We start from the raw sequence: 576,716 nt of genomic DNA, 5'->3' as shown, positions 1-576,716 counted from the left end.
GCCTTAGTTTAACATTTCATCTGGAAGACAGATAACATAACGTACAGTATGATGGCTACTTCTTTGACATAATTCATTGACACTTCAATCATTATACATCTCTGCTAGATTGCACTTAACTTTCAATACCATTGATTGTGCATACAAAGAGATCACAGCCCATCACACATTCCACATCCAAGAATTTCCTAAGTATTATTTCAAGTCGATTTTAATGCCCAGCTGAAAAAAAAAGCTTTATGTCCAGGAGTTAACACTTATGTAGTGCAATATCGTAACATTAAAGTGAAGTCCTTTCTGAGCCATTAAGGTAAAGGTCTAGGGCAGCATGATCAGCTTGGTCCAGATCTTTGTTATAGTACACTATGATTGTTAAAATATTGCAGAAAATATGACAGAAAGTCAGAGCTTAAGAGAACAGCTGTCAAACTCCAGCCATACAAGAGTACAGAACTTAGTCACAAGAAGTTAAAGTCCCCACAGGAGCAAAGAAACCATCACATATCATTTCAATATGTCTAACGTGGAGGAGTAACTGACACAATCCTAGGAATATCACCCATGGCCCATTGCACCGTTGCTGATAGGAAAGTGTAGACTGAGATTAGCTTTGAAAAACATTACCCACTATCACACTTGCTTTATAAATCAATGATTATCTATTTATGTGGTTTCTACACCTGAACTATGATGTATAACCTTCAGTGCATTACATTAACATTTCCTGTATTATATTAATATCTCTCCTTTCTTATCTCCCCAGAACAAAGTGGGTAATCTAAGATCGAGTGTAATATTCAAAGAGCTCTGTGTTCAAGCTGAGAGAGGAGGTAGAAAACAAAATCAGTCACAAGAGCACATTTCTCTCTCTTTAGAGATCCATGTTGTCGTGTTCGCATGCAGATCTCTGGCATTTATAACAACCACTGACCTAAGTAGTGTAGTGCAGAGGCAGAAGACTGAAACCCACAACACAAGCCAATTCCAGATGTTAGACAGTCCAGACCATATTTACTGCAGTGCAATTTTGTAGTCAGTAGAGGCTGAATTGCAATATTCCAAGGCAGCACTGTGTCTGATCAACCAGACTGCTGAATTCTGCACAACCTGAAAATCTGCAATAGGATAAGGCTGGTTTGGTTGCCAGAAAGACAGCAAAGCTACAGGAGAGAAGCATTCATTTTCAAAGAGAAAGAAAGTTAACATTTAAATTGCCCCTGTTTGCCCACATTGCAAACACCAATGTGGGCGAAGCTCAGCTGCTTTCTGGGATGAGCAGTCAAATGCTGGCCTAACCAGTGATGCCCTCATCCCATCAAAAAAATGAATTTAAAAAGTGTTTGTAAAATGTTTTTGCTTTTCCCCTCTTTGTTACATGTGCCTTTGACTAAGTACAGTGCAATAGAAAGATATCTCAGTTAGAATATTTACTGTTTAGCAATAGGATGGAACTGGCCAAGGGTTTAACAGCAGATAATAACCTATTGTTATTGTAATCTTTAGGGACCAGTCGTGACAATGTTTCTCAGAGGGGCTACCAGGTTGTTACATACTGTACCAGATTCATGGATGAGGTTTCTTGCTTTCACAGCAGTTCAGGCAGCATCCAACGAGCAGCGAAATCAACGTTTCGGGCAAAAGCCCGAAACGTTGATTTCGCTGCTCATTGGATGCTGCCTGAACTGCTGTGCTCTTCCAGCACCACTAATCCAGTATTTGATTTTCAGCATCTGCAGTCATTGTTTTTACCTTCTTGCTTTCACAGTCAGGAATTTCTTGGGTGCAATAAGCATCAAATCAGAACACTGCAACCCTCAAACCCTTAGGCATTAATGTGGAATGTGTGATGGGCTGTGATCTCTTTGTATGCACAATCAATGATATTGAAAGTTAAGTGCAATCTAGCAGAGATGTATAATTGTTGCTATCTCTGCAAATAATGCTCGAGATACATAATCCACTATTTCCATATTTATTCCATTTTTTTCCTCTGGTCTTCTTGGTTACGGACCTTTACATAGAACATAGAACAGGCCCTTCAGGCCAAGATGTAGTGTTGAGCGTTTATCTTAATCTAAGATCAATCTAACCTACACATTCCTCAATTTTGTGCCATCCATGTGCTTGTCCAGCAGTCACTTAAATGTCTCTAATGTATCTGACTCTACTACCACCATTGGCAGTGCCTTGCATCCACTCACCACTCTCTGCGTTAAGAGCCTACCTCTGACATCTCCCCTATACCTCCCTCCAATCACCTTAAAATTATGACCCCTTGTGACAGCGATTTCTGTCCTGGGGAAACGTCTCTGGCTATCTACTCTACCTAATCTCTCATTACCTTGTACACCTCTATCAAGTCACCTGTCTTCCTTCTTCTCTCCAGTGTGAAAAGCCCGAGCTCACTCAACCTCTCTTCATAAGTCATGCCCTCCAATCCAGGCAGTATCCTGGTCAATCTCCTCCACACCCTCTCTAAAGCACTTACATCTTTCCTATAATGGGACCACCAGATCTGAACACAATATTCCAAGTGTGATCAAACCAGGGTTTTATCAAGCTGCAACAAAACCTCACAGCTCTTAAACTCGATCTCCCTATTAATGTAAGCCAAAACACCATCTGCCTTCCTAACAACCCTGTCAACTTGGGTGGCAACTTTGTGGAACCTATGTACGTGGACCCCAAGATTCCACTGTTTCTCCACGCTGCCAAGAATCCTGTCTTCAACCCTGTATTCAGCATTCAAATTCGGTCTTCCAAAATGAATCACTTCACATTTATCCAGGTTGAACTCCAGCTGCCATTTCTCAGCTCTGCATCCTGTCAATGTCTTGTTGTAGCCTGCAACAGCCCTCGACACTATCTACAGCACCCCCGACCTTTGTGTCATCAGCAAACCTACTAACCCACCCTTCCATGTTTTCATCCAAGTAAGTTATAAAAACTACAAAACAGCAGGGGCCCAAGAATAGATCCCTGCAGGACACCACTGGTCACTGACCTCCAAATGGAATACTTCCATCCACTACCACTCACTGTCATCTTTCAAGCCAGCCAATTCTGTATCCAGACAGCCACATTTCCCTGTATCCCATGCCTCCTAACTTTCTGAATGAGCCTACCATGGGGAACCTTAACAAATACCTTGCTAAAATCCACATACAACACATCCACTGCTTGACCATCATCAACGTGTCTCATCACATCCTCAAAGAACTCAATGAGGCTTGTGAGGAATGACCTGCCCTCACAAAGTCATGCTGACTATCTTTAATCAAACTATGTTTTTCCAAATAGCCACAAATCCTATCTCTCAGAGTCCTTTCCAGTACCTTGCTTACTACAGAAATAAGACCGACTGGTCTATAATTCCCAGGGATTTCCCTATTCCCTTTCTTGAACAGAGGAACAACATTCATCTTCCTCCAATCATCTGGTACTATTCCTGTGGAGAGTGAGGATGCAAAGATCATTGCCAGAGGCTTGGAAATCTCATTCCTCATTTCCTGTAGTAACCTTGGACATATCTGGTCCAGCCCTGGGGACTTATCTATCTTGATACTTCCCAGAATTTCCAACACATCCACCTTTTTAATATCAATCTGTTCAAGCCTATTAACCTTGTCCACAGTGTTCTGTCTATTAACAAGGTCCCTCTCTCTAGTGAATACTGAAGCAAAAAACTCACTTCGAGCCTCCCCTACCTTTTCAGAGTCCAAGCACAAGTTCCCTCCACAATCTCTGATCGGCCCTACCCTCTCTCTGATCATTCTGTTATTTCTTACATACATGTAGGGAGAGCGCCTTTGGGTTTTCCCCAGTCCTTCCCACTAAGGCTTTTTGTGCCTCCTCCTAGCTCTCCTCAGTCCATTTTTGAGTTCTTTCCTAGCTACCCTGTAATCTTCAAAAGCTGTGCCAGATCCTTGCTTCCTCAATCTTAAGTAAGCTTCCTTCTTCCTCTTGACGAGAAGCTCCTCTTCTCTTGTCAACCAAGGTTCCTTCATCTTACTATTCCTTGCCTGTCTCAGTGGGACAAAGACATCCAACACTCACAACAGGTGCTCTTCAAACAGCCTCCACACTTCTGTTGAACGTTTCTTGTAGAACAATTGTCCGCTATTTATACTGCATGACTCCTGTCTAATCACAGTATAGTTTTCCCTCTCCCAGTCAAATACCTTCACATGCTGTCTGTTCCTATCCCTCTCCATGGGTATGGTAAAGGTGAGGCAGTTGGGGTCATTGTCACCAAAATGCTCTCCAACCAAGAGATCTGACACCTGGCACGTTGCCTAGCACCAAATCCAATATGGCCACAGTCGCTGATCTACATATTGAGTCAGGAATCCTTCCTGAACACACCTGACAAAATCGGCTCCATCCAGACCATCTACACTAACAAGGCTCAGAATAGTATTCTGATTATTCTTATTCATTGGGGGAGTTGAAGCCATCCATAATAACAACTTTCTTACATCTGCCCCTTTCCAAGATCTGCTGACCAATCTGTTCTTCCACCTCTTTGCTGCTACTGTGGGGGTATGGGGGGGGGGGGGGGAGTGGGGAAGCAAGGAAAGCCCCCAGTAAAGTGACTGAAGTGACTGCTCCTTTCCTGTTGCTGACTTCCACTATACTGACTCAGAGACAAACCCTCCTCAACAATTTCCATTCTGCAGCTGTGATGCACTCTCTAATTAACAATACTACTCCCCCTCCTCTGTTACCCCTCTCCCTGTTCATTTTAAAAGATCTAAACCCTGGAACATCCAGCAACCAATCCTGCCCCTGTGAAATCCATGTCTCCATTATGGCCACAACATTGTAGTTCCAATTACTGATCTATGGCCTGAGTTCATCACTCCGATTCCAGTTTAAGTGCAATCCATCCTTCATTACAGGTCCCATCTTCACCAGAAGGTACTCCACTGATCTATGTATCTGAAGCCCTCTGTCCTGCACCAATACTGTAGCCACATGTTTAGCTGCACTCGCTCCCTGTTCCTCGCCTCATTAGTACGTGGCACCGGTAGTAATCCTGAGATTACTACTCCGCTCATCCTGCTTTTTAGCTTCCAACTTAACTCCCTGAAATCACTTTTTCGATGCTCATCCATTTTCCTAGCGACGTCATTGGTGCCAATGTGCACCACGACTTCTGGCTGCTCACCCTCCCCCTTCAGAATCTTGTAGACTCGATCAGAGACATCCCGGACCCTGGCACCCGGAGGTAACATACGTTCCGGGAGTGCTGTTTGTGACCACAGAGTCTCCTGTCTGTTCCTCTAACTATTGAGTCTTCTACCACTAGTACTTTTCTATTCTCCCCCTTTCCCTTCTGAGCCACAGAGCCAGGCTCAGTGCCAGAGACCTGGCCACTGTGGCTTTCCCTTAGTAGTTCATCTCTTCCAGCGTATCCAAAACAGTATGCTTATTATTGAGGGGAACGGCCACAGGGGATCCTTACATTGTCTGCCTGTACCCTTTCCATCCCCTGACTGTAACCCATCTACCTTCTTCCTGTACCTGAGGTGAGACTACCTCCCTGTAACTCCTCTCTATTAACCCCTCCACCTCCCAAATGATCCGAAGTTCATCCAGCTCCAGCTCCAGTTCTCCAACTCAGTTTCTGAGGAACTGGAGTTGGGTGCACTTCCTGCAGATGAAGTCAGTGGGAACACTAGTGGTGACTCTTAAAGAGGAGCATGCAGACAGTCCCTTCCCCTCTCACTCCTAGTCAAATCTGCTGCTATCAAAACCCATTTAAATATTCCATGCTAGACCCCTCTTTTCTTTGAAATGTCATCTCTTACGTCCTTCGTCTCTCCAAGATTCTTATATTTGTTGCCACCTCCCAAAGCCACACACATCTCTCCCATGATTGATTACTGGCATCTCCCGATCAGCCTTCACTCTTACACAGCATCAAGAGGCTCCAACAGAGCCTTGGATCATATTCTCTGTGAGCATATTGCATTATTCTTACTCATTATTAAACCCTTTAACAGATTTGATGACCCTTTGCTTTGGTCTTCATCTAAGGATGGATGTCCATGCTTGGTTGCTCTCTTATTCTCTAAAGCATCTTTATTTGCTCTTCCCACCCCATACCCATTACTTTTATAGTCCATTAAAGTTGTGGCCTACTTTCCCCTCTCTTGCTCATGTGCAGACATTACTTGCAGATATGGATGAAGCCACCCCATGTGTATCAATAACACTGTCTCACCACCTTCCTTGCATTTATCTCGTGAGTTATTGGCTGGAATCTTCCCATCATCTGGAAAACATGGCCCAGGATGCCAAATTAGGGGAAATCAGATGAGCTAAGACCCTTCTTGACATCAAAACCAAAAATTTCCATCACCACCCACTCCATCGTGGGCCCTATAGCCAACCCTGGCCACTATTTGACCTGCAACCTAAGCATCTGGTGAAATATACATTCTCTATCGCTCTGATTTCCATTACTCCCATCGACCCATCTACTATTCAAACCCCCATGCCAAGGACACCACTAAGCTCCCTTAGCCTAATGTCAAGCCTCCAATCCTCATAAACATCAGCTCAAGCAGAGTTTTGTGCCTGGATGGGATGGGAAGTTGGGGGAATTACGGATAATAGTTGCGAGAGTGGAAGCTGAAAGCTGAAGCAGGAGATGCAATACTATTCGAGAATTGCTGGAAATCAGCAGTGAAAAGGCCCTAAGATTGAATGAGTTGCAGGACATTAGGTCAAGTGCACCCTTTGAGATTATTTTGCTCATTGACGGGACCCTTCATAATTTTCATTCCGAATGAGCCTCAGGTGCAAGAACCGGCACCAGCTTCTGAAGCCATTCTTTGTTCATTAGGGGAAGCAATCTGAGTTGGGAAGGTTGCAATGCCCTCAGTTATACTTTTCTATTTAGCCTAGAGCAGAGTTGGACCCAGAAAATCCCGACACAATGTCAAAAGAGCAAAGACCTAAAGTGAGGGCTTTAACCTTTCTCTGAACTGCTTGGCAAATGAGTGTTCACCAGGCGTCCCGAAGGGTAATCACAGTCTTGTTAGGAGCTTCTCTTCCTTCACATCCCATTTGTCCGGCTCCCTTTTCTAACTAGATGATAGTAGCCATGAAATATTCATGTCACTGTCTTCTTTCGGAGTCTCATGCTGTCAGCTCTAGCTCTGAGTTGGCTGTCTAAATGACAGGTCCATTGGGCTGTGATATTTATGAAAGCTGCAGTGTAGCCTGCATAATAAACAATCATTTGCATTTCACAACATCTTCAATAGCCATTTCCCAATACTACTGACTGATGCAGGAACCCAGTCGTATTCACATTGCTTCTTCCCAATCCCCTTGGACAGAGAGGTCTTTGAAATGTACTATACAGAAACAGGCCATTTGGCCCAACAAGTCCATTCTGTTCTTATGGTCCACATGAACTTCCTCTGATTTCTCCAAACCGAACACAACCAACTTAAGCTTCTGTTTCTTTTTCCTCTTGTGTTTATTGAACTTTCTGTTTAAATGCAAAATCGATCCAACAGCATTAATTCTAGGTTTTAGACTCAACTCCAAATGCTAACTCCAAGTCTCATTGGCTGAATTCTATCCATTCAAAATATAGCCACTGCTGTACTTACCAATAAAAATCTGGGCTCCAATAGGAGAACCACTCAATACTCCACTCAACCACTCAAGCAAACTTTCCATCCATTGATTCCATCAACACTTCTCACTGCCTTTGGAATGTAGCCAGTATCATCAAACACCCCTCCCATTCACGTATAATCTCTTCCAACCTCTTCTGGCAGGCAGAAGACACAAAAACGCAAACACACATACCAAAAGACTTCTGAAGAAATTTCACAAATTTCAAATCTATTGTTGATCTTGCTTTTTATGCACCTTCATTGCAGTTGTAACATTGTATTCCTCGCTCTGTTCGATCACCCTATGATCTTTGTCCGGTTTGGTCTCCTGTACTGCACTCAAAACAAAACTTTTCACTGTACCTAGATGCATGTGACAATAATAAATCTAATCAAATACTGAAAGCAAAAAAATGTGTTTTGGAATCATTTTCACCAAAGTTACAGATCAGGGATAGAGAGGGACCATGAATGGACCCTTGAGATATTCCCAAGAGGAAAGTGTCAGCTGAGAGAACAGGAGATGACAGTGGAAATAAGTGAGAGTAACCCATGCCGCCAAATTGTTAAGAGAAACAAACGCAGAACATTGGAGAAACTCGACAGCTCTGGAATCTTCTATGCAGAGAGAAACAGAGCTAATGTTTTGGGTGCAGTATAACATTTCTCCGCGATTTACCCTTTATTTGTCAATAGAAGACAGGTGTTAAGGATGAACAGTGTCATTCAGTGTGTTGGGAGCTGCATAGAGATCAAGGATGGTAATGAACTATAGCCAGAATCACATGTGACTGGTTGGGGCTGTTCAATGCTGTGGAAGGAATAATTTTGATTCAAAATGAAAGTGGCAGGAAATCTGGGCACAAACTGAGTGAGGGAAGTTGGTTGGGTAAAGTGTTCAAGGAGTGTAAAGACCAGCAGGAGCTGAAGTACTAGTTTGCAAGGATTCCACACGGACTATTCAGTATGATTGGTGTGCCAACACATTGACTTCCAGTTTCTTTCCAGTCACTGCCACACACAGATTCAGAGGTCTGCACCTGAAAAAGAAATGCAGGCAATATTGATTATCATGTCAGCTGAACGGATCCAGGACGAGGGCACATAATTGGCTTAGTTGGCAGTTCCTAAAGCCACATTGTAAATTCTTGTTGAGTTCGGCATTTGTCAAATTGTTCACCTCTACTCCCTGGGTGCTCTTTAAAAACAACACTGTTAACTTCACACCATTCCTCCTACATTTGAAAACAAACTCAATGTTGCATCTTCACCAGTTGTGATATAAATTGTGTGACCTCCAGCACCAGGACAATATATCCTTGTTCTCTGACAGTGTAGCTCTAAACTGGAGCCTTTACTACAGACTATAAGATCAATTATGATGAGAATGTAAGCCATGGTTATTCATAGCAGGGTGCTGCACAACATTCCCTTTTTGTTGGGCTATTAAGAGGTGTGAAATTGCTTACTGCACAGATATTATGTTAAAAGGCATTTGTGCTTCTTCTGAAGCACGCTAGAGAAAATTTACTGTGCATTTGCTGGAATCTCTGATGCGTTAAGATGCACTAGACATTACGTACAAGCAAGGGGTGCCTGAATTAACTGATAAACTTCAGACTATGATTTTTCTAAGGCATGAAAACAGGGAATGGAAGAGGGCCTGGCCAAGTGACATCTGCACATAAATGCAGCATTACAGCAGAATGATGTAGCAGGAATGGGATCCATTTGGGTAAGTGACTGTATTTTCCTCAATACCAAAAAAACAGCAGGAAGCAGTGGAATAGTGGAAACAATTATGCACTGAGGCCAAGAACTACCCCAACATCCCAACTTACGTTTCCCTCTCCCCTTAAGCAGCCAGGAAAGCTGTTGTTCAGGGAAGTGAAACCTGGGTCCTCAGGGGATTCTCTAGCGACATTAACACTGCAATTCAGGATCATCTCGGAAGGAGGAAGTAAGGTCTCAAATGTGGTTGGGCTTTTGATGGAGAGATTGGAACAGCCTTCTTTCCTCTTACTCAGGTCCCCAGTATTTTACCCATCTTAATCAAAGGTTCACAAGGCTCTTGATTGTCTGTCCCTCTGGGGACTGGCCTTCTCTTCAGGAGGTGCATCTTGGCAAACTTCACCTTGGTGGCAGAACACTCATCTGGAATATGAGAAAACTCACTCGGAAAGATTTACCTGACATTGTTTGCTGCTATGTACTTACCTGTCCATGCCAGTATTGGTCGAAAGTAGGGATTGGGACGTGGAGTTCCATCAGGGCCTGCTAAAATAAGCTCAGGGACTGGGGCTTGCAGTGCTCAAGCTAGAGGCAAGGCTGCTGGTCTTAGGTCCCACCAGGTGGGACCATTGTGTTTAGGGTATGGCTGGGGCCATTGTACTCAGGACAGGGGTGGGGCCATTGTATTCAGGGTGGGGGCAGGACATTTGTATTCAGGATAGAGGTGGGGCCATTGTATTCAGGGTGGGGGCAGGACCATGTGTTCAGGATGGGGGTGGGGCCATTGTGTTCAAGATGGGGTGGGGCCATTGTGTTCAAGATGGGGTGGGGCCATTGTGTTCAGGATGGGGGTGGGGCCATTGTATTCAGGATGGGGGTAGAGCCATTGTATTCAAGATGGGGGCAGGACCCTTGCATTAGGATAGGAGTGGGGCCATTATATTCAGAATGGGGGTGTGGCCATTGCATTCTGGATGGGGGCGGGGGCCATTGTACTCAGGATGGAGTTCAATTCTGGTCTCTTTGCTGTAGAAAAGATGTTGTTACATTTGAAAGGAGGCAGAAAATCTTACAAGATGTTGGTGGGATTGGAGGGTTTGAGCAATAGGGAGAGGCTGAATAGGCTGGGCTTATTTTCCCTGGAGCATCAGAGGCCGACAGATGACCTTGCAGAGATTTATAAAATCATGAGGGATATGGATAGTGTGAGTAGCCAAGGTCACTTACTCAGGGTAAGGGAATCCAAAAGTAAAGGGCACGGGTTTAAGGTGAGAGGGGAAGGATTTCTCTTCTCACTTCTAAGGGGCAACATTTTCACCCAAAGGGTGGGGTGTGTATGTAATGAGCTGACAGAGGAAGTGATGGAGGCTGGTATAATGACAACACTTTAAAGGCATCTGGTTGGGTACATGAATAGGAAGGGTGTAGAGGGATATAGGCCAAATGCTGGCAAATGGGACTAGATTTATTTCGGATATCTGGTCAGCATGGATGAGTTAGACCAAACGGCCTGTTTCTGTGCTGTATGACTCTATGAGCGGGGATACTGTGTTCAGGATAGAGGTGGGGGTTGTGTTTGGGATGGGGTGGGGCCATTGTATTCAGCTACCTGAAAATACCACTGCCCAAATTGGTGGAGATCCAGTCCTGACTTGATTTGACTGAAAGAACTGCAGGCCCTCTTACAGCTTTGCTTCAAACATGGATTAAAGAGCTGAATTCCATATCTGATGTGGCAGGGGCTAACCTTGACCCTTGATTCAGCAGTGCCAAGGAATACTTGTAAAACTATCAATGGGAATTAGGAGAAAACTCTTGGCTGCTTTAAGTCATATCGAGCACAAAGCAAGATGTTTGTGGCTGTTAAATCATCTCAACCTCACTGCAGGAGTTCTTCAGATTAGAGTCCTAGGTCCAAATAACTTGCGTTATTTCATCGGTGACTGTCCCTCCATCCTCAGAGGAACTGTGCACTAATGATTGCACGATGTTCAGCTCCAGCCCTAAACCCCTCAGCTGATCAAACATTCTGTGTCAGCGTGCAGCTGAACAACTGCAAAGCTTGGGCAGATAAATTGCAGTAACTACATTCCACAAGATTGGAGGGCAGTGAGCATCTCCAACAAGAAAATGTCTAGTCACCTTCCCTTATCATGAAGTGGCATTACCACCAATGAGTCTCCCACCATTAACATCCTTGAAGTCACTTTGACTCTAAACAAAAACCTCGACCAGTCCCAAAAATAGTCAGATCACAGCTGCAGATCGCAGAGGTTATGACAGTTTCAACTATGGGCGCACCTGTTGGCTTCCCTAACCCTTTGCCTTGCTCCAAGGTGTGTGAATATTTAAATATTGCTGAAATATTTTGAGAGTTTCTGACTCAACTACCCTTTCAGGCAGTGAGTTCCAGACTCCCACCACTCTCTGGGTGACATCACTTCAACTCAACTCTCCTCTTCGCTCTCTGTCCCTTAGCTTAAATCAATTCCTCATTTACCAACACCCACTAATGGAAAAAAGTGCCTTCTGATTCACACTATCCACGTCCCTCAATCGGATACACCTCTACCAGGTGCTTTCTCAAACTTCTCTACCCTAAGGAAAGCAAGCCCAGCCTTTTCACTCTTTCCTGATAGCTCAGAGCCTCCAGTTCAGGCAGCATCCTACTAAATCACCTTTGCACCTTCTGCTGTGTAATTACATCTGTTACAGGACAAGCCAAACTCCTTCAAATATATCCAGGAGATAGTGTAGGAGATGTCCAGGAGACAGATGTATCCTGACTTTGATCTTATTTCAAGGCAAATGCAAGGTGCTGTGTTCCAGAGTTAAGTCGATTGGTCATACTACTCAGCTTTAAGCAAAACACACTTTGTCCTTACTCTACAGTCAAAACACAAATAAACAAAAAAAAAGAATCAATCTAACTTTAACTCTACTGGAAAACTTACCAAAATAATAGACTATTTAACCACTAAACCGCAACTATTCCAACATAGCAGCATCCCTTAAGCATACCTTTGGCAAAGGCAAATTCAATAAAATGGATTGTCTCACATACAATGTTTCTCTAGTTGAACAGAAAAGAACACCATGACAGAATTCAGGCAGAGAGAGAACTCTAACTCTTGGATTAAATCGAGACAGGTGTACAGCAGCTCTCACAGCCAACTGTAAAATCCTAGCCTCTGAAAGCTAAACTAAACCCCTGGCTCTATAGGGGTCTGAGTCCACCCCTTCATGCTGCTTCTATTGTTCTAACTTTAACAAACAAAAGGGCCTCACAAGTTATTTTCTCTATTGGCTTGGAACAGAGGATTTGGCAGCTCAGACTCAAAACTTGTCTTCAAAAATAGGGCAAAATACACCTCTTAAAGCCATAGTATCATCACACATCATTCTTATAATATAGTGACCAGAAGTCTGAAGTGTAATGGAATAATCTCCACTTACTTGGATGAATGCAGCTCCATACAAGTCAAAGCAGCCCTATATGATTAGGATCCCAGCCATGATCTTAAGCATTCACGCCCACTGAACCATCACTGTCAGCGAATTGTGCCATCTACAAAATGCTCAATGGCAACTTGCTAATAATGTTTTGAAATGCTCAGCTTTTACCACCAAGAATAACAAAGGCAATAGATACATAGGAACACCATCATCTGCAAGTTCCCTCTAAGCTGCTTACCGTCCTGACATGGAATCGTACTGCTGTTCTTTACCTGTTGCGGCATCAAAATCCAGGAACTCCCTTCCTGACAACCCTGTGGATGTATCTATACTTCAGTCACAGCAACAGTTCAGGAAGATGGCTCAACACCATAGTGTCATGACAAATAGAGGCAGGCAATATATTCTGGTCTTACTAGTGACACAATTTTAAAAGATTCATTTATAGAATGTGGCCGTCACTGACTAGGCCAGCATTTATTGACCATCCCGAATTCCCCAGAGGGTAGCTGAGAGCCAATCACATTGCTGTGGGTCTGGAGTCACATGGAGGCCAGACCAGGTAAGGCTGACAGTTTCCTTCCCTAAAGGACATTAGTGAACCAGATGGGTTTTTCCTGCAATCAACACATGGTCATCATTAGATTTTTATTTCCCAATTTTTATTGAGTTCAAATATCACTGTGTGCCATGGTGGGATTCGAACCCAAGGACCCAGAACATTACCTGGATCTCCAAATTAATCATCTAGCTACCAGGTCACTGCCTGTGAATTATCTGGTTTTAAAAGCATGGAATGAAAGTTAATAATATTTTACTATTTTGGAGCTTGAGTTCTAGAGAAGAGGTAAATGGACATTTTTGTTTTCCATTCTATGAAGAATTTTCTTTTGAAGGACCAGAAACTCATTTTTGAGCGTGAACTATTTGTTGAGATAATTGCTGAAATGTTAATCAAACAGGTTCAGTTCAGAAGAAAAGATCCATACCAGCAGCTACTAGCATGGTGCAGTGACTCAGTGGCTTGCACTGCTGCCTCTCAGCATCAGGGACATGGGTCAAATTCGAGCGTTGGGTGACTGTCTGTGTGGTGCTTGTACATTCTCCCTATGGGTTTCCTCCCACAGTCCAAAGATGTGCAGGTTCGATGGATTGGCCATTTGAAATGCAAAATCGTAGAGATGCAGTTCATCTAGATGGGATGCCCTTTGGAGAATTGGTGTGGACTTGATGGACCAAATGGCTTGCTTCCACACCATAGGGATTCTATGATGTTCTGTTTGTCATTGTTTGTTAATTCATATGTGGGTCTTGGGGAGAGTTAGAGAGAATCACATTTGATGAATGTGCAGCAGATTATGCAAAGAAAACACGCAACCTCATTAGTTGGGTAATAAACTAAAGAGTGATTAGGAGTCACTGGGGTTGAGTGTCTGTAAAAGATATTGCTGGGAAAACAACAAAAAGAAGTTCAATCATTCCTTTTGGCTGTTTTTGATCGGACTTTCCCAAATCATCCCTCATAGAGAGAGCTTTTTTTAAAGTCCTTTTCTTTTGTGTAATAAGTTTCTGGAATTTTGTTAATCGTACAGTGGCAGCTCCTCACCTCCACCCCCCTTCCCCACCCCTACCCCTCCCACACACACACTCTCCCTCCCCCTCCTTATTTCAGCAGCTCCCTTCTATGGCAACAAAATCACAAAATAAAACTGATGGTGTATCAAGCTGGGTTTCAGACTTGGCTGTGTCTTTTCCCGTATTGTCATCGGTTGGGATCATGACTGAGAGCCCAGAGAGTAAATAAGTGGATGGACTAATTAGTCTGAACTTCTCAACCCCATCAAGGATGCTGTCATAGTGGTCAGCACTGAAGAGCTTCACGTGCTTGCGTAATTTGCTGGAGGAGATAATTGTACAATTATACTTGTTTACCTTCACTGCACGAGTGTGCCTGGTTTGAATATAAAGCAGGGACTGTGTTGTACCCTATACTCTCTGTGCTATAACAGCAACACTATCTCCTATTTGCTTACTGTCTGTTCATTGCTTCTTTTGGAAAATGCATCAAGATGCAGAACGTGTTCCAGCTCAGGGCAGTGTGGAGCTGGACAGAAGGTAAAGCTATGGAAATGTTGACTGCTGAGGGGTGTGAGCACTGAGATTCTAACTAAAGGTTGCCAGTTATGACATGAGGAATCCTTAAAGAGCCATTTGGCATCTTGCAGACGCTGTTTCAGCTTACTCTGAGTAAGGCCTCTGGTACTCAGTGGGATATTGTCAACAAGCTGAGAGTGCCGACACTGAAAGATAGTAATGACCAGCAGTACTGTCATGATTAGAGAGCTCAGGCACACATGCAGGGAATATTTGTTACAAATTATGTTGTTAAGGTTTCATGCTCAGACTCAGCTTTGCAAAAAAATGGTCAGTTTCTGTACATTTGGAGACAGGGAGTAGGAGAACTATGAATGACGGACTTGGTCACAGCTGAATTATAAAAATTCTTCCATAGGATTTGGGTATCTGGCATTTAATCCCCATCTTTAATTGCTCTTGATTGGAATCACTTGCTGGTGAGCTGTACCGCAGAACGCAATGGAAACTGTTCAATTCTCAAAGTGAAGAGTGGACCACCGACAGGGCGAGTTTACCCTGAAGTCCGAACCAAGCAGGTGAAGCAGCTGTTTCTGGACAAGTGACAGGCCCAGATTCCGAAGGAAAGTAGAGCTTCACAGCTGGAATGGGACAGACTATTCCTGGACAGAGGAAAGACTGTTTAGATATGCCACCTGTCAAGGCAAGTGGCTGCTAAGTCAGAAGCCACTCCACAGCACAGCCCACAGGAAGCCTGCACAGCTACCGATGAGTAATGGTGTGGACAGTTGACCATTTCTTTAAACTTAATCTATTTTCATCCCAAAATCGCAGGGCTGAATTTTACCAGGAGTCAGCTCAGTGTCAATTTTGTCAGCTTTCAAAGAGGACATCTCTCCCTGAGGCCTAGCAAGGTTTCTCACACTGTTTTCCAAACAAAGGAATTGGGAATATGGGATGGCGTTTTTACAGGGGGCAGGGTGGGAGGAGGTGTAGTCTAGGTAGCTGTGGGAGTCGGTCGGTCCCACCCTGCCCCCTGTAAAAACGCCATCCCATATTCCCAATTCCTTCGTCTCCGCCGCATCTGCTCCCAGGAGGACCAGTTCCAATTTCGTACAGCCCAGATGGCTTCCTTCTTCAAAGACCACAACTTCCCGACAGACGTGATCTACGATGCTCTCCACCGCATCTCCTCCACTTCCCGCTCCTCCGCCCTTGAGCCCCGCCCCTCCAATCGCCACCAGGACAGAATCCCACGGGTCCTCACCTACCACCCACCAACCTCCATATACATCGTATCATCCATCGTCATTTCCGCCACCTCCAAACGGACCCCACCACCAGGGATATATTTCCTTCTCCTCCCCTATCAGCATTCCAAAAAGACCACTCCCTCCATGACTCCCTTGTCAGATCCACACCCCCCACCAACCCAACATCCACTCCCGGCACCTTCCCCTGCAACCGCAAGAAATGCAAAACCTGCACCCACACCTCCCCCCTTACTTCCCTCCAAGGCCCCAAGGGATCCTTCCATATCCGCCACAAATTCACCTGCACCTCCACACATATCATTTACTGCATCCGCTGCACCCGATGTGGCCTCCTATACATTGGGGAGACAGGCCGCCTATTTGCGGAACGTTTCAGAGAACACCTTTGGGACACCCGCACCAACCAACCCAACCGCCCCGTGGCTCAACACTTCAACTCCCCCTCCCACTCCACCAAGGACTAGATTACTTACAGTGTGGAAACAGGCCCTTCGGCCCAACAAGTCCACACTGCCCCGCCAAAGCGCAACCCATCCATACCCCTACATTTACCCCTTACCTAACACTACGGGCAATTTAGCATGGCCAATTCACCTGACCTGCACATCTTTGGACTGTGGGAGGAAACCGGAGCACCCGGAGGAAACCCATGCAGACACGGGGAGAACGTGCAAACTCCACACAGACAGTCGCCTGAGTCGGGAATTGAACCTGGGTCTCTGGCGCTGTGAGGCAGCAGTGCTAACCACTGTGTTACCGTGCTGCCCAAGGACAATGCAGGTCCTTGGACTCCTCCATCGCCAGACCATAGCAACACGACGATTGGAGGAAGAGCGCCTCATCTTCCGCCTAGGAACCCTCCAACCACAAGGGATGAACTCAGATCTCTCCAGTTTCCTCATTTCCCCTCCCCCCAACCCTCGAACTCAGCACCACCTTCTTAACCTGCAATCTTCTTCCTGACCTCTCCGCCCCCACCCCCACTCCGGCCTATCACCCTCACCTTAACCTCCTTCCACCTATCGCATTTCCAACACCCCTCCCCCAAGTCCCTCCTCCCTACCTTTTATCTTAGCCTGCTGGGCACACGCTCCTCATTCTTGAAGAAGGGCTCATGCCCGAAATGTTGATTCTCCTGCTCCTTGGATGCTGCCTGACCTGCTGCGCTTTTCCAGCAACACATTTTCAGCTCTGATCTCCAGCATCTGCAGTCCTCACTTTTTCCTGCATTGTATCTATACTCAACCTCAGGCTGTGGGTGGAGGTTATTGCATAACAGAACCATCAAAACAAGCCTACTGTATTAGATTGTTCAGCCTAGATACCCACGTTTTGAGATGTCAGCCCTATATCTAATCCCTACAGTTGGCTCCATCCTGAATGGTCCCTTTGGGATGTTGTCGCGTCGCATTTGAACAAATTGCAGCTTTTAGACCAACTTCAGGGAATATGGTGCATCTACCAGTCCTTTCAGGCAAGGTGGGCCCACATGTGGAATAATGCCCACCTCCCAGCACCCATCCCCATGAAAGAAAATACTTGCAGCACCCACCTGTGTGCCCTGGCAGCTCCCTGCTCGCTCACATGTTCCCCCCCAGGTCTTCAGATAGAGCCAATGTTGTCCAGTCTTTTCCACAGGCCACATGGTTATGAGGTCTTTTCCCTAGGATGGGGGATATACTTTGAAGGTGAGTGAGAAAGATTTAAAAGGAACATGAAGCGCAACCTTTTTTGCACAGATTGTGGTTCATGTGTGGAATGAACTGCCAGAGGATGTGATGGATGCAGTAGAGTTATAACTGCCTGGTTTGGGCGTGTGGGTGGCACGGTGGCACAGTGGTTAGCACTGCTGCCTCACAGCGCCACAGACCAGGGTTCGATTCCCACCTCAGGCGACTGTGCGGAGTTTGCACATTCTCCCAGTGTCTGCGTGGGTTTCCTCCAGGTGCTCCGGTTTCCTCCCACAGTCCAAAGATGTGCAGGTCAGGTGAATTGGCCATGCTAAATTGCCTGTAGTGTTAGGTAAGGGGTAAATGTAGGGGTATGGGTGCGTTACGCTTCAGCGGGTCGGTGTGGACTTGTTGGGCCGAAGGGCCTGTTTCCACACTGTAATGTAATCTAAATCTAATAACATTGGAAAGACATTTGGGTAAGCACATAAATCGGAAAGGTTGGGAGGAATATGGGCCAAATGCAGGTGGGTGGGATCTGTTTAGTTTGGGAACGTGGTCGGTGTGGACGAGTTGGGCCAAAGCCCATGGTTCCCATGCCATATGACTCTATGAGTATTTGAGCATTTAACTCAGGCCAAGAGGGCAGAGTACAATGAGGCAAAGCAAGGCGGAGGTGCTGTGAGCATTGAAGTAGGCACTGAGTCCAAACCACGAGATGGATATCTGTGTCTGTACATAGTGTCTTTTAAAGCTCCAATGAAAGGTCTCAGTGCTCTCTAAAGAGCATTGAAGTGCAGACCTATATTGTAATTGGAGCAAAAATATTGCCAATAGGTTGTGGTAAGGCTAGTATACGGTCCTTCACCAACCTCCATGGACATGGTTCGGGAGGGGTGACATGGTTATTGCCTGTGGAGAATGCCTTGACGAGTTGGTGATGGCTGTCCAAACTGAAAGCCTCGCGGAGTAAGCAGCGAGCTGGAGTCACACACTCTGACTTCCCTGTCAGGAATTATCACCATTTTGTTTCTCCCCGGCTGGTGGGAGACAGGGAAAATGCATATCAATGAGATAAGATTAGGTCATAATGGTATGCGAATAGGCCTCTCGCTGTAAGATTTGTGTCTCACTGGGGAGGACTTGGTTGAAGAATAAGATTCTTTGTTCTTGATGTCAGGAATCTGCTTACTGTCAATCTCACTCGATTTTCCCAACTTCCTCATTAATGTCCATGTCATTCAGTGGCTGGGAAGATTCCATGCACAATTTAGATGCTCATCTAAATAGTTGGCTCCAATTGAAGCAATGTATCTAAGGAATGGCTGTGTTAAAAATATAAATGTAAGACCTTAATCAGAACAATGGCCATCCTAATGCTTCCTGGAAAGGATGATTTTCTGTTAGCTCTTCACCTTCATCATCTGGGTTAGGGTTTATTATTGCTCATCTTACACTCAGAATGGTCCCCTTCCATCTCACTATCTGGGGCAATCACATTGGTGCTCAATCACTGGAATGATCATTTCATACCAATCAGGGAGTCTTCACAATCGGTCTCCTGAACTTATGTGGAGCGTCACTCAAACACTTTGAACCGCAATTTCCATCCAACATAGAGTAGCCCGTCAGGAAAAATACCTCAAGAAAATTCCTGGCGGAAATTCCAAGGTGCCAGGCACGTCCAAGCAGCAACACACTCACCTCCGAGTCAGAGATCATGGGTTTGAATAGTTATGGCAGAGTATTGAAAGAGTGCTATGCTGTTAGATGTCCCAATTTTCAAACTCTCTCAACTGGGTTCAAATGATCCTATGGAATGATTCAAAAAAGAAAGTGATCTCCCTACTGACCTGGTCAACATTTCTTTCTGAATCATTATCGTTAAAACAGATGATCTGATGGTTTGTTTCATCACCATTGGTGGGATCGTGCAGTGCACAGATTGGCAATTTCTCTTCCTAAATTACAACAGTAAGTTTATATCTCAAGTCCTTCATTCATTGTAAGCCAACTATTTGAGAGTGGTCACATTCCATCGGAATATCCATTGAGTAGTAACTGTTCCAGCTGACAAGGGCTGCTGCAGGAGGACATCAATAGGTCCAGTAGGCAGACCTGTTCATCTAGTATCACTAGTCTGAGCCAGGCAGCCTGGGTTCAAGTCCGACCTTCATATGTAATACATCTCTGAAAGGTGGATTAAAATATTATTGAATAAGCAGGGTCTGAGTCTCCAGTCACTCTTTCTGCAGCTTAGTACTAATCGCAACAGATTAATCCATGAATCTACACAAAAATCACAATGTCTGGAGGGGGCAGGGCAGTGGGACCCTGGAGTTAATGTTACCTGATGCTTAGGGTGAGATGGTTCCATTGTTTGTTATTATTCATCTGACTCAATGTAATGTACTGAAACATTGCTGCCCTGCTATCCTGGGTGGTTGCAGCAAGGGTCAGTTGGTGGAGCCTTCCACACTGTCATATCACCTGGATGAGCAGATGGTGGAATTTGAATTAAATGAATAAAGCTGAGTACAGTGCCCATGCTGACTGTGAAATGGTAATCAATTGTTCCAAAAACTCATCTCACTCACTCACATCCTTTAGAGAAGGAAATCTGACATCCTTGTCAGATCCGGCCTACGTGTGGCTTCAGACTAATAGCAATGCACCTGACACACCACTCTGTTCAAAGGCTTTGCCAACAAAGTGCTGACCTTGCCAGTAACCCACACCCCATGTAAGCAGTTTCTCTATGTTATGGATTGGACTTACCTTGAAGAGAAGTGGCAAGTAGAGGTACTTCTATACATAGTGAAGGTGGAATGGGAACTTTATTTCCCTTACCCCAGTAACCAGTGGCTCAGTGGTTAGCACCGCTGCCTCACAGCGGTAGGGACTTGTGTTCAATTCCACCCTCAGGTGACTATGTGGAGTTTGCACATTCTCCCTATGTTTGTATAAAGGTTTCCTCCCACAGTCCAACATTTGCAGGTTAGCTGAATTGGTCATGCTAAATTGCTCCTAGTGTGTAGGAGAGGTGGATTAGTCATGGGAAATGCAGGGATCAGGTAGGTTGAGGTGGGAGCTGTTTGGAGGACCCCTTCCACACTGTAAGGATTCTATGAATAGATAACTTTCAAACTTCTTTCCATTGACTTAAGACAAGTAAGGTCAAGTGAAAACTCCATTCATATTGATAAAGATGTACTAATTATCTGCATGTTTCTGGGTGTAAAACTCTATGCCCATTAACTTTAAAACTTTTACTCTGGGGAGGCTCCTGATTTAACAACTATATGGCTAAATGATTTCCAGATGCACCAAACAGACCCCAATGCAAACAGTAACAGACTTAAAAAAGTCAATAGTTTAACCATTAAAAAAGAAGCAAATACTGGGGGCACTGGAAACCATATTTCTTTTAAAGTTAGCAAAGTTTAGTTACATAATCAACACTTTAATAAAAGTACATTTTTCTTTACAACATCTTTCTGAAACACAAATCAATAAAGATGTTCCAGTTGGCATTGGTTCAGTCTCAGTGAAGAGTTTGCCTGTGGGCTATTCAAGGGTGCAGAATCTAAGTTAGTTTAGGCTATGAAGGCAAATTACAGGATGCAGGCCAGGAAGAATATATTGACCGACATTACAGTAAATTTGTCAGTTAACAGCTTTCCCTATCGGCAAGCTCAAAGGAAGACCACCATAGTATGATTCATCTTGACTCATCCACAAGTGGGGAGATCCCACCAGAGTCTCTGCAGAACCCCAACACTGGTGGGTTTTGTTTGGGTCTGAGGTTAAATTGTGAAACATCTGGAATAGGAACTGAGCCCACTCAAACATGCCCACTTCTAATTTGTATTTTAATGGGACTTCCTGTCTTCACTTTGTCAGCCTTTTTTTTAACCACAGGTGACTGAGTTTTCCAGGGGTGCCAGGAAACTGGGAAAATGAAAGTAAGCACAAAGTTACAAGTCTTCAGTGCATTGTTTGTGGGTCAGGTGGACCCAACCTATAAAGACCACCCCCCCCCCCCCCCCCCACAACCCTGTGATCTTCTCCATCTCACCATCTGCCCCCCTCCAACCATTACAGCACTCTCCAAGCAACCAGGGTGGGTTAGTCCCAGGTTCGACTCCAACCTTGGGCGACTGCCTGTGTGGAGTTTGCATATTCCCCCTGTGTCTACATGGGTTTCCTCCGGGTGCTACGGTTTCCTCCCACAGTCCAAAGATGTGCAGGTTAGGTGAATTGGCCATGCTAAATTGCCCGCGTGTTAAATGCACTAGTCAGAGGGAAATGGATCTGGGTGAGTTACTCTTCAGAGGGTTGGTGTGGACTGGTTGGGCCGAAGAGCCTGCTTCCACACTGTAATCTAATATGCTCCCACTCTAGTCATCATCACACCCCTGAAGGCCCCCAGAGCCACCGTATCATCAATCAATGTGCCGAGTGTAATCCAACTACCCTCTCCCATCCAGTTATTCATCTGACGCCTCCATCGTCTCCTCAATCAGATCCTACTCGTGATCACTCTCTCTCACCCTATCCTATTGCAGCTCCTTGCCCTTATTGGGTTACTGACTGTCAATTAGCCTGCTTCTGAGTTGGTAGAGGAGTCAGGCATTTGGGTAACTGTGCATCCAGTTTGTCCCAATCCCGTGACAGTAGCAGCCCTACCCCTGCCCACTCTCAAGCCTCAATGGTCACTCAGAATTCAGCTCCAGACTAGAACTGTGGCGAGATGATGGCATTGTGGTAATGTCACTTATGCAGAGCTCGGGTTAGGCAGAACCCCCAGGCTATTAGCTCTGAGGATGTGCGTTCGCAGCTAACCATGGCAACCCCTGGCCTGGAAATATATCACTGTTCCGTCAGTGTTAGTGGGCTCAAAGCCAGGACCTCCCTCTCAAATGGCACATGAATTACTGTGCCCCAACAGGCAGCTCACTACATCCTTCTCAAGGGTGACTAGTGAGAAGCAATAAATGCTGGGCCCAGTCAGTGTGAGGGGAAATTTTAAAGCGGTGAAATTTGAATTCATCAAAAACTCTGAAATTAAAAAGCTAGCCTAATGGTGGCCATGTTGTTAAAAACCTATTCTGGTTCACTGACAGCCTTTGGGAAAGAAAGTTGCTGGGCAACATGTGACTCCAGATCTACAGCAACGAAGTTGACTCTTAACAGCCCTCTGAAATGGCCTAGCAAGCCCCTAAGTTCAAGGGCAGTTAGGCTGGGCATCCAATGCTGGCCTTAAATGATGTCAACATCCCATGAATGAACAAAGAATAATTCAGCTCTCCAAATCTGTTCAACTTTCAGAATGAGAACAGAGCCCAGCTCCAGGGATGCCGGTCATTGAACTTCCTAACATTGAGAAAGCAAGTCACGTTCTGCTTGGTCCAATCAAAAAGTTACAACTTCAGATTTATTTTAATGCTCTCTGAATGGGTGGCACAGTGGCTCTGTGGTTAGCACTGCTGCCTCACAGTGTCAGGAACCAGGGTTCAATTCCAGCTCTCAGGTGACTGTCTGTTTGGAGTTTGCACATTCTCCCCGTGTCTGCATGGTTTTCCTGTGGGTGCTCCAGTTTACTCCCACAGTTCTAAGATATGCGGGTTAAGTAGCCCCCAACGCCTCATCTTCACCATGGATATCCAATCCCTCTACACCTCCATCCGCCATGACCAGGGCCTCCAAGCCCTCCGTTTCTTCCTCTCCTGACGTCCCCAACAGTCCCCTTCCACTGACACTCTCATTCGTTTGGCCGAACTGGTCCTCACCCTTAACACCAGACCAAAGGGCACACGTATGGGCCCCAGCTATGCCTGTCTCTTTGTTGGCTACATAGAACAGTCCATCTTCCGAATTACACCGGCACCACTCCCCACCTTTTCCTCCGCTACATTGATGACTGCATTGGTGCCACCTCGTGCTCCCACGAGGAGGTTGAGCAATTCGTCAACTTCACCAACACATTCCACCCTGACCTTAAATTTATCTGGACCATCTCTGACACCTCCCTCCCCTTCCTGGACCTCTCCATCTCCATTAATGACAACCAACTTGACACCGACATTTTTTACAAACCCACCAACTCCCACAGCTACCTGGATTACACCTCTTTAGGGTGTAGGTTTGCTCGCTGAGCTGTAGGTTTGATATCCAGATGTTTCATTACCTGGCTAGGTAACATCATCAGTGGTGACCTCCAAGTGAAGCGAAGCTGTTGTCTCCTGCTTTCTATTTATATCTTTCTCCTGGATGGGGTTCCTGGGGCTTGTGGTGATGTCATTTCCTGTTCGAACAGGAATCCCATCCAGGACAAACAAATAAATAGAAAGCAGGAGACAACAGCTTCGCTTCACTTGGAGGTCGCCACTGATGATGTTACCTAGCCAGGTAATGAAACATCTGGAATACACCTACACCCTAAACCTCAACCTGAGCTACAAACCTTCACAAACCTTGCATTACACCTCTTCCCACCCTACCTCCTGCAAAAATGCCATCCCATATTCCCAATTCCTCTGCCTCCGCCGTATCTGCTCCCAGGAGGACTAGTTCCACCACAGAGCACACCAGATGGCCTCCTTCTTTAGAGACTGTAATTTCCCTTCCCACATGGTTAAAGATGCCCTCCAACACATCTCGTCCACATCCCGCACCTCCGCCCTCAGACCCCACCCCTCCAACCATAGCAAGGACAGGACGCCCCTGGTGCTCACCTTCCACCCTACCAACCTTTGCATAAACCAATCATCTGCCGACATTTCCGCCACCTCCAAACGGACCCTACCACCAGGGAAAGATTTCCCTCCCCACCCCTTTCTGCCTTCTGCAAAGACCATTCCCTCCGTGACTACCTGGTCAGGTCCATGCCCCCCTACAATCCACCGTCCCGTCCTGGCACCTTCCCTTGCCACCGCAGGAATTGCAAAACCTGCTTCCACACCACTTCCCTCACCTCCATCCAAGGCCCTAAAGGAGCCTTCCACATCCATCAAAGTTACACCTGCACATCCACCAATATCATTTATTGTATCCGTTGCTCCTGATGTGGTCTCCTCTACATTGGGGAGACTGGACACCTCCTAGTAGAGCGCTTTAGGGAACACCAATCAACTACACCGCCCTGTGGCCCAACATTTTAACTCAGCCGAGGACATGGAGGTCCTGGGCCTCCTTCACCGCCGCTCCCTCACCGCCCGACGCCTGGAGGAAGAACGCCTCATCTTCTGCCTCGGAACACTTCAACCCCAGGGCATCAATGTGGACTTCAACAGTTTCCTCATTTCCCCTTCCCACCTCACCCTAGTTCCAAACTTCCAGCTCAGCACTGTCCCCATGACTTGTCCTACCTGCCTATCTTCTTTACCATCTATCCACTCCCCTCTCCCCCCTCTCCCCTAACCTATCACCTTCATCCCCTCCCCCATTCACCTATTATACTCTATGCTACTTTCTCCCCACCCCCACCCTCCTCTATCTTATCTCTCCACCCTTCAGGCTCTCTGCCTGTATTCCTGATGAAGGGCTTTTGCCCGAAACGTCGATTTTACTGCTCCTCAGATGCTGCCTGAGCTGCTGTGCTTTTCCAACACCACTCTAATCTAGACTCTGGTTTCCAGCATCTGCAGTCATTGTTTTTACCTGGTTAGGTGGTTTGGGCATGCTACATTGCCCATAGGTACTAAAGGATGTCCAGGCTAGGTGGACTAGTCATGGGAAATCCAGGGTTACAGAGATAGGGTGGGAGGGTCAGTGGATCAAATGGCCTCCTTCCACACTGTAGAGGAATCTATGACTGCTGGATTGTCAAAGATGCTGTCTTCCTGATAAGACATTAAACCAAAACAAATCCCATGGCACTGTTTATAAATGTAGGTGAAATTATTGCATTGTCGTGGCTGATGCTTTTCCTTCAATGACTACCAACAAAACAGGTTTAGGTTGAGAGGGGAAAGCTATAAAAGGGACTTAAGGGACAACATTTTCACGCAGAGGGTGATGGGTGTATGGAACGAGCTGCCAGAGGAAGTGGTGGAGGCTGCTACAATTGCAACATTTAAAAGGCATCTGGACGGGTATATGAATAGGAAGGGTTTAGATGGATATGGGTCAGATGTTGGCAAATGGGACTAGATTAATTTACGATATCTGGTCGGCATGGATGAATTGTTTCCATGCTCGATAGCTCTATGGCTCTATAAAAATAGATTCACTGACTTTGGAAAGTATTATGTTGGTTGTGGACCTGGGAACCTGAGGCAACACTTCATTTTTTTTAACTTCCTTTTAACATATTTGAAAATTTAAAGAGGCAAAGCACAAAAACGGTAACTGTCAGCAGCGATATGGGCGGAGGGGGAATGGAGATTTCGAACACTCCATACACGCAGGTCTCTGACATACTGCTTTCGGTTCTCCACAAACGGAATGAAGGCCGGAGCGTTAGTAAACAATGTACCATTGACTTGCTTTATGCATTTTCACAATTGGTTGAGTGATTGAACTGAAGTCCCCATTGACAAGTCTCAAATGACATCATAGGTGGAACGTATATTTTGCAGCAACTTGTGTTGCAGTAAATGTGCTCACACTGGGTTGCACTGTAGGCACGGCTCATTCAAGCACTACTCCTGGAAACAATGACAAACTATTTCACTTGAAGCAAAACAATACAAACACAGGATATGGCTGGTATTGCAACGGATACATTTCAAACAAAGTTTGAAACAAAGGATGAAGTTTTTGAAGTCTTCCGAACAAGTCATACAGGAGTCCACAGGATAACTTTATTCCTATCTCCATAGATGCTAAAAGACCTGCTGAGGTTGCCAGCATTCCTTGTGTACTCTGAGAAAGTGAAGGGAGACCTGCAATTAACATTACTGTGAGGTGTTTTTGGAAGAATGACCTACAGACACCATCGCAGTGGGACAGACCGGGAAGGATGACCTACAGACACCATCGCAGTGAGACAGACCGGGATGTGGGACCGACAGACACCATCGCAGTGAGACAGACCGGGAAGGATCACCTACAGACAGCATCGCAGTGAGACAGACCGGGAAGGGGGTCCTACAGATACCATCGCAGTGAGACCGACCAGGAAGGGGGTCCTACAGATACCATCGCAGTGAGACCGACCAGGAAGGGGGTCCGACAGATACCATCGCAGTGAGACAGACCAGGAAGGGTGACGGACAGACACCATCGCAGTGGGACAGACCGGGAAGGATGACCTACAGACACCATCGCAGTGAGACTGACCGGTAAGGGTGACCAACAGACACCATCACAGTGAGACAGACCGGGAAGGATGACCGACAGACACCATCGCAGTGAGACAGACCGGGAAGGATGACCTAAAACACCATCACAGTGAGACAAACGGGGAAGGATGACCTACAGACTCCATCGCAGTGAGACACACCGCGAAGGATGACCGACAGACACCATCGCAGTGAGACAGACCGGGAAGGATGACCGACAAACACCATCGCAGAGGGATAGACCGGGATGTGGGACCGACAGACACCATCTCATTGAGACAGATCGGGCAGGGCGACCGATAGACACCATCGCAGTGAGACAGACCGGGAAGGATGACCGACAAACACCATCGCAGTGAGACAGACCGGGATGTGTGACCGACAGACACCAGCGCAGTGAGACAGACCGGGAAGGATGACCGACAGACACCATCGCAGTGAGACAGACCGGGAAGGATGACCTACAGACACCATCGCAGTGAGACAGACCGGGAAGGGTGACAGGCAGACACCATCGCAGTGAGTCCGAACGGGAAGGATGACCGACAGACACCATCACAGTGAGAGAGACCGTGAAGGGAGACCGACAGACACCATCGCAGTGAGACAGACCGGGAAGGGTGACCGACAGACACCATCGCAGTGAGACAGACTGGGAAGGATGACCGACAAACACAATCGCAGTGAGACAGATCGGGCAGGGCGACCGATAGACACCATCGCAGTGAGACAGACCGGGAAGGATGACCTACAGACACCATCGCAGTGAGAGAGACCGTGAAGGGAGACCGACAGACACCATCGCAGTGAGACAGACCGGGAAGGGTGACCGACAGACACCATCGCAGTGAGACAGACTGGGAAGGATGACCGACAAACACAATCGCAGTGAGACAGATCGGGCAGGGCGACCGATAGACACCATCGCAGTGAGACAGACCGGGAAGGATGACCTACAGACACCATCGCAGTGAGAGAGACCGTGAAGGGAGACCGACAGACACCATCGCAGCGAGACAGACCGGGAAGGGTGACCGACAGACACCATCGCAGTGAGACAGACCGGGAAGGATGACCGACAAACACAATCGCAGTGAGACAGATCGGGCAGGGCGACCGATAGACACCTTCGCAGTGAGACAGACCGGGAAGGATGACCGACAGACACCATCGCAGTGAGACAGACCGGGAAGGATGACCTACAGACACCATTGCAGTGAGACCGGCCGGGAAGGGAGACCGACAGACACCATTGCAGTGAGACAGACCAGGAAGGATGACCGACAGACACCATTGCAGTGAGACAGACCGGGAAGGGTGACCTACAGACACCATCGCAGTGAGACAGACCGGGATGTGTGACCGATACACACTATCGCAGTGAGACAGAGCGGGAAGAATGACCGACAAACACCAGTGCAGTGAGACAGACCGGGATGTGGGACCGACAGACACCATCTCATTGAGACAGATCGGGCAGGGCGACCGATAGACACCATCGCAGTGAGACAGACCGGGAAGGATGACCTACAGACACCATCACAGTGAGAGAGACCGTGAAGGGAGACCGACAGACACCATCGCATTGAGACAGACCGGGAAGGGTGACCGACAGACACCATCGCAGTGAGACAGACCGGGAAGGATGACCGACAAACACAATCGCAGTGAGACAGATCGGGCAGGGCGACCGATAGACACCTTCGCAGTGACACAGACCGGGAAGGATGACCGACAGACACCATTGCAGTGAGACCGGCCGGGAAGGGAGACCTACAGACACCATCGCAGTGACACAGACCGGAAGGATGACCGACAGACACCATTGCAGTGAGACAGACCGGGAAGGATGACCGACAGACACCATTGCAGTGAGACAGAGCGGGAAGAATGACCGACAAACACCAGTGCAGTGAGACAGACCGGGATGTGGGACCGACAGACACCATCTCATTGAGACAGATCGGGCATGGCGACCGATAGACACCTTCGCAGTGACACATACTGGAAGGGTGACCAACAGACACCATGGCAGTGACACAGACCGGGAAGGATGACCGACAGACACTATCGCAGTGAGACAGAGCGGGCAGGATGAACTATAGACACCATCGCAGTGAGACAGACCGGGATGTGTGACCGACAGACACCATCGCAGTGAGACAGACCGGGAAGGGTGACCGGCAGACACCATCGCAGTGAGACAGACCGGGAAGGGTGACCGGCAGACACCATCGCAGTGAGACCGACCAGGAAGGGGGTCCTACAGACACCATCGCATTGAGACAGACAAGGAAGGTTAACCGAAGGAGACCCTCACAGTGAGACAGACCGGGAAGGGTGACCGATAGAGACCCTCACAGTGAGACAGACCGGGAAGGGTGACCGAGAGATACCATCGCAGTGAGACAGACCGGGAAGGATGACCTACAGACACCATCGCAGTGAGACACACCGGGAAGGATGACCGACAGACACCATCGCAGTGAGACAGACCAGGAAGGATGACCGACAGAAACCATCGCAGTGAGACAGACGGGGAAGGGTGAACGACAGACACCATCGCAGTGAGACAGACCGGGAAGGATGACCTACAGACACCATCGCAGTGAGACAGACCGGGAAGGATGACCTACAGACACCATCGCAGTGAGACACACCGGGAAGGATGACTGACAGACACCATCGCAGTGAGTCAGACCGGGAAGGATGACCGACAGACACCATCGCAGTGAGACAGACCAGGAAGGATGACCGACAGATACCATCGCAGAGAGACAGACCGGGAAGGATGACCTACAGACACCATCGCAGTGAGACAGACCAGGAAGGATGACCGACAGACACCATCGCAGTGAGACAGACCGGGAAGGATGACTGACAGACACCATCGCAGTGAGACAGACCGGGAAGGATGACCGACAGACACCATCGCAGTGAGACAGACCGGGAAGAATGACCTACAGACACCATCGCAGTGAGACAGACCGGGATGTGGGACCAACAGACACCATCTCATTGAGACAGATCGGGCAGGGCGACCGATAGACACCATCGCAGTGAGCCAGACCGGGAAGGGTGACCAACAGACACCATCGCAGTGACACAGACCGGGAAGTGTGACCAACAGACACCATCGCAGTGACACAGACCGGGAAGGAAGACCGACAAACACCATCGCAGTGAGAGAGACCGGGATGTGTGACCGACAGACACCAGCGCAGTGAGACAGACCGGGAAGGATGACCGACAGACACCATCGCAGTGAGACAGACCGGGAAGGGTGACCGGCAGACACCTTCGCAGTGACACATACTGGAAGGGTGACCAACAGACACCATGGCAGTGACACAGACCGGGAAGGATGACCGACAGACACTATCGCAGTGAGACAGAGCGGGCAGGATGAACTATAGACACCATCGCAGTGAGACAGACCGGGATGTGTGACCGACAGACACCATCGCAGTGAGACAGACCGGGAAGGGTGACCGGCAGACACCATCGCAGTGAGACAGACCGGGAAGGGTGACCGGCAGACACCATCGCAGTGAGACCGACCAGGAAGGGGGTCCTACAGACACCATCGCATTGAGACAGACAAGGAAGGTTAACCGAAGGAGACCCTCACAGTGAGACAGACCGGGAAGGGTGACCGATAGAGACCCTCACAGTGAGACAGACCGGGAAGGGTGACCGAGAGATACCATCGCAGTGAGACAGACCGGGAAGGATGACCTACAGACACCATCGCAGTGAGACACACCGGGAAGGATGACCGACAGACACCATCGCAGTGAGACAGACCAGGAAGGATGACCGACAGAAACCATCGCAGTGAGACAGACGGGGAAGGGTGAACGACAGACACCATCGCAGTGAGACAGACCGGGAAGGATGACCTACAGACACCATCGCAGTGAGACAGACCGGGAAGGATGACCTACAGACACCATCGCAGTGAGACACACCGGGAAGGATGACTGACAGACACCATCGCAGTGAGTCAGACCGGGAAGGATGACCGACAGACACCATCGCAGTGAGACAGACCAGGAAGGATGACCGACAGATACCATCGCAGAGAGACAGACCGGGAAGGATGACCTACAGACACCATCGCAGTGAGACAGGCCAGGAAGGATGACCGACAGACACCATCGCAGTGAGACAGACCGGGAAGGATGACTGACAGACACCATCGCAGTGAGACAGACCGGGAAGGATGACCGACAGACACCATCGCAGTGAGACAGACCGGGAAGAATGACCTACAGACACCATCGCAGTGAGACAGACCGGGATGTGGGACCAACAGACACCATCTCATTGAGACAGATCGGGCAGGGCGACCGATAGACACCATCGCAGTGAGCCAGACCGGGAAGGGTGACCAACAGACACCATCGCAGTGACACAGACCGGGAAGTGTGACCAACAGACACCATCGCAGTGACACAGACCGGGAAGGAAGACCGACAAACACCATCGCAGTGAGAGAGACCGGGATGTGTGACCGACAGACACCAGCGCAGTGAGACAGACCGGGAAGGATGACCGACAGACACCATCGCAGTGAGACAGACCGGGAAGGATGACCGACAGACACCATCGCAGTGAGACAGACCGGGAAGGATGACCTACAGACACCATCGCAGTGAGACAGACCGGGAAGGATGACCTACAGACATCATCGCAGTGAGACAGACAAGGAAGGATGACCTACCGAAACTATGGCAGTGAGGCAGACCGAGATGTGTGACCGACAGTCACCATCGCAGTGAGACAGACCGGGAAGGATGACCTACAGACAACATCGCAGTGAGAGAGACCGTGAAGGGAGACCGACAGACACCATCACAGTGAGACAGACCAGGAAGGGTGACCGACAGTCACCATCGCAGTGAGACAGACCGGGAAGGGTGACCTACAGACACCATCGCAGTGAGACAGACCGGGTAGGGTGACTGACAGACACCATCGCAGTGAGACAGACCGGGATGTGGGACCAACAGACACCATTGCAGTGAGTCTGGCCGGGAAGGGGGTCCTACAGATACCATCGCAGTGAGACAGACCAGGAAGGATGACCGACAGACACCATCGCAGTAAGACAGACCGGGAAGGGTGACCGACAGACACCATCACAGTGAGACAGAGCGGGAAGGATGACCGACAGACACCATCGCAGTGAGACAGACCGGGAAGGATGACCGACAGACACCATCGCAGTGAGACAGACCGGGAAGGATGACCTACAGACACCATCGCAGTGAGACAGACCGGGAAGGATGACCTACAGACACCATCGCAGTGAGACCAGCCGGGAAGGGAGACCTACAGACACCATCGCAGTGAGAGAGACCGTGAAGGGAGACCGACAGACACCATCGCAGTGAGACAGACCGTTAAGGGTGACCTACAGACACCATCGCAGTGAGACAGACCGGGAAGGGTGACCTACAGACCCCATCGCAGTGACACAGACCGGGAAGGGAGACTGATAGAACCATCGCAGTGAGACAGACCGGGATGAATGACCTACAGGCACCATCGCAGTGAGACAGACCGGGAAGGGTGACCGACAGACACCATCGCAGGGACACAGACCGGGAAGAATGACCGACAAACACCAGTGCAGTGAGACAGACCGGGATGTGGGACCGACAGACACCATCTCATTGAGACAGATCGGGCAGGGCGACTGATAGACACCTTCGCAGTGAGACAGACCGGGAAGGGAGACCTACAGACACCATCGCAGTGAGACAGACCGGGAAGGGTGACCGACAATCACCATCGCAGTGAGACAGACCGGGAAGGGTGACCGACAGACACCATCGCAGTGAGACAGACCGGGAAGGATGACCGACAGACACCATCGCAGTGAGACAGACCGGGATGTGGGACCGACAGACACCATCGCAGTGAGACAGACCGGGAAGGATCACCTACAGACAGCATCGCAGTGAGACAGACCGGGAAGGGGGTCCTACAGATACCATCGCAGTGAGACCGACCAGGAAGGGGGTCCTACAGATACCATCGCAGTGAGACCGACCAGGAAGGGGGTCCGACAGATACCATTGCAGTGAGACAGACCAGGAAGGGTGACGGACAGACACCATCGCAGTGGGACAGACCGGGAAGGATGACCTACAGACACCATCGCAGTGAGACTGACCGGTAAGGGTGACCAACAGACACCATCACAGTGAGACAGACCGGGAAGGATGACCGACAGACACCATCGCAGTGAGACAGACCGGGAAGGATGACCTAAAACACCATCACAGTGAGACAAACGGGGAAGGATGACCTACAGACTCCATCGCAGTGAGACACACCGCGAAGGATGACCGACAGACACCATCGCACTGAGACAGACAAGGAAGGATGACCTACCAAAACTATGGCAGTGAGACAGACCGGGAAGGATGACCGACAATCACCATCGCAGTGAGACAGACCGGTAGGATGACCGACAGACACCATCGCAATGAGATAGACCGGGAAGTTTGTCCGACAGACACCATCCCAGTGGGACAGACCAGGAAGGATGACCGACAGACACCATCGCATTGAGACAGAGCGGGAAGAATGACCGACAAACACCAGTGCAGTGAGACAGACCGAGATGTGGGACCGACAGACACTATCTCATTGAGACAGATCGGGCAGGGCGACCGACAGACACTATCGCAGTAAGACAGACCGGGAAGGATGACCGACAGACATTATCGCAGTGAGACAGAGCGGGCAGGATGAACTATAGACACCATCGCAGTGAGACAGACCGGGAAGGGAGACCTACAGACACCATCGCAGTGAGACAGACCAGGAAGGATGAACGACAGACACCATCGCAGTGAGACAAACGGGGAAGGATGACCGACAGACATCATCGCAGTGAGACAGACCAGGAAGGATGACCGACAGACACTATCGCAGTAAGACAGATCGGGAAGGATGACCGACAGACACGATCGCAGTGAGACAGACCGTGAAGGGTGACCGACAGACACCATCGCAGTGAGACAGACCGGGAAGGATGACCTACAGACACCATCGCAGTGAGACAGACCGGGAAGGATGACCGACAGACACCATCGCAGTGAGACAGGCCGGGAAGGATGACCGACAGACACCATCGCAGTGAGACAGACCGGGAAGGATGACCGACAGACACCATCGCAGTGAGACAGACCGGGAAGGGTGACCTACAGACACCATCGCAGTGACACAGACCGGGAAGGATGACCGACAGACACCATCGCAGTGAGACAGACCAGGAAGGATGACCGACAGACACCATCGCAGTGAGACAGACCGGGAAGGATGACCTACAGACACCATCGCAGTGAGACCAGCCGGGAAGGGAGACCTACAGACACCATCGCAGTGAGAGAGACCGTGAAGGGAGACCGACAGACACCATCGCAGTGAGACAGACCGTTAAGGGTGACCTACAGACACCATCGCAGTGAGACAGACCGGGAAGGGTGACCTACAGACACCATCGCAGTGACACAGACCGGGAAGGGAGACTGATAGAACCATCGCAGTGAGACAGACCGGGATGAATGACCTACAGGCACCATCGCAGTGAGACAGACCGGGAAGGGTGACCGACAGACACCATCGCAGTGACACAGACCGGGAAGAATGACCGACAAACACCAGTGCAGTGAGACAGACCGGGATGTGGGACCGACAGACACCATCTCATTGAGACAGATCGGGCAGGGCGACTGATAGACACCTTCGCAGTGAGACAGACCGGGAAGGGAGACCTACAGACACCATCGCAGTGAGACAGACCGGGAAGGGTGACCGACAATCACCATCGCAGTGAGACAGACCGGGAAGGGTGACCGACAGACACCATCGCAGTGAGACAGACCGGGAAGGATGACCGACAGACACCATCGCAGTGAGACAGACCGGGATGTGGGACCGACAGACACCATCGCAGTGAGACAGACCGGGAAGGATCACCTACAGACAGCATCGCAGTGAGACAGACCGGGAAGGGGGTCCTACAGATACCATCGCAGTGAGACCGACCAGGAAGGGGGTCCTACAGATACCATCGCAGTGAGACCGACCAGGAAGGGGGTCCGACAGATACCATCGCAGTGAGACAGACCAGGAAGGGTGACGGACAGACACCATCGCAGTGGGACAGACCGGGAAGGATGACCGATAGACACCATCGCAGTGAGACTGACCGGTAAGGGTGACCAACAGACACCATCGCAGTGAGACAGACCGGGAAGGATGACCGACAGACACCATCGCAGTGAGACAGACCGGGAAGGATGACCTAAAACACCATCACAGTGAGACAAACGGGGAAGGATGACCTACAGACTCCATCGCAGTGAGACACACCGCGAAGGATGACCGACAGACACCATCGCACTGAGACAGACAAGGAAGGATGACCTACCAAAACTATGGCAGTGAGACAGACCGGGAAGGATGACCGACAATCACCATCGCAGTGAGACAGACCGGTAGGATGACCGACAGACACCATCGCAATGAGATAGACCGGGAAGTTTGTCCGACAGACACCATCCCAGTGGGACAGACCAGGAAGGATGACCGACAGACACCATCGCATTGAGACAGAGCGGGAAGAATGACCGACAAACACCAGTGCAGTGAGACAGACCGAGATGTGGGACCGACAGACACCATCTCATTGAGACAGATCGGGCAGGGCGACCGACAGACACTATCGCAGTAAGACAGACCGGGAAGGATGACCGACAGACACCATCGCAGTGAGACAGACCCGAAAGGATGACCGACAGACATTATCGCAGTGAGACAGAGCGGGCAGGATGAACTATAGACACCATCGCAGTGAGACAGACCGGGAAGGGAGACCTACAGACACCATCGCAGTGAAACAGACCAGGAAGGATGAACGACAGACACCATCGCAGTGAGACAAACGGGGAAGGATGACCGACAGACATCATCGCAGTGAGACAGACCGGGAAGGGAGACCTACAGACACCATCGCAGTGAGACAGACCAGGAAGGATGAACGACAGACACCATCGCAGTGAGACAAACGGGGAAGGATGACCGACAGACATCATCGCAGTGAGACAGACCAGGAAGGATGACCGACAGACACTATCGCAGTAAGACAGATCGGGAAGGATGACCGACAGACACGATCGCAGTGAGACAGACCGTGAAGGGTGACCGACAGACACCATCGCAGTGAGACAGACCGGGAAGGATGACCTACAGACACCATCGCAGTGAGACAGACCGGGAAGGATGACCGACAGACACCATCGCAGTGAGACAGGCCGGGAAGGATGACCGACAGACACCATCGCAGTGAGACAGACCGGGAAGGATGACCGACAGACACCATCGCAGTGAGACAGACCGGGAAGGGTGACCAACAGACACCATCGCAGTGACACAGACCGGGAAGGATGACCGACAGACACCATCGCAGTGAGACAGACCAGGAAGGATGACCGACAGACACCATCGCAGTGAGACAGACCGGGAAGGATGACCTACAGACACCATCGCAGTGAGACAAACTGGGAAGGATGACCGGCAGACACCATCTCAGTGAGACAAACGGGGAAGGATGACCGACAATCACCATCGCAGTGAGACAGACCAGGAAGGGTGACCAACTGACACCATCGCAGTGAGACAGACCTGGAAGGATCACCATCATACACCATCGCAGTGAGACAGACCGGGATGGATGACCGACAGACACCATCGCAATGAGATAGACCGGGAAGTTTGTCCGACAGACACCATCCCAGTGGGACAGACCGGGAAGGATGACCGACAGACACCATCGCATTGAGACAGACCGGGAAGAATGACTGACAAACACCAGTGCAGTGAGACAGACCGAGATGTGGGACCGTCAGACACCATCTCATTGAGACAGATCGGGCAGGGCGACCGACAGACACTATCGCAGTAAGACAGACCGGGAAGGATGACCGACAGACACCATCGCAGTGAGACAGACCAGAAAGGATGACCGACAGACACTATCGCAGTGAGACAGAGCGGGCAGGATGAACTATAGACACCATCGCAGTGAGACAGACCGGGAAGGGAGACCTACAGACACCATCGCAGTGAAACAGACCAGGAAGGATGAACGACAGACACCATCGCAGTGAGACAAACGGGGAAGGATGACCGACAGACATCATCGCAGTGAGACAGACCAGGAAGGATGACCGACAGACACCATCGCAGTAAGACAGACCGGGAAGGATGACCGACAGACACGATCGCAGTGAGACAGACCGTGAAGGGTGACCGACAGACACCATCGCAGTGAGACAGACCGGGAAGGATGACCTACAGACACCATCGCAGTGAGACAGACCGGGAAGGATGACCGACAGACACCATCGCAGTGAGACAGGCCGGGAAGGATGACCGACAGACACCATCGCAGTGAGACAGACCGGGAAGGATGACCGACAGACACCATCGCAGTGAGACAGGCCGGGAAGGATGACCGACAGACACCATCGCAGTGAGACAGACCGGGAAGGATGACCAACAGACACCATCGCAGTGACACAGACCGGGAAGGATGGCCGACAGACACCATCGCAGTGAGACAGACCGGGAAGGATGACCTACAGACACCATCGCAGTGAGACCAGCCGGGAAGGGAGACCTACAGACACCATCGCAGTGAGAGAGACCGTGAAGGGAGACCGACAGACACCATCGCAGTGAGACAGACCGTTAAGGGTGACCTACAGACACCATCGCAGTGAGACAGACCGGGAAGGGTGACCTACAGACACCATCGCAGTGACACAGACCGGGAAGGGAGACCGATAGAACCATCGCAGTGAGACAGACCGGGATGAATGACCTACAGGCACCATCGCAGTGAGACAGACCGGGAAGGGTGACCGACAGACACCATCGCAGTGACACAGACCGGGAAGAATGACCGACAAACACCAGTGCAGTGAGACAGACCGGGATGTGGGACCGACAGACACCATCTCATTGAGACAGATCGGGCAGGGCGACCGACAGACACCATCGCAGTGAGACAGACCAGGAAGGGTGACCAACTGACACCATCGCAGTGAGACAGACCTGGAAGGATCACCATCATACACCATCGCAGTGAGACAGACCGGGATGGATGACCGACAGACACCATCGCAATGAGATAGACCGGGAAGTTTGTCCGACAGACACCATCCCAGTGGGACAGACCGGGAAGGATGACCGACAGACACCATCGCATTGAGACAGACCGGGAAGAATGACGGACAAACACCAGTGCAGTGAGACAGACCGAGATGTGGGACCGTCAGACACCATCTCATTGAGACAGATCGGGCAGGGCGACCGACAGACACTATCGCAGTAAGACAGACCGGGAAGGATGACCGACAGACACCATCGCAGTGAGACAGACCAGAAAGGATGACCGACAGACACTATCGCATGGAGACAGAGTGGGCAGGATGAACTATAGACACCATCGCAGTGAGACAGACCGGGAAGGCAGACCTACAGACACCATCGCAGTGAAACAGACCAGGAAGGATGAACGACAGACACCATCGCAGTGAGACAAACGGGGAAGGATGACCGACAGACATCATCGCAGTGAGACAGACCAGGAAGGATGACCGACAGACACCATCGCAGTAAGACAGACCGGGAAGGATGACCGACAGACACGATCGCAGTGAGACAGACCGTGAAGGGTGACCGACAGACACCATCGCAGTGACACAGACCGGGAAGGATGACCTACAGACACCATCGCAGTGAGACAGACCGGGAAGGATGACCGACAGACATCATCGCAGTGAGACAGGCCGGGAAGGATGACCGACAGACACCATCGCAGTGAGACAGACTGGGAAGGATGACCGACAGACACCATCGCAGTGAGACAGACCGGGAAGGGTGACCAACAGACACCATCGCAGTGACACAGACCGGGAAGGATGACCGACAGACACCATCGCAGTGAGACAGACCAGGAAGGATGACCGACAGACACCATCGCAGTGAGACAGACCGGGAAGGATGACCTACAGACACCATCGCAGTGAGACCAGCCGGGAAGGGAGACTTACAGACACCATCGCAGTGAGAGAGACCGTGAAGGGAGACCGACAGACACCATCGCAGTGAGACAGACCGTTAAGGGTGACCTACAGACACCATCGCAGTGAGACAGACCGGGAAGGGTGACCTACAGACACCATCGCAGTGACACAGACCGGGAAGGGAGACCGATAGAACCATCGCAGTGAGACAGACCGGGATGAATGACCTACAGGCACCATCGCAGTGAGACAGACCGGGAAGGGTGACCGACAGACACCATCGCAGTGACACAGACCGGGAAGAATGACCGACAAACACCAGTGCAGTGAGACAGACCGGGATGTGGGACCGACAGACACCATCTCATTGAGACAGATCGGGCAGGGCGACCGATAGACACCTTCGCAGTGACACAGACTGGAAGGGTGACCGACAGACACTATCGCAGTGAGACAGAGCGGGCAGGATGAACTATAGACACCATCGCAGTGAGACAGACTGGGACGGGAGTCCTACAGACACCATCGCAGTGAGAGAGACCAGGAATGATGGCCTCCAGACACCATTGCAGTGAGACAGACCAGGAAGGATGACCGATAGACACCATCGCAGTGAGACCAGCTGGGAAGGGAGACCTACAGACACCATCGCTGTGAGACAGACCGGTAAGGGTGACCGACAGACACCATCGCAGTGAGACAAACTGGGAAGGATGACCGGCAGACACCATCTCAGTGAGACAAACGGGGAAGGATGACCGACAATCACCATCGCAGTGAGACAGACCAGGAAGGGTGACCAACTGACACCATCGCAGTGAGACAGACCTGGAAGGATCACCATCATACACCATCGCAGTGAGACAGACCGGGATGGATGACCGACAGACACCATCGCAATGAGATAGACCGGGAAGTTTGTCCGACAGACACCATCCCAGTGGGACAGACCGGGAAGGATGACCGACAGACACCATCGCATTGAGACAGACCGGGATGTGTGACCGACAGACACCATCGCAGTGAGACAGACCGGGACGTGTGACCGACAGACACCATCGCAGTGAGACAGATCGGGAAGCGTGACCGACAGACAACATCGCAGTGAGACAGACCGGGAAGTGTGACTGATAGACACCATCGCAGTGAGACAGACCGGGAAGGATGACCGACAGATACAATCGCAGTGAGACAGACCGGGGAGGGTGAACGACAGACACCATCGCAGTGAGTCAGAACGGGAACGGTGACCAACAGACACCATCGCAGTGAGACAGACCGGGAAGGGTGACCGACAGACACCATCGCAGTGAGACAGACCGGGAAGGATGGCCGACAGACACCAGCGCAGTGAGACAGACCGGGAAGGATGAATGACAGACACCATCGCAGTGAGACAGACCAGGATGTCTGACCAACAGACACCATTGCAGTGAGACTGACCGGGAAGGATGACCTACTGACACCATCACAGTGAGACAGACAGGTAAGGGTGACCTACAGACACCATCACAGTGAGACAGACCGAGAAGGGTGACTGATAGACACCATTGCAGTGAGACAGACCAGGAAGAGGTGATAAACTGTATTTTTGCCTACTCACCTAACCTCTCTATATCCCCCTTGCAAATTTGTTACGAGTCAGTACGACATATCATCCAATCGAATTTAATACCATCAGCAGGTTTGTAATCATTGCACTCTGCTCTTCCTTCTTCATTTTGTAAGAATACTACCTCTTCCTCTAGTACAAACACTCCCCCTGGCAGCATCTTTATAAATCTTTTCTGAACCCTTTCAAAGTTTCACAACATCGTTCTGATCGGAAGCAGACCTGAATTGCATGCAATACTCCAAAGGTGACGTAAATGGATTTATGTAAGGAAACCATGCTTTATAAATTTACTAGAATTTTTAAAGAATGTAATTAGTAGATTGGATAAGTGGAACCCAGAGTATGTACTTTATTGGAGTTTCAGGAGGTAATTAAAAAGGTTCCCCATAAGAGATTAGTGTATAAAATTAAAGCACTGTTGTTGGGGATAGCGTACTGCCATGATTAGAACCCACTTGCAGACAGGAATCCACGTTGACCAAATGTGTCTTTTTCGGAGTGGCAATCAGTGCCAGGACCCCAGCTATTCACAATATGTATTAATATCTTAGTTTAGGAAGCAAAGTGTAACACCTCCATGTTTGGAGGTGACACCAGAGCGAGGTGCGAGGTTGAGGAGGATGCAGAGATGTTTCAATGTGATTCGGACAAGCTGAGTGAGGGCGAGGATACAGTGCAATGTATGGAAATGTGAGGTTACCTGCTTTGGTAGAAAGAACAGGAAGGCAGGTTATTATGTGGCAGCGATAGCTTGAGAAAAAGGGAGGGGCAACAAGACATGGGTGTCCTCATACATCAGTTGGTGAAAGTCAGCATTGCAGTCGGCACCGATGAAGACAAATGGTATGTTGGCCTTCATATTGAAAGAACTCAAGTTTCGGAGCAGGGACAGTCTGCTCCAATTGTGCAGAGCCTTGGTGAGGCCACACCTGGAGTATTATGTGCAGTTTTCATCTCCTTATCTTAGGAAGGGTTTGCTTGTCAAAGAGGGAATGCAGCAGATGTTACCCAGACCATTCCTGGAATGGCAGGACAGACATATAAAGAGGAACTGGAGTTGGGAAGAATGAGGGGGTGGGGGGGGGGGGGAGGGGGAGTCTCATGAAACCCTATAAAATCCTCACAGGACTCCACGTGATCAACACAAGAAAGCTGTTCCTGATGATCAGGGAGTCCAGGTCTAGAGGTCGCAGCCTAGGAATATAGGGTTGGTCATTTTGGACTGTGCTGAGGAGAGGTTTCCTCACCCAGAGAATGGCGAACCTGTGGAATTCTCTACCTCTGCAGACAGTTGAGACCAAAATATTAAATGTTTTCAAGAAGGAATTAGATATAGTTCTTAGGTCTAAAATGATCAAAGGGTTTGGGATGTTAGCAGGAACAGGTCACTGAAATGGATGATTAACCCTGATCCCACTGAATGATGGAGCAGGCTGGAAGGGCTGAATGGCCTATTCCTGCCCCTATTTTCTATGTGTGTTTATTTTTTTCCAATTATTCCAGCTCTTCCCACGCACCCAACCAACAACCATGGACTGCGACATGGTTTAGTTGCCCTCTGCCAGGAGATAGGAGAAAGTGAGGACTGCAGATGCTGGAGATCAGAGCTGAAAAATGTGTTGCTGGAAAAGCGCAGCAGGTCAGGCAGCATCCAAGGAGCAGGAGGATCGATGTTTCGGGCCTGAAGAAGGGCTCATGCCTGAAACATCCATTCCCCTGCTCTTTGGATGCTGCCTGACCTGCTGCGCTTTTCCAGCAACATATTTTCAGCTCTCCCAGGAGATAGGCAAAATTACTTTCTTGAGTAAAGGCCATTCATGGAGCCGATGACTACTTGCCGACATTGTGTCACACCCTGATGCTTAGGGAAGTTGCCAATCCAATGAAGGTCAGTGACCCAGGTTGGGAGGATCCTGCATGGAAAGCAGTCCTGTCTCCCCACCAACCTGCCCACTGGGACTTCTGTTAAAACTCTCAACCCACTGATTTGTTTTTCTTTTTGGTCTTACCAGTTGGAGGTTTGAGGCCAGCTGCCTATCTCAGCAGCACTTATCGCCACCGATGCCACTGCTGATGTTTCAGAGATGCCCAGTCTTGCGATTGACCTGTTAGAATCAGGTCCACCATCCCCAATTCGAGCAGAGCACCTCTTGTGGTCAAAGAGGAAGAATAAAAAAAAAACTGCAGATACTGTCAATCAGAAACACAAACAAAAATTGCAGGAATGGCTCAGCAGGTCTGGCAGCATCTGTGGAGAGAAATCAGCATTAATGTTTCAGGTCCAGTGACCCTTCTTCAGTTCTGACAGAGCTTTTCCAGCAATTTCTGTTTTTGTTTGTGGTCAATGAGGAGGTTGCTTCTAGGAAAATTGCCAAGGCAATACCGCTAACAGGTCAGACTTGAGATCCACTTTTCACCTCCACCGTTCAATGTCAGCAGTTGAATTTTAGGGCAATATTTCAGCGAGGATATGGTTAATCTATGGATAAGACTCCCAAGAGAGATAGTGAAAGTGGTTGGTATCGATTCAAATATGCATTAAATAGATTTATTTCAGAAGTAACATTTTCGGTTGCAGTGGATGAGTAATTTGAGACTTAGGATGCAGTAAGTTTTCTGATACCCATTCTGTACAGGAAGAACTTACATTGATGTAAAGATGAAGACATAGTGGGGCGAGTCCATGTATCATTTGCATACTGTTTCCCATATGGACTTACAATGTTGGGCATCAAATGATCAGCGCTGAAAATGTGTTGCTGGAAAAGCGCAGCAGGTCAGGCAGCATCCAAGGAGCAGGAGAACCAACGTTTCGGGCATGAGCCCTTCTTCTGGACCGTCTCAGACTCCTCCCTCCCCTTCCTAGACCTCTCCATTTCTATCTCACTTTCTCCTGTCAAATGACCAGCGACATGGATTCTGTGTTTACTTGGTTGGAGTAAATTACGACTTTTGACTGGATGAATAAAAAGTTGAAAACCAGTTCACGCGGTTGGTTGTGAGCAAATGTTTTATTTGAACACAAGATATGGTACCAATAGCCAGTTATAATGCATCCCATCACATCCTTCAGAGAGAAAGTGCCTAAACTTCAATGAATTATTTTTTTTTAAAAAACCAACTGGTCACAATAATGGAGGAAAAGACAGCTGAGTGAGGCAAAGAGCAGATTTTTTTTGCTCTGTTTTGGGTGGCTCAGAGATATCGCTGGGAAAGTTTGGCCTCCTTTGTTGAATAAAGCTGGAGCAGTCAGCTCACCAATACAGCAAGAAACTGAATTGCCTTGGGGGACCAGGGAAGGAAAGAAAAGGAAAGCTTATTTTTCTTTGTAAACAGGATTGAGAAAAGAATCAACTGGCAATAATGATCCGTTGACAACTTCTCAAGCAGCTAATGAGCTACTTAAACATTATAAATATCAGGAAGTTTGTTAATCCAGCTGTAGGAAGATGATTTTGATCTGGAGTTGGAAGTATTGTCCTTATTTATCCAGGGGCTTTCCATTTCCAGGCACACATCTGCTGCCTCGTAAAGGGAGTCTGAAGTGAATGCTGGATGCTTCCTTTCTGAAAACAATGCACTTTTGCTATTTTCCTGCCGATACTCCCCCCAACTGCATCCCTCCCCACAAACCCGCAAACCACCCTGGCTTCCATTCTCCAGCCCTCACAAATTTTCCTTTTGATTCATTTTAGAACGTAGAACATAGAAAAGTACAGCACAGAACAGGCCCACAATGTAGTGCCAAGGGTTAATCCTAATGTAAAGTATAATAACCTAACCTACGCACCCCTTAACTCATTGTTATCCATGTGCATGTCCAGCAGACGCTTAAATGTCCCTAATGACTCTGCTGGCAACGCATTCCATGCATTCACAACTCTCTGTGTAAAAAACCTACCTCTGACATCCCCTCTATAACTTTCTCCTAATATATTCAAACTATGACCCCTCGTACCAGTCAATCCTGCCCTGGGGAAAAGTCTCTGGCTATTGACTCTATCCATGCCTCATTATCTTGTATACCTCGATCAGGTCACCTCTCTTTCTCCTTCTCTCCAGAGAGAAAAGTCCGAGTTTATTCAACCTTTCTTCATAAGGCAAGCCCTCCACTCCAGGCAGCATCCTGGTAAACCTTCTTTGCACCCTCTCCAAAGTCTGTGTATCTTTCCTATAGTAGGGCAACCAGAACTGGACATAATATTCCAAGTGTGGTCTCACCAAGGACTTGTAGAGCTGTAGCAAAACCTCACGGCCCTTAAACTCGATTATCCTGATTTTAATTATGATTGTTGAAGCATTCAGTCTGGAGTCACTCAATTTCAATTTGTGGATCATTCACATAGAGTCCCTACAGTGTGGAAGTGGACCATTCGACCCATCAAGTCCGCATCAACCCTCCGAAGACCATCCCAGCCTGATCCAACCTCCTATCCTATCCCTGTACCCCCTCATTTCCCATGGTTAATCCACCTAGACTACACATCTCTGGACACTATGGGCAATTTAGCATGCCCAATCCACCTAACCTACACATATTTGGACTGTGGGATGAAAGCAGTGCACCCAGAGGAAACCCACAGAGACACCTGAGGGTGGAATTGAACCCAGGTCACTGGTTCTATGAGGAAGTAGTGCTAACCACTGACCCATCATGCCACCCTCGAGCACAAATCAGGTCTGCATACTTCTTACAGGGAGTTGAGCTCCAAACACAAAACAATGTCCAATGGAAACAGTTAACAAGTATTGTTGGAAATTTCCCAACAGAAGCTTTAAATCAGATTGTGGAGCGTCTGTTCCCAGGCATCCAAGATGGTGGCCTAGAGCCATTGGCAAATAACACCCATGATACTGGACTTGTCTCGCTCTGTATACTGGCGCGAATTGTTAGTGGACTCCTGATCTCCAAGACAAATCGATGCGTTATTGGTAGGCAAACCTTATTTCGTGCTCTTTTTCCATGAGCATACCCCATCTAATTAACTGTATGTCTGACACCAAAATATCCCTGTTTGTGCCTGTTTAGATCAAAAAAAAACAGGGAGAGGGTATGTTTTGTCTTCTTCCATTTTAAATCCCTGAAGAAGGGGTTGAACAGTGAAACCATTTTGTGTGCACAATGGTTACTTACAGATAGAAAGTTATAGAGTCAAGTTGAGGACTGGTGGCAAAGTGAGCCATACCTGAATCAAACTGAACAGAGAGTCAGTTCAGTTCATCTTGGTGCTGTGGTATTGGCCACAAGTTCGGCCATTAGATTTTGAGACCATCTGCAACCCCCTCCAACCCTCCAGCCACATCTGACAGAAGAGGGAGCAATTTCCAAGCCCAAACAGACAAAGTGCAATTTCAAACTTCAGGAGACAGGACCATCCTAGCTTAGGCATGGGGTCCCTTTTAATGAGGAATATCGGGTGCTGACAATAACGTCGAGGGTTAAAGTGAACCGATTAAAAGAACCAGGCTGCAGCATCATTCACAGTTTCAGAACAAGAGATCAGCCATTTAATACAGAGACTTGTCTTTCTCACAGAGGGCTGTGAGTCTTTGAAACTCTTTCCCACCGAACACAATGGAAGGAGCATCCTTGAATGTTTTTAAGATAGAAGTATCTTTGATAAACAAGGAGGTGAAAGTTTATCAGGAGTGGGCAGGAACGTGGGGACATCAGATCAGCCATGACGTGATTGAATGGGGGAACAAGGTCAAGTGGCCTCGTCCTATATGTTGTGTGGCACAGCCTTTCAACAGATCTGTCACTTCAAAACTGGGTGCCACGAGGTGCCGTGCGTCATTCATCCAGCAGAATTGTATCTCAACACAATCTGCGATGTCACAACCTTGCACATTCCCCATTGTCCCATGACCATCAAACCATGTGTCATCATGGGGCTCATGGACAGTGCAGGATGACATACCAGGAGCAGCAGCAGGCACACTTAAAACTGAGGGGGCTACAACATGGGACTAGAGTCATAGAGCCACAAATATGTACAGCACTGAAACAGACCCTTCAGTCTAACTTGTCCATGCCAATCTAGTCCCATCTGCCAGCACCTGGCCCACATCCCTCCAAATCTTTCCTATTCATATTCCCATCTTGATGCCTTTTAAATGTTGCAATTGTACCAGCCTCCACCACCTCCTCTGGCAGCTCATTCCACACACGTACCACCCTCTGCGTGAAAAAGTTGCCCTTAGAATTCTTTTATATCTTTCCCCTCTCACCCTAAACCTATGCCCTCTAGTTCCGGATTCCCCCACCCCAGGGAAACTACTTATGTCCTGAACAGCGGAAACAGCAAGTGTTAGACAAAGCTACGCAATTCTGCTACAAACAGGATAGATCAAAGCTCCGCGGTCAGAAACTGATAGCCCCCATTGCCTCGAAATGTGAACAGTGGTGGACCATTGAACAACTCACAAGAGGAGGAGAATCTAGAAACGTATTCCACCGAGATTACTGGGTCAGTGGCAATACCACTATCCCAGCACCTCCCGATTAAAGGAGCACAAGGGGAAAAGAATAAAAGGCTGGGTTGAAAATGTTTATTGATGCATGCTTTCAAAGACTGAAATGTCAGTGTATACTGCCAGTGTAACTGGTTTAAATTCCACCCAATGTGCATAGCTCATCAAGTATCTGATGCCCTTCGCAACACCACTGAAGATCACCTTTTGAAAGTATTGAACACCATCGTTGAAGAAACAAGAATTGCCTCATCAATGAGGGCAGTGTAAGTCTAGGAAATAAAGAGTCACAGAATGTGATGATTTAATTGGATTGGAAGGGATGTAGAATCACTCTGGGAGGAATTACAGGACTGTGTGTAAAGTAGCTGGACAGTGATCCCAGGAAAATGTCCGGAGTGGCTGGGAATTGAGCAGGCGGCCTAGTGGATCATATTTCACTGGCAGTCAAAGAGGTTTAGTCTGCAGAGCCCAACTCATTGTTTTGACTGATACCAGAGTGACTGTCCCAGTCTTGAGACCCAATTCTTGTACAGAATCCATGAATTCAATGGTTTCATAAGGAAGGAGTACAGATTGATCTTACAATGCTGGTCACTCACCCCAGAAATGCAATTATTGATGTTCAGGAATGGTGAATTTTCTTCAGTCATTCACCTAATATTTGGTGTAATGGTGCTGAAGAAACTTGTTTATATGTCAATATGACAAAGACACTGTAAAAACCCAGGAAACCTGACTGGGAAAGAACATCGTTTATTGTTAAACACCAAAATAGCGCTGCTACACATGATGTACAGAGGCTAGTCCCAGCCCGGGACAGACATCTGCTTTATTCTTTTACATATGTGTGCTTTTACATAAATTAACATTTTTTTTTCCAGTCACCACCTCACTCATGGTATTTTTCATCAATCAACAGCTCCCAGTCAATCACTTGTGTAGCCAATTGGACATTTACAATCAAATCCTGTAAAGGCGACAATGCAAACCATTTAAGGTGAGGGAGGGGAGGGGCTAAATTCAAATGGAGTTGGAGGGGAAAATAAAGCACTCTATCCCCCGGGGTGCCCACCTCTCCCTAAAGGAATTGAGAGCGATGGTAGACACTACGAGCTCCTTCCTCAGGATACCCGGGCTCGAACGTAACCACTGAAGAGGGACAGACAGTCGGCCATAATGACCACCACCGCCCCCCCCCCTCCCCCACCCCACGACCCGCTGTTTATAACCAGCCTGGTCAGGACCAGGAGCAGACTCACCAGGAGATCCTCTGACCTATCTGTACCCCTCTGCACTGGGGGCCCAAAACATAACAGAAAACCAAAAATATAACAGAAGGTTTCTGAAGTGACTAAAAAGGAGTACCAATCACCCACAACCAATATACACATGGTCCACAGACTCCACAGTGCTGCAAAGTGAACAGTTGGGCTGGGAGTCTGTGAACAACCACAATCTGCGGTTATAAGGGACTGCTGCTGCATGTAACACCCTCTACCCAGGATCCCTACCACCCATGCTCAAGTGAGTCGAGGCATGGAAAATGTGAAGTTCCATCCGGACAGGGTATACACAGAGGGGTTTCCAGCACACACCTGAGTATCCTCCAACTGGTGCACAACGTTGGGTCCCAGCACCGCCGTTTTCAGGTGATAGAAGACATCGACCACGAGCTGAGCATCCACCACCGCTCTGCTGGCCAACTCCTGCAGCAATACACAGCCCAGGGCCCCAGCTCCCAGCCCAGGCCTTACCACCCAGCTCCCACCCCAGGACTTACCACCCAGCCCCCAACCAAGGGCCCCAGCTCCCACCCCAGGCCTAACCACCCAAATCCCACCCCTTAGATTACATTCCCTACACTGTGGAAACAGGCTCTTCAGCCCAACCAGTCCAACCCGACCCTCCGAAGAACAACCCACCCAGACCCATTTCCCTCTGACTAATGCCAAAATAGATTACCACCCAGATCCCACCCTAGGCCTTACCACCCAGCTCCCATCCAGGCCTTATGACCAAGCTCCTAGCCCAGGGCCCCAACCCCCAGCCTAGGTCCCTTCCATCCAGTCCCCAGCCCAGGTCTCTCTTACCCAGCTCTCAGCTCAGGCCTTACCAACCAGTTCCCAGACCAGGCTTTACTACCCAGCTCCCAGACCAGTCCCCAGCTCACAGCTCTCACTTTTTTGTTCCAGACAAGATCAACCAACATCCTCGGGATTTTTGTGACAAAACCAGCGGAGGGGTCAAAGAGACCAGCTGGTACCACAGCATGGAAGCCACCAGCTGGTTTATAACCAGCGCTCAGTTCGGTACGATAGCACTCGGAGCAGTCCTGTCCAGTGGCCGAGGTGAGCCGAGGCTTTGACCTCCAACTCTTGCCAATTTGCCAACCAGAATTCTTCAGCTGGGCTAAGGTCGACTCCTAGATAGAGGCGATGGTGGTGCTCCGTAACTTCTCCGGCAAAGAACCTACTAGCCATAGACCAACCAGGACTCAGGAACATTTGGCCCTGTTGATCTTGGCCTGAGCACAGCCTCTCCAGACAATCTCCTCTGCAAGAAATGCAGGAAAGGCCAAACAGGGTGATCTCCGCCCACACCAGGTGGTGCTCCGTGCATGGCACTGGCTAAATGGTAGCCACTGGAATGCAGGAGACGTATACCCATGAAACAGACGGGCAGTCAATTCCCTGCTCTGATCCCAGGCCCGACAAAGGAGAAGGCGATGGAGTCAGGATGGAAATTTCGCCAGACGTCCACCAGGTCAAAGGACTTGACCAATTCCCTCCCCAGTGCCAAACCAGATTGGACACCACCATGCTCCCTGTCCTTGAGGGTGGAGTTAAAATCCCACCCCCGCCATGAAGATAACACACTGGCCTTACTCGATGGAGGTGATGTTCGTGTACACTTGGTCAAAGAATTGCGTTTGCCTTGGCCTGACCAGAAAAGTGCACACGTTCACAAATTAAAGGAGCACTCACTCTCCCTAGACAGAATGCCAGGTGAAACAAGTGGCCTGGCACTTGAACCCAAGATCTCCAATGGAAAATATGGGGTCAAAAAGATAGCCTCCCCACCCGGAATTGAAACAAGGTGACTCGTGGACTCATTGGGTTTTCTGAAGGAAATACACTGCAGACATCCCATCCTGGAGGTCCAATAAGTTCTGGAACCTGTGTTGTGGCCTCCTGCTGCCATTGATATTGAGGCTGGCTAAGGTAGGCTTCATGTCAGCAGCAATGTGCCACTGTCACCCATCCCCCTCAGTGTGTGGAAGCAGGAAGGGCACAAGGGCCTCCCTCAGGAGCCCACCAAGGAATGTCCTGAATCACCGCTGGTCATTCCAGACCACTCCGAGGTCAGGGAAGTGACTAACTACCGACAATCTGCCTGGATTGGCATCAGGATTTTAAAATGGGCACTTACAATCCATTGGGAAGTATCCCAAAGTGTTCCACAAGGGCATCAGGAAGATAAAAACGGCAAGGGCCAAGACCCATGTCCACCTAGAAGCCCTACCCAAACACCTCAAGGCACAGCCAGTTCCCTATACCCCAGGTGCCAATGTAGAGGCTAAATTGGAATGTCTAGAGGAACTTGGCATCATACAACTTGTTGAATGGGCCAGGCCAGTAGTCCCAGTTTTAAAACCTGACAACCGCCTCTGTGGGGAGTATAAGGTGATAGCCATCAGAGCTTGCCACTTAGACACACAGCCTGATACCACACATAGAAAACCTGTGTGGAAAGCTGGCCGCAGGTCACACATTTTACCAACTGAATATGAGCCACACCCATCTCTAACTGGAGTGTGGGGTGTCACCCAGGAAGGACATCATTATGAATACTCACAAAGGACTGGATGAGGTCACACGCTTGACTTTTGGGGTGTCTTCAACTTGTTCCATCTTTCAAAGACTAATAGAGAATATCCTCCCGGGGGTGCTCAGACTGGCAGTCTATCTGGATGATGTGGTAAACTCAGGAGCTGCTACAAAGGAACATTTGGAGACTTAGGAGGAGGTTTCGCAGCATTTTTCAATGACTGACATCAGGCTAAAAAGGGAAAGGTGTGTGTTTCTGGCAAACAAGGTAATGTCCCTCAGATGCAGTGTGGACTAGGACAGATTACACTTTGTCGAAGAGAGGGTGAAGGCCATAAAAAGGGTTCAGACTCCAAGGAACACAGTGGAGTTGAAGTGTTTTCTCAATCTCATAAATTACTGGGGAAATTCACACCTAACCTGGTGACCCTAATGCGCCCCTTCATGTTCTGCTACAAAACAAATCAGAAATGATTGTGGCAAATGTTAAACAACAATTCCTATCCCCAAATACATGAGGTCATTTTGAACCCCTGAACCCATTCACTGTAACCTGCAATGTCTCCCATAATGGGTAAGGGGGCAGTATTATCGTACCATTGGGATGATGGGACAGAATTGCATATGCATCACAAACCAAGGTGGAAGCAGAAAGGAAGTATGTCCGGATTGAGAAAGAAGGTTTTGACCATGATATTCATTGTGATGAAGCTCCCATTATGTCTACGGTCGGCATTTCCCCACGATAACTGATCACAAACATCTCCTGAACATCTTAAGGAAGACAAGGCGATTACTCCCTTTGCATCAGCTCCAATCCACCAATGGACACTGCTAGGAGGTGCCTGTGAATGTACCTTGGAACATCATTCAAGGAGCTATGTGACCGATGTGGATCCCCTGAGCTGCTACCCACCAGCCTCCCTTCATCTCTGATGACTAATGAAGTCATCATGACTTTGAGCTTCATGTACTCTACCAGTATCTTGGAGATAGTGAGGACTGCAGATGCTGGAGAGTCAGAGTGGATAAGGAGTGGAGCTGAGAAAAGCACAGCAGGTCAAGCAGCATCAGAGGAGGAGGGGAGTCGATGTTTCAGATATCCCAGCACTTGAACCCCAAGATCTCCAGTGGAAAATATGGGGTCAAACAAATAGCCACCCCGCCCAGAATTGGAAACAAGGTAACTCATGGGCTGGTCTGGGTTTTCTGAAGGAAGTACACTGCAGACATCCCATCCTGGAGGACCAATAAGTTCTGGAACCTGTGTTGTGGCTTCCTGCTGCCACTGACATTGAGGCTGTCACCCATCCCCTTCAGTGTGTGGAAGGGCAGAAGGCCTTTCTCCTCTGAAGCTGCTTGATCTGCTGTGTTTTCTTCAGCTCCACACGTTATCCACTCTACCAGTTTCTTCCAAGCCAACCTAGGCTTGGACTCAAAAGGATCCTACATTGGCGAAGCTACATCATATCATTCTAAATGGTGGACCGCAAGAATATCCCACAGAACCTGATATCTCGAAGTATCGGGAGTTGAGCGTAGAAGGTGGCATTATCTTGTGGAGAGCATAAGTTTGCTTTTCCTTGCCCAGGCTAGTGACCAACACTTTGAGAATTACACAATGGTCACTCAGGAATTTCTAAAATGAAAATGCTCACAAGGGGCTTTGGTGGCCCGGCAGAGAGACGGATATTGAAAACCTGGTCAAGTTATGCAAAACTCACCAATAAAATGAGAAGGCCTCAGTGTACCCATGGGAATGGGTGGGGAGACCTCAGGTATGGGCACATGCAGATTTCACAGGGTCAGTTATGTTCTTAATCCTTACTGCCCCCCATTCAAAATGGATCAACATCACTGAATGGCCTCTACTACCTCTTACAACAGCAAAGACAATCCCCACCAATCCTTTAGTGCACAAGGTGTACCCGAGGACCTGGTAACAGACAACGGGACCCCATTTCCCAGTAGCAGGGCAGTTTTAGATCTTTATGGAGACAGCCAGGATAAGGCACATCTGCACGGCACCTACCACCTGCTCTGACTGAGTGCATGTTCCAGCTATTCAAAAGGACAATGACAAAACAACCGACAGGATCTTTGGAACGTGCACCTTTCCCCTTCAATGATAGGACAATGCCAATGTATGTGACGCTGGGACTAACCCCGGCGGAACAACTGATGTGCTGATGCCTTCAGCTTAGCCTTAGCCTGACTTGCCCAAACTTGAATTAAAACAAGAAGCCAAGGGAAGAGGATATAGGAAGGCAGAGATTTTAAACTGGGATTTATACTGTCCACGTGAGGAATCTCAGTGATGGCTCTCCATGGATACTAGGGGTTATGCTTTAAAGAAAATGGGACTGGTATCAGACGTGGTTTAAGCCAGGGAGCAAAATGCAACGAAACACACTGGCACCTCTGTCAGCAGGATCCCTGCACAGAGGTGACTGTTTTGATGGACACGCCACCATCAGCATCCTGCAGACAGGACACTCCACCCACGAACAGCTGGAGGGCCAGTCCTGAGGACTAGGCAGACCTGGACTCGGAGGTGGAGACAGAGAGGGCAGCAACTCAGATGGAGGTTGCCACTGGAGATGAGCCCCTAACGGTGGCTCCTCGATGGTCTTCAGGGAAGAGACTTGCACTGCCTTATTACACACCTCTCATCCAGATCCAGAAAGTGGCGGGCCTGGGACTGTGGGCATCACTTGGAGGGAGAGGGGTGTGATCACCCCTCCAAGGCCCATGGGGAATCACTCATTAATCTGGGCTTTGAGTCAAGGGCAGGTTAAGGCTTTGGAAGGCCTGAAAAGCTGTTGCAAGAAGCCTAACTAGTCAGGTGGATGAACTTAGAGCATTGATCAGCACATGGGATTATGATATTATTGCAATCACTGAGACATGGTTGAAGGAAGGACAACTCAACAATCCAGAGTATAAACGTTTCAGGCACAATTGTTGGGGGGGGAGGGGGGCAAGTTATGTGAGAAAGGTGAGGATATGCATTATCGATAAAGGAAACCATCACTGCAGGAATAGGGAGGATGTTCCACAACGGTTTTCAAATGAGGCCATCTGGGAAGAGCGTAGAAATGAAAGAGGGGTAATTACCTTGCTGGGATTATACTACAGGCCTTGTCACAGTAAGAGAGAGAGAGAGAGAGAGGAGCAGATATGTCAGCAAATCACAAAAAGATGTGAGAGAAACAGGGTCACAGTGTAGGGGATTTCAACTTTGTTACTATTAGTGTGAAAGGATTAGATTGGCTGGAATTTTGGAAGTGCACCCAGGAGATCTTCTGTACGTAGACAATCTGCCTAGAGATGGAGTAGTATTAGACCCAATCCTAGGGAATTAAGCGGGTCAAGTGGTTGAAGCATCAGTGTGTGAGCATTTTGTGGATAGTGAGCATAACTCTGTAAGTCTCAAAGTCCCTATGGAAAGGGATAGGTGTCTAAAGTGGGGAAAGGCCAATTTCAAAACCATTAGACAGGATCTGGCAAACAGACACTGGGAGCAGCTACTTGCAAGTGAGTCTACATTTTGGAATATAGTGAGAGTTCAGGGTCCCGGTGTTCCTCTAAGAGTGAAGGGCAAAGGCAGCAAGTCCAGGGAACCCTGGGTGTCAAGGGATATCGAGAGTAGAATAAAGAAAAAGAAGGAAGCATATGTTAGATACAGTGCATACAAACAAGGGAGGCCCTTCAGAGTGTAGAGAATGTAGGGGGTGTGCTGGAAACAGAAATTAAGAGGGCAAATATCTTCAGCAGATGGGAAATCCCAAAGGCTTTTAATAAGTATAGTAAGAGCAAGAGGAAAGAGGGAAAGAGAGGGACTTATCAAAGGGGCAACCTGTGTATGGAGCCAGTGAGTGTGTGGGAGGTCTTAAGTGAATTCATTTCATCTGTATTCAGAAAGGAGAAAGATCTGGTCATCAGTGGTTTCAGTGGGATGGTGAGGTTCTAGAAAGCATTAGGATCAATAAGGAAGTGGTATTCGATGTTTTAGGAGGCATACAGGTGCATAAATCCCCAGACCCTGATGAGATGTATCTCAGGCTGCTTTGGGAGGAAAGGGAGGAGATTGCTGGGGAACTGGTGGAGATTTTTAACACTTCGTTGACCACAGGTGAAGTGCCAGATGTGGTTCTTTTGTTCAAGAAGGGCAGCGGGCACAGGCCAGGAATTACAGGCCAGTTAGGGAAATTATTGCAAATACTTCTGAAGGACAGGATTAATCAATACTTGGAAAGGCAAGAATTGATCAGGAATAGTTAGCATGGATTTGTTAGAGGGATTAATTTAATTGAAATTTTTTGAGATTGAAGTTTTTTGAAAAGGTAACTAAATACATTAATGAGGGTAATGCAGTTGATGTGATTTACATAAATTTCAGTCAGACCTTTGACAAGGACCTACATGGAAGGCTAGTCCAAAAGGGAAGAAACCAAGGGATCCAAGTTGATAAACTTTGAGATTAGTTTACAAATAGCATCTAAGGGCTAATGGTAGAGGGTTGTTTTTGTGGTTGGAAGCTTGTGATCAGTGGTGTATCATAGGGTTTGGTGCCAGGACCCTTGCTGTTTGTAATGTACATTAATGACATGGATATGATTGTGGAAGGTTCAATGAGTAAATTTGTGGACGGTGTGAAAATTGGTAGTGTTGTTGACAGTAGGAGGATGGTCTCAGGCTACAGTCTGATATTGATCAGCTGGTAAATTAGACTGAGCAATATTAGATGGAATTTAATCCTGATAAATGCAAAGTGATACATTTTGGCGATCTAGTAAGGGAAGGATATACACAATGAATGGTAGGTCCCTAGGGAATTACTGAGCAACAAAGACACTTTGGTGTACTGATCCCTGAGGGTGGCAGCACAGGTAGACAGGATGGTGAAAAAGGCGAAAGTGAGGATTGCAGATGCTGGAGATCAGAGTTAAGATTAGAGTGGTGCTGGAAAAGCACAGCAGGTCAGGCCGCATCCGAGGAGCAGGAAGATCGATGTTTCAGGCAGGAGCCCTTCATCAGGGAGCCTCGGGTGTGGAGAGAGAAATGGGAGGGTTGGAGCTTGGGAGAAGGTAGCTGAGAGTACAATAGGTGGATGGAGGTGGGGGTAAAGGTGATAGGTTGGAGAGGAGGGTGGACCACATAGGTGGGAAGGAAGATTGGCAGGTGGGGCAGGTCATGAGGGCGGTGCTGAACTGGAAGTTTGGAACTTGGGTAAGGTGGGGGCAGGGGAATTGAGGAAACTGGTGAAGTCCACATTGATGCCCTGGGGTTGAATGGTTCTGAGGCGGAAGATGAGGCGTTCTTCCTCCGGCGTCTGGTGGTGAGGGAGTGGCGGTGGAAGAGCCCCATGACCTGCATGTCCTTGGCAGAGTGGGAGGGGGAGTTGAAATGTTGGGCCATGGGGCGGTGGGGTTGATTGGTGCGGGTGTCCCGGAGATGTGCCCTGAAGCGCTCTGCTAGGAGGCGTCCAGTCTCCATAGTGTCCCAAGGGTGGTGAAGATGGCATTTGGGATGCTTGCCTTTAGCTGGGTTGTACGATTTAGGAGCAAGGAACCTTGTTATAACTTTATAAGACATTGGTTAGGCCATAGATGGAATACTGTGTGCAGTTCTGGTCACCACACTACCCTGGAGACAGCGCAGAGGAGATTCACCAGGATGTTGTCTGGGATGAAAGGTCTCAGTTATGAGGAGAGATTGGATAGACTGGGTTTATTTTCATTGGAGCAGTGGAAGCTGAGGGGAGAATCTGATTGAGGTATGCTGAATTAAAACAGACATAGAGGGAGGAATTGTGAGAATCTCTTCCGTGTGGCAGGAGTGTCTCAGAGCAGACAACATAGGTTTATGATAAGGAGCAAGTGGTTTAGAGGATGTTTGAGAAATTTCGTTTCACCCAGAGGATGGGAGATATATGGAACATACTTCCTGAGAGGCAGATATTCTTTCACTATTTAAGAAGCATCTGGATGAGCACTTAAAATGCCAGGGCTCAGTAGGTTATAAACCAAGAGCAGATAAATGGGTTTGTTGGTCAGCATTCACATGGTGGGCTGAAGGGGCTGTTTCTAAATGGAGGTTATGACCTTGCCAACCCCAGAAAGTCAGGCTAGGCCTGACTCCACCAGCCCTGGCATTCGAGGCTTGATGTTCTATTGTTAGACATTTACTCACCCGACATTGTGGTGTCCACCTTTCTGAGGCAAGGTATCCCAGATCCAAGGGCTGTCATTCAGTCTCAACAGAGTATCAGGTGTGCTGACCATTCATGGGACTACAGGAGTCAATCATTACAAATGAGAGCCCCATAATGGGCATTCCCCCAGGGACCAATCAGGCAGGCCCGAGCAGGGGAAGGTTCAATTTCACAGGTGGGGGTTTCAAATGGGGGTGGCCCTTGCAGTCTGTGGGTGACAAGGCACCCATGCAGCAAGGAGAACTTGAGGACTGCAGAGTCGAAAAGTGTGGCACTGGAAAAGCACAGCAGGTCAGGCAGCCTCCGAGGAGCAGGCGAATCAGCGTTTCGGACATTAGCCCTTCTTGAGGCTCTTTTCCCTCCCCTCATTCCTGATGAAGGGCTTATGCCTGAAATGTCGAATCTCCTGCTACCTGACCTGCTGTGCTTTTCCAGCACCACACGTTTTAACCCAAGCAGCAAGGCCACCCCCTGCTGAGTTACAGCATTTAATCTGAACAAATATTCCCTCAGCAAAATGCAGAAACTCATGAAAATCAGAGTCCTTTCCAATGAATAGGTCATCAGCAGTCTTCATATGTTTGTTGCACATTTCACTTAATTTCATTTCAACTAACCCAAATTAATACCAGGTTAATATCTACAGCCTGGATGAGGGCCACTCCTACAATATTATATTCCCAAGACAGGAATGATGTGTGACTCGGAGAGGAACTAGCAGAAATTTAAGAAAATATGCACGATCCAGGACAAAGTCAGCTCCTTATTCATCATTTTAGACATCCACTTCCTTGCCCACGAGTACACAATGTGCAGTGTGTACCTTCTATAAGACACTATACAGCAACTAACCAAGACAGTTTTGACAGCATCTTCCAAACCAATGATCGCCGCCACTTAGGAAAGCCAGGGCAGCAGATGCATGGAAGCACCAACACAAGGGAGTTCCTCTCTCGGTCACATGCCATCCTAACGTGGAACTGTATTACTGTTCCTTCAATGTCACTGGCTACGTCACTACCAATTAGAGGCAGGATCTGCCCCATCAGCAAAATACACTTTAACAACTCACCAAGATTCCTTCAACAGCTCCTTCCAAAACAGTCATCTTCACCACCCAAAGGGACAGGGGCATCACCTGCACACACCATTCCAGCTTAGAAATATCGGTCTGTTTCTTCACTATTGCTGGGTCCAAATCCTAGAAGTCCCTTCCCAACACGGCTGTCACTGTCCAGGTCATTATGCTATAACATGCGTTCTGTTGATGTGAATTAATGTGAATTCCCCATAGCACAATTGACGAATTGGGGACACTGTTTCTAAAGCGCGAACTTTTAAAGCTTGTTTTGGTTATAACGCGATTCTTGTTCCATTAGTTTAAATGGGGTTGCTATTATGCGATGTTCTTATAACATAGGAATGCATAAGAACGGAATTACCATGTTGCAGAAGAGCCGAGTGTACCTCCCCCATAGACTGCAGTAAATCAAGAAGACAGGTCACCACCACCTTCTCGAGGGTAACTAGGGATGACCAGTAAATGCTGGTGTAATCAAAGTTGTACACATCTTACAAATGAATATACTTTTTGAAAAAATATTCTACAATACAATAATGCTCATTTTATCAGCATCAGTTTCAATATGTGGGAGATTATGGTATGGATGGTGCAGTTGAGAATTTAAGTATTCAATTTTAAAACCAAACAGTCACAAGCTATTGGCAGTGCATTCCAAGCCACCTTACTAACAGCTGCCAGTAGACTTACCCTTGGCTTCTCAGCACACTGTTACTGCATCTAATATCATTACCAGCATTGTGGCCTCCTCAGGGAATCTGTGGTATTGTAACAGGGCAATAATTTTGAAATAGCCCCACAATAGCTTTGCAGGATCCAAACAAGAATACAGAAAGAAATATAGAGCTGAATTGTAGGTTGTGGCTAAGTATCATTTTGTTGAATTTTATGGAGGATTTCTCTTGCGCCATCATCCCAAACTCGCCTCCCTGATTACTCACCCTGACTAAATGGTGCCTCTCTCATTTGATGCTAGCCTGATTCTCCTGCTCACTGCAGCTGGGAGTATTTACCAGAGCCAGGATATCCCAGAATAGACCGTACACTTAAAAATTCACTTGTGAGTGCCTTAGTTCTCAATTGTTTCTTGTATGTAACAAATAGACAATATAGCAAGCTTATGTCATTGTGACCAGTTGAATGTTGAGGCACAGTAGCAGGATACCATGTGGAGAAGGAGTGTGTGTCTTATAGGAATTTCCGGTTCCACATGCCATTGCGTTTATCTGTACATAGTTGTTGTCAGTTGTGCATCTATACAGCCCTTCCTGCCACAAAATTCATTGGGAGAAAGTGAGGACTGCAGACGCTGGAGATCAGAGTCGAAAAGTGTGGTGCTGGAAAAGCACGACCGGTCAGGCAGCATACGAGGAGCAGGAGAGTTGATGTTTCAGGCATAAGCCCTTCATCAGGAACGTGGAGAGGGAAACAAGCTGATGAAGACTCGCCTGCTCCTCGGATGCTGCCTGACCGGCTGTGCTTTTCCAGCACCACACTTTTCAACAAAATTCATTGGAGTGGAAATGAGAGGTTGGCAGGGTCCCCATCGATTATCCTTCTATTGGATTATATGCACCCCTCACCCCAAAAACCAGAAAGAGTATGAAATTGGCCTTTACTTTGCAATAGGTGTGTGCCTATTTATTTTTATCTCTCTTGAAACTAATTTGCCCCTGACAGGTTGGTGACAAACTTTCTATTTGAAACTGACCTTGGTCTTGAGGCAGAGAACGCAGTGGCAAAGAAGTTCTGGAAGTGTTGGCACATTCTCCCCATGTCTGTGTGGGTTTCCTCTGGTGCTCTGGTTTCCTCCCACAATGAAAAGATGGTCATGTTAAATTGCCCATTCTGTTCAGGGGTGTGTAGGTTATGTGCCTTAGTCAGGGATAAATGTAGAGTGGTCGGGGAATGGGTCTGGGTGGGTTACTCTTCAGTGGGTCAGTGTGGACATGTTGAGCCAAATGGCCTGTTTCCACAGAATAGAGGGTCCATGATCCTATGACGTACACCTCTCAGTTTTTTGTGCTGGGAGTGGTTGCAGGTTTGGAAGACATTATTGAAAAACGCCTCGCAAGTCCCTGAGTGCATCTGATGTTCAACTCTGCCACAGTGCTCCAGAACGCAGAGTACTTTACAATGTCAATCACAGCCATTTCCAACAAATCTTTGCTCAGCTGTGGAAATTCAGGGAAACTTCACCAAAATAAAAAAAAATTAACAAAGGTGCAAAGCTCATTAAAATGGCATGAGTTATTAACAAACATTGAACAAGCCTTAAATGCTCACATTATGAATGCATCAAAAAATACATTGTTGGGACAATTTTACCAAATTCATCCTGCCAAAAATGCATTGCCAATGGTTTACGGTGATTTGGAATCTACTCAAATTCACGACTACACCATTAGTATTCAAGGCCTCCAACAAGCATGGGTATCCTTAGACATGCAAAGAGGGAAACAAATGTTGTTGGGAAAAGCACCAGTCTCGGAGTCAGAGTCAGGGTTCAAGGACAGAGTTTATTGTACAAGGAAATCCCGGAGCTCCGGGGAGAGAAAGACACCAAGAGCACAGTGGGTCAGCTGTGAGTCTTCTCTCAACCCGGAACACAGGTCAAGGTACTTTTATACATCTTTTGGAGATGCCGGTGTTGGACTGGGGTGGACAAAGTTAAAAATCACACAACGCCAGGTTATAGTCCAACAGGTTTAATTGGAAGCACACTAGCTTTCAGAGCGATGCACAATCACCTGATGAAGGAGCGTCGCTCCGAAAGCTAGTGTGCTTCCAATGAAACCTGTCGGACTATAACCTGGTGTTGTGTGATTTTTAACTTCTTTTTAAAAAGTTGCATTCTCGGGTTAGCTGTTAACAATGGTGATAGCTAGACAATATGTTGAAGGTGTTAGCCCCCTGTGTTCTCTGTCTATACCATGATGTTTAGATTGATTCTAATCTAAAAAGTGAGATAACGGAGTTTTACATAAATTCATGCAGTTTTTGAGCTCAGAGTTCTACATAAATGCATGCAGTTTTTGAGCAGAGTACAATGTAATCCTGCAAGTACAATTTCACCCCACAAAATATATGTGTGCATGTGGGTCTTTGTCTGTCTCTGTGTGTGTGTGTGTCTGTCTGGGGTGGGGGTTGTGAGTGTGAGAAAGTGTGTGTGTGTGTGTGTAGTGAGTGCAGAGTGTCTTAAGTCTGTGAGGGGGTGCATGTGTGAGTGTGGGAGTGTGTGTGTGTGTGTGTAAGGGTGTGTGTGGGTGTCTGTGTGCACATCTGTGTGTATGTGAATCCGTGTGTATGTGTGTATAGGAGTGCTTGTGTGTGTGTGTGAGACTGTGTGTGTGTAGGAGTATCTGTGTGTGCGTATAGTGCAATGGTGGTCACCTGTAATGTGACATGAACCCAAGGTCTTGATTGAGGCCCTCCCTATGGGTACCGAACTTAGCTATCAGCCTCTGCTCGGCCACTTTTCTCAGCTGCCTGTCCCAAAGTCCACTTTGGAGGATGGTCACCAAAGGTCCGAAGCTGAATGTCCTGGACCACTGAAGTGTTCCCCAACTGGGAGGGAACCCTCCTGTCTGTTGATTGTTGTGCGGTGCCATTGTTGTCGTAGCCTTTGTTGGTTTCCCCAATGTACCATGCCTCCGGGCATCCTTGCCTGCAATGTATAAGATAGACAACATTGGCTGAGTCACATGAGTACCTGCCACGTACATGGTGGGAGGTGTCCCCACATGTAATGGTGGTATCTATGTCCACACTCTGACACGTGTTGCAGCGTCCACCATGACAGGGTTGTATGGAGTTGTCCTGAGAGCCAGGCAGCTTGCTACGAACAATGATCTGTTTGAGGTTTGGTGGTTGTTTAAAAGCAAGTAGTGGAGGTGTGGGGAAGGTCTTGGCGAGGTGCTCATCCTCATTGATAATGTGTTGCAGGTCGCGAAGAACATGGCGTAATTTTTCAGTTCCTGGGAAATACTGAACATCGAAGGGTCCCTGTCGGTTGCAGCACATGTCTGTCTCCTGAGGAGGTCATTACGGTTCCTTGCTGTGGCACATCGAAACTGGTGGTCGATGATTTGGGCATCGTACCCCGTTCTTGTGAGGGCATCCTTGAGTACTTCCAGGTGTCCGTCACATTCCTCCTCATCTGAGCAAATCCAGTGTATGCGTAGGGCTTGTCCAAAGGGGATGGCTGATCACACACACACAGGCACTCCTATACACACATACATACAGATGCGCACACAGACACCCACACACACCCTTACAGACACACATACTCCCACACTCACACATGCACCCCCTCACAGACTTAAGACACTCTGCACTCATTGCACACCACACACACACACACACACACACACTTTCTCACACTCACAACCTCCACTCCAGACAGACACACACACACACACACAGACAAAGACCCACATGCACACATATATTTTGTGGGGTGAATTTGTACTTGCAGGATTGCATTGTACTTTGCTCAAAAACTGCATGCATTCATGTAGAACTCTGAGCTCAAAAACTGCATGAATTCATGTAAAACTCTGCTATCTCACTTTTTAGATTAGAATCAATCTAAACATCATGGCATAGACAGAGAACACAGGGGGCCAACACCTTCAACATATTGTCTAGTTATCACCATTGTAAAAACAATGACTGCAGATGCTGAAAACCAAATACTGGATTAGTGGTGCTGGAAGAGCACAGCAGTTCAGGCAGCATCCAACGAGCAGCGAAATCGATTTCACTGCTCGTTGGATGCTGCCTGAACTGCTGTGCTCTTCCAGCACCACTAATCCTAGTTATCACCATTGTTGACAGCTAACCTGAGAATGCAACTTTTTTAAAAAAAGATTTTGTGATTTACACATGAAAGCAGTGAAACTATCACTGTATTCTAACAGATGAAAGGCTTAACAGACAATCAATTTTTCAATGTATAATTTCAGTTACATCACATTGTAAGTTTTTGCTATAAATTCTGTGTGTTAGGATTGAGCCCTCCACTACCACCTGATGAAGGAGCGTCGCTCCGAAAGCTAGTGTGCTTCCAATTAAACCTGTTTGACTATAACCTGGTATTGTGTGATTTTTAACTTTATACATCTTGTGATACAATAGGTCAGTGATGAGATTATCGTCTTTGTAATGGTTTGTTTATGGCAATCATTGCAGAATCATTGATAGTTTCAATACAGGCTTTGTCAGTTCCAGCGCAGCCTTTGTTAATTTCCAGGTGGTCATTGTCAGTTTCAGTGTAGACACTGTCAGTTTCAATGTCTGCACAGAAATCCAATGCTGTAGTAATGGACGTTAATCGCTCTTCCTAAGAAGAACAACCACTGCAGCCTGGCTATTAGCATTTCATATTGAGTCTGTATCAAGCTGTTAGCATTTCTATAAGAGATGTTGGCTGGACCCAGACACTTTGGCGGGCAGTGTTTGTTACTCATGTGTATTCTCTCCTGCACCTACCTTAAACTAATCAACTGGGTTGTGAGTGCATTGTGCTGGCATTCTGGTGGCCCCAGGTAGTGTCTGTATCTGCCCTGTGTTTTCTCTTTATATTGTGATCCGGCGGCCATCTTATGTGTCAAGTTGGTTAACTGATGGTCAGCGGCCATCTTGTGTGCCCATGTGCCTTGTGTCATCTTGCCCCGTGCTAGCTCCCTCTTCACAAAAGATCATTTATATAGTGCCTTTTGCAACCTCAAGGATTCCCAAACCACGTTACAATCAATGAAGTACTTCTGAATTATAACCACTGTTTGGTGTAGGAAAATGAGCAACCAACTTGTGCATGGCATGGTCCCACAGACAGCAATATACTATTGACCAAATAAACTGTTATGGTGATCTTGATCGTGATTGAGGACAGGACAGGAGAGACAACACTATTTGACAGGACACTAGAAGGAATTGATTTAGTTCAATTTGATTTATCTAATGTGCTGTATATTTTGTTACAAAATACAGTGAAAAGTGTTGCATAGTACCACTAGTCTCCAGCGCCATCTTAAAACACAGGAAAATAAACTGAAACATTGAATATAAAGGCAGAAAAATAAAGAAATAAAGAAAAGGTTTTCAGCTTTACAGTCCTTCTTGTCAAGTGTTCTGACATGGACTTGGTGGTCAGAACAAAGAACAAAGAAAATTTACGGTCCAGGAACCTTCAGCCCTCCAAGCCTGAGCTGATCCAAATGTACTGTCTAAACCTGTCGGTCAACTCCTAAGCATCTGTATCCCTCTGCTCCCTACCCACTCATGCACCTGTGCAGACACATCTTAATTTAATCTACCGTGCCTGTCTCTACCACCTCTGCTGGCAACGCATTCCAGGCACCTACCACCCTCTGTGTAAAATACTTGCTGCGTGTATCCCCCTTAAACTTTTCACCTCTCACCTTGAAAGCATGACCTCTCAGTATTGAACCCTTCACTCTGGGAAAAAGCTCATCTCTGTCCACCCTGTCTATGCCCTTCATGATTTTGTGACCTCAATCAGGTCCCCCTTCAATCTCCTTTTTTCTCATGAAAACAATCCTAACCTACTCAACCTCTCTTCATAGCTAGCACCTTCCACACCAGGCAACATCCTCATAAACCTTCTCTGCACCCTCTCCAAAGTGTCCACATCCTTTTGGTAATGTGATGACCAGAACTGTACACAGTATTCTAAATGTGGTTGAACCAATGTCTTGTACAATTTTAACAGATACGAGTGCCTTTGGTCGCGCCACTGGAATGAAAGTCACTCGCTCTTTGACGCCCTCGCTGAGTCCTCACTGAATGTCACAAATGCAGAAGCCACAATGCTGTCAGATACTGCTCCAGCCCAAACCTGACACTGCTATCACCACAAGTCTGCTTCGGGCCCACCTCCCCATTGCAGCCACTGCTGAGTGATTATCTTCAAATGGGTGGCATGGGATCTGTTATATCTACACGAGAAGTTGGACCTCTGAAAGTGCTAGAATTCTTTCTGCACGCCACCAGTGTCAACTTCAATGATCCCACAACTATCTGATTCTGAGCCTTCCACTAAATATATAAGAGGTGCATTAAGGATCTTGTAACACCATGGTACTGTGACCAGCTCTAGGTCAGGAGGGCTGGGTTCAAGTCCCATCTTAGTCCAGAGATGTCATAAAATATTTGAAGAAATTAATTGCAAAAGAAATAGCTATGAGGATGAATTTCATTGGAACTTCACCCTATTCAAACTGATGTCAATTGTGTTACTACTGGATTTCCGCACAAGTGTTTGTGATTTTCCTTGGCAGATGATTGTGGAAAAGTAATCGTTTGCCTGTCTACTATTGGAATCACGTTGCTAAGCTGTATTCAAATTAAAACTTGGCACACTGAACAAGATGCCATATGCAAGGGTAGGAAATATTCATAGCCCTCTATTCAGTGAAGCCAAAATAAAGGAATATTTTCAGCAAGCAGTGACAGGTGACCCAAAGGGAAAAGGTAAATTTGTTTTTAAAAATGTGCACCTGAAAAACAGTAACATTTTTTCAAAAGATACCATTTAACAGAAATCTTCTTTGGTAGAAGTGTGCTGGAACAGAGCAAATATCCTTCAACAATCATCAATTATTCTCCACACGAGAAAACTCCCAAATTAATAGAGATATTTTACCAGATGCAATTCCTGACCACAACTAACTCAATAAACCCTTTCTCCTTCCTTCTGATTCATGGTGATTCCTATTGTTTGCTAATGCCCTGCAACCACTTGCAAAAACGCCTTTGATTCCCTTTTATTGCCAGACCTGCCTCTGTTTGGGACTAACTTTCAAATTCTGATTTTCTCGTTTCACTCACTAGGTATTGTAAGGAACTCACTGACAACTATGTCTCTGACCTGGAAATTAATTGTAAATGGTAAAAAGATTCATTTTCATCGCCATGAATCATTCACCTCAATGTGGAGTTCACACAGAGCGCAGCAAAGGTTACAATCCTTCACTGGCTGATCACAGTGTTGGTCCCCAGCTTGCTGCAATAAATATTGCAAGTGAGCTAGTATGTTCAAGTTAATAGGCAATAAATTATACTTGCTTTGCAATTTCCATAAATATTTTACATTTCATTCTTGGCCTTTTTCACACTGAAGTTTGTGGAATAGGATTTATCATTACTTGTGTTGTGGCTCATAACAAACTCTTTATTTGAACTTGAAGCTGTGTGATTATTAAAATAGAGTTAGAACTCCAGACCTTTCCTAAACTGTGGAAGCGAAAATGTAAACACAAAGTGCTGGAGAAACGCAGCAGGTTGACAGGACCTGGGGAGAGAGAAACAAAGATAACATTTCAGGTTTGGTATGAATCTCCTTCCAACACGAGGCTTTGCAAAACAGTTTGCTTTTGTCTAGAATTTATCTCAATTCTATTTCAACGACCATAACTTGGAGAATGATCATGAAGTAGTTGGACTTGTAAACTAGACACCACATGTCTGTCACTTTCATCTTAATACTGTGTTTCAAAGCAAAAATCAGATGTTGTGAGATGATCAGTTGTCCTCAATTCAGACTGTTAGATGAGTTAGGTGATCAAAACACACTCTGGGTGCAGGTGAAGGGAGTGGGTCTAATGAATGCATCCAAATCGGTGACAAATAGCAGAGTCAGGACTGTCAAAAAACACTTCTGCCTTGGCCAAATTTAGAGTCATACAGATGTACAGTATGCTCCGATTCGGCTATGCCGACCAGATATCCCAACCCAATCTAGTCCCACATGCCAGCACCCAGCCCATATCCCCCCAAACCCTTCCTATTCATATACCCATCCAAAAGCTTCTTAAATGTTGCAATTGTACCAACCTCCACCACATCCTCTGGCAGCTCATTCCATACACATACCACTCTCTGTATGAAAAAGTTGCCCCGTAGGTCTCTTTTATATCTTTCCCCTCTCACCCTAAACCTATGCCCTCTAGTTCTGTACTCCCTGACCCCAGGGAAAAGACTTTGCCTATTTACCCTATCCATGCCCCTCATAATTTTGTAAACCTCAATAAGGTCACCCCTCAGCCTCCGACGCTCCAGGGAAACAGTCCCAGCCTGTTCAGCCTCTCCCTATAGCTCAAATCCTCCAACCCTGGCAACATCCTTGTAAATCTTTTCTGAACCCTTTCAAGTTTCACAACATCTTTCCAATAAGAAGGAGACCAGAATTGCACGCAATATTCCAACAGTGGCCTAATCAATGTCCTGTACAGCCACAACCTGACCTCCCAACTCCTGTACTCAATACTCTGACCAATAAAGGAAAGCATACCAAACGCCTTCTTCACTATCCTATCTACCTGTGACTCCACTTTCAAGGAGCTATGAACCTGCATTCCAAAGTCTCTTTGCTCAACAATACTCCCGAGGACCTGACCAATAAGTGTATAAGTCCTGCTAAGATTTGCTTTCCCAAAATGCAGCATCTCGTATTTATCTGAAATAAACTCCATCTGCCACTTCTCAGCCCATTGGCCCATCTGGTCCAGATCCTGTTGTAATCTGAGGTAACCCTCTTCGCTGTCCACTACACCTCCAATTTTGGTGTCATCTGCAAACTTACTAACTGTACCTCTTATGCTCGCATCCAAATCATTTATGTAAATGACGAAAAGTAGAGGACCCAGCACCAATCCTTGTGGCACTCCCCTGGTCACAGGCCTCCAGTCTGAAAAACAACCCTCCACCACCACCCTCTGTCTTCTACCTTTGAGCCAGTTCTGTATCCAAATGGTTAGTTCTCCCTGTATTCTGTGAGATCTAACCTTGCTAACCCATCTCCCATGGGGAACTAATAGACAATCGACAATAGGTGCAGGAATAGGCCATTCTGCCCTTTGAGCCAGCACCACCATTCAATATGATCATGGCTGATCATCCTTAATCAGTATCCTGTTCCTGCCTTATCTCCAAAACTCCATAACCCTTGACTCCACAATCCTTGAGAGCTCTATCCAACTCTTTCTTAAATGAATCCAGAGACTGGGCCTCCACTGCCCTCTGGAGCAGAGCATTCCACACAGCCACCATTCTCTGGGTGAAGAAGTTTCTCCTCATCTCTGTCCTAAATGGTCTACCCTGTATTTTTAAGTTGTGTCCTCTGGTTTGGAACTCACCCAACAGCAGAAACATGTTTCTTGCCTCCAGAGTGTCCAATCCTTTAATAATCTTATATGTCTCAATCAGATCCCCTCTCAGTCTTCTAAATTCAAGGTTATTCAAGCCTAGTCACTCCAGTCTTTCAGTGTAAGGTAATCCCGCCATTCCAGGAATTGACCTCGTGAACCTACGCTGCACTCCCTCAATAGCCAGAATGTCTTTTCTCAAATTTGGAGACCAGAACTGCACACAGTACTCCAGGTGTGGTCTCACCAGTGCCCTGTACAGCTGCAGAAGAACCTCTTTGCTTCTATACTCAATCCCTCTTGTTATGAAGGCCAGCATGCTATTAGCCTTCTTCACTACCTGCTGTACCTGCATGCTTACTTTCATTGACTGGTGTACAAGAACACCCAGATCTCTCTGTACTGCCCCTTTACCTAAATTGATTCCATTGAGATAGTAATCTGCCTTCCTGTTCTTGCCACCAAAGTGGATAACCATATATTTCTCCACATTAAACTGCATCTGCCATGCATCTGACCACTCACCTAACTTGTCCAGGTCACCCTGTAATCTCCGAACATCCTCATCACATTTCACCCTGCCACCAGCTTTGTATCATCAGCAAATTTGCTAATGTTATTGCTGATACCATCTTCTATATCATTAACATATATTGTAAAAAGCTCCGGTCCCAGCACGGATCCCTGCGGTACCCCACTGGTCACTGCCTGCCATTCCGAAATGGAGCCGTTTATCACTACTCTTTGTTTCCTGTCAGCCAACCAACTTTCAATCCAAGTTAGTACTTTGCCCCCAATACCATGCGCCCTAATTTTGCTCACTAACCTCCTATGTGGGACTTTATCAAAAGCTTTCTGAAAGTCCAGGTACACTACATCTACTGGATCTCCCTCGTCCATCTTCAGAGTTACATCTTCAAAAAATTCCAGAAGATTAGTCAAGCATGATTTCCCCTTCATAAATCCATGCTGACTCTGACCTATCCTGTTACTACTATCCAGATGTGTCGTAATTTCATCCTTTATAATAGACTCCAGCATCTTTCCCACCACTGAGGTCAGACTAACTGGTGTATAATTTCCTGCTTTCTCTCTCCCACCTTCCTTAAAAAGTGGTACAACATTAGCCACCCTCCAATCCGCAGGAACTGATCCCAAATCTATTGAACTCTGGAAAATAATCACCAACGCAGCCACCTCTTTCAGTACCCTGGGATGTAGACCATCAGGCCCCGGGGACTTATCGACCTTCAGACCTAACAGTCTCTCCAACACCAATTCCTGGCAAATATAAATTCCCTTAAGTTCAGGTCCTTCAGCCACTGTTACCTCAGGGAGATTGCTTGTGTCTTCCCCAGTGAACACAGATCTGAAGTACCAATTCAATTCTTCTGCCATTTCTTTCTTCCCCGTAATATATTCCCCTGCTTCTGTCTTCAAGGGCCCAATTTTAGTCTTAACCATTTTTTTGCCTTTCACATACCTAAAAAACCTTTTACTATCCTCCTTTATATTATTGGCCAGTTTACCTTCGTACCTCATTTTTTCTCTGCGTATTTCCTTCTTAGAAATCCTCTGTTGTTCTTTAAAAGCTTCCCAGTCCTCTGTTTTCCCACTTATTTTTGCTATGTTATACTTTTTCTCTTTTAATACGTTTCTTAACTTCCCTCGTCAGCCATGGCCACCTATGCCTCCTCCTAGGATCTTTCTTCCTTTTTGGAATGAACTGATCCTGCATCTTCTGCATTATACACAGAAATATCCGCCATTGTTCCTCCACTGTCATCCCTGCTAAGGTATTGCACCACTGAACTTTGGCCAGCTCCTCCCTCATAGCTCCATAGTTCCCGTTATTCAACAGAAATATTGTAATTTCCGATTGTACCCTCACCCTCTCAAATTGCAGATTGAAGCTTATTGAACCTTGTCGAACGCATTACTGAAGTCCATATAGATCACATCTACCACTCTGCCCTCATCAATCCTCTTTGTTACTTCTTCAAAAAACTCAATCAAGTTTGTGAGACATGATTTCCCACACACAAAGCCATGTTGACTATCCTGAATCAGTCCTTGCCTTTCCCAATGCATATACATCCTGTCCCTCAGGATTCCCTTCAATAACTTGCCCACCACCGATGTCAAGCTCACTGGTCTATAGTTCCCTGGCTTGTCCTTACCACCCTTCTTATACAGTGGTACCACATTATCTGCTGTTATCTGCTGCTAATTTGCTGTTATCTGTTCCTCCTCCTCTGTCCCCTCACCATGATTTAGTAATTTAATGAGCCATTCGCAGTTTCACAGTACCAGCCTGCTCAGACAAAGGGTCCCTCAAACCCGAAATGTTAACTCTAATTTCTCTCCATGTTTTTGATACATGAATAATACAAGTCAGGAGAAATAAACTTCCTCAGGAAAGTGTGGACATAATTGATCCTGATCCAGTCCAATGCAAATTAGATTCACTTCTTTCTGAGTTAATATCTTAAGATATAAGATTTTGGTACGATGAGACGTGACATGTGGTAAGTGGAAGAGACAACTTCAGATGTGGCTTTCCCAAAATTTTCCATCAATTCCCGTTCCTGATTCTGTGGAAGAATGAGTAAGGATGAGGGAAAATCCGTTGGATTATGATTTTTCATTTCCTCTAATTCCCAAGCCCTCTTTCCCACCATTGAACTCACATTTATTTACCTGGAAATTGATCTCTTAATTAAAATCTCTTGGGCAGCACTTTTCCCCTTTTGAAAGATGCAATGGGAACATGATGTTGCAAAGTAAAGGTGAAATGGATGCAGATCGGAAATATTTTGATGAAATTTCCTGGCATGCCAGGAATCTCATGACAGAAACGTTTCTGGATCCCGAAATAACAAGGGTCAGAGGTCCCTGGCAGTTGGAATCTTCCAGAAGTCAGTCAACACTGAGACCTCCTTGGCCCGATTGGGAATGATGGATGGATTCCCGAAGAAGGAGATCCAGTCCAAAACCTCGCCAGGATGGGCTGAAGACAGCCCGAGAGGCAAAGAAGGGTGCTGCTGAAGCAGGTAGGAGAGTGTGTGGGTGCCTCAAAATGGACGGTGTCCTCGGATACCTTATTGACATGTTAAATTGTGGGGTCCCCAACATCACAGGTATTCGAATGGAAGGGAAACCCCATCCACAGAGAGGATTATGGTTGAAGGTGCGACTTTAGGGAGCTGATAGTCTGGCCCCCAAACAGTTTGATGCCAGGAGGCTGCCATTAGTTTCCCATTCCGAGGTAGGGGCGAGGGGACAGGGGGTTGAGGAAGGCGATGTTGCTGGACCTATGCCAGGAAAGTCCCAACAGCATTCTCAACCCACTCCAAACCACAACCCCCCCACCACCATCACCACCCCCCCTCAAGTAGGTTATGAATTGGGATAATTCCCCATGCCTTTGCTGCTGGCCTTGTGTCCATTGTCCTTCTGAAAAGCTGCTTCTGTAAAAATTATACCGGGGGGGGGGGGGGGGGGGGGGGGGGGGCGACAACACAGCAGATGACTTTTTTTATTCACGTGTGGCGCACAGGTGTTGCTGGCTGCACAGCATTTAATACCCATCCCTAGTTGCCTTTGAACTGAATGGCTTACTAGGCTAATTCAGAGGGCAGTTGCGAGTCAACCTCACTGATGTGGGTCTGGAGTCACATGTAGACCAGAACAGGTAAGGATGGCAAATTTCCTCCCCTGAAGGACATTAGTGAACCAAGTGTGTTTTTTCCAACAATTGACACGTGGACATCAGTAGATTCTTAATTGCCAATCATTATTGAATTCCAGTTCTACCATCTTCTGCGGTGGGATTTGAACCAGGTGCCCAGAGCATTAGCTGAGTTTCTGGTAAAATAGCCTAGCGATAGTACCACTAGGCCATTGCCTTCTCTAGCTGGTAGGCTGCATAATTTTTCTGGATTTCCTGATTTCTAACCAACCTCTGCTTCCATGGCACAATCCAGCCTATGGTCAGCCAATCAGATCGTTAAAAAAAAACAGCCTGTTCAGAAATGTTATTATCTGCCTCCAGGGAAGATGGCAATTGAACCCAGGCCATCTGACCCAGAGTTAGGGACACTACCAAGGCATCACAAAACCCTAACAGCTTGTTGTACTCCCACACTAAACCTCAAGAAAGCTAGCTCTCTATGTCTGTTCCTGATTTGATCATCGCCATTCATTGCCATGCTCTCACACCTCAACCACTAGATGGGGCTTTGTAAGTTCAGGCATATTGATTCCCAAACCAAACACACTCCTTCCTTTGGCCTCAGTTTCTGTGGGGAAAACCATGGGAAATCACCAGAGTTTACACGCCTGTATTAATATTGCAGCAATCTCCATCCTCTTGTTGATTAGTTTCCCTTCAGGTTGAGCAAGTTTTGGGTTTGCGCTACAGAAGTTTCCATGAAGGACAAACTGATGTTATTCAGGCACTGGATGGGATTTTAGGGGTGGATTTGGTGAGAAAGGGATGTAAATGACCCAGGGAATGCTTGCAACTGCAACTGCTAACTATCAGGGTCAGACAAGGGTGCAGCTAATAATCTCAGACAGTGATGAGTGTGCTACCACCAGGGTACGGAACACTGCAGTTGCCAGTTTCTTACCTTGTACTCTCTCAGTGGATCATTGAATGCTTTTCAGCTCTTGGCTGCCATTATGGGATTTGAGAGAGGTAGAATTCATATCCAATGCCTCTTCCTTTAGCTGGTCTCCATGTTACGTTTCTGAACCATAGACAGCTAGTACAGTGTTACTTCTCTCCTCTGCTGAATCTCATTCAGAAATGTTCGCTTCTCAGTCTAACGAAAATTTCAGGGTCATCTTTTCTGTTTCCAATGTCCTGCTTTGACCCCCGCTGATTGAAGATATTTATCTATTGCAGTGACCTGATAATTAATTTGGATTTGCAAATACCTTCCTGTTTATGTGCTATTCTCCTACCTGCAAGGTGAAATTTTCAGTTATCTTAGCCTTTGGGTGATGGCAAGTCAATGGAAATTACAATCAGAAGAGTTCTGCACCCACAGAGCACCTAAACCAATGTACACATTAATTAAGCACTGCAGTACGAAAACAGGTTAGAGGTTGGGAACTCTCTGGTGAGTAACTCACCTCCTGACTCCCCAAAGCCTGTCCACCATACTGGAATTAGAATTAGAATTAGGTTTCATTGTCACATGTACTCAAGTACAGGAGTACAGAGAAAATTGCACAATGTGACCACACGCAGCGCCATCTTATGTAGTTACAAATCTTAGGTACTAAAATAGATTAGGTACGAAAATAGAGAAATAAAGAAAAAAGCTACAAGTTCTAAATTACAGTTCTTCAAGACATAGTTTGAGGGAATACTCTCTACTTGTCAGATATATGCAGCTCAACCACACCCAAGAAGCTGGACACTAACCAGATCAAAATAAATATTCACTCCCTCAATCTCAGGCATATGTGGGATCACCATGCCTACCATATACAAGATTCATTATAACAACTGGCCAGAACATCTTTTGATAGCAGCTTCCAAACCAGTGGTCTCAATCAAATAGGAAACCAGGTAGCAGATGTATAGGAACCACCACTTGAATATCCCTTCTGAGTGACTCAGCATCCTAATTTGGACATGGATCATTGCTTCTTCATCATCACAGGCCCAAAGTCTCAGAAGTCCCTGTCTAACAGAGCTCTGGGTATACCCAGCACACAGATAACTCAACACCACCTTCCTGAGTGTAACTCAGGATGATCAATGAGTGTTGATCTTGCTGGTGATTCCCAAATCCCTAAGGAATAAATGAGAAAATGAAATCCCATTGAGGTTGTACCAGCAGTTGAGTGAACCCATGATCTCTGGCAGATGGATTATGCAAATCTACAGAACAACCATTGGCGAAGAGCTATGGGGAATATTCAGAATCTTTAACATCCACCTGAGCCTTCAGAACATACAGACAGAACCTCACCTTAACATCCCATCTGAGAAGCATATCTTGCAGTGCAGAGGACATTGAAAGTCTGCAGAGGGATACAGATAGGTTAAATAAGTGGAAAAAGGTCTGGCAGATGGAGTACAATGTTGGTAAATATGAGATCATCTATTTTGGTAGGAATAACAGCAAAACGGATTGTTCTTTAAATGGTGAAAAATTACAACATGCTGCTACACCATTTAAATAACCTGAGTGTCCTTGTGCATGAATCACAAAAAAGTTGGTTTGCAGGTGCAGCAGATAATTAAGAGGCAAATGGAATTTTGACCTTCGTTGCTAAAGGCTTGGAGTTTGAAAATAGGGAGGCTATGCGGCAGCTGTATAGGATGCTGGTGAGGCCACACCTGCAATATTGTGTACAGTTTTGGTCTCTTTACTTGAGAAAAGATGTACTGGCCCTGGAGGGGGTTCAGGGGAGGATCACTAGGTTGTTTCCAGAATCGACAAGGTTGCCTTATGTGGAGAAATTAAGTCGACTGGACTAACTTCATTGAAATTTGAAGAATGAAGGTGGATTCTATAGAAACATACAAAATTATGAAGGGAATAGGTAAGATAAAAGCAGGAAGGTTGGTTCCACTGGTGGGTGAAACTAGAACTAGGGGGCGTTGCCTCAAAATAAGGGGGGAAGCAGACTCAGGATTGAGTTGAGGAAGAACTTCTGCACTCAAAGGGCTGTGAGTCTGTGAAATTCCTTGCCCAGTGAAGCAGTTGAGGCTATTTCATTGAATGTTTTTTAAGGTGAAGATAAATAGGTTTTTGAACAGTAAAGGAATTAAAGGTTATGGTGAGCGGATGGGTAAGAGAAACTGAGTCAATGAAAAGATCAAGCACATTCTAATGGAATTGTAGAGCAGTCTCAGTGGGCCAGATGGCCTCCTCCTGCTCCTATTTCTTATATTCTTATCCTCTCAGTACATGATAAGATAGAATTAGTGGTACCCACTACTGAGTAGAACATGTATAATTGCATAAGAAAGAAAGTGAAAGACATCAGATAGGATTGGACAAAATAATGTTGCTTTTTGTACGGCTTAAGCACCAACACAGAATACTTTGACTGAAAGGCTCGTTTCTGATTAGATTCCCTCCAGTGTGGAAGCTGTAGGGAATTTCTCTGCTGTAAATGTTATGGGTCAAAGTATCAATGAGGCTAATGTTGCTCGCCATTATTTATTGATAAATGGTCATAGCAACATCGAATGAGGACAGATACACGGCTCATTTCAAATATACAACAGCTTCCCAAATACAGAATCGTACTATTTGCCTGGCCAGTGAAATGGAATGAGCAGAAAGTCGCTATTGCGTTTGTGCAGTAGACATGAGTTAAGCTCACAACAGAAAGATAAACCTTGCCCTTTCAAGCATAAGTGATGTGCTAATTGTTAATTACTGCCTCTTTTCTGGCACACAAAATCAGCTATTGGAAAGATTGAACATAATTCTTTCAGCTACTAATTATTAATTGTGTGGAGCTTAAATATGTAAAAGCAATTAAATTTGTTTTCTGTTCTCTCTTAATCCTACCTTTCTTTTCCTATCTTTATTTCCCTTCTGCTATTCAGCTACTCGAAACCATATTCCTTTCTTAGTCTTTACTCTATTTATTTTTCAGATTTTCAATCAATTGATTAAAGAGCCACTGTGTTGGGTGTCCAGGTCCCAGTTCCCTCACTGCATTGATAATAATTCTCACTTCCAGCAAGTTAGGAGATAAAAACACTTTGAGCTGAAGGGTGCAAAGGCAATTCTAACTGAGGTCAGATGGTATTAGGTGACCGGCCAGAGAGATTTCTCATCCAGTGCAATGATCTGTGATGCTGTGCTCAAGTTCTGAAATAGAACTTGAACCTTTTCATTCAGGAAACGACCAACTGTGCCAAGTTGACACCTTCCACAGTGTGAATATGTGTGCCTTGTTCAAACTAAAAGCAAATATTTGGCCTTGCTATAAACATACGCAAGCATTTCATTGAAAAAAAAACAGGAAGTTGGGCTTGGGACTGCATCCCTGATCAAGTTCACGTTATGAAACTATCAAAGCTAGCACTAGTTCACTGGATGATACATTCACACAGGATATAAAAATAATTTAGTATGCTCTTAACATTAATTTTGTTAATATTTGAAATGAGTATTATTAATAACAAGATGTAATAAATATCTTAAGGCTAAATCTTTCTGATGGCTGTAAACCAATGAACTTCTAAGCCTCTTGTCATAGTCATAGTCATACAGTAGGGAAACAGACTGTTCGGTCCAACCAGTCTGTGCCGAACATAATCCCAAACTAAATTAGTCCCACGTTCTTACTCCTGGCCCATATCCCTCCAAACCTTTCCTTTTCATGTATCTATCGAAATGTCTTTCAAATGTGTAATTGTACCCATATCCACCACTTCCTCAGAAAGTTCATTCCACACATGAACCACCCTCTGTGTAAAAGATTTGCCTATGTTTTTTTTTAAATCTCTCTCCTTAAAAATGTGCCACCCGGTCTTGATAATCCCCATCCAAGGGAAAAGACAACTACTATTAACTCTATCCATACCTCTTATATTTTATAAACTTCTATTGGTTTGCCTTTCAACATCCTACACTCCAGTGAAAAATGTCCCAGTTTATCCAGCATTTCTTTATAACTCAAACCTTCCATACCCAGCAACATCCTGGTAAATCTCTTCTGAACCCTCTCCAGCTTAATAATATTCTTTCTATAACTGGGTGACCAGAACTGGATACAATATTCCCGAAGATGCTCCACCAAAGTCAATATGATTTCCCAGCTTCTACACGCAAACGTCACGTATAGGTCCCTCTGAATGAGTGTGTAGGAGACATTCTTTCAATGAAATGTGTCTTTCTCAGTCTACTTTGGTGTTTTCAGTATAAATCGCTGTTAGAACCAGGGTATGAGGAATGAACTGACTCCTCTCATCGTCCCATTCCCATGCTGGGTATCACAAAGTCTGAATGCTTAAAAGGATGAGATATTGCCAATTCAAACTTAGAAAGAAAAAAATTTAAAAACTGATAAGCTAGATATGCTTGTGCAACTCACCTTTATACCTCAGTTGGAGGACAAATGTGTTTATTTCCATGTATTGCTGAATTTTCCCTTGAGCGGTGTACTTAATGTGGTATGACTCAATGCAAAGAAATAAGCCAGTAAAATTCCTTAAGGTAAGTAAGTAAACAATTGAACTCACTTTGGTAAACATACAGAAACCTATTACAAAGGTCAGTCTCTCACGTTTCATGATGGTTCTAGAGAGGAAGGCTGACAGTAAAGATGGCTTCTATCATGTGATTAGTTTTAAAACAGCAAAGCCATAGTGCCAAATAATGTATTGTAGGAATTGCTTCAGACAGTTTGGATGCTCCCACCTCACCATTCTTGACAGTAATCCTTGATATTAGCAAACATAAGAATCCCCAGCTGTCCTGCCCATTGTAATCCACTGTGTATACTTTCAGAGAACTGACAAACTTGCAAGTTGCAAAAAGAACTGGTAGGTGTTTGAAGAGTCAACAATGTCCATTTCTTAAAAATCATTTACTATTTGTAACAGGCTGATGAAATTAAGTAGTTAATTCAGTACATCTTCTTAACACTAGATGATAGCCCTTGTTTCCCAACCTCATTCCTCCAGCCATCAACCTGTTCATAGAATCCCTTCTCTACAGTGTGGAAGCAAACCATTTGGCCCATTGAATCCACACCAACCCTCTGAAGAGCATCCCACTCCACTTTTCCCATTGTCAATCAACCTAACCTGCACATCTTTGGACTGTGGGAGAAAACCCACACAGACACAAGGAGAACATGTAAACTCCACACACACTCACTGGAATCAAACCTGGGTCCCTGGTGCTGCGAGACACCAGTGCTAACCATTGAGCCACTGTGCTACTTGTTACATTCAGGTGGTTTATAATATCCCTGTTCATGAAAGACGTCGAAAACTAGGAGACATGCATTTAAGGTGAGGGGGTAAGTTCAAAGGAGATGTGAGGGGCACGTTATTTACACAGAGAGTGATAGGAGTGTGGAATGCACTGCCAGGGGTAATGGCAGAGGCAGATACAATAGGTGTCTTTATGAGATTTTTAGGCAAGCGCATGAATATGAAAGAAATGAAAGGATGAGGACAAAGAGCAAGCAGAAGGAATTAGTTTAATTTAGCAGCATGTTCGGCACAACATTGTTCTATTTTTTATGTTCTATGTTCTATGTTCTATGTTCTGTGTTCTATGTTCTGTGTTCTATTTTCTATGTTCTATGTTCTATGTTCTATGTTCTATGTTCTATGTTCTGTGTTCTATGTTCTGTGTTCTATTTTCTATGTTCTATGTTCTATGTTCTGTGTTCTATTTTCTATGTTCTATGTTCTATGTTCTGTGTTCTGTGTTCTGTGTTCTATGTTCTATTCTAACTTAGTTCTGTTGAATTGCCAATGACCAGGTCTGCTGATGTATTGCAATGTGCTGTCTTTTTAAATGCAAGAATAAAGATAGACAGAAAACAACAACACCCTCTATTTCCCCGATATAGTGAAATGGAGTAGATGTGGGGCAAATTGAGTGAACAGCAATTGTATTTGCAATGGAACAAGAGGAAGTAGTGCTGAAGTTTATGCTTAAACAACGGAAGTATTTGAACCATAAATATACAACACTAATGATTGCATATGCAATGTTAACATTCAAAGAACAAAGAACAAAGAAAATTTACAGCCCAGGAACAGGCCCTTCAGCCCTCCAAGCCTGAGCCAATCCAAATGTACTGTCTAAATCTGTCGGTCAATTCCTAAGCATCTGTATCCCTCTGCTCCCCACCTACTCATGCATCTGTCCAGACGCATCTTAAATGAATCTACCGTGTCTGCCTCTACCACCTCTGCTGGCTACGCGTTCCAAACTCCCACCACCCTCTGTGTGAAGTACTTGCCGCGTGCTTCCCCTTAAACTTTCCTCCTCTCACCTTGAAAGCGTGACCTCTCGTTATTGAATCCTTCAACCTGGGAAAAAGCTTTTCTCTATCCACCCTGTCTATACCCTTCATGATTTTGTAAACCTCAATCAGGTCCCCCCCCTCAATCTCCTTTTTTCTAGTGAAAATAAACGTAACCTACTCAACCTCTCTTCATAGCTAGCACCTTCCATACCATTCCATTTCCAACATCCTTGTAAACCTTCTCTGCACCCTCTCCAAAGCGTCCACATCCTTTTGGTAATGTGGCGACCAGAACTGTATTCTAAATGCAGTATTCTAAATTAATTTCAAGAGAGCTAGACTATAAGATTAGGGATGTACTGCTAAGGCTGTATAAGGCTCTGATCAGACTACATTTGTAGTACAAAGAGCAGTTTTGGACCCTGTATCTAAGGAAGAATGTGCTGGCCTTTGATAGGTTGGGGGTGGTGGGATCCGAAGATGTTCACAAGAATGATCGCAGGAATGAAGGGCTTGTCAAATCAGGAACACTTGAAAACTTTGGGTCTATACTTAATGGACTGTGGAAGGATGAGGGGGGACCTCATTGTAATTTACAGCATACTGAATGCCAGATAGAGTGGAGATGGAGATGTTTCCACTAGTAGGAGAGATTAGGACCGAAGGGAACAGTCTCAGAGGGAATGGACAACCCTTTAGAATTGAGATGAGGGGGAATTTCTTCAGCCAGAAGGTGGTGAATCCATGGAACTCATTGTGGCCGAAGGCGAAGGAGGCCAAGTCATTGAGTGTATTTAAGACAGAGATAGATAGGTTCTTGACTGGTAAAGGGATCAAGGGAGAGAGGAGAAGGCAGGAGAATGGGGTTTAGCAACATATCAGCCATGATTGAAAAGGCAGAGAAGCCTCAGTGGGCCAAATGGCCTAATTCTGCTCCTATATCTTATGGTCTTATGGTATAAATTGTATTCATGTAGTGTTCCTAATGTGATAAACCACCTCAAAATACTTCACAATAGTGATTATCAAACAATAATTAATAATGAAACAGGGAAAAAGATATTGGGACTAATGACCAGGAACTTACACAAAGAGTTAAATTTTAAGGAAGGTCTTAAAGGAAAAAAAGAGAGACTGACAGCTCTTGGGTAGCAGTTTCCGAGTTTAGGGCCTGGGATGCTAAAGGCAAAACTGTAAAGGCTGTATAAAAGGGGAAGCAATGGCCTGGTGGTATTATCGATCACCTGTTGATCCAGAGACCCAGGTAACATTCCACCAACCTGGGTTTCAATCCTGTCATTGAGTCATAGAAGAGTGAGGGAATCTAATCAGTATGGAAGCAGGCTATTCAGCCCATCAAGTCCACACCAACCTTCCAAAGTGCATCGCACCCAGTCCCACCCCCTCCTTCCCCACCCTATCCCTGAAACATTGCAATCCCTATGGCTGTGGTGCCAGATGGTGAAGTTCGATTTCAATAAAAAGCTGAATTAAGATGACCACAAACACCATTGTCAATTGTTGGAAAACCCCACATGGATCACTAATGTCCTTGAGGGAAGGAAACTGCTATCCTTGCCTGTCTGGCTACATGTGACTCCAGGCCCGCGCCAACATGGTTGACTTTTAACTGCCCTTGGGGCAGTTAGGGATGAGCAATAAATGCTGGCCTAGAGAGTGATGTCCACATCCTGTGAAAAAATTTTAAAAAAATACAAGAGGCCAGATTCAAAGGAGTGCAGATGTCTCAAAAGAATTAAGAACCAGGACAAGAAGTTTAGATTTAAAAACTGGGAGTCAAGGTAGGTCAGTGAGCAGGGGTGTGAAGTGTTCATACACAGGCAGCAGAATGAAACTAGGAAATCTTACTAATCCCCACCATCATCCACTGCCTCCACTTTGGATCATTCTCTGCTCCCTAAAGCCTTTTTTTCATTCATTCGTGGACTGTGGGTGTTGCTGGCTAGGCCAGCATGGATTGCCCATCCCTACTTGCCCTTGAGAAGATGATGGTGAACTGTCTACTTGAACTGTTGCAGCCCACCATGACATTTGGGAGGGAATTCCAGGATTTTGTCCCAGGATTTGAAGCTGAGAGGAATCTGAAGAAAAAGAACAAGAGATGATTCTTCTGTCCCAACCTCTGACAGGAATGGTCTAAGAACTCTTGTGCATCAACTCAGGTACATGAACCCTCGGGAAACTGCCAACAAGTGACAATTTGGCATTGTTTGACTTACAGCTCACAAGGATTTGGGAGGAGTGTGAAGGGAATAGGTAACCTTAGTAACAAAGAGGAGGTTGTCTTCCCTCAGAGTCACCTATGGGTACTCACCTAAAATGAAAGATGTATGAGCAACATTACTCATCTGTGGAGGGCCTGAAGTAGTTACCCTTGCAACAGTGATGTTTGAGAGGCTGAAGTCTGTCATATGCAGCACCATAAGAATGGAGCCAAACTGGAGTCTTTGACACCGGGCCATCTCAAAACCAGTTGGTGACTGGATTTCTTTCTGGGATCAGGACCCCAGTGACCCTCAGTTGAATTCTGGGTCAGATCCTACATTATCTTGGTACCTTAGGCCCAACAGAATTTTTGGTCAGTCAGTGACCAGAAAACAAATTCATTATATAGCACACAAAGCTTCGAGGGGCTTCTGCCCTGGGAGACAGGGGATGGGTTAAAACATGGGCCGAGTGCTGGCTGCTCCTCCTGATAGGATTAAGCCTGTCTGTCTGATCTGCTTGAATAATGAAGAGGTATTAGTCCTTTTGTCTTTTAAGTTAGTAAATGTTATTAGAAAGTACTAAGCCTATATGCTCTAAATAAGTTAGAAATTAATAAAAGAACAATGGATTTTAAACTGATTACCACAACTGGGTCGGGAGATTTGTTTACTATTTGCCAGTGTGAGTTTCATTCATTCATGTAATTTCACATAAGCACTGTTGTGACAGTTAGTTTCTTAAAGGGATAACGGCCCAGTTAAAAACAAGTACTAACTGGGGAAACTGTTTGGGGTTTCAGGCCTGGGATATGGTTGGTAAGGGTTGATTAATAGATATGGTAGCGAGAATGGTACCGTTCTGAGTACGCTGCACTTATTCAGAGATAAAGAGGCCTAAACACTGCTTGTAGCAAGGGCTGATAAGGTGTGAAAAAAGCAGTAATGGATTGAAAGGATTGTTTTAACTTGGTCTATCTTAAGATAGTAAAATATACTACAAAACCGCTGTTTTATGAATGAATGAAATCATGTTATTCTAGGGAGTTATGAATGAATGAAATAGGAATGCAATGTCGCTTGTGAGTGGGTTAGTTATGAATGAATAAATATAAAGTGCTTGTGAGTGGGAAATAAAAAGCACTTCTGGAGAAGGTTAGTGAAGGGACCTAGAATACAATATCTCATACCTTTGATTATAGGAGTTGGGACATTATATTGAGGTTGTACTGATGTTGGTGAGGCCTCTTCTGGAGTACTGTGCCCAGTTCTGGTGGCTCTGCTGTAGGAAGGATATTATTAATCTGGAGAGGGTTCAGAAGAGGTTTACCAGGATGTTAGCCGGAATGGAGGGTTTGAGTTATGGGGAGAAGCTGGATAGGCTTGGAGTATTTTCTCTGGAGAGTAGGAGGTTGAGGGGTTTATAAAATCATGAGGGATTATAGATATAGAGTCATAGAGTCCAACAGAATGGAGACAAGCCCTTTGGCCCAAACTGGTCCATGCCAACCAAAATGTTCATTGATGCTAACCCTATTTCCCTGCACTTGGCCCATACCCTTCTAAGAGCGAAAGTGAGGACTGCAGATGCTGGAGATCAGAGAAAAGATTAGAGTGGTGCTGGAAAAGCACAGCAGGTCAGGCAGCATCCAAGGAGCAGGAAAATTTACATTTCAAGCAGGAGCCTTTCTTCAGGAACGATGAAGGGTTCCTGCCCGAAATGTCAATTTTCCTGCCCCTCGGATGCTACCTGACCTGCTGTGCTTTTCCAGCACCACTCTAATCTTGCCCCATATCCTTCTAAACCTTTCCTATCTATGCATTTGTCCAAATTACCTTTTAAATATTGTCAATGAACCTGTCACAATCACTTCCACTGGAAGCTCATTCCATAAGCGTGTGTGATGATGCTAATCCATCAACAAGGTTATGTTGTCCTTGGCTGTTTTCAGCAGACAGGTCGTAAAAGACACAGACTCTGAAAAGGTTCATAGCTCCTTGAAACCTTGAAAGTGGAGTTGCAGGTAGATAGGATAGTGAAGAAGGCATTTGGTATGCTTTCCTTTATTGGTCAGAGTATTGAGTTCAGGAGTTGGGAGGTCATGTTGCAGCTGTACAGGACATCGGTTAGGCCACTGTTGGAATATTGCGTGCAATTCTGGTCTCCTTCCTATCGGAAAGATGTTGTGAAACTTGAAAGGGTTCAGAAAAGATTTACAAGGATGTTGCCAGGGTTGGAGGATTTGAGCTATAGGGAGAGGCTGACCACGCTGGGGCTGTTTTCCCTGGAGCATCAGAGGCTGAGGGGTGACCTTATAGAGGTTTACAGAATTATGAGGGGCATGGATAGGGTAAATAGGCAAAGTCTTTTCCCTGGGGTCAGGGAGTCCAGAACTAGAGGGCATAGGTTTAGGGTGAGAGGGGAAAGATATAAAAGGGAACTAAGGGGCAACGTTTTCACATAGAGGGTGGTACATGTATGGAATGAGCTGCCAGAGGAAGTGGTGGAAGCTGGTACAATTGCAACATTTAAGAAGCATTTGGATGGGTATATGAATAGGAAGGATTTGGAGGGATACGGGCCGGGTGCTGGAAGGTGGGACTAGAATGGGTTGGGATATCTGGTCGGCATAGCTGGGTTGGACCGAAGGGTCTGTATCCATGCTGTGCATCTCTTTGACTCGATGATATCTGGTCGACGTGGCCGTGTTGTACCGAAGGGTCTGTTTCCATGCTGTACACTATGATTGTATGACTCTATGTATAAGTTTGAAAGGTTTTAGGGCCAATTTGGTGATAACTAACAGATACTGCCTCAGGAAAAAGGCTACCAAGCTTTTGAGAAAAAAGCACTTGTACAATGAAAGGGTTCTCCCAGGCCAGCTTATCTCTGATTTGTGTTTGGCAGTTAGGCTGTTCACTGAAAGCAGGCAGGCAGTTTGAGAATGCCGCTCTGTCTCTCTGACATCTGTCCTGTAAGACCTTGTTTTTGATTTTACCTTTATGCGCCATGAAGTGTTTATGGGGATTGTTGGAAGCATTTAGAACAGCATCATTAAATTGGGATAATCTGTTGGGGTTTCGGATAGGTTAAGTTATTCGGTACTCTGGTCTCTTTTGTTCATGTTTCATTTGGCAAACTTGTAAATTTGGTAGGTGTCTTTAACCTTGGATGGGGGTTTCAAGATTGGGGGCATATTTTTAAGGTGAGAGGAGAACGTTTTAGAAAAAGACACAAGAGGAAATTCTTATACACAGAGAATGGTTCGTGTGCAAATGAACCTCCAGAGGAAGTGTTGGTGTTGGGTACGGTTATAACGTTTAAAAGACATTCAAATAAGTACATGAATAGGAAAGCTTTGGAGGGATGTGGGCCAAGCACAGAGAGGTGAGACTAGATTAGGAACATGGTTGGCTAAAAGTTGAAATGAGTGTGAACAAATTAGAGATGTACAGAAGCAACATGTTCCATAATTTCCTGATATTGCTGTCCAATTTTGGTCGGCATGGACTGATTGGACCGAAGGGCCTGTTTCCATGCTGTATGACTCTATGACTCTATTTGTACTGATTTTTATCACGCTTCTTCCAAAATTGGATGGCAATATCAGGAAATTGTGGAACATGTTGCTTCTGTACATCTCTAATTTGTTCACACTCATTTCAACTTTCATCCCGATTAGTCTGAGGAATTGTTAGCAAATGCATTTTGAAAATTGACCATAGCCATTGTAACTGGTCACCGGGAGAGTGACTGGAAAATAAATCTCTTTAATAGTGCAATCAAATGTGCTGGCAATTTATTGTAAAATCATCACTGCAAAAAAGTAACAAATAATGGGATCTCTGATTTGATGGTTGTTGATTATCTTTAGAGTCATTTTCTTGCATATCAATTCTTAGGACCAGATTAATAATAATTGTTTCCAGGGTACCTGAAAAAGGAGAATATTAATCTGTCCAAAACCTCATTTTACAAATTCTCTTCATAATGTGTAAGCCTGAGGGTTCAAATAATGAGAATGAATTGGCATTGATACAGTGCAGGCTGACATTCAGTCACACGGTTAGGGATATCATTGGGAAATCCCACTGGAACTCAAGCCTTTACTTGAGACTGTTCCATCAAGAAGAAAGCTATATTTCAAATCCCGTAACGAGGCCCAGTCTGAACACTGTGCATGGAAACAGTGTAAATATAAGGGTGAATGTCCCATCTGTTTCAATGATAGCACAAAACTGAAGCAAGTTCTTTTCAAACCATTCACCAGTTAATTTACGACATCATTATGGATGGTGACTAAATAATCTCTCACCTCACAAGTCACAGCAGGAAGGAGGTGCCACTTTACTGGGAACTATAAGCAGGTTCTGTTCTGTTTGGTACTGCGACATGGTAGAGGTGCAGTTTATTCCAGGCTCCCTGTCAGTGCAGTCCACCAATCTGAGCAGGTACATTGTATAAACTTCCAACCGTGAGGCTGAAACATCCTAATGGTGGTCAGTTAGTTCAGTTCACAGGGCAGCAGGTTTGTAATGTAGAGTGCTGCTAACAGTGTGGGCTCAGTTCCTGTACCAGTTGAGCTTATAATGAAGGTGCTACTTATCTCACTCCTTACCTGAGGCATGGTGACCCCAACCCCAGGTTAAACTCACCACCAGTTTTCTCTCTCATGAGAGTAGGACTGTGGTGATTTTAATCAATACTCCCCCCTGCATTGCTGTTCATTGTATCAGATCACTCCTTGCAGGTTAGCTTCACAGAATCGCAACTGTTTGGAAGCAGGACCTTTGGCCTATTAAGTCCACACCGACCATCCAAAGAACATCCCACGCAGACCCACTTCCCTACCTTATCCCTGTAACTCTATATTCCCCTTTGCTAATCCACCCAGTCTTCATACCCTTGGCAACTATGGGCAATTTAACATGGCCAAACCACTTAACCTGCACATCTTTGGACTGTGGGAGGAGACCGGAGTATCCAAAGGATAGACCCCACAGACACAGGGAGAATGTGCAAACTCCCAAGGATGGAATCGAACCCAGGTCCCTGGCACTGTGAGGCAGAAGTGCTAAGCACTCAGCCACTGTGCAGCCCTGTCTGTCTATTAAAATGTCCAAATAATCCTGTCTATAGAATGTGTGAGCACAGACAGTATGCACTTCCCCACCTCAATGTAACCTTAGTAATGAGACAGCCCAATAACACATTTGCAATGAAAGGTTAATACAGCAGTCTCTCAGTGTCTAATTCAAATCATTCAAAGGGAATCATTTTGATAATATGTAGTCTAGCATTATAAAGTAGATGTTTTGAAAGTTAAGGCCATTTTGTTTCATCAGTTTTCATTTCATACCCGTTCCTCACTGTGAATAATAACCTTATGTTTATTTCAAAGGTATACAACAAAAGGGCAGGGAAAATTCCATCTTGGACAGTGATTGTAAATGAACAGGAGAGTCAGCAGCAGGTTTCACTCCCGATCCTGCTTTTCAATAAAATTGGACCAAAGGACCGCTAGCACAGGGCGAAAGTGAGGACCGCAGATGCTGAAGATTAGAGTCAAGATCAGAGTGGTGCTGAAAAAAAAACACAGCAGGTCAGGCAGCACCTGAGGAGCAGGAAAATGGATGTTTCAGGAAGGCTTTTGCCCAAAACGTCGATTCTCCTGCTCCTCAAATGCTGCCTGACCTGCTCTGCTTTTCCAGCACCATTCTAATCTTGACTACAATTCATGACAGCCTATTTCACACTCCCATCCAAGGCAGATCCTTGAATCTCAACAGTCATCCTCTGGGCATTGTTGTTTTGTCTGAATTGCCCGTTTCTATCCACCGTCTGGTATGTTTTATGTCATGTGGGAAGCTCAGCACAAAATCTCAGCTGATACTGTTCCAAGAGAATGCCACACTGTTAGAGGTGCCATCTTTCATTCGAAGCGTGAAACCAGATCACTGCCTCCCACCCCGGGGAAAGGTCACATGTGATAGTAGGGAACAGCAGGGAGTTACTCAATATTTATCTCTCCACCACCACCAGTGTAAATAGATTACTTGTTCATTATCACACTGCCATTCTTGGTAGCTTGTTGCAAGAAAATTGGTGTTATGTTTCCAGTATTAAACAATGACTAAACTTCAAAACCATTTCACTAGCTGTAAAGCTTAGGACATCTAGAGATCTAGAAGCCACTATTTAAAAAATGAGATTTCACTTAATTATCTGCAGCCTCACAACAGGACAATGGCAAATATTAAATGAAAACCAAAATAACTGCGGATGCTGTAAATCAGAAACACAAACAGAAGTTGCTGGAAAAGCTCAGCAGGTCTGGCAGCATCCATGGAGAGAAATCGAAGTTAAAGTTTTGGGTCAAGTGACACTTCCTGAGAACCAACAATGCCAAATATTATTGGTTCTAACAGTGCATATTGTGCATTTAGTTTAACCACTATTCTTCTGACTGTGAGACAGTTGGAGCATATTTCCCAGTACTTCTCCTTAAAATGTCTCATTAACAATCCAAAGATGTGCAGGTTAGGTGAATTGGCCATGCTAAATTGCCCATAGTGTTCAGGGGTGTCTGAGTTACATGCATCAGTCAGGGGTAAATGTAGAGTTATAGGGCAGGGGAATGTGTCTGGGTGGGTTCCTCTTCGGAGGGTCGGTATAGATTTGTTGGACCAAATGGCCTGTTTTCTAACTGTAGGGATTCTGTATAGTGAGAGGAGGTGGAGAGAAATGGTGACATTAATACAGGATGTGCCTGTTCAGTTGGAGATTATGAAATACTACTTTCCCAGTAGATGGCCCAGGACTGCATGTAATGAGTGGTTTTGTGGTGACAAATTACTAGACCTAAATGCTCTTAAAGCTCAACCTGACCCTCAAACAACTCCACAAAAAAATTTCATCTGCTCATTATCACATTAAAGGAGGGGGGTGGGGGGAAGGGAGGTGCAGTGTAGCCACCACATTTCCTGCATTATAATAATGACTATGTATCCAAAGTACTCCATTGGTGGTCATGCACTACATCATGCAGGTGATTTCATTTCTCACACGCAGCAGTGGTTTGCTTCTGAACTGTACTTGAAAAGGGCAGAGCAAAGAACTGCAAATGCTGGAAAGAACTGCACTAAAACAGAGATTGCTGGAAAAACTCAGCCAGTCTGGCATCAACTGTGGAGAGAAAATGGAGTTAACATTTCACGTCCAGTGACCCTGCTTTAGAACTGTTCTGGTTTTCAAGAGGTTTGAGAAAAATAATCTTGAGCTTCTTTATCTTGCAGGATTAATTGCTACCTATGCAACATGTATAAATGATTGTAGTTCTGAAGAAGGATCTGAACCGCTAACTCTGATTTCGCTTCACAGATGCTGCCAGACCAGCTGAGACTTTTCAGCAGTTTCTGTTCTTGTTTCTGATTTCCAGCATCCGCACTTCTTTCCATTTTTTGCTAATGCTTGTAATCTCACTGAGATTCAAGAAGGATCAAGGAGAATCCAAAAGGATTTGACAAACACATTAAGGACAAAGAGTATCAATGGACAGAATAGGGCCCCTTAACTGGGAGAAAGTGAGCACTGTAAATGCTGGAGATCAGAGTCAATGAGTGAGGTGCTGGGAAAGCACAACCGATCAGGCAGCATCCGAGGAGCAGGACAATCGACGTTTTGAGCTTCTCCTGCCCCTCAGATGCTGCCTGACTGATGGTGCTTTTCCAGCACCACACTCTTTGACCCTTAAAGATCAGCAAGACTACCGAAAAGTGGAACTACAGGAGTTGGGGAAGATCTAAACGAATATTTTGCATCAGTATTTACTGTGGAAAAGGACATGGAAGATAGAGAACTTGGGGAAATAATCAGCAACATCTTGGAAAAATCCATATTACAGAGGTGGAGGTGCTGGACATCTTAAAATTCATAAAGGTGGATAATTCTCTGGGGCCTGATCAGGGGTACCCTTCAATGCTGTGGGAGGCTAGGGAAGTGATTGATGGGCCCCTTGCTGAGGTATTTATATCATCGATTGTCACAGGTGTGGTGTTGGAAGATTAAAGGTTAGCTAATGTGGTGCCATATTTAAGAAAGGTGATAAGGAAAAGCCAAGGAACTTGACATTAGCGGTGGGCAAGTTGTTGGAGGGAATCCTGAGGGACAGGGGTTACATGTATTTGGATAGGAAAGGACTGATTAGGGATAGCCAACGTGACTTTGTGCATGGGAAATTGTCTCACAAACTTGATTGTGGTTTTTGAAGAAGTAACAAACAGGATTGATGAGGGCAGGGCAGTGGATGTATCTATATGGATTTCAGTAAGGCATTTGACAGGGTTCTCATGGCTAGCAACGTTAGATCACATGGATTACAGGGAGAACTAGCCACTTGGATTCAGAACTGACTCGAAGATACAAGACAGAGGGTGGTGGTGGAGGGTTGTTTTTCAGACTGGAGGCCTGTGACTAGTGGAGTGCTACAAGGATTGGTGCTGGGTCCACTGCTTTTCATAACTTATATAAATGACTTAGATATGAACATAAGAGGTATTGTTAGTAAGATTGCAGATGACACCAAAATTGAAGGTGTAGTGGACAGCAAAGAAGGTTACTTCAGAGTAAAACAAGATCTTGATCAAACAGGCTAATGGGCCAAGGAGTGTCAGATTGAGTTTAATTCAGATAAATATGAGGTGCTGCATTTTGGAAAGGCAAATCAGAATTGGGCTTATACACTTAATGGTAGGGTCCTGGGGAGTGTTGCTGAACAAAGAGACCTTGGAATGTAGGTTCATAGTTCCTTGAAAGTGGAGTCGCAAGTAGATAGGATAGTGAAGAAGGTGTTTGGTATGCTTTCTTTTATTGGTCAGAGTACTGAGTACAGGAATTGGGAGGTCATGTTGGAGCTGTACAGGACGTTGGTTAGGCCACTGTTGAAATATTGCATGCAATTCTGGTCTCACTGCTTTAGGAAGGATGTTGTGAATCTTGGGAGGTTTCATAAAAGATTTACAAGGATGTTGCCAGGTTTGGAGGGCTTGAACTATAGGAAGAGGCTGAATAGGCTGGGGCTGTTATCCCTGGAACATCAGAGGTGGAGGGGCGACCTTATAGAGGCTTATAAAATCATGAAGGGTCTGGATAGGGTAAATGGACAAGGGCTTTACCCAACATAGGGGAGTCCAAAACTAGAGGACATAATTATAAGGTGAGAGGGGAAAAATTTAAAGGGGACCTAAGGGGTGATTTTTATTGCAGAGTGTGGTGTGTGAATGGAATGAGTTGCCAGAGGAAGTGGTGGAGGCTGATACAATTGCAGCATTTAAAAGGCATCTGGATGAGTATATGAATAAGAAGTGTTTCGAGGGATATGGGCCCTATGCTGGCAAATGGAACTAGATTAAACTACGCTACCTGGTCATAGAGTCATAGAGTTATAAAGATGTACTGCATGGAAACAGACCCTTCGGTCCAACTTGTCCAAGCCAACAAGATATCCTAATATAATCTAGTCCCATTTTCCAGCACTTGGCCCACATCCCTCTAAACCCTTCCTATTCATATAATCATCCAGATGCCTTTTAAATGTTGTAATTGTATCAGCCTCCACCACTTCCTCTGGCAGCTCATTCCTTACACACACCACCCTCTGCATGATAAAGTTGCCCCTTAGGTCTCTTTTATATCTTTCCCCTCTCACCCTAAACCTGTGCCCTCTAGTTCTGGACTCCTGCACCCCAGGGAAAATACCTTGTCTATTTATCTATCCATTCCCCTCAAGATTTTATAAACCTCTATAAGGTCACCCTTCAGCCTCTGACGCTCCAGGGAAAACAGCCCCAGCCTATTCAGCCTCTCCCTGTAGCTCAAATCCTCCAACCCTGGCAACATCCTTGTAAATCTTTTCTGAACCCTTTCAAGTTTGCAATACAGGTTGGACGCATTGGACAGGCAGTCTGTTTCCGTGCTGTACATCTCTATGACTTGAAAACTAGTGTGCGTTGACACAGCCCCAATTGGGTCAGAGGTCGAGGTTATTCACTGTAGAAGTGCTGTACATTTCTGAGTTAACTTTGCAAGTTAATTATTACGCTGATATAACCAGCATGGGCTAAAGCAATTTCAGTGACTTGCTCCACTTTACAGCCCAATGTGCTACCCTTCTAACTTGGAAATGATACCAAGAGAACCTAAAAATAAAATCCGACAGCACTGGCAATAGGAAGATGCACATCAGAGATGCCACTAGTTTAATTCACCACAGTGGCTCCTGCAGACTTACAGATGACTCAGTTCCATCATTTATTCAGCATGTGGGAGCTATTTATTGTCTTCAAAAACTCCAGCATACTTTACTCGTGTAACGTTCACCGTGTATGTACTTTATGAAGCAGGAACACCTCTATTTAATTTGACTTTATTACAGTGAATTGACCATTTGATTAGTGCCATATTGTACCGTGAATAACCATTTAGTCCTCAGGTTTATTTAAGACTGAACAGAATCCCTACAGAAAGTGAATCCAAACAATCATAATAATGTAAAATAGCTAAAATTGAGAAGGTGTCCTCTGTTAAATATTGCAATAAAATATGCTTGACTTTTAAGACTACAATTTATTCCTTTGGGTGTCATTTTTTGGTTTTGTTTTGTTTCTTTCCATGCTTCCTTTTGAGAATAGTCGAAGGAGTGGAAAGATTCGAGGCTGATTCACACTCTGATAGGCTGCAGTGTTACTTCCTGGGCGAAGATTGTCTGCAGCGTCAATTGATAGGATCGTTAAGTCCGACATAACAAGACTGTTTACTGGGCTCACACTGATAAGATGATGGGAAGCCACCCAGACCCACCAGACATGACTGGGCTCTGAATTCTGTACCTTCCAGCTCAGGGATTTGACAATAAGCCAAAAAACTCACTTCATAACAAAACACACCACACATAGTGGAGCTTTACACTTCATCAGGATCCAAACTCAGGATTGAATCAGAATGATTAAGTGCAGTCACAATTTACTCAGTTACATTTGACTGGTTGATGTTTATTTAAGCAACTTACTTGAATAAAGCAGATTGGCTGGTTTTACTTTTTCGAGTAAATAAAACAAATTAACTAATTAAAATAATTGACATTAATGGCACCTTAAATGGGGACAACAGCAAAACACAGTTTTTAAAGGAAATTTCCATTCAAATTAAAGTCATATCGTGGAGGGAGCTGTTGCACTCTAGCCCCCTATGGTGACCTCTGGTCTAAGAAAACCTCAAGCACACCAGTGGGCATCACACCATCCTCCAGGAACACTTAGGCATGGAAACAACCACAGAAGAGAGGCAAGTGGTTGAGTGTATTTACCCCACAACAGTCCACTACCTGGCCCTGTTAATGGCCACCTTGGTTAAACCCAGGAGCAGATCCATGAGAAGGGATTGGATGGTTAAATTGAAGCATATGCAGAACGTGTTTGAGTGGCTGAAGGATCTATCCCATCACGAGGAATTAATGCCTTTATGCATAAAGTTTTCATGTGGTAACCTTCCTTGCTAAAATTAACAATGGAAACTTCAGCTTCTAAAGGTAGATTTCTCCATAATAAAGATCCATAATAAATTTAATAAAGACAAGAAACAGTAAAGGTACAGATAAAATTACTACTGCTGTTGTGTATCTTGTTTTTTTAACTTCTGCCTCTGGATGCAGCCATTTATCGAATCATCATAGAGTCATAAGATGTACAGCACAGAAACAGACCCTTCAATCCAACTCACCCACGCCGACCAGATATCCCAACCCAATCTCGTCCCATTTGCCATCATATATCTATCCAGATGCCTTCTAAATGCTGCAATTGTACCAATCTCCACCACGTTCTCTGTTAGCTCATTCCATACACACACCATCCTCTGCATGAAAAAGTTGCTCCTTCGGTCCCTTTCAAATTTTTCCCCTGTCACCCTAAAACTACATCCTCTAGATCTGGACTCCCCCACTCCAGGGAAAAGACCTTGTCTATTGTATAAGTCCTGTGTATAATTCCTGCTCTGATTTTCCTTCCCAAAATGCAGCACCTCACATTTAACTAAATTGTTAAATCCTTTGGGTGTCATTTTTTGGTTTTGTTTTGTTTCTTTCCATGCTTCCCTTTGAGAATAGTCGAAGGAGTGGAAAGATTCGAGACTGATTCACACTCTGACAGGCTGCAGTGTTACTTCCTGGGCGAAGATTGTCTGCATCGTCAATTGATAGTAAACTCCATCTGCGACTCCTCAGCCAATTGGCCCATCTGGTCAAGATCCTGTTGTAATCTGAGGTAACCTTCTTCGCTGTCCACAACACCTCCAATGTTGGTGTCATCTGCAAACTTGCTAACTATACCTCCACTGTTCACATCCAAGTCATGTATATAAATGACGAAAAGCAGTGGACCCAGCATCGATCCTTTTGGCACTCCACTGATCACAGGCCTCCAGTCTTAAAAACAACCCTCCACCACCACCATCCATCAGTTGTGAAAGTATAAAGTCAGAAGTCACACAGCACTAGGTTATGCTCCAAAAGGTCTATTTGAAATCACAAGCTTTCAGAGTGCTGCTCCTTCATCAGGTAAAAACTTCAACAGGTGAATGAGCAGCGCTCCGAAAGCTTGTGATTTCAAATAAACCTGTTGGACTATAATCTGTTGTTGTGTGACTTTCTGACTTTGTCGACCCCACTCAAATGCCAGCATCTCCACATTATGAAAACAGAGGTAGTGAGTCATAGAGTCCACTTCTATTGTGTGCAATAAAATTCTTCGTAAAATATCCTAAAGGAAAAAGGCTACACAGGCATTATTATCAATCAGAAGCAAGATGGAAACTTGACAATGCAGTGATCATGTTAAGTCCCTGGGAACTCCCATGACCTTCACGTGTGGAGTGCTGCACAGCAGTATATCAGGATAGTCTGCAGATTGTTTCTTGCTAGATCCGGAGCTAACAGATCTGTAATGACAGACCAGGGGCATGCGGTGTTCCTAATCCAGATCACTGTCCAATGGCGTGTAATCACACCATTGTCTAAACTAACCAGAACCCTACTATCGACACTAAGTAGAACACTATTAAACAAATTCCTTGCCTTGGTGAGTTGGGGAAGATTTGGCCATTTCTTCCCCCGAGAACGTTTTAACAATAGGAGACATTGTGATGGAAAAGATACTGAGCCCTCCATTTTGAGACCAGGAGTGTAACCATTAAATATTTAAACAACTGATCCTTTGAGATAACACACGGTGGACCAGTGTCTTTTTTGAGGCTCTTGAAAACAAGAGAAGCAAAATACATTTGTTTCTGAGACCCAGTAGAGGAAGAATGGTGCATTTCCATTTTAATTTCCAGGTCACTATGCTGGTTTCATATCAATAACTAACCTCATAAAGTAAATTGGCAGTAAGCATAGCAGGGTAAAAACAATGACTGCAGATGCTGAAAACCAGATCTTGGATTAGTGGTGCTGGAAGAGCACAGCAGTTCAGGCAGCATCCAACGAGCAGCGAAATCGACATTTTGGGCAAAAGCCCTTCATCAGGAATAAAGGCAGTGAGCCTGAAGCGTGGAGAGATAAGCTAGAGGAGGGTGGGGGTGGGGAGAGAGTAGCATAGAGTACAATGGGTGAGTGGGGGAGAAGATGAAGGTGATAGGTCAAGGAGGAGAGGGTGGAGTGGATAGGTGGAAAAGAAGATAGGCAGGTCGGACAAGTCAAGGAGACAGTAACTGAGCTGGAAGTTTGAAACTAGGATGAGGTGGGGGAAGGGGAAATGAGGAAGCTGTTGAAGTCCACATTGATGCCCTGGGGTTGAAGTGTTCCGAGGTGGAAGATGAGGCGTTCTTCCTCCAGGCGTCTGGTGGTGAGGGAGCAGCGGTGAAGGAGGCCCAGGACCTCCATGTCCTCGGCAGAGTGGGAGGGGGAGTTGAAATGTTGGGCCACGGGGCGGTTTGGTTGATTGGTGCGGGTGTCTCGGAGATGTTCCCTAAAGCACTCTGCTAGGAGGCGCCCAGTCTCCCCAATGTAGAGGAGACCACATCGGGAGCAACGGATACAATAAATGATATTGGTGGATGTGCAGGTGAAACTTTGATGGATGTGGAAGGCTCCTTTAGGGCCTTGGATAGAGGTGAGGGAGGAGGTGTGGGCACAGGTTTTACAGTTCCTCCGGTGGCAGGGGAAAGTGCCAGAATGGGAGGGTGGGTGGTAGGGGGGTGTGGACCTGACCAGGTAGTCACGGAGGGAACGGTCTTTGCAGAAGGCAGAAAGGGGTGGGGAGGGAAATATATCCCTGGTGGTGGGGTCTTTTTGGAGGTGGCGGAAATGTCGGCGGATGATTTGGTTGATGCGAAGGTTTGTAGGGTGGAAGGTGAGCACCAGGGGCGTTCTGTCCTTGTTACGGTTGGAGGGGTGGGGTCTGAGGGCGGAGGTGCGGGATGTGGACGAGATGCGTTGGAGGGCATCTTTAACCACGTGGGAAGGGAAATTGCGGTCTCTAAAGAAGGAGGCCATCTGGTGTGTCCTATGGTGGAACTGGTCCTCCTGGGAGCAGATACGGCGGAGGCGGAGAAATTGGGAATACGGAATGGCATTTTTGCAAGAGATAGGGTGGGAAGAGGTGTAATCCAGGTAGCTGTGGGAGTCGGTGGGTTTGTAAAAAATGTCAGTGTCAAGTCGGTCGTCACTAATGGAGATGGAGAGGTCCAGGAAGAGGAGGGAGGTGTCAGAGATAGTCCAGGTAAATTTAAGGTCAGGGTGGAATGTGTTGGTGAAGTTGATGAATTGCTTAACCTCCTCACGGGAGCACGAGGTGGCGCCAATGCAGTCATCAATGTAGCGGAGGAAGAGGTGGGGAGTGGTGCCGGTGTAATTATGGAAGATCAACTGTTCTACATAGCCAACAAAGAGACAGGCATAGCTGGGGCCCATACATGTGCCCATGGCTACGCCTTTGGTCTGGAGGAAGTGGGAGGATTCAAAGGAGAAATTGTTAAGGGTGAGGACCAGTTCGGCCAAACGAATGAGAGTGTCAGTGGAAGGGTACTGTTGGGGACGTCTGGAGAGGAAAAAACGGAGGGCTTGGAGGCCCTGGTCATGGCGAATGGAGGTGTAGAGGGATTGGATATCCATGGTGAAGATAAGGCGTTGGTGGCCGGGGAAACGGAAGTCTTGGAGGAGGTGGAGGGCAAGGGTGGTGTCTCGAATGTATGTGGGGGGGTTCCTGGACTCGGGGGGATAGGACAGTGTCGAGGTAGGTATGGATGAGTTCAGTGGGGCAGGAGCATGCTGAGACAATGGGTCGGCCAGGGTGGTCAGGCTTGTGGATCTTGGGAAGGAGGTAGAAGCAGGCAGTGCGGGGTTCCCGGACTATGCCACCCTCTCCTCCTTGACCTATCACCTTCATCTCATCCCCCACTCACCCATTGTACTCTATGCTACTCTCTCCCCACCCCCACCCTCCTCTAGCTTATCTCTCCATGCTTCAGGCTCACTGCCTTTATTCCTGATGAAGGGCTTTTGCCCGAAACGTCGATTTCGCTGCTCGTTGGATGCTGCCTGAACTGCTGTGCTCTTCCACCACCACTGATCCAGTAAGCATAGCAGGTCAGGCAGCATCTGAGGAGCAGGAGAATTGATGTTTCAGGCAAGAGCTCTTCATCAGGAAGGGCTCTTCCTTCATCCTGATGAAGGGCTCTTGCCCGAAATGTTGATTCTCCTGCTCCTTGGATGCCACCTGACCTGGTATGCTTTTCCAGCACCACACTCTCGACTCTGATCTCCAGCATCTGCAGTCCTCACTTTCTCCAAATTGGCAGTAAGGTCTACTCTGGGACTGGAACAAGGTAGTGTGAGATTCACTCCTCTGGGAAATACTATCCCTCTGTATCTTATGATCGCCTAATCCAAATTCAGACTGTTCTGCACTGTTTCCAACCTGTTAGCACAAAATGAAACCAATTCATTGTGGCTTAAATGATTCGCAAATATTAAGTATCACTTAGGTCTGTTATATCTAAAGTCAAAAAATCTGAAATCACAGCCATTTTTATTTTCATGTGTTGTTAACGTTTTACAAACTGACTGAAAGGTGCAGTGTGCCAGATGGAATGGAATTTAAAGCGATTCAGCACAGATGTCACAATTTGTTTTGATTATACCTGAGGCAGCCATTAAATTCTGTCATGTGTAAAGTCTATGTTGACTTTTACTAGCAATAATTATAGATTTATGAGAGATCAACTCTAAACCATTAAACATCATTGCTGCTAATTTACACACTTAAAAATGAAACTTTTCCCAATAATATTACATTTGCTCTCGTTAGTATGAAAGTCCAAGCGGAATGAGGATATGGGGATGGGTTTCATGAATTTAAGCTTCTTTGATGCAGCGCTTGGCACGAGAGGACTCTGGATCAGAAACTCCAATACGGGACTCTACATCTTTATGGTTAATTCACAGAAAACTGCAAGATGCTTAAAACCCTTTTGCAGAACGTGGACACCAACTGGCAACCTAAAGCATTTGTTGACCGTCTGTAATTGCCCTCGAACTGAGCTGCTGTCTCAGACTATTTCAGGGGACAGTTAAGAATGAACCACCTTTTTGGAGGGAATGTTATGACCAGATCGTGGGTGAGTTATCCAATCATGACTTTCCAGATGGGATGTTGAGGAATGAATGAACTGGCTTCACTTCTTTATTCACTCATTCGTTTGGCTGGTTGCTGTAAAGTTAGCTCAGAAGGATCACTTCTCTTACAGATACCTTTTTCCCAGAACCACATGAGCTTACACTTTAAAAGGGGCAAATTTCGCCAAACTCTGTTAATAAAACGAGACCATATTAATTACTAAACATGAGAATAATTGATAAAGCAACATACATACACACAGATTAGAAATGAGTGAGGGTAAAAATGAGCATTGACATTGACGGTTGAATAGTCAATTTTCGATATTCTTCATTTTCTCGGCTGATTGAAGCTCGTTTGTCTTAATTGTTTCTTAAAACTGTGTTTGCAGCACTTGGGATGATACTCCAAGTTTACCTGTAATGCAAGAGGAACAACGACTAGCTCTCTGACTGTGACCTTCACAGAACACTAATGCTTGAACGTGGGCTGTTACACACAAGGTCAATCAATCTCACAAGTCTACTTCTGTTGAGTTGAAACTGGCTTTTTAACCCCATTCTTCAAAGAGGAAAACATGCATCTACAGTTTGGACCATGATCTTCAGGGCTGGTTTTCGGATGCTGCCTGATCTGCTGTCCTTTTTCCAGTACCACACTTTATCGACTCTGATTTTTCCAGCATCTGCAGTTCTCACTATCTCCCTGCGGTTATTTATTTATTTATGGAATGTGGGCATCGCTGGCTGGCCCAGCATTTATTGCTCATCACTGGCTGCTCTTGAGAACAAGGTGGCAAATTGACTTCTTGAACTGCTAAGGTCAATGTGCTGTAGGTAGACACACAATCCTATAAAGGAGGGAATTCCAGGGTTTTAAGCAAGTAACACTGAACGAACCATGATATATTTCCAAGTCAGGATACTTAGTGGCTTGGAAGGAAACTTACAGGTGGTAGTGTTCCCAAGCATCTGCTACCTTTGACCTCCCGGATAAAAGTGGTAATGACTTTAGAAGGAGCTCTCTAAAGAGTTTTGATGAATTTCTGCAATGCATCTTGTAGATGGTATGTACTGATGCTACTGAGCATCTTATTTTTGTAGTCACATCCAATCTGTTTAAAGTTTCTTTGAACTTTAAATGATATACTCTATCAGTCTCACTCTGTCTCTTTCTAGACAACCATGTCTTTACACCCACAGCCATTTATTACTGTATTAGCCTCCTTCTAAAGATTTGGTCTAAAGATCACATCCTCCTTGGAATTTACAATTGTCCCAAGTTTTGTGCCATCTATAAACTTTGAAATTGTCCCTGCCTGGGAAGGTCTAAATTGTTTATATACATATCAGGAAAAGCAAGTGTCCCAATACTGACCCCTGGGACATTCCAGTAGATGAGATTACTTACAATATGGAAACAGGCCCTCCGGCCCAACAAGTCCACTCCGACCCGCCAAAGCGCAACCCACCCAGACCCATTCCCCTACATTTACCCTTCACCTAACACTACGGGCAACTTAGCATGGCCAATTCACATAACCTGCACATTTTTGGACTGGTCGGAGGAAACTCACACAGACATGGGGAGAATGTGCAAACTCCACACAGTCAGTCACCTGAGGCGGGAACTGAACCCGAGTCTCTGGTGCTGTGAGGCAGCAGTACTAACCACTTACTATCCATCCTCCAGACTGAAAATTACTCATTAACCATTACTCTCTGTGCCTGTTCTTCAGCCAATCTAGTATGCACATTGTCCCTTTTATTCTATGATATGTAACTTTTGTTACAAGTGTGTTGTGTGGCACCATATCGAATGCATTTTGGAAGTCCACATACATCGCACCAACATCATTATTTTCATCAACCCTTTCTGTTAAATCCCCATTGTTACTACATCACCATCTTCCCCTTGAACCTGTTTCACTTGAGAAGTAATTTCTTGGATGACCTGGCTGAGGCAGTAAAAATCTCCCTCTCAGTATCCTTCTTCACTTGCACACACCTCAAAGGCGATAACTTACAGTCGAGTGCCAGCTGCCCCGATATTTGGTCCATTTAGTTTGTCACTAGCACAGGATGGTTCTGCAATAAACCAGAAATCTCTAAACTATCTTTTTGACATCTCCAGACTTGACTAGCAAATTGCTCTTCCATTCGGTCTCCCATTCTTCCTTTAACTTCAACTTCAGAAAACTCAAAACTCTATCAACTGTATCCAAAGTAGCTTTCACTCCCAATCATCCATCTTGTTTGTCTATGCTGATAGCTCCAAGTTCCACAGTACCTTTGATTTATAGTTCCCAACCCTGTGTCCAAATCTTTTCTTGGGCCCACCTGACCTTATCTCCATAACCTCACCAACCCGACTTGCACCACCTAATCTTCTGTGGATCTTTCCATTCCCTGAACTTGCAGCACGTGCTGGGTCCATTCCTGAATCTTTGACCCAGGGACCCCACAAACAAAACTCTGCACCAGAGCCTTCATTCATGTAATCTATCCCTATGCACTTATTTCCACTGGATTCTGATGAAAGCACATACAAATGTAATCCCTCTTCCTCTACAAATGCCTCTTAGTGACAGTCATGGAGTCACAGTCATAGAATCATACAGTACACAAATAGACCCTTCAGTCCAACTCATCCATGCTGACCATGTTTCCAAACTAAACTAGCTCCATCTGCCTGTGCTTGGCCCATATCCTTCCAAACCTTTCCTGTTCATGTACTTACCCAACTGTTGCAACTGCGCCCACATCCTCCTCTTCCTCAGTCTTCCACATGCAGACTGCCCTTAATATAAAAAAATTGCCTCTTGTTTCTTTTTATCTTTCTTCTCTCACCTTAAAAATATGCCCCAAGTCTCAAAGTCCCTCCTCCGAGGGAAAAGACAATCCTAATGATTTTGCTACATTTGATGACCACCACAGTTCTGACTTTTCACTTCTCTTGATTTATTTGAAGAAATAAAATAAAGAGTTACCCCTGGCAGAGGAAGATCGTGTAGTCTTTCAGGTGCAGTAGTGGGTTGAATTCTGACTGGTGTGGCAAATGTCACTGGTGGTGACTTTAAAGGATCTGGCTAGATCAAGACTCAATGCTGCTATAAATTTCACAGTGACTGACAAGGTATTTTTTATGCTTCAGTCAGGTCAGACTCCAATAGGTAACATTATACGGTCATGCCGTCCTTTGATAAGTGGAAAGTGCAAAGGTCGGTTTCCCCTGATGTGTCTGAACAGGTGTGCAGGGTTCAAGGTCTGGTCTGTGCCACTTGAGACACCTGAGCAGCACAGACAGCTGTGTTTAAGTTTCCTTCTGTCTGAACTCAGCTCCCACCTCCATATGCAGGCCAGGCAATGGCACCCTCAATGCCTGAACAGACTGGGAGTAGTGGTCAGCAACAATCTGAAGGAGACCAGATTCGCAGGAAATTAAGAGCAGACTGCAGAAAGAAATGTGGCTCACAGCTTGGGACCAAAGTGTTAATGGGGTCAGTGAAACTCAGTTTCAGTTATGTGTCAAACTGTCCAGCAGTTCATGGAGATTTGTGCTCTGCAGGTATCTCCTCTTCACCACAAGTTTCTCAATGATTTTCAGTTGTCAACCATTATCCTCATGAACAGTGGTTGAGTTTTATAAAGTTGTTGCTTTTGGCGAATTAATGTCAGGTCTCTAAACTTGACGATTTCAATGATCTCCTCATCAGCCTTCCACTTTCCACCCTCAGCTCATCCAAACCTGTTTCCAGCATGCTCACTCACACCAAGTCCTGTCATGGTGTTACTGATCAACGTTATCTCCGAGCCAACCAATGCTTTGATTTTAAAGTTCTCCCCCTTATTACGTGTCCCCACCGTGTCTTACAGATTCACTGTGAGCTTGTTAATTGGATGCAGAATTGGCTTAATGGCAGAAGACAGAGAGGGGTGATGGACAGTTGCTTTTCAAAATGGAGGCCTATCACCAGTGGTGTTCCAGAGGGTGGGGTTCTGTTTTGTTTTTCATTTGCATAAATGATTTGGATGAGAATATAGAAGGCATGGTTAATAAGTTTGCAGATATTGGAAGATGGAGTTTAATGCAGATAAATGCGAGGTGCTGCATTTTGGGAAGCAAATCTTAGCAGGACTTATACACTTAATGGTAAGGTCCTAAGGAGTGTTGCTGAAAAAAAAGAGATCTTGGAGTGCAGGTTCATAGCTCCTTGATAGTGGAATCGCTGGTAGATAGGATAATGAAGAAGGCTTTTGGTATGCTTTCCTTTATTGGTCAGAGTATTGAGTACAGGAGTTGGGAGGTCATGATGCAGCTGTACAGGACTTTGGTTAGGCCACTGTTGGAATATTGCATACAATTCTGGTCTCCTTCCTATCGGAAAGATGTTGTGAAACTTGAAAGGGTTCAAAAAAGATTTACAAGGATGTTGCCAGGGTTGGAGGATCTGAACTACAGGAAGAGGCTGAACAGGCTGGGGCTGTTTTCCCTGGAGCGTCGGAGGCCGAGGGGTGACCTTATAGAGGTTTACAAAATTATGAGGGGCATGGATAGGGTAAATCAGCAAAGTCTTTTCCCTGGGATCGGGGACTCCAGAACTAGAGGGCATGGATTTAGGGTGAGAGGGGAAAGATATAAAAGAGACCTAAGGGGCAACTTTTTCACACAGAGGGTGGTACGTGTATGGAATGAGCTGCCAGAGGATGTGGTGGAGGCTGGTACAATTGCAACATTTAAGAAGCATTTGGACAGGTATATGAATAGGAAGGGTTTGGGGGGATATGGGCCGGGTGCTGGCAGGTGGGACTAGATTGGGTTGGGATATCTGGTCGACATGGCCGGATTGGACCGAAGGGTCTGTTTCCATGCTGTACATCTCTATGACTCTATGACTCTATAACACCAAAATTGATGTCATAATGGACAGTGAAGAAGGTTTTCTAAGAGTACAAAGGGACCTTCATCCAGTGGGTCAATGGGCTGAAAAATGGCAGATGGAGTTCAATGTGGATAAATGTGAGATATTGCATTTTGGTAAAACAAACAAGGGTGGGACTGGCACAATTAATGGTAGGGCCTTGGGTAGTGTTGTAGAACAGAGGGACCTAGAGGTGCAGGTACATAATTCTTTGAAGTTTACATCACATATAGACAAGGTAGTTAAAAATGCGTTTGGCACGCTTGCCCGCATTGCTCTCTCCTTTGAGTATAGGAGTTGGGACGTCACGTAGAGGTTGTACAGGACATTGGTGAGGCCTCTACTGGAATAGTATGTCCAGTTCTGGTCACCGGTTACAGAGGGGATACTATTAAGCTGGAGAAGATTCAGAAGAGAATTACCAGGATGCTGCTGGGTATGGAAGGTTTGAGTTATAGCGAAACGCTGGATAGGCTGGGACTTCTTTTCACTGGAGTGTAGGAGATTGAGAGGTGACATGATAGAAGTTTATAAAATAATGCGATGCATAGATACAGTTAATGGTAGTTGCATTTTCCCGAGGATGGGGGATTTCAAGTGGGGCGAAATTTTAAGGAGAGAGATTTGAAAAAGACATGCGAGGCAATTTTTTTACACAGAGGGTGGCTCGTGTATGGAATGAACTTCCTGAGGAAGTGGTGGATGTGGGTACAATTACAACGTTTAAAAGACATTTGGATAGGAACATGAATAGGAAAGGTTTGGAGGGAAATGGCCCAGGAGCAGGCAGGTGGGACTAACTTAGTTTGGGATTATGTATGGCATGGACTGGTTGGACCTATCGGTCTGTTTCTGTGCTGTATGACTCTATGACACTATGGAGTAGAACCCTCCAAGTCTAATTCTAGACTTTTGTTCATTCCTAATTTCAAGTGCTCTATCATTAGCGATTGAGCCTTGGTTCTGAAACTCTGGCAATTTCTGGCTAAATACCTCTGCCTCTCTACTTCATTATTTTCCTCTAAAATGCTCTATAAAGTAGAGTCGCAGGATAGTGAAGAAGGTGTTTGGTATGCTTTCCTTTATTGGTCAGAGTATTGAGTACAGAAGTTGGGAGGTCATGTTGCGGCTGTACAGGACATTGATCAGGCCACTTTTGGAAAATTGCGTGCAATTCTGGTCTCCTTCCTATTGGAAGGATGTTGTAAAACTTGTAAGTGTCAGAAAAGATTTACAAGGATGTTTCCAGAATTGGAGGATTTGAGCTATAGGGAGAGGTTGAATAGGCTAGAGCTGTTTTCCTGGACCATTGGAAACTGAGCAGTGACCTTATAGAGGTTTATAAAAACATGAGGGGCATGGCTAGGGTAAATAAACAAAGTATCTTCCCTGAGTTGTGGGAGTCCAGAACAAGAGGGCATACATTTAGGGTGAGAGGGGAAAGATAAAAGAGACCTACGGGGCAAATATTTTCACACAGAGGGTGATATGTGTGTGGAATGGGCTGCCAGAGGAAGTGGTGGAGGCTGATACAATTGCAACATTTAAAAGGCATCTGGATTGGTATTTGAATAGGAAGGGTTTAGAGGGATATGGGCCAAGTGCTGGCAGGTGGAACTAGATTGGGTTGGGATATCTGTCGGCACAGACAAGTTGGACCGAAGGATCTGTTTCTGTGCTGTACATCTCTATGACTCTGTGACTTTAATAAAACCTAGCTCTTTGGCCGAGATTTTGATCATCTGTCCTTTTAGCTCCTTATTTCGCCAGTGTTAAAATTTGTTTGATCTTGTTCCTGTGAAGTACCTTGGAAGATTTAGTATTATCACTTGGTTCACAACATTTAACAATGAATTATGTCCTTGTAATGCCAATCAACCTCCCCAGCTTTGAACAGGCATACTTTAAACTTTCGAGTCTTATTCTGACACATAAGAAATTGTTGTTAGAGACGTGTTTAAATTTAAATATTAGAAAAAAATTCCGAAATCTTTTTGTGCCTTCCCTTAAATCCTTCTTACTTGCTTTTGAAGTCTCTTTTGATTATTCGATAATTCTTCACCTTTTTCCATCAGTTCTTTATTTTCTCAATCCGTCCATGTCCTGAATATTGGCTGAAACATTCACAAAGGTCTCAGATGCTCCACAATGCCAATACCAACTCATAAAGGTTTCCATGGCAAAAATTGGTTTTTTTTCAGTAGAACAAGGAGGAAATATAGTCTGAACAAGGAATACTCCAGCAAAGTCCAAACAGCTCAAGGTCAATAATGGACAATGAAAAACACTCACACAGCCACCTTGCTAAACCTCGGAATATGCTTGACAGTCACTTGTTAATACAGGAAATGTGACAATCAGTGTGCACTCAGTAAGATCTGGCGAGGTACAATATGGTCATGAGCATTCTTCCATAGAATGCTTGTACCCACTTGAGTGGGTAGCTGGATCCTCAATGTTGCATCTTATCTGAAAGACATGCTCTCCAACAGTGTAGCATTTCCTCAGGACTGGACTGTCACCACAAGAGTTGATGCTTAAGTCATTGGACCGCAGTTTGATGTCCCAGCTACAGTGGATTACACTGAGACTCAGCTAACACCACCACTGCCCATCAACAAACTAGATTTGATTATTGGTTTACACAAGGACACAGGACAAATATGATCATCCTCTTCACTTTTTATTTATTCTTCCACAGGATGTGGGGTTTGCCTGGACCATTTTCAAAGGTTGTTACAAGTCAATCACATTGCAGTGGGTCTGGAGTCACATATAGACCAGACCAAGCAAGGACGGACGATTTCATTCACCAAGGGACATTAGTGAACCAGTTGGGTTTTTCCAATCAGCTAGGACTATTGGCATAGTCACCATTCTGAGACTGGCTTTCAATTCCACATTTTATGAACAGAATTCAGTTCCATTGGCAGGAGATATAATACACTCGAGGATGATTGTGTCAGTCAGACATTATCTTATTTCACAGAGATAACGGAGAAAGGATCGAACTTTGTTTTTGATGTGGTGAACGTGTTCAGGCTGAATGTTGGCATTTTGGATAGAGGTTGGGACACACTATTTTGAGCCAAAGGATTGATTTCAACACTCACTGCAAAGTTGGCCAATCAGCAGGGCTGTGTTCTCTGTTCTATGGCCATCACACTTTGACACTGTTTTCTCAGGTTTTTGTGGTTCCATGACTCACATTCCCATATTTTCCTGTGGCCTGTGTACTAGTCACCAAACTCTGGCTTTTCTAACGTGCATGCTCATCGCTGTTCACCACAGCCCTTAAAGCTGGCGTAGACAGCTTACTTTCCACCCTCTTACCTGGCACCTCGCCCCAGAGAGTCGGGCACACTCTGGAGCAGCATTTCAGTGTCATCTTTTTACAAAATCAGCACAATTGCTACAGTGCATGAGAAGGCCATTTGCCCCATCAGACCAGTACTACCCAAGATGGCGGCAGAGTAGCAGTGCAGCATGCAGGCTCCTGTTCAGAGATCATCTGCTCCATCCACTTTCGCTTTTTTTTCCCTAGTTTAATCTACTTACCTCATGAGAGAAGTGAGTTTGTGCAGCGCGGAGGAGATGGCAGCACAGGAGATTGAGCCAGCGCAGGGAGGGCAAGCTGAACCTGGTGGGGAAGGCCGTCATCCAAAGCGGCAGTGAGTATGGCAGCAGGGAGCCTGAGATGGCCACAAGTGGGAGCAAGGTCAAGCCCAAAGTGGGGGAGGTCGGGCCTTTGTGGGGAGCGTGAGCCCGTTGTTACCAGGTGCTTATGGACTGTGGTATCGAACTGCCAACTGTGTTCCTTTGTTTTTCCTCTTTTTGTAAAAAGGACTGCAACGTTTAACTTCATGGACTTTGTTTCTTAAGGACAAAAGGGTAAGTCGGGAGAGAATAGAGCCCCTGAAAAATCAACAAGGTCACCTTTGTGTGGAACCACAGGAGATGGGGGAGATATTAAACGAGTATTTTCCATCAATGGCTTTTGTGGAGAAGGACATGGAAGATAGAGATTGTAGGGAAATAAATAGCGACATCTTGAAAAATATCCATATTACAGAGGAGGAGGTGCTGGAGTCTTAAAATGGATAAGGGTGGATGAATCCCCAGGCCCAGATCAGGTGTACCTCTATACACTGTGGGAAGCTAGGGAAGTGATTGCTGGACTGAAAATGTGATGCTGGAAAAGTGCAGCAGGTCAGGCAGCATCCAAGGAGCAGGAGAATCGATGTTTCAGGCATGAGCCCTTCTTCAGGAATGAGGAAAGTGTGTCCAGCAGGCTAAGATAAAAGGTAGGGAGGAGGGACTTGGGGGAGGGATGTTGGAAATGCAATAGGTGGAAGGAGGTCAAGGTGAGGGTGATAGGCCGGAGTGGGGTTGGGGGCGGAGAGGTCAGGAAGAAGATTGCAGATTAGGAATGCGATGCTGAGTGATTCTCCTGCTCCTTGGATGCTGCCTGACCTGCTGCGCTTTTCCAGCAAGACATTTTCAGCTCTGATCTCCAGCATCTACAGTCCTCACTTTCTCCTCTAAGTGATTGCTGGACCCCTTGCTGAGATATTTCTATCATCGATAGTCAGAGGTGAGGTACCGGAAGACTGGAGGTTGGCAAACGTGGTGCCACTATTTAAGAAAGGTGGTAAGGAAAAGCCAGGGAACTATAGACTGGTGAGCCTGACATCGATGGTGGGTAAGTTATTGGAGGGAACCCTGAGGGACAGGATTTACATGCATTTAGAAAGACAAGGACTGATTAGGGATAGTCAACATGGCTTTGTGCGTGGGAAATCGTGTCTCACAAACTTGATTGAGTTTTTTTGAAGAAGTAATGAAGAGGATTGATGAGGACAGAGTGGTGGACATGATCCAAATGAACTTAGGTAAGGTGTTCGACAAGATTCCTCATGGAAGACTGGTTAGCAAAGTCAGATCTCATAGAGGAGAATAAGAACTAGCTATTTAGATACAGAACTGGCTTGAAGGTTGAAGACAAAGTGTTTTGGTGGAACTGATTTTCAGATTAGAGGCCTGTAACCAATGATGTGTCACAAGGATCGGTGCTGGGTTCCCCTGCTGCTTGCCATTTATATAAATGATTTGGATGTGAATAGAGGAGGTAAAGTTAATACATTTGTAGATGACACCAAAATTGGAGGTGTAGTGAACAGAAAAGAAAGTTACCTCAGAGTACAATGGGATCTTGACCAGATGGGCCAATGGACTGAGGAATAGCAGATGGAGCTTAATTTAGATAAATGCGAGATGCTACATTTTGGAAAGGAAAATCAGGGCAGGACTTCTACACTTAACGGTAAGATCCTAGGAAGTGTTGCTGAACAAAGAAACCTTGGAGTGCAGTTCATAGATTCTTGAAAGTGGAGTCGCAGGTAGATAGGATAGTGAAGAAGGCGTTTCGTATGCTTGCCTTTATTGGTCAGTGCATTGAATAAAGGAGGTCAGAGGTCATGTTGCAGCTGTACAGATAATTGGTTAGGCCACTGTTGAAATGGCGTGTGCATTCTGGTCTCCCTGCTACAGGAAGGATGTTATGAAACTTGAGAAGGTTCAGAAAAGATTTTCAAGGATATTGCCAGGGTTGGAGGTTTTGAGCTATAGGGAGAGGCTGAATAGATGGGGCTAGCGAGTTTTGAGAAGGTTTGTAGCTCAGGTTGAGGATCTAGATGTAGCTTTGCTCACTGAGCTGGAAGGTTTGTTTTCAGACGTTTCATCACCATACTAGATGACATCTTCAGTGAGCCTCTGGATGAAGCACTGCTGATGTTTCCTGCTTTTTATTTATATGTTTCGGTTTCTTGGGGTTGGTGATGTCATTTCCTGTGGTGACCATTTCCTGTGGTGATGTCATTTCCTGTTCTTTTTCTCAGGGGGTGGTAAATGGGATTCAAGTCAATGTGTTTGTTGATAGAATCTCAGTTAGAATGCTATGCTTCACGGAATTCTCATGCATGTCTCTGTTTGGCTTGTCCGAGGATGGATGTGTTGTCCCAGTCGAAGTGGTGTCATTCCTCATCCGTATGTAAGGATACTAGTGAGAGTGGGTCATATCATTTTGTTGATGTTCGTGCATCCTGGTGGCTAGTTTTCTGCCTGTTTGTCCAATATAATATTTGTTACAGTTCTTGCAAGGTATTTTATAAATAACATTAGTTTTGCTTGCTGTCTGTATAAGGTCTTTCAAGTTCATTAGCTGCTGTTTTAGTGTGTTTAAATTGGGGCTGTTTTCCCAGGAGGATCGGAGGATGCGGGGTGACCTTATAGAGATCTATAAAATTATGAGGGGTATAGACAGGGTGAATAGCCAAGGTCCTATCCCTGGGGTGCGTGAGTCCAAAACTATAGTGCATAGGTTTAAGGTGAGAGGGAAAAGATTTAAAACAGACCTAAGGGGCAACATTTTCATGCAGAGTGTGTTGCATATATGGAATGAGCTACAACATTTAAAATGCATCTGAATGGGTATATGAATCGGAAGGGTTGAAAGGGATATGTGCCAAATGCTGGCACATGGGACCAGATTAATGGTAGGATATCTGGTCAGCATGGATGAGTTGGACTGAAGGGCCGATTTCTGTGCTGTATGACTCTATGATTCTTTATTGCAGGTTCTGAACATGTTACTGAGTGGGACCATCCATTCATTCTTTTAATTTCTGCCATGACTTTTCAATTAAAGCATGATCCTTGGCAAATCAGACACCATCCTGCGTGTGAAAGAGTTGGAAAACGTAGAATTTACTGTGCAATTCTCAGACGTGAGCCGGACTTGCAATAAAATGTAACACAGACTCCCATCATGTTTTTGCCATATATTAATGACAGGCTGGGGGTAACATAAAAATATAAGAATAGAAAACGATCAGGTCATTGTCTGACATTGCTCTTCAAGGAGCACTTTCTCGTAATGAATACACAATGCCAAGAAAATTTAATGCTATACAAATGTGCAGTAAAGTCTAATGCAGCTAAATGTAGGTGACAATATTTCTGAAGTGAGCACCTGAATGCTCATCAGTACTTCAATTTCTAAAGTGAAAACTATCTTGGCTCTAGCTCTTTTGAAGATGCAGATGGACTTATGCTCCAGTATCAACTCTGCCCCAAATGCAGCAACATATGAACCAACAAAACAGAAAACGACTGGAACCATCAATGCAGAAACAAATAAAAGGGAATAAAATGATGGTCAAGGTCACCTTTTTTATTTAGGACATGCTTAATGCATTTAAAGTGAAGTTAGATAAATGCATGACGGCAAAAGGATTAGAAAATTCTATCAATACAGTCAAGAAGGAAGTGAAGAATGACATGCATTTAAATAGCACCTTTCGTAACCTTTCTAGATATCTAATGTAATAATGACCAAATAATTTGTACTTTAAGATGTTGATTGAGCGATAAGTATTGACCACCACAACAGGAATAACTCCCCTGCTGTTCTTTGAAATGATACTACAGGATCATTGATAGGCGGAGTGGATGAAGAGGGGATGGGAAGAATTACTGAACTGCTCAATGTGGAAAGATGTCATTCGGCCCATTGCGTTTGCAATGTGACTTCATATGTGGTGTCATTCTCCCACCTTCATCCATAATCATGCACACACAATCTTTTCAATCTGATTCCCTTTCAAATGCTTCAGCTGAACCTGCCTCCACTGCACTGTCTATGCATAAGGAAGAAGGAGTGGCTCAGTGGTTAGCACTGCTGCCTCACAGTGCCGGGAAGCTGGGTTTGATTCCACGCTCGGTCGACTGTCTGTGTGGAGTCTGCACATTCTTCTCGTGTCTGTGTGGGTTTCCTCCAGGTGCTCCAGTTTCCTCCCACAGGCCAAAGATGTGCAGGTCAGGTGATTGGTCATGCTAAATTGTCCGTACTGTCCAGGGATATGCAGACTGGATGGATTATCCATGGGAAATTCAGGGCTCTGTGGAAAGGGAGGGAGAGGTGAATCAGTGTGGAAGGACTGAGTCTGGGTGGGATGTTCTTTGGAGGGTTGGTGTGGACTTGATGGGCCAAATGGTCTGCTTCCACACTGTACAGATTCTATGATTCTAAGAGGAAGCATACTCAAGGGATGACGAGGCAACCATGGCTGACGATGGAATTCAGGCACAGCATAAAAATAAAGGAAAAGGAACAATCTGGTGAAGATCAGTAGGAAGCTAGAGGATTGGGGAGCTGTTAAAAGGCAGCAGAGGATAACTAAAAAGGCAACAAGGGGAGAGAAGTTGAAATATGAGGGTAAGCTAGCTAGTTATATAAAAGAAGATTGCAAGTTTTTTTTAGGTGTGTAAAGAAGCTAACAGAGGGCAAGAGTGAATATTGGATCGGTGGAAAATAAGGCTACAGAAGTACAAATGAGAAACAAAGAAATGCAGAGGAGCTGAATAGGTATTTTGCATCAGTTTTAACACTGCAAGACACCGACAGCATACCAAACTTCAAGGGAGTCGGGGGCAGAGCTGAATGGCCATCACTAAGGAGAAGGTGCAAGTGATACTGAAAGGTCTGAAGGTGGATAGGTCACCCAGACCAGGTGGACTACAGGCCAGGGTTCTGAAGGAGATCACTGAGGAGATTATGGAGGCATTGGTGGTGATCTTTCAGGAATCATGAGAGTTAGGGACGGTCTCTGTTCAATGCTGGGATTGATTTTAAATAGGTTTTAGTATTACTTTCACTGTAGGTGCCTTACCTTGGTCATAGAGTCATAGAGATGTACAGCATGGAAACAGACCCTTCGGTCCAACCCGACCATGCCGACCAGATATCCCAACCTAATCTAGTCCCATCTGCCAGCACCCGGCCCATATCCCTCCAAACCCTTCCTATTCATATACCCATCCAAATGCCTCTTAAATGTTGCAATTGTACCAGCCTCCACCACTTCCTCTGACATTCCATACACATACCACCCTCTGTGTGAAAAAGTTGCCCCTTAGGTCTCTTTTATATCTTTCCCCTCTCACCCTAAACCTATGGTCTCTAGTTCTGGACTCCCCAACCCCAGGGAAAAGACTTTGTCTATTTATCCTATCCATGCCCCTCATAATTTTGTAAACCTCTATAAGGTCAACCCTCAGCCTCTGATGCTCCAGTGAAAACAGCCCCAGCCTGTTCAGCCTCTCCCTGTAGCTCAGATCCTCCAACCCTGGCAACATCCTTGTAAATCTTTTCTGAACCCTTTCAAGTTTCACAACATCCTTCCGATAGGAAGGAGACCAGAATTGCACGCAATATTCCAACAGTGGCCTAACCAATGTCCTGTACAGCCGCAACATGACTTCCCAACTCCTGTACTCAATAATCTGACCAATAAAGGAAAGCATACCAAACGCCTTCTTCACTATCCTATTTACCTGCAATCCACTTTAAAAGAGCTATGAACCTGCACTCCAAGGTCTCTTTGTTCAGCAACACTCCCTCAGACCTTACCATTAAGTGTATAAGTCCTGCTAAGATTTGCTTTCCCAAAATGCGCCACCTCGCATTTATCTAAATTAAACCTCATCTGCCACTTCTCAGCCCATTGGCCCATCTGGTCCAGATCCTGTTGTAATCTGAGGTAACCGTCTTTGCTGTCCACTACACCTCCAATTTTGGTATCATCTGCAAACTTACTAACTGTACCTCTTATGCTCGCATCCAAATCATTTATGAAAATGACAAAAAGTAGAGGGCCCAGCACCAATTCTTATGGCACTCCACTGATCACAGGCCTCCAGTCTGAAAAACAACCCTCCACCATCACTCAATCTATCTTGTCTATACCTGACATATGATTCCTTCTTTTTCTGAACCAAACCCTCAATTTCTTTAGTCATCCAGTATTCCCTATACCTACCAGCCTTCCCTTTCACCCTGACAGGAATATATTTTCTCTGGACTCTCGTTATCTCATTTCTGAAGGCTTCCCATTTTCCAGCCGTCCCTTTACCTGCGAACATCTGCCTCCAATCAGCTTTCAAAAGTTCTTGCCTAATACCATCAAAATTGGCCTTTCTCCAATTTAGAACTTCAACTTTTAGATCTGGTCTATCCTTTTCCATCACTATTTTTAAAACGAATAGAATTATGGTTGCTGGTCCCAAAGTGCTCTTCCACTGACACCTAAGTCACCTGCCCTGCCTTACTTCCCAAGAGTAGGTCAAGTTTTGCACCTTCTCTAGTAGGTACATCCACATACTGAATCAGAAAATTGTCTTGTACACACTTAAGAAATTCCTCTCCATCTAAACCTTTAACACTATGGCAGTCCCAGTCGATGTTTGGAAAGTTAAAATCCCCTACCATAACTACCCTATTATTCTTACAAATAGCTGAGATCTCCTTACAAGTTTGTTTCTCAATTTCCCTCTGACTATTGGGGGATCCATAATACGATCCCAATAAGGTGATCATCCCTTTCTTATTTCTCAGTTCCACCCAAATAACTTCCCTGGATGTATTTCCAGGAATATCCTCCCTCAGCACAGCTGTAATGCTATCCCTTAACAAAAATGCCACTCCCCCTCCTCTCTGTTGCCCTTTCTATCCTTCCTGTAGCCTTTGTATCCTGGAACATTAAGCTGCCAGTCCTGCCCATCCCTGAGCCATGTTTCTGTAGTTGCTATTATACCCCAGTCCCATGTTCCTAATCATGCCCTGAGCTCATCTGCCTTCCCTGTTAGGCCCCTTGTATTGAAATAAATGCAGTTTAATTTATTAGACTCACCTTGTCCCTGCCTGCCCTGACTGTTTGACTCACTTCTGTTCTCAGATTGATCTCTTTCCTCACTATCTCCCTGGGTCCCACCCCCCCACCCCCACCTTACTAGTTTAAATCCTCCCAAGCAGTTCTGGCAAAATTTCCCTGCCAGTATATTAGTCCCCTTCCAATTTAGGTGCAATCCATCCTTCTTGTACAGGTCACTTCTACCCCAAAAGAGATTCCAATGATCCAAAAATGTGAATCCTTCTCCCATACACCAGCTCCTCAGCCATGCATTCATCTGTTCTATCCTCCTATTCCTGCCCTCACTAGCTTGTAGCACTGGGAGTAATCCAGATATTACTACCCTTGAGGACCTCCTTTTCAAATTTCTGCCTAAGTCTCTGTAATCTCCCTTCAGAGTCTCAACTTTTTTCCTTCCAATGTCGTTGGTTCCAGTGTGGACAATGACCTCCTGCTGGCCTCTCTCCCTCGTGAGAACATTCTGCACCCTCTCTGAGATATCCTTGATCCTGGTACCAAGGAAACAACACACCATTCTGCTTTTTCTCTGCTGGCCACAGAAATGTCTGTCTGTACCTCTGACTACAGAATCCCCGAACACAATTGATCTCTTGGAAGCCGACGTACCCCTTGTTGCATTAGAGCCAGTCTCAATACCAGAAACTTGGCTGTTCGTGCTATGTTCCCCCGAGAATCCATCACGCCCTACATTTTCCAAAACAGCACGCCTTTTGAAATGGGTATATCCACAAAAGACTCCTGCACTAGCTGCCTACCTCTCTTACTCTTCCTGGAGTTAACCCATCTATGTGACTGTATCTGAGACTTTCCCCCCTTCCTATAACTGCCATCCATCACATACTGTTGCGGTTGCAAATTCCTCATCGCTTCTCTCTGTCTCTCCAACCGATCCACTCAATCTGATAAGATTCGCGTCCAACAGCATTTATGGCAGATATGATCCGCGGTAACCCTCAAACTCTCATTAAACTCCCACATCTAACAAGAAGTACATATCACTGCAAAGGCCATTTTTGCTCCTTCACAATCTACAGACCCAGAAAATAACACCGTCTTATTCCTCTACAAACACTGCCACAGGTTAATTTAATATTCATTGATAAGAATTTAGAATCCATTATTAAGGAGGATTTTATGGAATATAAAATGGTATGGTAAAATAGGACTGGGTCAACATGGCTTCATCAAGGGGAGATCGCGCCTGACAGAATAGATAATGAGTAAATTAGACAAAGGAGATCCAATGGATTTCCAGAAAGCCTTTGACAAGGTGCTGCATGCACAGGAGACTGCTCAATAAAATAAAAGCCCATGGTGATAGAGGCAAGGTACTGGCAAGGGTAGAGGGTTGGCTGACTGGCAGAAAGCAGAGGGTAGGGATAAATGGATCTTTTTTCAGATGGCAACCTGTGGCTAGTAGAAATCTGCGGGGGGGGGGGGGGGGTCAGTGTTGGGAACACAACTGCTCACGTTATACATTAATAATCTAGATGAAAGAGGCATTGTTGCTAAGTTTGCAGATGACACCAAGATGTGTGGAGGGTCAGGTAGTGTTGAGAAAATGGAGAGGCTGTAGAAGGACTTGGACAAGCTAGGAGAGAAATGGCAGGTGGAATGCAATTTGGGAAAGTTATGCACTTTCGGAAGAACAGAGGTGGATAGTATTTTCTAAATGGGATAAAATTTCAGAAATCTGAAGGGACTTAGGAGTCCTAGTTCAGGATTCGCTTGAGATTAACACACAAGTTAAATTGGATGTTAGGAAGGCAAATGCAATGTTAGCATTTACTTCAAGATGGCTAGAATACAAGAGCAGGGATATGCTGCTGAGGCTGTATAAGGTTTTGGTGAGATTGTATTTAGAATATTGTGAGCAGTTTTGGGCCCTGTATCTGAGGAAGGATGTGCTGGCATTGGAGGGAGTCCAGAGGAAGTTTACACCAAACTAGTGTCCCATAAAAGTTCAACATAACCTCCATGTTCCCGTATTCTACTCACTAATCAATGGAATCTTAGATGCTGTTGGATGCAAATCTTATAACTTCTTTCAATGTGTCCTACCACCTTTGATGACTAATGTACACATATACCCATCTCCCTCTGTTCCTGCACCCTCCTTTGCCGTTTTACCCTTTATTTTACATTTTCTGTACATTTTTTTTCCTTTCAAAATGGATCTCTTCAATTCAACTTCATAAGCAATCTGTCGGCCCAGTCCATCCACTTCTCTATGTTATTCGATCTTCTGCACTACCCTCCTCACAATTCACAATGGTTTCAAACTTAGTATCACCACACATTTTGAAATTGTACACTGTACACAAAAGTCTCAGTCATTTGTGGAAATCAGGAAAAGTAAGGAAGCACAAATGTCTCTTGAGACCCATCTACAGCCTGAAAAACATCTATTAACCATTATAGTAAGAGCAAAATATTGGATGCTGGAAATCTGATGTGGAGAAGCTGGTGTTGGACCGGACTGGACAAAGTCAGGAGTCAGGTAGGCGAAAGTGAGGACCTCAGATGATGGAGATCAGAGTCATGGTTAGAGAGTGGTGCTGGAAAAGCACAGCAGGTCAGGCAGCATCCAAAGAGCAGAAAATCGACGTTTCAGGCAAAAGCCCTTCATCACCAGGTTGTAGTCCAACAGGATCAATTGAAATCACAAGCTTTCAGAGTGCTGCTCCTTCATCAGTACACTTGGTCAGTGCTCTGAAAGAATGTGATTTTAAATATATCTGTTGAACTATAATATGGTGTCATGTGACTTCTGACTTGGCTGGCAATCTGAAATTGACACAGAGAATGCTGGAGAAACTCAGCAGGTCTGACAGAATGTGTGCAGAGAGAAACAGAGTTAACATTTTGAGCCCAGTGCGGCTCCTTGTCTGAATTGAAAGGTGTTAGAATTTGTTTTTCTCTACTTCTGTCAGAGAAGCAAGAAGAGAGCAGGTGGTGTGTAGGCCCAGGACAAAAGACAAAGAGTTTGTTATTGGTGGTGAAAGAGAAGGAGATGGAAAATGGGTGTAAATTAAGATATGGAAGGGAAAGACTGGGTCCTCTTGGTTAAGAATTGACCAATCCCAATCACCTTCTACCTCAATCCGCCTGTCGCCATGCCACCTACCTTTTCCCCCAGTCCCACCGCCCTGCCTCTATTAATTTCTCAGCCCCCTTCTCCCTCCCCAGTCCTGATGAAATGTTCCAACTTGAAACAGTGACTGACCTGTTCCTCTGAAGCTGCTTGACCTGCAGTGCTTTTTCCAGCTCTACACTTTATCAGCTACTCTCGGATTAAAGTGAACAAGGTTATCAGCAGAGGGTTGGAGAAGAGCAATAAAATTGAATATGTTCTGTTTTTGAATTTTTGGAATCCAATGTTCAGACCTCGGGGCTATAAAGTGTCTAACTGAAAATGAGATGCTGTTCCTTGAGCTGGTGGTTCATTGGAACATTAGAGCAACCCCATTGAAATGGCAAGCAACTGGGACTAATCTATTAGCCATTTCTTTGTTTCCCACCATTCAGCCAATTCTGCATCAACTTTGATACTATCCCTTGTATTCCATGAACTACAATGTTGCTCACAAGTCTGTTGCGTGGCACTGTACCAAACGTTTCTTGGAAATCTGTGTGCACCACATGAACAGCAACCATAAACATTTCTAACTGTTCTAAGAAGAACAATCAGGTTCACTAATGTCCTTTAGAGAAGGAAATCAGCCATCCTTACCTGGGTTGATTTACACATGACTCCAGAGTCACAGTGATATGATTGAGCATTAGAGATAGGCTATAAAAGTTGGTCTGGTCAGTAACTCCTACACTCCATGAAGGAGTAATTTTAAAAAATTGAAGCCAGGTCTCAGTTGTATTTTCTTCCTGATCGATCATCAGCAGACCTTTCCTTCTTTACCTTAATTTCTAGTTCATTTGTCACCCAGATTTTCCCTTTCAAGAGAATGTACCTGACTGTGCCTTAACTATCTCTTTTTCAAAGGTTGCCCATTGCCTAGCTGTTTATCTCTTGCCAACCTTTGACTCCAATTCACCCGGACCAGATCTGTTGCCACCCCATTAAAGCTGGCTCTCCCCACCATCTTACAAAAGAACGTAAGAACTAGGAGCAGGAGTAGGCCGTCTGGCCCCTCGAGCCTGCTCCACCACTCAATAAGATCATGGCTGATCTTTTTAAGGAGCTGAAAGTGTGTTGCTGGAAAAGCGCAGCTGGTCAGGCAGCATCCAAGGAACAGGAGAATCGACGTTTCGGGCATCAGCCCTTCTTCAGGAAGGGCTTTTCAAGGACTCAACTCTACTTACCCACCCAAACACCATTACCCTTAATTCCTTTACTGTTCAAAAATCTATATATCTTTGCCCTAAAAGCATTCAATGAAGTTGCCTCAAACTGCTTCACTAGTCAGGGATTTCCACAGATTCACAACCCTATGGGTAAAGAATTTCCTCCTCAACTCAGTCCTAAGTCTGCTCCCCCTTATTTTAAGTCTGTAACCCTTTGCTCTGGATAGTTCTTTGCCCTCCTTCACAACCAATCTAAGCCTTCAGATACAATGATTGATAAACTTCCCCTGTTGATGCCAAACCTACTTGGTCCTCTGCGTTTCCAAGGACCAGGTCTGTCAAAATCACCTTTCACATTGGACTGCAAACATACTGCTGTCAAAACTCTTGCTGAACATACCCTTGGAACACTTGTTCCTCTGTACTCTTTCCACTGTTACTATCCCAGTCTATAATCAGATAATGACTGCTCCGCATTATAATTACTCTGTAATTATAAGTTACTTGCAGGTTAATTCTTCTGTATTCTTTCCACTAGATGGTGACCTATAGACCACACTAAGCAATGTAATTGCACCACTTTTGTTCCATAGCTCAAGCCAATTAGATTCTGTTCCTGACCTTGTAACTTTCTAACTACTGCAAATCTTCTCCCCTTCTTTCCTGAATACGCATCCAGGAATATTTAACACCCAGTCATTCTCTTCTGTGAGTCAGGTTATAGCTATGCCTTCCTATTCTTACATAGCAATCTGTGCCTGTAACTTACCAGTCTTATTGACCACCATCACTCTCACATGCATGCACAGCAATCTTGATTTAGACTTTATTCTTTCCTCCCCTCCTCTGACACCACCTATTCCCTATTCTAGTGCTATCTGTGTCCCTAGTATTCTGTGCATCTTAGTATTCCTCCCCGATATTATCTCTTGGTTCCCACAACCCTGTCAAACTAGTTGAAACCCACCCCAATCGTAATAGTAAAACATCCAGCAAGAAACTCACTGCCAACTCTCATTTGATGTCAATTGTCCCACTCACCCAGCTTTCATCTCTTGCAGATCCAGTCCCAATGTGCCACGAATACTAAAGCCCTCCTCCACCACCATCTTTCCAAACACTCATTCATCTGTCTTACCCTCCTATTTTACACCCACTTGTACATGGTGCAGGGAGCAATCTGGAGGTTTCTATTTTTGAGATCTTATTTGCTAATTTCCTGCCTAGCTCATTAGGTTTTGACTGCAGGATCACATCTTCCTTTCGGTCTCTGTTGTCTGTACTGATGTGTAGCATGTCACTGATTATCCACCCCCCCCCCCCCCGCCCTCCTCTGGCTGCTCAGAGACATCCTTGCTCTGGCCCCAGGGAGGCAACACACCATCTTACATTCACGCCTGCAACCACAGAAATACTTACCTATTCCCCAAACTATTGAATCACTTGTTGCTCTTCCAGCTGCCTTTGTACCCTTTATGCAGCTGAGCCCCCGTATACCTTAGACTCAGTTCTGGCTGTACTCCAGAGATGAACAGCTGAATACTAGGTGGAGAGCGGGCTGCATTCCAAGGACTCCTGCATTGCCTACCTGTTCCTTTTTGACTGTGTGATGATCACTCACTCCCTCTTTCTCAGAATACCCTTTTCAATGTGTTCTCCCCACATTTACGAGTGTTCTCATGCTGAGAGCTATGACGATAGAACACTCATAAATGTGATGCTGGCTGCAGTGATGTTGGCTGCAGCTCATGGAGTTCAAGCTGTTAGATGTGACTATGTTCCCTGCAGCAATGACTCCCCAGAACATGAGAAAGATTCTAGAGTTTCTCCTCAGAGAAGGGATACTTGAGAGGTTAGTGCAACCTGGTGTTTCCTCTGTTTATTAATTAATGACTTTATAATTACTGACCCACCTTTAAGATAGAAATCACGCCTTGCCAATACCAAATAAAAAATAAAAGAACTATGGACGCTGTAAATCAGAAACAAAAACAGAACTTGCCATAAGTTCTGAGGAAGGGTCACCGGACCCGAAATGTTAACTCTGACTTCTCTCCACAGATGCTGCCAGACCTGCTGAACTTTTCCAGCAATTTCTGTTTTTATTTACCAATACCAATCAACTCTGCCACTATTAATAATCGTTACTTATGTTAATAAAACTTACTCAGACTTAATACTCCTTACTGTTGGTAATAAACATTCTGTAAAACACAAGATAAAACTCACCAACATTGCTCTGTCTTTGAGGTAAGTCTGTAGGTGAGATAATTAGGAAATAGTTACCAATCTCTTTTCTTCTTCACTGTCTTCGATTTCAGTTTCTGAGGCTGAACTAAAGAATAAGTAACACAATATGGAACAGTTGCTGGGTTCCTCGGCTTCGCATTCTTCAAAGTTCTTGACCCTGAAGAGATAATTCTTGCTTCTTTAGAATTCTGCTGCATAAGGACAGGTCACAGAATGAGGTCAAGGGGTGGGGTGAGGGTGCAACAAAGTGGGGATTCCAGGCTTAAGCCTGGCAATACAAAGTGCAGGTCAATGCTGAAAGATGACCACAATTATGATCAGCCACTATCAAAGAGTGCAATATTAGCCTTCAAGATGTTACATTCTGAAATAAACTAGCAAGCCATTCAGTTTATGGATAATTAGAGTTGGGCATAAGACCCTGACCCAGTCAGCAACTCCCACATTCCTTGGAAGAAGTGTTAAAAACTTGTAGACCAGCTGTATTGGCCTCAAGTTCACACCCACTGAAATGAACAGTGTAAATATTAATAGGATGGTAGGCACACCTTGTTTAAAACTGTACCTCAACTAAAACTATTGATGCTGATTTTTCAAAAGGCTTTCAATTAAATACTTTGCAATGAAGCAGCAGTAATGATAATGTAAAGGATAGTAGAGATTCTGTTTAATCTGAATGCCATCAGCTCAGAGCTAAGATCTGGGAAGTGAGGAAACAATTTTGCTGTGATCTCAGAGATCAGGTGACATTCACAAACCTCCTGGGAACTTGCCCTGCCATTACCTCTGAACCTCTTGATTAGCTCCTAGTCCCAGAACTACAGCTTACTCCCAGGTATTTGTTCTTCTATATTTAACATGTGCTGAAAATTAAATTACACTGCTTGGCTACCCTTGCCAGATGACATCATCTCACTTCAAATGGGTTCTATTAAAACATGCTAGGCTGTTTGCTTGATAAATAATCCTCCTGCTACTTATTTCGTATCTAATAGATAAATAAATCTCATACAGGCAGTCCCATCCTGGAGTTCATTCACAAGTTGTTTCGTTCGCAATTCGGAATACACCGCAAGACAATGGAAAGCAGATGTTTGTAAGAATGGGAAATATTAGTATGTTGGATCTTTAAAATTAAACCCATGTATGTGATAGCATTCATAAGTACAAGCATTCCTAAGTTGGACGTTCATAAATTGAAGACCCCCTGTCAAGGTAAAGATCAAAGACTTAAAATTCATGGCCTACCGTATAAATGAAGTGATTTTTGGGCAGAATTTGGGGTAGATTATCCCCACCTCTTCACATAGACTGCCCACTTATTACTGCAACCAGAAAAAGAACTATCTACAAGCACCTCTAATGTAATAAAACATAAGGTGCTTCACAGAAACGTTATAAAACAAAACACGACACTAAACCACATAAAGGATATATTGGAGTAAGTGAACAGCAGACATACCAATGACAAAGCAGGACTAGGCCCTTGAGCCTGCTCTGCCATTTAATAAGATCAGGGCTGATCGAATTTGAACGTTAACTCCACATTTCTACCTATACTGATAACCTTTCACTCCCTTACTGACCAAGAACCTATCCTGGAAAATATTTAAAGGGTCCCTGAAAACAAAAAAAAAGCATTGGAAATCACAGCAGGTCAGGCAGCATCCATGGAGAGAGAGCAAGCTAACATGTCAAGTCTAGATAACTCTCTGATGAAGAGTCATCTCGACTCAAAATGTTGTTTGCTCTCTCTCCATGGATGCTGCCTGACTTGTTGTGATCTCCAGCACGTTTTGTTTTCAGTAAAGATTCCAACATTCTCAGTAATTTGATCTTTCAAAGACTTCCTCACCTTTTAAGGAAGCGAGTTCCAAAGACTCATGACTGCCCGAGAGACAGAATAGCCTTAAATGGGCTATGCCTTATTTTTAAACAGCGACCACTATTCTACATTCTCCTCCTAAAGGAACCATTCTCTCCACATCCACCATGGCCTACAGTTCAGTCAAAGACCAAGGCTTTAAGGATTGTCTTAAATGAGGAAGGAGAGGTAAGATGGTGGAGAGATTTGAAGAGTGAATTTTAGAGCTTGGGGCCTTTGAAGACACAGGAATCAATGGATGCAACATATAAATGAGGGAAGTTACATCATGTATGGTATTTCTTTCATTAAGGTCTGAGCAATGTTGCACATTCCTGGAGTATGTAGGAAAATAAACAAAAAATGATGTTTTTCAGCACCTTTAGACTTTGTTGTTTCAATTAAAACAAAATGCAATTTACACAGATGTATGTTAAGATGCCTTTGTACCAACCCAAAAAAACGATCCAACTCATTCTTGAAACTTTCAATTCAACCCCAACATCCAGAGACGCTTAGGAAGGAGATTCCAGATTTCATTGTATGCCTGGAAAACTGCATCCTGATTTGAGTCTGAATGGCCCAAGTCTAATTTAAAATGTGTTTTATTCTGGATTCTCTCATTTTGGAAGCAGTTTCTCCAAATCTACTGTCTGAGTCCCTTTTGAACAGGCGATTAGTGCATTTTTCACTTTCTCAACTCAAACCCTGCTGCTTTCTCTCATTTGGTAATGCTATCACCTATGGTAGAGATTTAAAGCTTAAGCAGCCTACTTCTCTGCGAACAACATCTTGAAGACATGGAAAACATATTTTTGAAAATGCTTTTATCAAAGCCAGCTTTTCTGCAATTATATCTCCTTGATCAAGGATTTTTATATCTATCCTTTCATGGAAATGTAGACATCACTGGCGAGGCCAGCCCTTGTTACCTGTCCTTAATTTCCCCTGAACTGTGTCGCTTGCTGGGCCAGAGAAGTTTGTGAGAACTTATTCCTACTCACAAAAGAGTCAAGAAAAAGAATGATTTGGAGATGCCGGTGTTGGACTGGGGTGCACGAAGTTAAAAATCACACAACACCAGGTTATAGTCCAACGGGTTTATTTGGAAGCATTAGCTTTTGAAGCGCTGCTCTTTCATCAGTGTATTGTAAGATCATAAGACTTTTCAATATATAACTTCTGTTAATTGACACTTTAAACCTTTGCTATAGATTCTGTGTCTGATGATCTTATACTCCACAACCACCTGATGAAGGAGCAGCACTCTAAAAGCTAGTGTTTCCAAATAAGCACATTCAGCCCATCAGGCCACATCAGCCCTCTGAAGAGCATCCCATTCAGCCCCATTTCCCTACACTATTCCTGTAACCCCTCATCACCCATGGCTATCTACCTAGCTTGTATATCCCTGAACACTATAGGCAATTTAGCATGGCCAATCCACCTAACCTGCACATCTTTGGACTGTGGGGGGAAACCAGAGCACCCGGAGGAAATCCACACAGGCACAGGGAGAATGTGCAAACTCCACACAGACAGTCGCTTGAGGTAGGAATCAAACCCAGGTTCCTGGTGCTGATAGGCAGCAGTACTAACCATTGAACCACCATGCTGGGTTTTTGAGATAGCAGATAGACAATTGTGGTATTTACCCTGGTGGAACACAAAAGGACATTAACCATCTTGTGGTACTGCTATGCATTCCTCCAGACCATTGACACCACACTGACACAGGTGTCTACTTCATACCATGTTGCCAGTGGATGGCAGTGTGTGTCCTTGACCAGTCATGGGGGAAGAGAAGGCCCGATCTCTAAAATACCCTGTCTATCAGGACCTCCAGATGATAGTCTGTGAAGCAGGGTGCCAACGTGCCTCTTTCAGCCATGTCATTTAGAATTATACACTGACATGGGAAGGGCATTTTCCCAGCTAGCAACCTTTGAACTGGCATACAGCTCTGATTTAAACATGGCACCTGTGGTGTGAAAGCAGGAAGGTCCTGGCAGTGGTGATCATCTCTGCCTCTGCTGACCACGCAATTGTGAGACAGCGGAAGTGAGTTACATTGACAATGAGGTGAGCAGTACAGAATTGTGTGAGAAAAGTTGTCATTGGTCAAGGAGCAAAACTCCTTCATGAGACATCCTGAAATTGACACTTAGCCAAAGTATGGGAAAATGTGGCCCTGTGTTCATCTTTTTCCAACAGAAATGTGAGTTGGCGTGTCTGTAAAGAGGCCATTTAGTGTTTGGTTGACAATGTGCAAAGACTACACAGTACTCTCTGCTTTCTCAAGGGGATATAAGAGACCCTCCTTGTGGGAGAAGTATTCAAAGAAGAGGAGAGGAGTTCTCCCCATGTCATGTTGTCTGCCCATTTGCAGTGGACTACCAATGCTTTTATGGGGACTCTAACCCCATAATGTCCAGAATCTAACCCTCAACCAACATCATTGAAGCAGGTTAGCTGGCCATTTATCACTGATTATTTTTTTGCGGAATCTTGCTGTGCGTGAATATGATTGTCACATATCCCATGTTACAAAAATTACTGCACTTCAGCAGTATTTAGAATCATAGAGCCGTACAGCACGCAAACAGACCTTTCGGTCCGACTTGTCCATGCCCACCAGATATCCTAACCTGATCTAGTTTGCCAGCATTTGGCCCATGTCTCTCGAAACCCTTCCTATTCATATGCACATTCAGGTGACTATTAAATGGTATAACTGTACCAGCCTCCAGCATTTCCTCTGGCAATTTGTTCCAGACATGCACCATCCTCTGTGTGAAAATGTTACCCCTCAGGTCCCTTTCAAATCTTACCCCACTCACCTCATACCTATGCCCTCTAGTTTTGGAGTCCCCTACCCTGGGAAAAAAGACATTGGCTATTCACCCTATCCATGCCACTCATGATTTTATAAATGTCTAAAGTCATCTCTCAGCCTCTGATGCTCCAGGGAAAACAGGCCCAGTCTATTCAGCCTCTCCCTATAGCTCAAACCCTCCAGTCCTGCCAACATCCTTGTAAATCTTTTCTGAACCTTTTTAAGTTTAACAACATTGTCTTATAGAAGGGCAACCAGAATTGTGTGCATTACTCTAAAAGTTGCTTCATTGATGTCCTGTATATCCGTAACATGACATCCCAAGTCCTCTACTCGATATTCTACCAATGAAGGCGAGCGTACCAAATGGTTTATTCACTACCCTGTCTACCTGCAACTCTATTTTTAAGAAACTATGCACATGCAAAAACTGAAATTACTCCACAAAGGCCAGTATCCCATCACCAAGTCACCATTTATTTACACCCATGTGTATAGCACATGACACTGACCCAGTTAGTTCAGAATTGGCTTCTAGACTGAGCAAAATTCCTGACGCCCCTGTTTATATCTGCCAGCCAGGACTCTCTGATTGGACGAGATTAACAGTCCCAATCAGGGAACTCATATTCTATGATCTCCACCTGCTGACCTCATTCCAATCATCTCACACCCCTCGGTCTCCACAGCCCAACAACTCATTGTATAGATCCTGCTTAAAAATCACACAACCCCAGGTTATAGTCCAACAGGTTTAACTGGAAGCACTAACTTTCTGAGCGCCGCTCCTTCATCAGGTGGTTGTGGAGGACACAATTGTAAGGCACAGAATTTATAGCAAAAGTTTACAGTGCGATGTAACTGAAATTATACATTGAAAAATACCTTGATTGTCTGTTGAATCTTTCATCTGTTCAAATACCATGATAGTTTCACTTCTTTCATGTGTAAATCACAAAACCTTTTTTTTAAAGTTACATTCTCAGGTTAACTGTAACAACTGGTGTTAGCTGGACAATATGTTGAAGGTGTTAGCCCCCTGTGTTCTCTGTCTGTGCCATAATGTTTAGACATGCACACAAATACATATACATTTCTAGGGTGAATTTGTACTTGCAGAGTTACATTGTGCTTTGCTCAAAAACTGCATGAATTCATGTAAGACTCTGTTAACCACTTTTTAGATTAGAATCAGTCTGAACATTACGGCACAGACACAGAACACAGGGGGCTAACACCTTCAACATATTGTCTAGCTAACACTAACTGTTACAGTTAACCTGAGAATGCAACTTTTAAAAAAACGTTTTGTTATTTACAAATGAAAGAAGTGAAACTATCATGGTATTCGAACAGATGAAAAACTCAACAAACAATCAAGGTATTTTTCAATGTATAATTTCAGTTGCATCACACTGTAAACTTTTGCTATAAATTCTGTGTTTTATAATTGTGTCCTCCACAACCATCTGATGAAGGAGCGGCACCTCCGAAAGCTAGTGCTTCCAAACAAACCTGTTGGACTATAGCCTGGTGATTTTTTAACTTTGTACACCCCAGTCCAACACTAGCATCTCCACATCATAGATCCTGCTTGGTTGGCTTACCAGAATGCAACTAGGAGAAAGTGAGGACTGCAGATGCTGGAGATCAGAGCTGAAAATGTGTTGCTGGAAAAGTGCAGCAGGTCAGACAGCATCCAAGGAGCAGGAGAATCGACGTTTCGGGCCTGAGCCCTTCTACCAGAATGCAACGCCTCACATTTATCTTAATTAAACTCCACCCACCACTCCTTGGCCCATCTGATCAAGGTCCCAATGGACCGTTGTCATTGCACTGGCTGTAAAGAACTTTGGGATATCCTGAAGTCGAGTGGAATTCTAAACAAAGAAAAGTTGTTTCCTTTCAGTATTATTTCTCTGTTATTTATCATTTCTTTTTAATTGTTCTGCTTGGGACCAATATGCTCACATAACCTGAAATGTATGCTTCTAAAAAAAAATCACAGAATATGCTACACACATGGAATCACATAATCCAGATCAAGCTGCTCATGCATTGACACATAACTCAAACTGCACCATCATTGAGAGCTGGCTTCAAACAGCAGACCAGCGACAGTCGATTCCAACAACAAACAACTGAGACAGGTTAAAATAAAGCATATTCTGGGCTCCTCCTGAATTATTTCACTAGTGTGTGATAAACAGGAACGTTTTCACTCCAAATGTATTTGTCTAATGGTGAAGCTGCTGCAGGCTGTTTAGGAAGGATCAATAGCATTATAATGCAGAGCAGAAGAGTATTAACCAAGACGTCACGACAGAATCAATTACCATGGTTACTGCCTGCCTAAAACTACAAGTGGCAATTAACCAATTTTAAATCCCATCAGCTGCTAGCAATAAATATTTCCAAAATTCTGTCTGGAATTTTTAATGTCCAGTCAGTACATGTTCAGAGCAACTGCCTATACTTAACTCAGCTTGCGAGCTTAAAAAAATAGCAGTAGGAGACGACCACACGGCCTTTCGAGCCTGCTCTGCTCTTCAGTATGGTCATGGTTGATCTTGGGTTTTAACTCCATTTTCCAGGCTCTCCCCTTGACTCCCTGAGAGACCAGAAATCTGTCAATGCCAGCCTCACATATTGTCAACGCTGGAGCACCCATGGCCCTCTGGCCTGAAGACTTCTCTCACAAGCTTCGAGCAAAATAATTTCTCATCATCTTGGTCCTAAACGATCCATCCTTTACCCTGAAACTAATCCACAGGGCTCTATGCTCCTCAGCCAATGTCTACAGCACCTACAACCACTTCGTAATTTTGAATATTTCAATGAGATAACCTCTCAATCTTCTAAATTCCAGCAAATTTCAACCGAATTTGTTCAACCTCTCCTCACAGAAGAGCTGCCTCTTCCCAATGACTAATTGAAAGAAATTTTCCTGTACTAGGTGCTCTAGGTATAGTCATACAATGCCCCGTACAACTCGAGGAAGACTTCTCTATTCTGAGAGGCCAAACCCTTTGCAAGAAAGATGAACAGGCTATTGGTCTTAATAATTAGTTACTGTACCTCCACACTAACTTTGTCTGTTTCTTTTACAAGTACACCCAAGTCTCTCCAAAAATTAACATTTAAAATTTCACACCCATAAGAAAATTCTGCTTTTTAATTTCTACAAACAACATGATTCATCTCACACTTCTCCACATTATACTCCATCTGCTACCTTGTTGCTCACTCACTTAACCCACTTATATTACTTTGCAACCTCTGCCTCTTCGCAGCTTTCATTTCCACCTAGTTTTGCACCATTGACAAATGTAGATAACATTGCTCATGGTCTTCTTGTCAATGTCTTTAATGTACGTTGTAAACAGTTAATATTCCTGTACTGATACATATGGTACCCCATTAGTCACAGCCTGCCAACTTGAACATGTGTCATTTATGCCTACTTTCTGTTTCCTGTCCATTAACCAATGCTCTATCCATACTAATATATCACACCCAACCCCACGTGTGTTTATCTTGAGTACTAACATCTTCTGTGATACCTTTAAAAATCCAAGAAAACTGCATTTACCATTGTCTCTTATCTTCATTGTTAGTTACATCCTGAAGAAACTGTAATTAATTTCTGAAACAATTTTGTTTTGTGAAACGGTGCTGACTTGTTCCAATCATAAAATGTTTTTTTCTGAGTGCAGTGCTAAGACCTTCTGAATAATAAATTCCAGCACTTTCTCCATGACTGAGCACTGTCAACTCAGTATTCAACATACCCAGCATTCAGCAAACAGAAGCAGTTAATAAGTATACTTGCATTTACATAGCACACTTCATTTCTTTAAGGTATCATTTGTTGCTTTCCAGTTAGTTATGCAGAATTGAAATTGGGTCACTATTATAATGTTGGGGCACAAGGCAGCTGATTTGCACACAATAATATCACATGGCTAGCAATGTGAAAGAAAGCAGATAATCGGTTTCTGTGATAGCACCCGAGGGATAAATATGGGTCAGTGTATTGGAGAGAACCCCCTACTCTTCTTGGAAGTAGTGTCATGGAGTCTTTTGCTTCCACCTGAGAGGTCAGACAGGACACCAGCTGACACCTCAACTCTAATAGTGCTAGAGACAAAAAAACTGCAGATGCTGGAATCCAAAATAGACAAGCAGAAGGCTGGAAGAACACAGCAGCAAGGAAGCATCAGGTGGGACAGGCAGGAGGCTGGAAGAACACAGCAGCCAGGCAGCATCAGGAGGGGGAGAAGTCGATGTTTCGGGTGCAACACTTTCTTCAGGACTGGGAGTGGGTGTGGGGGAAGCAGCAGATAAAGGGAATGGCGAGGGCAGGGTGATGAGGTGGGAATGGATGAAGACAGGTAGAAGGTATGACCTGGTTGGTCACGGTGTGCATGCCTGAGGGAGGCACAAAGTGCAGCCCCACTTTGAAGAAGTTCTCTGCCTCCCTCAGGTGTGCACTCAGTGAGTCCCTTTCTCACTGCCACAACGGTATGAGCTACCAGGTCATACCCCCCCCAACCTGTCTTCACCTATCCCCACCTCATCACCCTGTCCCCACCACTCTCTTTATCTGCTGCTCCCCCCACACCCACTCCCAGTCTTGAAGAAGGGTCCCACCAAAACTCCAATAGTGCAGCACTCACAGAGCCACACTGGATTTCCAACCTAGATAATATATATTCATTAAATAACTACACTTACAGTCAATTATGGCAGATATTATTTAGAGTTGTTATTCTCCATGGACAGCTTAGAACAAATTACTTTTCTGAAAGTGCAATGTTAATAAAATTACATGCTGTTGCTGTTTATTCATGGGATGTGGTCATCACTGGCTAGGCTATTTATTGTTGTATATAGGTTCTTGATCCACTGCAGTCAGTGTGGTGTAGATTCCACTCATATTCCTGCCAGGAAGGGAGCTTCAGGATTTTACATAGGGATGGTGAAAGGATGATGATACATTTACAAGGCAGGATGGTACATCAGCTTTCTGCTAGCAATCTTCACATGCCCATACCCTCCTAGGGGTAGAGGCCATGAGTTTGGGAGCTGTGGTCAATGTTGCTTCAGTAAGTTAATGCAGTGCATCTTGTAGATGTATACACAATATAATACACAGTAACAATGATGCACTGGGGGTGGAGAGAGTGAAAGTTTAGATAGTGAATGTGGCACCAATCAGACAGGCTGATCTACCCTGGATGGTAATGAGTTTCTTCTGGGTTTTTTTTGGAGCTATACTCATCCAGGCAAGTAGGGAGCATTTCGTCATCCTCCTGACCTGTGAACTATCGATGGTGGACAGCCTTTAGGGAGTTAGCAGATGAGCTATTGGAATATTTCTGTGACTGTCTAATGATGTTTCTGTTCACTAGTGATCCCAGGATGTTGATGGTGGAGTTGCCAATGATAACGTCGTTCAATGTCAGGTGGAGATTGTTAGGTTTTCTCTTACTGGAGATGGCTCTTTTTCCTTGTCATGTGCCAGTCCAAGCCTCGAGCAAAACTAGATCTTGTTGTATGGACAACTACATTACGTGAGGAATTACAAGTTGAACTAAACTCTAAAATCATCAAAACACATTTCTAATTCTGATCTGACAATGATGGATAGTCATCAATGAAATGGTATCAACAATATCCAAAGGCAGGGCTTACTGAGGAGTAGGTGGTATAAACCAGCAACCATTCAGGTTAGTGGGAGGGCTGCTCAGTTTGGACTGAGGATTGGGTGCTTACGCCAGGACACAGGATTGTTGTTCCTGTCCCAGTAGGTTACTTCACAGCGATTCTATGTAACCAAATTGGATGCTAAATTATAGAAGGCAATATTACAGCAAATGGCCAAAAGCTTTCCAATGGTGTAGAATTTAAGGAGAGCCTTAAAGAACAAAATAGAGGCAGAGAGATCAACAAGTTCACCAGGACATTCCAGAACAGGAAGTGATGGCCATTCATGGTGTAGCAATTAAAATTGGAGATACTGAAGCCAGGATGAAATGAGCATGGATAACTCACTGAGTTATGGAGCTGAAGGAGATTACAGACCTAGGGAGGTGCATGGTCATGGAATGATTTGAAACCAACACTGAAAATGGTGAAAACCCAGGACACTTCTTTGAAGTGCTCCAACAATGGTATCCTGCAGCTGAGATGATTAGTTTCAAATACTCACAAGTATTTCCAACCTAATTTCCCCTCACTTTAATTTTGCTAGGGCTCCTTGATCTTACATTTTATCAAGTGTTACTTTGATATTAAGGGAAATCATCTCATCTCTGGAATTCAGCTCTTCTGATCATGCTTAAGTCCAGGTTACAATGGGTGTGGGGGTAAAATGGTCTGACAGAAGCCACACTGAACACTGAGGAGCAGATTAATAGATTACATGCCACTTAATATCACTATTGGCAATCTGTTCCATCACTCACATTTCCAATAATTGATAAGATTGGATTTACCTTTTTTTTGGGACAGGCCATACCAGGGCAATATCTTGGTATATACGTATATTAAAATCAGATTTTAAATATTTTAGATGCAATCTGTACTTATTTATTTAATATACAATAAATCTTATTAAGAATCCACCTCACACACCCCTTTCCAATGTAAGTGTTTTTATGTTCCGGATATAGGTTTGCTCACTGAGCTGGAAGGTTCATTTTCAGATGTTTCGTCACCATACCAGGTAACATCTTTGGTAAGCCTCCGGATGAAGCACCGCTGATGTTTCCTGCTTTCTATTTATATATTTTGGCTTCTTTGGGTTGGTGATGTCATTTACTATGGTGATGTTATTACCTGTTCTTTTTCTCAGGGGATAGTAAATGAGGTCTAAGGCAATGTGTTTGTTGATAGAGTTCTGGTTGGAATGCCATGCTTTTAGGAATTCTCGTGCGTGTCTCTGTTTGGCTTGTCCTATGATGGATGTGTTGTCCCAGTTGAAGTAGTGTCCTTCCTCATCCGTATGTAAGGATACTAGTGAGAGAGAGAGAGAGTCATGTCTTTTTGTGACTAGTTGATGTTCATGTATCCTGGTGGCTAGTCTTCTGCCTGTTTGTCCAATGTAGTGTTTGTTCCAGTTATTGCAAGGTATTTTGGAAATGACAGTTTTGCTTGTTGTCCGTATAGGGTCTTTCAAGTTCATGAGCTGCTGTTTTAGTGTGTTGGTGGGTTTGTGGGCTACCATGATGCCAAGGGGTCTGAGTAGTCTGGTAGTCATTTCCGAGATGTCTTTGATGTAGTAGAGAGTGGCTAGGGTTTCTGGACGCATTTTGTTTGCTTGTTTGGGTTTATTGCTGAGAAATCGGCGGACTGTGTTTGTTGGTTATCCATTCTTTTTGAATACATGGTATAGGTTATTTTCCTCTGCTCTGCGTCATTCCTCTGTGCTGCAGTGTGTGTGTGGGACAACACATCCATCCGAGGACGAGCCAAACAGAGACACTTATGAGAATTCCCCGAAGCATGGCATTCCAACCGGAACTTCCTCCGGAAGCCCACTAAAGATTTTACCTAGTTTGGTGACAAAGCATCTGAAAATGAACCTTCCAGCTCAGCGAGCAAACCTACATCCACAACCTCAACCTGAGCTACAAATCTTCTGAAAACTCGCTAATTTTTTTATGCGTGTGTACATGTCACATAGTAGTTACAATGACCTTTCAGCCTACAATAAAGTTATTCAAAAATGTTATGTTTTATGAGGGATGTTGCCTTCAGTGACAGAGGGAACAATGTGAGGAACTTGATGGGGAGGAATATGGTGGAACGTTTAACTATTATCGGTGCTGCAATGGGTTCTGCGTGAGTAGAAAACAGATCGTGAGTGAATAGTGACCATCGATTGGTGTAAACAACTGACATGCTCAAGAAGGAAAGCTGAGGATTGTGGGAGAGGAGTTGTGGCAAGTAATGAGCATAAAGAGGCAAACACAGAATTGGAAATCTGTGGTGATGATTAGCAGGTGAAAGAAGCAGTGGGGGTAGTCACCATTATCTTTCTTAAAAGGAGAGAGTCGGACCTGTGGCAGACAACTCTACATGGTGGCAGGATGAATTGAAAAATAAATTAGAGCAACTTCACAAGTAAACTCGGTCTCCACCAGTTGGGGAGAAGGAGTTCTGAAGAAGAACATTAACTCTGCTTTTCTCTTCATAAATGCTACCAGATCTGCTGAATTTCTCTAGAATTCTCTGTGGTTGCCTCTCGGCCCCACCCTCTCTCTTTGTGAGGAAGGGGAACCTAGAGTGGGTACCAGGTTTCCCATCCCCCTGTCACAATGTCTTTGGTCCTCAGGACCAATGTCTGGGCAATGGGGTATGGGTGTGTGCCCATTTGGAGCAGTCCCCGAGGGTGCTGGACCTGGCTCTCCATGGCACTGCCAACCTGTTCAGAAGGAGGCAAAGGTCCTGTGGTACCAAAACTAGACTATTAATCTGAAAACCCAAGAAATATTCTGGGAACCAAGAATCGAACCCCACCATTTCAGATGGTGAAATTTGAATTCAATAAAAGTCTGAAATTAAAAGACTAATGTTGACAATGAAACCATTGTTAATTATCAGGAAAAACCCATCTAATTTGCTAATGACCTTTAGGGAAGAAAGCTATTGTCCTTATCTGGTCTGAATTATATGTGACTCCACACCCACAGCAATGTGGTTGACTCTCCGCTGCCTCTGGCAATAAATGCTGACCTAGCCAGCAATTTCCACATCCTGTCAATGAATTTTTTTTAAAAACAGATGATCACATGACTTGCTGCATCGCCGCAGCCTCTGGGCAATAGAAGTCATTGTGCCTGCTGCTTCTGGTCCTCCCTGCGTGTGTGGACAAAGTCCCCAGTTGCCCACACCACGGCCTCCTCTCCTGCCTGGGACTGAGCCAGTATCTGGTCTCCAGCATGCTTCTGAGTGCCAGGGACTGGGACACTCCCTCTGCCGGCTGCAGAGAGGTGGCAAGAGGTACCCACCAGCATGTGGTCGCAAACCTAATGATCTTCCCCAGCGAGCTGTCAGGACCTGGGCTGTTGGCAGGGGGGAGGTGGTTGTGAGGCAGATTTGTCAACGCCATCCTCTCATCATCAGAGCTTCAGGAGGAAGATTCAAAATACTGGAAGCAGCTATCCAGGTCTTTTCCTGCAAGGACTAGGATTCTCTCCCCACACAGGGTGAGGACGCAGTTGTTGGGCGCTGTTCACACCACCTCAATGCAAAGGAGCTCTCTCTGCCCTGATATGGACAGTCTCTTCCTGTACCGAGTAAATGTGGGAACAAGGGAGGTTGGGAGGTGGTGGTGAGGTAATGAGAGAGATAAGAGTGGGTGGTACAACAGTTAGTGCTGGTGGTGGTGGGGGAATCTATGCTGTGATGTACTGTAGGAGTAAAGAAGCAGCACAAATGAAATGTGGGCTTAGTTATCTTGTAGCTGAGGGGAAATTGCAGGTGACAGAAGGTGTGTCAAGCAACAGCAAGTGTTGGTCTATGGCCCTTGGTGCAAAAATGGGCTCCCAGTAGCAAAGACAGAGAGTGTGAATTGGAAGAGAGATTGGAGACCAAAAGCAGGAAGGAATTTTGGGAAAAGCAGGAACATGGCTTTGAGATAGAGAGAATGAGTCATCATCATAGAATCCCTACAGTATGGAAACAGGCCCTTCAGCTCAACAAGTCCACACCGACCCTCCAAAGAGTAACCCACCCAGACACATTCCCCGAACCTATTACTCTACATTTACCCCTAATTAATGCACCTAACCTACACATTCCTGAACACTATGGAACAATTTAGAATGACCAATCCATCTAACCTGCACATCGTTGGATTGTGGGAGGAAACCGGAGCACCTGGAGGAAACCCACACAGAAATGGGGAGAATGTGCAAACTCCACACAGACAGTCGCCCGAGGCTGGAATTGAACCCGGTCCCTACCACTGTAAGGTAGCAGTGCTAACCACTGAGCCACCGTACCACCCCACCAACTTGAATAGTGGAGTAGACTTGAAGAACTGAATGGTCTACGCTTGCTCCAAATTTTTTTTTCCATGTTTTTATGCTAAGAGGCCTTGGGAAGAAAGTTAATCTGCTAATATAAGGACACAGGGCATCACAGGCAAGTTCATGTTGGGTCAATGTACAAATGGAAGTCCCAGTTTAACTCCCACTGAGGCTTGTGTAGTGAACAGTGACGTGAAAATGAAACTCAGCCAGCCCCTTGTGGAAATGAGGCCTGGATTACTTCATCTGACTTGACCCACACTCAGTTCTGATTGTTGACTTCTCACCAGATTGAGAACGGAAGGAAAATTGCCCATCAAGGGTACAAGGTAGGGGCCAATATCAGGTTCCAGGGAATGTGCCAGGTTTAGTGATTGTGAGGACCTGGGGAGGCCTCAGTGGGGGAGGACTGAACAATCCTGGTGGTCTCAGAGGGGAAACTCTGACCCCACAAAGAAAAGACATAATTGAATGGATTCCAAATCCTGTCTGGCCAGCCCCTGGTGGGGTCCACCATTCAGACCTCAGTTAAAATTGCACTCAGGTTCTGATGACATCATTGAGGCCCGATCTGTACATTTAAAGAAAGGCCTGATTCAGCAACTGTCTCATATTACGGTGGTGCTATTTGCAGCAACTGATTACTTGTGAAAAAATATCTAAAGGTGGAGTTAGCAAGCAGCTTCAGCAGAATCCAGAACACAAAAGAAAACTAGACAATTGAGAGAAACAGTTGATCCTTTTGTGAAGGAAGTCATGTCTACCTTGAACTGCCTTCTGACCTGTTCGATGGAAAAAGCATTGAAAACCTGGTAACAAGAAAAACAAAATCATTGTTCAAACCCCTGTGGAGAGATAGAGTTGAAAAGAAATGATTTACTTCAACCTCATGTTTAAAAAAAGGACAAAGGGGTGTGTGCCATGTGTACTCTGAAAGCTCAGCTGTATGTTACTTAAATAAACCTCAATATCATTGTAATCATAATATCACAAGCTTTTATTACCAGCAGAACTACATTAAATATTAAAGGTATGTGAATGGCTGTCTTCAGCAGCTTGGAAACATTTTGCTACAATCACTTAAATCTACAGCAGACTGTATAAAAATGAGGCAAGGATTGCCTAAAACACCAAGATAGTATCCAGGATTTTCTCAGGAGGGGTCCTAACCGTATGTGGGAGCCAAACTCAATGTTTGGGCAAATGGACACTGGTGTCAATCCTGCCAGTGGCAGCCTCTTAAATGGCTGTTAATGGACCCATCATCCGATTAACGGCAACACACCGACTCTCCACACCATCACCGAAATCAAAGGGCCACCTACAGCCTCAATCACCTGGCCAAGAGAGGAAGTCCAAGTACCATTCTTGTAAACCTACATTTTACTCTCTCCAAGGCCAGTGTATCCTTCCTAAGATGTTGTGTCCACATCTGTTCACAGTACTCCAGATGGGGCCAGCATAGTTCTCAGAATGCTCTTTCTTTACCTGACTCCGTGTACGATGCATATATTTAAGAAAAGGCTTCTTGAATCTATTTTCTATTCAGCCTATTCAGAGATGTTATTACACATCTGGCAGGACCTGAACCCAGGCATCCTGACTGAAAGGGAGGGATGCTACCATAGCACCACAAGAGCTCTCTCTTGCCCAAATGCGATGGAAACATGAGACACTGGTGGCACCTCTCCCTGTTGCAGCCTCACAACAAGGGCTGTCCCTCTAGGATCATGGTTTTCTGCTCTGAAGGTTTTCTCTGATGGCACAGGGAGACCACCTCCTCACAAATAGCAGCCTTGCCACCCAGTGTGAGGGGTGAGCCAGTGCAGCCCACAGAGATGGACCTCAATTGCCTGCCCGCCTCTGGGCAATGCCCATTTTATTCAGGCAGGATGACTGTGAAGAGCCTTCCCTAACACCACCTCCTGGCATTTTACCAGCCCACCCTGCCTACTGGCCTGCCACTCAGACTCAGGTCAAACCTCATTCCTTGTGTTTTTTTTACAATGACTTGGTCTTTCCGCATTGTCTCCATTCCTTTCTGCACTTTGTCCCGTTTTTGCCAAAGTTTCTGGAGCCTTAAATTGCCATGCGCAGGGTGCGATTCTCCAAAGCAATATCTCTGTGTCGTTGTAGCCCACTTAAAAGTGTCAAGTTTGCCTTTTAAACCTGCACTCTGTGATTTGACTGAATGAAAGGGTTGGTCCCTGTGTGCTCTTGCTGTTTCCGCTGGGCTGATTTTCAGATCAAAACCTTGGCAAAAGCTCTCCTCATCAGAACACCTACTGACCCCAGTATGTTGGTCGCTGTCCAATAAAAACAGTTTATAAATAGCGAGAAACCATTTTTGATGATGACATAATGTAAAGCAGCCTTTCTTACATCCTTCTTGAGTGTAAGGGAATAGTCTTTCAGATTGTTCATGCAATCCAATCGCAGAAATTTCAAATGATATTATCAACATTGTTTGTCATACATTAACCTTTACCGATAGCTCATTGTTAATACTGAAAAGGAGTCAAATACTGAGTTTATAACTATCCTGTTGCATGCAGTCTCTCTATATCCTTGTTAGTACTTTAAATGTCATAAATAGATACCACCTTAGGTATTAATTAAGGCAGTAAATTGGTGCTTTCATGCACTTTGCTGTGGAGTGCTAGGAACTGGTTTTATATTTGAGGTATCCTAGCCTGGATGTTACTGATCGCAGTCATCAAAACTGATGGCAAGAGGCATTTACGATGAAGGTGCAATCCGAAACTGAACTCTGAAACCGTCTCCAAGAGGCTGGTAATATAGCACACCCAGCAGAAGCTGAGCAGCAGTCTGCTGGATCTGTCTACGTGCCCAAGATAGATTTGAATTGGAGAGCGGGTAATTGGAGAAGAGAAAATAATAAAAATGCCTTGCCAAAAAAAACGCAAAATTTAAACCTGGCTTCATCATTTCTTGAAAGATCATGAAACAAGAACATCAGCGAATGTATTTATTTAGGCCAACTGGAGTTCAAGGTCTAGCAATGCTATGGTAATGTGAGAAGCTGGACAGCTGAACAGCAAGAGATGAAGAGTGCCAGACTCACTGCCAAAGCCTGTTTACTCTAAGAAACTGTAAATCCCTATAAAAACATAGCCTACTGTGCACAAGTCTGCGTAGCTGCAATACTTTTATATATGCAAGTTTGTAAGGACAACGGCAAGACGAAGGGAGTAAAAACTCAGGACTGATCTCACAAAGGAGTCAAGGTCTGAAAGGTAAATTTGAGAGTTAGCTTTTTTTTAATTAATGTCACATATATCTAGGGAGATACAATTTTGTGCTGAAAATGTGTAGCTGGAAAAGCGCAGCAGGTCAGGCAGCATCCAAGGAACAGGAGAATTGATGTTTCGGGCATCAGCCCTTCTTCAGGAAGAAACGTCGATTCTCCTGTTCCTTGGATGCTGCCTGACCTGCTGCGCTTTTCCAGCAACACATTTTCAGCTCTGATCTCCAGCATCTGCAGTCCTCACTTTCACCTCGAAGATACAATTCTGTCACCACAATCTAGTGCCATTTTGAGGTACAAAAGAATAAAAAGAAAGTACTTAAGTAGAATTCATCTATCAAATTATAAGGTAAAAAGGTAAATTAAATCTCAAATACATTTAACAGAGTCAGAACTAATACAAGTGGGGCATAGCCTTCAATTTGAATAGTTTACATTTAATTACTTTACATTATGACATGTGCATGGTATGACATTGGAGTGGGTGCAGAGGGGTTTTACAAGAATGAGACTAGGGAGGAGGGTCTTTAGTTGCGTGGACACGCTGGAGAATTTAAGACTGGACTCTGGAATTGAATAAAACGGTGCAAGGGCTGCAGGATTTCTGGCCTGAATTTACAAATAACAAAGCTCAGGGACAGGTCATCAAAAGGGATGATGATTTGGAGATGCCGGTGTTGGACTGGGGTGGACAAAGTTAAAAATCACACAACACCAGGTTATAGTCCAACAGGTTTATTTGGAAGCACTAGCTTTCGGAGCGACGCTCCTTCATCAGGTGGTTGAAATTTTGGGACCAGGGATGATGGAATTTTAACTCAAGGTGGTTGGAATAAAAGTAAAGTCGGCATAGTCCTACCAGAGCTGCTCTTTCATGACAAGAAGGAGGAAGTGATGCTTCAGTTACACAGAACCTTGGTCAGACCCTCTCTGAAGGAATGAATTCAATCTGAACGTGAACTAAAAAGGCTTTGGACGGGGGCAGTGCAGATTCTCCAGAACGACACCAGTGTTCAACGATGGGGAAATCTGGCATGTATTCATTTGAGTGTATAAAGCTGACGAGACATTTGTGTGGCCTGTTTAAAATTATTAAAGTATTTGATAAATTGAAACCAATGTAGCTAGTGATTAAATCCAAAACAAAGAACATAATTTTAAAATTAGACCCGTGCCATTTAGGAGTGAAATCAGGAAGCATGTTTTCATCTGAAGTTTAGTAGACATCTGGAACTCTCTCCTTAAAAGGCTGGTGAATGTCAAGGGCCTTCAAAATGGAGATTTTTTACTGCATTGTGTGCATGAAGGATTAATGTACAAGGGTGATGAATATAGTTGAAGTACTGATTGCCCATGTTCCGTTTGAACTGTGGAACATGCTTGAGGGGTTGAATGACCTCTCCCTGTTCCTATGTTCAATGAAAATGTAATTTTCATTCACAGCATAGAATCCCTACAGTGTGGGAACAGGCCCTTCAGCCAAACATGTCCACACTGACCCTCCAAAGAGTTACCCATACCCCTGCCTAATGCACCTAACCCAAACATCCCTGAACACTATTGGCAATTCAACATGGCCAATTCATCTAACCTGCACATCTTTGGATTGTGGGATAAAACCAGAGCACCCAGAGGAAACCCACACACGCACAGGGAGACTGTGCAAACTCTGCATAGACGGTCACCTAAGCCTGGAATCAAACCCAGGTCCCTGGTGTTTTGAGGCAGCAGTGCTAACCACTGAGCCACTGTGCCATTCCATTCCACTATTACGGCAGACTGTGGTTACAGCCATACCTTCAAACTTCATGCTTTCCTCTTTAAATTAGCTTGCATCACAGATGTTACCTGTGGCATCTGTGAGTGGCTACTGGCCATCTGGGGTGGAGGTTGAGGGAATACCTGTTTAATTTTAATACCTGTCTAACTTCAATGTTGGTTTTGTTTTAATCTGAAAGGTCATAATTGGAGCAAGTGGTGTGGAAACTCAAATATAAAACCTAATTTTCTGACCTAATTAGGAGCACGTATTATGAGATTGTAGATGCTCTGTTGAATGTTTTGTCCCCAGTGCTGTGAAGCTTCTTCTTTAGAAAGAAAGAAAGAATTCCTCATTTCACCAATTCAAGATTTCCCAAAGTACCTAAGAGCCAAATATTTTTGAAGCTGAGATTTTTTTTGAGGGGGCAAGTTTAATGATTCTATGGCTTTAAGAGGTGTTAGTTGTCTTTTCTTTTTTAATGGAAAGAGGTTGAGTTTAAGGGCTATTACTACGTTGGAACAGTTACTGTTTAGTAATTAAATAACCTATAATTCTGTTAAACTTTCCAATTGAATCATACAGCTATATGGCATGGAAATAGACCCTTCGGTCCAACTCGTCCATGCCAACCAGATTTCCTAAATTAATCTAGTCCTATTTGCCAGTATTTGGCCCATATCCCTCTAAACCTTTCCTATTCATGTACCTATGCAAATACATTTTAAATGTTGTAATTGTACCAGTCTCCCCCATTTTCTCTGGCAGCTCACTCCATATACACACCAACCTCTGCACAAAAAAGTTGCTCCTTAAATCCTTTTTAAATCTGGACCCTCCCAGCTTAAAACTAAGCCCTCTAAGTTTTGTACTCCCACTTCTGGGGAAAAGACTGTCTGTTTATCCTATCCATGCCCCTCATGATTTTCTAAACCTCACCCCTCAGCCTCTGATGCACAGAGAAAATAGCCCCAACCTATTCAGCCTTTCCTTGTAGCTCAAACTCTCCAAATCTGACAACATCATTGTAAATCTTCTCTGAAATCTATCAAGTTTCACAATATCCTTCCTATAGCAGAGAGACCAGAATTGCACACAGTATTCCAGAAGTGGTTTAACCAACAGAGTTAAGTTATTCCAATTCTTCTTTGTGTTTGTATCAAAGTATAAGAATAAAGTGTTTTGCTTCAAGCCTGGTAGTCTGACCAATCAAATTGTATCAGGAACACAATGTCTCACACACACCTTTAAAACGTTGTGGTTTAGGTTGTCTTTTTAATATATTTTGAGGGCGTTTGGTCTAGTCCATAACACTTTTACCAGACAGACTCCACACAGGAAGTGGATGAGGTGAGCCAACTGAGGGTGGTGGAAAAGACATTGATCCAGGGCAGAAAACATTTTAATGACCTTCCTGAGATCCAGCAAGTTGTCAGGAGTGCAAGAATTCGTCAATAACCATCACCCTCTCACCTCCTATTCCAACTTTAAAACATATCATTCCAAGCTCTCTCTTTGCAACCACACTGAAATTCTCCACACGCCAGGCCTTCTTAACACATAGTCTGCCATGACACACGAGTGATAGCCACTAACTGTTCCCATTAACAGCTGTTCACCCTCGTAGCCAAATCGTTACCGACTCTTTTGTCTGTCCAACTGCTCTTCTCTCTCTTTGGGCTCCATCCCCACCTATTGTTTACCCCTTACCCCTTCCCCCATCATATCTTCTGTAGATAAACTGACATTTTCCGAGTTGCCATTAGTTCTAAGGAAGGGTCACCAGACCCAAAATGTTAATTCTAATTTCTCATCACATATGCTGCAAGACCAGCAGAGCTTTTCCTGCAACTTCTGGTTTTGTTTCTGAGTTACAGCATCCATAGTCATTTTGGTGTTTATTTTGAAATATTTCTGCTTGCTTGCATCCACTCCTGACTATTGTAAACTTGCTGTTATGATCATTCTTCCCCAAAAGTTTCCTTCCTGAAACATGCTCCACTTGCCCCACTCCCCTTGCTGAACCAAATCCAATGCTTCCTTCCTTAGTGGGCTAGAAACATACTGAATAAAAAGGTCTTTTCCTTTCTCACAGTTCGTTCTGAGCAGGTTTAACATTGGCCTGGAAAATGTCTTTCCAACAATAACTTTGCTCCCTGCAATGTTCCATTACTTCAAATTCCCAGCTCACGATAGAAAGAGGAAAAACCAGTATGAGTATCATTAAGACTTAATTAAGTCATTAATTTTGGATTTGAACAATAGAGAAACTGCCCGACTTTGTTTCTTAGATAGTTGTGCCAGAGTTTAGAGACTGGTAACTTCCAGATCAAGATAAAAACGCATTTGGACACACCCATTGGTCCAATTACATTACAGCACTGGATCTTGGCACAGCTTTGGGGTGAGATAAGCGCTTTGAATATTAATCTGTCTGAACTAACATCTGCATTAACACAACACAGAATCAGGAAGGCAAGACACCCTGTCACAGAATTTACAGATGAGAAACTAATTACTTCCAGCATTTTTGAAAGGCTGTGTCTGAGGAGAATTAGGTTTCGTCGGCAGTTGCCAAGTGATCTTGTAAGACATCCTATAATTTCTGACATTATCAATCTGCAGTGACATCTGCATCATTTGGAGTTGTAAAAGGACACAAGAGCACTTGGCATATTTCTACTGTTGGCACGGTCCTGCCAATCATAAGAAAATTGAGCCAAATATTCCCAAAAATCCAAGTGGCACAAATCCTCTTGACAAAGATTGTGACAGCACATCAGGTGTGAAAACAAAATAGCTTGCATTTATATATCACCTTTCACAACCTTGGCACTTTCTGATCAGTATAACACTTCTCTAGTGAAGCTCCTGTTGCAATGCAGGATAACACAGCAGTCAACTGGTCTACGGCTACCTATTCTTGAGTGTCATTTGATGATGGATAAATATTGCCTCAGACAGCAGAAAGAACTCATCAGTTCTTCAAATGCTGCCATTTGCACTTTTGGGGAGGGCAAACACAGGCCTTTAAATCTAATCTAAAAGACAGCAGTGTTGTATTAGATAATAATTGTAATTTTATGCAGTATTTAAAATTCCCATGACCACTTCTATTTAGATGTACAAAGGCAGCACCATTTTCAAGTTCTCCTCCAAGACACACACCATCCTGATTTGGAAATATATCACTATTCCTTCAGCGTCATAGAGTCATATGGCACGGAAACAGGTCCTTCGGTAAAATCCGTCCTTGCAACCAGGTTTCTCGAGTTAAAGTAGTCCCATTTGCCCATGTTTGGCCCATATCCCTGTAAACATTTCCTATTCTTGTACCTGTCCAAATGTCTTTTAAACATTGTGACTGCACCTGCATCTACCACTTCCTCTGGCAGTTCATTCCATTTACGAACCACCCTCTGTGAAAAAGTTGCCCCTCAGAATCTCTCTCTTCTCACATTAGAATTTTGCCCTCTCGTTCTGAATTCCCCTACCCCAAGGAAAAGGCTTTTGCTATTCACCTTATCTGTGCCCCTCATGATTTTATAAATCTCAGTAAGGTCATTTCTCAACCTCGTATGCTCCAGGGAAAAAAGTCCCAGTCTATCCAGCCTCTCCTTAGAACTGAAACCCTCCAGTCTCTAGAACATCCTTGTAAATCTTTTCTGCATCCTTTCCAATTTAATAATATCCTTCCTATAGCAGGGTGACCAGAACTGTACACTGAACTCCAAAAATGGTCTTACTAACTACCTGTACTGGGTCAAAATCCTGGAATTCCCTCCCCAAGGCACTGAGGGTCATTAACAGCACATGGACTGCAACAATTCAAGAGGGCAACTCAGCATTACCTTCTCAAGGGTAACTAGGGATGGGCAATAAATCCTGACCAGCTACCAACATCCACACCCCATGAGTGACTTAAAAAAGAGAACATTGAAATTGCATTAGTTCCGCCCAATCTAACGATGCCATAAAGTCTTTGAGTGGAGATTGTGAAGTCTACATTAATAGTTGTAGAGAGGTGTTTTCTGTACAGTTTCCAAGGGACCTTGGTAATAATGCCTGACTAGTAATATGCTTATTGATATAAAGCAGTAAACTATCTTGTTAACTAAGACAAGTGCTTCTTCTATTTTGCCTCATTACCGGTCTCTCCTTCACCACGCATAATGAGACCAGGCCTGGATATAGTGTAGACCAAGAAAAACCAGTGACAATAAATGCTGAGAGTGTGGTGCTGGAAAAGCACAGCAGGTCAGGCAGCATCCAAGGAGGAGGAGAATCAATGTTTCGGGCACAAGCTCTTCATCCTTGGATGCTGCTGACCTGCTGTGCTTTTGCAGCACCACAGTCTCAACTCTGATCTCTAACATCTGCCGTCCTCACAAAAAATGCCTTCAAACAACCCTTGCAATGTACGAATTACTGCCAGTGATGGCATATATGTCTAAAGGAGACAATGGCATTGTGTATTTAGTAATCCAAAACCCTGGATCAATGCCCTTGACCAATGGCTTTGAATCTCACTTTGACAGATAGTGAAATTTTAATTCAATAAAATCTGCAAATTAAGCCCAGATCTACTGGCGACCATGGAGTCACTGCTGATTTGCAAAACCCATCTAGCTCACTAAAGTCCTGTAGGAATAATTATCTGCCTTCCCTCCTTAGACTGGAGTAGTCCAGACTAACAACAGTGTGGTTGACTTTTAACAGCCCTCTCAGCAATTAGGGATGGACAATACATCCTATGAACGAATTAAACAAAAGATGAGGTGCCAACAAAGATAAGCAAGGCAAATACCACAAAGACCTTCACTGTTAAAAGATCCTGCATGCAGTAAAAGATAGAACATAGAATATTACAGCGCAGTACAGGGCCTTCGGCCCTCGATGTTGTGCCAACCCATGAAACCAATGTGAAGCCCATCTAACCTATACTATTCCATTCTCATCCATATGCCTATCCAATGATCATTTAAATGCCCTTAAAGTTGGTGAGTCTACTGTTTCTGCAGACAGTGCGTTCCATGCCCTTACTACTCTCTGAGTAAAGAAACTACCTCTGTCCTATCACCCCTTAATGTAAAGAGATGTCCCCTCATGCTAGCATCACCATCTGAGGAAAGTGGCTCTCACTGTCCAACCTACCTAACCCTCTGATTATCTTCTATGTCTTAATTAAGTTGCCTCTCAACCTTCTTCTCTCCAATGAAAACAATATCAAGTCCCTCAGCCTTTCCTCATAAGACCTTCCCTCCAATACCAGGCAACATCCTATTAAATCTCCTCTGAACCTTTTCCAAAGCTTCCACATCCTTCTTATAATGCAGTGAGCAGACATGTATGCAATACTCCAAGTGTGGTTGCACCAGAGTTTTGTACAGCTGCAGCATGACCTTATGGTTCTGAAACTCAGTCCTGCTACCAATAAAAGCTAACACACCATATGCCTTCTTAACAATCCTATTAACCTGGGTGGGAACTTTCATGGATCTGTGTACATAGACACCGAGATCTCTCTGCTCATCTACGCTATCAAGAATCTTACCAGAAGCCCAGTCTTCTACATCCTGTTACTCCTTCCAAAGTGAATCACCTTACACTTTTCCGCATTAAACTCCATTTGATACCTCTCAGCCCAGCTCTGAAGCTTTGTCCCTCTGTAACCTGTAACATCCTTCAGCACTATCCACAACTCCACTGACCTTAGTGTCATCTGTAAATTTACTAATCCATCCTTCTATGCCCTCATCCAGGTCATTTATATAAATACCAAACAACAGTGGACCCAAAACAGATCATTGCGGTACACCATTAGTGACGGAACCCCAGGATGAACATTTTCTATCAACCACCACCCTCTGTCTTCTTTCAGCTAGCCAATTTCTGATCCAAACCACTAAATCACCCTCAATCCCATACCTCTGTATTTTGTGCAATAGCCTACCATGGGGAACCTTATCAAACGCCTTACTGAAATCCATATACACCACATCAACCACTTTACCCTCATCCACCTATTTGGTCACCTTCTCAAAGAACTCAATGAGTTTTGTGAGGCATGACCTACCCTTTACAAAACCATGTTGACTATTCCTAATCAATGTATTCCTCTCTAGATGATTATAAATCCTCTCTCTTATAACCCTTTCCGACAATTTACCCACAACCGAAATAAGGCTCACTGGTCTATAACTTCCAGGGTTGTCTCTACTCCCCTTCTTGAACAAGGGAACATTTGCTATCCTCCAGTCTTCTGGCACTATTCCTCTAGACAAGGATGACATAAAGATCAAAGCCAAAGGCTCGACAATCTTTTCCCTAGCTTCCCAGAGAATCCCAGGATAAATCCCATCCGGCCCAGGGGACTTATCTATTTTTGCACTTCCCAGAATTGCTAACACCTCCTCCTTATGCACCTCAATCCCATCTGGTCTAGTAGCCTGTATCTCAGTATTCTCCTCAACCACATTGTCTTTTCTAGTGTGAATACTGACGAAAAATATTCATTTAGCGTTTCCCCTACCTCCTCTGACTCTACGCACAATTTCCCACTACTATGCTTGATTGGCTCTAATCTTATTGTAGTCATTCTTTTATTCCTGATATACCTATATACAGATTATCTGAATATCGGATTATCCGAAGGAGATCTCGAGGTCCCGATAGAAATGTTACATCAACGACGTGTTTCCACCACTGATCGCATCTTTTGTTTACAGTGATTAAACGTGAACGCGGCTTACTGAAATGCTGCTCAGAACATTCCTGAACTGATGGGAGCCCAGGCACCATCTCCAAATGACTGACCTCCCGCCTTCTCTCTCTCTCTCTCCTCCCCCCCCCAAACTTTCCCTGGAATTCTACGCAGGCGTGTACCCTAAACCCCCCTTCCCCAGATAATCTTTCTAACATTGTTCTGTACAGGGCAAAGATAGAACCTGTCAAAATGTTGCAGTAAAATGGTGTGAGCGTGTGTGTTTGTGTGTGCGTGCGTGCGTGTGTGTCTGTGTGCGCGCGCAGAGTTGCGCTATTTAAAGGCTCACCCCCCCCCCAACAGGCAGCAGCAGTACCAGCAGTCTTGTTGTTGATGTCCAGTCTGGCTGCCCTGGAGAGGGGGCTGGGGCGCATGGGGGGGAGGCGGATGGGGGGAAGGGTGACAGCATTGGGCGGAGTTGGGGCACGGTTGGAGGTTGGGCAGTGTTGGATGGGGTTGGGGGTCAGGCGGGGGTCAGTGTTGGGCAGTGCTGGACGGGGCAGGGGGCGGTGCTTGACGGTGCTTGGGGGGTGGGAGTGGGAGTGGGAGCCATGTTGATAGGGTTTGGGGGGGCGGGGTTGGGGTGGTGTTGGACGGGGTTTTGGGGATGAGATTGGAGCGGTGTTGGACGGGTTTGGGGGGGTTGGGGTGGTGTTGGTCGGGGTTGGGGGGCAGGGTGGGGGTGTTGTTGGATGGGGTTTGGGAGTGGGGGTAGTGTTGGATGGGGTTTGGGGCGGGATGGGGTTTGTGTTGGATGAGGTTTGGGGGGCGGGGTGGCGGTGGTGTTGGACGGGGTTTTAGGGACAAGGTCGGGGGTGGTGTTGGACAGGTTTGGAGAGTGGGGATGGGAGTGGTGTTGGCTGGGGTTGGGAGGGGTGGGGGTGAGAGCGGTGTTGGTTGGGGTTGGGGGGGCGGGGTGGGGGTGGTGTTGGATGGGGTTTTGGGGATGAGGTTGGGGCAGTGTTGGACGGGGTTGGGGGGTGGGGTGGGGGTGGGAGTGGTGTTGGTCGGGGTTGGGGGACGAGGTCGGAGGCAGTGTTGGATGGGTCTGGGGGTGTGGGAGTGGGGGTGGTGTTGGATGGGGTTTGGGGTGTGGTGTGGGGTCTGTGTTGGATGGGTTTCGGAGTGGGGATGGAGGTGGTGTTGAATGGGGTTGGGGGGCAGGGTGGGGTCTGTATTGGATGGGATTTGGGGGACGGGGTGGGGTCTGTGTTGGATGGGTTTCAGGGGTTGGGGGTGGAGGTGGAGTTGAATGGAGTTGGGGCGGGGTGGGGGTGGGGTTGAATGGGTTTCGGGGTGTGGGGTTGGATGAGTTTCAGGGGTGGGGGTGGGGGTGGTGTAGATGGGGTTTGGGGATGAGGTTGGGGGCGGTGTTGGATGGGGTTTTGGGGACGAGGTTGGGTGCGGTGTTGGATGGGTTTTGGGGGTGGTGTTGGATGGGGTTTGGGGGTGGGGGTATGGGTGGTGTTGGATGGGGCTTGTGAGACTAGGTTGGGGACGCTGTTGGATGGATTTCAGGGGTTGGGGTGGGGGTAGGGGTGGTGTTGAATGGGGTTTTGGGGATGAGGTTGGGGCGGTGTTGGATGGGGTTTTGGGGACGAGTTGGGGTGGTGTTGGATGGGGTTTGGGGGAATGAGGTTGGGGGTGGTGTTGGATGGGGTTTGGGGGTGGTGTTGAATGGCGTTTGGGGACGAGGTTGGGGGTGGTGTTGGATGGGTTTCGGGGGTGGTGTTGAATGAGGTTTGGGGATGAGGTTGGGGGTGGTGTTGGATGGGGTTTGGGGGAATGAGGTTGGGGGTGGTGTTGGATGGGGTTTGGGGGAATGAGGTTGGGGGTGGTGTTGGATGGGGTTTGGGGGGGGGCGGTGATGGGGCGAGGCTCATGTGCGATGTGCTGCTGCTGTCTCGTCTCCTGAACGGGGAGCGGACTTAACAGAAAATTTCGAGCCCCAGAGGAAAGACATTTAATCAATTAACCAAATAATCATTCATCTGAACGAAATAGTGCCCGCCCATCTCGTTCAGATAATCAAAGTTCCTCTGTAAAGCTTTAGGGTTTTCCTTGATCTCATCCACCAATGATCTCTCATATCCCCTCCTGGCTCTTCTTAGCTCTCTCTTTAGGTCTTTCCTGGCTAACTTGTAATACTCAAGTGCCCCAACTGAGCCTTCACATCTCATCCTAACATAAGCCTTCTTCTTTCTCTTGACAAGAGATTCAACTTCTTTAATAAACCACAGCTTCCGCACTCAACCACTTCCTCCTTGCCTGACCAGTACATACTTACCAAGGACACGCAGTAGCTGTTCCTTGAATAAGCTCCACATTTCAATTGAGCCCATCCCCTGCAGTTTGCTTCCCCATCCTATACATCCTAAATCTTGCCTAATCACATCATAATTGCCTTTCCCCCAGCAATAACTCTTGCCCTGCAGTATATACCTATCCTTTTCCATCACTAAAGTAAACATAACTGAATTGTGGTCAATATCACCAAAGTGCATACCTACTTCTAAGTCTAACACCTGGCCGGGCTCATTACCCAGTACCAAATCTACTGTGGCCTCACCCCTTGTTGATCTGTCCATATACTGTGTCAGGAAATATCCTGCACATATTGGACAAAGCTTGACCCATCTAAAGTACTTGATCTATAGTATTCCCAGTCAATATTTGGAACGTGTAAGTCCCCCATAACAATTACCCTGTCACTCTCATTCCTATTGAGGATCATCTTTGCTATCCTTTCCCCTACATTTCTGGAACTATTTGGAGGGCTATAGAAAATTCCCAACATGGTAACCTCTCCTTTCCCGTTTCTAATTTCAGCCCATACTACCTCAGTAAACAAGTCCTCAAACGTCCTTTCTGCTACAGTAATGCTGTCCTTGACTTACAATGCCACACATCCCCCTCTTTTACCATTTTCTCTGTCCTTAGTGAAACAGCTAAATCCTGGAACCTGCAACAACTATTCCTGTCCCTGCTCTACCAATGTCTCTGAAATGGCACAATATCAAAATCCCAGGTACCAATCCTTGCTGCAAGTTCATCCACCTTATTCCAGATGCTCCTGGCGTTGAAGTAAACACACTTCAAACCAACTTCTTGCCTGCTGGTCCTTTCTTGCGATCTTGAAATCTTAGTTTTGACTTTACTACTCTCAACCTCCTTTATACTCACATGACAATTTTGGCTCCCATCCCCCTGCTGAATTAATTTAAACTGACCTGAAGAGCATTAGCAAATTCCCCCCCACCCCCCCCCCCCCCCCCCCCCAGGATATTGGTACCCCTCTGGTTCAGTTGCAGACCCTCTATTTGTAGAGGTCCCACCTACCCCACAAAGAGTCCTAATTATCCAGGAATCCAAAACCCTCTGTCTGCACTATCCCTATAGTCACATGTTCAACTCCTCTCTTTCCCTACTCCTCGCCTCGCTAGCATGTGGTACGGGCAACAAACCACAGATAACAACTCTGTTTGTTCTGGCTCTAAGCTTCTACCCTAGCTCCCTGAATCCCCATCTCTCTTCCTACCTATGTCGTTGGTGCCTATGTGGACCAAGACTTGGGGTGCTCCCCCTCGCCCTCAAAGATCCTGAATATACGATCATGGACATTACCAATCCTGGTACCTGGGAGGCAACACACCAACCGTAAGTCTCTCTCGTTCCCACAGAACCTCCTATTTGTCCCCCTAACTATGGAATCCCCAGTGACTAATGCTCTGCTCCTCTTGCCCCTTCCCTTCTGAACAACAGGGACAGACTCTGTGCCAGAGACCCCTGTGCCTCATTGCTTACCCCGGTAAGTCATTCTCCCCAACAATATCCAAATCTTATTGTTGAGGGGAACGATCACAGTGGATCCCTGCACTGCCTGCCGGTTCCCTTTCCGTCCCCTGATGGTAACCCCTCTATCTTCTTCTTTTACCTGAGGTGTACTACACAGGAACACTAGCCTGGATTCTCTCCTCAAGATTCTGAAAGGAAATTTATCCCGAGCCATAGTCGGGAATCTTGTTGCTGAGCTGTTGTTTGTGAGTGCTGGTTTGTTTAACAAGAAGCTTTAGGTTTATTTTTTACACCATGGGGACTGTATTAGTGGGTCTCATTACTTGTGAGAGTTAATTTTAAAAGAATCCTGAGATTAATTTTCTATGGCCACTGGCTGATTCTTAATTTAAGTTGGGCCTTTAGCAGTTCCCACACTGTCCAAATAAGAAATTCATTCCCAATATTCAGACTGGACAATCGTTTAGAAAATGATCTTTTTGCTTTTTCACAACTCCTCAAGGTACCAGCCATTGTCCAGGTTGGTCTTGTTGTATTCATCAGTTTATTATGTATTTTATAGCTCAGAACAACATTAAGATAATAGTGTACAAAGTTATATGTGAGCAGATCTGTGGACAGCAGTTTTGAAATATCGTACAGTCACAAAATGCTGCAGCTCTAACTTTGTTCCTTTTAGTTCATTTACTTTTCCCTCCTAAGTCCACATCCAAATCCACGGTGGCTCAATACTTAGCACCGCTGCCTCACTGCACCAGAGACCCAGGTTCGATTCCAGCCTTGGGTATGTGTGGAGTTTGCATATTCTCCCTGTGTCTGCATGGGTTTCCTCCCACAGTCCAAAGACATGCAGGTTAGATAGATTGAAATGGGAACTGCAGGGATCGGGGAGGAGGCTGGATCTAGATGGGATGTTCTTCAAATAGTTGACCTTGACTCAGTGGGCTGAATGGCCTGCTTCCACACTGCAATGATTCTGTGATTTCATTCTTAACAAATTAAGCATCAATAGTAAACAGACTCATAGGATCAAACACAAAACAATTGAATTGTTGAACATGATCAATCTTAGCTTGATGTGCCAGAAAGTTATGTGTTTGTACAATAGTGATGCTGGAAGTGTGGCTGTTTGAACAGAAGCTGCTTCTGCCATCCCAGTTGAGTGTTTATGATCACAAGCCACTATAGGAATGAGAGCAGCAGAATTCTCCTTGGTGTCTTAGGCAGTTATATCCCTCATACTGGATTAGTGGTGCTGGAAGAGCATAGCAGTTCAGGCAGCATCCAACGAGCAGCGAAATCGACGTTTCGGGCAAAAGCCCTTCACCCTCAATCAAGTTGTCAAAAATAGGGTAAATGGTGGTTATTTCATTGCTGTTTCTCGGAGCTTGCTGGTCAGTGAATTAACTGTTGTATTGCCTACATTACAACAGTGACTAAACTTCAAATGTTAATGAGACACTTTGAGGCACCCTGAGGTTTTGAAAGGTGCTGTATAAATGTAAGTCATTTTATTTTCCTCTCTGAATAAAGATTTAGAGGAAGACTAAAATGAATGAAAGAAAACCCATCATGCAGGTAGGAATCTGTAGGAAAAGGATAATATGTGCAGGTCTTTATTAATCTCTTGTAGCTCTTTCTGCATTATTGATCTTGCAGCTATTTCTTCCTGAAGTTTGCTGCTGATTTTTTTTTTCCAGATCCTTTGAATTGTTACTGTCTCCAGTTCCTAAACTGAGCTCCAACTTGTTGCTAGAAGTCCTGAATTTGGAGGAGGAATGTGGTTGTAAGCAAATAAAGGCACAGATGTTGTTCAGAATCAGCCCAGGAAGCCCACTTTTGGAGTCTACCACACAAACATTTGAAAATACTTGTCTTTGTCATCTATCTAGAGCAATGGAGGATACCACAGGTCCATTAACTGACCAGAGAGTACAGATGCATGTTAATACTGAGTACATCTCTGCCATTGAGGTGGCATGGTGGTTTAGTGGTTAGCCCTACTGCCTCAAAGCACCAGGGACCCAGGTTCAATTCCTGCTTCAGGTTACTGACTGTGTGGAGCTTGCATATTCTCCCTGTGTCAGTGTGGGTTTCTTCCCACATTTCAAAGATGTGCAGGTCATGTGAATTAGTCATGTTAAATTGCCCATAGTGTTAGGTATATTAGGAGAAAAAGAAGGGAAATGTGTCTGCGTGGGTTATTCTTCAGAGGGTCAGTGTGGACTTGTTGGGCCAAAGGGCCTGTTTCCACACTGTGGAGTCTAATCCAATGTGAAAGTTATTACAACTTTTACACAGCCATATACTTCCAAGAAATCTCCTGATGGCATTTGCTTAATTACTCAGAATTCATTTGATAGATCCAAAATATTACAGAAAGCGTAACTTTTCTCCCCCATGGAGAGGAAGTGAAACCTAGAGGTTCAACCACGTCTATCATCTGGCAGGCCTATTTTAAAATGCAGGCCTCATTGCTAGCAAATGTGGGGCTATTAATTACTTGATTAAAATCACACAACACCAGGTTATAGTCCAACAGGTTGATTTGGGAACACCAGCTTTTGGAGTGCTGCTTATACATTGCTAGTGTGGAGCAGCTTATACATTGCTAGTTATGCCTCATTTGGAGGATGGTGCTCAGTTTTAGACACTATGTCTCAAGAAGCATATCAAGTTCTTGGACAGGGTGCAGAGGAGATTTCTCCTAATGATAGCATGAATGAAGGACCTCAGTTAAGTAAGGATGTGAGAACGGCCAGAAATGATCTCCTTTGAGCTGAGAGACTTAAGTCAGGGAATCAAGGGTTACAGAGTAAAGGGAGAAAAAGGGACCTGAGGAATGTTGTCAGATCAACCATGATCCTATTGAATGGTGGAACAGACCCTAGGCCATACAGCCAATCTTATTCCTGTTTCCTATGGTCTAGACTTAGTAGGATAAGTCAGGAGAAGTTCATTGAAATCTTGTGGAAGTAACAGGAGTCTCTATCATCAGCCAAATGCCAGCAGTGTTGGCTCAGTGGTTAGCACTGTTCCATCACAGTGCCAGGGACCTGGGTTTAATTCCACCCTGGGGCGTCTGTCTCTGTGGAGTTTGCACATTCTCTCTGTGTGGGTTTCCTCCAGGTGCTCTGGTTTCTTCACACAGTCCAAAGGTGTGCAATTTAGGTGGATTGGCCATGGGAAACGCAAGGTTACAGGAATAGAGTAGGGGTTGCAATGCTCCTTGGAGAGTTGGTGTGCACCTGATGGACTGAATGGCCTGCTTCCATACTGCAGGGATTCCAAGCTAAGTTGCTTTTGTTTAAGATGCACCGTTTTTTGACCCATTAGCAAGATGGGCAGCATACAATGAGCAATGATCTGATTAGGATAGCTATTATCCCACAGGGCAACTTTGATACATGCTGTTTCTGCATCAAGCTTGAACAATGGAGCAAATGATTTGGGCCCTGTTTATTTCTGATAAAACCAATTGCATAATGCTGAGAGTGAGAGGAACCTCAACAGTGACCAATGGAGGTGGGCTTGCAAAGGACATTAGTAGAGAATTCATTTGCAGATTTCTAACAAGAATTTAAGAGTCATTCTATTGAAACATTCTTCTTATGGAAACAGATACAATTGCGAGTGAGAGCTAGGTCCAGAGGGGATCCCAAGGCAACAACATCTATTTAAATACACATGATGTCATTGATGCTGAGCTCTACTGTGTGAGATGCTAAGTTCCTAAGTTCAGTGTGTGCAGATTCAGAAAAATAATTGCCCATCTAAATTACCATGATACAATAGATCAGAACAAATCTCAATGGCTTCCTTCAATGGCACATTAATAAGTAGACTCAAAAGACCAAACAAGCATTAGCAATTGATATGCAGGTCTTGCATGGTCTCCACATAAGTGATAGCATCTGTAACTGTGCGCACAGAAAACTCAAAGTGCCCAGTCTACCTTAAATTATCCTCGAAAGTTTAGGTTGTTTAAAATTTCATTTAACTGGTAAAGTTGACTGTTCATGCTGCCACTATGCAGCAGCAGTAGGCATGATCGGTGTTGGTTGCCAAAGAGACATTCTGTCTACCTCAGAAATGAACAAGACATTACAGGAATGTCAGTGCTGATATGATGCTTAGGAACATAATCTGTCCCAATGGTGGGAGAATCATACCAAGCAGCACATGCCTTTGACAGTCTGTAACAAGCAGAAAAATAACTGCACTCCAACAACCTATCCTCACAAAACACAGAACACGATATGGAGAAAGTGAGGACTGCAGATGCTGGAGATCAGAGTCAAGAGTGTGGTGTTGAAAAAGTGCAGCAGGTCAGGCAGCATCTAAAGAGCAGGAGATTCGACGTTTCGAGCATAAGCCCTTCTTCAGGAAGGGATTGGATATCCATGGTGGAGATAAGGTGTAGGGGGCTGGGAAAACTTAAGCCTTGGAGGAGGTGAAGGGCGTGAGTGGTGTCCCAAACATAGGTGGTGAGTTCCTGGACTAAGGGGGGAAGGAGAGTGCCACGGTATGCAGAGTTGAGTTCAGTGGGAAAGGAGAATGGTGAGACAATGGATCGACTGAGGAAGTCAGGTTTGTGAATCTTCGGCAGGATGTAGAATCGGGCAGTGTGGGGTTCATGCACTCTGATGTTGGAGGCTGTGGATGGGAGATCCCCAGAGGTGATGAGGTTGTAGATGGTCTGGGAGTTGATGGTTTGGTGATGGGAAGTGAGATTGTGGTCGAGGGGGCAGGAGGAGGAGGTGTCTGTGAGTTTGCGCCTGGCTTTAGCAGTGTAGAGGTCAGTGTGCCAAACTACCACAGTGCCCCCTGGTCCACTGGCTTGAGGGTGAGGTTGGGATTGGAGCAGAGGGAGTGGGGGGCTGTGCATTGTGAGGGTGAGAGGTTGGAGTGGGGGGGGGGGGGGGGCGGTCTATGTCACTGCAGCAGTTGGAGATGAAGAGATCGAGGGCAGGTAACAGACCAGCATAGAGTGTCCAGGTGGATGCGGTGTGTTGGGGGCAAGAGAAGGGGTCCTCAATGGGTGGGCAGGTGTCTTGATTGGAAAAGGGTGTTCGGAAGCAGAGTCGGTGGAAGACGTGTTCAATGTCACAAGGCGTGTCGAACTCATTAATCTGGGAAGGTAGAGGGAGGCCTTTACTGAGGACTGAACATTCATCCTGAGTGAGGGGAGGTCTGAGGCAATAGTAAAACTACGGGAGGGCTGGGGGCTAGGACCTGGTTTGGGACTGGAGCTGGGAGTGGGGGTGGAGATTGCCGCTGGATTAGGCATAGTTATAGGGTCAGGAGTGACGTCACCAATAGAAGTGATGCTCACCATGGGGGCGGAAGTGAAGCCTGCAGTGGCAACCATGGGGTGGAAGTGATGTAACGCGTGACATCAGCAATGTCGCCAGCCGAGTTCTGGTGAGTCATGTCCCCGGTCATGCAAGTGACATCAGCAATGTCGTCATCAGTGAGTGACGTCTCTGGAGGCGGAGGTGGCTGCAGGAGTAGCAACTGAAGGGGTGGAGGTGACATGCAGGGTAGTTATCATGTCGGTGCAGGTGATGGTGGATCCTGTGGTGGTCACGGAGGTAGCAATCGCACTGGTGGTTGTCTGGATGGCAATCGCTGAGGTGGCATGGTCAGCAGTTGCTGTAGTCTGTGGGGCATATGGGGCGAAAGTGACATCATCGCTTGCTGCAGCGGTTGTGGCTGGAGCGGCCGCATGGCTAATGGCATCCGAGCAGTTCAAGAAGCCAGGAGAAGGTTCTGGAATGGTCGAGGAAACCCAAGTATTGAGCTAAGTACATGGAAGTTTGTTTCACGAACATTCATTTCTGTCCGATATAGTGAAGCAAAAGTGTTTTTTTTGAGCGTGTGAGTTTGTCTGAGGATGTAAAACAACAGAGGTCCTTTGTAGGACTGGGAGAGTGTGGCCCTGAGCTGGGACAGGGCTGACTGCAGGGAGCGAAGGTGGTGGCACATGGCTGTGAGTGTGGAGCGGAGGATCCAGAAAGAGAACCATTTCTGAGTGTTTCGAATTGATAGTACATACTGGTTGTGCTGTTCAGGTCCAAATTGTGTTCATCTCACTGTAGTCCAGAGTCCATGTGGGATCAGTCGGTTCTGTAGACAGGCACTGAGGAAGGAGATGTGGCTGCGGTAGAGAGTCTGCTTCAGGGCAGAGCAGACGATGTGGCGGGGGTTCAGTGAGAAAGAGACTCACTGAGATCCTTGTAGGGAGAGGAGAAGAACTTGTTCAAGGTAGGCATCCTTGGGAGAGACTTTGCAGTAAGGTTCTACAACTAGGAGAAAATGAGGACTGCTGATGCTGGCGATCAGAGTTAATAGTGCGGTGCTGGAAAGGCACAGCAGGTCAGGCAGCATCCGAGGAGCAGAAGAATCGACATTTCGGGCATAAGCCCTTTATCAGGAATCTGATTCCTGATGAAGGGCTTATGCCCAAAATGTCAATCCTCCTGCTCCTTGGAAGCTGCCTGATCTGCTGTGCTTTGTCAGCACCACACTCTCGACAGAATATAACATCACAATATTCATTAATGACTTGGATAATGGCGTAAAAATTTAAATATCTAAAGTTGCTGACAACACAAAATTGGGCACCTTGTAGACAGTGTTAATTGCAATATAAAATTACGATATTGATAGATTACGTGAATGGGCACAGTTGTGGCAAATAGATTTTAATATAAGCAAGTATGCAGTTATTCATGATTTGGAGATGCCGGTGTTGGACTGGGGTGTACAAAGTTAAAAATCACACAACACCAGGTTGATGAACTCAACCTGTGATGAACTCAGGTGCAGGACCCTTACCACCAATCATCTCTTTTTGATGAGGGAGCAGGCCTGTGCTCCTCGAGGCAGTCTGAAAAATGTAATTTTACCTGTGGTCTTGCACTTGCAATGCAGATAGCTGTTTTGATTTTCCTTCACACAAGAGACAACTCTGCTGAGATTTTCATGATCAAGGTTTGAAGGTCTTATGAGGAAAGGCTGAGAGAGTTCTCATTGCAAAGAAGAAGGCTAAGAGGGGATTTGATAGAGACATACAAGATGATCAGAGGATTAGATAGGGTAGACAGTGAGAGTCTTTTTCCTAGGATGATGTCAGTTTGTACGAGGGGGCATAACTACAAATTGAGGGGTGATAGATTTAACACAGAGGTCAGGGACAGGTTCTTTACTCAGAGAGTGGTAAGGGCATGGAATGCTCTACCTGCCAAGATCGTTAACTCAGTCACATTAGGGGGATTTAAACAATCCTTGGATAAGCACATGGATGATGATGGATAGTGTAGGGGGATGAGCTGAGAATAGTTCACGGGTTGGCGCAACATCAAAGGCCGAAGGGCCTGTTCTGCGTTGTATTGCTCTATGCACCGCTCCAAATGCTAGTGCTTCCAATTAAACCTGTTGGGCTATAACCTGGTGTTGTGTGATTTTTAACTTAGCAGTTATTCATGTTAGACCAATAAAGGACAGATCAGGGCTTTTTTTCAGAATGCACAAAGTTAAAAACAGTGAGTATCCAATGAGTTTAGAGGGCTAAAGTGCATAGATTTTTAAAATGTGATGATCGAGTACCAGAAAATAGTCAAGAAGGCGAATGTGATGCTGGCCTTCATATCGAAAGGGCTGGAGTACAAGTAGCGTCTCGACTTACAAACTTAATCCATTCCGGGACCCGGTTCGCAAACCGAAAAGTTTGCGAACTGAATCAATTTTTCCCATTGTTCGGATAGTGTAAGAATGGTTGGATGGCTGTTCACAGCGCACGCGCCAAAGACGAACTGAATGAGATCACGCGGGGCCTGAGAGCTTTTGCGTTCAACAAGCACGTAGCAAAGTAGAACAATGAAACCATGTGGTCGCACACGGGCTTTTTGCGTTCGTACCTTCATTCGTACCTTGAATTGCGTAAGTACATTGAAGCAAAAGCTTACGTACAATCCTGTTCGTAAACTGATTTGTTCGTGAACGGGGTCTTTCGTATGTCGAGGCGCTACTGTATTAGGATGCAGACATTATTTGCAGTTGTACAGAGCCCTAGTTAGACTCCACTTCGAGTACTGAGAGCTGATCTATACAGCACACCTTAGGAAGGATGTTTTAGCCCTGGAGGGAACTCAGAGCAGGTTTACAGAGTTGATAGCCAGACTTCAGGGGTTAAGTTACGTGGAGAGATGAGACAAATCGGGTCTTTAATTTCTGGAATTTAAATGTTAAGGGATGATTTAACTGAGATCTTCAGGATATTAACAGGGAAGGATAGGGTAGGTAATGATAAATTATTTCCACTGGTTGGAGATTCTAGAATCAGGGGCATTGTCACAGAGTTAAGGCTAGACCTTTCTGGAAAGATGTTGGGAAGCATTTTGACACACAAACATTGTAGAGGTTTGGAACCCTCTTCCTCCAATGGCAATTGATGCTAATTCAATTGTGAAATTTAAATCTGAGATCAACCGTTTTTTTATTAAGCAAATGTATCAAAGGACATGGGCCTAAGGTAGGAATATGGAGTTAGGCCACAGATCAGCTGTGATCTTATCAAATGGCAGAATTAGCTCTAGGGACTGAATGGCCTCCTCCTACTCCTATGTCCAAACATGAGAGGTGATTCCATGATTACCCAGCACTTCATGTGCTAGAATGTGGTTTATTTATATTGTTAGAATCTACATATATTGATATTTTTCCTCTGCATGCAAAACAACATGTCCAGGCACTGTGTAGATTCAGGATTAAAACAAACAATGGGCAACAACAAAGCGTTCTCCATGGAAACATCTTGACCAATCGGAGTCAATTTGCCAACAAATCACCACTCAAAATCATCATTCAATACAAGTTGTTTCATCCTTTGAAATTTGGCATCTTGCCAAATAAGTGCTGATGAGTGTAAAACAAGCAGTATATCTTTTCCTTCAACAATAATCACGGATTTCAAATTTGCAACTGGGGAAGCATCATTGCATGATTTGAAGGGAGTAGGCTCCAAAGTTCCACCTTTCTTTTAGGTGTAGAAGTGTTTTCTAATTTCACTCCTTAAAAGTCTGGCATTAATTTCTGGTTTGCAGATGCTGGTGTTGGACTGGGGTGCACAAAGTTAAAAATCACACAACACCAAGTTATAGCCCAACAGGTTTGATTGGAAGCATGAGCTTTCAGAGTGCACCTCCTTCATCAGGTGGTGAAGGAGCAGTGCTCGAAAGCTAGTGCTTCCAAATAAATGTGTTGGATTATAACCTGTTGTTGTGTGATTTTTAACTTTATTAATTTCTGGATTATGTGCCCTCATCTTAGACTCCCCAAAGCAGAAGATGCTATTTCTCTCTATCTTTCCTCTCTGTTCACCCAATGCCTTGAAAATCTCAAAAATAATCACTCCCGAGTCTTCTAAACTTCGGGGAATGAGACTGGCTTGTGAAATCTCTTTTCATAATCGTATCCTTGGAGTCCAGATATTGGTCTAATAAATCTACGCTGCACTCCTTCTGAGGCGAATACATCTCAATGGCCCTCAGGAGAAGTGATGTGGTTTTCAATCGTCAGACAGGTTGTAAGACCACAGGAGTAGAATAATTTGGGTAAACATGTAACAATGCTTTCGTTATCTTTGTGTCAGCATGATTTTAATCAGTGGGCAGAGTGAATGGAGAGCTAGTTTCTAAACTTGAATGGGTCCTATTCACCTTTTCTCAGTGATATTTATCAGCACCCAATCCATCAGTGTATCAGTTTGCTGATGAGTCACTGCACCCCTTCTCCAGGATCTTTTGAAACCCCCATCACTTCTTTGAGATGGAAATATTCTTCCACTTCTGGTTTCTTGCGCACCCATATCCCTTCAACCCAGCGCTGGTGACTGTGCCTTCAGTAGTTTTATTTCATACTCTCATGGGGATGTGGGCATTACTGACTGGGCCAGTATGTGTGGCCCATTCCTAAGTGTACTGAGTGCCTTGCTAGTCCATTCCAAAGGGCAGTTAAGAGTCAACCACATTGCTTTGGGGCTGGAGTCACATGTGGGCCAGACCGGGTAAAGATGGCAGATTTCCTTCCATAAAAGAAACTAGTGAACCAGATTGTCGTTAAAACCAATAAACCATGGCTACATGGTCATCCTTAGGCAAGTTCTCTGACATTAGGCCTCTGTGAAGCATTGCAATATCTTGGCACATTAAAGGCACTCCATTGATGTAGGTTGTTGCTGTTGATGATGAGGGTGGGAGGAATCTTAGACAATACAAAGTTAAAAATCACACAACACCAGGTAATAGTCCAACAGGTTTAATTGGAAGCACTAGCTTTTGGAGCAACGCTCCTTTATCAGGTGGTAGTGGAGGGCTCAATCCTAACACACAGAATTTATAGCAAAAATTTGCAGTGTGATGTAACTGAAATTATACATTGAAAAATTGATTGTCTGTTAAGCCTTTCATCTGTTAGAATACAGTGATAGGTCCACTTCTTTCATGCGTAAATCACAAAACCTTTTTTTTAAAAAAGTTGCATTCTCGGGTTAGCTGTTAACAATGGTGATCGCTAGACAATACGTTGAAGGTGTTGGCCCCCTGTGTTCTCTGTCTATACCATGATGTTTAGATTGATTCTAATCTAGAAAGTGGGTTCGTGATCCGTAATCCTTTTGGGATCTTTCCTGCTTGCCTGCATTCCTGTAGAAACTTGATGTCTGTGTCGATATGTGCGATCATCTTGGAGATCCTCTCCGCTTTAAGCCGGCAGTTAGTGGTGTCGAGAGTAGTCATGATTTGGAGATGCCGGTGTTGGATTGGGGTGTACAAAGTTAAAAATCACACAACACCAGGTTATAGTCCAACAGGTTTAATTGGAAGCACACTAGCTTTCGGAGCGACGCTCCTTCATCAGGTGGTAGTGGAGGGCTCAATCCTAACAGAATTTATAGCAAAATTTACAGTGTGATGTAACTGAAATTATACATTGAAAAATTGATTGTCTGTTAAGCCTTTCATCTGTTAGAATACAGTGATAGTTTCACTCCTTTCATGTGCAAATCACAAAACCTTTTTTTAAAAAAGTTGCATTCTCGGGTTAGCTGTTATCAATGGTGATAACTGGACAATATGTTGAAGGTGTTAATACAGGTTGTTAACATTTAGTTAGTGTAGTATGACAAGGATTGTTCATGCAGCTTTCAACTGTCACCCCAGTGGTTGATCCACTGATCTCGCTGTCTACATGTCATTTTGATCTGACTCTAAATGCAACCTTTCCTATTCAGAAATTGGAATGGGCTCCCCTGCTCTTCAAATTGATCACATTTACAATTGTTGCAAGATTCCTCGATCTATCGGAACTGGTCTGACCTGCTTAACCCCCCAGAGGCTGTGATTCACCAGCCTGCCAATGTTTCCAACAGTAACTGGGTGGGGTTATGAGTGGAATTTCTGCCAGTTTATGTTCAGAACACTCATTGGCATGATCGCAAGATTCAGTTACTCCAACGTTACAAACAACTACAATTTGCATATCCGTAACATCTTTAACATAGTACAGTGTTCCAAATTGCTTCACAGGAGTTAATCAGGCAAAACTTGAAAGTGAGTCAAAGAAGGATGAGTGCATAGAAACCTGATAAGTAGTTGGCAACTCTAAACCCAAAGGGCCTGGACAATTGAGGCTAGGACACAGAATTGGAGGTGCTCAGAAATCTTGGAGAGTCACTGGACTAGAGGAGGTTATACAAAAACATAGCAGTGATGATTCAAACAAACCTTTGAGTACTTACAATAACTTTGTTTGCTACAAGCTGCTAAAGAATATTTACAGAGTCTAGTGAGCTAAGGAAAACATTAACTTTATCTAAGAAATATCTTATTGTGGCTCCATCCTACAATGAAGCCATCAGGGAGCAAGACCATGTGACATTGCATCATTTCCTGTGGTGATACACACTATTTTTTAGTTTATCCCAGAGTCAGGCTGAATGCCTCACACTGGAACTTTACGCTGGGAGCCAATGCAAATGTGAATGCAACTTATATCCCAACACCAATGGGGGGGGGGAGGGGCCGGTAGATATTCAAATGAGTGACCTTGTCTGATCTGCTGAGATCAGCACCCCCACCATATCAATACAGGAGCATGTAAGTATTTTCCTTGCAATCAGAGAACTGGCCTTGGATTCCAGTAATACAATAGTTCGTGTGGGAGTCACAAAGCAAACAGCAGGATCTTTGATTCTGTTCACCAGTGATCAGCAACTTATTCTGTTCTGATTGCTGTAGGACAACGTGCCAAGGTGGAGATGGTAATTTCCACTGGGAGGGGGGAGAAAACAAGGATAGAATTCAAATGAATTATTTTGAAAAAACAAAAGTGTGTTATGCACCTAAATGAGCCTCTGCGTATGAGTACAAACATTCTGGAGTTTGTGGATTACATTAATCTAAAGTCTGTTGGGTAGAGCCATCATTATCATTAAAGGATTACAGTACTCAGGAAGGGAAATATGCAAAGGGACTGCAAGCTAAATAGACCTAGGATACAGTACAATGGCACAGTGGCTCAGTGGTTAACACTGCTGCCTCACAGCACCAGGGACTCAGGTTCGATTCAGCCTTTGGGCAACTGTTTGGAATGTGTATATTCTCCCCATGTCTGCAAGTCCAAAGATATACAGTTTGGATGGATTGGCCATGGTAAATGCAGGTTTCTAGGGTAGGTGGGTAGTTTCTGGGTGGTATGCTCTTTGGAGGGGCAGTGTGGGCTGAATGGCCTGCTTCCACACTGTTGGGATTCCATGTACAGCATCTGTTAGGAAAGCTGTGTGCTAAGCACAGATCCCAGTAACTGATAATGAAACTATACAAAGCTCCAGTTGCAGCAAACTCTCAAGTATGAGTCTGAGATTGGTTGCCATGCTGCAGTGTGGAGGCAGCATTGAATAGGGTGACCAGTCAGGTATCCAGACTGAGGACTGATTACCATGGAGAAAACCTGGTGAAGATGGGATTCAAGCTGGTGAATATATTAACAAAGGGATCTACCATCGAGGAGCATGAATGGAGAGATTAGAAAAGGGAAACTTAAGTTTGATAACTGCCTGTGGAGCATGATAAACAGTGTAGATCAACGACACAGAGGGCCAGACTGGAAAATCCTGTGGGAAAACTGGACAGCTTTTTGAGGATATGGGCAATAAAGAGGCATATAGGTTTTTGAGACCAGCCAGATGTGCTGAAGAGAACTTGGTGGTTTTGTGTATTCCCAGTTGATGTTGAATTCTGACGTTGATTAAGTAACTATAGTACAACCCTCCTGTCAGCTGAACCCCGTAGCAATCATAAATCTTTGCTCTGTTGACCTGCACCGTGTCCTTTAATATGAATTGTAAAACTGTCAAGTTTCACATACCCAGTGCTGTAAAGGCGTCATCCTGGTCACAGCAGTGTCTACGCCGTCTTGTGGATACTCCTGGGTTAACCCACCTGCTGTCTGAGTGTAACATCTGGTCAGAAATAGACGACATCTGGCAATCATTTCTCTGATGATGGCGGTTCCTGTGCTTATCCCAGTTGGCTGTCTGACCACATCATCAGGTAGCATTGTATAGGAAGGGGGAGAACAGATATTACCCATATTGTATATGATCGCCTAGTGGCCATTGAACTAAAAACACAGAAATGATGTGCTCAGATCTTTTCCATGACAAGTTATGAAATTCAGTCCAACAAATTTGATCATTTGTTGAACATTTTAACAAGGCTGCATCCTCTCTTCGACACGTTTACAACACTGCTCTGGGCCTGGAGGGGTAAGAGCCATCTAGCCCCAGCAGCTAAAAATGCCCCCTCCCATTCCCATTTCCCCCACATTAGGATCAGACAACATGCTCATCAATCACAGAACTTACTATTCCCACCGTACCCCCACCACTAACCAAACTCACCAGAGGGTAAAGGATTAGCCTGTATCAGAACTACCAATTTCTGTAATCCAACAAAAAGAAGCCAAACCTGTCCATCACGATCACTTCCTGGAGAGGGGAATCTCGAACAGAGAAATGTCCAACCTGAAAGTTCACACCTACCCCTCCCAACTCATACCTTGTCAACACGAGGGTTGAAGGGCTGTGTTTTATTGTCCCAAGTCATGTGCTCTTCTGGAAGGGTACCATCACAACCACCTGATGAAGGAGCTGTGCTCTGAAAGCAAGTGCTTCCAAATAAACCTGTTGGACCATAACCTGGTGTTGTGTGATTTTTAATGTTGTCCACCCCAGTCCAACACTGGCACCCTCCAAGTCACATCTTCCCATACATCCCTGATGCAATCTCCATAACACAAGGGGTAAGTGTAGCATCCAATAACCTGCCCACCTTGAGACCTATTGACATCAAATTTGTTGGCAATTAAGGCTCCCAATCCCCTAAACTATCCCAATATACTGGGCAGTGAAAGGTTAGTTTCTCACCAGAATTGGGAAGGAAGAGGACCTGCGCTGCGAACTTCTGTGGAATCACCACTAACATTGTACCACCCCCGACCTCCAAAAACCATCCTTCACATCCTCCTCCTGCCCCCTGTTAGAAAAACCAGAAGGGACAGAGAAATTCAGCAGGTCCAGGCATTATCTGTGGAGAGAGACACAGAGTCCAAATAGACAAGACCTTTTCTCTTGGTTGGGGGAGTCCAGAATTAGAGGGCATAGGTTTAGGATGAGAGGGGAAAGATTTAAAAGGGATTTAAGGAGCAACTTTTTCATGCAGAGACTGGTGTGTGTATGGAATGAGCTGCCAGGGGAAGTGCTGGTGGCTGGTACAATTAGAACATTTAAAAGGCATCTGAATTGATATATAAATACGAAGGGCTTAGAGAGGTATGGACCAAGTGCTGGCAAATGTGTCTAGCTTAATTTAGGAAAGCTGGTCGGCATGGATGAGTTAGACTGAAGGGTCTGTTTCCATGCTGTACCTCTGTGTGACTCTATGTCTCCTCCTCTATAGGGTGTCCCATCCAAACCCTCACAAAAGACTGGGGTTTATCTGGATCCAGTTGTTATCAATTTTCTTTGGGGACTACTTGTCCAAACAGCTTGAGTTCTGGCGTTGCTGGGACTATAAGAATCATTGACTAATCTGGTACAAATCACAAATATTGAAGACAGGACTTCCTTCCAAAGAGGAGTGCAAGGTGAAAGCAATGAGTTGGACACATGACATTTATTAATGTCATTTCTGGAATTCAGATTTTCAAAAATAGACAGATTGGTTTTGGTTGAACCTGAGAATGATTTTCTGGCCTTTAAAAAGAATTTAGAACAGTAAACTAAATATACCAGTTCCAAAAGAGCATATGATTTCAGTTGAGTGCTGAGAGAATCCTGTGGTGTTAACGGATAAAATGCTTATACTGTTGGGTCTATGACAGGTAGAGATAACACATTAAAGTGATTGGTTTATTTTTGATTTCAGAGCTGAAGGTTCAAAGCTTTAATTCAGAAGAGCCTGGTACTACATTCAGGAGGTGGGGCAGTTTCTCTTGGCGGGAGGAACAAACAAGTCAGTCCAAGGGAAACAGTCACCTTAGCAGGGTGGTTCCTCATCTGTGAAACATCCAGGCGACAAGAGATTTGATAGAAATCTTCAAGTTGTTACGGTTTGATCCCAGAATTGTGTAAAATCAATGCCAGCAGATTTGGAAATGAATCTTAAAGATATCTCTGTGGCACAAGAAAAATAAACTGGTGAAAGTTAGTCAAGTAACAATTTTAAGAAGCTGAGATATGGTTAACATTTCTCTGTGATCGAGTCTGTGTGATCGATAATGTTGATAAACAGATTGAAGCTTTGTTTTGATGTTTCTGTCAGGATCTTTTGAATTGTCCTTTATAGAAAGCTTTGTTTGTTTATTTTTTGTTCTTTTGTGTAATATCATAAACTTATATTCTGTTGTAAAAAGAACATCTGCAGTGTGTGTGTGAATGTATCATGTATCTTAGTGACTGACCAGAACATTAACAAACTGCTGAAACTAAATAAATGCTCGCGAGTTTTGAGAAGATTTGTAGCTCAGGTTGAGGTTCTGAATGTAGGTTTGCCCACTGAGCTGGAAGGTTCATTTTTAGACGTTTCATCACCCTATTAGGTAACATCTTCAATGAGCCTCCAGACAAATCTTTATCCAGAGGCTCACTGAAGATGTTACCTAGGTTGGTGACAAAGTGTCTGAAAATGAGCCTTCCAGCTCAGCAAGCAAACTTATATCCTAAACAAATGCTCCTCAGATGCTGCCTGAACTGCTGTGCTTTTCCAGCGCCACACTTTTCAACTCTGACTCTCCAACTTCTGCAGTCCTCACTTTCTCCTAAATGATCAATCAAGCCAGGTTTCACTCTGACTTCTCTAGTAATACCATCAGCTGGGATCATAACAGAAAAGTCCCACTCTGAGTTTGTTAAGTCAGTTGACAACAAAATCTCAGCACAGGACTTTCTATTAAGAGCAAGCAATGCATCCCAATTCAATTCACCTGGATTTTAATCTGATTCACTCACGTAGAATTGTTTAAATTTCCGCTTCAGGCGACTGTCTGTGCGGAGTTTGCACATTCTCCCCGTGTCTGCGTGGGTTTCCTCCGGGTGCTCCGGTTTCCTTGCACAGCCCAAAAATGTGCAGGTCAGGAGAATTGGCCATGCTAAATTGCCCGTAGTGTTAGGTGAAGGGGTAATTGTAGGGGAATGGGTCTGGGTTGCTCTTCGAAGTGGACTTGTTTGGCCAAAGGGCTTGTTTGAGGTAAATGAAGGGCTTTTGCCCGAAACGTCAATTTCGAAGCTCCTTGGATGCTGCCTGAACTGCTGTGCTCTTCCAGCACCACTAATCCAAAGGGCTGTTTCCACACTGTAAGTACTCTAATCTAATCTAAAACCGGATGTGAAAGTTCAAACGTCTTGTATTCTTTGGGAATTATGGGGTTTGGTTTAAGCCCAAACATCATTTCAGGAGTTGACTGATTCTGAGACTTAGCTCGAGCTCTTGCAGTCTGGGTCTGCTGAATTCCTAGGTAGGCTACCTCCTCCCATGAAGGCAAAATACTGCAGATGCTGGGAACCGGAAACAAACACAGAGGACACTGGAGAAACTCAGCAGGTCTGGTGGCTTTTGTGTGAGAGCAAAACAAATGACTCCAGCAGAATCATACCAAATTCAAAATGTTAATTCCGTCTCTGCCTCACAAATGCTGTCAGACCTGCTGAGTTTCTCCAGTGGTTTCTGTGTTAGCCTCCTCCCCTCAGCTGCCACCACTGGATCCACCCCCAGTGGCAAAATGCCTTACTTTATTAAACTGTTTCATTTTCTGTATCCCAGTATGAAGCTGCTAGAGAGATTTTGTTGCCCCCACAGCTGCCATGCCACAGGCAATGTTTCATTTCTGAGTGAAGACTATGTGCACAAAGGCCAGAACAAATATACTCTTGTTTCCACTCCTGGCTTAATCCTCACTATCCACAATTCAACAAAGTTTCATGTTGTCTTCAACCTTACTAATCAGACCACCAACATTTTCATCCAAAGCATTGATATATATAACAAACAACAGAAGTCCTAACACTGATCGTTGTAGAACACCACTGGTCACAGACCTCCAGTCAAAAAAAATCCTCTCTCCACAACTACTCTCTGTCTTCTACAACCAAGCCAATTTTTGTACCCAACTTACCAACTCACCATGAATCCCATGTGATGTAATCTTCTGGACTAGCCTACCATGAGGAACCTTGTCAAATGTTTCTTTAAAGTTCATGCAGACAACATCCACCCGCCCTACCCTCATCAATCATTTTCTTCACTTCATTCAAAAACTCAATCAGGTTTGTGAGACAAAGCCACCCCTTCCACCCTGTATAAAGCCATGCTGACTATCCCTATATATTCAAAGTTTGGTAGAAGATTTGTAGCTCGAGTGCTCGTTGTTGTGGTTCTGTTCGCCGAGCTGGGAATTTGTCTTGCAAACGTTTCGTCCCCTGTCTAGGTGACATCCTCAGTGCTTGGGAGCCTCCTGTGAAGCGCTTCTGTGCTGTTTTCTCTGGTATTTATAGTGGCCTGTCTCTGCCGCTTCCGGTTGTCAGTTCGAGCTGTCCACTGCAGTGGCCGGTATATTGGGTCCAGGTCGATGTGTTTGTTGATAGAGTCTGTGGATGAGTGCCATGCCTCTAGGAATTCCCTGGCTGTTCTCTGTTTGGCTTGCCCTATAATGGTAGTGTTGTCCCAGTCGAATTCATGTTGTTTGTCGTCTGTGTGTGTGGCTACTAAGGATAGCTGGCCATGAGACAGGTCACTATAAATACCGGAGAAAACAGCACAGAAGCACGGTGGCACAGTGGTTAGCACTGCTGCCTCACAGCGCCAGAGACCTGGGTTCAATTCCCACCTCAGGTGACTGTCTGTGTGGAGTTTGCACGTTCTCCCCGTGTCTGCGTGGGTTTCCTCCGGGTGCTCCGGTTTCCTCCCACAGTCCAAAGATGTGCAGGTCAGGTGAATTGGCCATTCTAAATTGCCCGTAGTGTTAGGTAAGGGGTAAATGTAGGGGTATGGGTGGGTTGCGCTTCGGCGGGGCGGTGTGGACTTGTTGGGCCGAAGGGCCTGTTTCCACACTGTAAGTAATCTAATCTAATCTACTACTGATGTGAGGCTCACTTGCCATTTTTATCTTTCATCCTCACAGGAACACGTGGGGACTGAACTCTCATCAACTGCCTTTAAAAGACACCCACATGATTTACCTTCAAAAAGCCATCCCCAATCTAATTTCTCCAGTTCTTGCCATATACTGTTGTAATTAACACTCCACCCCAATTAGCACTTTGACTCTGGAACTAGTCTTACCCTTGATTTGGAGATGCCGGTGTTTGACTGGGGTGTACAAAGTTAAAAATCACACAACACCAGGTTATAATCCAACAGGTTTAGTTGGAAGCACACTAGCTTTCGGAGCGACGCTCCTTCATCAAGTGATAGTGGAGGGCTCAATCCTAATACAGAATTTATAGCAAAAATTTACAGTGTGATGTAACTGAAACTATAAATTGAAAAATTCTAGAACTCTGAGCCTAAAAACTGCATGAATCTATGTAAAACTCCGTTATCTCACTTTTTAGATGAGAATCAATCTAAACATCAGGTCATAGACAGAGAACACAGGGGGCCAACACCTTCAACATATTGTCTAGTTATCACCATTGTTAACAGCTAACCCGAGAATGCAACTTTTTTTTAAAAAAAGGTTTTGTGATTTACACATGAAGGAAGTGAAACTATCACTGTATTCCAACAGATAAAAGACTTAACAGACAATCAATTTTTCAATGTATAATTTCAGTTACATCACACTGTAAATTTTTGCTATAAATTTTATGTTAGGATTGAGCCCTCCACTACCACCTGATGAAGGAGCGTCGCTCCAAAAGCTAGTGTGCTTCCAATTAAACCTGTTGGACTATAACCTGGTGTTGTGTGATTTTTAACTTAGTCTTAACCTTATCACTAATTATCTTAAAATTTGTGGAATTATGATTACTGTTCCCAAAGTGCTCCCCTACTGAAACTGACCAGATTCATTCCCCAAAACAAGGTCCAGTATGGTCCCTTCGCGAGTTGACTAGAACTAAGAATAAAGAAATGGATGATCACCTTAGTGGGCTTGCATTATAGACCCCCTAATAGTCAGACAGAAATTGAGAAACAAATTTGTACGGAGATTTCAGTTATCTGTAAGAATAATAGGGTGGTTATGGTAGGGGATTTTAACTTTCCAAACTTAGACTGGGACTGCTATTGTGTTCAGGGTTTGGATGGAGAGGAATTTGTTAAGTGCGTACAAGAAAATGTTCTGATTCAGAATGTGGATGCACCTACTAGAGAAGGTGTAAAACATTGACCTACTCTTGGGAAATCAGACTGAGGTGACTGAGGTGACTGAGGTGACTGAGGTGACTGAGGTGTCTGAGGTGACTGAGGTGACTGAGGTGACTGAGGTGTCTGAGGTGACTGAGGTGACTGAGGTGTCTGAGGTGACTGAGGTGACTGAGGTGACTGAGGTGACTGAGGTGTCAGTGGGGGAGCACTTTGGGGCCAGCGACCATAATTTTATTAGATTTAAAATAGTGATGGAAAAGGATAGACCAGATCTAAAAGTTGAAGTTCTAATTTGGAAGAAGGCTAACTTTGACGATATTAGATAAGAACTTTCAAAAGCTGATTGGAGGCAGATGTTCGCAGGTAAAGGGACGGCTGGAAAATTGGAAGCCTTAAGAAATGAGATAACGAGAATCCAGAGAAAGTATATTCCTGTCAGGGTGAAAGGAAAGGCTGGTAGGTATAGGGAATGCTGGATGACTAAAGAAATTGAGGGTTCGGTTAAGAAAAAGAAGGTAGATATGTCAGGTATAAACAAGATAGATTGAGTGAAACCTTAGAAGAGTATAGAGGCAGTAGGAGTATACTTAACAGGGAAATCAGGAGGGCAAAAAGAGGACATAGAACATAGAACATTACAGCACAGTACAGACCCTTTGGCCCTTGATGTTGCGCCAACTTGTAATACCAATCTGAAGCCTATCTAACCTACACTATTCCATGGACGTCCATATGCTTGTCCAATAACGACTTAAATGTACTTAAAGTTGGTGAATCTACTACCATTGCAGGCAAAGCATTCCATACCCTTACTACTCTCTGAGTAAAGAAACTACCTCTGACATCTGTCCTATATCTATCACCCCTCAGTTTAAAGCTATGCCCCCTCGTGCTCGCCATCACCATACTTGGAAAAAGACTCTCCCTGTCCACCCTATCTAATTCTCTGATTATCTTATATGTCTCTATTAAGTCACCTCTCAACCTTCTTCTCTCTAACGAAAACAGCCTCAAGTCCCTCAGCCTTTCCTTGTAAGACTTGCCCTCCATACCAGCAACATCATAGTAAATCTCCTCTGCACCCTTTCCAAAGCTTCCACATCCTTCTTATAATGCAGTGACCAGAACTGTACATAATACTCCAAGTGCAGCCACACTAGAGTTTTGTACAGCTGTAGCATAACCTCATGGTTCCGGAACTCGATCCCTCTACTAATAAAAGCGAAAACACTGTATGCCTTCTTAACAACCCTGTCAACCAGGGTGGCAACTTTCAAGGATCTGTGTACCTGGACACTGAGATCTCTTTGCTCACCTACACTACCAAGAATCTTACCATTAGCCCAGTACTTTGCATTCCGGTTACTCCGACCAAAGTGAATCACCTCACATTTGTCCGCATTAAACTCCAATTGCCACCTCTCAGCCCAGCTCTGCAGCTTATCTAGGTCTCTCTGTAACCTACAACATCCTTCATCACTATCCACAACTCCACTGGCCTTATTAGTGTCATCTGCAAATTTACTAACCCACCCTTCTACGCCTTCATCCAGGTCATTTATAAAAATGACGAACAGCAGTGGACCCAACACCGACCCTTGCGGTACACCACTGATAACTGGACTCCAGGATGAACATTTCCCATCAACCACCTCCCTCTGTCTTCTTTCAGCAAGCCAATTACTGATCCAAACTGCTATATCTCCCACAATCCCATTCCTCTGCATTTTGTACAATAGCCTACTGTGGAGAACCTTATCGAACGCCTTGCTGAAATCCATGTACACCACATCAACTGGTTTACTCCCATCTACCTGTTTGGTCACCTTCTCAAAGAACTCAATAAGGTTTGTGAGGCACGACCTACCCTTCACAAAACCGTGCTGACTATCCCTAATCAAATTATTCATTTCTAGATGACTATAAATCCTATCTCTTACAACGTTTACCAACACTTTACCAACAACTGAAGTAAGGTTGACTGGTCTATAATTACCAGGGTTGTCTCTACTCCCCTTCTTGAACAGGGGAACCACATTTGCAATCCTCCAGTTTTCTGGCACTATTCCTGTAGACAATGACGATTTAAAGATCAAGGCCAAAGGCACGGCAATCTCTTCCTTTGCTTCCCAGAGGATCCTAGGATAAATCCCATCTGGCCCAGGGGACTTATCTATTTTCACACTCTGCAGGATTTCTAATACCTCTTCCTTGTGAACCTCAATCCCACCTAGTCTAGTCGCCTTTATTTCAGTATTCTCCTTGACAACATTGTCATTTTCTAGAGTGAATACTGTTAAAAAATATTCATTTAGTGCTTCCCCTATCTCCTCTGACTCCACACACAACTTCCCACTACTATCCTTGATTGGCCCTAATCTTACTCTTGTTATTCTTTTATTCCTTAAATACCTATAGAAAGCCTTAGGGTTTACCCTGATCCTATCCACCAACAACTTCTTATGTCTCCTCCTGGCTCTTCTGAGCTCTCTCTTTAGGTCTTTCCTGGCTACCTTGTAACCCTCAAGCTCCCTAACTGAGCCATTACATCTCATCCTAACATAAGCCTTCTTCTTTCTATTGACAAGAGATTCCACTTCCTTCGTAAACCATGGCTCCCGTGCTCTACAGCTTCCTCCCTGCCTGACAGGTACATACTTATCTAGGACACACAGTAGCTTTTCCTTGAATAAGCTCCACATTTCTAATGTACCTATCCCCTGCAGTTTCCTTCCCCATCCTATGCTTCCTAAATCTTGCCTAATTGCATTGTAATTGCCTTTCCTCCAGTTGTAACTCTTGCCCAGTGGTATACACCTATCCCTTTCTATCACTAAAGTAAACATAACAAAATTGTGATCGCTGTCACTAAAGTGCTCACCTATTTCCAAGTCTAACACCTGGCTGGGCTCATTACCCAGTACCAAATCTAATGTGGCTTCGCCCCTTGTTGGCCGGTCTACATACTGTGTCAGGAAGCCCTCCTGCACACACTGGACAAAAACTGACCCATCTATAGTACTTTTGCTATAGTGTTCCCAGTCAATATTTGGGAAGTTGAAGTCCCCCATGTCAACTACCCTGTCTCTCTCACTCCTATCGAGAATCATTTTTGCTATCCTTTCCTCTACATCTCTGGAACTATTCAAAGGCCTATAGAAAACTCCCAACAGGGTGACCTTTCCCTCCCTGTTTCTAACCTCAGCCCATACTACCTCAGTTGACGAGTCCCCAAACATCCTTTCTGCAACTGCAATACTGTTCTTGACCAACAATGCCACCCCCCCGCTCCCCCCCCCCCCCACCCCCCACCACCTCCTTTTACCATCTTCTCTGTTCTTCATGAAACATCTAAATCCTGGAACCTGCAACATCCATTCCTGTCCCTGCTCTATCCATGTCTCCGAAATGGCCACAACATCGAGGTCCCAGGTACCAATCTATGCTGCAAGTTCATCCACCTTATTCCGGATACTCCTGGCGTTGAAGTAGACACACTTCAAACCAACTTCTTGCTTGCCGGTGCCATCTTGCGTCCCTGAAACTTGATTTTGGACCTCCCTACTCTCAACCTTTTCTACACTCGAACTACAATTTTGGTTCCCATCCCCCTGTTGGGAGTTTTCTATAGGCCTCTGAATAGTTCCAGAGATGTAGGGGAAAGGATAGCAAAGATGATTCTCAATAGGAGTGAGAGGGACAGGGTAGTTGACATGGGGGACTTCAACTTCCCAAATATTGACTGGGAACACTATAGCACGAGTACTATAGATGGGTCAGTTTTTGTCCAGTGTGTGCAGGAGGGCTTCCTGACACAGTATGTAGATAGGCCAACAAGGGGCAAAGCCACATGTTTAAACCCACCCCAACAGCCTTCGAGAATTTCCCCCCCAGGATATTGGTACCCCTCTGGTTCAGATGAAGACCATCCTGCTTGTAGAGGTCCCACCTATCCCAGAAAGACCCCCAATTATCCAAGAATCCAAAACCCTCCCTCCTGCACCATCCTTGTAGCCACGTGTTCAACTCCTCTCTCTCCCTACTCCTTGCCTCACTAGCACGTGGCATGGGCAACAAACCAGAGACAACAACTCTGTTCATCCTAACTCTAAGCTTCCATCCTAGCTCCCTGAATTTCTGCCTTAAATCCCCATCTCTCTTCCTACCTATGTCATTGGTTCCTATGTTGACCATGACTTGGGGCTGCTCCCCCTCCCCTTTAAGGATCCCAAAAACACAATCAGAGACATCACGAACCCTGGCACCTGGCAGGCAACACACCAACCGTGAGTTTCTCTCATCTCCACTGAACCTTCTATCTGTCCCCCTAACTATGGAATCCCCAATGACTACTGCTCTGCTCCTCTTCCCCCTTCCCTTCTGAGCAGCAGGGACAGACTCTGTGCCAGAGCTCTGTGCCCCATTGCTTTCCCCCGGTAAGTCGTCCCCCCCAACAGTATTCAAAATGGTATACTTATTGTTGAGGTGGATGGCCACAGGGGATCTCTGCACTGCCTGTCTGTTCCCTTTCCATCCCCTGACTGTAACCCATCTGCCTTTTTCTTGTACCTTAGGAGTGACTACCTCCCTGTAACTCCTCTCAATAACTCCCTCTGCCTCCCAAATGATCCGAAGTTCTTCCAGCTCCAGCTCCAGTTCCGTAACGCGGTTTTCGAGGAGCTGGAGTTGGGTGCACTTCCCGCAGATGTAGTCAGCAGGGACACTAGTGGTGACCCTTACCTCCCACATTCTGCAGGAGGAACATTCAACTGCCCTAACCTCCATCCCCACTGTTCTAAATTCCCAAAGAGACTGTTGAAAAAATAATGAATAAAAAACAAACTCGTGACCTTACCAATCTGGTGCAAAGAACCTTTTTCTTTGGTTAGAGGAGGAGGATGGGTGGGAGACACTACCCGAGTAGTGTTTCGGGTAACGCAACCACACAAATATATGACTTCCCAGAAGTCCTTTGCTCCTCCCTCGCACCTTTCAACAAATGGAGGCCCGACTCCTGAGGTAAGTCCCTTTTAATGTGGGAAAACTCACCCTTCCCAGCAGCCCTCGCTTCACCAGTCTTTCTCTCCTCGCCGCTCTGGTAAAATGGGGTAGCTTTGGCAAATAGTTTTAAGGAGAAAGTTTTAAGGGATTTTACAAATATACTAAGGACAAAAGGGTAACGAGGGAGAGAATAGGGCCCCTCAAAGATCAGCAACGTGGCCTTTGTGTGGAGCCGCAGGAGATGGGGAGATACAAAACAAGTATTTAGCATCAGTGTTTACTGTGGAAAAAGATATGGAAGATATAGACGGTAGGGAAATAGATGGCGACATCTTGAAAAATGTCCACGTTACAGAGGAGGAAGTGCTGGATGCCTTGAAATGCATAAAAGTGGATAAATCCCCAGGACCTGATCAGGTGTACCCTCGAACTCTGTGGGAAGCTGGGGAAGTGATTGCTGGGCCCTTTGCAGAGGTACTTGTGTCATTGATAGGTGAGGTGCTGGAAGACTGGAGGTTGGCTAACATGGTGCCACTGTTTAAGAAGGGTGGTAAGGACAAACCAGGGAACTATAGACTGGTGAGCCTGACATTGGTAGCGGGCAAGTTGTTGGAGGGAATCCTGAGGGGTAGGATGTACATGTATTTGGAAAGGTAAGGGTTATGAGGGGCATGGATAGGGTAAATGGGCAAAGTCTTTTCCCTGGGGTCAGGGAGTCCAGAACTAGAGGGCATAGGTTTAGGGTGAGAGGGGAAAGATATAAAAGAGACCTAAGGGGCAACGTTTGCACGCTGAGGGTAATGAATGCATGGAATGAGCTGCCAGAGAACTAGTGGAGGCTGGTACAATTGCAACATTTAAAAGGCATTTGGATGGGTATATAAATAGGAAGGGTTTGGAGGGATATGGGCTGGGGTGCTGGCAGGTATGATTAGATTAGGTTGGGATATCTGGTCGGCGTGGACAGGTTGGACCAAAGGGTCTGTTTCCGTGCTGTACATCTCTCTGACACTATGATTAAACCCTTCAGGATGTAGTGATCAAATTCTGTGCCCTCTAAGCTTCTTGCACTAAGGATTCCTCATCAATATTAGGGAAATTAAAATCACCCAGTACAATAATCCTCTTATTTTTAATTTTTCCAAGATTTAATTGTCTATTTGTTTCTTCATCCCCTGCTGGCTATTAGCAGACCTATCGCATCATCGTGATTGCACCTTTCTTATTCCTGAGCTCTACCCATTCGGCCTCACTGGAGGAACCCTCCAAGATGTTCTGACTTAGTTGAGTTATGATATTCTCCTTAATTAGTAACGCAACATGCCCTACCCCTTTGACATTCCTCTCTATCTCGCCTGAAACATCTGAACCCTGGAACATTGAGCTGCCAGTCCAATCAAGTTTCTTTAGTGGCTACCACATCATAGCCATATGTACTATTCCAGTCTCTAAGGCCTTACCTGCTGTTATACTCCTTGCATTAAAAGGAATACACATAAGACTACTAATCCCATTGCATTCATTAACCTGGCTCTGACTGTTCTTCCTATTAGTCTCACTTGTCTTAACCTCCATCTTCTCCTTAATCACTTCAAATGCTGACCGACTGCTCTGGTTCACACTCCCTGCCACTGTAGTTTAAACCCTCCCCAGTGGCATTGGCAAACCTCCCTCCAGTTTGGGTGCAACCCATTCTTCTTGTACTAGTTTCACCTGCCTTGAAAGAGATCCCAATGATCCAGATATCTGAAGCCCTCCCTCCTACACCAACTCTTAAGCCACACATTCAACTGTATTTTCTTCTTATTTATGGCCTTAATACCATGTGGCACAGGAGGTAATCCTGAGATTACAACCCTAGTGGTCCTCTCTTCTAACTTCTTACCGAAGTTCCTTTGCTGGACCTCATCTCTCTCTCTGCTTTTGTCATTACCACCAATATTGACCACAACCTCTAGTTGTTCACCCTCCCCCTTCAAAATATCCCGTGCCCGCTCAAAGACATCCTTGATCCTGGTTTCAGGGAGGCAATATACCAGCGTGAAGTCCCACGCCTAGGTACAGAAACACCTACCTTGCCCCTGGCTACAGAGTCTGCTTGCCTACACTGTGCCCCTCCCTGCTGTACAACAGTGTCAGTTATGGTTCCACTGAACTGACTGTTGCTGTTGCTTCCCTCCTAAGGAGCCAGCCCTCTCTAACAGTATCCAGAGGGGAATGGCCACAGCAGACTCCTGCCACTGCCTGCCAACTTACTTGTCTTCCTGGTGGTCTCCAATATTTGTCTGCCCGTGTAGCCCTTACTGGTGGTGTGACCAGCTCACTAAATGTAAATGACAAAAACGACAAAAAGTAGAGGGCCCAGCACCGATCCTTGTGGCACTCCACTGGTCACAGGCCTCCAGCCTGAAAAACAACCCTCCACCACCACCCTCTGTCTTCTACCTTTGAGCCAGTTCTGTATCCAAATGGCTAGTTCTCCCTGTATTCCATGAGATCTAACCTTGCTAATCAGTCTCCCATGGGGAACCTTGTCGAACACCTTACTGAAGTCCATATAGTTCACATCTACTGCTCTGCCCTCATCAATCTTCTTTGTTACTTCTTCAAAAAACTCAATCAAGTTTGTAAGACATGATTTCCCACACACAAAGGCGACTCGCTCTGTGGAGTTTGCACATTCTCCCCGTGTCTGTGTGGGTTTCCTCTAGGTGCTCCAGTTTCCTCCCACAATCCAAAAATGTGCACGTTAGGTGAATTGGCCATGCTAAATTGCCCGTAGTGTTAGGTGAAGAGGTAAATGTAGAGGAATGGATCTGGGTGGGTTGCGCTTTGGCGGGTCGGTGTGAACTTGTTGGGTCAAAGGGCCTGTTTCCACACTGTAAGTAATTTAATCTAATCTAATCTAATCTAAAGCCATGTTGACTATCCCGAATCAGTCCTTGCCTTTCCAAGTACATGTACATCCTGTCCCTCAGGATTCCCTCCAACAACTTGCCCATCACCAAGGTCAGGCTCACCAGTCTATAGTCCCCGGCTTGTCTTTACCACCCTTCTTAAACAGTGGCACCACGTTAGCCAACTTCCAGTCTTCCGGCACCTCACCTGTGACTATCGGTGATACAAATATCTCAGCAAGAGGCCCAGCAATCACTTCTCTAGCTTCCCACAGAGAACTGGCTCAAAGGTAGAAGACAGAGGGTGGCGGTGGAGGGTTGTTTTTCAGACTGGAGGCCTGTGACCAGTGGAGTGCCACAAGGATCGGTGCTTGGCCCTCTACTTTTTATCATTTACATAAATGATTTGGATGCGAGCATTAGAGGTAGAGTTAGTAAGTTTGCAGATGACACCAAAATTGGAGGTGTTGTGGACAGCAAAGAGGGTTACCTCAGATTACAACAGGATTTGGACCAGATGGGCCAACGGGCTGAGAAGTGGCAGATGGAGTTTAATTCAGATAAATGTGAGGAGCTGCAGTTTGGGAAAGCAAATCTTAGCAGGATTTGTACTCTTAATGGTAAGGTCCTAGGGAGTGTTGCTGAACAAAGAGACCTTGGAGTGCAGGTTCATAGCTCCTTGAAAGTGGAGTCGCAGGTAGATAGGATAGTGAAGAAGGCATTTGGTATGCTTTCCTTTGTTGGTCAAAGTATTGAGTACAGGAGTTGGGAGGTCATGTTGCGGCTGTACAGGACATTGGTTAGGCCACTGTTGGAATATTGCGTGCAATTCTGGTCTCCTTCCTATCGGAAAGATGTTGTGAAACTTGAAAGGGTTCAGAAAAGGAATTTTACAAGGATGTTGCCAGGATTGGAGGATCTGAGCTACAGGGAGAGGCTGAACGGGCTGGAGCTGTTTTCCCTGGAGCATTGGAGGCTAAGGGGTAACCATATAGAGGTTTATAAAATCATGAGGGACATGGATAGGATAAATAGACAAAGTCTTTTCCCTGGAGTCGGGGAGTCCAGAACTAGATGGCAAAGGTTTAGGGTGAGAGGGGAAAGATATATAAGGGACCTAAGGGGCAACGTTTTCACACAGAGGGTGGTACGTGTATGGAATGAGCTGCCAGAGGAAGTGGTGGAGGCTGGTACATTTGCAACATTTAAGAGGCATTTGGATGGGTATATGAATAGGAAGGGTTTGGAGGAATATGGGCCGGGTGCTGGCAGGTGGGACTAGATTGGGTTGGGATATCTGGTCGGCATGGTCGGGTTGGACTGAAGGGTCTGTTTCCATGCTGTACATCTCTATGACTCTATGTGCTAATCACAATGTCCTCAGCCTTAAAACGCTACATAGTGAGTCCATCTGAAGCTCCGGCCACTCCATGTGGCAAATCAGGGGCTGCAGCTGAACACATTTCTTGTGTACGTGGTCACCATGGAGACTGGAAGTATTCCTGATTTCACACTTATTGCAGGAGGAGGATTCCATGGGGCCGAGTGGTCCACCCTTTGTGAACTTTACCAACTACAAACAATAAACTAGGAACAAATTATTCAACCTTACCTGCAATTCATCAAATCAGATTTCTCACTCGCATGGTGGCTCAGTGGTTAGCACTGCTGCCTCACAGCACCAGGGACCTGGGTTTGATTCAAGCTTTGGGTGACTGTCTGTGTGGAGTTTGTATATTCTCCCCGTGTCTGGGATAGCTTGCTCCAGTTTTCTCCTACAGTTCCAAGATGTGCAGGTTAGGACCATGCCATTATGTTTAGAGATATGTAGAGTAAGGGAATGGGTCTGTGTGGGTTACTCTTCAGAGGGCTTGTTGGGCCAAATGGCCTGTTTCCATGCTGCAGGGATTCTCTTCCGAACAAACTTTCAACCACAAAAATAAGCATGCTGTCTCCCTCCAAATGCTGTTTACTCAGTCTCTAGACCTGATTTCTAAGCAGCCAATTCTACATCACTTTTTGATTCCTGATTTTACCTTTGGAGCTCGACCTTTGAACTCAGCCCTGCTCCACTCCCAGCCCCACTCTGACTGACCTCGATCCAGGCCCCCCTCCTCAGGGCTTTATTGGGTAACTCCTGTCGCTGTTTACTCCAGCCGCCACTCCGACTGACCACTCCGTCAGTGACTGAGCCAACTTTCCCCAGAATCCAGGCCATGGCTTGATCTGGGTGCCTGCATGGAGATAAAAATTAAATAAGATTTGAATATCTGGATGTTTTTCATTCCTTTTGGCTGTTTGTTTTATTCCTGCTGGCTTTATTTTCTGGCTTTGTAATTGAGTGTATAATCAAGGTGGTGCTGGAGAATGGCAAATTTGTACACTTTTCACTGTATTCCAAACTTGAGTACACATGCCAAAAAAATCTAATTCTAATTCTCACCACCACCCTTGTGTTGAAGGGGAATATGATTGAAACGACATGGAAAAGATCCTTCCACTTGTAGGTGAGACTGGCACCTGAGGGCACAGCCTCAGGGAGTGACTCGAAGACAGAGATAGATAGGTTCTTGTTGAGTAAGGGAATCAAGGGTCCTGGGGAGAAAGCAGGACAATGGACTTGAGAAACATAAAGCTATGATTGAATGATGGACCAAACTCAAAGGGCTGAATGGCTAATTCTGCTCCTGTATCATATGATGTTAATATATATACATACACACACACACACACAAACACCCACACATACACACACCCCCACACACACCCCCACACATACGCACACTCACATGTACATGTACACACACACACACACACACAAACGCCCACACATACACACATACACACCCACACACCCACACATACACACACTCACATGTACACACACTCTCACACATACACACACACACAAACACCCACACATACACACACTCACATGTACACACACTCTCACACATACTCACACGCACATAGACACATATACATACACACACACAGACACACACTCACACAAAGACACACACACACATGCTCACACACACAGACACATACACATACACACACAGAGACACATACACACAGACACACACACATGCAAACATATGTTCACTTACACATGCAGACACACACATAAGCATGCACATGTATTCACATACCAATACTCATGCACATATGCATACATAAGGATGTAAACACACATACATGCATATGTGCACAGCCTGACATACACATACATGAACACATGCCTAAAGGGGGTCATTACAAAGTGGTCAGAAATGAATGGTCCAATTTGCATAATCCTAATCAAGAGCCACTCAAAACAATTGTGAGTCAATTAGAGTACAGGAAGGAGGAAATCTTGCTATAATTGCATTGTTTAGCTGAGAACACTTAGGGAATATAGTGTGCCATTTTGATCTCTGCATTTAAGGAAGGGTATTCTTGCACTGGAAGAGATGCTACAAAGGTTCATTAAACTGGTCCCTGGGTGAAAGCAAGGACCGGGGTATGCCCCGTTATGACAGGTTGAATAAATTGGACATAATTTTCTCTGAGGTTGAGAAGAATGAGAGACAATGTATTTGAAACGTACAAGTTTCAGGAGAGGCTTGATAGGTTAGATGCTGACAGATTGTTTCCACTGGTCAGGGAATTTAAAACACAGGATCACACTTTCCAGATAAATGAGGACTGAGGTGAGGAAACATTACCTTGTGAATCAACCAGACAGTTGTGAATGCACCATTGCTGAATGTATTTAGGGCTGAGATAGACAGACTTTGGAGAGCAGGCAAGCCAGTGAAATTGAAAAGCTAAGTCAGGCACGATTTGGAGATGCCAGTGTTGTACAAAGTTAAAAATCACACAACAACAAGTTATAGTCCAACAGGTTTAATTGGAAGCGCACTAGCTTTCAGAGCAGCGCTCCGAAAACTAGTGCGCTTCCAATTAAATCTGTTGGACTATAACCTGGTGTGTGATTTTTTAACTAAATCAGGCACGATCATATGGAATGGTAAAGGGCTACATTCTGCTCTGATTTCCTGTGTAATTGTGTGACTACATCATTCCCAATCATTACTGCTGATCCTTTTAACGTCACCTGATTAAGCACAGACCAACATTAAAACTCTGGGCCTCTGTATTCACCTTAGTTCCTATATTTGCAATGCCAGGTCACAACGGCAGCATTCTGTTGACCCCATGATGGTAATTCAGCACACTACCAATATTCTTCCGATGTCCACCTACAAGACCAGCAGTAGAAACATAAATCTCAATTAAGCCACTGCTTTAACGAAGAAATCAGCTTTTTCTTGTGTGTGACACTATATTTAAAGTGGACCTCACTTTAATGAGTTGGCTGTCTGTAGAGGCCTTGCATATTTCTTCTCCTCTGTAACCATTTGCCCTAAAGCTATTTTAGAAGCCTCTTGTGCTGTGTTCGGTATGACACATGCTGCAAGTGGCTCATTTACACTGTAAACAATTTGACTGCAACTGGGAGTCTACAATTTTTTGATTTCCCAGTCTAGCAAGTGGGTTTATGAGGGTCAGAAGGTTAGACATAACGTCAACTTTCCATAAAATAAATCCCATTCAAAAACACATTTGGAAAGTTACTTATGTCCAGAACTATAATTTACTTCACGTCGAAATTCTCACTTGATTTTATTGTTTTAAAAAAGGAGCTGAAATATTTTGGAAGGGATCTTTAAGGGAAGGGTGTGCGGCTGACTTCTAAATACTCCAGTACTGTCCCACTTTCGTGCTGCTTTTTAAATGCAAGATTTCCAGTCAGAACTGAAAAACAAAATAATTCTGGAGTTAAGCAACAACAACAAAATATGAGTGTGTTTGAAAGAGTATCTGATTAAGCTGCTGCCAAAGCCAAGGATTAGTTTTAAGAAATGTCAGAAACGCATTGCCAGTAATTTGCAAGAATGCAGTCCCGGCATTGATCAGCAAGCTCATCTTTGATAGCTTGTGGATTTATGCTTATTGAAACAGCACTCAGTCACTTTACAGTGTCAGCACAAAGGATTATTGAATGGAAGAGAGAAGCTAATGGACAACCCTTAATTGTTTACATAGTCACCACTCTTGAGCAAGTTAGAACATAATTCTGATCATAAGGGAGCAATTCTTTACGTGATCTTTTTGCTCGTTTGAGCTCCCTTTCAAAAGGGGAGTTGGATAAACACTTGAAAAGAAAAAATAAGTTGCAGGGCTTTGGGAAAGGGTGGGTAAGACTAGTTGCATAGCTCTTTCAAGCCACAAGTTAAAGCCACATGCCACAGGCAGCACAGTGGCTACAGGTGGCTCAGTGGTTAGCACTGCTACCTCTTAGCATGAGAGAGCCAGGTTCAATTCCAGCCTCAGGTGACTGATTGTCTGTGTAGAGATTGCACATTCTTCCCAGTTCTACTGGGTGCTGTGGTTTCCTCCTACAGTCTAAAGATCTACAGATTAGATTGGTTGGCCATGCTAAATTGCCCCTAATGTGCAGGCTAGGTGGATGAGCCATGGGAAATGCAGGTTTTATAGGGATGATATGGGTGGTGTTGTGTCTGGTGGGGGAGACTCAATGGGCTAAGTGGCCTGTTTACATGCTGTAGGGATTCTATAAAATGGCCTCTTTCTGTGCTCAGTGATTTTATGTTTCAACATTGCTACAAAGTCAGAAACATGTCACCCTTCTATTTTAGGACTGTATGGAAGCCTCCAATAAGCAATAAATACCCTCGTGCAATTTCGATTATTAAAATGGTATTGGCTTCAAGTTAACCTATGTGTATTCTATGAACAGGATGCGATAAGAGGATCACCATGTTGAATGATTTGATGACATTAATAGTAAATGGTTCATTGTGGTGAAAGCAACACCAAACCTGTTTTAATTAGCAATCCCAGTTGGGAAAAGCCTCAAACTGTGGTGAACATTCACCTCCTGAATTCACAGCTGCTAGATATCTGGTTTTCCACCTGGTCTCACTAACAAAACCAGTAACAAAAGGACCATATAGTTGTTCTCATGCTTCCTTACACAAAGATTAGTTGAAATTGCTCAATAATTTTAGTTTATCTCCAAGAATAATATAGTTAATGCAAAAAAAAGTTAAGAATAAATTGTGTTACTACATATTTTATGCACAGTTTTTACTTAACTGCTGAAGGCATGAAATGCAACACAAAGGATGCACAGAATATGTTTCATTCAAGAACGTGTAATATCTGCAAAACTCTAACCCTTTCAGCAAGATTGGACTGGTTCTGAGAAGTATGAAATTAAATGCACCTCAATACAACCAGTAGCTGTTGATTAATGAATGCTCAGGTTGGTGTGCCTGCTAGGTTTTAATTTTTAATGCTCTAGTCATCTTTTGTGCCATATTTACATCCTCCAATAATCTACTTTTTTTTAAACATTCATCTACAGGACGCAGGTGATGCTGGCTGAGTCAACATTCAATGCTCCATCCCAAATTGACATCGAGAAGGTGGTAGTGAACTGCCTTCTTCAACCACCACACTCATCAGTGGAGTACATACGCTCCCAATGCCGATCGGAAGGATGTTTCAGAATGTTGACCAAGTGACAGTGAAGGAACAGCCATATAGTTCCAAAGGCAGGATGATGTGCAACTTGGAGTTGAACTTGCAGTTACCATGTATCTGCTGCCATTGTCCTTCTCGGTGATAAAGGTCACAGATTTCGAAGGTGATGTTTGAGGGAACCTTAACCTTGGAAATGAAAAGGGAGCCTTCTTTGCAAATTGCCACCAGGATCTCCCAAACGAGGAAGAGAGGTGGTCCCTTTCTTTCACTTAATTGCCTTGGTAGTTGAGACAAATAAATGGGAAAAAAAAGTGAAGTGCAGCAAATATCAACAGTTTTCTCAAACAGAACAAATGAATGTAATCAAAGTGTTCTTGAGAAGTAAAGGATTTTTAATTATCAAAATATATTCAACAGCAAAGTATCACTACAGCTGAAAGGAAGAATCTATGAGATAGTGTGAGGCCAGTGTTGTTATACAGGTGTAATGTAGAAAATGGAGCAATGTCCATATGAATGGATACAAATGAGATGTAGGTGCTGAGTGAAATGTTTGGAACAAAGAGAATGGATAAGGTCAGGAGACAGCACACAAGGGGTTCAGTGAAGATTGAGGGAGCACTGAAGGAAGTAGCTGAAGAGATTCAAATGGTGTGACTATCTGCTGCAGAGAGAAAAAGAGAGAGAGAGATGGGAGGAAATATGGCAAGGGACTGATGGATGTGTGACAGGTAGGAAGAACGAGAAGAGAAAGGCCAAGACCAGCTGGAAAGGTGCGGCTGGATTGGAAGAAGAACAGGAGTTTTCGGAGAAGGGTGATTCACCAACATTTTGGAAACTCCAAGTCAAACAGGAGAAGTTGAAAGAAGACAAAGAAAAGATTTAGAGGGATATGTGTCAAATGCAGTCACGTGGGACTGGTTTAGGAAACTTGGTCAGCGTGGATGAGTTGGACCGAAGGTTCTGTTTCCATGCTGTATGACTCTTTGACTCTATGAATCTCCCTCTCACCCCATTCCCATCACCCTCCCAAAAAGCCTTGCTCTCACTTTCAGAAGTAAGAAAATCCTGTCTTCGGCACGAAAGGCTGTTTTGGAATTGGCACACCCTGCCAGGCTGCCTGCCTCCTCAGTTGGTTTCACACCTGGACTAGTTTAAGGATGAAAATCAAGTCATTAGGTCAACTGAAACAGACATTGAAGCAGAGGATCTTCTCGGCCTTTTCTTGAACCTCTTTGGTTCTGACCATCAGTGGCACATTACGTTGGACTGGAGCACCTCTGACGAGTTAATGCCTTAAAATAAAAACACCGGACTAGCATGCTTTTTAAATTGAAAAAATATGTAAAGCAGAGCCAATGAAACACAGAGCTTGCCTTAACTTGTGATTTCAGGCTGCCTGAACGTATCCAGTATGGAGGGGGCGGGGGACGGGGGGGAGGGGGGAGAAGCTGTGAAACAATAATGACTGGAGGTAATCATTAGCTGATCGTTCACTAGAAGCTGATTAACCTGAGAGGGATCCTGCAGTTATTTTTCATTCACAATGGAATCAGGTCCCTGACTAAAATTAACCACTGGCAATTTCTCTCCGATGTGTTTTAGTTTAGCTTGCTAACTAGGATGGGAGTATATCAGAGTGGGATCATTAATGCACAGTTTCATTTCTTTGCTGTTTTTTTTTGTGTGTGGGTGTACGTCCTTCTTAAAGATACAGCACTGCACAGATTGGATGGTGAGCCTATCGTCTGGCTTCCACAGCGAGGACTGACATTCTAACGCAGACAGAAGTGAAAGGATCAGATTTTCAGTTCCTTTGACTCCAGTCTGCATTGATTGGCTGCTTGGCAGGCAGCCAAAAACACTGTCTGACTCCTGCCTCTGCCAGTAATAAGCCGCTTTTGCACAGCCTGTAAACCCTGAATACAAGTCTTGACCTCCAAGGTCAGCTTGCATGCCAATTAATATGTGGTCATGCAGACTGCACTTTTGTGAAGTTATTCCTGTGCCACACAGCAAATTGACGAGAGAGGGGCGAGAGCTTTTTACTCCCTGTGTTTCAATGGAAATAAATTCCTGGTGATATAAGGGTGCAAAGAGTGAGCAAGCGAACGGTATTATTATTTAGTTTGAGAGGAATTCAAGGCATTGTTATCAGACAGGAAGATTTAAGATGCATCCAATGAAGACTGATGCAGGAGCCTGCTCTGACTGCACAGCAAGCTATCCCTCCAATGGCGGCTTCAGGCGAATTGTCTGAATCTCCACTCAGTTCCCTCAGGACATGAGGTACCACTGCTGGTCAAGAAGCTATTTCCCTCAATGTGACACAGCACCCCCACAAATCATTAACGTTCCTTACTGAAAACACGCTTTCAAAAGTTTAAATGAAAAAAAAAGGATATGCAATTATATAACCATGATTTGGAGACGCCGGTGTTGGACTGGGGTGTTAAAAATCACAACACCAGGTTATAGTCCAACGGGTTTAATTGGAAGCACTAACTTTCAGAGCACCACTCCTTCATCAGATGTTGTGAAGGATACAATTGTAAGGCACAGAATTTATAGCAAAATTTTACAGTGCGATGTAACTGAAATTATACATTGAAAAATACCTTGATTGTCTGTTGAGTCTTTCTTCTGTTCGAATACCATGATAGTTTCACTTCTTTCATGTGTAAATCACAAGACCTTTTTTAAAAGTTGCATTCTCAGGTTAGCTGTAACAATTGGTGTTAGCGAGACAATATGTTGAAGGTTCTGGATTAGTGGTGCTGGAAGAGCACAGCAGTTCAGGCAGCATCCAAGTAGCTTCGAAATCGACGTTTCGGGCAAAAGCCCTTCATCAGGAATAAAAACCTGATGAAGGGCTTTTGCCCGAAACACTTTGCACACAGTGAGCTTCCAGGAGCAGCTGTCCTGGACAGAGTACTGGAACTGTCCTGCTCTTTCTCCAATCCACATACATCTGACATTCCATCCTCTCCACTGACCTATCACAATAACCCCCAACCTACATCCATATATTGCCATCCCACCTATCTTCCCACAGCCCCAACTCCCTGTTTACCTCTCAGCCCCCTTGCCCCTTCACATTCCTGATGGAGGGCTTATGCTCAAATAGTCGACCCTCCTGCTCCTCAGATGCTGCCCGACCTGCTGTGCTTTTCCCAATGCCACTCTGACTCTCCAGCATCTGCAGTCCTCACTTTTTTCCATTCACAGAACGAGGGCATTGCAGGGAAAGTCAATTACTCCTGAGAAAGTGGAGCTGAGCTGCTATCTTGAACTACTGCAGACTGACAGGTGCAGGAACATCCACAGTGATGTCAAAAAGGGATTTCCAGAGTTCTGGCCGAGGGAGGGAACAGTGTTCAGTGAGGGAACAGTGATCTGTTTCAAAGTTAAAGTAATATCTGACTTGAAACGATACTTACAACTGGTCATATTCCTATGCATCTGCTCCTTTGGCTTTTTATGTGTTAGAGATCACAGGTTTGAAAGATGGTGTTAAAGAACACCTAACAATTTGCTGCAGTGCACTTTGTTGATGTTACACACTGCATTCCTGTTGCATTCGTGGTGAGTGTGATGGTGCACAAGCAGTATGATTTGTTCTGGATGGTGTCAACCTTCTTGAGTGTTGTTGGAGCTGCTTCCATCCAGGCAAGTGAGGATTATGTCACTGTTCTCTTTGGGGTGGCATGGTGGCTCAGTGGTTAGCACTACTGCCTCATAGCACTAGGGACCTGGGTTCAATTCCAGCCTTGGGTGACTGTTGGTGTGGAGTTTGCACATTCTCCCTGTGTCTGTGTGGGTTTCCTCCCACAATCCAAAGATGTGTAGGTTAAGTGAATTGGTCATGTTAAAGTTAGGAGGGTTGGTGTGGACTAGTTAGGCAGAAGGGCCTTTTTCCATGCTGTGCCTTATAATTGGTTAAAAAAACGCTTTTATTAGCCAGGAGATGAATTGTATATGACAGAATTCCCAGTGTCAGTATAGCATTTTTGCCACAATATTTATGAGATTCATCAAATTAAGTTACTGGTCATTGGTAACATCAAGGATGTTGATCATGGGGGTTTCAGTAAAGGTAATGATTTTGAATTTCAATGGGAGATAGTTAGATCCTCTTGTGCGGCATTAATGTCACTTACTACTTATCAACCCAAGCCTGAATGTGGCCCAGATCTTGCTTCAGTGGCTGTCATTTTGAAAGTACTGAAGAATTACCATTGAAGATCCTAACTTCTGACCTTACATAGGAGAGAGGATCAATGATGAAGCAGCTGAAGATAGTTGAATAAAGAGCATTATCCTTAGGATCCCCCGCAGCCATTACCTGGAGCTGAAATGATTGACCTCCAAAAACACAACCATCTTCCTTTGTGTTAGGGACAGCTCAACAAACAAAGAGATTTCTCCCAACTTCCATTGACCTGAATTTTTCTTCGGCCTCTTGGTGTCATACTCAGTCAAATGCTGCCTTTAGTTTAAAGCACTCATTATCACCTCTCCTCTTGAATTTATCTCCTTTATCTAATGTTTGAAGTAGGACCATACTGATGTCTAGCACTGAGAGCTCTTGGTAGAACCCAACTGGGCAGGTTGTTGATAGGTGAGTGCATCTCAATAGCACTGTTGACAATATCCTCTGTTAAGTTGTTGATGATTGAGAGTAGGAACATAGAAGCAGAAGTCGAGTTGTGCTGGAAAAGCACAGCAGGTCAGGCAGCATCTGAGGAGCAGGAAAATCGACATTTCGGGCAAAAGCCCTTCATCAGCCCTTCCTGTGCGTTTTCCCTGCTGTGCGTTTCCAGTACCACTCTAATCTTGACTCTGATCTCCAGCATCTGCAGTCCTCACTTTTGTCTACATAGAAGCAGGAGTAGACTGCTGAGCTCCATGAGCCCGTTTTGCTATTCTAGACCACAGCTGATCATCTACCTGAATACTATCTGCATTTTTCCCATTTCCCTTGATGCCATAAGCATCTAGAAATCTACTGATCTCTATCTTGAAGATACTCAAACAGAAAGCACATAGCCCTCTGAATTCCAAAATTCACTACCCTTTAAGTGAAGAAATTCCTCCTTATCTCAATGAGTTGTAAATGAGGGAACCTTATTCTAAAACTGTGTTCCTTAATTCTTGACGATTTCCAACAAGGGAATACCCAACCTGCATCCAACCCTTTAAGAATTTTGTAAATTTCAATGAGATTGCCTCTCATTCTTCTTAAGTCGATTGAAGATAGATCCAATCTCAACAATCTTTCCTCACAGAACAGTCCAGCCCCGCCTTCCCAGAAATTAGTTTGGGGAATTTCTGCTGCATTCATTCTATTGTATTAACCATTCTCTGGCAGGGAAGCCAAACTTGCACAAATTCCAAAATTGCTGGTGTGGATTTGTTTAGCTGTTTGTGGACAGGACTGGACCTGGACAATTCTCCATATTGCAGGGTAGATGCTGGAATTGTAGTTGTACTGCAACATCTTTGCTAGAGGCACCATTAGTTCTGGAGCACAAATCTTCAGCACGACAGCTGGGGTGTTGTCAAGGCTCATAGCTTTTGATGTATCTGTCAGCAGTGAATCAAATTAACTGGAAGACATGGGAACATTGAAGTCCACAATCTAGCCCCTAAAAACCTGTTTCACCATTCAATTAAAATCATGACTGATCTGCAACTTAACTTCAAATACCACACTTGTCTGGTATTTCTCTATACACCTTCAAATAACAAAAAACATCAATTTCAGATTTAACGTTGACAGTTGATTTAATAATAACTGCTGTCTGTGAGAGAGAGTTCCAAAATGTTATCACCCCTTGTGTGAAGATACGTTGTCTGACTTCAATCCTGGAAGGTGCAGCTGCAATTTGTAAATTATGTCCTCAAGTCCCCAAACAGTGAAATCATGTCTACTCCTGGACCCCCAGGTTTGTTTGGATTTCCGTTGCTGGTTGCAGTTTTTCATCATTTAGTAAGTACTCTAATCTCTCCAGTTTCAATCCAAAGTTTCTTCACCTTTGCCAAATCTGTTTTACACAAGTTTACTCATTCATTTATTCTACCAATATTTGTTTATAATTTTAAGCTTCCAACTACAATGTCTATAACACTGTCTATCTTTATGGCACTGGCAAACATAGATATGTAGCTTTCCATCTCATTAACCAAGATATTAATAATAGTGGTGAATAGTTAACACACAAGATATTTTTTACTGCATACCATAGGTTAATCCCATTCTGTTATTTTAATTGTCTGGCCATTATACTAACTCTCGCTTGTCTCCTGTTGCTCAATCAGTTTCAAACCTGAAATGGGAACGAAAACATGGAGCAGAAAGCCAAGGTGGTGCATGATTGACTGTTAATGTAAAGTCAACAAATACAGGGGTGATATGAGTTTGGGACTTGGTGGTATCACTGACCATAGCGATGGACATTGGTGTGCCAGATACAAAGCACATTCTGTTCCTTTGCTGCTGTAATGCTTCAAGCCACTGAGCTATGACTGTGGTCCTGAACTCCAGTGTATCTAAGGAATATGACATTAATTAATTTCAACCACTTCAAATTTGGAAGGTGGATAGACCCTCTTGCAAAGAAAAGCAGTCCAAGTACAAACAAACCACCAAATGGGAGATCAACTTTTTCTCTTTCAGGAACATAGGCCTATTCTTCAAACAATATCTCAAGTAGATTAAGCGGTGAAAAAAAAATGAAATGCTGTTCTTCTTTTTAAATCAAATATGGAATACAAAAGTAGAGCTGCATAAAACCACAATCAGACCACAGATGGAACACTATGTGGAGTTTTGAGCTTCAACTATAGGGAGATGTTAAGGCTGGCTTGGCACAAGTACAAAGGAAGACTAGAAACATTTGAACTGGAACGGAACAGATTGCAAGGTGATTTGATTGTAAAAGTGTGAAGGGATTAGACTGAGCAGATAGAAACAGATAGTCTCCAGTGATTGAAGGATCTAAACAAAGAGACAATAGATAAAATTAGGCAAATCTAGCACAGAGAGTAGGAGAAACACTTTTGCACAGAAAATTGAGGCTGCAAAATGTCTACCAGAGTCAGCAATTCAAGCAAACAGCTTGAGAATAGGTAGGAATTTGAAGAAATCAGGAATCAGAATAAAGGGCGAGCACATGAAATTAAGGAGCCTGTATGGAGGAGGAATACCATCGTGTGTTCACTGGACCAGCAGCCTCGTGCTGGAGTGTGATTTCTTTGTAATCAACTGACCAGGCACTTAGTGAGTTCAAAGCCCAACAACACAGACAAGAGCCAAGTATATGACATTTTGTCCTCGATAAGTTTCATAAATGTATGGCCAATGTGATGGACTCAGAAAGTCCCATAGAATGCATAAGTCCGTGTTGTCAACCATTTCTGTTTCTTTATGAAAGAGAATTTTGAACCAATGTTCAGGTGATGACACACACAACCAATATGGGACGGGGTACGGACACATGTGGGACGGGGTACGGACACATGTGGGACGGGGTACGGACACATGTGGGACGGGGTACGGACACATGTGGGACGGGGTACGGACACATGTGGGACGGGGTACGGACACATGTGGGACGGGGTACGGACACATGTGGGACGGGGTACGGACACATGTGGGACGGGGTACGGACACATGTGGGACGGGGTACGGACACATGTGGGACGGGGTACGGACACATGTGGGACGGGGTACGGACACATGTGGGACGGGGTACGGACACATGTGCTTTGAATGGACTCCAGTTTGACTATGAGGGAGAGTGGCTGCCCTGCCAGAATATTATGTGATTTCATATCTAATATGAAAGGACAAAAGACATGCACAATGGGCGAGTGAAAAATGGATCGAGTTAGTGACAAAGGCAGACATGTGGCACAGAGGTGGAAGCAGGCAATTCTTTGGTGATGCACTTGAGGTCAGATGCTCACACCAGGTTCAGATAAAATGTCAAAGAAGCCACTTCTGTGGTTCAGGTTGAAATAGATACCTGTAAAATAAGGGAGAATAGATGGCAGCAAAAGAAACCTGACCTTGGAACTGGAAATGAAGGTTATGTCCTTCCCACTAGCTTCAAGAAATGACATACTACAAATAGAGAGGGAATGTATTTGCAATAGAGGCAGTGAAATTATTGGTGGCTATTATTGTCATATCTTTATCCCAATGCAGTGGATGGTGATATCGAGAAACTTAATGTGGGACAAAAGGGCGGATTTGTGTTAGCTAACATTCTGACTATTATTGGGTAGGTAACAGAGGAATCAGTGGAAGGCAGTTACATGTTGGAGGACAATCACATGGCCAAATATGTCTAAAGTACAGAGAAGTCAAGGATGCCCAGTGGAGATAATCTAGCACAGTTACAGTGTGTCACTTGTGGCCTTGATAAGTTCTATTTTAATCCTGAGGGAATATGTGGAAAACTTCTTGAAATAAATCGCTCTGAAAATCCTGGAAGAGGTGGATCTAGGAAACAAGAGCTTGGAGAGGAGCAGGATGTTGAATTTCTGGCAGAGAATGTTGGAGAAAGGTGACATGAGGATTATTTTGAGGAAAGAGATCATGATGGCAGTGTTAAAATCGCATAACTTGCTAAACAAAAAATCCAACCATATTGCACAGTTTTCAGAACTGTGAGGATAAAAGGAGGCAACACCAGTGGCATGTCAGAACAATAAAATTGACTTCATTTTGACTGTGGTCTTCAAGAAGCCTGTTGAGCACAAAGAGAGCAAGCAACGGCAGAAGAAAAATGCCTGACATTTTCCCTGGCTGTATAGTCATGCGGCCTATGGCTTCGAGCTCAGCCACTCGAGATGGAGGGACATTGCAAACAAGAGCTCCAGTTTGATTATCTGAAACCCTTTTCTGGAGTCAAGAAGACTCCACAAATTTAAAATGTAGAACTTGCTTGGGAGCAGCCTAACAAGCTCCTGCACACTGCAGCCTTGACACAACACCTCTTGAGAAACACTTGATAAATCATAAGTAACTATTTAATCTTATGATCCACTAATTTATTTTGCTTGTTATATATTTTATTCACTTTACCATCAAATTTCTATGTTAAAATTTATGAATTGAAAAGACCTCAACCACTTACCAGGGACTCACTAAACTCCTAGGACATCAAGGTCCATTTCCAGTTGGCTCCAATTATCTGCTCTGTCACGGATTCCCTGCCACAGGGTCTTTTCCTCACTTGTTCCTCTTAAATGCCAGAGTAGAAACAAGCTCTCTTTCAGGAGGATAAACCTTGGATAGAGTAACTGATTGGATGCATATCCAAAACATTAACTAAGCATCCACAACTATTCCACAACAGGGAAGGCAATACTTCATTTATTGCTGACTCTCAAAACACTTACATTTCCAAAATGGGCACACAGAGACTGACAACCACCTGTTAACTTTTGTGGTAATGTTTAAGACCCAGAATGCCGAGTTATTCTGTTGGAGTCCGTTTCTTCAAATATACCTCCTAAAAGTCACCGGCATTATGGGAAATTAAACGTAATTATTGACACTTTGCCCAGAACTGACAAGAGTCTCAGTTAGAACTGAAATAATGATAATGACTAAGGCTGGGAGAATGCAGGTGAATGTTGCTGTTTAACTGTGTTTCATCCTCTTGTAATGAAATGAGAATGAATTTTATTTCATCATCTGGGTGAATAATAATTTCTGAGTACTTACAGGCATATTGAACGTTTAGTTATAATTATTTTACAAGAGGATATAAAGTCAAAACATGTAAATTCTGTGGTTCTCTGGCAAAGTGCAGTCTGGGGAGTCATATCTGCAAAGTGTCTGGGGAAATTCTGGTCTGTGCATGTTAATGAGCAGATGGGTGTGTACTGTGAAGCTCACAGTTTGAGGACAGCCATTTGACACCCAAACACTGCAGGTAAAAATGAAACATTCTCACCCTGAATACTGGAAGCCTGGCAAATCAGTGTGGTCACTGCTAGGAAGGAAACAGGAATAAAGAGCTGTCAGCTCGCAAGAATCTCGAAACCAACTGCTTCACAACTAACATCACTGTTATCGGTACTATCCAACTTAACAACAGCAATGTGCCATCAGATTGCAGAAACTGACACTATTTACTCTAGTTGTATCCCTAATCTGTCTGTATGTGCACCCATTTTATTATCTATAATTGAATTTAGTAGCTATTAAACCCACCCTTCCTTGAGAAAGCCTGGTTAAGTTGGCTTCTTTAAAAAACAGAATTACGTTTGGAATGGATAAAAGAATTTGTGAGAGAATTAACCTTATTGTGACCAATCAAAAGAGGGGTTGTCGTAACAAGGCCAGCTAGTTCATCCTTCCTCACACATGGCCATTGCTGTTTGGTGGGGTGTGGGAGGGATTCCATCTGGAGTATGAACAACAAACATATAAAGTTAAAAGAGAAAAAGTATAACATATCAAAGATAAGTGGGAAAACTGAGGACTGGGAAGCTTTTAAATAGCAACAAAGGATTACTAGGAAGGAAATACGTAGAGGAAAAATGAGGTACAAAGGTAAACTGGCCAATAATATAAAGGAGGATAGTAAAAGGTTTTTTAGGTATGTGCAAGGCAAAAAAATGGTTAGGACTAAAATTGGGCCCTTGAAGACAGAAACAAGGGAATATATTACAGGGAACAAAGAAATGGCAGAAGAATTAAATGGGTACTTCAGATCTGTGTTCACTGGGGAAGACACAAGCAATCTCTCTGAGGTAACAGTGGCTGAAGGACCTGAACTTAAGGGAATTTATATTTGCCAGGTTTTGGTGTTGGAGACACTGTTAGGTCTGAAGGTTGATAAGTCTCCAGGGCCTGATGGTCTACATCCCAGGGTACTGAAGGAGGTGGCTCGGGAAATCATGGATGCGTTGGTGATTATTTTCCAGAGTTCGATAGATTCGGGGTCGGTTCCTGAGGATTGGAGGGTGGCTAATGTTATACCACTTTTTAAGAAAGGTGGGAGAGAAAAAGCAGGAAATTATACACCAGTTAGTCTGACCTCAATGGTGGGAAAGATACTGGAGTCTATTATAAAGGATGAAATTATGACACATCTGGATAGTAGTAACAGGATAGGTCAGAGTCAGCATGGATTTATGAAGGGGAAATCATGCTTGACTAATCTTCTGGAATTTTTTGAAGATGTAACTCTGAAGATGGACGAGGGAGATCCAGTAGATGTAGTGTACCTGGACTTTCAGAAAGCTTTTGATAAAGTCCCACACAGGAGGTTAGTGAGTAAAATTAGGGCGCACGGTATTGGGGGCAAAGTACTAACTTGGATTGAAAGTTGGTTGGCTAACAGGAAACAATGAGTAATGATAAACGGCTCCATTTCGGAATGGCAGGCAGTGGCCAGTGGGGTACCGCAGGGATCCGTGCTGGGACTGCAGCTTTTTACAATATGTGTTAATGATATAGAAGATGGTATTAGTAATAACATTAGCAAATTTGCTGATGATACAAAGCTGGTGGCAGGGTGAAATGTGATGAGGATGTTAGGAGATTACAGGGTGACCTGGACAAGTTAGGTGAGTGGGCAGATGCAGTTTAATGTGGATAAATGTATGGTTATCCATTTTGGTGGCAAGAACAGGAAGGCAGATTATTACCTAAATGGAATCAATTTAGGTAAAGGGGCAGGACAGAGAGATCTGGGTGTTCTTGTACACCAGCCAATGAAGGTAAGCATGCAGGTACAGCAGGTAGTGAAGAAGGCTAATAGCATGCTGGCCTTCATAACAAGAGGGATTGAGTATAGAAGCAAAGAGGTGCTTCTGCAGCTGTATAGGGCCCTGGTGAGACCACACCTGGAGTACTGTGTGCAGTTCTGGTCTCCAAATTTGAGGAAAGACATTCTGGCTATTGAGGGAGTGCAGCGTAGGTTCACGAGGTCAATTCCTGGAATGGTGGGATTACCTTACACTGAAAGACTGAAGCGACTGGGCTTGTATACCCTTGAGTTTAGAAGACTGAGAGGGGATCTGATTGAGACATATAAGATTATTAAAGGATTGGACACTCTGGAGGCAGGAAACATGTTTCCGCTGATGGGTGAGTGCCGAACCAGAGGACACAGCTTAAAAATACAGGGTAGACCATTTAGGACAGAGATGAGGAGAAACTTCTTCACCCAGAGAGTGGTGGCTATGTGGAATGCTCTGCCCCAGAGGGAAGTGGAGGCCCAGTCTCTGGATTCATTTAAGAAAGAGTTGGATAGAGCTCTCAAAGATAGTGGAATCAAGGGCTATGGAGATAAGGTGGGAAGAGGATACTGATTAGGAATGATCAGCCATGATCATATTGAATGGTGATGCAGGCTCGAAAGGCTGACTGGCCTACTCCTGCACCTATTGTCCATTGTCTATTAACTTGTGGACCTTTGCCGAGTGATCAGTTAAGTGGTGTGTATCATAATGGAAATGTCACGTGGATGTGGTTACACAATCAAGTTATTTATGAGTTTATCATTTCACATTGTAGGCAGCACTGATAAGTATTGAAAGAATCCACGTAGTTGCATAATGAGAACCAACCATTTCTGCTCAGGAGGAGGAAATAAATTCACATCCCAAATGATGACTATGTGTTTATGTATTGAATTATAACACATCAAGTCAGTATTACTGTGTACAATCATTTGCAGCACAATTTAAATCTGCCTATAACCTTGAGTAATTTAATCTTCAATTTTGTATTCTCATTTGTAAATGTTCAGTTATAAACACAATTTGACATTGATTATAATGCTTTCTCTGGTCATCTCTGGGGCCTTCACTTAGACTAGAGACAGTGAGACAATTTTGCCTGATATCCATCTTTTGGAAATGGAGTGAGCTTCTTGAGGAGCCCCTCTGACCCCAAACTAGGTAAATCAAACCAATTTATCAGGTCGACTCCTTTTTGGATTGAGGGTTGTTGAATGTCCCTGGTTACAAAAATGGACCGTTGTCAATTCCTACCTCTGTGAATCTTCATCACAACTGAAACCCAAATGTCTCCACTGTATTACACATGTAATAGGGATGAAATCCCTCTTGGGCTAGCAAAGTGAAACAGATTAAACTTTATTAGGAAGTAAATCAGATGGACTAAAAAAATGGATGCGACATTGCTGTCATTGTTTCTCAAAGATAACTTATATCAATAAAGAGCTTAAATATAGATTAATTTTGGCCATCGTAAATTTAAAACTGAGTGATGTTTGTAAACAGTGAAGGGAGGAATGAGTGTTTGATCCAGGAACTCATCAGGTCTGAACTAATGTAGATAAAGACAAATTGTTCCCATAGACAGAAGGATCAAGAACCGAGGGTTGGTTTGACGTGATTGGTCAGAGAAGAAAAGCAGCACGAGGATGTTTCTTTTTTAATGCAGTGAGCGGTTAGGATCTGACATGCACTGTCTGAGAGTGTGGTGGAAGTAGATACATCAAAGTTTTCTGAAGGGAATTGGAAAATTATCTGAAAAATATACAGGGTTCTCAAGAAAAGGCAGGAATGTGGGACCAGGTGAGTTGCTCCTGCAGAGAGTTAGCAGCGATATGATAGATTGAATGGCCTCCTATTTGGATTTGGATTTTATAGCTACATGTATTTTACAGTAAGAATACAATAGAATACAGTGAAAAGCTTTCATTTGTCATCACTAAATGGTGCCAGTTTGAATAATCTAAGAATAAGGGACAAAAACGATATATCTGGAAGACAGTCCATCAGCCCAACCAAGCTCATCACCGTCAATGACGCCTGCACCACCATTCCTCTGGCACCGCTTTACCACCATCTATATCACACCCAACCATTGTTAAAGTCGCCAATCCTCAGGTGCCATAAGTTCATAAAATACATGAGCAGAATGAGGCAGTTTGGCCCATCGAGTCTGCTCCACCATTCAATCATGGCTGATATGCTCCTCGCCACCCTTTCCCTGCCTTCTCTCCATACTCCTTCAACCCATTACCAATTAAGAGTCTGTCTAACTCCTCCTTTAATTTACTCACTGTCCCGGCATCCACTGCACTTTGTGGTAGCGGATTCCACAGATTCACAACTCTTTGGGAGAAGTAGTTTCTCCTCAACTCTGTTTTAAATTTGTTACTCCTTATCGAAGACTATGACCCTTCGTCCTGGAATGCCCCACAAGTGGAAACATCTGCTCCATGTCTATTTTATCCACACTTTTAATCATCTTGAATGCCTCAATTTGATCTCCCCTCATTCTTCTAAATTTCAGAGTATCGGCCTAAACTGTTCAATCTCTCTTCATATGACAAACCCCTCATCTCTGGGATTAATCCAGTGACCCTCCTCTGAACGGCCCCCAATGCCACTACATCTTTCCTCAAATAAGGGGACCAAAACTGTGCACAATACTCCAGGTGCAGTCTCACCAATGCCTTGTATAATTGCAATAATACTTCCTTAGCTTTATAATCTACTCCTTTAGCTATAAAAGCCAACATTCCATTTGTTTTATTGTCTGCAGTACTTGCGTACTAGTTTTCTATGACTCATGAACAAGGATAGTTGGATCCCTTTACACCAGAGCACCCCTAAGTCCCTCCCCATTTAGATAATAGATCTTCTTCCCAATTTTCTGATTAAAATGCACGATCTCTCACTTATCCACATTAAACTCCATCTGCCATATTTGACCCACTCTCCTAACCTATCTTTATCCATTTGTAAGATTCTTATTTCCTCACAGCAATTTATCATCCTGCCTATTTTTTACCATCTGCAAATTTGGCTATAAAACCTTCTAACCATGTATCCACGTCGTTAATGTAGATTGTAAACAGCTGGGGCCTAAAGACTGAACCCGCTGGTACCCCACTAGTTACTTCTTGCATTCCAGAAAAAAAACATTTATCCTGACTCACCTATCCAAGCTAATAAATGACCCCTAATCCCATATGATCCAACCTTGTGAATTAACCTTTTGTGTGGCACCTTATCAAACACCTTCTAGGAGTCCAGATATATTACATCTACAGGATCTCCATTATCCACTTTGCTTGTTACGTCTTTGAAAAACTCTCGTAAATTAGTCAAACATGATTTGCCCTTCATAAAACCATGGATAGCGTTTTGACTTTCCAAATGTCCTGATATTGCTTCCTTGATTCCAACACTTTCCCAACAACATATGTTAAACTAACTGGTCCATAATGTCCCATATATTGCCTTCCTCCTTTTTTGAATAAGGGAGTTACATTAGCATTTTCCAATCCACTGGAACCTTTTCTGTGTCCAGGGAATTTTGGAATATTGTAACCAATGGATCCACTACCTCCACTGCCATTTCCTTTAATACCTTTGGTTGTAGGCCATCAGACCCAGGGGACTTGTCTGCCCTCAATTCTAATAGTTTTCTGAATATCCTTTTCCCCTATTGATGTTGATTGTTCTAAGTTCTGCCCTTTCTATTGCTTCTGACTTGCCCATTCCAATAGGAATGGTACTACTGTCCTCCACCGTGAAAACTGAGGCAAAGTATTATTTTAGCATCTCTGCCATTTCAGTTTTCCCCACTATTAACTCTCCAGTTTCATCTCCCATGGGACCAATATTCACCTCAGGAACTCTCTTCCCTTTCATATATCTGTAGAAGTTTTTGCTATCATAGTTTTCTTTCATAATTTACCTGAGCTATACTTATTAATTTTTCAGTATCCCTTTAACTTTGAAAGTTTCCCCATCTTCCAGCCTGCCACTGGCCGTTGCAATATGGCATACCTTAATTTTTGACTTTATTTTGACTTCCTTATTCAGCCATGGATGTTTTTTTTTACCACACTTCCCACACACCCCTCCCCCACCCCCCCACCTTACCATCTTACTTCCTCATTGGGATGTATTTTAGTTGTGAGGAATTGACTAGCTCCTTAAACAACTGTCATCTTTGCTGTTGGGCCAATAATCCTCTGACACCACCTCGCCACCTGCACCATACCCACCACCTCAGAGTCACATCTCTTGCCCCGGGTCCAATCGATGTTGCCGTGATGCCCTTCCAATGGCTATGATTCTATGTTTGTTGCTAGTGTTACACTAGGATCAGATAGTGCAACTTGAATGCTACTTTGGCTAACACAGATATTTCTCCTCTCCCTTAGTGACCATATTCCAATTCAAATTATTTCACTGACATTATCTTATGTGGATGAATGGATAAAGTTCATACAACCAACCTCAAACGTTTCTGTTGGAGACAATCATGGTCCTCAAAATCTGAAACTCTGGTTTAATACCAAATACTTGTTCTCTTTATTTGGTTTAGCTTCTAGAATTGTCAGAAAGCAAACTGCAATTTCTGAAATATACTTATGACTCGATTGGAAAACTTGAGTTGGGATGATTCAAAGCTTTCAAACAGCAAGTAGGAAAATTTTTTTTTATAAATAAAGATAGAGATGCATGGAGTTTATTTCATAGAGGGAGGCAAAGATTCTCTCATAGCTCAAAGACTTGCTTTTATTGACAATTTATCTGAAGTTCTCAGTTGATGGAAGCTAGATTAATTCTGTCAGGGTCAGCTTTGCCTAATAATATCTACACTGGGATTCTCAGAGAGGATGGAGTTGAGGCAGGTGCAATTGTGGTGTCACCACAGAAGTCAGTCAGCAACTGACATCCTCTCTTACTCAATCAGATTTAAAAAAAACTTGTTAGTGATTCTATATGTGATTGGCTGCATCTCAGCCCACATGGTGGCTCTCAATCTTCCACCTTGAGAAAGATTGGTAACTGCCAATGGACAATACCCATTGTGAGCATAGACTCAATTGCTGACAGGTTAAAGATTCTAATCCCACAGAATTCCCTATTTAGAGTAACTCTTATTTTATTGAACATTAGTATGCAGTTGACATAAGGCAGTGACCATATTACCAGCATTCCTTCCTAATGCTGATTTAATTAGAATATTGAAGTGAAGTACAATTAGTTAGAATGATTAAAAGAATAGTTGAACCAGGATCAAACACATCTCTAAAAGCAGATTGACTTTATCTGATGGTATTTATAGAATCAATTACTGTACCAACATATTTGTGTGTATGTGTGGGTTGTGGATGCAAACCTGTAGCAGGATATATGCTCATAAAGAGGTAACATTAAATGCATGAAGATGTAATGGCTTTAACATTAGTACAACACTTACTGACCAGCTAACTCGTTGCTTCACACTGAAATAAAGATCTTTATTTTTGATTTGGTCAGTTTTCCAGCTTTGTCTTTAGTCTCACATTACAGCATCTTAACCTGGAAGTTACCATGAGATAGGATTTGAATTCTGGATCACTTTCCTCAAAAGAGCTGTTGACACTGGAGCTCAGTTGAGAGGGACTGGGGACTTCAGGGAGAGATCTGTTACATGGTTGTCACATTTAAGAATAATTCTAAAAATAGACTGGTGTATTTTTACATGTTGCATACAATTTAATGTCAAATTTCATTTTCACAAAAGCAGAGTATAGAGAACAAGGAAGAAAGTTGAAATGTAAGATCTCACAGGTAGTTATCTCAGGATTACTACTGGTGGAAACAGCAGGGCAAAAATGTTGAAGACATTGCTGAAAAGGTGGTGTGAGGGGGAGGGTTTCAAATTCACGGGGCATTGAGTGGAGGGTAGTGGGACCTGTACAAACTGGATGGGTTACTGCTGGACAGGACTGGGACTGATGTTCTTGGCGAGGGGGTGGTGATGCTTGGTAGTGTGGTTGGTGAGGGATTATACTGGCGTGGCATGGGGCTGGGAACCAGAGGAGTGGGGCAGTAGATGCAGAAATTGAGGGTGAGGTAGAAACCAAAACAAACATTAATAAGAACAAGAACAGACAGGGAAACGCTGCAGGGTGGTGGTCTCTGAAATGCATGTGTTTTAGTGAGAGAAGTATAATAGATGAGGTAGATCACCTTAGAGCTTTGGTTAGTACTTGGAACTGTGACATTATGGAGATTACAGAGACTTGGCTCATGAAGGGACAGGCCTGGCAGCTGCATAGCCCAGGATTTCGATGTTTCAGGTGTGATAGAAAGGGAGGTAAAAGGGGTGGGGGAGTTGCATTATTGATAAAGGAGTATCTCAGAGCTGTACTGTGGCCAGATACATCAGAGGATTCGGGCAGCGGGGCATTATGGGTAGAACTCAGGAATAGGAAAGGTGATATCACAATGCAGGGAGTATACTACAGGCCTCCCATTAACCAGCGGGAGATAGAGGAGAGAATGTGCAGAGAGATTGCGGCAAGATGTAAATACAGCAGGGTTGTTGTGGTGGGTGATTTTAACTTCCCCTATATTGACTGGGACTCACTTCATGCTAGGGGCTTGGATGGGACAGAATTTATAAAGACCATTCAGGAGGGTTTCTGGACACAGTATGTAAACAGTTCACCAAGGAAAGGGGTTATATTGGACTTGGTTTTGGGAAATGAGTCCAGCTAGGTGAGTGAAGTTTCAGTGGGGGAGCATTTTGGGAGTAGTGATCATAATACCGTGAATTTCAAGATACTTATAGATAGGGATATCAGCAGTCCTCAGGTCAAAGTGTTAAACTGGGGGAAGGTGAACTACAAAAGTATTAGGCAGGAACTGAAGAATGTTGATTTGGAAGTGGCTGTTGGAGGGTAAATCCATATCAAACACATAGGGGTATTTCAAACATCAGTTGATAAAGAGTTCAGGAGTGGCACGTTCCTGTGAAAATGAAGGATAGGTTTGCCAAATTACATGAATCTTCCCTGGGCAGAAGGTGCAGGCAGGCTTTATAGGGGTACATCGCAAAGGTGATAATTGTAAAGCAGTTACGGTACAATGGTGAAAATTGTAAACTGGTTAAAACAAGAATAAACTGAATGGAAATTAATCAAGCATCCGGCAGCCGCAATTCATTTGTAATTGACACAGGAGATTCCAGCCATCTCCATGAGTGAGAGAGTGTCTTCTAGAGGATTCTTCGTTGTATTTCCCATCTGCGTGAATATGTGCAAATGTCCCTTCTCCTTGCATCCAGGTCTGTCTATGGTGTTCCTCCTGTGAGTGAAGCCTTCTGGGGTCTCTCGGTCTGCCTCCTTGTTTATACGGTATCAGTTTCAATGGGAAAGGAGCCATCCCTGAGGGTATTAGGACCACAGTGCTAATCAGGGCTGGGAGCTTACTGTGAAGGCTAGTTGGGAAGTGTGTTCTCTGGTCTGGTTTCTTTGTTAGCCGGTTTAGCCAAAACTAGGGCATTGTAGATGTGTTCTGTGTGTTGGCAGGCCTGATCTCTGTGTTTGCAGACCTGACTCTGTGTTTCTTATATGGCCATGCTGTAGGTAGGTAGCGGAGCAGATCTTTATCTCACATTAGTGATAGACAGCATGGTTTTGTGTGGGGGAGATCCTGCCTCACTTAAATTAACAAGTTTTTTGAGGAGGTGATGAAGATGATTGATGAGGGAAAAGCAGTTGATGTTGTTTACATTGACTCAGGTAAAATCTTTGATAAGGTCCCTCATAGCAGATTGGTACAAAAGGTGAAGTCACTTGGAATTGGAGTGAGCTGGTGAGTTGGACACAGAACCGGCTTAGTCATTGTGGACAGAGGGTAGCGGTGGAAAGATGATTTTTGGAATAGAGGTATATGACCAGTAGTGTTCCACAGGGACCAATGCTGGGACCTCTGCTGTTAGTGACCTACATAAGTGATTTGGAGGAAAAAGTAGCTGGTCTAAAAGTAAGACCATAACACATAGGAGTGAAAGTAAGGCCATTCGGCCCATCGAGTCCACTCCGCCGTTCAATCATGGCTGATGGGCATTTCAATGCCACTTATCCACACTCTCCCCGTATCCCTTAATTCCTTGTGAGATTAAGAATTTTTCAATCTCTGTCTTGAAAACATTTAACGTCCCGCCCTCCATTGTGCTTCGTGGCAAGGAATTCCACAGGCTCACCACACTCTGGCTGAAGAAATGTCTCCTCATTCCATTTTAAATTGACCCCTCTAATTCTAAGGCTAAGGTAAGTTTGCAGACAATATTGCTGGGGTTGGGGATAGTAAAGAGGATTGTCAGAGAATACAGCAGGTTGTAGATCAATTGGAGGCATGGGCAGAAAAATGGCAGATGAAGTTTAGTCTGGACAAATGTGTGGTGATGCATTTTGGAAGGTCAAGTACAGGTGGCAATTACAGAGTGAATGGCAGAACCCTTAAAAGTATTGATATGCAGAGGTATCTGGGTGTGCAGGTCCACAGATCACTGAAGGTGGTAGCACAGGTAGGTAAGGCAGTAAAAGGCCAATGGCATGTTCGCCTTCTTTGGAAGGGGCATTGAGTATTAAGATAGTCAAGTTATGCTGTAGCTTTATACAACTGCCTAGGGTGCCACAATGGTTCAGTGGTTAGCACTGCTGCCTCACAGCACCAAGGACCTGGGTTCCATTCTCCCATCAGGCAACTGTCTGTGTGGAGTTTGCACATGCTCTCTGTATCTGCATGGATTTCCTCCAGGTGCTCTGGTTTTCTTCCACAGTTCAAAAATGTACAGGTTAGGTGAATTGGTCACGCTAAATTGCCCAATAGTGTCCAGGGATGTGTAGATTAAGTACGTTAGTCACGGGAAATGTGGGGTAATAGGGTGGGGAAATGGGTCTGGGTGGGTCACTCTTTGAAGGGTCAGTGTGGACTCGTTAGGCCAAATGGCCTGTTTTCACACTGTAGGTACTCCATGATTCTACAAACATTAGTTAGGCCACACTTGGAATGTTGTGTACAGTTCTGGTCACCACACTAACAGAGGGATATGGATGCTTTGAAGAGGGTATAGAAAAGACTTGCCAGAATGTTGCCTGGATTTTCGCTACGAAGAAAGGTTGGATAGACTGGGTTTGTTTTTACTGAAACACAGGAAGTTGAGGGGTGACCTGATAGAAGTTTATAAGATTGTGAATGGCATGGATAGAGTGGAAAGCACGAGGCTTTTTTCCCAGGCTAGAGGGGTCAATTTATAGGGGACACAGATTCAAGATATGAGGGGGAGAGTTTAAAAGCTATATGTGAGGCAAAGTTTCCACACAAAGGGTGGTGAGTGCCTGGAATACACTGCCAGAGGAGGTGGTGGAAGCAGACACAATAGCAGCATTCAAGAAGCACCTGGGTGAACACATGAATAGGAAAGGAATAGAGGGATATGGATCCTGTAAGTGAAGACAGTTTTAGTTAGGCAGGGCAAAATGTGTCAATGTGGGCTTGGAGGGTTGAAGGGCCTGTTCCTGTGCTGGCTTGTTCTTGGACCTATCCATAATATGGTGTACAGGAAAAGAAAAGCCTCTGAATCATGTAAAACCTCCAGGAAGTGAAACTAACGTTACAAATGAAACTCATTGGATCTTACCAATCACAATTTGTGGCTTTTATGTGCTGCAGCCAGAGAACAATCCTCACCCACTCAGTGATGATATTATTAACTAAATGCCAATGAAGGTGCCCATTGATGGTAATGGTACAGAAGTTAAACTTCATGATCACATTTTAGTTTTATACAAGTTATAGATACCCACAGCAATGCAGACTATAAGCACTATTCCAAAGTAGCAAATGGAAGTTCTTCTTTTATTGCTTGCTAGTTTGTCCTGATTCAGTGTGGAACTGGAGTCTCCTTAACCATGACGAATGCATTGTAACTACTGATGACAGAGGGGAATCATTTTACTTATTGTGCGTGCTTCCATGAACTGCATTTATATAGCACCATCCATGACCCCAGAACATCCAAAGTGTTTTGCAACAAGTTAGTTGTTTCCTTTATTTGAAGTGGAAATGCTGTTTTTTTATGTTGCAAATATGCTCACCAACTTGTGCACACTGTGTCCGACAAACAGCACATGAATGAATGATCTTTGCGTGGATCGGTTGATTCAGGAATGTTGGCTGAGATAACAGGAGAACCTTCAGCTTTACTTTGAATAAATCCATGGGATCTAATGCGCAGACAGGCTTGGTTTAACATCTCATCTGAAATATATTAAAACATACTCCATTTTAAGCCCTAAGATTGATCTGAATCTTTTTAGGACATTCTTTAAGATTAGTCTTCCATCTCTCACATATTTCTACTAGCTGGTTGTCAAGTGCCCCTAAGTCTTAAAAGTAGCACATTCCACCACACCTAACAATCAGGTCTCTAGGAGTGCCACCCCCACACAAGCAAGTACAGTCACATGCTGGTAATACTGCTGTAACCTTGTCAGAATCGGTCCCCAGGGTTAACCACAATACTAACCACTCAGTAAAGCTGACTGTACCAATGTATTAAGACTTGTAGCTTTGGACGTACCATTCAGAATGTACAATTTACAAAATACCACATCCACTGTGCACAAAAAAAATGTAACGCATGTTGAAATTAGACCCATTGTATAAAGAATAGAAAAAAAAGTCAAAAGCAGTTAAGTGCTAGTTAAGTAGAATTGTTCATTTGCAAGTCTTTAAAGATTCTATACTGCATTGAAAACATTAATAATAATCAATTCTTCAATTCCAGAAAAAAAGATTTTAAATTGTTAAACATTTGCTAAATACACAGATAAAAAGAATGTTTTCTGTTAAGCTACTTTCAACTCATTACTGTCTCAGTTTATAAGCACAGTAAAGTTTCATTAATTCTGTGCAGGAATCTGGGAGCCTGTCACACCATGTTGGCAAATAAAGCCAAATATTTATCCCTAAAATATGAATTTCTTTTGCAATCATTTTGTGTCCTAATTTTCATTTTAATTATTATTTAGATGCAAAGTTCAATGTTTACTAAAAACACGTTGCAAATAGTTGGGAACATATTGGCAAAAACATTTTCACTCATCTCATGCATATATTCAAACTTAATTTTACACTACCAATTTGTAGTTCTTGTACATTCAATAGATAGTTAAAGCGAGATTTAAAGAGTATGAATAGGTCAAGAATATCAATTGGGGGTCATTATCTGAGTGATTTACAGGATATGTACAGATTATGTTGGAAGTAATTATTCTACTATATCCTGGTGCATCCTTGAGCATATTGTATTTCCTCTCGAGCATCAGAGGCTGAGGGGTGACCTTATAGAGGTTTATAATTTCATGAGGGGCAAGCATAGCGTGAATAGTCAAGGTCTTTTCACCAGGTTAGGGGAGGCCTAGAGGGCTAGGTTTAAGGTGAGAGGGGAAAGATTTAAATAGGACCTAAACGGCAACTTTTTCATGCAGAGGGTGGTGCATGTATGGAACGAGCTGCCCGAGGAAGTGGTGGAGGCTGGTACAATTACAGCATTTAAGAGGCATCTGAATGGGTACATGAATAGGAAGGGTTTTGGAGGGATATGGGCTGAGTGCTGGCAAATGGGACTAGATTAGTTTAGGATATCATATCAGCATGGACAATTTGGACCGAATGGTGTTTTTCTGTGCTGTATATCTCTACAACTCTATGGTGACCTGGAAACTTCCTGGAACAGTACAAGTTGCTGATTGCCACCACTCACTCACAATTATTCTGTCTAATGCTGTAGGTTAGGTCTTCACCAACAACTGTGTTCAAATTTTCTTTCCAAGTCCATACCTGCTCTCATTCTGTCCAAATATGTCACTCAAATGTACGTGAAATATTCCGCTGCTTGGGGTTATGGTGGCTAGGAAGATTGATAACATCGTTGAACACACTTGTCTTAAATTATTTAGATTCAAAGCAACTGATGACAAATTTGAAAAATGTTTGTCAATACCAACAACAAATGGTATTTATTTAGCACCTTTAGCATAGTGAAGTGTCCCGGGGGCTCCACAGTAACATCAAACAAACTTTGACTCCAATCCACTTGAGGAGATATCGGGGCCACAAACCAGAATCTTGTTCAGAGGGAGATTTTTAAGGAGCATCTGAAAGAGTGATCAAATGGAAGGAAGAGAAGTCGAGAGGTGGAGGGGTTTAGGGAAGGAATTGCAGAAATAAGGGCCGAGACTTCTGAAGGTATGGCTGCCTTAACCCTCATCCAATCATAGGGAGAATAATTAAAATCGGGATGTGCAAGAGGCCAGAAGTAGAGGAAAGCAAATATCCTAAAGGGAGGAGAATGTTACAGCAATAGGGTGGGACAAGACCAGGGAGAGATATAAAATCTAGGAAGGAAAGGTTGAGGAAATGCCTCACCAGGAACAAATGTAGATCAGTAAAAACACAAAGGTGAATGCAAGATAGAGAAATGCATCAGTGACGAAATATATGGCACTGGAAAAGCACAGCAGATCAGAGAGCATCCGAGGAGCAGGACGGTCAATGTTTTGGGTGGGGTTATGCCCGAACCGTTGACTCTGCTGCTTCTCAGCTGCTGCCTGGCCTGTTGTGCTAAGACTCTGACTCTCCAGCATCAGCATTCCTCACTTTCTCCAACATGATCAGTGAGGCCTTTAAGTGTCCCCTCGTGCCACCATTGTTATTCTATCCTGGCACTCGAATGATGATGGGCTGCCTTTTGTTTTACTGCTTGGGCACATTGAGCCTCCCTGTCGTAAGTGGATAGCGCTGCCTGATCTGATCCCCTTACCCTTAGTATTCTAATAACTCCTCTATTCCATCGCTGACTCACTAGGATCTGCATGACTGAATCCATTGAGGCTGCCTCACTTAACTTCTTCACCCTCTACTCAGTCTGAGGCTAGATTGAAGACGTTAGGACCTGGAGAGATGAAGGCTGCGAGATGACTGTCATAGAAGCTTTCAAAATCATTAATGGGCTGGATATAGTAAAAAGAGAGAAACTGTCCCCACTCATGAAATGAATAAGAATAAGAGGTATAGGTTTCAAAAGATCTGTAAATGAAGTAATGGTGAAGTGTGAAAATATGTTTTCACTCAGTGAGTAGCTATGGTTTGGTTGAACCAGAAGGGTAGTGGAGGCAGATTCAATTGAAGTAGTGAAGAGGCCACTGGGTGATTATTTGGATAAAAATAAAGTGCGAGAGTATGGATAAGAGGTAGGAGATTGGCACGAGATAATAAGACTCATTTGAAGAGCCAGTAGAGGCACAATGGGCCAAATGGCCTCCTTCTACACTGTAACAGTTCTGTGATATCTCCTCATTGGGGAGTCTCACTGCAGCCAATATCCAGACCACAGAGCTGCCAGCCATCTGATTGGCCGGCAGCTCTTCGGGGGCAGGGCATCCTCACACATGAAGCCACAGGCTCAGGTGATTGGCTGCTGGCTGATTGTAACATCCGGTAAGGACCTGGCAGCCTGGTGGAGCAGGCCTCCCCACCAGAACTGTCGAGCCAATGTACAGCTCCATCACCTCCACGTGCAATCCAACTGATTAGGGTTCGGGAAACAGTATCTTCGAATCATAGAATCCCTACAGTGTGGAAGCAGGTCATTCAGCTCATTGAGTCCACTCGACCTCGAGACAGCATGAACAGAAAGAGGTGATGGCCTAATGATATTATAATTGAGCTGTTAATTCAGAGACCCAAGTAATATTCTGGGGACTTGGGTTCAAATCCTGCCAAGGCAGATGGTGGAATTTGAATTCAATAAAAATCTGTAGTTAAGACTTTAATGATGGCCATGAATCAATTGCCAATTGTTGGGGGAAAACCCATCTGGTTTACAAATGCCCTTTAATAAGGAACGAAACTGTCAACCGAGACTAGCCTACACGTGACTCCAAACCCACAACATCATGATTGACTTTTAACTGCCCTCTGAGGATTTAGTCCAACGACAGCTACATTCCATGAATGAATAAAAAAAAGACTTTGAAGAAAAGAAGATTGGAGATGGTGAGGGTGGGAATAATGTTATTGGGAGTGGGAGTGGGGCTGTCCCTCAAGATTTGTTGCTGTGAGGAGTGATGATGGCAGATTTGAAGGAGCTGGAGACAATTCCTGAGGTGAAGGATAATCTAACTTGAGAGTCCTTCACTGCATTCGGACCAATATCTAGTCCAAAAGTGGAAATAATGTTTATCTAATCATCATTTTATTGCCATTGTTATGAAGTTGAAGGAGTGTACTGTACCTTTAAGAGAGAGAGAATGCTGTTCTGAATTGGAAGATTACAAACACCTGTGAACATGACTAGATGGTAGTCCCAAAGTATACTGGAAAATTGAAAATATGTCATATTTGGCTGTGAAATGGATACCTGAGTTTTGGTTATTGTTTTGACAACAATTTGAATTTAACCAATCAGTTTATGCCCCAGGATACTAAAACCCAATTGAGTTTGAATTTATTGTTTTGCCAACGTCAAACTAATTAAGTGATCCAATGTTGGAGGGTATAAAATGCGGACATTATGCAAATTGGTCAGAGAGCAACTGTTGTAGAGCCAGTGAGCTAATTGCCAATATAACATTTTACTCTCAAAGAAATTAAGAAACACTTTCTATCAAGGGTACCTTTTCATATGAAACACACTTGCAGTACAAAGTAATATGATGACCCAGGGAAATTAGCACTGGGAAGAGTGAAGACACAGAAAAAGACAGCGACTGTGGTATTTTGAAACTAGGTTGATGTAATTTTAATAAGTGTTTTATTGGAACAGCATTTTTCTATAGAGTTAGAGGCAGAAAGTAAGCAGTTAAGAGAAAGGGAGGCTTAGATTTGTTGTTTAATGTTCACTTCTAGTGTAAAATGATGTAAGTTTCTTCAAATAGTAGAATTTGCAAGTTCTGTGTCATCCATATCTTATCAGATTGCAAGGTAAGGTAAACTTTTCTGGGTGTTTGGTTTAATTAACAGAGGGGGTCACCTCTGTGTCGTAACACCATTTTTTTGATCTTGCTATGCATGAGATGGCTGCTACATTTCCAACACTATTACAACATTTCTGACTAGTTGGTTGTCATACAAGGGAGTGTACAAATGCAAAACGTCCTTATGTTCCTCTCCCGTGTTGTTAGTTTATCACATACAAAGCCCCTGCATCATTAGATGTGTTCTCTGACAGTCAGATTATAAGCTATTTGTGCACTGAGTAAATCTCCTATTTATCCCATTTTAAAAAAAACACCCCAACCTGTTTGCCTGTAAAACACAGTCAGGGTAAAAATATTCTATGTGTGAAACATATGTTAGCTTCACACCAAGGACTCATAAGGTAAAGTTGCAAAAATGCAGACTACAATGGAAAGAATTGGCCAGTTTCTATGTATCTTTACAAGATACACATGGAGTCAATTGACGAGTTAAACTCTGCTATTTTTTCCACTCTATCAAAATATTTTGAATGTTGAGTTATCCAACATGAAACAGTGCCCAATAAAAGGCTCCAATGTCTTCTTTATTTGCTTCTCAGACATGTGCTTGTCATTTATTTTATGTCCTTGATCATGTTCACTCAGCTCCGATGTGAACAGACAGTCACTGATGCTGAATGGCTATTATTGGGTTATCAATTAAATACTGTGCCTTCTCACAAGTGAAATGTTCACCTCAAACAGAAACTGAATTGGATCAGGCATGGAAACACTGTGACTAAAAGAGGCTAGGAATTCTGTAGCAAGTAACTCACTTCCTGTTTGCCAAACCATCCATAAGGTGCAATTCAGGAGTGTGATGGTATCTTTGCTATTTGCCAGGATAAGTTCAACAATACTTAAGAAACTTCACAAAGCAACCCACTTGATCAGCACCCTATCCACCATCTAAAACATTTACTTCCCCTCCACCACTAATACACAGTGGCAGCAGTGTGCCCCAACTGTACAGTAGATTGCAAGAACAATTCACCAAGGTTCCTTTGGCAGCACCTTCCAAACCAGCAACCTTTACCATCTGGAAGGACAAGAGTAGAAGATAGTTAAGATTAGAGTGGTGCTAGAAAGGTACAGCAGGTCAGGCAGCATCCAAGGAGCAGGAAAAATCAACGTTTTGGGCAAAAGCCCTTCATCAGGATTCCTGAAGGGCTTTTGCCCAGAACGTCGATTTTTCCTGCTCCTCAGATGCTGCCTGACCTGCTGGGCTTTTCCAGCACAATTCTAATCTTGACTCTGACCTCCAGCATCTGCAGTACCTACTAGAAGATAGCTAGGAGAACCACCACCTGCAAGTTCCCCTCCAAGTCACTCACCGTCCTGATGCGGAAATATATCATCGTTCCTTCGCTATCCCTGGGTCAAAGTCCTGGAATCCTCTCTCTAAGGGCAATGTGGGTCTACTTACAGCACATGGACTGCAGCAATTCAAGAAGGTGGCTCATTACTATCTTCTCAAGGGCAATTAGGGGTTAGTGATAAATACTGGCCCAGCCAGTGAATAAAACAAAAGCTTTCCCTCCTGACATCCACTGGAACCCAGTATCAATGAAGTCCTGTCTCTCTTGGTGTGTCCCTCTATCATGCTGATGGTGATGTTTTCCCCTCCTTAATGTCCTCATCTTCAAGATGGAGGGAGGCAGTAAACATTAAACTATAGGGCAGCTCGCTTGATGTTTGTTATGGGGATGGTGTTAGAATCAGCTCTTAAAGAGATAATGGCTGCACACTTAGAAAATCTCAAGGTAATCAGGAACAGTCAGCATGGTTTTGTCAAAGGGAAATCATGTCTAACTAATTTATTTGAGTTCCTGTCTCTGTGGATAAAGGGGAGAAGGCAAGCATCATTTACTTATTCACTCATGGGACATGGGCATTGCTGGCGGGGCCAGTATTTACTGCCTATCCCTAGTTGCCCTTGAGAAGGTGGTGGTCAGCTCCCTTCTTGAATCGCTGCATTCCCCATGTTGTAGGTTGACCCACAATGCCTTTAGGGAGGAAATTCCAGGATTTTGACCCAGCAATAGTGAAGAAACGATGACATATTTCCAAGTCAGGCAAGTGACTTGGAGGGGAACTTGCAGTTGGAGGTGTTGCCATGTATTTGCTAGCCTTGGCCTTCTAGATGGAAGTGGTCTTGGGTTTGGAACATGCTGTTCAAGGACCTTTGGTTAATTTCTGCAGTGCATCTTGTAAATCGTACATGCTGCTGCTTCTGAGCGTTGGTGGTTGAGGGAGTGAATGTTTGTGGATATGGTGCCTATCAAGTGGGCTGCTTTGTCCTGGATGGTGTCAAGCTTCTTGAGTGTTGTTGGAGATGCACGTATCCAGGCAAGTGGGGAAGTATTCCATCACACTCCTGACTTCTGCCTTTTAGATGGTGGACAGGCTTTGGGGATTCAGGAGGTGAGTTACTTCCTGGCCTCTGATTTGCTCGTGTAGCCATTGTATTTATATGGTTAGTCCAGTTGAATTTCTAGTGAACTGTAACCTCAGGGATGATTCCAGGGGGATTCAGTGACAGTAACACCATTGAATGTCAAGGGACAGTGTTTAGCTTTGTCTCTTATTGGAGATGGCAATTTCGTGGTATTTGTGTGACACAAATGTTACTTGCCACTTATCAGCTCAAGCCTGAATAGTGTCCAGATCTTGTTGCATTTGAACATGGACTGCTTCAGTATCTGGGGAGTCAAGAATGGTATTGAACATTGTGCAATCATCAGCAAACATCCCCACTTCTGACCTTATGATGGAGGGAAGGTCAAAGATGAAACACTGAAGACAGTTGGGCCTAAGACACTACCCTGAGGAACTCCTGCAGAGACCTGGGGCTGAGATGGCTGACCTCCAACAACCACAGCCATCTTTGCGCCAGGTATGACTCCAACTCAATGGAGAGTTTGCCCCCGATATCTATTGATTCCAGTTTCACTCGGGCTCCTTGATGCCACATTCAGTTCAATGGCTGACACTCTCACCTTCCCCTCTGGAATTCAGCTCTTTTGTCCATGTTTGAACCAAGGCTGTAACAAGATCAGGAGCTGAGCGGCCCTGGCAGAACCCAAACTGGTTTCAATGAACAGGTTATTGCTGTGCAGGTCCTGCTTAATAGCCCTGTTGATGACACTTTCGATCACTTTACTGATGATCGAGAATTGTCCTGCTTTTTATGTATCGGACATAGCTGGGCAATTTTCCTGCACAATACTGAACTTGGAATTCTCGCAGGCATTTGATAACATGCCACATCAGAGGTAATTGTGGAAAATAAATCTATTTTGTAACTGATAACATATTGACATGGATAGCAAATTGGTTGACTGGCAGAAAACAGGGGTGTATGCATGAATGGGTCTTTGTCTGACTGTCAGGATTTAACAAGTGGACACCTGCAGGGGTCTGTGCCTAAGCTTTTTACAATTTTCATCAATGTCTGAGATCAGAAGAATGGAGAGATAGCAATCCAATTCACAGATGACACCAAGATAGCTAGGAAAGTCTATGGTGATGAATATGTAGGGACAATCACCTGTTGAAGGAGCGTCGCTCCGAAAGCTAGTGTGCTTCCAATTAAACCTGTTGGACTATAACCTGGTGTTGTGTGATTTTTAACTTTGTACACCCCAGTCCAACACCGGCATCTCCGAATTATGAATATGTAGGGAGGTTGCAAATAAATATTGATATGTTGAGTGAGTGAGCAAACATCTGGCAGTTAGAATATAACATGGGAAACTGTACAGTTGTTTATGTAAGCAGTAAGAGCAAAAAAGCAGAATATTCCTTAAATGGGAAACGACTGTTGAATTCCATGGAAGACAGATCTAGGTGTTTTGAAGCATGTGTTACAAAATGTTAGTGTGCAGATATAGCACAACAAAGTCAATTGAGATGCTAATGTTACAAGTGGAATTGAACATAAAAAGGATGTTATACTTCACAGGGCATTGGTGAGACCATACTTGGAGAACCATGTACAGTTTTAAATCACACAACACTAGGTTATAGTCCAACAGGTTTAATTGGAAGCACTAGCTTTCAGAGCACTGCTCCTTCATCAGGAGGTTTCCAATTAAACCTGTTGGACTATAACCTGGTGTTGTGTGATTTTTAACTTTGTACACCCCAATCCAACATCAGCATCTCCAAATCATGACTACTATGTACATTTTTGATCTCCTTACTCAAGGAAAGAAGTAAATACATTGGAGGCAGTTGAGAGAAGGTTTATTAGATTGATAATTGGAAAGAGTACATTGTCTTTTGAGGAAAGCTTGGTCAGCCTGGGCTGGTTTGCACTGAAATTTCAAAGATTGAGGGATGATTTGATTGAAATGTCCTGAAAAGCCTTGATAAAGTGGACAGAGAAAGGATGTTTCCAAATGTGGGCCAGTTCAGAGCTGGAGATGGTGGAGGGTGCACCATTTAAAATTAAGGGCCCCCTTTTGGAACAGAGATGAGGAGAATTTATTTCTCTCAGAGAGTTGTGAGACTTTGGAACTCAGCCACTGAATGCACTTGAGGTGGAATCATTGAACGTGTTCAAGGCAGAGGGGAATGGATGTTGGTTAAGCAGAGGGAGTCAATGGTGATTGAGGGAATGTGGAATTCAAAACTGAAACAGATCTGCTATGATGTCACTGAATGGAGGAGGAGACCTGAGGGGCTGGATGGTCTATTTCAGTTCTTATTTTATATGCTTGCATTGAATGGAGTGCATATGGAAGCCAAACTTAGCACTGCTGAAGTTAGCACTGCTGCCTCACAGCGTCAGGGACCCAGGTTCAATTCCAACCTCGGGCGACTGTCCGTGTGGAGTTTGCACGTTCTCCCTGTGTCTGCTTCGGGTTTCCTCCGGGTGCTCCAGTTTCCTCCCACAATCCAAAGATATGCAGATTAGGTGAACTGGCCATTCTAAATTGCCCATAGTGTTAGGTGCATTAGTCAGAGGGAAATGGGTTTGGGTGGGTTACTCTTCAGAGGGTCGGTGTGGACTTGTTGAGCCAAAGTATCTAATCTGAAGTGTATTGTAATAAGAATGGATTTGATTGTGAACTGGTGATGTATATCATGATTTAACAATAACACTGTAGTCTTGAGCTTGAGACAATGAAAAAGGATGGAAAAGTCTGTTATAGTGAGAGGTGCACTTTCAAAGAACAGTATTTAATGCAAATAAAAGAGATAACGGCAACATAACAGAGTCAGACAGCTGTCACTCATTGCTGAGGGGAAACCATTACTATCACAACTAACAGAGTAGACAAGGATGACTGTCTCCCAAATTTGGAGACTGGAATCCCAGACACAAGCCTCATTTATGTGAAGGAAGGTATTAAACTCCAAACCATCCACATTTGCATCCTCCTGATTAAAATTAACAGAACACTGAAACCAATTTTAAACTGGTCAAACTTTCACCCACCATGAAAGCAGACTGGGCAATACAAAACCTCACCCTTTCGTTTTTATAAATCAGAACTGAAGCAGCACAAGTTATGACAAGATGCTCTGGGGAGACTTTCAATGCATTGGTCAGATCACACTTGCTATCGCTCACCACATCAAACAAAGGATATAAATTATATTTGAAGTGCAGGAAGGAGCCACAAGATCACTCCCCAGTGGACGGGGATACACCATGGGGAAGGATCAGGAAGGTTAACCTCTGCAGACTGAGAAAGAGATGATTAAGACAAGACCACAACAAAGCTTGTGAAATACCAACATTACTCAGAAAGTGCCTGTGGTCAGTCAGTGGATTTTTTCATAGGCAAGATGGTCACATAGTTTGGGGAGAGATTTGAAACAGAAAATGTTAGAAATACTCCACCGGTTTGGCAGCATCTGTGGAGAGGGAAACAATATTAATGTTTCAGAGTTCACTGAAATCTCCAGAAACTCACTGTACATGATGACCAGAGTCTGCAGCCACATAATTACTGTCAACTGTTTACATGCAAGTCTATTCAGTGTTTTCTTTGATGGTTTCAATGTAAATAGATTCATGAAAGTACTATGACCACAGGAAGTGTGGAGAAAATGGGACTTTTACAAATATGGATAGATAAAATAAAATCAATCTCAGCCTGCAATGTGAACCAGAAAAAGAAAGGCTGAAAGTGCATTTAAAATACCTTTTCAAAAAGGATACAACTCAGACTGATAAACAGTTGAAATAATCTGAGGACAATAAAGGCTGAAGATCACAGCGGGTCAGGCAGCATTCATGGAGAGAGAGCAAACTAATGTTTTGAGTCTAGATGACTCTTTATCGGAGCTGATGTGAAGTGTGGAGGGATGCAGCATTTATGCAAGAGTTTGGGGTGGAATGTTAGAGTGCTGGGGGGGGAAAGGATGTTGATAATGCAGATTATGCGATCAGAATGTGAGAATGGCAGAACAGTGGTATGTCTAACTGCCAGACTGGAAAGAACAGATAATCTGTTGACCAATCAAGGTTTAAACAATGCAGGCATGTACATTGTAATAGGAGTTAAAACTAAAATTGCAAACACTAACAAAGATAGAAATTGCATCTGTGGAGTGAAATCAGAGCGAATGTTTTGGGTCCTGCGAGCTTTCTTCAGAACAGATAGTAACTAGGAAAATGATTTGTAGGGTTGGAGGACAGGTGTAAAGACTAAACAATGCGTAGAGATAGAGCCCAAAGAGAGAGGAAAACGGTCAGACAATGGAGTGGATAATGGTCAGTTCTGGAGAATGAATGACTGCTAATGGAAAAGCACAGCAGGTCAGGCAGCATCAGACGAGCAGGAAAATCAACGTTTCAGACAAAGGCCCTTCATCAGGAATGCGGCTGGGCACCTCAAGCGTGGAGAGATAAATGGGAGGGGGGTAGGGCTGGGGGGGGAGAGGTAGCTGAGAGTACAATGGGTAGATGGAGGTGGTGGCAATGGTGATAGGTCAGAGGGGAGGGTGGAGCAGATAGGTGGGAAGAAAGATTGACAGGCAGGACAGACCCAGCAGAGGTGGGGGCACAGTCAGGACGGAGTTGCCCTGGGAGTCCTCAACATTGACCCCCAGACTTCATGACATCTCATGGCTTCAGGTTAAACACAGGCAGGGAAACCTCCTGCTGTTCATCACTCACCTCCATGGCGGCTCAGTGGTTAGCGCCACTGCCTCACGGAACCAGGGACACTGGTTCAATCCCAGCCTTGGGTGACTGTCCGTGTTTGCACATTCTCCCCGTGTCTGTGTAGATGTCCATCCGCTGCTCCAGTTTCCTCCCACAATCCAAAGATGTGCAGTTTAGGGTGAATTGGCTGTGCTAAATTGTCCCATAGTGTTCAGGGATTAGTAGGTTAGGGTGATTGGCCATGCTAAATTGTCCCATAGTGTTCAGGGATTAGTAGGTTAGGGTGGATTGGCTGTGCTAAATTGTCCCATAGTGTTCAGGGATGTGCAGGTTAGGGTAGATTGGCCATGCTAAATTGTCCCATAGTGTTCAGGGATGTGCAGGTTAGGGTGAAAGCAAATTACTACAAAGGGTCAGTTAGACTCGAAACGTCAGCTCTTTTCTCTCCTTACAGATGCTGTCAGACCTGCTAAGATTTTACTGCATTTTCTCTTTTGGTTGCAGGTTAGGGTAGATTGGCTATGCTAAATTGTCCTATATTGTTCAGGAATGTGTAGATTGAAGTGGATTGGCCATGCTAAATTGTCCTATATTGTTCAGGAATGTGTAGGTTAGGTACATTAGTCAGGGGTGAATATAAGAAAATAGGGTAAGAGAATGGGTCTGGGTGGGTTACTCTTTGGAAGGTGGGGTGGACTTGTTGGGCCAAATGGCCTGTTTCCACACTGTGGGGATTCTAAGGTGGGACAGGTCATGAGGATGGTGCTGAGCTAGAAGGTTGGAACTTGGGTAAGGGGGGGGGAGGGAGGGGAAATGAGGAAACTGGTGAAGTCCACATTGATGCCATGGGGTTGAAGTGTTCTGAGGCGGAAGGTGAGGCATTCTTCTTCCAGGCGTCGGGTGGTGAGGGAGTAGTGATGAAGGAGGCCCAAGACCTGCGTGTCCTTGGCAGAGTGGGAGGGGGTGCGTTGAAATGTTCAGCCACGGGGCGGTGGGGTTGGTTGGTGCAGATGTCCCAGAGATGTTCTCTGAAGCGGTCTGCAAGTAGACATCCAGTCTCCCCAGTGTAGAGGAGACTGCATTGGGAGCAATGGATATGGTAAATGACGTGTGAAGTGCATGTGAAACTTTGATGGATGTGGAAGTCTCCTTTGGGGTCTTGGACGGAGGTGAGGGAGGAGGTGTGGGCGCAGGTTTTGCAATTCCTGCGGTGGCAGGGGAGGGCGGGTTGTTAGGGGTCATGGACCCGACCAGGTAGTTGTGGAGGGAATGGTCTTTATAAAACGTGGATGGGGGGGGGAGGAAAATGTATCCCTGGTTGTGGGGTCCATTTGCAGGTGGCGGAAAAGGCAGAGGATGATGTGATGTACATGGAGGTTGGTGGGGTGGAAGCTGAGGACCGGGGGAGGGTGGGGGTTCTGTCCTTGTTGTGGTTGGAGGGGTGGGGTTTGAGGGCAGCGGTGCGGGATGTGGATGAGATGCATTGGAGGGAATCTTCAACCACGTGGGAGGGGAAATTGCGGTCCATAAAAAAGGAGGCCATCTGGTGTATTGTGTGATGGAACTGGCCCTCCTGGGAGCAGATGAGGTGGAGGAATTCAGAATACGGGATAACATTTTTGCAGAAGGTAGGGTGGGAAGAGGTGTAATCCAGGTAACTGTGGGAGTCAGTGGATTTGTAGAAAATGTCGGTGTTGAGTCGGTCACCGTTGATGGCGATGGAGAGGTCCAGGAAGGGGAGGGAGGTGTCTGAGATATTCCAGGTGAATTTAAGGTTGGGATGAAATGTGTTGGTGAAGTTGGTGAATTGTTCAACCTCCTCGTGGAGAACGAGGTGGCACTGATGCAGTCATCAATGTAGCAGAGGAAAAGGTGGGAATGGTGTCAGTGTAACTACGGACGATAGGCTGTTCCATGTAGCCGACAAAGAGACAGGCATAGCTGGGGCCCATGGCTGTCCTGAGGCTCCCAGCCTCATTCCCGATGAAAGGCTCGTGCCCAGAACGTAAATTTTCCTGCTCCTTGGATGATGCCTGACCTACTGTGCTTTTCCAGCTCCACTCTAATCTTGACTCTGATCTCCAGCATCTGGAGTCCTCCCTTCCGCCATGCTGTTCTTCCAGCCTGCCCTGAGCTTCACTGCAGCAAGCCTGAGACAGAGCTGTTGGCGTGGCAACAAGGTGGTGCGTTGAAGTGGCAGGTAGCGGGAAGTTCAGGGTCTTTTTTGTGGACAGAAATGCAGGTGCCCTGCAAAGCAATCACCCAGTCTATGCTTTGTTTCCCCAATATTGAATGCAAAATTGCAAAGTTTGTTACATATTCTTAATCTTTCTACAGTAATTTCCATTAGATAATTGGGTATTTATTTGAAAAGAGGAAAAGTAGTGGATAGTGATTTCAAAGAGGCAGCACAGACACAGAGGGGCTGAATGGTCTCTTGCCGTGCAGCTTGATTCAGCGTTCCGTACATTCTCACATCGTGTTGACAGTACGATGGTGCTGCTGCTTAATCATTTTTATCAGCATTAAAGTATCACATGATCGAATGTGGGATAGGATTCCTGCAGAAGACTCTTAAATACATCTAGCCTCAGTATGTCAGCCGCTGGATTATGTTAAAACTATATGATAGCAGGCTGTTTGATTCTTGATCTCTGACACTCTGCCCAGAAAACATTGAGCATATTCCCTGGCTTGTTACTGATGGCATCTGGACCAAACTGGGGAGAAGGTGGTGTGATAGGAGTGATCCACAGGGCCAGCATAATGCTCTAGAGGTACAGAAATCCAAGACAATTGCTGGAATTTAAATACAATTAATTAATAAACTAGGATTAAAGGTGACGACGAAACTACCAGATAACTGTAAAAACCCACCTGGTTCATTGATCCCTTCAGGGAAGGAAATCTGCCATCCTTACCCAGTCTGGCCTACACATAACTCCAGACCCACAGTAACACAGCTTGCTCTTAACAGACCTTGGAAATGGCCGAGCGAGACTCACAGATTCTGGCCTTTCTGGTGAGCGATACCCACATCCCATGAAATAATAAAGAGGAAAAAAAACCGCAACAGACTGATGTTACTTCAGGGAAAAATCCTTCTGCCAATATTTCTCAATATTAAAGGCATCTAGTTTCCATGGCAACACAATTGGCCAATTGGTCAGTAGAAGAATGGGGAAGAAAATCATCTGGAAGCTGATTGTACAATTCTCCCAGCTGGAGATAGGCCTGTCACAGCGGGTGGTTGGTAGTCAATGAGCTGGAGAACAAATGAAACCTGATGATAATTTGTCTTCTCTAAGCTCAAACCAATCGTCCCTGCCAATAATGTTCATTCCAAACTAGTAGCTTGAACCTTCACTGGGGACTTGATCTACAGCTTCACAGTGAGTGGAATGAATTCAACACATCTGAATTTCTATAGACCATTTTTCAATCTCAGGATGTCCCACTGCTTCACATCCAGTTGAAATACAAGAGTTGATTTACAGTCACTGTTGAAGTGAACTAATTGTTGTCACTGGGACAAAAAGCAGCCATTTTGTGCACAGCAAGGTCCCACAAGTAGCTCTGCATAAAACATTCAATGGCTCATTGGTCTCGCGGTATGATTTAGACGTTGGGGGCTGTACATGACAAACATGCGAGGGGGCCTGGGTTCAAACACTGGACGAGGCCTGATTGTTTGCCTTCATTTGGGGGTGGGGGGGAGATGTTGGCTCAGTGGTTAGCACTGCTGCCTCACAGCGCCAGGGGACCCGGGGTTCGATCCCAGCCTCAGGCGACTCTCTGTGCGGAGTTTGCACATTCTCCCCGTGTCTGTGCGGGCTATCTTCGGGTGCTCCAGTTTCCTCCCACAGTCCAAAGGTGTGCAGGTCAGGTGGATTGGCCATGAGAAATAGGGTTGGGGGGGGAAAGAGGCTGGGTGGGATGCTCTTCAGTGGCTCAGTGTGGACTCGATAGGCTGAATGGCCTGCTTCCACTTTGTAAGGATTCTATGGTCAGGTAATCTATATTAGGTAGTGGCTGCAGGCTAATTGCTAGGTAAGGATGCTGGGGAGAACTCCTTGGGCTCTTCAAACAATACCATGATGTGTTTTACATCTGAGAAGGCAGAATGGTCAGCTGATTAACATGCCATCAAAAGATGTTACCTTCAGCCCCACAGCACTGCCTCAATACTTCACTGCTGTGTCAGTGTGGATAATGGGCACTGAGTCTACACTGGGATTGAACCTACACCTGAAAGATTCCAGACATAAATACTCTAACTAAGCTGGGGCTAACATCACTTTCTCCTCAGGTGATATGATCTGACCTTGTTTTCACAATTACAAAACTAACTACAGTCCACTTGAAGCCATAAGTACAAATATCCAGAGTTACAGCCTGATCTCTAACATTAAACCTGCCCGAGTTCTGTTTTATGCTCTTTCAGCAGAAACTGTCCAACCACCAGCCTTTGGAGCATTGTTTTCAAAAGTACTCCAAAGGAAAGGCTGAGAAATCATGAACAGAGCAATCCAAAGGTAATGATAAGGGAGGTGAAGTATCCGAGCTCTGTAGGGCCTTGTGTTCATGACCTGCCTTCATTAGGAAGAGAAATCCTGTAGCAAGTTTAAAAAAAAATAATAAAGTGTTTCATCTAAATAATGAGTCATCTTAACAATTTAGTCTGTGATATTAAATCTTTCAAGACAATTTATGTTTATCAGGACAATTCGACAGGGAACAAAGTGACCAAATAATTCACCTGTTTGACACTGTCACATTCTACAACTGTATGTTACAAACCAATCAATGGAACAGTTCGCCATCCTTCACTTCTTGGATCTGGATTAAAGTAATTTCGTATGAAAGGCCAGACAAAGAATCTTAAAAGATCACAGCAACCCATTGGGTGGACTGAATTATTGCCAGAAGAATAGCCCAAAAACTGGGGGCTCCAATGTTTCATCTCTCTCCATTTATTCAGGCTGAAATATGAACAGCATTTTGGGCTCAATCGGCATCATCGAATCCCTACAGTGTGGAAGCAGGCCATTTAGCCCATTGTGTCCACACCAATCCAGACTCACTCCCCAGGTAATTTAGCATGGCCAATCCACCTAACCTGTATATCCTTGAGCTATGGGAGGAAACCCACACAGACACAGGGAGAATGTGCAAACCCCACACATTTGCCTGAGGTTGGGATTGACCCCAGGTCCCTCATACTGCGAGGCTGCAGTGCTAACCACTGAGCCACCATGATACCTCACAGTGATGATTCAATGACAAGGTTCATAATGTCAGGAAACAAAATACTTCATACAAGCAGAAAATAATCACAGATCGTTATAATAAAACATTAGCACCCTCCACTCCATCACTTTATTTAAACTCTACAGGTACAGTATTATAAAATGTTGCAAGCTAAAGTTATTTGTTTTTTTCAATGGACACAAGGAAATTGCCCATTGAAGCCACATAACTTGTTGAAAAAGCAGACAATCAGACTGTATTATGTTATGTGGAGAAAGTGAGGCCTGCAGATGCTGGAGATCAGTGTTGAGAGTGTGTTGCTGGAAAAGCACAGCAGGTCAGGCAGTGTCTGAGGAGCAGCTGAATGAAGTCCCTGATTGAAGGGCTCATGTCTGAAACGTTGATTCCTCTGCTCCTTGGGTGCTATCTGCCCTGCTGTATTATGTTATGTACTGGATTAGTGGTGCTGGAAGAGCACAGCAGTTCAGGCAGCATCCAATGAGCAGCGAAATCAACGTTTCGGACAAAAGCCCTTCATCAGGAATAAAGGCAGTGAGCCTGAAGCGTGGAGAGATAAGCTAGAGGAGGGTGGGGGTGAGGAGAGAGTAGCATAGAGTACAATGGGTGAGTGGGGGAGGAGATGAAGGTGATAGGTCAAGGAGGAGAGGGTGGAGTGGATAGGTGGAAAAGAAGATAGGCAGGTAGGACAAGTCAAGGAGACAGTAAGTGAGCTGGAAGTTTGAAACTAGGATGAGGTGGGGGAAGGGGAAATGAGGAAGCTGTTGAAGTCCACATTGATGCCCTGGGGTTGAAGTGTTCCGAGGCGGAAGATGAGGCGTTCTTCCTCCAGGCGTCTGGTGGTGAGGGAGCGGCGGTGAAGGAGGCCCAGGACCTCCATGTCCTCGGCAGAGTGGGAGGGGGAGTTGAAATGTTGGGCCACGGGGCGGTTTGGTTGATTGGTGCGGGTGTCTCGGAGATGTTCCCTAAAGCGCTCTGCTAGGAGGCGCCCAGTCTCCCCAGTGTAGAGGAGACCACATCGGGAGCAACGGATACAATAAATGATATTGGTGGATGTGCAGGTGAAACTTTGATGGATGTGGAAGGCTCCTTTAGGGCCTTGGATAGAGGTGAGGGAGGAGGTGTGGGCACAGGTTTTACAGTTCCTGCGGTGGCAGGGGAAAGTGCCAGAATGGGAGGGTGGGTCGTAGGGGGGTGTGGACCTGACCAGGTAGTCACACCTCCAACACACTGCATCCACCTGGACACCCCGCGCTGGCCTATTACCTGCCCTCGACCTCTTCATTTCCAACTGCCGCCGGGACATTAACCGCCTCAACCTGTCGTCCCCCCTCCCCCACTCCAACCTCTCACCCTCACAACGCGCAGCCCTCTAATCCCTCTGCTCCAATCCCAACCTCACCATCAAGCCAGTGGATAAAGGGGGCGCAGTGGTAGTCTGGCGCACTGACCTCTACACCGCTGAAGCCAAACGCCAACTCGAGGACACCTCTTCCTACTGCTCCCTCGACCATGACCCAACCCCCCATCACCAAACCATCATCTCCCAGACCATACAGAACCTCATCACCTCAGGAGATCTCCCATCCACAGCTTCCAACCTCATAGTCCGGGAACCCCGCACTGCCCGGTTCTACCTCCTTCCCAAGATCCACAAGCCTGACCACCCTGGCCGACCCATTGTCTCAGCATGCTCCTGCCCCACTGAACTCATCTCTACCTACCTTGACACTGTCCTATCCCCCCTAGTCCAGGAACTCCCCACATACATTCGAGACACCACCCACGCCCTCCACCTCCTCCAAGACTTCCGTTTCCCTGGCCCCCAACGCCTTATCTTCACCATGGATATCCAATCCCTCTACACCTCCATTCGCCATGACCAGGGCCTCCAAGCCCTCCGTTTTTTCCTCTCCAAACGTCCCCAACAGTACCCTTCCACTGACACTCTCATTCGTTTGGCCGAACTGGTCCTCACCCTTAACAATTTCTCCTTTGAATCCTCCCACTACCTCCAGACCAAAGGCGTAGCCATGGGCACATGTATGGGCCCCAGCTATGCCTGTCTCTTTGTTGGCTATGTAGAACAGTTGATCTTCCGTAATTACACCAGCACCACTCCCCACCTCTTCCTCCGCTACATTGATGACTGCATTGGCGCCACCTCGTGCTCCCGCGAGGAGGTTGAGCAATTCATCAACTTCACCAACACATTCCACCCTGACCTTAAATTTACCTGGACTATCTCTGACACCTCGCTCCCCTTCCTGGACCTCTCCATCTCCATTAGTGACGACCGACTTGACACTGACATTTTTTACAAACCCACTGACTCCCATAGCTACCTGGATTACACCTCTTCCCACCCTATCTCTTGCAAAAATGCCATCCCGTATTCCCAATTTCTCCGCCTCCGCCGGATCTGCTCCCAGGAGGACCAGTTCCATCATAGGACACACCAGATGGCCTCCTTCTTTAGAGACCGCAATTTCCCTTCCCATGTGGTTAAAGATGCCCTCCAACGCATCTCGTCCACATCCCGCACCTCCGCCCTCAGACCCCACCCCTCCAACCGTAACAAGGACAGAACGCCCCTGGTGCTCACCTTCCACCCTACAAACCTTCGCATCAATCAAATCATCCACCGACATTTCCCCCACCTCCAAAAAGACCCCACCACCAGGGATATATTTCCCTCCCCACCCCTTTCCGCCTTCCGCAAAGACCGTTCCCTCCGTGACTACCTGGTCAGGTCCACACCCCCCTACGACCCACCCTCCCATTCTGGCACTTTCCCCTGCCACCGCAGGAACTGTAAAACCTGTGCCCACACCTCCTCCCTCACCTCTATCCAAGGCCCGAAAGGAGCCTTCCACATCCATCAAAGTTTTACCTGCACATCCACCAATATCATTTATTGTATCCGTTGCTCCCGATGTGGTCTCCTCTACATTGGGGAGACTGGGCGCCTCCTAGCAGAGCGCTTCAGGGAACATCTCCGAGACACCCGCACCAATCAACCAAACCGCCCCGTGGCCCAACATTTCAACTCCCCCTCCCACTCTGCCGAGGACATGGAGGTCCTGGGCCTCCTTCACCGCCGCTCCCTCACCACCAGACGCCTGGAGGAAGAACGCCTCATCTTCCGCCTCGGAACACTTCAACCCCAGGGCATCAATGTGGACTTCAACAGCTTCCTCATTTCCCCTTCCCCCACCTCATCCTAGTTTCAAACTTCCAGCTCACTTACTGTCTCCTTGACTTGTCCTACCTGCCTATCTCCTTTTCCACCTATCCACTCCACCCTCTCCTCCTTGACCTATCACCTTCATCTCCTCCCCCACTCACCCATTGTACTCCATGCTACTTTCTCCCCACCCCCACCCTCCTCTAGCTTATCTCTCCATGCTTCAGGCTCACTGCCTTTATTCCTGATGAAGGGCTTTTGTCCGAAACGTTGATTTCGCTGCTCGTTGGATGCTGCCTGAACTGCTGTGCTCTTCCAGCACCACTAATCCAGTATTTGACTTTCAGCATCTGCAGTCATTGTTTTTACCGTATTATGTTATGTGGCAACCGGTTTGGGTCCAGGGACATTTCCTCAGAACTGATGGTAGATAGGAAAATGTTTTTATGCAGAGAATAGTGGGGGGGGGCGGGGGTGTGGGGGGCGGAGGCGGTATGAAGTGGGTGGAGATAGACCCCAAAGATGAAGAACAGTTGGACAGACAAAGGAGTGGATAATAGTCAGTCTAGGAAAAACGAATGGCTGCTGAAGGGGACTATTAGTGGCTAAAACTGGGGTGTGTGTAATAGCAGACCATGTGTGTGGGGGTAAGGACATGAGGGAGAGGTTGTCTCAAACCTAAAGTTGTCCAACTCGTTTTTGAGTCAAGAAGACTATAGAGCTCCCAAGTGGAAAATGGGATGCTGTTCTTCCAGCTTGCACTGAGCTTTGATGGGGAACACTGCAGCAAGCCTGAGACAGAGCTGTTGGCCAGGGAACAGGGTGGGGTGCTGAAGTGACAGGCAACAGGAAGCTCAGGGTAATTTGTTTGCAGGCAGAACATAGGTATTCTGCAAAGCAGTCACCCAGTCTATGCTTCAGCTGCCCATGTAGAGGAGACCACAGGATTATCAATTCGACCTTAAAATGCACAAAGACTCACAAGCTTCTGATGTGTTCAACAGAAGAGAAGAGAACCATTATGAGGAATTCCAACCCAATTAACTCAGTTTGATGGAAATTTAAATCAATATGAATAGTTACAGTTTGATTGTGATGAGACTGTCTGCAACACAGCCAATTTGTATGAACACCATGAGTGAGATATCTTTAAAAAATATCACAACAACTGCTTCTGAATAGAGTCAGAGAGTCATACCATGTGGAAACGAAGCTTTTGACAAAGGGTCAGTTAGACTCAAAACGTCAGCTCTTTTCTCTCCTTACAGAGAGATTTTCCAGCGTTTTCTCTTTTGGAAATGAATCTTTGTCCATGCCAACCAGGCATCCCAATCTGACCTAGTCCCACCTGCCAGCACCTGGTCCATATCCCTCTCAACCCTTCCTATTCATGAACCCATCCAGATGCCTTTTAAATGTTGCAATTGTATCAGCCTCCACCACTTCCTCTGGCAGCTCGTTCCATACATGTACCACCCTGTGCGTGAGAAAGTTACCCCTCAGGTCATTTGTAAATCTTTCCCCTCTCACTTGAAACCCATGTCATCCGGTTTTAGACTCCCCCAATGTAGGAAAAAGACCTTGGCTATTCACCCTATCCATGCCCCACATGATTTTATAGACCTCTATAAAGTCATCCCTCAGCCTCGGATGCTCCAGGCTCTCCCAATAACTCAACCCTCCTGTCCTGGCAACGTCCTTGTAAATCTTTTCTGTAGCCTCTCAAATTTAACAACATTCTTCCTATAAAATTGCACACAATATTCCAAAATTGGCCTCCACAACATGACATCCCAACTCCTAAATTAATGTTCTGACCAATGAAGGCAAGCATACCAAGTGCCTTCCTCACCATCCTGTCTACCTGCGACTCCACGTTCAAGGAACTATGCGCCTGCTCCCTCAGGTGTCTTTGTTTGACAACACTCCCCAAGGCCCTACCATGAACTGTGTAAGTCCTGTCCTGGTTTGCCTGACTGAAACGCAATACCTCACATTCATCAAAACTAAACTCCATCTGCAATTAGTCGACTCATTGGCCCATCTGATTGATGTCCCATGGTACTCCGAGATAATCTTCTTCACTCTCCATAACACCTCCAATTTTGGTGTCATCTGCAAACTGGGCCAAATGCTGGCAAATGGGATTAGAAATGGAAATAGTTACAAAAAAGCAATGACAAAGCTTGCTGAACATACATATAAAACAGCAGTGTAAATCTCCATTGTAATTTCTCCCACTGCTGGGTCCACCTTCTGTCTGAAGAGTCAGGGGTTAACCCGCTCCTTCCTCTAACCTCACACCCCCAAACACCAATCATTCCTTAGATTCCCAATAGGATTCTAATGAATTGGTCATTAACTGGGGATGGTCAGGGTTCCTGGTTCAAGAAGGCTGGGTGAATGTATTCAAGAACCGGTAAACTCCAAATGATGCAGGAACCCCAGAATTCTGACGCTTAGCCCAGCATCACCAGGGGTATGTTGCCATGGGTAGAAACGGAGACAGCATCTTCCTCCAGGTCTCCCCCTTACCACTGGGCATTGCTCTGGCATACACAGGAAGGAGGGAATCCTCCCCAGTCCCTCTCCACCAGACCCAAGTGTGTCCCCTGAGTTGTGTGGTCCCACTTGTCACTGGTTGGATATCAATCATAGTGTGGGGCTCTAAGTGACAGCAATTGTCCTTCAGTGGTAAAGTCACTCTTAACCCTTCCTGCTCTGCAGCTGATGAATGATTGTGGGGGGTGCGGGGGGGAAAGGGTTAGGAAGGCAATGAGCTCACCCCAAAGTCTTCTTGTCTCCCCCACTTCCCAGCCCTCTCCCTGAGATGGCATTACATTCTGCCCTCTGTATGATTTCCTGTATCTGCCAACTCTTTCTTCACTTGGGAGCAGAGTTTTTCTGCCGTTTACATGGGAGCAAGGGAATATCATTCTATTATAGAATCCCTACAGTGTGGAATCAGGCCATTCAGCCCATCAGGTCCCCAGCGACCCTCCAAAGAGCATCCCATCCAGACCTGTCACCCTATCCTATCCTGTCTCTGTAACCCTGCATTTCCCATGGCCAATCCACATCGTCTGCACATCTATGGACTGAGGAGCGACAGCATTGCCACTGGCAAGGAACAAAGTTAAAAATCACACAACACCAGGTTATAGTTCAACAGGTTGATTTGGAAGCACTAGCTTTGAACCGCTGCTCCTTCATCAGGTGGTTGTGGAGCAGGATCATAAGACACAGAATTTATAGTAAAAGATCACAATGTTCTGCAACTGAACTGATATATTGAACAAACCTAGACTGTTGTTAAGTCTTTCATTTTTAGAATGGGTTGTAGGTTTCAGTTCATTCATATGTAAATGCCAGAAATTCTTTCATGTCACATTATTGAGATAACTTAAGGTTTTCTAAACAAAAGGTGACATATCAGCTCAGACAAATTTTTAAAGGTGTGAGTATAGTCTGTCTGCATCACAATCCTGAGTCAGACTGGTACTATTTCCAAAGTAGAATTTTTAAAATGTTACATGTATTGACTGCCTGCAGATTATGTTATAGAGATGTACAGCACGGAAACAGACCCTTCAGTCAAACTCGTCCATTCCGACCAGATATCCCAACTCAATCTAGTCCCACCTGCCAGTTCCTTGCCAATTTCCCTCTAAACTCTTCCTATTTATTTACCCATCCAGATCCATTTTAAATGTTGCAATTGTACCAGCCTCCTCAACTTCCTCTGGCAGTTCCTTCCATAAACATACCACCCTCTACGTGGATAAAGTTGCCCCTAAGGTCTCTTTTATATCTTTCCCCTCTCATCCCAAACCTATGCCCTCTAGTTCTGGACTCCCCCTCTCCATGCAAGAGACTTTGTCTATTTATCCTATCCATGCCCCTCATGATTTTATAAACCTTTATAAGGTCACCCCTCAGCCTCCGACACTCCAGGGAAAACAGCCCCAGCCTATTCAATCTCTCCCTATAGCTCAAATCCTCCAACCCTGGCAACATCATTATAAATCTTTTCTGAACCCTTTCAAGTTTCACAACATCTTTCCAATACGAAGGAGACAAGAATTGCACACAATATTCCAACAGTGGCCTAACCAACGTCCTGTACAGTCGCAACATGACCTCCCAACTCCTGTACTCAATACTCTGACCAATAAAAGAAAGCTTACCAAATGCTGCCTTCACTATCCTATCTACCCGCAACTCCACTTTCAAGGAGCTATGAACCTGCACTCCAAGGTCTCTTTGTTCAGCAACACTCTCGAGGACCTTACTGCTAAATGTATAAATCCTACTAAGATTTGCTTTCCCAAAATGCAGCACCTCGCATTTATCTAAATTAAACTCCATCTGCCATTTCTCAGCCCACTGGCCCACCTGATCAAGCTCCCGTTGTTATCTGAGGTAACCTTCTTCGTTGCCCACTACACCTCCAATTTTGGTGTCATCTGTAAACTTATCTCTTATACTCATATCCAAATCATTTATGTAAATGACAAAAAGTTGAGGACCCAGCACCGATCCTTGTGGCACTCCATTGGTCACAGGCCTCCAGTCTGAAAAATAATCTTCCACCACCACCCTCTGTCTTCTACCTTTGAGCCAGTTCTTTATCCAAATGGCGAGTTCTCCCTGTATTCCGTGAGATCTAACCTTACTAATCAGTCTCCCATGGGGAACCTTGTCGAACGCCAAACTGAAGTCCATATTGATCACATCTACCGCTCTGCACTCATCAATCCTCTTTGTTACTTCTTCAAAAAACTCAATCAAGTTTGTGAGACATGATTTCCCATGCACAAAGCCATGTTGACTATCCCTAATCAGTCCTTGCCTTTCCAAATACATGTACATCCTGTCCCTCAGGATTCCCACCAACAACTTGCCCACTACCGAGGTCAGGCTCACTGGTCTATAGTTCCCTGGCTTGTCTTTACCACCCTTCGTAAACAGTGGCACCACGTTAGCCAATCTCCAGTCTTCCGGTACCTCACCTGTGACAAATAACAAAATAAAGATGAATTGCAATTACGATTCTGCAAATGCAAATTCACCCCAAAGACTTTTATGTGTGTGTGAGGGAGAGAGAGAAAGATCATGTGCATGTGCAAGTGTGTTTGTGTGCTTGGTAGAATGTGTGCGTGAGTGTGATGGAGTATAAGCCTTTGAGAGGGTGTACGCGTGGGTGAGAGTGTGGGGGTATATGTGTGTGTGTAAGAGAATGTGTGCATGAGAGACGGTCTGCTTGAGAGTGTAGGTACGTAAGTGTGTGTGTGTGTGTGTGTGTACGCACGCGCACGCGTGTGCGAGTGTATAATTTAGTGGGGTTACCTGTAGTGTAACGTGAACCCAAGGTCCCAGTTGAGGCCGTCCTCATGGGTACTGAACTTGGCTATCAGCCTCTGCTTGGCCACTCTGTGTTGTTGCGTATCCCGAAGTCCACCTTGGAGGATGGTCACCCGAAGGTCTGAGGCTGAATGTCTCTGATCATTGATATGTTCCCCAGCTGGAAGGAACATCCCTGTCTGGTGTTTGCTGCGCGATGTCGTAGTATCTGCTTGGTTTCGCCAATGTACCATGCCCCAGGGCATCCTTGGAGAAAGTAGGGACTGCAGATGCTGGAGATTAGAGTCGAGAGTGTGGTGCTGGAAAAGCACAGCAGGTCAGGCAGCATCCGAGGAGCAGCAGAATGGAAGTTTCGGGCATAAGTCCTTCATCAGGAAATCCTGATGCTGCCTGACCTGCTGTGCTTTTCCAGCACCACACTCTCGACTCACAGTATCCTTGCTTGCAACGTATAAGATGGACAATGCTGGCCAAGTCACGTGAGTATCTGCTGTGTAGATGGTGGGTGGTGTCCCCCTGTGTAATGGTGGTATCCATGTCGACACTCTGACACGTCTTGCAGTGGTTTCCATGACAGGGTTGTACGGTGTTGTGGTCGATGTTGTCCTGAAGGCTGAGCAGTTTGCTGCGAACAATGGTCTGTTTAAGCTTTGGCTGTTGCTTAAAGGCTAGAAGTGGAGGCATAGGTAAGATGCTCAGCCTCTTTGATAATGTGTTGCAGACTCTGGAGAACATGATGTAGTCTCTCCACTCCTAGGAAGTACTGGACAAGAAAGCTAGTGCTTCCAAATAAGCCTGTGGGAGTATAGTCTGGTGTTGTGTGATTTTTAACTTGTTGCAACTCCACAACTGGTAAGGCAATGTAAGTACAGCAGAGAGGTTTTGTTCAAAATCTGGACAAGGGAATCTCCAAGGAGAAAGCATTGTCAGAAAAGTATGATAAAAATGTGACAGCACAAGGCAAGATTTAGTTGCTTTATAACTCAAACAGATGTACAATCTCAAATATATTCAAAGTGACAATAACTAATAAATCCCACTAAGAGTTCAGCACAACCTCTTTAGCCAGACAGTGGTTGGAGTGTGGAACTCACTACTGTAGAGAAAGGCTGAAACAAGTAATCTGAACATATTTAAGGGAAAACTTTATGGCTAAATGAAGGAGAAAGGAATATACTGATTGGGTGAGATGAAATCAGATGGAAAAGGTTGTTGTGGAGCATAAATGCTGGCCTGGTTAGCAGGAGATGGTGGCTGAATAGGAATGTTGCTGCTCTAATAAGTGCAGAGACCCAGGATAATGCTCTAATGTCATGGGTTCAAATCCCATTATGCAGCTGGTCAAATTTAAATTCAATGACTCAGTCTATTACATAAAATCAACTTCTAGTGGTTGGTCATCACAACTGTCATAGAGTATCGTGGAAACCCATTTAGGGAAGGAATTCAGCCACTTTACCCAGTCTGGAGTGTGGTGCTGGAAAAGCACAGCAGGTCAGGCAGCAGCTGAGGAGCAGGAGAATCGACGTTTCAGACATAACTTCGGGAATGAGGCTTGTGGGCCAGGGGCTGAGAGATAAATGGGAAAGGGTTGGGGTTGGAAAGGTAGCTGGGAATGTGACAGTGGATGAAGGTGAGGGAGAAGGTGATAGGTCGGAGAGGAGGGTGGAGTGGATAGATGGGAAAGGCAATGGACTGGTCAGGAGGACGGTGCCGAGTTGGAGGCTTAGGAATGGGATAATGGGGCGGGGGTAGGGGAAATGAGGAAACTGGTGAAATCCACATTGATCCTGAGTGGTGCAGGGTCCCAAGGTGGAAGATGAGGCGTTCTTCCTCCAGGCGCCAGGTGGTTAGAGTCTGGCAAAGGAGGCGGCCCAGGACCTGCATGTCCTTGGTGGAGTGGGAGGGGGAGTTGAAGTGTTCAGCCATGGGGCGGTGGGGTTCATTGGTGCGAGTGTCCCAGAAATGTTTTCTGAAACAATCCGCAAGTTGGCGTCCAGTCTCCACGATGTAGAGGGAACCACATCAGGTGTAATGGATACAGTAGATGGCATTAGGGGAGGTAAATTTCTGTCAGATGTGGAAGGATCCTTTGGGGCCTTGGATGGAGGTGAGGGGGAGGTGTGGGTACAGGTTTTGCAATTCTTCCAGTGGTAGAGGAAAGTGCTGGGAGTGGATTGAGGGCTGGTGGGGGGGGGGGGGGCATGGATCTGATGAAGGAGTTGTGGAAGGAATGGACTTTACGACTTTACGGAACGCTGATAGGGGTGGGAAGAGTAGTATATCCCTAGTGGTGGGGTCTGTTTGTAGGTGGTGGAAGATGATGCATTGTATACAGAGGTTAGTGGGGTGGAAGGTGAGGACCAGGGGGGTTCTGTCCTTGTTGTGTTGGGAGGGGTGGGATTCAAGGGCGGAGGTGCGGGAAGTGGACAAGATATGCTAGAGGGCATTCTCGATGTGGGAGCAGAAATTGCAGTCTTTGAAGAAGGCCCTCTGGGATTTTCTATGGTGGAATTGGTCATCCTGGGAACAGATGTGGCAGAGGCAGAGGAGTTGGAAATAAGGGATGGCATTTTTACAGAAGGCAGCATGAGAGGAGGTGAAGTCGAGGTAACTGTGGGAGTCTGCGGGTTTATAATAGATGTCAGTGGATAGTCGGTCACCTGAGATGCTCCAGGTGAATTTGAGATCTGGGTGAAAGGTGTTAATGAAGTTGATGAACTGTTCAACCTCCTTGTGGGAGCACAAGGTGGTGCCGATACAGTCATCGATATAGCAGAGGAACAGGTGGGGGATGGTGCCGGTGTAGCTGCGAAAGATAGACTGTTCCACATACTTGACAAAAAGGCAGGCATAGCTGGGGCCTATGTGGGTGCCCATGGCTACCCCTTTGGTTTATAGGAAGTGGGAAGATTGGAAGGAGAAGTTATTAGGGGTGACAACCAGTTCAGCCAGGTGGATGAGGGTCTCGGTGGAAGGGTACTGATTGGGTTGGTGTGAGAGGAAGAAACAGAGGGCTAGGAGGCCTTTGTTGTGGCAGATCAATGTGTACAGGGACTGGATGTCCATGGTGCAGAGAAAGTGTAGGAGGCAGGGGAAACGAAAGTCTTGGAGGTGGTAAAGGGCGTGGGTGTTGTCCTGGATCTAGGTGGTGAGTTCCTGGAGTTTATGTTTTCCCTTACCCAGTCTGGCCGACACGTGACTCCAGACCCTAAGAAACGTGATTGACTCCGAAAAAGCTGAGCAAGCCATTCAGTTTAAGGACAATGATTAACAAATGGCAGCAACGCCCAATCCCAGCAGGTTATAATATAATTTGTCTGTTTCTGTGCTGTAAACTCTGCGTAACTTGTGAGCAATTCAAGAGTCTATGGAGTTAAAATGGAATGAGGACAGCACATCAATTCTCTAAAGTTGCCCATCCTCACAGCTCAGGTCCTGATTTGCCCCTTTGACCTCACTACAACAATGCTGCCTCGAATGAGGAGGAAATTATTCTGGCAACTTTCTAAGAATTTAAAAGGCTTTTGGCATGTTTGCTTTTATCTGTCAGAGTATTAAGTAAAGGAATGGGGATGGCTTGTTGGAGAGATTGTTAGGTCTGAAGGTTGATAAGTCTCCGGGGCCTGATGGCCTGCATCCCAGGGCACTGAAGGTGGTGGCTCGGGAAATCGTGGATGCGCTGGTGATTATTTTCCAGAGTTTAATAGAGTCGGGGTCGGTTCCTGAGGATTGGAGGGCGGCCAATGTTGTGCCACTTTTTAAGAAGGGTGGGCGGGAGAAAGCAGGAAATTATAGACCAGTTAGTCTGACCTCAGTGGTGGGAAAGATGCTGGAGTCTAGTATAAAGGATGAAATTACGGCACATCTGGATAATAGTAACAGGATAGGACAGAGTCAGCATGGATTTATGAAGGGGAAATCATGCTTGACTAATCTTCTTGAATTTTTTGAGGATGTAACTCGGAAGATGGATGAGGGAGATCCAGTGGATGTAGTGTACCTGGACTTTCAGAAAGCGTTTGATAAAGTCCAACACAAGAGGTTAGTGAGTAAAATTAGGGCGCACGGTACTGGGGGAAAAGTACTAGATTGGATAGAGAATTGGTTGGCTGATAGGAAACAAAGGGTAGTGATTAACGGCTCCATTTCGGAATGGCAGGCAGTGGCCAGTGGGGTACCGCAGGGATCCGTGCTGGGACCGCAGCTTTTTACAATATATGTAAATGATATAGAAGATGGTATCAGCAATAACATTAGCAAATTTGCTGATGATACAAAGCTGGGTGGTAGGGTGAAATGTGATGAGGATGTTAGGAGATTACAGGGTGACCTGGACAAGTTAGGTGAGTGGGCAGATGCAGTTTAATGTGGATAAATGTCTGGTTATCCACTTTGGTGGCAAGAACAGGAAGGCAGATTACTACCTCAATGGAATCAATTTAGGTAAAGGGGCTGTTCAGAGAGATCTGGGTGTTCTTGTCCACCAGTCAATGAAGGCAAGCATGCAGGTACAGCAGGTCGAGAAGAAGGCTAATAGCATGCTGGCCTTCATAACAAGAGGGATTGAGTATAGAAGCAAAGAGGTTCTTCTGCAGCTGTACAGGGCCCTGGTGAGACCACACCTGGAGTACTGTATGCAGTACTGGTCTCCAAATTTGAGGAAAGACATTCTGGCTATTGAGGGAGTGCAGCGTAGGTTCACGAGGTTAATTCCTGGAATGGCAGGATTGCCTTACACGGAAAGACTGAAGCGACTGGGCTTGTATACCCTTGAGTTTAGAAGACTGAGAGGGGATCTGATCGAGACATATAAGATTATGTAAGGATTGGACACTCTGGCAGCAGGAAACATATTTCCGCTGATGGGGGAGTGCCGAACCAGAGGACACAACTTAAAAATACGGGGTAGACCATTTAGGACAGAGATGAGGAGAAACTACTTCACCCAGAGAGTGGTGGCTGTGTGGAATGCTCTGCCCCAGAGGGCAGTGGAGGCCCAGTCTCTGGATTCATTTAAGAAAGAATTGGATAGAGCTCTTAAAGATAGTGGAGTCAAGGGTTATGGAGATAAGGCTGGAACAGGATACTGATTGGGAATGATCAGCCATGATCATATTGAATGGCGGTGCAGGCTCGAAGGGCTGAATGGCCTACTCCTGCATCTATTGTCTATTGTCTATTGTTGCAGCTTTACAAGACATTGGTGAGGCCACATTTGGAGTACTGCATGCAGTTCTGGTCACCCTCCTATTGAAAGGATGTTCTTAAAATAGAAAGAATGCAGAAAAGATTTACTTGGATGCTACTTAGACTGGAAGGTTAGAGTTATAAGGAGAGGTTAGATAAGCTAGGATTTTTTTTTACTGGAGCATAGGAGACTGAGGGGTGACCTTATGGAGGTATTTAATATCATGAGAGACATAGATAAGGTAGATAGCCTTCAGCATTTCCCCATGGTAGGGGAATCTAAAACTAGTGGGCATAGGTTTAAGGTGAGAGGGGAGAGATACAAAAGATCCAGAGGGGCAATTCTTTCAGCCAGAGGATGGTGAGTATCTGGAACAAGTTACCAGAGGTAGTGGTGGAAGTGAATACAATTTTGTAATTTAAGAAACATTTGGACAATTACATGAATTGAATAGGTATAGAGGGACATGGACAAAACACAGGCGAATGGGATTAGTTTAAATTGTGAAAACTGGGCAAGTTGGGTGAAAGGCCCTATTTCTATGCTGTAGACCTCTAGGACTAAATCATTTAACTGGTTTTAAGTTAATGGATATTAGCAACAATTTGTTGTAATTAAAGTTTAACAACCAATAATCACATAAAGTTCTGCATAAACTACAGTATAAATGATGCTGCCAAAATAAATTGAGATGCAATCCAGGGCAATTTACAAAAATGCCATCCAAATTGGAACTAACAAGGACAACTTTGTGCAGATAATGTTACATCTGCGTCAATCACAAGACTAGGGGATTGTGGACAGATAAGGAAGTTGTTCTGTCCCTCTGGCCTGGTCTGACACTCTTTTCTCTTTCATTTTACTTACCTCTTGTTGAAAAGTTCGGTCGCAGTTATGGCATCTACAGCAGTGAGTAGGCTTAGGCAGAGTCATGTTCCCTCCGTGACTACCTGGTCAGGTTCACACCCCCCCCAACAACCCACCCTCCCGTCCTGGCACCTTCCCCTGCCACTGCAGGAATTGCAAAACCTGCGCCCACACCTCCTCCCTCACCTCCATCCAAGGCCCTAAAGGAGCCTTCCACATCCATCAAAGTTTTACCTGCACATCCACCAATATCATTTATTGTATCCGTTGCTCCCGATGCGGTCTCCTCTACATTGGGGAGACTAGGCGCCTCCTAGCAGAGCGCTTTAGGGAATATCTCTAGGACACCCACACTGCCCTGTGTCCCAACACTTCAACTCCCCCTCCCACTCTGTTGAGGATATGGAGGTCCTGGGCCTCCTTCACCACTGCTCCCTCACTACCCGACGCTTGGAGGAAGAACGCTTCAGAGCACTTCAACCCCAGGGCATCAATGTGGACTTCAACAGTTTCCTCATTTCCCCTTCCCCCATCTCACCCCAGTTCTAAACTTCCAGCTCAGCACTGTCCCCATGACTTGACCTACCTGCCTATCTCCTTTTCCACCTATCCACTCCACCCTCCTCCCTGACCAGTCACCTTCATCCCCTCCCCCACTCACCCATTGTACTCTATGCTATTTTCTCCCCACCCCCACCCTCCTCTCACTTATCTCTCCACCCTTCAGGCTCTCTGCCTGTATTCCTGATGAAGGGCTTTTGCCCGAAATGTCGATTTTACTGCTTCTCGGATGCTCCCTGAACTGCTGCCCTTTTCCAGCACCACTAATCCAGAAATTAGGCAGAGTCATGGCAGTGGCAGCAGTGAGGGTAGTTTGGGCTGGTGCAGTACCTCAGCAGTGTTAGTAGTGCCTGCATTGGCAAGGTCCATTGAGGCCTCCTAGTGGTGAGGGTGTGGTGGAGGCAAGATGATGACAAAGAGTGTCAACGTTCATTCCAGTGGCTGCAACACGGTAACTCATGCCTAACTACCAGGACTAAGAAGGATTGTAAAGCTGAACACTTCTTTGTTTTTTGAAAAGTATTCTACTTTTATATTCTATATTACACGGTGGCACAGTGGTTAGCACTGCAGACTCACAGCGTCAGAGACCCAGGTTCAATTCCCGCCTCAGGCAACTGCCTGTGTGGAATTTGCACATTCTCTCTGTGTCTGCATGGGTTTCCTCTGCGTGCTCTGGTTTCCTCCCATAGTCCAAGAATGTGCAAATTAGGAGAATTGGCTATGCTAAATTGCCCATAGTGTTAGGTGAAGGGGTAAATGTAGGGGAATGGGTGGGTGCTCTTCAGAGGGTTGGTGTGGACTTATTGGGCCAAAGGGCCTGTTTCCAAGTAATCTAATCTAATCTAATCAAAATAAATCAAATCATTCAAAGAGAGCACGATTGATCTGTGACCTCACTCCCCATACCCACCTTTGGCCCAAAGTCCATAACACGTTTGGCTAAAAGATTCTACCAACCTCAGATCTAACATTAACAACTGACCTAGCCAATGGAAATTCCAAATTTGTCACCTTTTGCGTGGACAAGTATTCCTCGAGTTTATTTCTCAAAGATTTGGCTTGAAGTTTTAGAATGCTTTCCAAAGTCCTAGACTCCCCAAACAAAGGAAGACTTTTCAATAACTAGCCCATCAGACCTCCCTTAATAGTTTTAAAACTTTAAAACTAAATTCCAGTGACAAGCCTATTTTGTGTATAATTTAACCCCTTACCCGGCAAAGACGAGTTAACTTGTCTTCACCCAATTTGTCTTTTTCAGAGTGCGACGAGTAAACTCGTCGAAAACATATAATTTCAAAAACAGCCATAGACGAGTTTATACGTCAATTTTCGGCATTTCTGGGCCCTTCTCAGCTAGAAACGAGTATACTCAGTGACTCATACGTCTGGTAGTTGTGCCTCTTCCAACTCAGGCATTGCAAGAAGCGTCGACGCACCGCTTTTGGGCACACACTGTGATTCGGTTTTTTCTGTGTTTTTTTCACAAATTACGCCCAGATGTCGAGCTCAGAAGATGACAATGAGTATGAACCTTCTATTAGAAGCTTGGATACATCAGATGAGAGTGCAAGCTCATCTGATAATGGCTATTCTCTCTCAAGTGAGGAGGAGGAGGAGGAGGATGGACGAATTTGGTGTCGACATGTGGTGTCGGAAGAATGTATGCTTCCTCCACCATTCACTGGAAATCCTGGAATATCAATTGATCAAGACACAGCTGATATGACTCCTTTGGATTTTTTTAGTCTTTTATGTGACAACAGAATTTAGATTAGATTAGATTAGATTACATTACATTACAGTGTGGAAACAGGCCCTTCGGCCCAACAAGTCCACACCGACCCGCCGAAGCACAACCCACCCATACCCCTACATTTACCCCTATACCTAACACTACGGGCAATTTAGCGTGGCCAATTCACCTGACCTGCACATCTTTGGACTGTGGGAGGAAACCGGAGCACCAGGAGGAAACCCACGCAGACACGGGGAGAACGTGCAAACTCCTCATAGTCAGTCGCCTGAGGCAGGAATTGAACCCGGGTCTCTGGCGCTGTGAGGCAACAGTGCTAACCACTGTGCCACCATGCCACCCAAATTATTGATCGAGTTGTGGACGAAACTAATTGCTTTGCTGAACAAACTGGAGAAAGAGATTGTATGTGATGCCCTGTAACAAAGGCAGAAATTTGTGTTTTTCGCCTTGAAAATGCTTGGGGGTATTGTGAAAATGCCAGATCAAGAAATGAACTAGTCGAAAGATGAACTACTTGAAAGACCAATTTTGTTTTTCCGAAAATGGTATCTTCAAAATAAAATTTCAAGTAAAATATTGGAAATAGATAAAAACAAAAGTTATTTCCATATTCAGCATTAAAAATACTATATAAAAAAATTAAAAAATTCATCTGAAAATGAAACGTTTTCTCCAAAAAAAGTCGCCGGGGAAGGGGTTAACCTGGAAATACAGACATCACCAACTCTCCTTAGACAACACATTCCAAAAATGGCCTGAACGGTACACCACCATCTTCAAGGTCTCCTCCAATCTTCACACTGTGGCATAAAGGGAGTGGCACTTTTACTCTGAGAGTAGGTGCTGAACATGTGGAAAAGAAGTTATTTTATTGTGATGTCTAGGTAGAGCCTGGGTCTGTCCGGTTCCAACTCGGATGTCCTCACCATCCTCTCTATATCGTTATGTTCAACATATCCTGTTGCTGTTCACACACAAGAATGTACGTCTCACAATATCACGCACACAGCACCTTGGCTTGGAATTATATCACGGTTCCTTCACGGTCGCTGGGTCAAAATTCTGGAACACCCTCCTCACAGCACTGTGGGTGTCCCTGCTTCCCATTGGACTGCAGCAGTTCAAGAAGGCAGTTCACCATCACCTTCTCAAGGGCAACTAGGGACAGGCAATAAATGCTGACCTAGCCAGTGAGGAGAAACATCCCATGAACTAATAATAACATATATTATGCAAATCCATGTTGCACTCCTTCCAAGACAAATACTTCTATCCTAAGGTGTGGTGCTTAGAACCAAACGTAAAGCTGCAAGTCATAATAAAATAATGAACTGCAGATACCAGAAATCTGAAACAAAAACAGAAATTGCTGGAGAAACTCAACAGATCTGGCAGCATCTGTGGAGAGAGAACCAGATTTAACGTTTCAAGTCCAGTGACCTGACCTAAACAAGGGACATACCAGAGTCAAAATCACACAGCTGCTGCCAGACCTGCTGAGTTTCTCCAGCATTTTCTGTTTCCTTTTTGTTTCACAATGCTCTGGCTGCAGTCTAATTAAGAATTTGTACAGATGTAACACAACTGCTAACCCCTTCCCTACAAGTTTAATTCTAATGATTATTCACTGTATTTCTGGAATTTACCATATTAATCTTTTGTAATTCCTTCCCAAACACAGTAGCTGGGGCAACTTCTACTTTATCCCTAATTTGCCAGCAATGTCTGCTTTTAAAAATGGGTATGAATACTCAATATTTAATACACTGAATACTCAGTCGACAAATGCTTATTACTTTTTACAGTATCTTTTTGTTCAGGGAATGACAAAAATCACAAGAGAATTCGGAGTCAGATGACAATTACATGAAGATCCCCGATTAATCTGTCTCTGACTGCAGTAAAGAATAAGATCTTTAATCTCTAATGTCTCTCATCGAAATCATGGCAAAAACAAGTCAAAGTAACCCCTCGCTACCTAGCTTTATGTACTAAACTTCCAAACATTGTAACTGGAAAATAAAATCAAACTCACTGATTGTTGGTTATCATACGCCTATGCTAATTATTGATGAACATAAATTAGGGAACGTTAAGTGGCCTTGTGCAGGCACAAGAGCTGAAAGAGAAATTCATTGTCAGTCTGCCAATGACGCATCCTGGACAAAACCTACAATTATTTGTCATCAGGAAGTGAAAGTAATTCTGTGGCTGCACCGTGCTGATTTAACCACCTAATTCTCCAATGAGAAAAGAACACAATGATTGAGGAGCCTTGTTTATTTTGCAGAAAGATATAATTACACAACATTAGGGTAGTGCGGTGGCTCAGTGGTTAGCACTGCTGCCAAACGGCGCCAGGGACCCTCGGGTGACTGTGTGGAGTTTGTGCCTTCTCACCGGGTCTGTTGTGGGCATGCTCCGGTTTCCTCGCACAGTACAAAGATGTGCAGATTGGGTGGATTGACCATGCTCAATTTCCTACAGTGTCCAGGGATATGCAGGCTCTGGATGGGATGCTTTTCAGGGGGTTGCTGTGGACTCAATGGGCTGAATGGCCTGCTTCCACACTGTGGGGATTCTTTTGTTTGGGTGAGCAACATTGTAACTATCTTGGAACTTAAATTCACATTTCCATCTCTCTTCACAGACAGTCTAACTAAAGTTTAATAACTAACCTGACAATTTTATTTCGAGTGTTATCTAATTAAGTATGAGGATAGCATGTTCCTGTAAAATCATGGACTTGGTCTGGAATATAGGAGTGCATGCTGAATTTAATGAATTTTTTTTCCTTTCATATTTAATGAGATTAGCTGGATAGAGTTGATACAGCAACATAGTTCATTAGCACACTTTAAGAGATACAAAGGCTTCTTGTGTTGAAAGCTCTAACTCTACAGTACAGTGAGACTAGCTGACTATGTTGACTCTGACTTTAAGATAAGTGACCCTTGTAATATAGCCAATGAACTTGAACAATAAGAGTCAAGACACCATTATACCCTACTGTCTTACAAAAACCTAAGCAAAATATTGCATACTTGTACTGAAAATGTGTTGCTGGAAAAGCGCAGCAGGTCAGGCAGCATCCAAGGAGGAGAATCGACGTTTCGGGCATGAGCCCTTCTTCAGGAATTGCATACTTGAATACATGTATTAAAGTGAACTACCTATCCAGCAATAATTTATTCAATAAACATCCAAAGTACAGAGATGCACTGGGTAATTATTTAGACAAGATATGAAGCAATTTGCAGCCAAGTTATTGTGTATACAACTACAATACGTTTTCCTGCCTTAATATTACCCCAATATATTTTAATATGTGAAAATATTGCACAGTTTCTTTATCCATTTGTGGAATAGGTCTGTTGAAGTCTGGGCTGACATTTACTTCCCATTTATTCCTTCATTGCCCTCGAGAAGCTTTTTTTATTTGTTAATGGAATGTGGGTATCGTTGGCTTGGCCAGTATTTATTGACCCTAATTGCCCAGACAGCAGTTAAGAGTCAACCACAGAGCTGTGGGTCTGGATTCACATGTAGGCCAGACTGGGTAAAGACAATGGATTTCTCTCCCTAATGGATGTTAACGAAGCATATTTTTTTGATGACCATTGACAGTGGTTACACTGTCACCATTAGACCAGCTTTTAATTCCAGAGTTTTAGAGGATTCAAATATCACTGTCTGGTGTGGTGGGATTCTTACCCAGTCCTGAGAAAAGTAGCCTGGGGAGGGTTACTAGACCAGTGTCATTACCACTATGCCCATCATTTTAGAAGATGATCTGGCATCTTGAACCCCTGCACTTTATCTAGTGTGGGTATGCAATCCGGTGACAGTGAATGAATATAGTTCAAAGTCAAGATGATATGCAACTCGAAGGGAAACTTGGTATTCTAATCAAATTGTAAAATTACACAATAACAAACTGTCTATGAAAAAGGCTACAAATCTAACGTAGTAAAATCCCAACATTGTGGAAACAGACCATTCGTCCCAACAAGTCCACACCAACTCTCCAAAGAGCACCCCACCCAGACTCACCCCTCCCAGCCTATCCCTGTAACCTTGCATTTCCCATAGCTAATCCACCTAATTTACACATCCCCTGACACTAGGGGCAATTTAGCATTGCCAATCCACCTAACTTGCATATCTTTGAACTGTGGGAGGAAACCAGATCACCCAGAGGAAACACACATAGACACAGGGAGAATATGCAAACTCTCATAGACAGTCACCCGTGGGTAGAATTGAACCCAGATCCCTGGTGCTGTGAGGCAGCTGTGCTAACCACTGAGCTGCCCCAGTACTGGAATCAAAACCATTTTGTATGAACAAATCAATTTCAAAACTTCTAAAGATTCTTTCTGGACACACTTTGCCTTTGTCGAATTGAAGCCATGGTTACATGATGAAATAAAGGCCTTGTGGTTGCTATTGACCTGCCACTTTCCTATTACTGGTGGCAGAAACTACTTCACATATCTACTCTTATATTAAACTACACTTTCCCTTTGTATTATTGTTGTTTAATGCAAACAGGGATTCCATATTTACCTTCCTCAATGGTCCATCTATTTCAATTTAAAATGCACTTTCAATAAAATTTGTTTCCCGTTTCCAGCTATTTTCTTTTCATCCCTTTTTAGAATTGCTATGGCTTGTACATTACCTCCTGCCAGAGGCAGTGTGTGTCATACTAATTTCAGGTGTCTGACGGTATCACCCTAGACTGAAATATTCAATGTGCAGCAGGAGCTAAGATGTCTGTAGGATATCAGTCCCCTTTCTCCGAAAGGTCTCTCAGATTGGAGCCTCACTTAGTTGAGATATTCTTTTGGGAAGACATTTTGCTGCACAGCCTGTTCACACAGTTGGTTCAAGATAACCCTAACAACATGGGGGTCTCACTGAGGTAGACCTGGGCCCTTCTCCTGCGAGTGGACTGGGAAATGCCCCCTGACAAAAATTACCAAGATGAAGCAGAGGCAGACTTTTAGCCTGGTATCTGATGTTGGGCACATCACATGACAGCAGAGAAACAGGACATTGGCTTATCAGCACACCAGTATTGGTTGCAAATACTGCTTATTCTCTCTCCAATATCTTTCGATACAGCCCTTTGTCATATCTTTTATTTCGTTCTTTGTTTCTGAAGTACCTATTGGTTCTACTTTGACAGTAGTCTGTAGAACTCCAAACTCTGCATAAACACATTTTTTTCTAACTTCCCTTTACCTTTAATTTCTATTGATCTGAAAGGTTTGATCTTCCTTTGCCATTTCACAGACAAGGAAAGATACTCAGTAGTGAGAGAGATGAAGAGGTTTACAAGAGGAAATCCCAAAGGTTAGGGTCCCCACAGCAACTTTTGGTGTGTAAGGTAATGGTTCTGAAAGGGTTAACACTGAGGACTGCATTCAACTCCACCCAAACTGATGTCATCAAAAGGCAGGTGGGGGAAAGGTATCTTATGATATTGTAGGGTAAAGGCTGACACGTCTCTCAACAGTCTAACGAAGTAACTAACAACTAACTTGCAAGAACACTTAACAAACACTACATTGGACAAACAGGCAGAAAACTAGCCACCAGGATACATGAACATCAACTAGCCACAAAACAAAATGACCCACTCTCACTAGTATCCTTACATACAGATGAGGAAGGAAACCACTTCGACTGGGAAAACACAACCATCCTAGGACAAGCCAAACAGAGACACGTACGAGAATTCCTAGAAGCAAGACATTCCAACCAGAAGTCTATCAACAAACACATTGATTGGATCCCATTTACCACCCCATGAGAAAAATAACAGGGAATGGCATCACCACAGGAAATTACATCACCAACCCAAGGAAACCCAAACATATAAAGTGGGCTACACCACCAGTGTTCCATTCAGAGGCTCACTAAAGATGTTAGGATCTAGATTAGAGTGGTGCTGGAAAAAGCACAGGTCAGGCAGCATCTGAGGAGCAGGAAAATCAACGTTTCAGGCAAAAGCCCTTCATCAGGAATAGCGGTGTTTACCCGAAATGTTGATTTTCCTGCTCCTCGGATGCTGCCTTACCTGCTGTGCTTTTCCAGGACCACTCTAATCTAGACTCTGGTTTCCAGCATCTGCAGTCCTTGTTTTTACCTCACTGAAGATGTTACCTAGTATGGTGACAAAACATCTGAAAACAAACCTTCCAGTTCAGCGAGCAAACCTACATCCACAGTCTAACTAAGAAATGTACTGTGTGCCTGATTGCTATCATGTAATACACTACATTCTTTGGGCTCTTGTAGTGCAGTGATAGTGTTCCTTCCTCTGAGCCAGGAGGACTGAGTTCAAGTCCTATCTGCTCCAGAGGTATTTAATGATGTCTCCCAACAGGTTGATAAGAAAATATCTACATTATATTAGACAAAGGCCTCTTCTATTCAGTCTCACTGTAGGTTGTTCCTCTACAACTGGAAACCATGTTGGCCCTTATATCCAGTCAAGGAAAGTGGGTGGTGGCAGTAAATGACTCCAACTAGAAGCTGGTAGTGGTGACATTGCAGTGTGTACCTCAACCACAAATTATGGTGCAATTTCAAATGGCAATATTTCAGAGGCTAGAACAGGGAAGGACATTACTGAGATCGGAGGGAGCAGAGTCATGGATGGTTTGAAATCAAGGATGAGAATTTTATAATCATAGTGATGTACTGCATGGAACTAGGCCCTTTGGTCCAACTCATCAATGCTGACCAGGTCATCTAAATTAACCTAGTCCCATTTGCCAGTATTTGTTCCATATAACTCTAACCTTTCCAATTCATATACCCATCCAGATGCCTTTTAAATGTTGCAATTGTACCAGCCTCCACCACTTTCTCTGGTAGTTCATTCCAGAATGAACTCACCACCGTGTGTGTGAAACATTGCCCCATATGTCCCTTTTAAATCTTTCCCCACTGACCTGAAACCTATGCTCTCTAGTTTTCGATTCCCCTACCCTGGAGATAAGACCTTAAACTACTCACCCTATCCATGCCCCTCATAATTTTATAAACTTCTATAGGGTCACCCCTCCATCAATCCAGGGAAAACAGCCTCAGCCTATTCAGCCTCTCCCTTCAGCTCAAACCCTCCAATTTTGGCAACATCCTTGTAAATCTTTTCTGAACCTTTTCGAGTTTCACAACATCCTTCCTAAAGCAGGGAGACCAGAGCTGAACATAGTATTCCAATTACAGCCAAACCAATGTCCTGTACAGCCGCAACATGACATCACAACTCCAATACTCAATGCACTGATCAATAAAGGTAAGCATACCTAACGCCTTCTTCACGTCACATCAGGGTCTAATATCAGTGACAAGGTTGGCGAACCGTTATGATATAGACTGCAGAGCTTCACTTGAGTTCAAGTGTATGGAGCACACCAGGTGGGGCGCTGGCCAGGATAGCACTGGAATAATGGAGTCTTGAGTTAACAAAAGCAAGGCTTTGCCAATTGCCTGAAGCAGGGACATGGACAGGCAATGTCATGGAGTTAGAGGTAGACAGTCTTAGTAATGGAGAAAATATGGTGGGGGAGTCCACCTCAGGATCTAACGTGATGCCAAGATTGTAAACTATTTGATTCAACTTCAGTTAGTGACTAAGGATGGAGTCAGTGGCGAGAGAACAGAGTTGCTGGTGCTAACCAAAGACAATAGCTTCAGTTTGCTCAATATTTAAAGGTGGGGAATTCCTGCTCATTCACTAGTTGGACAAGAATATGACAAAGCAGAGACTGTGAAGGGTTGGAGAGTGGTTTTGGCGTGGGTGGAGTTATGCATGGTCAGTGGACATGTGAAACTTGATGTTATGCTTTGAGCCAATATCACAGAGAGAATGATATGGTGATGAGAAACAGGAGGCGGCAAAGGAAAGGTGAGGGATTCCAGAGTTAATGGATCGATAGCAGGGAGAGTAGCAATTTAGGTGTTTTTTTCTGGCAAAGGGCAATCAGAATGGAGAGATCATTCCCAACTTGATGCACAGTGACAAGAGCATTGGAGCAGTTTGGGGGGCATGGTTGTGTCAAAAACTACAGACAGTTTGAACACCATAAGACACAGGAGTAGAAGTAGGCCATTCAGCCCATTGAGTCTGCTCCGTCATTGAATGAGATCTGATAATCCTCAACTCCACTTTCCTACTTTTCCCCATAATTTTTAATGCTTTTATGAACTGAAATCTGTCCATCTCAGCCTTGAAAGTACTTAATCACCCAGAGTCAACAGCCCTCCATGATAAAGATTCACAACCCTCTGAGGGAAGAAATTCCTTCTCATCTCTGTCAGAAATGTGTGTATTTTTATTCTGAGATTATGCCCTTTAGGTCTAGACTCTCTCACAAGATGAAACAACCTTTCTGCATCTACCTTGTCTAGCCTCCTATGAATCTTGTATAATTAGGAGGGTCAGTTAACCATAGTAACTGCTTGGAAATAATGAGGAAGGTCTATTAACTGTGCCAAGAATTTGTGACTTTGATGAGGGCTGTGTCAGGGATGGAAACCTGAATGGAAGGTTTCAAACATGGAGATGGAGAAAATGTGGGAGTCAGGTTCAGCAGGTAACAATGGCTTTACCAATTCAAGTCACTTTGTAATCTTCCCAGATCCAGAAAAAACATCTTAACCTTTTATATTCTTGATCACAAATTCGCCAACCTGTGCTACATCTTTCTCATGTTCTACATCCAGCCTATAATGGGATATCCAAAGTTGCACACAATGTCTTGGCCAGTCTGTGCTACACAATATACCAGGGGCCAAAAACTACTTTGCATTTCTACTATTGATAACACCTTTGTGTCTTATTCATTATTGATCTGTGAATCAACATCACTAAAACCATTATCTGGTTATTATCATATTGCCTATTGTGGGATCTTGCTCTGTTCAAATTGGCTGTTGTTACTTCTCCACATTACAACAGTGACCGCACGGTACATAAACGCTTAATTGGATGTAAAGTGTTTTGGGACATTCTGACATCTTGAAAGCTACAGTATTAATGTAAGTTCTTTCTTCACACTGTTGGAATATTGCATGCAATTCTGGTCTCCTTCCTATTGGAAAGATGTTGTGAAACTTGAAAGGGTTCAGAAAAGATTTATAAGGATGTTGCCAGGGTTGGAGGATTTGAACTATAGGGAGAGGCTGAACAGGCTGGGGCTGTTTTCCCTGAAGCATTGGAGGCTGAGGGGTGACCTTATAGAGATATACAAAATTATAAGGGGCATGGATAGGGTAAATAGGCAAAGTCTTTTCCCTGGGGTCAGACAGTCCAGAACTAGAGGGCATAGGTTTAGGGTGAGAGGGGAAAGATATAAAAGAGACCTAAGGGGCAACGTTTTCACACAGAGGGTGGTACGTGTATGGAATGAGCTGCCAGAGGAAGTGGTGGAGGCTGGTACAATTACAACATTTAAGAGGCATTTGGATGGGCATATGAACAGGAAGGGTTTGGAGGGATATGGGCCGGGTGCTGGCAGATGGGACTAGATTGGGTTGGGATATCTGGTCAGCATGGACTGGTTGGACTGAAGGGTCTGTTTCTGTGCTGTACATCTCTATGACTCTATGACACTTCAACAGTGTCAGAGCTACAGCAAACCTAACTATGTTTTATCCACATGATTTAGTGTGTGAAGTATGACTGAAACTTTTCCAGCATACTTTCAATGTGACGTATGAATAACAATAACAAGTAAACAGCAAAATAACTTTAGCAGCTTCAGAATTGCACTTTTACAATTTTAAACAAGACAATTAGTATTGAACAAACTACAGCAGGCTGAGGCTATAAAAGTTGAAAAATGTGGTGCTGGAAAAGCGCCACAGGTCAGGCCACATCCGAGGAGCAGGAGAGTCGACATTTCGGGCATAAGCCCTTCATCGGGACCTGCTGTGCTTTTCCAGTGTCACACTTTTTGACTCTGATCTCTAGCATTTGCAGTCCTCACTTTCTCCTAAGGCTATAAAAGAGAAAACAATTTTAAACAGCCATCAAAACAACGGACACACAAAGTTTAAGAAAACATTGTGCCAGTAATAATCCATCAGATCTAACCATCTGACGCAAAGCAGCAATGATTTCCTGAAATCACGAATAATCATCTTCATTTAATAATTTACAAAACTAATAACATTGCAACGGAGATTAATAGCATTCTCCAAAGTCAAGCCAGGAGGCAGGCAGGCTGAGACTGGGGTCAAAGGTTGGTTTCTAAGAAGGAAGAAAGTAACTGACAAATCAAGCCAGCTTTGTCTGAAATTAGCATCTGCTGTGACAGTGAACCTTCTGCCAACAGCCCAGCACAGTTTCATGATTTTCTACGTATTGCTTTCTTTGACAAACAATAACTGAAGAACGAGATGTTTATTTTTCAGTATTGAAATTAAGCCCAGTAAGATCTGAAATACATACTTAACTGAGAATCACAACTGAAGCTCCTTCACTGTTGTGGCTGTTGACATTTCTTATCTAACCTGACTAGGATTCTCAAAGGTGATCATTTCCTGTCAAGCTCAGCTGAAGGCAGCACTAAGCAGTTTGGTAATGACGGAGCTATCTCAGCGAGGCTAATATTTCAGCTCTCTGAATCACAGCCTTTCTGTCCAAGTTTTCTGAGCTCAACTTCAGTTACATCAGCCTCAGGCCACAATGAGACAACGTCAATCATCCTTACACAGGTGGTGGAGAGGTGAGGGCAAGATATTCCTTCAGATTGTAACAAACACCCTCTCTGGCTATTTATTTTATTGAACATCCAGTGTGGCAATTAATGCCATTATAATTCTCAGGTCAACAGGCTTCAATCTATGGCTGTAAAAACAAGCAATCAGGCAAATTCCAATTCAAAGCAATCTGAAATGATGCTGTACATTTTAAAAACGATGATCCCATAGCTGCGAGGATCGTCCCTTTAATAAAAGTACAACTGTACAATCAAAAGCCCACCCACCACGCCAAAGGCAAGATGCCTGTCATACAGCTGATGAGAAAACTGATGAAACTTAGTTGTAGTGTTACAGCTGCTGGAAAGCATTACATGGAGATTGGCCATGAAAATGCTTACTCATATACCCAGGGTTGGGAGATTAAATAAGTCGAAGAATTGCTGATGACACCAGCACCTCCAAATCGAGGATGGCAGCATCCAAGTCACAAATTTTGCTGAACTGTGGTAATGTCTATAGTTTTCAGGAGGAGCTTCTCATGCCTGCTCCCAACCCAAGCTGTCTAACAATCTGCTATAAAGAATACAAAAAAAAACCCTGAAAATATCCAGGCAGGCAGGTAGCCCCTGTAGAGATAATCAGCTTTTTCAGACTGGTGACTTTTCACTTTCTCTCCAAAGATGTTGCCTGACCTGCTGAGTAATTTCAGCTTTTACTGTTTTTATTTCAGATTCTAACATACTTCAGCAATTTGCTTTTGTTTTAATGATTGGCTACAGACAATCCACTGGATGAGGGAAGAGCTAGGGTCTCTTCAATGCTAATTGACTTCTATGATGATGGGCGACTTGGACATAGTCATAGAGTCATGAAGCATGGAAACAGACCCTTTGGTCCAACCATTCCATGCCAAACATAATCCCAAACTAAACTAGCCCCACCTGCCTGCTCCTAGCCAATATCCCTCCAAACCTTAATATTTATGTACTGATCCAAACGTCTTTTACAATTTGTAATTGTAACCAAAACCATCATTTCCTCAGGACGCTCATTCCACATGCAAACCACCCTCTATGGAAAGAAAAATCCCCTGATGTCTTTTTAAAATATTCTCTCCTCTCAACTTAAAAACACATCCTCTAGTCTTGAAATTCCCTATCCTCGGGAAAAGACAACTACTATTAACTGTATCTATCCCCCTCATTATTTTATACATTTCTATGATGTCGCCTCTTAACACCCTATGCTCCACCGAAAGAAGTCCCAGCCTATCCAGCCTTTCATTATAACTCAAACAACCTCAGTTATCCAATACGTGAGCTAAGATGGTCTGCAAGTAATTGTTGACTGGGTCTGGACAGCCTGAATAATCAACATAAACACCATTTATCCCTCCCATTATTCAAACTCCTGGAGCCGATACAATAACAATAACATTGGCTTCAGGATTACTGGGTGTTGATATGCTGCCCAATTGTTGCTGGCTAAACTCCAAAAGTAGCCACCATGTTTGTAAGGCATCTTATTATGGGAAAATAATGTGATTATTAGTTCAGAAGGACAAAAACTATACGTGAATATCAGAACATTTGGTTTCTAAAACTTTGAAATATAGAGTCTGCAGCCAGATAATAGGACTGTTCAATTTATGTGGGATTATCTGAATTCTGCTGAAGTGTTGTGACCAACATTTGAATAGCAAAACTTGCACTTGTATGTCAGAAGGCACATGTATATTTTACATATTGTTAGACTCAACTGTTTAAGGCAGACAAATGCTTACTTTCAACCAACCTGCAAACTTGGAAATAATTAACCCCATTAATACCTCAGTTACAAAGTGGGAAAAAATGTGCTTCTATCCAGCTTTATTTCAGGCAGTACTCCATAAGAAATAAACCTAGATGATGTTGGAAATACTCCGAAGGTCAGGCAGCTTCTGTGGAGAGAAATTGAGATAAAATTTCACAGTTAATGTGCCTTTATCAGAAAAGCCAAGGCATTTAATAATCTACACTTTGCTTAATTTATAACTTTACAATATGCAAATGGTTAAAAATGGTGATTTCTGCATGACTGCTTTGAAAGATTGTCATTTTGTATTTCACTTTATAACATGACTTGACAAATCTTCAACTCATTAAAACTTATCACCAAGCCACTTTATGAATGGTTCACTTCCATGAGCCTACTCACCTTTTGCTTTTCAGCCTAATTACAGAAAAAGCTAGCACATTGTATGTTATATATTGTTGAATTTTACGTAGCTCCCATTTCCCTTTGAGAAAAGGGACTATAGGAATCTACATTCATTAGTACAGACCTGTTTAGCGACAGTACTTACACTGACCTGAACAGAGCAGAAGGTGCCGTAGTTGGTGGAATAAAAAATTAAATGAGAAATATCAGGCAGGCAATGTTTGTACAAATATTATCACAATAATGCCCGCACCCGATAGCAGGATAAGGTGAGTTCAAGGCTATTTTCAGGGCCTTCTATATATAATCTAGGCTGGCACTTCAAGGCAGTACTGAGGGAGTGTCGTATTGTCAGAGAAGTATTCTTTTAGAACAAATGATAGAGTTATCGCCTGTCTGTTTAGGTAAGTGTACAAAGATGAGCACAAGAGTTTTGGCAATGCCCTGGATACAGTTAATCCTTCACCATCAGTGGGGGTTTCCTGCGTTTTCCAGAATAACAATAACAAAAGTGGAACACCTTGAAAACATTCCTCAAAGTGGAACATTCCATAAAGTTTTCTTTCTAACATTGTAGTGACTGGTACAGAACTCCTTTATACAGAAAGCACTAGATTCAGTTTCTCTTTCCATCTCCACTTTGGCCTGTAAAATTGCTACATCGTGACTATAACTGAACTAGTGCTTCTGTATTCAGAGGCAGCACTATAATATTCTAAAAAAGACATTGCCTTTGAATGTATAAATGTAGGCTTCAGCCTCCAAACTACCAGTGACCTGTAGAGCAGCAGTTTGCTTAAATTTGTCCCAGATAATTTGTCTTTTCTGGACACACTTGTGCCAGAGATCTAATCTTGTCATTAAACTAATCTGACTGGCTGCTTCTCTTCTAAGGCTCATGGGCTAACAGATGAACTTCCAACAGAGAACTGCCTTTGGGGGTCGAGTAACTCCCCCCTTCCCCCACTACTTAAAACATAATAAGTCTCAAGTACCATTTAGCATCAGTCCATATTTAAGCTGTCAGCCGAGTTCCAGAGCAAAAACATTGGTTCAGATCTACTTCGAGGCTCAGCTCAGGGCACCTCCAAAACAGTTACTGTAGTCTTTGTTTTAAAGGTACAATCTTAATATGGTTGTCAACCAATGCCTCAAAGGAAACTGGCTGCACGACTATCATCGAATTCAGCCAAGGACAGTTTTCATGGCCAACAAAATATAGATGTAATGACATGCTGAAGAAAGCTTGCAAATATACAATTTAGCTGTAATTTTAGATGTTACTTTAGAGTTCAACAAAACAAGCACATTATTAAAAAGATGTTGTAATTAGCACTCCCATCTGCAATATTAAGTGGGAATGATTACAGGTAAGTGCACAACCCAACCTGAGATACCATATAATAAAATCTATTTTTGGTTAAGCATCTAAATTTTAACCTGTTCATGATCAAGAGCATAAAAATGACCAATTTTATACAGGGTGTACCAAACCGCACTGCCTTCTTTATTTAGCTTATGTTTATGTGAGAGATGAACTTTCAAATAAAATCTTTACTTCTTAATCTCTTTAACCAGGCAGCAGGTAAACTTTCTGCCACATGGAAGTTCTGGGCAATATCAACATTTAGGGGATAGATAAAAAGATGATGTTGAAAAACTCAAATGATGGACAGCAGAACATTGCTGATGTGGACTTGAAACACTGGCACGGTCCAGTTTGGCTAAATGGTCTGCCCGTGCACCACCTGTTAGGATAATACCAGGCAAACTAAGTGCAAGTGCAGTGGTTACCTTTCACGTTTTCAGCCTCATCATAATCTATAATCACAGCTATTACTTGTATGGCTCCTTTGTGTTTTGCAATATGCCTGGTCCAAAGGAGCTGATCTTTTTCTCTGTATATTGAAAAAAGAAATCGTCCTTTGGCTGTGAACGTTGCTGCTAAAGGAAGCAGTTATTGCTCATTCCAATGTCCTCGAGAAGGTGAAAGTGGGCCAGGTTTTTCTATTGCAACAGTCCGTCTGGTGAAAGCACTTTGGCTGTGTCGTAGGTCACGGCTTCCAAGATTGTGATTCAACAATAACACGCGAATGGCAACATTCTTGTTGTGGCAATGACAACATCCATCCAAGTCAAACTGGTGAGACTCAAGAGTGTGCTGCTAGAAAAGCACAAGTCAGGCACCATCCGAGGAGCAGGAGAATCAACGTTTCGGGCATAAGGCCTGCCTGATGTGTTTTTCCAGCACCACACTCTCAACTCTGATCTCCAGCATCTGCAGTCCTCACTTTGTCTCAGTCTGGTGAGTGTTGTGCATATTGTTGTGTGCTTGCTGCTTGTCCTTCTAGGTACATGAGGAGCTGCTGAGAGGCCTTGGTGAGTTTCAACAGCCGCATTCTATGGTAGATAGAATATGCTGCACTCACATTGAGCCAAACAATTCAGAAAATGGATGTTTGAGTCAGTGGTTAAGATGCTGATAGAGCAGGCTGCTTTGTTTTTGGATAGTGTTGAGCTTCTTGAATGTTGTTGCAGCTGTTTAGATATAATCAGCATAGTCATTGAGATCTATGCCTAGAATACACTGTGTTATAACGGAAAACTGATCTCTGAAAAGATAAAACTCATACTATTTTGAATCCTTAAGAAGCACTTGAGAAAGAAATGAAATTCTAATAAGTGTCACAAACAAAATAAAAAGACGAAGAAATGTTTTCTTGAGACAAAAATCTCCAGTAGGAAGTATTTCAATTCTGGGAGGTGTAAATTATTTAGAATAATTGGACGTATGGTGTAATTCTGAGTTTACATAATTTCCATTATAAATATAGACATAGGATTTACAATGCAAAAAGCTGACAACTTGTGAGACAGAAAAATGTGGTACAGGAAGTATGTCTTGTAGCCAGGAAATAAATACAGATGTAAGATGTTTAGAAGAGATTTTGATGCACATGATTGATATAAAATATAACTTTATTAATGCAGCATTTCACAAACAAAATTAAAGACTTGTCTGTTTAACTCCTGCATTCACAGCCTTTTTGGTTCTTTTAATGCAAATGCATTTTGGATATTTAAAAATTAATGAATGATGTGCTTCCTATGACTTGTATTCCTCCTCCCCATGTTGCAGACCCATCAATTGTCAAGGGGGTAATAAACCTGATTCAGTAAGTGAAAATTGCATAGGGATGCTGAAGGCTAGTTGCATTTTACCAGATCACTGATCGAAAGACATGCAAAAGCTCTTAAGTACAAACGGTAGCTTTAAAGTGTGACCTTATGTAGCATTTCACTCACAGGATCAATGTTTAATTAGATTTCACAATGCATCAGGAACTGAAACAGTTTTCAGCATTACAAATAATTGATTAGAGCTAGTGTTACATGGCTGTCAATGGGTAGCAGACAGGAGATCATTGCAAAAATTGCTGGAAATGTATGAAATGTCTGCCAGCATTAGTGGAGAGAAAAAAGGCGCCAATTTTCCTGGTCTGCTCTGATAAACAGTCACTAACTTGAAATATTAATTCTGCTTCTTTCTCTACAGATGCTGCCAGACTTCCCGAGTGTTTCCAGCATTTTGTTTTAATTCTGGATTACTGAATCTACAGTCATTTGATTTGGTATGGAGGAAATTAGCATCTATCTTTAATTCAAATGTTTTGAGAGCTTTTAATTAACATTACCAATTTTGTGTATTATCTGCATTACTCATTTTGAATAATCCAAATTATTGTTGTGCAAAACAATTCATCGTCAGCAGTGGACTGTTTAACTGCCAGGTGATCCTGAACAAATGAAGTGAAACCAATCTGTACCCTCATAAAAGTTGATTGCTTTCTTCTGTCAGCATATGCTTTGGAATAAGGCAAGACAATGCGAGGAAACAATTTTAGATTTGAACCAAATACGATCCAAAAATGGGGCTTTTTTTGATTTGGGGTAATGTTCTATAACAACTCATTTCTTTTGAGGTAACTTTTCATTTTCCCTCACTCGCTACAACCAAAATCATTAACATCACTAGGAAGAGCTAAAAATATAACAACATATTACAAGACTGCAATACTGACAGCAGGTGAAACCATCTAGAAATGGGGTTAAAATCTTTTTGTGAGCAACTAAATCTAATGGAGATTTAGAACAACACTTCGTGCTCAACAGCATGTCAACCTCACCACCAATAAAAACTCATCGTAGTACAGTACAGGAAAACCACTTGTTCTGTTTCTTCCACAATGTTATTTTGAGATATGCATTAATTAATATTTGGAATAAAAATTAGAATTCATTCCGAGCCTGGGCCATAGGGTGCACTTGTAAGTGAAAATCTCAATCTTGAGTTAGACAGGATTATGATTGGCTCTTGTTTTAAATTCTTCAGTTTGTTATAAATAATCCAAAACAGCAGATCAACATTTTGATACAAATTACTCCAAACTTCACACCACACAAATGCCTGAGTTCATTTCTCACAGCCATTTCAGTCTCAAGTAACTGTGATATATTTTCATTCATTAAAAAGTCTACCATATAAATATTGTGTTTTAATTGGTCTTCGACTTTGGCTGATGATATTTTGTATTCAATATGTGCAAGGAATTAGAATAGAGAAGGGCTGATTGATGTTTGAAGGTAATCAATTTAAGGTAGCTGAGATATTTAACCAACAATCAAGTTTTTGATTTTATCTTTAACCCTTTGCGCATTATTCATACATAAATAAGCATTCTTGGAAAAGTTTATATTCTGAAGCAGTTATTTATTTTTGCTGAGGGTTCTCTGCTTCTCAGCATGCTCAACAATCTTTTCCTCTACATACAGCCCTTTCCGTTTGCGCACGGTATTCATGTATTTGTTTGCCTGGTTTACTGTATCAGCCTTCTCTCCAAAATGCAAGTACTCTTCTTCTGTTGTCGGAACCCAGTAGGGGTCGCTCTGAATTACCTATATGAAAAAAGAGACAGCAACAGTTACAAAGGAGTTGAACTTAATAAAATTCTTGGGATGGGGAAGAGGGAACTAAAAGCTAAGCCCTGAGGAATAAAATCAAGAACTGCAGACACAGAAGATCTGAAACAAAAACTGATGGAGAAACTCAGCAGGTCAGGAAACATCTGTGGAAAGAAAACAGAGTTAATGTTTCAGGTCCTGGACACTTCCTGAGACCTAGACATACTTCCAACCTGTGGCTCAATCTGGGAAAGTACTCCACTGGATCAAAATACCAAACTCACATCAGCAGAGAGGGAAGACATTCATCCCTTCAGATACTCCAGTCTCTGATCTTGCAACTGATGCCATTTTTTCACTTTGTATTATTTAACTTGCCCTGGTCTTAATTTGAAGCAAGGCCCATTCAGTTATCACTCCCATGCTTTCTGGTCAACACTGGCTCCTGATTAAACAATATCTTAATTTTAAAATTCACATTCTTGTTCTCAAATCGCTCATCATGTCTCTTTCTGAAACATCCTCCAGCCCACAACCACTGAGATAACTATACTTCTCAAACTCTGCCTTCTTGTTCATCCCCATTTTAATTGCTCCACCTTAGGTGGCCATATATTCAGTTGCTTAGACATTATGCTCTGGATTATCTCCTTCGTACCTTTCTGCTTCAGCATTTTGCATTTTGTCTTTAAGATTTCCCATAAAACTCACCTCTTTTATAAGTATTTGGACATCTGCTTCATATGCCCTCAAGTGGTTCAGTGTCCTACCTTTGTTTAATTAATCCTGTGAAGCAACTGGATATGTTAAAGGCTCTATATAAATGCAGGATGTTAGTATCTTAGGTATCTTCTCAATTTCAGAACACAAACATAGTTTAAAGAAACTTGAAGATGGTTAGTTCCTATGCCTGGATCATGGTCAGATCTTAGGAAAGAACTTAAGGTCACAGATCATCCTTGAGTAAGTTTCCTATTTACTTGAACAATTGTTAGCTAACATTTTTAGATTTTAAGATGAGGAAGCAAACTCTCCCATATTGAACCAAGCTAGATTTTTGCTTGGTGTGTTAGTGCATAATCTTTGCTGAACTTTATTCAGATAAAATAATAAAAATAACTCAAGGTGTGTGTGTGTGGGGGGGAATTGTGTCTTGATAATTTTGTTACTTTGCTATCACCTACTTGCTAAGTGGGAGGAAACAATTTAGGTTACGAAGTTTAGAATGTTATGTTATAAAGTGGTAGGAATTAGGGTCAAGATCAAGTCTCTCAACTGAACTGGGTAATTGAAGCCTGACTGAACGTCTAAGTGCTCCTTATCAATACAGCAAGAGGAGTAAAATCAGTATGGAGAAACTGCAGCCTGTCTCCTGCACTGGACAGGATTGTTAAAGGTGTGGCCGCAGTTCTGTTAGCGAATCAATGGATTAAGGTCAAGTACAAAGCACTGAATGCCTCAAATAATTGGAACCATCAAGTGCAATAAATATAAAATATTCCAAGCCATATTTTCTGGAAGCCAACCTTTCGATGTGGATCATGTGAACAAAAATTGGGAAAACAGTGGGCGAAGCCTGGTCGCAAGACTCACAATTAACTCGTGCAGAAATCAATTCTCCCAAAGTTGCATAAAATATCATGCCAGAGCAAAGGTGTGATACTTAAATTAATTTAAACAAAACATACGTAATTTCCTATAGGTTTTGGGTGGGTTTGCACCAGTTACTTTGATTATTCATCTACAGTGGTGAACTACGAACTGAGGAAAATGTACTTAAAAGGTTAGACATGTCTTTGAGTAACTGCACAGAACTGCTACAGCACTAGAGGAAGCTACTTGGCCCCTGGTTGTCTGCACTGGCTCTTGCTTTGAAACTTGTGTTTCATATTTTCATCTTTCTCACATTCTCTTCAGTGGCAAGTTTTGTTCTTTATATAATTGTTGGTTTTCATGTCTTTTTGTTATTTCAAAAGATAATAATTAATTCAATATCCAGCTGTTTCTGAACAAGGTATTTATTCCCACCACCCTTCTTCCTTATCAGGGCTATGTAAATCTTGAAACTATGCTCCAGGAAAACAAATTAACACATTTGCCTGAAACTTCTCATTTTAAGTTGAACATTAAATCTTTAAAATAAACAATTTATTTTAAAGTGATATAATAATCTTCAGTACTTCTCCTTAAGTGAGAGTTACAGTCCCTGGGGGTGGAGGTGTGGAGAGAGCTGGAGACTACTTTTGCTAAATCCCATTTCTATTCAGTGAATAAATTATAACAATATTATTTCAACACAAAGCCCAATGTCAACAAGAAAATTTGGAGGATCAATTGATTGAGTGAGAGAGACAAAATTAATATCAGATATTGCTCTGGACTCTAGGGGCTTCAGCATGTGTTGGACTGATGCCTCTGTCCATTTATTCAATCAGTAATGATCAATTCCTTCAAACTATCTCATATCATCAATGCTTTTTGTTTAAAAGATAAAATACAGGGGTAAGAATGGCTTGTTGTGATTTATTGTAATCCTTTTTAAACTGTTTTTGTGAAGGCGCATCAAAAGTGAGAATCCCTCCCGAGCACTCAGCGTACGAGCAATAAAGATGTTTGATAGATTTTATTGGTCCTGGCACAGATACCAAACAGTTTGGACTGGGTAGGAAATAGAACTACATTTTGATTTAGAGAAGGATTTACTACGTTTTTAGTCAAGCAACCTATCACGTCTGCAATAGCGATTTTCTCCATGTAATCATAGAAACACTGAAACAAGGCGATGTAGTAGGCCATTTGGCCCTTCAAGCCTGTTCTACCACTCGACACAATCATGGCTGATCCTCCATCTCTATGCCAAATTCCCACTTTCTTCACCCTATCCCTTGATGCCTTTAATACCTAAAAAAACCAATCTCTTTGTTGAATATGTTCAGCCTTCACAGCCTTCTGTAGTAGAGATTCACTACCCTTTGAAGGAAGACATCTTTCCTCATATTAGTTCTAAATGGTCTACCTCATATCCAAAGACTGTGACTTAGGTTCTAGACTCCCCAACAGGGAAAACATCCTCCCAGCATCTCATCTGTCCAGTCCCATTAGAATTTTATATGTTTTAATCAGTGTCACACTTGGGTGCCCCCCCACACCAAATGTTACACAGAACATTACAGCGCAGTACAGGCCCTTCGGCCCTCGAGGTTGTACCAATCTGAAGCCCATCTAACCTACACTATTCCATATACGTCCATATGCTTGTCCAATGACGACTTAAATGTACTTAAAGTTGGCAAATCTACTACTGTTGTAGGCAAAGCATTCCATACGCTTACTACTCTCTGAGTAAAGAAACTAGCTCTGACATTTCTGTTTGCTGTCCGATCATGGTAAGGTTTTAATATAATCATCTAATTCTCTTTTAAAATAATTCATGGACTCTGCATTAATGCAGACAACAGAGAATTACACAGGTCACTCATCTAGGTGAAAATCATTACTTTTTCTAAATGCAACCAAAATTCTTGTCATCATCTTAAACTGTAGTCTTCGTCACTGGTGGGCTGACCAAAGAAGCTAATCCATCATTTTCCACTCATGGACAAATCCAAAACTAAGGCCAAGAAATATAAGACAGTCATTAATACAATAAACAATTTAACAGAAATGTCTTTATTCAGACAGCGGTATGGTTCATAGAGTCATAGAGATGTACAGAATGGAAACAGACCCTTTGGTCCAACTCATTAATGCCAATTAGATATCTTAACCTAATCTAGTCCCACTTGCCACCACTTTGAGAGAAGGAAATAGCAGGATATGCGAAGATGGTTAGTTGAAGTAAGGTGAAGGGAGCCTTAGGTAGATCATGAATACTGGCTTAGAGTCACACTCAGTTGAATGGCTTACTTTGGTGCGGTGAATTTCTAATAAATAATCAGATCATCTTTTAACTCATTCAGTCCCAGTTACAAAAAGATTGTAACTTCTCAGTTTTTCTTCACAGCTATAACCCATCTGTGCTAGTAACACCCGCCATCAATTACAGGGCTGGTCCCTAACTGTGCTGACAAAGATACAAAATATACACCAGAATTTACTTGGAATATCAACATTTCTCAGATTTTTCAATTTCATAATTTGAGGGTAGAAAGAAAAAGTACATTAAATGAGCTTTGCAAAGTTAAACACAAGCTGCTTTGTTCGCTAAATCCTTTGATAGAAGTATTCCCTTCAACAACTAAGAAAAGAAGTTAACCACACTGACAGGAAATCTCAATGACTTCTGTAGAACATAAAACCGCTTTTGCAGGAGACAATTATGACAAGATTACTTTTCTTTTCTTAACTTTAGCCTTCAAGCCACTGGACTGGAATGCCACTTTGGATTTATGCTGCGAACAGCATGACCCAACATTCACGCAGCAGTCAAAAATCATAATTACTGTACCAGCACAGGCAAGCCCTTACACCTGGTTGGGAATGTAAGCTAGTGAGATGCCTAATTTAGAGAACACAGATGGCAGTGAAACCAAAGGCAAGATTCACTGTAAAACAAAACCCTTTTCTGCTCAGAGAACTCAGGGCAGTGCCGGAGGGGCATATGTTACTGTACATCTGCTTCTGCTTAGCAATACTGAATTGTGAAAGCATAGCAAGACTGAAAAAAAAAAGCATTTATCCTGCCAGTCAAGGGCCCTGCTCTCCAAGATGAATTATTTCCATGCAATTGTTCAGCTGTTGTTTTGGTCTCTCTTCATTTCTCCTCTCCTGAAGGTGCCGGATCTGGTTGCCTGCGAACCTCAGCATATTGCTCATGTTGCCCAATCTTCATGACAGAGCGGGGTTAATGTTTTGGTTAGCAAAGTAGCTATGGGAGTGGGTGGCATGGTGGCACAGTGGTTAGCACTGCTGCCTCACAGAGCCAGAGACCCAGGTTCAATTCCCGCCTCAGGTGACTGACTGTGTGGAGTTTGCACATTTTCTCCGTGTCTGCGTGGGTTTCCTCCGGGTGCTCCGGTTTCCTCCCACAGTCCAAAGATGCTCAGGTTAGGTGAATTGGCCACGCTAAAATTGCTCGTAGTGTTAGGTGCAGGGGTAAATGCAGGGGAACCGGTCTGGGTGGGTGCGCTTCGGCGGGTCGGTGTGGACTTGTTGGGCCAAAGGGCCTGTTTCCACACTATCAGTAATCTAATCTAATCACACTCAAACAACCTGTGTTTAGACATCGTCCATGAAACGTACATTATTCAGCAGGGGTCAATAGTGAGCGACCAGTACTGTAGTAAGAACCTAGTTGATTTAGCTCAAATTTATTGATAGCTAGTAGCATCCCATCTACTGTTTTGGTTGAAGTCAGCAAGCTAACCATAGTCAGGAATCAAACCTTCCTAGTCCATATGGCCAAGTCCTAGAACATGTCATGGATCTAACGAGGTGTACTGCTTTAATAAGGTTTGGTCCTCAATCCTCACATGGATTTACTGAACAAATGCAACAAATACTATTTATGATGTGATTATCCCATTGAGTTTACATGCATGATTGAGGTTTATTTCAGTCACTCCGTGACTTGACCACTCATTATTCTAAGTAAGTTTACGTTATCAGTGATTAAAAAGTTCTGAATTTTTTCTATTTTGCTTTATGGTTTCAGTGTGAACCCTCAGTCATATGCCCCAGATGGTGCTTCAGTTGCACTGATGGAGATAAAATATTACAGCAGGCCTAAAGTAATGCACAAATTACTACAACTACTTGCCATTTCCTTATCTTTGACAAAATAATATTTTTACATTTTGATTTAAAATTTGATTGGATCTATTACATCAGTGGTTATATTATCACACTTCTGTGTTAAATCTTTTGATTAGAAATTTCTATGTTGACATTGATAATGAAAGCAGTTTATGTGAACATGTCATGCTGCAATTATACCATCCTGCCAAAGGAGGCACAACAACTCCTCAGCTTGGCACCTTCCAATTCCTTAACCTGCTCTGCAGACAACTTCAACCAACTCTACACGCCAATCTGCCATAAAATTTCCTAACTGTAAAAAAAATTACACAGTAATGACAAATGCAACAAGTTAAACCCAGATTCTAAATCTCCTTGCACCTGGAAGTCTCCAATTTGAATACCCTGGATCAACCAGCTAAATTTGGCTTAGGCTTTGCATCATCTCATTCAATCAAATCAAATTTGCTTAGTTTCAATCATTTGAAAATTCAACATTCTAAGACCCAAGTTCTTACTTTGCTACACTGTTTATGTTGCTGGATTCAAATAATTAGATATTGTTGTTTAGTAACTTCCTGTAGAAAGTAATGATCAGTATACAACTGTTGTAAATCATACCATAATCAATTTTTTGGAGATGCCAGTGTTGGACTGGGATGTACAAAGTTAACACCAGGTGTAGTCCAACAGGTTTAATTTGATGCACTAGCTTTCGGTGGGCTGCTCCTTCTTCAGGCAGTTATGGAGTACACAATTGTAGGACACAGAGTTAATTAATTTTATTTTTCACGTTGATGATAAAGGCAAAACAATCTCAACTTAAATTGCTTTGGAAGTTTGGATTTTCAATGGTTTGAGATTTATTGCTGTGGGCAACATGCCAATGACCAACTACAGTTGCATCTTATCTATAAAAGTGAAAATTTAGCAGCCTTTCAACAATCAAATTAGATCTCAGTTACAGCCACAAACACCCAATCAGATTTATTACTATTGGTGATGGTACTGTTAGCAAGGCTGGCTTTTACTGTCCTTCAAAAGCAGTTCGACTGTCTGGTCACTTCAGGTAAGAGTCAAGAGCCAAGTGTATTGGTGCAGGTAGGAGAGATACAAACAAGATCAGATGAAGTTGAGTTTTAGCTCCTTAAAAAAAAACGAGTGAAACATTTGGATCCTTACAACAATTTGAAAACATTACTGTCATGTGTAACCGCTTCTTATTCCCATATTTATTTACAAATTCAATTCTCAAGAGCTTTGTATTCATTTATACTATGTATCCGGATTACTCGGCTGAGAATAGCCACTTAATTATCATAAAATAACAAAGGAGTATTAAATAAAATTATTAAGGTCAGAAGTTATCATCTCGTTTGGAAATACTGAAGTGGAGTTTCTGGTTTTGACGTATGTCTTTGATATCTCCAGACTTGAGTGCTCCAACCCACTCTTGGCTGCTCTCCATAAATCTGAAGCCCTCCAAAATTCTGCCACCCATGATTCAATTTGCTTCATGTTCCATCCATCTATTTCCAACTGATTTACAATGGATCCCAGGAGAGTGATATTTTGAATTATAAAATTCTTATCCTTGTCTTGAAACTTCTCTACGTTTTCACTTCTTAATCGTAGCTTCCACTCAGCCCACAAGCTTCAGAGATATTTATGCTCTTCTAATTCCAGCCTTTTGACCATCCCGATTGGCTCTCCATTGGTGACCCTGCCATCAGTAGCCTAGCCCCAGCTCTTGGAATATCCTTCTGATTTCTGTGCCTCTTCACCTCTTTCTTCCTTTAAGGCACTCCATAAGACTTTTCTCTTTGACAAAGCCTTTAGTTATCTGACCTAATATCACTGTATGTGGCTTGGTACCATATTTTATATTATACTGCACCGGTGAAGCACTTTGGAATAATTTAGGATAACATTGACATGATGGAAATAAAATATGTTGTTGAGAAAGTATTCTGCTGTTATCGAGTGAGTTGAAAGGTTTGGAGGAATAAGATTTCTTATTCCCCAATACTTTTGGAGGGCTTCTCACACGAACTGGAGAAGGTGGGAAGCATCACATCCTAAAGGAACTTTAGATCAAGGTTTTAAGTAGAGTGGGGAGTTGCAAAGGGGAGAGGATGGGCCAGTGGGATTAGGTTTGAATTGCTAGCACAGAGCCACCAGACAAGATAGACTGAACAGCCTCCTTATGAGCCATAAAATTCTATGCTTCAAATACAATCACACTCCAAACACCAGAGCCCAGAAATTCCAAAACTTGATTTGTGAATCTGATCAAATTTTACTTAAAGTTCTCCTGTACCTTTTGATTAGTACTACCCTGCAATTTCCTGGGTAGGAGCCTCAAGATATGAACTAGTGGAAACTTATCTAGACTTTGGAATTACCGGAGCAATATCTTTTAGTATCATCATTTTGTTTTGCCCAATGTGTGATACTTCTGTAATTACTAGCTTTAACAAAGTTCAGCAGCTTTAATGTATCATTTCTACAGTATTTATTTTATATATAAGTTAACTTGCAGCTACTGCTTAATCATGTGCATGTAGAATGGCAATGTAACTACTACAAGATTTTTGGGTGAACTAAACTTAAAACACTTATGAATCACCACTTTATAACTGAAAGCAAAGCCAGGAGATGACAGCAACTCCAGCACTACATGTAAAGAAATAGACAGGATAACTTTTTAGATTCTCCCATCAGATCTGCTGTGTACTTTCAACATTCTGTCTTTTATTTCAGTCATTACAGCTCCATCTGCCTCAAGGACATATTTAGTTCACAGCTACAACAAATGGGAATGGCTATACTGCTGTGTCTGAACATGAAGCTGAGCGAGGTTAGCAATTTGGTAAAACTCGAGCTGCCCTCAAATGCATTCTTTTTAATGCTGACCTTAGTGGAAATTGCAGAACTCACTTTACACTGTAATAAGAAGCCAGCCAGTGATGTCCATATGTTCGGAAAACTATTTTGTGTGATGGAAGTTTTTCAAGGAAAAGCCATTATTCAAGAGATTGAATTACATGAAATATAATGTCATATCTTTTCTTAGCATCCATTACTGGCAAGGGCTTTATGGGTTGCTTTAATTCAAGATTGAGAGAAAAACCACATCCAGCAAGAAGCTTACGTGAGACACTATGTGCCCTGTTGGTTTTTTTAAAAAGAAAATGAACATCAGAATTTAAAATGACATGTGGGACATCTACATGTGAACGCTGAATAAGCTTCACCCAAGCGTTTGGGAGAGAACACGCCCCGAAAGACAGCCCGGTGAGTGTGTGTTTTGGGAATTTAGAGCACCGTGGGAATTCAGTGCACGGGGATGAGGACAGTTTTGTTTTAGTTTTGGTTCATAGTTTGTAAGGTCTTTTTTGGTTGCTGATAATTTGTACAACTATATTCTTTATCTTCAGCTGAGCAGCGGGAGGGGAATCCTAGTTTAACAGTACAGCTTCAGGGCTCTGCTGAATGGGAAAACAAGTCAAACAATGTCATCGCAGCAAAGTGGTCGTGCTGACTGATTCAGAATTTTTAAAAAGTGTACTTTCTTTTAAAGAGAAATAACAGAATAAGTGAAAATCAGAGCCAAAATAGCAGAATACTTGGGGGTCAGCTAGCTCAGTTGACTGGACAGCTGGTTTGCAGAGTATCAACAACAGCACGGGTTCAATTCCTACACTGGCTGTGGTTACCATGAAAGACTCTCCTTCTCAACTTCTCCCCTCACCTGAGGTATGGTCAGCCTCAGTCGTCTCTCTCTAATGAGAGAGCAGTCCTATGGTCTGATAGGACCATAAGGACTTTACCGTTTTATAACAAATTAGCATGAGAAAGTAGAGTAAGAGAAGTATAGTTAGTGTCAGGGAATTAAATTAATAGCATTCTAACATAAGAATGATTTTTTTAAAAAAAGTGAGCAATGAAAAGACTCAAGAAAGTCATGGTAGCAGAGCTCATATCAGTGATATACTCCCGCTGTGCTGTACGGCAAATCATGGAAGTTTCAGCTGTCTTGGTAACCATGCGTGCAGGAAGTGTGTCAGCTGCAGCTGGGGGCAAACAGACAAAGATCGTGGTACATACTGATACCAATGACATAGGTAGAAAAAAGGATGACATCCTAAAGCAGAATTTCTGGAACTAGGAAGTAGATTAAAGACCAGAAGTTGGGTCAGCATCTTTCTGTGAAAATTCAAAAAGTGTGGCATTGGAAAACCACAGCAGGTCAAGCAGCATCCAGGGAGCAGAAGAGTCAATGGTTCAGGTATAAACCCTTGATCAGGAAGGGCTCATGCCCAAAACGTCAATTTTCCTGCTCCTCAGATGCTGCCTGACCTGCTGTGGTTTTCCAGCACCACACTTTTCGACTCTGACTCCCCAGCATCTACAATCCTCACTTTCTCTCATCTTTCTATGAAGGTTTGCTACTGCTGTTGGGGAGGGTTGAAGCTAACTTGGTGAGGTTGATGGGTGGTATCCATATAGAAGGTTCAGTGGGAGAAGATGAATGGTTAAAATTAAAATAAATAACAAGGGAGTCAGGAAGCTATAAACAGTGTAGGCCAGTTAAGGCACAAAGAAGTTTGCCAACATTAGATGGTATTTATTTTCATGCAAAGAGTGATGAACAAGACAGATGAGTTGATGGCACAAATTAACACATGGGAGCGTAATGTCATTGCTATCACTAAGACATGGCCGAGAGAAGGACTGGCTTGGCAGCTCAATATTCTAGGATATAGGCTTTTCAGGCAGTGCACTCAGAGCATGTGCAGATCAACTGGCAGAGGTCTTCCCGGACATCTTCAACCTCTCACTGCAGCAGGCCACTGTCCCTGCCTGTTTCAAGAGGGCCAACATCATCCCTGTGCCTAAGAAGGCTCATGCAGCATGTCTCACTTACAAGTTCACTCATGACACCACCATAGTCAGTCGAATCTCAGATGGCGACGAAATAGACTACAGACGGGAGGTGGAAGACCTGGAAAAATGGTGCTGAGAACAACATGGCTCTCAATGCCGTCAAAACCAAGGAACTTGTTACTGACTTTCAGCAGGATGTTACTCATGCCCCCCTACACACTAACAGCACAGAAGTGGAATGAGTAGAGCGTCAAGCTCCTGGGAGTGGTCATCAGCAACAAGCTTTCTTGGATTCTTCATGTGGACGCACTGGTTACAAAGGCCCAACGTCTCTTCTTCCTCAGGCAGCTGAGGAAATTTGGTATGACGGCGAATACCCTTGCCAACTTTAATAGGTGCACCATCGAGAGCATTCTGACTGGATTTATCACTACTTGGTGTGGCAACTGTACCATTCAAGATCTGAGATGGTTGTATAGAGTGGTGAACTTTGCCTGGACAATCACAAAGGCCAACCTCCCATCTATAGAATCCATCTACCAGACCTGCTGTCAAGCATTCTCAAAGATCTATCCCACCCTGGCAATATTTTTCTACAAACTCTACCATCGGGGAGAAGGTACAGAAGCCTGAACACACGCACCAGCCGGTTTTGTAACAATTTCTACCCTACTGTTGTTAGAATACTGAATGGACTCACAAACTCTTAACACTTGCCTGTACTTGTGGCTTTCTTTTTGCTGCTGTTTATCTATTATTTATTTATCTACACTACTTAACTCTGTGATCTGCCTGTATTGCTCGCAAGACAAAGCTTTTCTTTGTGCCTTGATACATGTGACAATAAATTCAACTCTATTTAATTCACGAGAGGGGGGGAAGGAGGTGAAAGAGGAGGGGGTGTCATAATATTGATCAGGGAATCAATTATAGCAGTAAGGAGGTATGATATCTTAGAAGGCCCCTCAAATTAAGCCACATGGGTAGAAATTAATAACCAAAAAGGAGCAATCACATTGCTGAAAGTGTACCGCAGGTTCCCTCACAGTCTGAGAGAAATAGAAGAGTAGATAGGTTGGCAAATTTCAAAGGATGAAAAAGGAATAGGGTGGTGATAGCAGGGGATTTCAACTTCCCCAATATTAACTGGGGTAGTCATAGTCAGAAAGGTTGACCGATCGGAATTCTTAAATTGCAACCAGGTGATTTTTTAAAGCCAGTACGTAGAAGGCCCTACAAGGCAGAGTTGTCCAGGACTCAATTGTATGTACTGAAACTGGGCAAGTGGTTGAAGTATTAGTGGGGGAGCATTTTGCTGACAGCTGTAATACATTTGTTATGGAAAAGAAGGATGGGTCTGAAATTAACATTTGAAACTGGGGGAAGGCCGAGTTTAATAAGATTAGGTACCATCTGGCCACAGTAAACTTTAGGTACATCTATATCAGAACAGTGGAATACATTCACGGAGAAAGTGGGGAAAGGACAGGACCAATACGTTTCAATAAAGATAAAGGGTGGGACCAACAACTTCAGTGAACCCAAGATATCAAGGAATATACAGATTGGATAAAGAGAAAAAGGGAGGACATGAAAGAATAATGACAGGCAAAATAAAAGAAAATCTGAAGTTACTTTATAAGTGTATTAAGGATAAAAAAAAAACTCATGATAGAGTAGGGTCCATTAAGGATCACAGCATGAATTTATGCACGAAGCCAGAAGGTTGCAGGGTTGTAAATGAATACTTTGTGTTCGTGCTCACTTGTAAGGGGGATGATGTGGGTATAGATATCAGAGAGAAGGACTGTGATATGCTTAAAAAAGTTAGCATCGACAGATAGGAGGTTCTGAGTGATCTGGTATGCTTAAAAGCAGATACATTTCCAGGACTGGATGAAATGTATTCCAGGATGTTGAGCGAGGCAAGGAAGGAAAAAGGAGGGGCACTGGTAATAAGTTTCAATCCCTCTCTGGCCGAGGGTGACGTACCTGAAGTCTGGAGCATAGCCAATGTGGTCCTGTTATGCAAGAAAGGAGCAAGAGACAAACAAGGAAACTACAGGTTGGTCAGTCCAACCTCAGCAGTGGGAAATTATTGGAAACAACTCCGAGAGCCAGAATTAATCTGCATTTGGAGGTGCTTCATTAAGGGGAGGTCATACCTAACCAACTTAGAGTCAGAGAGATGTACAGCACAGAAACAGACCCTTCCGTCCAACCAGTCCATGCTCACCTAATCTAGTCCCACCTGCCAGCATTTGGCCCATATCCCTCTAAACCCTTCCTATTCATATACCCATCCAGATGTCTTTCAAATGTTGTAATTGTACCAGCCTCCACCACTTCCTGTGGCAGTTCATTCCGTACATGCACCACCCACTATGTGCAAAAGTTGCCCCTTAGGTCTCTTTTATATCATTCTCTTCTCACCCTAAACCTATGCCCTTAGTTCTGGACTCACCCACCCCAGGAAAAAGACCTTGTCTATTTATCCTATTCATGCCCCTCATGACTTTATAAACCTCTATGAGGTCACCCCTCAGCCTTCAACGCTCCAGGGAAAACAGCCCCAACCCATTCAACCTCGCCCTATAACGTAAATCCTGCAAACCTGGTAACATCCTTGTAAATCCTTTCAAGTTTCACAAAATTCATCCGATAAGAAGGAGACCAGAATTGCACGCAATATTGCTAAAGTGGCCTAACCAATGTCCTGTACAGGTGCAACATGACCTCCCAACTCCTATACTTAATGATGTGATCAATAAAGGAAAGCATACCAAACACCTTCTTCGCTATCCTATTTACCAGTGACTCTACTTTCAAGGAACTATGAACCTACATTCCAAGGTATCTTTATTCAGCAACATTCCCCAGGACCTTACCATTAAGTGTATAAGTCCTGCTAAGACTTGCTTTCCCAAAATGCAGCACCTCACATTTATCTAAACTAAACTCCATTTGCTACTCCTCAGCCAATGGTCCATCTAATCAAGATCCTGTTGTAATCTGAGGTAACCTTCTTCATGTCCACTACACTTCCAATTTTTGTGTCATCTGCAAACCTACTAACTATACCTTCTTGATTGTACCTGATTTAATTTTTTTGAAGAAGTGACCAGGTGTGGAGAGAAAGGCAATGTTTTTGATGTCATCTATCTGGACTTCAGCAAGGCTTTTGATAAGGTCGCGCATGTGAGACACAAAGCAAAGGTGAGAGCCCACAGGATTGAAGGATATTTGCCAAACTGGATCCAGAATTGGCTAAGAGGCAGGAGCAGAGCGCGATGGTGGAGGGTGTTTTTGTGACTGGACGTCTGTTTACACTGGGAGCCACAGGGGCGAGTGTTGTAGCCCTTGCTGTTTGTAGTTTATATACATGATTTAGACTTGAATGTAGGAGGGTTAATCAGCAAATTTGCAGCTGATTAACAAAAACAATTGGTGGATTTACGTAGTGAAGAAGATAGCCATTGATTAAAGGAGGGTACAAACTGGCTGTCTGGATGGGCTGATTGGTGGCAATTGGAATTCAATCCGGGTAAATGTACTTGGGCAGGACACACAAGGCAAGAAAAAACATGGTGAACAGTAGGGGCCTAGGAAGTACCAAGGATCCAATGACCTTGGTGTGCATATACAGTGGTCCCTTAAAGTATAAGGACAGGGAGATAAAGTGGTTAAAATGCTTAATTTCTATGCCTCAGCAACTAAAGGTAAGAGCAGGGTGGTTTTGCTGAAACTGTATAAAAAGTTGGTTGGGCCACAGCGAGAGTATTGTGTGCAGCTGTGGAATCCACGTTATCGGAGGGATGTGATTGACTGGAGAAGGTGCAGAGGAAATTTACGAGGATATAGGCAGGGCTGGAGAGTTTTAGTTGTGAAGAGAAATTGGGTAGACTGACGTTGTTTTCCTTTGAGCAGAGGAGACTGAGTGGGAGAGACAATTGGGATGTATACACTTATATGGGAAATCGACAGAGTAAATGGGAAGAAACCTATCCACTTTTGGAGGGATCAATGACCAGGGGATATAGATTGAAGGTAAGGCATAGAAGGTTTAGAAGAGATGTTAGGAAAAACCTCCTACCCAAAATGGGAATCACAAACGCGCTGCCTTTAAAGGTGGTAGAGGCAGAGCCCCTTGTAATATTTAAGAAGGATTTAGATATGCACTTGTGGTACCAAGAGGCATACAAGGACGTGGACCAAGTGCTGGAAAATAGGATTCAAACAGTTAGATGGATGGTTTTGACTGCCGCAGATTCAATGGACCCAAAGTCCTTTTTGTGCTGTAGACCTCTATGGCTCTATAAAGGGCTTTCAAAATGCTTCTTTTCACTATCTTGGCAGTTATTTAGAGTCATAGAGGCGTACAGCACAGAAACAGACACTTCGGTCCAACGTGACCAGGTATCCTGAATTAATCTAGTCCCATTTGCCAGCATTTGCCCATATGCCTCTAAATTCTTCCTACTCATATATCCATCCAGATGCCTTTTAAATGTTGTAATTGTATCAGCCTCCCCGAAATGTTGACTTCTGCACCTCCTGATGCTGCCTGGTTTGCTGTGTTCTTCCAGCCTCCTGCCTGCCTATTTGGATTCCAGCATCTTCAGATTTTTTTTTGTCTCCACCACTTCCTCTGGCAGCTCATTCCATACACACACCTTCTGCGTGAAAAAGTTGCCTTTGAAGTCCCCTTTAAATCTTTCCCCTGTCAACTTAAACCTAAGCCGTCTAGTTTTGGACTCCCCCACCCTGGGGAAAAGATCTTGTCTGTTTCACCCTATCCATAGCCCTCATGATTTTATAAACTTCTGTAAGTCACCCCTCAGCCTCCGATTCTTCAGGGGAAACAGACCCAGTCTATTCAGCCTCTCCCTATAGGACAAACCCTCCAACCCTAGCAACATCTCTGTAAGTCTTTTCTGAACCCTTTCAAGTTTCACCAAATCAGTCCTATAGCAGGGAGACAAGAATTAAATGCAGTATTCCAAAAGTGGCCTAACCAATGTCCTGTACAGCCAGAACAGCACACAAGGAATTTCTTATTAGATTTCATTCAAATGCTTTACAGTGTTTATGTGTTACTGCCTTAAGGTGCATGAGGAATGCAAGCTGCTGGAGGGAAAATGTCTCCAGGTCACTTTAACTGTCTTGAGACAATCTGCTGATTTGTGTGTTGTCAGAATAAATCTGTTATAGCTTAAAACAATTATGGGACAAATTATATTATCTTAATAAAATATCAACTCAACCCTCCTGAAGGTTCAGAGGATAAATTACCATGCTTAAGAGTGAATCACAGTGGCCTGAAAGATCCAAGGTTTTAATCTATGCTGAGTGAGTTGGTGGGATTGGGTATGGGGGTCAGGGGGAATAGCAACCAGTGAAGCTGAAAGTTATTAAACAGGCTTTCCCTTCTGCTCATTCTGAACATTGTGCTTCAATTGTCATCATTGTGGATGCGGAGTGTGGGCACTAAAACACCACAAATTAAGTGATTTTCCCTCTTCCAGCTCACCACTCTCTTCCCTCACTCCATAATCACTACTGACATTCCTCTAACCCATCATACACAAAGTCCTTGTACTCAGCTTCCATTTTAAATTCTGATATTTTGTTTCCTGTCAATCCTGACATCTGTGCAAAAATAATCATCATGGAAGGAGCGTTCTCTTTCCACCCACCATTAATGCTACCATTCTGCTGAAGTGATAAAGGAAAGGCCTGAATTAGCATACTGCTAAGATTGGTGGGTTGGGGGGAGGAGGAGGAGGGAGGGACTGATGTAGCACCATTGTTAGAAGAAAGATTAATTGTGAGCAATACCTGGGTGAGGGAAGACCTGGCTCATTAACTGGATTTGGAGGACATACAGTATCAGATTTTACTATGGGTTAATTTAAAATGCTAGTTAGCATTGTGGAGGAAGGAGACTTCCAGTATTAGCTAGAAAGAAGGGCAGGGGATGTGCAAAGGACAAAATATGTCGTCCTATATTTAATGTCGATAGATCTGATGGAACAGTCCACAGTGAAAAGGATCAGGTTTAAATGTTCCATTTAGGGTTAATCCATTAAAAAGACAAGAACTAAAAACTTATCAACCAGTCACAGATTTTCTGTTGATGCTGGGAGAAGGAGTGAATTGTAGAAAAAGGTAATAGCCAAATAGCCAATAAAATGAGTAGTTTTCAATAAAAATGAAGGAACAACCCCCATATAATTCAATAGCAATCCTTGTTTTCACTTTAGATTCTATAATGCAAACATAATGGACCAATCAAAATATCATCATTTCTAGGGGACAATACCTTTAAACACTTAGATTCTCATGCCTTCAACAATTAGATCCCTTAAGATTTTAATATGTTTATAGGCTTTTCCTTTCAACACACTTCGACATGTACAAGCTAACTTCTAGCTTCATGCGCTCCTGCAGTTTGAATACATGTAATATTTGGCTCAGCGGTAGCACTTATCATTAAATCAGGTTGTGGTTTCACTAGAGAGTTGAGTTGAGATGACATTCAACTGGAGAACTGAAGGAGTGTGTATGGCTTTCCAGATGAAATACGATACTGAGTTCCTGTATATCCACTCAGGTGGACAAAAGATTCCACACTACTGGGGGATGACAGAGAAGTTCTCTTGGTGTACGGTGAATACGTATTCCTCAACAAACATCACTAAATCTGATTATTTGGTGATTACCATATTGCTGTTTAAAATGGAAACTGTGTACAGCATTAGCTGCTGGATTCTTTTTAAATTGCTACATACAAAGAGGAATATATTGGCAACGAATCACTTTGGGTTGTCCTCAACTTTATATAAATTATACTGTGAGTTCTTACTTTTTAATTCCTTTCCCACAAATCACGGGCTTACATTCAGGCCCTGGTTATGGTTTTTAGGTTGGCACGGCCCCTCAGTGCCCTTTGAACTGTACCTGAGAATAAATCACTGGATAGGAGACAAGTAGAGAAAGGGGAGGTAAACTCCCAGATATCAAGTCAAAAACAAGAAGATTCAAAAGCTGCAATTGAAATAATTAGGTTATTTTAAGATTGAACCAGTATAACGAATATAAATTTGGGGAAATTCAACATTTCAGTAATGGGTTACATTTGAAGGTGGCTGCAATATTTCCGTTCCAATTCTGTGACCCATGCTCCATTTTGAATGCAGGATCACTGAATTTATCCAAGCAAAAATAGATGGTCTTTACAACAAAACAGATGGTCAAATATTCAGATCCATCCACTTGATGGGAACCATATGTTAAACGTTTACAGCAGATTAGTGCTGCAGTTGCCTCTTTGTAGCCCTACAGAGTTCCACTTTTGAGAATTTTAAAAACGTATATGTAAGCCCTTTTCAGAACATTACACCATGTTTTAAACTTCCAAGCAGTTTTTACACTTCCAATACCAATCAGAAAAGCTATATTAAAAATGTTCTCTATTTCATCACAAATGTCAGTAAAGCAAGATTAACATGCATATAACACAATCTCATCAGAATTACTCTATGATACTGCACCTAACTTTAGGGGAGTAATGAGTGTCTGTAAATCTGAAGCCACGAGAAAGTACTGTGCTGGCAATTGCCTTTAACATGAAAATCAATGTATTATATACTTCCACAAAATGCATAAATAAAAGTACAAATATACGTAAAAGGAAACTGAAAATATACGGAAAAGTATACTAGAAATCTGAAATAAAAACAGAAAATGTAGAAATACACAACAGTAAATGCAGTACTCAACAGGCCAGGAAGTATCTCTAAAGAGAAAAGAGATTGTAATGGGCCAGATATGTGTCCCAAATTTATGAAGGTGGTATGCACCAGCATAATCAAAGAAAACTGAATAGACTTTAGTGGGAGATTACCTGCAGGGCAATGGGGATAGAATGGGGGAAAGAAACAGTCTGGAAAACTCGAGGGAGACTTTGACTCAATGGGCTGAAAATTGTGTGGTAACAACTCCATGCCTCAATGTTTCTTTCTTTACAGACACTGGGTGTCCAGTTGTGCACTTCCATCATTTTATTATATATGCACAACCACATAGGTATCAACATGTAAATTGTATAGACATACTGATGTGTGTATACAATTACGTGCAGATACAAAGGATGTTGGATTTTGATTAAAAAATAATTCTCAATAAAATATTTGTTGAATTACAATTTAAATGTACTGCAGTGGGAGCATATTGATGTGCGTTTGCAATTACATGTGGATACATTTGGTAAGATTATGGACTTTGATTGAAAAGTGAGATTTTTAGTAAAATATTTGTCTAAAGGTTATGGTTCTGAGACCATTCAAATCCTTTAAAAGGGAAAAAAACTGAGAATGTTTCCACGAATGAGAAACTTAAGTTATGAAGATAAATCGGAGGAGTTAGGACTGATTTCCTTGTCGAAGAAAAGGCAGTGAGTGGATTGATAGATATTCAAAATCACGAGGGATCTAGATAGGACAGACAGAAACTATTCCTACTCATGAAGGGTTGCGCATGAGAAAACACATTAAAATAATTGTTAAAATTGATAAAAGAAACATGCTACACTCAGACATGTCAGAAATTATTCAGACTGTACCCCAAAACTATGCAGACAGTAAGGTTTGTCTGTCAACAGTATGTATTTGGACTTCTTGATCATTAATGAATGATTGAAAATACAGCCTGGATATTGAAAAGGTGCTCAGAGTGGCAGAGGTTCTTTGCTGGTCAGAAACACTTTGTGCACAAAACATGTTGACATACAGTGCTTTATGTACAGTATTAACCATTCAATATCTGAATAACCATACATTGTGTCTGTTCTTATGTTACAAATTCACCTTGCATTTAAACAGCAACCCCCTTACCTCAGGACCTTGCATGTGAAATCAGCCAAATCTGAAGGCTAACCATCACCGCTCTCAATTGAAATAACTACTGAATGAGAAATTGATTCCTGTTGAAGTTGTTTTGCAGGCAAGAAGTGGACGCAAAGAGGACTAATTTTGGTGTGTAATGCTGCCTGAAAAACATTCAGCACTAAACTGGATCGCGACTATCCCTAAAGAGAGCAGGAAGAATTTATTTTCTCAAGAGGGTAGCGACTTGGCTAATTTAGTTTTAACCATAGAGGACTGGGTCATTAAATATATACAAAACTGAAATCTATAGTTTTGTTTTTAACCAATAAGGGTATCAAAGGTTATGGGGAAAAAGCAGGATAATGGAGTAGAAGAGTATCAGTTTAGCCATGATCTCATTGGACGAGAGAGCACACTCGATAGTTCAAATGGCCTTCTGCTCCTACATCTTTTGGCCTTCTGCATTCCAGACACAGCCTGCCCTAGTCCCAGTATCCATCCCATCATCCTAATCTCCTCTCAGCTGCTGGAAAGGCAGGCAGACCATAAACACCTGTACCCATTGGGTGGGCAGGCTGCCTCTGATATGTGTCAGGCAGCAGTAATTTGCCCTGCATGTGGGTCATGACCCCAAGGAGTTGATGCTTGGGCCAGCAGGCTTTACCATATTTGCCCTGCCGACTAACTTCCAGATTCAGCAAGGAACCACACTTCTGCTAATTCACATTGGTTTCACATGTGCGGCTTTGTCAAAGCTCCACCACATCAAGAAGGGGCAAGTCACCTTTTCAGCTAGCCAAAAGCAAGGCAACGTTTACAGCATTCTGGGTGTCCTTGAAAAACCTGATCATCCAACTGATACCTTAACCTGAAACTAGCCGAATCTTGAGATTCAGAAAAAGCCGTGGGACTTTTCTCATTGCTTACTGCAACATTCCAATATCTCAACAACCAAACCCTTTCAGAACAAATTAATAATTTATCTGTTTTCTGATACCTATATATGAGAACAGATCCAGAGTGCACTTGATTTAATTTCTTTAAATGGTGACAAGTTTGAGCAACTGTGCAACTTTAAATAGACATTTTATTTCATTAGGAGGTGATTTCTAAAAGACAAGTACATTTCTGAAGCTCCACAGATTGAAGCATCTGTCAGCATTACAGCTCCTTGGTATGGTTTCTGCCTAATGTTTATTCTGAGTGAAGATGCAAACCTGAGTGGATAGTTCTTCTCCATTACCTGCGGTCACCTTATGTATTAACTGAAACTAATGCTCAAAAGTTTTTATGAAATCAGAGAATTTTTATGTTGGTCGGCCCCTTTATGATGAGAGATTATATTTAGTCTCCAAGTAATGTTTTCTCCTGCACTGTTTGGAGACCTTCAGGAACCATGCAACTTACGGTAATCTTAAAGATTTGAACAGGTTTCTCCACTCCTTCTATATGGATAAGAGATTAATTCAAGATCCTACCTAAATGCTTAAAGGAATGTAAAAGATCATTAGAGTGTTATTGAAAGAAAAGTCGGGGAAGGTTCCCTCGGGTACTTTCCAATATTTATCCCTCAAGCAAAATTAAGAGAACAGATCCACCAGTCATTGGGGCGGCACGGTGGCTCAGTGGTTAGCACTGCTGCCTCACAGCAACAGAGTCCCAGGTTCAATTCCAGCCTCTGGTGACTGTCTGTGTGGAGTTTGCACATTCTTCCCACGTCTGCGTGGGTTTGCTCCGGTTTCCTCCCACAGTCCAAAGATGTGCAGGTCAGGTGAATTAGCCAGGCTAAATTGCCCGTAGTGTTAGGTGCATTAGTCAGAGGGAAATTGGTCTGGGTGGGTTACTCTTCGGAGGGTCAGTGTGGACTGGTTGGGCCAAAGGGCCTGTTTCCACACTGTAGGGAATCTAATCTAATCTAATCAATGATTGCACTGTCGAAATTTCAAAGCAGCTCTGCTGCAAATAACCATCCAAAAATGAGGGAGTAACATAGATGATATAAAACGCTGAGCAAGGTACTGTACCACCAAGGAACAACAACTACAAAATCACAAAATTAGTGAAAGACAAAATGCTCTTTGGAAAATATGAAGAATCTTCCTATTTTACCATAGGTCGGTGACATCCTGCTTCGGTTATTGTAATCAGTGTAGAAAACAATTACAGAAGCATTAACTGGAGAATAAGTAATATTATAACTACAAAACACTGCTTTAATTGTGAAGAAAATAGTGATCCGATCCACAAAGGTGGCAGCAACTGACAACTAGTCAACTTGGCAGAAATAAGAACAATTATAAGCAGCCAGAAATTAAACATATAATAAAAAAGTGCTGAAGTTCTTCAATATAGAACATAGAACATAGAACATAGAAGAATACAGCGCAGTACAGGCCCTTCGGCCCTCGATGTTGCACCGATCAAAGCCCACCTAACCTACACTAACCCACTATCCTCCATATACCTATCCAATGCCCGCTTAAATACCCATAAAGAGGGAGAGTCCACTACTGCTACTGGCAGGGCATTCCATGAACTTACGACTCGCTGAGTGAAGAACCTACCCCTAACATCAGTCCTATATCTACCCCCCCTTAATTTAAAGCTATGCCCCCTTGCAATAGCTGACTCCATACGTGGAAAAAGGTTCTCACTGTCAACCCTATCTAACCCCCTAATCATCTTGTACACCTCTATCAAGTCACCCCTAAACCTTCTTTTCTCCAATGAAAACAACCCCAAGTGCCTCAGCCTTTCCTCATAGGATCTTCCTACCATACCAGGCAACATCCTGGTAAACTTCCTCTGCACCCGTTCCAGTGCCTCCACATCCTTCCTATAGTATGGCGACCAAAACTGCACACAATATTCCAGATGCGGCCGCACCAGAGTCTTATACAACTGCAGCATGACCTCAGGACTCCGGAACTCAATTCCTCTACCAATAAAAGCCAGTACGCCATATGCCTTCTTCATTGCACTATTTACCTGGGTGGCAACTTTCAGAGATTTGTGTACATGGACACCAAGATCCCTCTGCTCTTCCACACTACCAAGTATCCGACCATTAGCCCAGTACCCCATCTTTTTATTACTCTTACCAAAGTGAATCACCTCACACTTAGCTACATTGAACTCCATTTGCCACCTTTCTGCCCAGCTCTGCAGCTTCTCTATATCCCGCTGTAACCTGCCACATCCTTCCTCACTGTCTACAACTCCTCCGACTTTCGTATCGTCCGCAAACTTGCTCACCCAACCTTCTAACCCTTCCTCCAGGTCATTTATAAAAATGACAAACAGCAATGGTCCCAAAACAGATCCTTGCGGAACACCGCTAGTGACGGCACTCCAAGATGAACCGTTGCCATATCTGAGTAGTAAAAAGACAGGTGAATAGAAAATGTGGAGAACATTCAGTAAGTCAAGCAGTAACTGTAAAATGATTAGATAGGCTAATGATTAGTGATATATTATTCTGATAAAGAGCTAACACCCACAATGGTCTTCAACAGATGTTACACAAACCTTTGAATAATTTTGTTGCTTCCTATTTTCATTTTGGAACTTCAGCTTTTCCTTTTTATCAAAGAACTTAAGTAATCCACATAAAAAACTCGAAAATGTGTTGCTTAACTAGATAAAGAATGAATCGCTACAGTACAATTTTCATAAATGAGTCATGCACAATCTTTTATAAAAGGGAACACTGGCACCAATTAAAATTAACCAATTTATATTCTTAGAAATATTTTAAAGAGCCTGATCTTAACTCATTGATTTATAGATTTAAAATCAGACCTTTACTTTCCAAGGCGTGTCACTTTTTCATTCTTCCTCACAAACGTTTAGCTAAATGAAGTTCATTTTTACCAACACCTATTCTACGTACATATTAAAGTACTCCCTTATTTGGTCACCATCCTTAATTTAAATCAACCACTAAATATGAAAAGTACACTTCCGATTCTAGAGTTCAAATAGTTTGTTCAAAGGAAACTCGGGATTACAGAATTATTACAGTGCTCATTTGGCCCATCGTGCATGCACCAGTTTTATTATCTAGTGCTAACCTTCTGTCTGTTTTTTCCCTACTTCCCTACACATCATTACTATCCAAAAAAGCATCCATTGCCCTCTTAAATGCCTTAATTAAACTACCTCCATCACATTTCCTGATGTGTATTCCATACCCGAACTACTCACGACATGAAAAAGGTATTTTCTCACATTACCCTTGCTGTATTTGCACATAATTTTAAATCCATACACTCATATTCTTATGTCTTTTATGAGTGAAAACAGCTCCAACTCATCTATTCTGTCCAGCTGCTTGATATTTTGAAAACCTCTAACAAAACTCCTCTCAGCCTCCTCTCCAGAGAGGACGGTCTCAAGTTCTTCAATCTATCCATGTAGCTGAAGTTTCTTATAACTGAATCCATACTTGCAAATTGCTTTTGCATTCTCTCTAATTCATTCACATCTTCCCTACAATGCGTGGAATGAACCAAGGACTATTTCTTGTGGAACATTTTGTCTCACCATTATGTTTTAATCATTTGCAAGATTTATGCATTGCTGGCTACTGCCCCACCTTATGATGATAGTGAGCTGTCTTTTTAAACCATTGCAGTATTTGAAGAGTGAGGTTTGAAGAGGCATGGTGTGTAATGGCAATATCACTAGATTAGTAATGCAGACACACAGACAAATGCTGTGGGGTTATTGATTTGGCTGGCAGATGGTGAAATTCAAAATAAGTGTGGAATTAAAAAGCTCGTCTAAAGATGATCATGAAATTATTATTGACTTGTAAAAACCCATTTCATTTACTAACATCCTTCAGGAAAAGAGAGTCTGCTGCCTTTATTTGGTCTGATCTACATGTGACCCGAGACCCACAACATTGTGGATGACTTTTAAATGTTTTCTGAAATAATTTAGCAAGCCACTCAACTGGATCAAATTTCTGAAATGTCTTTCCATCTTCTGCCTGTCTGCATAAGCACTTTCTGGATTAGTGGTGCTGGAAGAGCACAGCAGTTCAGGCAGCATCCAAGTAGCTTCTGCCTGAACCAGTGGGCGGCACGGTGGCACAGTGGTTAGCACGGTTGCCTCACAGTGCCAGAGACCCGGGTTCAATTCCCGCCTCAGGTGACTGACTGTGTGGAGTTTGCACGCTCTCCCCGTGTCTGTGTGGGTTTCCTCCGGGTGCTCCGGTTTCCTCCCACAGTCCAAAGATGTGCAGGTCAGGTGAATTAGCCATGCTAAATTGCCCGTAGTGTTAGGTAAGGGGTAGATGTAGATGTAGGGGTATGGGTGGGTTACGCTTCAGCGGGGCGGTGTGGACTTGTTGGGCCGAAGGGCCTGTTTCCACACTGTAAGTAATCTAATCTAATCTAATCTAATCTGCAGTCATTGTTTTAACCTGCATAAGCACTTGTTGAGCACTTGCCAACCATTGTGCTCCTATTACCTTGATTCAAAATTCTCTGACTTTAGTCCAATTGGTATCCAATTGAATACTTTTTGGAAATTCAAATATGTTAGGCATGGTACATTGCCCTGACCTATTTTTCCTGGCATTTTTCTGAAAGAATACAGTAAGATACATCAAGAATTATCTTCCTCTATGAAATCTGTGCTAACTACTTCTTAAAACTTATTTTCAGCTTATTTCATCATTGATTAAGGATTCTATTACCTTTCTTACAGTTGATGGTGTTAAATCAGTCTTCTTTGGGTCTGCTGAACAGGCCTTCTTGAATACAGAAGTCACAATTGCTATCCACCATTATTCCCTTTTCTAGTGCAACTTTATACACATGCAACAGCCTTCTGCTAGCTCTTTATGAGCTTCTTTTACTATGTGTGTGAATGAAATCTATTCAGACCAAGATTTTAAATTTTTTAAGCTGATTAGTTGAGCAATTATCTCTCTTCTTAAGTATCTCCCTATCTTTTGTGATCTCTACTTCTGATGTTATGTCAACCACATTAGTTTTACTTGTAAGTATGGAGACACAACAATTGTTTACTATTTGTATAAGACAGATAAATGTGTACATGTGGAATTATATATCTGTCCATTGCAGACTGTACAGTTGCTCCTCAGAGGGACACACATCTAGTTTACTAAATAATAGCAAATTTAAGGCCACTTTAGCAGAGCTGATGTTCACGGATCTCCAAATGTGCTAAGGATATGTTCAAGCTTAATTGATTTATTAGCAATCTTCTTACTGTTTGACAAGCTCAGATCACCCTTTCCATTAGGAAACCCAATTGTGATTATTCAGGAAATCATACAGGGGAAAGAAAATGCCAGTTAATCCAGAGAATTGTTTTTCAATAAACCCAATCATTCTTAGTGCACTGACATACAACTTCCCTGGGATTCGTCTCAGAAGATCCCAAAAGTGTTTCAGTATTTCTGTAGGTGTATCATTTTCCTTGAAGATCATGTGCAATGTACAAGAGCTCTAAGAAACAGTGTGCAAAGACATATGAGCTCTTCTTGAAGCAGCAATTTTGTCTTATTTTGGTCACATAACCATGTAAGTGCCACCACAGTAATTAGCCACAGAGGCTGTTGAAATAGCCATTCTAATTAAGGATGCAGTCGGATAGTCTGTGAAGTTTACATGTCATTGCTGCATTGCGAACATGGCTATGGGTCAGGAAGGCACTCAATAAGGTATTGATGCCTGCAATAGGTAATGAGCAATCAGAAAGCTCAAGTCACAAGGCAATTCAACAAAACAGGGCAAGTAGCATTCAGGTTAAATATTAAGTATATTATCCATCAGAAATATTGCACTCATTGTTGCTCTTTGTGACAATTTATGATATTGTTGTGGGTTTTCTTTGATTTTCAATAAAAGTGATTCACCAATTTGTGGAAGAAAACATTTATTTTCAGGACACAGAATATGGTAGAAAAACAAATTCTCTTATAGAGTTATTAATTAGTATGATGCCACAATGAAATAATGTAACAGAATAGGAAATGGTTTAGGCTATTGGATACCACAATCAAAGCATGTAACTGGATCTGAAATGGTTTTGAAAACGCGCCTCTTCCGAATTTTCACATCAATAAAACCAAACATCTGGAAAAAATCTGACTCTTGTACAGCATGGTTATGCAGTCAATGCAAAGCACATTTCAAAGTCTAAATCTAATACAGTCTTTCATTACAGATCTACCCTCACCATTGGTCTGCTGAGTTTAGGATAGCTTATTGCTTTTATAAAGGAGCATGTAACAAAATATCAGAAAGCAGAACAGGTGACAGATTAAATGGGGTCTCTATTGCATATTAAGGTAAACCCATTAAATATTCCTTAACTCATTAAATTTTCATCTATATAGCAAGTGAAGAGGACAAAACCAAAATGGTACATTTTACAGTTGCTATTAAAAGTAAGTACCATATCTATTAAACTGTGAACTGCAATTATGTCTTAAACATCTGACTTAGAATCATAGAGTCATACAGACCCTTCGGCCCAACTTGTCCATGGCGACCAAGTTTCCTAAACTTAGCTAGTCCCATTCGCCTGCATTTGGCCCATAGCTCTCTCTAGTCCATTCATGTACCTGCCCAAATCTCTTCTAAATGTTGTAACTGTACCCATCTCTACCACTTCCTCTGGAATCTCGTTCTATATGTGCACCACCCTCTGTTAAAAAGTTGCCCTTTAGGTCCCTTTTAAGTCTTCCTCCTCTCACCTTAAACCTATTCCCTCTAGCTTCCCCACCTCGAGAAAAGATTTTGGCAATGCACCTTATCTATGCCCCTCGTGATTTTATAAACCTCGAGAAGATCAGGCCTCAGCCTCCCAATGCTCCAGAGACAAAAGTACCAGCCTATCCAGTCTCTCCTTGTAACTCAAACCCTCCAAACTCAGTATCATCCTTGTAAATCTTTTTTGCACCCTTTCCAGTTTAATAACACACTTCCTTACCTAGGGTGTCCGGAATTGTACACAGTACTCCAAATGTGACCATACCAATGTCATGTACAGCCATAACATGACATCCCGATTCCTGCAGTCAATGCTCTTGCAAGGAAGCCAAATGCCTTCTTTACTACCTTGTCTTAACTATGACGCTACCTTTAAAGAATTATGTCCCTGCATCCCTAGGTCTCTACTTGATAACACTCTCTCAGGCCCTATCAGTAATTGTGTAGCCCTGCCCTGGTTTGTCTTGCCAAAATAGAACACCTCACATTTATCTGCATTAAATTCCATCTGCCACTGGCCCAGTTGATCGAGATCCCATTATACTCGTAGATAATCTTCTTCACTGTTCACTATACCACCAATTTTGGCATCATCCATAAACTTAATAACCATGCTTCCTATACTCTCATCCAAATTGTTAACATAAATTACAAACTACAGTGGACCCAGCACCAATCCTTGTGGCACACCAGCGGTCACAGGCCTCCAGTCTAAACAACAACCTCCTACCACCATCCTGTCTCCTACCAGCAAGCTAATTTTGTATCCAATTGGCTAGCACTCTCTGGATCCCATGTGATCTAACCTTACTAATTCCCCTACCATTCAGAACCTTATTGAAAGCCTTGATAGACAACATCTACTGCTCTTCTTTCATACATCGTTTTGGCCACCTTTTCAAAAAAACTCAAGTTAGTGAGACACGATTTCCCATGCACAAATCCATCCCTAATCAGTCCTTGCCTTTCCAAATGTATGTCGATCCTGTCTCTCAGAACCCCCTCCAACAACTTACCCTTCACTGACATTAGGCTCATTAGTCTGTCGTTCCCTGTGGCATGATGTTAATTTCTATGTATGAAAGTACAATTATTGAAAGACTAGGTATTCAAATCCAGCCCAAAGAGATGAGATAAAGGCTTCAATCAGTCGATGAAACATTTTGGATGGTTGCTAAGTAAATTGAAAAAACACAACAGAAAAATGGCCCTAGTCTGATACTAAGTCAGCTATCAGATTCATACAGTTAAACTATAAAAATGTGGCAATGACACTTAAAATTTCCTGACAGCCCTACTGCATCCTTAATAATCCTGTGCCTCTTTCAACATACTATGCGGCTAACTACTATGGTGGCACATATAATTGTATGACCCAACTAAGGCAAAAGTACTGCTGCAAAGAGCGAAGGATCAGTATAGAGATCACCTTTTAGTGTTGAAATGGACACCTAAATTTGCTACAACTGACTGGACACCATGTGCTGCTAGCACTGAAAGGAACGTTTCTGCTTCCTGAGTAGAGATGTCCTTTTTCACGTAAAAAAATGCATTCTCTGCCTCCAAATAAAAAAGAAACCAAATGAAAAAAATCCTATATTTTTCACCTTCATGCAGGATTCTCCACCATGGAGGCATGATTTGCCTTGCTCTCAACACAGCATAAGATGATGTTTGCGCTGTCCAAACATTAAATCTTTAATGAAAAAATAAATAGATAATAAAGAGAATTGCTCACTACTCTGTGAATCTGATAATATGCTGAGAAGTACCCACTTTGATGCTGAATTAATCAGGTGCACAGCCCTGAGCCATGTGTTCCATATTCAACTCTTCAAGCACTAACAAATGTGTGCAGGCAGCAGCTAGTAACGTAGAAACCTTTCAATTTTATACAAACTTATAAAGGTTCTGTAATTGATACAAAGTAAGGTCCCTTTCCCCATATAGCTGAAAGGGCATACAAATACAAAACATCTATTTCCAATCAGCAACTGAAGTTATGAAAAATTCCTGTTCAGTCTAGGAAATCTCCTTTCCACTACTTTAACATCCTCCTCAAAAAAGGATGGGTACTTAATTGGATAACATGCATCAGCTGTGGCCTAACCAGTGATCTAAGATTTATCATAACTGCTTCATGAGTTTACAGAAAATTGATACCAGAGACTGCAGCCATTTGGCCCATTGTACACACACCAGCCAAAATGGTGCAATCCAGTCTAATCCTATCTTCCTGTTCATAGTTCAGACGTCTCTAGCTTACAGTACTTCAAATGCATAGACCTCCAGGCAAGGAGTTCTAAACCCCAAATTCCCTATGGGTGAAACACTTTCTCAGTTTGGACATGTACGCAGCACGGTGGTTAGCATTGCTGCTTCACAGCGCCAGAGACCCAGGTTCAATTCCCGCCGCAGGCAACTGACTGTGTGGAGTTTGCACATTCTCCCTGTGTCTGCGTGGGTTTCCTCTGGGTGCTCCGGTTTCCTCCCACAGTCCAAAAACATGCAAATTAGCTGAATTGGCCATGCTAAATTGCCTGTAGTGTTAGGTGAAGGGGTAAATGTAGGGGAATGGGTCTGGGTGGGTTGCTCTTCAGAGGGTCGGTGTGGACTTGTTGGGCCGAAGGGCCTGTTTCCATACTGTAAGTAATCTAATCTACATGAACAGGAAAGACATAGGATATGGCCAAATGTCGGCAAAGGGGCGAGTTTCGTTTGAGAAATTTGGTCGGAATAGAGGAATTGGACTGAAGATCTGTTTCTGTGCTGTATGACTTTATGATTACGACTGAATGACTATAATTATTGTCTAATTTTTCTGCCAATTTATATCTGTTCCCCTGATTATTTTCCTCTACCTCTATCCACTACATCTTGGGCCTCAATTTTTTATACCTCAAGTAAATTTCTCCTCACCCTCTGCTGGTCTAAGGAACACAATCCAACCCTATCTAATCATTTCTCATTGCTAAGATTCTCTCGCCTTTGCAATATCTTCAAAAACATCCTCTGCATCCTTTAGTGAAATAACATCGTACTCTGTAACGCTGAACTGTAAACAATTGTTCTTGTTTAGTTTAAATAGCTCTAGCATAACGTCCATCTACTTGCATTCTGTGTCTCAGACAATAAAGTGTCTGTATGCCTTCTTCACCAAGGTAACTACCTATTGCCTACCTTCAAGGATTTGGACATGCTCTCCAAGATTCTTCTTCCCAGTATGCCGCAATTTATTCCCCTTGCCAAATGCAGTATTCCAAACTGAGTTTCACCTGCCATTTTGCTACACACCTAGCCAGTTCACTGATGATTTCCTAGTCACTAGAAAAGGTTGAGAAATGACCTGATAAAGTTCTTCAAAATCAGTAAAGGGATGGTACCGACATGGTTCCACTTGTCAGCAAGACCAAACTTAAGGATACCCAATAAACCCAGTAGTAAATTCCAATGAAACATCTTTACTCAGAGTGATTAGAATGTAGAGCTTGATGGGTTCTTGTGGTTTAGTGGTCGTGTCCCTGCCCCAAAACCAAGACGGCTGGGTTCCATCTAGTGGATGGATGTTATGCTCGAGCTCATTAAACTACACAAAAAGAATTGTTGATGAGCAAAATAGGCTGGAATAAAAAAAAAGAATGTGGAACTAACTGCTGGGAGATGGGCTACTAGTATTATTGCCAGATTATAAATGCAGAGATCTAAGTTCTGGTATGGAGACCTTGATTTCAAATCCTGTTCATGGTAGATTAAAGAATGTGTATTTAATAAAAAGTAGAATATGGAACTCTTGGGGTTCCAGTGGTACAGTGATAGCATGCCTACCTCTGAACCTAGAGACCTGGGTTCAAGCCCACCTGCTCTCGAGTTATATAATAACATCTCTGAACAAGTAAATTAGAAAGTATATAGAATGTATAAGTCTTGGGGGTGGCTCTTGTGGTGAAGTGATAGTGTACCTACTTCTGAGCTAAGAGATTGGAGTTCAAGTTTCACTTGCTCCACAACATCTCTGAACAGCTGATTGAGAAAAAAGTAGAATGTGGAACTCTTGGGATAGCTCTTGTGACGTAGTAATTGTGACCCTACATCTGGGCCAGGAGACCAAGCTTCAAGTTCCCCATACTCCAGAGTTGTGTCATAACATCTCTGAACAGGCATATTAGAAAATATCTAGAATATAGTATTCAGGGTTCTTCTTGTGCAGTAGGAGAGATTCAAGTGGTATGGACCAGGGCATGGATAGGTACGTGGGACTGGGATAACATAGCCATTACAGAAACATGACTAAGGGAGGGACAAGGCTGGCAGCTTATTGTGCCAGGGTATAGGAGCTTTAGGTGGGACAGAGATGACCTTTAAGCGGCAATTGGATAGGTACATGGATAGGTGCTTAAGCTTGGACAAATGTTTGGTACAACATCATGGGCCGAAGGGCCTGTTCTGTGCTGTATTGTTCTATGTTCTCGAGGTGGTGGAAACAGGGGAGGGAGAGTTGCATTTTTGATTAAGGTGAGTATCACAGCAGTGGTCAGAGATGAATTAACCGAAGAATCATCCAGTGAGACTTTGTGGGTGCAGCTAAGAAATAAAAAGAGGATAGTGAGGTTATTGGGGTTGTATTATGAGCCCAAATAGTCAATTGGAATTAGAGGAACAAATATGCTGGGAGACTGGGCAGACTTACAGGAGCAATAGGGGTGTCATAATAGGGGATTTTAATTTTCCAAACATAGACGAGGACTGCCAGAGTGTTAAGGGCGTAGATGGGGTTGAATTTGTTAAATGTATTCAGGGAGGTTTCTTCAAGCAGTATATAGAGGGTTCTACATAGGAAGGGGCAAAACCCAACCTACTCTTGGGGACTAGGGCAAGACAGGTGACTGAGATGACAGTGGGGAGCACTTTGGGACCAGTGACCATTGTTCTATTAATTGTAAAATAGTTGTGGAGAGTGACAAAATGGGTCCACAAGTTCAAATTCTAAACTGGGGCAAGGCAAATGTTGATGGAATTAGACAGGAGCTTGCAAGGGTTGATTGGAGTAGTTTGTTTGCAGGCAAAGGGGGAGGCCTTTCAAAGTGAGATCGCTAGAGTTCAAGGTCTATATGTTCTTGCAAGGCTGAAGGGCAAGGTTGGCAGGAATAGGGAAGCGTGGAAGACAAGAGATATTGAGACTTTGACCAGAAAAAAGGAGGCAGCATGGCCCAGGTACAAGCAGCTGGGACCAAGGGAATCCATGGAGGAATACAGGAGTTTACTGAAGAAGGAAATCAGAAGGGTGAAAAGGGGGCAGGAGATAGTCTTGGCTGAGAACATTAGGGTCAAGATTAGAGTGGTGCTGGAAAAGCACAGCAGGTCAGGCAGCATCCGAGGAGCAGGAAAATTGAAGTTTCGGGCAGGAGACCTTCATCAGGAATGAAGCTGGGAGTCTCTGGGGTGGAGAGATAAATGAGAGGGGGTGGGGCTGGGAAGAAGGTATCAATGAATGCAATAGGTGGATGGAGGTGGGGATAAACGTGATAGGTCAGAGGGGAGGGTGGAGCGGGTAGGTGGGAAGGACGATTGGTTGGTAGGACAGGTCATGAGGATGGTGCTGAGCTGGCAGGTTAGAACTGGGGGGAGGGGAAATCCACATTGATGCCAAGGTGGAAGATGAGGCGTTCTTCCACCAGGCATTGGGCGGTGAGGGAGTGGTGGTGGAGGCGGCCCAGGACCAGCATGTCCTTGGCAGGGTTGGGGTGGGGGGTGTGGGGGGGGTGGGGCGAGTTGAAATGTTGGGCCACAGGGCGGTGGGGTTGATTGGTGCAGGTGTCCCAGAGATGTTCCCTAAAGCGCTCTGCGATAAGGCGTCCAGTCTCCCCAGTGTAAAGGAGAATGCATCGGGAGCAACGGATACAATAAATGTGCAGGTGAAACTCTGATGGATGTGGAAGGCTTCCTTGGGACGTTGGACGGAGTTGAGGGGGCAGGTGTGGGCATAGGTTTTGCAATTCCTACGGTGACAAGGGAAGATGCCAGGAGGGGAGAGTGGTTTGTTGGTGGGGGTGCAGACCTGACCAGGTAGTCACAGATGGAATGGTCTTTGTGGAAAGCGGAAAGGGGTCGGGAGGGAAAAATATCCCTGGTGGTGGGGTCAGTTCATAGGTGGCGGAAATGTCAGCGGATGATGCAGTTTCTGCAGAGGCTGATGGGGTGGAAGGTGAGGACCATGGGGGGTTTCTGTCCTTGTGGGGTTGGAGGGGTGGGGTTTGAGGGCGGAGGTGCAGGATGTGGATGAGGTGCGTTGGACGACAACTTCAACCACGTGGGAGGGGAAATTATGGTCTTTAAAGAAGGAGGCCATCTAATGTGTTCTGTGGTGGAACTGCTCCCCCTGGGAGCAGATATGGTGGAGGCGGAGGAGTTAGGAATACGGGATGGCATTTTTGCAGGAGGTAGGGTGGGAGGAGGTGTAATCCAGGTAGCTGTGGGAATCGGTGGGTTTGTAAAAAATGTCAGTGTTGAGTCGGTCGTCGTTGATGGAGATGGAAAGGTTCAGGAAAGGGAGGGAGGTGTCAGAGATGGTCCAGGTGAATTTAAGGTCAGGATGGAATGTGTTGGTGAAGTTGATGAACTGCTGGGGTAGGGACAAGGATATGGAAGGAAAATTAACTGTGTTAGAGGAATATCTCCATCTTCTGCTGTTTTTATTACCTTGCTGCAGTGCTGTATTTGTTTTAATTGTTTCTGTACCTCAAATCTACAGTAATCATTGCATTCACAGGAGATTTGTGATATCTGTTGTCTATTAATACATAACTTAAAGAAAATGTATATATACATTCTGGATTTTCATCCATTATATTCATAATTTTTTACAGGAGATACTTGATTTAAAGTAGCTCGGGGAGTCAGTATGTAAATATGCACAACATTGGGGGCATCACAGTGGCTCAGTGGTTAGCACCACTGCCACCTTGTGCCAGGGACCCAGGGTTCAATTCTAGGGTGACTATCTGAAGGGAGTTTGCATATTCTCTCCACTTCTTGCGTGGGTTTCCTGCAGGTGCTCTGGTTTCCTCCAAAGACGTGCAGGTTAGGTGGACTGGTCATTCCAAATTGCCCATAGTGTTCAGGGATGTGCAGGCGAGGTGGGAAATGCAGGGTTACAGGGATTGGGTAGGGGGAAGTGTGTCTGGGTAGGATGCTCTTCAGAGGATCACTGTGGACTCAATGGGCTGAATGGCCTGCTACCATACTGTAGGAATTTTATGATATCAAATTATATAGGATAGACTGGAAGGCCTTTTTTCCTGTCCATCACGGTTCAAAACAGTAAGATAGAAGGAGGAGGTCCTTCAACACAATTTCCCACACTATCCATTTATCCATTTTAATGTCATTACTATCTAGAAATGTATCGATCTCGATCTTGAACATACTCAATTACTGAGCTCCATAGCCTTCTAGGGTACTGCGTTCCAAAGTTTCACTCCCTCTGACTGAAGAAATTCCTCCTCATCTCAGTCCTAAATGGCTGGCCTCTGGCTTTGGATTCCCATCCTGGGAGACAGATTCTTTCTGCATCCGCCCTGTTGAGCCCTTTCAGAATGGTTTGCATTTCCACAAACCAGCTGCAATAAAATTGAGGAGAAATATAGGAGACTGCTCCATAATTTAAAATGTTATTCCTCTCCATTCTCTGTGAAACATTTTCTGTATTGAAGTTGTAGCCGAACAGGCAGGAATCTGTATCCTCACAGGAAGATTAACTAATAATGGAGGGGTGGGGAAGCTTCAAATTAATTCAGCCGAAGGAGGGAAACCAGGACACAGCAGCAGAGCTGGGAGTTATATTGCATAGAAAACTGGGGGGAAAAAAGAAAAAGAATTTAAAATAATTAGGTGTATCTGAAACATAAGAAAGAAAAAAAGCTAAGCTGACTGGAATGCACGTAGTAAAGTGAGGAGTATCATATAGGAGTACCATATCCAGGCACCTGGGATTATTGTGCAATGTTTGTGACAGGGAATTGACTTTAAAATGGACAGGAAAGGAAACAAAACAGTTCTTAGTATTGGGAGATAAGGAAGGGATAAAGACAGCGGGACAGGGGAGATATTACATAGGGATAATTTTACAATCCTCCAGAGGTTAATAAACCATAGGGTTTGTTGTGCACCACAAAAGACAGAGGAGGGATAGAAGTGATAAAGGACTGTACATTCGGAACATAGACTGAGGGAGAAACAGAGTGCAAACCAAGGAGGTATGTTTGCAGAACATGTAAACATATATGCAGAAGAACTTTCTTAATTGGTATGTTTAGCCCAAAGAGAAATGAATCCATGCTGGATCGAATAATGGGGATGAAGTAAAGCAGATGGTGTGTGTTTCAGCGAGAGATCATCTGGGTAATAATGAATCATTTATCATCATTAAGTTTAAAGGAACTACAGAAAGTAACAAAAGAAAAAGCAAACAATGAAAAATTAAGAGAGCCAAGTGCAGTGATTTAGGAAACAATCTAGAACAGATTAACTCGAAGCAAAGAATGGCTGGAAGGAGTAAACCTCAAGACAGACACTAGTCAAACATATTCCCACAAGGAGGCAATGTGGAACATTCAAACCAAATCTCCCTCCATGATAAAGGAAATAGAAATTGAATTAAAACTGAAAAAGCTTTATGACAATTGTAAGCTTGCAGAGTACAAAGTGTGTGGGGAGCAACTGAAAATGGATATAGGACAGGTAAAGAGAGAATGAGTGATTACGTATGAAAACACAAAAATAGTCAAGCAGCACATAAATAATAAAGGGGTGTTGGGGCCAATTTGGGACAAATAGAAGAAATCCTTTTGTGGATAAGGAAAGCATGACTAAGAGACTGAATGAACACTTTGTGCCCAACTTCACAAAGAGGAAGTAGTTAATATTGCATGTGCAGGAAGAATTGAAGAAAATACATATTTTTAGATAGAATTAAAATAAATCTGGGGCTGTTTTCCTTGGAGCTTTGGAGGCTGAGGGGTGACCTTATAGAGTTTTACAAAATCAGGAGGGGCGTGGATAGGATAAATAGACAAAGTCTTTTCCCTGGGGTGGGGGAGTCCAGAACTAGAGGGCATAGGTTTAGGATGAGAGGGGAAAGATAATAAAGGGACCTAAGAGGCAACTTTTTCACACAGAGGGTGGTACGTGTATGGAATGAGCTGCCAGAAGAAGTGATGGAGGCTGGTACAATTGCAACATTTAAAAGGCATTTGGATGGGTATATGAATAGAAAGGGTTTGGAGGGATATGGGCCGGGTGATGGCAGGTAGGACTAGATTGGATTGGGATATCTGGTCAGCATGGACAGGTTGGACCGAAGGGTATGTTTCCATGCTGTACATCTCTATGACTCTATAAATGGAAGGGGAATGCTAATACATGTGCATTGGTCACAAGTTAACAAGCTATCCAGTCCAACAGGGATGCAACCTAGGTTTCTTAGGGACAGAGGTAACAGAAGCTCTCACTACAATTGATCATCCTGCTTGGACAAGGGAATGGTACCAGAGGACTGGAGCATTGCAAATATTGCAACCCAGTTCAAAAAGAAACAATAATAAATTTGATAATCAGAGGCCAATCAGTTTGATGTCAGAGATTGGAAAATCACTGACAAAATTCATTTTCACTTGGTGAAATCTAGATTAGTGAGGTACAGATGGCATGGATTATTAAAAGGCATATTGTGGCTCTCCCTCCTCTCTCTCCTGGTTGAGTAATTCGAAGAAATAATGGAGAGGCATTTGATAAGTCCCATAGGAAAAAGAAGACATAGAATTAAACTGAAATATGTTGGGTTGGGAATTGTTAGGTGTAGGAAATGGAGTATAATGGTGAATGAATGTTTTACATCCTGAAGAGAGCTAGGACTCCTTTGGGCATGTTTTCTCAGCTTCTTTTTGATATACGTATGAATTATATGGACTTGGGACTAGGGGCTGCATTTTTGAAGTTTCTGGATAATATGAAACTTGGTAATCTCATAAACAGTGCACAGGTTATCCGTTGAGTTCAGAAGAATAAAGACACAAATGGAGTGGGTGGATGCATTGTGGGGGGAATTTAATTGTTATGTGAAGTGATGCACTTTGGGAGAAACCAACTATTTAAGGGGGTAGAGAACATTAAAGATGCTATATGAATGAAAGTTGTTGTTTATAATGCAATACCACAATCTTTTGCCATCAGATGCACCTTGACTAACTCAACAGCTTTGAATATTGTTGATAAAGAGTTAGAGATGCTTAATGTTTGTAAATACAGAGTAAATTGGTCTGTAAACCTTCAGTCTGAAAAGAAGTGTGCTGTCGACATGCTGTGAAATAAGTTACTTTTCAGCCAATGCATTTTAATGCTGGCTGCTATTCTTAATTAACCATTTCAAATTACCTCCGCATCATTGGCAAACCATCATTACCTCACCTAAGTTCTTCACATCAAAACTATGCATACAAACGAAACCCAGATGTTGAAAGAAAAGCTGCACATTATTGTAATGTTAGATTTTCTTTTGTTGGTCACAGCAATAAAAATGCATGCATCCACTGTTACATTTGGCTGAAATTCAAGAGGCAACTTTGAAACAAACCTTCTTCCACCTGCGTGCAGAAATATCATGAAATTTAGTTTTGTGGATTATTTGATTTACATTAGACTTGTAGATAACATTAGGCAAGTTAAAATTAACAAGTCTATCATATGGTTAGAAATACCAGTCCTCAATGGGCTCTCCATAATACTGAGACATTTTGGGAGACATCACTTAAATAGTTTTTATTTAAGTCAACCAAAAACCTGGTGTCTCATCATTATGCTCCAATAGATTTCACATTCATTGTTTCAGTACTGTCAGAGAAATTGTCTTAATGTACGAGCAAATTTGAACAACGTTCTGCACAAGTACTGATGAGCATAATAACGGACTTATTTCACTTTAAGCCTCTTGCCAAGTCAGACCAGCTGAAGGATTTTGTCCTCAGAATGCATACGCTTTATTACGCACACTTGAAAGGCACCGTTCTAAGACACTAGTAACAGAGAATAATTGGTCCAACATGCTTCATACAAAACAGGTTTCCAAGACATCTTTTGGTTAATGTCTCCATGTGAGACACTGATTGATGAAGGAAAGAGGATGTTGTCAATGACAGAATCTTAAAAAAGGTTCTATTCAACAATATGCATGAAATAATCCTCTGAAGGTATAGTAAATAGCCATAGTCCACAAAACAGCATAGGCAGCTCTCTCCAACAGGGGGAGAAGATTAATTAGACGTTGCATAACTGCAAGCATATGACCAAAAGGTGAGATGTCTTCTCGACCTACCACAGCCAGTTTAGGAACTGAACTCACATTGCTGTTGTCATGTTTTCAGAAAATGTATTTATTTCCCTGAAAGACTGACAGAATTCATATAGCATCCTCCAATGAAAGAGTCAGACATCCTGGAACAGTGGTTCTGTGCAATCATTTTCAATTGTTCAAGTTGAAAATAACATTAAGAAACACTGGGACAGACTACAAAGCTAAAAGTGGAATTCTTAATTGAACAAAACAAAACTTATGTTGCTTCCCAATCAGACCTTTGGTAAGTTGGACAATAGTAGACAGAGTGCTAAAATGACCAAATCCATTATATGGCAATGCATTAGGCTCTCAGAGAAATTGAGGAATAATATTTGTTCAAAGTAACCTCCAAAGTCTACTGCTGGTTTCTTGAGCTGCAGAACTGTAGGAAAAACAGACAACTAAAAAGAGAGAAGGAAATAAAATATTTCAAAGACCAATTAGGAAGAAGAGGTCATGTTGAAAATCTAAACGTATTCAAATGTGGACAGGTCTTGGATGTAGGTTTGCTCGCTGAGCTGGAAGGTTCATTTCCAGACGTTACGTTACCCTACTAGGTCTTCTAGTAAGTGAGCAAACCAACATCCTAAACCTCAACCTGAGCTACAAATCTTCTCAAAACTCACTGAGGACAGGTCTCTTGAAGAATCAGGAGTATATGTAAATGAAAAAAGGAGAACCTAGATCTTGCGTGTCAATTGCACTCAGAATTCATACTGAGCATTTGATACATTGAGGCCAGTTGGTAAACCAAAGTAATTTGGGATCATAGCATTAACTGAAAGGATAGAATTTTGACTAGACTTCTTTTGTAGAGCTTGCTTTTGAGGTATAAAAAGGAGGAACTTTAAAATGTTTCAAATTCCTCTTTTGCATTTTGCTTAACTCTGCTTAGGAGAGGAATTTAATTGTAATACACAGCTGGAACAGTAAAGGGGCAGATTAATAGGAAAAAAGCGGCAGTGGCAGTCACATCCATTCCCACTGCAGGTCTAACCATGGACGCCACTGGCATTGACGCTCATAGGAGCTTTAGGCTCTGGAAGCTCTAAAGTCTTTTACTGTTAGAAATGGGCGCTGTGTAAACAGATTGCTTTGCTGACGTGATTCCAATTCTTACTATAAATAATATATGTAAACACAGCAATGAAAGGCTTATGCTTCAAAGATAACCAATACAATAATGGCATCTTAGAATTAAGTGATGCTGAAGTTATAAATATTTAACAGTTTTAATTAGACAACAACCATTTCCCCTCTGTCCTGTCTAGATTTCCCTGTCCAAGATATAAATGCAAAGTAAAATATGCTGCTATGAAACCATTGCCATGCAAGCTAAAATATTAAAACCAGCATTTTATTTTGGAAGTCATTTTGCATATTATGAATTTTTTTTATTATTCATTTTGCTCTAAGTCTTGGTTGTTATTACGTACTGGATAGTTGCATTCTGAATCAAAGTTAACTGCTTGTTTTTTTGCAAGAAGAGTTATTGATTATTTGAGGGGATCATAAATACTTTCATTCAGAGCATGCATGGTCCATAATGATCATAGAGGACGCTTCAGTAGCCCAACTAAAATTTCTATCATGTTGAATGGCCTTTTTCTGAATTGTGAAATAACCCTTTGAGCCAATCAGAATAATCTGACTGCAGTTTGATATATAGTTCTAAAACAACTTGCAAAACCATCAGAGACAATACAAAATACAACATATGGGCTGAAGTTTCTGAGCATTTGCAATCTCATTCAGATTGTCTCCCTGCCCCTTGTTATGAAAAGTCTGCATTCCTGACAGAAGACTGCGATCAGGGCTCCTTCAGAAATGTGTGGCTGCACTTAAACTCTGACAGTTCTCTCATATCCTTTTCCTCAGTAATTGGCTGTTGTATTCTGATGTGGTAAGGTCCAGAACCACAAACAGCTATTTTGACAGGTGTTGTCAAATGGTAAATACAGAAGATAAGCGAGAGGTTAGGGTGCAGATGGGTACAGCAGTTGGATATCATGATGCAAGGTGGCAGAAGGGCCAATACAGTGCATGGAGTACGTTGGGGTAGGTTGAAGAAATCTGGTTCACTGACTGGCAGAGGAGGGTGTCTTGGGTCAGCAGCAGAGGCAGGTCGGGTGCACAGCAAGGAGCAGATTCTGGACGCAGGGCAAGGGGTGGAAAGAGGCAGTTTGAGTCTAGAACGCATGAGGAAAAGGCTGAGGGGAAGGAGTAAAATGGGGGTTGACTTCTGGGGGGGGGGGGGGGTGGAATTCCTGGTGAAGGAAGATCCGAAATCTCTAATTTAACTGGATTCTTTCATTAGGTTCTGAGGGTAGACTAATTGTCAAGCAGAATCTTCAATTTTTCAGGGCAGTTCCTTCCAAGTGTACTGGGATGCAGACACCTCATGATTCCCATTTGCAACTCCCATCGTGCTGGATCAACAACTGTCTGTCCAACAGAAAATCTGGGCTACAGAACGCTGAACATTTTGTTTTCCACCATGTATTGAAAATAAATAAGTTTTCCAATCTAGTTAAGTATAATAATTAGAGCTGCAATGGCTGGTTCTTTTTTTCCTAATAACAATGAAGAACAGACATTTGTTTGTGCAGTGCATGAAAAGCATTTAGTCTTTGTTAGATTTTACTCCTACAACACCCTGCTTTACAATCCCTGGTTTTCTCCTTATAAAAAAGCTGACACTGATTAAGAAGAGAAATTTGAGTTAGTGGCATTGTCTCCAGTGGACTAGGGAATACTGAGGTTCTTTTCTAGTGGGATGGAATTGAAAAGCAGAGAAATAATGCTAAACTTGTATAGAATTTGAAGTGCTTTTAACTATTCTAACCTTCACTTCTTCAGAAAAGGAATCAGAGGCATGCCAGAAGGTGAAGAAACTAATAAAATGATACAGAACTAAGAGCTTAGATGTATCAGAAAGATCATTTCTCCAGAAAAGGGAAAATGGAATAGTGATCTTAGAGAGCTCTTTAAGATCATGAAATGGTTGGAAAAGGTAGACATAGAGAAGTTGTTACCACCTCTGAATGAATCCAGACTGGAGGCTATGACATAATTGCTATGAAATTAACAGAAAAGTGTGAGATAAACTTTTTTTTAAAATCATAGTGGCTAGAATGTGAATTCATGACCACAAGGAGTGGTTGAAGTGAATGATACAGAGGTACTTAAGGGGAGGGTAGATAAGATTGAGGGTGGGTTGAAGATATGTTGATTGTTTAGATGAAGAAAGTTGGGAGGATGTTCAAGTGGAGCATAAATGCTGGCATGGATTTATTGGGCTGAATAGGCTGCTTTTCTTCTGTTGATACTTTGCAACACTCAATAAAGATTTTCAAATTATGCACAGCATAGACTGAGCCAATTCCTCTGGACTCAACATCCATGACATTCACTGTTGTTGCATCATATCTAACTGTATAAACAATGGCAAGGTTACAAGGTCAATGGTTCATTCTTTCCTGAACCCAAACCATCATGCAAAACATTAGTAGTACTGTGAGAACATTAGTTCTTTCAAATCATCTTCCAAATCATGCATCATCTTGACTTGGCCACATATGGACTTCAGTAAGGCGTTCGACAAGGTTCCCCATGGGAGACTGATTAGCAAGATTCGATCTCATGGAATAAAAGGAGAACTAGCCATTTGGATACAGAACTGGCTCAAAGGTAGAAGGTGGTGATGGAGGGTTGTTTTTCAGACTGGAGGCCTGTGATCAGTGGAGTGCCACAAGGATCGGTGCTGGGTCCTCTATTTTTTGTCATTTACATAAATGATTTGGATGCGAGCATAAGTGGTACAGTTAGTAAGTTTGTAGATGACACCAAAATTGGAGGTGTAGTGGACAGCGAGGAGGGTTACCTCAGATTACAACAGGATCTTGACCAGATGGGCCAATGGGCTAAGAAGTGGCAGATGGAGTTTAATTCAGATAAATGCGAGGTGCTGCATTTTGGGAAAGCAAATCTTAGCAGGACTTATACATTTAATGGTAAGGTCCTCAGGAGTATTACTGAACAAAGAGACCTTGGAGTGCAAGTTCATAGCTCCTTGAAAGTGGAGTTGCAGGTAGATAGGATAGTGAAGGCGGCGTTTGGTATGCTTTCCTTTATTGGTCAGAGTATTGAGTACAGGAATTGGGAGGTCATGCTGCGGCCATACAGGACATTGGTTAGGCCACTGTTGGGATATTGCGTGCAATTCTGGTCTCCTTCCTATTGGAAAGATGTTGTGAAACTTGAAAGGGTTCAGAAAAGATTTACAAGGATATTGCCAGGGTTGGAGGATCTGAGCTACAGGGAGAGGCTGAACAGGCTGGGGCTGTTTTTCCTGGAGCGTCGGAGGCTGAGGGGTGACATTATCAAGGTTTACAAAATTATGAGGGGCATGGATAGGATAAATAGGCAAAGTCTTTTCCCTGGGGTCGGAGAGTTCAGAACAAGCAGGCATAGGTTTAGGGTGAGAGGGGAAAGATATAAAAGAGACCTAAGGGGCAACCTTTTCACGCAGAAGGTAGTACATGTATGGATTGAGCTGCTGGAGGAAGTGGTGGAGGCTGGTATAATTGCAACAATTAAGAGGCATTTGGATGGGTATATGAAGAGGAAAGGTTTGAAGGGATATGGGGCGGGTGCTGGCAGGTGGGACTAGATTGGGTTGGGATGTCTGGATTAGTGGTGCTGGAAGAGCACAGCAGTTCAGGCAGCATCCAAGGAGCTTCGAAATTGATGTTTCGGGCAAAAGCCCATCTGGTCGGCATGGACAGGTTGGACCAAAGGGTCTGCTTCCATGCTGTACATCTCTATGACTCTATGTGAATGTTGCAGGGTCTAAATCTCAAAAAAATCCCCATTGCAAACTGCTATGATACAATGAGAAGAATTGATACTAGCATTTTAAGAGTTCAACTAATTAGACATTCCCAGAATCCCAAGTATAAAAATGAAAAAAAAACAGCTATGGAGACAGTAGGGCAGTGGGGCTAGTGTAGAATTCCTCTTGGAAAAAGCTGGCAATAACAGATTGAGCCAATGGCCTCCTCCTGTGCTACAGGTATCAACCGTTAAATGATTTTGAGGTAAAGAAAGTGAACCAAAAAGAAAAATAAAGAAACAAAATTGAATGATTTATAACAGCAAAGTTCTGGTGCTAACTCTGCAATAATTGCAGGCTCTTAACAGTAAATTTTGAGAATACTCATTTAACTCCTTCTAATTTTTATCTAACATAGCTGAATCAGAGCAGATGTGAAACTTCAGAGAATTTACTCAATTTAATTTGATAAGAAGGAAAATTGATTTCTTTATTTAATTCTGTTTCAGTATCAATACATTGTCATAGTGTCATAGAGACATACAGCACAGAAACAGACCCTGTTTGCCAGCATTTGGCCCATACCCTTCTAAACCTTTCCTTTCATACACCCATCCAATGCCTTTTAAATGCTGTAATTGTACCAACCTCCAGCACTTCCTCTGGCAGCTCATTTCGTACACTCACCAGCCTCTGCGAGAAAAAGTTGCTCCTTCAATCTTTCTCCTCTCACCTTAAACCTATGACCTCTACTTCTGAACATCCCCGCGCCAGGGAAAAGACCTTGTCTATTTACCCTATCCATGCCCCTCATGATCTTATAAACCTTTACAAGGTCACCCCTCAGCCTCCGATGCTCCTGGAAAAACAGCCCCAGCCTATTCTGCCTCTCCCTGTAGCTCAAATCCTCCAACCCCGGCAACATTCTTGTAAATCTTTTCTGAACCCTTTCAAGTTTCACAACATCCTTCCGTTATTGCACAAAATATTCCAAAAGTGGCTGAACCAATGGGGTAAGAACAATGACTGCAGATGCTAGAAACCAGATTCTGGATTAGTGGTACTGGAAGAGCACAGCAGTTCAGGCAGCATCCAAGGAGCAGCGAAATCGACGTTTTGGGCAAAAACCCTTCATCAGGAATGAAGGCAGAGAGCCTGAAGTGTGGAGAGATAAGCTAGAGGAGGGTGGGGGTGGGGAGAAAGTAGCATAGAGTACAATAGGTGAGTGGGGGAGGGGATGAAAGTGACAGGTCAGGGAGGAGATGGTGGAGTGGATAGGTGGAAAAGGAGATAGGCAGGTAGGACAAGTCCGGACAAGTCACGGGGACAGTGCTGAGCTGGAAGTTTGGAACTAGGGTGAGGTGGGGGAAGGGGAAATGAGGAAACTTTTGAAGTCCACATTGATGCCCTGGGGTTGAAGTGTTCCGAGGCGGAAGATGAGGCGTTCTTCCTCCAGGCATCTGGTGGTGAGGGAGCGGCGGTGAAGGAGGCCCAGGACCTCCATGTCCTCGGCAGAGTGGGAGGGGGAGTTGAAATGTTGGGCCACAGAGTGGTGTGGTTGATTGGTGTGGGTGCCCAGGAAATGTTCCCTAAAGCATTCTGCCAGGATGCATCCAGTCTCCCCAATGTAGAGGACACCGCATCGGGAGCAACGGATACAACATATGATATTAGTGGATGTGCAAGTAAAACTTTGATGGATATGGAAGGCTCCTTTAGGGCCTTGGATAGAGGTGAGGGAGGAGGTGTGGGCGCATGTTTTACAGTTCCTGCGGTGGCAGGGGAAAGTGCCAGGATGGGAGGGTGGGTTGGAGGGGGGGGCGTGGACCTGACCAGGTAGTCACGGAGGGAACGATCTTTGCGGAAGGCGGAAAGGGGTGGGGAGGGAAATATATCCCTGGTGATGGGGTCTTTTTGGAGGTGGCGGAAATATCGGCGGATGATTTGGTTTATGCGAAGGTTGGTAGGTGAGCACCAGAGGTGTTCTGTCCTTGTTGAGGTTGGAGGGGTGAGGTCTGAGGGCAGAGGTGTGGGATGTGGACGAGATGCATTGGGGGGCATCTTTAACCACGTGGGAAGGGAAATTGCAGTCTCTGAAGAAGAAGAACTGGTCCTCCTGGGAGCAGATACAGCAGAGGCGGAGGAATTAGGAATACGGGATGGCATTTTTGCAAGAGGTAGGGTGGGAAAAGGTGTAATCCAGGTAGCTGTGGGAGTCGATGGGTTTATAATAAATGTCAGTGTCAAGTCGGTCGTCATTAATGGAGATGGAGAGGTCCAGGAAGGGGAGGGAGGTGTCAGGGAACCAATGTACTGTACAGCTGCATGATGACCTCCCGACTCCTACACTCAATATTCTCAATAATAAAGACAAACATACCAAACACTTCTTCACTGTGCTATCTACATGCGACTCTACTTTCAAGGAGCTATGAATCTGCATTCCAAGGTCTCTTTGTTCAGCAACACTCCCTAGGGCCTTACCATTAAGTATAAAGTCTTACCCTGATTTGCCTTTCCAAAATGCAGCACATTTATCCAACTTAAACTGACCATTCTGCATCTCTAAGCACTCATCTGGTGACCTTCAACATAATTAATCCAATAGGACTGGGTGGTACAGTGGCTCAGCAGTTACCACTGCAGCAGGAACTCAGACTCGATTCCACCCTCGGACGAATCTGTCTGTGTGGAGTTTGCACATTTTCCCCGTGCATATGTGGGTTTCCTCCAATTGTTTCACACAGTCCAAAGATGAGCAGCTTCGGTGGATTGACCATGGGAAATGCAGGGTTATGGGGATAGGATAGGGGTGTGGAATGCTCTTGGAGAATTGGTGTGGATTCGATGGGATGAATGGTCTGCTTTCACACTGTAGAGAATCAATGATTCTATGACTGTTAAGTAAGATAACTGATTTATTTCATAGGCCCTGCAACCCTACAGCGCTTATAGTTGTGGAACCTACACTGTTATTAGAGATCCATGGTCCTTAGTAACTTCTGAGATTTCCTTTGAGTGGGCAAAGGGTAGTTTTTGGGAATAATGTTGATGATGGCAAATTTAAAAAGGACAGAGTCACCACACACAGAAAGGACCATTAACAATATCAGCCAGTACGAGGTTCAGAAGAAGTTGGGTAATCAGCAGTTTATGAGGAATAGGGCCAAGGGATCACCATATGAACATTGTGGACAAGATGAACTTACAGCAGACAGGAGACAAGATGGGGGAAAGTGAAGAAAGAATGGTGGGAGTTCAGCGCTCAGGCAGTTGGGGCAAGGGAAGGATTTGGTAGATACAGGCATGAATTTGTCGGTCTTATTGTTAAAGTAAACGTGAAAGAAACAAGGGAAAGTGATACATAATGGTCTCTGATAGAGAAAAGGAGACAGGGCATAACATTTCTTTCCAGAATGATCTTGGAGTTAAAGGGATAAACAGTCAGCCAATTAGTTGGAAGTGGGCCAACTGGACAGGAAGGTTGATGAGAGTATAGGGTGGGAAAAACTGAAACTGCCGCTTGTAATGAACCTGTGATAAATACCTTTTGATCAATTTTTGTTTAACTCACTGATTCACTTGGAAGAATCTTTCCTCATTGTTATTGTTTAAAACAAAATCAACCATTAGTAAACAATTAATTTGAAGATACTTTGCTGATTTAAAAGAAAAATGAAATTGCTATTATTAGCACTGCAGATGTCTGCCTCTTGCTGTTTTTCTGCCAGAATTGATGGGGGTGTATTAGACTTTACCTTAAGCACAGTCTGATTTTGCCCTGTGTTGCATAAGTTAATTCCAAAGCTCAAGAAGTATTCGTGGATTGACTTTATAATCAGGCAATGACACTCACAGTGCCGAATTTCTGTCGTTTAAAATTAATATATGGAAAATCAAGTACTGCGAGTTTGAAAATCTCGAGTTTTATTTTTATTTATCTATGTCTATCCATCCCCAAAGGTGAGAGTTGGGGCTTCGTAGACAAATCAGAAAACGGTTTGCCTCATTGCTTTAGAGAATAAGAAGCAAATAGGAGACTGGAGTCATGCAGGGATAGCAGGCATCTTTTCCCGAAAAACAGAGAATCAATTGAGTTTGTGCTACAGTCCAACAACTTGCCATGGTGGAATCTGACTTTTCAACATCTGGGTTTCTAGCTCAGTACCATAGCATTGATTTAAGTTTTCTAACAACACACTGAAAAAAATGTATACTCTGCTTGTTCTTATTCTCAAAGCCTGGGTATTGTGGCAGCAAGCATAAAAGACCAAAAGTTGGAACTTCTTGATTATGTCACAGCTATTCAGTATCCAACATTGTGGCAATTTCTGTGAGAAAAATGTAATCTGACAGACCCCTTTAAACTAAACACTGGCATTCACATGAGAAATAGCTTTCAAGAGTATGATTTTAGAAACAAAAGTAAAATCATTAACTCCAAGCTGCTCAACCAACTTTTGCAATAATTTGTCACTTTAATAGCGCAGTTTTCCAAATGATATCATCAACATTCCCAGTTTAATGTACTAGTGCACATTGCCAAGGTATCAGCCTTGGTTTGGTGGTGGCGCACTTCACTCTGAATCAGAAAGTTCAGGATTTAACCCTCTCCCCTAAGATCGAAGTACAAAATCTAGGCTAACATTCCAACACAGCACTGTTGGAAATGCCATCTTTTTAGGTGAGACTCTAAATCAATATCTATCCTTTCAAGTAAACAAAGAAATTTTGTGGTACAGGTATTCCTCCGCTATCCAAAAGTACAGCATTCCCATGAAATCTTTCAGAAGCCGAAATGGCGCAAGGCGAAAAAGCATTAAGTTATATGGGAAAAATTTCACAGTTTTTTGTAAAAGTGAAAATCCTTTTCAGATTTCTTTCACTTAGCAAAACAGGTACTAATGTAGGTCTTTCCTAAAAGCAAAGAGACGTGAAACAAACTTTCGAAAAGCAGGGGAAATGTGTACAATTTAAAGAGGAGCAGTGGAGTTCTTCCTGGAGTACAAATCAATATTCACCCCTTAAATATAATTGCTTATGAGTTCTTTACTGTATGCAGACGTTTGCCACATATCCTACATTAAAATGCAAAAGAAAAGTGGCATTGGCTACCGAGTTGTGACTGCCGGACATCATGAAAATTGCTACAATGCAAACTTAATTTTAAAAGAGCCTATTAGTGAGGATTCATTCTTCAATTCTGTGAATTTCTTTACTGTCAGATATATTTTTCCAGAATGCTCCAACTTCTGCAGAACATTAAGGACCCACACCATATGGAATGATTTGTTTTTTACCTCCCAGTGACTGAACACCAGCTGTGGGCTGGCGAGGCCACTTGTCCGCTTCCGGATTTCATCAGCGAAGCCAAAGCTCTCTGCAACTGGCAAAATGGCCTTAATGATGAACATTTCTGTCCCTTCTTTCATCTCCTCTTGCAACACCCGGCCTGTACGCTTCGAAAGGACTGCATAGACCCGACCTGTGAAAGCATATGAAAAAATTAGAACACAAATCCATGAAAAATAAAAACAAAAAACTGTGGATGCTTGAAATCTAGAACCAAAACAGAACGTTATGGAAACAGTCAACGGGTCAGAGAGGTGAATAAAGTTGACAGTTCAGGCTGATGATCTTCCATCCTTACAGAAAGGTCATTGACCTGAAATATTAACTTGATTTCTCTCTCTCACAGATACTACCTGAGTTGCTGAATAGAATTTGATCTACAGCAAGTAGCAGCCACCATAGAAATTTGTGATATATTATGAAGAATAAATACATGAGGCTCAAGTATATCTGTTGTGTCCTTTTCAGGTTAAGACTTTTGAATTGGGTTCTCAATCTACTGAACAAATTACAAATGCTACTTACAGTCATGAAACACAATCCTATGAGGCAGAAATGGTTCTGTCAATGTGCTCGTCCATATGTAACTTCATAATTTTGCTCCTCCCTAACTCAGTAACTTCCTCCAGCCCATTGTGGGCGGCACGGTGGCACAGTGGTTGCCAGAGACCCAGGTTCAATTCCCGCCTCAGGCAACTGTCTGTGTGGAGTTTGCACATTCTCCCTGTGTCTGCATGGGTTTCCTCCGGGTGCTCCAGTTTCCTCCCACAGTCCAAAAATGTGCAGGTTAGGTGAATTAGCCATGCTAAATTGCCCACAGTATTAGGTGAAGGGGTAAATGTAAGGGAATGGGTCTGGGTGGGTAGCTCTTCGGAGGGTAGTTGTGAACTTGTTGGGCCGAAGGGCCTGTTTCCACACTGTAAGTAATCTAATCTAATCTAATCTTCAGATACATTTAACTTGCAGTTAACCAGACTTAATGGCATAAATGCACTGTAAACTTGTGACCAAATGAATGTTCTGAGATCAGCAGAGCTGCTTTCAACTCTTGTCTTTTCTCACCCATTAAACCTCCTCTGATGTTGTTCATACTCTTATATATAGAAGGACAGGAGAGCAAGGGATTGGAATCCGTTCGCATTAGACGGTGTTAACACTCATGCTTGTAAACTAATACCTCATTGCCTTTTCACTGTTCATTTCTAAAATTTATGGAAGCTGTTATTGACTTTCAAGTTATCCATTACTTTGAAAGTTCTGAACTAAACTGCAAATGGCATGGTAACTTCACTGATCTTACTACTGTATGTTTGAATTAATAACCCACATCATAATCCAGAACAATACAAGAGATGTCAGCACAATTAAAAATTTAGAATGAATCAATCACATAATGTATATTAAAATCTTGCATGTATGTGGCATCTTTAACATAATAAATTGATGTAATATGCATCATAAAAGCATATTTAACCAATAATCACACTGAACCAAAAAAAAAGAGACATTAGAATAGGTGACTAAATACTTGGTGAAAGTATCAGATGAAAGAGAGGTGGAGAACTGTAGTAGTTTGGGAAGGAAATTCCAGACTGAAGGCAAATTAGATTAGATTAGATTAGATTACTAGATTAGATTAGATTACTAACAGTGTGGAAACAGGCCCTTCGGCCCAACAAGTCCACACCGCCCCACCGAAGCGCAACCCACCCATATCTCTACATCTACCCCTTACCTAACACTACGGGCAATTTAGCATGGCCAATCCACCTGACCTGCACATCTTTGGACTGTGGGAGGAAACCGGAGCACCCGGAGGAAACCCACGCAGACACAGGGAGAACGTGCAAACTCCACACAGTCAGTCGCCTGAGGCGGGAATTGAACCCGGGTCTCTGGCGCTGTGAGGCAGCAGTGCTGACCACTGTGCCACCGTGCCACCCGCAAAGTTACTGATAATGGACCAAAGCTGGTTGGAGAAGCTAGAATTGGAGGAACACAGAGAAATTGGAGGATTGTAGTGGTGGAAGGGCAGATCAATGGGTTTTGAACAATAAGAATCCAAGATGTGAAGCTTTGGTAAACGAAAGGAGGAAAGCCAAATGAGCAATGGAATAATCAGGTCTGGAAGCAGCAAAAACAAGGGTGAGGCTTTCATCAACAGATGGGTCGAGGCAGGGTCAGAAGAAAAATAATTCTATAAATTGAGCATCTCGGTTGGATAATGAATGTAAATTTAGAAATATTTCAATTTCTGAGTTATTGGTTCAGAGCACAGCTTGTATTTCTAATTCAAATTAAATCAGTAAAGGACTATTTCAACAGATATTTCATATCCACTATGCCCCTGTCAATTGAAGTGTCATTGTAACTTCTTAAATGGAGCAACATCTGTATGGTTGTTGTATGATTTGTTTTCCAGGTTAGAATATTTGCAGCACAAAGTCTAGAGGCATAATGGTATAGCAGGAGGCCATTCAGCCCATCATGTCCTCATCAGCCTTCTGTACAGCAAACCAGTCGATCCCATTGTTTTGCTTTAGCCCCATAGTTACAAATTGACATCCTTTAAATGTCCATCCAATTTCCTTTTGAAATCAATGACTGTCTCCACTTTCACCACCCTTTAGCAGTGAGATCAAGGTTACTGCCACTTGCTACGTAGAAACATTTTCCTCATCTCCCCCTTAAAATCTGATTTATTTCCCCAGGCCCTTACACAATCCTCTAATAAGAGCTCTATGAACAGCCCCAAAATGACAACAACCTCCACTTGTGTAGCATTTTTAAACTTAATAAAACATCCTCAATATTTCAGTTTGGTATTTACAGTTATACAACAAAAAAAAAGTCAGTTGATGGCAGCTATGCAGCTAAAACCTCAAACTCTTGGCAAGGTTACACATACGCTATTTTCATCAGTTGACAAGTTTTCCTCAGAAAGTGCATAATTTAAAATAAAGATAATTGTTTCTTGCAATTCTTACCTAATACTTCTGCAGTTGCCATAATCTCACACGTGTACATTGCTGCCATGAGCCGTTGAGGTCGTGCCTGGAATGCAAAGCGACAAGCTTCTTTCATTGTGGCGATGAGCTGGCCTGAGAAAGGACCATAGCAATCTGTAAGCTTGGCTTCCGAGTTACACAGGCTATCAGCCACACTTTCTGCTGGAGTCTGACTCTCCTGAATCTGATCGCCTGGTCTTGGTTGCTTTTCCATTCTAGGCTCCAATTCAGAAAGGCTATTTTCATTTGAAGTTACCTGCTCCTGCAACTCCTCAACCTTTGCTGTTTGTCCCTCTGTCAAAGATTGGTTATGTGTTTGAACTAGCTGTTGCACTTTACTCATGTCCCACTTTTCTAAAATGAAGCAAACACCCATCAGAGGCTCTTCACACACAGGACCTGACAGAGTCGCCAACTGAAATCCACTGATTATACTATTGTCAAAATCCTTGTATGTCCCCAAGTCGTTCCTGGTTTTATCAAGACACTGCCACATGGATGGCCTATGATAACTTTCCAATCTATTTAGTAAAATATTAGGGCCACAACGGCGTGGTCCAAATGATGAAATTTGGTCAACTGCATTTCTCCATTTTCGACCAACAAAATTCTCTTCCAGCTTTTGTTTGAACTTTTGGATGGCCTCAAGTGTTGTCGGATTGATCTCCTGTGTATCTCTGCCTTCTTTTACTGATAGATTGAACTGCTCTAATGTACGAATCAGATCACTGCTTTCTTCCAGCAACTGTGTCACTGCTTCAGGAAGTGGCATGGCTCTCACACTGAGAATAGACAACTTGTTAGGTGTGTTCAAGGTCACAAGGCCATCGGAATCCACAATCACACCTTCAGGATATTTATTCTGGTCCTCCTTCTTTTGGTGAATGACAGCAATCTTTTGTTGTGTTCCTATGTCTTCATTTACCATGTCCACCTTTGGTGGGCGAATGAGAGTCTCCCGAAATGGAACGATCGGTGCTGATGAACTGATTTCAACCTTCGCAAACCTGCAACAAGAAAAATATGCTCATACAATGCAATGAAGAATCAATTGAAAGTTGCTTTTGGCAAAGCGCCACAAAAGAGGTTTTTCTACTAGAAAGAAGTTTTTGGAACTCGTGATAATAATTGAACTGCATTGAGAACTGGCTGCAAGGAAAACGTAAGAGAAGGACTGAACTTTCTTTTGAAACCAGTCATCAGGAATTACATTGGCTCTGTTTCTTCTTACTACTTTGTTAATAATCTGCATGCAATCTGAAAATCTGCAGATATTATTAAGATCAATGTGAATGTCAAGACTGTATACAATGCTTGACTGCTTTAAATAGACCTTGACATGTTGAGAGATTGAATGTGCGATGTTTAATTTGAAAAACTGCAACCTTACATATATTTGGATAGATAGGATTTCCATGGTGAACAATAGGGTTTTAAGGAGTGTAGTGGAACAGAGGGATCTTGGAGTTCAGGTGCACGGCTCTCAAAGTGGAGTCACAGGTAGACGGGGCAGTGAAGGTGGCTTTTGGCACACTGGCCTTCATCAGTCAGGGCACTGTGTATAGAAGGCAAACTAAACTTTAATCTGGGGATTAAGGTAGTCTAAGAAAGCTAAGACTTTATACTTTACAGCAGCATTAATCTAGAGGTGTTCTTATTTAAGATTAGTACAATAGTAAAAGTAATAGATTGTCTCTGAACTGAATTTGCTCAAATTAGGTGAGGGCTAAGGAGTATCAAGAGTGTCAACTTGTGTAAGGCCAGATGTAGGTTAGATAGCACAAGGTGGTTTGTTTCCAAAGAATAATAAACAAGTAGAACCAGCTGCTGGTTTGTGCAACAGATGCTGGTTCACTAAACTTCCATACATGGCAGCTGGACTTGTTTCTGGTTCAGGTGGAAATCACCTCATAAAAATATTAAGCACTTCAGTGAATTCTGGACCAGGGAGAGAGGGAGGGATTATGTCTACAAAATTGCTCTGTATTTTTATCTGGCATTCTAGATCACATGGGAGTTCACGAGTGATGGAGTGAGAGTCTTTATTTCGTGTACAATTGTGGTACAACATGTCAATTGTGTTGGTCAGGCTGGTTGGACCAGAGTGCTTTTTCTAGCCTGTCATTGCATACATTTGCAAATATACTAGAGCTTTCCACTTACTACAAAAGTAGGAGAACAAAATTAGGAAATCATAATGATTTTGATGGTTCAATTAAGTAGAATCAATGCCAGGAGAATTGGTTAACTGGAAGACATGGGTTCAAGGCGATTGGCAAAAGAACCAGAAACAAAACAAGGAGCTTTTCTTTAAGACATCGTGTTATTGTGATCCAGAGTGTACAGCCTGAAAATGGTGGTAGAAGCAGAATCAATAGGAACCTCAATCACAGAATGGGATAAATACTTAAATGTTTAAACAAAAAGGACATCGGGAAAGAGAGGGCAAGTGGAATTACTTTGACAATTCTAACAAGTATGATGGACCAAATGGCCTGCTTCTTTGTTGTACCACTCTATAATTCTATGAGTTGTGTGGCCCAATGGTTTAACAATGAGTGCACTGAGAAATACCATGATGGACACAGGCCTGGATTTCTTATATCAAAGAACATTGACCAGTACAGCACAGTACAGGCCCTTCAGCCCTCAATGTTGTGCTAGCCTTTTATCCTAAGATCAGACTAACCTACATATCCTTCATGGTACTACCTTCCATATGGCTATCCTTGAGTTGCTTAAATGTCCCTGATGTATCTGACTCTACTACCAGCGCTGGCAGTACATTCCACGCATCCACCACTCTCTGAGTAAAAAACCTACCTCTGACATCTCCCCTAAACTTTTTTCCAATCATCTTAAAATTATGCCCCTCGTGATAGATATTTCCGCCATAGGAAAAGTCTCTGACTACCCATTCTATCTATGCCTCTCATCATCTTGTACACCTCTATCAAGTCACCTGTCATCTTTCTTCGCTCCAATGAGACAAACCCTAGCTCCCTCAACCTTTGTTGCCCTTCCAGTCCAAGCAGCATCCTTGTCAATGTCCTCTGCACCTTCCCTCAAGCTTCCACATTCTTCCTATAATGAAGCGACCAAACTGAACACAATATTTCAATTGTGGTCTTACCAGGACTGTATAGAGCTGCAGCATAACTTTGTGGCTCTTCAACTCAATCCCCCTGCTGATAAAAGCCAATAACCCATACACCTTCTTAACAACCCCATCAACCTGGGTGGCAAGTTTGAGGGATCTATGGACGTGGACCCCATGATCCCTCTGTTTCTCCACACTGCCAAGAATCCTGCCTTTTACCCTATATTCTGCATTCAAATGTGACCTTCCAAATTGAATGACTTCGCCCTTTTTCAGGTTGAACTCTAACTGTCACTTATCAGCCCAGTTCTGCATTCCGTCAATGTTTCATTGCAACCTACAACAGCCCTCCACACTATCCACAACTCCACTAGCCATCGTGTCATCAACAAACCTACTAACCCATCCTTCCACTTCCTCATGCAAGTCATTGGTAAAAATCACAAAGAGCAGAGGTCTCAGAACCGATCCCTGCAGAACACCATTGGTCACCAAGCTTCACGCTGAATACTTTCCATCTACTACCACCCTCTGTCTTCTATGGGCCAGTCAATTCTGAATCCAGACAGACAGGTTTCCCTGTATCTCATACTTCCTTACTTTCTGAATGAGCCTACCATGGGGAACCTTATCAAACACCTTGCTAAAATCCATGTACACCATATCCATTGCTCTACCTTCATCAACATGTTTTGTCACATCCTCAAAGAATTCAATAAGGTTTGTGAGGCATGACCTGCCCCTCACAAAGCCATGCTGACTATCTCTAATAAAATTGTGGTTTTCCATGTAATCATAAATCCTATCTCTCAGAATCCTCTCCAATATGCTCACCACTGACATAAGACTGACTAGTCTGTAATTCCCAGGATTACCCCGACTCCCCTTCTTGAACAAGGGAATAACATTTGCCATCCTTCAATCATCTGGTACTACTCTAGTGGACAGTGAGACTGCAAAGACAATCCCCAAAGGTGCTGTAATCTCCTCCCTCGTTTCCTGTAGTATCCTTGGGTATATCTCATCTAGGAGAAAGTGAGGACTGCAGATGCCGGAGGTCAGAGCTGAAAATGTGTTGCTGGAAAAGCGCAGTAGGTCAGGCAGCATCCAAGGAGCAGGAGAATCAACGTTTTGGGCATGAGCCCTTCTTCAGGAGGGCTCATGCCCGAAACGTCGAGTATCCTGCTCCTTGGATGCTGCCTGACCTGCTGCGCTTTTCCAGCAACACATTTTCAGCTATATCTCATCCAGCCTAGGGAATTTATCTATCCTTACGTTTTTCAAAGTTTTCAGCACAACAACTTCAAATTTTCAGATAGCCTGTGGACGTTTCCCTGCAGGAGCTAAACAAATGCAGGTGTTGTAACCACACAGATTTCTATATTGTTCCTAATACAAGAGCGTGTCATAACACCACAAATATCAATGAAGTAGTAATTAAACCACCACAGCCCATGTGTTATCCTTGAAATTCTTTGAGTTCTATCCAAAACCCAGTGCCACTAATCATAGATTTCAGCACTGAAGCTCCACGTTTCAAACTGCAAGTATGCTTGGCTCTGTTATTTGGCCTCACATGCACATCACCTGATTTTTCTTTCAAAGCAATGGGATCCAGTTGACATGGGGAGGAGTGGGAATGCAATCTGCTTTCCAGTACTTCAGGAGCCACTCTCAGCATTTTAAAAACATCTCACCTCATAAGAAGTGCACTTCCATCCGGACAGCTTTAGTTTCTGGCAACCTCGGTGCAAACAATGCCAGCTGAGGCTCAGCTCCCAAATCCTTCACTTCCACAGCTGAAAGAAAATTGGGTGAGGGCCGCATCTCTGGCATTAGCTGCAATCTCAGCTGACACAAACCAGATAATCCATCTCTTTCAGTTACAAACACCAGACAATAACATGACTTTCAGTAAAAACTAGGCAAATTTGTGAACATTTAAACTGAAAGCATTGCAAAAGACTGTACAATGAAGTTAATCAGCCTCTCTAGAACACACACAAAAGGCTAGATGGGAAAAAGACAGATATTTATCTGACCCTCTTAATCTGCTTGGACATTGTGTGTCATAAAACTGTTGTTGATTAACAAGAGCAGTCAATCTTTATTGATTTATTCAGAAAGAGGTAATAAAACTGTCTGAGTGGAAAGCTTTGGAACTATAGATTCAAAATCACCTGCTACTCCTAAGTACAACACACTTATCATATGACATATCTTAAATTATTGTATCCTAATATATTTTCTAAAAATATTTAAATGGTCATTTGGAAGAATTACACTACCTGCTCCCTAAAGAATTATTCCATAGGTTTACTCACTCACTGAAATGGCATTTCTACTGATTTGAAATTAGGCCCTGAAAGTGCATACAACATCCTTTAGCTTGTTAGCTCTGCACAGTGAAACAGATTGTCATGCTTTATGTTACTCAGACCCTTTCAAACATCGGTGTCATCATCCCTATTTTCTGGTCATTCTTTTAAACGCAATCCACCCAGCCTCTTTAATTAATCTGGTAACTCTCTGCTATGCCTTTCAATAGCTACAATATCCTTTCCCGTGCTGTGGCAACTAGAACTGTATACAAGATTCCAAGTGTGTTTGCACCAATGATTTATATAGCAATGAGATTACATCACCACTTTTCCATGTGACATTCTAAATACATCCCAAAATCACACCCAATGCTTATTGCTATGAGAGTTTCTATTTATTGGCAATCAAGTCCTCTACATCCCTCTCACTTACCATTCATGTTATTTTTTTTTCCATTTAAAACGATACCTGGCTTCCTTGCTAGCAGTTAGCTAATCCTTTGAGGCTAAAACTATGAACTACAGCTCAATCATTATTCATGATCATCTCCAGTAGACAGCTATTTTGCTTCATAAGCTCAGTTCATTTCCAGCTGCTTTCTGTTCTCCAGTAGTGTCAGATTAAGTTGAATTTCATAAATTTTATTGGCTTCATAAACAATTGTAATAGGTAGGTTTAAATGGCTAGAAATAATGCACCAGCAATTTACAGTACTCCCTGGAGAATTTAAGGATCCCTGTATTTTATTGTGTTGCTTTGGTGGCAATGCATTTTTATGTCCTCCATTTACAATAAATGAAGCAATGCTGCTGCTTCATGTGGAGCAGTGCAGATATGCCCCATGCTCCTCCAGAAACAACAATAGCCAATATAAAGATGGCCACAAGCAGACTTGGCAACCTGCTCTCTCTTGTGTGTGAACAGACTTTCCTTTGGCGTGAAGATCAAAATTTACAGAATTGTAATACACAGGACAGTGAGTCACTGCTGTGCTGTAGAGTCTGCAATGGCAATGTGTGGCGGGAAAAGATTTGGCAACACTGAGAACTGTACATCAACAAAGGGTAGTTAATTTCCTATAGCGTTTTGCACTCTCAGGAGACTTCCTAACCCATGGCTATTGCCTACACACGCTGAAGCTCTCTGGGCATAGCAATTGAGGTGAATCCTTTCAGGAAGAGAGTGTGCACTCTATTTTGGACAAACAAAAATTCTAGCTTGTCTTGATCACTGATAAGCACCTGTCAGCATTACGTTGACTAATGACTGGCCATAGACACTTGGCTGCTATAGACTCCCAAATGTATAGGTGAAGCAATGTGGATCTCTTAAATTCAGACAACCTTAGATACACAATGCACATTAAATAACACGAAATATTGGTCTTGCATAATTTAAGGTAATGCATACTGTCAGGAATAAGTTAATTTGTACATTGAAATAATATTACCTTCAAGCATTTACATTTTAAAGGAGGTGCTGCTAAAAGCATTAAAGCAAAATCATAAGACAAGCTTGCTTTATTTTAAACAGAGGCAGTGATAAACAATAGCTGGCTTAGACAGCAAACCTAATTAAAAGACAATCCAGGCAGGCAGTTTTAATTAATAACAAGTTATTGCAGTCTTTGAACAAGCAGAGAAGCTTTCTTTATTCAGTCAAGCCCTGAATGATAAAAGACCTGCCTGAGAAAGTCAAGGAGTGTAACAAATTAAGGAGTTACATATGTGTGTGTTGCTGGTTGGGGCAATAAAAACAATATTAAATGATAACCAGTTATTTAGTGATTTAATTGTATATTCAAATGCTACTTATAGGTGTTAGAAAAGAGAATAAAGATTGGGTGGTGGATTGGATACCTTTGAAGGCCTGGCCCACTGAATACACAGATTCAAAACTCAGATATGCTTTGACTAAGTGTTATGAAATATATGTTTGCTTATTGTCATTCAATTATTATTGGATGTTAATAATTGTGAATATCAGACAATCAATGCTGTGAATCCTATTCCTCTCAGTTACAACCTATTAAACAAAAATACTCATCCCAAATAATGTAATGGGTCACGTGGTCAACAGCATGGGAGTGTGTTACTGATTAGATCCAAGAGGGGTATAGTTTGGTACATAGTTTCGTTCATACATCATAAGTTATGTGCTGTTAGGAGACACAAGCACAATAGAAAATGGCAGATAAAGCGAATGAAGATGATATAATGTAAAATTGAACAAAATGACTTACAAATTAAAGTAAACATACTTGGGAATTGTACAGATAAGTAACAAGTGAAATTCAATTGCACATAACTACAAAGTACTTCACATGGAAATAAACAATGGGAAGAAATTATTGCTTAAATTAAAAGAGAACGATGAGCTTGGAAATTGAGAAGAATCTAGTAGTCCTGATTGACAATAAACAGAAGCTATCACAAAACACAGTGGGGAGTGTGTAAAGCAAATTAGTTGTTGCAATGTATTTAAAAGGTCAATTTAAACGAAAACAGTGAGATAGTGCTGCCAATTTACATGTTATTGGTGTGACCACATTGAGAATTCTGCATATAGCTCTGGTTAGGAACGCAAAAAATGTATTACTACTGTTGAAAGACTACAGAAGTGAACAACAAAACTATTGAAGTGGATGGAGGATATCAAGAAAGAAGAATGGTTAAGTGCAAATTTAATACAAATTGGGCAAGTTCTCACTGGGTAAAGGAGGCACCATGTCCATAACATCCTATTTCACTTCTTCCATGTGAAAAGAACCAGATTACATGAGGTGCACTTGGAGCAAGTACTGTTGATCTTCCAGCTGAAGGAGCTGACCCCGACTCTAGTCTTGCAGACTGGCACGTTCCAAGGTCCAGGACTACATGCTGAGGGATGCGCTGAAGCTTGGGGCAGCTGCCACCAAGGCGTGGTGGGGAAAGACCACCATGTAACGTCTGCCTGCCAAAGAAGAACAGGGGGCCCACGCAGTAAGTGGGCTCCACTGAAGCCTCAGCTAAATATATGGATGGTACACGTACAGACCGATATATACGAATGATTATTTCCGATCTCTGTATGTAAAGAAATGCAAGGTGCGCCTATGTGTGGCATCACCAATTGTATAGATATCAAAATATTTTATGAATAAAGTATATTTTTGAAATTAAAAAAAAGTAGGGTGCGGATTAAAACGTTGCAGAAAAAAAACAGTGCCACACTCCACTCCTAACAAAGAGTTGGCATTCAGCCGACTGGCTGCTCAGAACCCAATCCCAGCAGTAAATCATTATGCATGGACTAAACAAGCTCCTAGTGGGACTTCTGCCCTTACTGGGATGGTGTCCTATGCTGGGAGCTGACAGGTGATCAGAATAACCAGCAGAATAAAGCTTAGTCACGGCTGCTGCTGGGTCTGCAGGCAGGCCCATGAAGGAGAGTCAGAAACCTGCATCCAGATAAATCCAGGGATTTTCAGCCTTTTTTGGCAACTCAGGAAGAAAGGAGGGGTGAATTTTAAAAGTTATGCGGATAACATGGAAGGAGGGGGGAGTGTTATACTTTTTGGAAGTGCATCTGATAGGCAAGGGGCAATCTTCAAAGGTAGTATCACCCGAACTCTTCTAATGGTTTTAAGTATATTTTAAAAAATGTGAAGCACACTCCTGTCTGACTGCCCTTGCAATGCAATATTGGGATCAATTGAGATTTTAACAAGATCAACTAACTTAAATTATTTATTTAAAACCATTGGCACAGCTGCCTATTTTAACACCCCCATAATGGGTTGTGCTGAGGGGCAGGTGTGAAGAAGACCACATGAACTAGATGGCATACCACGAGGCCCAAAATACAGCCAGAGGGAGCTCGTAATACCCAGCCCAATATTTCAGTGAGTGATGATTCTGAGGACTGTGTCCTAGGTAGAACAGTAAGTACAGATATATTCAGATGGTAATTAAATAGATTGTTTTCAGAAAATATTTTGGTATGTGAGTAATTTCAGACATGTCATCTTGTAAGTATAGCATTTGAATGGAACAGATTATTTTAGACTGCAAGGCATAGGACAGAGTAGGCAATTTGACCGACTGAATCTGCTTCATCACTGAAGATCATGGCTGAGCTGATCTGATCATCAGCATTTCATATTTCCTGCCTTTTCCCCATGACCCTCAGCTCCCTTACTGATTAAAAAATCTGCCCATCTCAGCCTTGAATATACTTAACTACCCAGCCTCAATAGCCCTCTGCATAAAGAATTCCACAGATTCTGCCTTCTAAGAGGAGAAATTCTTCCACATTTGTCTTAAATGGGCAGCCCTTATTCTGATATTATGTCCTCTGGTCCCAGATTTTACCCGAAGGACAAACAACATTTCCGAATCTATCCTGTCTCGACCCCAAAGAATGTGTAGGTTAGGTGCATTAGTCAGGGGTAAATGTCGAGTAATAGGTAGGGGAAAGGGTTGGGGTGGGTTACTCTTCAGAGGATCAGTGTGGACTCGTTGGGCCAAATGGCCTGTTTCCACACTGCAGGGATTCTATGAATAAAGGCCAACTTTCCATTTGCCTTTCCTAATACCTGCTGAATATGTATATTAACTTTGCGTGATTTATATACAAGGACTTCCAAATTCCACTGTGCTGTAGATTTTTCCAGCTAAAGCTCTTCTACTCTTTCTGCCCAAGTGCATAACCTCACACTTACCAACAAAATATTCCATCTGCCAATTTTTTGCCCAGTCACTTAACCTGTCTCTATTCTTCTGAGACACCACTGCCCTATCATCATCACTTGCCTTCCTACCTATTTTTGTGTTATCAGCAAACTTGGCTAAAGTACATTGATCCAATACATGTATATTTATTGTAAATATTAATGGTCCCAGTTATTAATTACAGGTTGCCATCATGACAATGTCTCTCTTAATTCAATTCTGTCTTCCATTGGTTATCAATGCTTTATCCATACTTATTATAGACCTATGGTTCCCAACATGTCTCATCACAAGCGTTTTCCTCAACTCATGTTTGAGCCTGTTATAGGCTAATTCATTGCAATAAGTGATTTGATCAGTCAACAGCTCCACATTTGTTACCGAGATGGGAGAAGATGAAGCTTGGCTTTCTTTTTCTATGTAGTGGACTTATTGCCCCACCAGGATGGCACAAATTAAAGCAATAGTGGATTTATTTTTGGTACAATAAGGTTATGTAAATTCACTTTTGAATAACTGTTTGGATGATCTTGAACCTTTCCTCATGTTTAAACAAATTGTGTTTCTAATCTGCATATACTTCTTAAGGAAGTCCGGTTGCAAAGCTTGTGAACAGCAGTAGTGGTAGGATTAAAAAGGAGGAAAGATATTAATTAAGCTATAAACCATCTCAGGGCAGAGATACAGCAAAGTGTCAGATGCCTGCAGGACATCAATATTTTCAGATTAAATTTGATCTGTCCTAAGTATTGCGCAATATAATTTTAGCACAACTCAAATAAAATTAAACCTGGCATACTTTTCCACATGCACTCCTCATTCGTGGCTCCCTGGAGCTCCCCCATTCAAGAAAACTGTGATGAAACCTGTATGTTGTAGCCCCAAGAACATTGATGAATGAACATAACATTTTTGTATAGGTTGTTTGCCATGAATAAGAGAAGGGTGTCTTTGGAACTCAGAGCTCTGTCTATATGCATCATGACTATTAACAGAAGCAAGGAGAAAGTCTTCCAAGTAAGATTTAAGGGCTGTCTATGTTTCTCTTCCATGTGCTTGAAATGTGATTCTTGAGACATTACAATGGGGTGGCAGAGGTACTGTCAAGATGGCAGTCTCTTTTGATTGAGTGTGAGTACCAGAATCCTTGGTTGGTAGTTTTGTGGGAGATAAGTGAAATGGAAGAAATAGGATTGATGAATAACCTGTTGAAAATAGCCAATTAGAACAAGACCATGTTAGTAACTTAAATGATCATTTTTATGCACTACTTCAAGATGGCGGCAGAATAGGACATTCCAGTAGGAGTTCTTTTGCTTGCCAGTTCCTTTTCCTATTTTGCTCTCTTTGCAGCAGTTGTTCTTCCCCCAACACCCCACCAAACTTCTTAAACTACCTCACCTGGAGAATGGAGGTGAGACAGAGGGAGGCGGGTCGCAGCTGGAGCAAGGGCGGGAGCAGAGGGTGCGGACTAAGTCCCAGAGCAGGAGCAGAGCAAATTACAGCCAGAACCAGAGCAAGCGAGGGCTGAGTCATGGAACGGGGAGCAGAGTCCCGGCCAGAGCCCGGAGCAGCAGCAGACTGGGCACAGGCTGAGTCCCAGAGTGGCTGTACAGTAAGTTTCTGGATGGAGGCCAGCGTGTGAAGGCAGCATGGCCTTGTGATATGAAGCCCAGTGGGCATGGACTCATGTTGGAAAAGGACTAAATACACTTTTTTATCCTCATTCTGGACTTTTAAATTGTACTCTCATGCTAATCTGTTTTCTTTTACTATTTCAATTCTGTAATAACACTTAAAAGTATCTGTACCTGGGTATCCTGTACTAAGGTGGCACCAAGAGGCAGCATTACAAACTTTTCACTGCACTCATTCGAGTGCATGTGACAATAAAGGCTATTAATTTTCTAAACTACAGGAAAGGTTTTGAAACCTCAATAAAGATTTAATGGGCATAATGCAGGCTATAATTTAAAGACAAAAAAATTCTAACATTATAAACACTGAAATAGTAGTAGTAATGAAACTGAACATACTTATCCCCTTGTGCAGCTATGGTCAATACATCCCTATCCAGATGGAAAGGTGCACTAATATCATGTGAAGTGTTTTCAGTTTTGTATCAATACCAAACCTGTGAGATACAGACTAAGTGCAAGTTGCGGTGAATTTGGATCTTTATCGTCAAACTCTTAATGATGGAGTTAGGATTTCACTATGAAGTACAAGTGAAGAGACATGGTGCTGGCACATAGCCCAACTATATTGCAGCAGGACAAACATCAGATAAAAGACTAAGATAGGAAGATACTTCACCTACAGAATATAACACCCCTAAAAATAAGTCAAATTGGGGCTGTGACCAGCAAAAGCAGACACTCTCTCAGCAAGTAATCCAGGGATGGTTTCATAAAATAAAGCAAACATAGGCAGTCAGAGCTATATTGGTCTATCAGAGAACAGTCAGATTCAAAACAATGCATAACAACAAGAACTTGTCCAGAATATACATGAATGACACAGTGAACAGAAATTCAAACTCAGAGCTTGATCAGCTGTGTACTGCACATCTACAAAGACAAAGACTATGTACAGGAATACATAGCAGAAAAAGATGATAGCTACTGAAGTACTTCAGTTAGCTCAGTTGACTGGATGGCTGGTTTACAATTCAGAGTGACGCAAACAATCCCAGTTCAATTCCTGCACTGGTTGAGGTTACCATGAAAGACTCTCCTTTTCAACCTTTCCCTTTGTCTGAGGAATGGGGATCCTCAGATTAAACTACCAACAGTTGTCTGTCTTTCTCATGAGAGAGCAGCTCCATGATCTGGTAAGACTATGGTGACTTTACCTCATTTGGATCCAACCAGGGATCAGGTTATTTTGGATCTAGTAATGAGTAACGAGATACGTTTAATAAGCAATCTCGAATAAAAGATACTCCCTAGGCAACAGTGGTAACATGGAAGAATTTAGCATTCAATTTGAGACTGAGAGACTTAGGTCAGAAACAACTGTGCTTGACTTAAATTAGGGTAATTGCACAAAGAAATGAAGGGAACTTTGGCTGAAGTAGACTGGGAAAGGAGTTTAGCAGAAAAGACAACTGAATAATCGTAGATATTTAAGAAATTAGTTAATGATTCTCAACAAAAACATTTCCCATTGAGGAGGAAGAAGAATTCTAGGAAGCGGAACAACCAACCTTGTTTAACCAAGGAAGTTAAACATCATATTCAATTGAAACAAAAGATATACAATATTGCGAAGATTAGTGGAGAGTGACAGAAATGGGAACGTTTTAAAAAACATTTTTTAAAAAATGAAGAAAATAAACTTTGAGGCTAATACATCAAGGTGGACTCTAAGAGCCTATTTAAGTATATAAAAAGAGAGAAGCTAAAGTGAACATAGTCTCCCTTAGAGAATGATGGTTTAGAAATAATAATAGGTAACCAAGAAATGGCAGACAAGCTGAATAAATAATTTACATCAGTCTTCACATAATGTTCCAAAAATACTAAATAATCAAAGGACAAAAGTATGGGAGGAAATAAATACAATAACCTGTAGTGAGAAAAGAACGTACGAGGGAAACTAATGGAGCTAAAGGCTAATAGATGCCCTGGGGAAGATGGTTTGCAAGCTCGGCTATTAAAAGAATATTAAAGAACGCACTGGTAGTACCACAGGAATCAATGCGGGGCCCACAACCATTTACAATTGGGCACAATTTCAGAGTAAGGGCTTGCCCATTTTGGACAGAGATGAGGAGGATTTTTGTCTTTGAGAGTGTAGTGAATCAATGGAATTCTTAACCACACAAGGGGAGGCACAGTGGCTCAGTGGTTAGCACTGCAACCTCACAGCGACAGGGACCCGGGTTTAATTCCTGCCTCGGGCAACTGTCTGTGTGAAGTTTGCACATTCTCCACATGTCTGTGTGGGTTTCCTCCCACAGTCCAAAGATATGTAGGTCAGGTGAATTGGCATGCTAAATTGTCCATAGTTAGGTGCATTAATCAGAGATAAATATAGGGAATACGTCTGGGTGGGTTACTCTTCAGAGGGTCGGTGTGGACTTGTTGGGCCAAAGGGCCTGTTTCCACACTGTAGGCAATTGAATCGAATCTAAGGTTGTCAAGATTGGTTCATTAAGTACATTCAAGGTTGAGACAAACAGTTTTTTACCCAGTCAGGGAATCAAGAGTTATGGACAAAAGGCAGGAAAGTGGAGTTGATGATTATCTGATTCGCCACAATCTTATTGAGTGCTGGAGCAGACTTGATGAGAGACAAAAACACTGCAGATGCTGGAATCCAAGGTAGACAAGCAGGAGGCTGGAAGAACATAGCTAGCCAGGTAGCATCAAGAGGGGGAGAAGTTGTTTCGGGTGTAACTCTTCTTCAGGACTGGGGATGGGTGTAAGGGGACCTGCAGGTAAGGGGGGAGGTGGTGAGGTAGGGATAGATGACCCCGGGTAGAGTGTGTGACCTTAATGGCTGAATGGTGTATTTTTGCTCTTATACCTATGGTCTTAGTAGGCTGTAGTAATACCCTGCCCACTCTCTAACCTTTCTCTGAGGTCATCCAAGCATCGCTGCAGGTGGACCTCTCCAGCAGTTACTAACACGTGCTCTCCAGTCTCTTGGACTAGCACTTCCACACACGGATCAGCCTGGTTAAGCAGCTTCATCCCTCTCACCAGCTGTGGCATTTCACCTGGACAAGCAAAAGGAAACAAATCCAAATATGAAGTTGACTCTAAATTTAGAAGGTACATAACATACACAACACTGAACTGAATCCACAGATCAGTAACTCACAGCAGTCATTTTAAAGCAAAGTAAATGACCTCTACGTGGAAAGACAATCCTTATTAACCTCTGTGGAGAGAAGTGGCAAAAAATTATTCCATCCAAAAGCATACTAATTCTCATTATTGATTTTCATATTCTGCATTTTTCCAGCAGAGTGCCATTAATTCAAATATTGCTGTAAAGCATGTCAAATACAGAAACTTTGTGCATTTTTCGCTGTTATAATCAGGTAACCGCTACAATCCTTTGCAGATCTAAAATGTAAAGGAATCTTTATATGTAGTTCCTAACCAGCACTTGATTTTAAAGCACTACAAACCATCCAGTTAGATTTACTCCTGTACTTGTATAGCCAACTATGTTTTGCAATTAATTCCAACGTTAAAGCCATTAAAGTTTCTGATCTATAATAACATCTAACTCCGTGCAGCACCAACTTTACAGGAATGTATTTCAATTGGCTGGTCATGAGCAAGAGTTAACCTGATGAAATGAACTCTCCCAAACAGTTTGCTCTACGTGTGTCCAAGTGATCACCATTCCAATATTGCCTACTTACAAAGTATATCTGCCTGGGCTCAAAGTGCTATACTCCTAACTTGGTATTTCTCTCAGAATCTAGAGAAAAGAGTGAGAAAAATCAAGCAGGAGATAACCCATTGCAGGAAGCCACCAAACAACAGCACCAGCATGAGAAGGTGGAAAAAAACCTCCAAAATTTGTGTGTGTGATGCATTCATTCCCTGTTTATCCTTCGACTTCCAGTGAAAATTGTCGATTCTTGCATTACTTTACCAAGACCATTGGTTTATATTTTCATAGAGCCAAAAAGACTCGGTCAATCTTTGATTCCAAACCTCATCCTGGTATTCCCAATTTTCACTAGTACCAAGGGTGAGGCTTGCTTCAGATTACAAATCTAATTGCTGTGCTGTTGACCTGTTCAGCCCAATGCATTTTTTTTTACATTCTTGCTAAGGGCTCAGATACAAATCAAAGTTTTGTAACAGTGCATCCCAACACTGCTTGATTGACAGCTTTGGTTTTATTCTCTATGAAGCCAATTGTACAATGTTTATTCACACAAGATGGAGGATTTAAATGCTGGAAATGTCTGCAACTGATACTTTAGAGGTTGACAATTTTTATCGGCCTGTAATGAAAGGAGATTTTATTTAAAATGGAAAGTTGAGATTGACTGATTTATTTCCAAGATTTAAAACAAAAACACACATCTAATGTCACCATAATATTCGTTGGTTCCATACAGCATGTGAGATGGCATAGAGGACAAATAGCTTGGCATAGAGGTTGAGGAACATATCTTGGACTAGAGAGTGAGAGGCACAAAGGGGCTTGGCAAAGGGAATGAAGTTGAATGAAAAGGGCAGGGAGGATTGGAGGGTCTTGTGCTGGTTTTATCATAACAGAGGCGAAGTCCTACAGCTCCAAAGCGTGCCCTTTGACCGAATGCTTTGGCACCTGGGAGTCTGCAGCTGCCTCCAAATACTTACCTCCGAGCCTCTTACCTCCAAGCAATGCCATTGTTGTCAACAAGAGTGGCGAGCCAGAAAATCTGACGACATCCAATAATCATAAAGATGGAAATTTAGTTCACCAGAACAGAGCCAGTAAAATATTTCATCTTAATTGGACATGACTGCGATTTAATTCAAGTACAGAGGTGTCAAATCTGCAGTCATAACTATATTGTGAGGTATTTGTTAACTAGCAAAGAAACAAAATTTCATATGTCGCCCACAAATTTGCATTACCTGTGGAGTTCACAAAGAGAAAGCTCTGACAGGTTGTTCCATCTTACACTCTTCTATATTAGTTGCCTCCTTCTCTCTTAGTTGCCTGAATGACTCAGGCATGTGTAAGTAACAGCCAACACAGTTACTTGCTACAATTGTCATTTCCCAATTCCAATTTTGTACTCTTCTCTTTTTCCCAAAATTAAAAATCTTTTAATTATTTAAATAATTCGGTTTTCTTGCACCTGATTTTCCTTCCTAGCTTTAAACTATTCTTCATACTAGTCTCTTTTAGGTTTCCATGCACATGTTCTTTAAATTTTAGCCACTGCTAGGCACCAACACCCTTCCGTAAAGTTCTCCAATCCATCTTTGCCAATTCCTGCCTCCTACTCTCACTGTTCATTTGTTTAGGTTCAGGATCTTAGATTCAGGTTTGACTACTTCACTCTCTATCTTAATGAAGAAGTCATTATTAATCATATTATGGTCGCTGTTCTCAAACGGACCCCATATAATAAGATTGCTAATTAATCCTTTGTTGTCACACATTACCCACTTGAAAGTAGCCTTATCTCTCGTCAGCTCCTCAATGTATTGGTCAAAACAAATGATCAAGTACACAATCTAGGAAATTCTCCTGCACAACATCGCTGCTAGTTTGGTGTTCAGTTCCCATCCTTGATCACCCTGCAGCCATTCCTCTGTAATATACTCATTTATATCAACTACACTGTAAATTTATCTACCTTATAGCCTACTTTAAATGGAAATATGTTAAATGTTAAAAGATGCACTCCCACAATGTCTAGTCAGAAGGTGACAAGCACTATCTAGATTTAGAGCAAAAATGTCTTAAATTTGATTTCTTGCTTGTAAACAGTTCATGTGAGGTGACAATAGGGTGCGCTGTAATTGGATTCTTCCTTTTTTGGGTTAGGGAAGGATGAACCAGCCCATATTTAATAGCAATTGATAGATTTCTGTTGATTTTGGATGATGACAGGATGAGGCATTGCTGTAATGGCCTTCTAGTAGTGAATAAGGTCTCAACATTTGCAGCTAAGGTTTTCCATGAGGATAGCCCACTCTGGCAAGATGCTCTCTCCTATAAATAATTGTTACTTAGGCAACCTATAACTGTGGAACAGTAGTTCCGATAGCAGATTTAACCAGTTGAAAATAAATGTAAGAAATACATTAAGCTCCATAACAGAGGACAAAATTATAGAGAAAAAGACAGAACTCAGCAAGATGCCTAATCCTGGGGACAAGAGTGTGAGTGGAAATTTAAGGAACCCATGGGAAGAAGTGGGTAGGGGGAAGTATGCTGACAGGATTTAAGCTGGCAAGATCAGGGCATTGGGCAGGGGTTGTGGATGGTACCAGACGAGAGAGAGAGAGAGAGAGAGAGGCCTGACAATAGGCCTCCACAGAGCAGACTGGAGGGATTCTATGATTCAAAGCTGCAAATGGTCAAATGATGAATATTGGGGTTATCTAATAGACCAGAAGTGGAGGACTGCTGATCAGATTGTGGAGGGTTGTAAGACAAGAACAGGTTACAGAAACAGGGGAAGGTAAGGCCATACAGTGATTCAGAAACAAAGATCAGAATCTTAAAATTGGCTCTTGATCCAGCAACAGCCCAATGTAAATCACTGAGCACCAGAGAGAAGGATCTGGTGCAATCTATGGTAAGACCATTAACTTCACAGTTTATATAGCACAGTTTATTTTGTATCTTATGCTATTAGCAGAGTCATTAATCTCTGCATTTGTTATAATACATAATGTCACCAACGTACTTGGATGCTTTGGTTCCACAGCAACCCGTACAATAGGAGTCGCCTCAAAGTTCAGAGGTGTAAATGGTGGACATACAGGTGACGTTGACAACGTAGCAGATTTTAAGACGTAATCTTCTAGGCCTCCGATACCTATGGTTGGAAAATAAAATCAAAGCATTAAATAAGAAACATTTTGTGCAAAACAGTCTTTTATCTAGAGTCAATCAATGTGATATGGCTTCATTTGCACTGAATTGTACTGACTGAAGTAATTTCAGCCGGCAGAGGTAAACTTCTTAGAGAGGGAACCTGAATAAGTGGTTTCACCCCAGCAGATCGGAAGAATGAGAAATACCAACCAGTTTAAAAAGTAAATGCTTATAATTTTATGATTTGAAGCTGTAACACAACTAATTCATTACAAACTATCAAGTTTTAAAAAAGCTGCAAATGGATTTTCTGCAAGTAATTTAAAAACTTTAAATAGCGTTGCATTCTTCAAATGTAGGTAAATACTAGGTCTGAAGACTGTGCAGTAATAAATCATTAGGCCAATATTTTTACAGACACAAGGTACATCCTTTCTCTGCAGGATTTAAAGCAGAACTCTTGCAGTGATGCAGAAAATTGACATTTTTAATCTAAAAGCAGCAGTGCCTTGCCAATTTCAGAACTCACCTTTGGACTGTAATAAACTTACATTTTACTAATTTAAAAAGATTGCACTTTGCTTCTCAATAGCAGCTGAATCGTCCCACAATGTTCCCACCACCCACCCGCCCGGCCCTGGCTCCCCACCCCTCTCCCTCTCCCCACACCACCCCCCCCCGCCTAAACTATCAGATTCGCTCTTTTCCCAAATGCTTCTTTGATTAACCTGTGTGTGAAAGGCATGTTTAATTCTAAAATCAAAAGAGATTGTATACCACCGGGTAAAGATGACCGAAAGGGATAGTTTGGGGTGAGAAAAGGTAAAATAGTGGAGCCTTTTCATTATTGAGTGTCTAAGGGCAATTTCGAAAGACAGAGTGGAACTGCTACAGGTTAGGCTGTCAATGGAGATTCCCAACACCCAGTACCATGCACCATGCCAGAGAAGATTAATAATCATTTGGGAGAGAACAGATGAGACGCTGGATGAAACAAACCCAAGTACAGGGCAGCATGCTTCAGAAGCTAATGCCTGTATCCTATTTTCTCAACGATAGCTACACGGTGACAGTTGAAGAGCAGCAGAATGAATGTAGGTCTCATACAGTGTGGAAAGAGACATGGAGGACTGAGGACAAGGCATGCAACGTAAGACTGATAGAAAGAGAGAAAGACTCAGATAGGAAGAATTAACAGGTCTATTAGGCATGGGAATAAAAACTCAACTGTAAAAAAGCAGCATCAGCACTTGGTGCAAACAGAAAAATGCTGGATACACTCAGCAGGTCTGACAGCACTGTGGAGAGAGAGAGAGAGAAAAAAAAGAGTTTCCCAGGAGTGGCAATATCATTTAAATTGCTACTCCACTTCCTTTTTAAGAAATAAAGGAGCTCTATATTTCTGAAAGCAGATCCAGTCACATCTCCTTCAGAAATATGGAGATATACTTCAATTGTCTCCTTGCAGACAACAGTCAGGGAAGGCAAACAACACCTTTCTTTCCACAGCAGTCAGATGCCATAATGTGCAATTTAAAGATCGAGATCACAGACAGCCCCACTTTGATAGCTCCATGAAAAGGCAAGTTCATAAAGATAAGTGACATTAAGGCGATGCTGGGAATGGAGATATAGTGATGGGATGGAGTAGGTGATAGGTGATGGGGTGCCATGGGGTACGGTTCTGTGTGGTAGGATGCCAGGTGGGTATCAGGTGCAAGTTATGGTAAAACTAGGAACTTCAGCAGGGTTTACATTTTAAACTTATCGTCATAACAGAGTCAGGGCACATCAAATTCCACTGATTGATTTGATTTGTTGTCATGTGTACCTAAGTACAGTGAAAAGCTTTACTTGCAAGCATTACAGGCAGATCATAGTAAGCAAGAACATACAGACCATAGGGTGGAAAGAAATTGGACAGAGTGAGGCATACAGGTTACACTGCACAGGACATGCAGCAAGGCAAGAACAACATTAACTAGACCAACATCATTTGAAGTTGCATGTCCATTCGTCAGGGAAAAAGCTGTTTGTGAAGCTGCTAGTGTACGTGTTGAAGTTTCTGTATCTTCTGCCTGAAAGAAGAGAATACAGAATATTCTCTCGTTGCCATGGACCTTTGATGATGTTGGCAGCCTTTCCACGGCAACGAGAAGCGTAAATGGAGTCCATGGACAGGAGGTTGGCTTCCAAGGTGGTCTTGAATGTGCACACAACCTTCTGTAGTTTCTGGGCAGAGCAGTTGCTGTACTAGGCCGTTATTTACCTGGACAGTATGCTTTCTGTGGTGCATCTGTAAATGTTGGTGAGGATCCTTATGGACATGTCAAGTTTCCTGAGCTGCCGGAGGAAGAAGCAGCGTTGTTGTGCCTTCGTGACCATTAGGCCTAGGAACTTGAAGCTGTCAACCTTCTCAACCTCTATTGATGTAGATGGAGGTGTGTTCTCCTTCTTTCTTCCTGAAGTCAATGATCAGTTCGTTAATTTTGCCGATATGGAGACAGAGAGGTTGTTCTCATTGCACCACGTCACCAAGCCCTCTATCTCCTTTCTGTATTCTGAACCATCATTGTTTGATATCCATCCTACCAAGATGCTGTCATCAGCAAACTTGGAGGTGGTGTTAGCTCGGAATCTGGCTGCATGGTTGAGGGTGCATAGGGAGTAGAGTAGGTGGCTGAGAACACACCCTTGGGGGATCAGTGTTGAGAGTTATTGTGGTGGAGGTGCAGTTACCCATCTTCGCTGATTGTGGTCTATGGGTCAGGAAGCTGAGGATCCAGTTGCACAGCCTGGAACCGAGACCTAGGTCATGGAGTTTTGATATCAGTCTGGAGGGGATTATGGTGTTGAAGGCGGAGTTGTAGTCAAATGAGCCGGAGTCTCATGTAGGTGACCTTTGTTTTCCAGATATTCCAGGGATGAGTGCAGTGCTAGGGAAATGGCGTCTGTGGATCTGTTACATTACCTAGTAGGTGAACTGCAGGGGATGAAGGCAGACTGGAAGATTAGAGTTGATGTGGACCATGACCAGCCTTTTGAAGCACTTCATGATTATGGAGGTCAGAGCCAATGGGTGGTAGTCATTAAGGCACACTGCATGTGCTTTCTTAGCTATTGGGATGATGGTGGTCTTCTTGAAGCAGGTGGGCTTGTAGGACAGACCTGCTAATATTTTTCTAAATCTGCCTTACTTGCTGACCAAAAGCTTGGTGCGAGACAAAAGATAGACTTAGTCTACATCAGAGACTGAAAGGAGGTAACACCAGACACATTAAACACTTGAAGATGGAACACAGTAAGCATTAGACTCTGCCAGACAAGGCCTGAAACACAAGCAGGAAGAACCTATACTGCAGGAAAGAATAGTATGCAGAATCCCAAAATGCCAGAAAGCTTGAAATGCCTCCACGAACAGCTTTATAGAACCTGGGAGGGCAAATCCAGAGCCTGGACAGAGTGGGAGAATGTTAAAGTGGACCAAACTTCTACAGCAACTCCAAAAAGGCTAAGAGTAAAAAGAGAGAGAGAGAAAGACTATGACTAAGATAGCCATGAAAGGGCAACCAAAGTAGTTACCACATTGAAAATAGTATCAGTCTGGGTATTCAGGGATTAAAAAAGAGTGAGTTCGATAGAGCCTGATACTCAGTGACCAGGTGGAAATTTGTAAAACTTATCAACATAGGAAAGCAGAAATGCAGAAGTAGGTCATTCAGTCCTTTGAGTCTACACCACCATTCTGGATCATGACTGATCATTTACCTCACTGCCATATTTCTACACTATTAGCTATCCCTTCATGTTATTAGGAACTAGAAATCAATCGAACTCTATCTTGAAGTTTCTTAATGATTGAGCTTCTCGAGCCTTCTGGAGAACAGAATTCCAAAGATTGAACAAGTTCATCCTCACCTTAGTCCTAAATGGCCAGACTTTTATTTTGAGATTTTGGATTAGTGGTGCTGGAAGAGCACAGCAGTTCAGGCAGCATCCGACGTTTCAGGCAAAAGCCCTTCATCAGGAATAAAGGCAGAGAGCCTGAAGCGTGGAGAGATAAGATAGAGGAGGGTGGGGGTGGGGAGAAAGAAGCATGGAGTACAATAGGTAAGTGGGCGATAGGTCAGGGAGGAGATGGTGGAGTGGATAGGTGGAAAAGGAGATAGGCAGGTAGGACAAGTCATGGGGACAGTGCTGAGTTGGAAGTTTAGAACTAGGGTGAGGTGGGGGAAGGGGAAATGAGGAAACTATTGAAGTCCACATTGATGCCCTGGGGTTGAAGTGTTCCGAGGCGGAAGATGAGGCGTTCTTCCTCCAGGCGTCTGGTGGTGAGGGAGAAGCGGTGAAGGAGGCCCAGGACCTCCATGTCCTTGGCAGAGTAGGAGGGGGAGTTGAAATGTTGGGCCACACGGCGATGTGGTTGATTGGTGCGGGTGTCCCGGAGATGATATTAGTGGATGTGCAGGTAAAACTTTGGATGTCGAAGGCTCCTTTAGGGTCTTCGCATAAACCAAATCATCCGCCGACATTTCCGCCACCTCCAAAAAGACTCCACCACCAGGGATATATTTCCCTCCCCACCCCTTTCTGCCTTCCGCAAAGACCATTTCCTCCGTGACTACCTGGTCAGGTCCACGCCTCCCTACAACCCACCCTCCCAGCCTGGCACCTTCCCCTGCAGAGCGCTTTAGGGAACATCTCCGGGTGACGGTGGTGATGATACTAGGTAATAACAATGACTGCAGATGCTGGAAGCCAGAGTCTAGATTAGAGTAGTGCGGAAAAAGCACAGCAGGTCAGGCAGCATCCAATGAGCAGGAAAATCGACGTTTTGGGCAAAAGCCCTGGTGATGAGACTGACCTTTGAGAAGAGAGTGAGAAGACTCGGCTTCTGTTTTCTGGAGTTGAGCAGAATGAGAGGCGAATGAAGAACGCCTCATCTTCCACCTCGGAACACTTCAACCCCAGGGCATCAATGTGAACTTCAACAGTTTCCTCATTTCCCCTTCCCCCACCTCACCCTAGTTCCAAACTTCCAGCTCAGCACTGTCCCCATGACTTGTCCTACCTGCCTATCTCCTTTTGCACCTATCCACTCCACCTTCCTCCCTGACCTATCACCTTCATCCCCTCCCCCACTCACCCATTGTACTCCATGCTACTTTCTCCCCACTCCCCACCCTCCTCTATCTTATCTCTCCACACTTCAGGCTCACTGCCTTTATTCCTGATGAAGGGCTTTTGCCCAAAACGTCAATTTTGCTGCTCCTCGGATGCTGCCTGAACTGCTGTGCTCTTCCAGCACCACGAATCCAAAATCTGGTTTCCAGCATCTGCAGTCATTGTTTTTACCTAGGTTTATTTTGAGACTGTATTCCCAGCTTCTAAACACCACAACCAACAGAAACATCCTTTCTGTATCTACTCGGTCTACTCCTTTAATCATTTTGCAATTTTCTAATCATTCGCCTCTCATTCTGCTCAACTCCAGAAAACAGAAGCCGAGTCTTCTCACTCTCTTCTCAAAGGTCAGTCTCATCACCAGGGCTTTGCCCAAAATGTTGATTTTCCTGCTCATTGGATGCTGCCTGACCTGCTATGCTTTTTCCGCACCACTCTAATCTAGACTCTGGCTTCCAGAATCTGCAGTCATTGTTATTACCTATTATCATCACCACCGTCTGCTGAAACTTCACTACACTCTCTCACTGACAATATTCTTGCTTAGGCAAGGGGACCAGAACTGCATATAATACTCAAGGTGCAAGCTCACCAGTGATCCATTTAACTGAAACAAGACTTTTTTGCACCTGTACGCAAATCCTCTTGTGATAAAGGCTAACATGGTTGATAATTCCCTGTGAAATGAAGTGACTGAATAAACAGCTCAACCTGTAACTGCGACAACAACGATTCTGGGCTAAAAAGACGCAAATTCATTGTTCAATATTAACCCTCTCTGGGGTCTCGAGTACTGACAAATATTAACATATCACCACGACAATCCGATTGACAGGCTATAGAGGTAGAAGAAAGTAGACATGTAGCACAGGAATGCAATAAAAAAAAACTACGGTGTAGAAAATCAAACTGACTGCAGATTCTCCAGACCTTGCAGCCTCACTCTGGGGTTTCAGCCCTTTTTCAATTATAATCCTCAATTTACTGATAAGAAAAAGCATTGTGAGAAATTATTCAGCAGCACGTTTCTACATTTATGTCATTAACCTTCAGATTATTGAAGTCCAGAGCGAAATTCCATATCCCCACGATCAATTAATTTTTCTGTTTTCAGATTGCACTCTTGCAATGTTTAAAATATCAATGTTTCATCTACATGAAGATCAGGAGTAGTTTTATTGCAAAATAGTATCTACACTCAAACTAGAAAATACATTAAAACACAACTTTTACTGTACAAGTGTACACACCAGAATTCTGCTAATTATCTATTTCATCCGATCCATTCTTAAGACTATTGCATTTTCAAACCTATTTTTCAAAACTTCTTTTTTCCTTTTTTGTAAAAATTCCCTATCGGTAACCAACAATAGAGGGATTTTTTCATTCAGCAAGAATCCCCCCAAGTTTGATTCCCAAGGTATCCAAATATACAGAGGTTGTTTAAAAAAAACAGGTCGTTGCAAGATAGTTCTCCAAGTACTAATCAATTGGTCTGTAATATCACTGGGACACATTTACTGCTGAAAAATGGCAAACATCCTCCTTAAATAGTTCTCAAATCAGAGACTTTCTGGTGAAAACTATCTGCATAACAAGAAACACATTGAGAATGAATGCACAAAACAACATGGCTATTTGAGTCCAGGAGAAGATGTTCAGCTGTGATGTTCTCTTCAGCAAGGAAGTAAAATGATCTTTATGCATAAGTCAGAAGCCGAAATATGTTACCATTTTGATTAGATTCCCTACAGTGTGGAAACAGGCCCTTCGGCCTAACCAATCCACACCGACCCTCCAAAGAGTAACCCAACCAGACCTATTTCCCTCTGACTAATGCACCTAACACTATGGGCAATTTAGCATGGCCAATTCACCTGGCCTGTACATCTTTGGACTGTGGGAGGAAACCGGAGCACCCAGAGGAAACCCCATGCAGACATGGGGAGATTGTGCAAACTCCACACAGACAGTCACCCGAGGCTGGAATCGCACCTGAGACCCTGGTGCTGTGAGGCAGCAGTGTTAACCACTGAGCCACTATGTCAGTCAGCAGTAAATGTGTCCCAGTGATATTACAGACCAATTGATTAGTATTAGTATTAAAATATAGTCAGTGTAGAAAGAGAACAAAGAACAAAGGACAAAGAAAATTACAGCACAGGAACAGGCAGTCTAGCCCTCCAAGCCTGCACCAATTCAAATCCTCTATCTAAACCTGTCACCCATTTTCTAAGGGTCTGTATCCCTTTGGTGCCTGCCCATTCATGTATCTGTCTAGATACACCTTAAATGATGCTATCATGTCCACCTCTACCACCTCCGCTAGCAACATGTTCCAGGCACCCATCATCCTCTGCGTAAAGAGCTTTCAATGCATTCTCCCCTAAATTTTCCCCTCTCACTTTGAACTCGGAACCCCTCGTAATTGAGTCCCCCATTCTGGGAAAAAGCTTCTTGCTATCCACCTCTCATGGTTTTGTAGACGTCAATCAGGTCCCTCTTCGACCTCCATCTTTCTAATTAACAAATCCTAATCTACTCAAATTCTCTTCATAGTTAGGCAACATCCTCGTGAACCTCCTCTGCATCCTCACCAAAGTATCCACATCCTTTTGGTAATGTGGCGACCAGAACTGTACACAGTATTCCAAATGTGGCCGAACCAAAGTCCTGTACAACTGTAACATGACCTGCCAACTCCTGTACTCAATACCCCAACTGCAAGGAAGAAGAAAACTGGTTTTCTTCAATCTTAAACTGAGTTTATTTTTACTGCAGAGAACCGGCAGCTTCTGCCGCGGAGAACAGCAAAACTGTCCTATGTCTTTGTCCGTGTAAGTTGTTTCAGTTCCAACCTGCTCAGTTAACAGAGAACAAATCAGCTTCACTTGTAACAACCCACGGCTCCTGGTCATCTCTTCACTTCAGGAACCCATAGCCATAAGAAAAAGTCACAATAGTATCATATTCCTTACTATGAAATTATGCAGCCTTCCTGGTAAATCCCTGTTCTTAAAAGCATTCCTTTCTCTTTGTCGTCCTAATTTTTTAAAGTTACGGTTCTTGGATTAACAAAAATACTCTGTGCAACCTAGCAACATTCACTTCTCTATTCTACACTGCTCGATTACTGTGTACTGACACCAGGAAGTGATGTGTTAGTCATAAGGCAAAAACAATGACTGCAGATGCTGGAAATCAGATTCTGGATTAGTGGTGTTGGAAGAGCACAGCAGTTCAGGCAGCATCCAAGGAGCTTCGGAATCGACGTTTCGGGCAAAAGCCCTTCATCAGGAATAAAGCCAGTGAGCCTGAAGCGTGGAGAGATAAGCTAGAGGAGGGTGGGGGTGGGGAGAAAGTAGCATAGAGTACAATGGATGAGTGGGGGAGGGGATAAAGGTGATAGGTCAGGGAGGAGATGGTAGAGTGGATAGGTGGAAAAGGAGATAGGCAGGTAGGACAAGTCCAGACAAGTCATGGGGACAGTGCTGAGCTGGAAGTTTAGAACTAGGGTGAGGTGGGGGAAGGGGAAATGAGGAAACTGTTGAAGTCCATATTGATGCCCTGGGGTTGAAGTGTTCCGAGGCGGAAGATGAGGCGTTCTTCCTCCAGGCGTCTGGTGGTGAGGGAGCAACGGTGAAGGAGGCCCAGGACCTCCATGTCCTCGGCAAAGTGGGAGGGGGAGTTGAAATGTTAGGCCACGGGGCGGTGTGGTTGATTGATGCGGGTATCCCCGACATGTTGCCTAAAGCGCTCTGCTAGGAGGTGACCAGTCTCCCCAATGTGGAGGAGACCGCATCGGAAGCAACAGATACAATAAATGATATTAGTGGATGTGCAAGTAAAACTTTGATGGATGTGGAAGGCTCCTTTAGGGCCTTGGATAGAGGTGAGGGAGGAAGTGAGGGAGGAGGTGTGGGCGCAGGTTTTACAGTTCCTGCGGTGGCAGGTGAAAGTGCCAGGATGGGAGGGTGGGTTGTAGGGCGTGGACCTGACCAGGTAGTCACGGAGGGAACGGTCTTTGCAGAGGGCGGAAAGGGGTGGGGAGGGAAATATATCCCTGGTGGTGGGGTCTGTTTGGAGGTGGCCCCATCCTGGCACTTTCCCCTGCCACCTCTTCCAGCACCACTAATCCAGAATGTTAGTCATAAGGGCCTTGGCCAGACCCCATGGGGGACTACTGTACTCAGCTGTGAGCTCGGAAAATCAAAAAAGATATGTTAGTCGTGAAAACAGCAGGGCAAATTCAGCAGAATGACAATATGGCTTAAAGGCTAATATTATGAGGGCACAATGCATAAACTTGACCTGTATTGCCTTAAATTTGAAAAATTAAGCAATTATATTTAAAATCTTTAGAGTAATCAATATGGTCAACACAGGTAAACTGTTTCTTGTGGTGGGAAATTCAGAATATGAGTTCATCTTAAAATTAGAGGTAGGAATAATCAGGAAGCTTTTTCACAAATGAGCATTGGAAATTTGAATTCAGTCCCACACAAGTGATTGCCAGGCCAATTTTGTTTTTTTTTTAAGAAATATATTCAATAGATATTTGTTTGGAAAAGTCATCAAAGAATCTAATAAAAAAGTAGATAAGTTGAGCTCGGGTTTAGATCAGCCATGATCTAAGTGACTAGAGGGGCTCAATAGCCCATTCCTGTTCCTATGTTCATTCCTCCACTCTTCCTGCAGCTCTGAGTTTATGCTTTCATGTGGAACACTCAATCAACACAGTACATACTTATTCCTACAAATTTTAATTCTATTCCCAGTGAAATATTCATGCAGCTCTTTAGCAAAAGACATAATCAATATCAGCTGCTTTTGCCAAAAGTATTCAATTATGATTCTTTAATGTGTGGGACAAAAGACTTAATTTTGCTCGAGAATACGTGAAACAAAACCTAATGGATATTAATCACAATCCAAATTAACACGCCTATTTAGCTTCAATGCCTCTATTTTCTTACTCAAAAACAACTGAAACTTGCGTTAAAATTTTTAAATCTTATTTTAAGATCCTGATGATCATTCATTGTCCCTCCTAACAGTTCTTTTGCATCTTCCTTTTTTGATGTTTGGGTGTTTTCCCTCCCAGGTTCTTACAGTGAACTTAACCCATAAGTTGGTGACTGAGACAGAAGACCTCTTGGTTTGATCTTCAGTATCTGTTGCATTAGCTGATGTCAGCAATGATAAAGCTAACATTTGGTCTCAGCTACCTTAGCATTAAAGCAAGAGGCAAAGAAAAAATCAGTTTTCAATAATGATCACTATCTAGCATTTCCTCCTGGACATACTATCAAAGAGAACAGGATTGGTGCAAGCGTACAACTTGTTACAATTTCAAAAAAGCAACTTGACTGGGAGGAGAATTGGGTACTCAAAACACCACAAACATCTTCCATTTCACCTCACCAGACAAAGGGTTGGAATCATCTCAATTAATTTATAGTCAAAACGCAATACAATTTAAAATTAGCATTGTGAATAACAAGCTCAGTTACTGAATTATTCCAGTCAACATGATCGATAATCACACCTTGATCACTAGCTTTACTAATGAGAAATCCTTGTATGCATTTTGCATCTTCAGTTCAACAAAGCCTTCAACATCCACTGGACTAACAAGCTAAAATATAAAGTGAAGATAGCTTGATAAGTTTCAGGTTGCAGGGAATGCTCACAAACACAATCATTTCCTTATGTACATAATTGAAGAATAAAAATTTATTTGCTAAAAGCCAAATATATACTAATTTTATTGGCAGTAATTTTTTTCCCCCATAAACAGATTTCAATCTCTAAATTTGAAAATTAAATAAATCCTAGCTAACTATAGAGAAGATATGGATAACCATATTGCAACTTAAAACTCAGTAATCAATTTTACTTTAATGTTCAGATTCAGCAGAATTACTGGTTCAGCCACAAACACCTCCATCAGTAGTGGGTTCATCAATTAACATAATGATCAAAACTGTTTGAAACATTCCTGCTTAGCGAAGATACCTCTGTGTAATTTAATCATCATCATACATGAACATTTCTGAAACACTGCAAACATTTTTTTTCAGATTGCATGTTCTCTGAATTCAAAGTTTGGGAGAAGATTTGTAGCTTGGGTGCTCGTTGTTGTGGTTCTGTTTGCCAAGCTGGGAATTTGTCTTGCAAATGTTTCGTCCCCTGTCTAGGTGACATCCTCAGTGCTTGGGAGCCTCCTGTAAAGCGCTTCTGTGCTGTTTCCTCCGGCATTTATAGTGGCCTGTCTCTGCCACGTCCGGTTGTCAGTTCGAGCTGTCCGCTGTAGTGGCCGGTATATTGGGTCCAGGTCGATGTGTTTGTTGATAGAGTTTGTGGATGAGTGCCATGCCTCTAGGAATTCCCTGGCTGTTCTCTGTTTGGCTTGCCCTATAATGGTAGTGTTGTCCCAGTCGAATTCATGTTGCTTGTCATCTGTGTGTGTGGCTACTAAGGATAACTGGTCATGTCGTTTCGTGGCTAGTTGGTGTTCGTGTATACGGATCATTAACTGTCTTCCTGTTTGTCCGATGTAGTGTTTTGTGCAGTCCTTGCATGGGATTTTGTACACTACATTAGTTTTGCTCATGTTGGGTATCGGGTCCTTCGTTCTGGTGAGTTGTTGTCTGAGCGTGGCTGTTGGTTTGTGTGCTGTTATGAGTCCTAGTGGTCGCAGTAGTCTGGCTGTCAGTTCGGAAATGCTCCTGATGTATGGTAGTGTGGCTAGTCCTTTGAGTTGCGGCATGTCCTCGTTCCGTTGTCTCTCCCTTAGGCATCTGTTGATGAAATTGCGAGGGTATCCGTTTTTGGCGAATACCTTGTATAGGTGTTCCTCTTCCTCTTTTTGTAGTTCTGGTGTACTGCAGTGTGTTGTGGCCCTTTTGAATAGTGTCTTGATGCAACTTCTTTTGTGTGTGTTGGGGTGGTTGCTTTCATAGTTTAGGACTTGGTCTGTGTGTGTGGCTTTCCTGTAACCCTTTGCGGTGAATTCTCCGTTCGGTGTTCTCTGTACCATCACGTCTAGGAATGGGAGTTGGTTGTCCTTTTCTTCCTCTCTAGTGAATCGGATTCCTGTGAGTGTGGCGCCATCAACGCACAGAAGCGCTTCACAGGAGGCTCCCAAGCACTGAGGATGTCACCTAGTCAGGGGACGAAACGTTTGCAAGACAAATTCCCAGCTCGGCGAACAGAACCACAACATGTTCTCTGAATTTCAGATAATTCTCAAGTTGTTCAGATTTGAAACAATTCACCGGTTCAACTCTCTCACGGTGTTTTCTCAATTCATTGATGAGAGGAGGCATATTATCAATCATCATTCATTATACCTGCCAATATGAAACCTCCGTACATAGGTTGCTCCTAAAAATAGGAACTAAAAATTGAACGCACCATGCAGTGTAGTTCTAAGACACTGACTAGAAAGATCTTAGGTTTATAAGCCTGAGTTAGTCTTAAACAGCACAATAGTTGAGAAGAGTATTGTGTGTCTTTCAGTTAGAATGGTGGGGAATGCGGCATGGTGGTTAGCACTGCTGCCTCACAGTGCCAGAGACCCGGGTTCAATTCCCAACTCAGGCGACTGTCTGTGTGGAGTTTGCACATTCTCCCCGTGTCTGCGTGGATTTCCTCCGGGTGCTCCAGTTTCCTTCCACTGTCCAAAAATGTGCAGGTTAGGTGAATTGGCCATGCTAAATTGTCCGTGGTGTTAGGTAAAGGGATAAATGTAGGGGAATGGGTGGGTTGCACTTCGGCGGGTCGGTGTGGACTCGTTGGGCCGAAGGGCCTGTTTCCACACTGTAAGTAAGCTAATCTAAATCTAAGTAAAATCAAAGTTTCCACTGGTCTCTACTCAATTTTTCCTACTGAGGTAGGTATGTGTACTAGGAATATGGAAAGATCTGATTCAACTATGATGTTTCTGTGAGGGAGGAGACGTGGCAAATGCATAAGGGAGGCAGGGTGTCAAGTCATTCAGTGAGGAAGATCCTGTGACAAATCAGTGGGTGAGGGAATGGGCTGGCAGGAGAAGGGTGAGGGGTTGGGAAGGAAGTTGGGTTGAGTGGATGGTCAAGTAAGGTCAAAGGTAGTTGGATTGGTTTGGTTTGAATGGGGGTCAACAAGGAGATTACAGAGGCTAGTCGAGGAGCAGGGATTCCAGGAAAGTTGCTCATGTGATATACAGGGGAACCTCGATTATCTGAATATCAATTATCTGAGTATCAGACTATCCGAAGATCTCAATGTCCCAATAGAAACATGACATCAAAGTGTGTTTCTAACACTGATCACGTCTTTTGTTTACAGTGATTGAAAGTGATCTCGGCTTACCGAAATGCTGCCGAGAATAGTCCTGGGAGCCCAGGCATCGTCTCCATATGACTGACATCCAGCTCTCTCTCTCTCCCCAAACACATTCCCTAAACCCCCCCTCCCCAGATAATCTCACCAACGTTGTCCTGTAAAGGGCAAAAGTGGAACCTGTCAAAAGGTTGCAGTAAAGTTTGTGTGTGTGTGCGTGTGCGTGCGCACGGACACCCCCAAAAGGCGGCAGCAGCAGCAGCAGTCTTGTTTTTGATGTCCACGCCGGCTGTCCCAGAGAGGGCGTGGGGGCGGATAGGAGCGAAGGGGCACACAGGGAGCGGGTGGGGGTAGGGGATGATGGGGGCAGTGTTAGACAGGGTTGGGGGTGGGCGGGGGGGCAGTGTTAGACAGGGTTGGGGGTGGGCGGGGGGGCAGTGCTGGATGGGCGGGCAGGGGGCAGCAGTGTTGGATGGGGTTTGGGGGGCGAGCGGGGGCAGTGTTGGATGGGATTGGGGGTGGGCAGGGGGCAGTTTTGGGGGGGTGGGTAGTGTTGGACAGGCTTGGGGCAGGCATGGGGTGCACGAGTGGGGGTTGTTGGACAGGGTTGTGGGGACAGGCGGGGGAGGCGGTGTCGGACAGGGTTGTATGGCGGACAGGGGGGTTGGGGGCTCACACGCAGTGTGCTGCTGCCTAGTCTCCTGAACGGGGAGCGGACTTAACAGCAAACTCCGAGCCCCAGAGGAAAGGCATTGAATCAATTAACCGAATAATCAATTATCCGAGCAAAATAGTGTCTGCCCATCTCGTTCGAATAATTGAGGTTCCTCCGCAACTGGTTTTAATCCTTCTAACACTTCTTGGATAACCATCAATGGCTAGCTAGAGACACTGGAAAGCTTAAATTTTGCAGGCAATATCCTTGTAGTTAGTGGTCTGAGAGTTCTGAGGTCCGGACATATAGCTTTCTAGGTATGCCTGGTCGCTGATTGTAAAATAATATTTGCTCCGTGTTTTCCAATGTTTTTCTGTTTCTCCTTTCACTTATGATTGCTAACTCTCTCCTCTCTTTTGTATTTCCTTCTCAGCTCTTGCACTACTCTCTAAGGTCTTCTGCTACCTGGCTTCTCTCTCCAGCACTTGTGCTGAGTGGGAAGAACTGGAGCAATTGCAAACACAGAACATTCTGGTGCAAGCTACACTGCCAGGTTCCTGTGGGCTCTCATCCACCACAAAAGGTAACAAACAAAATAGGAGGATTCTAAAATACAGAAAGGAATAGACTGCATTCAAAAACCACCTTGCACAAATTCATGTTGCCCCAAAGTTCTTCAGAGCTAATGAATTACACATGAAATATAGTCAGTGAACTGAGGTATAGAGAATTGGCAGCCAGTCTGCACAGGCAAAATCTCTCAAAAGCTTTGAGATTAATGACCGGACTGTTTTAGTAGTGCTGGTTAAGTTATAAAACATGTCCAGAGTACTGGTAATACTCCCCTGTTAATCTTTGATTAGGATCTTTTACATTCACCTGAGGGAACCTTAGTTAATTCAGAAACAACACAGCCAACAGCAGAGCTCAAACTTCCAGCACTGTGTTAAACGGATCCAAACCAGATGGTGAAGTATGAAACTGGATACAGATCCTTTCCTTGATATTAGGATTATTCAAAGATTCCAGCATTACATATTTCTGCCTCCTACCTATGAACATCCAGTGTTCCAGCAGATCATTTTTATATTCTTTGGAAAACCGATAACCAAGTTAGTTAGTGACAGACTCTTAAAGAAGCATTGTAACAAAAAAAAATCAAATCTTCAAAGAAAACTTCAAAAATTAGAAACAAATGTCAATCCTGGGGCTGATGTTGCACTCCAGCCCCTGAGGTTGGGAAATGCCAGAAGACAGTCAGTGGCATTTATTTTAATATAATTCACTTATTGGTGTGCATTGGTGGCGAGGCCAGCATTTATTGCCAATTCCTAGTGGACTTTGAGAAAATAGTGATGAGCTGCTCTAGAGCCATACAGTACAGAAACAGTCCCTTCAGAACACTTCAACCCCAGGGCATCAATGTGGACTTGGCAACAGTTTCTTCATTTCCCCTTCCCCCACCTCACCCTAGTTCCAAACTTCCAGCTCAGCACTGTCCCCATGACTTGTCCGGACTTATCCTACCTGCCTATCTCCTTTTCCACCTATCCACTCCACCCTCTCCTCCCTGACCTATCACCTTCATCCCCTCCCCCACTCATCCATTGTACTCTATGCGACTTTCTCCCCACCCCCACCGTCCTCTAGCTTATCTCTCCATGCTTCAGGCTCACTGCCTTTATTCCTGATGAAGGGCTTTTGCCTGAAACATCAATTTCGAAGCTCCTTGGATGCTGCCTGAACTGCTGTGCTCTTCCAGCACCACTAATCCAGAATCTGGTTTCCAGCATCTGCAGTCATTGTTTTTACCTTCGGTTCAACTTATCTATGCTGACCAGACATCCCAATCTGCCCTAGTGCCATTTGCCAGCATTTGGCCTGAGTCCCTCTAAATAAATACATATGCAGAAGCCTTTTAACTGCTGTAACTGTACCCACCTCTACCACTTCCTCTGGCTGCTTGTTCCATACACGTACCACCCTCTGGATGAAAATGCTGACCCTCAAGTCCGTTCAAAACTTTTCTCCTCTCACCTTAAACCAATGCCCTCTAGTTTTGGACTCCCTCAGTCTAGGAAAAAAGACCTTTGCTATTCATCCTATCCACGTCCCTCATGAGTTTATAAACCTTGATAAAGTCATTCCTCAGCCCCTGATGTTCCAGGGAAAAAGCCCCAGCCAACTCGCCTCTCCCTGTAACTTAAACCCTCTAGTTCCAGCAACATCTTCGTACATCTTTTCTGCACCCTCTCAAGTTTAACAACATCATTCCTAGAGAAGGGCAAACAGAATTGTACACAGTATTTAAAGTGGTCTCATCAATGTCCTGTACAGTTGCAACATGACATCCCAATTCTATCCTAAATGAATTGACCAATGAAGACAGCTGTGCTAAACACCTTCTTCACCACCATGTCTACCTGGAACTCCACTTTCAAAGAACGATACTCCTGCACTCCTAGGTCTCTTTATTCGGCAACACACTGCAGGGTGCTACCGTTAAGTGTATAAATCTCACCCTGATTTGCCTTACCAAAATGCAGCACCTCACATTTATCTAAATTAAACTCCATCTGCCAACTCCATTTGGCCCATCCTCTTTTACTCTCAGATAATCTTCTTCACTGCGCTCTACACCACCCATTTTGAGGTTATTTGCAAACTTACTAACCATGGCTCCTATATTCTCATCCAAATCATTTACATAAATGACAAAAAGAGGTGGGCTCAGCACTGATCGTTGTGGCACATCACTAGTCACAGGTTTCAGTCTGAAAAGCAAACCTCTCTCTCTTACTTTCAAGCCAATTTTGTATCCAAATGACTAGCTCTCCCTGGATTCCAAGTGATCCAACCTTGCCAACTAGTCTTCAATGTGAAACCTTGTCAAATGCCTTGAAGTCCATAAAGAAAATGTCCACCGTGCTGCCTTCATCCACCTTCTTTGTCAATGCTTCAAAAAACGCCAAGTCAGTGAGATGCAATTTCCCACAAACAAAGCCATGCTGACTATCCTGAAACAATCTGTGCCTTCTAATTGCACGTAAATCCTGTCTCTCAGCATTCCCTCTAACAACATACCCAGCATTGTCGTAAAGTTGTCTATAGTTCCCCGACTTCTTCTTACAGCCTTTCTTAAATAATGGCATCACATTAGCCAACTTCCAATCTTCTGGCGCCTCACCTGTGGCTGTCAATGATATAAATACCCACCAAGGGGCCCAGCAATCTCTTCCCTAGCTTCCCACAAAGTCCTGGGAAACACCTGATCAGGTCCTGGGAATTTATGTACTTTTATGTGTTTTGAGGCCTCCAGCACCTCCTCTTCTGGAATATGACACTTTTCAAAACATCACTATTTATTTCTCCAAGTTCTGTAGCTTCCATATCCTTCTCCATAGTAAATACTGACACGAAATATTCATTTAGTATCTCACCTATTTCCTGTGGGTCCACACATAGATGGTCACATTGTTCTTTGAGCGGCTCTAATCTCTCACTAGTTAAGTTTTTGCCTTTTATATATGTACAGAATCTCTTTGGATTCTCCTTAACTCTCTTTGTCTTCTTAGCCACTGCAATCTATGTGGTGTAGATAAACTCATAATACTGATAGGATCTGCGGTGCTCCACCCTGGAACATCAGCTGCAGATATAACCATGAAAGGAAGTTACTGAGATAGATTTAATAACCGCCCTCCGCACCCATTACATTTGGCTACTTTACAGCCCAGGTACTGACAAGAGATTGAATGATTTTCCTACCTCCTTCTGCACCAATCATCAGGATCATTCGGCTAAGGGCAAGCAAAACCTGAGACTCAGTCCCTCAAAAAAAGAGAGGTTGCAGTGTCAATTCTATGAAAACCTTGCGTGTACACACATGGTACAGGCCACTGAAAGTACAGACAGTCTGAGAGTCTCACAAACCAACCTGACATCATACTGTGTGGATGACTGCATCTAATATCTGCCACACCAAATCTCCAATGATAAAGGAGAGGATGACCACACAGACAGCTTTTCACAGGGAACCACCACCTCCAAACAGCAGGATGGAAAACCAGAGCATGTCTGGATGTTAGACAAAGGTTGTGGAATAGAAAGCCTGCAGCAGCAGCAGCATGTACAGGAAACCCCTCTATGTCAATCAGAATAGCAAGGGAAGAATTTCCACAAGATGGTTCAATTTGTAGGGTGCACATTCATAAGGACATTTCAAAACACAAGGCCAATGTGAAATTCTATCCAACTTTGCACACTTGAGCCACCTAAACAGTAGGAATTCAGATGGGACCAGGCAGCACAATGTGAGGCTCTGAGGATGCATGACACAGGAGACACACTTTTTTATGTACTAAGATATATAATCAATCAATATTTTCCACCTAATTATTCTGAGCCTAACAATACAATTAACATATCATTATCGCACTATCTGGATTATTAGCTGGGTTACGTGTTCAAGTCCTGAAGTGGATCTCAAACGCAGCCTGAATACTGGTTGAGGGAAAGTCCAACAGCACCCTCTCCTGTCTCTTTGTAATAGGTATATTGGAGATATACCTATTGCAGATGCACGCCCACCTTTACCAACTTCAGGTAACCTATTAAGTCATGGGATTGCGTAGTTAGCACAAAGACTTGACACAATTGACCTCTCTCCAATTTTCTCTTCTCTAATCCTTGGGAATCGAGTGCTCCTGGAGGGCAAAAATTAATTTGTTTTAAGTTATTTATCTTTTCATTGCTGTTTTTATTCCCTAGCAGGTAGGAGATGCCTCATGGAAAGATTTCACCAGAGAGAAAGATTTAATTCTACTGTAATTAAAGAAATCCTTCAAGCATTTAATGGATGAAATTATTTCCAGCAAAATTTTACATTATCATATTCAGATGAAATTCCTCAGTGTAATTTCATAATGCGTTCATTAACTCAGTTAAACAAACGCATTAAACAGTGCATGGAAGAATTTCATATGAATGCATGTTAGCTATCACAAAATTAATTTAATTTCTTTCATTTCTGGGCATAACTGAAGGACAACTACACAAAAAACTGAGTTATTGTTTTTCCTCATCTTCCTATTTGCCATTTGCCTGTTACCTGCTGAATTTATTGGTCTATTTTTGTTACGACATGATTGTTTCATATATCTTTAATCTGATTACCTAGCCTTTACATGAGTTTTTGAATACAGGTTACACTGTAATTTTGCTTTTGGACTGCAAATTTGTTTCTTGAATAAAATATATTGTTAATATTTTCAATCGATAACACTAGGGAAATCAACAAGAAAAAAACAAAAATACAATTGTGTCTTGAGGCTGGAAAGTTTCTCAGAAGTCATGTGGAGAGAACAGCTCAAGCCATTATCAGAAATGAAGATGAATAAGAGCTGCAATCAAATCAGAATAAAGAGGTGGGAGAAATACAAAATAAGAGGGAAGTAACTGTGCGGTGACCTGTATCCAGCTTAAAAGAAGCAGCAATTTTATTAAATAATCACAATTCTCTTAATATAAGACAAGGAGGCAGCAAATTAAAGAAAATCTGATAACATATAAATACTAAAGAGCGTCAGGTGAGAAGATTGGAGACAATGAAAACATAGGGCCAAACTAAGAAATAACTGGGACTAAAACCACAAACCTAAAGCACTTAGTCAGTCAAATCAAAATTGCTCATCTTTCTCTTTGCACAGTGAGTCATAGTGCTAAGAAGGCAACAGCATGTATGTTCACTTTAAAGTGGAGAGTGTTTTCTGAATATTGAAGTAAACTTAAAGTTCAGGCTCAGCTGCCCAAATGGAAAGGCTGGGAGACGGGCTGTTCAAAGATAGGTACATGTAACAATTGGCTGTTAAATTGATACCTGAGTTTTGCTTGCTGTTTTGGCTACAATTCAAATTTAAACAATTAACTTAGATTATGCCCAGGATACCAGAAGCCAATGGAATTTGACTTTTATTGTTTTGACACCTGGAAATCAATCAAAGGAATTTAATGTGGCATGGGGCGGGGGGGGGGGGGGGAGGGGGGGAGGGGTTATATAAACCTGGCATTTTGAAAATTAGAGGGAGAGCAACTGCTGTAGAGTCAGACAACCGACTGCTCATCTAAAAGCTTACTCTCAAATAAATTAGGAGAAGCTCTCTATAAAAGGCATCTTTTCCTATAAAATTTACACTCTGTAAAAAGAAAGACAACAATCCAGGCAGATCAGCAGATGGAAGACGGAAGACAGCGGAGAAGACAGAGACTGGGATTAAGTTAACGTCATATTTAATAAGTGTGTTATTGAAACAACATTTTTATAGAGGTTAGATAGTAAGTAGTTAAGAAAAGGGGACATGGATTTGTGAATACTTTTTGTTTAGTGTTCAGTATTAGAATGAGGAAAACAAATTGTTATTTTTCTTTAAATAGTGGAAATTAGGAGTTATCTATCACTCACTCACATTATAACAGATTACAAGGCAAGCTTTTCTATGTGCTTGGTTTTAATTAACAGAAGGGTTCAACTTGCGTGTTGTAACACTTTGGGGGCTTGACGCCTGGGATTTGGACAGATCCTGTCTGTGATTTGGACAGGGTTAGACTGATCTGGATGGATCAGGTCCAGCATCTGGATGGTGGTGGACAGACTTGAACAGATTTGGGTATGAAAGGTCCCAGCAGATTTTAAAAATGAGGATTAGTGTTCGGAAAATGAGGATACCGTTAAATAAAGCTTAGGTGAGGAAAATCTGTCTAATTTCGGCTACCGTGGTTGGTTAGATTAAAAGTGAGACAAATGGCAGTTTCAGTTAACAAATGCTTTCTGGGGGTGGAAAAGGTGACTCTGTGAGTTTTACAAAAGGTGAGCAAGGAAAGCTGCTGCAATTGACAGACAAGCTGGAGTTGGAATTGTCTGTACCTCCAAAAAAAAAAGATGAGATTATTACCGGAAAAACTCAACATTTAAATGTGCTGGAAAGCCATCAGAATCATGGAAATGGCTAAAATTCAATTGCAGATGAAGCAGCTTACGTTAGAAGATAAAGAAAGGGAAAGAAGAGCCATGTTAGAAGATAAAGAAAGGGAGAAAAGATTCTTAGCTGAGCAAAAGGAAAAAGAGAGACAAGGGCAGAATGACGATTATCATGAACGCGACCAAATATATTCAGACAGCAGAAGAAACTCCTTGCAGACACCGACACCTACCTCGAGGGAGCGTGACGCCATGCCACAGCTAACCAACCGAACAAACACACTACAGAACCTACAAGAAAAGGACTAATAACCAGGGTGACCTCCAAAAGATGATCTAGAAAGCAACAACACCCCAAGATTTTCTGGATTACCCAAAGTACCTCACATACCACTTAGACCTATTGTGGCACTTAGTCATAGAGATATACAGCATGGAAACAGACCCTTCGGTCTAACCCCTCCATGCCAACAAGATATCCCAACCCAATCTAGTTCCACCTGCCAGCACCCGGCCCATATCCCTCCAAACCCTTCCTATTCATATACCCATCCAAATGCCTCTTAAATGTTGCACCACTTCCAGCACTTCCTCTGGCAGCTCATTCCATACACGAACCACCCTCTATGTGAAAATGTTGCCCCTTAGGTCTCTTCTATATCTTTCCCCTCTCACCCTAAACTTACGCCCTCTAGTTCTGGACTCCCTGACCCCAGGGAAAAGACTTTTACCCTATCCATGCCCTTCATGATTTTGTAAATCTTTAAGGTCACCCCTCAGCCTCCGATGCTCCACGGAAAACAGCCCCAGCCTTTCAGCCTCTCCCTATAGCTCAAATCCTCCAACCCTAGCAATATCCTTGTAAGTCTTTTCTGAACCCTTTCAAGTTTCACAACATCTTTCCGATAAGGAGGAGACCAGAATTGCACGCAATATTCCAACAACAGCCTAACCAAAGTCCTATACAGCTGCAAAATTACCTCCTAAATCCTTTACTCAATACTCTGACTAATAAAAGAAAGCATACCAAACACCTTCTTCAATATCCTATCTACCTGCCACTCCACTTTCAAGGAGCTATGAACCTGCACACCACGATCTCTTTGTTCAGCAACACTCCCGAGGACCTTACCATTAAGTGTATAAGTCCTGCTAAGATTTGCTTACCCAAAATGCAGCACCTCGCATTTATCTGAACTATCCATCTGCCACTTCTCAGCCCATTGGCCCATCTGGTCCAGATCCTGTTGTAATCTGAGGTAAGCTTCTTCACTGTCCACTACACCTCCAATTTTGGTGTCATCTGCAAACTTGTACCTCTAATGCTCACATCCAAATCATTTATGTAAATGACAAGAAGTAGAGGACCCAGCACCGATCCTTGTGGCACTCCACTGGTCACAGGCCTCCAGTCTGAAAAACAACCCTCCACCACCCTCTGTCTTCTACCTTTGAGCCAATTCTGTATCCAAATGGCTAGTTCTCTGAGTATTCTGTAAGATCTAACCTTGCTGACCAGTCTGCCATGGGGAACCTTGTCGAACATCTTACTGAAGTCCATATAGATCGCAGCTACTGTCTGCCCTCATCAATCCTCTTTGTCACTTCTTCAAAAAATTCAATCAAGTTTGTGAGACATGATTCCCCATGCACAAAGACATGTTGACTGTCCCTAATCAGTCCTTGCCTTTCAAAATACATGTACATCCTGTCCCTCAGGATTCCCTCCAACAACTTGCCCACCACCGACGTCAGGCTCACCGGTCTATAATTCCCTGGCTTGTCCTTACCACCCTTCTTAAACAGTGGCACCACAGTAGCCAACCTCCAGTCTTCTATCATCTCACCTGTGATTATCGATGATACAAATATCTGAGCAAGAAGCCCAGCAATCACTTCTCTAGCTTCCCACAGAGTTCCAGGGTACACCTGACCAGGTCCTAGGGATTTACCCACCTTTACCCGTTTCAAGACATTCCTGGAATTCCATCACATAAATTGGCAAAATAACTTCAACAAAAACTAAAACATCTTATCAGCAGATCCAAACACTCCGTACGATCATCACAGGAATTCTGAGATAAAATCAAGAACACAAACATAGACAAGGACGAAGCAATGTAATGGCATGGTTCAATTCAACTGACAAACTCTAGCCAGAGAGATAATAGCCGACTTCCTGGACAAACAGAACAGACAACACAATGGGGAACCTATCAAGGAGGACTGCATACTCAAACTACTAGACCTGTGTTTGATGACACACTTCACACTCAACAACCAAACACATGAACAGATCAATGAAATACCTTTGGGCTCATAGCAGAAGCAGCGATGCAAAGATTGGAAAGAACAGCCCTCACAGAAATCGAACCCAAACTTTTATCATTAAGAGAACAGGAATCTAGAACACACACCAGATTACCAACCCCATCCTCACAGGGATCAGATTTACGAGAGAGGAGGAAGCCAACAATCAACTCCCATTCCTGGGTGTGATGCTACAAAGAACACAGAACGGTGAATGCACCACAAGAGCGTACAGGAAGCCACACACACCAACCAGGTCCACAACAGCGACCACCCAAACACACACAACAGAAGCTGCATTAGGACCCTGTTCAAAAGGGCTACAACACATTGCAGCACTGCCTATCTTCGAAGGGAAGAAGAACAGCTCTACACAGTATTCACCAAGAATAGATATCCCCCCACATCATCTGTAGATGTCGAACAGACAAACAACGCGATGAGGACATGCCATGACCTCACTCACTAACCTAGCTACTCAGGACAGCTGGGCATGGCTTTTAGTGGTTAGTTGGTGTTCATGGATACAGATTGCTAGTTGTCTGCCTGTTTGCCCTATATAGTGTTTCCAGCAGTCTTTGCAAGGAATCTTGTAAATTACATTAGTCTTGCACATGATGGGTATAGGGTATTTTGTTCTGGTGAGTTGTTGTCTGAGCATGCCTGTGGGTTTATGGACTGTCAGGGATCCCCCAGTGGATCCAACCACTGGGATCCCTGACAGTTCATAAACCCACAGGCATGCTCAGACAACAACTCACCAGAACAAAATACCCTATACCCATCATGTGCAAGACTAATGTAATTTACAAGATTCCTTGCAAAGACTGCTGGAAACACTATATAGGGCAAACAGGCAGACAACTAGCAATCTGTATCCATGCATCCATGAACACCAACTAACCACTAAAAGCCATGCCCAGCTGTCCCGAGTAGCCCTACATACAGATGACAAGGGCCACAAATTTGACTGGAACAACACAACGATCATAGGACAAGCCAAAGAAAGGACAGCTAGAGAATTTCTAGAAGTATGGCACAGACTCCATTAAGAAGCAGACAGACCTAGACCCAATATACCGGCCACTACAACAAATGACCGGAACTGGCAACCAGAGGCAGCAGAAACGGAACCAAATAAATTCCGGAAGAGACAGTACAGCAGCGCTTCACAAGAGGCTCCAAAGCACTTAAGATGCCATCCGCAAAGGGGACAAAACGTTTGCAAATCTACTTCCTAGCTCGGCAAACATATTCACAACTACAACAAGAAGAGAGAGAAAGAAGAAAAAAAGAGAAAGAAGAAAGAGAAAGGGAGAGCAAATTTGAACTTCAGGAGTTGCGAATTAGTCAGGAAAGTTAAGCTAATAGGATGGAGATGAAGGGAGAACGTAGGGATGTTTATAAGTATGTGAAAACATTGCCACATTTTGATGAGAAAGATGTTGAAGCTTTTTTTATTTCACTTGAAAAATTAGCTTGGCAGATGAAGTGGCCTGAGAACTTGTGGGTCATGCTAGTTCAGACTAAGCTGGTAGGCAGAGCTAGTGAGGTATTTGCTGCGCTGTCAGATGAGGGGTCAAGAGATTATGCAGATGCCAAACAGGCTGTTTTGAGAACCTATGACATGGTACCAGAGGCATATAGACAGCAGTTCAGATACATGAAGGAGGAACCATAGCAATTTTAATAGATATGTGTGGACCTTTAAAAGTGGACAAGACATATGAGGCTCTAAGAGAGATCATTCTGCTGGAGAAGTTTAAAAACTCACTTCCAGAGGTGATAAGAACTTAGGCGGATGAACAGAAAGTTCAAGAAGTGAGAAGAGCGGCAGAGATGGCAGAGGAATATGCATTGGTGCATAAAGTGAAATATAGCTTCTGACAGAAATTTCATCCTGTGAGGGATAGAAATTGGGAAAAGGGAAGATCCTTCACTCCAAAACAAAGAGTACAGCACACTGGGAATTGTTTACCACATGTGAGAAAAGAAGCCCGGGGGGGCGTGAAAGGCCTCAGGTGTTTCCACTGTGGTAAGGTGGGACACACAAGCAAGGCACTGTGGGAAAAGATGCTGTAAAAGAGGGTAAGCCAGTAGGATTAGTGAAAGTAGTAAAGGAAACCCCAAGAAAGGTTGAGGAGCTGTAGAGAGTGCACAGCCTAGGCAGGAGCTGGCTATTGAGTTCGTGCCCAATCTCTATAAAGACTTCACCTCTTGTAGGTAAAGTTTACTCAGAAAGAACAGGCGAAGAAAGGAAACAAGTTATAATTTTGAGAGATACTGTTAGAGACTGACCAGATCCCATAAGAGATGAACGTATTTGCACTCTTTCTGACATGGCACTCGAGAGAATGGTAATTTGGACAGATGGACAGATCAAGACTGGGGAAGCAACAATGAGAGTGACTGACAGAATGTCAGTTCCAGAAATACAGTTTGTTGTTGGGAATGATTTAGCAGGACCCAAGGTGGGATTGATGCTGCTTGTGGCGGAAAACCGAAAGGAAAACCAGGGAACTGAGTAGCAAAAAGAAAAATACCCTGGAATTTTGCCAGAATGTGTAGTAACAAGATCGCACTGTCATAAGTCACAGCAAGAAGGAAAAACTAAAGAGGAAGATGAAGGAGTTGAGGTTCAGTTAGCGGACACCTTGTTTGATGTAATGGCACAGTAAAAACATGAACAGGTAGAGGGTCAGGCAGAGGTGTTTAGTCCTGAAAGGCTAATGGACTTACAAGATGAGACACTAAAAGCTATATATGTTATAATGCTTACTCAGAAAAGGAATCAGAACGTATTCCCAAAGTTTATTATCTTAAGGGTAGAATCCTAAGACAAAACTGGAAACCACCGCAGGTGAGTGCAGAGGAGAAATGGGTGCAAGTGTACCAGATTGTGGTGCTGGTAGCAGGCAGACAGGAAGTGTTATGGGTAGCATATGAATTACCAGTTGAAGGTTGTCTAGTTGTGAGGAAGACTAAGGTACAAAAGCACTTCTATTGGCCTGGAGTGCATAAGGATGTGGTTAAATTTTGCCATACATGTCATACATACCAAATAGTAGGTACGCCACAGGCAATAATAAAACCTGCACCTTTGTTGCTAATTCGTGCAATCGAAAAACCTTTCACACAGGTTACGGGTGACTGTGTGAGGTACTGCATTTTGGGAAAGCAAACCTTAAAAGGACTTATACACTTAATGGTAAGGTCCTCGGGAGTGTTGCTGAACAAATAGACCTTGGAGTGCAGGTTCATAGCACCTTGAAAGTGGAGTTGCAGGTAAATAGGATAGTGAAGGCGGCGTTTGGTATGCTTTCCTTTATTGGTCAGAGTGTTAAGTACAGGAGTTGGGAGGTCATGTTGCAGCTGTACAGGACTTTGGTTAGGCTGTTGTTGGAATATTGTGAGCAATTCTGGTCTCCTTCCAATCGGAAAGATGTTGTGAAACTTGAAAGGGTTCAGAAAAGATTTACAAGGATGTTGCCAGGGTTGGAGGATTTGAGCTATAGGGAGATGCTGGGGCTATTTTCCCTGGAGCGCGGAGGCTGAGGGGTGACCTTATAGAGGTTTACAAAATTATGAGGGGCATGGATAGGGTAAATAGACAAAGTCTTTTCCCTGGGGTCAGGGAGTCCAGAATTAGAGGGCATAGGTTTAAGGTGAGAGGGGAAAGATATAAAAGAGACCTTAGAGGCAACTTTTTCACATAGAGAGTGGTTCGTGTATGGAATGAGCTGCCAGAGGAAGTGTTGGAGGCTGGTACAATTGCAACATTTAAGAAACATTTGGATGGGTATATGAATAGGAAGGGTTTGGAGGGATATGGGCCGGGTGCTGGCAGGTGGGACTAGATTGGGTTGGGATAGCCGGTCGGCATGGACGGGTTGGACCGAAGGGTCTGTTTCCATGCTGTACATCTCTATGACTCTGTGACTATGACTCTCCCAAAAACCAGAATTGGGAACCAGTATTTGCTAACCGTAATAGACGTGACTACCAAATTTCCAGAGGCAATTCCATTATGGAGTGTTAAAGCAAAAGGTGGTGGAGTTGGTAGCTTTCTTTCCAGGTAATGGGATAACCAGGGAAATTCAGTCAGATTTTACTGATTTCACTAATTTTACTGGTAGACTATTTAAGGAAGTTATGGATAATTTAGGCATATAGCATTTCACATCAAGTGCACACTACCCTGAATCCCAGGGAGCCTTGAAAAGGTGACATCAGACCCTGAAAAGAGCCTACCACCAGGATTACCCAAATGATTGGGATAAAGGTATCATATTCATATTGTTTGCCATTAGAGATGCCCCAAACAAATCTACTCAGTTTACTCCCTTTGAGTTAATAATCAAACATGAAGTGATAGGGCCATTGAAACTAATTAAAGAAAAATTGACAGGAATAAAGTCATACTTGGATTATGTATCTGAGGTGAGGGAGATATTAAATCAGGCAGGTGAATTAGCTAAACAGTACCTGAAGAGGGCACAGAATAGAATGAAGTAGGTGGCAGATAAAAACTCTAAAATTCGGACGTTTTCCTGTGGGGATGACGTATCAACATTGTTATCAGTGGTAGGAAATCCCTCTAAGGTCATGTTTAGTAGTCTCTATCAAATTGAGAAAAAGTTTGCCTGACTCAACTATCTGGTAAAGATGCCAGATTGAAAAAAAAACTCTATCGGGTATATCACGTGAATACGTTGAAACCTCGCTATATTAGGCACAAGGAACTGGAGAAACAGGTGTTAGTTATTACCTTGCAGAATGAGGAATCAAATCCAGATGGTGAGGATTTTGATGTGCCTCAAAATACATTAAATAGTCCAAGTTCTTGAGGAATGGGTTAGGTTCGTGAGGTATCTATCTTAGGAGCAAAGAACAGAGTTGGAAGGTTTGTTGCAGCAGAATGGGGACATATGCAAGAACAAGATGAGGAGGACTAATACTAGTATGCATGAGGTGGAAGGAGGGAATGCTCCTCCGATAAAAGAGCATCCCTATAGGCTCAATCCTCTCAAAGCTGCAAAGATCCAGAAGGAACTGGATGCGATGCTCAATAAATGTATCTTCGAACCAAGTCAGAATGAGTTCACCGATCGTATTAGTACCCAATACGATCCCAAACCTAACAGGACTTAATGACTTTGTGTAGACTATCGCAAGGTCAATGTTGTAACTAAATCAGACTCCTATCAAATGTACAGAGAAAGTTGGACAAGCCACTTATATCACAAAGTTGGGCTTACTGCATGGTTATTGGCAGGTACCTTTATCAGAGAAAGCGAAAGAAGTTTCTGTGTTTGTAACCCCAAATGGGCTATATCAATTCAAATCGATGCCCTTTGGAATGAAGAACAGACCAGCTACATTCCAAAGACTCATGAACAGAGCTATGGCGGGATTAAGTAATTGTGTTGTATATCTTGATGATGTGATCATCTTTAGCCATTCATAGAAAGATCATATGGTACAGTTGACAGAGGTCTTTGAACGATTACAGAAAGCAAAACTGGTAAAAAAGAAAGAAAACAGAATTCACAAAGGCAGAGTTGACGTTCTTGGGATATAACATCAAACACAGAAAGATGACCCCAAGGAATGAGGAGATGAAGGCCATCGAGGAATTTCCATGACCACCCTCGAAGAAAGAGGTACTTTGAGTTTTGGGACTCAACGGCTTTTACTGGAAGTTTGTTCCAAATGTCAGCAGAGTGATGGCATCGCTGATGGATTTACTAAACAAAAATACAAAATTATGGTGGACAGAACAATGCCAGGAGGCATTTGAGAAGTTAAAAGCCATATTAATGACCGCACCAGTTTTAGCTATGCCGAATCTTTTGAAACCCATCAAAGTTGCAATCAATGCTAGCGACATAGGAGTTGGAGCTGTATTGATGCAGGAAGCTAATGATAGACTTGATTGACCAATTGGTTACTTTTCGGAAAAACTCAATATCCACCAGAGAAAATACTCCACCATCGAAAAAGAAATTTTGAGTTTGGTACTGGCCTTACAACACATTAATGTTTATGTGACGAACAATGTGAGCACAGACCACAATCCTTTCACATTTTTGGAGAGATTTAAAGGCAAAAATATGAGACTATTTTGTTGGAGTCTTATATTACAGACTTTTAATTTACAAATTGTACATGTTCTGGGTCAAAAAATGTGATAGCAGATGCATTATTGTGGATTTAAAAGAAAAGGCGTAGATAAGATTATATCATATCGATTCCAATATTATATATGTGTGCAGAATTAATATGCAGGGTAGATTAATAACATACATATTTCATTGTAATGGTACTAAGAAATAGAGACAAAAAAAATGGCATCTTTTCATGATGATGGTTCATTTTTTTCTTGCGGGGGGGAGGTGTTATGAAGTCAGAAGCATGTATGTTCACTTTAAAGTGGAGAGTGTTTTCTGAATATTGAAGTGAACTTAAAGTTCAGGCTCAGCTGCCCGAATGGAAAGGCTGGGAGACGGGCTGTTCAAAGATAGGTACATGTAACAATTGGCTGTTAAATCGATACCTGAGTTTTGCTTGCTGTTTTGACGATAATTCACATTTAACCAATTAATTTAGATTATGCCCAAGATATCAGAAGCCAATGGAATTTGAATTTTGTGGTTTCCGGGTGTCAATACAAATCAAATTATAAAATTTTAATGTGTCATGGAGGGTATTTAAACCTGGCATTTTGAAAATTAGAAGGAGAGCAATTGCCACGGAGCCGGACAGCTAACTGCCCATCTAAACTCTTGCTCTCAAAGAAATTAGAAGACACTCTCTATAAAAAGTGCCTTTTCCTATAGAGTCTCTGTCCAAAGAAAGATGACAACCCAGAGAGACCAGCAGATGGAAGTTTGAAGACAGTGGAGAAGTTCTCTGTCACTAACTCACATTTTAACAGATTATGAGGAGGGGTGAGGCAACGCGAGCTTTAATTAACAGAGGGGTTTGACCTCTGCAATCATAACATTAGCTAATTACTCAGTAATTCAAGAAGAAGTTTTCACATTATTGAAGTGCACATCCTGAAGTGGACAATCATTAAGCTTCAACAGTTAAAATTAACCAAAAGCAAAACATCACAAACCGGAAACATTAGAACCTCACAGAGCCCCTACAGTGTGGAAAAATCCCATTTGGTCTGCACTGACCCTCCAAAGAGAATCCCACCCAGACCCAGACCCCTACCTTATACCCAAACCAACCCCCTGCCCCCCACCCCACCACCATCATTTAGCATGACTAATCTACCTAACCGCACACCTCGGGACAATTTAGCATGGCCAATGGCCAATCCACCTAACTTACACATCTTTGGACTGTGGGTGGAAACCGGAGCCCTTGGCAGAAACTCATGCAGACATGGGGAGAATGTGCAAACTCCACACACAGTCACTCAAGGGTGGATTTGAACTCAGGTCCCTGGAGCTGTGAGGCAGCAGTGCCAACTGCTGAGCCACCTTGCTGCCCCACGAGATGGATCGCAATGGACGAAACATTAAGATGGATTTTTCTGTCCCAGTGGAAGTAATTATCAGGCTATGAAATGCTGAAATTAGTTTTGTTATCTTATCCAGTTACTTCGTGTGACCATTTGGCAGGGTTGGGAGGCTGTGGCTGCAAAACACATGCAGCCCTTCTGAGTTTGGATCCCAATTGTGTGGACTGCAAGAAAACTTTACTTTCTCCTGCGCAGCATTTGTACAATTTTGCAGCTTTGGAGCCTCTAACAAACTGCACATCCTTGGAGAGTTCCCACATTTGAAGAAGCTTGTTGTCAGGAACATTTTAAAAGTTAGAAGTATAAAGTTCTTCCACACCTTTAAATGTCACTATTAGATGCTGCACTGTTATGTGTTTTAATGCAATAATTCATCATTGGGATCTATCCTACAAAGGTAAGTTAACCATTATATTGATTATTCTTGTCTAAACTTCGATACTCATTAGATTACTGCCAATGGAGCAAGTGCTACAATGCATTCAAAACTGAAAAACAAACTGTTGGTAAACTTGACTCGTCATGTTTGGCACTCAAATTCAACATAGATAATTCTGACAAGAATATAAAATGCATAATTCTTGAAAGGCAAAAGAGAAATGATCACCTCATTACTTCCTTCCAGTTATTGACATTCTATGGCAATCTACAACAAAATGGATCAGAACTTTCAACCTTCAGGTTCCATGAGTTGCAATAATGTTGCGATAGCTGTGGTCATTATTATTGCTTAACTGAGTTACAAGAAAACTGATGGTCTGTTTACGCAACTATTCTGAGTTATGACAATTTTAACAAGCTTGTAATAATATTCTAAGCCTCCGGTGTGTTTCTGAGGACTTGCTTGTTTACATAACTTAATAGCCACTTTAAGGATTAAGCTTTTGTGCAATGTAAGTAATTGACCTTTAAATGGGAGTTAAATTATCACAAGTTTAATTTTTAACCACTCCATTTATAACCATTCCTATTGCTATTGTTTGACTCCTACGGACTGTACTGAGTGAGTAGTTATGGAGAGTACGTGGAGGGGCATGAACATAGAATGGATGATCTGTAGGGGTAAGGAGATAGCATGTGCGTGAGTTGGGGAACGAGGACTGAGGTTCAGAGGGCCTTAATCTGATGCTGAGAGTTGGGCTACTCTGTTGGGAAGGTAGCCTTCTAACCTGTCTACCTCCATACTCAATCTTTCCTCATTCCATCATGGATTCCAAACTGAACTGTGAACTGGGATCCTTCACCATAAAACTAAAACCTTGGGCAAAATTATTTATGGTCAGGTTTACAGTTTGGAATTTGGAGAAGTTTGCAGACTACATTTTCCCACACCAACACAAAAATACAGGTTGTTAACTCTGTTTCTCTCTCGACAGACTTGCTCAACGTTTCATTTTTATTTCAGATTAAGGAATGGTGTTGTTTATTTTACGCATCTCCACTGTACTAAGCAACTCCACTTCACCAAATGTCACTTTTATATTACACCATCAGTGTAAGAGTAGAATTCATTTTATTAGCAAGGAGCCAAGAAATTGTTTGCTAAAGTTGACACTAACTGATGTACACCACATACAACAGAGCTGTTCAAAACACAGAATTAAGCAACGAACCAACCAAATCTGTTCATGCCATCAATATAATGGACATACAATTTCTGAATCAAGCATGAGAAGCTAAGAATTTGAGTTTCATGTCATATTAAATATTCCTAGAGACCAAAGAAATGCACCCAGCAAGTTAACTCTCAACAGAGAGCACAGCATTTTGCATACATCTCTCAGGCCATGAGACTTTACAGTTGATTTAAAATATAGACTGGATTTTGACAAAGTGAGAATTTTAAATAAAATGTGAATACCACTCACATCCAGCCTTGCTTCAAAGAAAACAATATTCTATAAATAAGCACGGAATATATGAATAACAATGTACCAAGCACATCTGACTTAACTGAAGACTTGTGGTCCTTAGCCAAGTGGTTCCAGTGCAGTCACAGCACTAGCACCTACCCAGCAATGTGGGAAATTGCCCAGGTATATCCTGTCCACAAAAAGCAGGACAAATCCAACTTGGTCAATTACCACCCTATTAGGTTATTCTCAACCATCAGCCAAGTGTTGGACAGGATCGATGACAGTGCTATCAAGTGAGGATAAGGGAAACCCAATCACGCTGTTGAGAGTGATGGGAAGGACCAGGGCAGAAGCTCGGGTGATAGGTCAGATGCTAAACACAGTGGGTGGGAAGCCATGTTAGCAGCACTGTTTTGGAAGGTGACATCATTCAAATAGGTAAGATATAGGCGAAGGAACTGGGAGAATGAGATGGAATCCTTACAGGACATGGTGTGTGACCAGCTGCAGTGAAGATAGCAATGGGAGTCAGTGGCTTTGCAGTGGATGGCAGTAGGCAATTTATTCCACAAAATGAAGACAGAGAGGACAAGGGAAGGAAGGGAAGTGTTGGAGATGGACCGTGTGTAAGTTATAGAAGGGTAGGAATTGCAGGTAATATTAACACATTTTTCCACATCCAGGCAGAAACATGAAGTCGTTGATATACTGATATTAAAAAAAAGAGTTGTGGAAGGGGGCCATTGTAAAACTGAAACAAGGATTGTTCCACAAACCCCTTAAAGAAGCAGGTGTAGCTAGGACCCATACAGGTGCCCATAATCACTCCTTCGACTTCGCAGAAGTGCGATGAATTAAAGGAGAAATGATTCAGTGAGAGAACAGGTTAAGTCAAGCGGAGGAGTGGTGGTCAGGGATGGGGATTGTCCAGGCCTCTGGTCGAGGAAGAAGTTGAAAGCTCCCAAACCATCCTAGAGGGGAGTGAAGGTCATCAGCTTCTAAATTCATTCCCGATACCACTGATGCACAATAGCAGCAATATGCATCATCTGCAACATACTCACCAAGTAACTCAGCAAGGCACCTTCAACAGAACCATCTAAACCCACGATCTCTACCAACTAGAAGGACAAGCACAGGAATATCATCATCTCCGGTTCCCCTTCAAACCATACACCATCCTGACTTGGAATGATATCCCCATTGCTTCACTGTCACGGAGTTAAAATCCTGGAACACTCTCCCATCGGTATATCTACACCTCAAGGACTGCAGCAGTTCAAGAAGGCAACTCACTGCCACAGTCTCCAAGACTATTTGGGAAAGGTAATAAATGCTGGCCTAGCCAGAGACACCCAGATCCCAGGATTAAGTAATTTAGCATTTTGCAACCTATTGGGTTTCTCCAGCATTCACTGTATTTATTTTAGCATTTTTCAAGATAAACTGTATAAAACTCAACTATAAACAGATCCCACTCATATCACAACAAAACACTTCTTTAATGCAGATTTGCATCGTGTGCTAAAACAAAATTCAGCTGAAAGGTGAAAGTTTTCATTGAGCAGCTGCATCTGAGAGACCGTGTCTCACATTTTGATTTTGATTTGATTCATTGTTGTCACATGTACTGAGATACAGTGAAAAATATTGTTTTGTATGTTTAACAGGACAAATCGTACATTACATAAGTACATCAGGATAATACAACAGAATGCAGAATATAGTATTATAGGGGCAGAGAAATATCAACTCTAATATGAGAGGTCCATTCATAAATCTGATAACAGCAGGGAATAACCTGGTATTAAAGCTATTGGTTCGTGTGCTTAAGCTTTTGTATCTTCTGCCCAATGGAAGAGGGTGGATGAGAGTATAACCGGGGTGGGAGGGGGCTTTGATTATGTTGGCTGTTTTCCTGAGGTAGCAGGAAGTGTAGGCAGTCAATGGAAGGAAGACTGTTTTTCGTGGTGGACTGGTCTAGATTCACAACTTTCTGTAATTTCTCACGGTCTTGGACACAGCAACTGGAGTGCATACGGACCTGGACATTGTTGCAACTTACATTATCCAGGTTAACGATAAAACCTAAGTTCTGCAGAATGCTGGAAGTTCGTGGTAAAGAGTGCCTTATCTCGTCCAGTACAGGTATTGTCAATCAATATGGTGACTGAGTGTTAAACCTGGGCTGCAGATATTAATCATGGTTATACCAATATGCTGAGAATGGTGCTATGTTCTACTTATATTTAAGTACGTGATTTCTGTTTCAAGTCATTGGTAGGCTTTTGCCCGAAACGTTGATTTCGCTGCTCGTTGGATGCTGCCTGAACTGCTGTGCTCTTCCAACACCACTAATCCAGTATTTGATTTTCAGGATCTGCAGTCATTGTTTTTACCATAGAAGCTCAAGTCAACATGCTTGGAAGTCCTGGAAATTCCAATGAGCCTTACACTGAAACAATAACAATTTGCATTCATACAGACGCCAGATTTAACAGAGTAAAACCTCTCAAGGCACTTCGCATGAGAATTCCCAAATAAAATCTTACACCAAACTACATAAGATCTTAAATGGCAAATGACCAAAAGCTTGATCAAAGGGTGGGCTGTAAGGTGCTTCTTAAAGGAGAGAAGAGGATAGACTAGTGGAATAAAAAGACAAAGTGCTGGAGAAACTCAGTAGGTCTGGCAGCATCTGTAGAGATTTCAAGTTTTGAGTCTGATATGACCCTTCTTCAGAATTCAGAGTAGAAGAGAGGTTTAGGGCAGAAATTCCAGTGCCTGTGTTTAAACAATTCAAAGCAGGCCATCAATGATGGAACAATGAAAATCAATATGCAAAGAAAAGCTGGAATTGGTACAGTGCAGATGTCTAAGAATATTGTGGATAAACAGAGATGAGGTGGTCAAAGAGAGATCTGAAAATATGCATGACAATGAAGTCCTGGCAGTGTTGGATTCAATGTGGATTGACAGGCTGATGGGTGAGAGGCACTTGGTGCAAGTTGATTTGTAGACCGTTGAGATTTTTAGATATACTCAAATTTATAGAAGGTGGAAGATAGGAAGGTGTGCTGAAAGACCATTGAAATAATTGAATCTGAAAGCAACAAAACATGGATCAAGGTTTCAGTGAATGACTTGAGGAAGTACAAAACTGGATGAGAACTAGAGGTTGGCAGCCTTGGTGATGAAGGGGATATGTTGGTGGAAATTTAGCTCAAGCGCAAATAGGACGTGAACTAGAATACATCTACCTGGTTCAGCCTCAGACAACAGCCTGGGAAAGAGATGGGAGTTGGTGGCCAGGGAATATTTTAGCAATAAAAGACAATGTATTTGACTTGGAAAAAAATATCTAACAGTTCAAGATACTATGGCAATAACTAAACTAATATTCCATCAAAAAAAGTTGAATAAAGCATCATCTCACTCTGAGCATGGGAGCATAGCCCTAACCACTAACACAACTATAGGCTGTGCAGTTGTATTTTTATCAATAAATAAAGTAGGCCTCTTCTTGTCATGCAAATCAGAACAAGGCATGATATTAAGGTTCAATTATTGTTAATGATCAATTGTGCCTAGGTCCACTACTTCTCATCATTTATATAAATGATTTGAATGTCAGCATAAGAGGTACAGTTAGTAAGTTTGCAGATGACACCAAAATTGGAGGTGTAGTGGACAGTGAAGAAGGTTCCCTCAGAGTACAACAGGATCTTGATCACATGGGCCAATGGGCTGAGGAGTGGCAGATGGAGTTTAATTTAGATAAATGCGAGATGTTGCATTTTGGGAAAGCAAATCTTAGTAGGACTTATACACTTAATGGTAGGGTCCTCAGGAGTGTTGCTGAACAAAGAGACCTTGGAATGCAGGTTCAAAGCTCCTTCAAAAGTGGAGTCGCAGTTAGATAGGATAGTGAAGAAGGCGTTTGGTATGCTTTCCTCTATTGGTCAGAGTGTTAAGTACAGGAGTTGGGAGGTCATGTTGCAGCTGTACAGGACATTGGTTAGGCCACTGTTGGGACTCCTTCTGGTCTCCTTCCTATTGGAAAGATGTTGTGAAACTTGAAAGGGTTCAGAAAAGATTTACAAGGATGTTACCAGGGTTGGAAGATTTGAGCCATAGGGAGAGGTTGAATAGGCTAGAGCTGTTTTGCCTGGAGCGTTGGATGCTGAGGGGTGACCTTGTAGAAGTTTATAATATCATGAGGGGCATGGATAGGACAAATAGACAAAGTCTTTTCCCTGGTGTCGAGGAATCCAGAACTGGACGGCATAGGTTTAGGGTGAGAGGGGAAAGATATAAGAGAGACCTAAGGGGTAACGTTTTCACTCAGAGGGTGGCACGTGTATGGAATGAGCTGCTAGAGGAAGTGGTGGAGGCTGGTACAATTGCAACATTTAAAAGGCATCTGATGGGTATGTAAATAGGAAGGGTTTGGGCCAGGTGCTGGCACGTGGGACTAAATTGGGTTGGGATATCTGGTCGGCATGGACGAGTTGGACTGAAGGGTCTGTTTCTGTGCTGTACATCTCTATGATACAATATAAATCCTCTAGTCTGTGCAATAATTCATACTGATGCCAGGATATAACAAAGGATTAGAACACTTATGAATCAGATCCTTATCGGGTATTCATCTCTTTAGCTCCAGAAATGTCCCATTCCCAATCATTGGCATGTAGATATTCCTGAACCCACTATTTATCCCGCACACTTAAAGACATTCCAAATTCTGTTCTGAAGGAGGATCACTGGACTAGGAACGTTAACTTTGATTTCTCTTATTGGATGTGGCCAGATTTTTCCAGCAATTTCTGTTTTTGTTCCAAATTGCTTTACAGCCAATTAAGTACTTTTCAAATATGGCCATTATCTTGATGCAGGAAACCCAGCAGCCATTTTGCACACAGCATAGTGCCACAAAGATTACAGAAACAAATTAGCAGATAATCTGCTCTAGTAATGTTGGTTGAGGGATAAATGTTGACCAAGAAATCTGCCCTGCTCTTCTTTTAATAACGTTATGGTGTCCTTTAAATTTAAGAGGGTTCATTCCGACATTTCATTTGAAAAACAACACCTAACAGAGCAGAGCTCTTCCGGACTGCACTGGGAGAGTCAGCCAAGATCATGTGCTCTGGACTGGAACTCAGACCTACAACTGCTGACTCCAAAGGGAAAATGTTACCATTGAGTCAACACTGTCACATTTCATCCAAATGAATGAAATAGGGAATCATCGATTAGGCTCATTAAATCTGATCTTGACTCCGATGACACATTTATTGGTCCTTTCCCTGATTGAAAACTATAAAGTGATCACGTTAATTCAATCCATTTCTCATTAATAAGCTAAATTGGTGCTTTTGCAGCAGATTTGCAACCCCATTTCCAACATAATAAAGCTGTAATGATGACCATCCACTGTGGATAACTGATTCAGTGTGCACTGCACAGCTGTTTTCAGGTATCATCAGACCATCAGAAACATAGCCCTAGTGTTCATTGCAGACTGTTTCCTCTACCGGATGACAGTAATTCATAACCATATGTTGAGGCAAAACAAAATGAGGAAGAATTCTGTTAACTTTATTAACCTGAATTAGATCAATCTCTTCCTTACGCTTTCAATATAGTCTGAAATACTTTCTTAAAAGACAGAATAAACAAAGAAAAGCTAATGAAGAGCATACTGCAAAGATAGCTTACTTTTAACTCTCACATCAAACACATACCTCGAGGTTGTATGAATGATCCTTATCTAATTTATTAACTAAAGCACTTCAAGGAGTAAGTAAACTGCAGATTTTAAGATGGTTATTAAGGGTGCAGTAATGTAGTGGCTAATGTACGGTGGCATTCTGGTTCAAATTCTAGCACAACTGATTGTGAATCGGTTTATTTGTGGCGAGGAGGAGAAAAGAATGGCGAAATGTCTGATTGCTGTAAAGTCCAATTAACTTCATAACCTTTCACTGATGGGATCTGGTCATTCCTACCCAGTAGAGGGCACTTGTAGCATTAATTCCCTGTATGCAATTGACATTTTATGCTCTTGAAACATTGAAAATGCTGGTATTATGTCATTTATTACCCAACTGCTCACTGGGCCTGTTTAGATTGTACAAAGATAAAATTAATTGATCTATAGATACTTTATATAGAAATTAAAGAATTGCAATTGTAATTAGTTAGAGTGTATTCTAAATAATGCAAATAGTTGAAGATCAATTTTGAAGGGGTCAAGAGATTTGAATGGTTTCAAATTAAAGTAACAAAAATATCCATTTTTAGTTTTGACATGAAATGAAATAAGGACATCTGGAGGAACTCAATAGTCAAGGTTGTCATGTAGCCTAGGAGACACTTAATAACTGTTGTAATGGCATTTCGAGGCCATATGGCTCAGGATCTGGTAATAGACATGTTCTAACTGCAAAGAATGAAATTTGTATGAACCCAGAAGTAATGTGAGGGCATGTAATCCATTTTTCATACTAGGCACAATTCTGTATTAGTGGTGATAGAAGCTCAGAACTATTTATTCAAACCACCAACACAGTTGGCTTTTGTACAGATTGTATTAACTGCATTTTTTCCGCTATGTGTTTAACAGCTGTTTTCTCCCTCTCGATTGTGGTTTTCAGTAATTTCTCTTCTCTTGGCATCAAAAACTACTTAGGACCAACCAGTAAACCCTGTATGTTTTACTTGCTACAAACATTTTATATTTATTTACAGTAGTATATGTATCCCCAAAAATCAAAGATACTGCCTTGACAGACAAATGTTGAATAGTTTATACAGAATTACGTGTGGACCATATAATAGTAGATTTTGAACAATACATTTCTAGGTTAAAAAAATTGTCGGGTGGTACTGCTGTCACCTTTTGAGAAGATGCTGTGTGCAAGTCACTTCTCATGCAACTAGCAGTTTCAGTTAACTGGAACTTGCCATTTCCTCCATATGCCGGATACCAGGGAGGTTACTGTATTTGACTCATGTTATATGTATCCTGGGAGTGTACAATCATTTACTGAGAATGTTACAAAACAGAGCAGGTACAAACTGCACAGGGAGTGAGGTTGGGGTTTGGAGGAGGGACAATTTCACTCATCTGCTATTGTGCTGTCTGTACATGCCTTGATGAGGCATACAGAGCAAAAGGGGACAACATACTCCTGTTTGATACAATATGCTCTGCTTGTGTCTCAGTGTCAGCTTCGGTATACATACAAAATGCTTAGCTTTGAAAATGGTTCACTTGCGTGTGGATAGGGAGAAATTGTTCCTGCTTACAAGACGGCACAAATATAGGATTTTCAAAATAAGCAAGTACTGTATAAAGTGAGAAAAAAACTAAGCATACCGGGTTTAACAAAGGGCCAGCACAGATACCAATGTGAACTAAGAGACAATGCTCTTGTCAAAATAGCACTTCATCAAGTGTGGCATTAATGAGTCATGGCAAAACCAAAACTGATAGGAATTAGGGTAAGGTGCATCTCATTAGGAGGAGTCATATCGAGTACAAATGAAGTTGGCCATGGTTGTTAGATACCCCAATATATCTCAATCCTGGGGACATTACACCAGGAGTTCATCATGGCATCAATCTTCAGCTGCTTCATCAATGACCTTCCTAATATCATTGATGAAGGTGGGGATGTTTGCAGCTGTCTGCACAATATTCCATACCATTTGCAATACTTCAGAAACAAATCAGTGCCCAGGAGCAGCATTCAGGCATGGAATGATAGGGGCAAATATCATATGTGCCAACAAGAGAGAATCTAACCCTCTTTCCTTGATATTCAACAGCATTACCATCAAATCCACACTATCAATATCCTGGAAACACCACTGATCAAGAATTAACTCAACACGTAAATGTCACAACCACAAGCATAAGTCAGGGACTAAGAATTCTATGGTAAGTAATTCACCCCAATTCACCAAAGCCCAACCATCACCTATATGGCATAAGTCATGAGTGGAATGGAATATGCTCCTTTTGCCCTGATGAATACAGCTTCAGACTTGCTCAATAACTTTGATATCATCCAGGACAAAGCAGCCTGTTGAATTGACAGTTCTTCCACCACCTTCAACATTCACTCCCTCCACCACCAGCACATAGTGTATTACCTATAATCTGAGAACTACAGCAATTCACCAAACAACCTTTTGGAGTACTTTCCAAATCTCTCCATCTAGAAAAACAAGGGGAGATGATGTGTGGGAATATCACTACCTCTAATTTCCCTCCAAACCACACATCTATCTGTTTTGTAACTATATTGTTGTTTCTTCACTATTGCAATTCAAATATTCTGGAAACCCTTTCCATGTACATTGCAGATGTACATCCACCAGATGGAATGCAAAGGTTCAAGAGGGTGGCTCACCACCAGCACCTCAAGACAAATGAAGTTAACATAAGAAATGAAGACCACGAAAACAATCCATGAAAAAAGGTCGAATTCCATGCTGTAAACTTGGTTCCATGTATCAGCCATTTCTATTCCTTCTTTACCTTGTAATGTTAAAGATGTCAACCATTTAATTGTAACTTTTAATCTTGACTATTCCAATGCTATTAAGTTTGGCCTCTCACCTTCCATCCTTTGTCAACTTCAGCTCATCCAAAACTCTCCTCACTATACTCCTTGCAAAGTCCCATTTAACCATTGCACCTGGGCTTGTTGGCTTACATTGGTTCCTGGTTCATCAATATTAACATTTAAAATTCTCAATCTCATGTTCAAATCCCTATTAGGTCTCTCATCTCCCTATCCAAGTTGCCTCTTTAGGCCAACAATCCTCCAAGAACGGTGTGCTCCTTCAATTTTCTGTGAATGGTTTTCTGTGAAGTTCCATTCCACTACGGCAATCGACCTGCTTCACCCATTACTGGTTGTGCTGGCCCTCAGCCACTGGGATTTTCTCTATAATCCCTATAACAATACCCCCTTAAATTCAAAGCTATTGACTAAGCCTTTAGCCATCATTTTACTATTTTTTCCTTTAGCACCTTGTCTGCCTTTGTCTGGTTCTGCCACTATGAAATGTCTTGGAGTGTTTTCTTATGTAAATGAAAGTTATTGAACTTACTGTTGTTAAAAGGTTCACAATATTATATAATATGTGGAAGAAAGTTGGTCGCAAAGGCATTCACTAACATAATTCATTTAAATTGAAGTAATTCAGTGTCAGTTCATACACTGCACAAACACAATTGTCTCTTTCAGACTACGTGTAATTACTCCCAGCCTTAAATAAAGACAAAAAAAATTAAATTGCAACTTATGACTTGCCAAAAGATTTTGTGTAAAATGTGTTTCTGCTGTTGTCATATCAAATTAAAATTAAACTTCAGAAAGTTGGTTTATAGGCAGAAATTGCTTTTTAATTTTTCTTTACTAGTCAATCATTCCCCTTTAATCAAATATAGTCTTTCCGGGCAGTAATTATGCACTGGAAACACAGAAACATCACAATATTATCAGTATGACAGTCCAGTTAATTTTGCCTTTTAAATAACCAATTCTTCTCAAAAACATTATGATATTTATCATGACATGTCATTTCTTTGCAATATTTTTCACACTTTTGCAAAGTGAGGGAATAGATTTCAAACCAACAAAACCTATCATTTAGGTCTAGATTTCAACAACAACTTGTTTTTACATTGCACCTTTAATAATAATAAAAACGCTTGAGGGGTTCCAAGGGAACATAAGGTGACATTGAGGCAGATAGCCAAAAGCTTGAGCAATGCAATCAATTTTTCCAGAAACTGGTGTCTATCTTTAAGATTTCAATTATTTGCAGCTGATTTTCTTGATCTCCAACTTGCCACAAATATTTTTCTGTAAAGAACTGGCCATCTGATCTTCTACGTTGGGACAAAAGGTTCTTTTTCTTTTTCGTAATGGCAGCCGGTGACAAGCGGTGTCCCGCAGGGTTCAGTGTTGGGGCCGCAGCTCTTCACGTTATATATTAATGATCTGGATGAAGGAACTGGGGGCATTCTAGCGAAGTTTGCTGATGATACGAAGTTAGGTGGACAGGCAGGTAGTACTGATGAAGTGGGGAGGCTGCAGAAGGATCAAGACAGTTTGGGAGAGTGGTCCAGGAAATGGCTGATGGAATTCAATGTGAGCAAATGCGAGATCTTGCACTTTGGAAAAAAGAATACAAGCATGGACTACTTTCTAAATGGTGAGAAAATTCATAAAGCCAAAGTACAAGGGATCTGGGAGTGCTAGTCGAGGATTCTCTAAAGGTAAACATGCAGGTTGAGTCCGTGATTAAGAAAGCGAATGCAATGTTGTCATTTATCTCAAGAGGGTTGGAATATAAAAGCACCGTTGTGCTACTGAGACTTTATAAAGCTCTGGTTAGGCCATATTTGGAGTACTGTGTCCAGTTTTGGTCCCCACACCTCAGGAAGGACATACAGGTACTGGAGCATGTCCAGCGGAGATTCACACGGATGATCCCTGGAATGGTAGGTCTAACATAAGAGGAATGGCTGAGGATCCTGGGAATGTGTTCACTGGAGTTTAGAAGATTAAGGGGAGATCTAATAGAAACTTACAAGATAATACATGGCTTGGAAAGGGTGGACGCTAGGAAATTGTTTCCGTTAGGCGAGGAGACTAGGACCCGTGGACACAGCCTTAGAATTAAAGGGGGTAAATTCAGAACAGAAATGCGGAGACATTTCTTCAGCCAGAGAGTGGTGGGCCTGTGGAATTCATTGCCGTGGAATGCAGTGGAGGCCAGGACGCTAAATGTCTTCAAGGCAGAGATTGATAAATTCTTGATGTCACAAGGAATTAAGAGCTACGGGGAGAATGCAGGTAAGTGGAGTTGAAATGCCCATCAGCCATGATTGAATGGCGGAGTGGACTCGATGGGCCGAATGGCCTTACTTCCACTCCTATGTCTTATAGTCTTATGTTATCTTATGAGTATACTAATCAATCCTTTATCATCATGTCTTTTGTGACTCAAGTGTTTTCAACCAAAATAGTTGCAAGATTTTGGTAAATTCAGGCAAAGTCCAACTCAGTGGAGGTAGATCTTATTCTGTCTCCATACTTATTTGGCCAGACAACTGGCGTGTGACTTTTTGTATTGTTAATTACATCATCTACACTGTGAGAGATGGTTGGAAGTCCCTTGTTATCTTATAATATAGAGAAAGGAAAAGTAAACCAAGTCCAAATAAAAAGCAGAAGCATTAAGGCGCTGGGAATCTAAATTACATGAATTGGATTGTTTCCCAAAGCTAAAGAAGCAACATTTGGAAATATAAATCAGGTCCAACAGCATCTGAAAATTTCAGCCTATACCACTGATGATGGACTTACCCTGGATTGCTAACATTCCTTGCTTTTCTTGTAAGATTTCTAGAATCTCTGGGGATTTTTTGATCTATCTTAAACTTATGTTTTCCTTGAAAGGCTGCCCATCACCGTTAAGGGAAATGTATTCTCCAGACAGAGAACATCCCACCCAAACAAATCCATCAGATTAAAAAAAAGATGGAGTTTGGGCTTTCTCAGAGTGAGAGCTCCCTTTAGGTCAGAAAAACATGTTTTTAATGTACCAATTAGTTCATACTTGCATTGCTTTGCCTCTGGTCCACATCATTTGAAAGCAGCGTTCCTGATTCACAAGAGGCAATGCACGGTGAAGCCTGCTGCCCTATTGCTGAAGTTACAGTTCGACATTACTTGGAACATGGAGATTTCTTTCTCATATGCAGATTGGCACATCATGCATCAGCAGCAAGTCCCCTCTTTATTTCTACTTTCTCCCATCTAGCAAAAAAGTCTTGCTTACCTATCACTGTTTATATTCCAGTGTCCAGGCAATAATTATGTATAAAAAATGAAAGCATTTGATGTTGGTTGGAAGCAGATATAGTTAATGATGCAAGAGCTCATGTGGTTCAGTGACAGTGCCATTATCTCAGGGCCAGTAAATCCAGGTTCAAGTCCCACCTCAGGATGTTAGAGTCAGAAATGTACAGCATGGAAATAGACCTTTTGGTTCAACCTGTCCATGCCGACCAGATATCCCAACCTAATCTAATCCTACCTGCCAGCACCTGGCCCATATCCCTCCAAACCCTTCCTATTCATAAAGGCCGTCCAGATGCCTTTTAAATGTTGCAATTGTACTGCCTCCACCAGTTCCTCTGGCAACCCATTCCAAACACATGAAAAAGTTGCCCCTTAGGTCTCTTTTATATCTCTCCTCTCTCATCCTAAACCTATGCCCTCTAGTTCTGGACTCCCCCCACCCCAGAGAAAAGACTTTGCCTACTTATCCTATCCATGCCCTCATGATTTTATAAGCCTGTACAAGGTCACCCCTCAGCATCCAACAGTCCAGGGAAAACAGCCCAAGCCTATTCAACCTCTCCTTATAGCTCAAATCCTCCACCCCGGCAACATCCTTGCAAACCTTTACTGAACCCTTTCAAGTTTCACAACATCCTTCCAATAGGAAGGAGACCAGAATTGCACACAATATCCCAACAGTGGCCTAGCCAATGTGCTGTACAGCCGCAACATGACTTCCCAACTCCGACCAATAAAGGAAAGCACAACAAGCCTTCTTCACTATGCTATCTACCTGCCACTCCACTTTCAAGGAGCTATGAACCTGCACTCCAAGGTCTGTTTGTTCAGCAACACTCCTGAGGACCCTACCATTAAGAGTATAAGTCCTGCTAAGATTTGCTTTCTCAAAGTGCAGCACCTCGCATTTATCCAAATAAAACTTCATCTGTGACTCTTCAGCCCATTGGCCCACCTGATTAAGATTCCATTGTACTCTGAGGTAACCTTCTTCACTATCCACTACACTTCGAATTTTGGTGTCATCTGCAAACTTACTAATTATACTCTTATGCTCACATCCAAGTTGTGGACCCAGCATCAATCCTTGTGGCACTCCACTGGTCACAGGCCTCCAATCTGAAAAACAACCCTCCACCCTCTGACTTCTACCTTTGAGCCAGTTTTGTATCCAAAAGGCTAGTTCTCCCAGTATTCCATGAGGTTTGACTGTGCTAACCAGTCTCTCAAGGGGAACCTTGTCGAACGCTTTACTGAAGTCCACATAGACCACGTCTACCGCTCTGCCTTCATCAATCCTCTTTGTTACTTCTTCAAAAATACAATCACAAAGCCATGTTGACTATCCCTAATCAGTGCTGAAAATGTGTTGCTGGAAAAGCGCAGCAGGTCAGGCAGCATCCAAGGAACAGGAGAATCGACGTTTCGGGTATAAGCCCTTCTTCAGGAATCCTATCCCTAATCAGTCCTTGCCTTTCCAAATACATGTACATCCTTTCCCTCAGGATTCCCTCCAACAACCTGCCCACCACCAATGTCAGGCTCACTGGTCTATAGTTCCCTGGCTTGTCCTTACCACCCTTCTTAAACAGTGGCACCATGTTAGCCAACCTCCATTCTTCCAATACCTCAACTGTGACTATCAATGATACAAGTATCTCAGCAAGAGGCCCAGCAATCACTTCCCTGGTTTACCACGGAGTTCTAGGGTACACCTGATCAGGTCCTGGGGATTTATCCACTTTTATGCATTTCAAGACATCCAGCACTTCCTTCTCTGTAATATGGACATTTTTCAAGATGTCACCATGTATTTCCCTACATTCTATATCTTCCATGTCCTTTGCCACAGTAAACACTGATGCAGACAAATTACACTGCAGCCCTGGAGTCTTGATGGCCATGGAGGTGTATATATCACATTCCACTAAAATGTTCATAATAGATATGATGAAGTTGTCCTATTTGTCAAGCAGCAAATGCTTTCTACTCTTAATCTAACATAACATTTTCCTTTGCTTCATTTTAATCAAAATCCATTATAAATAGGTTTACAAAATTGTTCTGCTGATTTTTTTGCTTGGTTTACTGTCTGCTTAATTTCATTCAATTTATTTGATTACTGAGCTTTTTTTTGTTTCAGACACATTTTTCGTAATATTTAACTAAAATTATTAGGCAGGTCAGTTTTTTTAAGGACTAAAACCATTTGAACTATCAGGAACAGACTGCTTATAAAGGGGAAAAAATACAATGTCTTCAGACATTTACATGGATCCAGAAAATGCAAAAAATATTATAGTGAGAACGCTGATGTACGTTTTTCAACTGACTTTCCTTCCGAACAAAAGTGGCCAAGTTCCAAGAATTAACAGCACACATTATCAAAAAGAGGTCATAGCCATAACAAAACTGTCAATATAGTGAAATTAATCAGTCCACCAAATGTCTGGACAAAAGAAAACATTGTGCAACTGTGGAGGTGTTAGGTTTTCATAGGGCAAGATAGGGCAGTGATATATGGAAACTATTCTGGTCAGCCTTTAAATAGCCCATGTTCTCAGCTGTTTTTTTCTCTCAGTACATCAACTTCTGAACAGAAATTCCAAAATGATTACAACGATCTTTAGGACAAAAAACTTTTGGAATATCTTCCAGTAGTCTGGCTTAATTGTTGCATGAAGGAGAACGGCTTGTTGGTCCAAATACATCCCAACTTTATGAAATGATCAAGGAAAACCTCAATGTAAGCCACTATAAACTCAGTTCTTTGATATATGATTAAAGGTTACATAGGCATTTATTAAAAAAAGATAACCAATGAGAAAAATGTACTGAATGACTTGCTTTTATACTGTTCTAATACCTGTGCCAGTTCCCAATACTTCAGCTTTACATCGGAATCGGAACTGCACTTGAGTGAATTCACTGACGTCTCTAGCTAGTGGGACCTGTTCACATGATAACAGACATAGTGATGCTTCAGAGTTATGTGGTTTGTTCATTCGTTGGACAGGATTTAACTATCAACAATCCCTCAAACATTAATTTCCAACTCTATGAGTGTAATTCAGCACCAAAACTTAATCGGTTGTTACAATGAAGTAGTTTAAACATGTTATTTAATAAAGAGGCATGCAATATTTTAATCATTAGGGAATTGCTGGCCTTTATAGCAGCTTCCGGTGAAGTTTCCATAACACTTTATTTAATATCAATTTAAATCTAGCTTTCGTCTAGCAATAAACTTTAATTTAAGGTTCAAATTAAACACTAGATGCAATTATGTGGATGATGATTAATCAAGGACATTGTCACACCTAACCACTCATGCACCACAGTCACAGTCGTACATAAACAATGCTGGCTCTCACTCTTTAGGAAGACACAGAAATAGGATTATTATTAGTATGTTGACATGGTTAAAATTGGAATCTCAAGTTGAAACAGAAAACATGGAAATATTCAGTAGGTCAGGCTGCAGCCATAGAGAGAAACTGCAGTAATGCTTCAGGATAACTACCTTTGCTCAGAATGATACAGCATTTTCTGCTTTTATTTCAGATTGCAGTTCTTGCAGTCTTGTGCTTTAGCAAATAATTAGCATGTTCTTTATGAATTAAAAAAAATAGAATTTATATCAACAAACATTTATCTTAACTATATCATTTCACGAGTAAACATCTTCACAATGAAATTCTAAACTATTTCAAGATAGATCTTGGGGTAGTTTTAACTTAGGCTCGTCAGTTTAAAGATAAAGCCCTTTGCTGATTACAGTTGAAAGTCTGCACAAAATTTCTCAGTCACTGTTATCATCTTGGTCTCAGTTCTGAGGTTGTGCATGTACATAATGTGACAAGACTTGCTTTGGCAAACCACAGTTTTCCTCAGCTGCAGAATGCCGGAAATTTCAAAAGGAGCATTTGTCACACATCCACATTTTGGCTCAAAAACATATAGATTGTTGGCTGCAATGTTATCTCAAAAGAAAAATCTTTGTTCCTTAGGAGTGAGAGAGCAATAAATTAAATACGTTGCAGGTTAATTTTTATGATTACTTTTCATAATTGTTGAATCTTCCATATGTTTACTACCGTGGGTGTTTGTGCTGTGGCAAGGGAAGAAGTTCTGATCTGGAAATTCGCCTCAATTAAAGAACTGAACGAAGCAGCTCACTTTATGTGCTCTGCACCATTTTATACTTATTTTAAATCAAACAGTGAGCGCACAAAATGCATTTGGTAAATGCTTTCTTTACAGAATAAAAATAATTAATCAAATTTTAGAAGGTTTCTTTACTAAGTAAAATAGTAAAACCTATGAAAATGGGTGATCAGATTAGACTGGTTAATCAGATCTTGGGAGGTTTCCTGCAGTACAGATGGAGGAACAGGAAGGTGAAAACTGGAGGGCAATGGTGCCACTATTTATGAGGGGCTGTAATTGCAGTGGCACATTTACATTGGTTTATAAATGTGAACACAATAATTGAATTCAAGTAATGAAATTAAGTAATGAAATTAAGTAATTAACATAATATAGTTAGGTAAGTAAGGCCACCTGTAGCATTGTTCAGAAAACTTAAGTATGATGCAATGTTTGGCCAACAGTATGGCCTGGCCTAAGTACTTCAGACAAGTTGCAGCAGTTCAGGCTCACTACCACCTTGTCAAGAGAAATGAAGAATGGACAACAAGTACTGGCCCTACCACCAATATGCTCATCTCAGGAAAAGAAAAAAAAATACAGCTTCCAGAATTTTGAATTTCTGGCCTTATATTCTAGGCAAGGTCTCAGTATTGTACTGAGGGAAATAGACAGCATCCCTCCAGTACAACACAGAACAGTACAGCAGAGTACAAGCTCTTCGGCCCCTGACGTTGTGACAACTTTTTTCCTACTCTAAGATCAAACAAACCTACATACCCTACATTTTAGTATCATGCTTGTGTGTGCGTGTGTCCACACATATGCACATGAACTAGTGTTACCATGTATGTACACAAGTGTATTTCTGCATTGTGTGCATACACATTTGCATGTTTGCACGCACATCTATATACACGTGAGCATGTGTGTGCACATGCATATGTACGTGTGTGAGCATACAGAACATAGAACATGGAACAGCACAGCACTGTACAGGCCCTTTGGCCCTCAATGTTGTGCTGACCTTTTATCCTGCTCTAAGATCAAACTAACAAACATATCCTTCATTTTACTATCATCCACGTGCCTATCCAAGAGTCGATTAAAAGTCCCTAATAATCTGACTCTACTACCCCTGCTGGCAGTGCATTCCACACAACAACCACTCTCTGTGTAAAGAATCTAACTCTGAAATTTCCCCTAAACCTTCCTCCAAAGACCTTGAAATTATGCCCCTCATGATAGCCATTTCCACCTGGGGAAAAGGTCTCTGGTTATCCACTCTATCTATGCCTTTTATCTTCTTGTACACCTCTATCAAGTCATCTCTCATCCTTCTTCACTGCAATAGCTCCCTCAACCTTCTTTCATAATATATGCCCCCAGCACAGGCAGCATCCTGGTAAATCTCCTCAGCAATCTCTCTAAAGATTCCACATCCTTCCTATAATGAGGTGACCAGAACTGAACATAATATTCCAAGTGTGGTCTATCCAGAGCTCTATAAAGCTGCAGCATAGCCTCATGACTCTTAAACTCAATCCCCAGCTAATTAAAGCCAAAACACCGTAAACCTTCTTAACAACCCAATCAACTTGGGTGGCAACTTTGAGGGATCTGTGGACATGGACCCCAAGATTCCTCTGTTACTCCACACTGCCAAGAATTCTGCCTTTCACCCTGTAAACTCAAAATTCAACCATCCAAAGTTAATTACTCCACACTTTTCTAGGTTGAACTCCATTTGCCACTTCTCAGCCCAGCTCTGCTTCCTGTCAACGCCCCATTGCAACATACAACATCCCTCCACACTAACCACCACTCCACCAAGCTTTGTGTCATTAGCAAACTTACTAACCAATCCTTTCACTTCTTCATCCAAATCATTTATAAAAATCACAAAGAGCAGAGGACCTAGAACCGATCCCTGCAGAACATCACTGGTCACCAAGCTCCAAGTGGAATACTTTCTGTCTATTATCGCCCTCTGTCTTCTATGGGCCAGCCAATTCTGTATCCAGACAGCTAAATTTCAATGTATCCCGTGCTCTTTACTTTCTGAATGAGCCTACCATGGGGAACTTTATCAAACATCTTGCTAAAATCCATATACACCGCATCCACTGCTCTACTTTCATCAATGTGTTTTGTCATATCCTCAAAGACTTCAATAAGGCTTGTGAGGATGACCTGCCCCACACAAGCCATGCTGACTATCGATAATCAAGCTATGCTTTTCCAAATAATCATAAATCCTGTCTCTCAGAACCCTCTCCAATAAATTGCCCCCCACCGGTCTGTAATTCCTAGTGTTATCCCTGTTCTCTATAACATTTGCCACCTTCCAACCATCTGGTACTACTCCAGTAGACAGTGAGGACGTAAAGATCATTGCCAAAGACGCAGCAATCTTCCCTCACTTCCCGTAAAAACCTTGGGCATATCCTGTCTGGGCACAAGGGACTTATCTATCCTCATGTTTTCCAAAATTTCCAGCACATCCTTCTTCTTAACATCAAACTATTTGAGCGTATCAACCTGTTTCACGCTGTCTTCACAAACAACAGGAGTAATTAGTTTCAATTTTACTCTGATGCTAAGGTAAAGAACTCTCACAGGAAGAAAAATGCTAGAAACTGTAATGCATGCTAGAAATAATTACATGAATAAGGAAAAGCTTAATCACAGAATCGTTACAGTATAAACACTGGACAGCAGAAAAGGGAGGGTGATGTGGAGCTGATTATATGTTTGAAATGCATAAACATGTATGTCCAGAGCCTGGTAAGAAAGGTTGATGAGCTGCTGTAGCCAAATGGAATTTTGAATGAGACAGTGGCAATAAGGAAACCAAAGGAAGGGACTGATATTTAATATTCCTGACTACAATGTATTCAAGAAGGACAGTGAGGACAAAAACAAAGGGGAAGGTGGTAGCAGTAGTAAACAAATATACTGCTACAGTACTAGGAAGAATTGATGTACTCGATGGTTTGAAGACAAAATCTACTTGGTTAGACATGCACAAGAATAGAGGAATTAATAGACTGATACAAAAGAGACCTAAGAGGCAACTTTTTCACTCAGAGGGTGTATGGAATGAGCTGCCAGAGAAAGTAGTGGAGGCTAGTACAATTGCAACATTTAAAAGGCATCTGGATGGGTTTGGAGAGATATGGGCCAGGTGCTGGCAGGAGGGACTAGATTGGGTTGGGATACCCAGTCCGTATGGACGAGCTGGACTGAAGGGTCTGTTTCTGTGCTATACATCTCTATGACTCTATGAATCTATGATACATATCTAAAGGCAACCAAATTGTGGAGATAGAGCAGTAATGTTGCAGAAAAATTGCAAAAAAGATGCAAGAATCTAAGTGTGGTGATAATTTGGGATTTCAATGATCCTCATATAAATTGGAAAAATAAAGGTATAAAGGGCAAAGCAGGAGATGGAGAGAGAATTCCTGAGAAATATATGAGTGATAGATCAGCGCATGTTTCAATGACACAGCATTCAAGAAACAGTAATTACAGTATTATTAGTGATTGAAATTAAAATTCAAAGAATCTAACAAGCTGTAAAAAATATTTGGATTTTCATGACTGACTGAAAAGATCACAGAGATTTCAACTTTTAAGATATTTACTGCAATAAACAAATTAAAAACAACAAAATTCTACTTCAGGAGGCAAATTATTATATTCTAAAGACAGGATGATTTTCCTATTTAACCTTTAAATGATCAAAATGTTCCACCCATGGTCATAATTTACATATACCTGTCCCTTAACTGTACTCTCCCAGAACCAGCTTAAACTTAGCCTGTTTTCAATAAAGTGCTTTTTCTTTCCTTCCCAGCTGGGTAATTTTATTTCTAGAATCGACTTTCACTTTGAAGATTACACTGAAGATCAACTTTCCACTCTTCTCAAAATCCTAATGAATCTGATCACTTCAAGCTGACTGCGAACTCCTACCAATAGTCTGCATTGTAAATAATGACATTGACATTTTCTCTGCTTCAGCTGTAGGATTGGCTGTCTCTATCTTCTGCTCCCTCCTGGTAGACAAAAAACAATTTGCAAGGCTGTGAGGTTAAGACCTCATAATCCAACATTACAATGGTTTTCAATGGGCTTCTCCCTTCCAAAGGTTCATCCCCATGGCAATGTGAATTGCATGGGTCTTATAATCTCAGTCAAGGAACACTTCAGTGGTCATGGACATTCAGCCTCCCATCCTCAGCTAAGCATCCTCCAAGGCAGCCTTCAAGAAACACAACAATGCAGAATTGCTGAGCAGAAACTGATAGCGAAGTTCCATGCCCATTAAGACAGCGTGATCTTGGGTTCATGTCTCACTACACTTAACCCCACCATATTGTTCTGTATTTGTTAAAATCTGCTTTACTGTCCTGTTTTGACACCATCATGCTGATAACTTGTTATGATCCGCTACTTTAATTACTTTGTACAGATTTGGATTATTTGTTACCTAGATATAAGAGTCACATGCTGAGGGTCTAACCTATCATGTTATTCCAGCAATTCAGTTTGTCTCCAACACAATCTTATTTTTAATTTTTTTGTAATTATCTCTCTGCCTCAATTAATCGGATTATTGGTCATCCCTTCATTTGCTATTCAGCTGTTGACACTTTACTCACACCGAGTGTGTGTTGCAGGAAAAGCACAGCAGGTCAGCAGCATCCAAAGGAGCAGGAAAATCAATGGTTTGGGCCGGAGCCCATCATCAGGAATGAAGGGCTCCGGCCCAAAACGTTGATTCTCCTGCTCCTCGGATGTTGTCTGACCGGCTGTGCTTTTCCAGCAGCACACACTCGGCTCTGATCTCCAGCATCTGCAGACCTCACATTACTCACACTGTCTGACATTTTTGGTCACCTGCAGAGACTTGTTATTCAGCTTTTCGACACTCCATTCATACCATCTGTATGATCTTTTGATCTCTCTGCCTATGAATTCTGTGCCTGTGTGCTTCTCTTCACTTCACCTACAAAGGGGCAGCGCTTTGAAAGCCTGTGATTTCAAGTAAACCTGTTAGACTATAACCTGGTTTCGTATGACTTCTGAATTTGAGGTATTTGGCACAGTTGCATTTTAAGTGAGCACATAAGAAAGAAAGGGGCAGTTCATGATGACAGAATTAGATGAATTGGGATAGGACGAGGCTCATATGGATCATTAACACTGGCGTGAACCAATTAGTCTAAATGGGGTTCTTCAGTGCTGGAAAGTCTATGTATGAAAATAAACTTGCTAAAGGAATCTGATCTAGGTACTGTTCTAAAATGCTTATCCACAGTGATTGGAAATGAGAGCAATTATGTCAGTGTTGGACTGGGATATACAAAGCTATCCCGGTGTTGGACTGGGATATACAAAATTAAAAATCACATAACACCAGGTAATAGTCAACAGATTTATTTGGAAGCACCAGCTTTTGGAGTGCTGTTCCTTCATCAGGTGGTTGTGGAGTATAAGATCGTAGGACACAGAATTTATAGCAAGTGGTGAAACTGAAATTATATGTTGAAAAAGACCTGGATTGTTTGTGAAGTCTCTTTTTTTTTAAAGAATGCCATATCGGTTCCAGTTCTTTCAAATGTAAATTCCAGGACTTTCTTAAAGTTACACTCTCAAATGGATCTATGCAGTTTTTTAGCAAAATAAAATGTAATTCTGCAAGTACAAACTTATATGTGTGTGCATTGGGTGGGGTTATGAACGTTTGTGAGAGCATCCAAGGAGCAGGAGAATCGACGTTTCGGGCATAAGCCCTTCTTCAGGAAGAAGGGCTTATGCCTGAAACATCGATTCTCCTGCTCCTTTGATGCTGCCTGACCTGCTGCGCTTTTCCAGCAACACATTTTTCAGCTCTAATCTCCAGCATCTGCAGTCCTCACTTTCTCCTGTTTGTGAGAGAGTATGTGAGAGTGTAAAGGGGTATAAGTCTGTGAGAGGGTGCATGTGAAAGTCTGGGCATGAGAGAGAGCATGTGTATGAGAGAAGGTCTGCGTGAGTGTATGGGTCTGTAGGAGAGTGTGTGAGTGAGAGAGAGAGTGTGTGAGAGTGTGTGTGTGTGTGTGTGTGTGTGTGTGTGTGTGTGTGTGTGTGTGTGTGTGTGTGTGTGTGTGAGAGAGAGTGATAGAGATAGAGAGAGAGTGAATGTATGTATGGTACAGTGGGGTCACCTATAGTGTGACATGAGCCCAAGTATAGTGAAGGATGATCACCCGAAGGTATGCCCCGGACCGCTGACGTGTTCTCTGACTAGGAGGGAACACTCTTGTCTGTTGATTGCTGTGTGGTGTCCATTCATCCATTGCCGCAGCCTCTGCGGTCTCACCAATATACCGTGTCTCAGGGCATCCTTGCCTGCAGTGTATGAGATAGACAACGTTGGCTGAGTCACATGAGTGATTCGTACGTGGTGGAGGTGTCCCCACATGTAATGGCAACGGATGAATGGACACTGCACAACAATCACCAAGCAGGAGTGTTCCCTCCCACTCGGAGAACACTTCAGCAGCCCAGGACATTCGACCTCAGACCTTCAGGTGACCATCCGCCAAGGTGTACTTCGGGACAGGCAACAACGCAAAGTGGCTGAACGGAGGCTGATAGCCAAGTTCGGTACCCATGGGGATGGCCTCAACTGGGACCTTGGGTTCATGTCACACGACAGGTGACCCCACTGCACTGCACTACACACACACACACAAACACCCACACACCCTGAAACTCCTACCGACACACACAAACACTCCTACAGACCCTCTCTCATACTCACACATACACCTTCTCACAGATTTCTACCTCTTTACACGTATACACACACACACGTACAAGTTTGTGGGATGAACTTGTACTTGCAGAATTGCATTTTAAACTGCATAAATCCATGTAAGATTCTGTAAATCCCTTTTTTAGATCAGAATCAGTTTGAATATTGGGGCACAGACAGCCTCACACAGGGCACCTCACACCTTCAATGTATTATCTGGGCCAACATGGCACCAATTGTTAAAGTTCACTTGAGAATGTAACTTTAAGAAAGTTCTAGAATTTACATATGAAAGAACTGAACATGGCATTCTAAAAGATGAGAGACTTAGCAAACAATCCAGGTCTTTTTCAACCTCAAAATTCAGTTACATCACACTCGAAACTTTTGCTGTAAATTCTGTGTCCTATGATCTTATACTCCACAAGTACCTGACGAAGGAAAAGTGCTTCCAAATAAACCTGTTGGACTATAATCTGGTGTTGTGTGATTTTATCAGTATAAAATTTAACCTAATCATGAGAAAGGTTTGACACAAATGTGGATGTCAGGCCCTTATGAGGGTTGAAACAGGCACAAGGAACAATATTTCTACATTATGACGTTAAGGGGTGGCACAGTGGTTAACACTGCTGCCTCACAGCGCCAGAGACCCAGGTTCAACACCCGCCTCGGACAACTGTCTGTGTGGGAGTTTGCACATTCTCCCCGTGTCGGCGTGGGTTTCCTCCGTGTGCTCCGGTTTCCTCCCACAGTTCAAAGATATGCAGGTTAGGTGAATTAGCCATGCTAAATTGCCCGTAGTGTTAGGTGAAGAGGTAAATGTAGGGGAATGGGTGTGGGTAGGTTGCTCTTTGGATGGTCGGTGTGGACTTGTTGGGCCGAAGGGCCTGTTTCCACACTGTAAATAATCTAATCTAATCTAAGTGGCATGCGCAGAATGATCTGAGCATCTATTTGACCTCAGATAGATCAGCACCTACTCTCTGGAAGGTAGGAAGCCTGCTGTTTATGAAGTCCTAAAGTGACACCTACTAAAGTGTCATTACTTACACTGTGAGAACATTTACTTTTTCTTCCATTCACATCCAGATTTAAAAAGTTAATGCTAAAGAAAAAAAATCACAATCATATACAAACTAAGGTAGTATCCTAGCCTAAACTCTATGCCCCTTTTCAAATCCTGAACTTCTTCAGCACTCCATCCTAATTTTTGAAAAGTAGGGAATCCTGAATTCACCCATTTGTCAGTGTGCTGATCATTCACCCTAGGTCAACAAATCATCTCCAAATACAGTCTAACAATATTTCATGTCATAATCTGTAATAACTTCATAAACTCTTCACTTAAACATCAAAGCTATTTGCATGCTCTAACGTTCAATTAAATTGTTGTGCTTTATATAATTTCATTGGCAAAATGCTAAGATTATAGGCAAACCTTGACTGTCAATTTGCATTGATTAACACAAATAAATTAAGGTTGAAAGATTGAAGGGACACAAGCCAGTATTCTTCATTCATTATATTCTACAGAACAAAGGTTTATTATTCTGTTACTGTAAAAAATACCTCTTACCTCTTAAATACTATTTTTCTACAAGATCTGGAATTTCACCAATCAATTGCATAATTTTACACTCCGTTTAATTCTTGAACCTCAAGTGTCAGGCATGGCTCAGTGAATATCGAAAGGTGTGAGATGCTGAAGTTATCAGAGAATTGCATGATTTCTCAATATTATCCATTCACTCATGTGGACGTAAAAGATCCCAGGGAGTACAGAGGAACCTTGATTATCCAAATATCAATTCTCCGAAAATCTGATTATCCGAAGGACATCTCGAGGTCCCGACAGAAACATTACATCAAAGATGTGTTTCCAACAGTGATCACATCTTTTGTTTACTGTGATTAAACAGGCACTGTCTCCAAATGACTGACTGCCCACCCTCTCTTTCTCCCCCCACACTTTCCCTGGGGTTCTACACAGGGGTGTACCCTAAACCACACCCCCACCCCTTTTCCAGATAATCTCTGCAACATTGTCCTGTACAGGGTAAACGTGGAGCCTGCCAAAAAGGTGCAGTAAAAAGTTGGACGTCTGTCTGTGTGTGTGTGCTATTTGGAGACTTACCCCACAATAGCAGCAGCAGCGGCTTTGTTATTGGTGTACAGTCCAGCTGCCCGGAGAGAGGGCGGGGCTGGCCGTTGGTAAGAAATGGGGGGGGGGGGTGGGGGCAATGGACAGGGGCAGGGGACGGTGTTGGGGGCGGGTGGGGTGCAGTGTTGGACGGGGGCAGGGGACAGTGTTGGGGGGCGGGGGTTGGTGTTGGGGGTGGGGTCTCACGCGGTGTGTGCTGCTGCAGTCTCCTGAATGGGGAGCAGACTTTAAAAACTCCGAGCCCCAGAAGAAAGGCATTTAATTGATTAACTGAATAATCGATTATCCGAACAAAATAGTGCCCGCCCATCTTGTTTGGATAATCAAGGTTCCCCTGGAATAGCTTGAATGGCAAAGGAGTTTTTGCAATGTTGTGGCCAATACTTATCCCTTAAGCAACATCAGATGTAATGATTATTTATCTTTACACTCTTTGTAGCATTTTACTACTTCAGAAATTAACTGTGTACTCCCATAAAAGTGACCACACATCAAAAGCAACTCATTGTCTGTTAAATGAAGGATACAATTCAAATCAACATCTTTCTTCTTTCTACATATTTGAATAACTACTCTACCTTTAATCATAAGTGATTCATTCACTGCAACTCCTTAGTGGCTACCTCAAGGAATATTTTGTTGGGGACAGACAGAACACTTACAATTATTATCCAGAATCCATAATTATCACATTGTTCAAGCAGCAATCAGAAATTATTCAGTAACTAACAAAAAAATGTTAATTTAAGGTTGAGTAAAATAACCCATTTAGTTATACCAGGAAATGATTATAACTTTGAGCTCAATGATCAATTAAACATATCTGTTCATGTTTTACTTTCTTTCAGAGGGACTGAGCATTTAGTGTCTCATAATCCGATAGCTACACATTTGGTTTGGTCATTTGTATCTAGACTGTCTTGCAGAGAACTGACCAAGACTTAAATCCATGGTTTACTCAATTCAGAGCCACTGAGTGGCTAATCAGTACAGCAGCTGCTGCTGGCTTATGCTGTCTGCTAGTTACCATAAGAAAAAAAAGTAAAAAGAACGTTAAAAAAACACATAAGAATTTCTTTTTTCATGGTGACAAAATTTTCACAAAACAAAACATCGTCAACACAAACATTACCATATCAAAGGAGGTTGCAAGTCAAACTTGGGTCTCTCTTCATGCAGTAAGATGAATACACTCTACCAGCAGGTCTCCCAGGTAACCTGTTTTCACTGAAAATGTCATTGCATTTTCATGAATGGTGCCATGAACCAGGAGACTCACATTTGAATCTGCCTTCACTGATATATGTACCCAGATTTCTCTGCGGGTTTCAGGTAGTTGAACTAAAAAGGAGGGAAAAAAATGTCTGTGTATTACACTACAGCACCTCCTAGTGACCAAACTAAGAGACAATCCAACAAAACTGAACCAAGTTTGTTCAGTTCGGCTGATGAAGAAGCAAAACATTATGACAAAACAAAAAAATCAGAAGTACTGCTTGTCTCTCAAACGTTTAACAGTGTAAGACTACAATTAACTTGTACGTTTAAACAAACTCAACACAACCAACCTTTATTTGCCCATGATTAAGACATAGAGGGAATTAAGCCTAGACGAAATGGTTTAGTTGAAGTGCCACCACTGGCATGATTGACTGAATTACTTCTTCCAAATTTGATATCCATGACTCAATCAGTGACCTAAGTAGAATAAAATCTCTAGTTTGCCATTCAAATTATCAAGATAGCCAACCAGATGATTTTTATGTTGTTACATTAAAATAATTTACTTAAGCTTTAAATATATTGATTTAATTATATGACATTTTGGTATGCCACTTTGTACACTTGACAAAATGCATACCAGGAACATTAAAAAGTCAATAGTTAAGTTGTACTTGGAAACTGAAATCACTAAATATATCGAAATGAAAGATGACTTTCAATGTTAGTATGTACTCAGGGATTTTATTACTTACAGTTCAGCAAACATTAAAAAAGGTCTTGCATTTATAGGGCACATTTAATGATTACTGGCTCAAAGCATTTACTTCTGAAATATGGTCACTGTCCTATGCAGAAAATATAGCAGCAAATTTGTAAATAACAAGTTCCTGTAAACAATAATGTGATAACAACCAGAAGATCTGCCTTTGTGATGTTAATTGAGGGATAGAGGCTGAATAGGCTGGGGCGTTTTTTTCTTAGAGTGGCTAAGGCTGAGAAGTGACCTTACAGAGGTTTATAAGATCATGAGGGGGATGAATAGGGTAAATAGACAAAGTCTTTTCCCTGGGTTGGGGGAGTCCAGAACTAGAGTACAACTTAACTATTGACTTTTTAATGTTCCTGGTATGCATTTTCTCAAGTGTAAAAAGTGGCATACCAAAATGTCATATAATTAAATCAATATATTTAAAGCTTAAGGTTTAGGGTGAGAGGAGAAAGCTTTAAAAGGGACATATGGGGCAACTTTTTCACACAGAGGGTGGTGTGTGTATGGAATGAGGAAATGTGGAGGCTGGGACAATTAACACTTGAAAGGCATCTGGATGGGTTTATGAATAATAAGGATTTAGAGGGATATGACCCAAGTGCTGACAAATGAGATTAGATTCATTTATGATATCTGGGCATCATGGATGACTTTGACCGAAGGGTCTGTTTCCATGCTGTATATCTCTATGACTCTAAATATTGACAAGGACACAGGGATAACTCCTCTTTCTTCTTTGAAATAGGGTTATACAATTTTGGGAGAAGATTTGTAGCTCGGGTGCTCATTGTTGTGGTTCCATTTGCCAAGCTGGGAATTTGTGTTGCAGACGTTTCGTCCCCTGTCTAGGTGCCATCCTCAATGCCTGGGAACCTCCTGTGAAGCTCTTCACAGGAGGCTCCCAAGCACTGAGGATGTCACCTAGACAGGAGACGAAACGCCTGTAACACAAATTCCCAGCTCGGCAAACAGAACCACAACAACAGGGTTATACAATCTTTTACACCCCAAGGATCAAGTTGGGGCTTGGTTCAACTTCTCAGCAGAAAGAAAGCAACCCAACAGTGCAGCACTCCCTCAGCTCTGCACTGGTGTACGAACCTCGATTTTTGGGCTCAAGTCTTTTGAGTTGGACACAGACTGAGAAACTTTGTGATTAATAGGTGAAAATGCTACTAACTGAGTTGTAGTTGAGTCAAAGACAGTAAAGGAATGATGTTCAATAACAAAGCACCATTGCTGTCAAGAAAATCTGTCAAAAGGAAATTGATCTGCATAATTACAGATTAAAACAATATTGCAATGATTAATACTGTTGAAGACACAAACATTTAAAATTGATTTGCAGTAAAAGAACAGGTGATCAACTCTATACCATGAAGGCCTAAATACTTAACTGATTCCTGATAACCCATCACTCCCACCACACAACTCTTGCCAATAACATACTTGTGGATGACATCTGAAACAAGCCAAAAATTGCTGGAGAAACTCAAAAGGTTTGGCAGCAGCTGTGGACAGAAAGCACAGTCAACATTCAGTGACCCTTCATCAGTCACAACATAATGTCTCACTGTCTCCCTGCCAGACCACTTATTCACACAATGAGTTATTGCAAATTCCCATAAACCGGTCTAACATAATTCAATTGTGTGCTTTGAACTTTGGAACATTTCAACAAATAGCTTTCTAAGACTGGCTGTTCAAAATTTTCAAAATTACAATGAAGAAATGAATTCTCACGTCTGGTCCAACCATTTACTCGTGCATTGTGGAACATGTTCACCATAAGAAACAGAAGTAGACCATTTGGCACATCACATCTGTTCTACCAGTCAAATAGACCATGGCTGATCTAAGAATCCTCAACTTCACCTTTCTGCTTTTTCCTCACCTTTTGATTCCCTTACTGATTAAACATCAGTCTATCTCAGTTTTGAACACAGATAAAGACTCAGCCTCAACAACCCTATGCAGTAAAGAATTCCATAGATTCGCTACCCTTACAAGAAATTCCTCCTCATGTCTGTCTTAAATGTGCAACCCCTTATCTTAACATTAGGCCTTCTGGTCCGAAAGTGTCCCACAAGGGAAAACCTATCCACATCTCGCCTATCAAGCGTTCGAAAACACTTGAGTTTCAATAAGGTTACCTCTCATTTTTCTATATTCCAACTAGTACAGACCAAACTACTCAATCTCTTCTCAGAAGTGCCTCCACACTTGGTATCAGCCGAGTGAACCTCTTTGGACTGCCTCCAATACCAGTATATCTTTCCTTGCATTAGGAGGACATACAGAGGGATCGTGCAGTGAGGTATTATGGGTGGACCTCAGGAATAGGAAGGGTGAAATCACAATGGTGGGAATTTTCTCTCGACCTCTGAACAGCACATGAGAGACAGAGGAGCAGATATGTAGTCAGATACTGGAAAGGTGTGAAAAAAGCAGGGTAGTTGTGGTAGGTGACTTCAACTTTCCTCTGACTGGGACTCCCTTAGAGTCAGGCACTCAGATGGAGAGCATTTTGTGAGATGTGTCCAGGAGGGCTTTTTGAGACAATACATTGACAATCCAACCAGAGAGGAGGCCAACCTAGACTTAATATTAGGAAATGAGCCAGGACAGGTGGTCAATGTTTCAGCAGGAGAACATTTTGGGCTTAGTGATCATAGCTCCGTAAGATTTTGAGTAGTCCTAGACAAGGACCAGAGCGGCCCTCGTGTGAGGGTGCTCAATTGGGAAAGAGCCAAGTACACCCAAATTAGACAGGAGATGGAGTCTGCTGATTAGGAGCAGTTTTTTGAGAGCAAATCCATGTCTGGCATGTGGGAGGCTTTTAAAGTGCAGTTGATTCAAGTGCAGGATATGCGTATTCCTGCAAAATTGAAGGATAGGAATGGCAGGATTCAGGAACCATGAATAACAAGGGAAATTGTAAGTATAGTCAAAAGGAAAAAAGAAGCATATGATAGGTCTATGCAGCTACAAACTGATGAAGCCCTTGAGGAGTACACAGAAATCAGGGAAGAACTTAAATGCAGAATTAACAAGGCTAAAAGGGGCCATGAAATGTCTTTAGCAAACAAGGTCAAAGAGAATCCAAGGCTTCTTATGCATATATTAGAAGAAAGAGGGTAGCAGGGGAAAGGGTAGGCCCATTCAAGGACAAAGGAGGGAAGTTATGCATGGAGCCACAGGAAGTGGGAGATATTCTTAATGAATACTTTGTATTGGTATTCACAGAGAAGGACATGACTGATGTTGAGGTCAGGGATCAGTGTGTGATTTCCCTCTAACCACCTCCTCCAACATATTGACACTCTTTATGTTGGACGAGGTGGTTTTGGGTATCCTAAATTGCATTAAGGTAGGTAAATCCCCATGGCAAATGGAATCTATCCCCGGTTACTGTGAGAGGCAAGGGAAGAAATAGCTGGGGCATTACAGATATCTTCGCATCCTCTTTGACCATAGGCAAAATTCCACAGGACTGGAGAATAGCCAATGTCATTCCCTTGCTTAAGAAAGGAAGCAGGGATAATCCAGGAAATTACAGGCCAGTGAGCCTGCTGTCTGTGATGGGGAAGCACTTAGAGAAGATACTGAGGGACAAGATACATACACATTTGGAAGAAAATGGATTAGTTAGGGACAGGCAACTTGGTTTTGTATGGGGAAGATCATGTCTCACCAACCTGATTTATTTTGTGAAGAAGTGACAAAGATAATTGATGAGTGGAGAGCTGTGGATGTAATCTATATGGACTTTAGTAAGGTATTTGATGAAGTCCCACACAACAGATTGGTACGAAAACCAAAATCACATGGGATTTAGGGTAGACTGGCTAGATGGATACAAAACTGGCTTAGTCATAGAACACAGAGGGCGGAAGGCCCTGTTCCCGCGCTGTACTTCTCTCCATTCTTTGTTCTTGTTCTTTGAAACCAAAACTTATCACAGTATTCCAGCTGTGGTCCAAAAAAATGTCTTGTACAATTTTAATAAAACCTCTCCACTTTTTATTTCATTCCCATTGAATGAAAGGCCAATGTTCCATTTGACCTCTGCATTATCCAGTAAACGTGGATGCTAGCTTTTTGTGATTTGAGCATGAGGACTCCCAAATTCCTCTATTCTGTACCTGTCTCCATTTAAATAATATGCAGCTCCCCTATTCTTCCTGCAAAAGTATACAAGCTCACATTTCCCACATCATAATCCATCTGCCACGTTTTTGTCCACTTGCTTAACCTGTCTATATCCCTCTGTAGATTCTTTGTGTTATCCTTATCATCAGCCTATACAATCATTTTTGCATCATCCAAAAACATGACTATACTACATTCATTTTCCTCATCCAAGTCATTAAAATATACTGTAAGTGATTGTGGCCGGAACATTGATCTGTGTGGCACTCTACAAGTCGACAGTTGCAACTCTGAAAATAACTCCCTTATCCCAACTCTCTGCCTTCTATGAAGTAGCCAACCCTCTATCCATATTAATTTATTACCCCCAACCCATAGGCTTTTACTTCATTAAACAATCTTATGAAACCCCTTATAAAAATCCAAATATATTACATCCACTGCTTCCCGTTATTTATCTTGCTCGTTACCTCTTCAAAGAATTCTAGTTTTCAGGCATGATTTCACCTTCATAAAGCCATGCTGACTCTGCTTTATCATATAATTAATTCCAAATTTGTTATTATCTCCTTTTCCCACATTTTCCCAACAACAGATGTTAAACACCTAGCGTACATACACCACTGTGGACTGCAACAATTCTAGAAGGGACCTCACTATTACCTTCTCAAGGACAGTTAGAGATAGGCAATAAATGTGGTCCTAGCCAGTGACAACTTCATCCAATGAAAGAATATTTTTAAAAACTGAGTTTTCCTAACTTTCCTTACAACCAAAGCAGTCATGAGTATAACACTCCCTTCTACTGTAAATTGATAGACAATCCATAATGAGGTGGTCAAATGTACACTGGACCTATTTATCTGCACAAAGTTGACTCTTTGCCAACAGTAGTTTGATACAAGTATTTCTTTCAGTCGAGTTGAATTATCTTCAAATGTAAATATTTCAAACCATGTTAAAAAATAATTGGTATTTTAAACTGTGAATCAATCTAAATTTGCCAAGTTTGGAAAGAGTTTGATGACAATGTCTCAGTAAAAGCCCATGGTAATTACTCCACGTGTAATGGATGCATAAGTGACATATAGACACAACAGAGCAACTTAACTTCTGATTCCAGACAGAGCAGCACAGACGACAAGTATGAGAACAAAGAACCAAACACAGAAAGCAGTAAGGGGAAGAGCATTATTAATCTATATCCATCTAAAATTCTATACTTCACATATTAATAAAATAAAGACATTTAACATGGGTGGTATGGTAGATAAATTATAGGGAGCCAAGAACATTTATCCATTCAGATTATAGAAAGTAATTGCTAATGAAAAGTTTATTTACACTACTACTTCCCTCAGAATGACAGCTACATATACAAGTTAAATTGCATTTTGTAAAGTTTAATCACTGTTAAATAATTAAAATAGGTTCACTTTTGACTCAATATTTAACAGCTTCATAAATTTTTTTATTAGCTTCAATATAATTAAAAGATTAATTCATTTATTAGCCCTTTGAAATATGGCAGTGCCAACCCAATCTTCAAGCATATGCCAATTTTCATTTACTTGTATAACTCACTCACTGATTATGACACATTGGTATTTCAATTAACAAGCACTTATCAATTCCCTATCTTACCAACTAGATTGCTTCCTTATTCACAGATTTGCAAAAATCATCACTATATATTGTATCCTAATTAAATAGAGAACCAAGAAATGAGAACCACATTTATCATGGCTGTATTTATCATTGAACATTAAACAGAAACTGCAGCGAAGTGGTGCAGCACAGAAAATTTCATTCTACTATCACATTCTGTACCCGATTTATGCATAGTTAACATAATAAATCATCAATTCAAATTGCATAATACTTTTGCTCAACAGAAAAACGTTACAAGCAGAGAGAACTCAGTGCCAGCATAAATTTCAATGTACATGCTAATATATTTTTTCCTGTATCTAGAGTCCAGAAGGATAATTCAATAGAATAGGCAAGTGTGCATATATTATAATACACACACGTGTGCCATGTTATTTCCCCAGTGACTTCATGGATATCTTGGTACTAAGCCATTTAAAGAAATAAAGCCCAGGTTTAACCTCCAGAATGACCCAAGTTACTTCATCTCACGAGGCCAAGATCATGGGGCTAAGAGGTGGGAATGGAATCAAGTTCTGTTCCATTTCTAATTTTTATCTTGTGCATATCAGTTGAAATCAAAATCAAAACTGGCTGTAATACCGATCTCACCACCTATAAGAGAGTGAAGATTTGGATGTTGAACACCAGTGAGTGCTGGCCTGCTGTGTTCTTCAGCCTCCTGCCTGTCTACAACAGCGTGCTGGGCAAAGTAGTATTTTTGGAGACTGGGGAAGGCAGGAAAGAGCATGCAATGGTTGGATCTGTTGGTGACAGAGGCATATAATGAAACAGCCATCAGTAGTGGAAGTGGAATAAAGTGCTATTTGTGGCAGAATCGTGGGATCAGAATTTACCAGAGGATCAAGGTTGTATATACTCTGTATCTGCCTGAATGGTGACTGGGGAAAAGGATGGCACAGATGGCGAAGGAATTCAATTTCAGGGCAGAACTTTCAAATCTTGAACTCAATAGCATAGTGTTCTTTATATGGTTGTGAACTTCCTATTCATCACATGAGCATCAAATACTTTCTTTTTAAAGAACCTGTGAAAACAGGAGGGTGTGGATCATAACAGAATAAAAAGCAAGCTAACTACATGAATTAAGGCATTAAGGATAAACGTGGTGACCATTGTTGCGACACAGGGTAAACCCTCCTGCTTAATTTAAACCAGCAACACAGAAAAGATTTATCCCATGCCATACTCTGTGAAACTTAGAGAGTCCTAGAACAATTAAAGTAAAAATTAGCCACTTTATTTCTCAAAGAATAACAGCATAATTAAGCAACAACTATTTACAACTCCTTCCTCTAACCTATCTTTCACTTTCCTTTCTATAAAACTAGTCCAATAAAATCCCCCAATTAAGATTTACTGAAAAAATTCAATCTTCAAAAACCAGCCAGACTTCGAATCTTCTTTTCTTATTCTTAGGGATTTCTGCTTCACAGATTACTGATCGCTAAAGATACCCTTAAGAGAGCTATTCTCCGGGCTGTCTCTATATGCTGGTGGTGTGGCAGTTCTCCTCTCAACTATTCAATTTTCCCTGGTCCAATACTCACAAAGCATCAGATTGTGTCATTGGCTTTTAACATTGTCAATATACTAAATTCAAACTTGATTGCAATTTGGTATTTTTGGGGTATAATTTACACTGATTGGCCTAATTTAAATCTATTTTTGTCTCCAAGCAACCAGCTACACTAACTGCTGGACCACATGCTGCACTGCATCATGTTGAGAACACTTGGTGTTGTCAGGTAGTTCTGCCAGCTTTTAACTTTCTTAAAGGTACAGTATATCCATATCTTCATAACACCATTCACTCTGCAAAAGGCAAGAAGTGGTTTTCCAGAAGAATTGGTGCTGTGACTACTGGGTCAAAGGCTGTTGCACCACCTTGCTCACTATTTAAAGCAATGACTTAGATTTTGTAATCAGGAGCAGAATTTGTGACTAACATCAAATAGTGGGGTACAATTAATACAGAGTATATTGATTAAAAAAACAGGAAAACGTTAATGAACAGAGTGAGCGTGTAATTTATTTTGTTCATTCATGGGATTGTGGCTTTGCTGGCTGGACCAGCATTTCTTGCCTATCCCTAGTTTCCCTTGAGAAGGTGGTGGTGAGCTGCCTTCTTGAACCACTGTAGCCTATTGGTTATGGATGCTTCCAGAATGCTGGTAGGGAGGGAATTCCAGGATTTGGACCCAGCAACAGTGAAAGAATGCTCTAGGCTTCACCTTGTATGTTGACGAAATGTTTAAAACTAACCTTCCAGCTCAGCGAGCAAACCTACAACCAGAAGGAATGCTGATATATTTCCAAATCAGGCTTGGAAGGAAGCTTGCAGATGGTGGTAATCCGGATGGTACCATCGGGATTGGAGGGTTTGAGTGGTAAGAGGCTGAATAGGGAGATTAACAGGTTACCTAACAGAAGTTTATAAAATCATGAGGGGCATGGATTAGGTGAATAGCCAAGGTCATTTCCCAGGATAGGGGAGTCCAAAACTGGAGGGGATAGGTTTAAGGTGAGAGGGAAAAGATTTAAAAGGAACCTGAGGGGCAACTTTTTCATGCAGAGGGTGATGCAGTGGAGGGGGCTGGTACAATTGTAACATTTAAAGGGCATCTAGATGGGTACATGAATAGGAAGGGTTTAGAGAGATATTGGTCAAATGCTGGCAAATGGGACTCGGTCAGTTTAGGATACCTGGTCAGCATGGACGAGTTGGACCGAAGGGTCTGTTTCCGTGTTGTATAACCCTAGATAGAAGTTTTTAGATTTTGTTTCTTTTCTGTTACTATGAGATTTGGAAATAAGCACAAGGAGAGCGACAATAAAGTTTGCTGAACGTAAATATTGGTTGCTTTAAATTTAAATAAAACCAGTTGCTAAGGTATGAAGAATGAATGTTCTGAGACAGATTGGGGAAATTATATTGAAAGATATGACAGCAGTCAAGCAATGGCAAACATTTAAAGAAATAATTCATATAATTTACAATTTTCAATGAATATACCATCGAGAAGGATAAAGACAGCAGATACAATGGGATTACCACCACCTGCAATCTCCCCTCCAAGCCTGATTTGAAAATATATCTGTACTCCTTCACTGTTGCTGGGTCCAAATCCTGGAATTCCCTCCCTACCAACATTCTGGAAGCATCCACAACCAATAGGTTACAGTGGTTCAAGAAGGCAGCTCACCACCACCTTCTCAAGGGAAACTAGGGATAGGCAAGAAATGCTGGTCCAGCCAGCAAAGCCACAATCCCATGAATGAACAAAATAAATTACACGCTCACTCTGTTCATTAACATTTTCCTGTTTTTTTTAATCAATATACTCTGTATTAATTGTACCCCACTATTTGATGTTAGTCACAAATTCTGCTCCTGATTACAAAATCTAAGTCATTTCTTTAAATAGTGAACGAGGTGATGCAACAGCCTTTGGCCCAGTAGTCACAGCACCAATTCTTCTCGCTTTTTGCAAAGGGCGTGGTCACCACCTTTACCCTTACTGCCTTAATTCATGTAGTTAGTTTGCTTTTTATTCTGTTATGATCCACACCCTCCTGTTTTCACAGGTTTTTTAAAAAGAAAGCATTTGATGCTCGTACTATGAATAGGAAGTTCACAACCATATAAAGAACACTATGCTTACAACAACTATTCACTCTCCTGACTAAAACACAAATGATATATACTCTCATTCTTTAGGTTGAAATTTTTAAGTATCGGAGATATCGGAAATCCACCATTTGGAGGAGGCACAACTCTGTTGAGTTCAAGATCTGAAAGATTCTCCCATAAACTAAACTCCTTCACCATCTGTGCCATCCTCTTCCCCAGTCACCATTTCAGGCAGGTACAGACTGTACACAACCTTGGTCCTCTGGTAAATTCTGATCCCATGATTCTGCCACACTTCATTCCACTTCCACTAATGGTTGCTTTTTCATCACATGCTACTGTCGCCTTCAGAACCAACCATTGCGTGCTCTTTCTTGCTCACAAAAGTCTCCAAAAACACCACTTTGCCCAGTCCTCTGTTATGTCCATCTTGCTCCTGTTCATCAGCCAGATCTTCCTGCTCCCCTCCTCCAATATAACATTCCAAAACTGTTTTTCATCTCAGGATCCCAAACTGTCTCCAACACCTTATCCGGGGCAACATTCCTCCAACTCTACTTTTTTTGAAGCTTCTCATCTCTCATTAGCCATCTATTGACAGCCATATCTTCGAGGGTCTGAGTCTCTCTTCCTCTCTCTGGAATTTCCTTCCTAAACTCACAGAGAAAAAAAAGAGAAACAGAAGAAAGGAACTACCACCACAATTATTAGCTTAGAGTCACAGAGCTGTATAGATGGATATAGACCCTTCAATCCAACTCGTCCATGCCAACCAGATATCCTAAATAAATTTTGTTCCATTTGCCAGCATTTGGCCCATGCCCCTCTTTAACCCTTCCTATTCATATCCCCATCCAGACACCTTTTAAATGTTGAAATTGTATGAGCCTCCACCACTTCCTCTGGCAACTTGTTCCATACATGCATCACCTGCATGAAAAAGGTGCCTCTTGGTTCCCCTGTAAATCCCTCCCTCTCACCTTAAAATATGCCCCCTAGCTTTAGACTTAACCCCACCCCCAGGGAAAAGACCTTGGTTATTCATCCTATTCATGCCCCTCATGATTTTGTACACCTCTGTAAGATCACCCCTCAGCCTTCAGCACCATTTATTCAGGAGTTTTTCCCATATTTTAAAAGGATATAGATGTTGATGGCAAGGCCACCATCTTATTCAGAATATGTAACTATGTTAGTAACTTTATTTGGAATACACTGAAGATCCTGCAAACTAGCGTTTATTTGATTCTCTGTAAACTCTACAAAGGGCAATGTTATGGTGACTAGTCTATCCAGTTCCATCGTATGGCCCACTGAAACGGCTCCATATATGATCCTTCGGAACTAAATTTTGAGGGAGACTTGTAACCAAACAGTGCAAACTTGATTCTGATCTAGAGAAGATCAATGCTATATCCACTGCAATTACCATTCATTTCCTCTTTCCTTGTCTATATTCTAACCTAGATGGATTCCATAAGATACGAGAATACAATACTACATACTCCTTTTAGTTATGACACTTAATTTAAGTTATCCATTAATTCAAAAGGCTTTTGAGTCCAAGTAAGTGGTATTTACTTAAACAGTTGAATCAAATTGTTCTGTGACTTTTTCCCACAAAATGGACTTGACGAAAATATGATTAAATTGGGAAAAGCACCTGCTGTCTGTTTACTGATAAAAAGATTGAACTCAGTACAGATGTCATCTAACTGAAGTTCTCAAGCCTTACGGAAAAAGTTCCAGTCAATTTTAAGTTAGATTAATTACTCAAGTCAGAGAATATGCAAGACAATGTTCCAATTAAAGATTCACTAAATTGCGACCTGCCTTGCTGTTCTCTCAGTTTGAACAAAGAACATTGTTTGGTCAATTCCCCAGGTTTCTGACAAAACTAAATATGCTTGATACTACAGCCATTCAATCAGCACTGTTAGAGGAAATTTACTACAGCAATATATCAGGTTACTGATGCAGTGACGATATTATATGCTTTGCTGATGTTGAAAAGTACAGCACCTGAAAGATTTTTATCATCGCCCATCAATCATATCTTAAGTCACCTTCAGAGCCAACTATTCCGATTATTTGCTGGTTAGGTTTCCATACTTGTCAACTTCAGCTCATCCAACATTCTATTACTGGTCAACTGAATTACAAAATGAGCAAGTGGAGGGTTGAAATATTTCATTTTCTGAACATGGAAATAACTTGTATTATACACAAGTTTATTATATACACTAAGTTTTTTTTCAGGATTGAACTGGCATTTTATAAAGAAAATGCTACTACCGACCATTCCATTTGTAAACTTTGTACCATGATCTACAAGCTGATGAGAAACTCAATAGCAAAACCTTACCGAGCACATTGCCAACTGGTACCTCTTCCACATTCTCCAATTCCTTTCCCATGAGCAGGAACAAGTCCTCCACTGTACAACAAGCCAAGTGTGGGATTGACAGGTCATCATTTGGTGAGCATCTCACTGGCAACTAGAGAAATATTAATTCATATGAATACAAAATTTATTTCTCACAGCGTCACTGTATACACCCTTTACTTGTTAACAACAAAGGATCACAAAATTAATTGAAATATGCTAAAGTTACATTTCTCAGCATAAATCAGCAAGACAAATTCACGGTATCTGAAATCACATCATGCTATGTTTCTGCTGTTCAAGTAACAAATTGTACTTTTAGAGGTCTGAGCATCCATTAGTGCCCATCGGAAGATTATGGCTAGCTTTCTAAATATTACACAAACTGCTATTTGCTGCAAAGAATTAAAAGAAAATAACATATCAAGAGATTGAGATAGCATTAACAAGCCAGTCAGACCTGGCTCTGAGATTTACAGTACAATTCCAACCTCTTCAGCATGCCACCCTACATTCAGCAATCAACGGTAGGATTACAGAAACATGGGAGGCAAAATCAGCTGGAATGCTTAATTTTATGAAAATGCATTCAGGAGTTTAGAATTGTTTTCCCACATGCTTTTGTAAACAGTTAAACTTAATGCAAATCTCCATTCACTTGGCGACACAGTGGAATGGACTTACACAAATTAATACATTCTATCATCACGTATTGCTGCTACAATTTCCACGAGATGCTGCTGTGCAATCAGAGTTTATAATATTGTTTTCAGTAATTAAGCTAAATTTCTTAAAGTGCATTTTCAATTGCTTTAGGGAATGATTTGATTTTGCTGCAGTTATATTGACATTGGCCCCTAACAACTTGTGCCTTTTGTATACAAAAGGAATTCTTAAGAATACAGGTTTTGAAATAATATATAGGGGGCTGCGGGTTGTTGACACAGCAATAGTTGAGATTTTAAGTTTAATGGCATGGATGAGTGTTTTAACAGCAAACAAGTAGACAAGTGATGTTAGAGCAGGTGAACCAGGCAGCCTTTGCAATGAAGAGGACATGGGGCTGGAAATTCAGCTGAAATTTGAACAGATCTTGGCTTGCTCTACAGTGTGGACTTGTTTCTGCTCATGGGAAAGGAATTGGACAATGTAGAAGAGGTACCAGTTGGCAATCTGCCACAGACTTTTAGGCAGCCTGCAGCAGTGGCCTTAAGGGGGCTCAAATCTATGGTAAAGACATGTAGTTTTCAGCTGGGGTTGAAGATAGTGGCTTTGGTCTTCTCAAAAGTTGCAACTTCCCTTTGCAACAAAGAGCAAGAGCAAGACAGGCTACATCGGATAAGGGATCTGACAACAAAGAAGTAATTGGTGGAGCTAGAGTTTGGTATGCCCAGATAGAAGTGGAAACTAATACCATCTCTCAAGATAGCAATACCAAACATTGGTGTGCAAATGAACAAGAGGTACCGCTAAGACTAGATCTTTTATAACTAAGGAGCAACAACACTGGAACAATATACGGGATTCCATTGCTGAAGCTACTCAGTACAACCAGATACAGAAGAGTGACTGAATGCGAGTGGAATCACTGCATTAGATGGAGGAAAGGTATGGAGCAGGATTGAGAGATATACCTTCATGGAGGTCAAGCAGGAGAATGAAAAATAATGCACCATATTCACAGAGGTCATCAGTCATAACTGGTTAGTGACTTTATGATAGTAAGCTAATGGCAGACAACTGATTGGAGAAATTCAACACATTTCACACTGTGGAAACAGACTGGCAGTTTGTAAGGACAGTCAATATTTTTGGATGTAGGGGTATGACAGGTATTTTGAAAGGTAACAGTACTTAAGGAGAGCAAACCATTCATAATGTCAGCTGGCAAGGTGAGGCAGAAGGGAGTGATTGGTGGTGAGCAGTTTAGTGAGCAATGGATCAATGGAGGAGGGGGTGAGTCTGAATGAAAAAATGAGATTATAAGTAGAAAAGGAGGAGAGAGAAAGAAAACTGGTGAAAGATGGACTTAGGATGGGTGGGACAGCCTGAAGAAGCCTGGCTTGCAAAGAAAGGTTGGATGGGGTTACAAGACACAACACAGACAGCAGAACTGATTCTGTAGTGGCAGCAGGCAGGGTTTGAGAAAATTATTAGCGTTAAGAGAAAAGAAATCAGGAATTCTTTTTCTACTCTCCAGGATGATCCTGGGTGGTTTTGGCAGAGGAAACTAAAGCTCAATAGCATTTGATGCCATTCACTAAAGCTGGACCTTGGGTTCCAAGGAACAATAAAAAAGGTAGGCTTACCTTGTTGGAGAAGGAACGACTAGAGTTTTCTGGGAACAAGGATATCAAAAAGAAAGTAAAGGGACAATTGAGCAAATCAATACCCCCAAATAACTGGAAGATTAAGATTTTCAAAACTTTGGTATCGACATCACTGGTTGGGCCAGTGTTAATTTTCCATCCCTAATTTCCCTTAAGATTTTAGGATGGTAGTGAGCTGCCTTCTTGATCTGCTATAGTTCTTGAGATCTATGGGCATGCACAATGTTATTACAAAGGGAGTTTCAGGATTTTGATTCAATGTCAATAAAGTGAGTTGGGATATTTACTGTACAGAACTAAATAACTAATAAAGGAAACAGATGGATGTGAGATTGGATGTGGGTCCAGAAGGATGTAAGTGGTAAGAGCTGAAAGGAAGTGGTCAGAGATGGCGCTGTCAGTAATTAAAATCACAAGAGCATTGAGGATGTGGGAAATGGTGGCTCTGACTTTGACATAGACAGTTTGTATGATGGGAGGACAGCGGGGGAAGGGAAGTTTTTTTTTTAGGAAAGAACATCTGAGAAAGAAACAGAAGTCACTGAGGATAAGGAGTCAGCGTAATGGGTGAAAAGAATTTATGATATCCGGACGAAAATCAGAGGTATGACTTTGGTCTGTGATAAACATGCAATTTTTTAAACGAGAGCTGAGAAGGATAGAAAAGGTGAAGTGCTCAAAAAAAAAGAGACTGCAGAATAGCCAGGAGAAATTTAAAATTATAACTTTGAAAAAGCAGCAAGGTCTTAGTAAGGGGAAAGCATTACTATCTATGAGGTGCTTTTCTGCCAAAACCATCATACCACAGCAATCACTCACATTAAGATCATGTCTGCCATAGTCCTAAGGGATTATATTGGTTGACTTAAAACAAACAGAAAACACGTTGGCTAATTAAATATCTGGAAGAACAATGGGTAAGAGAGGAGACCGGAACAGATGGGCTTGCAACTTGCCAAATAGCAAAGTCAGGTGCTTTGAAGGACCTTCCAGAAAAGGTCAGATACTGGAAGTGAGTTTATTCAAGGAGCAATTTAGAACAACATTAGCAAGTCATGCGAATAGTGATCATTTGGAGGAAAGGATGCCATGATATTGTTAAGGGAAAAATTTAAAATGCAAGGAGACAGAGGAGGGGATCTTACTGGGTGGAGGAGACAAAGTAAAATGGAAGTTCTGATCCTGCACATACAGCAGCAGACTGCAGATTTCAATGGACATTTGAATGGATAGAAATAAACCAATCTGCAAAGTCTGAGGCTTAAAGGAGGCCCTGATGTAGGATTACCAAATAGAAAAAGCCAGTGAGAAAGCTTATTTGTTCTGAGCTGTAATCTGAAACGTATTAGTGTTACTGTTATGGTGTAACATGCTTTGTGAACTATCCATTTTTTGGCCAACAACTTGACTCAGGCCAATCTTTCGGATTTTTTTTTAAGTTGCTACGTGTTGAAATGTAAATAGGGAAGCCAAAGAAAAGCATTCAAGCTTTCAAAGTGTCACGAGAAATGTCAAAAGTGCACAATCATGTAAATATCTAAAGGGCATAATTTTTACAAACACAACTGTTGTGAAATATGACTGTTCTTTTATTGATGTTGCATGCTATTTTAGATTGCTCTCTGCTAGTTAAGAATGTTAGGCTGTTCCTGACATCTTGCACAACTCAAAATTCTCAAAGCATTAGGCTTAAGAAGTAAAATAATCTAATTTCCAATGAAACAGATAAATGTAACAGCCAACTTTCCAAAGTAATAATATTTTCAAAACTGAAGGACACTTGCCTTTATTTATAAATAAAGCAATAAAGGCAGCAACTCAGAAACAGCACATTTCAAAGCAAGTTAGTCAGTACATTGTTAATTATAATGGAGCAGTAATATGTCTTTTTTTACAAGAGCAAGTTTAGTCTCTTAAGTAAGTTTCTTGTTTATATACATAATAAAAACAAAACTTGCCACAGTTTTGTTTTTACCTAGCCAGCCCCAGGCAAATAACCCCTCAATGGCCCTACAGACTTAGATTACTTTCAGAAAAATAAAGAACTGCACACCGTACACAAACAGGAGGCTGGAAGAACACAGCAAGCCAGGCTGCATCAGATGGTGAAGAAAGCGACGTTTCAGGTCAAGACCATTTACTGGGGCTGGGGAGGGGGAACAGAGCTCAGAAATAAATAGGAGGGGGGAGGTGGGGCTGGGGAAAAGGGGGGTGGGATAATGATAGGTGGGTGCAGGTAGGGGGTTACCATGATAGGTCAGTGGGAAGGGTGGAGCTGTTGGGTGGGAAGGGAGATGAACAGGTAAGGTCAAGTTATGAAGGCTGGTAGGAGAGTAAAGGCTGGGATGAGGTTGGGAGTGAGGATACAGCAAAGCTAGTGAAGATTGTGCTGAAGCCTGGTTGGTTGATGAGAGGAATAAATCCGGTTGGTAGAGTCATAGAGATGTACAGCTTGGAAACAGACCCTTCGGTCCAACACGTCCATGCCGACCAGATATCCCAAACCAATCTAGTCCCACCTGCCAGCACCCGGCCCATATCCCTCCAAACTCCTCCTAGTCATATACCCATCCAGATGCCTCTTAAATGTTGCAATTGTACCAGCCTCCACTACTTCCTCTGGCAGCCTATTCCATACACGTTCCACCCTCTGCATGAAAAAGTTGCCCCTTAGGTCTCTTTTATATCTTTCCCCTCTCACCCTAAACCTATGCCCTCTAGTTCTGGACTGTCCGACCCCAGGGAAAAGACTCTGTCTATTTACCCTATCCATACCCCTCATAATTTTGTAAACCTCAATAAGGTCACCCCTCAGCCTCCTATGCTCCAGGGAAAACAGCCCCAGCCTGTTCAGCCTCTCCCTATAGCTCAAATCCTCCAACCCTGGCAACATCCTTGTAAATCTTTAGTTGGAAGGAAGGATCCGGGAAGTAGAATTGGCGGGGCTGGAAAGTCACCAGGGGTTGGGTGGGTAGGTTATTTGGAATTGAAGAACTCAATGTTAAATCCTCTGGCTGTAGGCTGCCCAAACGGATGATGAGGTGTTATTCCTCCAATTCTGGTCTGATTCACTGCGGCAATGGAGGTGGAGGAGCTGGACATGTCGGAGAGGGAGTGGGAGGGAGAATTGAAATGGGCAGCGACCAGGTGGTAAGTGTGGCTGTTTAGGATTTGGTAACGGTGCTCAGTGAAATGGTCACCTAGTCTACGTTTAATCTCACCAACGTAGAAAAGACTATACTGGAAGCTCAGGATGCAGTACATTAGGTTCGAGGAAATAAGACCATAAGACCATTAGACATAGAAGCAAACATTAGGCCATTCAGTCCATCGAGATTGGAGAGCTCGGCAGAGAAATGGCTAATGGAGTTCAATCTGGGCAAATGTGAGGTGATACATTTTGGAAAATCCAATTCAAGAGCAAACTATACAGTAAAAGGAAAAGTTCTGGAGAAAATTGATGTACAGAGAGATCTGGGTGTTCAAGTCCATTGTACCCTGAAGGTGGCAACGCAGGTCGATAGTGTGGTCAAGAAGGCCTACGGCATGCTTTCCTTCATTGGACAGGGTATTGAGTACAGGAGTTGACAGGTCATGTTACAGTTGTATAGGACTTATGTATGTTTCTTTTTTCCTCTTAGCTAGTCTCACAATTTCACCTGTCGTCCATGGTTCCCTAATCTTGCCATTTCTAGCCCTCATTTTCACAGGGACATGTCTGTCCTGCATTTTAATCAACCTCTCTTTTAAAACCTCCCACATATCAAATGTGTATTTACTTTCAAACAGCTGCTCCCAATCTACATTCCCCAGCCCGTGCCAAATTTTGCTATAGTTGGCCTTCCGCCAATTTAGCACTCTTCCTTTAGGACCACTCTCATCCTTGCCCATGAGTATTCTAAAACTTACAGAATTGTGATCACTGTTCCCAAAGTAATCCCCTACTGAAACTTCATCCACCTGTCCGGACTCATTCCCCAACACCAGGTCCAGAATGGCCCCTTCCCGGAGTTGGACTATTTACGTACTGCTCTATAAAATCCTACTAGAATTCTGGTCCATCTAAACCTCTAACAATAAGTGAATTCCAGTCAACGTTGTAAAAATTAATCTATCCATAATCTGTCTGCATTTTTGTACCTCTATCTCACGCTCACTAATGAGAGGCCTGTAGTATTGTTACCACACCCTTTCTAGTTCTGAGCTCTGCCCATATTGCCTCACAACTCCATTGTGCCCTCCTTCAGCACAGCTGTGATATCCTCTCTGACCAGTAATGCAATTCCTCCACCCCTTTTACCTCCTTCTCTATCCTGCCTTATATCCTGGAATTTATATCCTGGAATAATTAGTGCCCAATCTTGCCCTTCACCCAACCAAGTCTCAATAACAGCAATAACATCATACTCCCAGGTACTAATCCAAGCTCTAAGTTAATCAGAAGCTAGGAAAAGGTTGGTGTACAATCTGAAGATAGTGGAAGGGGAGGGATGGGGGTTGGAGCAAATGATTGGTGGAGATGGAAACCAGAGAGAAATGCAGTTGTGCAAAAGAATGGATAATGGTGGCCAGGGAGGAAGTAAAGCTGTTAGTTAATGCAAATGAGTTGGCTGTGGTAACAGCAGCCTGTGTGATGTCACGGCTTACTGTGTAGGAGTAGGGGAGAGTGCATGGAATCGTAGAATCCCTACAGTATGGAAGCAGGCCATGTGGCCCATTGAGTCCACATTGACTCTAAGAACAGCAACCAACCCAAACGCATTCTCCTACCCTATCACCGTAATCCTGCATTTCTGATGGCTAATCCATCTCATCTGCACATCCCTGGACAGTAATTTAGCATGGCCAATCCACCTAAAGTATACATCTTTAGATTGTGGGAGCAAACTGGAACATCTAAAGGAAGGCCATGCGGTTGGAAGATAGTGCTCAGATTTTCAGATTATTGAACTCAATATTGAGAAGTGGAAAATGAAATGCTGTTCTTCCAGCTTGTGGTGAGTTTTACTGGAGCACTGCAGCAAGCCCAAGAGAGAAGTGTTGGCCAAGGAAAACCATGGTACGTTGGAATAACAGGCAACTGGAAGTTTGCGGTTGGTTTCTGCAGATAGAAGGTAGGTGATCCACAAAAAAAACTCAGCCTTTCATTAAACGACAATATTATGATTTACTTGTACAAAGTGCTTTTTCAAATCAAATCTTATTTGTCAAACAAAGAACTTCAGTTTTCAGCAATCATTTGGATAAAGAATTGAACTTCCACATAGCATAGCATATTGTTTAAATAACAAAAAGAGACACAGAATATATTAGCTAAAATCTTGTCAGACTATTCAAACACTTCAGTATAGCATATAAAAACATGGTATCCATAAAATGACAGACCAAATAAAATGCAGTGAGTCCTTAAGTTTACAGACATGTCAAGAACTGGCATCAGCTTTTCTTTTAAAATACGGGAACTCTTATTTTCAAAACAGTCACTGCATATACTAGCTACCACAGGGAGATTTACTGATAGCTATAAAAAGGTTTGGAAAGGTTGCCCCACAGACTAGAGATCAGAGTGGTGCTGGAAAAGCGCAGCAGGTCAGGCAGCATCTGAGGAGCAGGAAAATCGATGTTTCGGGCAAAAGCCCTTCATCAGGAATGGAGGCAGGAAGCCTCCAGAATGGAGAAATAGGGGTGCTGGGGAGAAGGTAGCAAAGAGTACAATAGGTGAATGGGGGTGGGAATGGAGATGATAGGTCAGAGGGGAGGGTGGAGCAGATAGGTGGGAAGGGAGATTGGCAGGTGGGACAGGTCATGAGGAAACTGGTGAAGTCCACATTGATGTCCTGGGGTTGAAGTGTTCCGAGGCGGAAGATGAGGCATTCTTCCTCCAGGCGTCGAATGTGAGGGAGCGGCGGTGGAGGCGGCCTAGGACCTGCATGTCCTCGGCAGAGTGGGAGGGGGATTTGAAATGTTGGACCATGGGGCGGGGGGGGTTGATTGGTGCGGGTGTTGGAGATGTTCCCTGAAGTGCTCTGCGAGGCGGTGTCCAGTCTCCCCAATGTAGAGGGTAGTCAAGCTATAGGCTGACACTGTCTGCATGGTATGTTGCCATGGATATGATGATGTCCCAGACACTAATATCATCTTACCAGGATATGGCCTGTCTTATTGAAAGGACAGACCCACTAGAGGTATAGAGAGGTACTCCTGGTGTTGTTGTGCATGGCCTATTTCCTGAACCTGCTCTGTTGCAGTTACGCTAACCACCTTCCACTTCAACTGGAGATCAAACATGGACAGTACAAAGCTCGAGACGGGGTGGGTGGGGAATATACCATCCTCATCCTGAAGGCCACCTTTGTGTGCAGCTACACCGAACTGTGCGTAAACCCTCAGTGCATAAAATGTCACTACGTACCGAGGTTCTACCTGACCCCACTTTTGCAAAGGATGAGACTAGTCTTGGCACTAGGTTTCCAAGTAGTTGGCACATTCTGTATCACCTGTCCATCGTGGAAATATTTGCAAAGGAAAACACCTTTGACCACAAGTCCATCAGGACATAATCAGCACCGTAGTGTCCTTGAGATCCTGCTGGAAAAGGAGAGTGTAGATCCTGTTGAGTTGTTCCCTGAGCAGATCATCAAAGTAATTTGGCAGAATAGCTCATCACCAGAACTCTCCAACAAAGACATCACTTGGCCGGTGGTGAGAACGGCACTACCTTCATGTACGCCCAGTTGGTCTGCCCCATCGCCCTCAAAGCAGCCGCAGGGGCGTAGAGACTGTAACACATCTCCTGCTGGAAGGTGCCTTTGTGAAGAAAGTCTGGAGAAAGGTGCAGTACTTGGATGTAGGTTTGCTTGCTGAGCTGGAAGGTTCACTTTCAGATGTTTCATCACCATAGTAAATAACATCATCAGTGAGCCTCCGGATTAAGCACTGGTGATATGGCTTACTTTTTATTTATGCGATTAGGTTTCCTTGGATTGGTGACATCATTTCCTGTGGTAATGTCATTTCCTGTTTTTTTTCAGGGAGTGGTAAATGGGATGCAAGTCAATATGTTTTTTGATAGAGTTCTGGTTGGAATACCATGCTTCTAGGAATTCTTGCGCATGTCTCTGTTTAACTTGTCCTAGAATGGATGTTTTCTCCCAGTCGAGGTCATGTACTTCCTCATCTGCATGTAAAGATACTAGTGAGAGTGGGTCATATCTTTTTTGTGGCTGGTTAATGTTCATGTATCCTGGTGACTAGTTTCCTACCTGTTTGTGCAATGTAGTGTTTATTACAGTTCATGCAAGGTATTTTGTAAATGACATTAGTTTTGCTTGTTGTCTGTATAGGGTCTTTCAAGTTCATTAGCTGCTGTTTTAGTGTGTGGGTGGGTTCACGGGCTCCCATGATGCCAAGAGGTCTGAGTAGTCTGGCAGTCATTTCCGAGATGTCTTCAATGTAGGGGAGAGCGGCCAGGGTTTCTGGACAAGTTTTGCCTGCTTGTTTGGGTTTGTTGCTGAGAAATCGGTGGACTGTCTTCCTTGGGTACCCATTCTTTTTGAATACACTGTATAAGTGATTTTCCTCTGCTCTTACAAGACATACAGATGAGGAAGGACATCACCTCGACTGGGACAGCACATCCATCCTAGGACGAGCTAAACAGAGACATGCGCAAGAATTTCTAGAAGAACAGCATTCCATCCAAAACTCGATCAACAAACGCATTGACTTGGATCCCATTGAGATCCCCTGAGAAAAGGAACAGGAAATGACATCACCAAACCAAGTAAACCTAAACACATAAATGAAAAGTGGGCCATACCACCAATGCTTCATATGGTGACGAAACGTCTGAAAATGAATCTTCTACCTCAGCGAGCAAACCTACATCTTGAGCCTCAACATGCAGTACATTTTTGAGCTTCGTCCCGAGCAGGTTTGTAACACAGGACTCTGTGCTCTACGGTCTCCACACCAAAATAAATATCAATTGTGTCTGAAGGACCAACGACTTGGTGAAGATGCTCTTTGGTCTGCCGAAACTTATCAGTCTCCCATAACAAGGAGTTGACCTCGACTGAGCGTTGTAGATTGGCGCATTCTATGGTCCACGAATCTGTGCTGAGGGATACACTAAACCTTGGGGTAGTTGCTGCCAAGATACAGTGGGAAAAGACCACCATCTAAAGTCTTTCTGGCAAAGTTCAATGAGGCTCTAAACTGTTATCAGACCCTCACAATGCCTAAAGTATATGTATATAATATGTTTTGCAAATAAGACGTACCTTTGGGTTTTTGGAACTGCCTGGAGAGTCAAACCAATGTTTATCTGTAGTCAATAATGCTAAGACAGCACAGAAACAAACTGCTCTAGTGACAAAGATAACTTTATAAGGTTAAGTATATTTTTGAAATGAAAATAAATCAAAGTAGCAACCGAGATCTGCACTGGCAGTAATCTTGTCGGAATCCCAGCTTCCTCCCTGGAAATTTCTGCTCACGTTGGGGAAAGAAAGAAATTTACATTTATATTTAATCTTTCATAACATCAGGATGTCCCAAAATGCTTTCAAAACAACCAAGCACTTTTGAAATAAAGTTACTGTTAAAGATAGGGAATAATCCAATATCACAATGGACAGCACAACACAGAAATTACTACATTGGCAGGAGCCTTGAGGAAGTGAAATGAACTTTAGAAGATTAAGTCTTTACTATCGGCACAATTTTGTACTGAAAGGTCCCAACAAAAGCAATGGATCGAACATGAATGCTTTTTCAAATAGCACTGCACAATTTTTCTTACATGCCTGAGAAGTCGGATAAAGCCATGGCTTAATGTCTTATCTGGCACTTCTGTTAATGTTGTGCTTTCTGAGATCTCTAACGCAATGTGTGTTTAAATCTCTCGTGGAGTACTAGAACCACATTCTAACTGAGAGGCGTGAATGCTACCAAGGAATGAAATTTTAGCTCAATTCCTCAACTTTGTCTGCCACTTTTCAGATTTTCTGTTCATTTTAACTGGGAGAGATTTTTGTTTCAAGCTGAAACAAGACTTTGAAACAAAGCTAAATTCAAGATTCTAATATGAATTTGCCTTCTGTACTCTAAATGAAGCAAAGGGCTAGAGTAACTTGAACAAAACTTGAAACCTCTTGTATGCACTTGAATAGAAACTGTTATCCTTATCAAATCAAGGCAATTAAATCACATTCACACATGACAAGCTGAACTTCACAAGGAGAAGCAGGACCTGGTTGTCAGGGTGCAAAGGTGCCAACCTGGAACCCAGTAAACAAATTTGGTGCAGGCTGACTCCTAACTGGTCACCTGAGGGCCCCATGTCCAAGGAGAGGGATGACAGCTCTGAATCCTCAGCAGTGCTTCTTGGTTAGGTAATAAAAACTGAAAGAACTGCAGATGCCATTAATCAGAAACAAAAACGGAAGTTGCTGGAAAGGTTCAGCAGGTCTGGCAGCATCTGTGAAGAGAAATCAGAGTTAACGTTTCGGGTCCGGTGACCCTACTTCAGAACTGATGATAGCTAGGAAAATGTTGGTTTATATGCAGAAGATAGGGTTGGGAAGGATGTAAGGAGTAAACTAAATTGCCCGTAGTGTTAGGTAAGGGGTAGATGTAGGGGTACGGGTGGGTTGCGCTTTGGCGGGGCGGTGTGGACTTGTTGGGCCGAAGGGCCTGTTTCCACACTGTAAGTAATCTAATCTAATCTAAACAATTGGAGGGGATAGAGCCCAAAGAGAGAGAAGAACAGTTGGACAGACAAAAGAGTCAATAATGATCTGGCTGGGAGGGTGAAAATCTGTTAATGGAGACTGTTAGTGACTAACAACAGGTAGTGTGTCATGGTAGACTATGTGATAACAAGGTAAAAACAAGGAATGCAGACGCTGAAAACCAGAGTCTAGGTTAGAGTGGTGCTGGAAACGCACAGCAGGTCAGGCAGCATCCAAGGAGCAGTAAAATCGATGTTTCGGGAAACGTCGATTTTCCTTCTCCTCAGATGCTGCCTAACCTGCTGAGCTTTTTCAGCACCACTCTAATCTAGACTGTGTGATAACAAGGCCCAGTGTATGGGGTAGGGGACTAGGACATAGGAAAGTTCAGGCCCTAAAATTATTTAACTTGATACTGAGTCTGGAGGGATGCAGGGTTATCAAGCAGAAAATGAGGAGTTGTTCTTTCAGCTTGCACGGAGATTCACTGGAGCACTGCAGCAAGCCTGAGACAGAGATGTTGGCCAGGGAACAGAGTGACAAGGAACTGGAAGCTCAGGGTCTTTTTTGTGGGCAGAACGTTGATGGTCTGCAAAGCAGCTATGCAGTCTATGCTTCATTTCCCCAATGTAGAGGAGACTACATGTGAGAAGCGAATGCAGTAGACTAGATTGTGAGAAGTGCAGATAAAGTGCTGCTTCACCTGGAAGGTATGGATCTTTGGATACTGAGGAGGGAGGAGGTAAATGGGCAAGTGTTACACCTTCTGCAGTCGCAGGGCAAGGTTCTCTGGGGGGGGGGGGGGGGGGAGGGATGTTAGGAGTGAAGGAACATTGAACGAGGGTGTTACAGAAGGAACGGTCCCTACGGATGGCAGGCAAAGGAGGTAAGGGAAATATGTGTCAGAAGGTGGTGAAAATGGCAGCTGATGATCTTCTGGATGTGGATGCTGGTGGGGTGGTAGGTAAGGACAAGGGGAATCCTATCACTGTTGCGGGAGGGAAGAGATCGGTGAGGGCTGAAGTACAGGAGATTGATCAGAGCCAGTTGAGGGCCCTGTTGACAATGGTGATGGGGAATCCTTGGTTGAGGAAGAAGGTGGACATTTCGGAAGCTCTCTTGTTTAGGTTGGCCTAATAGGAACACATGCGACAGATGGAGGAACTGGGAAAAAGGAATGGAGTCTTTACAGGAAACAGGGTATGAGGATGTACAGTCCAGCTAGCTGTGGGAGTGGATGGGTTTATAGTGGCCAGTCTATCCATTGAAATGAAAATAGAAATGTTGAGGGAGGGAGGGAGGAATCAGAAAGAGACCTGGTGAAAGTGAAGGCAGGGTGGAAATTGGAAGCAAAATCGATAAACATTTTCAACTCCAGATGAGAGAAGGAAGTAGATCCGATGGTATCATCGATGTATCAGAGAAAGAGTGGAGTCCAGAATAGGACTGAAACAAGGAATATTCCATTTACCCCACAAAGTGACAGGTATAACTGGGGCTCATGAAAGTACCCCTGGCCACCCTTCCGACCTGAAGAAAATGAGAGGAGTTAAAAGCGAAGGTGTTGAGAGTGAGGACAAACTCGGCCAAGTGGAGGGTGGGGATGGTTCAGGCCTTTGGTCCAGGAAGAAGCAGAGAGCATCCATCCTGCTAGAGGAAGAAAGTTATTAGCATACAAAGGATGCAGTAAAAATATACAAGATGTTTCAAGGACTGAAGGGTTTGCTTTATAAGGAGAGACTGGACAGGCTGCGTCATTTATCCCTGGAGTGTCAAAAATTGAGGGGTGACCTTATAAAGGTTTACAAATTCATGAGGGGACAGACAAGGTGAATGGTCAATGCCTTTTTCTCAGGGTAGGGAAGTCCAAACCTAGAAGGAATAGGTTTAAAGTGAGAGGGGAAAGATTTGAAAGGAACCCAATAGGCAACCTTTTACCACAGAGGGTGGTGCATGTATGGAACGAGCTACAAGAGGAAGTGGTAAAGGTCGGTATTGATCAGGTACATAAATAGGAAAGGTTTAGAGGGATATGAGCCAACAGCAGGCAAATGGGTCTAGTTCAGCTTAGGATACCTGGTTGGCATAGACGAGTTGCACCTAGGGTCTGTTTCCGTGCTGTATGACTCTAAGACTGTAAATGTTCCCTTAAAATCATTCCATCAGGAGATATCATCCAAGATTTCCTAGCTTTTGAAAGTCATTTTCAAGACACAATCTTATTCAGTACTCATCAGAATGAACTGTCCTTCTTTCTCTCTTTATCTTTACAAATCACAACTCTAAAGAAATTCTTCTGCAGGGTTATGGTGCTGTGACTGGTACATAATAAACAGTATTCGAGAATCTTCTGAGCTAGATTCAGAAAGGAATCATGAAAATGGTGGCAACAGAATTGCACCACATTATATTATTGAATTTTCTCAGCAATCTATCCCAACTTCCTATGAAGTTATATATTTTCACATCAGCTACCACTATTTTCTTTTTTCCTTTTACTTCAGTTTTCATTTCTCCTTTAGAAAACCATACAAGCAGCTTTCACATCCTCTCCTCTGCTCATGATTTTAATGGTTTGTTCAGGTTAGCCCAGTGGTCCCATCCTCACACAGACATATCACTTCACCTCAATGTGATCATTCAGTCTGTTTCATTTACTTATTATGTGCATACATGAAGGAATAATCTGAAAGTAGGCGTTAAACAAAAGATAAATTCCAATAATTATTTCACAAAGACCAACAACTTAGAAATTTACACATACTAGTCCCTAATTGTAGCATGAAAAATCTTCGATGTTCTTCAAACACTCTGCCCTTGGTAAATAGTAGAAGGTAAATTCCATGCTAATCGCATATTTGAACACTAAAAGCCATATAAGTAAGTTACCTGTCTATCTGTATGAGCAACCAGAATATATATAAATCACTGATAATGAAATCAACCTAACCAGCATCACTTATTTAATACACAAGGAAATAGTGCTTGGTAACCACAATGTTTTGACATTGCCACCATCACACCTTGTGTAAGATGCCACATTGAGGTAATCATTTCTTATGGTTTGTTTCCTTCCTGGAACAAAAGGGTCCGTTGTATTAACACTTTCGATAATCACAACTTTTCAACAATATATTGCTAAAAAGGAACAGATTGCTTGTTAAATTGCATTATATAAATCCACATCTAAAATTGCTGTTGTATCTGTAAGCACCACAGAATCTCCACTAATTTTAATACCAAAAAAAAGTAAGAAATTCATACATACACACCTTGGTTAAAGCTTCTGAAGGGTCATACTTTGGTCCCAGCACAAACAATTTCTGCCCTCTACGAATTGTTCCACTATATACTCTAGCGAACGCAATGAAGTGCTCTTTCTGTTGACTCTCCTGTAAGCAAGTAGACAGATCTGCCTGTTCCATCGGACTCTCTACGTGCAAGTCTTAAGTGGAAAGAAAAATAAGTACAAATAAATCTCTGTCTTATGATTACAAGACAAGCAAATGTTATGAAATATAAGCTGGAATCCTGAGTAATTCATAAAGTCACTAACTGATGGTTGAATGCAACACATATTTTGTTTTTTTTAAATTAATCTAATTCATTCTTCATATCTTCAAAGTTAAAAAATGCATAAAATTCTAATGAAACACTTTATGAATGAACAAAAATGACTAATGTAGTAATGTTTTTTGAAGAAAATAGACGATTTGCAATGACGGGTGTAATTGCATTTAATTCTGCAGTGGCTCTGCACGTTTTGATGATCATTCAAATTAAATTGAATGGTAGCTGTCTAGTTACAGTTTCCATTCCACATCACTAGTGTAGCTGTTGTTTCTTCATTAGCCATCCACCAGTAATGCTTCCATCACCCTTACCAACCAGAAAGACACTTGCAATCATAAAATGCATATTACTTACACATACATATATCATTAAATATGTACGAAGAACATAGAACATAGAAAAATACAGCGCAGTACAGGCCCTTTGGCCCTCGATGTTGCGCCAATCCAAGCCCACCTAACCTATACTAGCCCACTATCCTCCATATGCCTATCCAATGCCCGTTTAAATGCCCATAAAGAGGGAGAGTCCACCACTGCTACTGGCAGGGCATTCCATAAACGACGACTCGCTGAGTAAAGAATCTACCCCTAACATCTGTCCTATACCTACCACCCCTTAATTTAAAGCTATGCCCCCTCGTAATAGCTGACTCCATACGTGGAAAAAGGTTCTCATGGTCAAATAGTCAACAAATGAGTTATGTAGTGTAAAATCTGTCTTGAATAAAACTGATCAACTTTTGGCGACAGACTGCCAACACTTAATCAATCAGCACCAACTAATGGGTCTCAGAACCGGCTAGCCACCTACAAGTAGAACTGGGTAAATAAATGGGCGCTGCTAAAAAGCACCCTAAATACATAGGATTGGGTTTTAGCAGCACCATGCCAACCAGGAAAGAAGATAAAATCAAATAAACTAGCTCACAAAGCATTTCTTAGTCGTGAGGAAGAGTGTCTGACAATAATAAATTAACTGTTTCGAGTACTTCCAGAAGAAACGGTATTTTCTCAGACTTGTCAGCAATATATCAGTTCTACTAAAAGATTTTAAAAAACTACAGATGCTAATATTATTGCTTATGAAATCTTCTATTATAGACTTAAAACTTTGAGACTGGGTCTAGTTTGCTAAATTGTTATCATGCAATAATCATCAAAAGTAAGATGCAAAAAATATTTCACATGAAGCTTTGCTACTAAAATGAAACAAGTATACTTTGAGAGGAAAATAAAGATTTGCACTTTTGTTCTAGAAGCAATACTAATTACAATGATAAGAGTTTTTACCTTTTGTGCTTGCGTTCATTGGGGAGATCTCAACAGTCTTCTCAGGTGGGTTTTGTTCCAACTTCTGCATCTGATTTACAAGTTTTTCTGCATGCCTTTTTCTGGCCTGCTCCCGCCGCTGAGCTATCTCTTCTTGACTCAAGGGTCTTCGAGAAAAGAAGTACAGAATTAAAACATACTACAACTGCACTTTTTTAAATGTTACTTTATATTTGATTGTGTACTGAATTGGGAAAAGGGCTCTTTTATAACAAAGGATTGAATGTGAATAAAAAATGAGATTCCACCAACACGTAGCTGATTGGTGTGTGGGCTTGTGACCAGTTGTAGATGTCAAAGGTCATTCGCCTGACCACAACTATCTGTTTGGGGGCTCTGTATACCCTCAATATTTTTTAACTTTGTGATACTGCAAAACAAGCCCCTGCAGTCATGCTCCCCCAGTGACTCTTGATAAACACCTCTAGTAGTACACCTCTACTTTATAAGAATTATTCAAATTGCTATTATTAAAATTAAGATCAAAAAAAGACCTTCATCCATATCTCACTCTAGTTGTTCCAAAACCACTTCACAGTCAACGAAGTCACTCTGTAGGTTCATGTGACAATCAATTTTTATATATTAATATCCCCCAGGCAAGCAGGAGATAAATCATCTGAACAGATTTAACAAATTATCTGAAAAATAGCATCTGTAACAGTACAATTTTCTCAGTAGTAATACCTAAATATCACTCTAGTGTCCATGTCAGAATTGAGACTTGAACCCACATTCTCCAAATCAAGTATGCCTTGGGTGGTATTCATAGTTTTGCTGATTTGAAAGATTGACTGCACTTTTTCATCAAAAGAAAACGTTATGATCAGATGCAATTTTTCTAAACTTGAATTGAGACAAATGTTAGAAATGTCACCTTTCACTAGAATGATACGGTATAATGCTTCATTATTTACAAAGAACATCATTAGTTCGCTTACAAGTCCATAAGCAGAAGAGCAGAAATAAGTCATTCAGCCCATTGAATCTGTTTGCCATTCAATGAGATCATAGCTGTGATCTGATGATCCTCAATTCCACTTTCCTGACTTTTACACTTATCCTCAATTCCCTTCCTGATTAAAAATCTATTGCAGCCTCAAACAAACTTAATGAACCAACTTCAACAGCCCTGTGTAGTAAAGAATACCAGAGGTTTACTACTCTCACAAAAGAAATTCCTCCTCATTGTTTTAAATGGGTGATATCTTACTCTAACATCATGCCCTCTAGTTTTAGGCTCTCCGACAATGGGACACAACCTCTCAACCTCTGTCTAACCCTAACCCTAAGAATCATGTATGTTCCAAAATTGTTGCCTTTCTTTCTTCTAAATTTTCATGACCACTTACTCAACTGGTCGGCACAAGAGAACCGATCTAGTGAACCATTAATCGACAGCTTCCAATGACAGCCTAATTCTCTTTTAATAAAGACACTAAAACTGTCCATAGTATTCTCAGCTGTGGCTTGAAGAGCTCTTGCTCAGTTTTACCTAGGTTTTCCAACTCACATATTCTGTTCACTTTGAAATAAAGTTCAACATTTCATTTGCCTTGCCTATGTCCTGAATTTGTATGACAGCTTTCTATGTTTCATGCATGAAGACTCCCAAATCCCTCTGTGCTGTTGCTTTCTGCAATCTTTCTCCATTTAAATAATATTCTGCTCCTCTGTCCTTCCCACCAAAGTCACAAACTCACATTTTCCCATAACATATTCCATTTGTCAAGGTTTTCAATACTCACTTAAACTTTCTTTAACCCTCTATAGATCACTTGCTTTTCCACTTACAATCTAATGCACCTGACGTAACAAGGTAGTTACTATAATAATTTCTTGCCCTCCAATACCAGAGTATGGGAAATGGGGCCAAACACAGCCTACTACTTTATGAGTTTAGATTTTAGTTTTGATGTTCAATCTGCTCTTAATTATAATTGTTTGTGATTTGGAGAAATCTATTGTAAAAGTGCTTGTTTTACACTATCGTCTACCTCTGAAGCCCACCCCTGTACAGTAGTTTGGTATTCTAATTTGTATCCAAGGAAGATAAGAAGCAGTGAATGAATAGATAGAACCAACAGCACTATCACATAGTTCATTTTATGTCTAGTAGTGGGGAAATGTAAACAAAATATTCTGAGATTGTTGGTACCAGTAATTCTGCTCTGGACAGCAACCCCTGCCCACGTTTGAGAGGTGGTATTCTGACATTTACTCTTAATCACCACAAGACAGAAAAGTCCAGGTGAAATGTATTCTTCAAGAATTGGTGAAACTAAACATTAAAGAATTCAAGTAAAACTGAGCAATTTATAATTGAGTTCTGATTTACTGCCAACTTTCTCCTTTAAACATTACTTCCAGATCAAGAAAGATTCAAATAGTCATGAAACAAAGATCACACTATCACTTAATCATAATGACAGTCTCTTCACAAGATGTCTTAAATAATCACCATTAACCTACCCATATAATTTTCTGACAAAACAGCTGAATTATTTTCGCTATCGTTTAGGATGCATTTCATCAATTTAAGGGTTACCTCTTCAAATGTTGATCTGTGTTGAGTTACATACCTTCAATTTTTCAAACACTAGCCCTGTGCCTCAAATAAATCTTAGTTAAACTTCATATTATAAAATTAAAACCGACTGCATGTTATTATAAACAAGAGGTTAAGTCATTAAAAGCTTCTCATGTACAAATTAATAGATTATAAAAACTGCCATTTAACAGGAGGGCATAAAAACCTATTCAGGAGGATTATTTTAAAGTGAAAAGCCATTACCGGTTGTTATTTCAGAATCGCTTATATAATCAACTGCCTCAATTTTTGAGTAAAGATCTATTCCTGTGTTTGATGTCAGTCTGCACAGAGCTAAGTTATTCATTAAATATCATATCGCACTTGCCCATAAAGGTACAAACAATTTTCAGAGAACAAAACATGTGCTGTTTCTCTTTGCATAAACAACAGATAAGATCTCTGAACAATAAATGCCTCAAATCCATTCTGGTTTCTGTCTATCATTTATCTTAGTTCCCCATCAACAAGAACTAAGGAAATTCAAATAACGGGATGCTGTGCGCATTAAAGCCAATATCCAATACAAATCCAATGCTATCTGTACCTTTTACAAACTGACCTCGGAATATGATGTTCATTATTACACACGTGGTTCAATATCATCCAAAATTACATGGTTGTACAAAATATTGACATGAACGTGTTATATGCCTGAAATAATAAAAATCAGTCATTATTTACTGTTTTCAAGTGCTTCACTCAAACAATAAACTCAGGACCAGAGGTGTTTACAGCACAAGAAGCCACTAAACCCATATATATTTCTGTAATATTTGCCTCTGGCACAACAGAATGAATTTTACTTCCTGCACTCTCCCTGTGAACTAGTACTTTCTTCAGATTCAACTCTTTAAAATTTAACAATTTATCCTTAAAAGACATAATAGTCTCTGCTTTAACTGCTGTTTATTACAAAAGCATACCATTCTTCAACAATACCGTGAATGAATTTGGCTTAATTATTTGTCCTTACCAGCAATTAAATGAATTGGTCTTGCCAGTGCCTCCAGGGTCACAGGACAGAGTTCATTTTAAAAACCTCTAAGTCTCCTCTTGGTCACATTCACTCTGATGGAAATAGTGTTTTACAGCATTCTAATTTCTCCATCTCTAGCATCATCTAAGCATTTATGCATTTCTCTGCTCTTCATTCAGTCAAGCTTGTTTATATCATCCTGAAGTTGTATAGCTTTCTACTTGTGTGCCATCAAATTTAGACTTTGCAGTCCTTACATCCACTGCAAATAATCAACTCCTTCCCCATACATGCAACCTATAGAGTAAAAGTGCTATATCCATTTTCCAATTATTTTATCGAAATCCTTAATTTCCAGTCTCTAACCAATATCTAGCTCAGTTCAGATATATCAAACCTTCAGTTTTGTGTAACAAGCCTCCTTGTGAGACATCTTATCCAGTGCAATACTGTTACTATGTTGCTTTTACTCACAAAATTACGTCTTCAAATCATGCAATCATGTACTGTACTGCTTTCACTCCATTGCTCCTTTAATATCTCGCACTGTTTCAAGAAGTTAATCAGGCAAAAAGTAGCAAGATAAATTCAAGTGATGCAAAATAATTTTGAATAAAATTTATTATTTCTGTACTATAGTTCCCCTCAGGAACATACCACAGAAAATCAACATCTTTTCAAACAAGAAGGACATTCAAAACCCTCTTCCAAGTATTTATATTCAATATACTCCTAATCCTATGTGCTGGATTCAAGGCCATGTTCAAGAGAAAATCACCAAATTTCTATAATTTCATGACCAGTTGGAATAATTAGTATGACAAATAATTATTCAGCTAACGAGTACATGGAAGAGTTGCAAAAGATAATTTAGCAAATCATAATCACTAGAATTACTGGTGTCAATGCTAAATAATAATGGTGAGAAACTGTTCCTATTCTGTTATTTTAGTCTGTACTTTACTCTGCAAAAATTGGAATTTGAAATTGCAATCTCTTGGCCACAGGTTATTTGCCAATCATTTCCCTCATGAAATCAACCTGCAATAGGGTATAAAGAATCATAGAATCCCTAATGTGTAGAAACAGGCCCTTCGGCCCAACAAGTCCACACCGACCCACCCAGACCCATTCCTTTACCCTATTACTCTACATTGCTATTTCCTTCAACAACTGGGTAAAATTTTGTAGGAAAGCAAACAAATTTCAATTTTAATTGCAATGTTCGGAGGGATTATTTTTCCAAATCAACAAGGCTGAATTCTGTTGTTTGAAATCTTGAATTAATGCTAACAAGAGTAGTTTAAATCCAAAGCATATGTAATGTCTGCCATTGGCTCAACACCAAAAACATTACCAGTCAGATTAATTGGAAAGTTTTTTTTTGTCAAACAGAATTAAATTCCACCGTTTTAGTCCAAATAAAATTTAGAGCACAATGCTTACCGAGAGTTCAGCAATAAGCTCGATGTTTAACATCTGAGATACAAACATCAAGCTTATTGCTGAACTCTTGGTAACCATAGTGCTCTAAATTTTATTTAGACTAAAACTGTGGAAAAACTATAAATGCTCTTTATAAATGAATTTAATTCTATTTGACAAAAAAAAAACACTTTCCAATTAATCTGGCTGTTTTTTTATTGCTTATGGGCTTAATCATGCTCTACTGAGAATAGTTATGCAAGTGCAATTAAGATATTTGAGCACTGCTGAAAAAAATGACTCTTTAAAAGCTTTTCATCTCGGTCTCATCAGAACAATTTGGAAAAATACCAGAGGGAAAAATCAACATTTATACTGTAAAGCAGAAATGTTGGTTTTCCCCTTGCTGGTATTTTTGTGAATTGTCCTGACGAGTACACACAACAAAAAGCTTTTAAAAAATAAGTCACTTTTGAGCAACCCTCAAGTACTGTACTATGAATCGAGTAATTGCAGGATTAGCAAAGAAATGTGGTTGCTGGAAATCTGAAAGAGAAACAGAAATTGCTGGAGAAACTCAGCAAATTTAGCAGCATCTGGGCACAGAGGCAAAATTGACATTTCGAGTCTTCAGAACAGTTCTCTCACTGGAAAGTATGCTTGCAAAGAGAAGTCAATCATTAGTTTCTTTGCTCATAGCAGCGATGGATCTGGGCATTAGCATTTTCAAATACAGAACACCTGAAGTGATAATTGTATCCTTCCACAAATCTGATGTATTGTTAAATGTCATTGGCTTCACATCCAAAAGGTTTCCATTAATGGAATGTGGAAAGTTCATTTTTGTAATGATGTTGCTAAACTCTCACTGCAACGCCATTTTAGACATACCTGGAATGATCGGTAAAAATGTGATTTATATCTGTAAGATTATTCGTCCTTGAGCACCATCAAACCCATAAGCAATGTATGTCACTCAGATTTTGGACAAATAGGTTATTATAAATTATATTCTATTCATAACCCTCAAAATTTAATTCTGAAAACATAGTAATACTCTAAAATGGGGGGGAATTACTAAACACAGCTCTCTATAAATGAATTCAATTTTGGTTAATAAAGAAAAGCTTCTCAACTAATAGCGCTGGCAACATTTCTGTTATTGAGCCAATGATAATATTGATCAAAATATCTGGATTGAAATCAGTGGAGATATGCTCTGGTGAGTTATGTTTTACAGCAGTTGTGGTAAAGAACAAGCAATTCAAATTGAAGGCAAAATCTAGACATAGATATTATCCCAAGTTATAGCATTCTATATTGAACTGTATAGTTTCTCACCCATTGGTGAATAGTATTGAAGGGATAGTTATGCTTATGGCACAAATCTAATTATTTTATATCGATTTGTTGCTAAGCCTATATTTCAGGAATTGTAACTGAACCATAGCTCTACCTTTCCTTTAGCTTCTCCCATTTTAATTAATCACCCTTCTCCAACTTCACATAGAATCATTGTTCTATGCAAAGGTATAATACATATCCTCCACTCTAAACGTATATCATACACTAGAACATTCTTGGGGACTGCAAACATATTACATTTTCCAACTTAGAGAAATGCTTTTCCTATTTTGTTGAACTAGAGAAAAGTATCTTTCCCCTTTGTATTAGTTATTCCAACTAAAATTTAATCAGTTGATAAAGTAAAATGCCACAAAATCAAGTTACTATTCAATTTGGCAAATGGCAATTTAATTCAACAAATCAAAAAAAAGAGCATACAATCCAATAAACACTGCACTATAGAGTGAGTATATGTGTGCACATGTGTGCCCATGCATTCTATTAAGGGATATTGTACATCACAATCTGAACAGACAGAAGCTCACAGATGAGGCTGAAAGCACTCCTCAATTGTGTTGAATTCTTCTGTATTTCCCAGCCAGGAATCAGACTTTGGATAAGAGTAAGACACTCCCCACATAGGCTGAGACATGGGCAGAGTTCGACTTCCAACTGATATTATATTTACAGAGGAGGATTTGGAATGCATATTTCTGCAGAACAATTTTGACAAACTTGATTAAGCTTACAATGCAGTTGACTCAATTTTTTTTTCAAACAAAATTTGACCGACATGGTGCTTATACTCCACATGGCACTATGATCAAGCTGTCTAGGAGTATCCTCGAGGGTATCTCATATTGCTGCATTCCACACCGAGTTGGAATCTGACTACAGAGCCACACTGCCATTTTCCCATCAATGTTCAGTGGAACTGGTTGTGCATGACATGAGGAGGGTGACATTGCCGCACCCAAAAATGTATGTTCAGGTTAATTTATTCCGTAACTTGCCTCCTAGAATAATTGGTAATATTCTACTTTAGACTAAATCCAAGGATAAGTAGAAGCACATTTTTAGCTAGAAATGCTGGATATTAAATTACAGCAATAAAGGACAAGGAAAGAAAAGCACACGAGAAAAGAACATTTGCAATTACACAATGGAACAAGGTTTTTCTTTATCCATGTAACCATGTTTTAGCAAATACAGCAGATTCACTTAAAGAGAATTCAAAAACAGACAAAATTGATGCCAATACCATATGAAATGTTTACTGTAAGTGATGTCAAATAATTACTAGAAATAATTACCTTAAATTCATGAAAATATACAAAATTTTCATGCCAAATGTTTGTGTATAAAATGCCGTTTTGTTTTAAGTTGTGACAGGAATTAAATGTTTGAAGTTCAAGAATACTTGCAGAGTAAAGAAAACACCACAGCTAATGCTAAACTTTGCAGAATGATTATTAAAATCAGTTCCTAGCTTAACAAAGGATTTCTGAACAAAATGCATCCACACTTGGATGGAAGAAAGTTACAATAGGTTATTTGCTGAATGTTTAAGTACAAGGTGACACTTGGCACTGAATCAAGTCCTACAGACTTGCTGCTGAGCATTGCCAAATATGCTGCTCACCACCATTTGTTTTGACTGTGGTTTCCATTGTCTAAATTTCACGATGATGGATACAATCTGAAACAACAATGTCCTATATTTAGGCAATTCACCATGTTCCAAAACAAGTTTCTCTTTATCTGAGAAAACATAGAAACTTCATGCAAAAATTAATGGTAATGTAAATGTGGGCTGGAGGAAGGCTTGAAGTCCAATGTCTGAAAACCATTTTGTGAACTGGACATGGCTTACAATTTTTCCCTTTAAAACACGGGAAACACCACAAATATTTCTGTTCACATGGATTTCTAACTCATGCAAAAATAATTAAAAAGATCTTGCCCTGATTGACTTTTATTAGCTGGCAGATATTATTCTGGAAAATTTATATGAGGCTTTGTATGACCTAAATGACTGCTTATTTGTTGGTGTCAGGGTTGACATGGTTTTAAAACATTATTTGGGTCAAAACACAGACTATCTGGAATCTTTTCCAAACAACACACAATCCAGCAGTATAGTTTAGCACTGGGTTAGCAGAAAGCTCATTTTCAGTTTCATCAAGAATACTGACAAACATTAGCAACTTAAGATTGCAGAAAAAGTAGCTCATGGCAGGATATTAAGTCGGCGCTGAATATGGCAGGTGACCAACAAGTTTGCATGGTTACATCAACAAGACAAACTGATCACAATAACCTTGGACCCAGAATAAATCTAACTTCCATCCTTTTACAAAAACCCCTGGAATTTTAATAAGACCTCTTCCACCATGATAGCCTGCTTGTGGCCAAAATAACATTAATTTCTCTCTCTTCCCCCAAAATAATCCTCCCATGCCGTTGTAGCCCCCTTTTAGAGTATAATAAATTCGCCTGCTTAACCTCCACAATCCCCAACCTTTATTCCCCTCCCCCATCCCACTGCACCCAAAGCTATGGTGATCTTCCATTTCACCATTAAAAAAAATCTCACTCCCTCAGCATAACAACCTCAGGCACAATAACCTGGGCCTGGGCCACATTAACTTCTGTAATCATAGGGTTATGAGTGTTGACCTGACGAAGAATTTCAATGTAGCATTAAGCACTAAAAGAATACTGGTCTGTCAGCAAATTCATCTTTCAGCTGAGATTTTGCCTGTTCAGATAAATGCAGAAGATCCCCAGCAACATGCAAAGAAGAATGGGGTGTTCTCTCATCAGTTTGGTCTCTCTCTTGGTAATCCAAGAGGAAGGATGGGAAAAATTTCTGGCTGCAACAACTACTCTTTTTTTTTGAGGTATTTTAGGTGCAGGAGGTGATTTCTTCGAATTCCAGAAACAGCAATTACTGTTTTATATGCTGTTGCATTGTTTTAGAACTTTGGAAAAAAAAGGCAAAACAAAGCAGTTTTAAAAGGGAGAAGAACAGACATGGTGAGGTCAATGCAGGAGAGAGAGAGAGAGTGAAAGAAACCCACACTGCTAACTGACACAGCAGTGAACCTGCACAGTTACTGCCTTTGCTGTTTGAATTCATGTATGGCCCAACATTGGAGTGCGTCTGGGAAAATTAACAAACAGTGAAATTCACAACTAATCTTGGAGGAATGTGTTTGGGAGAGGTCACAGCACAGAAACAGAAGCTAATATTTAAGTGTGGCTTTACAGTAATTCTGCATAGTGAGTAGAGAATTCTTTCTTGATTATATGTCTTTTTGAGATATGTCTCTTGTTTAAACTTAAAATATAAGCCATAAGTATTCACTTAACCTGGAGCAGTGTGTTGTAGACGAATAAGACAGTGCTATTTACTGGGTCTGTAGATTGTGAAAGAGCAAAAATGGCCTTTAGTAGAGTGATATATTCTTCTTGTCTGATTTGGGAGCTTAGGGAGAGTCTATGTGTTACTGAGGATTATATCTGCAGTAAATGTCATTGGTTGCAAATCCTATTAGATCGAATGGATCGGTTGGAGAGGCAGTTAGAGGCAATGAGGAATTTACAAAAGCAAGGGGATGTGATGGATGGCAGTTATAGGAAGGGGGAAAAGTCTCAGATACAATCACATAGATGGGTTAAATCCAGGAAAGGGAACAGAGGTAGGCAGATAGTGCAGGAGTCTTCTGTGGCGATCCACATTTCAAACAAGTATGCTGTTTTGGAAACTGTAGGGGGTGATGGATTCTCAGGGGAATGTAACACGAACAGCCAAGTCTTTATTAATGAGACTGCCTCTAAGATAATGAGGGGTACGTTGGGTTCCAAGACATCAATTCTGTTAGGGGACTCTCTAGTCCCAGGTACAGACAGACGTTTCTGTGGCCAGCAGTGAAAAATCAGAATGGTGTGTTGCTTCCCTGGTGCCAGGATCAAGGATGTCTCAGAAAGGGTGCAGAATGTTCTCAAGGAGGAGAGGGGCCACCAGGAGGTCATTGTACACGTTGGAACCAACGATTAAGGAAGGGAAAAGGTAGAGATTCTGAAGGGAGATTACAGAGAGTTAGGCAGGAATTTAAAAAGGAGGTCGTTGAGAGTAGTAATATCTTGATTACTCCTGGTGCTCAAGCTAGTGAGGGTAGGAATAGCAGGATAGAGCAGATGAATGCGTGGCTGAGGAGCTGGTGTATGGGAGAAGGATTCACATTCTTGGATCATTGGAATCTCTTTTGGGTAGAAGTGACCTGTACAAGAAGGACGGATTGCATCTAAATTGGAAGAGGCCTAATATACTGGCAGGGAGATTTGTTAGAGCTGCTGGGGCGGATTTAAACTAGTAAGGTGGGGTGTTGGGACCCAAGGAGATAGGGAGGAAAGAGATCAATCTGAGTTGAGAAGAGAAGCAAGTCAAACAGTCAGGGCAGGGAGAGACAAAGCAGAGAACAAGGTAGGACTGATAACTTAAACTGCATTTATTTCAACGCAAGGGGCCAAATAGGGAAGGCAGATGAACTCAAAGCATGGTTAGGAACATGGGACTGGGATATCATAGCAATTACAGAAACATCGCTCAGGGATGGATTGGACTGGCAGCTTTTAATGTTCCAGGCACAAATGCTACAGGAAGGATACAAAGGGAGGCAAAAGAGGACAGGGTATGGCGTTTTTGATTAGGGATAGCATTGCAGCTGTACTAAGGGAGGATATTCCTGGAAATACATCCAGGGAAGTTATTTGGGTGGAACTGAGAAATAAGAAAGGGTTGATCATCTTTTTGGGATTGTATTATAGATTCTCTAATAGTCAGAGGGAAATTGAGAAACAAATTTGTAATGAGATCTCAGTTGTCTGTAAGAATAATAGGGTGGTTATGGTAGTGGATCTTAACTTTCCAAACATAGACTGGGACTGCCATAGTGTTAAGGGTTTAGATAGAGAGAAAGTTGTTAAATATGTACAAGAACATTTTCTGATTCAGTATGTGGATGTACCTACTAGAGAAGGTGCAAAACATGACCTACTCTTGGGAATTAAGGCAGGGCAGGTGACTGAGGTGTCAGTTGGGGAACACTTTGGGGCAAGCAACCATAATTCTATTAGTTTTAAAATAGTGATGGAAAAGGATAGACCAAATCTACATCTAGGACAAAAGAGTAATTAGGGAGAGAATAGGGCCCCTCAAAGATCAGCAAGGCGGCCTTTGTGTGGAGCCACAGAAAATGGGGGAGATACTAAACGAGTATTTTGCATCAGTATTTACTGTGGAAAAGGACATGGAAAATAACCCTTATAGAGATTTACAAAATCATGAGGGGTATGGATAGGATAAATAGACAAAATCTTTTCCCTAGGGTGGGAGATTCCAGAACAAGAGGGCATAGGTTTAGGGTAGGAGGGGAAAGATATAAAAGAGACCTAATGGGCACCTTTTTCAAGCAGAGGGTTGTGTGTGAATGGAATGAGCTGCCAGAGGAAGTGGTGGAGGCTGGTACAATTGCAACATATAAAAGGCATCTGGATGGGTATATGAACATGAAGGATTTGGAGGGATATGGGCCAGGTGGGGACTAGATTGGAGTCGGATATCTGGTCAGCATGGACAAGTTGGACCGAAGAGTTTGTTTCCATGCTGTACATTTCTATGACTCTATGACTCTCTAACAATGTTAATAAAATGGATTAACTAATTATTTATCTTATTATTTTTGGGATTGTGCCATGCTTAAATTGGTCAATAAGGGCAGTATCCCTACACAACAATAGTAGCCTTACTTCAATTAACAGTTAAGCACTTTGGGACATCCCAAGACAAGGCAAAGTTCTTCTTTAAATCTGTTCTATCTCTTTAACAGAATGCCCAGTTACTCCATGTGCAGGAAGTAATCAAAACAGGAAATCCATATATTAATTACAAGACTACTGTTGCTGGATACTGATCTACGGTTACTTGTGCATACCCAACTCCTACTTTTGGAAATGACCAACTTTTAAAGGTCAGAAAAACTACGGAAAACTATTGGCCTGTTCCTTTCTACTTTCTACATGTTGCATCCTTAGCAACCTTGGAGAGCTGGAAGCCTGACTCCTACGATGACTTCTTAGATGACAGACTGGCACTGGGCGGAAGATCACAATTGGTACACTAGGTAATACAGAAGTTTCAAAAAAGAATTTTTAAATAAACTTAAAACTTAGCAAAAAAATGACACTGTCTTCAAACAGTTGTAATATTGACAGTGGCATCTATAAATTTCAGAATCAAAATTTTAATACATATCTGAATTTAGAAAATCAAAGGCCCAGAACTCAATGCATCTTTTCCTACTGCTTAAAGTTAATCACTTGTAAAATGAACAAGAAAAGACAGCATACTTCAATGTCAACAAAATAAGATGCAATAAATTCAAGAGTCAAAAACCACCAGTTCACACACAAAACATTGTTCCTCAAGTGCTGTTCAATTTGGGAAATGAATTAGTTTGCAAGTAAATATTGTTACAAAAGTTTATGCACCTTTAATTACTAAAACTACGCACAATCATATTCAGGAGTAAAATTGTAATTTTAATTGCAAATTTTAAACTTAGTTTGTCTTAAATTTATTCAAACTGCACTTGGTAGTTTAACTAAATGCTATTTTTCCCCGATCAGATTGCTTTCATTATTAAGAGTTTTCATTCAATTTACTTTAAAGCCATCTATTTTACATTGACAATAAATATATTATTCATTATATAGTTTGTTATTAAAAGTTATGATTAAAAGCATTTCTGACTAGAATACACTATTATCCTCAAGCCAAATATCTTCAATCCTTGTGAAAACACAGTCCTCACAGCATGATACCATCTCTCCTCTGATTGATCTCTATGAACCAGTGAGAGTCATGTAAATATGTCACATTTACACCTGTAGCAATGTTTGTAAAGACAGATATCATACGAGCAAGTTAGTTAATTTTGATCTGATTGTGGCAACTTAGTAATATTACATTGCCTCAAGGCCAGATAATTTAATGCTCAGAAGAGACTACATAGTAGGAAAGGCCTGAATACGGCAAAAGAATAGTGTTTCTATTCAAAGAATGAAGATGATCTTACTAAAGTCGACAATCTGTCTTTCTTTTCACAGAAGGAGCTGACTAAAGCAGTATGTTTTAGGAAAGGAAAATTCCCAGAGGTTTACTATTATTTGTAGGGTACTTTGGCCAACGCATCATACTGTGGCAAGGTCCTGTTGTAATGGTTAATGAATGCTATCAAATAGGATATCAGTAAAAACTGTCTTTGGAATGTGGCAATGGAAAATTAGATTTAATTTACCACAAATTCTGTTCCACATGGAGTATGACAACATACTGACACTGTTGGCTGGAGCAGATTTAGAAGTCCGATGAAAGTAATTTTCAGAAGAAGAATTTGCAAGGGCGTGTACACATCAGCTCAGAGGTACCAATCCTCTTGGAACACTAAATTAAAATTCTTCTTTGAGCCAATAAGGAACAATTTCCAGATCATCTGCAGTAACCAGGATACTTAGCACAACTTAGTAAATAGGATATTTAGCACAAGTTCCAAAATGAGCCAGAGTGTCATAGGGATTGATAGCACAGAAACAGACCCTTCGGTCCAACTCATCCATGCCAACCAGATATCCTAACCCAATCTAGTCCTATTTGCCAATACTTGGCCCATTTCATTCCAAACCCTTCCTATTCATATACCCAGCCAAATGCCTTTTAAATGCTGCAAATTGTGCCTATGTCCACCACTTCCTCTGGCAGCTCAATCCATTCACGTACAACCCTCTGCATGAAAATGTTATCCCTTAGGTCCCTTTTATATCTTTCCCCTCTCACCATAAACCAATGCCTTCTAGTTCTGGACTTCCCCATCCCAGCGGTAAATTTATCCTATCCATGCCCCTCATGATTTTATAAACTTCTATAAGGTCACCCCTCAGCCTCCAGCGCTCCAGGGAAAACAACCCCAGCCTATTCAACCTCTCCCTATAGCTCAAATCCTCCAATCCTGGCAACATCCTTGTAAATCTTTTCTGAACCCTTTCAAGTTTCATAACATCCTTCCCACAGGAAGGCGACAAGAATTGCATGCAATATTCCAACAGTGGCCTAACCAATGTCCTGTACAGGCGCAACATGATCTCCCAACTCCTACACTCAATAATCTGACCAATAAGGGGAAGCATATCAAATGTCTTCTTCACTATCCTATCTACCTGCGACTCTACTTTCAAGGAGATATGAACCTGCACTCCAAGGTCTCTTTATTCAGCAACACTCCCTAGGACTTCACCATTAAGTAGAAAGTCCTGCTAAGATTTGATTTTTCCAAAACTCAAAATTATTGCCTCACATTTATCTAATCTAAACTCCATCTGCTACTCCTTGGCTCATTGGCCCAGCTGATCAAGATCCTGTTGTACTCTAAGGTAACCTTCTTCGCTGTCCACTATACCTCCAATTTTGGAGTCATCTGTAAACTTACTAACTATACCTCCTATGTTCACATCTAAATCATTTATATAAATGATGAAAAGTAGCGGACCCAGCACTGATCCTTGTAGCACTCCACTGGTCACAGGCCTACAGTCTGAAAACCAAACCCTCCACCACCACCCTCTGTCTCCTACCTTTGAGCCAGCTCAGTATTCAAATGGCTAGTTCTCCTTGTTTTCCATGAGATCTAACCTTGCTAACCATTCTTTCATGGGGAACCTTGTCGAATGCCTTACTGAAGTCCATGTAGATCATGTCCACCGCTCTGCCTTCATAAACCCTCCTTGTTACTTCTTCAAAAATCTCAAACAAGTTTGTGAGACATGATTTCCCAAGTGCAAAGCCATGCTGACTATCCCTAATCAGTCCATGCCTTTCCAAATACATGTAAATCCTGTCCTTGAGCTGTCAGACTTAATTAAATGACCTGGCTTTTGCCAAAGAATTGCTTAAACATCAATTCTTGTTGCATTTTGTTTGGGAGCATGAAGAGAGGATATATTACACCATGTTAAAAGATATGGAAGAACAGGGAGATCATTAGATTCATCTGCACAAATCTTTGGACGTGACAGGAGAAGCTGATAAAACTATTAAAGTATATGGAATCTTAAACTTTTTAAACAGAAGCACAAAGTACAAAAGCTAAGAGATGAGGTTAAACGTATATAAGCCATTGAATTATCATGCCTCAGCTGAACTACACCATTTAATTTGGGGTACCGAGGGCTATCAGGGTGAAAGGCTGCCCAGGACTGCATTAGTCAGGTTTACAGTTACAAAGGTCAAGGTCTAGGTAGACAAGCTGAGGCAGGAACGAAGTTGGGCAATATAACTGAGGTGAAAATAGGTGGCCTTAACAATGGCATGGACAGTAATCAGAAACACATCTTGGGGTCAACATGACACCAGGATTGTGAATTGTTTATCTTGTGTAAAGGCTTCAGGAACAACGTTGTGTTGAGAACACAAACAAGAAACAAGAGGAGTTTCACTTGGCCCTCCTTGCCTTCTCCACCATTCAATAAGATCATGATTGGTCTGATTTTAGTCTTAACATGACATCTCTGCTAATCTTTCAGCTGCTTGGTAATCAAGAATCTGTTGATCTCTGCTTTAAAAATATTAAAAAATTCTGCACCCATTGGCTTTTATGGAAGGGAATTCTAAAGATTCTCAACCCGTGGAGAAAACAAATGTTTCCTCAAATGGGCAAGCATTATTCTTAAGCAATGGCTCCTAATTCTAGATTGTCCCACAAGAATTATCCTTTCCATATTCATGGGCAAGTCTCTACAGAATCTAATTGCTTTTAATTAGATCACATCTGACCAGAGGTTACAGGCCTTACCTGTGTTGTCTTTCCTCATAACACAATCTGATCATTACAAATATTGGTCTAGTAAACCTTCTGTGAACTAGTTATAAAATCAATAAGTTTCACCCCCACACTGTTGATCCAAGCCATTTATATAACTTGTAAAGACTTGAGGCTCCAGCTCCAATCCCAATGGCACAGCACTTGAAATATTCTGCCCACCTGGAAAATACCTATTTGTTCCTACTCTCTGCTTCCTATTTGCCAGCCAATCTTCTCCCCTGCCAATGTGTTATCCCCTACACCATCAGCTTTAACTTTCGTAAATGTCTTTGATATGACATTATTATTCACCTTTTGAAAATCTAAGCACATACATTCCCTGGTTGCCCTTTATCTATCGCAAAGTATACTTCTTCAAAAGGATAATGTCACACTAAGTATAAATAGGACAGAATGGACAGAGTTAGATCACTCTAGAATAAGAAAGAGTCTTGCGAGCACATCAACATGAATGCACAAAGAGAGATTAGTCATTGAGTATTGTCATTGTTGTGTCTGTACAGGACATGTGGAGTACTGCACTCAGTTCTGGTTGCCCTTCTTTAGGAAGGAAGTTATTAAATTGGAAAATGCAGAGATGATGAACAAGGATGTTGAATTATAAGGAGAAGCTAGACAGACTGGGACATTTTTCAGGAGGTTTCAGAATGCAGTAGGTTGAGGGGTGAGCTTGTAAAATCATGAGAGGCCTAGATAAGGTGAACTGCAAAGGTGCTTTTCTTTGGGTTGGGGAGGTCAAAACTAGAGGGCATAAGTTTAAGATGAGAGTGGAAAGATTTAATAGGAGCTTGAGGCACAATCTTTTCACACAGAGGGTGGTATATATATGGAATGAACTGCCAGAGTAAGTCATAGGAGACATGTACAGTTACAACATTTAAAAAGTCATTTGGATGGGTAAATGAATAGGAAAAGTTTCAAGGGATATGGGTCATATGCAGGTAAGTGGGACTAGTTTAGTTTGGGAAATCTGGTCAGCATGGAGGAGTTGGACTGAAGGGTCTGTTTCTATCCTGTATGACTCAATGTAATAAAAATCAGAGTCTGGTACTGATATCCATTACAACCAAGAATAGAGTTCTTAGTATCAATACAGAATAAATAGCATTACTTTGAAGTCTAAGTCTGAAGTCAATTCTTGTCTTTGCCTTCCCCTTGTCCAGATAAGGAATCCAAATGCAATGTGGCATCAAACCACATATTACAGAATTTCATTCAGCCTGAGACAGATGCCAGGGAGAAGGATCAATTTAGTGGCTAGGAAACAGTTTTGGCAGGGAGTGAGCACTCTGACTTCCTCATATTTTGTTAGGGGAAAATTTCTTCCCATCCAGTAGTGGATGTCTGACGAGCAATGTAGGTAATGAGAGACATGGTGGTGAGGAAAGGCTGGGTCAGCATCGTCAGCGTACTTGTGGAAGCTGAAGCTCTGTTTCAGATGATATTACTGAGGAGCAGCATGTAGATGAGAAATAGAAGGGAGTTTAGGATAGATTGCTATGGGACACCAGATGTCGTGGTGCAGGAATGAGAAGAGAAGTCATACAATTAATACTTGGCAATGGTTATGGAGATAAGAATGAACCCAGTGAAGTGCAGTTCCACCCAGCTAGACGGCAGTGAAGACATATTGCAGGAGGATGGGTATCAGTTGTGTCAAAGGTTGCACACTGGCTGAGGAGGGTGTTTGCCTCAGTCTTGGAGGATTTTATTTGTTTGTTTTAATAACAGCTGTTCTGATTTTGTGGCAGGGTGGAAACCTGATTGAAGGATTCAAACATGGAGTGCAAAACTCTAAACAAAACAAAAGCCGTGCAAAAACAACAATGATACCAGACAACAATCCCAATTATCATTTTGCATTTGCCACCCTAAAATCTATCCAAAAACAGGTAGGGAAGTGGAAATTTTCAGCCAACAGATTTTACAAAACATTTTGTAATGTGCTTCACTACTGCATTCATAAATAAAAGGAAAATTAATTCAAGCGTTGTATCTTCACATTAAAAGTTACCAAAAATCATTCACTGGAGAAATAAACAAGTAAATGTAAAAGAAAATGGAAATATTAATTGTAGAAACCAAATGAAACTATTATCATCTCTAACAGTAGCACACATGATGATCATAGGGTTAGATAGGATGGATAGTGAGAGACTTTTTCTTTGGATGGGGATGGGTAGCACGAAGGGACATGGCTTTAAATTGAGGGGTGATAGCAATAGGACAAATGTCAGAGATAGTTTCTTTACTCAGAGAGTAGTAGGGGTGTGGAATGCCCTGCCTGCAACAGTAGTAGACTCGCCAACTTTAAGGGCATTTAAATGGTCACTGGATAAACATACGGATGATAATGGAACATAGGTTAGCTGGGCTTCAGATTGGTTTCACAGGTTGGCGCAACATTGAGGGCCGAAGGGCCTGTACTGCGCTGTATGTTCTATGCTTCCATTAAGTCGCGTGGTAGATTAGAACTTGAATATTGATGCAAAAACGAAACATGTCGTCAAAACTTTCATTTTGCATTCATCAGGACAGAATCACAAGAATATCAAATCTCTAAGGCAACAACAACTTACACTGCAAAAGAAGCTGTTTAGTTGGTAAATAGGATTTGGTAGTGTTGTTGCCACAAGTAATGCACAAGGGAACAGTTAGCAAAATATTGGTTTAAAATCAAATCTGATAAATCAACTCTGGTTGGTTAAGACATTGCCATGGAAAATGTCAGGAAACGGTTGTCCCCCAGGGTTTTGTTTAATGGAACAGTGAAACATGTTCTTTCTAGAAGCTCTTTATATTCAAATGCAATCTGCTTTGCAAAGAGAAAGAAAATGGCCACAAAATGTGGCTTTTCTACTAAACAAAACTTTCTTTCAACTGTAATGTCTCTTGCTTCAAACTTACCTTAACTTATTTTGGGGCAAAGCCTTGGAATCAACTGCAAACATCTTGCAAATAAACACAATCACTGGGGCTGTCTCATCACTCTTACATTCAAGGAATGCTGAACATATAAAAGAGAAGAATTATAGTGTTACTGCTTCAATAAATTAAAAGGATTCTACTGATTAAGCTGTAAAATCAAAGGCTAAGGGAGAAAATACATGTGAAACACACCCTTATCACTAAGACATAAGATTGCAATTTAAAGAATGGGATGTGATTTTCTCCACAGTGGTTGTAAATCACAGTTCTGACAAGCCACTATCAGAAAATTGCTTTAAAAATATTGCGTTACATTTTCTGCTGACTTTTTATTTTAAATTACTTGTACAATGATAAAAATCTAGTTTTAAAATAGATTTTAATATCTTGCAAATCAATTCTCACTGGAAGACGTACAATCTAATTGCTGTCTTGATCCACGACTCACAAGAGCACAGTTGTCCAAATTTGTGAAATAGAGATAAAACAGAGAGTCTGTGTTACATCAAGAACTGGAGTCTATTTTAAAATCAAACATGAAGCAGGCAGTCAATTGCTGAACTCAGCAAGACTGCTTCACTCATTAAAAACAGATCAGCTTCCTGTGCAATATTTGGTCATCCTCTAGTGCACAATCAGATAAAAAGAAAAATGCACACAGGATCTTTCTAAGAAATAATACAGTTCAGAGGTGGTAATGCAGGAACACAAAAAACTACCAATCATTTTTATGCTATCAGTTCAAACTTAGGTTTCACAAAAATATTCTGCTTGGCATCTGCGGTTGCCTTGAACTCTGATACATTCCTTTTTGTAACTTTGAAGCTTTGGGAAGTAAAATCATTGGGGGATGAGACAAATCACTCCGACGAACAATTTTCACCTAAATGCAAAACTTAGAAAAAAAGGAGGGTTGAAGAAGAATCAAACAATGTTCCTTTGCAACACATTGAGCTGCTGAAGAAAAATAAGGTGTCACGGATATCCATTTATGATTCATCTCATCTTGTCTTAAGGTTTTGAAGTTTAGAAAAGCAAATCTAATTGGGGGACAAACAATTGTAATTTACTGGTAAAGACTACATCTCTCAAGTTCTGCGCTCATCCCTGGAAAATCTGGAAATACAAGAACACCTACATCAGGCTCCTCTTATTGACTACACCTCCGCCTTCAACAGTATACTTCCAACCAAAGTAATCTTCAAACTCCGAGACATAGGTCTATGCTCCATCCTCTGTAACTGTATCCTCGACTTCCTGACCCACAGACCCCAGTGAGAATAGGCAACAACACCACCTCCAAGACAATCCTCAACACTGATGGCCTACAAGACTGTGTACTCAGCCTCCTACTTAAGCACCTTGTACAGACCAATATTGTCCTAACTCCATCTACTAGTTCATTGACAACATCCATGTTGTATGCCGGAGCTCAGACATTGACAAGACAGAATACAGAAAAGAGATAGAGTGTTTGGCGGTGTGGTGTAAAGATAACAATCTCTCCCTCAACATCAGCAAAATGAAAAAGCTGGTCATTGACTTCATGAAGCAAGTGGGAGGGCATACCCCATCTACATCAATGTAGCTGAGGTGGAGATGGTTGAGAATATCAAGTTCCGAGGAGAGACAATCACCAACAATCTGTCCTGGTCCACCCATATTGATGCACTAGTCAAAAAAGCATAACAATACCTTCAATTCCTCAGGAGGCTAAGGAAATTTGGCATGTCTGTAAAGACTCTTAGCAATTTTTATGGACGCACCATAGAAAGCATCCTATCGGGATGCACCATGGCTTGGTATGGCAACTGCACTGCCCAGGACCATAAGACACTGCAGAGAGCTATGAACATAGGCCAGTCCATCCGTTGACTCCATCTACACTTCTCACCGCCTTGGAAATGCAGCCAACATAATCAAAGACTCCTCCCACTCCAGTTATAATCTCTTCCAACCTCTTCCTTCAGGCAGAAGATACAAAAGCTTCAATACACATATCAACAAATTCAAGGACTGTTGAATTTATTCTTTGTAGTTTTGACACTACAAAGTGTTATGCTGTTATTAGACTTCTGAATGGACCTCTCAAGTTTTAAATTTAATATCGGTTTTGCTTTTTGTGCACTCTCTCTGCAGCCATAACATTATATTCTTAGCTCTGCTGTATTACTCTTATGCACTTTGAATGGTGTGATCTGCCTGTACTGTGGGCCAAACAAACCCTTTCACTGTACCTAGCTAGATGTAACAAGCATAAACCAAATCAAAAACAAATAAATTTCAAAGGTGACAACTCTAAGACCTCTCCCCCAAATACACCCCTGCAGAGAAAGCAATGAAGTGATGCCAATGAGCAGAAAACATCACTTGAACAGTTGTTCACCCAGTTGTTCAGAAGACAACCCCCACCCCAAAAACTAAAATCAGTTGGGATATCTCCACTGAACCTGTGCTACCCTGAACTCCCACCCAGGATTTGCAATGTATTAAACATGCACAATTATATTCACAACACTGACATGAAACCATATTATTATGATGCTTTCTTCTGGAACATTTTCCAACTGTGTTTTAAATTTTACTTGGAAATAGTGTCAAAACTACAAAGAGAGAGACAAAGACAGACAGAGGTTCCAGGTGTCAATGGTTTGGTGCCAGAAAGGGGAACGCACAAGGGGTCAGAGCTAACAAAGTAGAATGCTTGGAGAAACAGAAATATTCGGAGTTTAAATTGATTACGGAGAGATGATTGAAGAGATAGGGAGCAGCACTGCTGTGCAGGGCTATTAACTTAAGGAGGAAAGCTGTAAATTTCTTTGCTTACAATTGTAGCCACACACCTCGTGAAGTCAGGGATGATAGGGCAACATAACTTTGTGCGTAATCAGATATAAACAACATCTGATGAGTTAACTTCTTGGAGTTAAAGATACACATAAAACATATATGAAAACTAATACTCAATTTACCTGCTTAAATTTAATAAAAGTGTTAAGTTTGAAGAAGAATTACCAAAAAACATCTTCGACAATCACAACTCCATCCCAAACATTCTACCAATTTCTTGGTAAAGCACTTGAGTTCCCTTCAGATAATATGTGCTGTTACAGAGGAAAGCATTAAGTTATTGATATGAATTTAAGTAAAATGTCCACATTAACTTTCAAAACCACAACTACCATTTTTTAAAGATAAATTTGATTTCTGCAACTTTGCCATGAAAATTTAAAATGCATAGACTGTAGGGAAATAGATGCTGAAATCTTGAAAAATGTCCATATTACAGAGGTTGAAGGGCTAGATGTCTTGAAATGCATTAAAGTGGGTAAACCCCAGGACCTGATCAGGTATACCCTAGACTCTGTGGGAAGCTAGAGAAGTGATTGCTGGGCCTCTTACTGGGATATCTGTATCATCGATAATCAGAGGTGAGGTTCCAGAAGACTGGAGAGGCTAAAGTGATGCCACTGTTTAAGAAAGGTGGTAAGGTCAAGCCAGGGAATGATAGACTCGTGAGCCTGATGTCAGTGGTGGGCAAGTTGTTGGAGGGAATCCTGAGGGACAGGATTTACATGTATTTGGAAAGGCAAGGGCTGATTAGGGATAGTCAAAATGGCTTTGTGCATGGGAAATCACGTCTCACAAACTTGATTGAGTTTTTTGATGAAGTACCAAAGAGGATTGATGATGGCAGAACAGTAGACATGATCTGTATGGACTTCAGTAAGACGTTCAACAAGGTTCCCCATGGGACATTAGTTAGCAAGGTTAGATCTCATGGAACATAGGGAGAACTAGCCATTTGGATACAGAATTGGCTCAAAGGTAGAAGACAGAGGGTGGTGGTGGAGGGTTGTTTTTCAGACTGGAGGCCTGTGACCAGTGGAGTGCCACAAGGATTGGTGCTGGGTGCTACTTTTCATCATTTTTATAAATGATTTGGATGTGAGCATAAAAGGTATATTTAGTAAGTTTACAGATGACACCAAAATTGAAGGTGTAGTTGACAGCGAAGAAGGTTACCTCAGATTACAATGGGATCTTGATCAGATGGGAAAGTGAGGGCTGCAGATGGAGATCAGAGCTGAAAAATGTGCTGCTGGAAAAGCGCAGCAAGTCAGGCAGCATCCAAGGAGCAGGAGAATCGATGTTTCGGGCATGAGCCCTTCTTCTGGAATGAGGAAGGTGTGCCAAGCAGGCTAAGATAAAAGGTAGGGAGGAGGGACTTGGGGGAGGGGCATTGGGAATGCGATGGGTGGAAGGAGGTTAAGGTGAGGGTGATAGGCCAGAGAGGAGGTGGGGGGGTAGAGAGGTCAGGAAGAAGATTGCAGGTCAAGAAGGCGTTGCTGAGTCCGAGGGTTGGGACTGAGATAAGGTGGGGGGAGGGGAAATGAGGAAGCTGAAGAAACCTGCATTCATCTCTTGTGGTTGGAGGGTTCCTAGGCGGAAGATGAGGCGCTCTTCCTCCAGGCGTCATGTTGCCATGGTCTGGCGATGGAGGACCTGCAGGATGCTGCCTGACCTGCTGCGATTTTACAGCAACACATTTTTCAGCTCTTGATCAGGTGGGCCAATGGGCTGAGAAGTGGCAGATGGAGTTTAATTTAGATAAATGTGAAGTGCTGCATTTTGGGAAAGCAAATCAGAATAGGACTTATACACTTAATGGTAAGGTCCTGGGGAGTGTTGCTGAACAAAGAGACCTTCAAGTGCAGGTTCATTGCTCCTTGAAAGTAGAGTAACGGGTAGTCGGGATAGTGAAGTTGGTATGCTTTCCTTTATTGGTCAGAGTATTGAGTACAGGGGTTGGGAGGTCATTTTGCAGCTGTATAGAACATTGGTTAGGCTACTTTTGGAATATTGCATGCAATTCTGGTCTCCTTCCTATTGGAAGGATGTTGTGAAACTTGAAAGGGTTCAGAAATGATTTACAAGGAAATTGCCAGGGTTGGAGGATTTGAGCTATAGGGAGAAGTTGAATAGGCTAGGGCTGTTTTCTCTGGATCGTCAGAGGCTGAGGGGTGACACAATAGAGGGTTATAAAATCATGAGAGTCATGGATAAGATAAATAGACAAAGTTTTCCTTGGGGTGGGGGAGTCCAAAATTAGAACACATAGGTTTAGGGTGAGAGAGGAAAGATACAAGAGAGACCTGAGGGGCAAGTTTTTCATGCTTAGGGTGGTACCTGTATGGATTGAGCTGCCAGAGGAAGTGGTGGAGGCTGGTACAATTGCAACATTTAAAGGGCATCTGGATGGGAATATGAATAGGAAGAGTTTGGAGGGATATGGGCCAGGTGCTGGCAGGTGGAACTAGATTGGAATGGGATATCTTGCCAGCATAGACGAGTTGGACCAAAGAGTCTGTTTCCATGCTGTACATCTCTATGACTGTGTTTTGTTTCAATAATTGTCTGGTTAATAAGTCTCCTCAGAGCCAAACAATATTCCACCAGAACCAGTGGGATTAATTTATGGGCATTAACAATACGCCAGAGATTTGGTTTAATGCACATATTCCATCACTGTAGCTTTCTTTCTGCAAAATCTGTTATGTTCAATTTACATAATCTTCATTGTGAACATCAGTGAGCAGGCAATGGAGGGGAGTAACAACATTTATTCAGCTTTCCTTTGTGCAAAGGTGGTTCACCAACATTTGAACTGAAACTAGAATGAAAAGGAAGAGTGATGTCACACAAGACACATTTGATCACAAAATTAGAAACTAGTGCTCCTTGTGGTTCTGTTCGCCGAGCTGGGAATTTGTGTTGCAGACGTTTCGTCCCCTGTCTAGGTGATATCCTCAGTGCTTGTAAGCCTCCTGTGAAGCGCATCGGTGCTGTTTCCTCCTGCATTTATAGTGGTTTGTCTGTGCCACTTCCGGTTGTCCGTTCCAGCTGTCCGCTGCAGTGGCTGGTATATTGGGTCCAGGTCGATGTGTTTGTTGATAGAATCTATGGAGGAGTGCCATGCCTATAGGAATTCCCTGGCTGCTCTCTGTTTGGCTTGTCCTATAATAGTAGTGTTGTCTCAGTCAAACTCATGTTGCTTGTCATGGGTATGTGTGGCTACTAAGGATAGCTCCTTAGTGCTCCTTTCCCTGCCAATTTTCTCCTGTTCTTAGTTCTCTTGATAGCAGCAACACTTTGCTGAGTTATGGTTCTACTGAGCCCTCCAGTGACTTATCAAAAGGGCCATTTTACATTTGAGAACTTCAATAGGAAATTTCAATAAGCTCAGCCTGATCTTTTCTTTACATTATAGCAATTTTCGAGTAATGGTTGGGAACCCTAACCTGATTTTCAGCCACTGAGTTCAATATTTACTCCTATTGGGAGCCATCACCTAACAATGTACAACCCAAGGGATTTAACAAATGAATATCCCCTATTGCGTGCACTGTTGAGCAATGAGGAACTTTAAAAAGTTATTTTTAAAAACATCAATGCTTTTATTATTTTAAGAGACAGATTTCTCAACACTTAGGTACTGAAAACTAAATTCCAACCGTAATATAAAACATTAATTGCACAAGTGCAACAGAAATTTAGTAGTGAGGTAAACTGCATTCCTAAAAAAAAATTTAAATTTGAGTCAAACATCTTTCTCTGCCATTGGTCTGAAACTCTGAACACCTAGGTAGAATCTTGCCATCCCTGAATGTGGACTACTACAAGGAATTTGGAAAAATTAGGCAAGGTGTCCAGTGAGACCCTTCTTAACTTTGAGTCCAAAATGTTGCATTTGCCCACCAAACATTGGACATTGAGAAGAGAAACTTGCTAGTGAATGGCAAGAGATCTATTAATAGGAATTATCCCTCAATATCACTCATTGTTACTTAATCTCATAAACTAATATGCTGTCTCCCGCTGTACCGTCCACCGGAAAGAGACTAACTGCAAAGAATACCCAACATGAAAGTCAAATGGAGTACTTATAGACTCAACCTGTGCTGTTTGCTCCTCCAGACCTCCATCTTGGATAGCAGGCAACAACATCTCCGGACACAAACTATGGGCAGCAACCACAGGTATCCCATATCCATACATAGCAGCTACCAAAATGTACTAGCCTCCATGCATCATTATGGCACACCTCCAAAATGCTTAGTGTTTGCTGCTACACTGCAATGCCACATTTTGGAGCATATTGGCACCTTTTATTGCAGTATTGTGCAATGGCATTTTCCACACAGGGACAAGTACCCAGCTCTCAAAGTGGACCAGGCTGCACTTTAGTGTGGCGAGTTTGCTCTCTTAGCACTCACTCACTTTGCATCTACCTGGATGCTCACAACATTATGGCCTTCCCTTGCTTTGCACCCATTAGGTGTGGGAGATTGTATCTGACACTGCCAGGACTGACTAAGAGACATGGAAGCTCAGTGGTGGTGGCAGAAGGGGAAGGGTGGGTGGTCTCATGATTCAACTGAGCCTGGGACTCAGAGGTGCCATGGACATAAATCATTTGACTAGTCACCTCAAACTCACTCCAGGCAGATGTTCTGGGTACACTGATACAAATCCCACCATGGCAGTTGGGGAACTCTGAATCCAATGTGCAATAATAAGCTATGCTAATGACATCCATGTAATTGTTGATTATCCCTAAAATCTCATCGGATTCACTAGGGCCCTTAGAGAAAGAAGTTTGTTTTCCTACTCAGTCTGACCCGCATGTGACATCTGACCCATGGCAATGTTGTTGACCTTTAACTGCCCTCTGGGTAATTAGGAATAGTAAAAATGCTGGCCTAACCAGTGACACTTGCATCCCAAAAAGGAATAACAAAAAAAAATCACAACATTCACTTCCTTTCATGATCTCTCAATTCCTAAATGTGATTGACAATGTGGAAAATGGCTGTAAGCATGCCCAAAGTGGGTGGAGCTTCTAAAAGTATGGGCTCCATTTCAGAGGGATGAGAAGCCATTCAGGGTCCATTGCACCAATCTTACATTTAAAGAATGCAGGTTGAAGTCATTTGCAATCATACCATTGCATATTTGAAATGCATGCTGTCTACAACTGTGTGATATGCAAATTGTGGCTCTTGTGGGACAGTGGTAGTATCCTTACCTCAGAACCCAGAGTCCCAGGTTCAAGTTGCACCTCCTCCAGGAGTTTGCAAAAACATCTTGGTTGATTTAACTAAGTACCCCTATGGGCCACAAAGATTTATTGTATTTAGAAAATATGCTTGATTTATAAAAATATATTTATATTCATACATGGTTCCTAAAGCAGTTCTGTTCTGTACAGTAACATATTCAGAAACAAACATTGGAGTTTGGTTTGTTTAATGGATAGAGTCAATGGCATTTCTTACTTATTAAAAGACTATTTTTACAAATACTTGAGGAACTGGGGGACTGGTGTGGGGATGGGGGGGCATCTGATAACTGAACAAAGTACAAAGACACTAAGACTTCACATGCTGAACCAGGACTCAGAACCGATTCCCTCTCAACATGAACTGCAAGTATAATGCATCGCCCTCTTTAATGCAACGATGCCTTACACATATGATTTGGGGTTGGAGACGAAGTGTCCAATATTCATGCATAGTTTATAATCTACTGCCTCTTTACAACAAGACTGGTGTTGCATTCATCACAATACAGTGCAATGTCTGGGAACCTGGGACTCTGGGTTCAGAGATAGGGACACTACCACTGTACCACAAGTTCCATGTGGAGGCAAGCCATGGTCTTCCTTGATAGGGTGCTGTGTCCCACTGCATGAAAGAATATGCTAAGTTGCCATTTGTGAGTGATGCAAATGCTGAGTGTCACATTACTAAGAACTGTTCTTTTTATGTTCCTACACAAGTTAATTGCAAGCATGACTGATGGATCCAGTCTCAGCAGGGATTAATTTCACTGTTGCCACAATGCAACAAGGTGTAGAGAAACTGAAGTGGAACAGATATGTCAGAAAGCTCATGACTAGCAGCAACCTCCAGTGGATGCCGAACAAGCCTCTACTTGAAGAAGTCACAGTTGTATGTCCCCTCAGGATGTGGACGTGTACAGGATGCTCAGAATCTATTGTCCAATATGCCATTCTCTCCGAACGAGTGAAGCACAGTATAAGCACAGACTGAGGCTGTCCCAGGACACTGTCACAGACTGTGCCAACTGCTGGAGTGGGACCTTTGACCTGAAGGAGTGGGTGACCATCTACATCTCTGGCCATCAAGGCATCAACTATATTCAAATTTTATTCGACTGGCTCCTTCCAAGGAGCCATTAGAGGCCTGTATGAGATCTCTCTCAATATTCAAACTACAGAAGCATCAAGGCTGTCCCCAACACTATTTGAATTAGATCACACCATTTCATCTCTCTTACACAGTACAAGAAAGGTGCTGCTCCCTGGGCAACAGGATTCGTCAATCTTGCCACTGCCTTCAGGTGAAGAGCACGATAGACTGTTCACACGTCACTCTGACAGGACAATTTCATATCGTATCCGAGTTTGTTATGAGAAAAGGATTCCGCTCAATCAATGTATAAGTGACCTTAGATATTTGCAGTTGGCATCCTGGAGCTGCAATGATGCCTGGAGAATTCATGTTTCTGCTGTGATTGAGGGACCAGATGCCTCCTATGGATGGTTACTAGAGGACAAGGGTTACCCTCTGCAACCACATCTGATGACTCCATTATATATAATTCTGACACAATGCTACGCAGTCTTTGACCAGGGCCAGGGTGGAACAAACAATAAGCCTCCTGAAACAGAGTACGGGGACTATAAAACCCTTCCATCACCAACCACAATTGACTAGTCAACCAGTCAGCATCCTTTTCTCATGCAATATATATTCTTGCTCCCTTTGGAGTTTGGCATTCTTGTGTTTGAAAAGATAAAAGTTTTAACTGCTGTCTCCCTAAAAAGAAATTAATTAAAAATGCTCATGAAATGTTGGCCTTTATCTGATGGGAGCAGAGTGCAAAGGAAGCGTTGCCCCTTCATCAGATAACAAGGCAACTTCAACTGAAGGGGCAACACTCGAAAGCTTGTGATTTCAAATAAACCTGTTGGACTATAAACCGGTGTCTTCTGACTTTTGACTTTGTCCATCCCAGTTCAACACCGGCGCACTCTACATCATGAAATTTTCAAAACAGAGAACAGGTGGAAAGGGGGTTGAAGAACCAAGTATGAACTAAGTTAAGACACATACGTGATGTCAGCAAACTAAGTGTGAGAACAGGAAACAGATTTTGACTGGCCTCAAAAAGATGGACAGGCCAAGTTTGACCAGGCTGCTGATTCCAACTTGAGCACTGGTGTACTGATATACAACAACAAGAGCAAGGAACTATTTTTCTCATTGACATTTAACGTTTTGATTATTCAATAAAGTCAGAATTCACTGTGAAAGTTATGAATCTGTTGAATAGCATTTTCCTTTCTCAGTATTAAATATGAAAATCGCTCGTGTGCATTTTAGCATATAACCAACAGATGGCACCGGTTAAGCATATTTCTTTACTCTGATCGTGCTGACTATGTAAATATCCTACTGAATGAGGAGAATCCATTTTGAGGTGTTCCTTACTATCTGGATTTTCCTTTTATGGCATTAGTGAGACAACAGCTCTTTCTGAGTTTCATCCAAGTGGAAGAGAAGTAAGCTGCTGCAACCAATCTTACTTGATCAGTTCATCTGCATTAACTTAACTCAGGTGTAAATCAGTAACTAAAGAACACATTAGGGGTCAGAAACAGTATAGATTAACCCTAAAGATGTCAGCCATCCTGTGTGGATAACACTCAACTACCAAGTCAGAGGTTGTGAAATCAAGTTCCACTCCAACCTCAAGCGATCATCTGTGTGGAGTTTGCACATTCTCCCCAGTCTGCGTAGATTTCCTCCGGGTGCTCTGGTTTCCTGCCACAGTCCAAAGATGTGCAGGTTAGGTGAATTGGTTATGCTAAAATTGCCCATAGTGTTCAGGGACGTGTGGAGTGGTGGGGTGGGAGAGTCGGTCTGGGTGGATTACTCTTCGGAGGGTCGGTGTGGAGTAGTAGAACCGAATGGCCTGTTTGCACACTGTAGGGATTCTATCATTCCAGGGACTTCAGCTCATAATCTAGGTGGACACATCAATCTAAAACTGAAGGAGTGCTACAGCATTGCAAATAACGTCTTTCAGATGATAATTAAACAGGCTGGCATGCATTTGCCCATTCACTCAGTCTGGCCAAATCATACTATATCTCTGCATCCTCCTCACAACTCATGACAAACCAGGTTTTCCAAACTAAACTAGTCCCATTTGCCTGCGTTTGGCCCATATCCTTGTAAACCTTTCCTATTTGAATACCTGTCCAATTGTTTTTTTTTTAAATGTTGTAATTATACCTGCATCTACCACTCCCTCTCAAAGTTCATTTTATATACAAACCATCCTCGGTGTCAAAAAGTTGTCCCTCATGTCTTTTCTTAAATCTTTCTCCTCTTACCTTCAAAATATGGCCCCTCGTTTTCAATTCCCCCACCCTGGGAAAAGACCTTTGCTATTCATCTTATTTATGCCCATCATGACTTTATAAACCTCCATAAAGTCATCGCTCAACCTCCTATGCTCCTGGGGAAAAAGTCCCAGCCTATCCAACCTCGCTTTGAACGCAAACCCTCCAGTCCTTTTCTGAATTTAATAATATCCTTCCTCTAGCAGGGCAACAAACTATACACACTATTCCAAAAATGGTCTTACCAACATCCTAGGAGAAAGCAAGGACTGCAGATACCGAAGAAGTCATAGTCGAAAAAGGTGGTACTGGAAAAGCACAGCAGGTAAGGCAGCATCTGAGGTGCAGGACAGTCGACATTTTGGGCATTAGCCCTTCATGAGGAATTCCACCGGCACCCTTTTTAACTCTCACCAATGTCTTTTACGATACAACCTCAACATGACATCCTAACTCCCATGTTCAATGATCTGCAAGCATGCTAAATGTTTTGTTAATCACAGTCTACTTGTGATACAATTCTCAAGGAACTCTGCACCTGAACCATTAGGTCTCTCTTATTGACAACAAAACCCAGGGCCCTACATTAACTGTACAAGAGCTGCTTGTTTGTTTTACCAAAATGCAATACCTCACATTTATCCAAATTAAACTCCATCTGTCACTGTCAGATCAGCCTGTCAGTCCAATTGATCAAGATCCTGTTGTAATCTTGGATAATCTCCTACAGTCGACCATAAAACCAATTTTGGTATCATCCACAAACTTACTTACCATGCCTCCTAACTTCTCATTCAAATTGTTTATATAAAAATGTCAAACAACAGATTAGATTTTTTTTATATAGATTACTTAGATTAGATAGATTACTTACAGTGTGGAAACAGGCCCTTCGGCCCAACAAGTCCACACCGCCCCGCCAAAGCGCAACCCACCCATACCCCTACATCTACCCCTTACCAAACACTACGGGCAATTTAGCATGGCCAATTCACCTAACCTGTACATCTTTGGACTGTAGGAGGAAACCGGAGCACCCGGAGGAAACCCACGCAGACACGGGGAGAATGTGCAAACTCTACACAGTCAGTCGCCTGAGGCGGGAATTGAACCCAGGTCTCTGGTGCTGCGAGGCAGCAGTGCTAACCACTGTGCCACCATGCTGCCCACAGTGGACCCAACACCGATCCTTGCAGAACACCACTAGCCACAAGCCTCTAGTCTAAAAAATAATCTTCTACCACAACCACCCTCTGTCTCCTACTGTCAAAATAATTTTATATCCAATTGGCAAGCTCTTCCTGAATCTCATGTGATCTAATTTTAATAACCAGTCTCCCATGTGAAACCTTGTCAATGCCCTAGGCCAATCTTTACCCATTCTTTTGTTATTTTTTCCTCTCTCTAGGCTTCATTTCCACTTATCGTTTACTCCTCATCCCTTGCTCCACCCTATCTTCAGCATATATACCAACCTTTTCCAAGCTACTTTCAGTTCTGAAGAAGGGACACTAAACTGAAATGTTAACACTGCTTTCTCTCCACAGATGCTGCCATATCTGCTCAGTTTTCCCAGCAATTTCTGTTTTTGTTTCTTATATCCAGCATCTGCAGTTCTTCAGGTTTCTTTTTCAGCCAAAGGATGTGATCTATTCCCAGACGGTTTTTGACAAGGTGATGCACACAAGGCTGCTAAATAATTACCCCACTACTTGCCTGTGGGGTAAGGGGCAAGGCACCGACACAGACAGAGGATTGGCTGGCTGGCAGAAGGCAGAGAGTAGGAAAAAAGGGTTGTTATCAGAATGGCAATTGGTGACAGGTAGAGGTCTGTAAGGATCATTGTTGGGACCACAGCTATTCACGTTATACATTAATAATCTGGACAAAGGATCGGAGGGCATTTTTGCCAAACTTGCAGATGACACAAAGATAGATGGAGGGATAGACAGTACTGAGAAGTGGGGAGGCAAAGGACTCAGACAGACACGGAGAGTGGACAAAGAAGTGGCAGGTTTATGCACTTTGGTTGGAAGAAGCAGCATAGACTATTTTCTAAATGGGCAAAACCTTAGAAATGTGTAACACAAAGAGATTGAGGAGTGAGAGTTCAAGTTCAGTTGGCAGTTAGGAAAGCAAATGCAATTTTAGCATTCATTATGAGAGGGCTTGAATACAAGAGCAAGTATGTTCTGCTGAAGCTCTGCAAGGCTATGGTCAGACTGCATTTGGCATATTGTGAGCGACTTTAGACCCTGTACCAAAGGATGGATACACGGGCATTGAAGGCATTCCAGGCGTCGAATACAAGAATGATCCTAGGAATGAAGGCTTTGTCATATGAGAAGCATTTGAGAACTCAGAAGGATGGGGTGAGGGGCAGGAGGGGCAAATCTTACTGAAACTTATAGAACACTGAGAGGCCTGGATAGAGTGGATGTGGAGATGATGTTTCCACTAGTAGCAGAGACTAGGACCCAAGGGTTCAGCCTCAGAATGAAGGGATGACTCCTTAGAATGGAGCTGAGGAGGAATTTCTTCAGCCAGAGGGTTGTTAGTCTGTGGAACTCAATGCCGCTGAGGGCTTTGGAGGCCAAGTCATTGAGTACATTCAAGACAGAGATAGGTAGGTTCTTGATTAGTAAGGGGATCAAGGGTTACCAACAGAGGGAGGAGAGAACGGGTTTGAGAAAATATCAGCCATGATTGAATGGCAGAGCAGACTCAATGGGCTAAGTGGCTTAACTCTGCTCCTATATCTTAATGGTGAAAACAACATTGGAAGACTCTTGTGAATATGTTCAGCAACTAAACACCAAGGAAGCCAATGGCAAAAATTAAATTAATGATATCAATCCAGGTTTCACACTCTTGGGTCTTACCATCTCAGCTGGGATCATATTATGAAATCTCCCATAACTACAGCAGTTTGTTGTGGGTAGGAGATGAGCGCAACCCTCCCTCACTGCCCTGAGAAGTGCTTTCTCCTTCTCAATTCTACATTTTCTCGGCCATACAGCAAAACTACAAAGGTCTACAAATTTCCTGTGCTATGGAATTAAAAAGCTTCTTGATAGCATTAGCAGATGCCCTTTCACTGGAGGGTTCACTGTATGTATGTCACAAGGTATGGGATACCACCATTCCTGAATCAATGCCTACTTAAAAATGTCAGGAACGTTTAAGCAACAGTCATGTTCACTCTTTAAATGGTGCTGAAACACCAAGTTGTAGACTAGTAAAGTGAGAGATTGAGAATGAGACATGCATTTAATGACCTCAGAACCCCAAATGTGCTTTACAAGCAATGAATTACAGAAATTAATATTTTATTGCTTTTAAAAGAAAGTGATCCTTTAGTTAATACAAGTCTTTCATAACAATAGTGCTTGTTATTGCAGTGTGTAATGAAGGATACCAATGAAAGAATGAGTCTGCCATCAAAAATTCTCATAAGCATTTACTGTATTCTTATACTGGCAATTGTATTTTTCAGGTGTAAACCAGGGAAAGCATTTAACTCCACCTCAGATAACGAGATGAGCGAGAAATTTTCATCTTACAGCTGCTGACAGGGACCTCACCTCCCAGGTATTCACGTTATAAATGCATGTGCACACTTTGCTTGATTCAATTAAAACGATGGAAAATCCTAATCTTCCAGAAGCAAGATAGATGCCCCCTCTGGAAAATAATTCCCTTATATTTATGTCACAAGTACATATGGACAGCAAAACAGCATTTCACAATTTTTTAAAAAACTTGCATTTATGCTGCACCTTCCAAACCTTCAGGGTATCTAAAGCACTTTTCAGTTGATCATATACTATTGACATGTCATTGCTGTTGTAACATTGGAAACATGCCATCTAATTTACACACAAGTTCCTAGAAATTGCAATGAGATAATGGCTAGACCATCTACTTTAAATGATGATAGTTGAGAAATCAGTCAAGACCTGACAGACCTACTCTGTTTTTTCTTTGACTAGCACAGTGGCATCCTCCACATCCAGTTGAGAAAGCAGACAGAATCTCAATTTAACATCTCAACCAAAAGATAGCACCTCCCACAGTGAACATGATTTGGACCTTATCTGGGCCGACATAACACCAATTGTTAAAATGCACTCGGGAATGTAACTTTTAAAAAAGGTTTTGCAATTTTACATATGAAAAAACCAAAACCAACATGGTCATTCTAAAAAATGAGAGACTTAACAAACAATCCTGGTCTTTTTCAATGTATAATTTCAGTTACATCACACTGTAAACTATTGCTATAAATTCTGTATCTTACATTCTTATTCTCAACAATCACTTGATAAAGGAGCAGCGCTCCAAAAGCTAGTGCTTCCAAATAAACCTGTTGGACTATAACCTGGTTTTGTGTGATTTTTAACTTCCCATTGTGGGTGCATCCTCAGAACCGCAATGAAGTTGGCCCAGACAAGCTTAAGCTTGGAATGAGACTTGAACCCACCACTCACTTGCTCAAAAGGCGAGAGTGCTACCATTGAACAGTGCGTTAAGTTGGTACATATATATTGAAAGCCCTCGAAGGGCACTGAATTTGTGGAATTCTCTATTTTAAAGGCTTCAAGATGTATGGGAAGAAAGTGGGAATATAACATTGAAATAAAGGGTCAACCATGATGATATTGAATGATGGAGCTATCTTGAATGGCTGAATGGCATACTCCTGTTGCTAGTTTCTTTGAAGTCAGATGTGGAGGTCAGAGTCTCCAGCATAATTTTCCATCCATTCAATCTAGTGGGCAACCAAAGGTGAGAGCCAAAATTTGCACTTTTATTTTGCATGACTATCAAGTACACTTGATCATAAAGTAACATTAGGAGAAGGATCTGCATTGGGAAATAAAAGTTGCCATGGCTCTGACCTTGCTTTTAAAAGTACATACATAGTATTTCTAAAATAAATGATCTGGCCAGAAAAATAATGTTTTAATACATCACAACTAAAATGTAATTTTTCTTTGTGTTCTCTTTAAATCACAAAAAGCTGTTTTCAAAATTAAATATAATATTGAATACTCAGCGAAATGTGATTAAATTCTAAGGTTATGTAGCCTTAATCTAATGAAATTGGAAAACTGGAGAAAATTTTGAATAGTAAAGTGATGCCAAGAATTTTGTAATGTAAATATTTGTCTGAGGAGCTGTACATGAGATTGCATATATTTAAGGCAAATGTGTTCCCTAGTTCTGCAGTTAACTTTAAATCTTGCTGTGATTGTAATAAAAATGAACTTTCAATACTCAACTTTCATCAGCTGACTTTTAATACCACAGACTTCCATGGACAAAAAAATGACTCTTTTAAATGAACACTGCACACTTAAAATGTCTGCAATTATCAATCGACAAGGCTAGGCAATAAACATGAAATAAAAATGGTAATTGTCAGATAATTTACCTTGCAATTAGAGGTTAAGATTGAAGTTTAAGCAAAGCATCAAGAAAATCCTATCTTTGGTTTTACTCACACTGAACAGTGTATATTGAGATAAAATATTGTCTACATAATATTCAGCTTAAAACGAAAGAATGACAGGCACCAAAATCTACAAAGGAATGCTACATCAACAGCAGTCTTTTGAAAAGAGAGCACCAGCAACAAGGAAAGTGGAAGCTCTTCTCTCTCGCTTATGCTCTCAATCTCATTGCAGAAACTAGTGCTGGTGAAAGAGCAACTTTGAAAAATCATTCACTTCACCACTGCTAAGGAAACAGGACACGGCTAAGCAGTTGGACTCAGCTCTTTTCATTCTCACAACTGAAGGAACTCATTAAGATTGGTGACTACATTTGCCTTTATCTTCTGGCATGTACAACTGCTTCTTTGTAAGCTCATTACCTGTATGTGTATGTTTGTTTGACGTCACATTTTATTAAATTTTCAGGGCAATGGGTAATAAAACTCTCTTTCACGCGAGAAAACTTCAAAATTGGCAATCCTTCATTTTTTATAAGATAATGGAGTATAACAGCTATATATTTTTCTTTCTAAAAAAAAATTGAAACTGATCAAGAGGTGGGTTCAGAGAAGTTGGGAGCTATGACCACTCCTCACCCAAGTGTAATAATTTTAAAATAATACACACTTTCAATACAAAGACCCTGTCTGCAATAGCAAAGATCAGACTTTTGAAGTACAGCAGGAACCAACAGATATCCTGATCAACATTTTTTGACTTGATTTATTTATCATCATGTGCAACTATAAACCAAAACGTGGAATATCAAGACAGGAAACGAAGAAATAAAGCAAGTGTCCACCTTTACAAGCCCTTCTTGTTAAGTGTTCCATCATGGGCCATGGGCCTGGTGGCTAGGCACAAATCCCTTTGCCACTCTTTGGCGCCATCTCACCTCCACCCATGCCCTCGCCACTAACGGTACCAGGTACTCAACCAGTCCAGACCCCATAATGCCGCCATGAGTCTGCTTTGCTGGTGCAGCCCACCTCGTTGATGCAGCCACTGCTTGGTCTCGTACTGAGCCCAAACTTGCCTCCATCACTTCCACTATGATACTGTCATGGAAGCAGACGCTGCCAAGAACACAAACTTGCCTCTGCAGTAGCAGCCATGGATCAGCGCCAGGACTGCCTTGACAATGCATAAATTACCGGGAACCCAAATTCACCTGATGTCGCTGTCAAGCCCACTTGCCATCGCTGTGCCTCAGCTCTTCACTAAGTAGTAAAGAGAATAAAAGAGGAAAAAAAGAGACAAGAGAAAAAAATAAAACAAAACAAAATGAAAAGCAGAGAGTATGGACAAACCCTGGGTTCAGAAGCCCGATTCAACTGCCATCTTATCAATATTCATCCTTCCTTGAAATAACTCAAAACTGCTGTTTCTGGCAAAGTTGGTGGTGAAAGCCAGCTGCTGGCCTTTGCTTACTTATGAAAAGTGATTGAACTTAAACAAATTTTCGCGAAATTTATTTTTAACCTTTCCCAGCGATGTGATAAGATGTAACACAAGCCCAAATCTTCCTTCCCGTCGGTACTATAGTCAAAGATCTGTCACACAACTCATATTTGTTCTACTATTAACATAAACGGGAACTACGGAAACTAAGCTGCTACTTGGAGTAATGAACAAAATCTCACAGACTTGTAATCAAGGAATAAACCTTTGCAGGCCATTAATCAATCCTGTGTCTCAAGATGGGTCTTTTGGGGAAAAAATAGTTTTGTTAATTCTTATAATTTCCACTACTTTTCACTGAATCTTTGCTTAGAATAACCAAGTTATCTTTTTGAACAATTTATTATATTTTCATGAACTTACTCATCAGATTGTGATAACATTTCTGCTCCACAACAGATTTAAATGAAGGAAGCTTTATTATCCAATATTATGTAGAATTAACAACACTTATTTCATTTACTTGTATGTGGAGGTAAATTATTTTGATTCAATTGTAGATTTTTATTTAAACTGATTCTCAAAGTCGAGGTGACCTCAACAAATGCAATTATCTAAGAGTGTTTGCAGCCACCAAACTCATCAGCACGCACACAAAATGGTTGCATCTCATTCCCGATTCAATTTTAAAATAATTTTTCTCGTAAATTATATGTAACCACTGTAAAGAAGCACATTAAATGAAACAGAAAAGGTGGTTATTTCTACCATTACTGATGCCAAAGACTTTCCACCCAAAGTAATGAATGTGCTGTATCTGCCATTCACCGATTTAAAAAGGTCTGACTTATCATAAGAACATGCTGCAGATTTCAGCATATAAATAAATAGGGTTCGGCACTTGCAGGTACATTGGTTCTTGTGACAGAATGACTGGCAGCTTGAACAATCTTACAGTCATCACAAGTGGATCTCAGAGAATCAGCAATGGGTATTAGCAGCTCTTTCACAGTAATCTATCCACCGAAGGAGATGATGGACACAGTATAAACTTGGCAAGACTCCTCACTGCCTGAACAAACCACTCCAGTGACAGAAATTATTTAGGTAGCATGGAACTGCACACTTAAACTGAGTCAGGTAAATGAGATTTAGTTGTGGCGTCCAATGCCAAGAGATATTTAGGAACAACTGACATCTGGGCTGAACCACAAGATATAGTAAAGTCCATCTTATCGTTTGCTATTCATCATGCCAATCAGTTCAGTACAATAAAATAAAACCTCATGTCTACCTACATTTTGGTAACCATCAAGAATAACGGAAACAGTTACACAGTTGTTGGTTAAACAGAGAAAGGAGATATTTAGCACAACCAGACAGTGTCAGTATTTATCCTTCATACAGGTAAATTCCTAAGATAGAGCTTTTGCATCTTACATTGAGAAAAAGTCTATGAAAATTATTTTGCTGCTATCACTATAAAATTAAAAACTGAATATGTCAGCAAACCATTGCCAAGTATGATAGAACATGAAGAAAACTCTCACAATGTGAAGGTTTCCTTATGTTTTGGCAGCAGGAGTGCTCAAGGTTTTAGGATAACACAAAACACTTTTCAAAATGCAGCCACTGAAATTCCTAACTGTTTTCCTCTAAGTTTCTTTTTCATATGCCAAGTTAATGTAGTTTGTTCTGAACCACAAAACTAGTACTTGCTGGCATGCAAGTGCTGTAAAACTCAATGCTAATGTAAGTAATATATCATATTACTTTAAAATATACATTTTACTAGCCAAACCTTTGTTATTCCCATCTATCAAAATCATTGCAATCTGCGTGTAGAACATTTGCAGAACATACAACAATCCCTTCAAGACCACAATATTCCAATTCAAACCTGAACTTCAGTTGCTGTGATGTGGCATATATACAGTCCATAATTATAATTTTGTGCAGGAGTTACCACAAAGAAGCATTAAAGGCAGGTTTTAAAAATTCAATCCATGAACAATACTGAGAAGGGAAGATTGCAGGTAGAGAGTTTCAGATGAACATTAAAGCAAAGCCCCATCTTCCTCTCGGGTGAATGCCACAGATCTTATGGCACTAGTATGAAGGAGAGCAGGAAAATATTTATCCCCCAACCGACAAATAAATATAGATTTAACTTGTCATTATTACGTGGCTATTTAAAGGGATTTTCCATGCACTAATTGGTGGTTATGTTCCCTACATTAAAACAATTAACTTTGAAAGTATAGTCCATAAAGTGTTTTGTATTATCCTCGGATCTCAAAAGGCACTACATAAATGCAAATTTTCATCATTCTTCAATACCTGGTGAATACTAACTGATCATAATTTAGATACCATTGGAGCCACAAACAAGCAATCCTTAAAATTCCAATTCTCATTCAACAAATGAGTTCAGAAAGTGCTTGCCCAGCATTTCCTTCCTCCTTAATAATCACACAGAATTATATATATTCTGCATTTGCACATTTCAAACTCACAATCTTCACTTTCTGTAGTCGCACTTTCTATTACCAATGTTCAACATTTAAAATCTCTCCAGATTCACTCCTAATAGAAACTCTCCATATAAACATGGCTCCATGATGCTGTGTTCATAAACTGGAATCCTCTGAGACACCATGAGCTACAGCATACATGTTCTACTGTAATAAGAATATTTTTAAATGATTCTAGACCAAATGCATTTCAAATAAGTCTATCCTAAAGTCTAGCATATGATATCACATAACATTCTACAATTCTTTATAAACAACATCAAGATGCAAATAACTGACAAAAGTCAGCTGGAGTTTCTTTTTGTTTCATGAGATGTGAAAGTCACTGTCAAAGTCATATTTGTTGCCTATCCCTCAATACGCTTAAACAGTGTAGCTTGCTATGGCATTGCAGAAGGTATGAACAGCAAGCCACATCACTATGGGTTTGAAATCACATATAAATCAAACAAGGTAATGACAGCAGATTTCCTTCTCTAAAGGACATCGCAGACAACTGTAGACATTGCATCATGAAGCGTGTTAACGACGGAGATTGGCATATCCTTAGATATTCAGGAAGTCAGGATTATGGGCAAGTGCAGTAATGTGTAAGCAAGGCAGAAGTTCAACCATTATCTTACTGCTTGATCAAATGACTTATTCCCGCTTCTACGTCTTCTGGTCTTAAGCTTATAACTCTTTATAGTTGTGGGACAATACTGTGATAAGGCAAAAGTGAGTTCACTTTTGCGTAGTTGATTTTAACCTTACTGCGAATCCTCTTGCAAGGATGCCTACCTTGAAGAAGTCCTCCTCCTCTCTCCACAAGAATCTCAGTGAGTCTCTCTCTCTCTCTCCCTACCTACGCCCCCCCCCCCAGGTCATCTCCTCTTCAACCAAGTACTGAAACAGACTCGAAAAATTCCTGATGAAGGGCTTTTGCCCGAAATGTCAATTTTCCTGCTCCTTGGATGCTGCCTGACCTGCTGTGCTTTTCCAGCACTACTCTGATCAATACTCTGATCATTGTCAAACATAATGTCAACCAGAATAAACGGATCATAAAACGTTGATTATCACTGCATCTGCATGCATGCAACATATGTAACATCTGTATTTGTGCAGGAGCAGTGTGGTTTTACATTTCGCTGAAGGCCCGAATAGCTACCCTGGACAAAGCATCATACCCTGAAAAAACTGAACAAAGTCTCAACATGTCACTAACTCACCTTGACACAGAGATTCAACAGGAGTAGAAACATTTACACCCTGCTCTTTGACATTCCAACACTTATTTGAAATGATCAGCAACGGCAACAATGAAAACTTGACAACTATAAATAGTTATATTCCCAAGAAAAATTAGTTTTACAAAAATAAAACAGAAATTACTGGAGAAACTCAGCAGGCCTGCCAGTATCTGTGGAGAGAGAAACAGAATTAATATTTGGAACCATTATTACCACTACTTATTTGAACAACTAAATAAGGATTAAAACTAACTCTACTATTAAATGAATAATCTGGAAATAAACATAAATTAGTTTAAAGTAAGAACCATATCCAAACAAATGCACAAGAATACATTGAAAACAATTTAACACAATGCAAATGTTTCTTCACCAAGCTGTGCTTCAATTATGAAGTAGGCAGGGCAATTTACCTTGTCTGAGGGCTTGGATTTGCGGAGGCAGCGAATCGAATCTACGGCTTCGAACACACATGAGTTTTTCAACCCGTTCTGCAGCAATATCCAAAGGGCTGGGGAGCTTGTTACATACCATTGCTGTTCTACTTTGTCAAGGAATTTCAAAGTGCACCAATGGAGTTATGTGAGTTACTTATTATTTCACATTCAATCATAATCAATATCAACTGTTTTCAGCTGGCAAGACAGATGATCATCTTACAGTTCCCTCTCATTCTCAATGGCATGTTACATGTTTGAGGCAAATCAGCATTTAGGTTTCTCCCAAAAGATGCCAACTTTTTTTTTATTTACTCATGGGATGCGGGCACCAGAATTTGTCGCCCATTGCTAGTTGCCCTTGAGAAGGTGATGGTGAACTGGTTTTGTGAGTTGCTGCACTCCATTTGCTGTAGGTAGGTCTACAATGTCGAGAAGGGGATTCTGGATTTTGACCCAACAACACTGAGGGGACAGCAATATATTTCCAAATCAGGATGGTCATGGCTTGGATGGGAATTTGCATGTGCTGATGCTGTTCCCATGTATTTGGTGCCCTTGTACTTCTAGATGGTAATGGTCATGATAGTTACTTATACTATTAAATTATATACCTATTATAACACTTCATTAGCCTAAATACAAATTGTTGTAATTTTATGGATCTTTTATGTCATTGTTTCCTAATGTATCCTTAGATTGTTCCCATATTTCAGAAGACAGAAACACAATGCTGGAGGAAATTCTCACAACAAAGGAAATGTTTGAAGCAAAATCATGCTTGTTCATTTTTTTAAGTTGCTTTTGTTAGCCCACGTTTCAAACTAGGCACTATCCAACAAGATTAACCTCTCAAAATTAGATATACCCAATTACTTCTGGCAGTTTGGCAAGCTTAGCACCACACCATATGGTTCATTTTACCCTTTTCTTGTTTCTTGACAGCATAACTGTTAAGAAATGCTTAATCATTTGGCTTACGCAGCATGACTGGTGTAACAGTGCTATGTTAACAACACCTATTCTGTTGGCAAGGCATAACAACTGTCCAGAATTTTCTATATTTCACACAATAGAATCAGGCAGTTCTTGCCCATTTCTAATTTTAACGGGTCCTTTTATTGCACCACCAGTTTGTGGGGCACATCTTGCAGTGAAATCTGAAAGCTCTGGGACATGACAGTGAAAATGCGATGAGTCAAATTCTGGAAATGCAAAATTCCTGTTATGGCAAAGTTATCAGCAATTCTAGCCAACAGAACATAAAATCCCCAACAGATCGATGCCTGTGATAAGCTGAAATTCCAGACTACTAACTCTGGATTAGCCAAACTTGTGAACATTTATGTCACAGTGCCAACCAACTGGAGCAGTTAAGCCATGCTAGAGTGAAAAATTATAGGTAAGCCAGCAAAATGATCTCACTCAAAACCTTTGTGAGAACGCAACAACAGACATTTTTAACATGCATGAACCTGGACTGTTGTATCATATTTCCAACATGGAGAGCAACAAAAAGCTGCTGCTGCTGCTGCTGGTGCACTAAAGCCATAATGCGTGGCAAAGGCTCTCTGGCATTTTTGAGGCACAGGTCAGGAAAGTAGACAAAATGTGTGGAGGGGAGAGAAACAAGATTATCACCCTTATGAACCTGAAAAGCCCAATGAATGCCCACCTGCTTCCTTTTTATTCGCTCATGGGAGATGGGCACCACTGGCTGAGGCAGCATATATTGCCTGTCCCTAGTTGCCCTTGAGAGGTGTCTTCTTGAATCATTGCAGGCCACGTGCTGTAAGTAGACCCACAATTAAGGAAAGAATTCTAGGATGCTGACCAAATGACACTGAAAGAAAACAGTGAAATATTTCCAAGTGAGGATGGTTGAGTGGGCTTGGAGGGGAACTTACACGTGGTGGTGTTCCCATGTGTCTACTACCCTTGACCTTTTAGATGGAAGCGATTGAGAGTTTGGAAGGTGTCATCTAAGAAATCCTAGTGAATTTCTGTGATGCATTGTTGTTAATGGCGCACACTGCTGCTACTGTGCATTGGTGATATTGAGAGAGATTGTGATGCCAATCAAGTGGGCTACTTAATCCTGGATGCTGTCAAACTTCTAAAGTGCTGTTGGAACTGCACTCATTCAATCAGGTGGGGAGTGCTTTATCACAATCATGATACGTCTTTAGTGGACAGACTTCGGGGAGTCAGAATGTGAGTTAAACACTACAAGATTCATAGCTCGAACCTGTTCTTGCAGCCAATGTATTTATATGGCGAGTCCAGTTCAGTTTCTCATCAATGGTCATCTCCTGGATGTCTCAGGATGGTAATGCCATTGAATGTCAAAGGGTTAAGGTTAAGTTGTCTCTTATTGGAAATGGTCAATGCCTGGTATTTGAATGGTGCAAATGTTACCTGCCACATATCTGCCCACCCAAGCCTGGATGTGATCTTGTTGCACTTGGACATGGACTGCTGCAGCATCTGAGTCGTCACAAATGATGCTAAACATTATACAATCATTGATGAACATCCTCACTTCTGACCTTATGATAGAGGGAAGATTGCTAATGAAGCAGCTCAAGATTGTTGGCCCTAGAACACTACCCTGAGGAAGTCCTATAGAGGTACCCTGGAGCTTCGATGGCTGATTTCCAACAACCACAGCTATATTTCTTTATGACGCATATAATTCCAACCAAAGGAGAGTTTTCCCCCAAGTCACACTGACTCCAGTTTTGCTAGTTTATCCAGCTAAGGGTACAAAATCCACAGAGATGCTCTAAGAATTTGCAAACTTCATGAAAACACAGTCAACATTTTAGAGTGCATTGATAATATAGCTACAAGACAGCTCTCCAAACAGAAAAGGGTTACTGATATTTTCTCGAACTTACTTCCAATATTTTCCAATGTCTCTTACTATACAAAGTCAGGCAGTTGTAAGGTGAACAGATTGATAAATATTTAATTATGAGTTTACATTTCTCTTGATGTCCAACAAGTTTGCAGACAGAAGGAGTTGCACAAGAGCTTTCTTGGCTAAGCTGCAATGAAACAAACAATTTATAGAGGGTTTTAAGATTATCTCTTTGCTTTCATATTCTATTTATAAAAAAGCATATAACTTAGGATCAGAAGTAGGTAATTCAGCCCCTCAATCCTTCTCCACCATGCAATAAAATCACAGATGATCTGTCTCAAATTCCACAGTACCAATCAACCCCAATAATCTCTTGCCTACTAAGAATCCATCTCGGAAATGACTGACAGACTACTCAGACCCCTTGGCATCATGGTAGCCCACAAACCCACCAACACACTAAAACAGCAACTAATGAACTTGAAAGACCCTATACAGACAACAAGCAAAACTAATGTCATTTACAAAATACCGTGCAAGGACTGTAACAAACACTACGTTGGACCAACAGGTAGAAAACTAGCTACCAGGATACGTGAACATCAACTAGCCACAAAAAGACACTAGTATCTTCACATTCGGATGGGGAAGACACCACTTCGACTGGGACAACACATCCATTCTAGGATAAGCCAATAAAGACATATACAAAAATTTTTAGAAGCATGGCATTCCAACCGGAACTCTATCAACAAACACATCGAGTTTGACCCCATCTCCCACCACCTGAGAAAAGGACCAGGAAGTGACTTCACCACAGCAAGTGACATCACCAACCCAAAGAAACCCAAACATATAAATTTTCAGCAGTGCTTCGCCTGAGGCCCACTGGAGATGTTACCTAGTATGATTACAAAACCTCTGGAAATGAACCTCCAAGCTCTGCAAGCAAATCTACATCCAAATCCTTAACCTGAGCTACAAATCTTCTCAAAAGAATCCATCTGTCTAAAATACTAAATATATCCATTGCCTTTTGAGACGGACACATCCAAAATTGCACAATCCTCAAAGAAAGCATTTCTTCTCATCTCTATCTGAATGCGGCAATCCCTAAATCTCAGTCTGTCCAACCTTTCCTCATAAGACAACCCACACATTCAGGTATCAAATCATTGAACCTTCACTGAACTTCCTCCAGTGCACTTATATCCTTCTTTAAATAAAGAAATTAAAGTTAAGTCGTCATTAAATAACAAAAATGCATATGTTAAAATATAAAAAATACGATCCCATTTCTAACTTAACTTTATCAATGTGCTCTTCCATTTTAGAAACGTGAACTTGAATAACTCAAGTCTCTTTAACTGTTGACTATTTACCATTTACTAAATCCTAATGGATTTAGCTTGACAACAATCTCCCCAATCTGAGAACTTCATTGAAAAGCATGACTTCCTGAAGTCACTCACTCACAGTTAGCCAAAGCCCCTAACTTTTATATTTAAAAAAAGGAATGCATCTGTGTTTCAGATTTCCAGCATCTGCACTATTTTGCCCTTACTCCTCATTTTGCGTTATCTGTAGACATTTATGTTGAATCACAATTCAAAATTTTAGCACAGACCATCACATTCAGAGACCAGAAATGATCTGAACACTGGACTCCAGACATTCCTCCATCTTCAAAAACATCACACGTTTTTCATTAACTAACTTCATATCTGTGTTGCCACATTCCTTTCAATATGATCCAATTATTGTGATCACAACTCTTTTGTACAAAACTAAGTGGAATGTCGGCTGTGAAGAGGGCACAAGGAAGATTATAGTAGATACATTAAGCGTTTGTGCAGACATTGAGCTGGTAGATGGAATATAATGTGGGAAATGAGAGGCTATTCATTTTGTTAAGAATAGAAAAGCTGAGTATTTTGAAAGGCATAGACATTTTAAATATAGCATTCAGAGGGTTTTTGGGATACCTGTACCAAGGAAAGCATTACTGGCAAAGCTAGCAATTAAGGTAAACAGCAGCTTGACCTATAATGTAGAGGGATTACAGAATGAGGAAATCTTGCTATAATTCTATAGGATTTGGTGAAATTACACCTCAAATTACTGTCCACAGTTTTGGTCTCCATTTTTAAGGAGCAATGTATTGGAGATGGAACAATGACAAAAGCTTAATCAGTTGAATGAGAGGCTTGTCCTATGACAAGATGAGTAAATTGGACAAATATTTGTTGGAGTTTAGAATAATAAGTAATGCTCTTCAAATATGTTAATCTCTAAGGGGTTTAACATCAAAAGGTTCCTTCCCCTGCCTGTGAATCTAAAACACAGAAATACCATTTCAGGATAATGGGTTAGTCATTTAGAGCCAAGATAAATTCTCTACTCAGAACTGAATTTGTGGAATTCATTAGTCCAGAAAATTAATAATACTCCACTGTCAATGTACAAAAGACAGAGATAAATAGATTTTTGGTCTCTTAGGAAATCAAGGGATATGGCAAGAGACAGGAAATAGGGGGAAAACCAATGGTCAATGTTTGAATGGGGGAGTAGGCTCAGGGGCTGTGTGATCTATTGTTTCTATTTCGGATGAGAGGAAACAAGCCTATAAGCAACCAAAAACCAAGGTGTAACCAAGAACTCATGACTTAAAGACATCTTAAAGTAACCATCATGATTATCCAAATGATCATCCAATGATTCAATAAACCACATAGTCTTTCTGGACTGATATCAACTCGAATGGCTGCATTCACTGGATGCTTGTGAACAGAAAGGTTAATAGTTGATCATTCTCAAGTCCAAAGCTGAAACTGGACACAGCGTATCATGCTTGCTCCATAGCCTATCCTATCTAGCAGTACCAATCACACAGAGGTACATTAACATAATGTCACTTGTACTCGAGTGACATGACGATTCAATTCATCCAGTGGCTAGTAATTGAGCATGGCTGCACATGTGGGCCCAAGGCAGGCTTGTAACTGCAACAACCTGGCTATACTTCCTTGCCATTCTATACAATTTATACAAATTAATTCATCAGAAGTTATAATCACAATCACTCATAATTTTGGCCAATTACTCATTCTTAGAATCTAAAATCTCCAAAAATTAAACAGTTAAAGGATACACAACACAGCATGGGAAATAGGAAGCCATTGAGTACAAATGGCATTGAGGTGCACTTTAGAATCCGTGTGGCGTGAATCACGAGGTAGGATGGTTAGACCCAATGAATTTACAATCTTATCAATCTTCTCTTTGTCCCTACAAACCAGAACAAAACACATTAATACTTTGAACGGCATATTCAAGGTTCAAACAATTATCATCATCTTGAGGAATGCATAAAGGCAACAGCAGGATATACTTAAGACAAATAAAAGGATGTCATAACTCATGTTTAGCTTAATGCTGAATTCAGGTTATTGGTTTTAGTGTCCAACAGTCCTACATCATTGCAAGAATGAGTACAATACATGGTCATGAACATTGGAGAATTCAATAAATAAGTAAATTCAGATATGTTTAATTTGATTGGCACCTTTAGTAAATGTTAGTCTGTGAAATAATTGTTGCAAGTATTATCTGGAATATATTCATTTAATGATTACATAAGCCAGCACTGCAATGCCACTGCCAAACAAAAGAGCATCATACTTGACTCTAAATTCAAAGATCTCTCACAGCACTGCGTATGGTTAAACTGGAACATTACATGCAGGTTTTGATCTTTACTGCAGTGCTGTTACATTGCAAATGTGAAGGCTCTCCCTCATTACAACACAGCAAACTAATTGATGCAGCATTCTGCATGACTTTAAGGTTAAAGATTTCACACACCAAAATTGAAAGATATCCATCAATGATAATATTTATCTACTACTTCCCAATCCTTTGTAATTCTGTCCAAGCTCCATAAAAAAGCCTTTCATTTTCAGTTTGTTGCATTGCAAAGTATTTATTTTCTTCCCACTTTTACTTTCGCGATACATTTGTAGTATTAGTTCCACACTTAAATACTTGAGTTGTCCCTTCCTTTAGTAGTTATTGTTGAAGACATGCCTGAGTTAAAAATCACACAACCACCTAATGAAGGAGCACCGGTCCAAAAGCTAGCGTGCTTCCAATTAAACCTGTTGGACTATAACCTGGTGTTGTGTGATTTTTAACTTTGTACACCCCAGCCCAACACCGGCATCTTCAAATCACAATTTGAAGTCAACATGAAATATTCTCAAATATTCCCCTCTGGGAAAAGATTTAGTTTTCCTCAACAATACAAAAGTAATTATTATCCATTAACTATTGACTCAAAATTCTAACTTAATTGTTTAAACTACAGACTCAAGAGAAAATTTTACTTGTGAAAGAAACTGCCATGAAAAGAGAAACACATCTTTCCAAGCTCTCCTGGTAACCTTCTTGCAACAGTTTGATATATTTCTGGTATTCAGCAGAGCTGGGAGAATTTGCAACCATGGATATTGTATCACTGTGGAGGGAGAGTCAGGTTGAGGGAGAACTAAAAGATGAAATGTGGGACTCGGTTCACTGGCTTGTTTCCAGAGCCTGCAAGGAAGGTAGGTGATGACGTTGTCACTGTCTGTGGTTGTCCCACAGTCTCTGATATCAAGTCCTGGACAATCCTCTGAGCAACCCAAAAGAAGAAGCATTAAAATTTGCTTGATTGAACTTTTCATTTATGAGTTAGCAAATTCTGGTAGATGCAATAATGTCCATGGCCATTAGAGACAGCAACCCATGTAATGGTGCCTCTAGGAATATGTCGACACATGACAATCCGACAAAAACAACGAACTGGCCTAACAAAATGTCGAGGGGAGGGGAGTAACAAGTTAAGGCAGTTGGGGGAAGAGGGGCTAAGAGGGTAAAGGGACAAATCCTAGCAACATCAATGAGTTGGAAACAGTTCAGAGGATGCTTACTAGACCAATACCTGGACTGCCTTATGAGGAAAGACTGGACAGGATAGGCTTGTATCCTCGAGTTTAGAAGAGTCAGAGGTAACTTAGTCGAAACATAAGATCATGAGGGGACTTGAGAGGGTGGATGTTGAATAGATGCTTTCTCTTGTAAGGGAATCTAGAACTAAGTGTCATACTTTAAAAATAAGGGGTCAGCCATTTAAGGCAGTGATGAGGAAACTTCTTTTTCCTCTCAGAGACTTGCAAGACTTTGGAATTCCCTTCCTCGAATGACAGTGTATGCTGAATATTTTAGTATTTTAAGGCAATTGTAGATAGATTCTGAATTACTAAGAAGATTAAAGGTGATAAGGAATACAAATTTACAGATTTTGAGTAGAGGATAAAATCAGATTGATCAGGCTTGACGGGCCAAGTGGTCTACTCTTGTTCCTATGTCTGACAAGTTTATTCTTAAAAATATCCAAAAGGATTGTATTTAAATATCACTAAATCAATGCTAATGATTCCAGGACCATGCTCAGACCTCACATATCTCATGTCAAATCAACTTTTAATTAAGGGTTACAGGTATTGTCCAAAACAATTCAGGTCCAAGGTCAAGCTTTAGCTATGGGCTCAGGCCTTCTAGTGAAAGTTTTAGGTCAGATATGGTCACACTGTATGAGCCTTTTAAACTGAACTAGAATGGAAAGCATATGCTAAGCACACACACTCTGAGTTCTCTACTTTTCTTCACCTTTTGTGTTTCTTTTACTTCTCTTTTCCTTTACTTACCTCTTGTCCTGAACTCAGATAGCATCAGAGGTGGTGAGGAATCCCAGCATGAATTAGAGTGGGTGGACTCCCATGCAAGGACCTTGTGGCACCAGCAAGTGAACCACTGTTTACTCTTGTGGGGTGAGCACAAGACCTGGCATCTGAAGCAACAGCTGCTACATCGGCAGGTAGGGCCAGTAGTGAAAGATGGCGCCTGAGGATCAGCGGCTTCATCTTTGGTTGGGTCCAGAGCTGGCAAAGCGAAGCAGTGGTGGAAGGGCATCATGGCGACATCAAGAAGATGGGCCCCAGCAGCAAGAGGTGTGACTCTGATGCTGGTGAGTCCGAAGCAGGCTCACCAACGTGAGGTGATGACAGAGGAGAATCAGCCCAGCAGCAAAAGATAGTGCTTGAAGAGTGGGCAACTTCAACATTAATTGTCTCTGGTATAGCTGGCATCAAAGAGGTGAAGGACAATGGCAGTGCAGGCATCGTTGATGAGCTGGTTCAGGACTACTGGACTCTCTTTAAGCTATATCTTTCTATTTTTATTTACTTATTTTTAAACTGTTTAAAATGATACCGGATCATGGCAATAGTATCTTTCTCAATGTAAAATACACGTGATAATAAAATTACTCATTCACTTATTATTCATTCATTCCCCCCAGGACAGATTCACCATTTTACATTCGATTTCTCTCTCCACAAATGCTGCCAGATCTGCTGTGCTTTTACAGCACAGTTTTTATTTCAGATCTCCAGCATATGCAATGCTTTGCTTTCATCTGAGTGTAAACAGGGTACTGCTTGGGTCAAAACCAAAACTCTGCAAGAACTCTCATCCAAGAACACATTTTTGTGCAACAGTTGGCAGCTGCTTTCAAACTGAAACCAAAATAGAGAATCATCTGAAGGGTCCACAAAATCCTGCCCCTACAAGAATGCACAGACATATACGGTCATGGTCATGTGCTTCCAATTAGTCTGGAGAATGATTCAAAGCCACTTGAACCAGAACAAAATTACCAGACAACAATAGCTTTTTTCCCTGACTTGGTATTCTGTATTAACCTTTTGGTCTGTCTGAAGTTCTAACTTCACATAAACAAGTAGCTGCTTGGCAATACAGACAAGTCCCCATAATAGTTTTCAATAATAGTAATAATAATAATAATAATAATAATAATAACCTTCAATGTTAGATTAGATTCCCTACAGTGTGGAAACAGGCCCTTCAGCCCAACCAGTCCACACCGATTCTCCGAAGAGTAACCCACCCAGACCCATTTCCCTCTGACTAATGCACCTAACACTATGGGTAATTTAACATGGCCAATTCACCTGACCTGCACATCTTTAGACTGTGGGAGGAAACCAGAGCACCCAGAGGAAACCCACACAGATACAGGGAGAATGTGCAAACTCCACACAGACAGTCACCCAAGGCTGGAATTGAACCTGGGGCACTGGTGCTGTGAGACAGCAGTGTTAACCATTGAGCCACATGAACTTACTTTGGGTACAGGATTATGAATAATGAGCTAAAGAGTGTTCGTGAGTAAATATACTGAAACATTTTTGTAGCAATAAAAAATATTAATGTTCCCCAGTTCAGGGCTAACCATCAGGCATTCAACTCTCATCTACCCAGCAGAGAGTCAAACCAGTTCGCCACAACTTATTCTCAAGGAAGACTTAGGTGCTTGATTCATTTGATCATTTGAATAAATCTATTTCACTGTGGTTGGGGCTAGTGGGGTTGGATTGAATGGGGAGGTAGGATGATTAGCAAGCAGTTACCTCTGAAATGGACATGAGGAAATACCAGATTTCCATTCTAATTTCATGTGGCATACACATATCATACTGTAGAATGTATCTAACAATTTGGCTTGACAATGGCTTTTTCACTACTCTCCTGGCAACTCGCCAATGCCATTAAGAGTTGACATGGATAGACTTACATTTTTAGCCACAACATGGAGTTCATTCTGCACCATCACACTGCTTCAAGACATTACACATGCCATTAAAACAAGTCATTAAATGAAGTTAGCTGAGGTGCACTGCAACCTTCCATATCCATTTACTGCTATAAGAACAAGACAGACAAGAATATCTGAAGCGATTAAGAATTCTATTTACAGAAATTCATGACATAAAATAGTGTTGATAACTACACAAGGTTTTAACAAAAGAAGCTTTGTTTTCATTAAGCATTTGGACAGTGGCTACCAGTCTTCATTACATAGCTATTACTGAAGCAGAACGGTTCACTGTTATGAGCATTAGCTGCAAAATATTGCTGCTGTCAGACTTGACTATTATTCTTAATGAGCATATGTAACAGTCCAGAATTGTTTTAAAAATAGTAAACATGCTTCACGTGAAGCTTCGTCACAGTCAGAAACTGTCACAGCCAGAATACATAAACTTCTTTCCCTTTCTATAAAATGTCATAAGACCAACACTAAGCCAAAATGAAAAATGAATCCTATTTGACCTTTTCCTTTTATATATGAACAATTTTATTTGGTTTGTGCATATTTGTATATGAACTTTCTTCTGAACTAGTCCCATACATAAATCTTTAATTATTTTGCATTGACTAATCAAGATACAGGTCATGCATTAGCTCCAAGAAGCCAACTCATAGAACATAGAAAAATACAGCGCAGTACAGGCCCTTCGGCCCTCGATGTTGCGCCGACCGAAGCCCACCTAACCTACACTAGCCCAATAACCTCCATATGCTTATCCAAGGCCCACTTGAATGACCATAAAGAGGGAGAGTCCACCACTGATACTGGCAGGGCATTCCATGAACTCACAACCCGCTGAGTAAAGAATCTACCCCTAACATCTGTCCTATACCAACCTCCCCTTAATTTAAAGCTGTGTCCCCTAGTAACAGCTGACTCCATACGCGGAAAAAGGTTCTCACTGTCAACCCTATCTAAACCCCTAATCATCTTGTACACCTCTATTAAATCGCCCTAAACCTTCTTTTCTCCAATGAGAACAGCCCCAAGTGCCTCAGCCTCTCCTCCAAGCTACAATTCTAAACATTGATACGTCCCAATTAAATCAACGCAAAATTTGAGCCAAAATGAAGGAAATGTGAAATTTAAGTTATTTTCGTTGGGGATGGTGGTGAGTGATTAATGTGCTTTGCATGTTAGAATCGCTATGTACCTAAAATGCACAGAAATATATGATAGTTCTGGAGTTGCTTGCTGCTATCTCCTCCTCTTTCAGTTTCTTCCATTTTCACTTGAAATTGGCACAAGGCTAGATGATGACTCTTGGCCATGCTCTTCTGTGCATCACCAATTCTTCTTTTAATCTCAATGTGTTTAGTCCCATGCCACCACACCCTTCCACCTAGCTTTGGGCTAACATCACCTTGGCAATCACATACCAACACATTTCTCTGGCATCAGTGATGTTTCTTCTGAATATGTATCCAAACTGACATTCAAGGATTTCCACAATGACAGTTCTTTGCTCATTTTGGTTAAACTAGTGCTGAGAGTAAATGCATGGAGCAATATTTTAACACAATAACCGCATTGTGGTTTATGGATCACAATCCTCTTACATTGTTGGAACAATTTAAAGACAAGAATATGAGACTGTTTCATTGGAGTCCTATGTTACAGACTGTTAATTTACAAGCCGTACACGTTGCAGGTCGTTAAGAACATGATAGCAGATCCAACGGATAAAGTATAGATAAGATTGAACAGATACCAATGTTATTTATTTATATATTGTATATATACATGTGTGTGTGTGTGCGCGCGCGCAGAAGTTAATGTGAACTTAATGTCCTATGTATTTCATGGTAATAGGGTTAAGAATTAGAAAAAAGTGAAGCCATCTTTTCATTATGAAGGTTCATTTTTTTTCTTAAGGGGGAAGGTGTTATGAAGTTATGAAGTTAAAGACTCTAGCAGTTACAGAGTGTGCTGGCAAATTGAAAAATGTATCTCGGTTGTAACCTATGTACCTCAGTTATTTTCACAGCAGTTCAAATTTAACCAGTTTAAATTATGCCCCAAGATACTAAAAACAAATTAAATTTGAATTTTACTGTTTTGACAACATTGAACCAATGAGACGATCCAATGTTTGGGGTATTAAAAAAAGCAGGCATTCTGGGCAGTTAGCCAGAAACAGCACCAACTGCCATTGAAAAACTGCTATTTGCCACACTCTGTCAAAGGTACCTTTTTCATATGAAACATTTCTGCAGCAGAAGACCGAAGACAACCCAGGGAGCTCTACAAACAGAGGAAGACCAACACCCGAAATGACAGCCACTGTCTAGTTTTGAAAATTAAGTTGCTATAAATTTAATAAGGGCTGTTATTGGATCAGGATATTGTTATAGAGTGGAAGGTAGATAACAAACCTTCAAGAGAAAGAAGGCTTAGAGTTGTAAATAGTTGTTGTTTTAGAGGTAAAGAATAAATTGATTTTTTTTGCTGAACAGTGGAATTTGGGTAGTTCTCTTTCACTCATACTTTAACAGATTAAGAGGCGAGGTGAGCTTTTCTGGTGTTTGGTTTAATTAGCAAAGGGTTTACCACCACGTTGAATCTTTAAATTCCAAATGCAAAATTTCAATGGGAAAGGTACGTTGCAGAGCTAGTGTGATAGCAATGGATAGAAGGGAACAGCATGCAAAGGAACCCAGATACAGATTAATGTGGACAAACAGAAAACAAATTACACAGTGATGGTTGTTAAAATTGATAGCAATAACTGGTTATGTTGCTGGGATACCACATTACCGAACTTCACAAACAACACCTGATTACACATGCGGGAACAAAAATCTAACATAATATTATTAATGATATTCAGCCCGTTATTAGCAAAATAGGATTGAATTTGACTCAATCTTGCATTTCAATCATTTGAATTAGAGACAGGAAATGTTGTAATATTAAGAAGGATGTTTTTCTAATGAAGCACAGAACTTAGCCGGGCACTCAGGGACGAGTTTGTAAAATAATATATTAAAGGAGGAGACAGATCACTGTTAAAACTGAGAGAATCTGTTATGAAAGCAATCTCAATCTCTACAACCAATACCGAAGCCAATTACATGGAATGTTCTCAAACTACATCTTATGTTTTCAAGGCTTTACAAATAACATTCACCCTTATTCATGTGTAAGAAAGCTACACAATGTCACCAGTAAAATTTCTTACCTTCTGACAACGACACACTCATACAGACTCCAGATGTTTTCCAACACTAACTGCACAAAGAGGGGTTTTTTACCTTTTGACTGCAATGGAGGAGAAAATAATCTCAGTTAATTGAAAGATTAAACTAATCAAAAAAGCAATTAAAGCAACTTTAAAAGTTGACATACTAACACTTTTACAAATAAAATGAAAACCTTACTACCATTGAATGGGATAATCGTTCGCAGGATTCTCAGGATTACAGCCATCGAACACCAGAGGAAATCATAAAAACACATTGCAAACAGCTGTTCTGAAACTCAGTTTTCCAGTATTATGCCAAAAATTATGGCCGGAGAGGAGTATAGTTCACACAGCAAGTCTCAGTTTCATACATTTAAAATTTTCTAGGATACTGGAGAGTTGCACCCATTTTACTGAAGGATGAAACATTTTCTCAAAACCATATTTGTGATTAAGTTTTCACAATAGGAAATAGTACAATCTTATATAAACAGAATTTTGATCTAATCCACCATCCAATTTATAAGCTGCTCTTGAAATTTCATGTATACTTTAGTCAATGAACAGATAATTGATTAGGACGTAAATAAAGTATCAAGTTAACTTCAAAATTGGACTTTGAGACATGAAATGTTATAAATTATCAATTAAGCTTTAGTGCTCTTAAATTATCCCAGGGAAATTTCAAATTCTTAGGTAATTCCTGCTGAGTCAGTGTTAAGATTTTCTTGTAGTTACACACAACTCGAAACTGCTGTACAGAAAGGGCAGTCCATCTTTGGAATGTCTGGGACAAAGTGCTTCCAAGTTTAGAGCTGAACTACTTTCTTGATTGCTCACATTTTAAAATTCATAACTGGGATGTGGGTGCCACTGACTGGGCTGCAATGGTTTCCCTCAAGAAGGTGGTGGTGAGCGCAATCCATTTGGTGTAGGTAGACGCCATAATGCTGTTAATGAGGGTGTTCAGGATACTGACACAGTGACACTGAATTGTTGACGATATATTTCCATTGCTAAGGAGAAACATAAAATGGTATTCTGATCCAGAGTTTCATTTCAGTCGTCATTTAATCTGATACTTTAACAAAAAAAAGCCTTTTCTGGTCCTTACATACCTTAAAGATCACCAGCTCCAATAACTTGTGGATACTAACCGCGCTCCAGCCCTTTTGTCTATTTTATTCCATTCCTCCGATTCCAATTTATTGCACCTTTTCACATCAGCATCTGACCTTCCCTTTTTTGATGCTGAACAATGTGTTCAGGAAATTACTCTATTTTACCGTCTTCTACCTCCATTTTAATAAATTTTGAGTGTGGCATGACAGAGCTCTTTCCCCGTTCTCTTTGCCTCCATGTGCACTTCTCTGGGCAGGACTCATCCTCAGTATTCTCTCCCCTATGTACTCTTATCTGTACCAGATTTCATTTATTGAGAACTATTGGCATGACATTAGCCATTTAAGTTCTCTACTCCCTCCTCATTCACGCCAATATGCCTTCTCTGAAGGTGCTACATTCTGTTTTCTCTATTCTGACATTGTTATGAAACTTTCTGACAAGAGTGGTCTAACATACCAAACTCTTGCCTCGAAAAGGCTAAACACCAACCTTCAGATACTTTTCATATCTCTCTCTGGACCATAAGACCATCACCAACCATCATGACACTATTTCCAGGACAGTCACTGACCTCATCTTGTCTGGAAGGCTTCTACTCTATGCCCCTCATTATTTTATAAATCACGATCACGTTACCTCTCAATCTCTTCTGCTCCAAGGAAAGCAACAGCAGTCTGTCCAATTTCTCTTCATAACAAACTGTCCAGTGCAGGCAACATCCTGGTAAATTTCCTTTGCATTCTCTCCAATGCTATCACATCTCTTTATAATGTGGATTCCAGAACTGCACATAATAGTCTGGCTATGTTTGGTCCAGTTCCAGCATAATCTCACTGTTTTTAAACTCAATGCCTTGATTACTAAAGGAAAGTACCACATGTGCCTTCTTAAACATTTATGCACTGATCCTGACACCTTAAGGGACTGGTGTTCAGGCACACCCTCTGATTCTCAGTATTTTCCAAGGTCTTACCATTCATCATGCATTCCTTCCCCTTGCTTATCCTCATGCATCACCTCACATTTATCCAAACTGATTTCCATTTGCCACTGATTAGCCTATCTGGCCAGCCCACCAATATCCTCCTGTAATCAAAAGTTACCTTCCTCTCTACTTAGCACCCAATCAATTTTTGTAACATCTGATAACTCACTGACCAATCATGCCACATTTTAGTTTGAACCACAAACAGCAAAGGCCCCAACATTGACTCCTGCAGGACCCCAATGCACACAGACTGCCAGTTAGAAAAATACCTCCCAACCATCACCCTCTGCTCTCTGCCACTCAGCCAATGTAGGTCCAATTTGCCAAATATCCCTGGAACCCACAGGGTCTCAGCAATGGGGACTTCCATGTAGCAGATGATTTATCAGGAATACCATTTTGTATCCGTTGACATTAAAAGGGCAGAAAAACTCCTGGCAAGGCAGCTGCAAGTTTTCAATGAGCTGTCACTGACTCTGTCAATGTGGGCCCAACTATTCCACATAGGATTACAGATTACACATTCCTTTTACCACCTTAAATCTGTTATCATCTATTGGGGATGGAAAGTTGTATCCGATATACTATGGTCATAAGTTTTGACAGCATCAATTTACACTAAGCTGAGTACATTATCAAATATGCATTACAGCTAAAAAGAGTGCATGGTCAACAATTTTCTCTTTGTCAAGAAAATCTTTACAGGTAAATTGCTGCACAACATTAAATATGTCTAAAGCTACAATGACAGGCGCTCTGTTTATTGGTAAATTCTCCTTCCTGTTGGTCATCTCCAATCTGCCCTCTCCTATGTATATGGATCATCCAACGGTATCCAGAAATATGCAGTCAATATTTAAATGCGACTCCTGACCATGAATGCTGACAGACTGTATGACCATAGCTAATATCATCCTAATCCAAATACCCAATTTGGGGCAGGAATCACTAGATATTGAGTCAAGGGAACACTGTCTAATTGCTCCAACACAGATTGGGGTCACAAAATCAAACTGTGCCATAGCCAAGTCAGCAAAAGCTGGCCAGTAGCACAATACATAAATTAAACCTGGGATTATTACCAGTACCACAAGAGAAATATTCATGAAGAGAAATGAAGGGGCTCATACAATCTTGGCATACTTCTGATAAACAAATAAAACAAATACTGTTAATCTAGGGCTAGCCTTATGCTGCTTTAAATGCAGGTTAACATTTAGTGGCACTGTCTGTAAATGATCAACATACCTGTGCTCCTTTCATTATCTTCTTTGCCTTTGTGTTCAGATAGTAGTCACCCCACAGAGTTTTCAGCAACACTTGTGCACTAATACCCACCTTCTGGCTGTACATCTGGGCAAACTGTTCAATCCTGTAACCAAAGATAAAGACTTCCTCATCAATTTCTATGGTGGAGACCACCAGCTGTAGATCACATATTGCATTAATGTAAGGGTGCAGGAAATGAAATACTGCTGATTCCAGCACTTAGCAGTGGATACCAAAGTAAAACCTGGGATGCTGGTTCAAAACCAGGTGAGACTGATTAGATGAAAGCGCACACGGCACAAATCTGTCTGTAAATCACAAATTTTACTCAAAAGCCATAAGAATGGGTATTATTAAGAAACAAATCACAATAATTCAGTAGGAGTAGCTCTTCTAAGGTTGCAACTTTAGCACATGTTTCAGGCAAAACAAAGGAATGCTTAATCTAAGCAAATTATACAAGGCAAATGCTAAACATAATTCTAGTTTCCGAATAACATTTTTCTCACTCTTCCCGACAATAACTCAAATCCAAACTACCCCTCTGGTTCTGGGAATCAACTCATACCTACCTGGTCTTCACACAAGATTATGACACAAGCATGGGTATTTAACTACAGTAAACATTACAACTGAGCGAACTTCTGTGCTAACATATTCAGTATTTTCCAGTTTTAGTTACTGAAGCAAGTACAGTGAGGAAAACAATTTTCATCTTGTTCAAAATTGGGAAAAACATATACTTCAGTTCTGAAAGAATTGATTAAAATGGCAGGCTGACTTGCACTACAAACCTTAACCCGACTATCTTGGTGGGTAAATGACATGATCAGACAGCTGCACAAATTTATTTTCATATAAGTGGCAACACAGCCAGAGTGTAGCTATCTCAGAATTACTGTAATTGACATAAGTGAAAGAGTAACTGAGGCTTGACAAAGAAGCATGAGCCAAGATGGGAGGGAAGTGGAGTCTGGTCTTGGTTGAACCTGAACAGGGACAGCAGAAAGGGGAGTAGGAGGTTCAATCTGAGGCATTAATTTCCCTTGAACACGGCTTTTCTGTTAATTCTGGAATGCCACTGTCCTAGTCAGTAATAGTTTTCAATTATGCAGCTAATATGATATAAAATGTTTCAAGAAATTTTACCAAGACCTAATAAAATTGGATATTAACCATTTAAAAGAAATTGGAAAGGGGGAGCAAGTCAATCAAAGAGATAAGTTTTCAGGAATGTCAAAATGAGGGTTCACAGTAAGAGTGACAGGTTTAGGGAGGAAAAAGTCAGAATTTGAAGCCTTGGGAGCTGAACGCATCAGAGGAAATGAGAAATGCACAAGATGGAGTACTGCAAAGGGAAAAGGTGGATTTGGAAATAGGAGAAATTTGAACACAAACGTGAGAATTTTAAATTAAATATGTTGTTGGACCAAGAAATCTAAACTGTCAAAATAACACAAGTACAAAAGCAAATCACAGCTGATTCTGGAAATCAGAAAAAAAAATTCTCCATAGATAATGCAGCATCTGCAGAAAGGGAAACAAACTTAGGTTCATTTCAGGTTCGAAGTACAAAGGCAGGAAAAAGAAGAGTGCGAAATAAAAGTCAAAAGGGAAGATCACGACATGGCAAATCACACTCGAGATTAAAAAACAAGGATGGATGATGCTAGGCAAAATGAGATGTGAAAGGAAAGCTAAAAAAAAAGACAAAACCTGGCTCAAAATATGCAAATGGGAATAGCAGATGCAAACAGCTTCCAGCCTGGAAAAATACGCAGAGGTTATGATCTCAAGTTACCAAACTCAGAATCAAATTGGGATGGCTTTCAAGTGTTATTTCGAAAGATGTGTTGCTGTTCCATGAGATTATATTCAGGTTCGCTGAAATAATAAAGACAGGACTCCCAATTTTTTTTTGGAGACCCAGCATGGAAGGATAGCACTTGCGTACAGCTCAAGTTGGACCTGCAACAAGCCATGGAAAAGATCCACATGTATGTTATAGATGAAACTCAATGTAAAAGGAACACAAACTTGTATTTCTATAGGACCTGTCCCAATTTAATGTAGAAAATGTGACAACATACTGACACACAACAAGATCCACCAAAAGCAATGTTATAATGACCGTGTCTTCACATTTCAATGCTGAATAAATACGGTGCACCATTCCACGAAGAACTTCCATCACTTCTAATAATGTCAAAGAAGCTTTGACAATTCCAAAAGAGCGGGCAGGACTTTGGTTTAGCATCTCATCTGAATAACAGCAATTCTAATAGTGCAGCAATACCCGAATATAATATGTCTGCCTGATTCTGCCATATAAATTTTGGTCTTTGTGCATTTACTGGCATGGGTGGTTTAAAAAGCTGGAAGATATGAGAGGCACACACTTTGAATTAGCTGAACTACAAAACAGATACATGCACTGCAACAAAAAAGGACACACCACCCCTCAAAGATCTGAGGCACCATTAAAGTTCTTCCCAAAATAATAGAGTACCATACTCATGAAATGCAGTGAGCACCAAGTAACCACTGGCCCTCCACATTCATTGTACTTCACAGTTCTGCACAATGTTCAGAACAAATAAGATGATGAATGATTAGTCAGTTAGTGACTGATTTCATGTCACTCAGGTACAATATGCAGGTTAAGGGACAGAATTTGTAGATCAGCTGCCTCTCTGTCTATACCTATGCTTGCAGTTAAGGCAGCAGATTTAAATATTCCATAGTACTGGGTGTTTCTCCATTAATCAGCAGGAAATCTGAGCCAAGCACTTAAGCAGCAACAAAAACATGAACTAGGAGCTAGCCAGCCAGCTGGTTTTGGCAATACGCCACCATTATAACTCAAGCAAACCCTTTGCAATGGGAGAAGCAATGCAGCCATCGATGGAGAGCCAAGGATATATTAATTGTTTATTCGGCACTAATTGAAACTTTGTGGATTCCACGCACCTACATAAAACATCATGATGCAAACACAGGAAGGACAGGCCACAGCACGTCAAGAAAGATGTGCTATCCTCATTTACATGATTTTAAAAATGACAGCTTCAGTGTAACTCCCTAAACATGTCTGGATCTTGTCACAGACAAAAAAAAACAACCTAAATTATGAAGCCAAAATCAAAATCATTTTAACAATGTTTTAGCCAAATGACTGAAATATTTAACAGTGCTGTGAAGATCCTTCTATTGTTTGTGGCTACTTCCCAGTCCTCAAAGTTCAGAAAAGGAACTTAAAGAAACTGTTCCATTTATTTACTTTTCTTTCTTCTTTCATGAATATGGGCATCACTGGCCAGGCCAACTTTTGTCACCCATCCTTAAATTGTCATGGAATCAGGCCATTCAGCCCATCCACCCCCGAACAGCAGCCCACCCAACCCACTCCGACCCACACCCTACCCTAACACTGTAATCCTGCATTGCCCATGGCTAATCCACTTATCCTGCACATCCCTGGACACTATGAGCAATTTAGCATGGCCAATCCACTTAGACGGTACATCTTTGAACTGTGGGAGGAAACCACAGCAACCAGGAGGAAACCCATGCAGACATAGGGAGAACATGCAAACTCCAGACAGACGTGAATTGCCTTTGCATGAGTGGCTCCTTAGGCCGTTTCAGTGGGCAGTTAAGAGTCAACTACATAAGACTGCAGGCCCAAAGTAATGCAGGCCAGACTGTCTTCTCTAAAGAACATGAGTCAACCAGATGGACTGTTACATTAATTGATGATGGTTATCACATTAAAGTTAGCTTTCAATTCCAGATTTACAGATTAAATTTAGTTTCCCCATAGATGCTGCAGTGGGGTTTGATCCCACGTCTTCAGAATATCAGCCTTTTTTTATTCCTTCAGAAGATATGAACCTCCTTTGCTGGGCCAGCACTTATTGACACCAACGCCACCCTCCAAAAAAAAGACAATTAATTACCCTGTAAAAGATAATGGTGAGCTGTCTTCTTGAATTGCCGCTGTAAGTAGACCCTCAATGCTGTTAGGAGGATCTTGACTGACTGACAGTGAAGAAACAGCACATATCTCCAAGTCAGGATGGTGAGTGGCTTGGAGAAGAACTTTCAGGTGGTGGTATTCCCATGTATCTATTGCCCTAATCCTTTGAGATGGAAGTGGTTGTGAGTTTGTAAGACACTGTCTAAAGAAACTTGGTGAACTTTTGCAGTTCATTTTGTAGACAGTACAAACTGCTGTTAATGTGCATTGGCAGTGAAGGGGGTGAATATTTGCAGATTTGGTACCAATCAAGTGGGCTTTGACCTGAATAATGCTACTTACCCAGGCAAGTGTGGAGTATTCCACCATACTGCTGACTTGCAACTTGTAGACAATGGTAGGCTTTGAGGAGTCAGGTGGTGAGTAACTCACTGCACTATCCCTAACTTCTGACCTGCTCTTGTAGCCACACTTATATGGCTAGCCCAGCTTAGTTTCTGGTCAACTATGATCCCTAGGATGTTGATAATAGATAATTTTGCAATGAAAATGCCATTAAATGTTAAGGAGTAATGATTGGATTCTCTCTTGCTGGAAATGGTAACAGCTGAGTAGAACTTTCACTTGTCAGCTCAAATATTGTTGAGCTCTTGTTGTCTTTAGGCATGGGCTGCCTCAGTATCTAAGGAATCATAAATGGTGCTGAACATAGTGCAATCATCAACAAACATCTACATTTCTGATCTTATGACAAAGGGAGCGTCATTGATGACGCAACCATAGATTATTAAGCCGAGGACAATAACCTGAAGAACTCATGAGGTAATATTGTGCGGCATAGATGGCTGACCTCCTACAACCACAGCATGTTCGTTTATGCTCAGTACAATTTCAATTAGCAGAGAACTTTCCCATTTATTCCCATGGGCTCCAGTATTGCTAGGGCTCTTTGCAGTCAGAATGCAGTCTTGCTGTCATCACACTCAGCTTCCCTGTGAAGTTCAACTCTGTGGTACATGTACAAACCAACACTTTAATGAGGTCAGAAGCCAACTGGTCCTGGCACAATCTGAACCGAGTGCGAGTGAGTAAGATTGCTGCTAAGCAAGTGCTGCTTGATAGCATTATTGATGACATATTGCATTACTTTACTCCTGATCAAAAGTAGACTAATGGGATTCTATTTAGCGAGGTTAGATTTGTCCTGCTTTTTCGTAAAAGGGCCATTTTCCACATTGCTGGTGGAATGTCAGTGTTGCAGCTGTACTAGAGCACTTGGCTAGAGACACGTCAAGTTCTGAAGCACAGGAATGTTGTCAGCACCTGTAGATTTACAATATCCAGCAACTTCAACCATTTGTTGATATTGTATGGAATGGATCAAATTGACTGAACACTGGCATCTGAGAAGTTGGAGACCACTGGTGGAGTCTAAATATACATTTAGCACTTCTGACTGAAGATTGTTGCAAATGTACCTTTTGCACTGATATTCTGGGCTGTCCCATTGGAGAGGATGGGATTATTTTTGAAGTTTCCTCCTATAGTGAGTTGTTTAATTGCACTACAACATTAATTACTAAATGTGGCAGGTCTTCAGAGCTTAAGATATGATTTGTTGGTTGTGGAATCATTTAGCTCTTCTATTGTCTGATATTTTCACAGTTTGGAATACAAGGAATTCCAAGTTCCCCCTCCAACTCCATTTTGATTTAATCCCCTCCTTCTATCGCTAACATCATCGCTTACTTATGATAACATGCTTTGCTTGTTAATGCTCAATTGGCCACATGAGCGTTTTCCTCAGAAAGAAAGGAGTCCTGTGTTGTAGCTTCATCGGGTTGTCCTCATTTTTAAATATGCCTGGTGCTAATCCCGGCATGCCCTCCTGCACTCTCCACTGGCTTGGTTAGTAGTCCAGTGACATTAAATCTACACCATTATCATGGCCACCCCAACAGTGAAGTAAATCTGCTAATCATACGCAAAGCAAGTATAATAACAGAATTTAGCAACAATTTGTTGGAGCGCCTGTATTCTGGCAGTATCAAATTGCAAATTTTGGGTCTCCCTGGCTCTCAGAACTCCTAATATGAATGGATTAGAGACTCAAGCTGGAATTGTCCCATTCTAAAACATATGCTGTACCACAAAACAACATATCAGCTTCAACATTATCATCAGTTTTCTGTTCAAAACCAACACTTGCATCAGAAATTTAAGTTTAAAAGGAAAAGATGATTGAATATTCAAATTGTTCTGAACCTCTCCAAATCTAGACCACTCTTTCTTCTTTTAGGACTTGCCTTGTCACCTATCCTCTTTGACCAGACCTTTGGTCATCTGGCCTAATTATGTGGTTGGGTTCCATATTATGTTTTACAAAGCACCTTAGAATATTTGATTATGTTAAATATTTTCTGATATTTTGCCCTATTAAAGATAAAGCCAATATAAACTATTCACCAAAGGACACAAATATATGTACAAAACAGCCCCTTCAACATCTGCAACATCCCAACACAGCATAATAAACAAATAATTTACAGTTGCTGCCCTATCATGCAGCTTCTAGTGTTCCATACATTATTTGCCTCTTCAGGTTAAGCAATAAAGTGAGATCAGGAAGTTAAGTCATACAGCTATAGGAAATGCACTTCATAAACCAAACTCTCCATAGATGGATACAGCTTGCAGTACTATGTTGGGAGGATGTAGGTTCAGTTATAAATTGAATAGGGTTTCCACTTCTGAACTCTTGTAACTTTGTCCAAAGTTGGTTGATAAATTCACCTCAACATGGTTGCATGAAAAATTTCTGCGATGACACAATTTTGGCTGTTCACCTGCAGAAGTTTCATTCTATCTGCCCCAGGGAGTGAAACAATAGATATAATCAGGTATTTATGAATTCAGGAACAAAGTAACTTTGCTAGGACTTTTGTTTTAATTGCAATGAAAGACCAGCAGGCCAATACTAATTTTAGACATAAATGTACACTTAACTCCAGTGCATTCACATTTAATGTCAGAAATATACTACAGAGAGTGTAGCAAAACTTTAGCAATTGGTTCTATTCTTTAAAAATGCTAAATTAGGGTAAACTCAACAGGGATTGAGTTAAGTAAAGTTATACTCTTACTAAAGTTATATCTGCCAAATTCCAGCAACATAAACAAAGCAGGTTTGACTATATTACAAATATGTTTTTTAAAAAGACAATATAAAAATTGAAACTTGAAGGCAACAACTGAAAACTGTATAGCTTAAAATGCTGAATTGTGGATCTACAATTTATTTTCATTCACAGGACGTGGGCATCACTGACTAGGCCAGCACTTATTGACTATCCCCAATTGCTAAGAGGGCAGTTATGAGTAAACCACATTGTTGTGGGTCTGGAGTCACATGTAGGCCAGACTGGATCAGAATTGATTTGTGAATGACTCTCACTGAGGATTCACAGCAGCTGATCCCCTAATCAATACTGGCCTCCAGATAACTTTCAATATGAACTGGGAAACTGTGCAGGTATGAAACCAAACAGACCACACATTTCAGCAGTATTCAGAGGGCCAAGTTCAGAAATGGAGATTGGAGGCACTGCCAATGATAAAACATTTTACAAATGTTAAAGGTGAATCAGTTGCACAGTATGTACCCAAGCACAAAGAATCAAGATATTATGGAGAAAGGTCTATCAAGAAGGGAAACAATGTCCTCTCGGTAAAATACAACATTATACAGAAGCAGACTAGAAAAAAAAACATAAGGGATACTCAGTCTGACCAAAAAAAGTAGCTGCCTGAAATTCAGAACATCTGAAATAATTATAATAGTTTTCTGACTCTTCACTTTCCATCACCAGACCTCCAAAAAACAACCCAGGATGGACTTCCACCTGCACCTTTGAGTCAGAGAACAGTTCCAGTCTATGAAACCATGTCACCCTCAGACTGAACAAAGAGTCGGTATTATTCGTACCAAAATTTTTTTCCCCACCCATTACCACTGGCAAACCAACAGCAACCTGCACATTATTCATTACATCAAGGCTTGGTGCTGCCCACACCATTCCAGAGTTAGGTTTCAGAATAGTGCAAGTGAAAATTAAAACCCACTAACACTGAAAGAACAGACATAGCACCAACTACTCCTAACTTCATTTGAACTCTCAGTAATAAAGAAGTTGCACCTGTATCGCAATATTATGCACTCGGGTATCCCAAAACACTTCCAGTTGCTCCTGTTATTTTGAGAAATGAGTATAAATAGGATTCATAATTATCCAATCAGATAATGAACAGCTAATCTATTTTGTTGGCACTGCTTAAGGAATATTCAAGACATTTACAACTTTATGCTCAGTGAAAAGAAGACAATCTCATTTAACGTTTAAAAGACAGCACCTCTAATCATTTAGCACTCCTCAGTCCTGTGCTAAAGCAACAGCTTGAATTATGTACTCAAGTCCTATAGCAGAGTTGGCACTCATATTACTAAGCTATGCATGAGAAAGGCGAATGTGATATCTATATGCACCAGATTATTCACATGCAAACTAGGAATGGGTCAATGCATTGCAATCAAAACAAGGTTAGGGCAGCGAGAGAAAGTTATGAAAAAGCATATGGACTGATAACAACCAAAGTTTCTTCTAATGCTATAAGCAAAAGCAAGTTAAACCTGACCAAGAATCACAAATCACTAAAAATGAATGGACAATGATAAGGGTTTTATACACAAACATGTATAATGCATACTTAATTATGAATACCTTTTTAAGGTATGAAGAATGAGTAGAATTAAGTCTGCTTAAAGATTGGTGAGTAGGTTAGTTTTATGTGATTCTGATTCCACCATCATACGAAAGTTTTAATGCATTTGATACAGGACAGAAATGGAATTCCAGATCACCTTTAAATCACAGAAATATGCCATTGACATTTACACAAAAAGCTTCACTGATTACTGAATAACATGGATGTGTATCCCGCACCTTGTGATTAAATATACCTTAGCGTTCTGACAGCATGTCTCAACTTTGAACGCACTCTATCTTCCTGTTTCTCTATTCATTGTCATATCTTAACAAAACAAAGAACAGCTAGTTGAAACATCAGCAAGTTTCAGTAGAATGCTGTGCATCACATGCCTGTGTCATATGGTTCATGACAACTTATGAAATATTATTTCAGTGATCAGAGAAACAAAATAATAGAATAGCTGCACAGCCGAGGAAGACAGAGTTCAAATTAATTTAGCATCTACAAACTGCAAATTGCTTTAACAAGTCAAAAGAATTAATATATTAATATATTGAAACATGGATTTGCAAAAGGTGATTACATGTTCATTGCAGTGTTAAAAGATGAATACTTAATCATTTAAACATGAAAAAGCACAAACTACATCATCCACAAATTGAAACTTTGCAAAAGTACCCACCTTCAAAGTAGCGCTAAAAAATTCCACTTGCTAATTAGCCATGGCTGAGTTCGTTCCATTTCATAAGCTAAAATATAAAATAACCCACCAGCTTGAAACTATCAGTGTGTTTATTCTTTAATTTCGGTTTGCTTTCCTACTATGTCTGAGTCTTTGTGGCCTATTATAGTTCTTCGTCATCTCTGATGATGAGCTCCATCTGTAGCAACAGCACACTGAATCTTTTAGCATTCTAGGCAAACCATAACAGTTTTGAGCTGCTTTTGGTAACTGAAAACTTTATTCAACTGCATCTGATAAAATTCTAGTTAAGACAATAAATGAAGGCTTACACATCTCATTCATAAGATAAAAAAATCAACTCTGATGCCAGAACGCAGATGATTTGAAAGATACTGGATTCAGAAGCCGAGGAACAATTACTGCCAGCTGCCTTCATCACAGCTATCCCAATACAAGCTTAGCCACCCATGAGACTATTGCCCCATCTCCTGGCTACATGCACTACTGCACACATAGTACATTTTTCTGCATGCACATTCTGAAGACTTCTTACAGCTATATGGAGTTAGAGTGATACAGCGTACAGTCCCTGTCCCTGAGCCACAACATCTGGGTTCAAATTTTGCCTCTGCCAGAAATGTGTCATAACACATCTGAACAGGTTGATCAAAAATATCTACAAACTCATCAGCTGTGGCTCCCTTGCTATGCAGAACACAGCTGTGACTTATACATATAAAAGAAAAGCCAAATAAAGCAATTCAACAAACAAAGAATTTAGGAGGGTGAGAAATTTGATCAGGTATGCACAAATATAAATTTTTAAGCTACGTACTGAATTTATTCATTTTCAATATTCAGTTTCCTGCCCTGAATGTTTCCTCTTCACTACCTACACCTCAATCATCCATTGATGTCCAAGGACTCTTGATTTCATTCTTGAAGAGAGACTCTAACAGATCCTACCCATGAACACTCTCCTCTGGCTGACTAAGCCTGTTTTCTGAAAATTTCTCCTTTAATTCATTCAAACTCTTCAAAATTAAAAGATGCTGCAATGCACACCTGCAAGGGTCCTACTTATGTACACCTCTTTTTGGGATGTGTGGACGATTCCTTGTTCCACTTATACTGAGGCCTCCCTTCCCCAACCTTTTATCCAGTTCACAAAATAGTTGTATCAGAGCTGCTCTTTGTTCTTACCTGGAACAATTCATCAATTGCTTCCAATATCCATCCTCTCTCATCTATACATGGTCCATCTCTAACAATTCCTCTTCTGTCCTTCTAATATTTATTCACAAGTCCACCTATTCCCTCAGTTACCTTGTCTACACTCCCTCACACCTTGGGTCCTGTAAAACTCCAAACTATTCTCCCAATTTCTCTGTCTCCATCACATTTGTTCTGATTTTCCCCCACAGTCTTTCTGACATGCCTAAAAGATTTCCGCCTCCCTCATCATGTTTGATAAAGGCCTCAACAAGTGTACAATCCATTTCCGGCAGTTCTCCCCTTACCCTCCCTCCCAGTTCTTTCTGACACACTCCATCACACAAGCCTCCACAACACCTCAAGAAGGGCAACAACAGCATGGAGAGCACCACTTACTACCTGCAAGTTTCCCTCCCACCAAATACTATCATAACTTGGAACTACAATTGTTCTTCCTTTAGGCACTGAGTCAATGATTTGGAATGCCCTGCAGCTATACAAAACAGCATTGCTTTGTATAGCTGCATCACTCAGTCTGCAGCACTTCAAGGTATCACGTGCTCAAGAGAAATATTGGATGAGCATCAAATGCGAGCCTTGCCAGCAATGTTCACATCCCATGAAAGAATTTCTATGAAGTCTAACCCCAAACACCCATATGAGAAACAATGATTCAGTCATACAGCATGGAAACAGACCCTTTGGTGTCGAACACCATTCCAAACTAAACTAGTCCCACCTGCCTGCTCCTGGCTCATATCTCTCCAAACCTTCCCTAGTCATGTATCATGTGAAACTTCTCAGTCAACTTTTCTACACTGAACTGCCCATGCAAAGTGAAAGGAATATTAATTATTTAATTCATTAGCTGCACAAAAACAGCCAAATAATGAACACACAAATGAAGAAAATCATACCACAAAAACTGACTCATATCAACTCACCACACAGCCAAAGAGGTTAGCTATTATGTTTAATTCTGGCTGCAATAAACTGATTCTACTACAGGACATCCAATGACATGTGAATGAGATAAAATTTCTTTAAGTTCAGAAAAATATGCTAAAAAAATTGCACTGGTTATTTAGAGAAGTTAACAACAGGTGACTGCCATGGTCAGCAGAATCTGACATCAAGGAACTTTAGCAAAACTGGAATCAGTCGGAATCAGGGGTAAACTCTGTTGGTTGGAGTCATACTCAACACAAACGAGGTGGTAATTGGAGGCTGATCATTTCAGTTCAAAGCCACCTCTGAAGGAGTTCCTCAGGCTCCAAACATTTTTAGCTGCTTCAATTACCTTGCCTCCATTGTAAAATCAGAAATGGGGATGCTTGCTGATGACTACACAAAATTCAGCATCAGTTGTAACTCCTCAGATGCAGAAGCAGCTGTAACAAGGTCAACGTCCAGGATCAGGTTGACAAGTGGCAAGTGGCAAGTAACATTCACACCACACAGGTACCAGGCAATGGCCATCTCAAAAAAAAGGACAATCCAATCACCTTCACTGACATTCAATTACATGACCATAATTGAATCCTCCACTATCAACATCCTGCAAGTTATCATTGAACTGAATCAGCCACATAAATACAGAGAATACAAGGGGAATTCAGAGCCTGGGAATTCCACAGCAAGTAACTCACTACCTGACTCGGAAGTGGCTGTCCACTATCCACAAGGCACATCATCATACAGCATAGAAACAGATTCTTCGGCCCAACACATCCATGCTGACCAGGTTCCCTGAACTGAAATAGTTCCACTTGCCTGCATTGGCTCATATCTCTCTAAACCTTTCCTATCCCAGCCCGGACTGGCGGTCCCCCGGCTTGGTGTGAAGGTATTTCGATGGCCCTTCGATGGCCCATGGACATCTTACGGCCCAATGTGGCCTCAGCATGGACTTATGGCTCGGCAGTGATTCTAGAGCGGTCTCCCAGCATCGAAAGCCTAGTGGTGAAGCCTGGAGTCAAGGTCCAGCACAGACTGGAGGCTAGGTGCCAGCATAGAGGGGGATTTTGGAGAAGATTTGTAGCACAGGTTGTGGATCAGGTTGTAAATTTTCTAGCTGAGCTGGTGGATTTGACGTTTTCAGAAGTTTTCTCACCATGCTAGGTAACATCATTAGTGAGCCTCCGGTGAAGCACTGGTGTTCTGTTCCACATGCTATTTATCTATCTTGGTTTGTTATTATGAATTATACCATTTCCAGTTTTGTTTCTATGAGGTTGATAAATAAAGTCCAAATCTATATGTTTGGGTAATGGAGTTCCAGTTTGAATGCCAGGCTTCTAGGAATTCACATGCTTCTCTTTGTTTAGCCTGTTCCAGGATAGATGTACTATCCCAGTTGAACTTGACCCTCTTCCTCGGTGTGTATGGATACTATTGATAGTTGGTCATGTCTTTTGATGAGTAGTTAGTGCTCATGTAGCTTCTTGCACGTTTGTCCAATGTAACGTTTGTTGCAGGATATTTTGTATATGGCGTTCATTCTGCAGGTTGTTGGCACGGGATCCTTTAAATTCATCAGGAGCTGTTTCAGTGTGGTGGTAGGTTTGTGGCCTACCATGGTGCCTAGGGGCCGGAGTAGTCAGGTCATCATCCCTGTGAGTGGACTGGGTTTGAAGGACTGTTATTCTGAACTTTCTTTCTCTATTTTCTAATTTATTTCTACAATCTATAATGCTGGGCATTTTATTTCTTTTCTAGGTATTTTTCCTGACTGAAGTATCTGTACCTAAGTATCTTGTACCAAAGATGACGGTGACTTGTAAACTTAGCACTGCACTCATTTGAGTATGTGACAATTAATTCAGTTCAATTGTATTATATCCAACCTACCTGTCAAAATGTCTTTGAAAACATTAACATAGAAACATAGAAGGTAGCAGCAGGAGGATGCCATTCGACCCTTTGAGCCTGCTCTGCCATTCATCACGATCATGGCTGATTGTCCAACTCAACAACCTAATCCTGCTTTCTCCCCATAATCTTTGGTCCTATTTGCCCCAACTGTTATATCTAGCTGCCCCTTGAATACATTCAATGTTTTGGCATCAAATACTTCCTGTGATAATGAATTCCACAGGCTCACCACTCTTTGGGTGAAGAAATGTCTCATCTCCAACCTAAATGGTCCACCCCAAATCCTCAGACTGTAACCCCTGGTTCTAGACACAGCCATCATCGGGAACATCCTCCCTGTATTTACCCCGTCTAGTACCATGAGGATTTTAAAAGTCTCTATGAGGCCCCCCTTCACTCGTCTGAACTCGAGCGAAAACAATCCTGACCTAGTCAAGCTCTCCTCATACGTCAGTTCGGCCATTCCCGGAATCAGCCTGATAAACTTTCACTGCACTCCCTCATGAGCAACAGCATCCTTCCTCAGAAAGAGACACCAAAACTGCACACAATATTCTCAGTGTGGCCTCACCAAGGCCCTGTATAACTGCAACACCACATCCCTGCTCCTGTACTCAAAACCTCTCGCAATGAAGGCCAACATGCCACTTTACCTTCTTTACCACCTGCTGAAACCGCATACCTACCTTCAGCAATTGATGCACAAGGACATCCAGGTCCTGCTTCACACTCCCCTCTATTACAATGTTGTAATCCTACTCATCTCTACCACTTCCTCTGGTAGTTCATTCCATATATGCGTCACCCTCCGTGCAAAAAAGTTGTCCCTCAGACCCCTTTTAAATCTTTCCCTCAGTCACCTTGAACTTATACCCTCTAGTTTGGTACTTGTCCCATTCAGAGGAAAAACAGCGTGGCTCTTCATCTTGTATATGCTCCTCATGAATTATAAACCTCTATAACCTCATCCCTCAGCCTTCTACACTCCAGGCAAAAACATTTCAGCCTATGCAGCCTCTCCTTATAACTTAAACCCTCCAGTCTTGGTATCGCCCTCAGAGTATCATTCTCCATGGGTCTGGATGAGTGCAGTTCCAACAACACAAGAAAATGTCAACTCATCCAAGACAGAACCTGTTTGACTGGCACCTTACCCATCCCTTGCAACATTTTTTTTGCCATCAACACAGTGACAGTACAGTATTCCAGCTATAAAATGCACTGTGGCAACTCACCAAGGCTTCTCTGACAGCATCTTCCAAATCAAAAACCCTTACCACAAAGGATAAGGGTAAACAAAAACAGCAAACCACCATCTACAAATTCCCTTTTGAGCCAGTCACCATCCTAACTTGGAAATATGTTGTTGTTTCTTCAATGTCATGCAGGGAAAATACGTGAGCATCCAACACAAAATGGCCTGCATCAGCTCACAAAGGAGTTCCCCATCATATTCTCAAAGGCAGTTACAGATGGACGATTAATGCTGGCTTAGCCAAGGATGCACACATCCCGTGAATGAATTTAAAAAGCTAATAAATTGAAATTACTTCATATAGTCTTCTATTTTATCTGATACTCTGCCACTTCAGCTGATTTCAGTTGCTATGTTCTAAGCTATAAAATGAAGCTTACAAAATTCCAAACAAAATTCTCACAGCTACATTTTAAAAATATATAGTGCCTTTGATTACCATTTTATCTGATATTACAACTTGACAGATAATTGTCAGTTTCACCATTTTGGAACTAGTCCCAGCGTCTAATAAGAGGAAGTCACTTAGAAAACTTAACTGATTTGTTTCTCAATTTCAGAGGTTTCCCCGTCATAATCCTTTCTTTTGGAAGTTATCGCTTATACCTCACATCCCCCACCCATCACCTCCCATTCCATCTGACAAGTGAAAGTGAAAGTATCAGGAATTCATCATCTGTGCACAAGTAACACACTGCCATCAGAAACAATCTTAAAAACTAGTTTTCTCTTTGCTCCGCTGATGTGATTGCCATGAATTGGATAACATTTGGATATGTTGCAGTGCAGATATACAGAGTGCAATTCAAATGTGGACATATGAACTTGGTCACTAGTCTGAGGTTGCATGCACCAATGTCATACTCCTAACTTTCTTTTAAAGCGAGGTCTTGTTTTTATGTGGCCAATTCCACACCTTCAAGTTGTCCAAATTGCATCATAACGAATGAAGTAATACAAAAACAGAAGTTGGTGCAAAAGCTCAGTGAGTCTGAGCATCTGTGAAGAGAAATGAAAATTCATGTTTCGAGTCTGGTGATGCTTCCTCAGAACGCATGGTAGCTATGTTCCTAAAATGTCAGTTTATATGCAGAAGGTAGGGTGAGTAGAGGGGGGTAAGGAGTAAATGATAGGTAAGGATAGAGCCCAAAGAGAAGGAAGACCTTTTGGAGATACAAAGGAGTCGATAACAATCTGGCTGGTTGGGTGAATAGCTGTTAATGGAGACTGTTAGTGACTAACCATAGGTAGTGTGGAATGGCAGGCAATGTGAAAACAAGGCCTGGTGTGTGTTGTAGGGAATTAGGAAATGGAGCAAATTCAGGGCCTAAAATTATTGAACTCAGTACTGAGTCCGGAGGGCTGTAGGGTCCCCAAGTGAAAAATGAGGTGTTGTTCTTCCAGCTTGCCCTGAGCTTCATTGGAACACTGTAGCAAACTGAGACAGAGGTGTTGGCCAGGGAATAGGGTGGCATGTTAAAGAGGCAGACAATTGAAAGCTCAGGGTCTTTTTTTATGGGCAGAATGTCCAAGCGGCCATGCAGTCTATGCCTCGTTTCCCCAATGTAGAGGAGACCACATTGTGAACAGCGAATGCAGTAGAATAGATGGTGTGAAGTGCAGGTAAAGTGTTGCCTCACCTGGCAGGTATGTTTGGGCCCTTGGATACTCAGGAGAGAGAAGGTAAATGGGCAGGTGTCACACCTTCAGCGGTTGCAAGGTGTGGGGGTGAGGGTGGGATGGGGATTCTTTTTGGGAGTGAAGGAAAAGTTGACCCAGATGTTCCAGAGGAAATGGTCCCTGCAGAAGGTGGACAAGAGTGGGGAGGAGAATACGTGCCTGGTGGTGGCATCTCGCTGGAGGTAGTAGAAATGGCAGCTGATGATCGTCTGGATGTAAATGCTGGTGAGATGGTAGGAAGGACAAGGGGAACCCTATTGCTGATGCAGGAGGGAACAGAGGGTATGAGGAGAGAAGTGCAGGAGATGAGTTGGACCCAGTTGAGGGCCCAGTTGACAATGATGCTGGGGAATCCTCGGTTGACGAAGAAGGTGGACATTTTGGAAGCTCCCTTGTCAAAGTTGGCCTCATCGGAACATCTGCGATGAAGACAGAGGAACTGGGAGAATGGAATGGAGCCGTTACAGGAAACAAGATGCGAGGATGTATAGTCCAGATAGCTGTGGGAGTCCGTGGATTTATAGTGGATACTTTGAAGTACTTCTGGAGTAATAACTGCTTTAATACAGAGAACAAAGTAGGCAACATGTATTCAGCAAAATCCCATAAAAAAAACAAGATAAGTGACTAAATCATTGTTTTCATCTGATTCAGTACATAGATGTTGGCCAGGTCACAAGAAGAACCCCATTCCACTTTCTTGAATACTACTATTGCTTAATCAAACCACGGGCAACACAGTGGCTCAGTAGGTAGCACTGCTGCTTCACAGCCCCAGGCAACTGAGTGTATGGAGTTTGCACATTCTCCCCATGTCTGCGTGGGTTTCCCCCGATTTCCTCCCACAGTCTAAAGCTGTGCTGATTACATGGATTGGTCAACCAAAGGGTCTGTTTTTATGCTGTAGGGAATCTAATCTAATCTAAATTGCCCATAGTGTCCAGGGACGTGCAGGCTAACTGGATTAGGCATGGGAAATGCAGGGATAGGGAAAGGAGGTGCGTTTAGGTGGGATGTCCTTCAGAGGATTGCTGTGGGCTCGATGGGCTGGATCACCTGCTTTAACACTGTACGCTTTCAATGATTCTATGAAACCAGAGAGAACAGGCGGACTGCTGGATTAACATTTCTTCAGAAAGACAACAGCTCTTTTAGCACTGCACTGAAGTGGCGTTTAAAACTACAACGTTCTGAATTGGAGAATGTTACCACTGAGCTGATTCATACGAGTCAAATGCCACAATTGTCTAACAAGTTCCGTTATTTCCAATGTATTTTGTTCCCTTCCTTTCCTTTCACCTCAAAACCGACAGAACATTCTAATATCTAGATCCTACTTATCTCCCTTTTGGTATGTGACAGATTAGTATTGTGATTGGAAACCAATGACTGTATCAAAATTTGAATATACATGTACCAAATAACTGTTAAAACACTTACATAATCAAAGAAACAAAGCAAACTATTGACTGAAAATTGATTGGTAATGTTAATTAAGCCAGCTGCAAGAGCAGGCAATTCTAGACAGCTGCATATTTGGCGCTCCAGAAATATTCAAATCTGGTATAATATGCATGATCAATGCTTAAATTTACAAATCCAATGCATCAAGTTCAAGCACAAGTTTTAAATTTTGACCTTGCCCAACTATTTCCAAGCCGACTGCAAAAATACAGTTTAATATGATCGTTTACCTCTTCTCTCCCAACATAACACTAGCTTTAAAGCCCCTTCAAGAAAGAGTTGGTAGCACAGTGGCAATGTATTACCACTGTAGTGATTTTCCATAGGTGTAAGCTAATGCTCTGAGATACAAGTTCAAGTCACACCTGGCAGCTAGGAGAATTTGAATTCAATGATAAAATCTGGAATTTAACACTAATCTCAGTGATAACAATCACAACAACTATAATCTAACGCTACAAAAAATTTCGTTCATTAATGGAGATGAAAACAGAAACGGCTGGAAAAACTCAGGAGGTCTGGCAGCATCCTTGGAGAAGAAGCAGAGTTAATGCTTCAGGTCCAATAACTCTTTACTAGAACCCTTCTGAAGCAGGGTCACCAGACCAGAAAGGTAAACTCTGCCTTCTCTCCACAGAAACTGCCAGACTTGCTGAGTTTTTTTCAGCAATTTCTGTTTTTTGTTTCTGAGTTACAGTATCCACAGTTCTTTGTGATTTTGTTTTCCATCAACGGAGATGTGGGTTCAAATGTCAGCACAGCAACTGATGGAATTTAAATTCCATTTTAAAAATCTGAAACTAGTCTTAATATGTTAATGAAACATTATATAAGAACCCATTGTTACTTAGGGAAGGAAATCTGCCATCCTTAACCAGACTGGTCTAAATGTGACTGCAGTTCCACAGGAAAGTGGTTGACTTTTAACTGTCCTCTGAAAAGGCTGAACAAGTCACTTGCTTCAAGGGTAAGTCTGGATGTGAAACAAATGCTGTCCTTGCCAGTGATGCCTGTTTCTCATCCCATGAAAGAATAAGTTGAGAAGCAACTTTCATTTCGCTGAACTCACTCAGTAGGTGCACAAAATCTCAGTTGTTAAATGTAAAAGGAAAGGAAAATCAGGTTTATGACGTGGTTTATCATATCGTCAGGAGTACAAAGAACTTGATATTGAACACATTTTTTGAAGCACAGTCACTGTAATCAAGTAAAACCATAAATTACTCTTGTAAAGCACAAAAGTGGGTCGAAAAACCACAAACATGCACAGTCCTAACAGTAAAGAGAAACTTCCTTTAAAAAGGAAACAGAAAAAGAACAGAGATGCATTTTCAAAACAAAGCATCCTAAACATAGTATTCAATCGAAGATCACTACATCACCATGGTCCCAACCTCTTATGCCAAGACACTGGCAAAAATCCCACAGAATTTTGAACCCTCTCTTTACCCCACAGACAATTTCTATGTTTATAGAGATAAACATTTTTAAAATACTTCCATACCTGAAACCCCAGCCATCAATAGCACTTCCAAATACCACATTTCCCTGATCGGGGGCAAAGTAAAGATGCGAATCATCTGTTTCTTCCAGGCCAGCACTCCAGTCGTAGAAATGTTCACTGCTCTTGGTGTCTGAACGAGTTTTTTCTGTTACTCCCATCTCTGCTCTCTCTTCCAATACTTTTGAAGTAAACAGACTCCCAGTCACTGCATTTACCTGAAACATTCACATATTAGACACTTAAATAAATCCAATGTCAAACTTACTACTTTCACACACTCACAAAAACTTTGTCAAGAAACAACAATCCAAATTAAATAATGGATAACAATAATTCATCTGCCACAACAACTATGATCATTCTTAGGTTTTAGATATTATCAAAGTTCATGACATGTTCAATTATTCCTCCTCTTTGTTCTTGTTCCCAGGCACGGAGTGGAAATGAGATTGGACATGGCTACATCAGCTCTGCCCTGCCACTAGATTGCCCGGGCATTTCCGACTCTCCCTTTGGCTTACAACATAGAGTGTCTGTCCTTTTGCCAAATAAGATAAGCTGTAGGCCTATGGCATCGAGGATGTTTACATGACTTTAATGCAATATTCATTAACTAATTAATAGTTTCCATCTTAATATACAGGAAAAACAACCAGTAAGTATCATTCTAAACATTCAAGGTGTTTTCAGTTACTAACAATCTGCAATGTCTTCTGTAAATAACAGGACTGATGGTTTAAATAAGTAAAAACAATGACTGCAGATGCTGGAAACCAGATGCTGGAAGAGCACAGCAGTTCAGGCAGCATCCGAGGATGATGATGAAGGGCTTTTGCCCAAAACGTCAATTTTGCTGCTCCTCGGGTGTTGCCTGAACTGCTGTACTCTTCCAGCACCACTAATCCAAAAAAATGATGGTTTAAATACATAAATAAACATGGCATTGTCATTCTTCCAACACTTCTCTTGCCCATACTGAAAATAGCTAGCTTCCTATTAAGCTAATATAGGCTTTCATCATTGAAGGCTGACCCAATTGCCAAGGGATACGTGTTAAACCGATGATCTGCTCAACAGCTAGCTCATTAAAGTACCCAACCTGCCAAATATTTCCATAAAAAACTAATTTAAAATGGAAACTTCCATCTTTACCCACCCATTTGAACATTTTACTTCCCAACTTTAATTTGCAGTCTTTCCTTTGCATTGCTATCCACTTTAGATTTCCATTTAAATTGGCTATGCTGCAAATCAAAAGAAGCTGCGCCAAACTCAGAGACTGGATTTGAAACTGAACACTGTCCTCTCCACAGATGCAGCCAGATCTGCTGAATCTTTCCAGCAATTTCTATTTTTGTTTGAAATATTCAGTATCCACAGTTTTATATTAGAAACTCTACTTGAGAACTCCCACAACATTGCTCTTTTTTCACCTGCCAGCAGTACAGCACTGAAGACACTGAAGTCTGAACATAAGGAAAATGGAAAGGACTGGCCAACATGCCACTGACTGCCTCAACGGGGAGGTGGAACCAGACAGGGATCAATTAAAGCACAACGCAATTGAGCCAGAAAGCGTAGGCAATTTGGGTGTAAATAGCTGATGAAGTCAGCAGGCCATATCATTACTCGAAGATAACTGATTTGAATGGCTATGTAAATAGGAACGGCTCTTATTAGTAACTTTGGAAAAAGTTCTATTTTATTGATTTATGCAAGTCGCTGTTTTCTGATCGGTAGTTCTATGTTAGAGCAAGAATTCAATAATATACAACAATATATAACATACAAAATGAATAAAATTATAGCATCTGGGCCAGATACATCAAGATTAGAGACAAGGTGAGAATGTGTAACTGAAATGGGAAATGAGATTCTCAGATGACAGAAATACACCAATCTTTCAAAGATAACAAAATGACTCAATTAAAGGTTCTACATCTGAATGCATGCAGCATTCCTAACAAAGTAACTGATAATGCACAGGGAAGTAAATAAATACGATCTGACTCACGGTGGAGTCATGGTTTCAAGTTGACAATGATTGGGACCTGAATATTGAGCAGTATATGACACTCAAGAAAAATAGGAAGCTATACAAAGGTGGAGGGGTATCATTGTTATTCCAAGATAGACAGTCATAGTTGAACACTGTCCCACAGATCAAGATATAGAATCAGTTTGGGTGGAAATGAAGAATAGTAGGGAAAACAAGTCACTAATAGGAGTAACGTGACAGCATTCACTGTGGGACAAAGTGTATAAGAAAAATAATGGATGGTTTTGATAAAGATCATAATAATGGATGACTTTAATTTACATATGAACAGGCAAAGTCATATTGCCAATATTAGCCTGAACGAAGAGTACTTTCATGACAGTGCCTTCGAGTACTGCATTTTGGAACAAAACAGAGAACAGGTTATATTTGAATCATAGAGTCAGAAATGTATAGCATGGAAACAGACCCTTCAGTCCAACTCATCCATCCAATTTCCCCTGGAGTCAGCTGTGGGGCTACCAAGTTTGCAATGTTAACCACAGCAGAGGTTTAAAGCCCAAACAGGCTATTAGATTAATTTGGCACACATTGATATTATTGCCCAGAAGTTTTTTTTTAATTCTTTGAAGGGATGTCCAACATTTATTGCCTGTACTCAACCAGTACTGTGTCCTGTTACAGAAGTAGTTAATGACTTCAGAACAAAGACACCCTGAAGTAGCAAGGATTGAAGATCTGCGTCCCCTCAAGAGGGGTCTCTTGGTTCGAGATCGGTCAAAGGAATCGACATATGCAGTCTATTCAAAAAGCAAGGTTCATTAGTTTATTGAATTAAGGTACCTTGACGCAATTCTATCCAGCAACACAGAGACTGAAGCTTCTGTGTTCCGTGAAGAAGTTGCACAATTACATTTGAAAATTACGCATTATTTCTATGTTTTTTAAGAAATAGTACAGCCTTAATTACAAGAAAGACCAATCACATATAATAAGGTGACATGATTTACAGCAAGTTAATTTAATGATATTTTCTTTAATAAGGATATCTAATTTACATAAATTGTCATGCCATGTATTAGTTCAAGGTTAGTTCGAATTTTAATTAATGGGTCAGTATTCATCTTATGAAAACTCTATTTTTGAACTGCAAGTTAATTCTGCAAATCAGCAGTATGTCCAGCAGTATGGTTCACAGGCCATTTTGTAGTATTCTTTTAAACTGAGAAACCATTTTGTTGAAATAAAAATCGACATATTTTGTTGCCTAAATTCCAATTTTAGATCCTCAGGATCACATATAGTGAATTTTGAGAGAAGTTGTAGCTCAGAATGAGGTTTTGGATGTAAGTTTGTTCACTGAGCTGCAAGGTTAGTTTTCAGATGTTTCATCATCATCAGTGAGCCTCCATTGAAGCACTCATATCATGTCCTGCTTTCTATTTATGGGTTTTGGATTTCCTTGGGTGGGTGATGTCATTTCCGGTTCCTTTTCTCAGACAGTGGTAGATGGAGTTCAAATCGATGTGTTTGTTGATAGAGTTACAGTAGGAATGCCATGCATCTAGGAATTCTCATGCGTGTCTCTGTTTGGCTTGTCCTAGTATGGATATGTTATCCCAGTCAAAGTGGTTTCCTTTCTCATTTGTATGTAAGGATACTAGTGAGAGTGGGTCATGTCGTTTTGTGGCTAGTTGATGTTCATGTATCCTGGTGGCTAGTTTTCTGCCTATTTGTCCAATGCAGTGTTTGTTAAAGCTCTTGCACAGTATTTTGTAATTGACGTTTGTTTTGATTGTTGTCTTTATGAAGTCTTTTAAGTTCATTAGCTGCTGTTTTAGTGTGTTGGTGGGTTTGTGGGCTACCATGATGCCAAGGGATCTGAGCAGTCTGGTAGTCATTTCCAAGATGTCTTTGATGTAGTAGAGAGTGGCTAGGGTTTCTGGGTGCATTTTGTCTGTTTGTTTGGATGTGGGCGGCACAGTGGTTAGCACTGCTGCCTCACAGCGCCAGAGACCCGGGTTCAATTCCCGCCTCAGGCGACTGACTGTGTGGAGTTTGCACGTTCTCCCAGTGTCTGCATGGGTTTCCTCTGGGTGCTCCGGTTTCCTCCCACGGTCCAAAGATGTGCAGGTCAGGTGAATTGGCCATGCTAAATTTCCTGTAGTGTTAGGTAAGGGGTAATGTAGGGGTATGGGTGGGTTGTGCTTCGGCGGGGCGGTGTGGACTTGTTGGGCCGAAGGGCCCGTTTCCACACTGTAATCTAATCTAAATCGGCAGATTGAGTTCATTGGGTATCTGTTCTTTTCGAATACGCTGTTTTCTTCTGTTCTTCGTAGTTTCTCTGTGCTGCAGTGTGGTGGCTCATTGAAATGTTCCAATACAGTTTCGCTTGTACGTGTTCGAATGATTGCTTTTGTCGTTCAGTATTTTATCCATTTGTGCTGTTTTCCCATAGACGATGGTTTGAAGTTCCCCATTGACTGTCTGGTCTCTGTGACATCTAGGAATGGCAATTTGTTGCTTTTTCCCTCCTCAGTGAATTTTATGCAGTGAGGATATTGTTGATGGTCTTAAAGGTTTCCTCTAATTTGTTCATTTAGTGATGACAAAGGTGTCATCCTCATGGGAGACCCAAAATTTGGATTGGATGGATGGCAGAGCTGACTGTTTGAGTCTCTGCATTACTGCCTCTGCTAAGAACCTGATATCGGAGATCCCATGGGTGTTCCATTGGTTTGTCTGCAGGTTTTGGCATTAAAAGTGAAGTGGGTGGTAAGGCATAGGTCCACTGGCTTGATGTTGTCGTCTTTGCTGAGGAGATTGGTAATGTCTGGTGTGTGCGTCTTTGGTACTTCTCATATTGTGTTTTCAGTGTTTCTTTGGCCAGGTTGAAGTTGATGGATGTAAACAGGGCTATAACATCAAAGGAGACCATTATTTCATCCTTTTCTACCTGGTGTCTTTGATGGCGTTCAGGAATTCTTGGGTAGAGCGAATGGAGTGGTGCAAGTCTTCAAGTAAGTGTTTTAGTTGCGACAAACAGGCAAAAAAAAACTAGCCACCTGGACACATGAACATCAACTAGCCACAAAACGACATGACCCACTCTCACTAGTACCCTTACATATAGATGAGGAAGGACACCACTTTGACTGGGACAACCCATCCATCCTAGGACAAGCCAAACAGAGACAAGCCAAACAGAATTCCTAGAAGCATGGCATTCCTACTGGAACTCGATCAACAAGCACATCGATTTGGACCCCATCTACCATTGTCTGAGAAAAGGAACCGGAAAGGATATCACCAACCCAAGGAAACCCAAAACACATAAATAGAAAACAGGACATGATACAAGTGCTTCACTGGAGGCTCACTGATGATATTACCTAGTTTGGTGACAAAACATCTGAAAACAAACCTTCCAGCTCAGGGAGCAAACTTACATCCATCACAGATAATTGAATTTTACATCCAGCTCGAAACAGGAAAGATTGGAGGTAAGACTAGTATTTTAAACCCAAATTAGAGCAATTAAAGGGCAAGAAAGCTGAGCTAGTTGAAGTGCATTGGCATACCAAGCTCAGACTTAGATCAACAGAAACACATTTAAGTGGATATTTCAGAATAGTCAGGATAAGAGTAATCTCATTAGAAAGAGAAAACTCTAAAGGAAGGATCCACCATCTGTGGTTACCTGGAATTAGGAAAAGGATCTAACTTAAGTAAAAGGTCAAAATAGCAACAAAGATTGTGAAAACTATGGGACATTCTTAGGATATCAATGTTGTTATTCAAATGCAGTTCTTCAACATTAAAAAGAGTAATGGTAGACGATCCATAGCCAACTATAAATCCAGTCCAGAATTCCAGACTAACATATAACTTTACATACAATTTATGATCAAAGTGAAGAATGCAATGATGCTTTCCAAGGAGTAACTCAAATCAAATTAAGTCAATCTGTGGTCAAATGATACCAAGAACACACTACAGCTTTTATATTTTACACAGTACATTATAGCAATTTTATGGCTGTGTAAAACCATAGATTGTTAAAAGTGACTCAATGAATTAATGATTAATAGGGTTTCAAGAAAGGCTTTTTCCTGGATACTGAAAATATTGTAGGCACACTTCTTGGCCAAATCAAGTTTGCTTAGCACTAAGATTCACCAGTAGGGTGCTGAAATAGTTCCATAACCCCACAGGACACCAACACCAAATAATTAGATTAGATTAGATTACTTACAGTGTGGAAACAGGCCCTTCGGCCCAACAAGCCCACACCGCCCCGCTGAAGCGCAACCCACCCATACCTCTACATTTACCCCTTACCTACCACTACAGGCAATATAGCATGGCCAATTCACCTGACCTGCACATCTTTGGACTGTGGGAGGAAACCAGAGCACCCGGAGGAAACCCACGCAGACACGGGGAGGACATGCAAACTCCACACAGTTAGTCACCTGAGGCGGGAAACGAACCCGGGTCTCTGGCGCTGTGAGGCAGCAGTGCTAACCACTGTGCCACCGTGCCGCCTAATTTATCGTGTTGCATTGAAGTTCATATCCTACATGGATCTAAATGGTCAAGCACATTCCACAATCCTAATTTTATTGTCATCTGTAGGCCACCTGTCGAAATATTCTTTAATTCGCCTTTCACCACTTAAAATGAGCAGAGAAGCTAATACCTAATATACAGGTGGTTTTTGTTTGCAATTCTGTGTTCAACCTAATTTGTGCATACTGCAGAATCATTTATTCCATACTGGTCCTTAGACAGTTGAGTCCAAGATTGAGTCCCAATTATGAGAAAAGATAAAAGTTTTGTGAAAGGATGTTTGAAGATTAAAAGAATTTGAAGTATAATCAAGTCATCAGTAAATTCACCTACAACTTCCATTTATACCATTTCCCTGTAGTGGATATAAAAAGTCTTCTTTCCTCTGTTACATTCCTTTTTATACCCTCAGTCTTGTACTCCATATGTCTGCTTTTTAAAAAATAATTCAGCACATTCTCCTTTATTTTTGTTTTATTATACTCACAGTGTTCATTTCGGCTTCAATTTTTACTTTACTTCTCTATTTCTCATTCATTTCTCCACCCCTTTTGTTTTCCCAGTTTCTCCCTTTCAACTACAAATTTTGATTCAATCCATAAATACTACCAACTGACAGTTGCTGTTTCCATTATTATTTCAGTAATTATTGAATTAAAGTTGTGGCTCTGGTTCTTGTCCATAAAAAGCAAACGTATGCGAATTATTTTAAATATGTTTTCATTCACATAAATTCACAAGGTCATAAATTATTACAGTTAAGGGAGATCATTCATCCCATATTAATTTATCCCTCCATAAACACCCAAAACCATACTCTCCCAACAAGGCATCCAAATGTTTCTCAAGTGATTGCAAGATTTTGTCTCTGCAGTTTTTCCAGGAAGTCTGTTTCACATGTTGATCATTCTTTGTGTGAAAAATTTACTATTCATGTCAGCAATTATATCATTTATCAGTTTGGACCTGTGCTCACTTATCTTACTATTCCAACATAATTTAACACTATACAGTATCCCAGATGTATTCTTATCTTAAAAATTCTGCATATGTTGCACATATGCCAATCCATTCATTTCCTTTACCAACACCATCAAAAATAAAGGCAGTTCAGTAATGTTTATAGGAGCTGGCGGTGTACAATTTGATGGTCATACTATCTACAGATGAGATTCAAAGGTAATTCATTGGCTGTGAAATGCTATGGCACATACTTAAATGAGACTGCTCTCAAAAGACACCCTTCCAATTGAAAAGTCCAAGTTCATCCAGATTTCATCACTCATTCCTTTGACATTCAATCAGAGCTTTTGCGCTGCACTTTTTCTAATGATCAACAATTCTTGATCAGAATCAGTCACAATACTCATAGTACATCACTTCAAGTCAGAGAATTTTAGAATTCCACAGTGTTGTTCCCCACTCTACTGGCTTCATTCATTTCTGCTTTGCATGGCTTTTCCGTCATGGTCCAGACAAAGAAAATTCTGAGGTCTCTTTTGTCGATATGAACCTCATGTAATCTGCCTGAGTGTTTGTGAAATTCTTCAGCTGAGGAAGTCTGTTGCACCTTTACAGAGCATTGGTTAGGCCACGGGCTCCCACAAACAGGACTAAGCTGACTTTGTTTTTCTTGGCATTGGTTAAGGAAATGCAGGGCCACACACATGCAACACACACAGATTTTTTTAAAATACAGAATTTTAAATCAAGTTGGAATGGTTAGACAAGTTTACTGTTCTGGTCACTACACTGTTGGAAGGACATGACTGCACTGGAGAGGGTGGAGAAGAGATTCCAGAGGCTAGTAGAAATATGGAACATGCTGCTGACAGGGTGGTGGAGACAAATACTTTTGCAACATTTAAGAAGCATTTGCATGAGCACTTAAAATACCAGGGCAAGGTTGGCTATACATTAAGTGCAAATCAATGGGATTAGCATAGTTTGGTGCTTGTTGGCCAGCATATACATGTTGGGCTAAAGGATCTATTAGTAGGCTGTACGACTCTATGACTCTAATTGCTAAGGGAAAAGCAATGAGTATTATCTTAGTTGGGTTGCAACTATCACTGAGGAACCCCACCTTCTTTTATAACAGCGAGAGACCATCCATTCAATGTGGAGGGTGAGGTGGTGTAGTGGTATTGTCACTGGACCGATAATCTAGATATGAAGCATAATCCTCTGTGAACATGGCTTTGAATTTCATGACTAAGATGGTGAGATTTCAATTCATTTACTAAATCTGGAATTAAAAGCTAATCTAATGGTGACCAAGAAACCATTATCAATGTCATCAAAACCCATCTTGTTTTTGTATTATTAAGTCCTATCAGGATGGAAAATCTGCTATCCTCAAAGTTTGTGATCAGATTTGTAGCTTGGGTGCTCGTTGTTGTGGTTCTGTTCACCGAGCTGGAAATTTGTGTTTCAGACGTTTCATCCCCTGTCTAGGTGACATCCTCAGTGCTTGGGAGCCTCCTGTGAAGTGCTTCTGTGTTGTTTCCTCCGGTATTTATAGTGGTTTGTCTCTGCCGCTAGATATGTGGATGACACCTTTGTAATCATTAAAAACACAGAAATAGAGAACACACACCGGATCATCAACGCCACACTCACAGGAATCAGATTCACTAGAGAGGAAGAAAAGGATAACCAACTCCCATTCCTAGACGTGATGGTACAGAGAACACCGAATGGAGAATTCACCACAAAGGTATACAGGAAGGTCACACACACACACCAAGTCCTGAACTACGAAAGCAACTACCCCAACACATACAAAAGAAGTTGCATCAAGACACTGTTCAAAAGGGCCACAACACACTGCAGTACACCAGAACTGCAAAAAGAGGAAGAAGAACACCTATACAATGTATTCGCCAAAAACGGATACCCCCGCAATTTCATCAACAGATGTCTAAGGAAAAGACAATGGAATGAGGACATGCCACAACCCAAAGGACTAGCCATGTTACCATACATCAAGAACATTTCTGAACTGACAGCCAGACTACTACGACCACTAGGACTCATAACAGCATACAAAGCAGTCACTCTCAGACAACAACTCACCAGGATAAAGGACCCGATACCCAGCAGGAGCAAAACCAACGTAGTGTACAAAATCCCATGCAAGGACTACACAAAACACTACATAGGACAAACAGGAAGACAGCTAACGGTCCGTATCCATGAACACCAACTAGCCCCGAAACAACACGACCAGCTATCCTTAGTAGCCACACATGCAGATAACAAGCAACATGAGTTGGACTGGGACAACACTACTATTATAGGACAAGCCAGACAGAGAACAGCCAGGTAATTCCTAGAAGCATGGTACTCATCCACAGATTCTATCAACAAACACATCGACCTGAACCCAATATACCAGCCACTGCAGCGGACAGCTGGAACGGACAACCGGAAGTGGCAGAGACAGGCCACTATAAATGCCAGAGGAAACATCACAGAGCGCTTCACAGGAGGCTCCCAAGCACTGAGGATGTCACCTAGACAGGGGACGAAACGTCTGAAACACAAATTCCCAGCTCGGCGAACAGAATCTGCTGTCCTCACCTAAGCTGGCCTATTTGTGACTCCAGATTCATAGTAATGTGGCTGACTCTTAAATGGCATAGCAAGCCACAGTTGTATTGGACTGCTAAAGTCTGATAAAAGCAGTGAAACCAGATAGACTACCTGACATCAACCAAGGCACCAAAAACAACATAGGTACGGAGAGCTTGGTTACCCTGCAATGCCTCCTCAGTAATATCTTGGATATTTTGCCAAAGTTACTCCAGTGAGCAGTCAAGCAACAGCCTGACACAGTTATTCTCACAGAATTATCCATGATTCCACCATCAGGCAAAGGTTCCCATGCCTATGTTTGACCTAATACAATGAGACTTGAGGGGTTTAAAGTCATTGTTAAGGACTCACAGCGTCACTGTGCCAAAATGGACCTTGGCTAAGATGGATAAGTGGTTCTAGCTGAAAACTGCAAATGTTTCAGCATTATCTTTTGCACTGATGTGCTATGCTCCCCATTACTGAGGTTGGAGATGTTTGTAGATTATCCTCCTCCAGCAAGTTGCTTTGTTGTCCACCACCATTTGTGACTGGATGCGACATGACTACAGATCGGTTTGTTGCAGAATTGCTTGGCTTTGTCCATCACTTGCTACTGAAGTTGTTTGGCAGGACTCATTTTCTGGACTGCCTGGCACGCCCTTCTGCACTCACCATTGAGCCAGGGTTGATCTACTGGATCAATGCAATGCCAGGCTGAGATGGAAGTACAATTCAGCCGATGCCCACAGGCCCTCATGGATGCCCATATTCAGTTGCCAGATCTGTTTTAATCCTGTCCCACTTAGCACAACAATAGCGCCACACAAAACAATGGGAGGTATTCTCAACATGAAGATGGGACTTCGTTTCCAAAACGTCAATGTGGTGGTCACTTTTACTGATACGGACAGGAACAGAGAGATGCATCTGCTGCAGGCAGATCAGAGAGGATGAGGTCAACTATGGTTTTCCCTCTTGTTAGTTCCCTCACCACCTGCTGCAGATCTAGTCTATTAGTAATGGCCATTAGGATTCAAACTGTTCCTAATCAGCATGAATACCAAACCACTCTTGGTGGTGATCACTGAAGTCACAGAGTATATTCTGTACCCTTGGCATTCTCAATGTTTCCTCCAAATGCTGTTCAATACGTACTGAATGCCAGCAGGTTTCCTTGACCATGTCTGACTTGACATCAGGAGACATCATGGTATTGAAGATCAATGAGGATAATGTGCCCTCCTGAACGTATACCATTATGGAATTAGCTAGCTGGATTTGTCCTACTGGTGGGGCAAGACATATCAGGGATGGTGAAAGCAATGCAGGGTGCGTGTGTAAGGTATGATTCCAAGAGTATGACTATGTCAGGCTGTTGCTTGACTGCACTAGCCCCCACATGTTAGCAAGGAGGACTAACAGGTTGTGTTTGCCATAGCTGATGCCCTGTGATCCTTTTCCTCTTTTCTGGCAGTTAATACAAATGAATACTTGTTAGGCCATTTCACAGGGCAATTAAGAGTCAACCATATTGCTGAGAGTCTGGTGTCACATGTCCCAGTTTCCTTTTTGATGGATATTCAAGAACCAAATGGATATTTTCAACAATTGAAACTGACTTCAGGACTTTTAGCTCCAGATTTTTATTGAATTCAATGTGCTGTGGTGGAATTCAAGAACGAGTCCCTAGTACATTAACTGGGTCCCTGGATTACTACTCCAGTGACAATACCACTAGGATATCACCAACTCTGTTGGCTTAGAACTACAAGAAAGATGAAGAACAAAGGTAATTATTATTAGAAAACCAGACACATGGTGCAAACATAAATTTTCAACAAAATATTAGAAGTGATTTTAATTTTTACCTGTTCTAGAATTTTTTGTAAGTGAATATAAGCTTCAAATGGAGTCAATTTTAGCTCAATTATCAGTCGATCTATTTTGTTAATTACTAAAACTGGACGAATATTTTCCAACCAAGCCTGGCGTAACACTGCTTGCGTCTGAAAATAGAACAGCAACAATCCTGTTAATTTCCACTTGGGAGGAATTAATGCAATTTGCACAGTACAGCAATTTAAAATGTTTTGCTGGTGCAGACTCATTACTACAAAATTTGCTAAAATATTAATATTAATATTGCCTATGAAAAGTAAGAATGCATTTGGATAAGTAAAATATTTCACACTAGTGCTGGGACAAAGCTGCTCCTTTAACAAGCTTGTGCTGTCCTTGGGCTTTTTTTCCCCAGAGAGGTCATAAATGACACAGACTCCGAAACGTCTGGGGCTGAAGGGTTTTAGGGCCAATTTGATAATAGCTAACAGATACTGTCTCAGGCAGAAGGCTTTCAAGTTTAAAAAAAACACATGTATAATGAAAGGGTAGTGGCCAGTTCTCCCAGCTTGGTTTTTCTCTGGTTTGATTTGGTTTTCGGCAATAGTGTGGGAAAAACGCTGCTGAACCCAAAGATGCAGATCCAGGCTGGTACTTACTCTCTCTGCCTTCAATCATGTAAGAACCTATGTTTGATTTTACCTTTTGTTCCAAGGGATGTTTATGGGGATTCTTGTAAGTATTTGGAACAGCATCACTAAGTTAGGATGATCTGTTGGGTTTTCGGAGAGGTTGTTATTCGGTATTCTGTTCTCTGTTGTTTGTGTTTCATTCAATAATCTTGTAAATCCTGTTTTGATTAAAACTAAGTGGTTTGACTAGTGGCATTTCTCCTGGAATATCCACTTTCCACCTGCTTAAAACAACTAGCAAAGTTAGGGTCTGGGCTACCTTCTTTGGAATATTTTGAAGGGGTCTAGACTGGTCCATGACAGTGTATTAAAAAACGTCTCTGACCAAATTTCACCTGCAATAAAGCCACTGACAGCTAAATACATATTTGTTGTAATTCTGAATTGTCAATAAACAAAGTTTCTTTGAACCTTTTGATTACCTGAGGACAAACACCTTCAACAACATCAACTACCACAACAGCACCATCACATACACGCACAGCAGTCGATACTTCAGAGGAAAAATCCACATGGCCAGGAGAATCTATCATGTTAATAAGGTATTCTTGATTATCTGTGAAAGAAGCAACATCTGGTGATCAAAAAAAAAATCAACAAGTAACATTTAAAGGCTATTTTTACAAATCAAATTCAAGGTACAACTCAGCACTAAAATAAACTTTCAGCTTTTATGTTTTCAAGTTGCAGATTCTCAACTTTCACCTCAAATCCAGTTTAATATTATCCATTATATCAGCAGAACAACTGACAAGATTTATATGATCATTCCTTCTTAGTGAATCGGAATCTTTTCTGAGAGTTTTGTTTCAGTCTTAACCACCCTAGGTTATCTTTGTGATGGATGCATCGACAAACAGATTAACTCGCCTGGAGTTTTTTTATCTCAGCATGTTTCCCCAGATTAAAAATAAATTTAAATCAACCCATTCAGAGATAATTATTACACACCTCTGCAGCAAGTGAGGCTTAACCCAGGCATCTTGGCTCAGAGGCAGGGACACTATCAATGATATTACCACATAATTACCTTAACTTCAAGGATTAGTTCAAAAGAAAAACATCTGTATTTATAGTTAAGACGAGGACTTTAGATACAAACACTGTTTCCATTGGAGCAGTGAACAATATAATACCATAATACACAGGAGCAGAAGGCAACTTATCAAACCATCGATTCTGCTCCACCAATTCATCAAACCATGGCTCATCTAATAGTCCTTAACTCCATTTTCCCGCCTCTTCCCCAAAACCCTTGATTCCCTTAATGATGGCTATCTCAGCCTTGAATATACTCAAGGACCCAGCCTCTACTGCCCACAGATTCACAACCCTCTGATAAAAGAGATTCCTCACCTGTATTTTAAATGTGTAACCCCCTAGGCTAAGGTTATGCCCTCTGGTCCTAGACTCTCGACAAGGTGGGAATACCTCTCAATATCTGCCATGCATTTCTGTAATGTTAAGGTTTTTGAAATTGCTTACCCACAGTGAAATGCAATGAAATAGAACTGGATTTCATTGTGATTCCACGGAGCTGCTCATCTTCTCGGCTGTCCATGTACCGCAACTACAAAAAAAAAGGAAAACACATGCTTAGTACAATCAATTCATTTTACAAAAGAATTTAATGTAACACTTATTATACTTAATAAAACATTTTAAAACAGCACTTCACTCTCATTGCATTTTTTCTAAATCAATTGCATTAGTTTACAATACCAGACGAAGTCTACTTATTTTTATGCTTTGAGAGTGTCCACCACTCTCCAGATATCACATTTTAACTCGAACAGCAACAAGTCGCAACTAAAAAGAATTACAAAAAGGTATATTAAAAAAGGAAAATATAAAGAATCTCCTATTATTTTTTATGGCCATCAGATGAGTTAAGTATACTGAGAGAATAAGGAGGGAGAAGCAACTGAAAATTCAAGAAGAATGAGCATAAGAGTTAGTAAGTTCGCAGATGACACCAAAATTGGAGGTGTCGTAGACAGCGAAGGTTACCTCAGATTACAATGGGATCTTGATCAGATGGGGCAATAGACTGAGAAGTGGCAGATGGAGTTTAATTTAGAAAAATGTAAGGCACTGCACTTTGGGAAAGCAAATCTTAGTCAGACTTATACACTTTATGGTAAACTCCAAGGGAGTGTTGCTGAACAAAGAGACCTTGGAGTGCAGGTTCATAGCTCCTTGAAAGTAGAGTCACAGGTGGATAGGAAAGTGAAGAAGGCGTTTGGTATGCTTTCCTTTATCGGTCAGAGTATCAAGTGCAGGAGTTGAGAGGTCATGTTGCGGCTGTAATGACATTGGTTCGACCACTTTTGGAATACTGCGTGCAATTCTGATCCCGCTGCTATGGGAAAGATGTTGTGAAACTTGAAAGGGTTCAGAAAAGATTTACAAGGATGTTGCCTGGGTTGGAGAACTTGAGCTATAGGGAGAGGTTGAATAGGCTGGGGCTGTTTCACTGCAGTGTAAGAGGTTGAGGAGTGATCTAAGAGATGTCTATAAAATCATGAGGGGCATGGAGTGGGGTGGGAAAAGTCCAGAACTACGGGGCATAGGTTGAGGGTGAGAGGGGAAAGATATAAAAGAGACCCACGGGGCAACTTTTTCCATGCAGAGGGTGGTACGTGTATGGAATAAGCTGCCAGAGGAAGTGGTGGAGGCTGGTACAATTGCAACATTTAAAAGGGATCTGAATGGGTAAACGACTAGGAAGGGTTTGGAGGGATATGGGCCGGATTCTGGCAAGAGGGACTAGATTGGGTTGGGATATCTGATCGGCATGGACGAGTTGGACCAAAGGATCTGTTTCCGTGCATGAGCCTATGACTCTAATAATCTGCCATAATAATGACGTCAGGAAATAACTATATAACTTGCCCACAGGTATTTTTAATAACCTTGGAAAGACAGGTTCAAGTAATGATTATAACTGTGATCCAAAACCTTTAAAAAAAGCTCATTAATGCACTGTATTGATTACTAGACGAAAAAAGCATGATGCAAAATACTGATTAGGGGTTTTGAATTCCATCATCTAAGTTAAGTTATAGATGGGACATTCATGGACTGGCCAAGTTTGACAAAACCAACGTGGATTGCTCAAGGGCAGTTTGAACTAAAATTAACATTACAACTGAAGGCAATGAAATAAAATTAGTCCTCCCCTTTGAGGCAGGAAAAGACCACCTCCTATCTGATGTGTACTATCATTAGAATCTTTCCATGTTGGAGATAAACCGTTCCTTATAATTATCAAGCCTAAACACGAGGAACTTAGCAACTGGAATATACAAAGAAGCTGGTATTTCAAGAAGTTCTCTCTACGGTAAGAGTGGAGATGGATTTTGATTGCGGAACTATAATTGGCTATAGAAAGTTTTCTCCTGCAGTCTCTCAATAAGTGAAGGTGCCAGTGTTGGACTGGGGTGGACAAAGTTAAAAATCACATAACACCAGGTTATAATCCAACAGGTTTATTTGGAAGTGCAAGCTTTCGGAGCGCTGCTCATTCATCTAGGGGGGCAGGATCGTAGGACACAGAATTTACGGTCAAAGATCAAAGTCCCAGTATTTTGCCCTGGTTTGTTTTATGAAGAAAGGTAGAGACAGAGGTGCCAAGTGGACTGCACAAAACCCATATAGTAAACAGCTTGTGAGGCCTTGGTGTTTTTTTAAAGTTGGAACAAATGGGAGCTGCCTGAATGGTTAGGGGTCACAAAATCAGGATTTTTAGTTTTAGCTTTCAGCAGTTGCTGTGGTCTTGAAGCTGGATGTGGAAGTTCTTAATCCTCTGTTACAGTTAAAAACTGGGGTTCTCTTCCTGCTGTTAGAATTGCCTGTGAGACAATCTACTTTGTTGAATTTGCCTTTGTCAAGGGTGAGATTATGGGATATTAATATATTACAACAGTTAATTAGTAGCAGCTAATATCTATGTTATTTTAAGCATTCTGATAGAGTTACAGTCAAGCCAATTCTTTACTCTTACTTTTGTTTTGCCTGCATTTTAACTTTAACGTAAAAATAAAGTTGTTTTGTTTAGTCGAGTAGTTTGACCGATCGAATTGCATCTGGAATATACACCTGACACTTACCTTGAAATTAAGAAAAGGTCTGGGTCTGGCTACCTTAATATATTGAGGACATTTGGTCTGGTCCATAACATAGCAAATAATAAACTCAAAACAAAAACCTAGTTGGCTCCTTACAATTAAAGTAAAAATTAGTTAATACATTTTAATTGGAGAAAGGTATGGTCATGTGCTCAAAACAACTTCAACATTTGTTGTGACCAACTGGGAGACTGAAAAGAATTGAGCCAACTCCCCCTTTCCCACCTGGTCATTCATCAGAAAAATGGCACTCATGCATAAATTTGGGGGAATAGGCAGATACTGATGCGGTAGTAATACTACTGAACCAGGGATCCAAGTTATTCCTCTAGGAATGAGACTCCACAAATATTCCCATCTTCAGTAATGGACAAGCCCAGCACATCAGCAAAAGGCAAAACTCAAACATTTATAACCATCTTCAACCAGAAGTCCTGCATAAACAATCCATCTCCACCCCTCACCAAGGTACTCAGCTTCACAGATGTCAGTTTTCAATCCTTTGGTTCATTCCATATGATAGAAAAAATGGCTGAATACACTGGATACTGCAAAGGCTAGGTATCCTGACAAGATCTAGCCAGAAGCCCTAAAGACATGTACTGCAAATCAAGCTACCCCCTGGCTAACCTGTTTCAGTAAGTGTTTTCACAACATTGGTATCTAGAAAACAACATGGAAGATTGGTGAGGTATGTCCTATCCACAAAAGATCAAGACAAATCCAACACATCCAATTACTGCCCCTATCAATCTAGTCTCCATCATCAATGATGTAATGAAAGAGGTAACCATCTGTGCTATTAAGCAGCAGATATCAGAATAACCTGTTCAATAATGGTCATTTTGGACTCTGACAGGGGACCAAATTTCTGACCTCATCTTTGCATTGGCTCAAATATGCTCAACAGAGCTGAATTACAGAAGCCAGGTGAGAGTGATGCCTTTGCCATCAAAGCCACATTCCATCAAGTAAGCCATCAATGAGCCCCAGCAAAACTCGTCATAGCTTACCTTTCCTGCAAGTCGATTAGAAATGATCCCATTGCTAGCAATAAGGCTATCAGCTAATGTGGTTTTTCCTAAAGATATAAAACACAATTCATATTAGGTACAAAAAGTGAAGTTCATTTCAAACAGAAGTAAACCATTAAAAAATAATAAAACAAAGCATGGACATTTCTAAAATATATAAAATCAAATTTTGTCATTTATAACGCCTTTAACGTGTTCCAAGGCACTGCACAGGAGCAAAGCAGGAGAGAAAAGAGTGTTGCTTTTAGAGCTTATACTAGACAGCTCAAGGTATTGTCAATGTGAAGCAAAAGAATTTTGATGATACACAATAGATCAGAATCAGAAGGAAATCAAGTTCTCAGAAGGCTACAGGAGGTTACAGATCAGGAGGAAGACGCCTTAGATAGGTTTAAATATGATGATGTTCGGCAACTGGTAGTTAATGTATATTAGCAAGCACAGGGGCTTGGGTGAACAGGAATTGGTGCAAGTTAGGATATGGGTATATGGGTAGCAGGCTTGTGGTCATGCTTCAGTTTATGGAGGATGAAAGATGAGACATTGACTTTGATAGCAATAGAATAGTTGGGTCAGAGGATGATAACTGTGTAGCAGAAAGTTTTGGCAGTAGAATGGGTTAATGCATGGGTCACGAAAGATGATATTCTGGAGGTAGAATGCAGTGATTTTAAGCAATTCCATTCCAAGGCTAATGTGAAAAACCAATGGTTTTGATAATCAACTTGTGAACCTAACAGTGGCTCATGGTAGATATCATATTAATATTTTCCTGATTATTTTCTGTGGGGATGCAGGAGAGAAAGACAACTTTACAAAAGAATACATAGTCCTTCTTATCATTTACCAATAATACAAAAATCAGGAAATAATTCAATTTCCACAACCAGAAAGCATTTGGTGTTGAATACAGGAAAAAGAAACAGCTGAGATAAAAGTGACCTACCCTCTAGAACTATATTCAACACAAAAATCCGTATCCAATTCACCTATTATTATTAATAATACCCAACTCTAAAATAAAAAATATAACCTACATTGACTTTGGGCCTCCCAACCCAGAGGTAAAGACACTACCACTGTGTTACAAGAGCCCACAAGATCAGCTTCCCTGATATTTTCTAGTTTACTTGTTCACAGATGTTATTACACACCTTCGGAGTAAGTAGGCCTCTTCGCTCAGAGGCAGGGTCATTACGCTGCACCACAGAAGCCTCTTAGCATTTTCTGCACTGGGTCACGATAATTTAATGACCTATATCATTATAGACCAATTAATGGCAGACATTAATTGCTTAAACACAGATGGGGACAGTGTTAGTGTATAGGATAGTGGGGGACTGAGAAGGGAATATGAAGTATTTTGCAAAAGAAACAAATGTGAGGTGCAAAAACACTACTTTTTACACTGGTAGTTAGGATCTTGAATTCACAACTCGAAGGTGTGGTGGAGGCGGGTTAACTTAAGGCATTCAAAAACTCATTTGCATCACGGGTGGATAGAGTGCGTTAAAAAGGCATTTAGCATGCTTGCCCTCATTGCTCAGACCTTTGGGCCTAGGAGTTGGAATGTCATGTTAAGGTTGTACAGGACATTGGTGAGGCCTCTTCTGGAACACTGCGTGCAGTTCTGGTCACCCTGTTATAGGAAGGATATTATTAACCTAGAGAGGGCTCAGAAAAGATTTAACAGGATGTTGCTGGGAATGGGAAGGTGGAGTTATAAAAATTGGCTAGACAGGCCAAGACTTTTTCATTGGAGCATAGGAGGTTGTTAAAGTACCTCTTTGGGATGGCTCAGGGAATCCCTGATGGACTCAACCTGTAAGCCTCTCTTGGTTCATCCCAAAGATCGTACTCTGTGGTAGTCAGAAATATAAAACTCTTACAGACCGTTTAGTTTAAATTATTACCTTTATTTACCAATGGCAATGTTCTACTATAACACAGATATCTACAAACCAAGCTTGAGCTAAGGTTCTAAAACCATTCGTGGAGTAGCGAGACCAGATCTGACCCCGAAGAGCTCGCTCAGGTTACTCCCCTTATTGCTACAAACAAACCGACTTTATACAGAATTTGGTATTAAAATTACAAAAAAAGCCACATGTCCTTTTATCAGACAAGCAGCAATAGTTTGTAGAGGAAGAGAAAATAATTGCCACGTCTGAGTATGCTTGACCAATTAAGCTACATGCACAAGTGGAAAAGCTTGATCAAGCCAGACCAAACGGACAATTGCTTTGGCTAGTACGTCATAATGAGATACTAGTCTAAACTATGTGGAAAAGGTCATGAGGTAATCTCGCTCAGCTAACATGCCCAGTATCATTGTCCTACAAAATGGCTTTTTTTTTCAAAATCATCTTAGATTCAGAGAATGCAAATTAAATTCATAACATTCAAACCCTCCAATCCTGGCTACATCCTTGTAAATATTTTCTGAACTCAATCAAGGTTGAACAGGACTAGACAGGGCAGATAAAGGGAGGACGTTCCTGATAATGGCTGTGTCCAGAACCAAGGGTCACAGTCTGAGGATTTGGGGTGGACCATTTAGGATGGAGATGAGGAGACATTTCTTCACCCAAAGAGTGGTGAGTCTGTGGAATTCATTACCACAGGATGTAGTTGCTGTCAAAATATTGAATGTATCCAAGACGTGGCTAGATATAGCACATGGGGTAAGTGGGATCAAAGGTTATAGGGAGAAAGCAGGATTAGGCTATTGAGTTGGATGGTCAGCCATGACCATGACAAATGGCAGAGCAGGCTCAAAGTGCTGAATGGCCTCCACCTGCTCCTATCTTCTATGTTTCTATATTCGAATCCATATGAATATTAACATCCCCAATAAAACTACTCTGCCTAAACTAGGTATTTATTTAATCTCAGTTAAGGGGCTTACATCACATATGCTACCTGGAGCCCTGCACAAAATTCCAACAGTCTTAAATTTGATTTCTTAATTGTACCCATATAATTACCATTGCTACTGAAATAATTCTAAGTAGGTCACCTGGGGTGTCTGGAACACTTTTTTTCCCACCTAAGGCATAAACGCTTAAGTACTATGGAGCAGCCTTGGGAAATGAAGGTTTATAGCGATAAGGTGGGGTACTAGGTCTGGATGAGATGCTCTTCTGAGGGATGGTGCAGACTCGATGGACCAAATGGCCTCGTCCTGCACTGCAGGGATTCTATGATCCTAACTTATCCTTTAATGCTAACGTATATTTCACTTTTTTTTCCCCGATTTCTCAGTCTGATTTCATTTTATATATTCATAGAGATATACAGCACAGAAATGGACCCTTCCGTCCAACTCATCCATGCCAACTGGATATCCTAAATAAATCTAGTCCCATTTGCCAGCATTTCACCCATTTGCGTCTAAACCTTTCCTATTCATTATAGTTTTTTTTAAAAAACAAAAAATCATTGTGTTATTTTTTAGGAGTCTGTGCAATTTTTATAACATGGAGTAGTGCGTCTCAAAAGCAAACTCTAGAGTATCAAATCCACAATTCATATCAAACTCATTGTGAAACAGCCATACAATCAGTAACTTCAAAAACACTAATGAGTGAACATTGCACCACGTATCAAAATGTACAGGCGTATATAAAACATAGCTTTAAGCGTTCCCAAGAAACGTTATGTCATTTCATTCGCTCAATGAGTTTGATAAACACCCAGTATTTTGACTAAATGCGCTTTAAAATAAGCAATGTTAACAGTTGCACTATGCTACATTCAAAAAACCAAACAAGTATGAAAAAGTATTTAAAAACACTGCTCATACGTGTAAGCAGGTGACAGAGACTCCTCCCATAGATTAGGCATTTGTAACAATTTTCTACCAAAAGTACCAAATGGATGATCCATCTTGGCCTCACCCATAGGTCCACAGTGTCACAGATACCCAGCCTTTAGCCAAATCAATTCACTCCACACGACATCAAGAAACAGCTGGAGGTAGTAGATAGAGCAAAGGCTATGAACCCTGACAACATTTCTCAATTCTCTACCTTTTCAAGGGTAAGTAGGGATAGGCACTAAATGCTGTCCCATCCAGCAATACCAATATCTCCTGAATGAATAAAGAAAAGCAATGTGTGCTCCAAAACTTGACATGTCTCTAGTCAATCTGTTCCAGTACAGCTTCAACACTGACACCTACCTGACAATGTGGAAAATTGTCCAGGTTTGTCATATTCACAAAAAGCAGCACAAATCCAAACCAGACAATCAGCATCTATCAACCCACTCTCAATCATCAGCAATCAAAGATGTTACTAATAGTGCTATCAATCAGCCCTTGCTCAGCAGTAATCTGCTCATTCATGTTCAGTTTGAATTTTGCCTAGGTTATTCAACTCCTGAACAAATTACAACCTTACAACAAACATGGACAGAAGAGCTGAATTCCAAAATGAGGTGAGAGTGACAGCTGTTGACATCAAGGCTGTTACAATAAAACAAAAAATCTGCAGATGCCGAAAATCTGAAACAAAAGAAAGTACTGAGAAACTCACTAGGTCAGGCAGCATCGACAGAGAAAAATCAGAGTTCACACTTCAAGTCCAGTGACCCTTCCTCAGAAAAGAAAATTCAGCTCCAGGACATCTCAACAGTAGTTCCTCATGGTAGATATTTTTAGTAAACCTGTTTGGATGTATTATGACAACACTGGAGCAGGTAGGACTTGAATCCAAATCTCCTGGCTCAGAGGTAAGGACACTAACACTGTACCACAAACACCTGAGTTCCTCAGAGTAGGTTTCTTTAAATTATTTTGATCAGAGATTAATCCAAATCTCTGGAGTAGCTGGGCGTTGAATATGGAGTAGGGAGACTACCACTTTTAAACAGCAACTAGGGATGAGCAATAAATGCTGACCCAGCCAAAGACACCCACAGCAAATCATGTCATGGAATGAGGGCCCTCTCCTCACATAAATTCATATCTAATCAAATTTTGAAAGGGTAATAATGTAAAAACAAAACAAAGAGAACTCTTACCATGGTCCACATGAGCTACAATACAGATATTCCGGATGTTGGCAGTATTCTTTTGTAGATCAACAATATTTTCCAAATTAGTATGACCCATTGTGAATTTGATTCTGGAATAATATACAAAGAAAATGATAGTACAGTACCATTCCATTAGAACATTTAGCTTGGACAATTAATGTTTTACATTCAGAATGCCAAATACAGGTTCACAATCCTTTATCCAAAATTCGAAGTCTTTTCGTGAAGTTTTTTCTGCATAACAAGGTTGTTTGGCATGCGAACAGCTGATCCAACTCAATATTCACTTGACCCACACCACTCAAATGCAATGTGTCAACGTGGCCCAGCACTGGCAGGCGTCAATTGTGTCTCAGCGGTCATTCTAGTCACACTTGGGTCTGCTGCTCGGTAATTTTTTTTATTTAACTGTGAAAATGTCATTTATTCTAAAATCCGATACATTCTAAATCGCAAAAAACAACTAGCCCTAAGGATTTTGGATAAAGGATTGTGAACCTGTACTATAAGTGAAGAAGATAGTACAGCACTCCAGGTTGTCAAGTCCTTACTCTTAAGAATGCTTAAAACTTTTAAAGTGCTGAAAGATTAGAGGTTGCAGAAAACTAGCAATAGCAAATAAATGAAGTTGCCAGAATCAGTAAGGATGGGTTTGCAATTACAGGTGTAGATTAGCTAAATTAAGTAATACAATATCATATATATCACAGAGGATTTTTTTTGCAAATGTTCATAGAATGATAATGTATCTCACTCAGAAACTATTGCAAGTCTTTGGAATAACAGTGCATTGTCCGCAGTATTTTAAAGAGCAGATGAGTTATACACAGTTTAAAATTGTCTATTGTTGACAATATTCATAATAAGAGAGAAAGTGAGGACTGTAAATACTTGAGATCAGAGGAGAAAAGTGTGGCACTGGAAAAGCACAGCAGGTCAGGCAGCATCCGAGGTGCAGGAGAGTCGACGTTTTGGGCATAGTCCCTTCATCAGGAATGCAGAGGGGGCAGGGAAGGAGGCTGAGAGATAAGTAGGAGGGCAAGGGTTGGGGAAGGTAGCTGGGAAGGCAACAGATAGATGCAGGAGGGGGATGATAGTGATCAGTCAGAGGGGAGGGTAGAGCGGATAGGTGAGAAGGAAGATGGACAGTTCAAAAGGGCAGTGCCAAGTCAACGCTGATGCCGTTGGAGGGTCCCAAGGTGGAAGACGAGGCGCTCTTCCTCCAGTTGTTGGGTGTCTTGGATTTGGTGGTGGACGAGGCCCAGGACTCCTGGTGGCAGTGGAGGTCGAGGTGGAAGGTGTTTCCAGGAAGGGGAGGGAGGTGTCCGAGTTGGTCCAACTTCTGCTCTGACCTCAAGTTCACCTGGATCAACTTGGACATCTCCCTCCCCTTCCTGGATCTCCCCATCCTATGTCCAGTGACCGACTCAACACAGACATCAACTAAAAACCAACCGACTCCCACAGTTACTTGGTTTACACTTACTTTAACCCCCACCAGTAAAAACACTATCCCGTACTCTCAATTCCTCCACGTCTGCCATATCTGCTTCCAGGACGAGCAATTCCACTCTAGGACATCCCAAATGGTCTCCTACTTCAAGGACTGCAATTTCCCCTCCTAGCAATAATCAACCATGCCTTCCAGTGCATCTCCTCCACTTCTCACACTTCCACCTTTGAACCCCATCCCTCCAACCACAACAAGGATCAAACAACCCGGGTCCTCACCTTCTAGCCTACTCGTCTCCAGATACAGCGCATTATCCTCTGCCATTTCTGCCACCTACAGTCAGGCCCCACCACCACAGATATATTTCCCTCCCCACCCCAATCTGCATTCCACAGAAACCATTCCCTCCACTACTCCCTTGTTAGGTGCACATCCCCTACGAACTTACCAGCCACTCACTGGACCTTCTCTTACTACCGCAAGAGATGTAAAACCTGCACCCACACCTCCACCCTCACCTCCATCCAAGACCCCAAAGGATCTTTCCACATACAGCAGAGATTTCCTGCACATCCAAACACCTCATCTACTGTGTCATTGCTCTCGATATGGTCTCCTGTACACTGGGGATACCAACTCACAGACTGTCTTCAGAGAACATCTATGGGACACACACACAAAACAATCCCACCACACTGTAGCCTACCACTTCAGCTCCCGCTTCTACTCTGCCAAGGACATGCAAGTCCTGGGCCTCCTCCACCACGAACTCCAAGACACCCAATGACTGGAGGAAGAACCTTTCATCTTCCACCTTAGGACCCACCAACCACACAGCATCAACATTGACTTTTCCAGTTTCCTTATCTCCCCTCTGTCTCATCCCAGATCCAATTCTCCAACTCATCACCGCTCTCTTGAACTGTCCACCTTCCTCCCCACCTATCCACTCCACCCTCCCCCTGACCAATCACTATCACCCACATCCTGCATCTACCTCTCGCCTTCCCAGTGACCTTGCCCCCAGCCCCACCACCACTCCTATTTATCTCTGACCTACTGTGCTTTTCCAGCCCCACACTTTTCGACAATATTCATAACAAGGTAAAACAGTTCCCAGATTACTAATGTCAGCCTCTCAAACAAATGAGGAGCAAGGCAGGCCAACCTTGCAGCACAGTCCCACTGAAAATCCCACGCAGCAAGTGTTCCAGACCCCAGTGCTAGTTGGCCCTCCACTCCATGAGCAGGGCAGTGAATGAGCACTGAACATATGCTGGGTTTCAACTCGGGGAGTGGGGTGAATGGCACTGGGGAAGAGCTAGTGGGAACACTAACCCAAAACCCAATCCTTGTGGAGAAGAAGAGGGACAAGGGACGTGGGTAGAGGGAAGGGGGCAGATGATGGTTGAGGGTAGGGGTTGGGGGTAGAGGGAAGGGGTAAAGGGGCAGAGGTAGAGGCAAGGGATAAAAGGTCAAGGTAGAGGAAAGGGGTGAAGGGTCAGGGAAGGAGTAAAGGGTCAGGGGAAGGGTAAAGGGTCGGGGTAGAGGGAAGGGGAAGGGTCAGGGAGGGGTAAAGGGTCAGGGAGGGGTAAAGGGTCAGGGAGGGGTAAAGGGTCAGGGTTGGGTCTAGGGGGAATTGGCAGAGGGAAGGGAGAGTGTGGGGTAGGGCAGGTGTGAAGGAGATGGGGAGATGAACGCTGATCGCCAATACCTCCTCCCCGCCCCCAAGGCCTGATGACCCTCCCACACCCGAGAGAGCGGTAGTGTTCCAGTGAAGGTGACAGAGGGCCGCACTCACCGGAGCAGGTCACCCGACACGAGCAGCGGCGTGACGGTGACAGTCAGGCTCCAAGGCGCCTGCTCGGGCCTATGCCCTCTGACCTCTGACGTCGCTCCGGCGCCGCGCTGTTGCCAGGTGACGGCGGTTGCCGGGTGACGGCGGCGTCCCTGGAGACGGTCCCGACACAATCGAGGCAGCGGCGCTGAGTGCAGACACTGGCCACTTCACAATCACTTCTCGCCTGCCACGCTGACAGCCATGACCTGCAGACAAATTATATTTATATAGATTCAATTTATACATATATATATATATATATGTGTGTATGTGTGTGTGCAAAACACGACAGCTAAATACCAACGTCAATAATGACCCGAAAGTGCATCTGCGAGATTTGCAACTGTGGGTGAGTTGAAAACTCTGTCAAAAGCCAACAGGACTTTTCAAAGGGTTACCTTCTACCAGGAGCTTGCCGGTTTAAGACGCAGTGCTCCATGCACAGGTTGGCATCACAGTGCCCAAGGAGTGCTGCGCTGTCAGGGGTGTTGTCGAAGAGCACAGCAGTTCAGGCAGCATCCAAGTAGCTTCGAAATCGACGTTTCGGGCAAAAGCTGAAGGGCACCACTAATCCAGGGGGGTTGTCTGTCCCATCGGATCTTAAATCCTCCCAGAGGCACTTAAATCCTCCCACCGCCGCTGTTACAGGAAAGCAGAGGGACTGAGTCTTTCCCGGGTGTCCCCTGCCTAAACCTTCACTTTCTCGATCGACATCCCCAAAGCAGCTTGGTCGTTGTCTCAATGCTGCTTAACTCGGTGCAAGCTGACCGCCCCATTTCCTAGCCCGACAACAGCCCCTAACAATTCCAAAGTACTTCATTGGTTTGGAAACTCTTTGGGACACCCCATGGTCGAGAAAAGGTGTTTTACAAATGCAAATTTTTATTTCGGAACTGAAGTTGAACCCATTGTCAGATGGTTTACTGCTTTCGGGTTGAACCACTTCGCGTTACATTCTATCTATGACTGTAAGCTCATGAATCAATTTCCTTTCTCCTCAAAACTGTTGCATTTAGGAGGTACTCTGCTTGAGGCACGTTCCAAGGAAAACAAGATAAAATTTGAATCTGTACAATTCGTTGAAATTTATACTGACTCTCCTATAATAATTTTAATAGTCGATAAAGTTTAGCTTGCAACCAAAATTGATTTGCACCTTTAGTCCGTTGAATTATATATCAAGTATATTATGATCAAATTAAATAACGACTACAGTTATACAATGTTGAATTGTCCCAAAATATATTGCTAAATTGGCCCGCACTGTCCTGGGATATGCAGGTTAGGTGGATTAGCTATGGAGTTAAAAATCCACGTGGGGATACGAGGATCGAATGGAGCTGAGGGGAATGGTCTTCGGAGGGACGTTGCAGACTCGATGGACCGAATGGCCTCCATCTGCTCTGTAGGGATTCGTTGATTCAATGTGTCCCACACAAATTGAAATTCAGTTAGTGCACATATTGCAAAAATAATTAGTGGAATCGGTTGTGTCTAACCTAGTTAGCAGAACAATCTGTGTCGACAAGTGAAAAGAAAATGTAGTGTGCTAGAGATGTATCACTGTTATTTTGACCAGACTGTTTTTGCTGCTTTTTGATTAACCATAGAGGTAGATGTCTGTCGAAAATTTGCATTGCATTTGCTCCCTGCCTTTACAAATTTAATTATTTTCTATTTAACCCTTTGCAACAATTGATACTCTTTCTCTTAGTGTATTGTCCTGCAATTAACTTAAAATTCTGTATCGTATTGAGTACAGGGCTCTGTTTTGTTATAAAAACATGCATTTCCTGTGACAGGACAAGATGAGCTGTTTATAAAAACGCATTGCAGAATGTATTGTCCTGCTAATCAGTGCATCTTTCGTCTTGAAGGGTACAAGTTCTAACATTTTAACAAGGAACCAACTAGCTCTGGTGTTCCAGAAGTCAATCAAAATTTTTGCTTTTCTGAAGACTGACAAGTGAATGTAAATTTCTGGCCCCCCTTCAAGGACTACACAAACAGCAATAAATAATTTACAGATTATTCTGAAGCTGAAATAACTCTGACACTCTCAACTTTGATAAGTTGCTACATCAAAGGTTATTGCAGAAAATAAAAGTTCATGGTGTAAGGGTAACATGTTAGGATGGACTAAAGATTGGCTGATTGGCAGAAAACAGAATATGCACCAATTAATCTATGTCTTGGAGTAGACTAGAGTAGCTTTTATTTGTCATTTCTACCTTATACAAATGATACGGTAAGAATGAGACAGCATTCCTCCAGGACCGAGGGTGCTACATGGACAGCACAAACTACACAGTTGTACATGACATAAAGTGCATAAGAAGGGCAATAAACGCAAGTTACAGTGTAGTAGAAGAATGATAAATAATGGGCATTTTTCTAGCAGCAAATTGAAGTCGTGCAAAGAATTTCAGATGGGAAAGAGTCCAATTAAACTATGTTAAGGAGCCTGATGGCTTGGGGGAAGAAACTGTTGCACAATCTGATTGACATTGAAGTGGACTCTCACAGGGTCTCAACTTTGTACAATTTACATCAATGACTTAGCACAGTCTCAGACGGCACAAAGATGGGCAAGAAAGTTTGTTGTGAAAAAGTCAAGGAGTTTGGAAATAGATGTATTGAATGAGTGGGCAAAAAATCTGGCAGATGAAATGTAATATGGGAAAATGTGAAGCTGTTCACTTGGACAAAGTATTACTTAACTGGAGAATGACTGCTGAAATCTGAGGTGCAGAGGGACTTAGGTGTTCTAAAAGTCACTAAAAGTTAGCATGCAGATGCAGCACATAATCAAGAAATGATAATGACTCCTTTATTTTAAGAGCAATTGAACAAAAAATACATGTAATACTTCAGTTATATCAGGACATTGGTGAGAGCACACCTCAAATATTACGTGCGGTTTTTGTCTCATTGTTTAAGGAAGGATGTAATCATATTGGATGTGATTCAGATGGGGTTTATGAGATTGAAACCTGGAATGAGCAGGTTTCAAGAGGAAAGATCAAACAGAAATTATTTGTTTCCACCGTGGTTGAGAAGTGTAAGGAGTGATTCAATTTAAGTACATAAGATCCGGAATTGTGTTGACAAAGTGGATGTGGGAAGGATGTTACCTCTTAGGGGTTGCCCTTTTAAACAGATATGAGAAGCTTTTCTTTCTCAGACAGTTGTGCTTCTTTCAATCTCTATGTCTCAGATCATGGTGGAAGCAAGATCATTGGATATTTGTAAAGTAAAGGTAGATAGAATTGTTGGGCAAAGGAATCAAAGTGTATCGGAGGTAGTTGGAAATGTGGAATTCAAAACACAAACAGATCAATCATGATCTTATAGAATGGTAGAATGTGGCCCAAGGGGCCAAAAGATCTACTTCTGCTCCTATTTGAAAAGTTGTGTGTTTATATGATCTGATATAAACTCAAAATTGGACCAGCTCATGTAACTTATCAGTGACTAGCAGACAACTGCACCCATCAACCTGCTGACTGTGATATTTAATGCCCTTTTTATTGATACTAGCATTCTCACATTAGCTTTGGCTATACTTTCTTATTTCCCTTCCTAAACTTCACTGCATTTTGACTTGTCTTTTCACTTTAAATAAAAACTTCTATAAGGATGAGTTCATTATTGATTGTCAATAGTTTAAAATATACTTCAGAAAAACTCATAGGTTTATGAGACAGGCCTATAGCACAGCATGAGGTTTGGGGACGGTATTGGAGAGTGTGAAGAAGGAATTTCAATTGTGGAATAAACTCATGCTGAGACCTTTCTGCCCCATGAGACAATAATTTGTGCCTTGGTGGTTGACTATATGTTAAGTAAAGTCTAGCCTGGCTGACAAAACTCCACACTAGCATCGCAGTTGTTGTGGTTCTGTTCGCCGAGCTAGGAATTTGTGTTTCAGACGTTTCGTCCCCTGTCTAGGTGACATCCTCAGTGCTTGGGAACCTCCTGTGAAGCGCTTCTGTGTTGTTTCCTCCGGCATTTATAGTGGTATGTCTCTGCCGCTTCCGGTTGTCCGTTCCAGCTGTCCGCTGCAGTGGCCGGTATATTGGGTCCAGGTCGATGTGTTTGTTGATAGAATCTGTGGATGAGTGCCATGCCTCTAGGAATTCCCTGGCTGTTCTCTGTTTGGCTTGTCCTATAATAGTAGTGTTGTCCCAGTCAAACTCATGTTGCTTGTTATCTGTGTGTGTGGCTACTAAGGCTAGCTGGTCATGTCGTTTCGTGGCTAGTTAGTGTTCATGGATACGGATCGTTAGCTGTCTTTCTGTTTGTCCTATGTAGTGTTTTGTGCAGTCCTTGCATGGAATTTTTGTACACTACATTGGAAACAACACAGAAGCACTTCACAGGAGGCTCCCAAGCACTGAGGATGTCACCTAGACAGGGGACGAAACATCTGCAACACAAATTCCCAGCTCAGCGACCAGAACCACAACAACAAGCACCTGAGCTACAAATCTTCTCACAAACTTTGAGCATAGCAGTCTCTATGGCATTTTTTGCAGATAAAGACTGTGAACTAAGGAAATGCAGGATTTTCTCATGTCTCTTTACGCTAGACCCTCTTCTTAGCTAGCTGAATTTCACTTTTGCCTTGTCTCTTCTAGACAGGCAGTCTTCAAAGATCACAACATTGGCAATTGCCTTCTGTTTTCTGTGCCAAGGTCCATATTTAAGTATAGCAACTTGTGACCAATGGTTGGTTCACCACTCGGTTTAGTGGTTTAGAGCCAATCTGCCACAGATTCTGTTGGCTTAGCAATGATGTAATGAATGCACTCCAAGTTGATGACTTTATCCTGTCAAGAGATGTCAAGGATATGGCTAAGGCTGTAAAGCTATAACGTGTTCAACCTTTCCATCTACTTGGCACATGATGTTTTGGCTTCACTATTATAGAGGAGGAAACCAAGGACATAAGCTTCATAGAGCCATCACTTAATGAGAAATATATCTAAGAAGACCTGAAAAACTGAGTTAAATGAAACAGTCATTGGACTGAAAACCTTAATTCTGTCTGTGTGCTTGCCTGCCTGTCTGTCTGTCTGTCTCTCTCGCTCTCTTTCTGTCTCTCTCTCCACTGATGCTGACAGACCTGCTGAGTTACCCTGTCTTTGTTTCAGCACTTTGGAATTAATTGCTTTAAAGTAGTTCTGAATTAAAATTATTTATTTATATATTAAAGTCTGGTAGCCTTGTGCAGTTTTATTCATACAGCTGGAAAGGGAGTTATTATAAAAATAATCAGTGTGTAGACCAAGGCCTATAATTAGACTGTTTCAATAAACTGAAAATGATTTTTAAAACCCTGTACAGAACCACTTCTGAGTTTTTGTGCATTCAATAGTCAGTTTCATTGAAAATGTTAAAAGAAATTTGAGGCTTTTAAAATACTGCCGATGAGTGGCCCTGAACCAAAAATAAAGGTTATTTCTAAAAATCCTCTCCTTGAAGTGTTGTAATCGGCACAATTAGTGGAACTTCAAATATGATGTTTAATTCATTCTGGAACATGGTAGCTTTGTGTGGGAGGTGGACATCTAGCACAATGCTTTTTTTCAACCAGCACAAAGAATTTCAAAAATGTAATTAGTCCTTAAATATTTATTACAGTTTGATGCTAGTGTTTCTGATTAAAGTAAATTACGCTTAAAAGGAAACTCAAGCCAATAGGAACACACAACCTTTATTCTATTAACCCTAAGCAAGTCATTTAAAAGATTGCATTTAAATAGTGACAAATGAAATAACTAGCTCCTGTACAACAATTGTCTGTATTGTTCCCAATGCTTAACAAATGACAAAAGTATTTATTTGGCACCGAGTTGGAAGTATTGTTCGTTTTGTGTTGTTGAAACTGCGTTGTTAAGCTGCAATATCATTACAGCCAGGGCAAGATGGTTCCAGCTACAATGCACTGAGTCACACTTGCCTACATTAGATCTGATTTGTCAGCTCATGTACATAAATATACAAGAACATTGTCATGGGAAACTAACAAGTACACATAGATTATATAGTGTTAAGATTGCTGAGAATGAGTGCAAGAACATGTGAACTAGGAGCAGGAATAAGCAATTCAGCCACTCGAGCCTGTTCCACTATTCAATACTAATCATGGCTGATCGCATCTCAACCTAAACTGCACTTTCCTGCCCTCTCCCCTTCACCCTTTACTAATTAAAAATCAACTATCTCCTCTTTACATTTACTAAATTCCCTGGCATCTATCACACTCTGGGGGAGTGAATTCCACAGATTCACAACTCTTTGAGAGAAGTATTTTCCCTTCATCTCTGTTTTAAATCTAAAACCCACCTCTGGTACCCTAAAAGTATGACCTCTCATTCTGGATTGCCCCACATGAAGAAACATATTTTCTACTTCTACTTTGTCAATACCCTTTAACATCATATATGCCTTGTATTTGATATATTATATATTGTGATATATAGTCATAGAGATGTACACTATGTAAATAGATCCTTGGTCCAACTCGTCTACATTAACCAGATATCCCAATCTGATTTAGTCATATGTGCCAGCATTTGGCCCGTATCCCTCTAAACCCTTCCTATACATATACCCATTCAGATGCCTATTAAATATTGTAATTGTACCAGCCTCTACTACTTCCTCTGGCAGGTCATTCCATATGTGGATCACCCTCTGCATGAACAAGTTGCCCTTAGGTCTTTTTAAAATCTTTTCCCTCCCACCTTAAATCTATGGCCTCTAATTTTGGACTCCCCCACCCTGGAAGAAGACCTTAGCTATTCACCCTTTCCATGCCCCTCAAGATTTAATAAACCTCTATAAGGTCACCCCTCAGTCTCCGACGCTCCAGGGAAAATAGCCCCAGCTTATTCAGCCTCTCCCTACAGCTCAAGCCCTCCAAACCCTGGCAACATCCTTGTAAATCTTTTCTGACCCTTTCAAGTTTAACAACATTTTTCCAATAGGAGGGAAACTAGAATTGAATGCAGTTTCCAAAAGTGATCTAACCACTGTCCTCTACAGCTGCAATATGACCGCCCAAGTCTTATACTCAATGCAGTGATCAATAAAGGCAAGCATACCAAACAGCTTCTTCATACCTGTCAATCTGTGGCTCTACTCGCAAGGAATTATGAACCTGCACTTCAGGGTCTCCTTGTTTGGCAAAACTCCCCAGGACCTTACCATTGAGTGTATAAGTCCTGTCCTGATTTGCTCTACCAAAATACAGCATGTCACATTTATCTAGGTTAAACTCTATCTGACTCTCCTCAGTCCATTGGCCCATCTGATCAAGATCCTGTTGTACTCTGAGGTAACCTTCTTCACTGTCCACTACACCCTAATTTGTAAATTTCTTTTTGTTCTTCATTTTAAGTTGTGTTCATGTGTAGAATCAAAATCATTGCTATAATTTGTTTCAGTACTATACATCTTTATGACAAACTAAAAGTATTGATTGGTCTTTGTCTGGATAGTCATAATTATAGTTCATAGTATTTTCTTTCAAATGGGTTTTGTAAGGAATGTAATGTTTATTTCTTTTTTCTAACTTATACCTCAAATTTTATACCAAACATGTTGTTGAAAATGGTGACTTTGTTCACTTCTTGCTGTACTCATGTATCCCTGTACTTGAGAACATATGACAATAAACCTGATGCTAATTCTAAACAAATTGTTGTCCCTTTTGCCAGTCATGGGGTGCAGTAATGTAGATATCAGTCTTGACTTTGTGGTGATCTCCCATCCACCGCCTCCAACCTCATAGTCCCACAACCCCGCACCGCCCATTTCTACCTCCTGCCCAAAATCCACAAACCTGATTGCCCCGGCCGACCCATTGTCTCAGCCTGCTCCTGCCCCATTGAACTCATCTCTGCATACCTCGACACGGTCCTGTCCCCCTTAGTCCAAGAACTCCCCACCCACGTTCGGGACACCACCCACGCCCTCCACCTCCTCCATGATTTTCGCTTCCCGGGTCACCAATGCCTTATCTTCACCATGGACATCCAGTCCCTGTACACCTCCATCCCCCATCATGAAGGACTCAAAGCCCTCCGCTTCTTCCTTTCCCGCTGTACCAACCAGTACCCTTCCACTGACACCCTCCTTCGACTGACTGAACTGGTTCTCACCCTGAACAACTTCTCTTTCTAATCCTCCCACTTCCTCCAAACCAAAGGAGTAGCCATGGGCACCCACATGGGCCCCAGCTATGCCTGCCTCTTCGTAGGATATGTGGAACAGTCCATCTTCTGCAGCTACACTGGCACCATCCCCCACCTTTTCCTCCGCTACATCGATGACTGTATCAGCGCTGCCTCGTGCTCCCACGAGGAGGTTGAACAGTTCATCCACTTTACTAACACCTTCCACCCCGACCTCAAATTCACCTGAACCGTCTCAGACTCCTCCCTCCCTTTCCTAGACCTCTCCATTTCTTTCTCAGGCGACCGAATCAACACGGACATTTACTATAAACTGACCGACTCCCACAGCTACCTAGACTACACCACCTCCCACCCTGCCCCTGTAAAAACGCCATCCCATATTCCCAATTCCTTTCTCTCCGCCGCATCTGCTCCCAGGAGGACCAGTTCCAATACCGTACAACCCAGATGGCCTCTTTCTTCAAAGACCGCAATTTCCCCTCAGACTTGGTTGATGATGCTCTCCACCGCATCTCCTCCATTCCCGCTCCTCCGCCCTTGAGCCCTGCCCCTCCAATCGCCACCAGGACAGAACCCCACTGGTCCTCACCTACACCCCACCAACCTCCATGTACATCGTATCATCCATCGTTATTTCCGCCACCTCCAAACAGACCCCACCACCAAGGATATATTTCCCTCCCCTCCCCTATCAGCGTTCCGAAAAGACAATTCCCTCCGTGACTCCCTCGTCAGGTCCACACCCCCCACCAACTCAACCTCCACTCCCGGCACCTTCCCCTGCAACCGCAAGAAATGCAAAACTTGAGCCCACACCTCGCCCTTTACTTCCCTCCAAGGTCCCAAGGGATCCTTCCATATCCATCACATATTCACCTGCATCTCCACACACATCATTTACTGCATCCGCTGCACCCGATGTAGCCTCTTCTATATTGGGGAGACAGGCCGCCTATTTGCGGAACGTTTCAGAGAACACCTCTGGGACACCCGGACCAACCAACCCAACCACCCCGTGGCTCAACACTTCAACTCTCCCTCCCACTCCACCAAGGACATGCAGGTCCTTGGACTCCTCCATCGCCAGACCATAGCAACACGACGGTTGGAGGAAGAGCGCCTCATCTTCTGCCTAGGAACCCTCCGACCACAAGGGATGAACTCAGATTTCTCCAGTTTCCTCATTTCCCCTCCCCCCACTTTGTCTCAGTCAAATCCCTCGAACTCAGCGCCGCCTTCCTAACCTGCAATCTTCTTCCTGACCTCTCCGCCCCATCCCCACTCCAGCCTATCACCCTCACCTTGACCTCCTTCCACCTATCACATTTCCAACACCCCTCCCCCTAGTCCCTCTTCCCTACCTTTTATCTTAGCCTGCTGGACACACTTTCCTCATTCCTGAAGAAGGGCTCATGCCCGAAACGTCGATTCTCCTGCTCCTTGGATGCTGCCTGACCTGCTATGCTTTTCCAGCAACACATTTTCAGCTCTGATCTCCAGCATCTGCAGTCCTCACTTTCTCCTTGACTTTGTGGTGGCCTTCTTACCTCTTAAAATAATGATGCATAATGAAGCCATGTGGCAATTTTATTCACGAAATGGTTGGAACTGATGGCCAGCCCTTGGTTCTTCCAGAAGGCCTCACTATGAATATTGAGGGTAAGAGGAGCTTAACAACAAAGGACTGGACTGAAGGCCCAGAGAGCTGAAGTCATCCTTCTAACCAGGCCACCTAGACCCATGGCCACTCTGTTACTGCTTCAGAGATGTGGCAGACTCAAATCTTGCTCACCCACTTCTCTCAGTGCTGAAAATTCTGTGGGAATGGGAGGAGATGACAGGTCTGGGATCACAAAGTTGGGAATTCACTAGACTAACAGTTCCTAAACTAAAGTGGAAGCTCGAGATGACGGTTGGGTGTGAGGAACTCAGGTAAAGCATAAACAGCAGCATAGATTCTATAGAAATTAGGTACAATTCTATATTGGGTACAATTCTCAAATCATAACTGAATACAGAAAATATATTATGGCCACAGATGAAAAAAATATTTTTCAAGGTAATATTAATGATGTAGCCTTGATGCCATAATAGATAAGCATAAGGAAACATGCAAAATAAAAAAAAATGTTAATTTGAATGTAAAGTATTTTGAAGCATCCTGAATCTCTGAAGGTACTATATAAAGCAAATTACTTATTATTTTAAACAGCTGAGAATAAAGGATTTTTTGGGGGAAGGAATATGAACAAAAGTAATAAGAGTCATTTATGGTTAACAACTCAAATTTGAGTATTGCTGCAAATCTATACATTTTGTTGAGGCTTTTTATTTTGCAGTATTCAGGACAATTTACAAGAAATAACATCTTTGCAAAATAATCTTAAATGTACAAAGAATTATGCTGACAACCCATCTTAGGATGGGCAGTTCACTGTCAATCATCATTAATTTATGCATTCTCTATGGCAACTCTGTCACCGATCAAAGCCTACTTGCCAATCAATCAACTTTCTCCTCTCTCTAATAGTTGTAAATGTTGCTTTCTCTTTACCTTGTTATTTCTTGCAAATTGTCCTGATGAGTGCAAGATGAAGAACTTCAATAAATTTTGTCTTTTTTCTGCAATACTAAAACAAAATCAGAAATTGGCTATCCGAAAGAAGACAGAGGATGGTGGTTGATGGGAAATGTTCATCCTGGAGTTCTGTTACTAGTGGTGTACCGCAAGGATCTGTTTTGGATCCACTGCTGTTAGTCATTTTTATAAATGACCTGGATGAGGGTGTAGAAGAATGTGTTAGTAGAATTACAGGTGACACTAGGTCAATAGAGTTGTGGATACTGCCAAAGGATGATGTTGGTTACAGAGGGACATAGATAGATAGCTGGGCTGAGAAATGGAGTTTAATGTAGAAAAGTGTGAGCTGATTCACTTTGGAAGGAGTAACAGGAATGCAGAGTACTGGGCTAATGGTAAGATTCTTGGTACTGTAGATGTGTAGAGAGATCTCAGTGTCCATGTGCAAAGATCCCAGAAAGTTGCCACCCAGATTGATATGGATGGTAAGACGGTATACGGTGTGTTAGCTTTTATTGGTAGAGGGATTGAGTTTCAGAACCATGAGGTCATGCTGCAGCTGTACAAATCTCTGGTGCAGCCATGCTTGGCGTATTGTGTACAGTTCTGGTCACTGCATTATAGGAAGAATGTGAAAGCTTTGGAAGGATTCAGAGGAGATTTAATAGGATGTTGCCCGGTATGGGAGGAAGGTCTTACGAGGAAAGTTTGGTGAACTTGAGGTTGTTTCCATTAGAAACAGGAAGGTTAAGAGATGACTTAGTTGAGACATACAAGATAATCGGAGGGTAAGCTAGGGTGGACAGTGAAAGCCTTTTTCCTTGGATGATAATGGCTAGCATGAGGGGACATATCTTTAAATTGGGTGATAGATGTAAGAGGTAGTTTCTTTACTCAGAGAGTAGTAGGGGCGTGGAACGTACTGCTTGCAACAATTGTAGACTTGCCAACTTTAAGGGCATTTAAATGGTCATTGGATAAACCTATGGATGAAAATGGAGTAGTGTAGGATAGATGGGCATCGGATTGGTTTCACAGGTCAGCACAACATAGAGGGCCGAAGGGCCTCTACTGTGCAGCAATGATCTATGCTCTATGTTAAAATGATTACAGCTTGACCAAATTTTATGAGGTTGAAGGGAACTAGTACTACAATGATTATATCTGTGAATCCCTCAATCTTTTGCTATCAGTAGCACATCAATAATTTTATCTTGACAGCTGTGTGATATCTTGTTTCAGTAATTTAGCTGTATTGGTGTGAGAATTAAACTGCTGTTGTATTTAAGATGCAGTGAAAGAAGAGGGTCTACACTCCAACCCTGAATTAGTCTGCAGAGGAAGTGAATTTATATTTTAGTTGATGGAAGTTTTAAAGTTTGCGTTAACCATGGAGTTCTGGTTTGTGTACACTTACAGTTAAATTGAACATTAAATGTTGGGAGGAAGTATCCCTCGTGCCAGGGTCAGATATCATCGTAAAACTCAGTAGAGATGCTCTGATGATTTATGAATGTAATATGAACCCTAAGATAGAATTACTACCTTTAATTCATTTCCTGGTATTTGGACCAGTGTAATATATGCATAATTTACTCATTTGATTTTCCTCACATAATGTTTTAACAGTAAACAGATGTGATATTATTAAAATTTTTAACAACTGATAATGCTGCAAACAGACAGATTAGGCAGCTTTTCAGATTGGCCCAAAACATTCTGTCCCAATAATGATTGAATTCAGGCACAGAACCCTGAAACATTTTAAGATTTGATATCACCATAATCCTAATGAATACTAATAAACTTTACTTAGCATAAAGCAAAATGTAAAAATAAATACATCCTGGTATCCTGTTTATTTAGTTCACGATAAAAGTAAAAGAATTCAAAATTGTGCTATTTAAATCAGGATCAAGGCAGCGTTCAGAGTTGGTATTAGCAAATAGACTTAATCAATGTTCTTCTTGGAGTAACCATCAATAATGATTCCAATGTTTATTCAAATAGTTTAATACTGTTTAAGCAATAGTAGAAATAATGGAAATATAAAATCACGCGGTGAATTTGGCATCTCCAACTGTCTCTCAGTAATCATTTGATAGCTATCATTTCTGTATGATATTTTATTTCAAATCATCGAACTTACAGTAAGATAATATTTTTTAGATCTGAGTCATATCACGAGAGTATTCAAGTATCACCTGGACAGGGCATAGAAAGAAATGTCAGGCTTGGGGGGATTACACACACAAAACAGAGCCCACCCAGATCTCCTTCCATTAAAATTATTGTTAAAAACTCAAAGCAGTCTTTGAAATAGTCATAAAACTCTTATCATTCAGTTTTCTTCATTATGTTTTGATAAGGTGATTCTTTCTCAGCCAGGTAGCTGTAACAAAAATCCATTTTCATAACACTGAAACGTGACAGGCACAGGATACTATTACTTCAGTTTGAATTACAGCAGCACACTACTACTGAAACGACCTTACCACTCTAAGTATTTATTTTCACAATAGATTTCCCTGTAAAGTTTAAAGAGATAGGAATTAGTTAAATTTTCATATGTTATGAAGTGAATCATTTTACCAAACGCATTTATATCCCATCGTTTGTATGGACATTCATGTATGTCTCCCATCTTCTATTTTCATCGATTGAAATGTCATCTCAACCCCTCAATATGCATTTCATATTTAAAATCCTATTAGAGAATATAGCCAAATATGTGATGCCATCTCAGTTACTGTCACACAGACTTCACAGTAGAAATTTAGAAATGCTAATGCTTAGTAATCTGCCTTATTGAAAAGTAAATGATCTATTCAAATAGAAATGGCACATTATAAACGTTGCAGAACGTAAGTCTGTTATTCAGATTGTCCAGATGATTTTGAGCAGACTCAAGCAATACATGGTACTACTTTAGTGCAGTACATTGGAAGTGGAAACATGGATGATATAGTATTTGGATGAGTAAAGTTGTCCAGTAACCAGAGTGGTGTTGAAATTGTTTTTAACTGCCATAATCTTATAAATGGTGGAATGGGCTTGAGAGAATGAGTGGCCTTTTCCTGATTATTCTTCTTTTTTTTTAATTAACCCATTTTCTAATCAACCTGTTCAGAGATGTTATTACACATCTCTGGAGCAGATGGGACTTGAACTCGAGCCTCCTGATCCAGAGGCAGGGACACTACTGCTGCACCATAACACCATTGTTGACACTCATTTCTAAATCTACATCACTATTTTATGCTTCAGGTAAGTACATATTTTTATGGTGTTTGTCCTTTGGCCATCCAATGCCATTGTATAATCAATAAAAGGAGAAAGTGAGGACTGCAGGTGCTGGAGACCAGAGTCAAGAGGGTGGTGCTGGAAAAGCATAGCAGATCAGGCAGCATCCAAGAAGCAGCAGAATCAACATTTCAGGCATTAGCCAATCTCCAGCATCTGCAGTCCAAAGAGTGACTGATGATACTTCTTGCTATGGAGAGGTCTTGTGTATTTTTTTATATAGTTCGGTTGCCATTGATTGTTACCTGGAAACTATGTAGTATGGTTGAACTGTGGTATAGTTTCAGCATGGAAGAAGTCCATTCAACCTTTTGTATCCGTACTAGCTCTCTGCAAAAGCAAATCAATTAATCCACTTCTGTACCCATTTATCATTGACCTAAATCCTGCAACCCTTCCCTACTGTGAATGGCTCCTATGCACCGAGAACAGCAGCAATTCAATGTTGCAGTTCTACACAACCTTCTTCAGAATAATCAGAAATGAATAATAAATGCTGGAATAGACAGTAACATCAAAATCCAATTGTGAACAAAATTTTAAAAGTACACTCTGGTGTGCTGACACTAATTTAATTATTATTTTTTAATAGAAATATTTAAGTAGGATGAACCATTCAGTATATAACATATAAACTGTGAAGTTAATTTTCAATATTTAATTGCATTCTTTTACAAGCTTGATACATTTTAAGAGTTATCAACAACTTAATATAAGTATGCAAATATTTGTTCATGACTTATAGGATTGTCACTAAAGTGGATAAAATACCTTTCAAATTGATCAGCCACACATTTCATGTAAAGTCAGTGTGAGCTTTGTTTTCCAAACTCAGGAATAAGCAAATATTTGCATAATTGTGAAATGCAAATCTGATCTGACAAATATGGTTACACAAAGAAAAATTAACAATCAAGCATCAAAGTGCCAGCAGTCCTGTCTCAATTCCCACCTCCAATGTTAATCCTGATACAAAACATCCCCTTTAAAATACCATTGATGGATTAATGACAAATTCGAAAGCCAGTACTATAATTTGCATGTGGTTATTCAAAGTAGTAATTGGAAAGCAACTTGTTTTGCATCAGAGTTACAGAAACTTAGTGGTCCTCTGGGACTATGGTGACTTTACTTTTGCCTTTATAATCAAAACAGATGTAAACATTGTACAAAACAGTTTGTAACTAGCATGCTGATTTCAATTACCAACCTATTTAATTAATACTCTTGCATTACTGCCTTAATAATCAGGATATTAGATATATAACTTACCATCATATTTATGATCGAAACTTAACGTTTTAGAACATTATATGTGCACAAGATTGAAATAGTTATCTTTACTTTTGTATAACTGCTTTGTAAAGTGTGGTCAGAAGGATATGAAGTAGCACAATTAATCAGTAAAAATAGGCTCAGTGAAACTAGAACAAAGCAACAATCAGGCTGGGAGATATTGTCAATTGGATCAGAAATCAAGGTGTTTCGTGACAGTGTGATAAAAATAAAAATTGCTGGAAATACTCTGCAGTAGCAGTTGGCAATTGAGGAGGTACAAACACAACTAATAAGTGGAGTTCAATGGTCTCCCTGGTGTGACTTTAGTTGCATGGGAGTCTTTAACACGACAGAAGGGTGTGGGTCGGGATCCTGATACTTCCTTACATCTACCTGATTAGATGTGAGGCATGAGCTTTCCTGACCCACTACAATAAATGGGATATCATCCTGCGACCACTGGTACCCAATCAATGACAGTGGTGGACTTGTCATACAGGAAGCCTGAAAAGCTGTAAGCACTGGAGGATTTTTTTCAGATGAAAATCAGTAAAGTAGCATTGAATGAAAATTCCAGTAGATTAGATGAAATGACTACCTCTGTCTCAGAGCTCAATGCTGAGGCAACCATATTAAAAAAGGTGCTTGCAGTATTCCAAACAGTATGAATTTGATAGATACCAGTTATTCTCAATTTGATAAAAAAAAAGGTGTGATTGAATTATGAACCTTTTATGAAAGGACAGATTCTTTGAGATATTATGACATCTTTTGTTTGAAGGCCAAGCCCTCTGTCAGTCACCATATAGCTTGAAGAAAGCATAGAACTGAATTTAAGGATGCTCAATTGGGGTTACCAGGATGGTAGCAAACTGAAAATATGTCTGGCCATTAACTACTCCATTTTCATAATCCTTCAAAATCCTGAGATGGGATGCTGGAGTGCTTGCCTAGGCTACTTGGAACAATCACTTTGGCTCCTATGATGTATGTAACTCAACCTTGGGCATCCATTAACAGGAGCAACATTATATTCAACCATTTGTAACTCGTGGCCCACTTAAACCCTACTCGAACATTATTTTCAAGCCAGGGCATCAACCTTGGTTCAATGAAAAATGCAGGAGGGTATATGTGGAGCAGTACCTGGCATACATAAAAATGAGGAGTCAACACGATGAAGGCACCAAACAGGAATCGTTGCATGTCAAATAGTAGAAGCAGCGAGTGATAGAAAGTACAAAGTGATCCAATTTCACTGGATCAGATCTAGCTCTGCAGTCCAGTCACACCCATTTGTGAGTAGTGGTGGACAACTAAACAATTAACAAGAGGAGGAGGTTTCACAATTATCCCTGTCCTCAGTGATGGGGGTAACCAGCGTATTAGGACAAAAAGCAGGAGTGAAGCATTTGTACCCACTTTCAGCCTAAAGGGTTAAAAGAATAATCCATCTCAAGCTTTGCCTGAGGTCCTCAATGTCACAGATGATAGCCTTCAACCAATTTGATTCATTCCACATAATGTAAAGAAATGGCTGAATTCAATCAATACAGTAAAAGTTGTGGCCCCTGACAACATTTCCAATAATAGCACTGAAGAATGCTGTAGAACTAACTGCAGCACGAGTCAGACTGTCCCAGCTTGACATCTAGGAGGCTGGAAGAACACTTCAAAATGGACATTCTTTGAAGAGTCTTCGCAGTGGTACAAACTCTTCAAAGTCTCATCAAAGGATGCCCAGTCTGACATCTAGCTTACAAGGTGAAAAACTGCCTGGGTATTTTCTGTCCACGTAAAGCAGGATAAATCCAACTCAGTCAGTTACTGCCACAATAATCCACCTTCGATTATCAGCAAAGCGTTTGGAGGAGCTGTCACACTGACCATCAAGATGCACTTGCTCAGAAATAAATAATCTGCTCATTGATACTCAGTTTGGGCTTGAATAGAGCCATTCAGCTCCTGAATTTATTACAGGCTTTGTCCTAACAAAGAAAAAAGATTTGAACTCCGGAGGCAAGTGACTACCCTCAACATCAAAGCAGACCATGAGTATTTTGGACATGAAGGAACCAGCAAGAATGGAGTCAAAGGAATTCAGAGGGAAATCTCTGCTGGTTGGCATCATACTAGATGCATAGGGAAATGGTTGTGGTTGTCAGAGAACAAACATCTCAGCTCCAGGATATCATTGCAAGAGTTCCTCAGAGTAGTGTCTTAGGCCTAAAAATCTTCAGCTTGTTTTATCAATGACCTTCCCTCTAACACAAGATGAGAAGTGGGAGTGTACCATGATGATTGCACTATTCAATACTGTTCACAAATCATCTAATACTGAAGCATTCTATGTTCATATGTTGCAAGAACTTGACAAAAATCATTCAGTTTCGACTGAAAAGTAACATTTGCTTATTGACACTTACAGCATAGAAGGAGGTCATTCAGCCCATTGTGTCCTTGTTGATTAACAAAGGTCTGACCATACTGCACTAGTTCTATTTTCCTGAAGTCTATGGTAATATCAGTGAATATCTAAGACTGTTTAAATGTTACAAGAGTTTTTGCCTCAATTAACCTTCCAAGCAGTGAATTCCAGACTCCCAACCCTTCTGGGTGAAAATAATCTCCTCAACTCTCCTTTTAGCTTCTAACTCTTATCCTAAATTAATACCTCATTTATTGACCCCTTTACAAATAGAAAGAGTGCTGTTCTATTCATCTTATCTATGCCCCTCATAATGTTCCACACCTCTTCCAGGTCCCCTCTCAATCTTCATTGCTCCCAAGACAATAACCCCAGCCTATCCAATGTTACTTCATAGCTCAGGCCCACCAGCCCAAGCAACATCCTGGTAAAGTGTCTCTGTGCCCTCTTTGGTATAATCACACTCTTCATACAACTATGTTCCTAATTAACCTGTTCGGAGATAGAACAAAGAACGAAGAAAATTACAGCACAGGAACAGGTCTTTCGGACCTCCAAGCCTGCGTCAATCCAGATCCTCTATCTAAACTTGTCGCCTATTTTCTAAGGGTCTGTATCCCTTTGCTCCCTGCCCATTCACTTTCTGTCTAGATACATCTTAAATGGCACTATCGTGCCTGCCTCCACTTGCAATGCATTCCAGGCACCCACCACCCTCTGCATGAAGAACTTTCCATGCATATCTTTCCCCTAAATCTTTCCCCTCTCACTTTGAACTCATGATCCCTAGTAATTGAGTCCCCCCACTCTGGGAAACATCTTCTTGCTATCCACCCTGTCTATCCCTCTCATGATTTTGTAGACCTCAATCAGGTCCCTGCTCAAACTTCATCTTTCTAATGAAAATAATAATCCTAATCTACTCAACCTCTCTTCATAGCTAGCGCCGCCCCCCCCCCCCCCCCCCCAGGCAAACCCTAATGAACCTCCTCTGCACCGTCTCCAAAGCATCTACATCCTTTTTGGTAATGTGGCAACCAGAACTATATGCAGTATTCCAGATATTATAACACACCTCTGGAGCAAGGGAGGCAATGGCCTAGTCATATTATTACTCGACTATTAACCCAGAATAATGTTCTGGGGACCTGCGTTCAAATCCCACCATGGCAGATGGTGGAATTTGAATTCAATAAGTAAAAGTCTGGAATTAAGAGTCGACTGCAATTGTTGGAAAAACCCATCTGGTTCACTCATGTCCTTTAAGGAAGGAAACAGTCATCCTTACCTGTTCTGGCCTACATGTGACTCCAGAGCCATAGCAATGTGGTTGACTCTCAACTGCAGTCTGTATCGGCTGAGCAAGCCACTCAGTTATATCAATCGCTGGAAAGTCACAACAAAGAAATGAAACCAGATGGACCACTTGGCATCGACCTTGAAACCAGAAAAGACAACAGCAAAACCACAAACAGCCCTCCTCTCGACCATGCAAAGTTCTCCTTACCAACATCTGGCGGCTAGTGCCAAAATTGGGAGAGCTCTCTTACAGACTAGTCAAACGGCAGCCTGATATAGTCATTCTTACGGAATCATACCTTACAGATAACATCCCAGACACCACCATTATCATCCCTGGATATGGCCTGTCCCACAGGCAGGACAGACCCAGCAGACGTGGTGGCACAGTGGTATACAGTTCAGAGGGAGTTGCCCTTGGAGTCCTTGACATTGACTCCAGACCCCATGAAGTCTCATGGCCTCAACTTAAACATGGGCCAGGAAACCTCTTACTGATTACCACGTACCATCCTCCTTTGGCTGATGAATCAGTACTCCTCCATGTTGAACAGCGCTTGGAGGAAGCACTGAGGGTGGCAAGGATGTAAAATGTACTCTAGATGGGGTTTTTCAATGTCCACCACCAAGAGTGGCTCAGCAGCAGCATTACTGATCGAGCTGGGTGGGGTCTTAAAGGATATAACTGCTAGACTGGGTCTGCAGCAGGTGGTGAAGGAACCAACAAGAGGAAAAAAGATACTTGACCTCATCCTTACTAATCTGTCAGCTATGGAAGCATCTGTCCATGACAGTATAGGTAAAAGTGATCACCGCACTGTCCTTGAGACAAAGTCCCACCTCCACATTGAGAGTACCCTCCATCGTGTTGTGTGGCACTATCACCATGCTAAATGGGACAGACTTCAAACCAATCTAGCAGCTCAAGACTGGGCATCCACGAGGCACTGTGGGCCATCAACAGCAGCAGAATTGTACTCCAGCACAATCTACAACCTCATGGCTTGGCATATACCCCACTCAACCATTACCATCAAGCCAGGAGATCAACCTTGGTTCAATGGAGAGTGCAGCAGGGCATGCAGCATCAGGCATACCTAAAAATGAGCTGTCAACCTGGTGAAGCTCCCAAACAGGACTACTTGCATGCCACACAGCACAGGAGGCAAGTGATAGAGCTAAGCAATTCCACAACCAATGGATCATGTCTAAGCTCTGCAGTCCTTCCACATTCAGTCATGAATGTTGGAGGACAATTCACCAATTCACTGGAGGAGGAGCCTCCACAAATATCCCCAACCTCAATGATGGAAGAGCCCAGCACATCAGTGCAAAAGATAAAGCTGATGCATTCACAACAATCTTTAGTCAACAAAGCTGAGTGGATGATCCATCTTGGGCTTCTCCAGTGATCCCCAGCATCAAAGATATCTGTTTCCAGCCAATTTGATTCACTCCACGTGATAACAAGAAACGGCTCGAGGCATTGAATACTGCAAAGGTAATGGGCCCTGATAACATTCCTGCAATAATACTGAAGACATGTGCTCCAGAACTTGCCTCTCCCCTAGCCAAGCTCTTCCAGTATAGTTATAACACTGGCATCTACCCAACAATGTGGAAAACTGCCCAGTTATGTCCTGAACACAAAAAGCAGGACAAATCCAACCTGGCCAATTACCACCCAATCAGTCTACTCTCCATCATCGGTAACGCGTTCCGAAAAGACCACTCCCTCCGTGACTCCCTCGTCAGGTCCACACCCCCCACCAACCCAACCTCCACTCCTGGCACCTTCCCCTGCAACCGCAAGAAATGCAAAACTTGCACCCACACCTCCCCCCTCACTTCCCTCCAAGGCCCCAAAAGGGTCCTTCCATATCTGCCACAAATTCACCTGCACCTGTACACACATCATTTACTGCATCCGCTGCACCCAGTGTGGCTGCTCTATATTGGGGAGACAGGCCGTCTACTTGCGGAACGTTTCAGAGAACACCTCTGGGACACCCAGACCAACCAACCCAACCACCCCGTGGCTCAACACTTCAAATCCACCCCCCCCACCCCACCAAGGACATGCAGGTCCTTGGACTCCTCCATCGCCAGACCATAGCAACATGACAGCTGGAGGAAGAGCGCCTCATCTTCCGCCTAGGAACCCTCTAACCACAAGGGATAAACTCAGTTTTCTCCAGTTTCCTCATTTCCCCTCCCCCCACCTTGTCTCAATCCCAACCCTCGAACTCAGCACCACCTTCCTAACCTGCAATCTTCTTTCTGACCTCTCCGCCCCCACCCCCACTCCGGCCTATCACCCTCACCTTAACCTCCTTCCACCTATCACATTCCCAACGCCCCTCCCCCAAGTCCCTCCTCCCTACCTTTTATCTTAGCCTGCTGGGCACACTTTCCTCATTCCTCAAGAAGGGCTCATGCCCGAAACATCAATTCTCCTGCTCCTTGGACGCTGCCTGACCTGCTGCGCTTTTCCAGCAAGACATTTTCAGCTCTGATCTCCAGCATCTGCAGTCCTCACTTTCTCCTGGCTGATAGGAAACAAAGAGTAGTGATAAACGGCTCCATTTCGGAATGGCAGGCAGTGACCAGTGGGGTTCCGCAGGGATCCGTACTGGGACCGCAGCATTTTATAATATATGTTAATGATATAGAAGATGGTATTAGCAATAACATTAGCAAATTTGCTGACGACACTAAGCTGGGTGGCAGGGTGAAATGTGATGAAGATGTTAGGAGATTAAAGGGTGACCTGGACAGGTTAGGTGAGTGGGCAGATGCATGGCAGATGCAGTTTAATGTGGATAAATGTATGGTTATCCACTTTGGTGGCAAGAACAGGAAGGCAGATTACTACCTCAATGGAATCAATTTAGGTAAAGGGGCAGTACAGAGAGATCTGGGTGTTCTTGTACACCAGTCAATGAAGGTAAGCATGCAGGTACAGCAGGTAGTGAAGAAGGCTAATAGCATGCTGGCCTTCATAACAAGAGGGATTGAGTACAGAAGCAAAGAGGTTCTTCTGCAGCTGTACTGGGCCCTGGTGAGACTACACCTGGAGTACTGTGTGCAGTTCTGGTCTCCAAATTTGAGGAAGGACATTTTGTCTATTGAGAGAGTGCAGCGTAGGTTCACGAGGTCAATTCCTGGAATGGCGGGACTACCTTATGCTGAAAAACTGGAGCGACTGGGCTTGTATACCCTTGAGTTTAGAAGACTGAGAGGGGATCTGATTGAGACATATAAGATTATTAAAGGATTGAACACTCTGGAGGCAGGAAACATGTTTCCGCTGATGGGTGAGTGCCGAACCAGAGGACACGGCTTAAAAATACGGGGTAGACCATTTAGGACAGAGATGAGGAGAAACTTCTTCACCCAGAGAGTGGTGGCTGTGTGGAATGCTCTGCCCCAGAGGACAGTGGAGGCCCAGTCTCTGGATTCATTTAAGAAAGAGTTGGATAGAGCTCTCAAGGATAGTGGAATCCAGGGTTATGGAGATAAGGCAGGAACAGGATACTGATTAAGGATGATCAGCCATGATCATATTGAATGGTGGTGCAGGCTCGAAGGGCAGAATGGCCTACTCCTGCACCTATTGTCTATTGTCTATTCATAAACCTATCAAAACATCATCGAAGTCCAAATTATTGTTCTACATCATAAATAGCAGTAGCACTGACATCTGAGCTACCTCACAACAGACTTTCAATCACAAAAGATCCATCTGCTTCCTATCTCTCAGCCAATTTTGGATCCAATGTGCCACTTTGCCTTGGATCCCATGTGCTCTTAATTTCTTGACCAGTTGGCCCTTATCAAAAGCCTTGCTAAAGTCCATTTAGAACGATATCAAATGCATTGCTATTATCACCATTCCTGCTTACTTCATCAAAAAAAAAGTTCAAATTAATCAAATATGACCTTCCCTTAACAAATCCATGCTGACTGTCCCTGATTATTCTTGGCTCTTCAAATGCAGTCATATTCTGTCCCTTAAAAATCCTTTGAATAACCTTCCCACTACTGAGTTAGATACACAGGAACCCGCAAGTTCCCCTCCAAGCCACTCGCCATCCTGACTTGGAAAAAAAAATCACCATTCCTTCACTGTCACTGTGGAAACTCCTGGAACTCTCTTCTTTATGGAATTACGGGTCAACCCACAACAGATGGACTGTGGCAGTTCAAGAAGGCTGCTCACCAACACCTTCTCAGGGGTAACTAGGAACAGGCAGTAAATGCTGGCCGGTCAGTGACGCCCTCATCCCATGAATAAATATATCAAAGAATTATGGGCAAAATACTGTAGTGGCTTACCATTTCCTTCTGCTGGCTGCCTGACCTGCTCTCATTGACTGCCATTAGGTGTTTTGGAATGGGTTGAGAGGGTTTTGGGGCAGAGTTAGTAATTTACAACTATGCCATAAGATCTTTTACGGGATTTGTTACATGCTTCCAATTCTGACCCTTTCCATATCTCTTATTTGCCTTCACTCCACTGTTGGCTGCTATGCTTTTTGATGCCTAAATTCCAGAACTTCCTCCTTAAATGTTTGCTTTCTCTCTTTTTACGTCAGTTCTTAAAATCTTTGATCAAGCTTTTGATCAGCTCCTAATTTTTATTAATGCTGAATCTGTGGACACCCAGAACATCAATTCCAGAGATGAAAGGCTAGTCTTATAAAGAGAGATTGAGCAGCTCAGGGCTATACTCAGTGGAGTTATAAGGATGAGAGAAGATCTAAAGGGGATCGACAAAGAGAACATGGAATAGATGTTTCCACTTGTATGTCAGTCTGGAATAAGAGGTCATAGCTTTAGGCTAAAGGATGACAGAGATGAGAAGGAATTACTTTTATCAAAGCATTCTGAGTCTGTGAAACTCACTACCCCAGAATGCAGTGGACACTAGGACACTGAATTAACTTAAGGAGGAGAGAGACAGATTTCCAACAATCTTCAAATACTTCATTATTGACCTTCCTTTCATCTTAAGGTTAGGACAGGGATTATTCATCCATATTTGCATAGTGTTCAGTGTCATCTCAACTCCTTAGATACCAAAGCAACCCATGTCTATGTGCAGCACGACCTGGACAATATTTAGGCTTGAACTGAGAAGTGGTGAGTAACATTTGCACTACACAAGTATGAGATACTACCACATGCAAGTTCCTTTCCTGGCCACTCATCATCCTGACTTGGAGATACATCAATGGTCCTCCACTGTCATTGGGTCAAAATCCTGGAATTCCCTCCCAACAGCATTGTGGATTAGCAGTTCAAGGAGGCAGCACCTTCTGAAGAGGGACATGGGGCAGTCAATAAATGCTGGCCCAGATAGCAACTAGCACATCCCATGTGAGAATAAAAAGAAAGGAGTTTTAAAATTCCTTCACTGCATCAAAATCCTGCACCTCCCTTCCTTACAGCACTGTCGGTATATTTATGTTAGGCGGATTTGTATAGAATATGAATGTGGCTCATCACCACCACTTTCTCAAGGGCAGTTGGGGATGGGCAATGCTTCTTAGACTTTGCAGCAACACTCAAATCCCATTAAATAGAAAATAAAAATTCTGATCCATCAGCAAATGTGACTATGGCACTTTATTTATGAGACATCATCTTATTAACAAAAAGACCTTATAACAAAGCCTCTAGGGAAGCTACTTAAGCAGAATTGAACCCAATCCAAAGTTGGTCACTTGTTATACGATTTCCACTATTTTCCCACTATTTATGTATATCATGTATAACTTGAGAACATTACACATGGATATTGCTTTGTCATTTACTTAATTGATATGAACATTAAATAAGTTAGTTCTTGTTATTAACACTTAGCTTATTTCTCTCTGCTCTGAGTATAAGCCGAGCTCACTAATTTGTATGGGGTAATCATCCTTTGAGTAATTGATTAAGGCCAACAGAACACATAAATTCAAGATTGCATTTTGTACCACTAAGCACACTGAAGCTATTTGTTTTATAGTTATTTTTATTTTCATTCCTGATCATAATAAAAGAAACTGCATCAGTAAATCTTATTTCCTTTCCTTTAACAGGCGGCATCACTGCCCACATATGCCAACAGGATTCCACGACAAAACTCTGCAGCCTTGTCTGCTGACCGAATACAATGAAAAATACCCTTCATATGGAGATATCAAGCCCAGGGAAAACTACAAACCAAAACCTGAAACTTTGTCTAAGCGTGGCAAAATGGACGGAACATCAACATTTAGGTAAATGTCTTTAGACATTGGCTAAGTGGAAGACATTCATTAATAGACCAATGAAGCTGTTTATTTAATCAGATTAAAAGCACAAATTATATAACTGCTGTTTATGTGCATTACATTTATGGCATTTCATGCTTCATTCCTGGCACTGTGATATTAAGTTGAAATTAAGTTTATTGAGCCAATTTTTAAACGGACGCAAGAAATGTCCCCGGATAGCATTTTTGCCAGTGTTAAAATACAACCAATGAAGTAGGGCATTCATAGTGTCCACTCATGTTGTGAATACTCACGTTGTTGATTTTTCAATCTAAATGCAAGACTTCTCACAGATTTGAATTTAGAAGGATACAAGTTTATTTTGTGCTAAATTATTTCAAAATTTAAATCTATAAAATATAAACTATAAATTAATTACCTTGACAGTATAAACTAATTCTAAGAAGGCTAAATGCCTCCAGAGTGGAAGCAAGTCTCAACCGAGTTCAGTGGTGCTCTGGACATTGCACCCCACTGAAAATGGATTGGTAAACACTGGCAGAATCCATGAGAAAGAGGCCTATTTTATTTCTTAAAACTTCATTACAAATTGTTAGTGATGAACTTGTGTCGCACATTACAACTATGCAGTTAGCTCAAAGGAAGTACATCATTTAATATGTGCCAGATTTTCATCTGATGATGGGAGGTGGGAATGTAAAAAGTTTGAAATCTTTGGATTTATTTGAAATTTGCAGTGCTGTCAGAATGTTGCACTGTTTTGGTATGGCCTTTTTGCAGGTAAGGATGGCTTTAAGTCGTGACCTCACACACTCCTCTTCAAAGGCTAAGGTCACCATTGTATACCCTTTCTAGAAATGTTAATTTTCTCTCTCCATGCTATTTTAATGTGAGTTTGAAAAGTCCTATGAATAACTGTCCCAGTGGGCAGTTGGTGGTCACTGCAGCATGCCAGCTGAGTAGTCAGAAATAGTTAAGTATCAAATGTTTTGACAAATTTGATTGTCATTATTTGTTGCTGTATTGTATTGTGGACAATATTATAACAGCAGTGGTTCATCAAAGGGCTCTGCCATTACATTTACCATAATTATTTAGGTTTTATGATACATGACTTTTCTTACTTTTGGTGGGAGGGGTGAGTTTTAGTAGGCAGAGAAGAGGTAGGCTGCAATCCTTGAGAATATCCAATCTCTACTCAATCTAGTTTCCTCAATTTCTCCTCATAAAACAATCCTGTCATCCAAAGGATTCATCTGGTGAATTTTAATGTTTCTCCCTCAAGGGCAATTATATCCTCCCTTTGATACACAATACCCCAAGTGAGATCATAGAGTCATAGAGATGAACAGTAGGGAAGCAGACGTTTCAGTCCAACTCATCCATGATCAGCTGTCCTAAATGAATCTTGTCCTATTTGCCAGCACTTGGCCCAAAACCTTCTAAACTCTTCCTATTCATGTGCCCATCCAGATGTCTTTCAAATGTCTTAATTGCACCAGCCTCCACCACTTCCTCTGGCAGCTCATTTCATACACACAGCACCCTTTGTGGGAAAAAGTTGCCCCTTAGGTCGCTTTTAAATCTTTCTCCTCTCATCCTAAACCATGCCCTCTAGTTCTGGACTCGCCCAACCCAGGGAAAGGAGCTTGTCTATTCACACTATCCACTATCACTCATGATTTTATAAATCTCTGTAAGGTCACCCATCAGCCTCCAATGCTCCAGGGAAAACAGCCTCAGCTTATTCAGTCCCTCCCTATTGCTCAAACCCTCCAACCCTGACAACATCCTTATAAATCTTTTCTGAACTCTTTCAAGTTTCACAAGATCCTTCCTATAGGAGAGAGACCAGAATTGCACATAATATTCCAAAAGTGGCCTAACCAATGTACCATACAGCTGCAACCTCCCAACTCCTGTACTCATTCCTCTGACCAATAAAGGAAAGCATACCAAATGCCTTCTTCACTATCCTATCTACCTGAGACTCCACTTTCAAGGAACTATGAACTTGCACCCATAGGTCTCTTTGTTCAGCAACACTCCCCAGGACCTTACTATTAAATGAGATCTCACCAAGTCTCTATTCAATTGCAGAAAATCATCTTTACTCCAGGATTTAAATCCCTTTGTCATGCAGCGCAATATATCAATTGTCTTCCTAATTGCTTGATGCATCTGCATGCTGACTTTTAGTGACTCATGAACAAGGATACCTTTTGAAAACTTGCACTTCCCAATCTCTCGCTATTAGAGAAGTATTCTGTTGTTCTTTTTTCTCTAGCTAAGTAAATAACTGAAGTATTTAACCACATTATATTCCATTTGCTATGTTTTAGCCTTTTCACTTAGCCTTTGTAAGACCTCTTGAACCTTCCTTGCATTTTCCTTACAACATATACAGTATTCTCATCCAGTTTTGATGTCTTTGATGAATTCGGAAAAATTATAATTGGACCAAACATCCAAATCAATTAACGGATTGTAAACAGCTGTAAACATAGCACTGGCCCTTATGGTATCCACTAGAAAAAGCCAGCCATTCTGAAAATGATCCACTTATTAATACTTTCTGTCTTTAACCAATTACACCTAATCCCATACAATCTCATTATTTAATACCTTCATGTGTAGGGACCTATCAATAACCTTCTACAAATCCAAATGCACCATTGGTTCTCCTTTATCTATGCTATAATCACCATCCTCAAAAACTCTAGCAAACTGTCAAACATGACTTCTATTTCATTAATCCATACTAATTCAACCAAAGTGTGCCAGTTTCTGCTAATTGTTCAGTCATCATATTGTCTATATATGTCAATATATACTATACTACTGTAGTTTTCTATTTTCCCTCACCCTTCCTGCTTAACTAGCAGAATTACATTAACTACTTTACAGTCTGCAAGAACTTTTCCAGGATCCATAGAACTATGAAAGATACCATTAATGCATCCACAATCGCTTGACCCAATTCTGCCATCACGCTGGGGTGAAGCTCATCTTGTCCATCAATCTTCAATTCAGTTAACCTTTGAAGCACTAGCTCCATACTAATTATGTTTAGTACCTCAGTTTCCCAAGAACTTTGGATTTTTTGGGAGATTTTCTATATCACTTTCTGTGAAGACAGGCACAAAATATTTGTTCAGTTTCTCAGCCATTTTTACCCTGTCTTTCATTATAAATTGAGCTGAAAATGTGTTGCTGGAAAAGCACAACAGGTCAGGCAGCATCCAAGGCACAGGAGAATCAATGTTTCGGGCATCAGCCCTTCTTCAGGAATTCCAAGGAACAGGAGAATCGACGTTTCGGGCATCAGCCCTTCTTCGGGCTGATGCCCAAAACGTCGATTCTCCTGTTCCTTGGATGCTGCCTGACCTGCTGCGCTTTTCCAGCAACACATTTTCAGCTCTGATCTCCAGCATCTGCAGTCCTCACTTTCTCCTTTCATTATAAATTGTCTGGCCTGCACCTTTAATGGGCCATATTTATCCAGAATAATCTTTTTCTTTTGTAGTCTGCTTTTGTAGTTCACTCTTATGATTCTCTCTGGTTTGCGTTCATGTTCACTTCTCCTTTTCTTAATTGGTATCTTGGTTTTCCTTTGCTGGGCTCTAAATTGGATAAAAACTCACTTTATTAGCTTTTTAAAAATGTTCATGTAAACTCATACTTCGTGTTTCAATACTTCTGGATAGCTTTCACTTATACTCTAATTCTCCCTTCCTTATTCATTTTTGTTTCTCTTTGATATTTTTCATCTTCTATCCAATCTTCTGACCCTTCACCTCCCTTTGTATAATTCTAATTTAAGTTGAATACTACCTTTAACATTTCTAGTAAACCACATGGTAGATTTGTCTCTAGGAATTGCTCTTGCTTGATGGAATGTATTATTCTGTACATTATGAATTATCTCCTCCAACTGCATCTCTATTAAGCTATTCTTCATTCTAATTTATCCATTCACTTTGGAACTCTGCAGCTTTCATGCTCTCGAAATTGCCCCTATTTATGTTTATTAAAGTCCTCTCAGACCCACTTCTTTCTCCCTCAAATTGAATGTAAAATTTAATAATTTTACCTTTATTACCTTAGGGTTCCTTTAGTTTGAGATCATAAATTAATCCTTTCTCATTGCACAATAACCTGCAATCATGTTAGTTTCAGAATATGTTGTTTTAAGAAATCATCCCAAAAACATTCTTTGAACTCCTTACCTGGCTATCTTTGCCTGTCTGACTTTTCCAGTCTATGTAAATTAAAAGCCCTCCTTCCAGTAAATAGTTTCCAATACCATGGTGCCATGACCAATTAGTTCATCCATCTCAAACTGTCATTCAAACAAGCTGAAAGAAACCTGTTGTTACAAAATCTGAGGCTGCTGTGTTCCTACCATTTAGGTCCCCAAACCTGAGTCACATAGGTATAATCTGCTATACACTGACAAAATCAGACGGTCCTGTTCTAAGAGATGAGACTGCCTCGGTACAAACAAGTAACAGTAATAGACAACACTGAATTGATGTGATCAAGGCAAATTCCTGTCTTGTAAGGATACAATCCTAAAGATCATATACATTTGTGGGGTGAAGTAAAATCTACAGGTGCAATGCAAGTGCTGAGAGGAGGTCAGCCACGTGTAGGAATAATAGAAGGGTAAAGAAACTGATTTGATAAAACTACAATTCAGCCTCTGACATGTGGCTAGCAATTAGCACATCTGATGCTGAATTTAGGGTTTGAAGGAATTTAAGGATTTTAAAAGAAAAGTCGGGTCAGAAAAAGAAGCATTTATTTGAATAACAATATTAGATAAACTCAAATGGACAATCTGTATTAGCTATTCTCAGTAGAAGATAACAGAGGCGATGAGGATATTCCATAAGGGCCTAGTGGATGATAAAGACCGGACCGCTGATCATACTTATGATCAGGCCTTCAATGCAAAAAAATGATGAAGACAAATAGTTTAGTTTCACACTGAACGTGGATTACTGTTGGGGACAGGGAGATGAAAATAACTTGTATAAGTTACACTGTAGATTAATCATTTACATTTGTGATGAACCAGTATTCATGATACGAGTGTGCTGTAGGACTCGGTGCATTCGTCCTCTGACTTATGTCACGATTCTGCAAAACTAGGTCAAACAGCCCATATATGTATTGAATCTATTAACACTTCATAGTAGCCCGTGAATTCACCTCAAGAAGAAAATGATCAAATTCAACAAATGGGATGTTTGGTGGGATTCTGGTGCATACATAAGTCAATCTGGTCTCAGAAGGTTCTGCTGAAAGTTAGTAAGGATATTGCAGCGGACTACCTTTTAGGTAATTCAGTGGCTAGGATTTTCTCTTGTTTCTCTTCTCTGTCTGTCATATGTGCTTGCTTTCTAAGGAGGCTGCACTGACCTTTCAGTGGGTTGTGCCAGATGCAGAGCTCTCAGGACACATAATTGATACCAGTGTCGAGAGTGTGGTGCTGGAAAAGCACAGCAAGTCAGGCAGCATCCTGAGGAAGGGCTTATACCCAAAATGTCAATTCTCCTACTCCTCGGATGCTGCCTGATCTGCTGTGCTTTTCCAACACCACACTCTCGACTCTGATCTCCAGCATCTGCAGTCCTAACTTTCCTCTATGAAATTGATACCAAACCTGCTAATTGAAACCTTCAGAATGATTTAAAGCCCTTCTTTGACTGTCAAGATGTGTACCACTGACTCAGGCTCTCCATAGCAAGTAAATGTCAATCATTCTGGCTGCAAAACCAAACCCATTCAATTATGATTCTGGTTCTGTTTCTACAGATGCTGCCAGGCCTGCTGAGTTTCCCTAGCGCTTTGTGTTTTTATTCCCAGTTTCCAGAATCTTTAGTACTTTGCTTTTATTTCCGTGTTTAATTCATTGCCACTTCTCTTCCAGGTATGTCCATAATGAAGAAGTTCTGATCTTCTCTCCAATGGGATTGCTATTGAATCTTTCAGCTTGGCTCTCCTTCATTGCTTTCTATTTCCCTCCTAATGCTTGATAAAGTGTTTACCAAAACTTATTTTCACACCAACATCTCCTCCCTCGTTGACTGTCTTCAGCTCCAACATAACCCATATGGATTGCAACTGAAGTTCCATCCTTCATGTTTTGAATTCACCCAGGATTACAGGTATCTCCAAGTTCATGTACTATTCTTTAGACAACTGTTCTTGCCACACCCTGAGATCCAAAGTCAGTGCAATGCATTACCACGTGTACACTTTCCATAAGATGATAAGATCACAAAATGAAGAAGCAGAAGTAAGCCATTCAGCCCAGAAAGACTACTCTGCCATTCAATGAAGTCATGGTTGATCTGACAAGCCTCAACTCCACTTTCCCTCTCTTTCCATACAGGCCTTAATTCACTTACTGTTTAAATATCTGCCTATCTCAGCCTTGAATACATTTAATGCCCAGCCATTACAGCCCTCTGCTGTAAATGATTCCACAGATTTAATACGCTCTGAGAGAGAAAGATTCTCCACTCTTAAAGGTGAAGTCCCAATTTCTGAGATTATGCCCTCTGGTCCTAGACTCTTGCATGAGGAGAAACACCTTTTCTGTGTCTACCCTGCCAAGTCTCCTAAGAATCTTGTCTGTTTCAATAAAGTCCTCTCTGATTCTTTTAAATTCCAATGAGCACAGCCACAAATTACTCAACCACTCCTGATAACACAGTCCCTTCGTTCTTGCTATCAGTCTAGTGAACCGTCTCTTGTTTGACTCCAAAGCCAGTCTATCTTTCCTGAGATAAAGGGCCCAAAAATTGTTCACATAATGCCAGCTATAGTCTGACAAGTGTCTTGTATAGTTTTATCAAAACCTTCCTATTTTTATACTGCATTCCATTTGAAATACAGGCTAACATTTTATTTGCCTTGTCTATTACCTGATGCATTTAGATACTAACTTTTTGTGGATTAATGGATGAGGACACCCAAATCCTTCTCTTCTGTAGCCTTTGTCATCTTCTCTGGTCTTTCTCTATTTAAACAATACTCAGCTCCTCTATTCTTCCTGAAAAGTGGCAGGCCATCAAGTTGGCATTGCCATTAATGAGATTATGGTTGATCTGATAATCCTTAAGCCCAGGTTGTCTTGAGTTCTTTCTTCATCAGAATTGCCTCATATAACCACATGTCTCATATGTCCTGGTCCCTAGTTCCATGTCATTCTTCATCAAATTTGGTGCCTTAATAAGAAACATTTTCTCTTCATGTCTGGTGTAAAAAATTGCAAATTCCAGCAACTCACTGATACCAACACCCCTCTGTGTCATTTGGCTATGCCCATTCCCTCTGACTCAATCCTTTCCTCTAATGCACATCTTGTCTTGTATTTACTATACCCTCTGACCTTCTGCTGTCTGATGTTGAGCAATCTGTGATCAGTAAAGGTAGAGGGCATAGGTTTAGGTGAGAGGGAATGATTTAAAAGGGAACAGAGGGGCAACGTTTACACACAGAGGGTGGTGCATATGTGGAATGAACTGCTAGAGAAAGTGGTAAAGCTGGGTACAATTACAACATTTGAGCAGGTGCAAGAGGGATCTAGGCTAAACCCAGGCGAGTGGGACTAGTTCAGTTTAAAATACCTGGTCAGCATGGATGAGTTGGACTGAAGAACCTATTTTTCTGTGGTGTATGAATCTTTGACTTTATCACTCTGTTTTATCCTTTTATTCCCTCACTTTATTGCATAATCAGGCATGGAATATCATTAAACATTACTTTAATTGCTTTGGCATCTGTGCCCACATCTTAGACAGGGGTTCTCTGTCTGCTCTACTGACCTTTTCATCCACCTCCAATACTTTCCCTCCACCTGGACCCTCCCTCTGCCATCGTACCTGACTTTGATTTCTTCATCTGTGGCATCAGTCTCCTTAGTTTCTGTGCTGTCCTCACCCATTCTAACCTGTCTCCCTCTGAATTTGTTGCACTCTGTTCTCTCAGGTCTAAGCCTGACTTTGTTCTCAAACCTGCTGACGGTGGTGGTGGGGGAGGGGGGGAGGTTGCTGTTGTCACCTGGTGTAACCACCTGGGTTCCAATGTCTGTCTCTGTGGGGAGTGGCAAACATTACTGTTTCGAATACCTCTTCCTCTGATATAACAATGATATCATCAGTACTGCTTTGTGCCCTCCTCTAGAACAGGAAAAATTAATCAATTTAGTTTTCAATTTCCATCCTTCTCTCACCTTCATCTGGTCCATCTCTGACTCTTCCTTTCCCTTCTTTGTTCTCACGTTCTGGGATAGGCTTTCCAGCAAGTTCCAATACAAACCCACCAACTCCAACAGTTACCTTGACTGTACTTCCTCACATCCTTCTTCCTGAAAAGATTCCATTCCATTATCTCAGTTCCTCTATTTCTATTGTATTTATTCCAGTGGTGTCACCTCTCATAGGGGTGCTTCTGACATGTCCTCCTTCATCCTCAACCCAGGATTCTTCCCCTTCTTACTGTTGTGGGGGCCCTGCGCTGTGTCCAAACTATTTCCACACTTCTTCCCTCATCTGTTCTCTTCCTTCGCAGAAGAATGATAGGGTTCCCATGTCCTTACAGTCCACCCATCAGTGCCTGCATTGAAAGGATCCTCCACCAATTCCTCCACCTGCAGCAGGATGCCAATACCAAACACATCTTCCCTTCCCTCCCCTTCCATGTTAAAATTCTCAGGAAATGTTCACCCTGCGAAATATTTAAAGCAGGTAGCCTAGACCCTAAGTTTTTCTTATTTTGAAGGCAGATGTGAAGTGGATGTTCCAGGTGTGATGCAGCTGGTCAAACCACTTGGCTTAAAACAAAACAGAACATGTTAAAACATGAACAAAGGAAAACAGAATTTAGAATAACAACTATTTGAAAACTCAATCAACTTCATATCGCAACTTAACTAAGAAGTTGTTCCAATCCCTACAACATCCCACAACCACACTCCTTGCAAAAGATAAATTCAGGCACAGGTTCTTACAGGCAGGGAGATTTCAGAGAGAGAAGCCAGTCAAGAATCACCTGCTGAAGGCTAGAATCTTTTTTGCACTGCAGAAGCTTCTGACTGCCTGCTAAAACAAGCAAGAAAATCCTAAACTGGGATAACTACCCACTCCCCTGCTGTTGTTAAAGTAGACATTTCGGCACCTCTGCCATTAAGACATCTTTGAAAAAATGGACAAAATAACCTTAACAACATTGTCACATACCCATTCCTGATGAAGGGTTTTACCCGAAACGTCAATTTTCCTGCTCCTTGGATGTCGCCTGACCTGCTGTGCTTTTCCAGTACCACTCTGATCTTGACTCTAATCTCCAGCATCTGCAGTACGCACCTTCGCCCATACTTCCAACAGTCTAGTCTACTGTATTCACTGCCCATTATATAGTCTCCTATACAACATGGAGACCAAACTAGACTGGGTCACCACATCCACTCTGTCCATAAGTATGACCCCAGCTTTCCAATTGCTTGCAATTTTATTCACCTCTTTGCTCTCATGCTAACATTTGATGCTGACCTGCTGTAACATTTCAGTGATGCCAACATAAGAGGGAGAAACAGTTCTTTACTTTCTCCTGGGGCAGACTGCAGCTTTAAAGACTCAAAATTGAATTCAAAAACATTTTTATAAAATTCATTCCCTAATTGCTGCTTGAACTGATCAGCCTGAAAGGACCATTTCAGAAGGCAGTTAATTAAGAGTTAACCACATTGCTGTGTGTCTGGAGCCATGTGTCTGCCAGACCAAGAAAGGACAGCAGATTTCATTCACAAATAAAACCATTAACAATTCAGATCTGTCTTTACAATAATCAACAATGGTTACATGGTTGCCAGTTAGGCTAGCTTTCAATTCCAAATTATAATTGACTCAAATTTTGCCACGTGTCATGATAGGATTCGAATCCAGAGCATTAGACTAAATTTCTGCATTACTAGTCCAATCACAATACCAAAAAGTCACCACCCCTTATTCAGACCATGAACTCTGTCCTTTATTTTGATTACAATCTGTTCTCTGCACCCCTGTACCTTGCTTCAATGGGTTTGCTCTCAGCAGAGTTCATTTATTCTTGCAATTAACTCCTATCATTAACAACAATTCTCCATTTATGTCTCCCTTCTACTCACTTGCTTCAGCTCTAGGCACCCTCATTAGCAGTTCCATTTGCTTTGCCTCCCCTTTCTCAACAACTAAAAACAAACATTGCTTTCCAACACCTTTCTTTTCCAAAAAAAAGTCATAATGGATTCAGAATGTTAACTCTATTTCTCTATTCATAGATGTTTGAAAATTTAATGAATTTTGCCAGCATTTTCTGTTTTCATTTCAGTTGTGATTGTTTCAGTCTTGTATGGGTGGTTAGCTCAGGTCACCATCTCATTGTTTGGTATTTTGTCTGCCATCTGATCATCAGAGACTTCCAAAGGCAGCTCACATGAAAGTGGGTGACTTTTTTGGCTTGAGGTTGGTATATATTTCATGTGGAGAACAGATGAGGAAGAAATAATGTCCAGTTTGATGCACATCTTTCAAGTGTTCCAAAGACGATAATTGCTTTGGTAATTCTCACCATCTCTCTCTCACCATCAATTTATACGGCTTTAGTGGTATGTGTAGCTCTTCGGTGCTCACAGTAAAACTCAGTATTCACAATAAGGAGACTAAAAACTGCTACATTTTTTCTGAGGACCATTGTTGAGAGAACACTTGATCAATGACATGCAGATCATGGGTGACAAAGGGCCAAATATAAAGGCATAGAAAGGATGTGTCTCATTAGAATCAACTAGGAAAAGGTGGGTGATTCAAAAGTGTGAACAGGTAAATGCAAAGTAACTTGGTCATGCAAATACTATTATCCAAGTATAACCTAGCAGAGAGAGCTCTAGCATAGGGACAGTCACCACAGGTGAAGTATTTGTCAACAGTGCTACCACTGCTGTTGGGTGGGGTGAACCAAAACCTAATGTGCAATTAAGGTTAGCTTTGACTTAGAAGCACAATTGAGAACACTAGCACTGTGTAATTTGCCTAAATCTATTCAGGGATAGTGGTCATCTTCTGAAATCCACGAGCTGCAGAGAGAAAGGCATAATCAGATGGTGACTCACTGACATTGGCAGATCTAAAAGGTTTTTCAGATTAACGCTAGCATGCATCCACGATTCTTCTTTGGAATTACTGAAAAAGACAAGAACTATTCTATTTTTGAATGCTGTTTTACTTGTTTATCCATCAGATTTTCACAAGCTGCCACCAGATTGATTAATTCTCTCAAGCAGTTGAAAATGCTATATAAAAAGCCATTACTAAAGATATTGGACAGAACAACTAATTGCAAGTAAAATTATCCATAAAAACATTTTACCTGATGGAAGGGGCAACACTCCAAAAGCTTGTGATTTCAACTAAACCTGTGGGACTATAATCTAGAAAGGATTGCAAAGGTGATTCTGGATAGGAACGAGAGTAACAGGCTATTGTTATGTGGGACTTTAACTTTCCAAATATTGATTGGAAACACTAAAGTACAAGTACCATAGATGGGTCAGTTTTGTCCAATGTGCGCAGGGCTTCCTGACACAGCATGTAGACAGGCCAACAAGGGGCGAGGCCACATTGGATTTGATACTGGGTAATAAAACAGACCAGGTGTTAGATTTGGATGTAGGTGAACACTTTGGTGATAGTGACCACAATTCGGTTGTGTTTACTTTAGTGATGGAAAGGGATAGGTATATACAGCAGGGCAAGAGTTATAGCTGGGGGAAAGGCAATTATGATGCAATTAGACAAGATTTAGGATGCATAGGATGGGGAAGGAACCTGCAGGGGATGGACACAACTGAAATGTGGAACTTATTCAAGGAACAGCTACTGCGTGTCCTTGATAAGTATGTACTTGTCAAGCAGGGAGGAAGTGGTCGAGTGAGAGAACCGTGGTTTACGAAAGAAGTTCAATCTCTTGTCAAGAGAAAGAAGGAGGCATATATAAAGATGAGATGTGAAGGTTCAGTTAGAGTACTTGAGTGTTACAAGTTAGCCAGGAAGGATGTAAAGAGAGAGCTAAGAAGAGCCAGGAGGGGACATGAGAAGTCGTTGCCACATAGGATCAAGGAAAACCCTAAAGCTTTCTACAGCTATGTCAGGAATAAAAGAATGACTAAAGTAAGATTAGGGCCTGTCAGGGACAGTAGTGGGAAGTTGTGCATGGAGCCCAAAGAGATAGGAGAGGTGCTAAACAAATATTTTTGTCAGTATTAACCTTTTTCTTTCTAATGAAAACAGCCTCACATCACTCACAAAGGAAAAAGACAATGTTGTTAAGAAGAGATACAGGCTATTAGACTAGATGGAATTGAGATTCATAAAGAGAAGGTGTTAGCAATTCTGGAAAGAACGAAAATAGTTAAGACCCCTGGGCTGGATGGGATTTATCCTAGGATTCTCTGGAAGGAGGTTGCAGAGCCTTTTATCGTCATTGTCCACAGAAATATTGCCAGAAGACTGGAGGATGGCAAATGTTGCTCCCTTGTTCAGGAAAGGGAGAAGAGACAACCCTAGTAATTATACACCAGTGAGCCTTACTTTGGTTGTGAGTAAAGGATTATAAGAGATAAAATTTTTAATCATCTAGAAAGGAATAAGTTGATTAGTGACAGTCAACACGGTTTTGTGAAGGGTAGTTAGTGCCTCACAATCCTTACTGAGTTATTTGAGAAGGTGATCAAACATGTGGATGAGGGTAAAGCATTGGTGTGGTGTATATGGATTTCAGTAAAGCCTTTGATAATGTTCCCCATGGTAGGCTATTGCAGAAAGTATGGAGGCATGGGATTGAGGGTGACTTTAGTAGTATGGATCAGGAATTGGCTAGTTGAAGGAAGACAGAGGATAATGATTGATGGGAAATGTTCATTCTGGAGTTCAGTTACTAGTAGTGTCCTGCAAGGATCTGTTTTGGAGCCACTGCTGTTTGTCATTTTTATAAATGGATGAAGACGTAGAAAGATGGGTTAATAAGTTTGCAGATGACACTAAAGTTGGTGAGTTGTGGACAGTGCAGAAGGATGTTGCAGAGAGACATAAATAAGCTGCAGAGCTGGGCTGAGAGGTGGCAAATGGATTTTAGTGCAGAAAAGTGTGAGGTGATTCACTTTGGAAAGAGTAACAGGAATACAGAGTATTCAGCTAATGGTAAGATTCTTGGTAGTGTAGATGAGCAGGAGATCTCAGTGTCCATGTGCATAGATCCCTGAAAGTTGCCACCCTGACTTCTGACCTTATCCATAAGAGCAGAAAGAGATGCATATTTCTCAGTAGTGCCTTCCTTATATAACGTACGTGAACTGAAACCACAAAGCTTTAATAATAACTATGCAGATCGTTCTGCTATAACTCACATTTCGCAAACACAAATTCACTGTCACATGATTGGCAAATTGAGGACAAACTTTCTCAAGCGGGAACTTTTATAACATGTGTTGGCTGTAATGCAATTACTTCACCAAAACTTTAAGCACTGTTTCTAAAGCACAGTTCTTCGAACAATTCAGAGTTGCACAAGATTGCAACCATCATGTTATAGAAGAACTACCTGTATGTTATTCTGATGAAGTCACAGATCTGAACTGGGATGATTCAGGAGATCTTTAAAACTGACAAATGGGCCTGAGGTACAATAGTCACACCTCCATTTTTGGATTATTCCTTTTTTTTAGGCAGGGAGAAGAGGGTGGATGTGAATCACACAGGAATAAAACCCAAAATCTGTGAGGCCATTTGATTTGACTACTGAGGAAAAAGACACTCGATGCTGCTGTTCCAATAGCCTTAATCCACAATGTGGGACTCATAATTTTATAGGGAAGGTATAAACATTTGCAAAAGGCTTGGGAAGTTTGGATTTAAAATCCCTAACCCTTTAAATTCCCTTCAGGAGTGCATTGATTGACAAATTATCTGGTGCAGCTCAGAAAAATTCCACTAGCCACCTGCTTTTACAATTTCAATAGGCTCCAGTGTTTAAATATGAATTCAGGTATAACTTTGAAAAGACATTTAGATAAGCACATGAATAAGAACTGTTTGGAGGGATATGGACGAAGTGCACACAGGTGGGACTAGTCTAGTTTGAGATTTTGGTTGGCATGAACAGGTTGGACCGAAGGGTCTCCGCGCCTTCTCTGAATATGAGGGGATGTGCGGATATGAGAGGCATGAAGATGGCATGAGGGCATGGGGGTACATGGGGGCAGGAAGGATGCACAAGAAACATGGTGGGATGAAAGTAAACCCACTATTGCTGCAATCAGAAGCTGGTACGTGTGTTTCTCAGAACCACTAGAGGGAGAGATGGCTGCTGCCAACAATGTTGCAACCAGAGGCCCAAGATCAATGAGGAATTCTGGCTACAAGTGAGTGATGGTAGGGTCAAGGTTGCAGGATGCAATCATGGTGGACAGGGGCTCAACAGCAAAGGCTCTCAGTAGTCAACCCCCTTCCTGATTCTAGGTCCATCGATGAGCAACTCTTCCTCAACATCTACAATCCATCTTGATTGGGTCAAATTAATGTGTTTCCCACATGGAGAACCCCCCCCCCCCCCCACCACCACCACCACCTGCCATTGGGAGGGAAGGCTTTTAAAGTTCACCTGCAAAAGGGCAAATCTTCATTAGGACTGAACTAATATTTGTTATGCACGAGGCCAGACCACTCAAAATATTCTTAAGCAGGCAGCCCAGACCATAACTTTGCTATTTGTTTCGGTAAGTGTACAGTGAAAATTACCTAGAGTAAGTTAGCGAGTTTGACTGCCAGGTTTTCAAACAAAGAAAAACTTATTCACAAAATTACGGAATGAAACACAAAAAACAGAGTATAGATTACCCACAGAATTCAGTCCATCCAAACTGGACTTAATTATGTTGTTCTGAATATACACAACAGTCCCAATAAACAAACCCCTTAAACATAGAGTAAAACTGAAACAGAGGTTTACAGGTCGAAGTTAGAAGGGCAGAAGGAGAGAGAGTTCAGTGGCATGTTTCATACATCCCCTGCTGCAACTGAACTGACTAACAACAAGAATTTAGCTTCCAGGACTGACCATTCCCCTTTCATTATACAAGTTACTTCTAAAACATGAAAGCTGTGGCCTAAAGTCTCATCATATAAACAAAAAGGTCTCCTAATATCCTTTTCCTCTCTGTATCAACCCAGCCAATTTGGAGCCTGGACTGTTTTATGATCCCTCTGAAAACATCAAGGACACAGTATCCTTGAGAAAAGGAACAGTTTTTAGAAAAAGGACCAGCTTTGTGACATATTCACATTTGAATTCTTTGAAAACCATACTGTCAATCACTTTCAAAACATGAAAATAGTCCCTTGCAAGTAGGTCATCCAGAATCTCAAACCCCTGCTAAAGTTAATTGTGCAACACAATTAAAACAATACAGTAAACTTACTTGAGTTTCAGACCTGCAATCTCACAAAATGAATGGATTTCCTTGCCTGTATTTTGACAAAGAGTGAGAACAAGGAGGGAAATAAAAATTTTAATCATAGTTACTTCAAACTCAACTGATTGGCAAAAAATCCAGTCCTCATCAATTTCATCTGCAGGAAGTATCCTATATCTTGCACAAACCAACATTCACATTGCTTTCAACCTGGAAAACATGGAATGTTTTAACTGCAAAGAAAATTAGTCTCCTGAACATTTCACAGGAACCTCCATAAACACTGAGCTTTGGTCACATGCCATCCACATGTCCATGTAGCATGAACTTTTTTCTGTTGATTAAAGGGAGAGAAATGCCTATGAAAACATAATGAATTATTTCACTGCAATCAGTAGAGGCTGGTAATAGAAATGTGGCACATTTAAAACAAATTGAGTCTGCCTTGCGATGTGTCTCTACATTCCGTCATACTTTGTGCATCAGCTGCATGTTGAAACGGACCATATGTTACCCCTGTACTGTACTTGTAAACTGCATTCTAAATTGCTCCAATGATGTGTCCTATTGCATATAAGAATTCAGTGGTGTAAACTTTTAATGCACTTTTCATTGATCTTCCAGTGCATTGTACTAGATGTTACATCTTGACCACACAAGTGGAATTCCAAGGAGTGTCCCATTTCTTTCAGAGTATGCTTTGTATGCAACCTTGAGGCTAAGTGCATAATAACTTGCCATGTATGCATGAAAAGCCTTCAATTCCATGTTCAGTCTTCTGACAGCTGATGGTTGTTTCAATGTTCAATATTTGGTTCTCAAACAGTCATCTTAGTGCCATAATCTTGATAAAATCCCTTGTGCCTGGACTGAAAACAATCAGAAAACAAGCCCTTCATCAAGAATAGAGGCAGGGTGCCTGCAGAGTGGAGAGATAAATGAGAGGGGGATTGGGGTGGGAAGAAAGTAGCATAGAGTACAATGGGTTAATGGGGGTGGGGATGAAGGTAATGAAGGTGATAGGTCAGAGAGGAGGGTGGAGTGGATAGGTGGAAAGGAAGACAGGCAGGTAGGATAGGTCATGGGGGCAGTGTTGGAACTGGGGTGAGGTGGGGCAAGGGGAAATGAGGAAACTGGTGAAGTCCACATTGATGCCCTGGGGTTGAAGTGTTCCAAGGCGGAAGATGAGGCGTTCTTCCTCCAGGCATCAGATGGTGAGGGAGCAGCAGTGGAGGAGGCTCAGGACCTGCATGTCTTCGGCAGAGTGGGAGGGGGATTTGAAATGTTGGGTCACAGGGCAGTGGGGTTGATTGGTGCAGGTGTCCCGGAGATGTTCCCTAAAGCGCTCTGCTAGGAGGCATCCAGTCGCCCCAATGTAGAGGAGACTGCATCGGGAGCAGCGGATACAATAAGTGATATTGGTGGATGTGCAGGTTGCAGGTAAAATTTTGATGGATATGGAAGACTCCTTTGGGGCCTTGGATGGAGATGAGGGAAGAGGTGTGGGTGCAGGTTTTGCAATTCCTGCGGTGGCAGGGGAGGGTGCCAGGAAGGGAGGGTGGGTTGTTGGGGGTGGGGGGGGGGTTGGGGTGGTGTGGACCTGAGCAGGTAGTCACGGAGGGAACGGTCTTTGCGGAAAGCGGAAAGGGGTGGGGAGGGAAATATATCCCTGGTGGTGGGGTCTGTTTGGAGGTGGCGGATGATTTGGTTTATGCGAAGGTTGGTAGGGTGGAAGGTGAGGACCGGGGGATTCTGTCCTTGTTACAGTTGGAGGGGTGGGGTCTGAGGGCGGAGGTGTGGGATGTGGACGAGATGCGTTGGAGGGCATTTTTAACCACGTGGGAAGGGAAATTGCGGTCTCTAAAGAAGGAGGCCATCTGGTGTATTCTGTGGTGGAACTGGTCCTCCTGGGAGCAGATACGGCGGAGGCGGAGGAATTGGGAATACGGGATGGCATTTTTGCAGGAAGTAGGGTGGGAAGAGGTGAAACATGGCTTTGAAGGACCCATTGACACACTCTTCACCTTCTCTCATGCCAGCTATGAATAATAATAGAACAAAGGCACAGGCAAGGTTCATAGAGCTTCTGGGATGGCTGTCCGCCATACCAGGCATTTTGCAGCAACATTTCCAGATCAAGACAACAAATCTTCAACAATATTAATCTGCCATGGTTTTGAAGAGGCTGGAAAGGAGGTAGCCTTCCTCCCCATCCCCTGCATCTCTTTTCAGCCCTCCCCCCTCTTCCACTCCTCCCTGCTACTAATCGGATTAATTCCTCCCATTGACCAATCAGGTCGTACCTTCTACCTGTTTTCACCTAACCCCATTTCACCACCCGCAGCTGTCACCCCCTTTACCTGCAGCTCCCCCCACACCCACACCCAGTCCTGAAGAAGGGTTACACCCGAAACATTGACTTCGCCACCTTCTGACACTGCCTGGCTTGCTGTGTTCATCTAGTCTCCTGCCTGTCTACTTTGGATTCCAGCATCAGCAGTTTTTTTTGTCTCTAACCATGGTTTTGAAGAACTTCACAACTTTGTCATCAAATGTCAGCTGGGAATAAACCAGATTGAGGAACAGTGAATTGATTCACACCTTAAAACAGACCAAGACTGTAGTCAGTAGATGTCTACACTGAGATGAGTTTCAAACAACTAAAGCTAAATGGCTTTTTTTTTAACACAGGGGATGTTTAGCTAAGTGCCACAGTAGCCTGAGGTGCTCTGCTGAAGAGTCATCTAGACTCAAAGCATTAGCTTGGTCTGCCTCTCCGCAGATGCTGCCTGACCTGCAGTGATCTCCAGCATTTTCTGTTTTCACTACAAATTCCAGCATCTGTAGTAATTAGGTCCAGCTGCCACATCAGCTAAACAGCACGGGAGTACGCTTTGTACATTCCCAAAACATTCTCATCAACATTATCCTCAACACCAAATCAACTCAGATATCAATTCATTCATCTACTGATGACATAATCATTTAGAAAGAAACTGTCTATATGTAGTTTGAATACAGTATAACTATTTTAATTAGAATATTTAGTTAAAGGTTATCCACAAGACTTTCCCTTTATGTTGATATTTGTTCATGTTATGTTGAAAAGCATCTAAAAACCATAAACAAAAAAAACCCAAGAATTGCAGATACTGGAAATCAGAAACAAAAACATAAATTGCTGGAAAAACCTTGCATGTCTGGCAGCAGCTGTGGAGAAAAGGAAGAGTTAACAATAATATTTCAGTTTTTGTTTCTAAAAGCAGTATTAGTGACAAGAGTATGTCATGTTCCTGCTTGTATGTTGTAAATCCCTTTTAGGATCCAGTTAACTCTGCAATTGGCACTGCGACATCTGTTGCTGATTCTTTGAGTTTGGTTATAGAAACGAAGAGGAATAATTGTTATAATCTAGTTGCAAGGCAGCCTTTTAAATTTGGAGGTTGTCTCGTTAGTAATGTGTCATATAATGCACTCATGCATGTGGACGAGTAGCAAAGAATAATAGGAAAAGGACTGTCCCCAGCCCCTTAACCTTTTCAGAATGCTCCAGTCACACTTGTACATTGTTCCCCATCACCCTGGCAAGAAGTCCTGAAAGTGCTAAGAGGAAAATAGGTTATTTATTCTTGCTAGCTTTTTTATTATACTTTAAACATTACAACAATAGTGTCTCTACAATTAGTGGGATAGAGTCATAGTCATGCAGCATTGAAACAGACCCTTCGATCCAACTCATCCATGCTGACCAGGAATCTCAAACTGAACTAGTCCCATTTCCTGAACTATTTGTCTGAAAAAAACATATTTTCCCAGCTCATTTGAATCATCTGATTTGTGTATCCAAATGGTCTTTTATCAAATTAATTTACAAGATGTTAACATCGTTGGCTGTGCCAGTATTTATTATCTACCCCTATTTGCCCTTGAGAGGATGGTGTTGAGTTGCCTTCTTGAACCACTCCATTTTGAGAGGTTGATTCACAATGTTGTTAGGGAGGGCATTCCCTAACCACAGTAAAGGAACAGTGATATATTTCCAAGTCAAGATGGTTAGTGGTTTGTATGTCATAGTGTTCTCATGTGTCTGCTGCCCTTGTCCTTCTGGACGGTAATGGTTTCGAAGGTGCTGTCTAAGTATTTCTGCAGTGCAACTTGCAGATAGTACACACTTCTGCTTCTGAGCAAGATCGTGAAGAGAGTGAGTGTTTGTGGATGTGGTGCCAAGCAAACAGCTGCTTGGTCCTGGATGGTGTCAAGCTTGTTGAGTGTTGATGTAGCTGCACTCAATCAGGCAAATAGAGTCTGCTATCACACTCCTAACTTCTAGTTAGTAGATGGTTGGCAAGCCTTTGGGAGGCAAGAGGCAACTTACTCACCAGATTCCTAGCCTCTGACCTGCTCTTGTAACCACAGTATTTATTAGATTAGATTACGTACAGTGTGGAAACAGGCCCTTCGGCCCAACAAGCCCACACCGACCCTCCGAAGAGCAACCCACCCAGACCCATTCCCCTACATTTACCCCTTCACCTAACACTATGGGCAATTTAGCATGGCCAATTCACTTAACCTGCACTTTTTTTTTGGACTGAGGGAGGAAACCAGAGAACCCGGAGGAAACCCCCACGCAGACACGAGGAGAATGTGCAAACTCCACACAGACAGTTGCCTGAGGCGGGAATTGAACCCGGGTCTCTGGCGCTGTGAGGCAGCAGTGCTAACCACTGTGCTGCCCCTTTTTTAAAGAGTTAACTTGGCCTTTAAAGTTAGCCCAACATTCACGAGGTTTCCTACTGTGATTGTGACTATATGACTGTCCATTTCAGTTTCTAGTTAATGCTAATGACCAGGATGTTAATAGTGGGAGTTTCAACAATGGCAATGCTAAGAATCTCAATGGGTGATAGTTAGATTTTTCTCTTGGAGATGATTATTGCCTGCATGAATGTTAAATATCACTTATCAGTCCAAACCTGGGCTTTCAAGAATGGGAGGTTTTTTTTTGACATAATGAAGGCTGTAACAGATATCTAGAATGAATTTTGTTTCACCTTAAAGAACGAGTTGATATGGAGTACTTTCATGTTGGTGGGTTGGCACGAATGGGCGTTAAGTTAACGTGAGATATAAGGGGCCATGGGATGAGTTTGAGGCACTGAGTTGTCGTGGAAGGTATGAGGAGCCATTGGGAATGGGTGGAGCAGCATGAGCCAACATAGTGGGTATAAAGGACCATATTGGTTTGGGGAGGACATGAGTTGGCATTGGTTGACATGGATTGGGTATGGGAATTGGGCAGAGGTTGTGTGGTATTGAGTACCTAAGGATGAGCTAAAGAAAAGGTCCCTGTAAACTGAGGTGGGCCTTTTAACTAACCTGCCTTGGCACTCAGCAGCCTCAGTTGTCACCTCCAATCTGTGTCTTGGGTGATCGGTTCAATTTCACTCCTATCAGGAAAGGAGATCCTACAATGTGAAGGGAGTTTGCAAGATGTATGTGGTGACAGGGGAAACTTTTATGCTACTGTCTTGCAAATGATGATCCAGGACATTATTTTCTCCCCAGACCTCTACTTTAAACCTACCAAGTACGTTTTTGGACCAATACCAAAGAGGAAGATATGAAATAGGATTTAATCATTCTTTTTGCTTGTTTCTTGTTGTTCCAGAAATACATGTAAACTTGAAAGCCAGAGCCAGGCGAATGTATTTTTCAAAAGGAAGAATAACTCATTTGATTAATAAACAAATTAACCTTTAAATGTTTAAGTGAGTGATGTTGCCAGAATTTTAAAGTATTTTTAGGGTAGCGTGGATAGATTCTTAGTTAGCACAGGGATGAAAGGTCATTAGAGGATGTGAGAATATGGATTTGAGGTTATAGTCAGATCAACTATGAACTTAGTAAATGGCAGGGCAAGATCAAGGGGCCAAATGACCTATTCCTGCTCCTGGTTCACATGTTCATATGTCACACCCTCCTTCTCTCTTGCCTTCAGATGTCTCCTTCTCAACCCAATGTCTCCTCTCTTTCTTCAGTGTCTCACTCTCGCTTTCATCTCCTCCATCCCTCTCACATTCCATCTCTCTCACAGATGTCGCTGGAGCCACTTGTATTTCACCTGCTGCCATCTTGACCTACCTCTCTAAACCTGTTGATGGCAGTGTCAGCCTAGTTCACTTCCATTCTTTGTTTTTCACATTAAAGTAAGAGATTTGCTGAAGGTGAGAGAGAGGTGACACTAGAGAGAGACTGAATGTTTAAAAATAATTTTAAAGAAACACATCTCAGTGCGTCCTCTGCTGACCACCAAAGAAACCATTCTGTATTTGGTAAAGAACCATGCCCCAGCGTGGATTTCTTTGGATATCTCCTCTCCTTTCTGTTAGACTTTTCATTAAAAATGATTATTAAAAAGTTGGTTAATTGCTGGGAAAGTGTGAAATAAATGCAGAAACCATGACCTGAGGGAGGTCACAGAATTTAGGAAATATGGACCCAGTTTGAAGGACCTAAGTTAATGCATTTGGATTGCCAAGTGTTATTCAATTTTAATATTTTCTCTTAAATGAGGCAATATTCATCAAGGTGAATTTGTGCATCATATTCTCTGTCCATCATGTATAAAATCATTTGTATATCTTGTTATTTTCATTTTAAATGATTTCGTAGCATTTCTTTGTGTAATTACAAAGCGTTAGGCATTTGTATAATTCCTGTCATCCAAATGTTACAATTTATTATGCTGATATATATTATAACACAATAAATAAGTCAAGGTTGTACAAGTCCTTGCATTTTTACTAATCATTCATCTTGGTTTTTTTTCCTGAGCTTCCTCCTGCATCCTCTGTGTAGCAGAGGCGAGCGTTGGTAGATTCTGTCGTGCATAGCAATGTAAAATGGCTTATTTTGCTTGACTTGCAGACTTCCTCTGCACTTTTGAAAGTGCCAGGCATTTCAATTCTATTGCTGAAGAAATAATCAAGAGGTTAATACAATAAAGATACTATTTTAAAGTGACATTTGATTTTTCCTTCCCTATCTGCAGAACAGATTATATACCTCATGAAATTACACAGCGACCACAGCCAATGCAGCATGACTACAGACCAAAATCTGGTGAGGTGGATCACCATACAACCTATAAGGTAGACTTCAGTCCTCACAAAATTAAGCCTGCAAAAAGTATGCGTCCTCCACCACCAAAACCTGGGAAAGGAGGAAGAATAGACACTGTACCGACATACAAAGGTGAACTATAACATTTTTGAAAGTGTTATGTTTAATTGCATTCATAGTGTCTGCAGCTCAGAGCAACAGTAAGTCAAAAAGATAGAGATGTACAGGATGGGAACAGACCCTTTGGTCCAACTCGTCCACGCCAACTAGATAACCTGAATTAATCTAGTCCTGTTTGCCAGCATTTGGCCAGTATCCCTTTAAACCCTTCTGTTTTATATCCCCATCCAAATGCGTTTTAAATGTTGTAATTGTACTAGCCTCCATAATTTCCTCTGGCAGCTCATTTCATACACACACAACCCTCTATATGAAAATTGCCCCTTAGGTCCCTTTTAAATCTTTTCCCTCTCACCTTAAACCTATGTTCTCTAGTTTTGGACTCCCACACATTAAGGAAAATAGCTTGTCTATTAACCCTATCCATGCCCCTCATGATTTTATAAATCTCTATAAGGTTACCCCTCAGCCGCCGATGCTCCAGGGAGTACAGCCTTGGCCTATTCAGCCTCCCCCTGTAGCTCAAACCCTCCAACCCTGGTAACATGCTTGTAAATTTTCTCTGAACCCGTTCACGTTTCACAATATCCTTCCAAAAGGAGGGAGACCAGAATTGACTCAATATTCCAAAAGTAGCCAAACCAATGTCCTGTACAGCTACAAGATGACCTCCCAACTCCTAAACTCAGTGCTCTGACTAATAAAGGCAAGCATACTGAACGTCTCCTTCACTTTCCTAACTACCTGCAACTCCACTTTCAAGGAGCTATGAACCTGCACTCCAAGGTCTCTTCATTCAGCAAGACTCCCCAGGAACTTACCATTAAGTGTTTAAATCCTGCTCTGATTTGACTTTCCAAAATGCAGCACCTCACATGTATCTAAATTAAACTCCATCTGCCACTCCTTGGCCCTTCGTACTCTGAGGTAACCTTCTTTGCTGTCCACTACACCACCAATTTTTGTGTCATCTGCAAACTTACTAACTGTACCTCCTATATTCACATCCAAATCATCCATATAAATGACAAAAAAGTAGTGGATGCAGCATTGATCCTTGTGACACAGGCCTTCAGTCTGAATAGCAACCCTCCACCATCAACCTCTGTCTTCTATCTTTGAGCCAGCTCTGTATCCAAATGGCTAGTTCTCCCTGTATCCCATGCGATCTAACCTTACTAATCAGTCTACCATGAGGAAGCTTGTTGAACACCTTACTAAAATGTAAAAGATAGATAAAAATATAGCAAACAGACAAATATGTTGTACAGTGTATGTAACTTGATTCAAAGGTAAAGTCAGAAATATGATCATCTCAAAGTTGTCTTGCTTTTATGACTGAATTTGTCACTACTACTGTACGTATAGCAGTTACAGTAATGAAAGTTGGATGCTTTATATTTCTGACTTTACCTTTGAATCAAGTTACATTCACTGTCCAACATAACTGTCTGTTTGCCATATTTTTATATATCTTTTACATTCAGACTGCTCCCTGTGATAATGTAAAGTAGATAGCTCTTCAGCATTGTGATCAAGTAAGCCATTTCTGCCCCTTCAGTTTCTTTCAACACTGGTACAAAAATATTGGGATGTGTATATCATTTTAAATTTTCTCAGAGTCATAGTAATGTCACATCCAAGAATTGCGCAATATATTTATGAAGCCAAAGACTAATATACTAGTGCTTTTTTTTTTCAAAAAAGATGATTACCGACTCTGGGACATTCCCAAAAGGAAGCCTAAAGCTGCAGAACCTTACTGCCCACCTACCTCACGGTTTGGAAATCCATCTACATTTCAAGATGACTTTGGTCCCAAAGGATATGCACTAAGGGAGAGTTTCAAACCTCCTGATGCACCTAGGGTATCTGATGTTCCCTTTGATGGTCTAACAAATCACAAAATTGCTTATATTCCTCATCCACTGGGAGATCGATACATTAAGCCACCAGATGAATACAAACCAAGTGATATACCTTTTGACAGCATCACTACTCACCGTCGTGATTTTAGGGGATTGCATGGAGATCCGACTAAAAGCTTCAAACCTGATCCTGGCAAGATAGGATCAGATGCTCCCTTTGATGGCAACTCAGAATTCCGTGATCGTTTTCAGGCATGGCCTATCACCTTGCCATACGTCCACAAGCATCCAGATTATGTGCAACCAGAAGGTCCAATGGATTTGAATAGCACTTCCCACCTTGATTACGTTGGGCATAAAGTCAAGCCACCAACTCCATTTAAACCTGCATTGACAAGAAGGGTCCATGCTCCCTTCCAAGGGAGTACCACAATGAAAGATGACTTCAAAACATGGGATATAAAGAAGCCAGAGATAATCAAAAGGGTTGAAGAAATGGGAATACCAGATGCAAAATTTGATGGATTAACAACCTTTAAAGCTAATTATGTTCCTCATCCAATTAAACCAACTCATAGCTTTAAACCATCAGATACCCCTCTACATAGCTCAATACCATTTGACGCTGGAACCTTGTATCGTACTGAGTATACACCAAAGAGGCTAGAAATCTGTCCTGCCAGCTATCCAACTCCACCAGGTTATGTCTATGAAAGCACTGATGCACGTGGTCATAAATTCTTCCACAAGATGACCCCATCAGAGGAAAAGCTGGCAGTGCCAAATGAAATGCATCTTCCAAAGGAAGTAGCTGTAGCATCCTAAAATCTTCAGATGTAACTTCTGATCTTAAATTACGTTGTTTTCCTAAGTTAGTACCAAACATTTTACTCAATGTGTAATACAAATTGCAATTCCTTTGTGTTACTTTGAAAAAAAGCAGTGACATTGAATTTTGTCACCCTCTAATCACAACTCGTTATGTTAACAGCTTGGCTTATTATTACATTTATCAACATTATCAATGAAAGAAATTTACACTAAAAATATCAGAAGCAACATCTTTCTCACCTCAAATATTACTGGAAAAATTGGATTATTAGTATGTATAAAACAGCTTCAAGGTGTCTCAGATGTGGCTGATTTTGTACAATGTCTGTCATTGAGTATATTTCATTATATATCCATTCAGTGTCAGAACAACCAAGCACCTATTTTAGAATTCTGAAAATTGCCTTGTTTATACCTAGGTAAATTAGGAATTTTGTAACTTTATAATGAACAAATTAAGGCTCCTCTCATTAGTACAGAACTCATAATGAAAAATCTAACCTAAATATAGTACATCCCAGAGCACTCTCTGCAGTAATCATCAACTTAATGTTTTAGATGCTTCATATTTATCTCAGCACACCGAATTGAATTTCCATGAATTCTTCGTCTAATTAACATCAACTAAAATGACTTTGTGCCTTTCTGCATTATTCACAGTGAAAAATGAATTTCATGCTTTCAGATAATTATTGGAAAGCATTATAATCAATCCACCTTTTTAATCTTTTATCAAATCCAAAGTTTTACTCTTTATGATACTACATAATTTTCTAGACAGAATAATATTCAAAATTTTATGTTTGTACTTGCACTTAAAATGCACTAACATGAAAATATGTTAGTAAATGACAATAATGATTCTGTATCATCTTCAAAATTGGTTAGGATTTTCTTGTTTATTAAAGTGCTGTGAGTATTTTCTGTGTTTTTTATAATAGGCTTTTTTAATATACAAAATGCTATGTTGGATGTAATGACCAGGGACTGTAATTTGATTGACTATTTTACATACATCTGGAATCATCAGTGATGGTACTACTACCTTTCCTCTCTTTACTTACATCTTCCTCAGGGAAGGATGTTGTTCCAGGTACACCTTTAGGAGAACAGTTTAGAATGTGATTTTACCTTCCCCCCCCCCCCCCCCCCCCCCGAACCCCCCACAATAGTCATCCTCCCCTTAATCAATAGCTTGCAAAACAGTAAACCATACTGAGTGAGAACATTTTGCTCTGTGCTAGAAGTCAAATGGAAAAGTCATGGCGTGTAGAAAACACCAAAATTTTCATCGATCCTGTTCAGCCCATTCAAAAAAAAGTCATTGCAAAAAACTATAAATAGTATGAAATTGAACTATATTTAGAGATAATCAGAATAGAGTGTATGCTAATCCACATGTGCTAGTGTTACAAAGAGCTTAAACAGAAAAATAGCCAATTTTCCTTCCCTGGATAAACTCATCTGATTTTCACAAGGAGCATTACAGACAGAGTAGGAAGTATAACTGTTCTGTACACGGGCAAAATGTTCTATATCAATACTTAACAAAATACATTTAATTATATAATCATTCCTAAACCTAATCATCAACAGAATACATAATGGGAATTAGAAACTATTAAGTTGTCCCTGCTAATTAATTAAAGAGGGCATTTCACCAATCTTGTTTATGTCTCCTCTGCTGTCCAAATAATTGCACTTAATCAAAGGAAGATTTGTAATAATTAACAACTCCATACACATTGGTTGTGTTGCTAAACATTTTTATTCAAACATAATCCCTGGAGAGTGTCATGGGAAGAGTAGGCCTATAATTGTTCCGCTATTCCACTAGCCATTACAAAATGTCTAAATGTATAAAATTTCAATCAGACTACCAAAATAATTATTTTGTCTCACTCACTAGGGAGGTGATTGCTGGGCCTCTTGCTGAAATATTTGTATAATCGACAGTCACAGGTGAGGTGCCGGAAGACTAGAGGTTGGCTAACGTGGTGCCACTGTTTAAGAAGGGTGGTAAGGACAAGCCAGGGAACTATAGATCAGTGAGCTTGATGTCGGTGGTGGACAAGTTGTGGGAGGGAATCCTTAGGGACAGGACGTACATGTACAGGGGAACCTCGATTATCCTAACGAGATGGGTGGGCACTATTTCATTCAGATAATTGATTATTCGGTTAATCGATTCAATGCCTTTCCTCTGGGGTTCAGAGTTTTCTATTAAGACTGCTCTCCAATTCAGGAGACTAGCAGCAGCAGAGCATGCGCGAGATCTTGCCCGCGCCCCCAACCCCGCCCCCAAACCCCATCTCCCGCCTGCTCCCAAACCCCGTCCAATACCGCCCTCTGCCTGCCCCCAAATCCCAACCAAAATCGCCCCACTGCCCAGTCCCAAAATCCATCCAACACTGCCCCATCGCCCTTGCCTCCAAATGTCATCCAACACCACTCCTGCCCACCCACCATATCCGTCCAACACCTCCCCCGCCCGTACCCCCAAACCCTATCCAACACCATTCCCCCGTCTGCCCCCAACCCCACTCCCCACATGACCCCCATCCATCCCCACCCTGACCCCCTTCCAGC

The 576,716-nt window shown here is 42.4% G+C and overlaps 2 protein-coding genes and 1 long non-coding RNA gene across 5 annotated transcripts; 2 read left to right on the top strand and 1 right to left on the bottom strand.

Moving 5' to 3' along the window:
- Positions 1-257,508: 257,508 nt before the first annotated feature.
- efl1 (elongation factor like GTPase 1) lies at positions 257,509-523,371 on the bottom strand. Of its 2 annotated transcripts, XM_072564794.1 has the most exons (20): positions 523,263-523,371; positions 519,994-520,097; positions 514,948-515,015; positions 511,290-511,374; positions 510,227-510,360; positions 509,142-509,279; positions 497,121-497,335; positions 477,677-477,800; positions 474,313-474,392; positions 466,509-466,645; positions 460,468-460,590; positions 437,872-437,971; positions 418,644-418,789; positions 417,051-417,223; positions 401,694-401,826; positions 329,881-330,012; positions 326,070-326,217; positions 311,337-312,364; positions 308,298-308,482; positions 257,509-259,503 (listed from the first exon to the last, which is right to left on the bottom strand). In XM_072564794.1, the coding sequence occupies exons 2-20, from the start codon at positions 520,082-520,084 to the stop codon at positions 259,315-259,317; spliced, it is 3,429 nt and encodes a 1,142-aa protein (XP_072420895.1). In that variant the 5' UTR covers positions 520,085-520,097; positions 523,263-523,371; the 3' UTR covers positions 257,509-259,314. The 2 variants fall into 2 exon arrangements, with proteins under 2 accessions (XP_072420895.1, XP_072420896.1); XM_072564795.1 differs by lacking the exons at positions 497,121-497,335; positions 509,142-509,279; positions 510,227-510,360; ... (2 more) ...; positions 519,994-520,097; positions 523,263-523,371 and adding an exon at positions 487,126-487,390.
- LOC140468768 (uncharacterized) lies at positions 268,101-372,155 on the top strand. Its single transcript, XR_011955825.1, has 3 exons — positions 268,101-268,542; positions 370,697-370,808; positions 371,237-372,155. It is a non-coding gene; the product is annotated as an uncharacterized lncRNA (long non-coding RNA).
- A 176-nt stretch (positions 523,372-523,547) lies between the features above and the next one.
- Positions 523,548-574,898, top strand: saxo2 (stabilizer of axonemal microtubules 2). Of its 2 annotated transcripts, none has more exons than XM_072565471.1 (4): positions 523,548-523,650; positions 548,487-548,666; positions 571,238-571,440; positions 573,136-574,898. In XM_072565471.1, exons 1-4 carry the CDS (start codon positions 523,613-523,615, stop codon positions 574,119-574,121), a joined length of 1,407 nt encoding a protein of 468 aa, XP_072421572.1. In that variant the 5' UTR covers positions 523,548-523,612; the 3' UTR covers positions 574,122-574,898. The 2 variants fall into 2 exon arrangements, with proteins under 2 accessions (XP_072421572.1, XP_072421573.1); XM_072565472.1 differs by lacking the exon at positions 523,548-523,650 and adding an exon at positions 543,838-543,898.
- Positions 574,899-576,716: the final 1,818 nt, after the last annotated feature.

The sequence above is a fragment of the Chiloscyllium punctatum genome, chromosome 48, assembly GCF_047496795.1.
Source record: "Chiloscyllium punctatum isolate Juve2018m chromosome 48, sChiPun1.3, whole genome shotgun sequence".
In the NCBI taxonomy this organism is placed as follows: domain Eukaryota; kingdom Metazoa; phylum Chordata; class Chondrichthyes; order Orectolobiformes; family Hemiscylliidae; genus Chiloscyllium; species Chiloscyllium punctatum.
This window is presented reverse-complemented; position numbering and strand designations above follow the sequence as displayed.

Bases quoted from the DNA above. Each gene is read 5' to 3' on its own strand.
- efl1 (XM_072564794.1), bottom strand. From the start codon at position 520,084: ATGGGTCATACTAATTTGGAAAATATTGTTGATCTACAAAAGAATACT. The intron at 497,336-509,141 runs GTAAAAATTAAA...TGAATGTTTCAG, and splicing joins TACAAAAAATTCTAGAACAG to GTAAATGCAGTGACTGGGAG. The intron at 326,218-329,880 runs GTACGTTGGTGA...TTGCTTGTCCAG, and splicing joins TGTGGAACCAAAGCATCCAA to GTGAAATGCCACAGCTGGTG.
- saxo2 (XM_072565471.1), top strand. From the start codon at position 523,613: ATGACCCGAAAGTGCATCTGCGAGATTTGCAACTGTGG. The intron at 523,651-548,486 runs GTGAGTTGAAAA...TTCCTTTAACAG, and splicing joins TGCGAGATTTGCAACTGTGG to GCGGCATCACTGCCCACATA. The intron at 571,441-573,135 runs GTGAACTATAAC...TTTTCAAAAAAG, and splicing joins CACTGTACCGACATACAAAG to ATGATTACCGACTCTGGGAC.